Source organism: Cyanistes caeruleus, chromosome 2 (genome assembly GCF_971803275.1).
Source record: "Cyanistes caeruleus chromosome 2, bCyaCae1.hap1.1, whole genome shotgun sequence".
Lineage (NCBI taxonomy): Eukaryota > Metazoa > Chordata > Aves > Passeriformes > Paridae > Cyanistes > Cyanistes caeruleus.
In genome coordinates, this window is record NC_141702.1 from 63,943,644 (window position 1) to 64,427,060 (window position 483,417).

Genomic DNA, 483,417 nt, shown 5'->3' on the forward strand with positions numbered 1-483,417 from the left:
GAGCAGGCTGCAGGCCCATAGCCTCTCAGTCCTGCCTGAGAAGCTAGCCTGGGAAATTCATAGGAGGATTTCAAAACAATCCTCAGAGACAGAAAACAACTGCCAGGTGCTGTTTGTCTGTCCTCTTGTTTTCCTTGCAGGAGGGAGTCAGGGGGGTGGTGAGCCCCACTGACCAATGATGGTGATGTAGCACTTTGCTAACCAATAAGAGTTTCCTTTCTGTACTTTCCACGTATCTGTCTATAAAACAGGCCTGAAGTAATAAACCAGGGAATTCTCCTGTTGTGACTCCTAGAGAGTCTATGTCATTCTTTATCACCGTTCCCAATCAGAACGACACCTTCTTCCCAAGCTTTGTTAACCTCCACTTAGCACTGAGATCACTGAAGCATCTCAAGCCCTAAACTCTAACGAAACAATTCTACCAATGAGTAATTCACCTTTTTAAAACTCAGACACCAATTCATTTCCTGATATGTGTACTATGTTTAACTCCATGTCTTTATATGGCCCTCCTACCAATAACAGAAAACCACCACAAGTTTCATGCCGTTCTTCAGCGAAAACAAAAATAACTGTAGAAAAGTTTACTGTCAGGAAAAAAATCAGGAAAACAAAATCACAGAAACTACTAACTGCTTGGTTAGCTGCCTTTCTGTTGAGTAGCAATATGTCTTACTTATGTTCTATAGTATGCTACAGAAGTTTGTTAAATATCAGTCTCAGGCACACTTATTATTTATTATCAATTATTAACTATTAGTTAAAATTTATATAATTATTAATGATAATTATAACATATTATATATAATACAATACCTATCTATCTATATATATATGTAATATGATACATACATTATATTAATTATATATTCTAGATAATAATATATAAACAAATATATTAATATTTATATAGTTAATATATATTATAGTATAATGTATATTAATATATGTTAATATAGTAATACTATATATAGTAATATATTTATAATTAATTATATTATTTCTTATTGATTATTGATTATTGATTATTAATTAATATTTAATCTAAACCATTATTGACATTTTTCTTTTTAACAACTAGTTTATTAGTGGATGTAATGAGATATACATCCCTTTATTGATGTTGCTGTGTCAGAATTGTGCCAGTCTGTGTGCAGCTCTGCAGGGCATTTTGTTTCAGTATGCTTACAAATGGAACACATGTTCAATAGAAATCAGAAAGACTTCTTATTAAATCAAGTGCTCTTTTTCTTCTTTTAACAGGTTTTATTTCGATTTTGTCACTATTTTGAAGTGTTGTCAGAAGGATTTTTTTCCTCTTATGGGGATGTAGCTTGCTTTTTGTCCTACAGCTTTTAAAAGGATAGGTTTGGAAGCTATCAGCAATATACTGTACAAGAAAAAGAAGCTCTAAAATACAATACCCTAAGCAGCTAATATTTATATACATTCCTCAGTTCACTAGTAATCCAGATAGATTACCAGAACCCTTTTCACTGCTATAGCAGGTAATTTTCTTTAATAATTACTCATAATAAAAACAAACTTTTGTTATACCTAACTAGATTTTTATTCCCATTAATCTTAGTTTGAAACACTTCCAATGTCTAATCTCATGAAAATTAGAAACTTTCTTGTAATTTTCAGCCTTAGTTCAGGCAGGAACATTTTATATTTTGTGATTTTGTTTAAACTTTATCTTTTGGTTTAAAAACTATGAACATATTTGCAGAGAGGAGACATTTGTGTCTCAGCCTTTTCTTTTCCCAGACTAGACAAGACAAGCATTTTTAGCCTCTCTTTAGAATACCCACTTTCAACTGTTGATCAGAATAGCTCCTTTCAGCCCCTCTTCCTTACTGCAACATCCGCTTTTGACAGAAATGAGCAGTCCTTCCTGCACTGCTGCAGAAAATATCCAGCTGCTTCTGCCAGTGCTGGAATTGCTGTTTCCCTTCCTCTACTGGATTCAACACATTTAAGATTTAGTAACCTGATAGCTAATAAAAAGCATCTGATAACGTTTTTCATAGTCTATTAATTATCACACTGTTCAATTGTGGCAAGTTTCCTAACACAATAAATAATTGGATAGAATAAAGACCAGTTGTTTGTTCTGTCTTCAGCCGAAGTAACAGTTTCCTGACCCACCACTAATTTATCAAATATCCTTTTGTTATTTTTAAACAACAGAAGCATAAGACAAACAAATTATATCTAATAAATGGTGCAGGTAATAAAAATAATCTGTAAGTCTCTGCCATCTGAGATTTTTCTAAGATTATTGCTTATTTTCCTGGAAAAGCCCAAGGGTATCCTGCTCAGGAATAACCTCTATACCTGTGGGACCCTGAACTAACTCTATCTCAACTCCACCCATGGGTAACAGCTTAACATTGTGCTCAAATGAGTTAATGAAAATTTTTCCTTATTTTCCTCTTCCCATTCCTAATCAGCTGCAAGACACCTATTGCAATGGATGCTTAATTCTCTTTGGATGTTTGTGAAAAAGAATGGTTCGTATCAGTACACACACTGTCACTTCAATATATTGCTTTATCAATTCGACTTCACCTTCTTCCTCTGCTACTAATTACAATTACTGCTAATTTTGCCTCCTCCCTTTCCAGTTAACAGAACTTGCTTCAGCAACCACATATTCACATCACAAAATTTTCCATGAACAGCAGAATTAATGAAGCCTGGTTTCCTAGAGATTTATGTTGCTGATTTCCAAGTTCCATGCTCATACCATGTCTGCCACAATACCTTCACTGTGCAAAACCAGCACTTTAAATAGCCAGTGTGAGCCATAACACTTGCTGCTTGGATCAGCACTCTACATCCATTGCACAGTCACTCAAATATCAAGATCTGTGGTTGTTGTCAAGAAGAATGCATTGCATTCCTTTGTCTGAGTGGAAAATATTTCTTAAAATACTTTAAAATTAAATAAAGGGGGCTCCAATGGAGTTCTTTGTTTCTTGTAACTGTGAATTTAGAAACAATGGTTTGTCAAGGAAAAGAAAAATGGGCATGCATTTTGAAATGACTGCTGGAAAGATAAGAATTATGCTCCTAGAAGATCAAATGTGTATTTTTACTCTAAGTGTATATGAGAATATCACTAAACTTCCTGACAGATTAATGGAATGTACAGAAGTGAAATTATCACAAATGAGCACTTTTTAATTTTATTTCTTTTGGGGCTTTTACCTTTGGAAGGTGAGCACAGCTAGTGCTTTTAATCACTGAGGGATGTTCTGGTTAGACATAACTTCTCTGTGTCTGTGATTTCTCTTCATTGACAATATTTAAAGAAAACGTGGTGCAAATGACTGTGGTATTGAATCAAAGGAGCAGGCATTTCAGTCTAAGTGAGGTGAAAATCCTGTAGCTACTTCTCCAAGGATGGCAAAACCATATGGAGCACTACTGCACGTGCACTTGAAGGCACAATAACCCTGTGACACAAGTAAGTGATAGCTAAGAAAACACAAACAAACAAATAAACAAACAAGCAAGAAAAAGGCTGTGGAAATTTGTCTCATGATGTGTGAACTTGTTTATCTTGTCAGGACCTCTTCTGACAGAAAGGCACATGACCAGCTCTTGGGCTGAGAATGTGAAGAACCAAGGGGGAAGTTACAAGACAGTTCACATATTAGCCAATTAATTTTTTTTCCAATGTGTAACACTTCAAGAAAAGGACAAATTTGAGCAAGTTGGCAATGTTTTGGTGGTGATAGACTATATTGGCTGCACAATGAGAACTCCTCCTGCCAGGAGCCGTGTACCAGGTTCTAGCGGTAGAGGCATCAGGTATGCCAGGAGCAGCTCTCATAAGTGGAATTATATTTACTTTATCCATACAGAGCTGGCTTAATTTTTATTCATTGATTTCCCCTTTCATGTTTTTTTCAAGTTTCTGAAGTATTGTCGTAAAACACCCACAATCTTATCAAGCCCTGTTCATGTGACAGCCACCTTGGGTACCCTGTCAGCCTTTGATACCACTGCTCAGAACACCTAAACTCAAGGCTGGTGGTGCCTTGTTCTTAGTTCATTTTGTATAAAATGTCATTTCAATAACAAAATCATGCAGGCTGGAAAAAACTGTTACATCACTCAATCTGTTATTGAAATATTGCTTAGTCCACCACTAAAACCTGTCTCTAAATGTAACTTCTTTCATCCAGGGATAGTGACTCAACCTCTTTGCTGGGAATCCATGTTCTAATGTTTGGTAACTGCACTGATGTAGAAATTTTTCCTAATAGCTGGTCTAAACTTCCCCCACCACAATGTGAGGCTGTTCCTTGTCATCCTTCCATTATGTGCCAGAAAATGCATTATGTGTTAGAAAATACCATGCAAGCATGTCACCATTTCAAGAGGTTAAAATCCACGTGGCAGTGTGTGCTCAAGACTTGAGTCAAGGCAGTTAAGTGCTTGTTGGTTGTAAAAAGCTTGCTGTTGCACTGAATTAAGCACAAAGGTCAGGCTGTGAGGGTCATTTTCCACACAAAGACAGTGCAGTTTCACAATCCATTCTCTTCAATCTTAGCATGGCTGGGAGGAGATGTTAGTTCTCTACCCCAGGCTGATCCTACACCCCACAGCACCACCTCACCACCTCTGGGAACACCATGATTTCTGAGGCTGGAACAGTGAGGTGGTGTCTTCAGCATCCATTGCTAGCTTGTGACCTCCTCTCTCCTTGTTACTCATTCTTTCCCAAACACCAAATTGTGCTGTCTCCTGAGTTTTGCCAGTGTGGATAGCAGATGGCAAGAAAATCAATTTCTCCACACCTTTTCATAGGGAATGATCTAATGCTTGGGACAGGTAATGAAGGTGAGGAAGCAGCTTAATTTTTTCAGAGAGGTATTTGAAAGGGGAAGCATAATGGCTCTGTTTCCTTCTTCCTGTCTCCTTGAAAGCCTGAAAAGACGTGTGAATGCCGAGTATCCATCAAGGTAACTCCATTTTAGATCTGGAAAAAGCATTATTTGCAAAATCACTAACAAGAGCTTAAATAGCTATTACATCCTCATCACAGCTGCAGAGGCATATAGAAAAAGAGGGTTTCTCTGTGTCCCTCTACTCATCTGGCCCAGGGTGGCCTTGACTTTGAAAGGTTAAGGTACAGAATTACCTGGCAGTGGAACACTGGATAGGAGAACAGGAACAGAAAGGTGGCAAAAATTGCAGTCTCCATACTGCTCAGAAAACTTCAATTTCTTGAAGTGCATATTGTGAGAAACAAACTTCATTTTTCAAAAATTTTTAAAAGTTTAATAAGGGATAATAAGGGAAAAATCAGTAACAGCCCTGGGTGCTTGGTGACAGCCAGAGGCACGTCCACTAACCATAGTAACGCTTCTTATTTACCCTTTTTATTGCATTTCTCAAATACATATTCATAAATGATTATACATATTTAAACATTTCATCAAACTACTTTACAAGTTCCAGCAACTTTTTAGCATGGCCCCTCCTCTGATCCACCTTTTTAGAGCATGTGCAATAGTCTTGGTTTTGAGGGTGGTGTGTCACCCCCTCACCTCAGGGACCCCTGTTCCGTGGTTTCAGAGGTGACAATTACTGATAATTGAAGTGTCAGTAGCAAGGGTCCCCACTGAGCTCCTTCCTCAAATGTTATTTCAGTTATTGTAAGTTAAGCACAAGTACTTTAAACTAACATCAGCTATTTCACAAATATATCTGAGTTATTTTCATTATTGTCAGCTACAAAACTGATATTTTATTTTTGTTATTTACAAAAATAAAAACATTAGTTATTATTGCACAACTACAGCTACTTCTGCAGAAGTTAACATTATAGTCTAATGCAAAACACATAGCATTCACTATAATATTTGCAAAAGAGAAAACTTTAATATGTGTTTATCACACTGTCCACAAACTAAAACATCTATAAATGGTGTTCTGAGGACATGAACTACACAGGGGCCACGGCATCAGCCACAAAAAGCTGACAAATTATATCAAAAGAAGTCAAAAAGTGATTACAAACTGTACTATATCAAAATCGTTGTGATTAATAACAATTTGCAAAAGACAATACATGGATTGTGAAAGCAAACAACTACCTGGATATTTATAACACATATACATCTAAGTTATTTCCAAGAATAAAGCCTCTCAGCCTAAGTTAGGATTCCTCTACGTGTATGAGTTCAGTGTACTGTTTCTGTAACACTCCACATGGCGAACACTTTTATGTTTAAGAAACGGGGAGAGGGCACAAGTGGCAGCATGACTTGCTGCACGGTGTTTTCCCAGCAGCTGGGGCTGACAGGTATGGCCGAGCACCAGCACTAAAGCACAGCATTAACAAAGCCAGCGCGGGCATTGCGGCGCACACACATCCCCTCATTGCTGGGGCCGCCGCCAAGCCACGGCTCCCCGCTCCGCTCCTCCCCTTCCCCCGGCGCCCCTCAGGCGCCCCTCGGGCGCTGCCCGGCGGTGACCTGTCAGCCCCCGCACTATCACTGCCAGCCACCCCGCCCCGCCACCGCCCGCCCCCGCACTGTCACTGCCGGCCATCCCGCCCCTTCCCGGCCGGCGCAGGCGCCGCAGCGGGCTGGGCCGGGCCGGGCCGGGCCGGGCCGGGGGGCAGGCGTGTGGAGCGCGGCGGGGCTGCGTGTGCGGGGCGGCTTCGCTGGCTCCCACAGCCGGGCGCTATGTGGGTGCCGCTGGCCCTGCTGGCCCTCGCGGCGCAGCTGGCGCCTCACCGGAGCGCGGCTTCCCAGGGGGAGCAGCCGCCCGCAGGTAACGCGCGGGGCGAGACGGGGGGATGGGGTGGCCGGGCCAGGCCGACCGGCTGATGGGCACACGGGTCGCCTGAGGGGCGGTGGCACCGGCACCGGACGTCCCGTCCCGGATTCCTCCGGGACCGAGCGCCGCCGGTGGGGCCGGCAGCCCCGCGGCGGGCGCAGGGAGCCGCCGGGGCAGTGCGGGCGGCCGGGCGGCGCCGGGGAGGAGCTCCCGCTGCTGCCCGGGGCTGTGCCGCGCTGTGAGGCGCCCCGGGCCCGGCCGAGCCGGGTCGGGTGCGGGGTTCAGCCGGGCCCCGCGGCCGTGTCGTGGCGCGCCGGCGGCGCGCTGGTGACATCAGCCCCCGTTAGGATGTTCGCGCATTTCGGCAGGCCGAGCCAGAGCGGCGTGTGCGCCGGACGGGCCTGCCCCGCTGTGCTTTATGGCTTCGTGCGGCCAAAGAAGTAGAGAAACCGGGAATCTCGGTGCGGAAATGGGGAGCACGGGGCTGGGGAGTGTGAAGGAGGTCTCGGGATGGCGGCCTGAAGCACTCACATTTGGGCAGGCACTCCTGGGCAGGAGGGGTGGGTGGCTTGCCAGCGGAGAGCAGCGTTGTGTCTCTGTTTGCACAGAGTTTTGGCAAGTAAATTACGAAAGAAATAGTCAGGCTTACTAGTTTAATTTTAAACTGGAAAAGTTCATTAAAAACAGAGATTGCTGTCTAATAGTCAAAAAGGAACATGCGTTTAATTTTTTTTTGAGACTATTGAGAGCTGGCTTTGTGTCCAGACTCCTTGAATTCTGCAAATGGAGATTTCTGGAGTCCAGATCCATGCCTAGGTGAAGTGACTGAATTTGATTGCCCCTGAGCATGGGCCACACCATGCTTTAGAAGTCTGCTTAGCTTTGGCTGGTATTGACGATCAGTGCTAAAAGTGGCAATCTACCTGCATTCTTATCACTTAATAGCTGGGATTTTGAGTATCCAGTTCGTTTGATTTGGTGTCTGCTTGTAACTGGCAAACCTTGCAGGGAAAACTATCTTTTTTCCACATTGGGTCAGTAAGGTGGCTTGATATCTTAAATACTGTCTTGTTTGTTCTTAGTGTCTTTTAAGGACATGCTTTAATTGCTAGTAAAATATGCCATTTCTACATTGTATTAAGCATTTTTAGGGCAGAAAACCACAATACCAGTAAATCACTTGTGAAACAAACCTGCTATAACCCAGCCTAGTCCAGCACAACAGTCATTGTTGCATCTGTTTACATAGAGAATATTGTATCTGTAAGCATAGAGAGTAGTGCTGTGGTAAAGATGATGTAGCAAGCTGCCTAGAAGCAGGAAGCTCACTTTCCTGCACACAAGTGCAGCAAATCCTAGCTCATAGGAGCAGAATGTATTTTTGAGTTAGGTTTTGGAAACTCCAGCAGCATTTTCTTGATGACTTGCACTCAGCTTGGTCACAGCCACTGTAAGTAAAAGCTTATTTTTTTAGTGACCAAAAGCATCACGAAGGGAATTCTAATTGATAATTCTGTGTATTAATAATAATAAATAAATAAATAAAAATGCTGGGTTTATAAGTAATGACTAATAACATGTGCTCACTTCATTATAATATTGATGCAGGCAGATGTGCTGACCTACAGGGGAAGAATTAAAGTAGAAGGGGAAGTCTGAAGCATGTTTATGATGCTGTCACGTACAGAATAGCAGAATGGGTCAGGTTGGAAGTGACCACAGTGGTCATCTGGTCCAGCCTTCCTGCTCAATCATGGTCATCCTAGAGCATGTGGCACAGGATTACCTCCAGTTGGTTCTTGAGTAACTCCAGTGAAGGAGACTCCATAGCCTCTCTGGGCAGTCTGTTCCAGTACTTGGTCACTCACTTGGTAAATAAGTCCTTCCTCATATTCAGGTGGAATTTTCTTTGTGTTAGTTTCTGCCCACTGGCTCTTGTTCTATTGCTTGGCACCAGTGAGAAACTGTCTTCTTGGCACTTCTCCTTTAGATACTTGTAGATATTGATCTACACTTGTATTTAAGGTCCCCTCTTGGCCATCTCCTCTTGAGACCGAACAGGCCCAGCTCCCTCAGGCTTTCCTCATAACAGAGATGCCCCAATTCCTTGATCCATTTTGTAGCTCTCTGCTGGACCTGCTCCACAAACTCCATGTCTCTCTTGTACCGAGTCCAGAATTTCCATGGCAACAGTTGTATGATTTTTTTTTCTTCCTTAAGTCTTATAGGTCTTTCAGTGTGCCAGCAGAATAATAACATATATCAGGGAGTTATCAAGTGTGTTAGGAGGAAATGTTCAGTCATCTTAATATTCCAATGTAGGACACTTCTTTCCTTAGAAAAGGAATGAAGCCAGACAACCCAGCAGCAACTGGAACATTTCCTGCATTTCCTACAGCTGGGTGCTTGATGTGTCTGCATTGATAGGCCTCTGACTCCACAGTGGAGCTGGGCACTTGTTGATGGGAACTCTCAGTCTGTATTTCAGTATTACGGAAGACAAGGTCTGTGGTCAAGGTGAAGAAGATTTAGAGGCTGTGGTAGCAGTTCAGGTGCTTCCTGCACATTTTAAGCCACATTTCTAAGAATGTCTGTAGTTCCTTTAGGTAGCTGACTTCCTATTATTTGTGATAATCATGGTGGTCTTGAGTTGTTGTTTACAGTTCAGATTATTGACATCCATAGCAATTGACTCATGCTGCAAATAAATTAGAAGGTAGAAAGTGTTGTATTTAGATACCATCTATTACAACGCTTCTCATCTATAACAAAAGGGATGAACACTCAAAATAGATAAAACAATATTTAGCTTGTATTATTTAATCTGTTCTTTTAAGTGTCCTCCTTGTGCAACTTGCTGTGGTTCTTCTCAAGATGGTGATCTCAGTCTACCTCTCCTCTTACTACAGCTTACAACCTTGTGGAGATTTTTATCATAAACAATGATTTTAAAAACTCCATAGAGCAATGTCAAACCTCTGAGCCCTTAGAAAATTAAATTCGGTTGTAAGTAGAAGCTGTAAAAATGCTTTGTATACTGTGTATAATGTTTATTCATGATACTTGGAAAATCATTTAAGTTCATTTCAGTTAATGTTTTAAAAATTATTAGCTTTAAATATTACACCAGTCATGGTACTCATTTAATTTGTGAACTGATTTCTTTGTGAATTTGAGGTCTTTTAAGAACTTCCGGTAGAACCTTCTGCATAAATTGCTGTTACATGCATTAATTTAAGCTTGTCTGCAGTAAAGTCTTTAAGGAAGTACCAGGTATGGGAGTGGCATTACAAGAGAAATGAATGTCCTGGGTTTCTTCTGGAGGGATAAATGAAAGTGGGTGAAGGCAAGCACATGCAAGCATTTTCATGTACACGGCGTGGCTGCTGCCACTTAAAAGAGAACCAGTCAGGTAGCAGGTACAAGATTTCTTCATCACCTTGATCCTTGGTGCTTGCCAGTCTACCCAGCTCCCAACCAAGCACAGCCAAGAGGCAGCTCCCCTCCAGCAGTCTGATAGGAGCAGGAGCTGTTTAGTGCCTGGCCTGTCAGAAGTGCACAGAGAGGGGGCTGTGCTAGCCCAGGTGTGCTGCCTTCAAGTGGGATGTGGCAGAAGGCAGAACCACTGCACTGACAGACATTTCCCATTCCTCCCCAAGGCATGTGCTTGGTGCTCCTGCAGCCTGTGGTGAGCAGTGACCTCTTCCTGCTCAGTTTCAGTCCTGTGGTGCTGGGCAGTGCTCCTAACTCTCCTCCTCTCCCAGATGGCTGAACTCTGCTTTTAGTGCAGGCCAATTTTGTTTGATTTAGAACAGATTGAAGTGAGAATATAAATGATTAGGAGGACCATTTTGTCATGGTTTAACCAAGCCCCATGCCGCTGCTTGTTCACTTCATTACCAAAAGGACTGGGGAGAGAACGAGAAGCTGGAGAACTCTTGGATTGAGATAAAGGCAGTTTAGTAGGGAAAGAAAAAGCCATGTACATAAGCAAAGCGGAGCAAGGAATTAATTCACTGCTTCCTGTGGGCAGGCAGGGGTTCAGCCATCCCCAGGAGAGCAGGGTCCCATCATGGGTAAGGGTTACTTGGGAAGACAACCACCATCACTCCAAATGTCCCACCCTTCCTCCTTCTTCCCCCCACTTGATGCTGTGAGTGTGATACAGCACAGAAAGCAGCAATACCGTGGCCGCTTGCCAGCCCATGCTCACCGTGGCTGTTACCAGAATGTTACCAGGCATGCTGCTGTGAGGTGGTAAGAAGTACAGCAAGCAGTGAAAGCAAGTAGCACTGGACTCGAATATGCAGTCAGGAAAGGGAGCCCCAGAGTAAGTACAGGAGCTCATTACTAGCTAAGCAGCACTAACAGTTGTAAATTCAGTTTAGTACATCCCAATCAAGTCTGTTGTTATGTCAAACCATTTGAATCCCAAGCTGAGCACAAATAAAAATGAAGGAAATGTAGCCTTCAGAGAGTTTAAATTCTTTTTTTTTATGTGTTATTTTTCATCCTCGGCATTGACTTGCCGCCTTCTGAATCCATCTTTCAGGGTATTGATTACCTTTTTGCCACCCATTCTTTCCGTTTGAAGTTTTTTTTCAATGCATATGGCTGCAGAGTACTGCAGAAGCATTCAAAGGTAGTGCAAATTTATCTGATCTTTTTTCTCTTGTTTTTGTTTTCATGGGTGTTGAAAGCTAAGGAGAGTGACCATTTTACACATGTAAAGTCATCAGAACTGCTACCCTTTCTGGGTGCAGTTGAAATGGATAGGTGAGCTCAGGTCCCCCTATGGGCCATTTTTGTAAGGCTTGGATTCAGTGATCCTTGTGGGTGCCTTCCAACTCAGAATATTCTGTGAATCTATGAGGTGAAGCAACTGTAGGTAGAGCACAGGGCTGGCACAAGGAAAGCACACTTCTCCCAGTCAGGGGCCCAGAAGGGACCAGCTGGTTACTATTGCAGCTCTCTGTCTTTAAATGATGCGTTAACCATGATTCTACAGTGAGGTTCGAACTGCTTTCCCCCTTGGCCTGTTGAAGTGGATTATAAGTGTTTTCCTATGATGTGTCACTTGGGGATTATAAGGATTTGTTTGTTTTTAGTGGAAATCCAAAGAAGGAACAAACTGTAAATTTTTTTTTTTTTTAAATATTAATTTAAATTTAATAATTAAAAAAAATAATTTAAAGGTAAAAACTTTCAAAAGTTTTTACTTGTTATTTTTTCAGTTTGTCTTTTCAAGCTTTCAGTTTGTGCTTTCAGTCTGCATTTCAGTGGCTAAATGATGCTTAAAAGTCACATATGACTTGGATGAAGTTTTATGGCTTTTAAGGACGCTGTTGTCTGAGATAGCTGTACCATAAACTTTGCAGTGTGGATTCATCAGGCCCTGTTCTGTTACGTGCATTATTGCACTTCAGCTGAATTCTGCTTGTGTAAGCAGTGGTGACAAATCTCTTTGTGTATGCAGTAATGTCAGAATGAAGGAAGGAGTTTCAGCCTTGCACAAGATACAAGTATCAGCTTGAAGGCTGTCTAATTTTTACATCTTAGAAATGTCCAGTTCATTGAATTAATTTTTGCTCTAGACAATGCATTGCCAAGGCTCAGTGAACAGGTAGGACATCTACATATATACAAAATACTAAGTCCTTTCTTAAGTATATGCTTTAAAAATAGATTTTATTGAGACTATGGCTGCTTCAGACTTGTATTTTGTAAGTACTTTTCATAGGTAGTATTGTTCAGGAGCACCTGCAAAGTCAACAAGAATGTCGGGTTTCAAGCTGGTAAAGAAACCTTTCTTTATGCCTATATGGTTTGTATATGTCTGACCCTGCTGATATTTGTGAGAGGTGTGCAGTAGTTATTTCTGACTTGGAGAAGGGTATGTATAAAACAAATTAGTCTTCTTCACAAATCACAATTTGTCTTGTAGGTTAAAAGAAGCATTTTCTGCCTTGATGATGTACACTTTTGAAGCAAAAATGCATCATATCTTGTATGCAAGGAGTGGATTAGTTCTAACATTTATCTATCTTAGTCTAAGAAGACACAACTGGGTGCACTTGTTTGCTACTCAGAAAAAAACCCTCCAAACCAAACCAAAATCCCCCTTATTTAGCAGCCTGAAATGAAGCAGCAGCAGATACTTGCAGTAAAATAAGTCTTTCAGTGGAGTTTGTCCTTTCATTTCCTCTCACATGTATTTCCTTCCTGTCTGCTATGCGAGTTGGCTGAAGGTGTAAATGTCTACTAAATCTTAAATACTTTAGTTGAAATAATTTCACATTGAGAAGGTGTTTGATAATGTATATACACATTCATGTCCCACAGTAGTCACACCTGATGAGATCTTTGCCATCAGTATGGCAGCAATAGTTTTGGTTGTTTGCATGTGGACAAATAAGTACATTTCTGTCCAAGTTATAAACTGATGCAGGTGTGAATTTGCTGAGATAAACTGTGCAGCTGTTTTCCCACGTCTGTTCTCTGTTTAATTCTAAACTTCCAGGTCACCCTGTGGTCATGCTTATCTTTACTTTTACCCCTCTCTTACTACTATCTTTGCTTTCCAAAATTGCAGTTCTTTATCTTCAAAATACCGGCATGTTTAGTTTATTCTGGCATGCTTAGGAAAAGTGTATCTGATTGGCCTGCCTTTGCCTTGTATTCCTTCAGTCCGTGGATGTAGAGCTGTTTCCTGAAATTCCTTTTATGTTGTTCTACAATGCACATACTCATTTAAATTTCTGTGAAAAAAATGGTTCTTGCTGTTCTCTGTTGGCTTCTCAGCAGCCAGTATTGCTGTCTTAGAAGGCAAGGTGAACTGCCGGGGGGAAACACTTTGAACTGGAGGCAAACTAGAACTTGCTGAGTTTCCTGAGTCATGCATTATGGCATGAGTTGCTGATCAGTTTTCTTCTCTCATTCCGTACTTGCTGTCTCACTGTTTGAATTTGCACCTTTAGTGTTGCTGCATTTATGTTTATTATAAATTGAGTTTTATGTTTCACAGTTACCTTCATGGCACTAACTGCTGTCGTAATCTTCCACTTGTGCTTGCAGAGCAACATAGAACACGGTGTAACGTGTTAGGAAAATGAAAGCTTCATTATGTTTAGTTAGTGTTCACATACAGTATCATGGCCTTTTAACTGGCAATATGCAGAAATTGCATCTATAAAGATTAAACATTAGCACCTTGAAAATCTGCAGTGTCCTATGTGATCTGTATTCTTGATGCTGGAGTGAGATGGGATTGTGGCATCCCCAGGCACTGTCTCTGAACTGTCTGCAGAAGAAATCATTAGAAATCAGATAGCCAGCCTGAGTAAAAGAGCTGTGAGCTAGACTAAAACTTATTTGTTCAGCTACCTGTGCAAGGTCTTGCATATCTTGAGAGGGTGGACAGCACCTCCCAGTTCAGTATCATTGGCAAATTTGCCCAAGGTGCATTCAAATCCTAAATTCAGATCCTTGGTAAAAATACTGAACAGAACAGGCCCTTGAACTGGGCCCCAGGGGACACTGCTGGTCCCCAGCTGGATGCAGCCCCGTTCACAGCAACCCTTTGAGCTCTGCCCTTCAGCCAGTTCTTCACTCAGTGTGCTGTGAACCTGCATATGCCAACTTGTTTGGAAGAGCACAGTGCGAAACAGTATCGCAAAAAAGCTGTACTAAAATCCAGAAGAAATATATCTGCTGCCTTCCCTTCACCTACAAGGCAGGTAATAAATCAGTTAAGCAGGACTTCCACTTTGTGAACCCGTGTTGACTGTTCCTGGTGATGATATTCTTCTTCTAATGTCTTTTGAGAGCACCTGGCATGATCTTCTCCATCATTTTTTCCAGGCGCTGAGATTAGGCTAACAGGTCTGGTTTCCTGAGTCTTTCCTCATGCCCTTCTTGTAAGTTGGAATAGTGGTTGTCTTTTAGTAAGCAGGGACCTCCCCAAATCTTAGGCCAATGATGGAGCGGTCCTGCTCTTAACATTTGCTACCTCCTTCAGTGCTCTGGGGTCAACCCTTTTGTTAAGCAGTTTCTTTTATGTAATAGTAAACAAAAGGTAAAATTTTGTAAGGCTAGCCACACTGTGGCTTAAAACTGCACACTTGAAGTAATGTTTGTGTACTTTGGCCCATCTGTGTGCTTGACATCTCTTCTGCCAACTTGTCACCTTTTTTTTTTCCTTGTGGTTATGAATTTGATGATTATGTTCCTTTTTTTCCAATAGCTGAAATACCACTGTTATATGTATTAAAACAAAAACCACAGAACCATTTGCAGAGTGATCTATATTACATCTGTCAAACCTTTGTGGTCAGTAGCATATCTCAGCCCCTGTGTATTACTTTCAGTAATGTGTGTATTTGTGGTCTTGTCCTCAGGATGTGTAAATTGATTACTTTCCCTAACTATATCTCAGAATGAAGTTGCAGTACTTGCTTTGTGAACAAGAAGCAATGTAGAGCAGGTCAAATATGAGTTCCCTCAACATTTTGTAAAAGCCACATTGAGAATACTAAGGGTGCCAAACATTGAGAAGCTGAGTTTTAACAGTTAAATTCAGTTGAGTGACCTTCCTTTCTCTTCACTTCTCTTCCTGAGTGTCATGTGTCGGCCTTACGGGATCCCGTGGTTTTCCTTCTCCTGAAGCTGCTCCCTTGATATCCCTATTGGGCTTGCAACTTGAAACAGATACATGGAAGACTGTCAGTGTTGCTTCTTTTTTTTTTGAATGCATTACTACATTACCTCTGACATTTTTTGCTAAGTGTGCTTCAAACATGTTCCTTCAAATGGAACTACATTATAGCTTCAGTGTTCAATTTCCTTACAAGTGTTTGTAGTTCATTTTGGTCATCACAGCTTACTGAAAATACTGCTGGAGTGATAGAAGTATCACTGTTAGAAATTCATAGGGAACACAGGCTTTCCCGAGCAGGCCTGTTGCATTTTGGCCTTGATACTCCAGCTCTGGTACCATCTCCCAGCCCATCCACTCCAGTTCAATTTCTGAACAGCTACAGAAATCTACAGGAACTGGGCTAATCTCCTCTAGCTTGAGTTAAGTCCCACAACCTGTCTCACTGTTACACCTCTAAAAGACCAACACAGGGGTATAATCATCACTGCTTATGGACCTGATACAGGCTGTCTGATGCACTTGCCTTCAGTGCACCTGGGTTATCTGACATTCTTGCAAAGAGGACATTTCTCCTCTCAGCAGGAGAGATGAATAATAAATCAACTTACAGGGCTCATGGGTGTTTTTACTGGTGACAGACTAGCTCATCTGGGGGAAGTATTTGTGATTTCTGTGTCTAGCATGTTGCCTTTTCCAAATAATTTAGAAGTACATTTGGCTGTTCTTGTGTTTGCAAAGGTCTGTTTATCAAAGTGCAGTTGCTCTCTTCATTCTAGTGCCTTCACCAACGGAGCTTGTAGTGACATCTGAAAATTTCAAATCAGTTTTGCATTGGCAGTACCCACCTATGTCTGAAACTCCTCGTTTTATTGTGGAAATCAAGCCTTACAAGTAAGTTCTTATTATTTTGTTATCTCCTGTACCTGATGTTATCTAGAAACATACAAAAGCAGTCAGTCCATGGTAAATTCTTTTGGTTGTATGTGGTGATGTCACATGGGATGAAGGTTGCCCAAGTGTAAATTAAGGCAAAATTTGTCAAGTAATCGGGTGGTTGAGGTTGGCAGGGATCTCTGGAGGTCATCTGGTTCAACCCCCTTGCTTGAGCAGGTCATCCATGATTATATCCAGAGGGCTTTTGAATGTCCCTAGGGTAGAATACTCTACAACCACCCTGGGCAATCTGTGCCCTCACAGGTCCTGGCCACCCTCACAGTTCTTTGTTACTCGCACTGTATTGTACAGAATTATGCAGTTGAAGTTGTATTAACTATTACTTGATCTGTTTTACAGTTTAGGTTACTATAAGAAAATCTCAACCTGTATGAACACTACAGATAATTTTTGTGATTTCTCAAAGGAAATATATGACCCTTATTCATCTCACTGGCTTCGAGTTAAGGCTGTTGTTTTCTCGCAGCAGTCTGAATATGTTGAGTCAAAGGAGTTTATTTTACAAAGGCGTGGTAAGTTGTATCTAAATTGTAAACCTTGTCATTTTTTCCAAATATTTAGTGCTAGTAATTATTCCTTTTCCTCTGTTATTGCATTGCATTTGGGAATATCTTAAAGCCAGGTGTCCAGGATGAAATGAAGCATTATGATTGCTTAGTAGGAACTTCATGACGCTTGTTAGCTCTGACTCTGTGGTGTCTATTTGTTTCAAAATGTCTAATGGCAAGAAGGTGATGCTGATGGTGCACTCTGAATCCTTTCTGTATTCCAGACACCAGTTTAGAGTGGGAAACTGTCACCATACAACATGGACCTATAGGCATCAGTGAAGTAGCAATGCCTTGCTTGACAACACGGCTAGAGTGCCATGTACTGATAGATTCAGGTATCCAGATACTACCTAGAAGCCGTAACTGGATAACTCAGTTACTGTATCTCTGTATAAATCCTTTGGGCTGTTTTCAGTCTTCAGGATTAGTACGGTAAAAGTAAATTTTGTGTCTACAATCCAATGTGGCAGGCCCTGGCATTGCATGGGCAGTGCAAAGGAATTGCGACAGGAAAGACCAAAAGACTTCTTACCATGCTTGCTTCCTTCCCAACATACAGCTTTCAGGGATAACGAGGCCCATGAGATTCTATCTGACCCTGGACTATGCTTTAGCTAGGAATAGCTTTCTGCATTGCTGGAGATGAAGGAGTGAAGTCCCTCTTTGCTTTCTGCTATGATTCTGTTCCCACTCAACATTCCAGTGACTTGAAATAGTGGCTGGTTTTCTAGGGTTTTGCAAAGGGACACAAGTCATGGTAGTAATGCTCAGCCTGACAGTTTCCAGAACATTGGTAACCACATATGGAGAAGAGAGACAAAATCCTTTTTGTCCTTTGAACAAGAAACTCATGTTCAGTCAGACCATTAGACACGAAAAATTCACATAGGCCATTGCCGTGTGAAATCCAAAGTTTCCAAATGGTGCTTCTGGTGAGATTTGTTTAGCTTTTCATATAAGCTTTTCATATAGCTTTCCATTGTTTTAGTCAGTATTGTTTTTAACTGAGGTGATTCATGGTAGGATTTAGTCAGCAGGGACCTCCCCAAATCTTAGGCCGATGATGGAGCGGTCCTACTCTTAACATTTGCTACCTCCTTCAGTGCTCTGGGGTCAACCCTTTTGTTAAGCAGTTTCTTTTATGTAATAGTAAACAAAAGGTAAAATTTTGTAAGGCTAGCCACACTGTGGCTTAAAACTGCACACTTGAAGTAATGTTTGTGTACTTTGGCCCATCTGTGTGCTTGACATCTCTTCTGTCAACTTGTCACCTTTTTTTTTCCTTGTGGTTATGAATTTGATGATTATGTTCCTTTTTTCCCAATAGCTGAAATACCACTGTTATATGTATTAAAACAAAAACCACAGAACCATTTGCAGAGTGATCTATATTACATCTGTCAAACCTTTGTGGTCAGTAGCATATCTCAGCCCCTGTGTATTACTTTCAGTAATGTGTGTATTTGTGGTCTTGTCCTCAGGATGTGTAAATTGATTACTTTCCCTAACTATCTCAGAATGAAGTTGCAGTACTTGCTTTGTGAACAAGAAGCAATGTAGAGCAGGTCAAATATGAGTTCCCTCAACATTTTGTAAAAGCCACATTGAGAATACTAAGGGTGCCAAACATTGAGAAGCTGAGTTTTAACAGTTAAATTCAGTTGAGTGACCTTCCTTTCTCTTCTCTTCCTGAGTGTCATGTGTCAGCCTTACGGGATCCTGTAATTTTTCTTCTCCTGAAGCTGCTCCCTTGATATCCCTATTGGGCTTGCAACTTGAAACAGATACATGGAAGACTGTCAGTGTTGCTTCTTTTTTTTGGAATGCTTTACTACATTACCTCTGACATTTTTTGCTAAGTGTACTTCAAACGTTGACACAGTGCCAGAGCTGGCTAGCTCTCCCTCTGTCCCTCGTCAGGAGTAGGACACGCCTCGGGAGCAGGATGACCGGAGGTGCAGCTTAGAGCAGAGCTCTACGGCACTTTTGGCTCATCAGGCGCAGTGTGGAGGCGAGAATGAGGGAAGGCCATTTGTATGGGTTTTGAAGATGGATTTGATCTCCAAAGGAGCCAGGGAGAAAAGACAGAAGTTGTATGCTATGCAACGTCTTATATATGAGGGAGGAGTAAGGGGATGATGCAAATCATGAACCAATAGGGAAGCCTTAGGAAAGGAATTTAAGGTGGAGCTTACAATACATAATCCAATGGGAAAGCTTGGGGGCAGGAACAGTTAAAATCCAATGGAATAATGGAATGTCAAATACAGTATGATTGACAGGGAGGATTCTAGAACAGAGGGTTGCTGCTAAGTAAGACTGACAGGGAGGGATCTGGATAAAGAGGTAGGGTCACAATGACTGACAGAGAAGGCACTGGAAAAAGGGGTTGGGGTACAATGATTGATGGCAGTAGGGAGGAGGATACAACTTGGAAGAAACCAACATCAGAAGGTGAAAACAGTTCAAACCATTTGTGCAACAAATCAAAAACCTATTAAAAACACACCACCACAAAACATGTTCCTTCAAATGGAACTACATTATAGCTTCAGTGTTCAATTTCCTTACAAATGTTTGTAGTTCATTTTGGTCATTACAGCTTGCGGAAAATACTGCTGGAGTGGTAGAAGTATCACTGTTAGAAATTCATAGGGAATTCCATCCACTCCAATTCAGTTTCTGAACAGCTACAGAAATCTACAGGAACTGGGCTAATCTCCTCTAGCTTGAGTTAAGTCCCACAACCTGTCTCACTGTTACACCTCTAAAAGACCAACACAGGGGTATAATCATCACTGCTTATGGACCTGATTCAGGCTGTCTGATGCACTTGCCTTCAGTGCACCTGGGTTATCTGACATTCTTGCAAAGAGGACATTTCTCCTCTCAGCAGGAGAGATGAATAATAAATCAACTTACAGGGCTCATGGGTGTTTTTACTGGTGACAGACTAGCTCATCTGGGGGAAGTATTTGTGATTTCTGTGTCTAGCATGTTGCCTTTTCCAAATAATTTAGAAGTACATTTGGCTGTTCTTGTGTTTGCAAAGGTCTGTTTATCAAAGTGCAGTTGCTCTCTTCATTCTAGTGCCTTCACCAACGGAGCTTGTAGTGACGTCTGAAAATTTCAAATCAGTTTTGCATTGGCAGTACCCACCTATGTCTGAAACTCCTCGTTTTATTGTGGAAATCAAGCCTTACAAGTAAGTTCTTATTATTTTGTTATTTCCTATACCTGATGTTATCTGGAAACATACAAAAGCAGTCAGTCCATGGTAAGTTCTTTTGGTTGTATGTGGTGATGTCACATGGGATGAAGGTTGCCCAAGTGTAAATTAAGGCAAAATTTGTCAAGTAATCGGGTGGTTGAGGTTGGCAGGGATCTCTGGAGGTCATCTGGTTCAACCCCCTTGCTTGAGCAGGTCATCCATGATTATATCCAGAGGGCTCTTGAATGTCCCTAGGGTAGAAGACTTCACAACCACCCTGGGCAATCTGTGCCCTCACAGGTCCTGGCCACCCTCACAGTTCTTTGTTACTCGCACTGTATTGTACAGAATTATGCAGTTGAAGTTGTATTAACTATTACTTGATCTGTTTTACAGTTTAGGTTACTATAAGAAAATCTCAACCTGTATGAACACTACAGATCATTTTTGTGATTTCTCAAAGGAAGTATGTGACCCTTATTTATCTCACTGGCTTCGAGTTAAAGCTGTCGTTGGGTCGCAACAGTCTGAGTATGTTGAGTCAAAGGAGTTTATTTTACAAAGGCGTGGTAAGTTGTATCTAAATTGTAAACCTTGTAATTTTTTCCAAATATTTAGTGCTAGTAATTATTCCTTTTCCTCTGTTATTGCATTGCATTTGGGAATATCTTAAAGCCAGGAGTCCAGGATGAAATGAAGCATTATGATTGCTTAGTAGGAACTTCATGACGCTTGTTAGCTCTGATTCTGTGGTGTCTATTTGTTTCAAAATGTCTAATGGCAAGAAGGTGATGCTGATGGTGCACTCTGAATCCTTTCTGTATTCCAGACACCAGTTTAGAGTGGGAAACTGTCACCATACAACATGGACCTATAGGCATCAGTGAAGTAGCAATGCCTTGCTTGACAACACGGCTAGAGTGCCATGTACTGATAGATTCAGGTATCCAGTTATTACCTAGAAGCCGTAACTGGATAACTCAGTTACTGTATCTCTGTATAAATCCTTTGGCCCATGAGATTCTATCTGACCTGGACTATGCTTTAGCTAGGAATAGCTTTCTGCATTGCTGGAGATGGAGTGAAGTCCCTCTTTGCTTTCTGCTATGATTCCGTTCCCACTCAACAGTCCAGTGACTCGAAATAGTGGCTGGTTTTCTAGAATTTTGCAAAGGGACACAAGTCATGGTAGTAATGCTCAGCCTGACAGTTTCCAGAACATTGGTAACCACATATGGAGAAGATAGACAAAATCCTTTTTTCCTTTGAACAAGAAACTCATGTTCAGTCAGACCATTAGACACGAAAAATTCACATAGGCCAGTGCCGTGGGAAATCCAAAGTTCCCAAATGGTGCTTCTGGTGAGATTTGTTTAGCTTTTCATATAGCTTTCCATTGTTTTAGTCAGTATTGTTTTTAACTGAGGTGTTTTATGGAGGGAGCTAGTCAGCAAGATCTTGTGTTTGGTTCTCTTTCCTGTATATGTTTAATTGCTGTTAGTTTTTTCTGTTGTCAGCTCAAGTTTTATGGACTTCGGTGTCTAGGAAAGTTAACTTGCTTTACAGTAAAATTCTTCATGAATGATCTGTTTCCATTTTAGAAACTGATTAGTTAATGTATCCAAATGCCTCCATTACTTCTAACAGCAGAGAGGTCTTACCACAGCTTTGCAATATTAACAGCATGGAAATATAAATACTTAATTCTTCTCAAATCTCTGATGAATTTTGGAAAGCTAACTATAAATACCATATTTTATGTTAAAACCTTTGGCCTAATAGCAATGGTGCAATGTGTTGCAGGAAAAATAGGACCGCCAAAACTGAGTCTGTCAAGACACGGTGATAAAATCACGGTTGATATTTACCATTCTGTATTCCCTCTTTCTTGTATTGAAGACATTTATTCAAAGCTTGAGTACTCGGCGATTGTTCGGGATAGTAAAAATAAGGTAGGTTCCAAAAATAAAATTTAAAATTAAAAACATTGGTTTACCTTAAATGTCTATACAAGAGATTTATGCCTATGACACATGGAGCTAAGAGAAGCCAAGAAAACAGCTGAACACCTAAAATGTCGAGCGCATTACAATATGTGATTGAAAGGTCTGTATTTCAGTTGTCCAAAGTAGTTGCTTACAATGAAAATTAGATTATTGCATTAATAATATAGATATTATTAATTAATTATTAATTAATATTATTAAGATAGAATAATACACAAGTGTTACATGCTGCTGTCTCTGCATACATGCTAAAACATTGGTAATTTGACTTGTGCCACTCTCACTTGTCTAAAGAGACATTTCACTTAAGAAAATTACCTTTTGAGGTATTTATACCAGTTTATTTAGCAATCATGGAGGGTGAAGGTGGGGTGTTTTTACTTATAGTTAGCTTTTCATACGCATCCAGGTACAAGTTTTATAATTGTGAATCTCTACTGTGAACAGCAGAAATTTTACCTGGAAAATACCATGCTCTGATCAAATACAACATCTTAAGGTAGCCGGTAAGGAGATGGTCATATAGATTTTGCAAGACATATGGGTGATGTAGAAAACACGTCTAATAGTGTTCTTACATTTTTTTGAAGTGGTGGAAGGTATTGTAACATTGTTCTAGTGAGTCAAATGATATAACATATCTTCCAATTTTTTTCAGACTGAGGAGCTCTATGCAGACAACTGTACAGTGAATAAGTGCAGCCTCAAAATCCCAATTTCTACTGAAAATTCTACTTACTGTGTTTCAGCAACAGGAAGTTTTGATAATCTGATGTTTGGCACTCCATCAGAGGAAAGTTGCATTTCTGTTCCTCTCAAGCAGATGTCAAGTAAGAGGTTTCTAATACTATATTAAGAACATACTGAATCTGAACATAGATCTGATCTAGCAAGTATTTGATGCTTGGGATGCCTTTGGGGAGAATAGAAGAAGTAGGGAAAGCTTAGTCATTATTTTCCAAATGTACTTTGATAGTTCTGACCTTTACAAATCATGTATTATTTTCAAGTGACCCTGAATTTTTTGGGGGGGTATTTTTCCTGTGTTGCTGGTATCACAAAACTTTTCTATTGCACATGAACACTGGTGTAATCAAAAAATCACAAATTGATCATTCACTGAGCTGTGTGGTTTTCATAGGCATTCATAAGGCATTGTCTCTTCTAGCAACTGGCTTTTTGAAGGATAATGTGTATAGACTTTTAACTGGAAGCAAGTATAAACTTACTGTCATTAAATTAAGATATTCAGGTCTTTTTCTTAAGTAAAGAAAACAAAACAAATATTGTGGTTGTACTTCATTATGGCCTGTAATTTCTGCAAATTGATAGAAGCAGTTTTCTTGAATGCACAGGATCAACTGGATGAGGGAGGGTATTAAGAGAACCACACCAGTGGAGTCCACCTAGTAATTGTTAACAATTCTGTGTTTTGGAAGATTTCATATTTTACTTTTACTGTGCATAAACTCTGTATAGTTACGTCAGTTAATATGCTATCACATAGAAAGTGTACAAATCTTATCCCCATCTCTCATCTCTAAGGAACAAAAAATTAGATGCAAAATCCCTTTAGTTCTATAAAACCATGATTATGTTTATATGAATTGAAAAGCTGTCATTGTAATTCTTATTTACTCCATGAAAGTGTTATGGATTAAGTTTTCCTGAGTGAGAAAAGGTAGTAGATTGACAAATTCACACATTACAGCTAAGCATTTTGAGCTATTAGAATTTCTGAAATTATTCTAAGTGGTACAGCAGTGGCTTGTTTTTCCAAAATTCCTAGTAGATTTTGCTTTAATTTTCTAGGTACACATGGTATCATCATTGTGTGTGTTGTTATTGGGATCTTGACTGTAATATTTTCGGTGTATTATGGCTGCAAAAAACTAAGGAAAGACAACATACAGCTGCCAAAGTCGTTGGTAAGTTCTGTAACTCCTGTGTCTTAATGCCAGTCTTCTGGGTTTGTTTGGTTGGGTTTTTTCAGCTCTTTTGCCATGGTCTTACAGATATTTAGAATTTATGCCAGTCTAATATTCTGAAAGCCTTTGCAACCAGATGAGTCTTAGTTTTTTAGGGCTAGTCTTCAATGTCTCTTTAACTGAAGTAGCAGTAGTTGGTGTAGTTTGAGAACTTGGTTCTTAAAAACTCAGCGTGTGCATACCTAGGCAGGTTTGTGTTCAGTCTAGTAGCAGAGACACAAAACTACAGAATCACTGACATGAGACCTTTCATCTACTCAAAGCCTTTTTGAGGTCATCTACCCAAAGCCTTTTGCTCAAGCACAGGAACAGGTTAGCCATGAGTGTATCCAGATGCCTTTTGAATACCTGCAAGGAAGGAAACTCTACAGCTGCTTTGGGCAATCTGTTCCAATGTTAAACCATCCACCATCACAGCTTTTCTTACATTCAGAAAAAATTCTGTTTGTTTCAACCCATTTCCTTTTGTCCTGTCACAGGAGCTGAGAGATTCCTTCATTAAACAGTAGTATTGGAATCCTGCTAATTGCTACAATATGCTTAGTGATGTGCAGAGTAAGGGAAGGGAGTAATAGCTCTGTAGGAAGAGGGAAGAAGGACATGCAGAAGTCTGTTCTCACATTGAGCAGTCATGGAGAAGAGAGGTCAACAGCTGCTCTATCTTAAAAACTTCCTGTAGCCATTCCTAGGAAACAGAGTGGGTGTTCCTTAAGGAGCAGCAGTGCTCCTTGGTTTCATGTCAGGCAAGAGTGGAGTATCTAAGAACTACTGTTGTAATATTCTCCTGGTGTTGTGTTAGTCACAACAATGAACTATCACAGCGTCAAAGAGCTGACACCTGAGGCAGTAGTAAACAGAAATCACAGCAAGAGTATCTTCTCAGTGGATGGAGGAAGTCTCATTTATAGAGAGAGTAGCCAACAAATTTCCATTCCATTTTCTTCAGTTTCAAAACCCTTTAAAATGACCTCTCCATAGTCAATGCCCCAAATCCCTCTGGAATCTGTGTTCTTTAGAATATCAGGAGGCAAGATTGCTCTGACTAAATGGAGATACCCAAGCCAGAGGTGGTCCCTTTGTAGTAAAGCAGTGATCTAGTCCACCAACTTGAGCAGCACAAGATGATTCATCTCCTTTATGCACTTCTGATCAGACAAAAGGCTTTCTGAAATTCTTGTTTCTTTCCATGGACTGTGATGGAGCCAGGGGACTGGTTTGGAGGTAGCCATTCACACTGTAGGCTTTAAAAAACCAGATGAGAAAAACCTCTCTGACATCTCTAAATAGGCCCCAATATCAAAACACATGGGCCTGTAGAGATACTGGAGACTTTTTGTCATCCTCACACCAGAGTGTATTTGTCTGAATATGTAACTTTGTGTCCTGTGTACACACAACTGTGTGTACTCAGTAATTTCTGTGGAGATCCATTCATTGTAGCAGAAGATGCTCATGGAGAATTACAGTGCTGTGCTCAGTGGATCCATAATTTTTGCTTTCAAGTCCCACTGTGATGTCCCACCTAAAGATCAGGAAGTGGAATATCACAAATAGAATGTGTGCTCCTTTACACCTGTGAGCTTCCTGATGCATGCTCCAGCTTCACACTTGAGATTACTTAGTAGAAACTCATGTGTGTGCCCATATTCTCATTTTAATGGACTAGATGTTACTTTATGGTTCCTAGGTTCCAGTACCACAGTATGGTTCACGTGCTACATCATATTTTGTTGCTAAAGAGCTGAATGAAGCCTGTAACTATTTTTAAATATTGTTAACTGTGTGGTCAAGTATTGAGACACACTCCCCTTGAAAGTGGTTGCTGCCCAAGTCCTGTTCAGGAAGCATTTTGCCCATGTTCTGAGATGTGGGTTTAAATTCCTAGGTTGCTCTGGGTGGAGTCAGGAGGTAGACACTGGTTCTTATGGGTCCCTTCCAAATCAGGATATTCTATGTTTCTGTCCATTTCCAATGGAGTCTTTAATGACTAACATAAGTTGTAGAGCTCATAGAGGTAGTTTAAACATAGGTGATATGAATACTGTGTGAATGCAAAACGAGTAGTTAATAATTTAAACATAATTATTTTGTGGTTAATCATTTAAAATAATGAACAAACAATTGAAATAATTGATATGATCAGTAAGTTTGATTATATGACATTATCTCTATAGACCTGATGGCACTTGGAGCCTGTCACTGACCTTTGTGTATGTACTAGGCCTTTTTTCTGTACAGGTTATGATCGTTGTGCCTTACCTGAGCTTGTCTGAGAATGAAACATCTAGGGAGTTTTTCCATCTGTTAAAAGACTGGGCAAGATGTCCTACCTTAGGACTGCTGTTTTTCAGTGATCTTCCTGGTAGCTTTAAGTAGATTCTAAAACATCATTTGAGTCACTTTGAACAACTTGGAATTTTCCAACCGAAGGAAAAATAAGAAAGAGTAACCATCAAGCATCAAGTACCCAAGCAGCCACCTTTGTGAGTCTCATATACTTAGAGAAAAGAAAAAAAAATCCATTGCCAATTAGAACTCCAGAGCTTTTATACTGTCTTTTCTATGCTGTTTGTGACTCCCAAGAATTACATATCAGTTGTATCTTGGTCCTGCTTCCACAATGCAGCTGCCATTTAGTATGGCATATGATGAATGTCTTCATCAGAAAACATGTTTGTTTAAATGTTTAAATATTATTATAAACAGTAGGATCCTACCAGGAATGTGCATACATGAAATGGGACAGATTCCTTTACAAGACTTCATGTTGGTCTTCTGCCTGGATCAAGGAAATCTGATGTTTCAGCAGTTCATCTGTAGTTATAGCTTCCTTTCATTTATCTTGCAAAAAGTATTATAGGAGGCTGTCTCCTTCTACCCATTGTCTTCAGTCATTGAAAAATGTCCTGTGGTTATTCCAGTACTTGATTTTTGTTCTAAGATTTGTGGTAAGGGCTTAGCCACTTTTGAAGGAATGTGACCATAATTTTCTGGTATGCTGTGGGCATCTCTCTCTCTCTGCATTTTAACTTCCCTGTGTTTTTCTTCAGTGTCTTTTATCTTCGAATGGTGGCAAATATTATGTAAGAAACATCTACTTTATAAGAGAAAAGTGAAAGTTGAGTCTTACTTAAGCCTACTTTTCTGTTATCTGCTGATGCTTTTTCTAATTCTGACAGGGATAAGGTTGTGTTCTCTCTTTGTAGAACACTTAAGGATAGTTACAAAACAGTAGGGAATTTTCTTTGCAGCTGGTTTTTTTTGGTTATACAACATACATTTTTGATATGGAGAAACTAATTGTTCCTGTAAATACTGACTGACACTTGCCACAAATAATTTGTCATCTTACAAGAGAGAAGCTGCTTGATTACTTTTGTGAAAATTTTTTTCCCCTGTGAGCATCTGCAGGGGGCAGTAACATGGTCTTCATAAATTTATCTAGCATTAATGTTCTGTGGAAGCATACAAAAACCACAAAGATTATTGCCATCATCCTAATAGGATTTGGAGTTCGCAAACTCCCCTTCATGAAATGTGCACCTGAAAATTACTTGGAATTCATAGGTGGACAAGTTACTAGAAAAGAAGTTAAGAAAGGACTTGTTAATTACCTTAACTGTTACGGATTCCTTGGGATATGTTACTTCCCTGTGTCCTTGGGCCTGACTTTCAGCAGTGTGTCTCCCTAGTCTGTTGAGACCATGAAAGACCTGAAAGCACAGGTGCTGTTATTTGAGACAGGAAATTATGTACCTGCACATGCCAGGTAATATTGCTGATACCCATCTTAAGATCACAGGCTGTCAGTTTGCTAGTATTAGGTTATGTCAATAAAAGAAAAATACTAACTTGCCTATAGTAAATACTTTTCTTCAAATAGCCACCATATCTTAATTACCCTTGTTACTCAAGATCTTTAGAATGTTGCTGTAATAACCAGTTACTGTAATAAGCTGTGATTCTTATCTTTGAAGCTAGAAACAGCTGCATGAGTTGTTAAATTGTCTTGTAGTCATGACTCAGTGACCCTTAAAAATACCTTTGGTACCGGGAAACACACAGGAGTTTTTTCTTCTGATCACTTCCTTCTTTCATGAATGGGAATAGGAGTGTCTTTGTATCATCTTGCCGTGGTCAGAAACTTGTCAAGAAAAAAGTGGGCTTCCTTGTGAGAGGTCTTGGATGTAGTTGTACAGAGAATAGTTATTTTATTTCCAAAGTCTCAAAGTGTTGGCAGCACTCACTGTGAAATGCTGGACTTGTGTAGAATGCAAGGTGATCCCTTAACACATTTTAGGACTGTGATTTTTTAGAACTGTGTGAAAATCCTAAAAGAGGAGAAACAAGAACTCATTGGGCTTTGTTTTTAACTTCAGTTTAGCATGTACGGGTATGGGGAGAGATGGGAAGCTGAAAACACAGCTTTTGACTATGGTTTCTCTAATACTTTGTTGTAATTCACATTCCTCAAGTATTCTTCCACAGAGAATTCCCTTCTCTTGTCAATTGCTGCGTGGTTATTGGAGTCAGATTTTTGCTAACCCCAACCCCAGAAAACTATAGATACTGGTCCCTTCAAGATCAGTGTTGTATAGTGGAAGTACCCAGTATTTTGGATATATATCCAATATAGCTATATAAAGAGATTCTCAAAAAGTGCATTAATCCTTTTAAAAGTGTTCTTAACATTTTCAGTGTCTGCCCATTGTTGATTGTAATCTCTTACTTAGAACTATCTTTTAAGCATGTGCATCGTATGAATGAGTGGTTTCCATGAACTGCCATGGAAATTACTCTGAATACTCTTTATAGTTCTATATATTCTGTAGTATTCTGTTTCCATAACAGAAAATGAAGATCCAAAGACACTGATGGTTGTACACTACAGCTAGGTCGCAGTGTGTCAGAAGCTACCTGAATGCACTTCTCAGTGGCAGCCCTTGATTCCCCAGAGGATTGCCTCACCTTAGTGGTGTTCACACAGGTGTTTGTAAAAGTAACTTAGATGATCAGTAACTGCTCTTCAGGGAGTGTTTGCTTGACCTGTGGTGGTGTTTGTTGTTTGGCTGGTTGGTTTTCCTAAACTGTAATGCTTATATTGATCCAGCCTTAACCACAGATTAGCATCATCAGAGCTTCTGAGGGGTAAGATAATGGGACTGAAGTGAGAGATGAAGGCAATTTCTAATGAAGGCAGCAGAGTCTGAAGGTATGAATGTAAAGCTTCAGTCTGACAACCATTTAATCAGGAAAGACTCCTGAAAAGCACAGTCAATGGGATCATCTGGTTTTGATGGCCCTCTCAGTTCTTACACTAGTACAGACAGGGAAGTTCTTTGTGATGATTTGTAATTTTTCTTAATTGTGTTTTACTTCATCTTTCCTCCTCCTGTATACACCTCTTTCTTCCAAATTAGCCTCCATCTGAATTTTCAGGCAGATTTTTTTTTTTGCAAAGTATCTGAAAAAACAGTGATTGTGTATTTTATTAAGAAATTCATGGATCTATAATACTTGATATTGTGTGATATACATACATAGTGAATTACAAAATTTGTGAAAGAACACTGTTAACTTTTTCTCCCTGGGCATTCTGTTATCTTTACGGAACACCATCAAATAGCTGAAAATCTACCCTACTTTGTTTTTAATGTGTATGTACTCTTGAAAAGACACTTAAAAAAAATTAAAAAATAAAGAATCTAAGCAGCCTGAAGGCATATTGTAATAGTTTAAAACGAGCTGGGGCTTGGCCAGTGAAAGAATTCATATGATCAACCTGTGGAGGGATGTCAGTGTGAAACATTAAAGTTTGTTGCAGCATAGTGACTTTATGAAATAAGTTAAGAGACTTCAGCATAGATGTGGTTGCTGGGTATGTTGTTCACTTCCCTCCTGGTTGAAACAGGTGCCAGAAATTATCACAGCCATTGTAAATTATACTCATTCTCTGTGGAGTATGAAAGGCTTCCCCAGCTGAAGAGTATTACCTCTTTGTCTTCTTTTGCTGTTTTCCTCTATGCTGGAAACTTCAAAATATAGTGGGCAACATGAAATGGATTTGATCCTTGCAAATATGCTTGCCCAAAGAAAGCATTTTTGAGATCTTGCAAACAAGTGTTACTGGAACCGTTAAACTCGTGGACATAGGCCAATGACCGTGCCAGATTTTAATTTTCCAGTTTTGTTTTGGAATTGGTTATAATGATGCTAAATTATTGACTTGCATATTTTTTCAGCTTTTAAACTCAAAGTTGTTTTGTTTGGTTTGTTTTCTTTTTTTTTCCATTTAAGGTCATTGTGATGAGAAACCTGAACACAGGCACCTTACTGGGACCAAGGTCAGACGGGAAGTATATATCCGTAATTAGCTTCCCATCGAGCCACTCGGAGTTGCCAGTGAATGGTGAAGTAACCTTGCTGGTCACAGAGCCAGAAGAACAAACTGTTAGTCCTGCAAATTCCTGTGATGGAGAATCTTCTGTCCCTTCCCCAGAGCCACCAGCCAAAGCAGAAGAGGTGCCTGTTCAGGAAAGCACAGAGGAGGTCTCTTCTGATGCTGAAGAACAGAACTGTGTGGTAAAAGAGAATTACTTCATTTCTGACAGTAGCCAAATGGATATCTGCAATGAGTCTTCAGGGTCACAGATCTCTACCACAGAAAGACAGCAAACGGTGATTCCAAGCAGCTGCTTCAAGTTTTCCGGCTATGACAAGCCTCATGTTCCATTAGATATGTTGATGATAGATGTTGGTGAAGAGCAGCCTGTGAATGCTTACAGGCCAACTGAGTAGGCAGGATAACTGAAGTGCCTAACCACAACTCAGAAGAGCATTACTGAAGGTTTTGGAAAGTGTGGGTTAAATTGTGATTATCTACGAGTTGTACTTGTTCTGGTCAGTAAACAAATGAAAATAGTATCTGAAAATGGCATAAAAATGTGGGGAAATTTAATAGTAACCACTTTTTGAAATGCTTTTGTATATGATATAACTCATTTCCTATTTGAAATAGTGCTGTGTTTTTTAACAATACTCTATAGAAAATATACGATGGACTATAAAACATGAGCTGTACCATTATGCACTTCTGCTTCAAATCTTGCTCAAAATCAGTTCAACAAGCATAATGCTTAAAAACTCCTGCACTTGATTATGATGGATGTGTGCAAGAAATGTTTGAGAATTTTTACCATTATTGGAGGTATCTTCTCGCTTATGTTTTTTTCTTTTGAAGAGTATTTTTATATTAAATGCTCCTATTTCTTTTAAATAAGACTGTGCCCTATAAACTCTTCCTGTATATCTTAGGAATTTGATTGTGTGTCAGAGAAGTAAGAAGTAATGGCCATAAACTAAGAACACAAGAAGTTCACCTCAGCATGAGGAATAACTTCTTTGCATTGAGGGTGGGTGGCAGCGCACTGGCACAGGCTGCCCAGGGGGATCACGGAGTCTCCCTCTCTGAGGACATTCAAAACCCACCTGAACTCATTCCTGTGTCACCTGCTCTAGGTGACCCTGCCTTACCAGGGTGTTGGACTGGGTGGTTTCCAGAGGTTACTTCCAACCCTAACAATTCTGTGAAAGTACCAGTTATTTGTAGTCTTTGCTGCTAACTTCAATATAGCAGCTCCCATTTGGATCACCTTGTGGCCTGAGTACCCATGTCCCATTCTATTAGTAAGCTGACTGATCATCACTGGGGGAAAGAAGTCTAATGGGTAGTTGCACAAATTCCTTAGAAAATGCCCTCAAAATTCAAAAGCCTGGTTTCTTATATTATTCTATTCCATTGTTCTATTCTTCTATTTATTCTATTTTTATCCTAATTATTAGAACAATATGTTCTTTAAATAGAAATCAATTGAACTTTTCTAACAGGATGAAAATCACTGCTATTTCCACCCCTTATAATAACATAACACTGGAACTACACAAAATTACCCTCTAAAAAAAAAATCACAAAATCATCCTCATAAAAAACATCTCAAGACCATAGGAAAATAGTGTGATTAAGCCATGCTTTATAAGTTTTATTGTCAGCTGACAGCCTCTTCCAAATTTTATATCACCGAGTCTGTAGTTTTGAAAACTGAGGAATAAGAATTCTATATTTTTATATATTTTTTTTTAATATTGAAATGCATGTGATATATTTATTTCCCTTTAATTAAGATTTGGTAGGTATTTTCTATTTGTAGGAAATGTTTAGAGCAATTATTAATGAAGTTCAGGAAAAAAAAACGCTTTACGGGTACAAGTTGGTCCATTTACACAAAATCGTGGGTTTGTTATAAAAGACATTATTATAGGATTGTCAGAATTGTTACCATATTACAGTGGTGGTTTTAAGGGAAAACCAGTGTCATAGGACTTCTGTCCTTACATTCCTTAGTGATGTGAGCATTCTTAAGGTGAAGTTAGTTTATACAGCAGTTTCGGGAGTGCTTCCATTGTTGTATATATCAGATACTGACCACAGTGGTACAAAAGATTTAAAAACAATAGCTATTTTTCCCATCTCTACTCACAGGAAGGTAACAGATTGCTTAGCAGGGTTTTGATAATTTTAGGAAAAGCCAAATTAGTTATGATATGTAGTTATGATGTCATGGAAAGACCAAATAGTAATTGTTAGCTGGCTGTGATTAGTTTCTGCATTCTATTCAAACACAGTGCGACTCTATAGCAACTTCCTCAATGTCGTGTTCTGGGCTGAGTTCCTAGAGGCAGTGCTTACTGTCTTACTGCTTAGGATGCACTACTGTGTAGGTCTCCCCGAGGCAGAGGTGCAGAAAATAACACTCTTGGTGTGGCAAGAAAGCTTTTGGAAAATCAGCATTAACTGCACTTGAAACTTCAACTAAACTGACCGGGTAGTGATGTGGTTCATCACTGAGGCTCTCAGGGGACTGTCTACTAAGTAGATGAGCTGCTGTGTCTTGTGCAGAGATTGCAGTTGATGTAATTTCTTTCTGAGTTTGGAGGTTTGTTGATGAATATGAATTGCAATAAAATACCTCAGGAATTTATAAATGTCAGGGAAGTGTTTACATTAAACTTGGCTCTGAAGGGATAAAGAGAGCATTAGAAACTGTGGAGTTAGTCTTGTTTTTTGGGAAGAAGTTTCTGACCAGACAATTTGCTCTGTATTTTCTTTGCAACTGCTCAGAGCATTTAACCTTGCACTTGGTAGCTTGTTTTCCTTCTCTCAGTTTTGTCAAAAAAAGAAATAAAATGTTGATGTTGTCCAAGAACATCCGTAATTAGCTTTGGCAATTGTTGGATTTGATGTGTGTGCCTCAAAACCAAGATTCTGTCAGAAACGTGTAATTTTTATTTTTTTTTAATTAGATTTACATTCTTAGCAGTGCATCAGGAAACTCTGGTGCTATTAAACTGAGACAGAGTGTGTTAGATTTGTGTGAGCTAAGTGTTTCATTGTTCTGGAAGATTTCCCTTTGCTGACACACTGGCAGAGGAATGCCACTAGACACATTTTAAAATGAAGTGACTGTCTCGGGTTCTTTTCTCTTACCCCTGCAATACAAGTACATTGTACATTCTTCTAAATCTTTCAAATCACGTGGAGTCTAATGTGAGTAAAAGGACCCAGCCAGGAGCTAAGATATCATTAAGAAGAGTGATGTTAAGATCAGTAAGAAATGACACAAAAATATATGGGAAAAATTTGGCATGGCAAATAGTCACATGTATCGGAAAGGTGGTGTTATTTGGGAAGCTGAAAGTCAAGAACAGCTGTATGAGTGCTTTGTACTATATCACATTTATATGCAACAGACCTGCTCTTGAAATAAAGCAAGGTTAAATGTACTTTTTAATGAAAATTTCTGAATTGTAAATAAAAAAGCCACTGAACTAGCACCATCCCTGCAGTATGTCTTCTGTGTGCTGCATACTTAACTAGTGGCACAGGGATAGTTTAGATGTTTAAATTGCTCAGGCCAGCTTACAGTTTTGGTAATTGTGAAATAAAGAAGTTTCAGGGTGCACAAAGCACAGGCTTCTTTTACTAGCTGTGAGTAGCTGAAAATGTGAGGCCACAGTGAGAGAAGGATGTGCTTCTGGTTCAGTAAGCTGTTACCACCATTCCTGCTTTGAGTAGTTGCCAGTAGTGGTATTGAGAGCCTGAGAGTTGGACACAATCCAGCAGCTTGCAGTGTGAGGATTTCTTGGGATGGGAATGGAAATGCCTTTCCAGCTACAGCTAGTTAGCCTTGCTTTTGCAGTTCTAATACCAAATATCTGAGCAATGTAGTTGGGAACCTGTCAGGTAGTATTTATCTATACATTTTCACTTAATTGAGTTAGTTAAATTGATTAATATTCTTGAGATGAAGTAGTTTGCTTGAGCTTCTGAATGTTTGTACATAGCACCTTGATCCAGAATATGGGAGTGCCTAACATTTATACATTGAAAATAATTTAATACTCATGCCTTTTACAGGCCTGTCAGCTATCCAGTATCACATATCTGGTAACACATAAGGTTTTGCCACTTAAACATTTTCAGTTGATTCTTATCCTTGTCCTGGCTGCTTAGCACACCTCCCTTCCTCTCACTTGATTTAGGTGATGATGTAAGACTCCAAAAGTTATATCCTGTGAAAGAGAACTTCACAAAACTCTGGCCTCATACCTGCCAACATTCTAAGAATTTCTTTAGTTCTTCTTCTTGAGTGGGCATTGTAATTTTTATTACTAGCTATGCAGTTAGCAATGAAGTATTGTGGCAGTACTGTGTGCTGGCACAGAAACATCAAATCTGCTTTTGTGTGGTTTTCCACACAAAAGTCAATAATGTAGTTTAAAAAAAAATAAAAATTGTCAAATCCACTGACATCTGTGGAAACAATACAGCGTGTAGAGTCCCAGTTGCCTGGAACAGACTCATATATTTTTATGTAATCCTTCACTAAAAGATTGCAGAAAAAGAAACTTCCATGAGAAGACCTCTTTTTCTCAGGGTTAGGAAAAAGAAGTTGCTCTGAAGTGGTTCCATGTAAACAGTTGAGTATTAATAAGTGAGACATCTACTCGGTTCAAATTAATATTTTCAGCACACCTTAAAAAAACCAAAATCCCAAAAAGCAAAAACACAACCAAAATGACAATCCAAAGACAGGGCACCTTGTATCTCAGGAAAAGATGACCTGTGCAGATTCCTCAAGGGTGATATTTTTTATAGTTCAGTCCTTTATGAATAACTATTGTTTATTAATAGTCTTTCTATATTCTCTAAATGGATGCAATAATTGGGCTGAAATCTGTAATGAAATTCCTGTAAATATGTACATTTTTTTTATATATGTAAATAAAAAAAATACCAAGAAAAGAGTGCCCTTGTCTCTTTATGACTTGGCTTTTGTTCTGAAGACTGAATGTGCTTTTGAAGCTCTCAGTTCATGTTACTTAGGTGGTGTATGCTTGAGCATTACTGAGAATAAGAGCACTGTTTGGGGGAGGTGTGTGTGGCCCATCTGCATGTGTGGACTGTGTGCAGCCAGTTCCTGGATCCTACTGACCCTCTTCATCCTCGGTTTGCAACTTCTTTTCTGCCCTTTGCCGTTGATGCAGCCTGCAGTAGCTTGAGTCCAGTCCTACAGTGCTTCAGCCTGGGGATGCTTCCTTATGTCCTGTTTAAAAATTATGGGCAAGGATTAAATGGTCAAACCATTTGAATGCATTCATTAATTGCTACAGAGTGAGGAAAGCTGGCCTTCCTTGAAACTTACTGCTGTTCATTAGAACTTTAAATGATCACAGAAGTCTTACTTGTGTGATGTTTTAATTTCTGCTATCCAGCCACAGCTTGAACAGGGAAAAGCATGGCAAGCAGAGCAAACGATGAGCAGGCAAACCAAGAGGTTTTGCCCGTCAGCTTGCTATGTGTCCTGCAAAATTAATCCTGCAGTTGTCAAATCCTTGCAATGTACAGCACTAAGAGTATTGACTCTGATGCAGTTTTTTGGTGTGCCAAAATCACCTGAATAATAACATCCCTTCAAGACAACATCAACCCTTCAACTTGCATCCCTTTTAAAGAGAGTAAATACAATCCTTTCAGATTGAAAGAAAATACAGATTGAAAACAAAAATAAATACACTTTGTTTTCTTTCTGGGCATGACTGTTTTGTGTTATGTTTTGTGTAATATTTTGCACATTTATAGGAACTCAGTTAATTGTAGGAAGGGTGGAGGGCATGTGCAGTTCCATTCCAGAAGACAGGAACTGTATGCAGGGGGGTGTGTTTTTGGCTGCCAGGTTTGGTAGAGCTGAGGCCTGTGATAACCTGCTGCTGCAAATGTGATTAAGCGTGAGATAAATTGTAACAAGGAAGGAAGGGTTGCAGAAGCTTGCCTAAATGGCTAGAGGGCAGTGGTAGCAAGGAGGCAGAGAGCATCTTTGCCATTTCTCAGTCCCTTCTTCCATGTGACTGCTTCTCAGGTATCAGCAGCCTTATTAATACAGCACCGATTCGTACTCACCCTGAGTTCTGCATAGAAATTGCAATAAAATACTGTGAATTTGGATGGTGAATTACAAAGAATTGATTTGACAATTGCAGCAAAACTAGCAATTTTATTTGAGATACACCGAACTTGATTTAGGACAAAGAAAATGGAACAAAGCTTTTTTTGTCTTGAAGAATCACAGGGTGATCTTACTGGTTAAACAGTCATGTTGCAGTAGACTCGAAACTAACACCTCTGAGAATTGTGAAAACCAGTTAAGTGTGAAGGGTCCTGTCTTGAAAAGCTCAGCACACGGTTTCCTGAATGCTCAGAGACTATCCACACAAGATCTTGAACATTGTATTTATAAAGGAAAACAAAAAAGGCTTATAAAAACATACAAATACAGTTCATAGTTGGAGATGGTGGTGGTAAAGATTATTGTAAGAATGGACTTTCTGGTCTAGAGCTTGCATTCTTTGGATGATGGAGAATGATACTGAGAATTCAAAAGACAACCACAGAACTGAGCCACAAGCTAGAAAGTGTGATGCTTGCAAATTTCTCTTTGCAGAAGAGATGTGTGAAAGGCAGGTTCTCTTTTTTTCTTCCATTTCTTTTTTCCCTTGGACAGGGAAACCCCTGGAGCTTGCATCTTTCCAGGTCTTATTGCCCAAAGTAGCTACCTTAGAAGTGTTTGCTCCTTCTGCAGCCCAATTTTTGATGACAAATGTGGAGGCAGGCATCCCAGTTCCGTGAGTTTTTCCCGAGTGCAGGCCTGCCAACCCCTTGCCCTCCTTGTGCGATGTGCTAAGTCAGCCCAATGTGGTCTGGACAGGACTTTGTGATCAGATGCAGAGGCCTCAAACCAATCCCTCCAAAACAAAAAAATAAATTAAAACCCAGTGTGTGGGTCATATCCCACCCACACTACCAATATTTCAGGAGTTGCCTCAGCTGCCTCTGGTGGCAGTGTGTCAGAGAGCATCGGCACTACCACAACTGAGCCTCTCTTTACTTTAGTAGGTGGACCAAGAAAGCATGAGCAATGTTTGTGATGTACCTCTCCAGTTTTATCTGTGGGTTCTGTTTGCTGAGTGAGCACTTGGCGCCTTTACTATGCCATGAAGATTACCTAAGGAAAAAACAACAAATTCTGGAATATTAATTTCACGTGTCTCCAAGTTGGTAGTTTTTTTGTCTTCAGATGATTTGGTGAGGGATCCACAACCTAAAAAGTGTGTCTTAATGGGCTTAAACAAGCTACAGCACTTACTGGTAGGAAAATTACAACTCTATGGCTTTGCAAGAGAGAAAAACGGACAATTTTAAGGGAACTTGTCATTTAAATAAAAGACTTGGAACTATTTTGGGTTTTGAGATTAATTTCAGTTCCTAATGGATGTTAGGTGTTGGTTACTAACTTCCTGGTCAATTTGGGGTGTTGCACATTGTTAAATAAATACTGCGTGTGCAAATGATGACTTCCTACTTTTGAGTCTTCAGCAGATCTTTGTCTTTAATGTGGTCAGAAGTCGCACTATATAGATGCAGCTACAGCACTGGAATTTCTGCCTGTAATCTTTAAAATGTTGGCCCAAGCTCTTTAACAGTGAGAGATGAAGTTTATGGGCAGGAAGCAGGGAAGACACGCACTGTGCAGTGAAAGTCTGCTTTGCTTCCTCAAAAACTTCTCTGAAAGAACTTGTGTGATGCAATGTCTCTTCCCTTCAGAGAAGAGGAGGAAAATCCAAAAAGTCCCTCCTGCCTGCCTGTAGGGGTTTTCTTTGCTTTCATTTTAAATTTTGTGTGCAGTGTAGTGATTCACTTTCCCAGTCCCCACTGAGCTGGTGAAGGGCTGGCCTGCTGCACATGACGCGGCAGAAGAAGCTGAGGGAGCTGGATCCCTTCAGCCAGGAGAGGCGGCACTCCGGAGAGATCTGATTGCCAGCTATAGCCAACTGCAGCATTTGCAGAAATGGCAAATCTGAACCTCCCAGTTAAACCACAAAAAACATCTGTCATAAATTGCAGCAGAGGAATCACACCAGGATGTGCAGGAAGAAACTCACATTAAAAGAGGTTAACTGTGGGATAAAATAATCAGTAGCCCTGTGCTGAGGCTGGACTGGATGACCTCCAGAGCCCCCTCCCAAGACAGGTGTTCTGAGTCCACAGTGGCTGTTTAGAAAAGACTGAAAACTACAATTGTAAATAGTCTTTAGGTCTAGAGTAACATGAACCACTCCTTTTATTTTTGTGTGACATGCCACACATGAGAGAGAATTGCCTTGCCTCTGCCAGTTACTAGAAGTATTCTCTGTATGCTTTGAGTATGCTTTCTTCATCCTCTCACATCCTCATCCAGGCATGTGAGCAAAACCCACCCTCCATCCACTGCAAATATCAGACTCGCCTCTGAAAAGCCAAAGGTCATGCTACAGTAGCAGTTTCAGGGTTATATTTTCTCCTCTTAAGTATGGGAAACAGCTCATTCACGGGAAAAAGAAAAAAAAAGTTAACAAGGAGGTGGTTCTTTCAAAGGGGATGAGTCAAGCAGCTTTCAGCAAAAATGTACTTGACTTTTACCTCTGTGTAGCAATAATCTGTCTGAAAGCTGTTTACCCAGCATTCAGGTTCTATTCCAGCAATGGAAAAAATTCTCATACCCATGGTTTTCTTTGTTGAGTCACAAAAATATCAGTTCTACTGTTTCACAATGGTTTGGATCAGAAAGATGCTGCAGGATGAGCTGGTAGCATAACAACTTACGTGGATTCTGCTGGGCTAAGTAATACATTTTAACTTCCCATTTCTTCAGAGTACCCTTAATGTTGTTTATAAAAGTTCTCATATTTTAAATATCACTGCAGTGCTCATCATCCTGTGTTCCTCAGTAGTTTACATTTTGAAATGCACTATATACCCTATACACATATTCTGTGAGACTCCAGACGTGTGTGTATGTACCTGTCCGCATGTGTGTGTGTGTGCAGCTGGCCCTTCTTTGACTGCAGTGATTTTTATCACACAGAGCTCTGAAGCAGCGGGACTGAGGCTGATGAGTAGCGCTGTGTTAGAGGTTGATAGCCTGCTGTTGAAACGGCGGCTGCTTCAATGACAGCAGAACTGATGTGAAGAGTTACCCAGTACTGCAGATAAAATGCTATCAGAGGGTGGTGCACAGGAATCCCTGGGTTTCCCCATGTGACAAGTGTTTCTTGCCCTGTTTCATCACAGCAGCCTTTTCTCAGCAAAACTCACTGGCGCCGGCAGGCTCTGCTTTTCTAGGAGGAACCACCATCCAAAGGAACTTTGACAAAGGTCCACACTTCAGCTCCTGGCAATGGGCTGCTTCCCGGGATATGGGAAGGTGTGTACAATTCAAGTAAACAAATACATGACCTGTGAGTAAACATTGGTGACTTTTCAGTCTAGTGATTGCTTTGTGAAAGTTCCCTATTCCCGTATGTGAGCTCATATAACATGATGAAATACTAATTGAATTTGGTGTGGGGAACTATTTAAAGGTCGCTGGATTTTGAAGATGTGTTTGGGAAATGGATAGATAAAAAATCTGAAGCCGGAGATAAACTTTCTGACTTCTGCCTTCATTTTAGTGAGTTTTTTTTCTTCATTTTTTCTCAGTTTTCAATTCCCTTAATTGGTTTGACCAGTTCATTATTCAAAGCTACACAGTTAGCTTTTTACTATATGTACTGCAGGTTTGGTGCTAGGTATAATGAGGTAAAGGTGATCAGCTGAACTGAGACCCTGTGCCCACCCATCTGACCAAGGTCAGCTTCTTGACTAGATGTTGTTCAGTTTATTCAATATAACTGGTGGCCTTTAAATAAGTTCATTTGAACCAGAACTTGCAGGTTTTTTGACCTGACAAGTCTTCTGTTTCCACGTTTTCCCAAAGTAAAGATGATTTCATGACAATTTTTTGTTTGCAGACAGGCAGTCTTCACATCCATTACTCCTTTTGTGGAAGCTGTTACACAGGGCTGCGCTAATCTTATAAAATTAGCATTTTTCTCCTCTTGCTTATCATCATGAGTTAGCAAAAAGAGAATGCATCCCAACTTTTGCTTAGTTGCACTCCTGCATGAGCAGTGAAGTACCAGTGGGTGTCAGCATCGGGGAGCTTTTGTGGAGGGAAGAGTTGGGGGCAAGGCTAGGCAGTAGCACCACGTTCACCACCAGCAGCCGAATTGTCTGCGCTTTCCTTACATCCCAGGAGCACAAAACTCATCTCCCACCAGGCAGACGTGCATGGGGCATTAAAGCATTGCAAGCACCAAGTGAAATCGTTTTCACGGGGGACCCCCAGCATCCCCAGCCCTGGCATCAAACCTGTGGGGATGGACATACTGGGCAGGCAGGATCCAGAGGATAACGCTGGCAAATGCCAATATTTGTGCAGGCAGCGTTGCAGCACACCTACACTAGTTGGGGAATATGATTCCGGGCAGTCTGAAAGTCCAACCCAGAATGGCACTTTGGCCCTATGGGCTGGGCTTTCCTTCCTAATCCCTGCCTGGATGTTGTCAGTCCTGCAACTTCCCCGGCCTCCCAGCATCTCCCCCGCAGCCAGCATGGAGTGAACGTGCTGCCCAACAGCCAGAAGTGATTTCACAGCCCCTCATTCCTCCAGTGACAGCCCCCTAGATGATGTCCTGCCACCAGCACATCTGCAAACTCCATCTCTTGCTTTTGGCCCAGAGGCAGTCCATCAAACAAGAGCACATCCCATCGGTAGGTCTTTTATATCTTTGGAGCAAAATTTGTTGTGTTCTTCAGCTCTGAGCAACTAGTGAGCTGAAAATAAAAAAAAAAAACAAATATATAAATAAATATTAAAAATCATAGCATGGCAAGCAAGAAAGATTCTGCGACAAATTTATGGGATAAAGAAATATTGGCAGACATCATCTGGGAATTAGTGTCTTAAAAAGAGGACTTTTTTTCATAATGGCTTGGTTCATAATTAGTTCCAAACTCGGCATGACCACAGCTGCCAAGAAAGAACAATTGCTTATGTTTAATTTAGAGCTACTCATATGTTTCCCAGCTAAATTAAACCAAAGCCAAACCGGGGAATTTGTAAACCACTGAAAATAAGGGGAACTCTGGAATGGAGTGCTTAACAATTACTTCCTCATAAGACATGCCCAAGAGGAAGAGAGGTGCTTTTCAGTCATGGAGCTGCTCTCCTAAGCATGAGGGGGATCATGCTTTCCTTCCTCTGCTTACTGATACACCTGCTTCAAGATGAGACAACTTGTAAGTAAGGGCTTTTTGCTCTTTTTCTGTATGGGAAGGGGGTGGGGGGAGAGGACAGGGCTTGTTATTGAATTTTTGGATTAGTTAATAAATCTCTCTACCCTTTGGTAGGTTTCAAAAGCCAGGCACTTTCAAATTAGTTTGTTATTTTATCTTTCCAGGTACTGAAATGCAGATAAAATTAATGTGTTGCCCGTTAGATTTTTTCATGGCTGTATTACCAGTTTCAGTTCAGCCAGTACAAATCTTTTCTGATTCTGCGCTATGCCAGAGTAAAAGCTGCTGTCATCTGCGTCACAAAACCTACAAAAACATTAGGGTTTGAATGATTTGGAGAGTTTGTTAACTGATTATGTTATAAGTAATATTGAAGTTTGAAAAGAGATGATCTTGAAAACTGTCAGACAGCTTTTTCCAGTGGTACAGACAGGAAAAGCAGTGAATTTCAGGTGGTTGTTTATTAGGCAGGAGCTGGTAAACATGTCTGTGGCATGTTTGAAGAGCTATGATCTCTTCAGGGTAAAGTTGAGTTGTGGAGTGAAGCGGGAAAGAGCACTTGACTTTTAAGTACTGATGGGGCTGTTTACTGCAGACTCTGTGAACAGATCTGAAGGGTTTGTTTCCTGGGATGTGCATGAGGCATCTTTCACACCAGCAAACTCACTAAGGAAAAATATACCAACAAAACAACAAAAAATAAAAAAAGAAAAAGAAAATCAAAGTAACAACTAACAAACCCAAAACAATCAGAAAAAAAACTACCTCCAAACACTCAGACCACATAAAAGTATTCCTTTCATAGTTCTAAATGTGTTTCTTCTGTAACTGCTTGATTTCGTGACTTGGAAAGTTTTGAGTGTGAGATACAGGATATTTAATTTTCCTGTGGTCTGCTGTCATGAAACTGAGTGCTCTGTAGCAATACCCTCTGCTTGCAATATGGAGGAGTGTGTCTGTGAAAAAACACATTACGTTATCATTCCTTCTTATCTACAGCACTTTTAGTTTTGGAAAACCGAGACCTGCAAGATTCGATTAAGCCACAGAAGGTAGAGTTCCATTCGTTAAATTTCAACACCACTTTGCATTGGCAGCCTGGGTGGGCCAGAGAGGCGAGAGATGCGCGCTACTTTGTGCAGTATAAAGTGTAAGTACTGGGGCCTCCCACTCTGCTGGGGCTTAGCCCTGCTGGGCACATCAAAATGATTTCTCAGGTGACAGGATGTTCTCATTCCTGGGGAACAGCCATGTCCTGCTTGGCTGCCAGCTCTCAGTTGTTTCTGCACTTATCAGACCCATAAGGTGCAGGCAAGGAGCATGAGGCAGGCAAGGAATAAGCACCCGCAGCACTATGCTCTGCACCCTCATTGCACTAAGAATTTGAAACAAAATGTAATTTTCAGGGGACCTCTGAAAGTCACTGGGTCCAGCCACCTGCCTCAAGCAGGTCTGGGTAGGTCAAGTTCTTCTGTAATAGAACATTTTAGGTATTTTGGTGGCCTACCTTTCCCATGGCACTGTCTCAGGGTGCCTTGCCTGGAAAGACTGAGGCAACATTAGGGGCTGGTCTTTGGGGTCTGCTTCCATCCCTGGCACACTGGTGAGTGCCTGAAATCATTATTGCCCTTGAGAAGTTGGTTGGTGAAATCCAGCATTCTGCCCATCATTGAACACACTGGCTAAGCCAAAGCTTGCCCACCTCTCCCATGGGGCAGCTGAGAGGTGGCTTCCTACAGGGCTGGTGACCCATATCTCTGCTTTAGATTTCTTCCAGAAAAGACAGAAACCTGTAGCTCCCAAACACCCATGAGGTCAGCCTGCCCTGTTAACGAGTTGAAGGCAGCTAATTTCCACGGCAGGACGCTTGTCAGTGCCGCGAGAATAAAACAGATGGCTAAGAATCCGCATGGACACGGGCAGCGATCCCAAAGATCACATCCCTCCTCCTTTTTCACCATAGGTATGGGCAGAGCACGTGGCAAAACAAAGACGAGTGCTGGGGGATTTCAAGCCGTGTCTGTGACCTAACACACGAGACCTCTGACATCCAGGAGCCTCACTACAGCAGAGTGAGAGCAGCCCTGGCTGGTGTCTATTCCGACTGGAGCCTCAGCTGCAGGTTCACTCCTTGGCGAGAGAGTAAGTGCACGCATACGTGTCCCCCAGGAAGGAATTCCATCTTCCGTGGCATGGAACGCATCATTTCTGCTCACAGCTTGCAAACATGAGTAATTCTTTTCTAGCCACAAAGCTGTACATAAAGAAGTGAGCCAGTAGCTCTCAGGTGAAGTGTTATGCCAAAGTAATTCTCCATACACTTGAGAGCCGAGGAATTATGCCTAAGTAGCCGTTTACCAGTAATTAGGAGATCAAAAGATCCTTTCAATTCAACCTCTTCCTCTGAGGATGGAAATACACAAATTATTTTCAGGCATTTTTGGAGCTGCTGGAAGGACAGGACTCGAGACAATAAAAAAGGAAGCATTTTTTCTTTGGGTGGAGGAGAGAGAACAGAGCTGTGTGGTGTGTGTGGCCACTGTTCGTCTCACACTTACGTGTTACCATGACTGCAGAAAAGGACATAGAAAGGACATGTGCAAAGCTTTTGGTTAGTACTGTCATTATAGTGCCACAGTATGTTACAAATGGAGGACTGCCCAAACTGAACAGTAGCAGCCTCCTCACCAGCAATTTCACCATGAATTAACCCATTTTCCCTCACTGGCCAATGCAAAATCAAAATCAGTTCACGGCCCTGAAGTGCCAACTACCTTGAGCCTCCTGCACAGATGAAACCACAAGCTTTGACACAGAGCAGTGCCTTGCAGCAAAACCAGAGCATCTTGCCCTGTGCCACCTCCTCCTCCTCCAGGAGAGATTCGTGTGGCAGCTGCTGCCCTGTGTCCCCACATTTCTGGTGCTGCACACAAGTGCATGCAGGCACTAGCTTGAAGCCTTAGCTGTGTTTAACCAAGCTGACTGCAAAATATTTGAAAGTGATGGTGTAAACTGCATCCTCAGCATAGCTGAAATGGTTCAAATGGATGTTTTGTGCAGTCCAAGCACAAGGACAAATACGAGGGAAAAAGAAATTCAGGGCAATTTTGGAATTTTGCTTGACCAGTCAGCACTTAACAACATCAGCTCTAAGGGATTTCAAAAAGTTTGGCTCAAACTTTTGCAAACACTGGAAATATCACCTCCAAAATAACAATAACCAAACCAAATAAACACCAAGAAGTAAGAATTTACTAAGTGTCACTTGAGGAGTAAATACAGCATAATATATTATTGGTAACATAAGCATTTGTTGAACAGATTCAAACTGCATTCTAGGAAATACTGTTAATAAACTATAATTGTATTTATAGCTTTGGGTTTCTTTTTTCATAGCTATGATAGGACCTCCAATGGTAACTGTGGTCCATGGCAACAAATCCATAACAGTAAAGCTCCAGGCTCCACGTTCTCCTTATAAAAGGAAAAGAGGCAGCAAAATACCAATGACAAATTATTATGATCTGCTGTATCAAGTCTTCATAATCAACAACTTGCTAGATGAGGTAAGAATATATTCAGATATGAAACCTTTACCATTGAAAAGCAAGAAAAGTGTTGGCACACCATACTTGTTTCACTGTTGAAACAGTCTTCTGGGATTGTGGGAGCAGCGATGACTGTGCAAGCGTTTGAAAACAAAGTAGGCTTATTTTTCAGGAATTGAATTTGATTTGAGTTGTAATTCCTCCCTGTAGTATTTTCCATCAACTTAATACTTCATAATCTATGACCTAGATTAAAAAATTGGGACAGGAGAGGTATTGGGGGGGAGGGGGAGGGAGGGAATTTTCTGTAAAAAGCATAAATAAGTTATTAATGCTGTTGAGTTTGTGTAAGTCCATGTGCTGTTCTGCATGCTCTGTTCTCATCCAGCTTTACTCACAGACACTCTTACCAGGGAAATGTGCCTGACTGGCTCTTTTTTCTCCAATCTGTGCGAAGCAACACAGGGTCCTGGTGTATGAAGGGAAAGACAAGGTTATTAAAATACAAGCTTTGAGGCCTGGAGTCAGCTACTGCATCGTGGCTAAAATGTACATGCCAATGCTGGACCACAGCAGTGCCTACAGCAGCAGGCAATGTACTGTGGTGCTGTGACAGGCTGGCACCTCTGAGACAGGTAAGTCACTGGCTGAAACCAGAGAGGACTCTGGAAGTCAAGATCTATCCCCTCACCAAAGGCAGATATTCTCCAAAAGTAGAGGAAAAATTGTGTCATAGAAACTGCCATCCCACAAGATGTTATCAGCTGTAATACTTACATAATCTCAGAGGCACACCAGGTAGAGAATGATAAGGCCAAGATGATTAGAGGAATGGGATAGATAATTTGCATGCTGGCACTGTCCTCACAAGTATCTGCTTCTTCCCTTCTTCTGAACAGTTGTACGTAGTACAGTTAAACAGTTATACATAACATGGCTTTCATGAATTTTTTTCTGTCAAGTAATAATTAATTAGAAAAATGAGTGACCTCCAACTTCATCAACATGCAATTCTTCTGCAAGCTCTGCCAGCCTTTTCTGCTCAGGAGCTGATCTAATGGATTAGTTAAAATGAGCCTGTTCCCTTTTCATGGCCACTTTTCATTGTAGTGTGTTTAAAAATAAATCAGTTATCAAATATCATTAGTTCCCATGGGCCAAAATGCAAGAATTATCTCCACTAGCTGATCTGAAAAATCTGGTTTTTTACTTACATCAACCACTAGACTATTGTCACATACCATATGCCTAGTCAAAAGATTTGCTATAAATCCTGCCTTGCAGGTGGAAAGACATGGAGAGTACAGACCTAACCCAAACTTGACTTCATTGGAATTGGCCTTAGCAAGTTCAGATTTGGTGTAACAGAGGAAAACTGGAAAAGTATCAGTTTTAACCTGGGCTTCTGCTCTCAGTTCTGTACCCTAAAACCCTAGAAGTTTTCTTTTCTTCTGCTTCATAATATGATACATATCATTGGTGCCTCTTGAGTTTCGGTTAGTGGGTCTAGGGGACTTTCCTGTATTTTTTTCTTCCTTTCCCTGTACTGTAAAGAGCTGGAAACTCAGGTTAGAGCTGTTCTTCCAAACAGCCTGCAGAGGGACAGGACAGATGCAGGTGAATGTGTTGAATGTCAGTCCAATTTAATACCACCCAGCTTAAATGCACATGCCAGCAGCAACTCTCTTTATCTTCCTCATTACAGGGATAATGGCAGAAGATTCCTTCCATCACAGGTCCAGCTGTAAATCAACATCTGCTCTCTATGTCTGGAATACATACTTGGATACTTTTTAAACTACATTGCTGCATTAAATTATTTGATTCATCACAATCATTTTATGCTACATGAAGGTCAAGGATTCTTTGTATGTCCCATATTACAATTTATGATGGTATATATTTGCATTTCCAAAGGAAAAAGGCTTGTAATATATAAATAAAACCATGAAAAAAGTCTTTGTGGAAATATCCTTAAGATTTCTTCTAGGGGTTTTGTATTTTAAGTCTAGAAATTAAAGTACAGTCTATAAAATAGAAGATTCAGATATTTTGTTTTGTACAATGACTACAACAGAAAATTTAAAAAGTGCCCTTTTTTAAAAATAATAAATGTGAAATACAGGAGTAATTCCATGCTCACAGTGTCTTCACAGTACCCTCAACATTATATTTCTGACAGCGAAATCAGTGTGTGGAGGGCCAGTGGTATCCTGGGGTACATTGGGAAGAGGGTGGCCAGCAGGTCAAGGGAGATGGCCCTGACCCTCTACTCAGTCCTGATGAGGCCACATCTGGAGAGCTCTGTCCACTTCTGGGCTCCTCAGTACAAGACAGTACAAGATGTGACTGGGGAGGGTCCAGTGGGGAACCACAAAGAGGATGAGAGTTCTGGAGCCTCTGTTTCATAAGAATCATCTGAGGAAGTAGAGTCTGTTAGTCTAGAGGAGAGAAGACAGAGGGGATGGCATTACTGCATGTAAATATCTCAAAGATGTAAGAGACTGTTTTCAGCGGTGCCCAGTGGGAGCAGGGAGGAGCAATGGCCATAGAACACAAGAACTTTCACCTCAACATGAGGGAAAGCTTCTTGACATTGAGGGTGGCGAGCGCTGGAAGAGGCTGCCCAGGGAGGCCATGGAGTTTTCCTCTCTGGAGATATTCAAACCCCACCTGGACACGTTCCTGTGTCACCTCTAGGTAGCCCTGCCTGGGCAGGGGGGGTGGACTGAATGATTTCCAGAGGTTAGATAGACCTAAGAATTCTGTGATTCTGTGACCTCTATTTTAGCCATTTCACAGTAAATGGTGTCTGAATGCTGACCATTACCTGTGATTTCTAGTGATTTTAGCCCTTAAGCATACAAGGGAAAAAATTGCTTGGGCAAGGTCTGGGTAGTGACTCACTAAGCCACACCAGGAGGGAGAGGTGAGATAGCTTTTGCAGATCTGCAAGGTTTGTAAGTAATGAGAATCTTAGTACTTAACTATGTTCTGTTATTGTAGATTAAATGAGAGGATGTGAGAGTGGCCCAGACACAAGAGGGCAAAGCAAGCCCTGGGAAAAATGGAGGCCCCAGCCACATAATCACTATCCACTCTTTCCTTAATCCACATACACAAATGTGGATCAATTCAGTTTAAGTAACAGACCCTGAGTTCTCTTACGGCACATCCAAAGCATTTTTCATGGTCTGCCACTAGCACCTCCCCTGGAAGCATCAGAGCTGAGAGCTGCATCAGGATGCTGGCAGTAGGCACTTGGGAAGAGGCTGTGTTTAAGGAAGTTAATGCTGGTCCCTCTTGCCATTAATAAAATGAGAGATCATTACATAAGAATTATTTACACCACCTGATTCTTATACATTATATATTTGAACAACTAGGTTTGCAGACATCCAGCTGTCTAGTCTCCACACATCTAGTTCATAAAACTAGGTTTCTTTCACCACAATTCCCTTTTCCCTCCTTCCTCAGTTCTTCCAGTTGCTTTGCCCACTCATATCTCACAGTTTCTTTATTTAGGTAAGTTTTTTTTTTTTTTTGAGAAGCAGCTTTTAAATCTCTGTGCAATACCTTAAATCTCCCTGCAATACCTCTGTGCCAAGACTAGTGTGAGATCCTGCTGCCTGTCTTGCACTGGCCAGAAAAAGTGTCCAGGCAAACAATTAAGAAATAGTCTATCTTGTATTTCAGTGGTGGGTTATAACAGCCTTCATCCACTTGTGGGTTATCACAGCCTGAAAACAGCACCTGTAGTAGCTGAAGTTCTTTCTCAAATTCACTTATTTCCTTAGGGCAGCTTGTGTTGCCATTGTCACACAAAGATAAAGCTTTATCAGAGAACAGATTCTGACTGTGGCTACAGATACCCATGTCAGATGCAGAGCATAAAACTGATTTGTAGAAAACATAACAAAAAATAAAAAAAAAAAATTTTTAAAAAAAAAAATAAAAAAAAGAGAGAGAGAGATAGGAAAAAAAGAGACAGAGCCATAGGAGTACCTGAAGCATTCAGACCTAGCTAGAAATATAGCAGCTGCCACGTGATGGGTCTTTGAAGACATTTGAAATCTGAAAGCTTTTCAGATTGATGAAATGATGAAAAATGTGCAGCATGTGTGCTGGGAAAAGCAATAAAAGATCTGAAGAAGTCTTGCACAGTTGCTTGCTAAGTTGTGGGCTAACCAGATTTCACTTCCTCAGCAACAACACAGGCTTACAGAAAGCAGTGCAAGAGTTGCAGGAATTCACTTCCATTCTGACAATACCATGATTTATTACTGCCAACCCCATGATGTTCTGCAAAAGCAAATTTTCCCTTTCCATTTGAAATGCAAATTTTCTTTCAGTGCTGTTCTGACATGTAATTTTACTGTGGAAGGGTTTGGTAGAACGACTGGTGCTGTATGTTTTTTCTCCCTTAAGGCTGAATGATCTGCACTCACAGCTTCTAGATAGACTTGGTAATGCTGTAACTTAAAAATACTCTTTTATGTGCCATAGACTGCATGCTGCACTGCTGTTCAGAACTCCACGAGGGTGGAATGGAGAAAGAGTTCTCTTAACTATAACTGGGACTTTCCTGCTGACAAGTAAGTTTGGAATTGCCTGGAAGAGTAAGTTCTAGCCCTTCATTCTCTTTCTCCTCATGGGCACAAGCAAACCGCCTGCTGTGGGTCCACATCTCTAGGACTGCCCAGGCTGGCACACTGCTCCACAAGAGGTTGTGCACGTGCACACCATTCAGTTCAGGATGCTCTCACATTGTTGGCTTGGCTCCTTCTCGCAAAAAGTTTGCAAGACCCAGCTGAAAATACTTTTCTCTTGTTTCTTTAGTCACTTACACAGCAGGCATTTTCTAACCAAGTGCCAAGTGCCAGCTTCTGTTTCAGGAAAGAGAGAAATGCTGACTTCTAGGCCGTGGCAGTGGGAAGGAAAGACCAAGTGTAATAAAAGCAGGACTTGAGACGTGTTCTGTGAACTCTCACCTGCCACATTGCTGAGGGATGTCTGCAGTCACAGCCACAGCCTGACACAGTGGCCTCATCTGGCCAAGCCTCCCCGTCACTGCCGAGGGTCCTGCCAATGAGAAATAGATATTGTTTCTTTTAGAGTTTGCAGTTGTAGATTTTATTGTGAAGTAGAACCCATCCCACAGGGGCCTACCCTTCTGTCTTTCATGACTTTGATTGAACATATCAGATCTGCCAGATGGAATAAGAGCTTATCTCCTACAGTAAATGGACTTAACTTCCCATTCTGCCGGCACTCAGAAGAGCTTCCAGAAATTCAAGAATAGGCCTCCAGAAAAGCTGATAGAGCAACAGCAATGAACCAGATGCTCCAGTCTTATAAATTAGGGGAGGATTATGCACAGCCAGCTGGACCATATAAACACCCAGTTTTATAGGATGCCATGGTCCTTGGTGTTTATCATATGGTGCAGCATCTGGCCAGCCCCATTCACACCTCCCATGTATCTGCTTTAAATCTGGGCTTTACACACTCCCATGGCCTGATCTCAGCTAAGAAACAAGAAACACTTTGTGGCCCAGGGTGGGGCTATGTTCTGAAATGACATGGCTTTTGCCACAGATCTGTTAGACATCAGCAGATATTCCAGAATCCAGGGAATTAATCATAAATAGCTGGGGTTTTCTCTGGATTTCAATGTTTGCTACACAGATCAAAGATACTAATCTGTAAAACCTATCTTTAAAAAAAAAAAAAAAGAAAAAGAGAGAGAAATCTCAAACTCCTGAGTATTAGTTTGTCACAAAGGACACAGGACACAAAACAAGGGTACTTTCTGCAGAGAAGGAAAGGGAAAGAAAGGACACTGGTGTTCATGATCAGGAAAGTTACAGTCTCCTTTGCAACTTGTTTTCAGAATTCTTTTGTTAAAGGTTTCCAAAGAAAGAAAAAAGGACCTTTCAAATGTAATTCCCCAAATTATGAAGACACTGATTCTTTTGTTGTGTCACATGTTTACTCCACTGAAAATGAAGTTAAAGGAGTCATTGCTACCAGAATTTTGGCTTGAGATGGGGAAATATAGGAAGCTTGAGCCTCGATGCTTACAAGGAAAAGAATACCTAAAAAAGTTCCATGAAGATAGTTATACATTTTTAAACATTTTGCTCTTTTCTAAGGCACTGGGGCCCTGTTTCTGAGCTGCTTAAATACACTTAATAATGACAAAATGCAGCCCAGGAGTATTACACTGAGGACCAGATTCTTCGGAAATGTCTTTGCTTTTAAACACAGGAGCAGGATGACAATGAAGAGCCATTGTGCTAATTGTTATACCCACAAAGGAGCATCAGGAAAATTGTTATTAAGTTTATTTATTTATTTCAGGCAATGTCTTTCTAATATATATTTTGTTCTTTTTTGGGTGTAAGAAATCACAAATCATACCAACTTCCAATCAAGCTCTTTTTTTCCTTTTTTACAACAGAGGAGTACTTTTTTAACAATTCTTGTTAGGTGACACTGGGTTTATTGAATGGCTGGCAAGAACATGATTGTTATAGGGCTAAGGTCTTATTTCTAGGCTAACTTCTTAATATAAATTCTTATCTTTGGAAGAATTAAGCTCCTAAAATATATCAGCAAAAAGATAAACAATAGCATTGTCTTTGTTAAATCAAACTTAAAAGACTTCCAGAGGGTCCGTGAAATCATGCCCTGAGTGGAATGAGACTCAGAGACACAAATCTGGAGAAGAAACTGCTGGAAAAGACAGAAAAGGAAATAAGACAAAGTGCATATAGGCAGGGGCTGAGAAGCAGCATTAGAGCAGAAATGTGTATTTCAACAAGCATATAAAATAGGAGCAAAGTAATTTGACGACACAGACATTAAGCAGTTTCTGCCTTTGAAAAGGAGACCCATATTTCTATGGAGCAAAACTATTTCCTATGTGTCCATAGTCAAGGAGAAGATATACCTATAAGGACACAACATAGATGTGTTCTGATCAGAGAGAGCATTTCAGCTATTTCAGCAGCAACCTTAGAGGGAGAGGAGCCATTGCAGAGAAGATTTTTAAAGCCAGAGATTGAAACTCATACGTGGTTGGCAGACACAGTGAGGGATCTGCATGAGATCCCCACATCCTGGGGGTGGCAGCTGAAGTCATGCACACAACATCTGTGCTTGGGTGAGTGAAGCTCTTCTCCAGTTGCCGAAATACTGCTGTAATGTTCGAATGGGATATTTACCAGGTAGGAGCTGAACTCGTGCGTATTTGATTTGTAGGGTTACATGAACAAATCTGAAGAGAAAACCTGGTTATGGGGATGAAATACAGATGAGATAATGCTGATATCTACACTGGTGTTGCAGGGTACCTTGGGCACAGGAGCCTTTCCAGTGCCAAGGACCTTCTCTTTGCCTTTGAATGATTACATTTATATTTGAATGATCACTTTTAAATTTGAACCGTCTTGTGGAAAATGGAGTAGGATGAGTGAAACTCTGGAAAATGAATGTGAAAGACTTCAGAAATTGACTGAGATCCCAGTTTGGTACTTCTTTTTATCACATTCATTCAGAATACTTTCTTGAAGCTGATTCTCTCACTCAATGAAATACTGCTCCACTCTCGTAAGTACCATGAAAATTTATGCTAAAAGAAACTTACTAAACTTACTAAATAAATAATAAAATCCTCTCAGCTGCACAAGATGGATCGTTATTCCATCCCTGAGCACATAAGAACATTATTTCTTGCCAATTTTCCCCTCGCTGGTGTTTGCCACAGAAAGACAGATTCCCTGAAATAACAGGAGACACAGTGATATAAAGAGCAATGTACTTTTAGTGCCTAAGATTTTAAAACACAAGAGGCTGAGACCAAGCACAAGCAATGGGAAGAGCTGAGCAGAACACCCCCAGAACTAGGAAATCCATCTGGGAGACCTAGTGGGATCAGTTACTCTGAATGTTCCAGTCATACGCCTCCTTGCTCGACAAGCTGTGCTATGACCTGAAAAAAGAACCAGAGCCACAAACAAGCAAGAGCTACTGCAGCTGTGTGATCCCCTCAGTGTGTGCAAACACAGTATTTGTGGTGCACTGGAGGAAAGCTGGCTCGGGCTGGGAAAAGGTACTTTCCCTACTTTTTATACCTGCTGTATGTAAAGACAGCTGAAAGCACCAGCTCAAATTACCATCAGTCATCTAAAGGAGCATTATGTTGTTCATGTTTTTACCATGACTGATCATTACTACAAAACAGATTCTGCCACTTCCAGATGAAGGTAGGAAAAGTAACACTTCAGAGTGAGGCCATCAATCTGACCAAACAGAAGAGCCATGCGTTGGTGTAACCAACACCTGGTGACCTGTGGTGAGAAATATAAACTCTCATGAGGTCCAAGGATAGCCAGTTTTGTTATGGGGTAAGGTGGGGAAATGAGCCAAATGGGGGAGGGCTAACTGAATAACACAGAAGCTGATTTTCCATAAGCCTCTGCCCTGCATACAGAGAGTATCAATCAAAACACTGCCAGAAAAAAATATTTCTAATGAAAAACTGGAATTTTGCTGAGAGGAAAAAAATACCACATATTAAAATATCATTCATAACATTTTGGTGTTTGAGTGAAAAAATAAAATAAGAGACTCTTCTCTGTGTGAAAAAAATCCCTTGTGTCCTTAATTTTCCAGGCTGTGAGATTTCCAGCATCATGTCTAAATTTCCTGGAGTAGGACAGGAATGAAAATTGTCCTTGACAGCTCTGATCAATCTTTATCTAACAGATCCAGTCAGAGCTCATTCTGCAATCTGTGACCTTTGGGAATGCTTTTAGTGAGGTGCTATTTCTCTGACAGCAGTATAATTCAATATGTAATATTAAATGATCCTGCCTGGAATGCAGCATATACACGTAATCCGAGGCAAGAGGTAAAAAGAGGACCTTGCTCTGCACACTCGTCAGTCTTACTTCAGGAGCTGAGGTTGTTCCATTCACCCTCAGCTTCTTGTTAATGACAGCCCTGTGATTTCACCAACAGAGGCTGACAGATCAGCATTACAGTGATGAGAGAACAAAGAGACTCCCCTGCCTTGGATCAAGCTTCTTCCCTGCTCCAGGGGCTCTGCTCCTGCTCACAATGCACGAGTTTCACAAGTTACACTTCACAACACCTTGTTTCCTTACTGTGCTGGCTAGAAAAGAAAAAAAAAATCAACACCCAAGAAACTTCTGCTGTGTAATCATGAGGGTCCAAACAGCTCAATGAGGTTTGTGTACAGAAAACTGAGTATTAACTCCCACTCTGCACTTCATTTCAGATGGTGAGCAGTGCAGAACAGGGTGTACTTCCACAAACAGTCAATATTAAAAACATCTGTTTAATGTTTACAATCCAAACACCAGTGCTAGTACTTCTGATGAATTTCAAGACTTGAGCAAGCTGAAGACTGAATTGACACAAACAGCAGGCCAAAAGAGGAGACTGGAAGGCATTACACCCACGTTATGCAGATAGCAGGCACAACAGAACAGAGAAACTTGCTGCTTATATTATTAAACATACTGTCTTAATGCACTATTTCTTAAGTAGAAGCAAGTTTTGAGAAACTTATCCAGACCTTTGCAGATTATGTCCTTCCAGCCTCAAAACATTTCAGTTAGCTGGAGAACAGCATGCACAAACTGAACAAGAGAAAGACAACTGGTCCAGAGGGTTCAAGTCCTAGGGCATCCTTGGGATTTGGAGAAGGTAGAATTCCCCAAAACTACTTTTGATTTCTTAGTGGCAAAGTAGGAGAAAAGAGTGAGAGGTTCACTCTTCCCTCTTGGCCATTTTGCATTTACTGTCATGACTCAGGAGTTTGTGTATTTAACCCTCACAAAGCAACTTACTCATGGTTTTAGGCAAGGACCGAGCAGATACTGGAGAGTGGTATAGGACACAATGGGTGTGGATGATCATAAGTCTGGGGTGGTATCACAGTTATTTGGAGACTCTGTGAAGCAGAAGTAAGGACAGACTCCCTGCTTGCTATAGGCTGTGCCAAAATCAGAGCCGGCTTTTGCTGTGCAAAGGCAAACTTCACACAATGATACATGCCTGTTCACTTGCTTAGGGACAGCATTTTAGCCATGGTCTGGATAAAAACACCAGATGTGAATATTTCACTACCATAGAAAAATCAGAAATACTCAGTTAAAATTAATTAAATATTTTTTTAAAAATTCAAACCACAGTCGTGGGGTGCAATTTTGTTTTTCATTGATAAGTGTACCTAGCCTGGCAGGAGCCAGTCCTGGAAAAGTACATTTCAGAACTGAGCCTTTAGCAAATACCTGAACTCTCCTTTTTAAAAGGAAATATAAAAAGGAGGGATCTACTCCTGAAACAAACCTGCACTACTTTTCTCAGAAAAGGTATATTTCTACTCAGTGACTGCAGCTGTTACTTTACAAACTGGAAAACAAATTAAAGCTAAAAGAAAACAGCTAAATCCTAAATCCCGAGGCAATGTTTTCTAAATAAACCAAGGAACTATATAAAGAAGTGTGGCTGAACCATCTATGGGATTATACTGACATGTTGTGGCAAGACAGAAGAAATGCAATGCCTTTATCACAGCTGTGACCATCAGCTATTTTGCTACGCTTTTTCCTCTGTTTGAGAAGCAGAGAGAAGTCTGGGGTCCTCAGCCCCAGACTGAGGACAGGGACAAGGAAACTGAGAAAACACGTGAGCAATCATCACTGGATCCCTCCGATGTTTCCAACCACATTATGTGGAACAGTGAAGTCATTTCCACACCTGAGCATGGTGAGATGTAGAGCAGATTGCTTCCCTGTCTGAATCCAGAGCTGGAAACCCTCATCCCATGCAGCTGCACGTATGCATTTAGAGTCCTCCAATCTGAGCTTTCAGCCAGCTGGAAAGCTTTCTGTTTAACAAATAAATAAATAAAAATCCCTGAATGATTCAGTTGAATAATCTTTCCCATATTACTGATACTTTGGGGAAAAAAGTTCAGGCACAAGTTGTGTCCTGAGACATTACATTTTCAGGGGGGAAAAGGGCATGCAGGGAAAATAATTAACAGAACTGTGGCAGTGAGTAAGCTCCTCGAGCATGGAATTGTAAAGTCTTTCCATCTACGGAGTCCCAAGGATCAGTCTTAGTGTCAGAGAGCTACAACTCATCCTAACCAGGGAATAGTTGTGGTAGGGAGATAAAGGGTGACATGAGCCAAGGCTGACCACCTGTGGTTCCACCATGCCATCAGGTCACCAGATGGAGGACTTCTGCAGAGTTACTTGGTGCACCTTCTTTCTGGGCCATGAAAAATGTCTGAAACATGAAGCATCTTTGCAGGACCACGAAGACTACAGTCATTTAAAAAGCAAGGCAGCTAGAAGACCTCATCTTTCCTAGGTAAGAAAAAACATGTTCCTGTGGGGAACACGTCGTTCAAAAACTATTGACTTCTGTGGGAATTAATCACCTAAATACCCCTACTCTCAGAATGCCTTAAATACTTTCATGTACTTATTGTTGTAGTATCCCTGTGAAACAGGGAAGGACACTAATACAGTTTCTAAAGGTATTCACAGGCATTTGTAAAGATGTACAAGCAATCCCCTTTGAACTAAGTGATTGCTAGGATTACACAGAAAGCTTCTGGACAATGCAGGGAACTGGATTTTGTTTTCCATAATTTTAGGACGTCAAATACTAGACTGCTGTGATACAGGCTATCACACAAAAATAATTGTCAAAGTAATATATGAATGCCAAATTTGAACAGAAGTCTTCCTTTTCAATAAAGATAATGCCAGAGTTTTTATCACAGTCAACAGGTTCAGTGGTTAAAGGTCAGCTGAGACCGTAAGTGCCAAGTTATTTTAAGGGGAAATATCCATTCTGGCAAGCAGTGTTTCAAAAGATGCAGGAAGTTACAGAATGGCTGGCTCAGCAGCAGAAAGGATGCTCCCTTCTCTGAGTTAGCCCCAGAATGACTAAAGACCATTCCCTTTTTTTTTGCTACTTGGAAGAAAACACCAAAATTAACCTAGTTGGCAAGAAAAGGGCACCAATAATGCCAATAATTTTACCTGTTTTGATCCCAGTATGGGCCATTCACTTGAGAGTTAGTCTTGATGATCCTTGTGGGTCCCTTCCAACTCAGAATATTCTGTGATTCTGTTCTATACTACTGGGAAAAAAGCAGCAAACTTTTTCACTTTCCCCCTCCCCCCCCAAAAAAAAGAGTGTTCTGTATTTCAATAGAAAACATCAACTCATTTACTTCTTAGGCCAGCAAAAATGTAAACACTCAACCTACATTGTGACATGTGCTAACCACTGCTGTCTTGACATTTTACCCCTGTTGTAACTTAAAAACAGATTCCTACTAGTGACACTATTATGTACTAAGACAATTGAATGAAGCAGCAGCACTTTTGACTGTGCTGAACTTTATATGAGATGAAATTAGTTTTGTTCTTCCCTGTTACATTGCACAGTACTTCCTCAGGCACAGAGAAGTATACAACTAAAGAAGAGCCCCAACTCCTGTAAAAAACCTTCAGTCCACAGAAAATGTGCAGGAAATGCCTGTTGTGCCTCCTGAGGAAATGTTTTCTGGAAGTGAATTACATGTGGTATTATTATCCATAGTATAAAGGATATCTATAGTAAAAGGAATAATTTTTCTCTGGCCGCTGGAACCTCACAATGTTGTTTCACACCCCTACCACTGTCTTGTGTATAATTCCTCTCTCCATCCTGACATAAATATTAATTATTAGAATAAATACAGATACAAATACCAAATGGCTTGAAGCTTATTCACAAGAAAAATAAAAAGCATTATCTGCAGAACACTCCAAGTACACCAGTGGTGAGAGGGTTTAAATCAGTATTTCTTTATTATACTTACAACTTCCTTGGTCAGAGAAAAGAAAGTTGAAAAAAGTTATTTCACAACTGTGTGCTTCTGGTGCTCACATGGCATTGTGCTTCCTTGCACTGGTAAATTTTTTTTGTATTTTATGTTACTGCAGAGACAAGAGACAGCCACTCCAGCCAGCATGCTGGTTACCATGGCCCAACTTCATCCTCCCACTCTGCACATGCCACTGCCCAGCTCCTGGAGGAGTGCACTGAACCACTGCACAAGTGGGCTGCTCCTGCCTGGGGGCAGCCTCAGCACACACCACAGTGCCAGCAGCCCAAGTTTGGATCTTGACCTCCCAAGGAGCTGCACAGCTGTCAGCAGTGCTGAGTCTCCTCTCAGACTTCCTAAAGGCAGTAAGGGAGCAGCAGCAGCAGCATCCCTCCAGCATCCATGGACTCCTGATCCACAAACAACAGGGATGAGATGAAAGCCCTGCCCTGTCACCTTTTCCCTGCAATAACTTGATGCATGGACAACTTCAGACTCCCTCCAGGCTGTCCAGCATGCCAGGGAGGCACAGGCAAGGCACAAAAGCAGCAGTCAGGGTGTGCCAACAGTGCAGATTATAACAAGAGAAGGCAAGATACATAAAAATTCTGTAATTATAATACATAATTATACATATATAATATATAATACATATATAATTCTGGGATTATGGTAAAAAGAAAGATACTTTCCCCAGCAATTCAGGCATTTCTCTGAAGATCATGCATTGCACTAAGCACGATGCCTAGAGACCATGTATTACAATACTGAACGCTGCGATGCTGAATGTTGCAAGGCACGAATCCCGTTTGTCTCCCTATCCCATGCAGCCCTGTCAGAAGCACAGGATTTTGCAGCCATGTGGTGACCAGCAACCCTCTGCAAGAAGCAAACAAGAGAAGAAAACAGATCACATCAGAGCATCTTGTGAGTTGCCAAAAGAATACATGTGCTATCTTGAAAAACTTACCATTTGAATGCTTGACAAAGACAACTTATTTTAAAAACTCTGTCAGCCAGAGAAATTTTTCAAATTTGGCCATTAGACACCATATCCATGACCTTTCCAGGGAAACCTGAAGAGGCAAAAAGCCTTGCTTTTCTCTTGAACTTCTGCATCTCCTCAAAGGTGAAGTCATGGGAAAACAATGTGGCAGTCCTCTGGTTTCTGGACACTCACACTTTAACCATGCAAGGAAGTGTCTGTGGGTGAGCTGTGAGCTGTAGACCCGATGAAGCTTTCCCATACAGCTAGCTCTATGCCCTGATTTTTTTCACTTTTGTTTACAGGACAAGCTTAGCTCCCAACTCCTCCCTTGATCTGCTGAAATCAGCAGAGCACAAAACAAATGTAGAAGTTGAAAATCTGATTTCCCAAGGGTGAAGCCTGTTACACGTGCCCATGAGTACATGTGCCAGTGACAGAAGATAACTGGTAGAAATTCAGATATTTGTGATGCTTGCTGCTATTTAAACAATTTGTTTTTACACTATTAATGAAAACAATAAGAACTTCTACACAGCAGCAAAACTAGACCAGTAAGGACATGACCTGAGAAGAGTACAGAAATAGAAGGTTTCTTGAGGTGAGATTAGTTAGGCAATGGGGAAGTAGCAGCATACCTGTTTGGGAATGACAACGAAGCCCAGGGGACCATATAAAGACAATAACAGTAAAACACCTGGTGGGCAGGGCTAAACATGAATAGTCAATTTTTAAAAGAGAAACCTCTGCCTAATACTTGCTCAGATGTTTTGTACAGGGTTTTGTGAACACACACACAACCCAGGCAGCCAAGCTACTGGCTATATACTCGGTCATCTCTGAAGCAGGCAGCCTCAGCAATCAAACTCCAGCTTTGGTCTACCTGTAAATTCCCCACCTTCCCATGTGATTTGCCAGAAAGAGGTGTTACTGTGACTGGAAACAAGCTTATGCCTTTTCTCAGTTCCTGTAAAGTCAGATTGTTGCTCTGACCACTTGTGCTACTGTAGCTTGTCGTACACACAGTAACACACTGGAAGAGATGAAGAAGCACAAAATATCACGGATAAATTAGATTTCCATGACACTGTTAATGTGAGGTGTAAGTCAGCTCAAATTGGCACACTTGTTAGTTTTACCATTATTTTAGAAAATATCACAGCATCAATCAAGCTGAAAATTTTTCAGATATTTTCCTGTGTTTTAGCACAGTACTAACAGTATAATGTAATGGGACTGTAACTTCTCTCTGTAGGCAGATGGCACGACAACACACAAAGCATTATAATGACCAGTGGGGGTGTTGTTAAGACATGAATTAAAGCTCTTGGAGCATATTTTTTTTTTTTTTTTAATAGATTTTATAAGTTTGAACTGCATTATGGACACACATTTTCAGTGTGGGCTCATCAAAATTACCAGAAATTAAGAACATGCTTTGCTGGTACTTTGGAGGTTGTTCTGATTATGTGTCACCCATCTAGCTTTGCCTACATCTAACTGTTTTCTCTCATGGAAAGCCCTGTCGAGTCCTCTGACATGTTTTCAAGTGTTGCAGCACATCCTGTGAAGTAACTTCAAATCAAATGGAATTGAAGCTGTACCTTTGAGCAGACTCTTTCAGATCAAATATCCAACATGAGATTAGAAACTTTATTTATTTTCAACACTGAATTCCAACTTTACAGGACTCCATTGTAAACATACATCCAGGACAGGATGTAGTTGCCTAAATCAGGAAAGCAGGTACATTTTAGATAAACATACCGAGTGTATCCTGCCTGGTCTTCATCCACCTCTGCAAAAGAGATTTCAGGTCTCCCTGTAACACATAGGTCTCCCTATACCTATCCTTGCAGGTGTCCTGGATACTCAAGGAAAAGATACCGGAGTATCTGATATTATCAGCTACCAGAGTGCTGGATATGGAAATCTCTGTCCTTTTAGGTGGTGATGTACTTTTCTTCTGCAAGTTCTTGGCTGAGGCCTAGCAAATTGCATACACTCTTTCACATAAACTAAAAACTGCCATCAAAATAAGTGCAGGTCCTGCATCAGTGTTTAGGTGTCTACTCCTTGGCTGACTTGAAACTAGCTAATTTGGATGCTCTTAGCAAGATAGTAATGAAAATGCCCCAAAAAGCAAACCACCTGACTACTTGCAGCCCACACACAATTTCTATTCCCTCAGACACACTGCTATAAGCATCTCAGGTACCTCAGATGTAGTCTAGATGACACCACAGGATAGCATAACCCTGGCACAGTGAGTGCCTAACTCTGGCTGCACTGTGTGGAGAGAGCCAACATCTGTCTGTGATTCTGAGGTCTGTGTAACTCACTGTGCTGTCCCGCTGTGGCTGTGGTGCCACCCAGCCTCACAGCAACCCATTCTCATGACTCTGGTTGGGGAAATTTTCTCCCTTGCCTGCACAAACCACCCCTGCTATTGTGTGGAGATTTTTGGTGCCTTGAAGCAGCTATGGTAGGCCAGTTTGGAAGCCAGGATACCAGACTTAAAAGGTTAATGATCTATCCGTTATGCTAAATCCTATGCAGCAGCACTAATTCTTCCTATTCAATCATCGTTTTCCCAAGAGCTTGGGAAAAATACGAGAGACATGGAAGGCTACTGATTAATTGCTGTCATGCAAAAGGTCAGACTAAGGAAGACCAGACACCAAAGTCTGTTGCCCTTAGTATATGACAAGCTGTCTGTTAGTTTGTCTTCAGAACGTTCTTTAACAAACAGCCATTATAAAAATAACATTTGGGGACTTTTGGTGTCTTGTACTTCACTTTTCTGTTTTTTTTCCAACAGAAAATGAGAAAATAGGTTCCATCACCTTCCAGCATTACATGTTCACTCTGAAATGGAAGCTAAGATCCTCTGATTTACCATATCAGCTACTTATACATCACATCTTCATGAGCAGTGAACTGATGAAAGTTATCACAGAAGGTAACTTGACAGTGAGACTGTAGAAAAGATTTCTGTTATTGAGTCAGAAATTCAGAGTATACAAAAATCAGTAATAAATATTGAAATAAACTGGCATGTCTCTCACTTTTAAGCTCCAAACTAGAGTTTACGACTACTGAGAACACAAACATCAGTATAGACACACCAGTAGACAAATGTGCTGATATATATTTCTGAACATAAAAACATTTATGTGTGTAATGTAGATGTGCATTTAAGATATATGAGCATATATATTCTCTGCAAGCTGAGAGATACAAAAGAACCTAAGCCACCACTTCTGAGCTTCTCTCTGTAGGAGAGTTACCTTCTGACAGCAAGATAAATGAAGTGGCAGCTGTGTTCATTCTCTAGCGCTCATGCCTGTTTAGTACTCTGATTAATGATGAGTGCTTTACTTAGCCTAATTTCTCTCACAAGCCTTTATATGCTGCTCAGAGCCCAGTGTAAACTTTATGCACAGATGCACCCACACAATAAAATGATTCCATATTGAAAATTACTTTAGTTTAATTTCAAAGTGCGTTCCCAAGGACCTCATTGGTAGGGATGCAGGATCTTGATCTGCCTTGGCTTTAAGCTTGGGTTCCTAGGCCATCTACAAAAGTTGCAATATTGTAGAATAATGGTACAGTAAATATTGAAGGGAAATGGTGACATCCAGGTGCTATTTTGGTACATTTTTTAGTTCATTTGGACATTTTGGAGCAAGAGGGAAAGGAGCAAGGGCACTGAGAGAGGAAAAAAACCTTTTATATTGGAAGTCCATCCTGGGAAGATTTATCTATCTAAGCAAAGTAAGAAACTCTAACTTTTACTCTAACACTCCTTCTGACTGAGAAAAATACTCCATCCCAGAAAAAAGTATGAAGAATCATGACATGAGCCTTCTAAAGGAAAAATAAATGGTGGAGTCCTGCTGTGTCCTTATAGTGATTTCTAACTACATTTCCATTATCATCTGAATAAATATTTTATGAGATGAAAGTAATTGATAAAATGGTATAATGTGGGATCATCAGAAGGAGTTTCAACACATCTTTGTGGACTGTCTCATTGCAACCTTTGCACCGAGAAAGAGCCAGTATGAGTACTAAACAGCTGTAGAAGCTTAGAAATAGTCTGTGGTGGTAGGGTGGATAATAGGAAAAAAACACTGTATCATAGAGACAAATGTACATAGTACGGCAGATGTGAACTCAACACATTCACTGGCTTTCAGCAAATCCAGCAGAAATCAGGAATAACTCTCAAATGGACATGTAAACTCTTAAGAGAAGGAAGCTTATTAGTCAAAAATTAAAGCATCTTCTATGTGGAAAGGCAGAAATTAAAAACAAATGAATGGATAGTCCTTCACATCATAACAGCAAAGAAGAGAATCCAACTTAGAACACATATCCATTCTCTACATTTAAGCAATTCTTGCTTTTTCAGAGAGATGAATGCTACCATCTATTTGGCAGGCCACTGCTGAGATCTGCAAAGGGCTTGCACAACCTAATCAATTGGCTAATTGGACATTATTTTTGAGACTAATCTTACTCAGACCTGCAACTTCAGCTTTGACTGTATATTTTCTCTTTGTTTAGTATTTAATTTTAAATGTAAGCTGATGCATTGAGTGCTAATTTTCTAAATCAATAAATACAGATATTTTTTCATTAGGTTTTTTTAAATTAGAGCTAGTATAGTAAGGAAACACAAATAAAAATTATCCTTAAACTCTTTGAGATTCTTGTAGCAAATATAAACTTAGCACTTATTTTCCTAAGGCTAAGACGCTCTAATGTGTTTTGTATGACATTGATGTTGATAAATGTAATGCAGAAGTTGCAGTGTTCTGCAGGGATGAATTGCTGACATTTTAGAAAACAGATTTAATAGAATTTATAGTGATCTAAGTATTCATGCTATCAAGCATTTGTGTGGTCATATTGATTTCTTTACCATTGCATAGAAAACGAGTAGCATCAATGCTTTCTTCCTTCAGAAGTTAACAGTACGAATTATAGCTAATGCTTTCAAATTTATAGCATTATGGCTTCTTTCTAGGCTATTTGTTTCTTCATTCCATTTTCTCAAGCAACAAAATACTTGTAAAAACTTGATTTCAAGGGTTAATAGTCTGATACTGGAGTTTAGCAGGAAAGATAAAGGTAACAGAAGCTTTATTCAGAAGCTTCAGATTTGCTTATTTTCTGAACAACTATAATGGAAGCAAAATTTCTGGTTAGGTTACTGCTGTTACTGTAAAAGCAAACTTATTCTCTAGCCTCTGAAAAACAGGGTGGTGATTCCTACAGATAATTACTAGTTGGTAGCCTCATTAAATTTTCGCTGTGTAAACTTCACTACACTCACACATTCACCATGTTCCTGCTTCTGTGAGCTTTAAAATCACCTTCCATTTCCATGGATTTCCAGGGACTTGTGTGCATCATAGTAACAATTATTCACAGAATCATGGAATAAACTGTGTTGGAAGGGGCCCACAAGGCTCCTTGAGTCCAGCTCCCAGCCCTGCACAGCACCAACCCCAAGATGATGGGAACTGCCCTGCATATCACCTGTGCATGTTCCTGCTCCACTTAGAAGCACTTATTTTCTACTGTTAGGACAAAATCCTGCCTTTAGGGATCTCTCCTTCCTTAACAAAACTCTGCTAGAGTGACATCGCTCCCCCTTATGTATGTGCCATGTCTGTCATTTCCTCAGGAGAAGCCATTCATTATTTATATGGAAAAAGCCTTCTCCATCCATTTGAGTAACAGTTTCATCTGTATCCCATGATTTATTAAGCATCTGCAATGTTTCTCCTTTTCTTTGTTACATCATCATAACAGGGTGGTGCCACTTTGAAAAGGACAGTTTCCACTTTGTTCCCAAGGGGAGGTAACAGAGCACTGTAACAGTAAAACATTTGAATGCTTGACTTCTTTATTCAGTTTCTTGACTAGGACCATATTTTGCACATCTAATTTCTAGGTGGCAGTACTGCCTGGGCTAAGCAGACCATGTTAGGCCACAGTCTGAAGAGTGATCCCCACAGCAAGAGCACCAAAAGTACAGTTCTGGACATGTCACACCTACCTGTGCTTTGGCCATTGCATCTACTGCATCTACTGCAGACAGCTCTGGCCTGTATGTGATAAAGAGTCCTGGCAATATGAGTTACCCAGATTCAGGCTTACCTGATTTCAAAGACTTTGGACACTGAAGTTAATAATTATGCCTGACTTTCTTGCTGTTTGCAGCAATAATCACATGAAGCTCTTCCAAACTAAATTGCAGTCCTCCATTTTAGGAAGACACCTAAAATAGGAGTTGTTTTCAAAATGCAAACACATGAACAGATGACTGAAAATCAGACTTTCTGAAGCTCAGGCATGTTAGCCATGCAGATGTGGTAGCACCACAAACATCAAGCATTAAAAAAACAACAGGTGTTCAAAAATAATTTGTGAACACAGAGTAAGCCCACAAATTCAGATGTGTGATCTAAACCCTGAAGAGATTGTGTCATTCCTCTACTTCTCAGGCCAGGAGTGATGCATATAGCAGCAGGGGAAGTAGCTGAGACCCATCTGTGGTTTCTAGGCCAGGTGCCACAGTATAAAGGACAGGTTGGACTCTTAGAACCCAGACAGGAATAGGTTTCCATCCTGTTCCAGGTGTTTGCTTGACTCATTTCTGTCCCACAAGGCTGTATCTTAAGGTTATTAATGTTTCTGATAAGCAATTTAAGAAGTCTGGTTTGCAGGACAGGCACATTTTTTAGCATATCATCATCATCATCATGATTTTCTGAAGGTTCATGGGAGACCTCTTTGGAGTTACACTTAACATTTCCTATTTTTGCACAGCAGGATTTCGCTAGTTATGCCTTAGCATACCACCTAATTATCCAAGTAATTAATAAAGGGAAGAGGAAGAAAGAAATAAAATGGCTTGAGTAGCTCAGTGACACCTATGCATACAAATCACATACTGAGTCATTATTCCTCTACTAACCCCTTCAAAAGATATAGTGAAGAGATATGCAATTCATGGTCAGTCCAATCAGGTTGCTTGTGATCCCACTTAATCCTTGGGCATAATCTTCTGATGTTCTGGGGGCTGCTTTCTGAGGAGAGGATAAATTATATCTCTTTAAGAAGGATATCAGTTGTTTTCCTCTAGCGCAGGAATTAACTGATTTCCACCTCCAGCAGAGGATCTTAACTCAGAGACAAACTTCATCTTGCAGGCTGCTGGGCTCAAACATTTCCCAGAGCACTTTCTGCTTCAGTGACTGTCCTGGGTCAAACTCACTTGGGGACAGTGCTGGTTATTATGACTATTACTTCTCAGTCATAGTTAGTTTTTTTCCATCTCGGTGAACTCACTTTGAATCTGGTTTTAAAAGTCAGGAGTGGCCTTGGCTGTGCTCAGTGGTTTGGTCAGCTGTTCTGGGCAATTCAAATCAGGATTTTTGAATACACCACTCAAAGTAGCTCTGCACTGTGACTTAGAAGGCTGGAAGAATGACTTTTACTTCCATGTTTGCAATGGTTTAACTTTACTGGTTTTGATAGTATCAGTAGACTGAGTCAGATCAAGAACACATGCTACATCCTGCTACATGTGATATGATGGAAAATCATAACTACTCATTCAATTAGAGAGAAGGGAAAGCTCTGTTAAAGGTATTAACAAGTGTGATCACTGGAAGGCTTACCATGCTTTCCTGGAGTGTAAGTCTATTATAAGCAGTTTAATTTTAGAGGGACTGTCAAAAGAATGAGATAAGGGGTATCCATAAGAATTTGGGGTCTTTTCTGTGAGGAGACTTTTATTTTGTGATTTCACTGTCAAGAAGATCAAGAAAAAGTGTATGTGTAGCAAAAACTATGTGTTAGGAACCTCAGCCTCAGCAAATGGCTGCTTTTACTGCTCTGTTCAGCGCTAGGGTCACATTTAGGGTTAGGCTTGAAAAAACCACAAGGCCCAGAGGTCCAGGCATGCCAGGGGGACCATGGCACAGCAACAACATTGCTCCCTCAAAAATTTTCTACCTGGCACAACCTATGCTCTGGGAACCTCAGACTCACCAAAACACAAAGAAAGATCTCCAGGAACACTGCAACTAGAAAAGGCAGGCCAAGGGGAGCATGGTACTGCCCCAGCAATGTTTCCTTCTCACCACATTCTTCGGCAGCCCCCAGGTGCTGGGAACCCTATCCTCAGTAAAAGCCTGCATTTTCTGTTCCACTTAGGGATCTGGTTTTGCTAAGGATTAGAGTTGAGAAAATCACAAAGCCTACAGATCCAGTGAGACTGCAATGACAAAAGACAGTGCAAGGGGTGCATGGCACTGCCCTAAAATTATTCCTTCCACATCTTTCTCCTTGGCACCACAGACACACTATGAACCTGAGTCTCAGCAAAAAGCTGTTTTACTGCTCTGCTTAGGGTTATGGTTATGCTTAGAATGGTGCTTGCAAGATCCACGAAACCTAGAGCACCAGGGACTCTGGAACTGCAAAATGCATGCCAAGGGGAACGTGGCACTACCAAAGATTTCTCCCTCCACACCTTTCACCTTGGAACCACCTCCTCAGCAAAGCCCTATTCTAACTTGCTTAGATTTAGGCTTATGCTTGAGGTTAGCCTTGAGAATATCACAAAGGCTACACCAGGGATGTTGCAACTATGATAAGCATGCAAAGGGGAGTATTTCATGTCAACCCATAAATTTGACTACAATCACTTAATTTCAGAATTTTCTTTTATTTCTTTAAATTTAATTTCATTTAAGTCTACCCTAGTCAGTTTGTTTAACTTTGTTCGTTGTCTTCAAGATTTCATTTCCTATCATGAAATGAAGAATTTCATTCCATGAAAGAAAATGAAATTTTGAAATTCCAATGAGTAGCAATTCAGCAAGGTTTGGTCTATTTCCCTGCACTTCATGTCAACCCATTCACTTTTATTGTTTTCACTTGGCTTCAGAATTTTCTCTTGTTATTTTAGCATTTCATTTCATCACTTTTCACTTGACTCTTGGTTTGATTTCATTCCCTGATTTCAAGATTTCAGTAAGTATTATTTTGTCAGGTTTTGATCCTTTTCATTTTTGTTTGAAAAACAACACCCTACTGCCTAGAAATGGCTTCCTCCACACCTTTTGTCTTGGCATTACCCTTTTGCTGGACACCTCAAAAAAACAAAAAAGCAGTCAAAAAGCTGCTTCTACTTCTCCATTTAGGATTAGGGTATACACTTTGGTTTAGGGTCGAGAAAACCACAAAGCCCAGAGCTCCAGGAAAACTGCAAAAGGCATGTCAAGGGGAGCACAACACTGACCCAACATTGCTCCCTCCTCATCTTTCTGCTTGGCACCAGCCTCAGCCTAATGCTGTTTTCACCTCTCTGTTTACAGTTAGGGTTTCACTTAGGGATAGGATTGAGAAAACCACAAACCCCAGAGCACCAGGGGCACTGCAGCTCCAAAAAGACATGCCAGGGGAAGCACTGTCCCAGCATTGCTCCCTCCACACTTTCCTGCTTTCCCACCACCCATGTGCTCAGCACCACAGCACATGGATACTTTTTTTGCTCTGCTTAGTTTTAGGCTTATGCTTGAGGTTAGGCTTGAGAAAACTAAAAAGCCTATACCCCCTGGGATGTTGCAACTACAAAAGGCATGCAAAGGGGAGCACTTAATATCATCCCATTTCATTTGATTACAATCACTTAATTTCACAATTTTCTTTTATTTCTTTGAATAAAATTCAATTCTGAATTGAATTTCATTTTATTAGAAGTTTACACGAGTAAGTTGGTGTAACTTTGTTCTTTTCATTCAAGAATCCATTCCCTTTCCTGAAAGGAAATTCTTCCTTTCAGGAAAGGGAATGAAATCTTGAAATCAAAGTGGAACAAATGCTCTGGCAAGGAGATATGAGCAAATAAAATGCAATTGAAAACAACCAGAGAATTTGGAAATGGACTACCTGCAAACAGATGGACTGAGACGAAATGAGCAGTGAAAAGGACTGAAACTTGCCAAAATTATTCCCATTGAAATCCCAAAAGCAGGGAAGAAAAGTAAATAAAGAGACAGGAGAACAAATTCAATAAATGAAATGCTAAAAAAAAAGGACAAAATTCTGAAACAAAATGAAAACAATAAAAGTGAATGGGATGACAAGAAGTACAAAGAAATGGCCTGAAGCTGGCCCAATTAATCCTCATTGAAATCATAATTTCCCTGCAGTTCATGTCAATTTGCTTTAATTGTTTTCATTTTTTTCAGAATTTTACTTTTTTTTTTTTTTTTTTTAGCTTTTAATTTCTTCAGTTTCTTCTCCTGTCTCTTCATTTGACTTCATGCCCTGATTCTGAGACTTCAGCGAGTATCATTTTGGCAGGTTTCTGTCCGTTTCATTTAGAAAAAAGAACAACCCACTGACCAAATATTGCTCCCTCCACACCTTTCTTCTTGGCACACCATCTGCTGGGTATCTAGCCAAAAAGCTGCTTTTACTGCTCTGCTTAGGACCAGGCATATGCTTTAATTTAGGGCTGAAAAAACCACAAATCCCAGAGCTTCAGGGACACTGTAACCACGGAAGGGATGCCAAGGGTAGACCAGCACTGCACCAACATTTCCGCCTCCACACCATTTTCCTCGGCACCACCCAGGTGTTGGGCAGCTCAGCCTCAGCTAAAGGCTGCTTTTACTCTTCCACTTAGGGTTAGGGTTCCAAAGGTCACAAAGCCTAGAGCTCCAGGGACACTGGAGGGAGTCTCTTGAATAGACTTCCTTCAGTTAACCCATGACATGGTGGAGTTGAGGTTCAGCTGCAGGTGGGACCATCTTGCTTGACACAGGACTGATATTCTGACTTCTTTGGAAGGGGACAGCAATGCAGAAGGATGTATATGTCCATATTCAACTTTTTCACTTTTTTTACTGCACAGGTAACCTATATGCAAACTATCTCTACACATGTTGGTTTTTGCATATGAGAACTTTCTCCTTGGTCATGTTTGCATTTGTCAGAAACACTTTGTAAGAGACAAAAGGCAAAGCATTTGGAAAAGATCCGACAGACTGAACTATCTCCAGGGTTTAGAATACTTACTACTCTCATTCATTTGAGCATGAACTTTAGTTTGCTCCCTATACAGCTGCGTGGGTGTGTTCCTAATCACAGCTGTGTATGAGAATGATGTTTTATTGATGCTGATTGCTTTACCTCAGAGTTAAGGCTACTTATTTTGTTTAGTCAATCAATCTACAAGGAGCAAATGAACAATTCTTAAGGTGTTTCAGTTCACTGTGAGCAAAAGCAGGACTTTCTGGGCTGTTTCTTTTACCAAGGTTCTGAAAAAGAACTTTGTTTAAATGAGATCTAGTACACTCTTTATCCAAGGTCTTAAATAAACATAAAGGTCTGATCCTTTTCTTTCAGCCTTTGACTGAAAATAACTGTGATGTTTTGCATACCTTGAAAATTGTGAACTTTTATATAATCTTTTATAGTAAATGACAGAAATATTTTAAGAAACAAGACTATGAAGAATCACTTTCACAAGAGGTGCTTTATGGGGGAAGATGACTAACTGTTGTTACACTGAAACTACTGTAGCATGAGGAATAACCTATAAACTGTCTGGAGGAACATGAATCATCATTCAAAACTCTCTTTTGTAACACTTAGAACGATTTCATTTCACTCTCAGTCTTCTCTTTGGAAGAGCACTCTGGCAGATAAATATGTCAAAGAACGGAAAAATGCTGTTTAACTTATTGTTGTCTAAGCATACATTTGTTTTCAAAATGTGACTGAATTTCATAATCAGAAAGGAAGTACAACAAATAAATGAGCTCTGCTTTATTTTCCTTCGGATACTTCCCTAGGATATTTTAAATAAGCATGGAGGGTAGCAAAGCTAGCAGTCAGGCAGTCTTCCCATCAATGTGAGCAGTGTCAGAGGCACTTACTGGCAAAGCAACAAGTATCAGGATTAGCAAAAGAGACACCTTGCCATCAGTCTTCTGCTGAGCTGAGCAGAGGACCATTGCCTCCTGATTGCACCAGCAAAACCTCGTAGCCTGCACCTGAGTTTTAACCTGGCTGGCAGAATACAGATTCAACAACAGGGAACCGATAAGCAGGCAAAGGACATTGCAAATATGAGAGGGATAAAACTGTACAGTATCAGAATAAAAGCATCCCAATCTAAACCTAAACCAATTGGTTAAACATAAAAATCCTTCTCACAACTTGCAAGGTGGTTGATCAGGTTACACAAGGCACAGACTTGTTCCTGCAGTGAGCATAAAAACCACACTTTTCTCAGTTCTACATCTGGATTTCAAAACATAAGTCTGATAGCATCTTTTAGTGTTTTCAAGTACTTTTTCTTTAAGTTCCCCTAAAGAATTCTGTACTGCTACTGCTCTGTTGGATGAATGCAAAGGCAAAAAATTTCCTGAAATATTTTCTGAGCAACAGTGTAGGTTTATCTTTTCCATCTAAAATTTAGAAGTTATCCAAGGCAGCCTACCCTCATCTTAAATTACAACAGTTTAAAAATTTCTATAGAAAGATCAGTTGTGCAAGGCTGTATTGGACTGTGGCTACATGTCTGAGGTTTCCAGTTCCTTCTAGTTCTCATGTTGTACTTCATGAATACTGTGCTAGTTTTGCATCAGTTGATATTTTGATATCCTTAAAATAGTCCCCAGAAATTGACACAGCCCATGAAAGCATCTTTGGGAAAGCTGTAAGGCATGGGAGGGACTGTCACACTGTGAACAGATTTTCCTTCCCCAGGTGGCCGATTTGCTGTGACACTGAAGCCACAAGAGAACTGTTTCTTGTGGAGAAGTGTCCATGACATGGCAAGAGAAACTCCTCGCCCTACAAGAACTGATGAAGGACTATTAAAGAGGTGGTAACTGATTGAAAATCCCAGGTTTTGTCTCTGCCTTGTCAGAGGGAAAGAAAAGAGATTGTGGAAAGGGCAGGGGAGGAGAAGTGTTCTGAAGGTTTTATTCTGATTCTTATTACTCTTTTAGTTCTGTTAATAAACTTTTCTTCATACCTTTTACGTTTTGAACCTGCTTTGCCTTCCTCCTAATTCATATCACACAGCAGGAAATTAATACATACTTCTAGCAGGTGCACTGGTGATTTTAGCAAGAACTAAACCCACTAGAAATACATTTGGCAATGTCTGATGCTATATATATGCTCTTTCATTTACACTCCTGAGTTAAACTACTTACACAGTAAAACATAAGCCCTCGATTTTCTAAGACCATTTCTCTATTTGATGGCAGGAGGAAAAGTCTCAGAAAAGTTCTTGTCTTCACTGATAGCAGACACAGATCCAGTGGGATGCATCTAGGATGTGATGCTCTTGACTGAAACTCTATTTTGTCCAAACAGGGCTTCTCCTATTGCTTTCAGACAATAAATACAGTCCACAGAAGTATCTGTGCAGTCCATCTACCTCACTCTTTGCCTGCTAACACGCCCAGCAACAGTCACCACCCAAGCACAATCAACATATCACCAGCAACTGGCAGAAACACAAGGCCAGACACTGCCAGCCTCACACAGGCAAATTTCCAATGGAAGCCAACAGTAACTGAGAAGGAGCGTGGGATTACAGGTAGTGTTGGAGCCAAAAGCTGTGTGTGTACTGTTCCACAAAATAAACATATTTCTTAGAAATTTGAGCAGTACTGGGAATGATAGGGGGATTGCTGAAAAGCACAACTATGACTTGATTTCAACTGCAGCTCTTGTGATCAGGGAAAGAGAAATAAAATCAAAAACGGTGCTCCTAATCCCAGATTGATGCAATCTAGCTGTTTAACACTCCCCAGCCTATCAAGCACAGAATTTCCTCCCTCCTGCTGGGATTCTAGGGCTAAGGATGTCAGGTGAAAAAACCTCTTGAGGCTGCCAGCAAGTTCCTTGGAGGAGCAAAGTGCTCCTGAACACCTGTCACATGGCCTCTTATCAGGAAAGATTATAATCTCTTTTTTACACGAATTTGACAAAGGCAGAAGCTTATACCAACACCATTTCCACACTCAGCTAAAAAGGAGAATAAATCAAAATGTCAAGGACTGGATTTTTTTTTAATTTATGATCCAAAATCCTAAATATTCTTCTGACATCTTCCATTGTCTAGCTAAATTAACTTATTGAACTATTTTTTTATAATAAGGAATAAATTTTTCACCCTCTTCTGTCTTTTAGCCACTTTGTACAGCAGTTAAATTCTACACCTAACCACTCTCTTGTACAATCAATCTGGAGTAAATCTGCAGAAGTTGAGATCTATATGCAAATTTACTGTAATGTAAATGAGATCCTATACAGCTAAAATGAGATTATTCTGTCATTAATTTCTTATGTATATCTTTTATTTTAGACAAAAAAAAAAAATAGAGATGGAGAGGAAGATCAAACTACAATGGAGACAAAGCTCCACTGTCATGGGTGAAGATGCAGGCAGAGGTGATAGCAAATTGTATTGGCAGTGCCAAAGTCTTTAAGGAAAAGGGTATTTAATTTTTCTCTTTGGGAAAAAAAAAAAAAAAGGAAAATGAGACACTGAAATTGAGGGGCTACTTTCACTCTTTATAATACTCAGAAACTTCAGCCACTCGTGACAAAGTTTCCAGTCTCAAGCCAGTCTGAAGTCTTCCTAAATCGAGTTAGCTGGGACATTTCCAAGACCAAGCACAGAGGAATTTAAAAAAACACCAGAAAGCCTCCTCTCCCCACATCTGCTTAAAATGCCATTTATCCACAAGAGTGCAAGAAGTTTCAGCTGAATGCAGAAATTCTTCCAGTCAGAGAAAGTGGTGTCATCTTTCATCAAAGTATTTGTGAAAAATCTGGCCAAAATTTATTGACAGGAAAGATACCATCCAGTTGAGTATCTCATTCACTATCGGTCCTCTCACCACTCTCTGTATGTGTACTTAAGGCTAGGAGCAAGCAGGATAACTTGCCTTGTGACCATGACTTTGAACTTTGAACAGCTGTTTTGTCAGTGGAGTCAGAATTGAGGCTAGAAACCTCCTTTTCTCACCACACTTTCAGAGTGGGCCTCTGTTTCCAGTTAAAGCACCCCCTTCCTAACACAGGCAGCACAACAGGCAAAAAACCCAGGAATTGCAGGGAAGACAGAGTGACAGTCAGCTAATTGGGAGAGAAACCAGTGTTTCCATGGAAACACACAGAACACATATGAAAACAGAAGCTGGGGAGAGAGGTCCATCAGGTGCTTCACTCTTGTGTATATGTCTCTATGTATGTACATACTTACAATATATATTACCCTATATATGCACCGTGTACAGTTTCTCTTCCTCTGCAGATAGAATTAGACAAAGAAGACAATAATTTCCAGACAGCCTCTTGTTTTACCAGTCAGCTCATGCTGATCTTCACTTCAGTGGATTGATCTGTAGCAGCTGAGTTAATACCTGGCTCTTGTTTGTATGATATCCTTTTTATGCATAAAGGCCTGAGGGAAGTGGCTGGTGATGAAAGGACTAAGAGATCAAAAACTGGCAAAAGGGTGCCAAGACGGAGGAGGTAAACTTGAAGGGAACAGAACAAGTGGGAGGACAGCAAATGAGGTCAGTTGGTAGGAAAGGAGCTGACAGGAGTCCATCTCAGGGAAGAAGGGCTGATGTCCCAGCACCTTCAACTGGTAGATCCTCCCCAAGTATTCAGCCTGTAGCACCCCCCAAGCACAGCGTGCACCCTCTCAGGTTCCCTCATCTCCTGCTCTCAGTGAGGGCTGCACTGAGCAGCTTCACACACACTCAGCGAGAGCTCAGTTCGCAGTGCAAACATGTTATTTCTCACAAGTCCAGAGATGCTGAGGTGGGAGTGTGCCTCTGCAGCCCTCCTGCTCCAGCCGGGCTCAGGTGCAACAGGATGCTCAGCTCTGTCAGATGGGATTTTTAGTATCTCCAAGAATGGAGACGCCATAGCCTCTTTCCATCTTCAAATACGCAATTAAATGCGAAGTAGTGGGGAAAATCGTATCTTTGAACAAGCAGTGAGGTACCATTTTAGCCTTCAGCTTCCTCTGAGAAAAAAAATAAAAATAAAAAAGAGAAAGAGAGGGTGTGCAAGAGCATCCCACTCGCGTCTTACGGTGGTTTCGAGGGAGAGTTATTCATCAGGGAAAGCACCGAGGGATGCAGCAGAAATCACCCCGCAGCTTGGAGACGGTGTCACGGCGGGACCCGGAGCAGCGTTGCCGGCTCTCGCAGCTCCCCCCGCCCGTCCGCACGGCCCCGCAGGAGCGGCACGGCCCGCCCGGCTCCTCCTCCCTCCTCCTGCCCTGCCCGGCCCTGCCCGGCCCTGCCCTGCCCTGCCCGGCCCTGCCCGGCCCTGCCCTGCCCTGCCCGGCTCCCGCTCCCGCTCCCTCCCCTGCGCGGCGCGGGGCGCCCCGGGCCGGGAGATGCGGCCCCGATGGGCACCGGCCTGCGGGTGCTGCTGTCGCTGCTGTCGCTGCTGTCGCTGCTGTCGCTGCTGTCGCTGCTGTCGCTGCCGAGCCCCGCGGCGAGCACAGGTGGGTACCGCGCATCCCTCCCCGGCTGGGAGTGCCAGCCCCGGAGCAAGGCTCGGGTGCTCCGTGCCGTGCATGTGGTGTTCTCGTGGTTTTGGCTGGAGGAGGAGGAGGAGGAGAGCTGAGTATTTCTGTGATGTTGCTTCATCTTTTCCTTTTTCTCTGTAATGAAGCTGGGAGTCGGTTTTACGAAGCTCTGTACTGATTTTGCTGTCAGCGCTAAGTTGATAGCGTGCTCTTGGGATAGTTATTATACCCGTTTGGGTAATTCCTCAGATACCTTTGATGTTTGTCGGTTCCTTTCTACTTGACAGGCACCACCCTGAGGAGTCTAACTGAGCAGTCAAGAGCTAGGTTAAAACAAAAGTCAGGGTGGGGTTTTGGCAGAGATGCTCAGCTCGTGGGTTCGTGTCCTGAGTGGCTCCAATCCCTTCTCCCACGTGTTGACTGTATCATATGGTGGCAGCCACGCATCCAAACACCAGAGACAGAGGGAGCAAAATAGGCGGCAGCAGGAGTGGGCCGTGGGAGCAGCTCAAAGAGCGAGGTATCTCGGCATGGACAAGGATGTTTCCCAGTGGGAATGAGTTTATAAACTGTAGCCTGGCGTGTGTGTGTTAAAATCATACGTTATTTCTTTTTTTCCTACATAAGTCCTGTTAAAAAGCAGAGCAAGGCATAGGAGGGATCAGCAGACCTAAGAAACCTACTCTGCCTTTGTGCTTTTGTTCTCTGCTGCAAGTGTTGCCTCCAAAACTCAGCCTAAATGGGAGTCTGTTCCCATGTAATTGCACAGCAAAACTTTGTGATCTTGTGAGAGCTGGAGAGTTCTTCATACCCTAAATGCCTTCGAGCACCACTAACTACTGTGTCCCAGTTAACTCTTTTGACAAACTACTCCAGTATGCATCAGTGATTCTGAGTTGCTTTCAGAGGTACCAATGCCAGCTTATTTTTAAATAATTGACCACATAATTTTCATCTAAGTCCAGTGGTGATCGGTGCAAGTGTTGTGGAAAATCTGTACAACTGGCATTCAGTTACTCTTTAAAAAAAAAACAACTTTAAAATGTGGTTACTACTGGTTTTGATTCCAAAGAAAGTTTAGGAAAATGTCAAGGGGGTTACGCTGCTTTTGTCTAGTGGTTGTTCAAGGCAGGAGGGAATCTGTTTGCACATTCCTGAGGTTTTAGCTGGACACGATTGCAGGGTTTTGTTGACAGTCAGCAATACCAGCATGGAAGGGAGAGCTGTGCCTTTCACTGAAGGCTTAGACCTTCCATTTTCATCTTTTTCAAGATGAGGCCATAAATGTTAGTGTAATTAATGTCTAGCAGTATTTTGCTAATAACAGAAGAAATTATATGAAGTGTAGAACAGTGTTCATGTGCTTTCTCTGAAGTGACATGATAGGTAGAGAAGTCCCTTTTGGATACTTTGCTCCTAAAGAAGGAACCAGGACCCAAGTGCCACATAAAGCAGTTCTACAGCAGGACTTTGCAGACTGAGAATCTTACATCTTACGGGATCTCTCCTGTGTCTGTCTCCTTGGGATCTCTTGTCAAGTAACTTTCTGAACTCCTTAGCAGAAGCCTTTAAATGCTAAATTACAGTTTGACCTTTGCAAAACACCTTTTGTATTCACTGTGATGTGTTAGTGGGCATTATTTTACCCTTACTGGGTTACATCTACTGTTCCAGCAGTCTCTAACAGTGTTCTGTTTTCAGGCTCTGCTGTCTATGAACTGTATCTAACAAACAGACTATCTGAGCAAGGATAAAAATTTCACTTGTCATTGCAATCAGGGTTTTTATGAATTGGTTTCACTCAACCCTTTAAAAATCTGTACTGTAGAACAAATAAAAAAGTGCAGAAAATGTGAAATAAAATGGAAAATTAATTCTTTTAATCAATGGGATCAAGAAATGTTCGAGCATGTTCAAGCACGTTCCTCTTTACCACATGGAGGAGTTTAGCAATTTTTGTGAGGAACTGATAAGGACCTAAAGGAACAGCCTGAATTTTCTAAGTGGTAGACTACTAGTCTATTAGCTTACCAAGCTTCATCTTAAATCCTTCTGCTTGCATTTATGGGAGGTTTCTCTAACCACATTCCTCTGTACTTAGAGAAATCTTGAAATCCTTGGCCCATAGAGTCCAGTCTCTCTCTTGTAGATCCATACAGAAGAAGGAATGTACTGACTACTACAGAGTGTTCTTATTCTGAGGAAAGGGAAATGAGCCTGAATGATGTACAGCGAAACTAGAAGCATTTTTATTTATTTAAGGCATATTTTACTATTTTCATTCAGGTAAGGTATGTGATTTTGAAGCAAATCTCCATCATTTCTCTTACTGTACTTTTGTCTGTATTGTGACACAGTCTTGGTACTTGATTTCTTCTGGATTAAGCTGTCCTTGAAGATGTGCTTCATCAGTGTATCTAGTGCAAGTACAGCTGGGCCAACGTTAAATTGCAAAAACCTGAAATTTATATAATGCAAACAAGTTTTTTTTCAGTATAAACATTTTAATCTAACAGACCTGCTTTTTCTGGATTGCAGTCCTTGCTAGCATACATCCAGCCTTAGATCCCACTGGAGCTGATACGTGGCTATATCAACTACATTTCATATGTTGCAATCTTGAAAGCTTCCCCTTTTTAATGTTTTCTAGTAACTGTGTAAGTTTCTTGCTCTGCATTGACACACCTGATTCAATTTACATCTTTCGTATTCCACTTTGTCATATTTTTAGTAATAAATAGTAGCTTGAGAAACAGCCTCAAGCCTCCCTTTAAGCAAATTTTGATGTGTTTTCTTTCATAGTCAGTAGAACTGTACTGGAATGTACAAAACATCTATTTTCATGTTGTTCTGGGAAATACAGAATAAAAGGCTAGAGAAAGGAAAAACAGTGTGGGGGAAAAAAAAGTAAAATATAATGATTTTTTTAAACTCTTGGCTTGCAAATTTTGTGCATATAGCTTTTGTATAACCTAGTATATGTCTATATACTTTGCAGGATTGAAATACATGTGTGTTGGTGATAATCTGTGTCCTTACCAGACAGAGCATAAAGCTTCAGTAATATGAGTGGAAGAATAAGGCGAGTGGGGGTTGAGCTTGGTGTTTTTACACAGTATTTCCTCAGTCTCCCCTACTGTGAAGGAAAAAGAAGTAAATGTAACATATAAATAAATAAAAATTAATATTGGCATAAGGAGAACTGCAGTATATGAAAGAGTGTCATGTTGATATAGCTGAAAGGCTCCTCCTTACCTTCTCATCTCCAGCTTCCAATCTCATGCCAGGCTATTCTAGACAACACTGCGATCGAGCCCTTGTACATGGCCTTGTGTATGATTCCTCAATTTAACAAGTTCTTATTGCCTGATAATTAGAGATTAAAATGGTTAAAGGAGGCAGTTCATTCCATAGAGGCACTTCCAGCACCATTGGGATTTGTGATGAAAGCCCGAAGCTTACATGTGCATTGCAGTTCCCTGTGCAATCACTCAGGTTCACTGCTGTAGCTGATAACCATTCCTTTCCATGGCTTTTGTTGTCTAGTGACCTTTATAGTCTTAATTCCAAGAGAAACAAGTGTTTAGGACAGCTCAAGTCCTTTGTGTGTGTGTGTGTAGTTCCTGTTTATGTTTTATAGTTTTCGCTTCTACAGATTTCTTCTGATTGAGTTCTCCCCAAGACATCTTATTCATCATCTGCAAGTAAGAGAGAGAAAAGCCACCTCTTATGAGCCAAACAAGAGCTCCCATATTTTAAGAAGCTGAACTTTGTAAGCTGAATTTTGGAACTCAGGACCATCTCTAGATAAAAATTTAAAATGGCATACAGCTCTTTTCTTTGTACTTGGTATGTCGGTAACTTGGGATATTGTTTAGAGGCAGCTTATTTCTGTTCAGAGTCTCACATCAATGGAGGGGTGCCCCAGGAGTTCTCCACAAACAAATCCTTCCCAAAGGCACTGCCTGTGAGAGATGAGGTATTACAAGCTTTCTAGGAGTGTTGGTCCTTCCTCTCAGATTTCAGGTGCAGAAGAAGGTGTTCAACTTTCATCTTCTTAGGACTGCCTTTCCCTCAGAAAGAAGGGCAAGTGCTTATCCCCCATCAATGTTATGTTCAATCTCCTGTCCAAGGCAAAATATGGATTCAGAAATGTGCATTTCATTAATTAAAATTGTTTTGATTCCCAAGAAAAGCAAAATCCCTTTTCTAGAGAATCCATCAGTAGGTCACAGAGCAAGGAGCAACATCTATTAGGCAATAAATATAATGCTGTTAGTTCTAATTGGACTGTTGTTGCCTAATAGCTGTTAGTCAGTGCTGAATGATGGAAGCCAAACAATTTTGGCTCAGTTTATATGTAAAAAATAGATATGTTATGTAAAGATGGATTAGGACTGTATCAAAATGTAGTGTAGGGCAATTTGACTGATAACTGTCACAGAGCATAATTTTTACAATATTTCAAATAGAAAGCTTAAGTTTTGGATATTTTAAAAAACAAATATAAGATGTCAGAAGTATTCTAACTAAGCTTGCATTTTCTAGGCTGTTCAATGTGATTGATCTACGCAGTAATAACTTGGTAGTGCTAAACATGTTCTTGGTAGAAAAGAAAAACCTCAACATGAAACGCTAAACAGTCAGGAAAATTTCAGTATTTCATATAATTTCAAAACATCTGTTTTAAAAAACAACTATCATGTCATGGCATTGTGTCACCACTAATTTTAAAATTAGTGTAGTGCTTTTTGGCAAAAAATGATTTTGCATGCCAAACTTAACAAAACCCCTTTCCATTTTAAATTAAAAAACAAAACAAAAAGAACCAAACTGGAACCAAACCAAACCATCAAGCACAAAACAACTCAGTCAGATTACACCTCTGAAAGCCTTGAAAGGGCTGTGACTAATTTTAGACAAGCGCACCTTGAATTTCACTCCCCTTGTTTGCTCGTTTCAGGCCAGTATTGGTCGCTCAGAATTAGTAGAAAACATACCTAAAATAACTTTTGCCTGCTGGAGTGTATCAAGCAAAGGTGTTTGCAGTAGAGGATGGGTAAGGTGGTAGGAGCTCTACTCCTGTACTTGCAAACTTTCAACACAGTGGGAAGAAAATTCAGTTTATTTTATTTCATACAAGTTAGTAAAAAGGAATGGGTGTCAGCTGCCATGGTCCTCTCCAGCTATCTCCTAATAAGCCTTCAATGGACTGGGAAGACTTTCTCCTCCTTTCTGAAGCTGGGTATTTCTGGACCGAGTCTGAAATGTCCTTTGACCAATCTTTTCTTTAGAGGTGTTTTTTGTAAGTTAGGACATGGTTTGGATAAATAACAGTAAGGCTTCACATGGAGGAGGAGAGCCTGTCAGGGCAAGTCATAGCTTCAGTTCCACTTCTGTATCTCCTGTTCTTCAGGCTGTATTTCCACTCACACTCTGACAAAATTACCTCCTCAGGCTCACCTGTTTCCAATGGCATTCTGCCCATTTCTTAAAAAACAAACCCCATGTGCCCCAGTCTCATCCTTCTTTCCCCACCTCTTTCCTCCAGTTTTTCCCTCTGCTGCACCACCTGGTTTTCATGCAGTCTTATGTTTGCCTTACTGTCCATCTTTCTGCCCCCTGTGCCCCCTCTGAACAGGCTGGGATGACTGAATGACTGAACAGTGATGGGAGTGACAGGCTCCTCTTGTGGGAGAGCAAAAATCGTGCTTTGTGGTTAGCTCTCGAGGGCTGCTATGACTTGAACAGGAAATCACCTCTGTGCTCCTCCCCCCATTCCCACCAGTGCCTCTCAGGTCAAAGGGTTTCACTATCCTGACTTCATACCCAGCAATACCAGAGTTCCAGCAAGCCACCATGAGCTCAGCTGTAATGGTTCCTACATACCTCTCCTCTTCCTCCTGCTCCTCTTCCTCATTATTCAGTCTGCGGAATTCAAGTCAAAAAGAATCTGCACAGAAAAAAGTGTTCAGTATCACTTAATTTTTAAAATGTTTACTCATTTGTTAAAATTGTTGCTAAGATGATAAGTAAGTAATAAGTTTGCTAAAGTATATTCCTGGCTTTGCTGGGTTTCTCTTCCTCTATGTAACTTCTTATCTCCAATTTTGGCTCAGTCCCCCTGTTTACCACTTGGTGCACTCCCTTGCATTCCTGCATGGCTGGTGCCAACTTGCCTGGAGCTGGAGATGTGCCAGAAAAAACAGCCCCAACACTCTGCTTCTGAGGGACACTGAACATGATGCTAAATGGACATTTGCTCTGAGTATGACCGTTTTTATTTTTATGTTATACTTAGATATGTGTTTGAAGAACTATTTTTCACTGAGAACAACATAACAAACAAAACAGATGAGCTGAAGGAGGAGAGAAAAAAATGTCTCACAAATGAAGAACAACAGCACAGAAGGAGTAAACAAGATGTCATAGGAATATGGTGGAAGTTACCCAAAGCTGAACTGAAAGACTAAAGAAAGAGCATTGGCTTAGAGCATTCATTGCCAGAAGCAGTGTATCCTAGATTGATCCTTAGTTGCTTGATGCTTCACTGGTGGGTCTAAGCTACCAGAGGGAAAAGGCAAATCAGGGACTCAGCCTGTTTGCAAGGCTGTCCCCTCTCTGAGGTGTGGAAGTGGGGGCTCAATCCATGGCAGCTGCAAATGCTGAGACACAGCCACAGTGATGCCCACAAATTCAGGATCCAGCACAAAAGTTTCTCCTTCCATTTGAGGTGCTCCCAAGGACCACTTTTGTATAAGAAAATATGACCACAATTGAAGCCAAAGTCTCTGCTGTTGCCAGAAAAGCAGTTCCTCTTTTGAATTCAGAGATGACTGTAGGGGAGGAGTTACTGGCTTTTACTGCTATGGGGAGCAAGACTGAAGCAATAAGGCTCATCTTTCTATCTTAATGTTTTCCACATCACTCACTGTTTTAAATTGTATCTTACAGTTGTCTAGAGGGTTCTGTGATCTTCTTTGTTGCTGTATTTGATTGGATAATTTGTTGTTTGCACCTCTGTGCCACGCCACAGTAAATACAGCAGATGATCGCTCCGCTTGAGAGGGCTGCAGTAAACAACAGTGGTTGCACAGGAGGCACTTGGATACCAATAGGTCAGCTTGCAGTGGGTCCTCTGCCTTCTCCCCAAAATTTTTGCCACTGCACAGAAAAAATTAATCTAAACTTTTCTGTATTTATATATTTTTATGCTTTGCAGCTGCTGTGTTACCCAACTGAAGTGCAAAGCTAAAAAATCTGTTTAGAGCCAGAGGACGTGGGTAGTGCAGCTGTATTTGTTCTTCAGGCCTGACATTAAACACAGCTGTTTGTCACCAAGGCAGGGGGAACCTTCTAGCAGGTAAAACACAGATGCACTGAATGGGTAGTGGTTGTAATGTGGAAATTGTGTGTGTTTACCTTTGTGTCTGTGTGTATGTGGTCTGTGCATGGGTGTAGATAGATAGATAATGGCTACAACCAGAACTGAGCTTTGAACAAACTTGAGCAAGGCATGTACTTGGCAGGGAGCTCTATGTGATTGAAATGGACCAGGTTTTTAAAGCTAGGCAGTGATTTCATAAAGAGAAGATGAAGCACCTGCCATGCAGATTTTTACTCATGCGAATAATCTCACTGACGTCAATGGGGTTTTTCACTCACATGCAAAGGTGTTTTCAGGCTAAGTCACATCTGTTTTGGAGAGTCTCGCTATAAATTATTCTGAGATCAGGACTTGGCTGTTCCTTGTGGTGGTGAAGTTTGCAAGCCTATATTACTGCTTTATTTCCAGTCCAGGTATCAGTCATGAAGATGTAAACAATGATATTACTCAAGGTTTGATTTACAGCCTTTCCAAAGACAGTAATAAGGGTTCCATTTTTTTCCATGCAATAAATAAGTGAAACGACTTAGTTGTGCTGAAAAGTGAATGACAGCCACTGCTAGCAATCAGTGTGGCAGACTAAACCTAGCAAAGCAACATGTGTGACTGATTTCTGCTCCTAGGCCAGTACAAACTGAAAATGTGCTATGTGACACCCATGCCATTAATCCTGATAAAAGAAAATAAAATGAGAATATAACTGGATGTAATGTGTTTAAAGACTAGAAATTGAAAGACTGAAGGCAAGTTAAAAGACTGAAACATGCAGCTGTTGCATATACTCAGAATCCCTTCCTGACTGATAATCATGGAACATTCAAGTTCTATGTATGATCTATTCTCTATACATGCCTTCTGATACTTTTGATCAGAATTGATATTGAAGTAGACGTGAAGGAAATTATTCTGAACTCTTCCTGGAAACATAGGGGGGTTTGGTAGTTTTATTCTTGTTTTACATGTGCAGAATTGTTAGGTATAACTAACTTGCACAATTTATTCTAAGGGCAGGAGCCCTTTAGTAAAGGGGTAAAACCAGAAATAGAAACCAAATCTCTGTTTTTGTATCTCATGGAAACTTAACGGTCTCAGTCCCTTTGTCTTCTAAATCTCACTGAGCTGGGGGTAGGTAGGAGCACACCAGCAGTGTTGTAATACCTTAGATCTTGTAAAGATACATTCTGCGGCTTCTGCATACTGAGATTGGCTCCTCTGCTGCAGTCAATGTTTCTGTTTTGAAACTTCATTTACCACAGCAGAAACCACACTGGGAGGAAGAAATTAAAATTTTTTTAAACAACTAAAAATGTCAAAGAGACAGTTTCACATATTAATGGTTTAAAAATATTTTAATGTAACAGACAATCACATGACTCTTGCTACTTCAAAGTGTGCTTGAGGAATATAGATGTTTTAAAATAAGGGTGGACAAATGTGGAAAGGCAAAAAATTTCTCAGCTCTCCCGGGCGGCTTCATCTTTACATTTGGATTCACTTAAAGCATTTGCAGAGGACATTTCTTATAAGGGAACTGGAAACATTTGATTTTCTAGATTCTTTATCTCCAACTTGGAAGCAAGTGTTAGAATAAGGCAAATTCCTGGAGGATCACTTGCCTCTTTTATATCCCCTGGCATCCTGGAAGTTTCTTTATGTTGCTACAACCAAGTTGAGCTCTTACAGGCTGAGTGTCATGGGACATTTCTGTATCCAAGCATCAAGGAAATGGGACTTTCTACTTTTTGCAAATAGATAAGCTTGCCCTAAGGATTATACCTGAAAAAAAATTGTTCTCTGACTAGAAAATGTAAGCCACAGAACACTATCTAAGTGCTGGAGATAAAAGAGAGCAACATTAGAAGTTCCTTCCATAAACAGTGCTGTGATCAGAAGATACAGATGCACGCATACACCAGTACAGCATTAAAGAGCAGCTAGAGGCTTGGAAAATCAAGAGTTTGAACTGAGACACTTGGAAGTTATAGGTCTCTACAGAATTTCAAGGAGATTGTTTTAATAAATATATGGTAGAGAAAAAAGCTTTTGCAGTTTGGCTCAAAGACAGATAGAAGGCTGCACATTAATCAGGAAAATGGTGGTGACTTTTGCTTACAAAAGCAACAATATGTTACATATATAGGAGGATGAACATATTGCCCTAGTAATAACAAAATAGACTACAAAAATACCCTAAGGTCTGCTTACAGAAGTAACAGCTCAAGGACTATTCATTTGAACTGGTTCCCACTGTTTGTGTTGATATATTTTATTTCCCCCTTTATTTGCCTCATTTTGTTATCTCAAGAGCTAGAATTGCATTCCTGGAGTTTAAAGGGTTCTGAAAAGTCCTAAAAAACCCAGAGTCACTTTTCTTCTTCCTTATTATGCTCCTGAAGCTACATGCAATGGGAAGTGCCTTCCCAGCAGTGGCAGCCTCAGAGAAGGCTGGTCTCAGGGTTGCTCCCCCCAAAGCATGGCAGGAGTAGCGGAGGCTTGAGTCATAACTTTGAACTTGAGATTCTTCCCCTGGGCCCACAGACTTCGTTTTGCAAGCAATTTAGCAATGTGGACAGATACAAGTCTGTATTAGATTAGTACTGGATATTAGAAGGAGCTAAAACTGTGTTTTTAAGATACCCAAATTTGCCTATTTATTAATTTCAAAAGCTTGTGCAATGAACAACAAGTTGGATGTGTGACCTTACAGTAGATGTTTGCTTTTGACTCTCTGGAGAATTAAAAGGGATGGTCAAATGACACTGGGGCTATTGTGATAATCCAGTCCAATTCTCCAGAGTAAAGTCATACTTCAGTTTGTAAAGCTGTTTGCAGTAGATTCTGTGTGTCTTTTTTTTAAATGCCTGGTTTGCCTTTTAAAAATCCAATCAGCTAGAAGAAGACTCTAGTGAGGTATTAAGGATATTTTTTACATTTTCATTGTTAAATTTTTCTGATATTTAAATACAGTTGCAATTTTAAAAATGTGTGTCTCTTCTAGGCCAAGCTTTTCTAGTTTTAGCTTCCAGTCCCTGAATTTCCATGCCTTTCATAAATAGTGCACCCATTTGTGCTAAAGAAAAAACATATTCATAAAGATGGAATTTGAGATAGGTAAGGACACTTATAAAAAAATTGATTTTCCATAGCCAACCACATTATGCTTTGAATATGCTAAAAATAGGGAGAATTTACAACTTTTAAAAAAAACTCTGTCTATTTGGCTACTTTTGGGAGTGTATGTATTTGCTGATTCTTAGTGCATGTTGTTCCTCTCTTATTTTTTTTCTCAGGAGAGTTGTATTGTTCTTTGCCCAACCCTAGGAATGTCCGTTTTGAATCTGTAAATATGAAGAATGTCCTTCACTGGTCAGCACCAGAAGGCACAGGTGATGGAGTACTCTACAAGGTGAAATATGCAGTGTAAGTTGGCTTGTTTATCTCCCACTGACTTTTATGTTAGAGTTTTAAATAATAATTCAAAAAGAAAACCCAACTTCATGCAAGGTATTGCTGATACAAAGTAAAGAAAGAACTAAAGTGTGAGATAGACTTTAGCAGTGTGGTTTTTAACTTCTGCTTCTGGCACTGTTTACTTCACACCAAGCTAAAAAATGTGTAAGGAGATGTTCTTCCTATGCAAGAAGTGTAGGAAGCAACAGTCTAATACTGTGGAAGCTTTCAGAGGCATTCCTCCTAAAATGAGAGAGAAGGATGAAGAACTGTGCTGTGCACTGGTATCTGTCCACATACATCCTCTGTACACTTTTAAACAGATATAGAGATGTATGATTCAATCAATATTAATAATACCCAGTATGTCATTGCTCTTTCCTGACAGACCCACTCCCCCAGATTTCTTCTCATCCAGCAAGCCTCTCTAGGAGAAAATCCCCTGATGTTGCCAAGCATTGTACAAAACCAAGTCATGTGGTTGGAATCAGGCTCTTACATTGTCAAGGTCTGCACCTTAGTAGGGTATCAAGGAATTTGTATGAGAGCCAGACTCCATTTCCTTTATTCCTGCTGAGAGAGCACTGTGTCATTCTGAAGGGCAGTGATAAAAATTTGGCTTCTAAACAGGTATAGCACCATTGTCACAGATTATGTAGTGTTCCCAATCTTTACCTTTAATATTTACACTTCCCTCGATCTAGGAACATTTTCAGAGCAGTAAAATGAATGTCAATCTCTAGAAATTTCCTGTAACTTGAAAGTGTTTGGTAGTTACAGAGTAAACAACAATTATTGTTATGGTTTAGGAATGGTGTTCTCCAATTCAGTAGTTCTGCTGAATGAAACATGGTGCCACTCACTTCCCCTCCAGCTCCAGCTGGAAGCACAAAAGACAAAGATCAAATATGGAGATAAGAACAATTTACTGGAAACAGCAATGAGATAAGACAATGAGCAGTAACAGCAGCAATATTAACAATAAAAATGTACTAAAAAGAGAGTGCAGAGCTTGACCTGACCCCAGCCATGCCACCCAAACAGCTCCCTTCAGTCAGGTCCAGTGTTACTGCACTGCTCCATCCACCACAGTTCCTGCACTGGAAAGGAACACCTTTCTTCTTGGAATGGAGGGAGAGTTCCTTTCCTGTGCCTCTGGCAGTGATGGAAGATGGTATTGAATAACAGGATTTTGGCCATGCCCACACAGCTCCAGGCTCTATTCCCTCATGACTACTGCAAGAAATAAACCCTGTCCTTGGCCAAAACCAGGACTATTGTATGGGAGGTAAAGTGTTCAGAGAGAACTGGCTGCACTGACTCTGTAGGGCCAGCTGGTCCATGGAGAGTCTGCAGCCATAGGTATGGCCATCTTTCACACTGAGCACAAAAACACTCATGTGCCCACTCAGGAGAACAAGGCCTTGAGGTAGGTAGAAAATGCTGGTGAGTGATCCAGCAGTCAGGCAGAAGCTGCCACACACCCTTTCTAATTAGCAGCCAAAGAGGGAATTCTTAATGTGAATTTAAGGGGCAGGACCTTCTGAGTAAATCCAAATAGGAATTTTCCAAGGAAATCTTGGTTTGTTTTACCAGTGTATAAGAGCTGGTCAGTACTGAGGCATTGTTGGTAGCAGATATATGGCCTTTTTTCAACTAGAAGGGTTCTGAAGTTCATTGTGTTCCAGTTTAGTCTTTATTTTAAACTAGTAAACGAGGCACCAGACAGGAATGAGTTGTCTCCTGTCATTCATCTTGGAGACGCTGAGCATCATCTGTGTCCATACTTGAGGATGAGTCACTGACCATTCTGACTGAACACTCTGTTTCCATATAGTTATCCTGTCTCTGTTATTGCGTGTTTAGAATTTAAGCTAAAGCTGTGGAGACTGAAGTTGAGAGATCCCTGGTCTGCACAGGCAAAGCTTGACTTAGATTAGTATCACTAACATCCCAGTTAATTTCATCTGGATTCTTCTGGGTAGGGCCTAATCTGATTTATTTTTCATTAAAAACTTGTGGAAGTCTTGTGTTTCATCTCAGCTGAAGCTGGGATTCCTTGAAATGTCAGTTTTCTGCTAAACATGGAAACTGTTTTATCACCCATAATAAAGCAGAGAAAATTATCTTATGAGGTGACAAATATAATGGAAATAGATTTTGTACAGCTCCTTCCTCTTTCTTTTCAATATAGATACGGTGTTGGCAAATGGATTAGAAAGCCAGAATGCAGGAATATAAACAGAACATGGTGTGACCTCTCCAGTGAGACCTCTGACTACGAAGAACAATATTATGCAAGTGTTAAAGCATTCCTAAATGGGACATGCTCTGACTGGATGGAGACCACACGATTTAACCCTCTAACAGACAGTAAGGAGAGCTAAGCACACAGCCAGATTTTCAATGGCCTTGATAAATAATGTGTGCTCAGACTGCATGCGCCTTCATAGTGTATGATATTTTAATTCTAGCATGAAGTTACATTTTTTTACAGTTGCTTCACATTTATTATTTTATTCTGCTCTTGACAGAAGTAATTGTAATAATAAAATTAGAATTGGAGATATATATATATGTATATATATATATATATATATAGTCTGGTATATACTGAATTCTTAATAATATCATGGTAAAGCCTTACTTAAGGCAAATAAAATCTGTGGCACATTCACAGTATAAATAGTTCTTATTTTGAAAAGGTTTTACTAAACCAATCAGTAAGCACACTCTAGAGCCCAATATTTCTTATCTGTGCCAGATAATCTAAGAACATACTGGTAATTCAGCCTATTTTAGTAAACTGAGTTTCAAAGCTGTTGATCCTGTAAAGTCACAGGGATTTCTTGTCAAAATTCCAAGTCAGTTTTCACTTTCTCACTGTAAAGAACCTTGTAGTTATCTGACCAAATAATTTTCTACCAATATAAATAAATAATTCAAAGCTCTACCTAGACTCCCCCAAACATTGCAAAAATGTAATATGATTGATTTGATGAGAACTGGTCAAGCCAGTGTGCCTCTGCTGAATTTGACTGCTTTTTGTACATGTTCATTTTTCCAGCTAAAATTGATCCACCCATGGTAAGTGTATCTTCTACTGACAGATCTATTATAATCATTTTGACTGCTCCTGAGAAGTGGAAGAAAAGTCCTGAGGAAGAATCCATATCTTTGCTTCAAGTGTATCCTGGCCTGCAGTACAATGTGTCTGTCCTCAATAAAAAAACAAAGAAGCGGGTAAGCTTTGACAAGGCTGTGGAACTGCTCCTATTAAATCTGTGCTTCTTGAAATGCCAAGATTATCAAATGTGTAGTAGACAGAAGTGATTTGGTTGGTTGTATTTGTTTGGGGTTTTTTGTTTGACTGGTTTGTTGAGCATTTTTTCACAAAGGTGCAGGAAATATAATAATTACTTTACTTTGGATTCCCAGGTCTACATAAATCCTGTTACCATAAGACTCCTGTCTTGTCAAGAGCATCCCAGTCTGAAATATTTTGTGGAACCATACTATGTGCCTGTCATCAGTTTGTTTGTCAGGACAGGGCTGGAGTGGTGCTTTAGCTCTATTGCAACATCAGCACAAGAATGTGGGCCAGTAGTGGCCAATGGTCCTGCTTCATACGAAGCATGAAATTATTCAGTGGTGGTACAAGCATCTTTAATTGGAAGAGAAAATAATCAGAGAGGATGTGACTTAACAAGTAACTTGAATGTTGATCGCATTTGGAAAAAAAGGACGCAGCTGGCAGCTCTTAGAGTATCAATCTTTCTATAAAATGTGTGTGTTCATGACCTTTCTGTATCTCAGGAGTAAAAGAGGGGAAAAATATTTTTCAATGTCTTCCAGTGGTTCTTCTCCATCAGCAACAAGACCTTGGTTGTGCCCTGGTTAGAACCTGGAACAGCTTATTGTGTCAGTGCACAGATACATGTCACCACACCACTTTTGGACAGTGACTTTTCCAAAGAACAGTGCATTACTACATTGAAAGGTATGTGTAAGGTGAATAAAAAAAAGAAGATGCAAATTAGAAAAAAACATGGTGATTGAATTTTTGAGTTTTTTATGTATCCATTTTTTGAGAGTGATAATTAGCATGGTTTCTCCCTTCTCCGTGCACTTCTACCAATGGAAAAAATTCTGCCTCTAATAAAGCATAGCTGGGACTGACTGGAAGGTACATCAGTACCCCTGAAGAAAAGTATCTGCATTCTTTGAGTTCTAGTGCATGGAGAATGTTTTTTTCTCCTTGAATGCAGCTTGGGAATGGCAGAGCTGGGTCGATCTGAAGTTAGCAACAGGAGAACCTAAGGGAAATGTTGTTACTTCTTTTTAGAATTTAATTTATCATTTAGACAATAATAATAATTGTCCTGTAGCTCAAATATATATATTTTTTCATTTCCTGCAAATTCCTTGTTTATCTAAAACATTTGCATTCTGTATCCAAAGTGCAATGTGGTGAATACACATATTATTGTCTACATACATTAAAAAGTTGCTTGTTACAATGAAAACTTCTGTGTTATTAACAGATAAAACAGAAGATGAGACTATAACAATCACATTTGGATATATTATGCCTACCATACTGGCTCTGCTTTTTATTTCTGTGGCGTGCTATTGTGTGCACAAGTATATTCACATCCACAAACAAAAACATCCAACAAACCTGGTAAGTGTCTTCTGTTGCAGGATGTGACTGCCAGCCTTGGCACTCACAGCAGAGCTGTGTGTTTTTCAGGGTTCCAAGCAGCCTTGGAGGAAACTGTGGCTAGCTCCAAAAAAAAAGCTCTAGTTGTCACTGAGATCAAGAGAAGAAAACCACATTGAGGGTTATTAAATGCAAGTAAAAATGAGTAATAACTCAAGTTTGCAATGATCAGAACAGAGCTGTAGGTTTGGGAAGAGTCATTGCCTTAAGCAAGGTCTGAGGTGCACTCAGCAAGGTTTGTCAGGGTGTCAGAACTCCATGAATTTATCTAAGATGACACACTGTGCAAAGTCAGTTGAACAAAAGTTATTAATTTGTTGAATTCAGAAACAAAAAGGGAAGACAATTGAGCAGTACAGAAACACCATGATGTTTTCTTGGACTATTACTAGGTATTACCAGACTTTTCCATTTAATTGTGTTTGTGAAAGATTTAACACATGTGCATCATACAGATAATTTAACCTGGATTTCAAGAATACTTTGAAATATTATACTATTCCCTACCACCCAAAAATGTATAAACAAACACATTTTATTATTTAGACAGCTCAAATACACTCTTTTCAAAAAAATGCTCACAAATTTCTTAATGTTACAAAGTTGGTTGGTTTTTAGAAAGAACATATAAAGTTTATGAAATGTTACTTGTTTCCAGCTCATGAGCTCAACAGAACTTTCTCACAGGTATCTTTAAGCAAGTTGCTCAACCATAAACATGCAATTATAATAATGAATGAAGACCTCAGTGTTAATCCAATCTGCGTGACACCAGGGATGGGAGATACAAGGGAGGTGGTTTCTACATGCTGATCTTGCTGAGGAAGACTAGAGGAGTGCAGAGGTGACAGGGGAGGACAGAGGGACTGTGAGCTCAGAAAGGGCTCAAAAGGATTGGAGTGTGTTCAGATGTGCACAGAAACACCTTCTGCACTTGACAAGGCACTGGTTTTTCTACAGAACTGTGGTTTGCGTTGGTAGGGGCCTTCAAAGGTATCTAGTTCAACCACTGTGACAAGAGCAAGGACATCTGCCACTAGATCAGGATGCTTAAAACCTTCATTCAACCTGACTTTGAGCACTTGCACTTACAGGGAGCGTTGTTGCTCACTTATAGGGCAACTTCTTGGGAAACCTATTCCAGTGCCTCATCCCAGTAAAGAATGTATTCCATGTATTCAGTCTAAATGAACCCTCTTTCATTTTAAAACTATCGTCCTGTGTCACTAGAGGCCCTAGTAAAAAGTCTGTCTCTGTCTTCTTCTTCTTTGTTTTGTTCTTGGGATGCAGGTCATGGTATGGGGAGATAGCTTGGTCTCTTGGGGAGCTAACAGGACAGAGCTCTTTAAAGTCCAAGAGCATGAAGGGCTACTTAGTGAAAAATTCCCACTCAGTAGCAGACTAAACTCCTAACTCCAATAGCTTTTTTTCTCTAATAAAGATGTAATTTGAATGTTGGGATTTTTTTTAAGTTCCTTGCACTTTGTAATGACCGTAATGGAGTTTCAATTTTATTTCTCCACCTCTGGATTCAGTCAACATTAAGGTAATAAATGAATATAGACCTGGTATTTTAATGATGCTCTCTGGCTTTCCCAACATGCAAACTGTTCCACATGTGCCCCCTGTGTTGCTGGAGGGACATGGAATAAACTGTTTGTTCTGGTCCAGCACCTCTGACCTGTGTGACCCTTCAGACTACTTGGTACATCCATTAGTGGTTTCCATTCAAGCTTGAAAGCACTGAAATGCACCTTCTGGTTGTTTTTCCTATTCACTCCACCACTGCCTACACAATGTTGATTCCTGTCAAAAATTTTACTGATTTCAGAAAGATCTCTATTGTTTAATTTGATGATTTTGTATGGAGGCACAAAAGCAGCCTGTGGCAGACTGCGCAGCACAGGTTCTGTACACTGTGCTTCAATGTGATGTGTAGCTCCCTCTCTGAAAGGAAACCTGGTGTTATTTTGTTCTCTGTAAGTTACGCACTAACACGTTACCTGACACTTGTAGGAACTGGTTGTGACTGCACTTTCTCTTCACTGGTTAAAAGGAGTGGAATACATTTGGTAATCTTCGGTCCAAGAACAAAGACTGATGTTTTCTCCAAAGTTACATGAGTTTATGCTGGTTTGGAAACAAAACCCATATTTGACAGAACTGTTCTAACCATAATTTTGACACGGGGAAGGGGAGGAAAGAGATATTAAAACTAGCCAAAATAGAGTTTTACTTTAGATAGAATAAAAAAAGGGGAGCATACTGACACTCTTGAATGCTTATATGATGAACTTTCTTCTTCCCTAAGTTGAAATAACCTCCTAATAAGGTCTAACATATTTTAAAAATATAAGATGGTATAAGAAGCAGCAAGATGGTATTTTTATTATACTTCACTCAAAATATTTCTTCCTTTCTAGGTATGGCAGTACACTGACAAATGCAAGGAACAAGTTTTCATACCAAGTGAAAAAATAGTGCTCAACCTTATCACTTTTAATGTGGATGACTCTAAGGAATCCAATCATCTATCAGAAAGGAAAAGTCCCCATTATAACACTGTTTACAATGACACTGAAGGGAAGGATTTGCTTTCTGAACAAGTCCTGAAAGCAAAATATTTGCTTGATATTTCACGTGAAGAGATTTCACTCAAAGAAGGTACTTTAATGGAAGGGGAGAAGACTGGAAATTGGGCATTTCATGGCCAATCTGGAACACAGAATACCTGGAGAGATAAAAATGCAGGGGTTGTAGAGTATGAGCATGATGTAAGGGCTGAAGACTTCAGTCCTGGTCTGAAACTAGAAGAGAAGTTTTCTGTCCCCAGGGGGCTACAGGGTGAGCCACAGATTGCTTTGGAGGACTTGGTTGATATGGAAACAGGACAGCCATACTCCCCCCAACTAGAGATAAGGGTAGCAGGCCTTTGTTTGGGACAGAAGAAAGAGGAACTTACTTTGAAGGTGGTTGATGCAGCAGGTGAATTGCCAGGTGAGACCCATATCAACTTCATGGACCTGGATACTGAAAAATCTGGGCAGACATCCTATCATAAGCTGGAAAAAATCACAGGAGGCCTCACAGAGAAAGGTGATGGGCACACCATTTTAGTTGATTGGGATCCTCACAGTGGAAGACTTTATATTCCTACTTTGTCCAGTGTTGAAAATCAGGTGTGTGAAGGAGTATTCAAGTGTGATGATCCTGACAAAGAAGGAATTTTGTTCAGACTCTGTGAGAAAGAAGTATCTGGTGAATCATCTGACGACCAAGAAATGTATCTACTGCAGTTCAAGGAACAATGGGGACTTCATGTAGAAATGGAAGAATGAAAAGTAATTTTCTAAAATATTTAAAAATGCAAAATATTGTTTATTTTACTAAAGAGAGTGATAGACTCAGGGGAACAGATATGTTTTAATGTTTTGAAGTTTCTGGAACCGTCACAGTTGAACAATTTATTCATTATATGTTATTTATAACAGTTTCCAGATGTGATATAAATGATTTTTTATACCAGTCATTACCTCTTGTGTAAAATATGATTGTTGTGAAGTTATATTCTTTTTTTTAAAATAAAATAATTTAAAAATAAATAAAAAAAAAAAGTATTTTAATACAAATATTTTTACAGAGGATGCTCCCACCTTGCAATTCCTGCATAAACAAGTTACCAGCATTTGAAAGCAGTTACTTTTAGGGGAAAAAACCAACCAAACAAACCCAAAAAATGGGAAAAATTGTAGCACAAAGGGGTTTAGTGAAATGCCTGTAATTGTATTGGCTGGCCCATGTCTTGGCCAGCTTAGACACTGGCAGTAGAGCATCTGTCTGACTCCTCTGTGTCTGCTCCTCTCCCATGACTTTGACAGCAGCGTGGCAGGACCAGCTCAGAGGGAGAGGTCTGCCCCAGATACACCATTGCTTCCAACACTCCACACTTGCTGTGCCACACCAAGGAAATGTTCCTCTGGGCTTGCTTTTATTGCCTGATGTCCTCACCAGCACTTCCGATGCAAGTTCTCGTTTTCTTCATGTCATGTGATAATTTAGGATAGCAAAATTACAGGACATTCTAGAAATTACTTACTAGGGCAGGTGGCATTTTCCTTTTTAAAACTTGTCACTTTTTCACCTACTGAATCTTTTTTTTTCTCTTCCAGTACGCCAAAAAACCTCACAGTAATGATTTTTGTTTTGAACAGGATGAGCAAAAAGAAAAAATAAATCTGCACTGTTTTAAATTTTGTATCTTCTAAACTAGTATATGGTTAGGTGTTGTTTTAAAGAAAGACCTTCACCTAAATGTTTTCTCTCAGCTGTTGTTGTTGCATGACGTTGTCGTTCTCTGTGACTGTTCATCCTCTGAATTTTTCAATTGTAGTCATAGACTTTAAAACCAGAAATTGCATTACAATGTCTCTAATTTTTCTAATTTCAGCATTACAATATGCTGATGACTCCTTGTCAGGAGGTAAAAAATTATCCTCAGCTGCTTTTATAATAAAGGTATAGATCATGCAGCAGTGATACACCCAGCTTACATAAACACCTTTGTTCATCAGGAAGATTACAGAGGAGAGTAATAGCTTAGTGTAAAAGAAGAAAATAGTTGGGAGATGTGAAATTTTTTGCTCACAAGAAAATCAGTCATCCAAAATCTTTCTCATTACTTCCTATAGATTTCTTAACTAACCCCTTTGTGCATGATCTTGTAATTTTCTTTTGCAGTGTGGGGCCTCTAACTCATAGGTGGAAAACAGTTATTTACTTTTTTCCAGTAGCCCACTGAATTTTACCCAGTTTATGCTGCTCTAAGACCAATCACTTGTGTTCAGTGTATACACACCAGCATATGTCCTTACATATGAGCAGATAACAATGGTTCAGATCTGTAAATATTTTCATGTAGGTCAACCAACATTCCTTGAAGAGGAAAGTATCCCTTATTTTGGGTGTGTATTTCCCCTGGCCTGATTTGCCAGATGCTGCTGTCAGCTGCTGCTCTTTCTGTTCGGTGAGCAATCCTTGCACCAGCAGTTAAGAGTAAGTACTTAAAAGGATATTTAACATACCATAATCAAGTAATTGCTGATTAAAATTTGAAAACTTAGTTACTTATTCATAGAACCTCACTTCATTAAGATTTTTTGTGGTTGTAATCTTTTACTGCATCTTATCTGTTTTCTTTTGGCTTTTTGGTTGGTTAGTTTTTTGTTTGTTTTTTTTACATTTCAGTAACAATTAGGTTGTATAGCATTTATTTCCTCTAGTACTCAAAAAGGCATCACCTTCCTAGTTAAGAGTACTTGTGATTAAAATACAATATGCTGAGATTCTTGCAATAATTTTCATCATAAATTTATGCTTAGGAATAACGGTTAATTTTTGGACCAAAATATTTGTGATAGAAGTTTGAAGAACTTTCAGTGTTGCTTCCTTTTGTTCAGAATTTGCATTAAATTCAGAACTGATACTAGATTATGCAAACAGTCTTTTATATTTATGATATACTTTGAAAGTGTTCTCAGAATGATCACAGAAAAAAAAAAAAAAACACTGGTGGAAAAGATGTTAATGAATATAAGAACTTCCTTTTATATGCAAAAGAATTTTTCAAGTTCGCTAGTCAAGTTTTGAAATTTATAAAGCAGACATAATAGAGCCTATTTCCATCAGTATAGTACCAGTAAATTGTTGATGGCCTTTTTAATATCTTCAAAGTTACACATATTTTTCTTTAAGAACTTCTTATTATGTAAATCAAATCAAGCTGATCAGACATGGTATTTTCAGCAACTAGTCAGCAAGGAGCAAAAACTACTGCCATGTAAATTTGTAAAATAGTAGAGGGAAGAGCCAAGCACTAAGAGAGCTGACATGTTCCTACTCTTATGCACTTTATTAAAGTTTGCTTAGCCACATTTAGTAGACTTAATGCAGCCAAAGGCAAGATCATATATCTAGAATCATGTACCTGGACTACAGATAGTACTCAAACACAAGGTTCCCTGGGGTTGGGATTTTGAAAATTATATGGGAGAGGAATAGAGTGAAGAAGCACTTTGTTGAGGACAACAGGATGTATATTTCTTGATTGTTATGGAAATAAACCCAGACTTTTAGCTGTTTTTACAGGCCTGATGTGACTACTACTGGAAAAACTGTCTCCGCTTTACAGAATAAGTCATGAAGATGAAAGGCAAATGTTACTATAAAAGGCAAAAGGGACACACTTCAGAGCTTGAAAAACAGGAAACCTAGCTATCAAAAATGAGATCTAATGGTGATGAAACTGATAGCTAGGTGTGGGCACACACAGTTTTGGAAAAGTAACTATAATTTTAAGTATGGTTTTGCTGCCTACTTTTTAGGCAGAGTGTTGAAGGAGAGACTGAAACAGAGCTGAGTACAAGACACCTGTGATCTGACATAGAGCAGCCCTGGAGAAACTACTGCAGCATGAGGATGACCAGATGGAAAAGTCCCAATACATGAGGGAAACATGCCGTATGAGTCACATGTCTGGTGTGGTAAGGACTCCAGACAAAGTGTCCACCCAGTGGGCATGAGGTTAGCCAGGTGAGGGACCCATGAGAATGCCCTAGTACGTGATGCAGGAAGGAAGCTCCCTGTTACATGTTACATGTTCCCTGTTATAGGAAGGATAGGAAAATGATCAAGAGGGCTCCAGAGGTGGGGTCTGGAAAGAGTAGCTAATGCTATTACTTAGCACAGCTCTTCCTATGGGTAGGAGGGAAGGTCCAGCAAAAGCTCTGAGAAACATTCTCTAGGTCTAGAAATTGCACAGTATGAAAACATCCTAAGCAAGGAAGAACTTCAAATTACGTTACTAACAAATACACAGAAATGTGTTCAATTTCTTCTGATTTCAAGTTAAAATTTAAGTTATGCTGTGGGTCTTCCCTAAAATGGAGTGAATTCCTGAATCTGGAACTAACAGAGTCTATCAAAGCATACCAAAACAAAAATAAATCATGACTTCCATACGGTCTAATCTGCAAACCAGGCTTAACCAGACAGGATGACTGGCATGTGAAACAAGTGAAATTTAAAACAGAAGAGCAGCATGGTTTGAATATTTTAAAATATGGACATTTGACTGTTTGCCAAGGCTTGTGAAAATTCTCTAATGCTTGTAAGTCTTTCAAACAAGCTTGTTGTTCTTCAGCAATAATGCTAACAATGGTTAGCAATGACGTTTCCTGCCTGCAATATGCTAAGTGGTACAATGATGTTCATACATTGTCAAGTCCTAAGATTTAATTAATCCCTTTATTCCTTTTTAAATAAGAAATGTTTTCTCATCTCTAAAGTGAAGTTAAAAAAAAAAATCCAAAAAAAATTTAATCCAAACCGTGGTTTTGAACAGTTGAAGATTTTATATCTGATATGATTCATTCTTGCAAAGTCAAAGATTTAATCCTGTTCAGCCATTTCACATTGTCCATACAAAATACCAAAATTCTCCTTAAAAGGAAGACACAGCTACATGTCAAGATTTTTCTGTCTTGGTTTTGCATGTAGGTTTCAAGCTTGATCACTCCAGGAACAAATAGCAGTTAGTGTAGGAAGTCATTTTCATGTTTAGTGCCAAAATTTTGTTAGTTTGCACTGGCAGTGACACTAAGCCAGCCCCATAGCTTCTCACTGTCTTTTCTTTCTCTGGTCTAAAAAAATAAAAACAAAAAGGAACAAAAAGTACTTCTGTTTTCTAATACCTCCAGAATCAGACTTTTCTGGCCTAAGTTAAGTTTCAAGAGGAGGACTTGCTCCTTAGCATCACATAGCTATGAAAACTCTCACTGGCTGAGGGAAGACACACATTCCATTAGTGCTGCTTCAGCTCTCTGCTTTTTCCTCTATTTGGCTGGAGGAGCAATATCCTGCATTACAATGTTTTTCACTCACACTGCCCCTGCTCTTTACAACACTATACAGTCTCTGCAGGCTGAGAAACCTGGAGAAGGGTTTAGAATTGTCCTAATTCTGTATTTATTGCAAGGTGACCTAGATCTCTTGCACCTTGCTTGTTACCTTGACAAAGTTACTAGGAGTTACTCATCCAAGTAGTAATCTAGCATTGCTGCTCACCTCTGGCTGCAGTTTCAGCAAATGCTGTCTGCTAGCACCTGAAATTGCTGCAGTGACTCCCATGCCGCCAGAACATTCTCATTTCACAGTAACTCTCCCAAGTACTGGCTTTAGCAACAGCAGCCTGTGCTAAAAACACATCAGCAGCTCTGCCATCCAAAAACTGCCGTTAAGAAACAACATTCCAGATGTCCACAGTAAGTCAGCAAACAGTGTGGCCCAGCAGCAGGGCAGCAAATTGCTTTGGTTTTCTAAATTCTCATGAGTATGTCATTGAGGGTGGAGCAAAATATTAAGCAAGACCCCTCCTACTGAAAACAGCAGGAAATTACTGAAAAATACCTGGACCCTTCCAGTGTGAGAGAAAGAGACCAAAATATTTAAGCATTTTCAGCATTCCTGTGTACCTCTTGTATATTTTAATTTTGCCTTGGTTTTTATTTCAAGGCCTTCAAGCATTTTATAGTAACCAAAGATAAAGGAAGAGAAGTTGCTATTCCAGTTTTACAGACAGGGCAACTGATACATGGAAAGGCCAAAATGGATTGAAAACCACCATACAGTAAGTGTAAGGTGCAGGGCAGGAAATGACAAAACACAGATGACACTTGCCAATGTAGTAACTGCTAAAGTCACAGCTCCCCTCAGCAATATATCCCCATAGTGCAGGTTACTCCAAGATGTTAGATGTTCAAGGCTAGACACACCTTCCATTTGGTTTAAATTAAAAATATTCAATTTTAAGGTAAAACTTTAGTATGTGAACCAGCTTCAGAGTCCAGACCAACAAGAAGAACAGAAGTCTGACAAACCCAACCTTCAAGGCAAAGACAGCCAAAAGGCTCTATGTATACCATTGTCTAGGGAAGAAAAGTCATGCCAGGCAGTCATCTCAAGATTGCATTAATCTCTGCTGTGCTGAGTGGGGTGAGCTCCAAATTGCCCCTATACTGTTCCATTCTTTTCCACAACCTCATTAATGTTTACATTAATGTTGTTTTCCTGGATGAGGTTTGTGTGCTAGTTTATTTTGTAACACTTCTTTCTTTCAAGAAGGATACTGGACCACTGGAGTAGATGGCTTGGTAAGAGAGGGCAGTCTTCAAGAATTAAAGGAAAAAGATAAAGAAACATCAGTTGGAGTGGTTTAAACACAGTCAATCTTGTGAGGGCGCAGGGTGAGAATCAAATGAAAGGGTCCTGTTTTATACAGCAAATATCATCAACCCAAACAGCAGAGAAAAATCCCAGGGCATGTTGGTGAGACAGTTTCTACACTTCTCCTTTGCTCTTGGCTGCAGATGATGCATGGGTTGAGGGAAGTGGTTCTGCTCTTGCAAACTTCTTTCCTTGGCTGAGATGGGGCCCTCTCCACCAGTGTTCAGGTTTCTCAGTCATGCCCTTCCCAACCCGTGCCACCTTCCAGGTCTCTGATCCTTTATGCTCTGAATAGCCATTTTACTCTTAGCCCAGTGCTCCTCCTGAATGACCTCTGCTCTGCAAACTCTCAAAGATAAAATTTCTTTCACTAATACTGTATTGGAAGATGGTTTTATGTGTTTCTCAGATTGCTTAATTATTCTCCGTGCAAAATAAAGTTACAAGATATCTGTACATCTATTTCCCCCCATCTCTGAGAAGATGATAATTTTAGATTACCCCTTGCTCCTTGTAATGCAAGCACCATTACATCTACAGAGATCAGTGGAACTCAGCCTGTGTAATGTGATTTAGAGGCATGTTTACTCTTCTCCCACTAGACTTAAAAACACAAAGTGCTCTATTTGTCTCCTTCTAAACTGACTTACACAAACTACCCAAAATAATTCTCCTGAACTGAATGTGCTTAATGTCCTATGCGGTCACAGAGACGTTTTATTCTTTAAGCAGTTGTCACATACTATATGCATACTAAAAAAAAATTTCATGTTTACAATTAAATAGGTTTTAAAGATGAATGCTAAAAACTCCTGGCGTGGACCTTTCCCTGGCATGCAAGATTGCTCTTGCATAGGTCACAGACTGCTGGAAACAAATGTTTTTTATTTAGCCAGGATATGTATTATATCCTTATATGAAGATATAATATAAAGTTTAGACACGTTCATAGAGCTTCCATGATAAACCATACATTTTAAACCCCTCCATATTTCTTAGCTGTGGGAAAAGATGGGTAGCAGTCTGTTCTGCTTCTCAGTGCTATTCTCCCCTTCCTCCTACACCCAGTCTCCCTGGGGCTCACATTTTTAATCTGTAGCCAAAAAGAAGTCTGGCAGCAGGGCAGCAGTTATCAGTCAGAAAGGGACAGTCAGCAATTGTCAACAGACAGCCAGCAAAATTTACATCAGGCAGTGCAGTTGGTTGCAGTAAAGACAGCCTGCATTGTCAAAGTGCAAAGGAAAATAGTGAAAGCTGTTTAAGGGTTGTTTTCTGTTCTACTGAATCAGGAGTTTAATGATGTCAAAGATGAGCAGAGAAGCCCTGTGCATGCCTCAAGGCAGGAACAGGAGCTTTTTACCCTTTTCTTTTTGCTGGGAATTTGTTTCCTACTGGAAATAGGAGTGTCTATATCCCAGCACAGACCTACTGGCAACCTCAGCATGCAGTAATGACAGCATTTGGCAAAGGGCTCCAAATTAATTACAGCTACAAGTTTCGCCTTTGCCTGAAGTTGACATTCAGCCTCTTTCTGTAAGTAGTGTGAGCAAAGATACTATTGGGGAATAATAGGCGTAGTGATAGGAAATCTGAGTTTTGCTCCTTTCCCTCAGTCTCTTGCTTGCAAAGATACTTTATTGCAGCTGCTAAGAAAGGGCCTGAAGCCATGTCACCTGCAGCAATGTCAACCTCTCTGCTGAGTCTCTGGAACCAGCAGTGAACTGGTCTGTAGGTTCCCATACTCCTAAGGAAGCAAAGGTTCATCAGCAAACTGGAGTTCATGGCTTATAATACATGAACATAAGTATGAACCTAAAAAACCTTCTAAATAATCTACTGCATTCATCTCTTGATGGCTAGTTTGCAGTACTTTTGTGTACCTTATATCACTACTTAAATATTAATTTACTTTCATTTATATCTTTCCTGGATTTGCAACACCCATAATTTCTCATTGAAATCACAAATATTTAATCACAATTTTTATCTTTTGGGACAATTGTACTTCTAGATCATCAAGAACACAGATGTCAGAACTACCCAGCCTTGCAGCCCTTGTCAAAACAGTCTCTGTATTTACATCTCTGTAAATGCATTCTGGTTCAACACACTGGGGTGTGGCAAGGCCATCACCTTTTACCCAATTAGTAAACACAAGTGATCTGTGTGGCAAAGAGAAAAGGGTCTTGCTCTCATTATGCAAACTAATAAATTTCTTATAAACAAGTCTCTCAGGAGGGACCGGTTCTACCCCACTTACACCATTAGCTTTAGTAGAAGCCTTTCCATAAGCAACACAAGTTCAATCTAAACCTGCTTCTTAAATCCTCTTCATTTTCAAATTGCAGAGTATGCTTATGGAGAAGGAAGTACTCTTGTTTTCCCAAGATTGCATCAATGCCACTAATAGAAGTAAGCTGACCAAGATGAATGACACAGAGCAGCTAAGCTACGACCCTCTTCTACAGCAGAATGCTGTGCAATATTACGTTGCAGCTGGCCTTTGGTCTCAATACTACAGGCTCTGTTTTCCCCATTCTCCTGGCAGTGGTACCTTATTACAGCAGATATTTTACCCTGCTGCTTGTGTCATTCTCTGTTTCCTGATTAAGGCTAACACCAGTTTAAGGCTGTTTAAGTTGTTTAAGGTTAACACCAATTTTTATTTCCTAGTTAACCTCAAAGGAAATCTCAGCATAATCCTGACATTTTAGTGCTTCTCAGATCTCTTGTGCAACCTGGCCACCTGAGCATTCAAAAGAAGACATTGCCAAATTGCCAGCTTTCTTTTCAACACCATATGAAAAATGTGAAAGAGAGAAAAATCCCTGGCTTCTGCCAGGAAGGAGTCTGAAAAACAGGGTGGTCATCACCCAAAATCCTGTGGTTGCACTGAGCACTGGACACTCCTGTCGAGGATTGTGGCATTTGAAACAGAAATTCCACCTTCCCCCAGGAATGGGGGCTAAGTGCTTCACTTGACGTAACGCAGATAATAAACAGAACTGGAACTGAAGACTGTTCTGAATGCCTGGAACACCATGTAATAATTGATAATTTCCTGATATTTCTGTGACATTCAGCAATGCAGAATCTCTCATTACTAGGTTTCTTCACAGTAGCTATGATTGTTTCGAGGTCTATCCTGTAAAAGCAAAACCATCCCACCTATCCTCTGTAGCTTGTGCAGTGGTCATGTTACTGCTGGCTCCGTTAAAAATTAGCATTTTGCTCATGGCAGACAACACCAAATATTCCAGTAAGTAGCAATAATCAAAATCCATTAAGTCAATGGACCAGTTGTGGCTTGTTTTCCCTTCCTTTTTACTGCTCTGTTTTTCATTAGTAAGAAGGCAGATCTGTTCCACATAACTTTGTTATCATTTATCTGAAAGCTATCTGCTATAGTGAGGCCATCAGAGTTCCTGGGAAATACAAATAAAGACCAAACCAAGCAACTTTATTGAGACTAGGTTTGTAAATTTGCTTATCTTCTAACTTCTGGTCACCATGACACAGGGCAGATGGCTAAGATTACTTTCAGTCTGATTTGATTACTACTTGTTTTTGTCTCTTCTGCAAGAGAGTACATGAGATCCCACACTGAGTTAGCTGGAAAGAACCCTGTCCTAACAGTCTCACCAAAGATATCTCATTACTCCATGATCCAGTATGCTCTCCACTCCTAGTAGCAAAGAAACATCGAAAGTCAGTGTAGGTGGTTGAAATTCAGTTAAACTGAGCACCTGAAATACATAGTGTAAATATTATCTATTAGAAATAGAAATCTCATGGCAACAAGCACAGCAGAAATACGAACATGTACTTGCAGTTAGTGATGGAAAACTCTTAGCAGTTCAGATTCAGGACAGGGATTTAGCATTGAATTCTTAGGCTTGCAACATACTTCACTAGGGCTTCAGGCAAACCAATCTTTCTTCCTGTTTTCCATTTCTGCCAGTGTTACTCCATGTTTAGTATTTAAAAAACTCCGCAAACCTCTCTCAGCTTTGATCTGCCTGGTGCAAAACATGCAGGGACTCAGTGTCTGCCTCATGCAGTTTTCATTTACTGAAGGAAGCAGGAGTATTTTAGCTGCCAAGACACATCGCAACTTCTTATAACTAACACCAGGAGCTACAGGGGAAATCCATTGATTCATTCTCTAAACCATGAAAACTGCTTAGCTGAAATGTGTCCCACCACTGTGTGGCGAGGCCAGGGCAGCACCTGAGATCATGTCTGCAGGTTCATGAACACCCCAAGATGAGAAGTCCCCTTGTGGTGGTTTTAAAGCACTAGCTAAAAAAATCACCAGAAAACTTACTTATTTCTTGCTGTGAGATATGCATTAGGAGAAGGGTTAAACAGTCTTAAAACTTAAAAGGAATAAAAAAAGTTTATTAACAAAATTACAAGAATAAGAAACCAGAATAAAACTTCCAGAAACTCTTCCTCCCCACTACCCAACCTTTACTTTGTCTAACTGACAACACAGAGACAAAATCTGGTGGTTAAAGCAGTCCCAACTTTGCAATACTCTTTTCATCAGTCTGTAGAGGACGGAGTCTTCTTTTGTCATTTCATGGAGAGTTCTCCACAAGAAAAGTTTTCTCATGGCTTTTCATTCCCATGATGCCAGCCACCCAGAAAACTCTGCCATCAGGCCCCTCCTCCCATTTCACACCACCCTGAGGTGTGTTCATGGGCCATGAATTCAAGGATGATGATTAAAGGATGAGTTATTCAAAGACAAAGGTTCTCTTCATCTGTCTCTGTGATCATCTCTGGGAATAGAGGTTTTCTCTTTTTTCCTGGGGGTCAAGTGTCTCTATCAACTCTAACTTCTCTTTCTCTGTTCCAGCATCTCATGAAATCACAACTACTCCACTATCTACTCAGATTTACACTTTGAAATACTTCACTCCCCTCAAAATACCTTTTCATGGATTAAAGGAGTTTTTTTCAGAACATTATTGTCCATCTCCATAGCTTTAACAGAAGACTATTTCAGCTAATTAAGGCATCTCCTTATTTTCTTCCCATGTGAGGCTTGATTCCTTCCTTCACTAACTTTTATTGTTTATGTTGTCTCTCTACATGTTGATCACTCTCTCTTCCTCTCTTGGAAGAAGGATTAAATCTGCAGGTCTCATCTGGGTAGTGAAAGTGTTAAAATCTTGCTCAAGCCACAGCAGGTATTCAGGGTGCCGGGTTTCAGCTCAGCAGTGCCCAGAGCCGGGGAGACCCCCCTGGGAAAAGCTTCAGCCACCCCGAAAGCTTCCCGGGAGGCTGCGGCAGAGCCCGGCCCGGCCTGGGGCTGGGGGGAGCCCCGCAGGTTCCATCTCCTGCCCGGGGACCATGGCAGGCCCAGCCCAGCCCAGCCCAGGAAGGGGAAAAGCCCCGCAGGCTCCATCTCCTGCCCGGGGACCGCGGCAGGCCCAGCCCGGCCCGGGAAGGGGAAAAGCCCCGCAGGTTCCATCTCCTGCCCGGGGACCGCGGCAATCCCAGCCCAGGCCGGGAAGGGGAAAAGCCCCTCAGGCTCCATCTCCTGCCCGGGGACCGCGGCAGGCCCAGCCCAGCCCGGCCCGGGAAGGGGAAAATCCCCGCAGGCTCCATCTCCTGCCCGGGGACCACGGCAATCCCAGCCCAGCCCAGGAAGGGGAAAAGCCCCGCAGGTTCCATCTCCTGCCCGAGGACCGCGGCAGGCCCAGCCCAGCCCAGGAAGGGGAAAAGCCCCGCAGGTTCCATCTCCTGCCCGGGGACCGCGGCAGGCCCGGCCCAGCCCAGGAAGGGGAAAAGCCCCGCAGGTTCCATCTCCTGCCCAGGAACCGCGGCAGGCCCAGCCCAGCCCGGCCCGGGAAGGGGAAAAGCCCCGCAGGTTCCATCTCCTGCCCGGGAACCGCGGCAGGCCCAGCCCAGCCCGGGAAGGGGAAAAGCCCCGCAGGTTCCATCTCCTGCCCAGGGACGGCAGCAGGCCCAGCCCAGCCCGGGAAGGGGAAAAGCCCCGCAGGTTCCATCTCCTGCCCGGGGACCGCGGCAGGCCCAGCCCAGCCCAGCCTGGGCCGCACGGCCTGGGCAGGGGACGGGAGCCAGCTGGAGCTCTGTTCCCTTTCACAGCCAGGAAACAAAAAGAGAGAAATTCCCGGGCTTAGGTTTAAAATGTGGTATTCACAGGGTTGATCTCACTTCTCTATGGTGAACAACACTTTCAGTTCTCAGAAATGGCCTGCTATTGGCCAGGCCTCAAGCAAAGAAAAAACTCCATCAGCCTCGCTCTCAAAGCCTTCGCTTCCGTGGGTTTTTTGGGGTGGTTTTTTTGTTTTTTTTTTTGTTTGTTTGTTTGTTTGTTGTGGTTTTGGTTTTTTTCTAGGTGCCAAATCATCATACCCTCACTTTCTAAAGCTCTTGCATTCTCTGAGGGAGGGATTGGAGGGTGAGGGTTAGGGTTCCATTAGATCATTTCAGTCCTTAAAGAAATGTAGTTTTCAGGTAGTTGAAGTAGGGTTAATTAAAAAACTGCATGTTTCTGTGGGGTGGTAAAGTGCATGATTGTTTGCAGGGATGTGTGGGAGAGGTGGGCTTCATATTATCACTGTCCAGAGAAGGAAAATCTGCAGGATTCATTGGGCAGATACTGTGAGAATGAAGGGCTGATGGCTTAAAGTCAGTTGAACAGACATTTGCCTTTTGTGGGACACAAATGTGAGGGGGAAAGGCCTCTTCCTCCCTCAAGGTTGGGGTGAGTGAACATGTTTGGGTTTTTTTTTCTGAATTTTGAATGTAATGTAATATAATGTAATATATTATAATGTAATGTAATATAATATTATATACTATAATATAATGTAGCATAATGTTATGTTATGTTATATTATATTATGTTATTTTCTCAACCACTCTTTAAATTCAGAGCTAGACGGATTACGTGCCCACTTGCAGAATAGGTAACACCAAGAGACTGAAAGATGGGTTTTGCTTCACATGAGTTTTTATACTTTTCCTTAATCTGCTCATGAGTTTAATAAAGACTCAGCCAGAGTCTTTACTAAAGACTCAAGTTTTGCACCAACTCTCCATGGTGCAAAAGTAAATCATGTCACCTTCTCAAAGAGGCTTTGCATGAGACAATCTGTTAAGGATGGCAAAGCCCCTGAAGAGGTTCAGGTCAAAGAATCTGCAATATTAAGGACTTGGTGACTGCCATATTACTAGGCTTTTGCAGTAAAGCCTGAAAACATCAAAAGAAAACATTTCTAATGTAAATGTGGACCCTAACCCTAAGCAGAGCAGTAAAAGCAGCCTTTTCCTGAGGCTGAGGGTCCCAGCACATGGGTGGTGCCAAGGAGCAAGGTGTGGAGGGAACAATGTTGTGGCAGTGCCGTGCTCCCCTTGGCACACCTTTTGTAATTGCAGTGTCCCTGGAGCTCTACACTTTGTGGTTTTTTTCAACCCTAATCATAACCCTAAGCCCAAACACTTCTGAGACCTGGCACACATAACTACAACAACTCCTTGCAAACCTTTTCCTTTCTTCTTTTTGTTATCTATGTGAGAATCTTTCTCCAGGCTTCCCAACACCTTTCCCACCAGCACATTCAAGGGAAGTTTTAAACCAGCAGTTGGCAGCTAGACTTACCTGTCTAAACCAGGTAAATAACCGGTCCTGGGGCTCCATAGTTTTGCAAGCCAGACTTATGGCAAGCTTTTAGCTGGAGTGACAGCTTTTTACATTTCAGTACTTTGGTGTGCCAGTTATTTAGGAGCAGATTAGGGCAGTGAACCCATCAAACTCCTGGAGCCCCTTTGTCCCCTCGCTTCTGCTGTTACACACAGAAAGGCCTGCTGGTGCTCCAGCAGTGTTGCACTTCCCCAGCTCCTGCAAGTGGGTGGAAAAAGATGAGGAGATCCCTTTCTATTTCTTTCTTTAAGAAGGAGTCAATGTATTTTTGCTTGCTTAAAGCTCTCATTGTGTAGAATGTTATCATCAATCAAACTGTGAAAAGTGATGCTGTGTATTTTAGCATGTACCCAAAATTCATATTTAGCTTGCTTAGGTTGCCCTGTCAGGCACAAATGACCACAGCCTCCCTTGCCTGTCTAGAAAATTTGCCACTGACAGCTGTAGCACAAGACGGTCTTTTTTCCGAGCTTCGCACCGATCAAGTTTCCCTATTTAGCCCCTTCCTAATTTTTAGGTGGGGCTTGGCGCCGCCTGGCGGTCGCGGCGAGCCCGGCTTCTCTGGGCGGCAGAAGCGAAAGAAAACAATAAAGATGTGATTCCTTTCCCCTCGGTTTCTTAGTTATGTGCACTCGTGTAATTTTTAACCCTTCGTTTTAAAAGTTCTTAAATACAGCACTAGCTGTGAGTCCTTCAAGTGAAACAAAATGTAGTCTCCCTGTCCTGATTTTAGCTGGAATAGAGGTAATTTTCTTCCCAGGTGCTGGTACAGTGCTGTGTTTTGGATTTAGGATGAGACTGCTGCTAGCACTGATGTTGCTGAGCACTGCTGACTCTAAGTCAAGTGCTGCTCAGTTTCCCTTGGACTGCCATAAAGGAAGTGCACAAGAAACTGGGGTGAGGACCATGGCCAGGACACCAGGTGGAGACTGGCCAAAGGCAAACTCCATCCCAAGGAACATCACGGCCAGTATGAAAACTGTGGGGAATTGGCTGGGAGGGACTAGCTGCTGCTTGGGGGCAAGCAAATAATTTGCTGGTGGGTGGTGAGCAATTGTATTATGTTTCTCAGGATTTGTATCTCTTTGTCTTCTTCTCATTACTATTATTATCGTTATCATCATTGTTATTATAATGTTTTATGTTGTTTCAATTATTAAACTGTCTTAACCCAGGATTTTTACTTTTTTCCCTCTGAATTTCCTGCCCATCCCACCAAGGTAGTAGGATGAGTGAGTGAGCAGCTGTGTGGGACTTAGTTCTGTCAGTACCCCCAGCATACTGAGGTTAAACCACATCACTCCTGCTGCAGGTACTTTAATTGCATGAGTGTGTCTACAATACCCTTAGAGAGGGTATTTTTCTCTTTATTCCTTTCACAGAGAGAATTCTGTGACAAATACCCTCACATTAGCAACATTTTGGAAAGGGAAGGAGGTTAAATGCAGCTTTTAAAAGCCACCATCTTTACCCAGAATTACACCCAGTAATCACCATTGATGGCTGAAGAACACACAGAAAGGCAGGCTCCATAAAAGAAGTGTATTGTAGCTCTTTTTATCTGTCTAGAAGCTCCCCATGAGGCTCTTCTCTGAGGGTTATCCTGTCTTCTTTTTTCCAGATTGTGGAGCTGTAGCCTGAAATCTTTCTAGTAGTTCCATATGCAGTTGATTCTCACCATTTTCTCATTATTTCTGAAATGTGTATTTCTCAGTTTTGTAAGAAACAGTGAGAGCAAAGCAAAATCCAAGGAAGATCTTAAGTGCAGGAACCTGCTGTGTTGGTACAGCCCAACTCCTCCCCTCCACTGCCCTATCCCTTCTCAATGTGACTTAAAACTTACAACACCAGCCCCAGAGTGGACTCGAGGCTCTGATTTGGTGCCCAGATTTGTTACTGAAGGAATAAGGATGGTCAGATGTCTCATGGGGTGCCAGAGCATCCAGTGCTCAAGGCAGAGAGCCCATCTTAAGTCACCAAACAGGAATGTGCAAGGGGAAATCTCATGCCTTTCTAGGGTGTCAGCACCCTAGTGAAAAGACAGGAATCTGCTGTGCTCAGTATCCTGAGTCCTGAAATAATATCTTTTGAAAGCAGATATTCATGGCAAGAAAGGCTTAGTCTTCTCTCAAGCAGGATCACTAGGTGGTGATGCTATCACCAGTGTATTTGAAAGGCTGGATCATTCACCCCAGCACGGGGGTCACAGAAATTAACCCCTTCCTCTGCCCAAGGAGGAATCCAAATCCATGCCAATTTGAATATCCCCCACACCAGGAGCTTCTGAGGCTGTATAGCAATTCAAAAAGGAAGACATTCCACCTCTCTTGAAGAACATGAGAGGAAGCAATTTTGTCTTTTCTTGTTAGCAATGCAAAGTCATTTATACTTGTCTCTGCTCTCAATCCTAGTTATCTAATTTATTCACAAATGTAAATGCTACCTACGGAGGAGAAAATGACACCTCCTCTTGATGTCCTGTAGGAGAACACTGCTGTCAGCATAAAATTTGTGGAGAGATCAGACTTGTCAGTATATATGAGACATTCTCAGCATGGACAAATTGATAAAGCCCCTCGGGGATTTAGGGGAAAAAACTGATTTCTGGATCCTAATCAGACTGAGACATAATTGAGATATATGTCCTGCCAAGTCCCAGATGGTGCCAAATCTGAATTTCTCTTTTTCACCATTTAAATAACTCAGTTCCACACAACCCAAACTTCCAGATACTGAAGAACTATTTTATCCAAATTGTTTTGGTTTTTTTTCTTTCAAGAAAGAAATTAGAAGCATAGAAGACAAAGATGTCTCACAACAGAAGTTGTACAATGTAAAAAAACCTCTCCATATTATTATAGTTTGAGAGACTAGAAGCACTTGGAAAAGCCAGGAATAAACTCAGGACTAATACAAGGATTGTAGCAAGCCTTCAGCTTCAGCTGTTATCAGTGAACATGATGTAGAACAGGATGAGCAGGTGGACACGGTGTTTCAGGGGCATGGATCTGCTAAACTGTAAATTGCTTTCCATTATTTGGAAACAGAATTTAATTACTGAGAGGGAAGGAAAAAAAATATAGAAATGAGAACAAAGTTTCTCATAATTGGAAAGTGGAAGCTCTGAAAGTCTTTTCAGTAGCAGCAAAGAGCCCAAACTTGGACCTTCATAAATTAGCGAAGGGGACTAAGGACTGGACAGAAATAGCCCTAGATATCCTTAGAAGTTCCAGGTTCATCTTTTTAAACCAGGGAACAGAGAGTCAACAAAATCCCTCAGAGGCTAATCACAATGACCCTTCTGTGGAACCAAAAATACTGTTAGAATGCAAAAAATTTTCAGCCAGATCAAATAATAAGGCAGACAAAGCCAAGTTTTGCTTCCAGTTCTTCATATTTCACATTACAAATGGGTGAAGTTCCCAGTCTTGGGTGTAGTCTATAATTAATAGATCAATAATCAAGCAAATTATGGACCATCTCCTTATTTCCTGCATGGTCACGTAGAGGCACAAGTCTTCAAAATGAGTGGGAACATTTTGTTACATCTTACTCAAAAATGGGTGCTGACAGCAATTCTCCATGTCCTGTCCTGCCACTCTTACAACAAGAAGCCCATAGTGCCAGACCATGAGGCTGCAAAGCCAGGGAAGCAGTAAAGTCTCACATGCAGGGATGAGAAGGACGCCTTTTCTGCAATGAGTGCTTCCTCCTTCTGCTGCAGCAATGCCACAAAAATGCATTTTAAACATAATTTTCCTTGCACTATCACTAGGGCACATAGCCAAAATGTGATTCTCTTCATTTCTGTTCTGGTGCATCAGGAAAAGTAGATTATGGTACTCGAAATTATTTTTTTTTTTTCATATAGAGCTGTAGAAAATAGAGGCTTTGCTCCTGAAAGGGCAAGTGTTCTGAAAGATAGAGCTGGTACTGCCCAAGCTCCCTGGAACACTTTCAGGTCACTGTAAACAACCTTATCTTATTTTGAATCAATGACTCAAGATAAATAAAATTTCACCAGGTAGGAACACCATAGGTAGAATGACCATGTGAACCTGGCAGCAATCCTGCAAGGATAATAATACCAGAAATTTGTATTTTGCTTTGAGTTTATTTTCTTTTTTAAAAATATTTAAATAAAAGAAAACCCTTTTACAGGGAAACCAAAATAATCAAGAGATCTGTCAAGGCTTCTTGATTTTCTCTTTGAAGATAAATAGGGTGCTTTTATGGTCATATAGAGTGTCTTCTGTGAGGTAACTTCAGCCCATTGGAGACACTGATTATCTCTGAAAACACCCAAAGGGACAGGAGGCCAGCTTTAATCATTTGCAGGTAATACATTGTGAAACATGGAGAGACTGGGGAGAATAATTCTACATAAGAAGGAAAATGTACTGTATTCCTTACAATTACCCATCTTCAAAGGAAATAAAGGCTTTGGTGGTATAAAAAAAATGAGTGGTGCTGTAGTTTTGCCATATTTGCTGTATCCTGTGTGAATTAATTTCATTCAAGTATGAACTGTGCTTGTGGCTTTCTAATTTACATTGTGCCGCTGAACAATTTTCTATAGCGCCTTTTGAGAAGAACTTGGGGTTTTGGACAAATTGAACATTGTTGTCTTTCATGGAGATCATCCAGAGCCAGTCAATGAGGCAGTTTTTTATAGCCCTTTTAAAATTTCATCTTATTTTTAGAATGTAGAACATTTCTTTTTTAGTTGGAGCCTATTCTTTTGTAGAGACACATTGTTTGAGAAATCACAAGTGGCTTCACATAAACACTCAGGAAGGATCAGAGACTGGGAAAGCTGTGGAGACTGTAGGAAAATCTGAGGCTGGAGCATAGCACCGTACTGCGATGCAATAGATTACAGCACATAGCAGATTAAGTGCAAGAGCTACTTGCTGTTCAGTATACCACACGCCTTTGCCAGGCTTGTGGCTTTGGGAAGGGAAGGAGAGAGCTGGGAGCTGCATTTGCTGCAGAACAGGGCAACAGCAGGACACATAGAAACAAATTTACTGTGCTCAGCCGTGGTGGAGCAATACTGCTGCTTCCCTGGGCAGAGGACAACCATCTGCTGCGTCTCACAGAATGCAAGCCCTCCCATGTGGGCTCCAGCTCCAATCTTTAAATTCCCAAACCCTCTGACACTAAGGACTGGGAAATAGAAGCCTTAAGCCTGACCCCACTGAGGGCTTTTTCCTCTCTCATGGACATCCCCAGACTGAGGACCACACAGAGAGTCTCTGGAGATGGCAAACTTGGATTGCTTGTTGCGGCTTTCTGACGGTCACTATCCCATCACTCTCCATCTACAAGATACGGTTCTCACTTCCATTTTCACTTCTGCTTCTGGAGACTACATTGTTCCCTGATGTAGAAGCAATTGTGTGTGACTGGGATAGCAAGTATGCTGTCATAGGAATAGTAGATTCCTGGTACCTGATTTAAATAAATAAATTAATTAGTTAAAAATGGAGGCACAGAAATCTGCCTTGCTGGGGCTTTTGAGGCCAGGCATATGAGCTGGGCAGCTCAGGAGAAGTGCAGCTCTGTTCACATGGTGCTACACCCATGTAAATCAATCCAAGTAATCCAATGGTGTCACACAGATCTGCCTCAGATGTCTCTGCATCTAAGGCAATGTGCCTTTGATAATCTTCCCAAAAACAATAAGGAGCTATTGAGAGCAGCTCGTACACTAATCCCCAAAGCAGACCAGCCCAGAAGTGTCACAGCCCAGTTCATGGAGGAGAAATAAGGACTTCAAAGCTCTGCAGAGGCTTTGGGCAAGGCAGTACCTGTTTTCAAGGCTCCCTGTTGTGACAGGCTGGGCCTGAATTAGACAACTGGGTGCTACCTCAGGATGTCAGGGTGAAGATCCCTTGGGCAGTGAGATGAAGTGAGGAGTGGGCACAATCTAGTGACCCAAAACAAGAGCGCTTTAATAAGGGGAAAATAAACTGTGACAAGGACCGAGAACACAAACAAGGTATGGGGTGCACTAGAAAGGCCAGGGCCAGGGGATTACAGTAATTTATATAAAGTAAAGTAGGGGTGGAGTCTGAGGGAAGGGTCCAACCAGGAGTGAAGATTAGGAATATGCAAATAACTGCAACAAATGTAAACCAGTAACAACAGAGGAAACAAAGAACTCTCTAGTAACATAATAACTCCCAGGGGGCAATGTGGGTAATATTTTACTCTTCATAATTAAGGGAGTTTCTCCGTGGCTTAAGGCTGAAGCCTTCATCAGCCTCAACACCCAGTTGCCTGGTGGAGTCCTCTGCCCTAAAGAGGGAGGCAGGCCTGTAGGTGGCTTGGGAGAGCAATGGATGCCAAAGTGCAGGAGCTGGAGAGCCAGGCTGCCACCACTCCAGCTCTTTTGTTCATTTGGTGCCCATGGTAATTTGTCTGAAGTCTGAAGTTTGCCATTTGGTAATTTTTGCATAGCTAATGAAAACAAACCTAAGTTCTCTGCATCCTATAACTTTCTTTTGGTGTTTGATAGAAACTCTATCTTCCGAATAGAAAGCCTCCAAAACACAAGAGATTTACAGTATGTAGGTACAGCATAGACTAATACTTACTAGTGAAATGAGTTAAACATTTTTTATCAGATTATGAAATTCACCAGATTTCTTCAAGTAACCACTCACTGTTGGTCTGTTTTGTCCCATTGGAGTAATCTATGAAACTCCCATTAACTAAACAAGAAGCACATTTAAAATAAAAAAACCTGTTTACCACTCACACTTCACTTGTCTTCTGAAGTAAGTGATGCCCATACATGCTCAAGTCTATCTGATCAGTAACTTCAAAATCAGGAGTCTTTCTCTGAAGCTAGTGTGTTAAAAAAAAACCCCACACTTTATTCTCTCTTACTTGGTTCACAGTCAAAGGCAGGTTATTTTTTTTTTCCACTATCAAAGAGTATAAAGAGCTGTCAGAAGTACCAGCACCATTTTCCATCTGCAATATATATGCTCATTTCATTGCTGCAGAACCCCAGACAGGATGAACCTAAGCGATAGCTCAGCTGAGCCTTTTGCTGCAAACAATGCACCACAGGCTGGGCAGACTTTTCTGCACAGAGTAAAAGAACATCTGGTGGCTGCTTCACAGGAGGACTCGCTGCACCTTCTTTATCACACTTCCACACCTGTGATCTCTCTTCATTACTTCATCTTCCTCTCTTCAGATACAAGTTATTATGAATTGTTAAGGAATATTGCATAAGGTCTTCTGCTAAAAAGAATTTACCCACAGACAGAACCTGGTCTTAGATGAGGCAATGCTATCTATCTGCCCTGACAGGTTTGTGAAGTGTGAGCAATTCTGTTATGCACTCAATGCAGTTTTATCTTCTAGTAGCACATACAATTGCAGAGGATCACTCAATATTGTATTTTGATTGCCAAGCCTTTGGCCTGAGACCATCTCTTGTATAAGCAGAGCCTAATGCACTAGGGACCTCTTTTTGTCTGTGTCCTCCAGATACTTCTGGGATGGAAATTCTAAATATTATCAGTCCACAAGACTGAATTATTCCCAAGCCCGTAAAATATAATCCGCTTGATGTTGTGCCAGTTGCTTTACAAACTTAAATCTTTGTACTTTTGCTACAAAAGCACAAGGGAAAAGTTAAAACTTCATGCCCAAGGAGAAACACACAAACATGGTGCTTACATAAACATTGAGCTGTGAAAACTCAGCTGCTTCTCATCTCTAAAGTCCACAGTCACTGAATCTTCTGTCATCAGACCATCACCCACCTACAGCACTCCAGCCCTACTACCAGCTTCCATCAGTGCATCCAACCATTGCCAGCAGGGTGCTGGCCAGGTTCCCCCATCACCTCGCTCTTTGGTGAGCACTGCAGTGGCAGACAAAGAGAGATGAAGGCATGAATCAGTGAGGTCCTCAGCTCCAGGAAAGGAACCAGAATGAAGAATCACAGTAGCTGCTGAAACAACCTACAATCCTGCACCAAAGGAGCACGTGTTGGCATGTTCTCATGTGGGCTCTGGTCTTCTTACTGCAGCAGTTAGAAATTTACCATGATGACTGTCTCAGCTCTCTTCAAGGCACAGGAGACAAGTGTTGAGCTCTGAGCTGGCTGGCATAGCCAGAGTGGGGAGGATTCAGCTCCTAAGACCAAGCCATGGGTGCAACACATCACTGCCCTCATCCTGCTTTTCACAGCCCTGCTGTCTACACACAGCTCAGGAAAATCTGCACCTCAGCTACTCAGCATACTCCTTTGGCTTCTGAGAGGGGCTGGTCACCTTAATATAGGGGTGGAGAGCTCTGCAACTGGAGGAATGACTAAAACCAGGTTTTGTACCACTGTTTTTTTAATGCCTTTGGAGAATTCAGCCCTGCCTTTGTTCGGCTCTTAGTGTTTTAAAAAGATCTTCCAACCATGTGAATCAAATTGTCACTGAATCTAGTAATTTCAAATCAGATCAAGTGTGAGTCTTGAAATTAAAATATATACAATCAATAGAAGTATTTTACTATTGTAGTCTTGGGATTATTTCAGAGATGCATTACAGATTTCCATTAGATGTGACTGAACTGATTTACTAAAGAATTTTGCTGTTTAAATCTGTCCTCTGTTGCCACACATAAGATCTAGATATACAATCCACCAGATCCTAATTTTTATCAACTTCAGAGTATTTTTTGTGCCACACTCTGAAACACATCTATGATTCTGCAATGCAAAGAGCTGGTGCTGGCAAAGGATGTGGAAGCAAAAAGCAAATGGTGGATACAACAAAGGGGAAGCATGTAAGAGCATTACCTCCTATAGCTGCAAGCATCTCCTAGTGTTGTACAGCAAGACACCAGCCCAATTCCATTCAAGTTTTGTAGAAATGATGGATGAAAGAAGTAAAATGTAGGTTTTGATGACTATTTATTGACACAGCTTTGTGTTGTGCTTGTAAACTGGGGATTAACTAGTAGCTCCTTGAGAGGACCAGGTACATTATTCACTTATAGGCAATATTTGCTCACTCTTAAGAACACGGTGTAAGTGAGCATTGCCTATAATGGTGACAGATATGTGTCCCTTTGTGATTTCTGTGGTGTTTTATAGCAGAGGAGGTGAGGGAATGCAGCAACTCATACACTAGAAAGCAGTCAGTACTGGTGAATTTTTTCAGCAGAACTGAATGGCCTTTGCAGGGACCTTACTTTACTTCTAACTATGCTGAGTCACTATTTTGGTGCAGCAGAGGGAAAAACCAAGCCAGACAGAGAATGCAACAAAGAAACTGACAGCAGGTAAGCACAGTTTTCAAAATAATGATTGGTGGCAGAGTAGGAAGGAGTAAGTAAATTGCTGAAGGACAGGATTTATCGGGCTTTTGAAGATGGAGTGCATCTTGAAACTTTTACAGATGTTCCTTCTAGAGAATGCATTAAAGAAAACATACAAATGGCCAATAATTGGTCAAACCAAAGGTTTATTTTTCCTGGTATCCCATTCTCAGCATCATGAGCAGGTTCCCAGGATGAGAGCAGGAAGCTGTGCATGGTACATCCTCTGAACACTCTCCCAGGTTCAGAATATTTCAATCTCAAAGAACTTCCTGATTTATATGAGGTTTTCTATATTTATTAACCCTCAGGTACAAGGAGTACTTGGTGTACATGGTTATATGGAGTTCTTTTCCATGTGCTCATGACGTAAAGGAAAGGTTCGGCTTCCACTGCATCCTTCAGCAGCAAGTGACACCAGTCTAATGCTTCCTATGTCAAGGACATTTCTATTTGCTTTGAACCCAGAGCTACAGCACAATCCTCCCATTATATAAGATAATTCTACTTGGGAAATATATATATATACATACATACATACATACATACATACATATATATATAATGAGAATGATAGCTATACATGAGACCCAAAGGAAAACAAGGGCCAAACTGGAAGAGGCCAGTCTTCCCTAGATGGCACTGAGTAGTAATGATGGTTCTGCACCACTTGCAGTGTAAATATGGCTGGAAGGGTCAGCACTGCAAGACCAGCCTGAGATTTGACAGTGTGAGAGATGCAGTAGAACGGTGAAGAATAAAAGAATGTACTTTTAGCTAAACTGAAGATTAGTAATTTTAGATGCTGCTACAAGGAAGCTGGTGAAGGAGATGAGGAGCCTGTCAATGGGCAGTCAGAAGAAGGGCAGTTATTACCTCAAGTGGATCTGGCACTGATTGAGGAAGTTTTTTAGCTCTGAGTTCATCCAATCCCCATTCCCTGCATTGGACATTCCTGCCCCTGAATTTTGCCAAGTAGCAGATTCATGACTTGTAGACTGCATCTGAACACAAGAGGCAGGTATCTCCCAGCATAGTGTTTGTGGACACAGAGAGTGGGGTGAAAAACTAATGACAACAAACCATGTAGCACCAAGAGATAAAACAGTCAGTTAAATCTCTCCGTTTTTGATATCTCTAAATGCAGGTAGACAGCAATTCCCACGAGGAACTGTTCCACATGGGAAATTGCAACACATAGGGCAAAAATCCTGAGCTGCACCTCAGCAGCCCCTGTGACAGGATATAAAATCACACTTCCCTCACAGGAGCATTTTTATGATTCTCTCTGCTGCCACAGCAGAGAACTCTGCAGTTCTATGCCCATCATTTCCTGATTGGGAGAGACGGTTATAGATCATAAGGGACCTATTTGTCCTGAAACAGCTTTTTGCCAATCGATCTCATTGGCATTATGGGACCATGTCAGTGTAGCAGAAGCTAGCCAGCTCTTTGCTTGCTTTGAAGCACATTGATCTCACCAAATATACAGAATTAACCCACAGTCCAGAATCAATGGATGAAACCCCCAAATGCTCATGCGTCCTCTTACAAAACCAAGTGACAGCAAAATTTTGGAAGGAGTGCAAGTCTATTTACAGTTGAAAAGATCCCAGCAATGAAAGACCTGACTACAGTCCAAGTCTACTGGACTTTGTTTAAATACATACACCGGCCCTGGAACACAGCAGCTCCTGTCAAAACTGGTGTAACAAAAATGCCAACTATGGCGGATCGTCTAAGTGAATGGACTGGTTCATCTAAATCTTCACCTTTAAGAAAGCAAGTTAGCAGAAAATAAAAGATTACTAAATTAACCTGGAGGCTGTGGTAAAAAAAATAAAAAAATAAATTGACACTTCTGGCTTTTTTTTTTTTTTTTTTCTGGCAATACTGTACTGTGAATGCCAGTTGAGGCATCATCGTCACAAAAAAAAATAAATATGGGTGGGGAGACATTTGTTCCTGAAGAAAAACAGGAAGCAAATGAAATGGTTGTGAAGTTTTAAATTTCATCTGGGTACTCAAAGGCAAAACAAGGCAGCAGATCTATTTACTTCCAACCTCGCAGATCCCTGCATGCGGTGGATTTCTCCATCCTTGAAAGTATTGTGATGCACTGGGATGTCCATGGATCAGACCCTGGAGTCTTCTGCTTACACCTGCATTTGGGTCAGATAGTGACACTGGATTTAAAATAATCCAAATTATTTGTGTCCTTCTTGTTATTACTCAAATAATTATTCATTATTCTGATTGAAAAGTGCAGAGTAGCAGTACTGTAAGTCTTTGGAAATGGATTTGTGGCACTCTAGTTTTTTGCTTCCTTTGGCTTTCCTTCTTCCCAGATAGCTTATAATACTTTTATATTATTACTCAAGCTTAGAATTTTAGTTAAAATGAGAGCAGTTTTTTGCGTGAATCTGCAAAACTGATCCTGTGTGTCCCTACTGGCAGCCACTCACAATCAGACTTTATGCACCCTAATGCTGGAAATGCACTTACCTAAATTAGATATCCCATTGCAGCAGAGCTCACCGATAGCGGGGCAGATCAGCACTGCCTGCACCCTGGGAATCAGCTGGCTACTCCTTATCTTGCAGGAGATTGAATTTGTGACATTTTTTATTCTAAGGCTCAGCTGTCAAGATGCCAGAATTGTTTGTCAAGTCAGCTTCAAGAATAATGACAAATCCCTGACATTCTCAAATGGGTTTGAAGGTTCTCTGTTGCAAAGCCACTTTACAGTGCTTGTTCTTTATTACAGTCCTTACCTTTACATCTTCGTTCTCACAGCCACTTCAGAGGCAGTGAAAGTAAGGCAGCCACCAACCTAATCCATTCCATACACTGAACGATTTTGCAAGCTCAGCAGGCGTTGTATTGCCTGCAGGAGCTCTCTTCTGAAATAAATCTTTTCTTCTATAAGTACTGCTCGTGCATCTGCATATTTCCTTTCAGAAGCACAGGCGGAACTATGCCTGGGAAAAAAAAGTAATGAAGGGAGAATTTTGCTCCGGTAATAGCCTATCTGGACCTCACAGGTAAAATCTGTGCTGTTTCTTTCCCTTGCCATGATACCACTTTGCAGTTGAGCTGACCCATTACCCTGCATGGGGAGGGACTGAGTTGTCATCTGCCAGCTCCCTCTAAGGAGCTTTGGAAAAGAGGCAAACCCCTGGCCCCACAGGAAAACACTCACTCACACAGCTTTAGTGTCCAGAGCGACTCTCCAAGAGCCTCTGCAGTCACAGCTCTGCGTGTTCGAGGGTGCCAGCATGGCCCTGGCAGCTTGTGGCCCTTCCCTGGTGTCATGGTGTGACACAGTGCCATGGAACGTGCCAAAGTAACAGAAACTCCTTTCTCTGCAGCAGCTGTTTTTGCCACAGCAATGTCACTAAATAGATTTGGGGCAGAGGTGCTGTTTCTTTGGCTTTGCATTGCTGGAATTCTGAGCATTAGCTTCTCAAGCACAGATCTCTGCTTGGCGGGATAGAAAATAATCTTAAAACCCACTTCTAACACTTTCCATGGCTTGGGGAAGTGGAACACCGGGCCCTACTGAGCCCCTAATGTAGCAAAATGCTTCCATTTAGGTTCGTGTCCTACTGAATGAAGGCTCGGTGAAGGCAGAAAATGCATAAATGTTTCAGTGCAACGAATGAGAGCATTTCTGATGGCAGCTGGGAAGGGTTGTGGTGACTGCTCTATATTGCCACCTAGGAATCTGTGTTCACACCGCAGCCTGAGTCTTCAAAGTTTGCCAATTCATGTGCCAACACGTCCGATCTATACAAAACACAAAGAGGAACCCCACTAAAAAATAATCTCTGCTTTCAAACCATACTTTAGATGCAGAGATGTACCGAAGCTTTCTTGGCTGTGAAGGTCTTACTCACTGTGCTTTTCGTGATGAGTACGAATCTGCCTGAATCTGTAATGAAACTCAAGTACAGAACAACCTGTCCTTATTTCTGACCCTGAAAGCGGCATCTGATGTTTTTTGGCTGCTGGCTGCTGGTGTGTGCCAGGCACAGGACTCTGGGTGTTGTGCCCTACCTGACCAGCAGCAGGGAGACAGGCAGAGGTGAAGTTTCCAGAAAGAAAAGTAAAGAATGGTTCCAGATCAATACTACAGCTCTGTCAAGACCAAAATTTTCAGATTTTGAGGAAAAGCATTGAAGTAGATAAAGACGGGGAAAGCCTAAAACTTGAGTAACAAATAGCCCAAACTCCTTCTGCAAAATCTTCCATTGAAAAGGCAGCTCTAGCTATCGTTTTCATCCTCTCCATCAGTTAGCTACTGCTTAGCTTCTTTCCTGAACTGTGGCATTGAATATCAGCTATAAAATATGAGTATACAAGCATACTTAATCACTGTTAAGTAGATTCCCCAGAAAGAAAAATAAAGTGTGCTGCTTGTGTTGGATGACAGAGCTGGATGCAGCACAAATCAAATTGTACTAGTTTTATCAAGCCACTGCAACATCCAGGTGACCAAGAGTTCAGCACTCAGAAGATACCCCAGGAAATAACTAGATATACAGATGATTCTGCTCATTCATAACATCTACTAATTAAAAAAAAACCCCAACAACAACAAAAAAACCCACACACAAAAATATGTTAAGCATTTTTGAAAGTTCAACCCTATCTCAGGAATCCTGGAAACGGGCTGCTGGCTTGGCAGTGATCCTTCTTTGAAGAGAAGCTCTTCACAGAGACCTGCATCCCAGATTCTCTAAGTCAAGCAATTTCTTCCAGGGTGCCAGGCAAATGCCCCCCCATCTCTTTTCTTTTGCAAAATATTGTAAATCCCAGGGCCAAAACCGTGTAGCTGTGCATTCTCTTGTGGTGTGTTTTGTGTACATCAGCTTTCTGATATTCAGTGAAGAATCAGACTCATATGCTTGAGGAAACATTACTTTTTTTCCAGTAAAATTGTGATATGGATATATTTAGCTGGTTTTCATATTTTTGTAATAACATGTCTTGTTGGACATTCTATCTGTGCTCCTGAATGTTCATTCACTCACGAAGATGCACTGACAAAGGGAACCTCTCTGTCCTTCAGATCCTGTGTTAACTTGTGCTTTGAGAAACAGAAGGGAAAATCCATATTCTACCTTTTAACCAGGTGTACATGGTTTGGAATTAGACTAACCATAAGGATAAATTTGCAGAGATACTCTGAAGACAAAAAAATGTACTTAACAGAATTAAGACAATTCAAGTCATGAGGAGTTAATGGTGATATACGCTGCAGCCTTTAGCTGCTTTTATCTACTGATGATACTGATCATTATTTACAGCAGCTGGTAAACCTGACTGCTTTCCTATTATGGCCAGTTCCAGCTCATTATTCTCTCATATTTGACTCCCATGTCAGGCAAGAAATGGTCTGTGACTTTAGAAGTTATTGCTCTTTATCAGAGAAATCCTGAATTCTGTTAAATAATTGTTGGAATCTTCTTGCTTTGTCAGGAACAAAATCAGTAGCTCCTAATTAAAAAAAAATAAAAATCTGTAATTTTGAGAACAGAGCTGGCATTGCTTTTACTTGATAAAAGACAAATTTATTAAGAAGATTAATGTGCCCAGAGCAAAATTTCTTTAAACTGTCCAGTAAAAAAAAGATATCACAGAATCACAAAAAATAGATCCAGCCATCTTTCCTCCAGCCAGCTCGTTCTCTCTGCCTCTCTCCTTCATGTGCACTGCTCTCTTCCAGAGCCCAAATTCAAGTGCATTCACTGCAGATTCATCTCAATCTTTGGCCATTGGTTTCCAATGCTGTCACTTTTATTTTTCATGCAACGTTTTTCTTTTCTGCAAACTATCACATGTTCCCCATGCACCCTAATTTGTAGCTCACATATTTTCCCCATCTATCTTTATCCCATCCCATGTACCATATACCTCTTTGAGCATTGTTTTCATGCTCTCTACCTGGGTTTTCATCTCAGGCTGCCTCTCTTCTATTCAAACACTATGTCCAGCACTGAAGTGTGACTGGCTTTCTTAAGTCTCAACCTATAAAAAAACTGAACCTGGCTCAACAGCAGGTTTATAGCCTTATTACTTAAAATGTTGTTACAATGAAAAGATCTCCTGGTTCTGTGTGTGTAATAAATCTCCAGAGGGGCAGGCACAGGCGGGTTTCAGTGCTGGCTGTCTGGCAGTGAGGGCCCTCACTCTGGTGCCTGTTCCGTGCTCAGCCCAGCTCCACAGGACACTGGGACACAGCCCGGGCACAGCTCCACGAGAAGCTGGGACACAGCCAGGCCTGAGCTATATAGGGATCTGGGATGCAGGGAGCTGGTGGGCAGAAACATGCACAAAGGTAGAAAGAAACAATCTGGACATAGAAGATCCTGCTGGTCCATCCCTTCCCTGCCCTTCTGACAAAAAAAAAAAAAAGCAGAAGCCTCTGTAGCAAATCGTCAATCATTTGCAGAGATTTTAAGGCTGGACACTGGAAAAAAGATTTGGAAGATACAGCAGCAGTAAAGGATGAGAAAAGAGGGCATGTGCATACTCATCAATTCCTGACAGAAACGGGGTGGAAGTGAAAACCCTCCTGATGACCTCCAACAAGCAGCTGAAGCATGAATATGGCAGCTAATTGAGAGCAGAGTTGATTGCCTCCACTGCACTTAGAGACTCCAGTTAGAAAAACACAGAAGAAACCTCAAAGAAATACGTGAAATTACACAGGACACAGGCACAGAGGGTTAGATGTTAACCTTTCACCATGAAAAGCAGCAAAATGCTCAAATGTTAATTTAGAGACCAGAGCTGAAGGGCTTGCACCTTTTTGCCTATTAAAGCCTTTAGAGCAAATAAGCATTTTTTGCAGCAAAAAGAATTACAAGAGGCTATTAAACACAGGCAATAATCTATCCCTGGTTGTATGCAGAGGTCTGAATTGTTTTTAGTGAACTGTAAAATTTCGTTCGTTCTTTGTAGGTTGCTGCATATTTTCCCTGTGGAAGTGATGGCAAATACAAGATTAGTAATGTATGCAAATTTTTAATCTATCCTTAGAAATTTTAACTGTACCTGCCTCAAAATAAACTGTCCTCTCTTTAGTTTCTTAGAGAGAAGAATGCAAAATGATAGCCAGTCTGGCTTTTGTTGTCCTGTTGCATGTGTATTTGTGTGCGTGCATGCGCGCGTACGTGCACGTCGAGGAGTGCTGCAGCAGGTGCTACTCAAGGATGTGCTGACACTGAAATTCCTGTTTATTCTCAAAGCCGTCATTGTGCATCAGGTTCATTTATTATCTGACAACAAGGATGGTTTCCTTCTCTAAATCAACCTGCAGGCGCATTTGTGTGGAGCTCTAAGATGAATTCGGCAATAACCACCGATCACAGCCTGGTCTGGCACAGCCCAGTTTCAGCCACGGGCGTATTGTGTACCTTTCATACAAAGCAAACAGGTAAAAATTAATGCTTAAGTCATCTCCTAGCGCTGCCATGAGACATAGATGGCAGTACAAATACTTAACATTGTAAAATGAAATTAATATTACGTCCTTTAATAATGCAGCCATTTTATAATAGAACTATTAATAATGAGCATCATCTTATTTTATTAATTCTAGAGTTATAACACTTACACCACTGACATTAAACCATATTAAAAATGTAACCAAAAAAATCACCGCTGAGAACCACAGAAATTTTGAGCTGTACCGAGGTCCCAGCACTAGAGAATCCTGTGTTCCTGTCAGTCCTTAGTCCCTCTGTCCATGACAGTATTTATAGTGTGTGGTCACATGTTGAGGAAACTTGGATGGTATAAAGGCATAAGAATAACTATAAATGAAGCAAAAATGAGCACCCTGGAGCAGCAACAATAAGAAAACCAGAAGGCTTTTGGAAAGCAGTGCATTTTATTCCCACATCTCATTCTGCAGTCTTCCGCTGATGCTATTAAAATACCTCAGGACGAGGCAGTATTTTTATTTTATTGTGCGACAGTGTCTGTTACTGAAAAACTGGATTGCATTTGCCAAATTCCCATTTTAATTTAGGGAATTTACAGGTAAAAACAGAACACAATATAATCACATTTCGACTATACATGCAAATGTACAACATTGTAACAGCAGCTTTTTTAATAGTCAAAACTGTATGAATTTCCACAGATTTCTACTAATAATTTAACAACAATAAGTGTCAAAACGTTAAACCGTCCCCAGGAAAACATCCCAAACAAGAGTCCAGTGGGAGAGCTTCCTACAGCATGTGTCAAACACAGTGTGTGCACTATGGGATGTAAGACTGGCATCCAGGTGGTAAGAAGATCCACATTTTTTGTGGACAGAAAACACTGAGCACAGTGAGGACAGATCAGAACTGTGGGTTTCTCTCCAGCCATCTGTATGATTACAATGCAGTTCAATATAGCAATGAGTTCAGTAACACAGCAACTATAAGTCATAGGCACAAACTTCTTTAGTCTAGGATACATTTGAAAAACTAACAAAAGCCCTATTATATTAGCCTAGAAACAATAAATAGTACTTTTATTGAAAAGAGCCCATATGGAGCTTGAACAGAAGGTAAACGTATTTTGGCATACAGCCAGTACCTCTTAAACACAAGCTATACATAAGATGTGATGTACAGAGCTCCGTGCCCTGTCCCCCAGCTCAGCAGCTACAGGCTTTTAGCATAAATGCCCTTTTAGCCATCTCTTTCAAAATTCATGGGTGATGCCAGGTCAGCCAACATCTGCAATCGTTCTGAAAACACACTGCCACAGCACCTGATGTTTCTGCCTGCATTAATTGACAAGAACCTAAAGCTCCCCCAGAGAGCAGTTTTGCAAATATTCCCTGCTGGGCAAATTGCTCACTTCAGACTGAACACGCTGGGAGGCTAATGCTGCCTGCTCAGCTGGAGAGAGAGCACTGGGCTAGGCACTGGTTAATTAGGGCTCTGGGAATAATTGATTTTCAGTTCAGTGGCTTAATAGGTAATAATAAATAATTATTAATAATTATTAATAACAACAATAACAATATTAAAAACAACAGCAACAACAACAACAAACTTGGTTCATTTTTTCAGAAAATGATAACAGATTTCAGTCTGTTGTCAAGGTGGCCCCAATGGCTGCAGCACCCTTTTGGGCTGAGAAATACTCACAGGCAAATCTTCTCTCTGTCTAGTTTGAGCAAAGGTTCCACCCAAGTACTCCCACCTACCAAATTAAATTTGGTACATCCTCAGGCGAAGAAACAGTCAAACATTTGTTTCCACAGTCCTTCCAGTTAAGCAGATGTGGGACAAAATACTAGCAGAGGTCTCGCTGGAGTGCCTGCCTCCCTCTTCCCACACGAGTGTTTGAGTGTCCAAGGGAAAAAGCAGCTCTGCCCCTTGCAGCCCATGGGGACAGGGACAGTCTGGGCACTGGGGAGATGCTTCTACCAAAGCCATGGATGTCCTCGTGCCAAACACACTGAGCATCCCTCTCCCCAGGCACACGGGATCTGCTGGAGCACCGCGCAGCTCCTGCTGCCTGCCCTTTGTTCCAGTGGGCAGCACAGGACAAGGACAGCATGGGCAGATACGCACAGAAGAGCCACATACCAGCACGTGGCCAGCATGTAGCAGAACTGTCCTGCTAAAGCATCCCTGGGAACTTCAGAGATGGCGTCCCCAGCCCTGCTCTCAGCCTCTGCTTATGAGAGAATGTATGGAGAGGACACCTGGGTTTCAATCCAGGCTCTGATTCATCCAACTTTAGGGTACAAGGAGGGGTAACACAAGGCACACACTTTCTCCCAAAATTTTTATAGCCCTCCCAAATCAAATCAATACATACCAACATTTCCAAACTCTTCTATTTGAGTCAAGCTAATATTCCAAATGCTACACGTAGTTAAAGCTCATAGATAAACATCCTTCTTTTGCCAATCAAAGCTTCTCAGAAGCTGAGATCTGGTTCTGCTTTCATGTACACCACCACAAGACTAAAGCATTTCTACTGAAGACACAAAGCACCCAATGTAAACCAGGTCCAAGGCTCAGCCTGGAGGGATTCAATTTGTCAGATAAGAGAGTGATTTTACATCAATATAACTGAAGTGGCACAACCTCTAGCTCTGTTGCAATTGTATTGACACAGAGGAGCACAAAAAAGTACAGTTAATATGAGTTTATATAGTAGGAATTATTTATGCAGAGTACCTATAATTGTGTGGTTACAGATAAAGAAGCACATTGACAGAGCCCCCAGACATGTTAAAATCACCAGGCTCCAGACACAATCTAAGGTATAGGCCACTGCTGTGTCACTGTCAAGTATCTCAATGGCATTGATGCCCCTCATACTCCTGGCTGCTGGGCAAGCACCCCTTGACTTCCCATTACCCAGCTCTCTCTGTGTCTGCAGCAGAGTGTCAGCACCTTAGCTGAGGTGGGTCTGAAGTGATATACTGAAAGCAGCTGAAAGCAAGCCCAAAGCATGAGCAAACTATGATCTTTTGCTTTTTGACAATGAGGTAAAGTCATCCTGAATGATTTGGATTTGTAAGCAATGATGTGGAAATGTATGCTCTGCCTTCCCCCTGTACAGAAAACCAGGTGTCTGTCCTCAAGCCATAGGTTTTCAAATCTACTTTTTAAGGGTTTGGTAGCTCTTCATTTTCTATCAAATAATCCTTCTTTGTATAATTAGCACCCCTCACCAACCTCCATACTCCAAGATAGGCTTCCTTCAGAGAGCTTCTGTTCACTTCTTGTGTGATGGTGGATTTTCCCGGAACTGCAAGTGCCTTGGCTGATTTCTCAGTGACATCCTTCTCTTCCTCTCCACTCTGCCCTGTGGATGATCCTTCCACCGCTGCTTCCTCAGCCCCCTTCCCCTGGGAAATAGTCTCCATGGCAAACAGAGCTTGGTCTCCAGCCTGCCTTTTCCCTTCCTCTTCTCTAGCTTCTTTCTCCAGGTCCTCATAGTTGCTCTGCCGCCTGGTCTCAACGTACTTGGCCACGCAGTAAATGACAGAGCCCAAGGTGTTGACCACAACACCAGCTATAAATAACTTTGTGGGCTCCACATCATTGAATGCCACCATGCCTACCGTGATGGTGGCTATGCTCTTCACCACCCCTACAAAGCTGGTGGTCACAGCCGAGTTAATGTAAGTGCAGTGAAGGGTGGTAAAGTTCATGGCACAGCTAATCAGGACACAAGCAATAAAGATGCATACCATGGCAGGGTCCTTCCACCCCGGGAAGGACCAGACGTTGATGGAATCCATGCTGGCAAAGGAGCAGATGATGAGGAAAGGGGTGGCTGAAACAGCGATGGCGTACTGAGCTGTCAGGGGTCCGTATTCACTATCTACACTGGTTTTCTGAATGAGCACCAGGTAGGCAGCGTGTATCAGCACGGCCAGCACGCCTGTCACATAGCCCATAGCATCCCCAGTCAGGTCACCAGCTCCTGTCACAAGAGTCACAGAGAGAAATAAGCATAGGTGTTGTACATGACACAGAAAGAGAGCTCTGTTTTGGACTAGAGGGATATTTAGGAAATAGGTATCATTGCACTTTCCTAAACACCCAGGATTTTTCATGCTTGTCCCAAGTCTTTCCTTCCATCAAATCTCTTATCCATTTTTCCAGGCTGCAAATATTTCCATATTTTTTCATACCCCCTCCAATACCCCCTCTAAATCCCACAGCCAAAACCAGATTGACTTCTCCCGTTTGTGAAGACACTGTGGAAGATTTGCAGCTGAAAACACACACACACACACACACATACACACTCACAGCGACCCTGAGCATCCTCCTGTGCCATCACAGACACATGCCAGCTCTGGCTGGCTGGCTGGGCTACCTGCCCTCCAGCCCACTGGCCACTCTGCCCCCTCTTACAACGGAGCTCTATGGGATCCCTGAAGCACCAGTCCTCCCGAGCCCCCTGTCAGCCTCTTTGCAGATTAACTTACACACTGTGCATGTGCTCTGTTGTCTGAGGCAGCCCCCAACCCAGGAGTGCTGTCAGGCCACAAAGTGCCAGCTTTGTCTCCCACCCCTCGAAAGCAACACGGTTCCTCCTGGCCCCAGACCTTGGTAGCCGGTAGCTGACCCCTAAGCTTGCACCTGCCCTTATAAGATCGCACTTGCCCCAGCAGGGCTGTAGCTGTGCCATGGGCTTGCAGCTGCCCCCAGAACATTACACCAACCCCTGTAGATGCACGCACTCGCCATAAGAATGCACTTCCCTCCATAAGGTCGCACCTTCCCTAGTAGGGTTGCAATAAGGCTGCACCTACTCCCACAGGTTTACACCGACCCCCATAAAGATGCACCTATGTCCAAAAGGTTGTACCGAGCCCTGCAAGGATGTACCGATCAGAGCGGGGCTGCATCCCCACTTGCAAGGCTGCACCTGCCAGCCCGTGAGGCTGCACCTGTCTCCGTGGGGCCGCAGCTGGTCCCCAGGACTGCAGGTCCCCCGTATCCTCGCGTCTTTCTCCCCGGGCTGGCGCTGCCCTCCCCGTCCCGCGCCCACAGCCCGGATTGAGCGGCTACCGCTGCGACCGCCCATCCCGCTCTGTCCCGCTCTGTCCCGTCCTGTCCCGTCCTGTCCCGCTCTGTCCCGTCCCGCTCTGTCCCGTCCCGTCCCCTCGGTGCGGTGGCGCTCACCGGCCAGCGCGGCACCGCAGGTGGTGATGAGGACGGCGACGAGGACTCCGGGCGAGGGCATGCCGTCGCGGAGCACCAGGGCGCCGGTGACCAGGGTGACGAGGGGCAGGCAGCGCTTGAAGACGACGTACATGGGGAGGCTGAGGCCGCGCAGCGACCAGAGGGTGAGGGTGGACTGCAGGGTGGCCAGGGCGGCCACGGCGGCGAAGGGGCGCGCCAGGCGGGGCCCGAAGGGCGGCAGCGCCGCCAGCCCCCGCCGCCGCAGCGCCTCCAGCCCCAGCGCCGCCGCCGCGCTGCTGAGGCACTGCAGCAGCGTCAGGAAGGCGAAGTGGTAGCGGGCCAGCAGGAACTTCAGCAGGATGTTCAGCGAGCCCGAGCACAGCCCGTGCGCCACCGCCACCGCGACGCCCCGCGCCCGGCCCCGCCACCGGAGCATCCTGGCCGCGCACGGCCCCGCCGCCGGGGCCCCCGGCTCTGCCGCCCGCCCGGCCACCCGCCGCGGCGGCGGCGGCGCGGGGGGACGGGGACGAGCGGAGGCGGGGGGCGGGAGGAGGCAGGACGCGCTCCCGGCAGGGCAGCCACCGCCCCCGACGTGTCCCCCCCGCGCCGCCCCCAGCGTGTCTCCCCTCCTACCCGCGTCCCCTCCCCGCCCCCGGTGTGTCCCCACGCCATCCCCAGTGTGTCTGCGTCGCCGCTGTCGGTGTCCCCCATCCCGCCGCCCCCGCCCCCCGTGTTTCCAGGTTCGCCGTGAGGTGTCCCCCGGAGCACGCCCGGCTCAGCGGGGATGGGAAGCCCCCCGCTGTCCGCAAGCCCTCCCGACTCCGCTCGGCTGCAGGAGGACGGGCAGCGGAGCGGGCTCCGAGGCGCTTTCCCCGCGGGGGAAAGCCGCGGGGCGCCCGCAGCTCCGCAGCCGAGCGCCGCCGGCCCGAAAATAACGTGGAAGAGCCGTGGGAAACCCCAGGTCTCTTGGAGAAGGGAGATGAGTGCGGGCCCGCGCGTTCCCAAGCAGGGAGTACCGCTTCTCCTACTCCCCAAAAGTATACGGCCTCCCGGGGAAAAGCATCTATCGAGCCTGTCGGCAGCATCCCTCCCACTGCCCCCCTGCTCCCTCGGCTTATCCCGGGGAGCGCCTTCTGGGGCTGCGAGCGGCAAAGAGACGGGAACCCCTGCTAAGAAAAACAGGGTTCAGAACCGGGTTCTAGCGGAGGGAATTGCTTTGAGAAGTTACCAAAAATTGGTAGCCACACGGCTTTCAAAAGTGATGTTTTAAAGCCTGGTAAAGCTTAAATAAACTGATCGCTTCTCTCGGCTTTCCAGATGAAAGTTTTAACAGGAGATGGCAATAAACCGTATTGACTCAAAAGAAAAGGCAAAGCAAAAGCAGGTCTCTCGGGCAGCCAGTCCTCTCTATCAGTCTCCTGCAGTGTCAGGCAACACAAAGGAAGGAAAAACTATACTTTTATTCAGAGCTGCCTTATAATCTTATAGCCTTCTTTTAACACAATCCAGCGATTTCTCTCATCAGGACAGGCAGGGTAAAGGAGACAGGGCAAGGTTTATAAAATGAAATGAGGTACGCATTAAGAATGAATGTCTGAAGATGAAAACTGGTAATGCAGGAAAAGAAACCACAGGCACTGGAGACCAAGTCTGGTTTCAGAATCCACTGGTGAAATGTGCCAACACATTTTCATCAGCCTCTATTTGGACTCACCCCAAGCCCACATACAACACAATTTAAAGGAAAGCGTTGGTCACCTCAACAGTGTTTGTACATGGGAGAAAAACTCCTGCCAAGTAAGTGCAGATGGAAAAAAATCAGACTGTGCTTTCTGGAAATACTGTAGTCATTTGGACTATGCCTGAGTGTATCCTCTGGCAGAAACAATTTTGTCACCTCACCAGTGAAATTATCACTAGAGAAGTGAATCTCTGGCATTACAGAGTATCAGGCTGCAAAACTGCTTTGGGTGCTAAATATTTCCTTGACTGAAACAGAAAAACAAATGTATCAGAAACAAAAATTTTAATAGACTATTTCTATTGCAAGGAATGTAGAATGATCATACTAGTTCAACTGCCTGACCAATGCAGGGCAGACCAGAAATTAAATCATGTTGTTAAGGGTATTTTCCAAATGCCTCTTAAACACTGACAAGCTTGGGACATCGACCACCTCTCTAGGAAGCCTGTTCCAATGTTTGAATGCCTGCTTAGTAAAGAAATGTCTAGTCTAAACCTCCTCTGGTGCATCTTCTTCGAACCATTCCCATGCATCTTAAATTCTATGGGGGAGAGATCAGCACTTCCCTATCCACTTGCACTCCTTGGGAAGTATCAGAAAGTGATGACATTTCCTCTCAGCCTCCTTTGCTCTGAACTAGACAAGCCCAAAGCCCTCAGCCTCTCCTCACAGGACATGCCTTCCACCCTTTCACCAGCTTTGAGATACGCTTCTGGATGCATTCAACGATCTTCAGATCCTCTTTAAATTCTGGAGCCCAGAACTGAATGCAGAGCTCAGGGAAAGGCAGCACCAATACTGTTTGGAAAGTCAACTGTCCAAGTACCAAATCCTATCTTTTGGAACTCACCTGCACTGAAAGGGCAGTTTCTCTTGCACCATCTCTCATGGTACTCCTAATTTTGTCTATAGCCAGCCAGAGGGAGGTGGAGAGGAAGCTGTTGTCCGTTGCCAAGTCACCCCTTTTTCAACACGGATTGAGGCCAGGTCAGTACTCCCACTGCCTCTCCACCACTTTGCAGTCACACAAAGTGTTCTGCTCTTCATTGGGGAGGACTTGAATAAAGCAACAGGGAGATATCATCACAGGTGACACTGCAGTGAAGGTACTTCTCCACACAGGCTGTTTCTGTGTCCAGAGGGAACAGTGGCTGCTCAGTTCATACGTTGACTCTGTTCAAGAGTTTTGGCCTGGTAGTGGGGCAGATGATAGCAGTGAATGGCTCTGTGGTTCCTTACCCTAATAAGAAGATTATGATACCTTAACTCTCATCCTTTAAAGGAAATTATGCTCACTTCTGCATTTCACCTAGCTACAATGACACAGGTGAGAGGAAAACAAAACTGCAGCAAATTGGTGTCTTCCTAAGGGCATAGATTTTTTATAATGGCTTATTGGATCAAAATGGTAAAGATCTCTATAAAATGTTCAATGGAAAATTTGCTTTAATTGCTTTAATTAGAGTCTAATGCAACCATGAGGTCTATCAGGGAAGAACTGCATAGAGCTGTATCCCATGACCCTGAGCACAGCTGAACTGTTCTACCGAGAGACACAGTACACCCTGCTTATGCAGCAAAATGTGAGGCCAGCACTTTACTTGGCTAGAAGAAAGAGATCACTTCATCACTGACACATACTCTGCACAAGCAGACACAAAGAATAATTTAAAATAGCTTTCCTTTATGAAAATGAAGATCTGATGGGACACACAGCTAGGAAAAGTTGCATAAATACGGTCTCTACCAGTACAGGGGAAAAATGTGACCATCACCCAGTATTCATAAATGAAATAAACCGTGATTATGATACTTTTCTTAGAAGATACCCTCAGTATCTTTCACTGCATTTTCTTTTTGAACATTTCTTAATTGGGGAAGTGAACACAAGAGTATAGACAAAGATACTGTCTGCAATTATTTTAATAGCATTATAGAACAACAAATCCACACCTTTATAACTTGATTAATCAATATGTTTCTTGACCCAAAGAGAAACCCAGACTTAAATAAAACAAAATCTTTGACAGGAGCAAGTTTGAAAGTAGAACACATTACATCTTTCAGATTGTTATTAGTTCTTTCAGTAAACGAAAAAAAAATATTGGAAGCTAATATTTTGGTCATAAAATATGAAGTATTTCTTCAAAACAATTATAGCAAATATTCCCTGAGAATTAAGAATCAGCAACAACTATTGCCAAATTGTTATTTCTGTTACAGTGCAGAAATGTTATAGCACATTCTCACCACTCAAAGATCACACAGGAAGATTAAAGGCCACAGTTTTTATTTACTATGTGCATCTTCTGGATGTGCTCATCTTTCAAGAGAATTAAATCTGGATACAGCAACCCTCAGCACTGAAGCTAACCAGGACATGAGGGAAGAGAAGGCATTTGAGGAAAGATTTAATCCATGTGCTGAGTGTGCATGTTCAGAATTCCTAATTTTTCCCCCTGCACTAGGTTTTCTAAATTTTCCCTTCCAACTGATAGGCTACGGCAACATTCTGGAATAACCCACTCTCTCTGTCCCCCCAGAAATATGCATATAAAATACACACCTGCCACCAAAATGCTCCACTCAGACAAGCAACTTGTAATCAAAGCAGAAAAGGGAGAAGAAACAGAAGAGTGGAAGAACTATTGAAGTTGAAATAATCAATTTTAATGCCTAAAATTAGATTTTATGGCCCATGGTACTGCTGAAAGCTGCATGCAGCACAGCTTTATTTTGCATTATTCCTCAGCACACAGAATTAAAGTGCAGTAAACATTTGGGATTTGGTACAGCACACTGTCGTAAAAAAAAATAAAAATAAAATCTATTTTTTTGTTATTAATTGACCTCAAAAATATGTCAGTCTGGGGGCAGTTTGCATTTGACCAAGAAAAATACAAGATCCAATTGGGATCCAAATTATCAAGTTGTAAAAGAAACTTTCTTCCTGTCCAGTCCTATATACCACATCAACATATGCATGTCTCCCTGTGGCTACCTGTTAGTTTCCTGGCTCTTTCTCCAAGATAGAACAATCACTCTTTCCTTCCAGCTTGCTGGTCTTAGCTCAGTTGAATTCTTTCCTTCATTGCTTCAAAGCATCCTGCAGATCTGGCAGTGTCTGCTATTGGTTGATCTGAGTGCTGCAACCCAGGAAAGTAGAGCATTTACTAACAGCACACTATGAAAACCTGACCAGAGACCTGCAAAGACCCAACCTGCAAAGAGTCTTTTGATGGTAGTGGTAGTTGAGATGGGCTAACAGCAGAAAGGAGACAGTTTGAAAAAGGTAAAAAAATGGCTAGCAGAAGACCAAGAGAGAAGGATAACATATACCAATGAGTGCTGTAGTGCTATCACAGTTTGATCCTAAAACACTATTCAGAGGTGTTTGGAGAAACAGAACATCTGAAGATCTCTACCTGCCCCATAAAACTTAGATGGAAGCAGCAGCATGGGGGCTGAGGGGTCAAACTGGGAATGCAAAGTATTCAACATACCTAGAACATGTTGTGTATATTGTAGTGATTGCAATACTTTGGCCATGCTGGATCTGCTATGCTTATATCATGCAATTAATCTGCATGTATATAGGTGACCTGGTCTGGACATCAGTTCTCACTTTGGCCAGGCTGTCAGAAGTCCAGAAACACTGGATATGTGGCCAAATTCCTCTTCTGTTCATTGGAAAAACTTTCTAACTGAAAACAGAAGTCAAGTCTAATAGAAGAGATGGTTGCTCTATCTCTGAATCTTGAGAACTGTGATCCAATTAGTTAGTATATATTTCATTTTTTTATAACCATTTTCTCTATTATCAGAGTATCTTTCTACATAACCTCATCAACTGTCTTACCCAAAGAGATCTAAAGGAAAAATACATGAAAATAATCTGTACCATCTTTGTGAAGCGGCAATCAAAAAGGTCAAACAAATCAGCTGGCTATAAACTATGACATTTACTGTCAATCATATTGCAAAAGAAAATAATGCAACGTGACTCACAGGAAAATATAAATGCATCTGGGTGATACAAACTTCAGTTGACATTACAGTACTTTACAGTAAAAAGCCTTTATTTTCTTTTACTTTCCTTTCTTTTCCTTTCTTTTCTTTTCTACAGTGACATCTCAAAATACACTGCCAGTTACTTTTAATCTCTATAAGGAACAAGAAGATTCAGACCTCTGCTCTCATCATTAGCCAGGAAGATCACAAACTCCTGTTGGTTATTCAGTTCTGAAGACACCACTGATATCTGCTATGGCCACTCTTCAGCCACTGAATAGCTGTGGAACATTTTTCTAGTTCAAGTACTACCTGTACAGTAAACCAAGCCCTAAAGTCTCCACATGTTCAAGTGCACAACACTCCATTCAAGCAGTTTTACTTATAAAGAGACACTGAGATTAGTGACACTGTTGACACTTTAGCACAAGTCTGGTTGTGGGGGAAGAGAGAAAGGTTCCTGGCACGTCAGATCATCTTCTCTTCTAAACAGGAACTGCCAGACACGATGGAGTATAGATCTTGACTAGTTCATCCCAAGCACAGTCCACCACCTACAAAGCAAACAGAATCAATTTAGATCCTTCACAAGTGTCATTTTGACAAAAACCACAGGGAATTTAATTCATATTGTGGATTTAATACCAGTTGGTACTCTGACTTACAGTGCTTCAAAATTATACAATAACTAAATTGGTTTAGTTTTGTTTTTTTTAAACTTTACTGTGAAACATGAAAATTAACAACCTCCTATTTTTTATATTTCCCATGAGGAAAGCAAGGAAACCTTTGGGTTTCAACTGATTGTTCCAAATAGACAAAAGAATATAACTGAAAATTAAATTAAAGAAGGACACATGAAAGTCCAGACCTTGCCATGTTTCTTCTCTTTATAGGATCCTTTTACCATAATATCTAAACATTTCATGACCATATCTGAACAACCTTCTTATACTTGCAGACACAGAGATTTGTTATAGATGTTTTCCTAATGTCTAGTGCTGAGGAAAAAAAAAAAAAAAGTTCAACAAAATTATACAGGAAGTTTCCAGAAGAATTAAGCCAGAATTTCAATCTCATGCTTGATAAGCTATGAGCTCATTGTCTATTGCTGAGAAGAAAGATGTGTATTTTCTGAGCATTGTGATTTGGAGGCTGTGGTTTTGCTTCAAGCACTACCTAGACCACCACCAGTCTGATAAGAAGTGGTGTCACTTGTAGCAAAGGCATCTTATAAATACAGTGACTGATCAGAGTATAATTGAAACCAATTGAATCCAATGTCCCAAGCTCTGTCCTAGATGAAGGCCTGAACTTAAAACCAGAAGATTAACCTAAGTCTATAGTGTTTAAAGATTTTAATAACTAACAAGATCAAAAGGGAAAAGACTACAGAATGCTTTAGGTTTGAAAATTAATTGAAATGCACTTTAGAGTCTGTAACAAAGTGGAAGGGTTACCCATACTGACAATTACTCAAAAAGATGACTTAACATATATATTCACAACATATTGTGGGAGACAAGAACTAAGACAAACAGAAGAAGAAAGAGGAGAGCTAAAGAGAAAAAGCTGATGAGGTCCACAAATAAATGTCAGCCAGCCTAGCTGAACCCATATTGCATTATCTTTACAATGTCATTTCCAGTTGGGATCACAAAAGATACAGTATTGGATCCTCTGCACAACAAGCTTCCTTCTGCTGCAAACTGCAATTCCTGTTCTCTTCTAGAGCCAGAATGAACAGCTGCACAGTAAAAATTTGGAAATCCAACTACAGTATTTGATTTCAGACTATAATTAGCCCATTTTGTGTTTACTATACTGCACTATTATTCATTTTTATTGCTTCCTTAGCTGGTTCTACTTAGTTATTTGAAGTGCTTTCCATATACGTCTAAATGGGTCAAAAAAACTCTTGACAATATGTCTGTCTATTCATACGACATAATAGAGCTTTCTGTAGCATAATGTTCTGCTGCATTGCAGTCTCTCAAATCATACCAAAAAGAAAATTTGAGTTTTCCACTAAATGCTGTGTAGAAGCTGGCAATCACATAAACTGCAGGTTTTTTACTATTCTCCACAGCTACTGATCAATGCTCTATAGGCAATACTTTCTATTCTTGTAAAGAAACAAGAAACAAAAATAACATTTGGAAAAAATCCCATGGGAATTCCCACGTGTTATCAATGTAATTAGCATCCCTGAAATCACCTCTGGACAAATATAGTTACAGAACCATTTAATCTAGCAACACTAAAAATAAACGGGATATTAAAAGAGTTTGAAAAGGATCACTTGAGATAAGTTGCCCAACTTATTGACTTAATGATATCACATGAAAGGAGAAAACAGCCAGCCGACAAGAGGAAAACAAAAGCTACAGCAAGTAACAGTGAATCAAGTTCTCCTGTGCAGCAGCAGGTCTATAATGGAATACTGATACCAGAAACCTTGATGAAAATACACATGTGAAGTACAGCAAACAAGTATCTATGGGAAACTGGGACACTGCAGCATGGCAGAACATTAAAAAATGAAATAGCACCTCCATTTCTCCATACTTTCTCCAAAATACAGCCAAGACCGTCAGAGAAAGGGGCCAACTGTAAGCCAGGAGTGCAGCAGCCAGCATTCATTGATGGAGGGTGCCACGTACCCCTTTGCAGTAGCTCAGAGATTGCCACTGCCTCAAATACAAACAACTAAGATGAATCCTAAGATAAAGAGAAGGACTTGCTCATGCAGCAGCTGCATCAGTTTACAGAATGTCTCTTCTCGCATTTTGCCTCTAATCTTGTGACCTGTCTTACACAGTAGTCGTACAACAGTTGTGTGCCTTTCCCCAGAAGAGGAGAACATGGGATATTGAATGTGCTTTAAAAGTATTTAGAAATCTTAGTTCTCATGTGACATATGACCATTTTTAATACATATTTCAAAGCATTTTAGCCTTTTTTAAAAAATAAACTAAATGCTACTTAAATACTAAAATAGAGGTAGAAATTTCATTGGGATGAAGGCTCATCCAGCACACCACAGTAAATAAATATAGCATACAAAAAGGGTCAAGTTCCTCGAGTTTATATTTTGATCAAAGATATAATGTTACTGACAGGTGAAGAAAATCCTCCTGTGGTGGGATGAAGACAAAGGAAAACTGAAAATGGACTCACACTTTATTTGCACACCTGATAAAAGTCCCTGCCATTAGGAGCACGGAGGGATGGAAGTCTGTCCTCCTGTAAAACACATCTGCTGTCTTGGGGACAAATTTTACTCAGAGATTCAAACAAATCTCACTGATTTCTGTTTTAGAGGATGCATGGGTTTATTTATTTGGTTTTTTTCCAAAGAGACATGCCAGCAGAGCAGAGGACAGTTTATTTCAGTTGCAAAGAACTGTATAAATTGCAATATCCTTATAATATTGATTATTTTACATGGCATGTTTTGTATGTCATGCAACTTTCATTATCACTTATGAATACTCTTGTAACTGTAGAATGCAGTTTTATTATAGCAACTTTTAGCTATTGAACTGCAGGGAAAAGCAGAATAATTAGAGCTTAATGGTAAAACGTGAATATTTTTCATTGCACTGACTGGTAAGCTACATCAAGAAATAACGCAAATAGAAGAAGCATTCTAAGCCTGGTAATTTTCATTTTAACTAAAGCTATATGGAATAAAGGCAGTCTAACAAAATGACATTTATTAATTGTCTTTAAGGCTTTTATTTCAGTAGCAAAGTTGCAGTAGCAGCACATACACTAAAGGTACTATACTGTTATTACTGCAGAATGAATATCATGCCAATTTATCTGCCAGCAACGTCACAAAAACAAATACAAAAAATGGGGATCACTGTATTTCTCTTCACAAAAAGCCAAAAAGCAAGCAAGCAATCAAAAAACTGCAATCATCCCAGAAAGCTAATTGCTTGACTAGAAAATCATGGTTCCACCCAGCTAAAACAGCTATGCTGTATTTTATTGAAATGTTTATCCTTGTCCCAGAGTATAACAATGTTTTCCACCAACTGATTTAATACTGACATCCATTCATTTATCAGAGCCATTTCCATTGACTCACTAACTGATTTACTCCTTTGACAGGCACTCTGTTTCCTATTCATCACAATCATCTTGCTTTGCAATAGACTTAGACCTTTTCCAGCACCCGAGGGCAATCCATTCAGTCTAGTGCAATTACCTGCATGACATTCTGCCTCTTTACTGTTCAGAAGAAGCAAGAGAACAAGAGAAAACTCCCAAGTTAGCCACCAACTTTTTTTATTCAGTACTTGAAGGCACAATAAATCTGCAAGCCCTAATCAAGATTAAATATATTCAAAAGAACAACTAAAAACTTAAGAGTTCAATTACCCTTTATGAAAGGGTTTAATCAGAACAAAGTACAGCCTTCTCTAGATTAATATCTCCAGAACTATCTTGGTGCCACTGAGTTTCCAGAGTGCTCATAATGAATCACATGATAATACATAAATGTGCCTGAGAGAGACCCATTTCTCAGTTTCTCCCCATCCCATTTTCAATTGAAACCAGTCTTTTTTTTTCTTTTTTTTTTACTTTTTTTTTCTGTAGAAGAGTCAGAAGAAAAAAAACATCACTTCTTGACTCCCATTAGTTGTGTTTCCCTTCCTCTTTTAGTTTCTTATCTTCTGTGTCTTCTCAAACAGAATTTAATGGTCTATCTATATCATTATTACGTATTTTTGAAGGATCCCGAACATCCTCTAAGCTTGTGGGATTGAGATTAATTGAAGATAAAGCAAGCTATTAGGTTTGCTGCTCATCAAATTATTTTCACAGGTGAACATTGAAGCTAATTGGTCAAGTGCATAATGGATCATGCATGAGTTTAAATTCATTCAATACTTATTTTCTTCTAGAAAATCTGGACCATTACTGTGGCCTGTTTGGTTAGCAGTTGCCAGAGTGAACTGCATAACGCCAACCTTTACATGTGAGTGAAAGTGATGGGAGTTTGCAAATAAAAGTTTTTATTTTCAATGCAGTTCACTGCAATGGTGCAGTAACACCAATTTTTTTAAAATTTACTTTTGAACAAACACACCTTCATTTAATTATTATTTCCAGTAAAGACAAAATGAAACAAACCCTGGAGCAGAACCTCTTATAAAGATCTAGGTTCAAATTAGAGTTATCAGAAACAGATGCTCCAAATGCTGCTTAAAAAATCTGTTTCTTTCTCAAGGGAAAAAAGAGATAAAAGACTTGAGGGGCATTATTTTTCACATTGCAAAGATATGTCACAAAGAACTGATCTAAGGAGCCAAGAGCTGCTCATCATTTTTTCTGTCGCTCTGACATGGGCAATGGGAAGATGACTTGGAAGTCATGCCACACATTCCTAAATGCAAGTCTTCTAAGTGTGCTTTCATCAGTAAGTTGTAAAGGAAATGAAGATGAGTTGCAGGGTAGAAAAAAATCCTTGAAATCTCCAGAGATTTGGTAGCAATTCCTCTGTACTTTAAAAATCAGAAGAAAGACATCACCTCAGTCTTCCAAGAACTGGCTTAATTGGTAATTTTAAGTTCTGTAGAAGATAAGTTGGAAATGCAAAATGCCTTTCTGTGCTGATACTGACCCTGGTGACACCAAATCCAGTCAATTTACATCAGTGAAACTGTTTTCTAATGACCCTATCTGACCTTCAAATTTATCCTTCAGCTCAGAGTTAAGTTCAGTTCCTTCTTTTTGGGATCTAATCACAAATAATCAGATGACAAACAGTATTTTCAGTAACAGCTGCAAAATCCTGCTGTCTTCCACAGAGCACAATTCAATGCAATTCAATGTCTTCTACTAGTGAAATTCACTGGGACTTCTCGAACATTTACTGGTCATGCAGGAGAGTAACAGAATCCACTACATTGAGTAAAAGATGGGGCTCACAGAAGTAGCAAGTATTTGTAAGCCACTGCACCAAATAAAATGCACAAGCAACACATTTACTAAATAAGAAAGTACTGCCTCCCATCCTTCCAAGTACTTCAGCATCAAAATTGATTTTCCTCTCCAAATACTTGCAGCTTTTACAAAATTGTGATGCTTGACAGAAACCTTTCCAAACCAAGAGACTTTTGCTGATAATGGCAAAGAGTGGCCATAACTCATGAGTGCCTAGCTTTGACTTACACAGTGAAAGTTTAATTTTCACAGTTTAGGAAAGACATACAGTAAGTACCAGTAAGGAATATCTCTTTTTAGCCCCTCCAACTCAGTAAGGTGTTCAGATTGGATTAACACTTGCAACTGGTGAAATCTGATATTTTGTGGAAAAAATCCACTCTGAAATTAGGTTAGTAGATTCTTTTTATCTCAAAGAATCAAAGAAACTGCATAACTTTAGTAGCATCCTAGAGAAGGACCATAAGGAGAGACTAAAATGAAATACAGATAGTGTTATAATTACAGCAGTGGGATAGCCACAACAGCTGGGTGGAAGCTATCAGGTCCTTAGTAATTAAGTGTAAAGGATAAGAGCAAGTGATCAAAATAATAAAACTGAGAATGTCTGTTTTTCTGTACATTTCCACAAGACGTAACTCCACTTTTATATGGAACAATCAACATTTCTGGGCCTCTTGAGCATCTACAATTAATTTAAATGAACAGCAAAATACTTAGCCAAACAGCCTTACTAAAGGCATCATCTGCATTTATATTTGACTATACTGGTTAAGCCAACTTCTGCAGCCCCTCCTGTCCCTTCTGCTTCCTGTGTTGGCACAGCTAATGCAGCACACTGCAAAAGCTGCACAAAAAAACCAAGAAGCAGAATAAACCTGCACACCAAAACTTGACAATGTCCAAATATTTCCCCATAAAGCTGGACGAATTTAGAACTAGATTTCAAGTTACTTTCAGGGCATGCAGGTCAAGTGTATACAGCTTGGTCACAGCCTCCCTCCAGCTAGTAAGAAATTAAATTAAAATTTTAGTGATGCAGGACACCATCATGGGATCATGGGTTTCATGGGATCAACAGACCAATGCAGGCACCTCTTCTCAACTCTGCCACTGGCCAGGTGCAAGGAAGGAGCAGACTGTGGCTTGGCAGAACATGCTGGTGACACCCTGCAGCTTTAGGAAGAAGAGAGTGGAAATTCAGGAAGGCCAAATCACAAGACCAGTGTGACACTGAGTACAAGAGCTATGGGTATCACACTGCTACTACCACTGTCTCCATAATATGGGGTGTTGTGTGCGTTATGGTTTAATCCTCATCAGCAACTGAGTACCATGATACTGCTCACTCACCCCAACCCCATGTGGGATGGGGAGGAGAACCGGGAAAATAAGGAGGTGCAGCCAGAACGTTAGAGAAAACAAATTTCCTCTCAAACTTGTTGACAGAAACAGCTATACAAACACACACAATCACAGTAGAAGCAAATCCTCAGTGATCACACTTAGTTACAACTAAGTGTTGTACACAAATTATTCTAAAACCTAGACTTCAGCATGCATTCAGATAAAAAATTATTTTGAACTAGAGAACTGATACTTGGTTCATTCTCATTTGGAGCTGAACATTTTTAATTTCCAAAGGGAGCACCTCAGCACTGTACATTGTGGAGTCCTATTCTGATCTGGCATGTCACAGATGTCTAATCTGCTTTTCTCATACCAAGTGCTCTAAGCCACTACACCACTTGCCATCACTCCCACTGAAAATTACGTATCCTTGCAGTTTAGGAATGTCATTGTTCATAGCACAGAAGTGTAGAGAAATGGAAAGATTCCTCTCCTGTTCCCATGATACACTTAATCCTGTTCTCAGCAGCACAACAGAAAGCCTGACTCAATGGAAATCATTAATTTATACCTTCCACTGGCTCCGTTACAGAGTTAAGAACAGATATGAGGTATAGTCAAAAAAGATTTTCAGACAAAATTCAGAGTGTCAGGTTTTTTTACATTTGTGTTAGGCAAAATTGGTTTAAAACTGCAACAGAAAGGGCTGGGTATCTTTTTGTCCATGATTTAAAGACATTCGTGATACATGTGTATTTTCTATTCTTTATATACTTATAAATTTTAGAATCAAGATAAGAATAAATATTTCAGAATAAAGATATATAATTTCAGAGTCAAGATAAGAAGGAAAAGTTTATAGCATCCGTACTTTTATCTGTGTCATTAATGAATTGCCTGAAGATATTTTAAATTAATTCATGATTCCCATATGGCATTTAACCTACAATAGAAGAAAAAGGCTGTTTTTATATAAAGCTGCATAAATAACACCAAAGGAATTTACCTACAGCATGTAAACATGAATGTAAACACAGCAAAATCCCAGGAAGAGATGGCTTAAAGGCGTATGATTTTTTCATTCATCAGAACATTTACAGATCACATACAGGGAAAGTAAATATCAGGAGAGAAGTAAGAAATTCAGTGAGCTGCAGAGAACAACTCCACTACATGGTCTAGCATTACCAGCTCCAAGCAAGGAAGAGTTTATAGCTGATTGCCATTTTTTAATCTCTACATACATCTTATATCTATCTAGTGTGTATACAAGGAAGCAAACTTTATCCAGTTTTCTTATCACTAAACTTTGGAAAGAACTATCTGGTTTGAAAAACTGCATCCTCTTAATGTTGCTAACAGGGTAGAGATTTGCTTATTTCTTAATAGTATACGCTATCACAAATGTAAAAAATTTTTGGTGCTTAGGGTCTTGTCACTGTTCTCATGTGTGCCAAGGTTACTTTGGCTGAAAGCTGGCATTGGGAGTATTTTCTCCTGGAAAACATGCCTGGCAAACTCTCACATCAGCACTTGCAGTGTAATAGAGAAATACCCTGAATATAATGAGGATCTTTTCTGTTAATGCTTTGCACTGCTAAATGCACATTTTTCTATGCACCTAGAAGTTTGTTATCTCAAATTTCTATGACTCTGACACTAACATTATGGTGGGAAAAAAACTCTCAAACCAAACAACATCTAATTTTTAAAATTGGAAGCTTTCAAAAAACACCTATTTATTCTATCTATATTAGAGATAAATATCTATCTATATTAGAGATAAAACTCTATTTCAAAAAACAGAGGCAGACAATCCAAAATAGATACTACAATATTTAACTAAGCACAAAGGAGTTTAACTGTTTCATCTAGCTAATACTAGTAGGTCTCTTCACATTCCTTATGACCAGATTTTTTTTCCACATGTTGCCTCCTTTAGCACAAGAACTAGATTGCCTGCGTGTACCTATTCTCTGCCTGTGGGTTCTGTTCAAAGCTCAATCAGTTCTACAGGAATATCTTGTAATTCCTAGATCACTAGCTACATAATCACAAATCTAGTCTGAACACTTTCAATAGTGCAGATAATTTTTTCCTTGACATGCAAAAAGCACTTCAAAAATGCTGAAGTTCATTGTGCAAAGCCAAAGAAAACATAATCTGTCTAGACAACAAAAGATATCTTTAAGAATGAAAGCAAAGGTTAATGACCAGAATGGTACTTAATTTGAGTATAAATGAATAGCTTGTCCATTATAAATAAAATACCCTACATTCTCCCTGGATCCTTCTCTTTCTCCCCGGAGGAGAGAAGCAGTTCAAATCTGAAATCGTAACTCCTTATAAAGCACACTGTGAAAATCACAAATCATGCAAATAAATAAATGAAGAAAACAAATAACGGAGCTCATCATCAGATTAATAAAGAACAGACATAAAGACAACCTACATATTTGGAACAGCAGCATAAAATTTAAGCAAATAATCTTTGTTGGATGGATGCAGAAGACAGGGAAATACTCCAAGGGCTCATACTGGAAGCAACTATTCAGCAGGTGTTCACAGAATCATAGAATGATTTGGGCTGGAAGGGACCTTAAAGATCATCTAGTTCAAACCCTCCCTAACATGCACAAGGACACCATTCACTAGACCAGGTTATCTGGCCTTGAACATTTTCATCCACAACTCTGTTCCATTGTCTCATCACCCTCACAGTAAAGAATTTCTTCCTTATACCTACCAATGATCTCTCAGTTTGAAGCCATTACCCCTTGTCCGATCAATACATGTCCTTGTAAAAAGTTCCTCTCCAGCTCTCTCAAACGATCTGTTTAAGTACTGGAAGACAGCTACAAGGTCTCCCTGGAGCCTTGTCTTTTCCAGGCTAAACAATCCCAACTCTCTCAGCCTGTCTTTGTAAGAGATTTGCTTTAGCTTTCTGATCATCTTCACGGCCTTTCTCTGGACTCACTCCAACAGGTCCATGTCCTACTCAGAGCTGAACAAAGTATACTCAAGGTGGTATCTCCTGGTATTCCTTTAAAAACAGGGGTTATGTTTCCCTTGTGTTCACTCTTTAACTTAGTGAGAGTTAAATTTTATCACATATTTTTAAACTTCTTTAAAAAAAACACAATTCACAATTTGCATTGCTGTGATATCCAACCCTCAGAATACATTAAATCAACTCAATGGAAAAAAAACAGAGGAATATCAAAGCTGTTGCAAATGCCAAACTTCTGTCTGGAACGCACATTGGCACTCAGTAAATATGGATATGTACCCCAGATTTATAGATTTTGTGCACTAAGTCCAAAATCAGACTTGTAGAATTTCTGTGTGGAAAAAAAGATACCTGAATGCACAAATGTCCTAGTGTTGATGGGTATGCACACCATTATTTTCCCCTTTTCAACATAAAAGTGCATGTGCACTTTTTTTTCCAATTCATTATCTACCATGAAGCAATGGGCTTATAGTCAAAGTAATCACATCCTCAATACAAAAATGAAAGAAAAAATCTCTTTTCATTCAGATCACATGCAAACCCACACCAGCTTCATGGAAAATTGAACTGGGCTCAGCACTTGCACTGCTGTGGGACTGTGAAGCCCTAAATGTGCTGCGTTATGCCCCTCTGGACCCAGTGCAACCAAATCACATCTATGCAGTCACTCGGTTTCAGTACCCCAGTAACTGGCCTTTAAGTACTCTTGCTTTGCACTGATGAAAAATAACCTGAACCTTGAGAGATTTTTTCAGCCTTACAAATTCCCCTGTGTGGTTCACAGCACAACCTTGTGTACAGTTACTGCAGCACCACTGAAGCAAGAGAATTTAAGAAATAACCAACCAGGCAGAAAACCCATCAAGATATCATTTAGCTAGAATGGTTCCATGTGCAGTAAGCTAAGTATTTTGCCAAACTTACACCTTTCTCTTGTGTCGTTTTACCAGCAGAAATTATAATGGTTTTAATTTGCTTTGTCAAAACAGAATGTGAATGCAGCTGTTGCAATTTTTATCTGGGGTAAAAAAATAATTTTACTGTGAATTTGAGAAGAATCTAGATGCAAATTATATCTCTGGCATGTTAAATAGTGCATTAGGAACAGTTAATATGCTTACAGTAATTTTTGTGTGAAAATTAAAGGCTTTCTCAGTTTAAAGTAAAAATTAACTTCAGTTTTTCAGAGCTTCTGGTCTAAAAAAACATTTCATACTACAAAAAAGAATCCTCTGTTTACAAAATAGAAACAACTGTAAAACTACTGATAAAATAGTTTCTAATTATTCACATTAACAGCTGAGTGTTTTTGAATTTCAGCCACAGATTAAGCCTCTCCTAGTCCTCTAAACAGCATCATGTGTGACACTACCAACATTTAACTTGGCGATTTAAGTAGATGGAAGAAAGCTCTGTATCTCAGCTTAGCATTCTAGACTCTTCTCTACTATTCTTCCTTCTGAAACAAAATACTTCATTTTCCTAGTGCTCACCATGGCTTTCAGTTATCTGATTTTTCAATTTAGTCGGTCCTGCCCTCCTCTCCCAGCCAATGCAAGGAACCGCTTCACAAATAAAAATGGACCTGAAATAAGGTTTATTTGATAAGCATTCAGCCAGACTCACTTCCAGAAGCTTACTGCAATCTGGTGACTTATTCAGGATCTGAGTCCTGCAGCCCAGCCATGACCACAGTGCTATAGCAGGCAAGTGAAAAGTAAATGCATCCCAGCTCTTACCTGACCATGGTTGTGAAGACTTAAATCGAGACCACATGTAAATTCAGTATGATGCTCAACTGTTTCCAGCAAAGGATTAGGCTTGGAAAAGTCCCAGAATCTATAGAGAGAATAAAGGAGGGAGAGAAGGAGGAAAAAAAATCAAACAAACCACAATTAAAGTAATTGAAAGGCCATTTCAAAAACATAATACAAGATATTGACAAATCTGTTGCTGCCACGGTATTTAAAAAAGCAAACTCATCCACTTAGGAAACATAACAAATCATACTCCTGCAATGCCATCTGCTGATTTGCATAATTTAAACCCCACTGGGCAAAGCCATCTTTGTGTCCTGTTGCAGAAACTGAGATCAAAGTTGGCACCAAGAAGCAGTCAATGGGACATTATTAAAAGAGAAGAAAAAAATATAGGCTAGAATACTCTTGTTATATTTCTTGATGGCTGGGGAATCTTATCCCTGAAAGATATTAGCACAATTTTTTATTTTTCTCAGTTTTTGGCATCATTAACGATGGGGTCTTTATTTAAATAAAAATTACACCCTCATTTAGAGATCTCAGTCATGCACATTCTCAATTTTGAGACTGTGTTCCTGTAAAACAGAAATTTAATATTATAATTTAGTAACAAATTTGTACTACACAGATCTGCATTACACAGTCAATTCCACTAGTTCATATTTTTAAAATATTTTTAAAAGAAATTTTTCCTTTGAGCCTTGGTTGTTAAAAAATTCTTAGAAAATAATAATTCTGAGATCCTCTACTTCTTCCAGCTACTGTCCCAGTAGATGCAGTGTCCATCAATGCCATTAACAGCCAGTATGAGAGATCTAAGAGTAGGTGGGATTAAAATATAGGTAAAAGACACCTCAGTCATGAAAAAAAGGATTAAGCCCCAGAACCTTCAGCTAACAACACACTGACAAAATGATGGCACCAAGCAAAGATTTGTTTCTCTTTCTTGTGTTGTACATACTGCTGAGAAAGTCCACAGACTGCACAGCACAGCATATTTTGTGGGCTGTCAGCTGTAATCGTATTTTCTACAGCCCAGATTTTCACACAGAGGTCAATTATATGCTTTACTACTTCTGTAACAATCATAGAGGTCTCTTTGCCTTGCCTTTATTGGGAAAAGTGACAATACTTAACAAGAACAGCTCATTATCAGACCAACTACAGTGGAAGTACTGTAAGTTCAAAACAATTCAGGTAAAATAGCAAACACTGGAGGCAGCAGGGTCAGTTTGTTTAATAAGTAGATGTTATTTCCTTCATAAACAAGGAGAGTGGTATCAGCACAATGGCTATGCCATAGCAACAATCCTCTTAATTTTTTCCTAGTACCTGAGATCTAAAATAAACAACTTATTTTGCAGGAGAGAGGAGCAAAAGACCATCTCAGCATTTTCATCCTCCCACATTTGTTCATAAGAAGGTAAGGAAACAAATCTTGTTTCTACGTAATAGTGTTAGCCTTCCTTAGCACATTAGCCCTCTATTAATTCTTGAAAGACAGATGCTCATAACTGAAAACTATGATTAAAGAAGGTAACTTTAGATTTACATGAATAAAAACCTAAAAAAATACCTTTTGATCAATTTTTAAAATAGTAGGACAATATAGTGTTTCTTATATGAAGTCATGTTGTAAAAAGTCAGCAGCAGTTTAGAATTTAAGACTACTGCAAATTAGTTCAAGTTCAAGAGACTGACTGGAAGCTTTGATACCTTTTTTAATATATAAATAATTACAAGAGAAAGCTCAAAAAAATGTTCTCAGTCTCAGGACTGAGAACCACTGATGACAAATTAATGATGGTTTTCATAACAACTTTGCAATCCAAAGCAAGAAACACTGTCTACAGCACAGCTTCCAAAACCACCATGGTGACAACAATATTTTCCTCAGAGTCAACGTTCATCACATTCTGCAGACTGAGAGAGAAATGCAATTTTTCTAAGACACTGTTTTACCACAGCAGGACCTACACAAATAGGTATGCTTGCATTACTTCAGTTGTATCTATAGAGTTAGTGGTATGAACTTAAAAAATGGGCCAGACAATCACTTAGGCTTTTAGGGTCCCTTACAGTTTAATACCCTGTACAACCACAAGTGTGTCATTTAGAACTGCTATTTTTACCCACATTATGTATGAAGTCACAACTTCAGTCACATTTGCATTGATCACAAAACCCCAAAACCTGCATATGAGTGTATCGTCTTAAACTTTTTAATGCTGGAATAGTTAGAAGTATAACTTCTCCCTCTTTTCTCTAAAGTTTATTTGTTTTACATGTACCTGGCATACAATTCATAAGCTGCACATATATTGCAAGTGGACTGCTTATTCTGAACAAGACATTGTAAGAAGAGAGAAACCTTTCATGCTACGGATTTTGTACTTTGTAATACCCATAGCAGTGTCACAAAGACCTGTGCTCCCTGACCAAATCACTTTTACCAACCCAAATATAGTCTATCCTGCATATCTTCTACCTTGTCCTCACCCCCACTTTGCCCTTACCAAGTGCCCCTGCACCTTCACCACTGGCTGGGAAAACAGAGGTAGCAAGTATCATTCCGGGTCCCAGTGTCTGTTGCTGCATGATGAGGAGCTAGCGTATCAGAAAGAAGATTACTCACTTGTGGTGAAATTCATGCTACGTCCCTTACCTTCCTTAAGGTAGTACTTGAGGTTTCCCCCTCTTGCATATTCATAAGTTTCCATTAAATTTGCAAAAGCTTAGTAAATTTAGACTACAAGTTTCCTGTCAAATCTAGTAGAGTTTTCAACAGGTTCACAAGTTACTCCAGGAAATGATTCAATGAAAATGCACAGATGGAAGCACAATAAACAACTCATCAAGTCTATATCCTTCTGAGTAAGAAAAAAATATTTATGATAAATATTTATTCATGAAAGCTTTACTAATGCTCTTAGGTTATGTCTTCATACATCATATTTTTAGGTGGGTGTGAATCAGCTGTTCAGAGGCTGCTTTCCATAAAAGCCCACTCAATGACTAATGCTAGTTTTCACACACAATCACACCAGGCACAAGTCACAGTAGAATGTGGATTTATAAAGCCAAGAACCTTTCAAGAGCAACACAGAACTCAGTGCTAGTTTACTACATGTGTATCACACAATTCATCCACCTGATCCTATTCCCTAATTCCTGTGCTGACTTGTAAAAGTTCTTCCTGCAAACTAGAAAAACTTTTGTCAGAGGAGAGCTTAGTGTCAAACTACTTGTGGATACAGGCCAATCAGAGCAACAATGTTACTTCAGGCATTAACTGGGAACATCTAACTGTTTCCATACCAATGTTCTGAAGAAATTATTTCATTACAGTTCCAGTGAAGTATCAACATTCTGAAGCAATTTGAGTATAAAAGGACAATTTCCATTTAAGGAAAATTATAAAAAAAAAAAAAAAAAAAAAAAAAAAAAAAAAAAAGAGAACAAATGAGCCAACAACCACCTTTTCACATTGAAGGAAAAAACCCAGAAAAAACCCAGAAGGATAATAAGGATACCTAACTGAAGTGAAACACAGTTCATTTTAGGATTAGCCTTATTCTGTAAGACTTCTTTGTGATCCAAATTACTGAACTTGTACATAGTGATGAGAGCTGGAGATAGTGGTTTAACTTACAGTGTGTTGCAGAGATGATGTCAAATATAGTACAACTTTTAACAAAAATTGCCTTTCTGCCTTAGGGACAGATATTAGGGACATATTCTGTGAATATGATTCAAGATCTGGCCTGATACCAGCTTAATGAAGCTCTATAATTTATCAGATCCTCTGTTTAGATTTTGGTGAGCACTGTCTGTGACTAATGCACCATGATTTCTTTTTTATACTGAAGAGTCCAAAAATACCCAATGGTGATTCCAGTAAAAGACGACACTGATGTTCTTCCAAACTGAATTTTGACAGAGATAATGTTTAAGAATATGCAGGCAGACCTAAAGTAGTTCTGGAAATGTTACAGTACTTTGTGTATTTCCTGACATTTTAATGATTCATTTGTGTTCAATGTGCTCTTTAATTAGCCTACATTTTTTCTGAGCTCTTCTGAAGAGTAAGGAAATGTTATAGAAAAAATTTGTCTGAATTAAGCATTTACTGGACAGGGATTATAAATCATTACATCAAGGTATGTAAAAACTCAAGTTCAAACCAACATCCTCTTTTTCTCAGCTCCTACGTTTCTTTTCAGTAGCTTGGCTACAGCACTCACATTCAATCATTATACTCTTTGCAAAGGAGGAAGCTAAGTATTGTTAACTTTGTTTTCAACCCACTACTTTTTCTTTTAGATAGACAGTTGTGATTATGTGCCAAACTAGCTGTACAACCTGAAACAAACAAAACCCTGCCTCTTACATGGCAGTTTGACAATCTGGACTAAGATTTGCAGCTGTTCAGTTAAACCATAAAGCTTCAGTAACCTCTAAGATTGCAGAGCTCCGACAGTAAAGGATTGTTCCAGCACTATGCTCTATTCTGTTATCTATTATAAACTAATGCTTGCAGATAATTCTGAGCTTCAAACAGACACACTGAAGAGCATAAATGAACAGCATCATAACTAAACTGCTATTAAAATAACACAGCAATGAATCTGTTTTTAAGGGACTGCCATACCATGCTGTTCTACAAATTAAAATTCAGCCCCCTGCCACCAAATGGGGCTAAAAAGTCACAAGCCTTGAGTAGACTCAACAAGATCCATAATTAATGTCATGTATTAGAATCCCTACTCTTCTTCCACCTTTTATATAAAAATCAAGGATTTTTACTCCTAAATTGAAATGTGTGTGTGTGTCCACACATGTGCATATATGACAGGATGTGTGCATGTATGTAATTGTGGAGTGTATGATGCATCCAGTAAAACGACAGTATGTGGTAGAGGTGCAATACAGTCTTTACATATCCAAATTCTTAGGGCAACAATTTTTCTCCATTATACAGAATATTTTGCTTGTGACACCTCTTCCAAAGACTTTCACCTGGCCTTCTTTGTTGTTTGTTGTTCACTTGTACCAGATCAAACAGTTTTAGAAAACTGTTAAAAAATCTTTATTTCATCTCTCTGATTCTGCTGTCTCTCCCTAGTCATGACAAGTAAATATTTGAACAAAAAAATAATGCCTAGAGTGAATTTTGTGAGGAGGTCCCCAAGCTCTGCATTTATAGACACAATGCTTTGTGAGCTAGTAGCTCTCTCCATCTTTTCTGACCATTTCCACATACAAGAATGTCAGAGCTGAAATTGCACCAGATTTCAATATTGCATGAAGCAGAGTAGTGCCAAACCTGAAGGATATATAGTTGGTGTCAAAAAGGGGAAGAGCATGACAACACAATTAAGTCGTGTCTGTGCTTAATGTGTTAACTTCATGATGCAACTTTATGGATGCAACAATGTTATGGCAGAAGACTGGATAGATTTATGGTTTAGCAACATATACAGGCACTGAGAATTAGCAACAGAACCCTTTGGCAACAGAATCTCTCTAGGTCTGGTGGCAAACCTATTAGGACACAACCAGAAGCCACATTACTTTGATTTGGACAAGTGGGATAACTTTGCAGTCCTTTATAAAGGCAAGAGGGCTTCTCCCATTTCTTAATCTACTGCCTACTACACTCAGTCCATGTTAGAAAATTAAAATGTAGATCAAATAATGGGACTGAGGTAGTCAGGAATACTTCATGGTTTACTGACTTAGGACACAGTGTACCTTAGAGAAATCCCAGTATCAAAGCAAACTTCTTTAGGACTTTAAATTAGCTTTAAAACATCTGTACTATGAGATCTTCAGCAGTATCAGATATAATGAGCAGCCAGGGGAACATGAAGAAGAGCTAAAGAGCTTCAGCATTCACACTGTGGAACACTTCTAAAGCTTCCTCAGATACCAGTAGGACAAAAGCTTTGTTCATAAAAAGCATAAATAAAAATGCATAATTTTAACATTTGAACAATTTTTAACAAATTAACTAAAGTAAGAGGGTATTATCTTCTTATCAGACATTGTCACAGGTGGATGCAACATTCTACATTCAGTAGAGTGATGTGAAAAGGATTGCAGAAAACATCTGATAGAGCAGATATGTCTTGGCATAGTGACTGAGCTGGCCTTTAATGACAAACCCATGCATTTGCAACATAGGTTATGAAGCATCTCACAGCAATATTAACTACACTTCTGTATATCCACTCTGGAACTGTTTTCTATTGCAAGCCATATTAAAATAGATCATCTTTCTATTTTTATCCAGTTAGAGAAAATACTGTACCTTACAGTAAAATCATAGGAGCAAGAGGCCAATATGGTTGCGTGGAATGGTGAAAACTGCAAGAAAACAAAACAACTTTTACATTGTGGATATATGCAGACTTACGGTAAGTAGTATGTTATCAAAAACTTAGTTCATTTACTAAAAATAGTTCTAAATATCTAAATTTGTCTTGGTACCACATCACACTGCTACAAAACAGACTACATCAGTGTATTTCTCCCCCATGCTTCTAATTACAAGGAGTCATAGAATTAATAATCACAAGGAATGCCCTATTGGATCCCAGTTTGCTTAGATTTCATTACAGCAGTACCAAATAACTCTGCTGTAAAGTTAAGAAGTTCTGGAATAGTCATAAGCAGCCATTAAATTCTGCTTTTGACTAATAAGCTGTTTCATCTTGTTATATAAATCAAGTTTCAAACCAGCTATGTGACCAGTTAATTATTTTCAGAGAGACAAAATCTGTGCCATACTACAGAGAATATAAGATATATTACTGTCATCAATTCTATATGCAATGATTTTGAAATTATTTATACAAATGGGAAAAATGGAGAGAAGTGGAAAAACTGAAGGCAATATAACATCACTTCATGATGCTCCCCTCTCCTACAGGGCATTTTACATGACATGCTCCTCCGTGATACATGGATACACTCTTCCATGGACTCTAGCAGACTGGTTTAAAAACTGCAGCAAAAGAAGGATGCAGTTATGCAAAAATTATTTATCTCAGCTCTAGTTTTTTTGCAACCTGCAGTTTCCAATTATTTTAAAATCTGTATTTCTCAGCAGGAAATACAACAAGCCACTGACATAATTTGAGATTGAAATGCAGGTCCCCCACACTATGGTTCACAGGTAAGTCTTCCTGCAAGACTTCTAATATTATTCACAGCAACTACACAGTCAAAAGTTAAGTCTGGGCTATTTCCACAACTGCTCAGGTTGCCAAGAGAGGAGTGTATGTTGATGGCTACTGAACTCTGCTGACAGAGTTGTCTTTGCTATAGCAGAATTGAGGGATGTGCATGCTGGAACTTGAACCTCTGTAGACTTCCTTCAATTTTTTTTTTGAGGGGGGTGGAAAGAAAAACCCAAAAACCCCCAGGTTCTGCACCTCAGGAAAATGAATACTAGAGGGGAAGAAGTCGGATGGGCAACAAAAATTAATGGTACACTTTCCATAAGCCCCCTTTGCATGTCCACATAGTTTAAGATAAAGCAAAACCATCCTGTCAAAACTTTGTCATTAACCTTAAGTATCCTAGAAACTTCCCTAAGCAAACTCTGTCAAAATCCTTAGCAGAGTGTTACACATGTAAGTTGAGAAAATTTGCATAAAGTTTTTCTGCTACAAGAGAAAATTTTGCTCCATTTAACTGTAAGATACTACAATTTTATCATCTGAACAGCTGTTTACAGTCAGAAGATACCACCACATCATCCATCCTGATTCCAACATACCCAGATATCTTTTTAGGTAAACTCAAAAACTGTAACTATGTTGTCTACGATACTGAAACCAGCTAAGAATGTGAGGATCAAATGCACCAATATCAAAATCTCCCAAAAAGGCCTCCAGATGACCTGCTGATAATACCCTGTACTGCAGTGAAAGACCATAGGAAATCTGCAGGAATCCTGATAGTATTGTGCTAGGTAGAATTCCTTGCCAGCCTCAGATCTGACTGACACAACCCCTGAACAAGTGAACGAAATACAAAAGACAAGCAAGCGAAGAGAGTGATTTCATGGTTGGTTTAAGCTAATTTCAGAGTGTACTGCTGCCAAGACTTGTGGTTTCCACTTTCTTTTCTACTTCAAACTGTGTGCTCGTATTCCCTTCCTTTGTGTCAAGGCTTGTGATTGTGTGGTTGAGCAACAAATCGAAAAAGCGCAATGATCCAGACAGAAACGAGTCACTTTCAGGGACAGGGTTTCAAGTCAGAGCCATCAGCTGCAGCTTTACAATGGCTCGTGTTGGCACAACACAGGGGAAGGGATATCAGTAGGGGCAGCTGCCTCTATAGAGGCAGCATCCAGGTCTCTTCTCGTAATACAGTGTGACTGGTGAGTTACAGCACACAAGTGTAGATGTGCTGCACCACCTCGAAGTGCTGGCCCACACTGTCATATCTTATGTCCTCAGGGACCATGTCTGTCTTGAAACGGAAGCAAAGAAAGCCTGGTAAGATGGAATAAAAGTCATGTACTCTCACTTTGTCTTCTTTGCACATGGATGCATCTTCTCCTATAAAAAATATTTCACACAGCCAGATTAGTGATTAGTTGTGCAAGCATTAAATTAGAAAAAAAAGAATGAATCACCAGTCGGGAGAGCAGGCAGGGGTAGCTGGGATAAGGAGAGCAGGAGCTTCTCATATTGTCTGACCATTAAAAGGATTTGTGATACAGAATGACTACCTGAGTCACACCCTTTTCTGACAAATTACAAACTAAGCACGGTAACTTCTAAATATGTTAGAAACACACCAAGACCATATGAAGCAAAATACCAACCCGGGATAACTTTTTTTCTGCCAGTTCAGACATCCTAGAAAATATTAATAAACAAACCTGATCCTGGGGGGTTTTAAAAGGATTAGGCATTACCTCCTTTTCAGGAGACTTTGATATTAATGCATTTGACTCACATTTTTTGCTGGTTTCAATATTTTACACTGAAAAATAGTTACAGTTTTTGAGTTAACCAAAAAAGAATGCATATTTTTTCATATAAGATGATAAAAATGTCATTGTGCATCTAGAGAAAATTCTTATTTGTGTGTGTTCTAGCTGTATAAAGATCCAGTAAAGTAATACGAAGCCTTTCATGCATAAAGTTTCAAAATCTCTTGGAATGCATTAATATTTTCTTTGTATACACGAAAGTATATATTCACAATTTGTTCTATGTCTTGTCTTCTGTGAATATTGTCCCTTTGTGTGGAAAGACAAAGGAACAGCATCATTTAAAAATGAGTAAGGGGAAGTGTTTTCCCCATCTCGAATTTCCCATATAATTTAGCTGAAGTAAACCTTCTAACCCACTCTCAATGCCCTCTAACACTCTTAGTGTGAATATACTGACTTTGAAAATGCCATTTACTGTAAAATCCCATCAATCTACAAAATATCAAAATGTTTGACAGTGCTAAACTGAAAGTTTTGAAGAACAGCCACTGTAACATCTAAAATCCTGTTGGGTTGGGGTTTTTTTCCTAGTTATTAGATAATATTAAAAATATTACTGGCTTCCAGAAAAAATTGTGTAACAATTCAGTGATGGAAATAAAATTCAACTTACTTTCACTCTTCTGATAGCATAGGTATGACCAAGCAAGACGAACACTGGCTGCCGGATGTTCCTCAAATCCCAGCCTTTCAAGCTACAGTCAACTGCACCGGTTACCAGCAAGTTCTGATGATGCAATAAAAAACAGATATATCACAACAATTTAATTACTAAATTGTAGCAATGCATATGTTGGATACAAATTTAGGAAAATCTAAAAATACAAATTAATAAATCATAAATGAAGTGACATCCCCAGTATGGAAATTAAAGAGCTCAAACAAACACCAACTTGTTTTCCACTTCTGACTACTCTTCCCATTACACAAAGAGTAAGCAAAATCTCTTATCTTCCTGGGTTGACCATCTGTTAGAACAAAGCTCTTCAGGAGATGTAATAGTGAATGAGAGCAACAAAGCAACTAGGCATATTTTCATAAAGAGAAGATGCAATAATGCAGTAAAACCCCCTGCTATTTAATGAGAGTGGTTCAATTAGCAAAACAGTGGGATGAATGGTTTTATACCTCATCATATTTACACCAGTCACAGCTCAAGACCTCAGCCTGGTGGGCTGGTATCACAAGTTTGACTCCTGGGGTTTTCACATCCCAAATTCTTAACGTCTGATCACCTGAAACAAAGAGAAATTGATTCAATGTTGTTGCATCAGTTACAGAATTCACTTAATCCATTAGTACTTAGAGGACAAGTGTTTCTTAGCTGTATGAAATACAGATGATTGCATGAGGACATTCATGCCAAATAAAGCAAGCAACGTTATAGACACATCATAGAAGTCATATTGATGCAAGAAAAGGTATCTGAACTTACTATTGCTCTTTCATTAGATAAAAAACTCCACAAATTCATTTTACTACTAACCCTTTCACTGTTATTTAAACTCAGATTTGACTGAAAGGAGATAGGGTAAAAGACTTAAATAACATTCAATTAAACTAGGAGCCATTTAAAAGGTCCATTAAAAAATGAACTTAGAATCGTGAAAAAGCTTCCTCTTGAAGCCATCTGAGAAGTACCACCTAGTCACATGTTTTTGGCACAAGGAAAAATGAACAGTATTTGATATACCACTTATTTCAAAATTCCTTCAAAGAAAGAAAAATTTAGGATGTATCTATCACCTGTATTCATCATGTACAAAGCCTCCAGCCACTCTTGTTTATTGAAATACTGGAAGATAAGGTCATTCTACTGTAACTGTTACAGATAGGAAAGACAACATGTGCTTTAACTGTGGAGCATGCACGCACATGCACACTCACAGAGAGCAATAGAGTCCAGCTTAAGAGCTGTTAATCACCTGTGCCTCTCTCTTCATCTCCAGACATAAATTTACTTCTACCCCTAAAGACCTTCAGCATTTGTATGTACCCTTCTTAAAAATTCAGCTCCTAATGGTTTGTAAAGACATCAAAAGCTGCATCAGCTGACAGGACAACTGTGCTTACCAATTTTTAAAATTGGGATTTTCTCATTAGCCCAGCATTAGCTTTGTGTCAGCAAAAATGGATTCTCTAGCTCTCTAACTTAGGGGGAGAAAATTAATTAGAATTTATTATGCTTATGTTCATTCAAGAATTTAATTTAAATTCTTGTGATTAAATTTTAGTGATTAAATTTAATCACTAAAAAGTGATTAAAACACTCGTAATTTCTATATGAGGCATGTATCAATACTACCTAAATTAAAAAACACTGTTTTATGCTGCTGCTGAAGAAATTATTGATATTTCCTTATACTTATTATTTTCATGCCATTTATATACAAGCACTTTGATGGTTTTAGTGCCCTGTTGGTCACTGGCTGTAAAATATACAGCTGGGCAAAAAAAAAAAATCACAGCTCTTTTCAAGAAACTGGCTACAGATCAAATAAAACAATCCCTAGAGCCACAGCAATATTCCTAATTGCATGAACTACCAGACCCTGCAGACTCCACAAAAAAACCCATAAAACAATTGGAAACTTTAAATAAATAAGGCAGAGAGAGCTTGGTTCACTACATGTCGTGAGTGCATCCTTCTGACCGCGGAGACCATGGGGAGCTTGCTCTGGTGTTGGCTGGCTCATCCTCAGCCCTCACAACTGTGAGAGACGCTTCAGTCCTGGTGGATAAACTCCCCATCTGTAAGGTGGGAACAACACCCAATTCCTCCCTGCTTTCACTCCCCTCCTGCACTGTCAAGAGGAAGACTGCTGCTCAGTACATGGATAGCACTCCTGACAAGGGCACCCTGCAGCCAGTGAAGCCTCAAACATCGCTACAGTGCTTATAAAAACAGGGCAACATATGGAGAGGAAGAAACACAAGCAGCAGGGTTTTGGCAAAGAAACAGGTAGTACACCCATCCACTCTCTATTAGCCTTGCTAATCTCCTTGCCCACAGAGGACAGTTCAGTTTGAATTTTAAGTCTTTCTGAGATATTATAATGGACTTTTTAAAAAGCTTTTATTTTAATTTCATCAGATAACATAGATTTGAAGGAGAAATACATATTTCACTACAGACAGGATCATTTTCCCCAAGCAAATAAATATATAAATCCAGGTGAACTAAAATGAACTGATACAGAGATGCTACAGTAGCATTATGAGGGCCAAAAGCATTTGGAAAAGTTATTCAGCCAATATCAATTTTGACACTAAATAAACAATTGCCCCAATTATTTCTTTTTAACAGAAAATGCTGATGCATGAGAAAAAGAAAAAATGGTTATTTTCCTTTTTATTTTTTAAATTTCTTTGAAAATGCTAGACTTAGCAGTTATTAATTCTGGCTGGCACTATCAGTGAAATGTTTTTAATGGAGTAACACAACACACAAGTAAACCTTTCTGTGAATAGAAAAGACTGATCTAAAGCCAAAGGCAAATCCAATTCTTTCATTTAAAAATCAGATTAATTATTAAAAAAAACCCCTGATAAACAGTGCAATCCTGACTCAGGGCACATTTTAACAAACTTTTTTTCAACCTCAAATTAATTTCCATTACATACATATATTTACATTTAATTTCAATAAAAGCTTCAGTAAAAATTTTGCAATTTCCACATTTCCATGAGTACTGAAAATACTGAGCATGCACTTTTTCCACAAGATAAAGGAGGATCATAATAACAGAAAGTACAAGGAAAGCACACCTAGAACAATCATATTCACTAACAGACACTTACAGCTGACAGCCCAAAGTAAGCAACCACAAAAGCACCCAACATTTCCCCCATAAAATATTGCTATTTTTGTATGAAGAAATTTCTCTATGGCAACAGATTTTTACTGGTCCATTAGATAATTATGATTTCAGAATTGTTTATACATTGTACTTGCTTGCTTTCTTTCTAATGAATATTTGTGAAATCTTGGACGAATCAATAAAACTACACAATACACACTCATCTATTCAAAACTTTTCAATTGATGCTAATCTACAAGTACATCATCCTTATACACAGGATAAAGACTGCTAATGTGAATGACACTGTCTGATAGTGAAAAGATAAAGTTTATTTAAGACTTAAATTTTATGTAGATTTTATACTACCTTTTTTACTCACAGATATATTTTACCCAAATTTATAAATCATCATCTCCAAAGTCCTGTGAGAACAACCAGCTAAGCAATCATTGCCAAACAGTGCAGAGGTGTAACAGTAACTACAAAAACAAGCTAGGTATTTGGGTGGTTAATGAAACCCCACGAAACCTTAAACATTATGTGAAGGGGAAAAGAACTCTAACTAGGACAGGTATAATGCTTCCCAGGAACTAAATTCCACTAGGCCGGGCTGCTGAGAGCCCCATCCAACCTGGTCTTCCATGAATGGGGCATCTGCAGCTTCTCTAGGCAATCTGTTCTGGTTGTTCTGGTGCCTCATCACCCTCACAGTACAGAGTTTCTTCATAATATCTAATCTAAACCCACCCTCTTTTAGTTTAAAGCATTAGCCCTTGTTCTATCACTACATGCACCTGTAAAAAGCCAAAACCATTGCAATTAAACTATCTCTGCAATGCCATTGAATGATCACAAGTTAACATTACTTGCTTACTTACACGTATTTTTAAATACTAAACCAGATTAAATTATTTAGGCTGAATCAAACAGAAAATCTGTGGGAGAATTACAAGTAGAACCCAACTCTCATGACACAAAATCAATCTTTTTATGCATGTTAAAATGATGGCGCTGATTGTTTCTATCAGTGATAATTGTTCTGATTTTGGCTGAAATGGAGATGTTTTTCTTCTGAGTAGCTAGTACAGTGCTGTGCTTTGGATTTAAGATGAGAATAACATTGATAACAGTGATACTTTGGTTGTCTCTGAAGAGTGTTTACACTAAGTCAAGGAATTTCCAGCTCCTCATGGTGCCCTGCCAGTGGCAGGGCTGGGACTGCACAAGAAGTTGGAACGGGATGCAAGAAGAACAGCTGACCAGAGGGATACCCCATAACACATGGCATCATGCTTAACCTACAAAGCTGGGAGAAGAAAAAAGGAAGAAAGAGATGTTTGGAATGATGGATTCATCTTCCCAAGTAACCATTATGCATGATGGAACCATGCTTTACAAGAAAAGCCTGAACAGTCGCCCGCCCATGGAAAGTGGTGAATGAATTCCTTGTTTTGTTCTTGCATTCACAATTTTTGCTTTATCTATTAAACTGTCTTTACCATAACCCACAAGTTTTCCAGCTTTGACCCTTCTGATTCTCTCTTCATCCCACCATGGGGGAGTGACTGAGTGGCCGGGTGGGGCTGAGCTGTCAACAGGGGTTAAACCACCACAACAGGACAAGAAAACTTACAACACAAATAATAAAGCTCATGGGATTCCACACAAAGAGACAGAAATAGACACAAATAACAGCTTTAGTTAAATTATCTAAGAGTACTACCAAATACACAAAACTTATCTCCATGTAGCACAACTGACTTAGCAAGTACACAAAGTTACCAGTGGAAATATACTTTCCAACAGGTCAACTTTAGTGTGATACAAAGTGGTGTCAAGTTAAAAATGAGAAGAGTTTGAAGTTATTTTAGGGAAGAGGCCAAACAATTATTTTTCTGAAAATAAAATAAAATAAAATAAAATAAAATAAAATAAAATAAAATAAAATAAAATAAAATAAAATAAAATAAAATAAAATAAAATAAAATAAAATAAAATAAAATAAAATAAAATAAAATAAAATAAAATAAAATAAAATAAAATAAAATATAGTGAAATCTTTATTTCAGTGTTTCCCAAGAGGATTATACATAAATCTTGGGACAATTTTTTTTTTTTCAAAATTGACCAAAGTCAACACACATCCATAATGCCTTATTAGTGATTAAGCCATTATTCAGTAAATGATAATATTGGCTAGATACCTACCTGTAACCCACAAGACAAAACTCAAATTAATTTACTGTAAAAAACCGTTACTGTTTACTTCTTCTGAACACTAAACCACTTTATAACGTGTGATTTTAGTACAAAATTAACACCTGAAAGTGGTTTATGTTATAGCATGTGCTATATACAGTACTTTACTACAGTTAGCACATAGTATAAATTGAGGAATAAACTCATTTCCTGAGAAACACTTCATCTTGTTCATTAGAGAATGATTTAGTAAAGCTTATTTGATGTGCCGGTTTTGGCTTGGGTAGGTTTCCTTTTCTTCACAGTGGCTGCTATGGGGCAATATTTTGGATTTGTGCTGAGCCCAGGGCTGACAATATCAAGATGTTTGTTATTGCTAAGCAGGGCTTAGACAGAGCCAAGGCCTTTCCTGCTTTTCATACCGCCCTCCTGGTGAGGGGGCTGGGGATGCTTGGGACATTGGGAGGAGACACAGCTGGGACAGGTGACCCCAATTGATCAAAGGCATATTCCAGACCTGTGACATCATTCTCATTATACAAAGTAGGAGAAAGAAGGAGGAAGTGGGAGGACATTTGGATAGATGGTGTTTGTCTTCAAAAGTCACTTCAAAAGTCACGCATGATGGGGCCCTGGCTGAACACCTGCCTGCCCATGGGAAGCAGTGAATTAGTTCCTTGTTTTTCTAATTAGTTCCTTGTTTTTCTTTGCTTGTGTGCACTGCTTTTGCTTTCCCTATTAAACTGCCTTTATCTCGGCCCACGAGTTTTCTCACTTTTACCCTACATATGTCTCTCCCAGATCCTACTGATGTGGGAGTGACCATGTGGCTGCGTGGCGCTTGGTGACTGGCTGAGTGTAAACCACAGCACTGGAGCACAAGACTTGGATGAATTCAAAACTGTGCTGGTTAGTCTCAAAGTAACAGATTGCAAGTGAAAACACTCACATCACTACTATATTTGACATAAACTAAGCAAGTAAATTGTATTTCAAAAGCTTCTAGTATAAACAGCAGTTTGGCTGAACTGCAACAAGCCACAGTAACTCCACAATCAGCTTGCTCTCTAGATACTTGGTTTGTACAACAGTGTACCATGCAGTAAATTGAAGCATCTTATTCTTTTATCCCTTGAGGGTTTCAATTTCAAAAATGACCAATTTTTTGCAAAGCTTTGAACCTTGTTCACTTTGGCATTTCTTCTAATACATTAAACGAGAAGGAAACAAAGCAAAAAGTGGACCCACACTGCACACAAATGGATGGAGTATAAAACTCTAGAAAAAAGTGCTTTGGAATTCATGAGAAACCACTGTCATAGCCAAACAGCAGATTATTTCTTCCGTTTTTAAGGAACCTGAATGAGCATAAACATCTTTGGAATAACCTGTCTCCGTGTCCTACTCTTCAACATCTCCTTTATTTGCTCAGTGCTACTTCTGAGGCAGGAATGTGAGCTGAAACTTTAGAAAAATTATGTCAAAGACAACAACCCCAAGTTTTGATCCAGAAAGACAAAAAAACACCTCTACTGAGAAGCTGCACTCGAGGCTATTCTTCCCAATTAATTCCATAAATGTTCTCTTAGTAGATGTACACCTTCCTCAGCTCATTATTTCATGCAAAATAATTTGTTCAATCATAGGTTTTTTTTTACAATTTGAGTATCAAACACAGAAAGGTGCACCAAGACTACATGCCCACCTGATTTATGAAACAGCAGCTTGAAAATCCATTTATTACACACATTTATCACCAAGAGACCAGTAAGGAAGAAGAGACTTTTTAAAAGGCAACTCACTAACTCAGGGCTGGCAGAAAAACAGAGTATGAGATAAACAATGGTTTTTAGTTCCAACATTAAAGTCTAGCACTCAATGCAAGGGCTTACAAGAGTGGGACCTGGATTTACAAGTTCATTTGCAAAGCAGCAAAACTACAGTCATCCAACACTTTTGTCAACATAATAAAAATTTATCAGAAATTATCATACCTTATTGTGGTAAGAAAATTTTTTGCCCTCGGCTTTCAGGCTTAAAAACAAGTCTTTGAGCAAGGAATACAATTAATCAATCTAAATACTGATAAATACAGACATTGCCAGGCAGATTCGAGAAAAATTTCTTATCCTTATTCATGAGTTAAGATGTTGTTAAAACTATGTACCTTCCCTGATCAGTGAACTTAAAAAATTATTTAAAAAAGAATGCAGCATTAAAACTAAGGTCCCAGTATTAAAGAAAATAGCTATCAGTCATTCTAAATCTGGGCTTTGTCTAATCCAAAATATTCATATTTTCATTTGTCAGAGTTGTATCTGTATGGAAGACTACTACAGTTATGCAGATAAAGGATAAATGGTATTCATTAAATACTTTCTACTGTTAAAGGACAATAAACCCAGCTGATACTGAAAAGGATGCTTTCTTTATAAACCACAGGACTGAGCAAGGCCTATTGCTCTGCAGTCATGGAGAATCAGCTAGTAGAACTGATTAACATTTGACTAAATATTACTGTTGCATACATTTCTAACGTTCTCTATGAGATTCTCACCAATTTACTCTCTGGGTTAAAAAAGAAAAAAAAATATTCAAGGCAAATTACATAATGAGTCATTAAACCCCCTTAGCCATGAGGCTGCTGTTAAGCATTCATGTCACTTCTTTAATGACATTTTCCACATCAGTGTGTTTTCAGCATAAGGCAGACATTTACCAGGGCTCTGGTTTGGTGCCACACGTAGACCTGAACATCCTGCTTATCTTATCTGCTCAGAAATTGCTACTGACATCACAACAGCACTTATTTACATATTCAGAATTAACAGTTTGCGCTGTTACTATTAAATCCCAATTTCAAAAACAAACAAAAAAACCCAGATATGCCATTTACTTTCTTTTTCAATGTATGAATGATTGTACATGAAGATAACAGCATGGTAAAGTACCTCACAGACCCCATAAATGTTAAATGGAAGTTTATTAGATGCTGAATAAAACCTAATTTAACTGAAGCATCAGACATATATATCCTTCGCAATTCAATTGCATTTTACTGCCCACTGCAGACAAGCTCAGTTTTCTTGTATGTATTCAGAATGGAGACTTAATGAAGCAAAAAAGGCAATACTTCGTATCAAATTCTTTTTCAATTGCTTTATATTGCCATCTTATATTTCTCATTTTCTTCACTTGTATTCTTTTTCTCGTCTCATAATAGCTTGATAAAAAGCCATATTTCAAAATCAAATATTAGCTTCAGGCCTAAGTTGATCCTTTTGAGCAGCTATTTTACTGTAGTTTGTGATTCTGTCTGCTTTTCTGTTTTCAGTGTTCACAAACTAATTAGTTACATGGAAATTAAACTTCTGCAGGATTCTGTAGTGATTCAAATAAAGGCAGAAAAATGGCAGTGGTGTGGCATGCAAAATGTTTTTAAACCTTCTTTCCTCTTGCTTACTTCCCTTAAAGGAAAAAAAAAGAGTGCATTGTTTTACTTAACATTTAGTTTAATCAGATGTATTTAAAGACCAACATTTTTTCCAATCTGTGGTTTACATATCTAACTTATTTTACTCGTACATGCAGAACTGAAGATGCTGCAACATGAAATAGTTCATTTCTCAAGCATCACAACTGTACTATTAAGATAGCAGTAAGTATATGGTTTGAGTAGGTATGTGTTAGGTGGGATGAGAGAAAGGGGACAGGTGGGGCAAAAAGAGAGAAAAAAAGACACAGACACAGACAACTGACTATCCCAAAGCAGTACAGACTCCTTCAAGAAAGGAATATTTCAATAATCTTCAATAACAACATCCGAAAAAGCTATTGTTTTCAAAAGTGAAAAAACCCAATGAGATTAAAAGAAGTGCAAAAAGTTTCCCTCCAGACTCATTTCAGATACTAATTTTCAAGACAACAAAAGATTGCAAAATAAGATACCACAAAACTGCAGGTCAACCTTCCCAACATCCCAAAGAAGGGAACAGCTCTAAATTTGACACAGTACTATCACATTGAGATTCAAGTTTCTCTCCAGCTCCAACTTTAGCTCAATAGAAGATGAATCATCAGTGAAATTTAGCTTTCTGTCCCATGATTTTCTGTCATCCTCATAGAGTATGCAGATCATAGCAAGTTTTAAATGAGGACAACCAGCCTCCTTGAACAGTTCCACTTTACTTTCATCATCTACCTTCACTGACAGAGTAGGATGTCATTAAGCACTAAACAAAAAGCTCTCTGTGCAATAGACCTTTTTTACAAGGAAAAGGCATTTATACACAAAGCTAGATGGTCATGAGTCCTTCTACTATCCACAGTCCTGCTGACCAAAGAAATGACTGACAATATGTATTTTCTGTAGTGAAGCAATCCAATCAAACCACAGGAAAATTTCAGTGTAAACAATACAAACACAGAAACCCTTCCACATCAGCATGTCATGATTTCTATGTTATTTTATCTAGAAGCACACCAGACATTTTATTTTGGAAACCGTAAGTTCACCATCATTTTGAAGACTTCTTCTTCTAAAATGTCATTATTTTATACCCAGAATTACACTATCAATGTACTGATAGCAGATTTTTATTTCACACCCAAGAAGTACTTAGAGAAGAAAAATACTGTGTCTTTTGTGCATGTTGTTTTTCCATCAATGAGTGAAAACTGTTTGCAATTAGCTTTAGGCTCCAGTAGCACATTAGTCCCTTTCAAACATCAAAGTAAAAATTCACAGAATAGGAACTCTGCAGTATTTTAGTCAAAACTTCCAACAGCTGCACCTACTGAGTCATTCAAAGAACAGATCAATTGTTGTAACCAACATACAGCATCTAACAATCAATGTTTCCCCAAATTGTTCAAGTACCAATGTATTAGAAAAAAGCTTGGCTTCATATCCAAGAGGTTCATATTTGAAATAATCAGTTGTATCAGCAAAGCCCTTTTGTTCATCTAGAATGCCAGAAATTCTGTATGGGTAAGACTACAATGGACAGGAGAGTTCTAAGCAGGACTTTAAAACTGCTTAGAACTTGCAAAAAAAAGCACTTAACTTTGACCAAATAATCCCTAGCTAGTATTCTTCTAGTATATATAGTTGCATTTCAGTAGAACTTTTCATATAGTGTACAGGGCTCAATCCTGTAAGTTTCTCCACATCCTGTTAGATGGGTATCCACCACATAAGGTCAAAAAACCTGTGCTCCAACATTTGGCTTTCAAGCACTACTATGTTTGTTAGAACAAATAAATGTTACTCTTTCATCATTCTAGCTAAACTCTGCAGGCAGAATGAATTTCAGATGGAAACAGCCAGACTGGAATTTTATGAAAGGCACATGCGCTATTTCATCTGACTTCCCACAGAATAGAGAAGACCAGTATCTGTGTGTACACACTGTCCCTCTAACATCAGTAACAGGAAGACATAGTTATACCCACTTACCCTCCTGATAAAAGAGCCAAACAATTTCTATTTAAATCAGTACAGAAGTACAACAGATATGAAATCTGAGAAATTTAGGCCATTGGAATTTATCTATCAATATTTGTATTAAGGCAGTACCTTATAGCCCTTTTATTTCCCAGGCAAACTCTGTGGCTCACAGCACCTCTCTCACAGTTAATCATCAGCTGGGCTCCAAGTATCACACCAGAGCTCTTCTTGTGCCTCTGAAGAAGGAGCAGTGTTTGGAAAACACCACCACCTCACCTCTCTTTGCCTCTGTGTACACTCAACTGTGAGTGTATTTACCAGCAAGACCCATAGCACTGGCCAAAGCAGAAAACTAAAATTGATTATAACCTTTCCCAGAGAACAAGACACAGAGATCTACAGAAATACTTAAAAAAACTCAGTGGGAACTGCCTACATTTCTCACAGAGTTAATAGTCTACTGACACTTGAGATAATTTGAACAAAAACATAGGTCAAAATGCAAAATAAAGTATATAACACAATTTAGTGGTCAATAAATAACAAGAGTGAGATGAATGGAAGACAGCTATATAAAATAACAGAAAAAATTGTCACAAGGTCACTGCTAGAAAACTGCTGATCCTTGTTTCAATGGCCAAGAGGATGATCTACTGACTCTAACAGAACCTACAAATCCAGCCGCAGCAATACATTTACCTTTCCTTGTTCCATTTTTACAGAACAAGTGTATATGACACACACTACCATCTGCTGGACAAAGTGCTGAACTGATCCACTAACACAGGCAGCTTCTGGGTTTCTGTTGTGAGAGCCTCTTTACCATCATGCTTACCTGAGGCAGACGCAAAACAACCCGGGATGTGTGGAGACCATATAGTGCTGTAGATGACCCCTTCATGGCCTTTAAAAGTGCATAATGACTTCCCCACAGCTGGATCCCACTGAATAAAGGAAAAAACAAAACTGTCAAGATATACATTCAGTAAGAAATGAAAGGGTTTCATACATTGAAAAAAAAAAATCTTTATACATACAGAAAGGACTATATGAACTTCTTATTTAAAAAAAAAAAATGCTTAAACTGGTATCAACTGAGAGTTTAAGCAACCTGTCAATTAAAGCAGAATTTCAGCCACAAGGTAAAAATAAAGAGTAAAAGAGAATCCATGTTGCTTCTTAATACAAGGAACTATGAGATCCAAAAGAAATCACACTTTTTACCTTCACAGAAAACCAACATACCAGCTTGGCTGTTTGATCCCATGAGCCAGACACCACTAGCTGCTCTCCTCTAGTTTGGCTCCAGTCAACACTGTATGCCTGTAAGAGACATAAGAGCATAGTTTAGAAGAAGCATTAGAATACAAGTTTCAGGCTGTAGTTAGCCATAGTTTCACAAAATAGACTTGGATTTTCAGATTGTATCCTAGTCAGTTAAAAAAACCATACCACTAAAGCACAACAAAACTGCCAGCAATGCCATTTACCTGAACAAAAAATAAATTCAGCATCTCAGTCAGACATTAAAGGTACATACAGGCTAAGAAAAGTATCCAGAAAAGCAAAGATGGGCCAAAACAGAGGAAGAAGAAAAGTTGTAATAAAATCCACATACATCTGCCATCACTAGGAGTCAACCACTTTAAAACCCAGCATTCAGACTTGATTTCTTATTACTGATACAATTTTATTCAAATATTTACAGTTTCCAATTGCTAGCCATCTCTCACTGTAAATACCACCTCTCTTCAAAGGTGACTTTGAGGTTTTAGCTGACTAAAAAAAAATGCTTTTTTATTATACCTAATTCTCCTAAGAAATATATGTCATAAAATACTCCTGGTTTTCATCTTTTCCAGGTTCTATGGACTCTTTTTTTACCATCCAAATCCTCAAACAAGTAAAATAAAATAAATTAAAAACTCACTGTCCCTTTTAACTACCCATTTCAGCTATTAAGAAATTACTTTCCTCTGTGTAGTTGAAATAAGTTCCCTCTTCCTGATAGCGTGTTCTAATGCTGGTCCCTGCTTTCACAGAGGATACCTTAACTCCACCCTTCACTCCTGATTTTTCTGCTGCCTCACAAAAACAAATGCACTAAGGTAGTTCTTCAAATTATTTAAAATCTTCAAGTCTCAAGTACATGTACAACTTCCACCTTCAAATACATATTACTTGATGGAAGGTGCATTCTGTTTTGTCTGGTTCTACCTCACAACTAAGTGATTCAATAGGCTGCAGTGGGACATGAACTATTTCAGTGTAAGGTGTATAAATATTAGATAAAACAGCTCATCCACTTCACCTCCTGACCCAATCCGAGCTCCCAGGACACTTCTCAGAAATGTGGTTACTACCAAGGAGTAGTAGGTGGCACTGCTCTCAATAGCTGGGCTACTAACCACTAAGGATTTGTACTCCACCTAGGATAATCTAGTTCTAGCACAGCACTGGATATGGTCTGAAAGTCAGCATCCTAGATGTTGGGTTTGTCTTGGATAGATGGAATTGTGCATTTAATAACAGCAACCCTGTTTGTTGGTATGCTTGGATCTGTGTCACCAGACTAAAAAAGAAGAGAAGCTGAAAGAGAAAGAAATCCAGCAATTGTCAAAGTCTTCTATGGAAAGTGTCCTGTGTGAGAATGGAAATCGAGGTAATATTTAGCTATTTCTGAGCATTTTCCTTCCTAAGAAATAATTCAGTCTATGTTAGATCTAGCTTAAATGAGCTGGTTTTCATCCACTTGCTTATCTTCCATAAATGAAAGGCAGCCACTGCCCAGAGAACAAGAAGCTGCTTTATCTGCAACTCTGTCCTTTTATTTGACAAAGTTCTGCTTCCCATATACTGAAAACCATACTGCCCTAGAAGCATTTTGTACTAACTCCCTTCCTTGAGGAGCTTATAGTCCAAATGTATAAGACAATGGGACAGTACTTGACAAAAGCCATATAACCGAGAGGTAATTATTTTGGGTTTTTTTGCCAAACCATACTCTTGACTTTTCTAGTTTTGTTAGCTAAATAATTGTACTACAGCTCATTAAAACATGCTCCTTTCCACTATAACTCTTCCTACTAAAATAGTAACAAAGGAAACACACCAGAACCTCTCCTTAGATTCTAAGAATGGAAGACATGATAGTTCTCCAAAGTGGCTCCCAAGTTCTCTGTCAAAGAGAGAAATATTTCTCTCTTTGCCTTTGAATCTGCATGATGGCCTGAGCTCAACTCCTGAACTGCTGCTGTTTTGAAATGTCCCTAACTGTGTCACTGCACAATATGCCTCTTTCACACAACAGCTCAGTAAGTGTTTGGCTGTCATATTCATATTCAAGGTCTTCCAGGAAGAAACAGATCTTTGGGAAACATGCACCTCTGTCACACAATCCACATAGCTGCTATTCAACACATTGTACTTGGGATGTATCAGATAAACTACAAGGATAAGCCAAAGCACACACAGTGCTCCCAGCTCACTCCCAAGCTATGGGCAGGTAGATCTGCTGAGCACGTGTTGTGACACAGCCCCGGGCACTTATGGCACACAGGGCTGGCATTGCTCAGCGCTCTGCAGCTGCAGCAGAGGCAGCAGGACCTGGGCGAACTCTCCTTCGGGCAACAATTACAAACAGAACAGAAAACAGGCTCGGGAAAAACAAGAGATACTGTCCATTTGGCATGTGACAGGTCTGTGCAATAGGAAGAGGATGAAAAGAAGACAATGTGAAGAACACAGTAAGGCTCACTTGTATTCTTCTTTCCTCCTCATGCTATCCTCCAACATAAATTTAGACACATTTCAATGGAAGCTGTGCTGAGTAACTGGGAAAGACTATTAACACAGCATAAACCTTAGCTGTTAATCTTTTAGTGCTTTATCTTCAATCATAAAATAAATGAACCCTAGCTTGTGCCCAAACAGCTGCAAGAAATGCCTCAGGCAAGATTAAAAGATGAGGGAAAAAAATATGTAAAAACATTAAAAAATAGCTTAAAATAAATGTTCATGCTCACTTTACAAGACAATTTTAATTGAAACATTCTATTATCTTACAGTCCAGTGAGATTTCGTCAAAACCAAAGTAAATTAGACTAATTTATTCATGAGATTCAGCAGTTGGCTAGTGCTGAAATAAAACTCATCGTCCTTTGATAATGCAAATTCACTTTTAAGTTAAAAATGCACATTCTTTTTGAGAAGAGACAATGATGTAATTTAGAAAAAAAAGAAATAGATCCCTGTCAATCATCCATTAGAAAGAATATAAAATGCAGTGACAAAACTGTCATTAAAAATGTCAGCCAGAGATTAAGGATTAGGAAGGTAGTGAGAACACTGTCTGCCAGTGTTTACCACAAATTACTAGGTAAATTCCTTCTGAGATCTATCCTCTTAATACAGGTTTATAAAGAATCAATACAAACCCTTCATATCTCACAATAAACTCTCAGTCAGCCCGTGTTTCTTATACAGCCTTTCTAAGCACAGATGAGTATGTCCACCTCCCATGCTACCAGCTCAGCTAAGACATAGACACAGAAATGTTTATTTCACAAACAACAGATGGTGTAGCAGAACCAAAATAAACTTACTGACACAATTTCAATGAGAAAATGACAGAAACTAACAAAAAAAAATGTACTATGCTTCACCTACGTCTTTCTGTAACTACTATCAGCTTTTGAACATTATCACAAAATCCTGATCACAACTAGAAAATCCTCTCTCAAAATTCTCAGCTGACACAGTAGGTGTATTAAACCAAAGTAGAAAAACTACAAAGAAATAATCTACAGAAGATGGGCTCTTGTATAAATCCAGTCATTCAGCTTTTAAATTTGTGCATCATATCTGAAAAAATCTTGAGGCTTTTGGGAACAAAACTGCATTTCCTCCATCAGTTTTTTGACTGTGGATCTACTAAATTATTTTCTTGAAATTGATGTGATTTAGATAAAGTATCAATAAAGTCAGTAAAATCTAGGCTGAAACTCATTGCATCTTAAGTTCAAAGACTTAACAGGAGTGGAGGGTTAGAAGGAAAGCTTAAAAAAAAGGGAAGAAAAATCACTTTAGGGAAGATTTACAGTATAAATATCCTTAAAACTATGCAAATATACTTATGAACCTGAATATAACATTCTTCTCTACCCACATAGCATTGCATAAAGAAACAGATTTTAAGACAATCAAATGCAACAGTATCAAACCAAGGCTGAGAAAACATACATACAGTCCCAACATTTGACTACTGTTATTTGAGTAGGATTGCACAGATGCTAGGAGGGAAAAGGAAAAGCAGATTCAAGTGCAATCCAAGTGCTAAGTATCTGCATACTCTGTATCACTCAACAACCTCAAGAATAAGACTGATATAACAGCTGTCTGATTTAGACCTATCTAATAAGGCTCTCTAAAAATCACAGTGTGACTAAAATAATTTCATAGATCACAATGGTTACTTAGCCTGTAAGGAACCACAAATGCTATTTCTGAATATATTAGGTTTGTGTAATCAAGCAGTACCTACTACAGAGTATGAACATGCACAAGAATATGTACATCCACTTTATATACAAGTTATTAATTCAAACCACGGACTCAAAAAAGTTAGAAAAGAAAAAGCCACTTTTGATTATAAGGCTACAAATAAATATTTTAATTATTCAAACATTAGAGTATCTATTAAATTTTTTAAGTTTGCCTGATTTACCTCCAGAGTGTGCTCTTTATAGACTTGCAGTGGACCTTTGGTTTTAGCCATATCCCAGATTTGCAGAGATCCATCTCCACTACAAGTGATCAACACATTTTCATTATTCTCACTCCAGGTCACATCAAACAGGCCATCGTTCCAGTCAAAACTAAATTGGAAAAATGAAGATATTCATCTGTGAGAAAGCATGATATAAAAGTGTGGACTAGTTCCATGCAAAGAAAGTATTTCCTTAAATCGCCTTTTTTACCATTCTAAATAACATTTTTATATATTTGAGTTTTCAGTGAATCTCCTCACAATTAATTTACTTGTTTGAATGTCAATTTCTATAACCGTATGCTAGGATAGATAGATTAAGTTATAGCATAAATGAGCCAAGGACCTTGCACACACAAAGAAGGAACTCTGATTTTAGTCTAAAACTTGCCACACAAACAGAGGTACAGCATACTCAGTCTGATTTATGTTTTCTCCAGAAGGTAAGAGCATTTTGCTTCTAACAACTGTCATAAAGAAAGGAATAAAACTGTGCTGGGAGAGCACTATCCAATTCACGATACCACTATGAATCTGAGTCCAAATGAAAACCCTACAGAAACACAGTAAAGATTTTACTGAAGAACTCTACACTCCTTTGAAAATGCTTTCAACACACCAACAATTTACCATACAGGATCCGATGCCATATATTAGTTATTAGTCTGCGACAGCTATCAATTACTGCAATATTATCTGATGGAAAATACAAATTTATTTCCCCCTTTTCACTGAAGGTTTAGCTAAGCTTAGGTCAAATTTGATGTCACCCTGCAGTAATGATAAGGTAAAGGTATGCAGACAGAGCACCTTGATAAACAACATGGTCTTTGGGTCAGAAACCAAAGAGGGCTTTCTACCACAAAATAAGTGAAGTCAGTAGAAACAGAAATGGACTGTACTAAACCAGAGTACTTACCAGAAGTGACAGAGTCTTGAACGTCTTCAAAGAGTCTCGTTTTATAATTATGAATGAAAAAAATTTCTTCTGAATATGATTAACTATTTTTTAAGCATTTCTATGTCAGCCATCTTAATCTAAGCAATCACTGTTTCAAGGCTTTCCTTAAAACATTTTAGGTCAATAACAGTCAAGTATTAAACCCCCTCCTTTCTAACCTTTCTCCTCCTTCCATCCACAACAAAATTAACCTCCCTAAAACCCTTAGAAAACTTTATCTCCTAGGAAGGACCTCCATGACTTGTCATAGCTTTCTGCTTTATTTTCAGTATAAATCAATCATAAGGGCATAAATCTAGGTGTCAAAGCACTCTGCCTTAAAAGCTAGAACTTATAATTTCAATCTGGGGCAGAGAAGCTGCTCTTAAATCACGTTGTCAGTTTTCTATAAAATGGTCTACACTATAGAAATGGTGCAAGCCAGATGATTTCCCATAACAAAATCAATACAATGCAAATATATCTTTCGTATTGCATATAAATATAAATACATTAATTTCTACATAAATACAAAGACCTGTATTCAGTAGCTACTTCAGAATAGAAAAAATACTTTATATCACTAAAAATAACCAAAAACATTTCAGTTGTGCCTGGCACTCACAAGTACACAGTAAGTTTTTCTCTTACAAAAATAAAAGATAACTCTGCATTACCTCCTGAGCAGAACAATCTCAGCTTCATTTTGTTCCAGCACTGCCAGAGTTCCACAACCTAAACCAGCAAAATGAAACAAAACATCACAACTGGTTCCCCAATGCCAAAGGAAACTGGGGTGGGTCTGAGGTAGCTTTGGCATGCAAACACAAAAGGCACATGAACTTTAAGAGGCCGAACAATTACTTGCATAATTAAACATCTTGTGGTCTCATGTTCTCTAAAACAATAATTCATTTACATCAGATTGTCCTGGTTTGAGTTTGGGGGTTTTTTTGTGGGGTTTTTTTTTTTGTGTGTGTGTTTGGTTTTTTTTGCTTTGTTGTTTTTTAGGGATTGTTTTCTTTTTACTACAGTAAAAAGGTGAGGTTGAAAAAGACTTGCTTATAAAGCATAAAATTGCATTTTCCCCATAGGCCTCACGTGACAAACATACCAACACGGGGTTCCCTTTTGTCTTTTTGACAACACAGCAGACCAAACACTTTTTTCACCCCTTCCTGAATATAGTAACACTAACACAGGTCACTAGAAACTAAACAAATAACTCAGTTCTGATAAAACATACATCAGTTCTGCTTCCTCATCTGATGGGGATATTGTTAAAGTGATTTTACTCTTGGAATCCTTTTTTTTTAATTAATGTTTTGAGGAGCAATACTCCCACTGGAAATGGAAAAGGTGCCAGTATTGAGGAACACTCAGCTTGGCTCTTTCAAGAGACCACAGGGTCACCAGGGCCTGCCTGGACACTCAGGGGCTGAAACGAGAACAGCTGAAGGCACAGAGTCACAGAACAAACCGAGCTGGAAAGGACCCATCAGGATGGAGTCCAGCTCCCGGCCCTGCACAGCACCATCCATCCCTGAGAGTCACGGCCCAGAGCATCATCGGGCTCTTCTTGAGCTCCTGTCAGCCTTGGTGCTGTGAGCTCTTCCCTGAGGAGCCCGTTCCCGTGCCCAGACACTCCCTGGGTGAAGAACCTTCCCCCGATATCCAGCCTAACCCTCCCCTGACACAACTTCAGGCCATTCCCTCGGGTCCTGTCATCGGAAAAAGTTATTTTCATTTTATTCACACTGTGTACGTCTTTACTACCATATTCGCTCTCGACCCCATCGAACGAGCGCTCCTCCACCAGGCCGTAGCGAGAAGCGCCAGGGCAGCAGCGGGCTGGTACTTGGGAAGGGAGAGGCAGATCCCGGCGGGCTCTGGAGGGCAAGGGGCAGCTCCCGCCACACTCCCGGCCCGGCCGCGGGGTACAGGCGCTGTCTCACAGCAAAACAAACGCCGCCGAAAGGGAAACCGTCCCCGAATGCTTTGGCGTTTGTCAGACGCCGTCTGTCCTTCCGCACACCCACGTTTCCAGCCTCCTCCTCCTCCTCCCGTGAGGAGCCGCGTTCCCGGTCACCCCCGCCGCGCCGCCCCCCGCACCTGCCATGCCGTAGTACTGCGCGGCGGCGCAGGCCACGCGCCCCGGGCAGTATGGCGAGAACTCCACCGCGTACCCGTGCAGCCCGGGCAGCCGCAGGGCGCCCGCGCCCGCCACCGTGCCCATGGCCCCCGCCCGGGCCTCCGCCGAGCCGCGGAGGAGCCGCGGAGGAGCCGCCGCGCCCCCGGCCCCGGCGGAAGCGCCCGCCCGCCGGGCGGTGCCGGAGCCGCGGCGCCGCCACCGCCATCTTTGGCCATGGCAGGGGGCGGCCCAGGGCGCTGGCAGTGCGGCGCGTCAGGGAACAGCGACCCTCAACATCGGCCTCCTGCGCGGCAGGAACCCCTTCCAAATGTCAGAAACAACCCGCTCTTCCGCACGCCACGATAGTCACGGCCTGTGTGCAGCACGATAGAGCAGCTCGGGGTGTGTGCACCACCATCGATCAGCTCGGTGTGTGTGCAGCAGCTTGGAATGCGTGAGGTGTTTCAACCATAAGTATGTGCGTTAGGCTTCATTTTTCCTTTTAAAAAAACCTTCTAAGCTTTTCATTCGCCTAATTTATTGAATAGATCTGCATATTTTGTCGTTCTTCTCGGTATGCAATTGTGCTTTATGGAAGACCTTTTATGAATAAACTTCTTAACACCTGTTACAACTTGTGTTTTAAGTCAGTGGGAATTTTGCCTTTGAAAGGAAGAGGTGGACAGGGGGTGTTCAGGCTTAGAAAATTAATTAATTCTTAGAAAATAGAAAAGCTGCAGCTTTTGCTACATTACATCCTATATATATATATATATATCCATATCTATGTCCCTTAAAATACAGACACAGAAATTATTCCAGTTGGACACAGACCACCCTAGTCAGTCACTGTGACCTGTCTGTGTTTAAGATACAAATGCAAAAGTATAATTTTACACTTTCAGAAGTTACAGCAAAAGCAAATTATATCATTTAATCACGGTTACCTCATGGAACTTGGACCATAGTTATGTGCTCCTGCTACCTGGCCTTATATTTAAAACTAAAACTTGACTACAAAATCCATTGTAAAGTCACAAAAATATCCATTTGTTTAAACTGGCTCTCGGATGCAAAATTAAGCAGTTCTACTCATTCTTCAATCTTGTAATAAAAATGAAAACAAACGTGTTTAACAAGTAGCCTCCAGGACTTTAGAATAAAATCAGTTCAAATTCAGTGCAAGTGAAGCTAAATTTAATGTATCTTTTGGATTACCACAGCAGTTCTCAAAGCCTCATAACTGGCAATTTATAGGCCTAATTTATTGACATCATGTGAGATCAGATATTTTTAACCCTGGGGCAAAGGAATACCTTACAGAATTGGCTGCTCCAGGCCAAATTCAACCAATTTAGCTTCTGTGGAATCTTTTTGCATCAATTTATCTTTTCAAAATGCAAGTTACAAGACAGTTTTCTGAGCAAGTGTTTTTAAAGTAATTGCCCTTTGTGACTGGGATGTCAATGGTGATGCTTGAAAAGACACAAGGCCACCACTGGGGTGGTAAGTAAATTTTCACACTGCCATTTGCAAGGTGTCAGGGAGTCAGATGCTTAATGGTGTGAAGTCCAGTTGCTCTGTGGACAGTTTATCACTGAATTGGAAAAGTTTCATTAAGTGCATTTTTTTCAAGCTGGTTGATCTTTCGTAATGAATGAAATTCTGCAAAGAGGTTATGCAAACAGGAACCAGTTCTTATCAGTGGCCCAGCTTTGTTTTAAAGACACCATTAAAAGAATTTTCATAGCATAAAGATCAAGAAGTGGATAAAAAGTCACAAGGAATTCCTGAGAGGACTAATTCTCAAACATATTTTTCACAAACAAACTTACGAATTCAGGTTTTGAAGATCCACAGAAGTAGAAAGAAAAAATAATAGACAGGGAAAGTATTTGAATGGGATGGTTTCAAGGTAGAATAACAAAAGAAAGAAAAGCCATTTTACAGGCAGATAGAGAAGGTCCTAACAAACAAAGTTGCTAAACATGACTATTTCCTCCTCAGCCTCTGGGCAGCTGAGTAAGAAACATGAAGGATCACCAATCATAGCACCATTCCATATGCAGCTACTGATTTGGTTAAATGATCTACCAGCCAGCTCCTTTTAGCTAACACAGAATCACAGAAACAATTAGGTTGGAAAAGATCTCTGAGATCACCGAGTCCAACCCATGACTGAACACTACCGTGTTCAACTAGAGCACAGCACTGAGCCTTACATATCTGCTGGGACAGTGATGCCACCACCTCCAGCGGCAGCGCATCCCAATGTCTGATCACCCTTTCTGCAAAGAAGTTCCTCCTAACTCCCCTAGCTCAGCTTGAGGCTATTTGCTCTCATCCTGTCAAAAAGTTGCCGGGCAGGAGAGGCTGACCCCCACCTGCCTACACCCTCCTTTCAAGGCGTTGTAGAGATCAGTAAGGTCACCCCTGAGCTGCCTCATCTCCAGGCTGAACACCCCCTGCTCCTTCAGCGCTCCTTATCAGACTTGTGTTTCAGAGCCTTCACCACCTTTGTTATCCTTCTCCAGACTTGCTCCAGCACCTCAATGCCTGTCCTGAACTGAGGGGCCCAGAGCTGGACACAGGAGCTGAGGTGTGGTCTCACCTGTACAGAGGAAGAATTCAGTCTTCCAAACAGACAGATCCTGCGTGCAGCAGTAGATGGCAGCCATGTTCCACACAATAAACGAGAGCCCTCAGTTGAAGGAAAAAGAAAACCCAAATACACTGAAATTGCTGCTTTGCAACATAATTTAAATAAAAGTGAAAGTTGCTTACTATGCATTTTTATGCTATCTGTATGCAGCTGTCACTTCTATATGCTCAGCTCACAGCCGTACCCCTTGTTAGCATTAGAATAGATGGTTGAGATTCTTAATGCAGTATTTCCACCCTTTCAGTCCCAAGAGCTCTGCTCTGTTACAAACACGTGTCCCTCATTTCCTCAGCTTGCTAGCTGACAGCAGCTTAGGCATGAGTTGAGCTGGTAAACATCACTGCTGTGTGCACAAATCCTTCCAAAACCTGTGCTGGTCAGCAGGAGCAATAATCAGAAAGGCTCTAGTCCAAGTATTTGAACAACTTATAAAAAGATATTTTCTACCAGAGAAAGTAGAATGTGAGCTATTTCCTCATGTGCAAGGGCAGGTAGCTTAAAACACTGAAAATATTCAAGGACTGCAGTTAATTTTTTTCTGTCTTTTAACTATTGAACCATTCCCTAGGCTCCATGCCATCAAGATTTTCTTCTACAAGTGAACACTTATTGACTAATAGAAGCATAGAGCTGTTTCCATCTGAAATCCCCATATTATCATAAATCCAAATGTGTTGCAGCTTCAGAAAAAGCATTTAGAATCCCAAGGTTCATTTAAGATTGAAAAATTGGCAACATTAAAAATAAATAAAAGTAACCAAGGAGGTTGCAGTAATGAATGCAAAGGGAAAAGGCTCCCCTTGTATGGCATTTGGAAGGAAGAGGCAAGTTAGCATGGAGGGTTTTCTGGAAGTTTAAAAGAATAAAAGAAGCAAGAGGAGGGAAAGACACTGGTGCAAATGAAGATTTAGACATGGAGATTTAGAAAGAAATGTGAGAATTATGGGGAAAGAGAGTATGAAGCAAGAACAGCACACAATCTTCACAAAAAAAGAGCTACAAGGACAATCCTGACTGGTGAAATATCCATCCCTGATGATGTATCCACATTGTTCGGTCAGGTTTCACTGGCTGGCACCCATGTGCACCATGTTGCAATTTGGTAAGCAGATTCCCCATGTTATTACTGTTCCATGATCAGCTGCATCCTTACACAATGGCCACCAGTCTCTATTTGCCTCCCACCCCCCTCTCCTACTTAAATATTGTTTTAAATGTTCAGTGCGACCGTAAGTGCATCTTCTCTTAAAGACTGGCAGCTGGATGCCTCAAAATACCACCTTCAGCCTATTTAACTTAAAAGGTTACTTCTCACTGTCAATAGTGATATACTTAGACTAACTTTTTAGACAGATTTTAGAAACAATTTTTAAACTGTTTCTAGTGCTTGTGAGAGTTCCGGCCTAAAGGTTACAAAAATCGCATTAAATACTTTTAATATCTCATTCAAATTTTTGTATCTCCAAGTTTCTTGAAATTCTTTGGGGTTTTTTAAGAAACTCATAATTAAAGCATGCTGGACTCCTGAAAAGTTCTTCCTGTTTCTCAGTGAAGAATTTACAATGAGTCTCCAATCTCCCACTCCTATATGTTATCCTGTAGTTAAATAAGAGGGCCTTAAAGGATTAATGAAATTTTACATCCATTTTAAACCCAGTATTTGTGGAGATATAGTTCAGGTTATTCTATGAATTCCATCCACATTACCGTAAACAAATTCAAAATGCAGATTAATCTAAAATAATTTTTCTCCTTCTACTGGACATGAATGGCCACAATACATGAAAAATATAAACCGGACACAGTTATGTTTAGATTTAATCTCTATGAATCAGGGTACATTTGAATTTTTTTTTTGGTCTTGGACTGTGTTTACACTAGTTGGGTCAGCTAAGTCAAGCCTGTGGTATTTGTAGTGTGCTGTTTGTAACTAATCAAAAATTGCATTTATGTTTGCAGCTACAAAAGTTGGCAGACTCTTGGATGTTAAAATTATAATTATGGTTAATACCAGAGGTAAATGACTTATAGCTGTAGAAATATATAACAAAGAGAAGCTTGTTATTTCAACAAGTCTACAGCCAACTTGGAACTGCTTGTTCCAAGTTTTTGTCTGTTTTGTCTCTGGAAAAAAGAGCTGGAACAGGATGGTACTGAATCATGATTATATGCAAACCATCTGGTGTTAAAGATGTTAATTTCACAGCCCTTGATAAACAAATGAACAAGGTAAGAGTACTTCTGATAACAAATAGGATGTTACTTCAGTTTATAAAAAGTCCTTAGAATTATCTCCTAATCAAACATGAAAACACAAGAGCTCCTATTGCCTGATTGTTTGCTTCAAAGAACAGATTAAAAGATACATTTTCACTTCATAAAAGCATCAGTAATTTGTGTTTGTTATTCAACATTATTTCAATTTTTTTTCCCAGTTTAGCTGTCAGCCTCACACACAGCCGAATCAGTAGAAAAACTACCTTGTATTTGGAATAGACATGGTGCTAATAACGAAGCAAACTTCACAAGTCAGTAATGCTAAGTGGAATAGCATGCTTCTTCCGTCTCCTATCAGTCCGTGACTTCCTTTTGCACTTGACAAACATGGGCTGTTCTCGAGAACAACAGAGACATATTGTTCTTGCTTCCTGTAAGGTGATGTAAGTGCAATGCTGAATGGATTAACACCAATTCTGCATTTTGTGGAAAACACCAAAATTTAGAAAAACACTCGTGCCATTCAGACTGTAGCAAGAAACAATAACCTACTGTATCTGGCAGATGAGCAAATATTAACTTTTCCCTGTAAATTAGTCTTTAGTTTGCTTGTCATCTTCCCACCCCATTTACCGATTTCTTATCAGCAGAAGCAAATGCCAAGCATATCTTGTTGGAAAAGGGGACTGCTCAACACAAAAGCAAACAGAGCTACTGAAGCTACTGCAGTGAGTAATTTTTCTAATTATTCCAGAACTGATCCTCTGTCTACAGAAGTAATGGAAAACAATGATACAGGAGGAGGCTTTGTGCCAACAAGTGGATTAGTCTTAACATCAATTTTAACAGGATGGGACCTATTGATACAACATATAAACAAAGCTAATAAATGCTGTTTTTCCTTCTCCCTTGTACCTGTTCAATTAAAGCCCTTTAAAAAAAAAAAGACATTTAATAAATCATCCACTTTCATAATATTTATATCCAAAAACAGACTGCAGAAGTCTCAACATTATTTATTTTTCCAATCCATTTTGAATTCCCCAGATATTCACTCTTGGACTGTAAATAATCTTTTTTTCATATGATGGATTATTTCAAATGCCAAAGGATCTTTTCCTCTACTGGGTGCTACACCACACAAAGCTAGCACAGGTTTTGGATATGTGCTAGTTATTCCTACTAGTTTCCTTCTCCGTGAAGTAATGTTTTTGGTAATTATCAAGCTTTTAAGTACTCTTGACAAGTAAATTGTAGGTGAATGCAAAAAACCGACATATTTAGTCAACATACAGAGGTAGCTTTCCAGTTTCTGAGTGCAGCACTTGCAAAGCGTCAGGCTGATCCTGCTCAACGCAGCCAGCCATAAACCTTCAGTGAACTTGAAGCCGTTTGGGAGCACAGAGCGAGGCAGGTTCAGGCGGCGGATAATAGTAGACAGCAAAGGCTAATGATTACTCAGTCCTGCCACCGCTCTCAACTCACTGCAAACACTCAAAGCATTTACTCCTGACAAGCTAGTTAGAACGTGCGTGCCATTAAAAACAAACAAGAAAAGCAGTAAATGATAAAATCTCTTTAGTAGGACCAGGTTCAGCGCACATGAAGGACCTGGCTTCTCGCAAACCTCGAGCCCCTTTGAAGGCTGCAGGGCGAGGCAGGGCCCCTGTAGTTTTAGCGGCGGGGAGACGCAGCCTGACCCGATAGGTTTGAAGCGCGACCGTGGGCTCGCGTTAGGGGGGAGGATGTTACGAAATAAAGCCCCACAGGAGGCGGCAGGGAAGGGCCGCCCTCGGTGCTCTCCAACAGCCGGTACTGCCGTCCCCTCCCGGGGCGCCCCGAGGCGCGGGGCGGGGGCAGGCCGGGCCTTCCCAAGGGGAGCTGAGACCTTCCAGGCGGACAAACCCGTGAGGACACGACGTGACCCCCTTTCTCCGAGAGCTCCCACTCGGGACGCGGCCGGAACGCCGAGCAGGGGGGCGGAAAAGGTTATTTCTGCCCGGAGGCGGGGCCGGAGGAGGTGCCCGGCGCTGGGGCCGCCCCAGCCCGCGCTGCCAGTGGATCCGCAGCTGTGGCTCGGCAAGAGCTGGAGCGCCGGAGAGCGATCCCACAAGTGGTTCCTCCCTGCGGCCGAGGAATTTCGCCCACGGAGTGAAGCGGCCGGAGGAAGAGCGGGGTGTCGGGGGTGGCAGGGGAAGGACGCCGGGCTGCCGGGGGTCGGCGCGCCGGGCAGTCCCTGCAGGTGCGGGGGAGAAGGGCGCGTCATGGTGCCGGTGGCAGGCACGGAGGGAGGCTGTGCTCGTCTCCCCGTCTCTGTCAGCCTTCGCTAGCGCCCGAGTGGGAATCCCTCGCTTCAGCCCGGCCGCCTCTCCCCTCCAGCAGCTCAGCGGGACCGCTCCGGGGCGGGCGGCGCAGTATGGCATCCGCCTAACCCCAGCCGGCGCAACAGAGCCCGGGGCTACTCCTTCCCCGCCGGGATGAGCGACAGCAGCGAGGGGATCGTCAGCCTGCCGGTGCCCGGCCCGCCCGGCGGCGGGACCCCCTGCGAGGAGGTACTGGGCAGGAGAGCGCCCGGGGCCGACCCCGGCGCCCGCAGCCTCCCGCCCGACTTGGCTGCGCCGCCGCCCGCCGCTCTCTGGGCTGAGGACGCCGCCGCCGCCTCCTGCCCGAGCACCGCGGCGCGGGCCAAGGGTGGCGGCCGCCGGACCGCGGTCACCTACGTGATCAACGAGGCGAGCCAGGGGCCGCTGCTGGCGGCGGAGAGCGGCGCCCTGCAGAGCCTGCGGGAGGCGTGCGAGGCGGTGGGCGCCGCGCTGGAGACCCTGCACTTCGGCAAGCTGGACTTCGGCGAGACGGCGGTGCTGGACCGCTTCTACAACGCAGGTGAGAAGGGCTGCCCGGCCGGGGCTGATCATCCCTCCGCGGGACCGGCTCGGCCGGGGCTCGCCGTCACCGCCCCGGGTTCACCGCGGGGCGGCGGGAGCAGCTCCGGCCGCCGGCTCCTCCGGGGGCCGAGCCCTCGGTGCCCCCGGCTGCAGTGACAGCAGGCACGGAGGGAGCGTGGGGAGGCAAAAGTGTGCCAGAGACCGCTTTTGTCCCCCGCGCTAATGAAGAAGAAACTCTTATGTCAGCAAGCGTGCTGTTAATCAGCGCTTGTGACCGCTACCAGCGGGTTAAACGTTCCCTGGCTGCTTTCTCTCGGGGTCCCGAGTGCAGGGATGCAAATCTGTACTTGTACGATGAGTGCGGGCTGAAACAGACGGGAGCTGCGAGGCCACGGGAGCTTCGAAAAGCAGATTTGACACCAGGCGCGTAGGGACAATTTCCTAGTGCTGACGCGGTATCTGGGATGCTGCAGGTGTTTGTGGTTGAAAGTTTGTGCTTTTGATATTGGTTGCATAAAATAAACACGATTGATGCGCTTGGACAGAGAGCACGCCGGCCGAGTTAATTGGCAAGAGTACCCAGGGCTGCATCCTCTCAGCCCAGTTTGCCAGCTGTGTGGAGATAAAAGTACAGTACCTTCATTTGAAGGTGTGGTGGCCTGAGGTTTTGTGTTATGATGGCCCCGTTTGTAAAAATAATAACTAAAACTCTCCCCCATCTATTCATCTTACTGACAGATAAATAGTGTGAATGTAGAATAAAAAATACCTCTGCTTGCTAGATTTTCAAAGGCTTCATACAAGTAAGGTTATAGTACTGAATTAATGGCTTTTTGCTTTAAAAAAATATCAGAAGCAGGGAATTGACCTGACCTGCAATTTTAAGCTTTGGTGTAGCAGTTTTTGTAGTTTGACTGTAGGCTTTGCCTTATATGAAATGCATGCTAAAGAGAAGCATTTAACAAGTTTTGTCAGATACTGTAGTTTCCTCCTCTCCTGGGGAGGGGTGAAGAAAAAGGGAAAGAAAACCCAAACAAACAAAAACCTCTACTGTGAACAGTTCTCACAAAAGGCTGTTCAGCACAGGCATGCAAATGCCTGTCACCTCTTTGAAACTTTGCAAGCTTTGCCTCATGGACTGCTGTTTTCTGTTCAGTGAGGTGGGCGATTCTTAAGCTCTGCATTCACAGCTTATTCCTTTTGCCTCATGCAGAGACATTTCCTTAAAAGTAACAATTTTCGGAAGTCAGAGGAGCTGTTCTCACAGGTGGAAATAGGAAGGCCATAAAGTTTAATTATAGACCTTATATTCTCTGCATTTAACTCGGAGAGACTTCAAGCACCCTGACATCTCTTCATTCCAGGGCAGGTGAAACCTGAGAGTCTCTTTTGGTTGTGTTGTGGAAGCTGTCGCGTAGTGAGGCTCAGGAAGTTGAATTATCCCTGATGTTTTTGTGCCGCTTACCCTGGTTAATTTTTAGACTCTGAGCTGTTCAACAGGCGGGTCTTGATAGTTCATGGACGCTTTTCTTGTAATGGGAGATTTGACTTGAAGTGGGCCCCTTTTAATTCTGGCAGTAGGCGTCTGGTTTATAGTGCTACATAACTGCATGCTTATGTAATATAATTTGCTTGTTTCAGTGGCTTTTCAGCAAACTGTAAATGTGAGAATGTTACTCATTTTTTGGTTTTTTTTCTTTTTTTTTTTTTCTTGTCCTGTTTGGGTGGAATTTAATGGAACTGTTGCAAACCAGAAAAAAAGTATTTTGTAATTCTCCTTCAGTAGTAAAGTCCAGAAACATTTAAAGAACTAGGACAGTTGATCACCTCCAGTGCCTGAACTGAAGAGATCTAGATGTAGAAGTTTGCATCTGCTCCACATGTACTCTGTACTCTCTGAGCTGACCAGTGATAAACCAGCTGCAATCTCAAAACCAGTTTCATGTTGCTTATCTTGGGTCTAGTGGGATCTGTCAATTTTTTGCACTCGTTTCTTTATCCTTGGTGCACTTTCTACAGTCTTACTATTTTTAGGAATTAGTTGTTTTCCAGGAGCTATAAGAGTGAAAAAAATCTGTTTGGGAACAACATTAAAGAGTAGAGTATAGTGTAGTAGAGGAATACAAATGGGGAACAGAGTAGGGAACGAAACTGAAATGGCCATGGAGGGTGTAGCTTTTGCACAGATATTTTAACTGCTTTAACACGGTGGTGGGACAGAGCATTTGTAAGTGACCTAAACTCCATCTCTCTTACCCTTCTTGTCCTTTGCTGTGTGCTTTCAGTGATATTAGTGATATTAATTATAAAGAATAGCTGTACACTATATTTTTTTAAAAAATAGTGTATGAAAGTAGCACAGCATGACTAAATATTAAATAAAAATTCAGCAGTGAAAGTGCTTTCAAATTACATGATAATTACGTGGTCATAATCAGGGTGTGAAGTCCTCCTGGATTCATTGGAAAGGCCAGCTAAGTTACCAGAGTAAGGAATGATGTGATTTCAGGAAGGTTTGGAAAATCAAACTTATAACTGTGTTTGTGTGAAACAAAGCAAAACATTAAACCTCTCAACTCTTGTAATGCATGTAAATTAACTGTGATTTACGTGGATAGACCTACAGCGTAGCATACCTGTACATCATTAAAGCTTCCCTTTTTAGTGTCTTACTTTTTGCTTTGTATAACGTAGTATGAAGTCTTGCTGATTTTTGATGTATGTTTGCTTCATGCCTTTCACTGCTTCAAAGAGAACTTGAAGGAGTATTAACTAAAATATCTTAGATGAAAATACTCATCATCCGCTCTAAATGTAGATTAGCCTACTAATAATCTCCTGCCAGCTTCAGTCAACTATGGCCCTTAAATGCTGAGACATAATTAGCACTGCATGTTTAGTGAGTAGGTGTCAGCTATGTATAATTGAACCATGCATGCACCAAATATTAAGAATGAGCCTAGTCTAGCATTTCTGATTGCATGGCTTAAATTCCACTTGATTTCAACAAAAAAATAATTTTTTCTTAAAAAGCAAATGAGCCCTGGAAACTGCTGTAGAAGTGTCTGATAAAAACAGAGACTTCAGTATTAATCACATTTTCTTCTGTTTAAAGAGGAAGGTGAAGAGAGGAAAATGTAGTTCAATTTCTTGCAAAACTTGATGTATTTGGATTTAATCAGCTGTCTTAAGGGCTCTTTTCCTATATAAAGAGGATAGATAGAGTTTTTTATTGTTATTATTTGTTTTTTGGTTTGTGGTGGGTTTTTTTGTTTGTTTGTTTGTTTTGTCTCCAGTAATTTTAAGCTGGTGCAGATGAATTACAGATACCTCCTAAATTCAGCTTTGTTTCTAAAGACTTCAGGAGCATTTTAAGAGTTGGGCAATTAGAGATGTGCCAAAATGTATCTGAGACACGACTCTACAGTGCAGTAGGTAATCATGGTATTTTAAAAGTCACTAAAGCCGTTGATATTTGTAATGAAATGGCATTTTCTCTAAATTTGAATGACTAGATCTACATATTCTGTCGATTTTTCTTTAATTGCTCAGTTTCTTCTGGAAACAGCCATAAACAAGTGTAAATTACTTAGAGTTTGTTTGGCTTAGGTAAGCATTCTTTTTATTTTTTTCCCTATTTTTTTTTTGACAATTGAAATTAGAAAGATTTTGTTTCCAGCAGATCTTTATATTGTCACTTTGTATTACGTAAGAGGATCGATTATTGGCTGAACAGTGTTTGAGAGGAGCAAAATAGGTGAAAGTATGGTAAAAGGATAAAAACTCTCATGAATCAGTAATTTAAATGAAATCAGCTCTTCATGGGAGGGAGATGCTCTAAGTCAAGGTAATTTCTTCACAAATGTTTTTAGAATTAAACAGGGTTGTGTATGGTAATTTTCTAGATGCATAATATTGGGCATTCTGACTTAAATACAGTCTCAGAGGAATTTGTGAAAGATCACAGTTATTGAGGAGGATATGGGTTTTCTAATGTGTGCAGTCACTTGTTTTAGGTTGGTTCTCAAGATAAACAGCTTGACTGATGTGCTTTTCATATAAAACTGTCTTTCTAACTTTAATGCTGTCTTATACTGGGGAATTTAAATTTCATAAGCTTCTTATGCCCAAGTTTTATCCATCAATGGTCCTGAGGATAGATAGCATTTTCTACTAACACCATTGTGTGAGGTTATTGAGATAATTCTCCAGAACAGCAATGACCAATGAAAATGCAGTTCATCAAATAAGAGATGATAAAATAGGTTTAATATATTATCTTTATTTCCAGTATTCAGCATTCTTTCTTTCAGAATTCATGCAGGCTTGGGCTTGAGATTGGTATGTTGGCTTACTGGGTTTAGAAACATAGAGTGCAACTTTCTTGGGAAGACTTGATACAAAAAATGACAAAAAGTTCACTTCTATGAAGGTGAACTTTACTTCAAAGATGTTCTACACCTAAGTTGTTTCTGCAGATTCTACAGAACATTTGTGGATTAGAAACATTTATAGGCATACAGAAACGCTGTAAAGCAGTGCCAGGGCCCAACAGCATTCTTGTGGTTTCTTCCTCTAAATATGATATATTCTAGGCTGCTATTTTTTTCAAGTGAGTTATGCCTTTTATATGTGTTTCCTGAAGTTCATGATTGTGACACACCAATGTAGACTTTCACCTTAAACCCAAAGGAGGTCGTATTCTATTCAAAACTGATGTTCTCGTTTCTAGAAGTTGATGTAAATATTTTCTGTGGTAAAAACCATCATATATCCTACCATACTAGCTGTTTGTAGGAAAAAAAAATCACTAGCAGAGAAAGTAATCACAAGCTTTATTCTATTCTACATTGTCTCTCAGAACAATTAGGTGTTTTTCATCGCCTTTTTCTTGATGCCTCCTGATTAATATTTGGTTTCACTGACAGAGTTTTGTCAGACACTTGAAATACTGCACATACTTTCTGTGATTATGCAACACTTAGATTCACATCTTATTTTGCGTCTTTTTGACAGCCCCCTCCCCCCATTCCCCAGGTACTGCTGTACCTCCACTACTGTTTCTATAGCATCATGACTGGAGAATCAAATTATAGTTCTTATTAGTGAGCAGGAAATATTATCATGTTGCATTATTCTTGTCTGATTTCAGAGTCCAGGACAACTACTAAAAAAATAAAAAGAGGTTTAGTCCCACTGTCAGTGGAAATCATGTTGAAAAATTCTATGTTTCAGCAGCGATGATGCAAGTGATGAGTTGGAGCAAGAGATGCCAAATAAGTTAATAATGGTGTGCAGACTTGATCTTATGGCTGTCTTGAGAGTATGACTATAATCATGTCATGGATGCAAAGTATTATGAGTACAAAATCTTTGTGTCAGAATGCATACACATATTGTAATGTTTAGGTGGGGTGGATTATTACGATCCTTTTGATTATGCATATTGATTGCAGACTCTCTTAGAAAGCAGTATTAGAAACCTAAAGCAAATGACAGCATATCTTCAAGTATTTTATTCTAAAGCACCTGAATGGCATCTAATTTCTACAACAGAAATTATGAGTCTGGAAAAAAATCTGTAACCCTGATACAAAATATGTGTGTTCATGGTGCTAGTGGAGAACTTCTGAATTTATGAAGAAATTGCGGGATTTGAAACAACATATTTCCATTGCTGGACCAGGTGTAAATTTGTATAATTGGATTCCAGTATTGGTACTGTATTGAACTACTCTCATCAGGCTATAGGTGACTGGAAAGCTAATATTCCATCAGTTTCTGTCTGAAGCAGGAGTAGCACAGCAGATACACTGGGTTCTCTTTCAGACTATCAATGGCCTGTGACAGCAGATTGTAGCTCTGCTGTGCAGGAGCTTCCTAAGGCCTCTCCCAGAGCTGAGAGGCTTATGCAGCATATGCCATGGGTGTGAATTACCAGCCATGTCTGTAACATAAATAACATTAGGGATATGCTCCTGCAGTGCTTATTTACTGAAGTGTTATCAGTGAGACAGCTGACTAGAGAGTCCACATGAAGGCTTTTGTTGGATTATTTAGAAGTTTCTGGAAGTTACTAGAAGTTAGACTTTTGAAATGGTACTTTCTCTTTTGCACTTCAGTGCATCACGGTGATAGTTTAGAAATACTTCATGGTATTTGAAGTGGTGGGAGGAAAGCAAGTTATGAAATTATTAGGGTCTGTTAAAATATAATAAAGATGTAAAACTCGTGAGGCATCTGTATGAGCAGATATCATCTAAGTATGTTCCCCAATGGAGAAAATGCTAAATGGAACTAGATGAATACTTTTTGAGTAATGCAGAAGAAAGCTTGTGACTGTTTTTTCTGCAGTTTGCATTTCTGTAGCTCTGAACAGGATGTGTCATAAAGAAATGACTCTTGAATTTGCTGCAGTCATGATAATAATTTGGCTTCTTTTTTTAGTAGCTTTCCAAAGTAAAGAAGCACAATACAAAAAGCTGTAAATGTAGCAAGTGACAACAGCTGAAACAAGTTGTGTTAAAGCCTAAAGGTTCAAGTGAAAAGTAGAAAAGGCCTTATATAAATGCTTTAGCACCATTGTCCTCAGTAAACTTCACCCTCTGTTACATCTTAAATGAAATTAGGTTAAGCAAGTGAAGATTGCAATTTTATGGCAGTTTGTTTTATTTTGTCTCTATATAGACCAGCTGAGTTTTGAGTGCATTCTGTGGTGCTGATCATTTAAAACTTGTTCCTCTCTTGCCTCAGTGCCTTTGGAGCAGTCTGTATTTGGAATTGCTGTATTTGCATGCATAGGTAACCAGCAAGTTTATTTTTAAGTTAAACCCAAAGGAATTAAAAAACCTGATTCTATAGTGGCAGGGATTTTGCAAGTCTGTGTTTAATAAAATGGAAGTTATTGCTGGGATTCACATCTTTCATTGTAGGCTCCCTGCTTTAGATTTTCCGAAACATCCACTGTCCACAGTAGTCTCCTACCACTTCTTCAGTATGGCTTCTCTGGGGGTTTATATTCAGCGGTACAGACACACTCAAAGTTCAGCATTTGTTAGAATGAGATAAACATCTGCAGCAGTCAGCAAAGTCATCTCATACCACAGAACATGTGTGTGTGACAGATGACAGAAGAATCTGTTTTGACAATTGGGAGATTTTCTGCTAATTACTGATGGGTAGATTTCTGTAAGAGGTTTGTGATTGTTTGTGTTCCAAGAGAACATGAACCTCAGGCTGAGCTTGACACACAAGCACAGGCTGCTTTTTTGGTTGATATTACCTTTTTCCTCTGAGACCAAATTTATGCCTTAAGTGATGCAGAAAAAATATTTCAGTTATGAAGAGCTGCTGATCAACTATTAACAACAGCATGCAGGAGTTGAATTCCCTTCTAAATCATGTCTGCCTATATTCATAAACATTGGAATGAGTTTAGATGCAGCATGAGGCTTAAAGATTTCCCACAGTCTGAATCATTTGAAGCCAGTGGGAATCAGTGCTCTTTCAATTCCCACAAGAAATGTATGTTTTGATTTAAGAGCTAGACACCCTTGTAAAAATTTGGCTCTGCATTTCTTCCTTACTGTAATAAAGCAAATGAGTTGCTCTGGGACTTGCTTGCTGATTGTGTCAGTGGGTGTCTCTTGCAGAGAGTGCACTCTGGGTGAGTAAGCAGCTGGTGCTTTCAGTGGTGAAGTCAGGTTTTCAGCGATATCTCCAAAGAAGTGTTATCTGTACCTCTTGCAGAATTTATCTGGTTTTCTTCCCCTTCACACAATACCTGTCTGATACAGTTTTAATGCTGGTTTCATTACAGTCTTTCTGGCTTATTAGGGACCTATAGACGGAGGGACCTGCAATCTGTGAACTGTGAAGACGCAGGTTAAACTTCTGGTAGAAGTCTGTTGTGGAGTGTGCTTAAGTCACCTGACTGTAGCACAGGAAGCCCTGGATGTGACCAAGGAAGACTCAAGGATACCAGAATGGTACCAGAAATAAAGGAACAGTTGTACCACTGTAGGAATTAATTTATGGTTCTGAAGTGGGGCCCCTCCTGCTTGGGATAAATTTATTCAGTTATGTTGACACAGTAGCAAAGTGCTTCATTTAACTCCACCATAGAGGCACACCCAGAAGATTAAATGCTCCTACTTCCACTGCTCCACCTTCAATACGATTTTTGCAGCTATGCATACTTTTGAAAGCATTGTAGTACTGGCTTTTCTCTATAGAAGAATGTATCTAAAGAGAAACACACTAGATGTATATCATAATTTTATGTTTTATTGGTTTCTTACTGATTTTCAAGACAATAGCTCAGATTAGGTTTCTTGACCTTCATCCAGGATCCTTATAGCTGATTTGAGTGAAAATGGATTGACTTTAACCTCAGTGCATGCATACTGACTATTGGTTATGCTTCCAATAATGTAGCATGATAATGAAAACTAGGTTTTTGGTTATGTGCTGCATCCTGTATTCACTCACTCCTTGCAGCTCCTGCCATCAGTGGAAGTGACATGTGGCATTTGTGGAGAAGGGCAGAAGCCTCTTGAATATCTTTCATATCACCAGAACCTTGTCTTCCAGATCACAGTTGGAAATTAGAAGTTTTTGCCAAGCAGTTGGTGTGAAGAACAAAGAATCCCTCTGAATCTCCTTGGGAGCGGGATTTTGTCAGTTCTGAACATTGTCATCATTCCTGGGTCAAGTGCAATTGCAAGAGGCTCAGTGACACCATCCTGATCACTTTCACAAGAAATGATTGTTACTTCTGTAAATAAGCTGAAGTCCTGTGTATTTATATTCCCTGAGATCAATTTCAATTTTTGTTTTCTGCAGAAGTGAATTTCAATGTTACTTCATATGAAAACAAATATACTTCCTTTGATACTTTGAGTCCTTCAATACTTACTCTCTTACAGGGGTTTTCAGTGACCTTGCAAATCATTCAAGTTGCTGTGCACAAACTATTTTCTTTTGCTTATTATGTTGAAACTTATTTTGGGAGGTAAAGTTCCCTGATTGACTCATTCAATATTTGTATATTATATACATTTCAAGACTGTGAAGATTCTAATTTCCACAACTATTTTTATGATTGCATGTTAATTAGAAGAGGAACAGAATTTCTTAAAGAGGGCTTTTTTTGTTGTTTTTTGTGGTTTTTAATGTTTCTGGTTTTGTTTTTTACATTTTTGATTTTCTTTGTAGTTGTTCTTTTTGAGGGGGGCAGGGTTTGATATTGTGCTTGGTTGTTCTAGTTTCCTTTTATGTCTTTCAGGGTTCTTATTCTTTTGGGAATTTTCCTGATGTATTAACCTTGTATTAACTGTGTATAGTGAATGTGGCACATATGAAGCATGGCAGGCATTGCAGGGCAAGCCAGAAAAATAAGTAGCCATTCCAAAATGTCCTGTACAGCTCTATTATTATGACTCCAATGCTATTAACTTTGACGAAGTGCTGAGGTCTTGCAGCAGTGCCCAATTCCGGTCTGTTCTTGAGGGATTATGGTATTTCTCAACCATACATCAGAGTGAGCAGACGTGGTTTGTTTTCCTTCTTCTACTTGCTGCCACAGGCCAAGGGCAGCATGTGGGTACCCTGATTTACTACAGCCATAGAAGGCCATTTCCAGTGGTGAAGAAAGTACTTTATCAACCTCTTAGCATGAGGAAGGAAGCCCTTTGGCCTCAGGTAGAGCTGGGGACTCATGGTGGGTGCTTGGTTCTGGACAAGCCTTTAAGGCTGGAGCCTCTATGGGCAGCACTGTCCAGAGCTGAGACTGTGATGCAGCCCAGCCCAGCTGTGCTAGCAGCTTTTTGCTGGACCGGTCTTAGGGTGTATTGCAGAATGCTCTGTTTGCAGATGAGAAGTGTCTCAGGCTGGATTTAGCAGCCACTCAAAGAGCTTGTATTGAAGATTTACTCAAATATGCTTAATTCATTGAGGCTTAATAACACCAGAAGTTTGTGAAGGCCAGTAAGTGTGAAGTGGATTTAACATGGCTTAAATACTTCAACACATTTGAGTGTGTTTCACAATTCTGAGGTACTCAGAGAATGTCTTAAAAGTATGTGTTCTAAAAGCATGCTGCAAAATAAACAAGAAAATGAGGATTCTTGCCACTAATTCTGTTACCAGAAACCATGATCTCCCTTTTCCAGCTGATGCAAGAAAGCCAAAATGCAATAAAAGCACTGGGAAAATGGACTGAACTAAACTGAGAGCTTTTGCAGCAAGCCCTGCCAAATGGGTGTGAACTGGAAAATTTCCAGTCCATTTTGTTGCTTAACTGCTTGCATTTTGGTCTCTCTTCTGCAGTGTCCCAGAAGTGTGTCTGCTTTGAATGATCAGTCTGTTGACAACCTGATACTTGTCCCTGTATCTTCTCTGTTCAAGTACTTTAATAGTAGCTTCAGTTGAAAAATTTCCTGGTAGGCAGATTTACCAAACCTTAGTGAATTTCAGTTTATGCTGTGGCTGCTTGCAAACTACCAGATGCCTGTTTTCAAGATTTAATTCAATTCATAGGAACTTATATATTCCTTATCCATTATGAATTGAAGATACTGATTCACAGACACAGAGCTGGCGTTGTTCAATGTGGAGAAGAGAAGACTTCAGGGAGAACTCATTGTGGCCCTTCAGTACCTTAAGGGGGCTTATAGAAAGGAGGGAGGTGGGCTTTTTATATGAGCAGATAGTGACAGGAAAAGGGGTTTTAAACTGAAATGGTTTTAAGCTGAAAGGTTAAAAAGTGTTTTCAAACTGAAAGGGGACAGGTTTAGAGTACATGTTAAGAAGAAATTCTTTACCCAGCAGGTGGTGAAGCACTGGAACAGATTACCCAAAGGTTGTGAATGTCCTATCCCTGTAAGTGTTCAAGGCCACTTTGGATGGGCCCTGAGCAACCTGATCTAGTGAGTGGCATCCCTGCCCAAGGCAGCAGGGCTGGAATTAGGTGAACTTTGATGTCCCTTCCAACCCAAGCCATTCGATGATACTGTGATTTAGAGCTACTGCCGTAGTAATGTCAAATACTTTTGCGATAAAACTGTCTCAGACTTCTAATACTGAAAGGCCTAGTTGACATGGCACATTTTCAAATAATTCTTAATGCCAACAAATAAATAGAAACAGCATGACAGGTACTGCAATATGCATATCAATATCAGAAAAGAGAATTACCCTCCTGCTGAGAGTATACTGCTGTCTCACTCTAGCTGCAGTGTTAAGTAGGGTAAGAAGATCATAAAATACATTTTTCTGTGCACTTACTCTCATTAAGTAGAACTGCTGGAATAGCTGAGTATGTTGTATCCTTTGAGATGCAGTCCCACAGCAGCTTAGAGTGGAGGAGAAACTGGACTAACATGCTTTTCCCTGGTGCTGCTTTTAGTGTTCAGAGAATTATGTGATGAGGTAGGTCATGGAGCTCGCCTGATTGCTAACTCACTCCTTTACTTCCTTCTGGTTAGCTTTCTGTTGAGTAAGTTCTGTGAGCTGAGCACGCATTCCGGAGGACTGACCAAAAGCAGGACTGCAGCAACCAGTGTTGAGATTGTCTAAAGGTGTGGTTTCACGTTATTCTTGATCTTGTCTCCTTGTGGGTTGCCTCATATCATTTCCTCTTCCGGTCAGGGCGGCTAAGGAGTGTATTTCATGCTGGCTGTGCCAGCTGTTTGTGCTCTCAGTCTGATGTTTTGCAGATACCTTCAGTTTACAGGAATGTTTGAAAGCATTATCTTGAGTTTACTGTGTATTACAACAAAAACTTGAGGACTTCTCATCATGTGAAAGTTCAAAGATTCTGCCACCTGAATTGAAATTTTGACTACATCTTTACTAGCAAATGAGTATTTGTGTTGTCATATCCTACTCTTAAGGGGGAGTGCCCCAGATTCGTAGGTGCTTGTGGTTGAAAGGAAAGACAAAAGTGAGAGGATCTGCAAAAGCTTACAGAGTTTCATTAGGTTATACACTTGCCATGAAAATTGGTATGGTAGTCCATTGTCTCCCAGTGTAACCAACAGTACTGGGATTTGAATAAAGGGGCAGAAAAAGAAGGGAGAGATGGGTTAAAGAGGGTGAAAGAGATAAAAAGGAAGAGAGATCAACAATCCTGGCTCCAGCGTTGATCCAGCTGATGGTGTGGCCAAGGTCCTGGGATGCACACACACCTGGGCTTTGTGGGGAGACCTTTTTATACATAAGTTTTCTCTCTCCTGGAGATAAGTTTCTCACTTTCTATGCAAGTTAGTTATCATGCTCAGTCTGTTCTTTTAGACCTTTCTGGAAATGGGTCAGAGGGCTCTGGAGATCTTTGGTGGTCTTGAGCCCCCCCTATAGAAGCATGTCTGCTTCTTGACCTCATTCACACACTGTACTGTGTTGTGCTTATCTCCAGGAGCCAGAACAAGGAGGCTTGTCCCAGAAAAGTGCTGCCCTACCTCTATATGGCCCCCTTCTCCAGCCACATCCTGTTCTTTCTCACAACAATCCTTGGTTGGCTGCACAGTTATCCGGCTATTGGTGTTTGGAGACATACACATTAAGTCCCCTTATCTTCTAGGCTTCTACACATGGATAGCAGAGTTCAGTGGCCTATGCTGTTAAGCTGTTATCACTTCTGGTGTGCTTTTGTTCTGTGCCAATGGGTAGAGCCGCAGTAGCATTCCCAGTGGCCTGTCTGAAGGGATCAACCTGAGGCTAGGAGAATTTAAGACTGATGTAAAATCATTCCAAGCCACTTGGTCCTGATGCAGAAGTGGGACCAGGGCCATATTTAATTAGCCAGCATTGCTATTCTGATTTCCTAGTTTAGGTGTAACAAGTGTGCTTTGAAGCTTTTGTTCAGAGCTGAGGAAGTGCAGTTGCAGTGTCATGTCTATTCAGGAAGGTGGATTAAAGATACTGCATTTGTGAATGCACAATTTCAGCAGCTATCTTGGCTTCCAAATTCACAGTCTTTCTTGAGGCCCTTGAACTGAATGAAGGGCAGTGAGTAGCTATTGCAAGTCTTAGGCCTCAATGGTCATTCAGGAAATAACTTGCTAATATGTGCTGTTTGTTGAAAAATAGTCTTTCAGATTCACCATATAGAACTGGACTGCAAGTACAGCATTTGTGCATCTTTTCCAGCATGAACCATTGGTTTCTTTGTATCTGCAGGAAATATACAAAATGTCATGACTGAATGTGTTGTAAAAATTTTGCTTTCCATCTTAATTAATTTGATTTTTCAGTCAAACTCTAACACATAACTTTTTTGATAAAAGATATAATATTTTTCAGTTATTAATTTCTGCTTGAATGTATCTGCCCTGCAGTTATATTGACAACCTTCAGTGTGGTAAATGAAGAAGGTTGACTGCAAAAGAAACAAATTAAATTTCAGGAGCTTAATTTTTGGCTTATGCTATTGTAAATTACTTGGTCTATGCTGGCAAAGTTGTTTCCTAGAGTTTGTGGTTTAATTTGCTGGCCTTTATATCCAGGTATTTTTGGCTAAATCTCTGTGAAAGAGTGGTTAGTCTGCTAAAAATGAATGCATGAGTAGGTGGTGGCTGTTGTCACTTATTTTCCCCAGTGTCTCAAGTGTTTCTTCATCATAAATGTTTCTTTCTCTCTTCTATAGAAGATGAAGAGCCTGAAGCATGAGAATTTACGTGTTTTAACTGAGCTAGGTTTCCTACCAGTTATGTGGGTTATTTAGTTTGTGTAAACTGAGTATCTGTTTTGATGGCAATTATTCAGATTTACATCCTGTTCACATCAAAAATTGCTGTAGAAAAGAAAAAATCTGTTTTTAGCATAAATTACTGTTATCTTTACCATTTCAGACTGCAGGTTGAATAGCAGTTGAAGCCGTGTTGAATATTGCAGTGAGATCATGTATACCTAGTTGTTTTAGTTAATTGGGACTAGAACACTTGGAATACTAACTGAATTCCAGAAGTTATGAGGAATGAAAACATTTTTACCTGTACATAGAATAGAAGGAATAGGAACATAAGATTAAGCAAGTCACTGATTTTATATGCAAATGGTTATTCTTGCCACTTTGGCTCAATTAACATATGCCAGTCATTAAAGTTTATCATGCCCCACTGGAATTGATGAATTCATAAGGTTCTTCTAGTAACATTTCTTTGGTTCAGTTGTGGGCTAGCTAGCGTGAGGTTGTGCTGTCTACTGTGATTTAAAACATATAGGTAATGGATTAGTTTGTAGAGTTTTTCTCAAGCAAAATGTTTCTTTGTGCTTCTGTTTTGTAGTCCTTGTTCTTACTCAAAAATCTGATGCACTTAAAACCTCATTTGTAGTGCTAGTTCTACTTCAAAAGTGCTGCTGGTACAAAATATTTTTTTTCTGTACATGGAGTTCAGCATTGTCCTAGCTTGGTGAATGGCCATATATAAATAATTCAGAATTGAATTCAACATTTACAGTGCTCCAAGTGCTTTATCTTGAAGTCCTTTATCATGCTTCTGCCAGCTGTGATGCTGGCCATTCCCCTTTGTGGGTAATGAGTTTACATAAGGATTTTATCCATAGAGGCTAAAGCACTTTATGGAGGGAACAGATAGACATCTCATCATTTTAAAGAGAATGAAACCAGAAGGATGAAGAGCTTGCTTGAGGTTTGGCAGTAGACTGTAGCTAAAGGCGAGGAGAGAACCCAGCTTTCCTGAGTTTGTGAGCTGCTGGGTAGATCAGATGCACAGCCATTGTGATCACTGGTGATTTAGCTATGACTCATTTCAGTTAAGAAGATAAGAACCTCGATGATAGTTAACATAAAATCTGAAATTTAAAACACTCTTACAGAGTGGTTGGATATTAAATTGTACTGCAGTAATTCTAAATTAGTGCTTTAGCCATATAAAAGTAGTTTTTGGTACTGGAATCATCCACAGAGATGGGTTGCCTTTGGAAGTAAAGTTTGAGCATCTCGTATTAATACAGAAAGTGACAAGCAACAATAATCCAAGGCTGTTCTTTTTGCTGTAAAACTGAATTGATTTGGAATGGAATACAGCTATCACAGGCCACCTGGAGTTACCATTGACAAAGCCGAACGCTTATCAGATCTGGTTTTCGTTTTGCAACGATTAGCAGCAATCATGTCAAGCGTTAAAGAATTTAACTCAGATGAGTCATATCCGTTTTCTGTTAGGGATGCAAGAGTGCAGTTACTTGTGAGGCCGGGCAGTCTGTGCTGCCTTAGAGGCAGATGGTGCTGGTGTGAGCAGTAGTATTTTCTGCATTAATTTGCAAATTAGTAGTTGCTTCTCAGGAATTTTGAGTGTGATTTTTCCAGTAACTTAAATACCAAGTTACTACTTATGTGCACACATGTGGTTATTTTGGTAGACAACTAGTGTGGGAGGTTTTGTCCTCCTTAACAGGAATAATTTGTGTATCACCTCCTCTCCCCTTTCTTTACTGATACTTTCACTGTTGCTCTGACAGTCTTGAAAGGTGAAGGGTAGTTCTGTGATCTGTGCTCCAGTAAGCTGAAGCAAAGAGTCATAGCTCAAATTGTGAAATTAATTTCAAGCTTGATCTGTGCAAAAGGGAGATGCATTTAAGTGAAATAAAGCAGCCCAGATGAATCTGTGTCTGTCTGAACTTTTATCCTAGACTTGTGTAATTGCCGTCCTTGGGAGCTGCTGAGAGATGATGTTTACGAAAGGACCACCGTGCCACACTTTCTTGTACTTGGCAACAATGCTGTAATCTTGTAACTTGTATATCTGCAACTGTAGACAAGGCTGCAAGTTTGCTTCTTTCTGCTGGAGATAAACTCCTTGTCCTTGATACGTTTTAATAGGGTCCTTTAAATTTTTATAAGTATTTGAGGCTTTTGTGTTACAGGGCAAGATTACCTGAATCTGTGCTGTGGAGAGCTTTGCAAAGCAGGACAGTGATTCCAACTCTATCCTTTGTGAATTGTTGCAATAGAAGAAAATTATAGTGCTATGTGCCGTGTTAGTGACATGTCTGGTTTGATGGAGGGTTGCTTTTTTAAGTCTTGGAATATTCCAAATTTAGTCTCGTCTTTGAATTTAAGCCTTCATTTTCTGTGTGAAGTTGATACTTTTTTGCATTGTTTTTGGTGGAGCCCAGGGATTTTTCAAATTAGGTTTAATCTGGTGTGTTTTGTTTACGCTGCACTTCATCTGTGTTGACTGAAGTAAATTGATTTGTGTGGTTGAGTGCTGTGTGGGTTTTTTTTCCTGCTAAATTGCAAGGAAGGCTGCATGTAAATGTTGTTCTTGTGACTTACAGATTACTAAGGTCTGACCAAGCCCTGCAAAGGTTGTCCTACCTGCTTTCAAATCATGTTTGAATTGAGAAGCCTTAGTAGTAGTCTTACGTGGAAAAAAGCAGCTTAACTGTAATTCTACAGGTTGCTTTGTTAAAAGAAAGTGGTGGTGGTTTCTTTTCTCATTTGGTTTTTATTTTGTTTTTTAAAGGAAGAGCTGGAAATGGATAAGGTATATGAGGTATGTAAGCAGATACTGATATGTCTTTCTGCTTTTTCAAGGATTTCTTTGAAATAAAACATAAATAAACCTTGTAAGGTGCAGATGAGTAGGAAAAGTAGACATAATCTTTTGAATTTAAATGACAAATATTTAGGACATTAGAAATAGACAATAAATAATAATAAATTCATGTGCTAGCAATGATAAATTCATTGCTGTGTTCTTAGGGAAGGAACATGCATTGCTACCCAGAAATCTGTGAGCAAGGGAACAACTGATAAACCAGTGCATAGATGGGTTTATTTTGGGAAATATCAGTCAGTGCAGTCACTAGACCAATTTTTAAATCAAATGAATAGGCAGAGACACAGAATGACCAAATGCTTCAGGGTTTGCTTATTTTTTAATCTATTAGGGTGTGTAACAGGTTAGAGGTGTTGTGAATGAATTACTGAAAACCTCACAGAGGTAATAAATCCAGGAAAAAAAAGGAAAAACTGGAAGAGTTATTTGCTGTCTAACTGTGATGTGGCATATCTTTACCACGTGCATCTCTGCTTATCACATTTGGAAAACTGAATTTGGGTCTTTGGGGAAGACACAGGGGAAAAAACAGATTATCAGAATCATTCATGGAATTGTTTCCATGCAGGCGGAGACTGACTACATAGGTTCTTTTCAGAAGAAAAACAAAGGGAAAGGGGGTGTAATCTAAATGGAAAGGAAACATTGATTAAGGAGTAATAAGTAATTTTTGGTTTTTTAACTCTTATCTGTAAGCAGCTTTAGAGGAAGCAAAAAGAAGCACTTTTCCATTCAAGCCCATAGTTAAATAGTCTTCAAAAGGACTAACATTCCTGAGGGACCTGTTATATATTGTACATGTGTACACATGAAATGACTAGAAAACTCTTCAGGCTGTTGAATTTCCAGATGCTTTAGAATGTACCATGTGGATCTGTAGTTGCTTTTTCTTTTCTTTTCCTTTTTGCAAAGATTTGTGTGCTTTTTAAGAGACGATGGTGTTTTTTTATCAGAAAACATGGCATGTGAAATTCCAAAGCCTTCAGGTAATTAGTTTTCTCAGTGCCTTTCTGTTCATGAGAAAACATTGAACACAGCAGTGAAAATGCTACAGTGCAGAGATTTTTTGTGGAGAGGGTGGTGAGAACCAGGAGTGGCACGCATATTTTTTGATTACTATGAAATTTGGGGTCTTAGATTCTTAAGTGCCGTATTATTTATGAAAAATAGGGTTGTTGTTTTTTCTTTTTAAATGGAAATATTTCCATGACTAAATAAAGACATTTAATAATTGTGTTTGTTTAGATCTCTTAGAAAAATTCTGCTTCCAAATTTTCAGAAGCTTAGGAGGATTCTCATTTTTTACAGACATTCCAGATACTGTCCATCATGCCAGGAAAATTAATCTACAAACACCAGAGGTTTATGTCCAAAAAGGAGACAGAGGAGTTCTTTTACTTTATTCAAATAAAGGAGAGGGGTGTTCCCCTGGCATCTCTCAAATTTTTTGAGTGCTCAGCCTCCCTTTTATCCTAATTCCCGGCCGTATGTCCCTTTCTCTCTTTCCCCATAGGCTGAGGTACTTGAGAGGTACAGACTTCCCTGAATGCCTGATACCTGGGATACCCCCACCCCCCCTCCAGTGCATAATCCCCTTCTTAATTCTTAGCCCTTGAGGAATTTTATGGTGTTTTCCCAGTGTCTCTTTCACCTTTCAGTGGAATCCATCCCATTGTTTCTGTTATCTCTCAGTGATAGTTTCATCTTATCAGCAGACCCACAGCTTGTTTGTAAAGACAAACCTGTCATTCCTCTCAATCCCTCCTCTTTCAATTTTTGTTAATTGTCTTTACAAACTTCAGTTATTATTGACTTAATTTCTTTTTCTTGGGTCTTTTTTGGCTTTGCAGTTATTTGCAGTGGTATCACTTTCTGCCCTTTTGTAGCCATCTCTGGATCAGTAGGCACGGCTACTACCTGCATCTTTTTGATCACATTGAATGAGTTGTACTAGGCAAGGGATCATGCATGGTAAAAAGATTAGAGTTGCTGTCGCTCTATTGGGAACGGCGAGAAGAACGACACAGACTCTTGTGAGTTGAACAGGAGAGTTCTTCCTTTCTCTTCTTAAGGTTTATTACTTCAGATCTTCTTTTATAGACTGTTACGTGAAAGTACAGAAGAGTAAAACTCTTATTGGTTAGTAAACTGACACATCACCATCATTGGTCAGTGGGGTACACCACCCCTCCACCTTCTCTTGCAAGAAAACAAGGAACCGACAAACAGCACCTGCAAGGCTGTTTTCTATCTCTGAGGATTGTTTTAATTCCTCCTTATTAATTCCCAGGCCACTTTCTCAGGCAAGACTGAGAAAGTTATGTGGCATGCTATTCCACAGGCACTGTGCTCCCAGCTTCATAGTTAGCATCCATAAGTTGCTACAACACATAAGAGGAAAAAAGCATTTGTTTAACTCATAGTCTATCAGGTAACCATGAAAACATGTCCTGTTCCCATCCTTTTCATGTTTGGACTGGTACATGAGCTAACTTTTTTATTCTTTTTGTTATCTGTTTTACTACTTTTCCATTGTCATCTATTTGCAAGCAGCAGTTGGAGTCATTTAATTTTTCACATACTCCCCCTTAATACCATCTGATGCTGAAATATTGCATTTCTTATCTGAGTGAACTGGTCAGCAAGAAGGTCAAGAGCTGTTGCCTTACTTTTGGGTGCTCCCTCTAGCCAGGGATGCATCAATGAACCGCTTTTCTCATATATTTTGACTCTTGATTTCCCTGAACTTGCAGTAGCAGAAAGAACAATGGTCTAATATACTCCACATAACATATCTCTGACCGGTTTGGAGGAAACCTACAGTAAGCATATTGGCTACAAATCCAGTAATGTTCCTTTAAAGCCCAGGTCCCATTGGCAAAAGAACCTTTCCAATTTTCATCATCAATTGGTGGGTCAAAATACAGCTTGCTTTTGGGGCTTAGTGGTCCCACAACAATAGTTACTTTGCCATAAGAATCACAGTATTTGCATTTCCAAGCTCCCACATGAGGTTTCCACTTGCAGTTATATCTCAGATAACGTGTCTTGTGGAATTGTCTTGGGGGCAACTTAAAAATAAGAGGTCAAACAGAAACAAACTTATCTTTCCTCACTGCTTTACGGACTTTAAAATCTTCTGGTAATTATGGAAGGAACACCTTGCTCATCTACCATTGGTGAACTTAACATGTGTTTGATTCCATCTGCCTCAATATCTGGAACAATTATAAGGAGGGCAGTTGGGGTCCAACAATATAAACCTAAGGATAAAATCCAGTCACAAACCCTTTTTCCCACTTATGTGCTACCTGTTCTGTTTAGACAATATATGCCTCTTTCAGAAGAATGAAGCTGTTGTGGACTTCCTTCTTTGTCTCAAAATCCTGTTCTATTATGGACTTCACTCAGGGTGCTAACCCACCATTTAGGCTCGACTGGGCTGGCCACCCATGGCCAGCTTTCAGATCCCCCTGGGCCTCCGCAGACCCAACAATTGCTAAGGTTAAAGGTTTTTGCTGCTTCTCCTAAGGTTAAAAAATTATTTTCCCACTTTTGGCCCCAACTTAACTGACAATATAAAGGGAGGATTATTAAGGGAAACATTCTAATAGTGTAATAATCTAATTTCCTAACCTAATTTTCACTTTCACATTGTCTTTCACACCACCTGTGGCAAGTGAAGGCACAGAAACAGCTCAGCATAAAGAAAACAGTGACAGCATGGATTGGCCCCCAGTGTCAGGAGATTTGAGAGTAGGAATGCCCATACAGGCTATTTCAGCAGGCAGTCTGTGGGTAGGTACTCAGGGCTTCCCCCGATGTTGACACATGGCTACTGCTCCAGTCCACTCCTGCGGGGTGTCAGTCGCGGCTTCCCATCCTTCTCCTCCAGCTGAGCTGTCCAAACCTCTGGGACCTCAGAGACCTTGACCCGAGTGTGATGGGTTTACCTGTGTTCAGCTGTCTTGACGGCTGTTTCTGTGGTCAGTGACACCTGGGAATGTCCACGCCACTTAGCCACCAGGGGTGCTTCTTTTCACTCTTTAACTAGGACTCAATCTCCTGGTTTTCACGTTTGTGAACAGTAAAGTCCAAAGGCAGGGTCTATGTCAGCTGAGCTTCCTGTCAAAGAGATTTCACAAGAGACAGTATCCAGGCCACAAATTGTTTTAAATATACATCACTTATCTTTACCCCCCTCCCAGGCTGAGAATTACAAGGATAGGGTCTGGCCCTATCCCTCCTGGGTCTGGCCTTTATTCTTGCCAAAGCCAGCAGCAAGAGCTATACCCATGGCATTTTAGTTTCTATCACCAGCTTCAGAAGGTGTTTCTTTATTTTTTCATTCATACTTTCAACCCGGCCCAAACTCTGGGGGTGACGGGGGGTATGTAGGTTTCAGTATATCCCTAAAGCAGCCATTACTCTTTTAAGAATCTTTCCTGTAAAATGAGTTCCCTTGAGTCTATTGTTTCAGCTAGTCTGTTTCCTCTTGCCTCTTCCGAGCACCCTGCCTGGTGCCCCTTGATGTGTATTACTGCTACCTTTTTTGGTAAATTCACCACCTCCAATAGGTGGGAGATTGAGTTCTCATGGGCTAATGTCTTTCCTCTGCAGGTTAATAAGCCTCTTTCTTCCCATCGTTTTCCAAATGCATGTATCGCCCCATATGCATATTTAGAATCAGTAAAAACATTTACTGTCTTGTCTCAATATAATTCACAGGCTCTCACAAGACCATACAGCTCACCTGTCTGAGCTGACCAGGTGGTTGGTAACCTTCACCCTTCCTTTAATTTCTTTCCATTCACGATAGAGTATCCTGTAAATTGCTTTCCTTCTATCACCCTTGAAGACCCATCAATAAACACATTTTCTCCCTCGGGCCATGGAACGTCTTGTAGATCTTTTCCTCGCCCTAATCTGCAGATCTATTACCTGAATGCAGTCATGGAATTTGCCTTGGCTCCCCTCTTCAGGGTCGTTCAAACAGGCAGCTGGGTTAAACCCTTCCCCGCTTTTAAATTCTAAATCCTCCTGTTCCATTAAACAGGACTCATACTGTAATAACCAAGCACTTGTCATCCACTCTAGAGGCTCTCTCAGTTAACAAAGCTTTAATCTGATGTGAAACTTTAACAATCAGTACTCTCCTGTTTGTTACTTTTGGGTTTCAGCCACCATCAGAACTGTGGCTGCACAGTTCTGCAGACAATGGGGTAGCCTCTGAGTATCAGGTTTACCAGTTTAGAAAGATAGGCAACAGACTTTGTGTTCCTCTATGCTCTTGCACCAAAATTCCTTTAGCATGACTTTATTTACTATTAACATACTGCAACAACTTAACTCTTGAGGGTGGAGTAAACTCTCCTAATATTTTCTGCAAAGTTTGCCCAAACAAAACAGGTGACTCTGTATAAATACGATCTAGTTCAGCAGCAAGCAATGCCACTGCCCTAAGCTAATCATATCACATTTTTTATTTTTAGTAACCAATTGCTCCCTATCCAATTTTTTTTCATCAAGTCCATCTTAGGTATAAGGAGGTGACTAACAAATTAACCTTAATTAAGGAAACCTTAATATTTATAATATTTTATAAACTTTATTAAGGAAAGATAAAAAATACTCTCCCTTAAAGTTTTCTTATAGCCTCCACAGAGGAAGTGCATGACCAATACCTAGGCTTTCCATAGGATGCCATCCCCACAAGACTGCAGCTGCAGAATTTGCCTTAGGATTAGAACTTGCCAATTCTGGCTCTCTACAACAAACCACAGACTGGGGTTCCCCACAAGGTAGGAGTTGCAGAATTGGCTTCATGACTGAAACTTGCCAATTCTGGCTTTTTACAACAAAACATACAAAAAGCAGAGGGGTGTAGTCCCCTCCAAACTGGACACAAAACCTCATGTAGACAAAGGAATTAAATTTCCAAATTAATTTCCTACAATTCTTTCAGAGAAAGATATGTTCAAACTTCTGAGCCCACAGAATTGAATTTGAAACCACAATTTTCAAAACTCCGTTGAACAATCAAAAAAAAATTCTTTAGTAAATTTTTCCCCCTCAGGGAAAAAAATTAAGGTGGATTGAGAGGTCCTGGTTTTTACTAAGACACACACCTCCTCTCGATCCAGACCCACTTGAAAAGTTAACAAAGGCTCCACGTTGGTGGGTTCCTGGTACAATGAGAGCCTTTGACACCTCTAACAATCGATTTCTCTTATCTTCTGGACTGTTTCGAGAGTCCAGTTGTTTTTGCAGACATTGCCGTTTTCAGTGTCCCTCTGTCCTACAGACAGCACCACAGATTTTTCCCAACCACTGTCTGGGTCGGGTCTCCACTGATGTGGAGAGAACGCCTCTGGCACTTCCTTGTGGCTGACACTGTCTCCTCTGTCCCAGGGGACCCCTTGGGCCCTGCAGTTTTTCCTTCTTTGGCTGGAAAAATTCTGCCACCATCTTTGCCTTTCCTCTTTGTACTCACTCTATTTACCGCACACTGTATACCAGATCTAATTCCCTGCCTTGCCACATTGTCTGAACAGCTCCTCCCCATTCCTGGTAGGCACAGCCAACAGCACCACAGGTGGCCAGGGCATCCTGCAGTCTCACAGGGCCAGCAGCCACTGCCACCCTTGCCCAGGGCTGGCAAGGTCAGGCACTGCCTGGTGCTGAGTCCCAGCAGCCCCACAGGCCCCCAGACCGTGGTTCTGATCCCGCACCTTCACTCCTGGTCCTTGCCTCAACCATATCTCTCCACACCCCCCTTCAACCAATTCTGTTCCAACACACCAACACGATCTGTCCATCTCCTGTTGTCAAGACTCCTTCTCAACTCCCCTTATTGCCCCTCCGGGCATGGAGTGTCACGACCCCTTCTCACTTTTCCCTTATTGCCCCCCTTGGGTGTCTATATCCTTAATTACCTCTGGGAGAATGTGTAAACCAACTCCACATTCTTCCAAGGGATTCTTCAGAGATATTTTGGGATCATCTTCCCTCTTGCCAGGGCCCCTTCCCCGCGGTACCCTTGCAATCCTCCATGGGTGCCCTCCCAGGTTTACCTGTGGTTTCCTCCATGGGTGCCATCCCAGGTTTTCTCCCGAAAGATCCCATTTTACTCACCAGTGAGATTTTCAGTCCTTCCCTGTGGACTCTTCATGGCCCCCCCTGGTCCACCACTTGTCTGTCTCCTGGACAGTCTTGGGATTGATTGCCCGGTGCCGGCCGCCACCAAGGGGAGCTGATCATCGAAACTGGGTGAGGCACCTTCAGCTGTGCTTGCTGCCTGCCGCCCCAGACGGTGGAAATATCCTGGACGAGCCCCCATTTGTCAGGAAAATTAATCCACGAACACCAGAGGTTTGTGTCCAAAAAGGAGACAGAGGAGTCCTTTTACTTTATTCAAATAAAGGGAGAGGCCACGGGGCTCTCAAATTTTTTGAGGGCGCAGCCTCCCTTTTATCCTAATTCCCGGCCGTATGTCCCTTTCTCTCTTTCCCCATAGGCTGAGGTACGTGACAGGTACAGACTTCCCAGAATGCCTGATACCTGGGATACCCCCACCCCCCCTCCAGTGCATAATCCCCTTCTTAATTCTTAGCCCTTGAGGAATTTTATGGTGTTTTCCCAGTGTCTCTCTCACCTTTCAGTGGAATCCATCCCATTGTTTCTGTTATCTCTCAGTGATAGTTTCATCTTATCAGCAGACCCACAGCTTGTTTGTAAAGACAAACCTGTCATTCCTCTCAATCATAATCTTGAAGTGCTTATATTTATTTTTCAGTCTGTACTTGCTGCTCATGAATCTTCTAAGTTTAAACCTTTTCTGGTATCGCTGGATTGGAAAACATTAACTCTCATGACTTGAAAATAATGTTATAAGAAATATTTGTGCATCTTTGTATTAGAAACACTTCCAGAGTCTTTTCAGTGGCGTAATGTGTGTGGCTCTCGCCTTCTTAACAAGAGTCTGTGATCTGTCTTAGACATTTAGCTCCTCTTGGTGCAGGCCACATTTCTACTAGAACCTGTGTAAAAATGAGCAAGTTTCTTAACAAGAAATTGACAGGATTAGCTAAAAAGAGGAAGAGCTTTCAGATGGCATAAAGGCATCCTAAGGAAAATTCCTTCCAGAAAATGTGTGCTATTTATTAACAGAAATTTTAAAGTAATCCACATCAGGTGGCATTGCTAGGAAGATGAAGAAATGGAATGATGCCCTTTGGAAGGAGAACTTTTGTTCAGATGAGGAAACAAGTCAAAAATGTGTAAAAAGGCATGTAAGCCATAGTAAGACAGTTTCCAAAAGAGTATGAGCAATATTGAAGACTGCTTTTTTTTTTTTGTGCATGGCTTCCGACTTTAGTTGATGTTGGCAGCATTGTAGTGGGAGATTACATTGGTATTACATTAGGGAAAATGGGTTAAAAATATAAATGAAGCACACATCATTTAGACTCATGGGTAAAATCTGGCAGCAGGGAGGAGTTGAAATTACTTTTTTGTAGAAGGAAATCACACTCTTCTTATGAAAAAAAAGCTTTTGATGGGGTACTTTACTAAATACTCTTAAAGGGACAAAATGGCTGGAGATGACATCCTCATAACCCTTAAGTGGACTCTAAAAGGAAAGGAACGAAATGTAAGTTTTGGAAGGAAGGAAGGAAGGTTGCCATTAGAAATACAGGCTGTTAAAATGATTGTTCTGTACTTTCTTTCTTGAATTGGGCTTTTCAGAAGCTTCACGACTGATCTGAAAATTTCTTTCTGGTGAAAAGGGTGGTGGTAATGTTTGCTAATGTGCAGGCTTGTCAAAACTTTTAAGAATAGGCAGTAAAGAATTGCAGGTTTTATGGTACCAGGCAAGTGAGCAGGTAAAGGACAGCTGAAATTTAGTGATAGTGAATGCAAAGTAGCATACCTGAAGATAAGCAGCTCTAATTGTTCACATAATATTGAACATTAAATTAGTTGTTGATATTCAGCTTTCTAGGTAGCTCAACATTTTTCTGTAAATGTGTGTGAATTGTTTAATAAAGCTCAGTCTTTATTTGCACCATTCTTACCATCTCTGCCACATTGTCTGCTGGCTTCTGGCAAAGAAGAAATGCTGAGTTAAACAGAATTTAGATGTGATCCCTCCAGGTGCTGCTATGAAACCCAGACTTAATTTTTAAAACTTTGAGATGAATCTGCCTAGATATTTTTTTGTTACAGTGAGCTGAGCAAAGAAACCAAATGTATAACTGTGTTATAAGTGAAAATAGTTAGATTTTAAGGAAAAAAACCCAAAACTGGAAGACTTCTTATGTGGAGAAAACTTCAGGTCACTAAGTCAGAAATAAACAGAACAGGAAAGACAGAAATAAAAGAACTTTTGATCAGCTTTTTCTCCTGCCTGTCGTGTCCTTGAGGTGGATTGCTGTTTACTTCCTTAGTTTTGATGTTCTCTGCAACTTTTGAGCTGCAGCAAACTCTACATTTCACTTAGACTTGAGGAAAGCTTTCCACCACCCCTGAGATCTGGCTGATTTTCATAGGGCTCTCCTTTCTTCTCTGAACTTTTCTGTTGGCACACCTGTGTTCATACAAGTTCTTTCGTCTTGGGTAGACTTAGTCACTTTTCCAGAGAATAAATAATTACTCTTTTATCTTGCATCTCAAAGGCACATAACATGGAAACATAAACAAAAATAATCATACAAATACCATTATCTATCTGTGTGTGTATGTATCTATCTCTCTATCTCTCTATCTATCTCTCTATCTCTCTATCTATCTCTCTATCTATCTATCTATCTATCTCTCTATCTATCTATCTATCTCTCTATCTATCTCTCTATCTATCTCTCTATCTATCTCTCTATCTATCTCTCTATCTCTCTATCTCCTGCTTAAGATTCTGTCCAGGCCAAAGGAGTATTTGGTCTTTGAAAAAAGAAATTGCAATGATGAAGATGTTCTGAATAAAACTTCTAAATGTAGAAGTACTGGTTTGGTACAGCTTGCCTTGTTTTCATTGTCTAATTCTGCTGTTGTGTCTGTGGATTGCTTAAATAACATCTGGTACAGATCCTACCTCTAGCCCTGTAATGTGCTCCAGCCTTTAACTGAGCTTCAGTAGTTAGCCCATTGAGGTCTGAGTATTTTTTCTGATGCAAAGTTCAGAGTCAAAGTAGTCTTCAGTATTTGGTGTTATTGGTACTAGGGAGCCTGTTTCACTAGGATTGATACAGATGCAGTGAGTCTGAATGTATTTGAGGTTATTTTTGGATAAATGGCTCTTTGTTTCCTTGTCATCTTTTATTCTTGCCTGATCCTGAGTTCCTCCCACATGCATCAAGCTGAGAGTGGGTTTTTTGAATTGTTGGGGGTTGGAATCATATGATAACATTACAATCCTGTTTTTGGGCCAAGAGAGAGGATTTTTTGGAACTCAAGCTTTCTCTGTTTTCTTTTTCTTTATCAGAAAGCCTTTCTATATTGTTTCAGTTCTTCAGATGGTTGACACAGTAATTTAGGTTTCGATATGTAGTTTGGTGTGCTAATTCCTACAGAACCCTTTATTGTTTGTCATCTCTATCTTCCTGTCTCATTCTGTTTTTAACAGCTGTTATAACTTTCTTTGTATTACCAGTTCGTTGCCAGCTTCTGCTGTTTTATTTTGGTAATTGCCTTCAGCTTATCTCCCATCAGTTTTTGATTACAGAAGCAAGAGGTTCTTTTCACTTCACATCTTTGAAGCACAGTGTAGACAAAAAGGCCAGAGTTTGACTTGGAGGATCTTGAATACTGTTGGCGTAACAAGAAAAGTAACTTGTTTTTCTCTCCTCCTTGCTTGATTGGTTTTACTTGGTGAAGTATTGCATTTGATTTTGTAAGAATGATCTGAGCCAGTTAAGTACAAAAGTTGGCAGGAATCAATTTGCACAAGATTTACTAAGGAGCACCTCAATGTATTGTGGGACAGAGTGCAAGTTTTGTAGTGCTCCTATGTGACAGCAGATCACCACAAATCAGTTAAACATTTGGGGGAGGGGGTGCTTCAGGACATTTGGATTTGTAGATTATGAACTTTCTTGTGATTTCTAGTTTAAATTTATACAGGGACAGCTTATATTTGCTCTTGCACATTGTCAGCCTTTAACTTATGTAGTTCTTGTATCTTACCCTAGCTAGAAAGAAATGAACTATTACTGATACAAAAAGAGGAAAGATTGCTTTTATGGAATTAGCTAGTTTATTTTTGTTAATGAACAGACTCCTAGAGACCTAAACTGAGTCACATGCTCAATTTAGAGTCTGTCAGTATGGCCAAAAATGCCTAATGTTATGAGGTGGATTGAGTGTATGTGTTTGTATCTATTTTCTGTGTTGTTCCTCAAGGAACCCTTTTTCCTGTGATGTTATATATGAGATTCTTGAACAAGTGGAAGTTGCATCCATGTCTGTATGAAGTATTAAAATTTACCTACCCCCTGGAATAATATGTGACTCTCAAGCAGAAGGAAGTAGGTATTCAGTTGCATCCTTGCAGATGTTGTGGTGGCTGGTGCCTTCTTTATATAGGACCTAGTGATTGTATGGATGGAAAGTGACATCATCTAACTGATCCGGGAATCAGCTGATCCTACACACTTACCCCACCCCTCAAAGCAAACAGAGAGATTGAGTTGTCTCACTGGGTATTGACCAAACTAGATCTGATACCAAGGTGGAAGAGGTTTGGAACCACCCCTAACAGTAACAGCTGTTTATTGAGTGTATCTGAAGTGAAATCATACCTTTCTGCATATGAGTCTAGGTGTAGAACTTCACTTTGAAATTCAAGAGCAGCTCAACTCAGTTTAGCTATTCGAGGAACAGTGGACTTATAATACCAGCATGAGGGTAAAATGTTGTATCCTGTTGTATCCAAAGGTAACTTGGTGCTTTTTGGGCAAGTATTAAGTGCTCTAATTATTTCTAGCTCAACTTTGTGTTATGCAGCATGACAACCCACCAGACAGCTGGATGTATGTTGTATCTGCTGAGAGTTTGTGCTCAGAAACTCTCTTTTGAGTAAATTGCAGGACAGGCTCTGATCTGTACTTCACTGATGTTGAATCTCTGCTTTCATTGCATAAAAATGAGACTGCTCAAGACAGGATTACTATAAGATTCCTAAGTCATAGTGCTTTTCACTAGATAAGAACTAGCCCATGTCCATCACATATTTTTGTCTTGGGGCCCTTAAGCCTACTTTGTGCATCAATTCAAGCCTCTACAAATACCCTGATTTTCCTCTAGTATATGGCATGCTTAACTTGCCTGTGCCATCATTACCTGTTTTTCCTTCCCCATATTCAAGCCTCAGACACCCTTATAAAGGCTTTTTTTTGTTGTTGTTTGTTAGCCTCTCCCAGCAGACTGGCTTGGCTGGACTGGTTTCCTGGGAGGTCGGCCGTTCACCTGTTTTTTGGGTATTCTCACCTCAGTGGCTCCCATCAATTGTTTCCGGTCTTGGAGCCATATGAGACACTCTTGACAGGAAATGTCTGGTTCCAGTGCTGTTGACAACTCAGTGGCGCTGTGGTTTGCACGGTTGAACCAGAAATACCAATTTGCACTGACGTATTGGGATTGCCAAAGCAGGTTTCCTACCTCACGCAGGCAGTCTCTGGTAAACAGGAAAATATCTATGCTAAGCACAGAGAATCATACAGAAGTTGGAGTAGATAAGGCTATTCCTTGCTTGTTTCTGAAAGTTTGCCCAATAGTAAGTGTCATCATATCATCTTTCTAAGGCTGAATGGAGAGCTGCTACTGCAGTATGAAGTAAGTTTGGTGTTCAGACTTGCACTGAAATAAATTTTTCCCTCCTTTCTTCTATATCTCTGTCAGAACCGTATCTTTTAACCTTTATCTCTTTTAACCCTCCAGTGGAAAAGAACGAAAAATCTTGGTCTCAGAAGTTGCCGTTATCATCTTTCCTTTTCCCCTGATTGATTGTGGGACAGTGAATGTAAAGGCAATGGTCATGTGTTTAATAGCAATTAATCAGAAGATAATAGCAAACATAAACATTCATTAGTCGTATAGCTGCTCTGTTTGTATTCTCTGCTTCTCCTGGCAGCACTGTAGTAAGCGGGTAGTATCAAAAAGTGTGGTGTACATGTATGATATCTCAGAGCACTTGCTTAAACATTCTTCTTTGCCCTATTACATTCAAAACAATGAGTAGGAGATGAACTTTGACCACTGCATTTCATTTATCACTGTCTTGGTGACTAAAGGCATGGCTAAGAGCCAAGAGCAAAGGGCTCTGTATCCACTAATGGACACTTACCCTTTTCTGGCCATGTTAATGTGTATACCCTCGAGTTTTTACCATTTCTTAAGACACGTTAATTTGTAGAGATTTTACATGTAAGGTTCTCAGTCTTTGAACAGATAGCTTAAAGAGAACCAAATGAATTTACATCACAGTTAAGAACGATTGGTAAGATAGTTTTAATCTTTGCCAAACTTCACAGAGATGTGTATTTTTCTGGTGCTTCTCAGGCAAAAAGGGTCAAGTGGGTTGCCACCAATTCCAGCTCATGAATCTGGTTTCTCAGAGTAATAAGAAGCCAGTTACTACTGCAGTGATATTTTGTTCTCTTGAATGTGTCATAGTGTGTTTCAAGCTATTGTTGGTGTAGATGTTAGTTAGCCTAATAACAGGCTAGATTGTGACTGCTCAGTAGCTGTTGGTGTTTCTGCAGCTCAGTGTGAGGTTACTCAGCTAATGTGTACATAGGCAGCTTCATTAGAGGCAGTTTGGCTGCTGTCAGCAGGCAGACAGAGCTTGGGGTGGTTTAGGACATGAACGCTGAGCTTGCCTGCTGCTCTTATTTGTGCCGGTTTTGCTACCTAGGCCAGAGTGAATGAAGCTCTAGTCCTACGTTTATGATGCATTTGTCTTAACTATTTAGGCATGCCAGTTGTTTAAGGAGATGAGAGAGGAGGTTGTGATTAGATTTACTTTATTGTTCATAAACTATCAAGAGACAATAATTTACTGCAAGACTTACTGTAAGACTTTCTAACTGTAATGTCAAAGGTGACTTGAAAACGTAAAGACTGTTCCATAGCTGTTTTCTTTAGTATCAGTGATCTGTCTGTCACCAGGTCTACTTTCATGAGACAGAGTAAATTTTATCCCTTACTTTGGTCTCAGGCACAAAAATAGATTTCGTATTCTTGAAGCCTTGAGGTTGCAAAAGTTGAAGTTCTTGCACTTTTCTGTCTTCCTCTTTTATGCAGTGTGCTTCTGTACCCACCCTACTCATTAGTCTGCTGGAGTCTGCTGCAACATTGAAGGTGTGCAAGAGCATTTGAAGTGAATTGATATCAGCGAACTGAGGTTCCTGATCTTCAGAGTGCTTCATCCTGAGGGCTTAGGTGTTAAGAGAGCTCTACTCTGATTCCTCAGGCTTTTACATGCCTTGAAACTCAAACCACAGATGTTTTGGTAAGGGGGTAGTTCCAATGTAACTGTAGAGCTGATTCCTCCATCTTTGTTGAAATAACATTTTGCCACTTACAGAACTGTGTTCTCCAGCAAATAAAAAACTTATATGGCATCAGAAGGTTCGATTAATTTTGCCTGGGGGAAATGAGTGAGAACCTGATACTGGATTATGGCAGTTTATTGATGACCAAACAGTTCTTTTGGGCTTACCTAAATCCTGTCTCTTTCAAACTAGTGAGAATTTTGATATATATATATATATACACATACATATATACTTTTGCTTAGATTTGTCTTGAATCCCATCAGTCTTGCCTCATCTTTGCTAAACTTCTAATCATATTTTATGTAACTGAATATAGTGTTTGGCTGTTCTGTAGTGCAGTCAATGGTACATTTCAGGTGCTTTATAGGAACCATTACCACTCCTCTACCTTATGTGACTAGTTGGAATTGCAGATAAGGGTTGGGTTGTTCCCCTTGGAAATTGCCCCAAGGTCTATCCTGAATATGTGAAATCTGATCTCATTGTAGTGAGTGATCATCTCAAAATGATCACTTCATCTTAAAATACATAACTGCTAGACTGAGTAGGAAAACTTCACAAAAGATGGACCTAATCTAAGGAAAATGCTGCTTTATCTATCAAATGAGATTATCCAGAAGGATTTCACAGAAGTCTTGACATGCAAAGGAAAGAGATCCTCTTCAGTTACATAAGAAATATAAGTATCACAAAAGAGTTTATACCAGTATCTCAGCGTAATTTTTCATACTAACATTTCTTTGCTCTTGGTCCTTCCCACCTCTGTGTAAGTAGCTCAAGGTTTTTGTATGGTTTGGGTTATTTTATTTTTTTTTTCTATTTTTTTTTATTTTTTAAAATTTATTTATTATTTTATTTATTACTGTGATGAGGATGGTAGTGGACCCAAGAATGTTTCCTACAGTGTGGTCCTGTGTCAGAGTCTGTTCAATGGATTTGGCCAGCTTGACAGTAATAGGTATATGCACACATCATTTTTTTTTTAATTCCTCTTTCCTTCCTCGTGATCCTAGGAACTTGCCATTTTAACGTAGGATTTCTCAAGTGTTTTTTGTAATATGGTTTTTATCAGGCTCCATCTAAAGTAATATTTCTCTTTTAATCTTAGTTTTGCAACTCTAGTGAGAGCACATTATCTTGCAAGATTGCAGAATTAAGTCATGGCAAGTTGTGCAAATTTTCCTTCTGCTCAGCATCAACAGATACGTACCATAGATTTAGAATTATTCGAGATTAGACTTCTATGTGAGTAAGAGCAGTTAAAAATATAACTTTTATTACGGCAAGTTTTGGAAGAAAATAAACAGACTCTAATCTCACCCAAAACATAGTGGCAATATTGTCATTCTTGTTTGGCTTCTGTCATGCTTCAGTTTCCTAAAATGAATGAAAGTGAGTATATATGTAGTCTAAGTAGTGTGCTGCCTTTTTTACTTCAATAAAATTTAATGGCCTCCATACTGCAAATATTTATGTGAAATTGGACAGAGGGAGATGCTTGGAACACAAATTTTGCATCATAGAAAACAAAGTTTAATATTAGATTTTTAAGTGTGAAAAAGCATCATTTTTGTACCTTGTTAGTCTCCTCTCTTTTAACTTTGTTTCTTGAAGAGCCTGAGCTTGTATAGGCAAATGTTTGCTCTTTCCTCTGTGTTTATCTATCCTTCCTTCAGGTTTTTAATAATTTATAAGCCTGTAGGCCAGTTGCAGAAAAACATTAGTGAAGAGTAGATGTCTCAAAGGTATTCCTTTTCAATAAACTGGAGAGACACTGCTTCCCCACTTAAGAGTGTGACCACAAGGCTTATCTTTTATTGAATATCTTCATTTCAGTTTTTCATGATCTAATAGGTGAGGTGAAAAGTTGTGGTTAGAGGTAGAATCTCTGATTAGATTAATTAGAGTAGAGAAACATGAGGGTCCATAGGTTTTTTCCTACAGAGCTTGTCTTGCTATCTATCCTTTCAGTCATGAAAGGAATGGGAAAGCATAGAGAGATATCAGGAAATCAGGCTGCTTTTCTTGTTCTACTCTTAACAGAAGCGTATTTCTCTGGTTTGGTTTTGGTTTTCTGCTTTTTTTTTTTTTTTTTTCAGAAACCTAAGGAAAAAAAATAATTGGGTGAAAAGACAGAAAGATGTTTGTGGAAGAGGTAGAGATGAGTCAGTTTTCTTGCTTTGCTCTCTTGATTCCACAAGACTTTTGCAGTGGAAATACACTGGCAGATATAACAGGAATCTTACAAAGAGTCAGCAGAAATAGTTAATTGCCTCTTCTTATACTTGGACACTGGTGCAAATCTGATCAGGATAAACACATGGTTTAACAGAAATTGTGGACCTACATTCCTTGTTCTGTAAGTGTTTGTGTATGTGCTTACACACATTTTTTGCCAAGGTAAAATTTATTATGAACAGCATTCTCTGTACAGTTAAGTTTTTACTTATACGGGGCTTTCTTTGGTTTTATACATTCACTCCCTCTTTCCTTCTGTACCTTGTCGTTTTCTCATTCTACCATCTTTCTATATAAATTAAAATAGATCTGGTAAATTATTAATATATATAGGTAATGGATACTGGAATGTTACCTTTCAGTTTGTTTTCTTCCAAAGTTCTAGTACAGAATCTATGCAGTATGTTACATATTACATGAAGTTTTAGTGTGACTTGCACAGGGTAAAACACATTAAATGTAATTTTCTTTCTTTTATTTTTCCCTAAGGTTATCACTCACAATGTATAGATTTATCAAGCGGATTTTATTCAAGACAGCAACTGAATTTTTTTTCCTTTTCTTGATTGGTGTTTTATCTGTTTTTACTGTTTTAAGGTCTCATTTAATGAAAAAGTAGAGGAGTAATAGTGAAATAGGAAAAAAAATAAACCACATCCTGATGTGTTCAAAATTCCAGCATAAAATCCCTCTAGCTCTCTTATTTCCTACTTAAAGTCAGGTCCTCCTACCAAAATAAATTGGGTAAAGAAACATGACCTAGATGTATTTGACTGTCAGAAAGGTGTGGCATTGACAATATTTTATTTTTTTTTTATTTCTTTCTGCAGATATTGCTGTTGTAGAGATGAGTGACGCCTTCCGTCAGCCTTCCCTCTTCTACCATCTTGGAGTCAGGGAGAGCTTCAGCATGGCTAACAATATTATCCTCTACTGTGACACAAATGCAGAGTCTCTACAGTCACTGAAGGTAGCTCTGGGTGGAAAAAGGGGGTTGGAGGGCAAGTCACAGCTAGTCTAACACTTGAAATAGGTTATTTCTGTAAGAAATATGCCTGCCACTGCTCTTCAGAACAGAAGAGCAAAAATGTTCTGAGGTCTGGCAAAGATGTCTACAATGGAATGCTGTAAAAATTCAGTTTAGTTTTCTAAAGAGAAAGGTTTAGATTACCTGATTGCAGTCAGTTAAATAGCTAGCTGTTAAATGGCTGTTTACAGAAACAGAAGTTTGCCAGATTTGAATGAGAAACTAAATACAAGACTTTGTCGATCAATGGAATTATTGGTGTTTGTGGTAAACTGTTAGAATAATAACAATCCTGTGTGAGTGGTAGTATGTAGGCAGCAAAATAAACCTTAGGCTTTAGCTTCTGTCTAAATACGCAGTTTTCTGCCAAACCTCATGGGGCCTCCTGATACCCCCTGCTAAATCTTCCTGAGTTACAGCTGTTTGCATCAGGTACTTGCAGGATTGCTGAGCTGGAGATTAGTAGCAGTGTAATGGAGTCAGTAAAAACAAAACTCGTGCCTCTGTGCACAATATGGTACTTTGGTTTAAGGCAAGAGGGTGTTTTAAGATAATATATGGGGCTGTGAATTTTGTCAGCCAAGGAGTTGATACTTGCTTCCTACTGCAACTATCCAAAAGGTTTAGCAACTTCCATGATGGAAAAGGATTGACAATTTGGATGGCAGTCTTTTCAATTACTTCCCCTCTCTCAGATGCATTGGCTTTACTCAGGAAGTGTTTTATCCTCTTGCGCTTCCCTTCCAGTCTTTGCTGAGAAGAAGAATTTAGAGTGAGCAGCTTGGTGAGTCAGACTGCAGTCTGGGCACCAGCACCACTCAGGAAGGGTTTGCTTCCACTGCTTCTGGCAAGTGCAGGCTATTTGGTTTTGATTCTCTCCCATATTTTTCAGGTTGGCCCGAAATTTGGGAGGGACGTGCTTGGTAACTCAGTTTCTTTCCCTGCTCTTCCCTCTAAATTTTCTCAGCTAACTGGACTGCTTGCAATCCAGTTTCCTTTCTTTTTGCAACACAAAGCGTATACAGATAAAAGCCCTAAAAATAATGCTAATGATAGAAGATGTATCTGTGAATTTGATTGTGTAAAGTACAGTGATCTACAGTATAAGCAGAGTTGAATTTCAGTGTACTGGGCAAAGAGCCAAATACCCAACTCCCACTGAGAAATCACTTGGGGTGAGGCATCAGGCTTTCTTGAGCACTTGGAAGAACTTTTTAGTAGTTTGGATTTTGTAAATGGGTCATGTTCTGGATTCTCACTGGCATTGGTGGAAACCCAGCTGTGTGCAGGGAGACTTGGATGTCACAGTTGCCCCCGGTACTCTGCTGATTGAAAGACTCTGGTCTCCCTTAGCTTTGAACTGGGTTTGTGTTTCTGCTCTTGATAGTCTGTAGGGAAGTAGTCAAAGAGTGAGACCCTTTCCATACTATTTAGTAGCTGCCTAATAAAAGCAGCTACATGCACCCTGGGATGTCTTCTGAGGCAGTGTTTGCTCCTGTACTTGTTACAGCCAACAGGTAAGAGTAGAAGCAATGCAGGAGAGCATGTGCAGTTTTAATCTTACATGGAAGGGGGAATTCAAAAACTGAAAGAACTGAAAATGAAGAAAATACAGAACTGCATGGTTTAATCAGGGAACAAAGCAGTGTAAGTAAACTTTTGCTGGTGAAATGTTCTTATGCATGAACATTCAGGCCAGGCTAGGCAGGGCTTTGATCGGCTTGATCTAGCTGAAGATGTTCCTGTTCATGCTGCAGGATTTGACCAGACCTTTATCACCCACACTTGGAAAGCTAGAAACAGTCATATGTGAAACATGCCCCTCTCAACAGGGAAAAGAGCAGTTTTGTCAAAGCCTGACTTAAGCAACATGGAAAGTATGAGGTGCCATGGTTTAATGCTGTGCTTGTTTTTAATGCTGTTGTGCTGGTGAAGCTGCTCATCAGTGGCAGAGGCAAAGCTGTCTGATAAATCTGTTGTGGTTATCAGTGGTATCAGAACTTTCTGACAAATTGTACTGGAATCAAGATGATCATTGTTCAAAAGTGGTTTTCACTTGAGCTATCACCTTGGTACTTGAGTATCACCTGGATAAGTGTGCAGGAATCAACTCTTTCCATTTGTGTGTGCTTCTCATTCTCATTGAAAATTCACATTGAAAACGTGAAGATATGTTCTTTGCATCTGATTATTAGAGCCAAGTGAATTTCAAGCAGTTTTGGAATATTTCAAAACCTCATATGAATACTGCTTTTACTATTCTTTTTGATTGCTTTTCCTGGTAGCAAAATGTTACTTTCTATATTTGACTTTCCAAATATGAATATATGTTTAGTAATAGATAACTTCTGGACATCATCCCTCTAGGAAAATTTATAACAGGAGGGCCATGTATATATGTGTATACATACAAATGTATATTCACATGCAGACAGTAGGTGTGCTGTTATGTATATACAAGTTGTATGTATCTACTTGATTCCATAGTAATTTTGTCTCTTCTGAGACAATACCTCATTTATGTTGATTTCACAGGCGTAGAAAACATCTGTCAACCAACCTTTTCTTCTCATGTAATATTAGAAAGTCATACTAATCAGATATCTTTCCTAGTTCTATCAACATTATTTTCTTTTTTTTTCTTTTTTATTTCAGGAAATTATTTGCCAGAAGAATAATGTAAGTATGATGTATGGATTTCAATTGAATTATAAACACTCCAAACTTCTGTTTCATTTGATGTTGTTTATATTCTGTTTTCCACTTCAATCGTTGAACATTCTCCTACTGCATTTACTGAGTTAGATGTATAATTCTGGAAATTCTAGCAGCAAATATGAGTATATCACTTGGTTGCTAGGTACCAGGCTCACTTCTTACCTTGCCTCTATCTATCAGTGGTATTTGCTCTGCTGCCTTTACTTGTCTGTAATATTATCTCATGCCCATTTGCATATGTTATTTTATCTTCTTTTTTTTGTTGCCTTTTTCTGTACAGTGTTATTTAATCTTTGTGCTTTTTTTAATACTCTATTAGAAAATAGAGTTATTTGGAAACTGTTGCTCATTTTAGTAACTCATGGCTACAGCTGTGAAGAAAAAGTGTGTATATATAAGTGCATGTATATATGTGTGTGTGTAAATATATGTATGTGCATATATATGTATGTATACCTGTGTGTGTATATATATGTATGTACAGATATATCTATGTATGTATATATAGATGTAGATATATAGATATATATAGATGTATGTGTCTATACTATAAAATACATATATAAAGAGAGTATTTATTTCTAGAAGTTGAGTTCTGGAGCCTGTTAGTCCAAGTGCAGATCCTGGTGGTCTGAGTGCCAGCCATTATTAAACTGTAGCTTTCTGCACCCTGGTGTCCCTTTGGTTTCTGATGTTGACCTTCCAAATCTCCCTTTCCTTTTTCACTCCCAAGTTCAAGACAGGCAGACTTGTGGCTGGGAGAACACTGCTTTTTCAGTGTGGTTTGTTCTGGAGCAGCAGGGCCAGTCATGTCAGAATATATATTTGGCATGTTGAGTTGTTCTTGGCTTCGCTTCGTGACTTACTGGTAGCCACATTTGCTAAGATATAATTTCATGGAGGCTAGTCAGTGCTGTGCCGATATCCTGAGGTGCTATGCTGTACTATGTGCATGCTGTACTATTCCACATATTTGAATAAAAATTTCTAGAGGAGCATATGAAGTATTTCATTTCAGAAACTGACCAGGTTTTATTTTCCTCACGGCCATGAAAACTGCAGCATTCCTGATTTTACTACTTTATTTGACAGTGGATTAAGTAATTATTTTTGTCAGTGTGAAATATGACTCTCTGAAAAAGATGGAGTCTTTTCTCTGCATGGAGTTTCTAAAGATGGCTTCAAAACCAGTGTGAGCTTTGGTCTAATGTTGCATTTTAAATTACAGATTTCTTTTTTTTTTTGTTAAAAAACCCAAAAAAGCAAAGAGGTTTCCTTACAGAGTTTTTGTATAGCTCTTAACCAAAAAAGTGCTTTTCAGACACTCACAGAAGGCTGTGAAAGATGTGCTAGACTAGAAATCTCTCGCCTTTCTCTAATGAAAGTGGAAGAAATGATCAGTTAGGTCTTTTCCATAAAATGAAAAGAGAACAGTAAGGCCTTTCTTGTAAATGAATGTATTTCATTCTGTGTTTTTGTTCTGGTGGCCCAGGACCTAGAGAAAATGATGTGTGACTAATGTAATGTTCCTGGGAGGGTAGAGGGAGAGCTGTCTTAGCAGGAAGCCAGCAGGAGATGACTGGTACAATAGAATAAAGGGGAGATGTTGTCTTGTCCTGTTTTTAAATGACAGTCCCCGAAGCTCAAGGAGAGGTAAGATAACTTGGCCTTCATCTGTTTCAGAAAGGATTGTTCTGTTTTCCATTTAAATTTGGATAGGTGACTGTGACACTGTCATTTATCACTTTTAGAAATGCTTCAGTGTATGCCAGAAAAAGAATGTGTTCCTTGAAAGTCTCAGATGTTTTCAAGCACACCCACATAACATCTTTTCTGGGAGGAAGTATTTTCCCTGGGATTAGAACAGGAAAGTCAGTGAAATGGTTTTAGGAGCTCCTTTGTCTCTTTTCTCCTCACTTTTTTCAGCATGATGTCAGCCAAATTACCTGGAAATAGATTTTTCACAATGTCGGTGCATGCCTAACTACTGAATATAATACCTGCTTCATAAAAATAATGTTTCTTCATAAATTTTAAGATTCTTGGATAAATGGGTATGATGGAGGTTCTGTTCTACAGAAGCCATGCCTCTGATGCCCACCCTTAACAAAAACAGTCATGTGAGGTTACTGATATGAAAATATAATAAAATTCACGTATGGATGAACAAGGAGTTCAGTCTTGCTATTCTAGAACGTGCATTTTAATAGCATGCAAACATCAACCATATCAGGACTGTGGTATCCTTGGCACCAGGGGATTAAAAAGGTTGTAAAACAAGTTTGTGTGCATCTGCCTAACTGAAATGCCTTGTGTTTGCTTTTCCTAAAACTTGGATCCCTAAAAATAAGTGGGATTAAAAAATAAAAAAATCTGTTGACAACTGTTTTGTTCTTCTGACGGGATTTTTGTGCTTCCCAATAATAGTCAATACAATGTTGCATAGTGAGGATATGCCTGGAGCCTGTCTGAGCAGAGCAGTACAAGATAACATTGGCTTATTTCCTGTTATATGTGGTTTTATAGTTATTTAGTTGGACCTTTTCCAAATGTTCCAGTAATACCAAAACCATACATTTTTGCAGGAGGTAGTTACTTTGCTGGTTGAAAGCTTAAGTTTAGTTTTTGCTGTTATCTGATTTTTGGGGTCAGTCAAGCAGCAGAGGCATTCTAGAAATTACTAGTAAACACTTTCAGTCATAAGAGGTTGCTGTAAAGGTTATGGTTCATGACTGTATATTGCTAGTTTTAGCTAACCAGTTTTAATTTCATCATACTTCACCACAGTTTAAATTCTACCACCTTTGGAGGAAAGTTGCAGGTCTATTCAATTTTTTAAAAATTTGACTTCTTGCTGAATCTTGAGTGTTTAATATGAATGTATTCTACATGTGGTTTTCAACCCATTGTGGTAAGTTACACCTTGACACAGCGCACACCTTTCAGTTCAGGCTGCTTGCTTGCACCAGGTTGGGGAAGTGGTTAGCCTTGGGGGCTGCCTGGGGTGTGAGACTGCAAAACAGCTCCTGGTCTGATCAGAAGGGCCCTTGGAGGCAATGGGAATTGTTCTCTTGGGCAGCTGACATGCAGGCATTAGCGATTAAATGACAGGGTTAGTGCTGTATGGCCTGGCACCATTAGTAGGGTTTTGCTTTTCTAACACTTGAAGGAATCAGACTGTAGTGATGGGACAAAGGGCAATGGCTTCAAGCTCAAAGAGGGTAGGTTTAGATTAGGTATTAGGGAGAAATTATGTACTGTGAGGGTGGTAAGACACTGGAATGGATTGACCAGAGAAGCTATGGATGCCCCATCCCTGGAAGAGTTCAAAGCCAGGCTGGATGGGGTTCTGAGCAACCTGGTCTAGTGGCAGGTGTTCCTGGACACAACAGAGATGTTGGAACTGGATGACATTTAAGGTCCCTTCTAACCCAAAGCATTCTATGCCTCTATGATTGTAATTTTTACTGGTTTTCCACAGCCTTTCCTAATTGCCTCTTGTTTAAGGTGTAGCTTGAGAGAGTTTGGTGTAGCTCTCCTTTAATGTGAGTGGGAGAACTCATCTAGTTCTGAGATCCCCAGTGCAAGAGAGACATGGAGCTCCTGGAGCAGGTCCAGCACAGGGCAACAAAGATGATGGAAGGACTGGAGCATCTCTTAGGAGGAAAGGCTGAGGGAGCTGGGCCTGTTCAGCCTTGAGAAGAGACAGCTGAGAGGGGACCTCATCCATAGCTATAAGTATCTCATGGGAGGGTGTCAAGAAAATGGAGCCAGGCTCTTTTCAGTGGTGCCAAGGACTAGAACATGAGGCAATGGGCAGACACTGAGGCACAGGAAATTCCACCTGAATAGGAGGAAGAACTTCTTTGCTGTGCAGGTGACCAAGCACTGGAACAGATTGCCCAGAGAAATTGTGGAGTCTCCCTGACTGGAGATATTCCAGAGCTGTCTGGTCACAGCCCTGTGCCATGTACCCCAGGATGACCCTGCTTGAGTGGTTGGACCAGATGACCACTATGGTCTCTTCCAACCTGACCCATTCTGTGACTCTGGATGAGGCATTCCAGAGGAATCTGCAAGCTCAGGATCTCCATATTGCTGCTGTTAAAAGACTGTAGCATAGGGTATGTTTAACTGTTGGCTTCTTTCTCCATGGAAATAGGGGTAAATATTTTTAATACTCTTCATCCAGCCAACAAGAGATTTGTGGCTAATTTGACATCCAAGTATGTAAAAATGCTGTGTAGCCTTCAGTAAATATTGCATTGAAAATGATAACTGTGGTATTTATTATTTATGATACAACACTCTCTGTTGCCTAGTCTTTAATTTTTTGAATTCTTGACTAATATATTTAACATATACTTTCCTAGAAAAAGGTTGGTAACTTTTTTTCCTATGTCAAATGACCATATAGACTGTAAGCTGATTTTTAGCAAGCATTTAGGATGTAGCATGGCTGCAATAGAATGCTACTGCTGAGTATATAAAGAAAGAATATATTCTCAAAAAGGGGGGAGTATTTGATAGAGTAGATCCAGTCTCTGTGCTTCAGTTCATTTGAGGCATGAGGCTTACTTAAGTTCCTTTTCTAATCAGTAGTAAGGCTATCATTCATGTGAGTGGGATTGAAAGTAAACCCAAACTGAGTCTGTATTCATTAAAATATCAGCACATGTTGATTTACTGTGTGTTTGGAGGATGGAGGGAATAGATTTAATAACTTGGTTTATGATTTTGCCATCTGCTACACATAATATCACGTGCAGTCAGAGAACTAACTTAAAAATTTCACCAGAATTGAAATAAAAGCAGATATTTCTCAAAAGAATGAGTGGGAAAAATAGAAAAGCTCTCTTAATTAGAAGAGTATCATCAGGAAGAACACTTCCTACTGTGAGAGATACTGGCTATTTTTATTACTTCAGCTGATTTTTTTTTCTTTTAGTTTCCAAAGTTACATTGGATGCTGACCTGAAGCTTTGGCAAGTGGGTGGCATTCTGCTAGATTCTCCCATCCATGACTAAAGTATCATGGTTTTGATTTGGGGAATCTTTGTTTTCTTTGATGCTTCTTGTCTTTGAAAGCAATTTTCCTCTGTTTGTGGATATTTGACTGCTAAACTATTCCAACAGAGCAGTGTTAATAAAGAGCCTTAGGGAATTTGAAGGACTATGCTTCACTGGCTCTGCAATTTTTCAGATTTTTTTCTCTCTTTTTGAAGAAAAGGTCAGGATAAGGTAATTAATTGGCCAGAACTCAAATGTTCCTTTGTCTAGCACCATGTCTTTTTAATCTGAGCAACTTTCAGAAAAAAAAAATCATTTGTATTACATCAGATTTATTTGTGAGAGAGAGCATAGGGTTTATCTTATTTCACGATGTTCTTTCTAAGACATGGTCTCATTCAAGTCTGAAAAGCTGCCCTTTTCACAAGTAGTAGTTCTGTGGAAGAGGGGAATATTGAAAGAAGGGCTGGTTTATATTCTTACAGTGATCATTAAGTATATGCTATTTATTTTTATTATCTCTTGAATACAAATAGGTGCTGTATTAATTTCTTTCAGAAGCTGAGAAGAGATATTGAACAAGAGAGAGGTGCTTAATGTTCCAGTGACTGGAGCACTAGAGGTGCTTGGTGCTCTAGGTCTAGCTAGAAGCAGCCTTGTCTTAAATTCTGTAATTACAGAGCTATTAAGAATGATTTTACCTCTCTGACTGAAATTACTCACACTTTGGAATTTGTCCTCAGTAAATGAGGAAGGGACATCAGAAAAATACAGAGCTATTAAAACATTTGCAAAAATTAATTACAGATTCTGTCATTTAGTTGTGAGCATTTATGTGTGTAGCTGGTGCCAGCCACACTTCTGCCTTCTGATTAGTCTGACCGAATTGATGAAATGGGCTGACATGAATTGTCTGTCGGAGAATGACCTGATGTTGCCAGGTACTGAGTGTGCTGGCCCAAGGCTTTCAAAGATATGTATGTTCATATCTCCCAGGTAAAAGTAGCTCAGCTGATCTGAGACCTTAGGCCAGGATTTCCTGTCTAATGTCCTGAGTTCTCGTGCATCAGTCTGAACCACAGTAGCTATCACTGAACTCTATGCATGCACACTCGAGTCCTGTCCCAGCCCCAGGTGTTTTCAGTAGTGCCTTTCAACATGCAACTCAGGTGCCCTGCAATCCCCTTGTCATTTTCACTACTGTAATTTGAGCTTTTGAATCTTAAATAATGAAGGTTTTATGAAGAAAGAGGGTTGCAAAATGAAACTTGCAGCACCTGTTCTTGATTGGGGGGGGTCTAGTCCCACCCACTTTTCAAGCCCCAATATTCAACCCATGTTTTTAAAGTGTTGACATAACAGTATATTAAAATTGTATTTAAAATGCTCCTTTTTCAAAAATATCCTGTTTTTATTGAAATACTTCTATCTGTTACTTTCATTATACATTATATGGTGAGTCACAAGAATGGATCAAAGTAAAACAATGTTGTCTTGTGGGTTTAACAGACTTAGAGTATAGAGGGAAGTCAATTAGGGTTAGAAAAAATACCAGATTTTGTGGATACCAGAGAGTTGAGATGGAATATTGCAGGGCAAATTTTAATAAAATAAATTGAATATATTTAAGCTTCCAAGTCTAGCAATATGCACTAAGTGAAAATGTGAAGCAGAGTGTGAGCAGATAGGAAGCGTCTGTCAGAAAGACCACCTGATCCTTTCTGACTTAATTTGGCGTAGCTTATATTTTAACAAAAAAAGATGAGAAAGAAGTATAAGTTGCTGAGACAGATTGCATCACTCAACGAATGAGAAAAGAAGAAATTGCACACTCTGCTTTGGGGAAAATTATTGAGAGTTGTCTCATATTTAGAGTAGCTCCACAACTGCTTCCCCCACAGCTTGGTTCTCCTAGGCTCCCACCCTAATGATAGTCCAAATGCAGCTGGAGTCAAGCTCTTTGCAATTAGAATTTGTGATGGTGACACAGTGTGTTTCTCCACAGTAGGGACTGTAGACTTTGTTATATAAAAGCAGTCTCGCCAGCACTGTTATCTTTCTTCCACCACCACCTTTAGTAAATAATATATAACTTTTGATTTATTTTTTTTACTCTAGACTACTGCATGTCTGCGTTTGTTAGGATTAGCTGTTAAATATCTACCTACTGTGTTCTTTAGTTAGGGAAGTGAAATTGAGGTCAGTTATTTCTTGTGTTTCTTAACTTTGTTGCATGTGTACTCCTACTTTTTTTTTTTTTTTTTTTTTTAAGTGTATTTCCTAAGGAAATTAAACTTAAGAGCTTGTACTGATTTTTCATCCTCCACATTTGTTCTGTATCTGCCTGTTTGTCTGTCTGATGAATTTCAGCTGAATTTGAGAGGTTTCACAGACACAGAGCTCCCACAAAAGATAACTATCTAGGTTAAATTAAAAAGCAAAGTGATGCCCTAGCTGAGGGAAAGGCCACTGTGTTTTCACACTGCTAGCTACTGAATATCAAGGTGAGATTCTACCTTGAGACAATTCCCTGGGAGCCCTCTGAACAGCTGTAAGTGGATTAATTTTCTTCTCTTTTCTTCTCACAGTTTTCCCCTGTCTTTTGCTGTTAAGTTTTTCCCTGTCCACTGCTTCCAAAGACTCTTGGGTCCACATGTCTTCTATACCAGGCTCTATATTATTACCAGATTTTCTTTTTCCCCCTCAGTTAACAGGAAGAATGTGTATAAACTTGTGCTGACTCTCTTAATTCACTGAAACAGGTACATACTTCCTACAGAAGGTGCACTAAGGATGAGTTTCTGAGGGCTCATGCTCAGTAATGGATTCAGGCACTTGTCATCTGCAGGAAGAGCAGTTTTCCTCCCAGTAGAATTAAAAATTAAGAGTCTGGTACTGTCTGTGTAGGTGGCATGACCATTTTACAATGGTAAACCTTGGGTTTTGTGAATTTCTAAAGATGGAAACATCCTTTTCCAGAGCTGATTTTTAAGACCTGAGCATTGGAAATGGTGTGTCAGAGGTCTGAGAAGGTTTTCCTGCAAACAGTCTTGAATTTATTTTAAATGCACTGAATAAACATTAGGAAGTAAAATTCTTGTCTCCGGATATCTGTAGCTACTTTCACCCTTTTTCTTGACTCTGACTTCCCAACCTTTTTCTCCTTTATCTAGAAAAGTAAAACTGGAGAATAGTCTGCTGATGTGTGATAGTGGCTCTTAAGCCAGTGGCTGTGTACCCATCTCCTATAATTGCTGAAACCAGTTCCAGCAAATTCATGATTTGCCCTCTGCCTTTGACTGTGGGGCTCATTAGATTTTAGCAGGGTAAAAAGTTCATCCATTCACTGCTGAGAGCATGTGATTGCCTTATATGCTAGGATTTTCTTGAATAGAAGTATCCATTCACTTCTATGTTTCACAGACAACCAGTTTGGGTTCTGGCATCCCACTCCTTAGTTACTTGTTAAAAAATTTGTCATATACTTCCCAGTTCTCAAGTCTCCTTTGGAATTGCTGCAGTCACACAGAGATAAATATTCCCTAGCTCTTCAGCAGCAGTAATTTGCAGTGGTTGGGGAAAGAAGTCTAAATTAAGCCTTGTGCAAGGCACTCTATATAATAATCTCCAAACAACTTCTGTGTTAGTTGAACTCAATTTACCTCATGTAAATGCAATTGTTTTTAGATTTTACAGAGTCTATTGACTGAAGTGCATTGGGTTTGCCTTTATATTGAGGTCTTACAATTTCATAGTATGATGGGTGTAATTAAAAAATAATTCCTGTACTTTCTTAGCCAGTCTCTGATTTGTACACAAACATGTGTTTACTGACATGTCTATACACATATGTTTTGCAGACTTGAGTACCTTTGTCCTTCCATCTTTTAAAAATCTAATAATGTGTGTTAAAATGCATGTTTTAAGAACACAGCTGCTTTTGTGCGTTCAAAAACTTCTCAGTCAATGCTCTCTCAATGTGTGGAGCTCAGCTAGGCAGGGGAGTTTCTGAAGTGATGTCTGCATTGCCGTATTGACTTCTGGGAGAGTCAAAGCAGCTGAGCAGAAAATAATTAACCCTGGAAGCAATTTAGGGGTACCAAAAATGATGAGTCCCAAGAATTGCTTCCTTAAGGCTTTTGTTGTTGGGCTGCTGGGCACTTCAGTAATAGAGGTTGAGCTTTGAGATACGAATGGAGGAACTCATCCCAATTTTGTTGGTATTCTGTTTCACAGTTAAGACTCTTTAAACCACCAATATTCAGCAACTTTATCTGCACATGTCTGTACTCAAACACATACCCCAGTCAGCAGACATCATGCCTCCCTATTCTTTGGAAGATACTTAAGTTTTTGGTTTTTTGGGGTTTTTTGCAAAGTATCTGTGATACATTGATACATAAAAAATCAATGCAGTTTAGCAACACTGAGGTGCTCTGGAAGTGATTATTCTGAACTATATATGATTTCAAGTCCCATTGAAAATATTTTCTTCTTAGTAGGGAATTTATATTGCTTTTTGAATGCAAAACTATTTGAGTCATTTTGCAGTTCATATGAGGATTAATTTTCTCTATGGTTTTCCTGTTGTGAGGCAACAAGATTGTGTTATTGTTTCCAGTATCTGTAAGCCAAACTGTACTGCTCTCTAATCATCTGTCTCCTTGAAAAGCAAGTAGCTCAGCTTCTTTTGATTCCATCTGCCTCTTCAGGGTGTGGCCCTGAGATTTGTTTCGCTATTGAGCCAACTGCAATTTTAAGGTCAACTTGATACTTCTGAAAAGACTGATTTTACAGGAAGTAGATCAGAAATATGAAAGAATACATTTCAGTTGTATATCATATTTGATGTGAAAACTGAATTTATGAGTCAAAACTTAGCCTTGCTGAAGTAAACAGCAGGTCTGCCTTTGACTTCAACAGGTGGAATTCTGCAGATAGTATATGCAGTTGTTTTGTACTTTGGCTTGCCAAGCCATAACTGTGCTAAATATCGCCCCTTGTTTTCCTGTAGATGTGCACTGGGAACTACATATTTGTTCCTTATATGATAACTCCACATAACAAGGTGTACTGCTGTGATAGCAGTTTCGTGAAGGGACTCACGGAGCTGATGCCGCCTGGTTTTGAGTCTCTCCTTGGGCCTATATGCTTACCTCTGGTGGATCGATTTATTCAGCTCTTGAAGGTGGCACAGGCCAGTTCAAGGTGAGTTGTCTTCTTGTACACCCATGTCAAAAGGCTGGCAAGATAACTGTCAGCCTCTTCTGCCTTCTGTTTAGAAAAACTGATACTTAGTAGCTCAGCTTGACCAAATATCTGCATTGACACTGCTTTATCAATACATGTTCTGCGCACGCGTTGTGGGAGAGCTGTGGGGCCAGTAAAACAAGTGTGAGGCACCTGTCCCAAATTGCTGATGTGAAGTTGTTCCTCTCCAGCCAGTATTTCCGGGAATCCATTCTGAACGACATCAGGAAGGCCCGGACACTTTACACGGGCAAAGAGCTTGCGGCAGAGCTGGCAAGGATTCGGCAGCGAGTAGATAACGTTGAAGTCTTGTCTGCTGACATTGTAATAAACTTGCTGCTGTCCTACAGAGACATCCAGGTAGGAGTTCTGTGCACTGCTAGGAGTAGTAAAATAAATTACATTCTCACAGAAATTTTTAGTGTATTTTGCACAGATTTTTTAATAAACTGTGTGGATAAAGCATACTAGTAAAAATATTTTATCTTGTCTTCTCTGATGTTTTTATTTTGTTTTGTAGTTTCACTGTTTGCCTTTCCATAGCAGAAAAGAGTTTTATAGCTGTACCTAAAAAGTATATACATGTAATAACTGTTCTCTGTCTCAGCACTGTTGTGTGATGAACAGCATGTAGTTAAAGTCTATGGTGGCATTTTGCAATTGATAGGCAAATGCATTCTTTGTCACCAAAGCTGGTGATGTTTCACGCGGAAACATAAATAGCTCATATGCGTTTCAGGTTTTGGAATGATGCTAGTAATTGTTTGCCTTGTTACCTGTAATTTCAATTGTCACTCCTTAAATGTTAGGAAGTGGTTTGAGTTTGACTTTTTTTTTTTATTTTTATTTGTTTTTTAAATATGTCAGTGAGTAAGCTACTTTAAAAACTGTGGTATTAAAGAGTCTTGTTTTTGTGGCTTATGCCTACTTCAGAGATTTGAGATGCCTTAATTCAAATGCAGTTAGCTTTGTAATGTCTGCACAAAATGAGCGCTGACATGTGTTCAGTTCCTGGAGCTAACTTTAATCATGAAACAGATGTATGAAAATTTCCAAAGGACCATGTTGAAGTAGCACAGGAGACTAAATTGTGCTTCCCTGCTAAATACCGTGCATATTTCCGTATCTGATTAGTGCTAGGCTGTTTACAGTTTGACACTGTAGAAACTGAAATCCATAAAACTTAAGATGGACTGAAATGAAATAATAGCTGCTTAGGTTGAAGAGGAGTATATGTAGGCATACCTTAGTACAGTCACTTAAAACTTTATTATTCCTTTCCTTTGGAAGGATTATGATTCCATTGTGAAATTGGTGAAAACTTTAGAAAAACTTCCCACTTTTGACTTGGCTTCCCACCACCATGTGAGGTTGCATTACGCATTTGCACTTAACAGGTAAGAATTCACCCTTCCTTCTGCTGTGGAACAGTAAATCAAAGCTTCAAACTTTGTAAGGGGTGTGTAATCCTGTGTGAAGTTCCCTACTGGAATCTTTATACACAGTCTTATGACTTTGACTGAAGCAGCTCTGAGGATTCTAAGCTTCTTTTTATTTCATACTATCAAATTTCATTCCTTTTCCTTTGGCATGTTTGATTTGTCCTTCCACAGGTTTGCATTATTTTTTTGTTTCAGTACCTAAATTAGAGCAACTAAATACCTAAAAATATTTTCCTTCTGTAAAATACACTTTTAACATTGCTGTGTGACAGACAGCGCTGCATCATTTGTGCTGGGAAAGACATCATCTCATTCAAGTCTGAGTTCTGCTAATGTCAGGAGACAGAAACAGGAAACATTCATCAAATGTCCATAAGAAGATTTTATTGTATGATGATGATAAACTAACTTTCACCTTCTCTGATAACATGGACAAAATGTGATACATGGTGCAACATACACTGCTTCTATGGATTAAATAAAAGCCAAGCCTAGATTTTCTTTCTAGGATACTGACATTTAAGCAAGTGACAAAAAGGGGAGTTTTTTCAAAGGAAGTTACAGATATTCTCTGCTCCTTTCTTTGTTGCTGTTATCACAGTGAACATTTTGCTGTTGACTTTTAGAGGAGTAGACCAGGTGTCAGCAGGTATGGAAATGGTCAAGTATAGAAATTGTCTATAGACGGTTCTGCTTCTCACAGATTTGAATTTTGTAATTCAGGTTCACTGAGGAGGCTTAAAACTGCATATCAGGTGAAAGTGATGTCAAAACATGTCACAAGGAATTACTTGAAAAAATAACCCTGGTTTTGAAAGAAAAAAAAGAAAACAAACAAACAAAAAAAATTAAAAACATCTGTCTGGCATTTTTTTTCTGAATAAAATGTCCAGGTCTTTTCTTGTGCTTTTATGCCAGGTAAATGAAGGTATAAATATTTGTTTCCACTTTGATATAAATGTGTGAAATTTTGCAGATTAAATAATCCAGCATGTATCTGTTACTTCTACAGAGCCTTCACAAGGGTCACTAGATGTTCCTTGGAGTTGTAACATGTTGTTTAGACCTCAAGGTCACAGTTTTCTGGGATAGAGTCACCTTTGAAAACGGGACTAGTTCACTGAGGCACTAAAAAACCTGAAAAACTGCAGCATATTCTTTTCAGGCATATCCTTATACTGCACTGGTTCTGTGGCTCTGAAGTGTTGCCTCTGAGAATATCTGACAAAAGATCTACACAGTACCTCCAGAGGAGTCCAGATGAGATTTTCCTATTCCTCTCTTCTCCATTCTGACTGTTAAACTAGAAACCATGACAGCCATGAAAATATTCATGCTTTGATGTGCCAAGAAGGAATTATTTTTGCTAATTGTAGCTTTCTCCTTACTGGGCCAACAGAGGATATTTTGTGAGCTGAGGCAGTTCTGGAATACTCCACTCTTCTGAATCTTTGCTGCGAAAAAAATGTGTCTCTTGCTTCTAAACCAGGTCACTAGTACGGAAGGATGGAGCGGCTCAATTAGTCAGGATTAGTCTGACCTAAATCAAGAAAGTGTGAGGGCATTGATGATGGAAAAGTAAACAGAAATAAAAGTAGGGGCCTCTGTCTCTGAAGACCAGCTAAGTGTAAATAATCCTTGTTGCAAAACACTGTTTGCTGTACTGGTTTTGTTCTCATAAAATTCATTAATCTGGATTAGTGATAGTCAATACAAGATGTGGAAGTGTTGAAAAGGGAGTAATTTGATTGTTCAATACACAAACACATTAAAATTCTAAACTTTTGATACTGAATGATGTATGTATCAAAGCTATGACTCACCAGGAAGTGTCTAATGCTTGCAATTACATGGTTTATTTGTCTGAAGTACTTATTTTAATATTGCCCTATTGGCTTTACTCCTAACCCTTTCCTATCATGGGAGTTCAATCTGGTTTGTGCTTTTTGGGCATTTTGCTTCATAGTCAAAATGTATACAAAAAGTAAAATCACAAACACAAGATAGAATATTTTTTCCTTTAGAGCATGAATTATGATGAAAGAAATATTAGATATGAAATCAAGGTTCATATTTTTCCATTTTGTAATACTGTCCATTGTGTCTATCTGTCATTTTACATGGATGAAATTATATGTCTCTATTTAAAAATGATAATGAAAAATTATTTCTTGTTTACTGTGTTGGTTTTTTAATCAAAATTATTATTTTCAACAGGAGAAATCTGCCTGGAGACAGACAGAAAGCCCTAGAAATTATGATTCCCCTTGTAGAGCAGGAAGACCAAGTAGCTTCAGATATGTACTGCCTGGTTGGTCGGATTTACAAGGACATGTTTTTGGAATCTGGGTTCATAGATATAGAAAGCAGGGACAAAGGAACTTTCTGGTGAGTACTGTTTTTCTGGTCTATGTCATTTTGTTAGCTTTGGGAAAATATTCCTTGAAAAAGAATATATTTAAACAGTTTTTCTTTCCAAATATTTGGCATCCTTAGGGGATAGACTGAATCTTCTAAACTTCCTCGCTTATTTGTTGAGAATAAGAGGTTTATGTTGTTCACACATCTCATTCTGCAAAATTCTTGAAGTGCCTCAGGGACCTGAAGTTTAGGTGTAAACTAAACTCATCAGAGTGTGTTTTCCTAATTTTTCCCAAATATGAAGTCTCCTGTTTACTGTATTATTCTTAGGCATCTGGGCCAGAAATAATGAATTGATTGGCATGAATGGAATCTGATAGATATTAGCTGGCAAGGCTTATAGAGGTTTAACTCACAACCAATATGACTGTTCCAAACTTGCAGAAAAAAGTTTTATCGCCCCAGCATCATCGTACAGTATACACATGTTGTAGTGGACTACACTAGCATCAATAATCAAAGAAGAACACAATAACTAGTCAATAATAGATAAATTCTTATCCTCATTGTAGAGACAAGACAATGCTTTTGAAATGCACTAAGTCACTGTTAGATGGAAGAGGTTAGAAAATGAAGGCATGGGATGTCATCCTAGACTTCTGTCAGGATGAGCTGCTTCTCTGCACTCAGATGAGGATACAGCAGTCTGCATTTATGTGTCCTGTGCATCACATCTTAGCTCTGGTCTTGTGTGCATCAGCTGCTTGTTAAGGCAAATGCTTAAAATGGGAAGCTTTCTTCTTGCTTTGTTATTTATCCCTTGTTTTCAGTAAACTTCAGCTTGGAACTGTGTCTCTTAAAAGATAAGATAAAATTATTTACCAGTTATAGCCTCAGAATACAAATGCAGCTTATAACTTCTGTACTTTACAGTCTGGCAATTCTTACAGGACATTTAAAAGATGTTGAAATAACAGGAATGCAATGTATTATTGTCATCCCTCCTAGCATAATTTTGGATTAAAGAAAAGTTTCATTTCCTGTAAAGTGCAAAGCCTGTAAAAAGCGTTCAGGGGTATTTTGCAAACATTGTATTTTGCTAATGTCATGAACATGATAAAATGACAAGTGTAGTTCTATATACAAATTTTAGGTATTATTACAGACTAAATTAAATATGAATTGCTCTTGCTATTGTACATCTCGCTTTCTCCTTATTTATAGTGCCTTGTGAACAGATAAACTTTGATATCGTCAAACATAATTGAACCAAGAATGATTATATGTATGACAGTGGTGAGTTCATGTAGCCATTTTAACACACTTTGAATAAATGCATCTTAGCAATCATGATAATCATGGATCTGATGGCAGGAAGTGATTGCAGGCATTCCAGTTTAGGAAAGGGGCTGACAGCTCCTGCACAGGGTAGGGTGCTGGCCAGCCAGCCCCTAAGTAATCCCTGAAGTCTCTGGCAAGTGGGACCCAATACAGAATGCTCTGTGTGCCTCCTGCCACAGAAGAAGGAGGACTCTGTTGAGCCAAGCTGGAGTTTGGCCGGAAGCTGTACCGGATGGTCCAGTTGCTTTTGGTTTGTACTTTATACTGGATATTGATTGGAGTTTCTAGTGTTAGTCATGCAGCCGACATGACATGCTGAGAGGTTGACTCATAACTCAGTGAAAAGCTCTTAGAAAGGAGCAGGCCTACTCTAGTGTTACAGCAGGCCACAACAGGACAAGGTGTGTGCAGGAGCAGTGCCTCCATGGCAGTGCTATGTTATGTTAAGATAAAGGTTATTATCTCAGCCTTAGGAAAATAAGGATGTAAGAGAAGTATAGTGAATTGCATGAGATAATGAGAAGTTGGCAGCAGAACCAAAGCATTGGTTTTGCAACAACTAGTGATGTCAAGGTACTTTAGTCTATTCCAGTTAAAAAAAAACTAACCAACAATGTGCTTTTCTGACAACTAGCAGAATAAAAGACACCTTTCATATAAATATGAGAGAATAAATGAAAGAGTAATTATTAACTGTCATTTTCTTGTTTCACACCGACAGTATGAATCAGACTTACCAAAGCTACCAAGTCTTTATTCATATCTTTTCACTGCTACCTCCCTAATTCAGTGTCTGCACTGCAACATTTTCTCAAATGTCAGCAACTGCAACATTTTTCCAAAAGTACAGTCTCTCTTGTATTGGAACAAAAATACTAATTTCCAAGGCTTTTTCTTCTTCTTCTGTCAATCTTTTCTCTGTCCTTTTTGTATTGAGTGAGAATTACAGCATGGAAGAGCTCTAGGGCAGAAAAGGTGATCCAGTTCCCAACATCACTATGTCTCCAAACAGATAATGCCAGCTAGAGGGCTTCTCTTAGATGTATATACTTAGAACCAAGGAGAGTGTTGTCCTGTTTAGTTGGCAGATTTTTATGTTTTGGTTTTTTTTGGTTTTTTTGGTTTTTTTTTTTTTGCTTGGTTGGGGTTTTTGTTTGTTTTTCTTTTTTTTTCCTTGGTTTGGGTTTTGGTTATTTTTTTTTATTTTTTTTTGTTTTGTTTTTAGGTTGCGTGTGTATGTGTTGGTTGGGGATTTTTGAAGTGAGCCAAAAATATTTTGTATGTACTTTCTTCATCACTTCTTTGTAACTCACAGTAAAAGAGAAAATTGCAGATGATGAAAGAAAAAGATCTAGTGCTCTCTGCTTCTCTTGCTTTTCTTCAGAGCAGTAGGCGCCTCTCTAATGATTAAGTTCTTTGGAGGTGGGCAGCTGAAGTATAAAAAAGTATGTATGTGTAGCAGATTGAAGAGAAGCCTATCTTACAGTTTTGGAGAGCAGAACTTATGTGAAAGCATGCAAAGTCATTAGTCATTAGAGCAGAAAAACCAACAAGCAAACAAATTAAAAACCAGCCTTCTTTTTGGCCTGGTGGGACAAAAATGCCTTAGCTTTTCTTGCATGTCAAAGCATGGTCTAGAAGTCAAGTCCTTAGGTTTTGCACAGATTGTTTTTCTTTCCTTCCTTATATACATATCTCACAACCTGCTTAATTTTTAAAAATGTATTCCATTTGTTTGAATTTTTTTCATCCTTTAGAAAGTAACTTTAAACTTCACTACTTTTGCTGTAGTGAGTTTTGTTGACTGGATTTCTTGTGCTCCTTAACTCACATACGATAGTAGTCTTTGCCTTCTCCCTATGGAGGTGTGAATATGTGTGTATATTCCTAAAACTTATTCTGAAGAGTAAGTTTAAACACTGTAGATGTCCTGTTGCTGTTGTCACAGCTGCTTGCATTGGTAGCATGAGGACAGTGTGTGCTGTGTTTGTGTGAGGCACCTCCACTTCTTTTAGGACAAAGTTGAGCCTAGGTGAATGCCTCTGCTGTTTCTCTTGATTGCTCAGTTTTTCTTAAGGAGAATGAAATCTGGTATAGTCCTTTTTTATGTGAACTCATAGGGACAGTGTCAATAAGACACTCAGTAAAGAATGAAATTTGGAGTAGCTGAAATCACAGCTAAATGTGAGATATAGTCTTGTATCACTTGCTTCTGTGCTTTAGGATTTTGATATCGCTGTGTGCCATTGTAGCAAGTCCACAATAAAATCTAATGTTTCAAGTCAATGAAAATTCATATATTAAAGACTAAATTAATGAGCTTATTAATAAATATATCTCTGAAACAGGTCTTTTGCGAACTGATAGTATTATTCTGTCTTATTTGATCTTAAAGAAAATATTGTAAGATACTGCAGTTTTACTGGGGTAGTTTTACTGCAATGGATGAGTAGGGTCTGCTCTTGTTGTGTGGGGGGAAAGGAAATGGGAGGAGGATGTGTGAATAACAGACTCCTAAAAATAACCACAAAGAATGTGTGGAAAACAGCAAAATATTTTTGCTTCTATGGATTCTTGCTGCCTAAACAGAGGATAAGCTCTTAAATTACCTAAAACTGTAATGGTGCCCCAACTAGAATGAATTATTTAGAAAGTAAGCTTGAATGTTTGTTTTTCTAGGTTCAAGAAGGCGTTTGAGTCAGAGCCAACGTTACCAGCAGGAATTAATTATGCAGTACTCCTCCTGGCAGCTGGACATTGCTTTGATACTTCTTTTGAGCTGCGGAAAGTTGGTAATTATAACTTGCAAATTCATGGTGAAATCACGTTCTAGTGAAAGTACACTACCACCCACCATTACAGGGGGCAGATCTGATGGTTGTATGCTTTGATAGAGAGTATGTGAATATTTAAGTTGGTCTCACACAACTGCTGATCCCACCTGACTGCAGGTGAGTGCTGTCATGAAGACCTGGTTTCAGTGTCAAAGTCCTAACTGGTTACCAAAGTTTAGTAAAAACTGAGCTTCTTTGTAAAGGCATCATTTGTATGAAACAGGAGTACCTGAAATGCGAATCCAGTTCCAACTAGCACTCTTCGTAACAAACAAACCCTGGAGGGAATATGATGAGAAGTTTCCATCCTAAGCCTGTGGAAGTGCACTTGACTTGAGCTTGGGTTGGGTTGAGAGAAGACTGTTTCTCTTCTGATACATTCTTAAAGGCTTCAGAATGTCTGTATTCATAGAATCATAGAATAACAGTGGTTTGGGTTGGAGGGACCTTTTAAAGACCATCTAGTCCAAGCCCCTGCTGTGGGCATAGGTATCTTTCACTAGAACAGTTTGCTCATACTGACCTTGGACATTTCCAGCAAAGAGGCATTCACTTCCCTGGGCAACCTGATCCAATGTCTCACCAACCTGGTCTCAATGTCTTGTTATAAAAAGTTTCTTATTTAAGAAGGAAGAATTAAGATAACTTTGTTTATGATTTTGATTGTGATTTTCTGGATCTGGAAAGAGTGAAAACTCAGTACTAGTCTATAATATATTCAGGGAAGATTTGGGGGAAAGGACTGAATGTTGTAATATACATTTGGTGCTCTTCTCCATGAATTTGTAAAATTCTTGACTTTATGTAAAGTCTTTTTTAATCTTTATTTCTCCTGAGAAGGTTGTCAAGTGAGAAAGAAACTATTTTTTTTCACTCCACCAAATGTATCTGTATTCAGCCACTGCTCTAGTTTCGAAGTACTGCATGTCTGGAAGTAATTTCCTGGGTAATTCTGAGTATGAAGGTCAAAGTGAGATGATTGCTTTCTCATAAACAGTGGAAGTGAAATTTGAATTCTCAGGTGTGAACAAAGGTATTAATTTGGATGTGTGAGGCTGTGTAGAGTTGTCCCAGCTACTGTGTTTGCCCTTCTGTGATGGGTGAGATTTTGCTTTTTGGTTGGCATAGAATACTTCCACACCCTATGCTGAAATTTGAATCTTGTGTAGAATCAGAATAGGAGGTAAGAAGATATGTTCTACATATTGCATATCATTTACAAATACTCACTTGCAGGCCTAACTTTAAACTAGGTAGTTTAATGGAGCTGCATTAAATTTTTTGTGTTCAATATGAATCCTTCAATTATAAAGATATGTCTGAATTGCATACAGACTACAGCCAACTAGATCTGTACAAATTAATTTGACTGAAATTTGTGTGCTATTTCTTTGGTATCATCTTCTTACGAGTTTGTCCAGTGTTGTTTTCCCTATTGTTTGTATTGAGACCATTACAGAAATTAATGTTCATTCTTACATAAGGTTCCATCCCCAGCTGATGAATTATTTAGTGCAGAAGTATCCTGTTCCTTAGGTGGTTTGTTTGTGTGTTTGTTTGCCTGTCTTATGTTAACATTTAGTTTGTGTCTGCTGGAGACCCTTGATATAGCAACCCCTCCTGTTAGCTACTGCTGTCCATCTTTCTTTTTTGTTATGGGAAATATTGTCAAAATACTTTTAGTTTCAGACTGACTCAGCTATTTTCAAACATGTTTTCAAATGCATTTATAGTATAGACCCTATGTGTGTCATTAGTCATTTATTTCTTGTTGATAAGACTGTGGTCACTATTCATAGAATCACAGAATGCTGGTTTGGAAAATGCCACCAGGATCATCTGCTACCAACTTCCTTTGGAAAAGCACACTCTAGACAGGATGACCCAGCACCCTGTCCAGCTGAACCTTAAATATGTCCAGCGTCAGCAAATCCACTGCTTCCCTGGGAGATGATTCCAAGGGCTGATTCTTCAAATTTTGAAAAATTTCCATCTTGTGTCCAGTTGTAAAGTCCCCAGTAGTAATTTGTACCTATCACCCTTTGTCTTTTCCTTCTGACTCCTATTTAAAAGGGAGTCTCCATCTTCTTTGTAGCCACCTTTTACCTGCTGGATGGATAAAGCTCCCCACAGCCTGTTCTTCAAGGCTGAACAACCCCAACTTTTCCTTGTATGGCAGGCTTCCCATCCTTTTTTCATCTTTGTGGCCATTCTCTGGACCCTCTCCAGCCTGTCCACATCTTTAATGTATTGTGAAAACCAAAACTGAACACATTATTCCAGGAGTGCCCTGGCAAGCACTGAATAGAGTGGGATAATGGTTTCTTTGTCCCTCCTAGTGATGCCCCAGTTGATACATCTCATTGGGTTTCTTTGCTGAAGAAGCACACTGTTCACTCATATTCAGCTGCTTGTTTTTCAGGGCCCCCAGGTCCCTTTTCACAGAGCTGCTTCCCAGTGGAGTAGGTCCCAGCCTGTGCTGCACTCCCAGATTATGTTTTCCCAGGTGCAAGATCTTACAATGATCTTTGTACATGGTTTTTCAGATGGCTGGAGTTACGCTAGATTCTGAGGATAATTTAGTATTTTCTTTGTCTGCAGTTAAACAAAATCAAACAAAATCAGGCAAAATCACATAGGTGGTATGGGAAAATGTTTTGATTTTTTTTCTGGTCCTAACTATCTCTTACATGTGTGTAATTCTTTTGATGTCACGTCTTGTCAAGATCTGTGTGTGCAAGGACATTTTTCAGCAGCAGTGCTTTCTGTTCAGTGTCCACCCACAGTATTATCTGTAGTACATAGAAGTTAGAGAAGTTCTGTTTTCTGCTGGGAGATCAGGAGAGAAGCAAGAATAATCTGGTCAAGTTCATTCCAGGTTATATGGAAATTATACTGCTAGTCTGGGAAAGGTGTAGGAAAGGATATAGTCATTATCAGTTCTTCAGAGGGTGCATGATACTGTAATTAGGAGATGCATATTTGATTACATTGGCAATATTGTAATAACGCCAGTAAAAATAAATCCATGAGAATTTTTACCAATCTCCAGCAGACCAGAAAATTTGCCTTCTAAAAAATCTTACCTGTACTTGTCAGACAATAGTTCACAACAAAATGAGCAAATGGAGCATTAATTAAAAACCTTCCTTCTATTTTCTGAGTAGTATTGCTTTCTTAACCATACAAAAAACTTTGAGACCAGAACAGAAATGCTGTGATCTGCATTGTCAGTTATGATCTCTGCAGGCTGTACAACTTTGACACACAAAGGATCCTGTAATATGAATTGTTCTGTCAATAATTGAGCAAGGAAAGCAGTTTATTTGTAAAGCTGTCATAGTAATACTTAACTGGTAATATCTTCTTACTGTATCTCATTTTCTTCACAAGTTATGGGTATATCCTTGGTGTTATAAAAACAAAGGCTTTTCTGGTATTAATGGTTCCTTTGTTTTGGCTCATTTGTTCTAAAGGCAAAATATTTTTGATAAAATATACTGGAATTCAGCTGCTGCTTTTTTCTCCTCCCCTTGTGAATGCCAAGTTTATCATGGAAGGAGAGAATGTCTTGACTCTGCCTGGATTTTATTATACTCTCAAAAATCTTTTAAAGGAGACCATAAACTCAGAATTAAATTCATGTTTTTGTTTCAAAACAATTGTTTCCCCCCAAGTTCTTTAAATTGGAGTTAAAGTCTTCTGAACCTCTTGCTAATGTCATAACAAAGCAACTGCATTTCAGGGATAAGTAACTTGCCTTTCAGGGATGAGTAACTTTGTAGATGAGCTTTGCAGAGGATGGCCAGCAAACCAGAGTGAGTTTTAGCACCAAGTACCTCACCTTTCTCAGAAGATCTTGATGAGAAGGTGATGTTTTCTTCTCTAAGGTAGTAGGATCCACTTAACAGCATACTTGGGTAAAACTTCCACTTTATCCAGGATACATGACAGTAATGATTCCCAAATTTGGTGTCCTGAGGTACTTCTGCACGTCTACCCTTTCTCCCCCTGTCTTCCTATAAGTCTCCCTTACTGAGCTGGGACTGAAGTCCTACCCTCCCAACAAACACCTCTCCCTGCCAGCCAGTAATTCAGATCCCTCCCCACGTGAGCTGTACTCTTCATCAGACCCACGCACTCAGTTTGTACCTTGCTTTAGCTCTGTTGCCACATCTGGAGCACAGAAGGGTTGTGATGGTGTGTCCCTGCAGATGCAGGGAAGCGTGGTAGAGCACGTCTGCCTGTGAAATAGGGACTGGGGCTGCTGCTTGCTGTGACAAATGGCCTGTGTCAGCTGGTCAGTGGCCACTGCAACTGTGTGTGCCATCACTCAGTGCTTAGCAAAGGCCCTACGCACAGCTGAATTTCCTCCCTTTCCCCTTCTCCCAACAAAGGCATGTCCAACTGAAATGATCCATGTATCCCCATGATACCAGTTCCTTACATCCCTTGTGATGAAGTCACATTAAAAGCCTATGGAAGTTAGTAGGTGTCTGTCTTTTCTTGTGTGTTGCTATCAAAGGCATGCAAATATTTTAGACATTCTAGTAGAGCCCTTTGGCCTTTGCAGATATTGCTGAGGAGTGTTACTCTAAAGTCCTGGGGGAGATTAATTTTTTCCATTTACTCTGTTTTCTGTATAGCATTCAGGTTTATTATTATTTATTATATCCTCCACTGACTAGTGCAGGTGTACATTTTCAAGTGGTCTCTTTGACAGTGTGAATGTGTGTAGCACCCTGGCTTAAAGAGATGGTCACCATGTACCTTGTGGAGTTGATGGAGGATCACCTCCATTGCAACATTTCTCAGGCAGATCAGAGATACTTTGTAGCATCTATGGCATTTTTAAAAGCCTTTATTACCTGACATTGATGTCATAAAAATGTGAGCAATAGGATAAAACATGCTAAAATTTTTAGGCTGAAATGTAGCTTATGTAATGATACCCATTTTGATAATAGTTATTACTGCTTCCACCATGAAGTTTAGTCTGCTAGCTGCTCAAGGAAGGTTAAGGAAAAAAACAAGATCAGCAGTTGCATTGAAATTTCTTGTGAATACTCAGCCCAGATATCAAGGACGATGGAAGATAATGTGGGAGAGAAACTGTCATAGTGGAGTAGTGTGGGAAAAGTGAATAAAAGACTACAGTGGTGGAGTAGCTTGTTGTGTAAGCTGAAAATCGTTGGGTTTTTTTGCAGGGGATGGTGTAGCATATCTCATGTTAGCTATATGTAGCAGCTCATGTGAACTAAAACTCGTCCTGAAGGCCACAGGGGAGCCTGTAGATCTCAGAAAAACTAAGCAAGTCAAAACAAAACCTGAGGCTCTCCGTAGTCTTGAGTTGCTGGGGGACTTGTGAATATTAATAGATGTCTTTCATTGGGGTAGGACTTGCGGCAGTTTAAAGAACATCACTGCTGGAAGAAGCCCAGTGGATCATCTGTTCCTTCTGCATGGGACCTTGTCTATAAAGGTAAGTTTGGGGCTTGGGGCTTGTAAGTCAAAAAAAACAAAGCAGAAAAAAACATAATAGGTGCCTTATTCAGCATCTGTTAAGTTTTTGCAGCTATGTTGTGTAGCCTAAGGCCCCAATTTACCTTTACAGATGAGGTCCATGCAAGAACATAGGTAATCTGACTGTGGCCTTGTCCTGACAGTGATGTCTTAAAGTTCCTTTCTTGAGAAGCCTGTAGGAAGAGGGGGTGGGGAAAAAAAATCTTCAGCCAATTAGGGGTTTTGGAAGGCATATCTCATTAAGTGGTAAGTATGATTTCCATCTTATTTTATCAAAATGGAGAGAGTATAGTAATGTAAGCAATTAATAGATTTTGAATAAGGAAAATGGTTCTTTTAAAATTGTGTTAATACAAATTCTTGTGACTTGTTATTCTCTTTGCTACAGGAGTAAAGATCAGCAGCCTGCTTGGTAAAAAAGGGAGCTTGGAGAAACTGCAAAGCTATTGGGAAGTGGGATCTTTCTTGGGGGCCAGTATGTTGGCTAATGATCATATAAGAGTGATCCAGGCTTCAGAAAAGCTGTTTAAATTAAAGGCACCAGCATGGTAAGGTGATAAACAAGGCCACGTACGTTCCTGTGTTTTAAAACATTGGACTCCCTCAGCTTTCACATTAGACACTGTGTTCAGCTGACAGGAGATGATACATTTTGTGTTTTTTAACAGATTTTACTGTGTGTGTATTATTTTGCTGTACTTTTATCCAGAGAAGGGACTCTCTTCCCCTTTTGCCCTTATTCAGGGGTAGATCTGATATGGATCTTTAATTTGATGTGTGAGAAGGGTAGATTCATCATGGACTTCAAGCTCTTCTGAGGGCAAAGGAGAAAGGAGGAGCTGCTTGAAGTTACATTGCTGAAGAGAAGTGGTGGTGGCTTGTGAGTTTAGTCATAACAGCCTGAAGGTTTTGGGGAATGAAGACAGCTTAGCTAGGGAGGCCTGGCTGTACCTTTAAATATTGTTTAGGGCACATACCAGTTGTTTTAGGAACTGAGTACAAATGACCTGTATGGTGCAAGCTACATCTTGTCGTGGTTGAGAAGACTGCAAATCAAAGTCCAGTTAACAGAAAGGTCATAAATCCAGGGTTAAAGGCAACCCTGTAAACTCAACATCTCAACGTATGCAAAGGCCAAGAGATGTGTGCTGTGACAGCAGGCACCTGCTGTGGATATAGGCAGCAATTAAGGACCAGTCACCGACTCATTAAGGGCTGGGATCATCTTAGGTGGGGAGAACCAAGACTCCTTTCTGACTAAAAAATTGTCACTCTGGTAATTATAAGAGCGAACATCACACATAGGTATTCTTATCTTTTTATAGAGTGTGCCTCCAGAACGTGATCAGAGATACTAAAATACAGAAATGCTAAACTTCTGTATTGACATAACATAGAAAATGTTATACAAAAACTCTAATTTTCAGGCAAAATATTTCATAAATGCTTTCTACAGTGTATTTGTTTGCAAGGTTTTCCATTTTTACTGTGTGTATATTTTACTAAGAAGCTGGATAGCACTCTCTGGAAGTCTCCTGGTAAAATTTTCTGGAGTTTATGAGTGCCTGGTTGTCACGATTTTATGTACCCCAGTGCCTTTGGGGTTTAAGCCTGTGGATTAAACTCTGAAAATACAGCTCACTCATTTGTGCTTCATGAAGAATTTCTCCTGTGAGCAATTCCTTCCCAGTCTGTTGCCTGCTTTATAGCAGGGCCCACTTGGTGCAAACAGGAGTAGACACAGTACCTTAAGCCAGCTATCCTGATAGCCCAAGAAGGATAATTGGAAATTGCATAACTATGGAAATGTTCACTAAAGACCCTCTGAGGGTGAAACAAAAGTTTCCATGAATAGCGTAACTGTGATAAATGATAGCAGTGATAAATCCTCTTCTAGCATGTGTATCTCATTACTGTTTCCAACCTTTTTTTTCAAAAATGCCAAGAGAAAGCAATGTTATCAGAAGCCACATAAATCAGCCCCAAAACGAAGAACAACAAAGAGAGGGATGAACTGCATTTAGGAGAAACATTCAGCACTGCTGTTGTCCATAGGCTCAGTTTTGTCTTTAGGTAGAAGATTTAGCTATTTCATGAGATTTTCTTGGTTTAAAATAGAAGACAGTATATGGTATTAGGAATATGGGTAGGAAGGAATGTTCCAGGACTCTTTCATATTTCAGTTGCCTCATTTAGCAGCTGTGTTTCCAATTCTAGATGGGAATTGTTATTATGAAAAGCAATCCTAGAGAAGCAAAATGTTGCTGGCAACCTTCGTGTTGCAATGGTGAATACTTCAGCTGTAGGAGTAGAGACAAAGGTAGAGACATTACTGTTTACAAACTGTACTGAATTTATTATCTGTGTATGTTTGGATGGTAACAGGTACCTGAAGTCTATTGTAGAGACTATTTTGATATATCAGCATTTTAAGAAACTGGCTCCAGAGCAACATACAGCCAAACAGGAACTTGTGGATTTCTGGATGGACTTCCTTGTTGAAGCCACAAAGACAGATGTGACTGTAGTTCGATTTCCAGTAAGTGGCTGTTTTGTTGGGTCTTGGAGACTTTTTTTTTTGGGGTAGTATGTTCGGGGGATGGGTTTTTTAAAAACAAATTGTGGTGTAAAGGAAATGAGCACAAAGCACTACTTCTTTTTAGGTGGCCAGACAGTAAACTGTTTGTCCAGAAGAAATGTATTTGGCCTGCAACTTAGATTGATTTTAATTGAATGCATGTGAGTGCAATGGGATTGTACAATGTGTTCCATACAAAAGTAATGAGGAAAAAAGTCAAGAAAGAATTTTGCTATTTATTGTTTGCTACCAATGGATATACTTCTAAATCAAACTTCTACAGTGTACTCCAGGTGATTACATATTAACTATACTGGGTTTTGAAAAAAAAGATAATTAATTTTAGTAGTTTTCTAGCTCAGCAGGCTTTGTTTACTCTACTGCCAGTTAAGACTATGCTTTTTCAGAGGTTAAAAATCAGCCCTAACAGTCAGAAATATATTGTTCCAGCTACTAGGAAGTGAATTTCAACAACATGGCACTATAAGTATGTGTATGTATGTTTATTTCTGATTTGTTCCACAAAAATTTTGCTGAGAATTTTTATTAGATGCCCCAGTGCTGTCTTGAAAGTATACTGTAAGAAAGTCTATGTTTTCTGTATATATTAAGTGTATATGTCCAGGAAATAGTGTCTTGGGTATTCCTTTTAGCTAACCATCAGCAAAAACAGCTTTTTGTCTTCAATAGCAATTGCTATTGTTTCCCAGATAGTCAAAGTGCAAACAGGTTGTTTTGTACAGTTCTTTTACTTTCCCTGTGTAAATCTGATAATAAACTGTTAGGAAGACTTCAGTGTCTTCAAGCAAGAGCTTGAGGCAGTAAAGTAAAAATAACATGAGGCCATCTAAAGACCCTGGCTTTCCTTTTCTGATGAGAACAGGTAGAAAATTTTGCAGGGAAACAAAATATATTTTGAATCTTCTGATTCAAATAATCCTTTTAGATTTTAGATATTCTGATTGGCATGATCCTTTTAAATTTTCGATGATGGAATATTTCAATTAAATACTTAAATAAGGCTCTGACTTGTAAAACTGTCCAAATAACTGTCCAGTGATCCTTCTGTGTCCCTTCCAACTCAGACTGTTCTGTGATTTTGTGGCCTGACTTGCACTGGTGTTGCAGACAGACATATGGGATTTCTCATAATACAAAAATTCTGCCTGTGCCTGTTCAGAATGAAAATCACACAGTTCAACAAGAAAACAAAATGAAAATTAGCAACTTTATTTTCCCTCCTCCTCCCAGATAACAGTTAATTTATTCTAAAAGAAGCTTTTTTCATATTTCCATATTGTGAATTGTTCTGTGTATTCTGAAAGCTTGATCTTAAGAGCTCCACTTTCCATGGGCACTAGCTTAGCTGTTAGTTACTCTCTTACCTGGTAACATCAGTGTCATCACTTTGGCCTTTAGAAGAAGAAATGACACAGTTAACGGACAACTTGTTAAAGACCACAGTTTGTGAAGTAGCTTAAATCAGATTTTACAAATTTTAAGTGCCTGGAGATGCCAAGCAACACATTTTAATTCCCACTGCTTATCATTTACAGAGTTAAATGTGTAGGGACTTTTCAGACTTTAGCCCTGCACTGCTTCCAGTGTATCTCTGTGCTTACCAACTCTGAGGGAGGAGACATGGCTTAGATTTCACTCTACATCATGTATCTCTCCAAGACTTTCTACTTCAGTGTTTATATACTTTTTAAAATAGATGTAGAGCGACTTCCTCTAGTCAATCATTGTTGCATCTCATATCTTTTAAATCACTTCTTGTTTTTGTTTCACTTGTTCCACAGCATTTTCTATACTCTTTAGCTGTCAGCATCTTGCAACGGTACTTGTAACTTCTGAGAAAATAATTTGATCTGGTGGCTATGGGGCATGGTGGTCTAAATCAAAAGGTGTTCAGTTTAGCTCTAGGTCAGTCTGTTTCTCTGCTTCACCCAAATAAATATGCTTCTACCAAAAGATGATAAAGGTGTACCATGAATCTTCTCCACACGGGAGATAGGCATTCTAGAGTGGCATTACAGGAGACTGAATTGTGACAGAAAAATTTCAAAACATTTTTCAAAAAAATAAAAAAATAAAATATTGATACATTCTATCAGTTGACACATATGTAAAAATTACGTAAAAATATTAAAGTCGGCTTTTTTTTTTTCCTTTATTAATCTTAAATTACTGTCAGCCACACTAAACTAGCCCAGTACCTAAAATCTTGCTTTTCATTATTTCCCTGTTTTTCCTGTTATGGTATGACTAAAGAAAAAGTTTTAACAGATTTCAATACCCTTTGAAGTTTTACCAGTTCTGCACTAACTATTGAAAATTATTTTTTTCTGCAAGGTTTTAATATTAGAGCCAACAAAAATCTATCAGCCCTCATATCTCTCCATCAACAGTGAAGCTGAGGAGAAGACGGTATCCATCTGGCATGTGCTGCCTGATGACAAGGTATGTTTGTAGTTGTAACTTTTTTCTCAATTTAAAAGCATGCATGGTACATAAGGCACGCAGCATGTGACCAGTTGCATCTAATTATGATTCTGAAAAGCAGAAAAGTGTTTAAGTAACACACAGGAAGATGCTGAGATATACTGCTGTGTTAAGATTGTCCTGATTTTCAATGGGTCTTTTGTTTCCTATCATTTTTCAAAATTATTTGTGTTTTCCTTCAGGTTATTTTAAGCCATTGTATAATACACAACAAATCTGTTGCTTCAGATTTCATAAGTAATTTACAATTTACTGTCATCATACCAATAATGTAGCATAAAATTACTTATACTTACAGAACTGTCTTCTCCCTGCCCTTGCAGTTTTACATGTCAGCTGTGATACTCCTTTCATATCAAAGTAATAGAGACTGGGATGTTAAAATGGGAGCAGAATCAATCAAATGGCAAAGAAGCATTTGGCAGAAGGACAGATGGATGATGTAGAAATTGAAAATTCTGAGAAGTCTATATGTTAAGGTGTGAGACAGCCAGACATAGTTGGAAAGGAGCTTAGAAAATCTGGAGATGGAAGTGGAGAGGAAAACCTTGAATGGTTATTACATGCTGGGATGTTTAGGAAGCAAAGTCTTGGTAAGAGGGAAGACAGGGAGGATATCATAGAACCTTAGAGGAGGACATCAGCAAGGGAAAATGAAGGAGTATATCAAGAGTGAATGGAGACTGATGGCTGGGGGCAAAACACCAGGGATGCCGTGATTTGTAAGAACTAGCACTGTTCATTCTTCCACAGCAATGTTTTGTTTGCCTGCAGAATAGGACAATGAAGACCTGTTTTTCAGGTAGAAATCATGTAGGTTGGAAAAGACCTTCAAGATCACCAGGTGCAGTCATTAACCTAACACTGGCAAATCCAATCTTCAGCTTTCCTGCTAGTAGTCTGTAAGAGGAGAAACGTTTTTGAACACAAAATACAGTGACACTCTAGTGCTTACAATTTTTGTTGTGAGTTCATGAGAAAATGTAAATGGCAGCTAAAATAGCATATTTAGAGAACAAACTGAAATGTTTGCCTAGACCAATAAATTTCTATTTATTTGTGGTTTATTCTGACTGATCTTTTTTGAAGTAGGCTCAGCCTCTGAGAATAATTTAAAAAATAAACGTATGCAATTCTTGGGCAAAATAAAAATTTACCATACAGTAAATAATTATTGGTCAGAACCACAGACTTAATCTTGCTATTCTAAAATACCTGTTTGGAAAGTATTTCTGTATTCAGAATTTATTCTATTTAGAGACTACTTGAACATGCTTTTTTTTTTTTCCTTTTCTTTTTCCTTTTGTGGAGATTTTTGTGTGTATATCTTTAATTCACCTCCAAACAATACTTTTCATTCTGTTAAGTGGCTTAACTGTAGTGTAAGAAGGAACATAGGACTAGAAGAAATTTTCTGGACTGTTGAGTTCTGTTCACCTCTGCTGCAGACACTCTCCCCTTATAACGTTTCCCAAAGAGTGATCAAGCTCTTTCTATTAGTATGGGTTTCACAGTAGACCAATCATACTGAAAGGTGGTTTGAGAATTCCACTGCAACTCTAGAAGGGCAAAGAGTAGAATACTGCTGGTGAAGTGAAAAGGCATTACCTTAAGTCTTCCTGTTTTCAGTCTGAATTTATTGACATTTCACAGACATTTGTTCTTTTGCTAACAAAGTGCTTATATTAAGTGATTTCCTTTCTCCCTCTGATGTTTACCTGACAGTATTTCTTAGGAGAATCCTAATATCTCTTAATGTAGGATTTTCGTGTAGGTTTCTTCTTAGGCAAAATAAAGTTTCTTTTTAGGCTTGGTGTACTGGCCACACATGGCACCTCATTGCCACAACTTCCTATGTTCCAGCTTGAGTTAACCTTACTAGAGTATGTACACTCAATGCAGTCATATTCCAAAAAATGTATTCCATGGTGCATTCATCTATTGTTTAGCTACTGGGGTATTTTGTTTGATACATTCAGCAATGGCATTTTTCATAGCTGTGTCATTTGACTTCTCAGTTATCCTCTGTCTGGGAGAAGGATTTGGATGTCAAATGCCTGTTTGGTGTTCAGAAGATAGTTATTTCTTTATAGCATGGCAAACGTTTCGTTCCATTTTCCCCTTCTCCTTCCTGATGTGAGGTGTGTGTCTTTGCATTTTCTGCAGAATAGTATTTTCCTATTTTTCTGGCCTAGTCTTAATCATTGGCATTAGACATTAAGTGCACTCCTTGTACTTTTGCTCTGGCCAGAATCCTTACTGAGGTGAGTTTATTGAGTAGCCAGGAGTCTGATGAACATTCTGTGCCCTGTGAGCCATCATACCCATCGAAAGAATGCAATGTGCAATTTGGTAGTTACCCCTTCAGCTATACAATTATAATCTGTTGCAATTCGTCAAAGTCCTTAGAATTCATCAGAAATCTCACAGGAAGAAAAGGGACTAGAAAAATTTAGAGGCACCAGCTTCCTCTTCAGCTGAATATAACCAGTATAATATTTGTCTTTGCTGAGAGATTTTGTAAAGGAAAATGATGTATTATCTGTCAGTCTACTGCACAGAGGAAGACTCATACTTTGGTCCTTAGTAGCCTGAAAGCAAGCATTTTTGGGCCTGATTAACAAGGAAAGACCACCTATCTCTACTGCAAGGGCATGTTAGCTGGGTTTGGAAACTCCTTCATCTATCCAAGTTCAGTCTAGCAGTCATAGGTCTGTCAGAGCTTTAGCAATTCATGCTTCTGATTTCAGTTCATTTTGGCACATAAATTAATGGTTCTATTTGTTTTCCAGAGTTCAGTCGGTGCTCCAAGAATAAGATCTGTGAGTTACAAAGTGTATGAACTTCCTTTCATGCACAAAGAAGCTGAATTTCTGTTTCAAATCCAAACTGAAACTCAGTGGAGCCTGCAGCTGGCACTTTTGTATTAAATAGACAAATGACAGTCAATACCAGGATAAATAATGTAGCCTCTTTCTTTTCTGTTGCTTTTTAGCAGCGTATTTTAACATTTATGTCTTTAATAATACTGAGTTTAGGATACACAAATGCCAAGAAAAATCAGACAGCATTTTATTTGTAGAATGCACATTACCTTTGCCTTGCAGTTCCCTAATTTTAGCAGCCCTTCCCGCATGGGGTTAGAGGAATGCAGCAGTGCTGTTTGTAAGTTTGAAATAGAACAGCCTGTCTCTGTTTTGCTTTGGCTTCTGAATCCATTCTGAGTTTTGTTTTGGGTAGTTGATGATTTTTTTGCCTAACTAAAGAACAGATGCTGAATTTGGAGAGCATGCCTGATATATTTACTCCAATGTATTCAAAACTTGGCAAGATCACGAAGGGACATAACTTTTATGTTATTTCATTGCTTGAGAACTTCATGTGGTAATTAAGATTTAAGAGGTTAGTTGCACGTAGATGACTGTAAAAAACAATACTAATGTTTCTTGTTATGTTTCTTTAACATTTCTGCCTCTCAGGACATATATTTGTAATTATTTAGGGTTTAGATTGTTCCCAATAGTGGGAATTGGACAAGCACCAATAGCTAAGGTCTGAAGAGAGTTTAATAAACTTGGAAAATTGGAAACCAGCAGATTTTGTATATGAAGGGAGTTGTAAAAGACTATGCAGAAACCCTTCCTCATTAGCATAGGGACTGAGTTGATCTTCCTTCATGTGAGAGAACCAGGCAACTCAAATAGTAGTCACAAACATTCCATAACTAGCATTGTTAGTACTTCCACTTCAAGAAACAAATCCAGCTTTTCCTAATATTAGGCTACTCTCTTATTCCTTTACCCCACAAAAGAAGTCCTTACCCCATTTAACATTGATGAGATATTGAACTTACTCCGTTGTAGTTTACACTTACAATAGTTATGAAACTTGTGCATCAAGAAAGATGTTTGCTTGTATTTTTGGTCCATTGTTTTTGACATTTCATATTAACATCACAACATTTAATGTGATTTGAGCAGGAAGGAAAGAATTACAGAAGAGGAAAAAACTGATGTAGGAATCCTCATAGAAAGCTGTTATAGCTGAGAGAGTAATTTCCACTGTCATTTTCTGCACATTGTGGAACATTTCAACAGTGTATCTGTTCTGACTTCTGTATATTTCACTATTCATTTTATAAGCTACACATTTTCAAGTCATCTTTTGGAATCAATTTGATTATGTTTCTGTTTGACAGTATGCCCTTGCTCAGATCACTAAAATTCAGCTGCAGAAAGCAAAGGTTCTACAAACATGTGGCTAATTGTGATGGAATCCCAATGTTGCCAGGACTTCGAGCTGGTGTAGCTCCACCTTTTCCTTAAAGGAGAATGTTTTCTTTAGAAGATACAAAAGGCTTCTGTTTGCTACAGTAAAGTTTTAATAGAACATAAACATACTGCAGTGTAACTGTCTACAGAGAACTCAGTTCTGCTGAATGTGACAGCTGTAAATTTAAAAGATCTGAAAATAAATGAGGCCTGGCTCTTTGTGTTTTCATAGGGTGGCTTCTTTCTTCCAGGCATGTTTTCACTCCAGCATCTCTTAGGGGTTTTGGTGCATTCTTATTGCTCTCTTCTAGATTCCTAGTGAAATAGCCTTCTTTCTGTTTCTTTGGACACTTTGCCTTCATATTTGAGCAATTCTTCCTACTTTTCAAGAATTTCCTACTTTGCTCTCTTGCATTAGACTTTCTATTTGTAGCTTTCTCCTCCTGGCCTTCCCCCACATTAGGGGATTGAGTGTGCAGAGCTAGCTCTCATTATTCTCAGGGATGGAATACTTTTCCCCCTCCTTTCCTGAGGATCACCACATGTGATCCCAAGTTCAGTATCCAAACAAGGCTACACTGTCATCTCTTCTGATCTGCTCTTTTGAATGTTTTCTAAAATAGTAAAGTATGTTTGCAGCGTAAACAGTGACAAAATAACCCAAAACTTCTGTGTAGAACTTCTGTTGCTTTGGTTTCAGGTAAAAAAAAAAAAAAAAAAAGCCTTGAAAAATAGGTGTTAGCAGATCATAAATAGATTGTTGTCATTTGAATGTTTCCCCTTCCATCTCATGAGCATCATTCTAGAAGATACACCTACTGGTCCTTCATACATAAGGAGGAATATTTTGTTTATTTATTTCTTTTTTACTGTGTGTTACAGAAAGGTATCCATGAGTGGAACTTCTGTGCTGCTTCTATTAGGGGGGTAAGGTAAGTTGTTTCCCTTTTTTTTTTGAAATGAAAGGAGTAATTGAATGAATTTTGTATTATGCTGCTGCTGTGGACCTTGGAGTGACAGTGATATTCTATCACTGCTGTAACCTCTTGTAATTTATTCTTCATCTTAGTCTCTTCTTTTCTCTAGGATTTATCTATATTTGTCATCCTGCAACTTTCCACATTCCTTTTAGTGTAATTAAAAAAAAAAAAAGTCTAGAAAAATGACATTTTTTAAATAGTCGTTGCTCTGTTCTAATAATAACTGTTCCATACACAGAGTTGTTGCTATGTCTGCAGGACGTTTTTGCACAGATGGATGATTCTTTTTCCTTCCAAAAAGTAACTTAAAAACACCAAACTATCAATAGGCACGAAAATTCAATCCTGTGGGATTCAGCTTATTTTAGGCAAAAATTGCAATGATATGCTTAGTTCAGTCTGGTTTGGGTTTTGACTACAGTATGTTTTTGTGTGCTTCTAAAAAAAAAAGAAGAGGGAAAGAAAGAAATTATTTATTTATTTGCTGTCATTTTGGTTTTCCCTTCCCCTTATTAAATCATGCTATGCTCAGAACTGTTTCTAGTGTAACCTCCTGCTTTGGTTATTTAAACTGTGAATTATCATTTAATTTTTCAATTGATTTTCCAATCTGTTCATATGAGCAGATGTCCAAAACAACTCAGATGACTTTACAGTGAGCCAAGAGTCACCGAGAATTCTTAGAGAATTCTCTGGCTCCCTCCATGAGGAGCTGCAGGGGGAAATAGTTATCTTATGCAAGCATGAAGCTGAATAAGGTTTTTTACTTCTTCTTATATATATATATATGCAAGTTTTTGATCGCTTAATTTTTCAGTGTTTTGCAGATTTTTTCCCCTAGTTTTATGAAGGAAAGTATTGTTTGGAGTGGGTGAGCCTCCGGAACTAGGCCTGCTTCTAATCTATTTTTGTAACAAGACTAATTTTAGCTCCTTTGAGGCTCCTAGACTTAAAGCAGTCTAGGAAGGGGCAGTTCCCAGCTTTATAAGGATTCTCAGCCCTTCTGGACTAGTAAGAGCTTTAGAAATGCAGCCTTAATGTACAAGGCAGGTCTTTGTGCATGATCTTGTAGGCTTTTATGACAAAGACCTCCATAAATATTTATAGCACTCCATAAGAAGACAGCAGGTCTGAAGAGACATCTAGCTCTGAAATGGCTCACATCTTTGGTAAATACTTCACAGTGGTGGCAGAGGGTCACTACTTCTTCTTGCTAACAGCCAGCATAATCAACATTTTGTTTCACAAGTAATAGGGTTCAGCTGTCAACTGCAAAGAAACTTGGAAAGTATGTAGAACTCTGAGCAGAACAGTGCTAAATCACACTCTGTGCAGGAAGTCATAGCAATTGGCTTTAGTGTAAGAAACTCATCGATTAGTGGTTTGTGTGCCAATGTAAATACCTCTGCTTTTGCCATATGCTTTCTTCACCTCTTTAATACAAGTGTTTCTTATTGAATTGGCCCAGAAAGTGCTGTTTATTCTTTAAAGGATTTATCAGAGCTTTTGGAACACGGCAGTTTCCCTAAGGTACTTTGTATCTTAGATTATCCAGCAAAGTTCCTACTGTTCTGCAGAGCTGACAGCATATAAACAAGAAGATAGGAAATTTATTTTTCCATTTGAGAAGTGGCAGACTGAAGTTTGCTATACTACAAGGTGGCTTTTATTCACTGTTCAGGAGAAATCCTGGATTATGAAATAACCACTACTTGTGTTGTTTCTGTGGGAGAGTGCCTCAGAGGTCTGTGTCCAGTCTCTTTCATAGCTCAAGAATTTAAACAAGCTTGAGACAAGGATATTTGTCTTCCATTCCAAGTTCTTGGAGCATTGAATCTCATCAGACTACTTAATTACAATAATGAGAGGTGCCTGCACTGCTAGACTTGTAGAAAACACACTGAAGTTCCACACAGCTCCTTTTCTGTGATTCCTGCCAGTGTTCACCACTTAAATCTGCTGCTTCATCTGGAAGTACTAGTTTTCAGTGGTTACAGCATTTGCAGTATTTCTTATCAACCAAGGGGAGTTCTGGATGTACATGAGCTAGGCACAAGGCCATGCCACCCTTGCTTCCCTGTTTGTTTTTGGAGTTTGTTTTTGGAATTCAGCCCCAGTTCTGCTGTCACAGATATCAGTGGGTACTACATCTGCTTGGGCACTGTCAGAGTGAGGCACTTCCTGAGCCAATTATCCTGTGTCTTTTTATAACTCGGGTGATTTTTAGGCTTCCTTTTTTTAGTTTAGATTATTTTTTTTTTTCCAGGGAGGAGAGCAACATATAAGCAATGTAAACCCTTACTTAAAGGTCTTAAATATTTATGAATTTCTCTGGCCTCTGTGTACACTCCACATTCTTACCCTTTTATTCACTGCTGTGTTTGTCAGTGGTTTCTGGGCATGTCGGGTTTCAGCTGTCAGTTTAGTCTTTAAAATGTTTCAATGCACACGGAACTTGAATGAGTAATTCTGTTAATATCAGTTATTCCATATCTAGAGAGTTTACTTATATGCTTGAAAAGCTTGAATTAAAAGTTAGTTTATAACCTCAGGACAGTGGCTGTCTTCCTAAATGTGTACACTACTTAGCATTTATGAATTTTCCTAATGTAAAAATAAATGAGTCACCACACCCAGAGACAAATATTCTTATAATGATGCTCACTCTTTTCATAAGTAGCTTTAAGAAAGGCAGACCCTCCAGCTCATCTAAAGAGTCATTTGTTTATCAAAACTTACAGGGTTTTACAATAGAGCAATCATAAAGGATAGCAAGGATCAGACAATCTTAAACACCTATTAAAGGCTCAAAATTCCAAGTGTTTCCTGATACTTAAAAAAACCCTGTTACGTTAATCATATCATTAATCCTTTGGCAGAACATAATACATAATTCTACTTTATTGTGCTACAAATTAAGTAGTAACATGATGGCTGTCTTTATCTATCTAAAATAGATTGATTTCACTAGGACTGTGGATTTTATCCAGTATATTAATAAGCTTAATAAGGAGACTTAATTTGTCTTGGTTTCTCAAATACTGCATTATTTTCCCTTGTAACAGCCCTATTCCTTCAGCTCTTTTCCAATATAGTAAGAATCAATTATACTGCATCAGCTTGACAGCTGGCACTCAATTTGTAACAAAGCTACAGAAAGAGCTCCTTCAAATAACATTTAGTATTTTCTAGAAGAAGCAGAGTAATGACATACATATAAAACAGTTCTGGTGAATGAATGTCTTTGCACAAGCTGCTGCCTGCTCGGGGTGGAAAACTGACAACTGCACAAGAGTTTGCACCTCTTCTGTTTTTCCATTGAGATATCTGTGCATCCATAAGAAGATGTCATACATGCCTCCTCTTTATCTTTGCTCTGCAGTTATAGCAGATAAAAACAAAAGTGGGCAAGGGTAGTAAAGTAATTCACCTCATATTTAGATGTTGACTTAATTTAAAAATATTTTTCCAACTTACTATCAGGGTACCAAATAATAAAGAACCAAGTAGAAAATTTTGTGTTCAAGGTTGAGTTGTGGCTGATGTCTAAAACACAGAAAACTCATTATTTCAGTTCAAAGTCCAACTTTCTAATATGATCCTGAAAGGATGTTTCATTCTGATCACAGGAATGAAAATTAAGGACTTACTTAAATGTACTGAAGACAAAAATGCCACAGGTCAATGGAAATATTCCTATGAATTTCTTTGCTCCTACTCTTTCTTGGGCAACGTGTGGACAAATGAGACAAGCTGAATGATAGCAGACATCAGAATTTGAACTTTGGAGGATACAAGAGAGTGATTTTACAATAAGGAAAAACTATGGGTTCTCAGATTTGATCTGGTGCTTTCCCATGTTAAATGGGTTGATCTGTGTATGGTCTGACAAAGCTGGTAGAAGTCTAAATGCATCTTTCCAATAACTTTCTTGGCCATTCTTTCAGCATTTCAAAGTTTGAAGAACGATGCTGTTTCTTGTATGTGCTGCACAACTCGGATGACTTTCAAATCTATTTCTGCACAGAACTTCATTGTAGAAGGTGGGTCACTGCTGTTATTTCAGAAAAAAGTATGGCCTCTGATGGGATAGATGGTATCTGCATGCACAACAGGGACTGTTTCAAAGCTACGGTGAAAGTTGATCTGAGCATCCTCGGTGATCAGTGTCTTTTGTGTGAAATCTTAATACACAGCACCTTAATACACTGGAGATCTGATGTATAAAGGGTTAAAGAACAAGCTCAGGCAAACATTAGAAATAAATACAATTATAAATCTAATTATTTTTTTACACACACCTTTCTGGGATTAGTTTTGTAATAGTTATCATATTATGGCTTACTAAAAGTGTGTGCCCCCAGTTCAGCAAAGCATCCTAAACTTTGGAAGAACTTACTGAAGTGGGAACACTTGGAGTAACAAAAAAGTCTGGTCAAGATTTCTCTGTAACTAAATACATTTTTTTTTTTTTTACAATTCGAAACCAAGCACACTTGATTTCCTTTTATATGTTTACATAAGTAAGATTGTACCTGTGTCCCTGCCAGAAATTTGTCAAGGGTTTGCTGCACAAAATTAGGGGTGCCTCAGTTTCTCTAAGCTGTGTTTCTGCTCTATAAGGTTAAGGCTCTGGTGTTGAATTGATCCTGGAAGCATTCTCAAATGAAATTTCACATCTTTTTGTGCTAAAATGGCTGCAAATTTGCCTAAAATCACTGCAGTACTCTATTAATGACTAAATCTGCCAGCCATTAATTAACAAGCCCAGTCTCTAGTTTGTTCTTTCATCCATTCCAGTTCATATAGGTTCTTTTACCATGTTCTTTTCCCTTCACATTTGAGCTCCTCTTAAGAGATGAGTAAGCAATACCTTAGCATGACATGTTTTTTTGTATTTGCCTTCTTTCAAAAGGGTAGAAGAAATGTAATAGTATTTTTTAAATGAAAGCTTATGAAATAAACATCCTCTTCATTCAAGGAAAAACTTGAAGCTAGAGTTCCTACACTACAAAAACTCCTTGAAATGTAGCAAGGCTTCCCAGCACTTCTCATGATGTTCTTCAGTGCTTTCAATGGACATAAAGAAATGGTGGTATAGGATGAGAATTTCAGCCGAGCTGTAGATTTTGAAATACTAATTCCATTAACAATTTCAGATATAATGGATTCTTTTTTTGTATATGCAAAAGAAGTAGAAAAACATCAGATTTTGATGGCTCAAATCACCATGTAAACAAAATTTTTCTTCTGACAAGCAAACTTATACATTGAATTTATACTTACTGTATAAATCACACTTATATGTACTTAAATACATATGTTGTTGTTACATAATATGTAGATATATAAAATAATAATTGCTGTACTTGAGTCCTCTTTTGGTCCCTTCATTGCTTTGTTCCTACACTGTCTCAAGTTACTGTCTCAAGTGTGTGTTTGCTTTTTTTTCTCTCCTTCTGTTTTGGTTTTTTTTTTTGGTACAGATTTTTTGACATGGTAAACAGTATCACTGAAGAAATGGGGAAGACTACAGAGGAAGGGGAATGTGATGGAGACTCTCTAGAGGTATTTGTACATTTTTTTTTTTCCTCTCCCAACACACAAAGTTATGGGCTTCTAATCCAGCACTTCACTGAAGTAAATGATCCATTCCTTTTCCAGGGATTAGTGAAGTTAGTTAGTGAAGTTACTGTTTACGCTGTGTTCTCACCTGGGGCTTTATCTGAGCACAGTTGGAGAGGGAGTACCGGGCTGTTGGGTTCAGTGAAGCACTTAATGTGTTTAAGCTTCCTTTGAGCTGGCAGGGAGCAGGACAGAAAACCTAAGCCCCTGTCCTATCGCATGAAAATCTGGTATCCTGAAGTTCCAGAGACATCCATAACTAACTGAGAGGGTCAATGCTGTGTAATGAATACAGACAGCTCTCTGTCCCAGTTTTGATGCTGGCATTTTATAACACATTTTATAACGTTCTGTCTCTGAAATCTGAGGCTGGACAAAGGGAAACCAGTGGGGTGACTTGTGGCAGAGAAAAAGAGCCTCAATTGAGAGCCTTAGGGTGCCTGTTTTACAAAAGGAAAAGCAGTGGGTGACTTGAATACAGTAGATAAGTATTTTTACAGGAAAAATAACAATGTGTTAATGGTCTCTTTAATCTGTTGAATAAAAACATAATTAAATAATGACAACAAAAAAATGGAATTAAGAGGCAGGATTTTACCATGAGAATAATTCATCATCGAAACAAACTACTAAAAGAAGTAGTAGATTCTTTATTAAAAAGATAGCAGTCTTTATACGGAAGAAAATTAAAAATACTTTAACTAGGCCTAAGCTATTGGGTTTAGCACAGGAGTGAGCTTGTGAAATTCTTTGTCTGTGTTACACAAGAGCACACATCAGGTAATCTCTCTAACAAGTGTTTTTGAATTTGCTTTAAACTCTGGTACTCAAACTCAGCTGAAACCACGCTTAATGCGCCGCAGTGCTGACTAACCTCCATTGGCACCGTCTGCTGGCAGACCTGGCGGTGTCAGAATTGAGGCTGTGCTGGTTTTGGAAGCCGTGGGGAGGTCAGGAGAGCCCCTGGGAGGAATGAAGCGTGTCCTGCCTTGCTCCCTGTGCCCGAGTGGAGCCGGGCGCTCGGTCTGGCGCACAGTGAGTGCCCTCTGCCGCCGGCTCTGGCTGCGCTCGCAGAGCTGTGGCTGCTGCTCTCCGGGACTGCACTGACTGAGCCCGGCTTGGCTTAATGCACTGCCCTGAAAAGGGCATGAAAAATGCACTGCCCTGAAAAGGGCATCTCAGAAGGCACTGGTGTCTGCACGGTATCCCAGTTGTCACCTTAGAGTGCTCCTCTTTCCTTTATCCTCTGTGTTCTGCAGAAGGCTACTAGCATCTTAGATGCCTTAGTTATGATGGCAGGGTCAGATGGAGTAAGTGTTGTCCTTCTGTTCCATTCCATGTTGTTGTTGTTGTTTGCCTTGCAGTATGATTATGAGTATGATGAGAATGGTGAGCGAGTCATTCTGGGAAAAGGAACGTACGGCATTGTATATGCAGGACGAGATCTGAGCAATCAAGTCAGAATTGCTATTAAAGAAATCCCAGAGAGAGACAGCAGGTATAGTAATTGTAGTTAATTCCAAATTTTGCACATTATGTGAGTTTTATCATTAATGTGTCCAATTTGCTGATCAAGGAGTGCCTCATCTACAAAGCTGCCCATAAATTACCTGTCTGTGGTATATAGTGGTGTTCCCTGTCTTTGTAGCTAGATGTTTCCAAGTTGTGGAGTAGATTGTGATCACAGTGGAGAATTTAGATGTTTGCTGGGTTTGGTCCTAGTATTTTTGCTTTAAAACCAAACCAAACAAAAAAAACCCGCTGAAGTGCAGAATATCATTTAAACACCTGGTAAAGAGCCCTATCTACTTAGACATTTTCAGCCATGTCCGTATAAAATACCTATTGAAATTCATGATTTGTGGAGTCCTTGAAAATTCTGGGCCTGAATTGTTGATAAATTGTTGATAAAGACATTTTTCTTTCTTGTTTTACATCATTTATTTTGAAGCCACGTAACATTAAAATAAATCATGTGGAATAATCTCTTTGTTTTTAGTTTGTTTTTTGTTTTTTTTTTAATGCAGAATGTCTCTATGTATGTGTAACCCAATATTTTGTATCCAGAAGTTTCCACAAATATTGTGATAAAAGTGATGTGAAATCTAAAGTTAAGAATTTTCAGGTGAAACTGACTGTATTAAACTATCAAGTTCAACTCTGTTTCTTTTCTATGGGTCTGCCTTGTGGGCTTCCCTTTGGTTATTCTGTCCTGACTTGTTTTTTATTCCTTGAGGTCTAAAAACTAACACTTCTAAATCTTTTGGAATTCATTTATAGATCAGCTGTTCAAATGGATATATGGTCTAATAATTTTTCTATTCTCATAATATTTTAAAGGTACTAGAACTTAGATTATGGAGAGGGGAATCTTTCCATCCTCTATATTGTTAATCCAAATTGAACAATATATGTTATAATTTCCCAGAGAGTATGGCCTTATTAGATAAAACAATCTGTTGACTCAAAATAGCTGAAAGTTTTGTGTATGTTAGAAGAAACTTGCTTGTAACAACTGTGATTAATAGAAAGATAGCCTGAATACAGCAGTAACTACTTCAAAGGAAAAAAAGTCCAGATTTTTATTCTCCAACACACATTTTAAAAGAATTTTCAATGGAAAAGGTTTCAGGTTCAGTGTGCAAAGCATACCACAAAAAGAGATTATTAGGAAGCTGTTAGTCTTTCATCCAAATATTTAGAGGCTTCCAGAAAGAATTTCAAGTATTATTTTTTAATGGCAAAGTAAGAAAAGTTTATTAATTCACTTCTGATTAATTGTAACCTGATGTCTTCACACTTTGAAAGAAGTCTATAGAAAGAAAACAATCTCTGAAGTTAATTTGTACAATTTTAAAAATAAGAATTACCACTTTTTGGATTTGTAAAAAAATATTTAAGTTCTGATTCAGGCAGGGCTGGAAATTAAAATATTTCTATGCAAAAAAATCAGTGAGTCTTCAATTCTTCTATATGTTGAATAAAAGCTATTGAATAATTTACTTGTCAGGAAATGTTAGACTACAGAGGCACATTCTCCATTTCAACAAAGAGGAAATCAGGAAAAAAAGGCAGGACAGCTGCTTGAAGGAACAAGTGTCTTTTGGAAGACTCAGACACAAAATGGAAGCCTACAAAGGGTGGAAGCAAGGACATGTAGCCTGAGAGGAATACAGAGAAATTGGATATTGTCTGAGCAGCCAGGGATCAGGTTAGGAAAGCTAAAGTACCTAACAGAATTAAATCTGGCCAGGGATGTTAAGGGGCATCGTGAAAAGCTTCTGTAAGTATATGGTGATAAAAGGAAGGCTAGGGAAAATGTGGGCCTTCTCCAGAAGGAAATGGGAGACCTGGTTATCCAGGGCATTAGAAGGGTGAGGTATTTGACAGCTATTCTGCCTTAGTCTTCAACAAGTGCTCCAGCTACACCACTCGAGTCACAGGAGGCACAAAGGCAGGGATTGAGAGAATCAAAAAAAACATCTGCTGCAGAAGATCAGGTTTGAGGCCATCTGAGGAACCTGACATGCACAAGTCCATTGGGCCTGAAGAGTTACATCCATGGGTTCCACTGACTGGGAAAGGGAAATAAACCCCAAGTTTTTAAAAAGGGGAATAAATAAGACCCAGGGAACTAAAGGTCAGTCAGTCTCACCTTTGTGCTGATTGTGATCATGGTCCTCTTTAAAATGGTGCTAAGGCACATGGAAAATAATGAGATGATTGGTGACAGCAGACATGACAACACTAAGGGCAAATCATGCCTAACAAATCTGATGGCCTTCTGTGACAGGATTACAGCAGTGTCAGATAAGGGAAGAGTGACTTGAATAAAGGCCAGCTTGAATAAAGCCTTGACCAACTTGGTCTAGTGGGAGACGTCCCTGCCCATGTCAGGAGGGTTGGAGCTTTAAAGCCTCTCCCTAACTCCAGCCATTCTATAATGATTTAGAGTTTTTGTTTATACCATTTAAAGTGTTCTAGTGATTAAGTTCTTAAACAAAAAATGCTTCATGCTAGAGAAAAATTTTCTTTTGTCGTTATTTTATTCGCAAAATTATTTTGTTGCTCAGGTCTCTACTGTGCTGTTTAAAAGTGTGGGAAGACTTATAATGGTCTTGCTGCTGCTGCTGCTCAGAATTAGTATCTCATTAACAGAACTCAGGAATAAAATCTTTGATTTTGCATTTCTGTATGACTAACAATGTAGTCAGAATCTTTATAATCATGTGGAGAGGTGAGGCAAAACTCAAATTAGTTTTTAGTAAACAGACTGAGAGTTGCATAATCATACTTTTCACTAACCAAACTTTCTGCAACAGTTGACTCCAGTGGGATTTTCAGACAACCACATTTTTTTTTCCGTTTCCCTACAATTTTTAAGAGTTCAGCCTCCAGTAGTAGCTTGATGTTCTTTGAGGGAGAGGTGATAGCTACCTGTGCTAAAAGGGAGTGAAAGTCACAGGTACTTTTCCCATAAGAACCTCAATTGCAAATGCTGCAACTACTTTCAACATTTGGACTGACAGAAGGAGGTCAGTGTCCTCCACAAAATTCAGCTGCCCTGAAAGTGTTGTCACAGATGTTAGTGCTTTAGAGAAGATAGCCACCAGACTATCAGCATATTGTCTACATTTTGCCAGAAATACACAGAAAATACACAAAATCTGGCAGCTGACTCGCTTCCAAGGGAAGCGTTAGATCAGGCCTAAGTTATGAAAAGTGTCAGGGTGGACCTAATACATTAGCTCAGCACATCAGCTGCTGAGCTCCAGTGGTGGTCAATGCTGGAGAAAGATCCTGACTCCAGAAACTTTCTTGGCAGAAATGCTGTTGAAAAGCTTATCTCTGAAAAATACTTTGCCTTGGACTAAATTGAATTTGAAATTGTTTTGATCTGTTCTTCTAAATATATCTCCATTAATGATTTCTGTTTTCTTACTCTGATACCCCATCTTGCCTTCAGCTAAGACTTGTACTTTAAAATTTAAATGGTGATTAATTTTCATTATTGAGGTGTTTTTATTTGTACACTAGCTTTATAGTTTACTAGTTCACTTTGGCACTAATATGAATTCAACCGCTTTCACAACTGTTTATTCTCTTGGAGTCAGACTAGAGTGGAGTTGATTTTTCAGAATTTTTTACTCTCTCATTCTATGTATTTTTCTAACATTTTGTGTGTATGAATACATAACATTATCTATATATTGTATATGTTATTTGTATTTACATAAGATTACATAATATTTTAGTATGTGCTGGTCACGACCAGCATTGTTAAGTTCATTTAACAAATAATAATTTTCGATGTCAACTGTTAAAAGGTTTTCTTCGCTGAGATGAAGAATAAACTGCTTCTTTGTTTTCCAGGTATTCCCAACCTCTGCATGAAGAAATAGCTCTGCATAAGCATCTCAAACATAAGAACATTGTCCAGTATTTAGGTTCTGTTAGTGAGAATGGCTTCATCAAAATATTCATGGAACAGGTGCCAGGTGGTAAGTTTTGGGGGAGACTGGTTTAGTGGTTGTTAGGTTTGTTTGTTTTTCTAGCATTTTAGAAGTATAAAAACATATAATAGGACTATGAGACATATTTCATACAGGTTTAATATTCTGTAGTGCCTCTTTCTGAAATAAATAGGGAAAAATTGTGTCTTCAGACTGCTTGGGTAGTTAGATACGGTGTGCTACAGATAAAGCTCAGATGATTGCTATGGTGAGCTCCTTTTACCTACAGATCAGTGGTAGACTGACCTTGGCTGGATCTCAGGTGTCCACTCTGTCACTTTGCTCCTCAGCAGGATAGGGGATAGAAAATGCAGCACAAGGCTCATGGCTGGTGATAAGGACAGGAAGAGATCACTCATCAGCTACCGTCACAGGCGAAATGGACTTGACTTGGGGAGACATTTAATTCATTGTCAACCCAGTGAGAGTAGGGTAATGAGAAATAAAGCCTGATCTTAGAAACACTTTTCCCCTACCCCTCCCTTCTTTCTGGGCTTGAATTCACTTAGGATTTTCTCTGCCTTCTCCTACCAGTGGTGCAGGGGGATGGGGAATGTGGTCAGTTCATCAAGATTGTCACTCCTTCCTCCTCAGGGGGCGGACTCCTCAGTTCCTTACCCCATCAGGGATGGGATCCCTTCCAGGAGAAACAGTTTCCATGAACTTCTCCAATTCAAGCTCTTCCCACGGGTTTCAGTTCTTCACAAACTGCCCAGGAGATGCTGAGACACTCTCTTTAACTGTGCAGACCAGTGGTGATGCAAATAAGCATTTGACTGTAGAGGACTTTAATTATAGATGAGAGGCCTACACTTGGATTGGGATTGATGCTTGTTGTTACTTTTTTCCTTTGGGTGAGAAAGCAAAATTTCATTGGATTTTTATTCTCACTTTTTGCTCTCCAAAATTATAGGCAGTCTTTCTGCTCTTCTACGATCAAAATGGGGACCATTAAAAAATAATGAGCAGACAATTGGCTTTTACACCAAGCAGATTCTTGAAGGATTAAAATACCTCCATGATAATCAAATAGTGCATCGAGACATAAAGGTAAGAATTTGCAGAGAATTAAGCCTGACAGTATTATGTAACTGCATAGCCACTTATTTGTCCTGGAATTTATTTTTCTTTCCAAAAGCTCTCTGCTATTCTGAACCATAGGTTAGATAGGTGAACCATTGTTGATTTCAATTTGCACCACCAAAATATGATTTGGTTTGGTTTTTTTTTTTATTTTAGGAAAGTTCACATGTAGCAACTTAATATGTGATAAAGTAGATACTTCTTTTTCTGTTTTCAAAAACACGACTGAACTTTCATAAAATTTGATGAAAGTGAAGAAGATTATGGATGGGATAATTAGCAAGTTCTCTTCCAAGGAGATTGCAGATGAAAAAGTGTTTGGCTTGTTTTTTTTAAAAAAAGCCTTTTTTCCTCTTTTAGTATTCTTTAACTGAATTCCTTCTGGTAAGAGGGGAAATTCACTTTGAGATGAAATTTTTAATGGGATTGCATAAGGCAGGAGCATTATTGATTTCTCTTTCATCTCCTCTCTTAAGAAGTCAGTTAGTAGAGTGCATTGTAGAAATAGGTTATACAAAAGAGTCTGAAGAGAAAAATAATTGCTGTGCATGTTCTTTTCCTCAGGGTGATAACGTGCTTATCAACACATACAGCGGAGTGTTAAAGATTTCGGACTTTGGAACTTCAAAGAGACTTGCAGGAATCAATCCGTGTACAGAAACCTTCACTGGTATGTTCCCAGAGGAGACTTTCTTATCCTCACTCAGACTGTGTATGTAGGGGCAGAATCCACAGATGCTGAACTTTCATTGACTTCAAATCAGTATAAAAGGTTGCTGGAAGAATAACTTTTGGATATATAATCTTAAACTATACACTGTACTTGTATGCACTGTTCAAAGAGAATGCTCTTTTGGATGTTCCACCTGTGTCATCAAAGTCCTCTACAACAGAAAAGCTGTGTCTCTCCTGTACTTTATTTGTGTCTGTCTCCTTTGTGTGTAGGGCCTTTTCATCTTGCTGATGTTTTTCTTCCATGATTGGCTTGGACATCCTGACTTCATCTCCAGAATCGTGTATCTACAGAACTTGTTATTCATTTGCTCCTCTTTCTGCTTGATAGTTTGATTTGGGTGTTAAATCGTGCAGTGGCACTGCATTAAATAATTATGTAAAATGAAAAGTGACTGTTATTTTAATTCCATCCTTTGCTCTTGCTTCTGTAAAAGGAACAGAATGCAGGATGATGTGTCAGATTGATTCCCTTACTTCAGAAGAAAATGTTCATCTCACCTACTCTTTTAGGTTAAGATTTCAAGTTTCTCTTCCTTTCCATCTCTGGGTGCAATTCAGAGTCCTTTCCCATATTTTAATCTTAAGATATAAAAAAATAAATGAAAGCTATCTCTGATCCATAGCTCATCAAAACATTTAATAATTGTCATTGGCATTGAAAACTGATCTCCAGATCAGTAGATGATACCAAATGCTTTTAGCACAAGTAATATCTTTAGTATTTTGAGTTTTATATAGAATTAATATGGAAATTTTTGAATTTTAAATAATAAAAGGGTTTTGTTAAACTCTTCTGATATTACTCACTCCTCAGTCATTTTTTCTTTTAGCTATCTATTTGCAGCATTATTGCACCTAAGTAAAGAAATAAGAGTTAAGATATGATAAGAGTTAAGATATGTTTTAAACAGGTACCCTCCAGTATATGGCACCAGAGATCATAGACAAGGGGCCACGTGGCTATGGGAAGGCTGCAGACATCTGGTCCTTGGGATGCACAATCATCGAGATGGCTACAGGGAAACCCCCGTTTTATGAGCTGGGAGAACCACAAGCAGCCATGTTTAAGGTCAGACATTTCCCTTGTACAGCTCAGAGCTCTGTTTCTAAACACAGGAAACCTGATGACTGTTTTGAAGAAGATGGAATTAGAGATTGCAAGAAAGGGAGGTAAAGGAAGTGTTTGGATTGTGAGGATGTTAAGAAAAACAATCTGATTCAGCTGAGAGGGAGTGCTGTGTATTTTTGAATAGATTAGTAGAGAGATAGCAGCTATTCAGCAGCCTGGGTGTTTAAGAAAAAAACCACTACCGAACTGAGAAAAAGAAGCATTTTTCTGCTTTGTGAAGAGCCTCTACTTGCAGCTGTGGGGTTTTTAAAATGTAATTGTTTATGCAGTTTGTAATAGTTCTGGAGTTTTTTCTCTGAATTAATAAGCTAGTTGTATAAAATTAATATTAAAACCTGAGAATGATATAGCACTTCTTCTGTCTAAACAGGTTTTTTTATGTTGTTTAGTGTTTGGGGGAAAAACAGATTAGGCCATTGTTTCTCCCTTTATTTGTCTCAGGTGGGGATGTTTAAAATACACCCAGAAATTCCTGAATCCATGTCTGCAGAAGCCAAGGCTTTCATATTGCGCTGCTTTGAGCCAGATCCTGACAAACGAGCTTTTGCTCATGAGCTTCTTATAGATGAATTCTTGAAGGTTTCAAGCAAGAAAAGAAAGTCTCCTTCAAAGCTCTCAGGTAAGCATTGCTAAATTCAATCTGGAAGTTTCCTCTTGCCCATGGTTCTGTTTCCTGGAACTGCTGATTTAGTCTTTAGGTTGAACACAGCAGATCTCCATCCCAGGTGAATGGGGAATTGTGGCCTTCTGAACCAGCAGCTTACTGCAGAAACACTGTTGTAGCAGAGTTCTGTTATCATGTTGTCACAGAAGTCAATTTATATAAATATTTCTAATAAAGTTTGTAAAAATTTGTTTGTGATTTTGTGCAACTTTTATGGTTGTTGGATTTTTGTTTAATTTTTTTCTTCTTTTTTAATTTGCATAGATTTTCACTGAAAAAATATTTATATAGAGTATATTTTGTGTAAGGTTTGAACATGCTGTTAAATCTCAGTGGAGTTTGCTACTTTCTATTTTTGTTTCATGAAATTTCATTTTCAGGAAATGTTCATTTCCTGTAGTGTTCTAAATTATGGAAAGCAGCAAAGGAGTTTTGAGAGCAGTAATAACATATTCTGTTGTGTGTGAATATATGCTTAGGAAAATATCTTCTGTGTATTTTTAGCATGATACTTAAAGAAAGAAAAATATCAGGTGAAGGAGACGATAGTCGATGATCACTTTTAATGTGGTTTCCACCCCCTCAGAATAAAATTAAATTGCAATAAATTACACTTTTGGAGACCTCAGCCAGGATTACTGAGATACTCCATAAAAGTGGGAAATTACCCTTTAGACTATGCTTATTTTCTCCGTTAATTTCAGCATATTTGACTTTGTTTTTTTCTTTCCTTTTCTCACACAGTCCTTTCAGCCAACACAAATGGTGAGTTTTAACCTACTTCTCCATCAAAAACATGCCTGTGTAGATACTGTAGTTACCACTTTTCTGGTATAATTTGTCAGCACTAAAAAGCAGGGAAGAGAAGTGGTCACAATTGTGAAAATAAGTGACCTCTCTCTGTTAGGAACATCTAATTCATTGTGCATACCTGAACTCCTGTTTTTAATCCTACCAGACTATGGCTTAATTGTCCAGGCAGCTGGGTGAGACAGGCTTGAAGGGCTGTGCTGTCATTTTTGGGGACATTTGGTGGAAACCAATGTCTGCTTTAAAGTAGCCACAGAGCCAAGGTTTGTGGAGAATGATAACACAGATTTTTATTAGACTAAATTCTATACCTGACAAACCAGAATGCATTTGAGACCCCTTGTCAGACCAGGATACAGGATACTCATCTCTTTCAGGAAATGAACTGGGAGAGTGAGGGAGGGAACTGAACACACAAATCATATCTTCATGCTGAATTGGTATCAAAGTACATTTTGAAATGTGCACATGTGAAATAGATATGAGTAGTTTCCTGCAGCGGTAATGTGTGCTCTGAACTAAAAGTTCTGACTTAACTGCATGTCTATTATTATTAGTCAACAATTGTGAATGAATTAAACTTGTATAAATTAATCTGATGAAGAAATGTATCTTATATATGTTATAGTATATATATACTTAAATGTAGTGTCTATATAAACGTTTTTAATATATTTATATATTTATAAACATGCATAAAATTAAGATCTTGGAAGGTGCTTGGATGACTTATCCTATAGAAACATTTTCCTTCTGCTGAAGTCATGATAGGAGATGCACATTCACTTCAGTGTTGAAGTTCCATGAACTTGCAAGAAGTCCAGCATTTCTGTCTTTCAGGAATAAAAATATACCTGAAAGATAACTCTATTCCAGATGAAAAAGCTTTAGCAGTTTTTTGTCAATTTTTTCCTTATATTTTGTGGAGGTGTGTGGAAAGGCTGGAGTTTTTCTGTCTCCTCTGAAAAAATAATCTTCACTTCAAAACTCTGATGGCATTATTCAATTCTAATTTCTGAATATTCCTATACAAACAGAGTATCTTCGAAGCATATCCTTACCTGTCCCTGTTCTGGTGGAAGATACAAGTAGCAGCAGTGAATATGGTTCTGTCTCACCTGATACAGAATTAAAAATTGATCCATTCTCTTTCAAAACAAGAGCCAAATCCTGTGGGGAAAAAGATGGGAAGGGAATCCGGTCCCTTTTTCTGAGGTAAAGAACTACCTGGCATTTTTGTTACACGGTAGATTAGGAATACATGCATCAGGATGGTTTTTATAATGTTTCTTTTCACTGTGTCTTTCATCCAGCATCCCAGATGAACATTTTGAGGATCACAGTGCACCTCCTTCGCCTGAAGAGAAAGATTCTGGGTTTTTCATGCTGAAGAAGGATAGTGAAAGGAGAGCCACCCTCCACAGAATATTAACCGAGGACCAAGAGCAGGTGGTGAGGAACCTGATGGAAGCTTTGACTCAGGTAATTCAGAGGGCAGCAAGAATTTTATGGAATTCTAAGACTTCTCTGCAGTTACTTGAAACTCTTGAAATTAAACATGGTAAAGCAATTAGAAATGAAGTTTGGTTAAACTAGAAAGCATGCACCATGTAAGCTTTTCTGGTTACTGTTTTATTTGGGTTATTAAAAACAGGCTTTGAAATTGTTCATGATGCATTGCATATGCCTTTTTTGTCTGCAATTACTATTCATATACCTGGGTATTAGTACTGGCAAGAACAGAAAAAACATGTTTTCATGATACTCTATTTTGCCAGCTCTTTTCAGATTTGACTGAGTCAGGCTTAGTCACCTAAGGTAGATCATTTCCAGGACAGGATTATCTTGACCCCCTTTTAAAGTTCTGTGTTCTGGGTGACTGGTTTGACAGAGGGTAAGGTCATTTGGCCTGCTCTGGCCTTATGTTAGGCTGATGTGTAGAAAAAATGGGGCTGATGGATACACCATTATATAGCCAACAGCCATAACAGGGGCAAGAGGGGTCTGGGGAGAAAATGAATTGCAGCTATTCTTCAGTGCAGCCAGGAGCATGTATGGAGGGAAGATGTAGTAACTGTGAGAGCTACAGCAAACAACAAAATAATTGCAGAATGACTTTTTGGCACTCCTTTGTGGGGATGATTCATTATGATGATGTATCAGTTCAGGACAACACTGAAGAAATAACAGATCATGACCACGCTGCTAAGTGTTGTGACAGTGTAATTGGATGACAGGACTTTTCATTCTTGTTTGTGTATGTGTTAGTAGTTAATTGATTCACTTCATTCTCAAGGCAAAGTATTGCTGGTCTAAAACATTTGTATAAAACATGACAACTCATCTTCTAAAGATAAGGGTTTAGAAACTGATGCAAACCAATATGATTACTATGTATGTACTACAGTTACTGTAGTAACTTGGAAATTAGTGCCCTGCAAATCAAAACAGCTTCTAACTCGTGGGAGGGGGGAGAGAGTAACCCACAGTTATCCTGGTAACTACCAGAAAATGTTAAAAGATAAGGCTGTGAGAAAGATACTTGTGATCTGTGCTTTGTGAGAGTGTTGCTGTAGCAGACACAGTTTTTGCATGTGTATGCAAGTAATAAGTAGTGATTGTGAGAGGCTGAAACTCAATCACAAATCCCAGAGAGTGTGCTCAGTGTTTCATGCCTTTCTTAGATGGTGCTGGAACAGCCTGAGAGAGAAGCAGAGACAGAATTTTAGAGCCAAAGAGTTCAAAGCTCATGTTCATGTCACTGGCTGCCTTTCAAAAGGGTGCAGAGCTCTGACTCCCAAAGACCGTTTTCTCCCTTGAGAAATGCAATAAATTACTAATAGAACAAGCCTGGCTTGCTTGTTAGGCCTCAGCAGGATTTAGGATTTCACAGAGTTTTTCTCTTCACAAACACTTTCCACAAGAAAGGCTCCAGCAAAGTCATTGGTCATTGAGGATGAGGGCTAGGAAAACAGAATGTCTCTCACAAAATGGATAAGTATTTCTAAATAGCAAGTCATACTGCTTGTCCTGTCCCCATAGTGCCTAGTGCCTCGATGGACTTGGATCTTCTAGTCCAGGGCTAAAGTGTGCATTTACTTTGCTGCCCTAATGGCTTTTTAATTATTACCTGAAGATTGGCTACTGCAGAACAGTGAGAGATCCACTTCTGCATAGAAAATCATCAGATGAATTCTTCAAAGCAGATCAAGATCAGAGGCTAGGATCTTTTGTCTCAGGTGGATGTTTTAGTCAGTGGTATCTTTGACTGCTCTAGAACTTCTGCTCTTTTTTAAAGCTTCTTTCTTAATCGAATTCTCTTTGTTTCATCCTGATCAGAATTAATTGACTGTAGTTAAAAGCTCAGTGTTACTGGCAAACAAGAGTTCTCGGTGTCTGGCCAGCCATAATATTCATGGCATAAAATCAGTAAATGCAATAGAACCAAACACTGCATGTCCTTCTCTTACAGAAATCAATGCTGGATATCCTTAGTCTATATAAATATTTACTTTACTTCCTTCAGAATAAGCATCTAATGCTTCATGGTGAACTTCAACTCTGGCTTAATTTAAGATCTGGCTTTGAAATTTGCATTCATTTGGCATAACTTCACTTATGAGAGCAAATACAGTGCTCTGCTTAGGCTGGTTATTCTGATGAATGTTTTTGAACTTTTCACTACTTTGGTAGTTCATGCAGAAAACACAGAAGCTTTTAAAAATAGGCAAATGAATATTTATACCAGAAAGGTGAGATCTTTGCAAATCTGCTTTAAGAACAGCTAAGTGTAGAAGTTCTGTATTAAGGGAAATTAGGAAATTATATAAGAAACAACCAGTCCTTTTGTGAGCCTCCTGCATAACTTGGACAAATCCTTTAATTTAAATGCTGCTGGAGGACTTTGCACATTGTCTCTGAGAGACACACAGAAACTAAAAGCACTGCAAAAAGTACGTGTGTGTTTGCAATTCTGGGTAATTTGTAGTACCTAGTGCACAGTACATTTATTTGTATATTTTCATTGCTGCACGAAGACACACACACACTGCAGTGTGCACACATTCCTCAGCAACTGGTGTAAGATGAAGTCAGCTCCTTGTTCATCGAGTTCCCACCTGTGTCACCAGGGAGCTCAGCCCCAGAGCTCTGTGCTGCTGCAGTTATGCTGCCCCCAATACCTGACCTGCAGCTGCACCTTTCCCTTAACCACAGCAGCAGAGCTTCTGAAAACCCATACTGCCAGCTGACTTGTTATTGGCTGAAGTCCTTCTGCTTGTATGTTTCAAAAGATGGCTATCACAACTATTTCTTTTCCTCTCTCTTCTGCCAGGGAGCTGAAGAACCCAAGCTAAAATGGGAACATATCACAACACTCGTTTCCAGCCTCAGAGAGTTTGTACGGTCCACTGATCGCAAAATCATCGCAACCACGCTTTCAAAATTGAAGCTGGAGTTGGACTTTGACAGCCATGGTATCAGCCAAGTGCAGCTTGTGCTGTTTGGTTTTCAAGATGCTGTAAGTTGTTATTTTTATTAAGAAATTTGTGCACCTAAACTGAAAAAACCTAAACAAACCAGGACCAAAGACAACTTGTTTAACTTCCACCCAGAGTTGCTGAAACAATAGTATTTGAGGGGTTCAAAACTGTAATAGCAAAATCTGAACCCACAGCAGTGATTTGGCTGCCTAGTGATCCTTTGGCAGGACACAGACCCTGAACACTGCTGAGATTTTGCTGATTAAAGATATAGAAGGTTCAGAATAATTGTGTGTTTATTGTGTCTTAATAATAGTAAGGCAGAAAAGCCTTTTTTAAAAATCTCATTTTGGAAGGTTTTCTGGGAAATGAGATCAACAATGAATGTCAGGTTTTTCCTACATAAATGCAGATCTCTTAAACTTCTCTTACAAACTAATGCATTACCTCCAGTAGTAGTCTGTCTACCTTGTAATACTGTATTGAATTCTTATTTTAATGTTTTTGACTAGTAGCAGATTTCTGCCAAACTAGAAATTTTTATTTCAATTTATAATAAGTGGGACAAGGAGGAATTAAAATTGTTACTTTTCTACCATAATACATGCAAGTTTTATAATTTCCTACATTGAGCAAGGAAATACATGCATGGGTAGCCTTTAAATAGCTAGTTTACAAAAAGCAAATGTTTTCTTAAGGTATGTATTAAAGTGTTATTTCACAAGCAAAGTGTATTTATGTGTATTTATGTGTTAGTTCACAAGCAATTAGGCTTAATGGTTTAGATGAATAATGGACATAGGAGGGTGCAGCTGTGCTGAGTATCACTTGTCCAGACTGAAGTCATGTAGCAAAAATGAAATGACAATTCACATAGGTATTTGAGGTGGATGATTCTTTTAGAATTTAAACCTGAGGCACTCAGACAAGTAGAAGAGCTGTCAGGAAGGATTGCATAGCAAACTGTTGCATAGACTACACTAACAAGAATTAGATTAAATTTTAGATTAATTAAATTACTTTTATTTTAAGGAAAGTTAAATGAATCTATAAAAGAGGTCTTTCTACAAATCAGAAGTCTTCTCATTGATTCTTTTGAGTATGTTTTCAGTTCTCTCTATTAACCTCATATTAATATTCTTTTGACACTGGAAGAGATAAAACAAGCATACAAGGTTAACAAAACAGTGGGGGGATAAAAGTACAAATATTTGTATTGGTGTTCTGATAGAGATGTTGCTGGGCATCAGTTGTTTGGTAGTAATTGCCTGGGTTGTATTCTTATCAGTGAAAAATTTACTTTCTGTAAATTTCATCATTACAAGTTGCTGTTTTTTAACTGATAAATGTCTCTTTCATTATTATCTATTATTTAACTAAACCCACAGAAAGTTAAAAGAAAAATCTTGTGCAATCTTAATTCTTTTAGCCATACAATATATAGCACTATACTGAAATCCAGGACAGTATCAAGACCTCAGATGCTACAGAGACTGAGGTACTGCTAAAAGTGAGGGAAAGTAGTTCCCTTGCTCTTGAGACTTAATAAGGTGAACTTAGGTTACAACGTTTAATAATCACAACATCCTTATCAGACCAATCAAGAAAAAAGTATTTTTTATATAATATAAATAACTAAATCATATTATTATGGGTGGCTGTAATCTTGGCAAAGTTAGGTTGTGCTTCTTCAGTTTTCAATACAGCTACACTTAGCTGAACATGTCACTGTCTTGGTAGCAGTCAGCTTGGGAAGGTGCAACGTGCTCGCACAGGGGAGTTGTGCTGCCTCAGAGGACAGTGGGCAAAGACTTTGGGGCAGCTGCTGTCGGTGCCAGGCCCAGGGCAGGCTCCCCTGGCACTGCTGATGGCTCTTCGAATCCAAATGCAGTGTCCAAGTGCCATCTCGTGGCCACTGGCAATAGAATCGAGGAGACATAGGCACTGCTGTGCTGGCTGGCAGGTACAGGAAAGCCCCTACCCCGTCACTCATTCACTCCCTCCCAACAGGAAGAGGGAGAGAATTGGAAGGACCAAAAGTGAGAAAACTTGTGGGTCAAAATAAAGATTTTTAAATAAGTGAAAGGGGGAAAAAAAGCTTACAGGTGTTGCAAAAGCAGTCTGTCACCACCAGCAGACTGGTGCCCAGCCAATCCCTGAGCAACAGCTCCTTTAGAAAAAGCAGCCTTTAGTTCAATGCTGAGCATGGCCTTATACAGAAGGGAATATTTCCTAGGTCAGCTGTTCCAGCTGTGCCAGCCGTGTTCCCCTCCAGCCTTTAGCCCACCCACAGCCCCCTCGCTGCTGGGGCAGTGTTCTTACACAGAGGCAACCTTGACAGCACGTGAGCTTTGCTCAGCAGGAGCTGAAAAATTCGTGTGTTATCAAGGCTGTTTTAGTCACAGTCTGAAACATAGCACCATGTGGACTGCTGTGAAAGAAATTAACTCCATCCCAGCCAAAGCCTGGGTACCTGCCTAGATTACTGCATTACTGAATACTCTTGCTTTTTGGCTGTGAAAATAATAGGATTAATAACTTTTACATATCCTCTGAAGGCATTGTTTGTGTAACTTCAGTAATTTTTTACAGAAAGGTTATCACAATATGAGGGAATAGAACTAGTCCCTTTTTCAGGAAGAGTGAAGTATCTTTTTGCCGCATTTTTTAGTAATCAGTAGTTGCTCCTTTTTTTTATAATGCTGTAACTTGATGATTTTGTAAATTCAGTTTTATTTGTTGCTTCCTGCAACTGTTTAAGTTCTGCTCTTGCTTTGTTGCTTTGGATTGCTTCTGTGCCTGGAAAAGAGCACTGAATTTTGTGCTATTGCTGCTTACTGTTGGCTAGGCATTTTCTTGTCATTTGGGAGCTGGAAAACAGTTCCATGAGGTAGATTTGATTGTGCAAGTGGCATGGAGCATCCATAGAGGCATCTGAGAATATGGCTAAAAGCAGTTTGTAAGCAGGCCTGTAGGCAATGAGGAGCAACCCAGTGTAGAAAACCACCAGATTGTACCAAGTAAGAAGTAGAAGGAAAGAGAAAATGGTATAGCATGCAAATGAAGTTCTCTAATTGTTTAAACTAACATTAATTAACTAGTTTCAGAATTAAGTAGAAGTGGCATTACATTAGCTCTTTGATAATTCTTACAATTGTACTTTAGAATAGACAAGTAGTGCTCAGAGCAAGCAGTGAAAGTGATGCCAAAAAAAAGTAACAAGATTAATTAGCTTCAGCTACAAGCCTTTCATAACATAGACCTTGTTATTTGTCTTGCTCACATTCTTTTGAAGTTTCTCTCCACAGCCATGAAGGTTAAGAATCACCACCACCATCAAAAGTCACCTAACACAGGAACCAGTACTTGATGAAAAATACGAAACATTGCATGACTTATAATAAAATGGATGAAGCTGATAATGTTGCTATCAAAACATAATTGTAGTCATCTGCTTGGATACAGCATCTATAAAAACACTTTATATGACATATATTCCCATTTTAACTTATGGGGTATGTAATATCTGAACTGAATTCTTTCTTACTAGGTCAATAAAGTTCTCCGAAATCATAATATTAAGCCACATTGGATGTTTGCACTGGACAGCATAATCAGGAAAGCTGTGCAGACTGCTATTACAATTCTGGTCCCAGGTGAGTCATTCTTAATACTCAGCAAATGTTTATCAGCTGATCTCTTTAAACATGCTTTAGAGTTGTGATTATGATGCCTCACTGAAGATTTTGAAACCAGCAATGGCGTTTTTCCTGTTTGCTGCCTGTTTTGCAATTGAGAAACTAATCTGTGTATTGTTCAAGCTGTTTTGGAAAGCACCTTTCCACAATGTGTAATCTAAATGATTCTGCAACACAGTGAGTAGTAGCAGGTTAAGGTGCTCTGGGACGTATTTTTTTGAGGTGTAAAATGTTGCCTATTGCTTATAGGCAATTCTGTCTTTAAGACAGAAGCTGTCTTAAAAAAAAAACCAAAAGAACACCCCCCAAAAAACTGGAACAGCCCCACATCCTTGACTTGAAACCTGCCAAAACCAAACGAGCAGGTCTGCAGTGCCTGCAGTTTCTACATTGTATTTTAAATGTGGAATTACAATGTATGGCTTCACTGAGGGAAGGAGTCTGTTCAGATGAAACTGTAGCCCATCCTGTTACTTCTCTACCTATTTCTAAATTTATTTTTTCTGCTTGTTCTTGACTTCTAAAGCTGGAATTAAGGGTGATATTTTCAAATATGTCATTTAATGCTTCAAGTCGGAATACTTATATTCCTGTTTCCTGAAGTGGGTTGAGTCTTAGATTATCAATAAGGGAATCTGAAAATTACATCAAAAGTTACAGCTATTCCTGTTCTCCTTATTTTCCATAGCACAACCAACAAGATATAAATAGAGTTTCTGTGTTACTTGCAAGTCACAAAGAAGCTCTGTCTTCTGATTAGAATGCTGAACACCTCTTACAGGCATGTACTTCATTGCTGTGTAATAGGAGTAATTGTGTAATTCCTCCTTAATAGTCTCTTCTTCCTCAGTGTCAGCATTAATTGTAGGTGGTCAAGCTTAAACAAAAGCCTCTGTGCCCCAGTAGTTTTCAAGCACTGATCATCTGCTGCTTCCCTAATTGCCCTACCCTACTTCTGATTACTTTCCCTTGCCTTTGTCTCACTCTTTTTTCATATTTTTTTTTTCTTATGATGTGGAGATTTATCACTGGCCTTAACACTTTTAAAATGGAATGTTTAAGGAATGGTACAAAGCAAATTTTATGATGCCTGGTGGCAAACAATGGCAAAGAACTTCTGCATCCCACTAATAAGAACAGAAGTTCAAAGCAAATTCAGACATATTTGTCTAGCAATATTTGGGTAACTGTTATATAATAAATCTGCTTTCCTGAATTTAGATGAAGCACAGCTCTGTTGATCTTATGTTCAGTCTTGAAAAAGGTATGTAGCATTGCAATGAAGAGGTGAAATAGATCAAGGAACAAATGTTTCTTTTGTAAAAAAGAGAAACATACTTGTTTGTCTAGTTACTCAGCAGAAAGGTCATAAAGCAAAAGTGATTCAGGTAAAAAAGTACATTTTGGTGAGGAGACTAGAGGGAGTTCTTAGTAGTAAGGAGTCACAATTGAAGGAAGGAAGATTTATACGGAATAGTTAGAATTAACAAACAGATGTTGATACAACAAAAGGTTGTGTAGGAGTGTCAGATTGTGTGTACATATCTTGCATACCTGGTAGGCTCTGGTGGGTAATTTAAACAGGGAACAACAGAAACCAAGGTATAGCTTTGTGTTCGTAGTTTTATGGATATGCATCACGACAAAACAAGCAGTGTTCTCTCTGGAACACGAGAAGGGAAGTGTGCTTTTAATTGTTGGGAGAGGGGCCTTTTTGTAATTTTTTGTTGAGCATGGTATTCTTATAAGGATGGAATGCTAAATATGCCAGAACAGCAACAGCAGGAATATCTGGATAGAAAAGAAATAATGCTTATTAGTTTAATAAAGTGTCTTGAGTCAGACACGTAAGAAAATACAAACTACTGAGAATGGAATTAAGCAAAGGAAACTCTGCTGTACATGATACTTCAGCACAATTTGATGTGAAATGGTAGCCAAATCTAGACTCATGTTCATCCAGATGTTTGTTTTTTACAGCTCTTGAACATCTGATAGGCAGAATAATAATCTGCATAAATGAAGGTGCTGTTATGTTTTGAGTGATCTTAAACCTCTAGAAAATATCTGTTCTCCTCTTATAGAAATTTCAAGTCTGTTGCAACCAAAGCTATAGGATGATCTGTAAATAGTCACTTGGGTCTGCTTTTGTTTTAATATTTAACTAATGTTTAACATCTTTGGTGTCTTTTCTTTTGCTTATATTTTAATAGAATTGAGGCCGCATTTTAGTCTAGCATCTGAAAGTGATACAGCCGATCAAGATGATATAGAAGTTGAAGATCAAGATGAACAGCCTCAGAATCAAACCATCCAGCAGCCTTGCATTGTCCTGGAAGATGCAGTAGCTACCTCAGGTGTAAGCACACTCAGCTCTACGGTGTCCCATGACTCCCAGGCTGCTCACAGATCACTGAGTGTCCAGCTGGGCAGGCTAAAATTAGAGACAAACAGGTAAGTCTGGACAGGAGACAGGGACACTAGCCTGCTTACAGCAATATGTGTCAGTTAGCTTTCAAAATATATGAGCTGGAATACTAGTGACAATGCCAAAATTCCATTGCAGTGTAAGTTGTTCCTTTTAATGATGATCCTTGTTTAGCTATGACTGAACACTTAAATAGTTTTATGACTTTCAACAAAACCACAGAGATGCAAGTTAAGGTCAGGTTTTAAGATTGCAAGAGCCCTTTCAGGGAAGGTCTGGAAAAAACTGACTTGCAGCCAAATTTCTGCTTTTTCTCTCTTTGGTGTGCTCTGTATGGCTGATGAATGGTGTTATGTTTTGTTTCCATTAAGGCAGAACTTGGTGTTCTTTTCTATAGCTATTCTCAGCAAGTGAACTCAAGCTAATAGACAGCCACACAGAAACTCCACAAGGAAATTGCTTCAGATTTGTTGTGTGCACAGAAATCACTGCAAGAAGGATTTGTGCCTACCAGCAACCATTACCTTTTTATTATATAAGCTATTTTCATCAAAGAAAGATGGGGAGAATAGGTGTTTTGTTTAAAAGAAGAAATGAGCCAGAAATTTGGATTTTTTTATTTTCAGAAATATGCCTTGCACTTTGTACAAGTGAAAAGTGGTTCTCTAAGGTTTTGTTGTGCCTTTAAGAAATGCCAGAGAAAAATCCAAATCCAAATGGTCTTCTATATATTTTGTTTTCATTAAAATATACCAAATATTCTAGTTAAAGGAGATATTTCACTTTTGTGGCATATGATTTATGACACTGGATTTCCTACTGACCTCAGTAAATTTTGAATGTGATCTTGATAGAAAGAGAACATCTCTTAAATAAGACAGTTGTTATGCTGGTAGAGCATTCTTTGGAGCTGCAGTTCCATTTGAAATTAAAATGCTAAATTCCACTTTACTTTTACATGTGTTTGAGAAGGTTGCCATAAATAGAGTAATTCATTAGACTGTACTCTTTTTAATAAAGTATCAGTATTTTGAGGTCCTTATGTCACAATTAATCTTTTTACTTGTGACCACTGAGAAATATTTTGTCTTATTGGTATGCCTAAAGGAATATATAAATAATTTAGATTGACTCACTTTACAAGCTTATGGTGAAGACTAACCTCCAAAATTATCAGCTTGTAGAGGTACTTTTTTACTAGCACTTTGCTTCTGTGAATTTATCAAATGCAAAGCCTTTGGCCAAATAATCACATCCAGTCATTCATCAGAAATTTTGAATAAATAATACAGACAATTGTTTAAATATTTATGAAAGCTTTATTGGCACAAGCAGAAAGCAGTTATCAGGAGAAAATAATGGAGTATTTTATTGGCCCTGAAGGCCTTTTTCAAGCAGAATAGATAGACTAGGAATAAGTTAACTGAAAGGTAACCTGTTTGGACAGAATATCAGTTCGCACTGAGAATAACCAAGCTGTGGGGTTGTGCAGCTATCATTAACATGCATATTAACATATCATTCACAAATCATGCATTTTACTAAACCACTTCTCTAAAAGAACGAATTGCAGCAGTTTTACATACTAATTTTCCATTACATTCTGACTAATTTTTTTTTTTTTATCAGTTTAAATGGTGCTAGCCGCTGAATCTCTTCAGCTTTCTCTCTGGGTTTGTGTTTTGAAGGAGGACAAACACGAGTTTCAATTTACTTCTGTTTGACATTCTCAGAAGTAATTGCTATGGGGAGTAGGCAAGTATTTTGCCTACTCTATTCTCACTCAATACAGCCTCGGAGGGCAGGCACAAAGTGCCTTATATGTAAGGATGGGACAGCCCTTGTGTGGTTGAGAATGTATTCTTCATATTTATGAAATTCAACCACATGTTTTCACCACATTTTCATCACTGCTCTACCCTTTCCATACCTTTGAAAATGTCTGCTGGAGAGATGTGAACTGGCATTTTTCCTTAAAAAGGTTTAACCTTTAGTTTATGAACTACTTTGATATTTGTTCTCAATTTCAGTTTTCTTTAAAACACAGCAGAGGCTGTAGAAATTTCACTGAAATTTTCTACCATACACTTGTTTAGTGGGTAGACATTTATGTGGAGGCTGGTGTGTTTGGGGCTTCTGTATGAATGTTTATATCTTGATATAGATCCTAATCAATCTATACTGAAAGACTATACCTGTGAAAGCTGAAGAAGTCTGTCCTTGTCTTTGTCAGGAAGGTTTCCAGTTTAGGTATAGTAAGATCTTTCCTGAAAATTTGAAGCTACTGAAGGAAATCATGCTTTGTTCCTATTACTTCACAGGTTATTGGAGGAGTTAGTTCAAAAGGAGAGAGAATTTCAAGTCCTCTTGCATCAAGCTATAGAAGAAAAAGATCAAGAGATCAGAAACCTACAGCTCAGGTCACAGCCAATAGGTAGGTGTAAAGAATTGTTAAGGAAAAGTTTCGTACTGACTACAGATGAAAAAGTGCCAGCTAAAGGTCTGTTCATTTTATTGAGGCAGTCTCAGCAAAGATGCTTTATTCTGCTGCTTCTGGTAGGGTTCTGAAGTAAGACTGTACATTGTGGAAACAAATTACTGGATTTGTTAATCACAGTACAAGGAGTGATATGATTTAAATATTTTTGTTTGTGATTATATGGAAGAGTACAAGGCTCATATCCTACTGAATAAATATTATTCCTAAAGAGGGTATGTTTGGATAATTCCTTGAATTACAGACTGTTCCAAGAGGATCTAATTGGTGAGATGCAAATACAGCTTCAGTGTTACTGAGGGAAGCTGGGTTTGCTGTGTCTGCCCTGAGGCAGGTGGAAGTGCTAATGCAGTTTGTTATTTCTGTGTAATGTGCTTCTAAGTGTTGCTTCCCAAAAGCAGCTGATCCTCAGCCTAAGACATTGCCTGTGCAGCAATTGTATGAGTTACACTTAACTGTTCAGTTAATTGATGCAACAACCTTAGTGCAGAGACAGTGAAATTGATGTCTTATACTAGCAAAGTCATTTTCAGAAGAGGGCAGAAAAAATTTGTGTGTGTCAATGTTCATACTACTTTAACTGTACCCTTAACCAAGCTGAGAAATTAATGTATAACTGCCCGTAAATTGTAATTAAGCATGTTCTTTGGGAATTAGCACTTATTTTTGGGGATACTGGTACTCGAAGGTTGGAGGGAAAGCTCACTGAAGAAAGTGTTTGAGAATTCAAAAATGACAAGAGGTTGCTTTGGCAACACAAAACCTTGTCTCAAATATGCCTGTTCCAGATATTCCTGGAGTGTCTGTGTGTCATCGTCATTCCACTGGCACAGGGACCGAAGACCCTGATCTCATAAACTGGCTGCGAGTTCATGGAGCTGACGAGGCCACGATAAACAAGGTAGCAATGATCCTATTCACTGCCTGGCACAGTTGCAGTACTGTTTTGTAACTCATTTTAAAAAAAAATACCAAACCTTTTGAACTACTTTAGCACATTTTGAGAGATTAATTTGTTTTCAGAGGATAGGAAAAAGCCATGAGTGTGAAGGCCTTCATAAATATACAGTACCATTACTAGTCCTTAAATCTGATTATGAATAAAGCAAATAAATAAGAATAAAAAAGAATAAAATATCCTGGTAAATAGACACTCTTGGCTTTTCAGCATCTTCACACACTGCAGTATTCCTGCTGATGATACTCTGGATACAAGATACATGCTCAGCCTTGGCTAGCTGTGCTATAGTGAAATATCCCGAAGTAGATCAGCCTGCTCTGCAGCAAATTATATAACTTTAGAGGTGTTGAGGATTTCAGCTAATTTAGGAATACCTTCATGTAGTTATCACTCCTACAGATCAGACCAAAGGTTCCTCCAAGTTCAATTACATCAAATTAAGATGCCATTTTTGAAAAGGCAGGTCTTAACTGTTTTTATTTCCCCACGGGTTAAATGTGGTATTACTTATGGTCAAATTTGTATTCAGTGAAGTCTGTGATTCTGAGATACCAGTGGTAACAACAGAAATGCCAGTTGACAAAGGTTTTGAGTAGCTGTAAAAGCGTTATATCTTTCAAGTTGTGCCTGGTATGCTGATGCAGAGTATACAGTGTAAAATATGAGTAGTTTCACTGTATTTGTAGAAACAATGTTTTTCTGTTACATGTACCACATTTCAGCCCAATTTTAGGTTTCTCCCAAACTTAACCTTCTATTTTTAGGGGCAGATGATTCTAGAAAGATGAGCTTAGGAATTTAAATAATATTTCTAACAAAATGTTCAATTAAATTTCTTTCTGCAGTTCTTGGCTGAAGACTATACCTTAACGGATGTGCTCTGCTATGTTACACGAGATGATCTGAAATGTTTGAGACTGAGGTAATGCTCCACAGTTAAATGAACTGTGCTTTGTAAAAATAAAAATTAAGTGATACTAAGTCTCAATTTATTGCTTTGTGTTCTATTAATTTAAGTGACACTTTCTAGTATGTCTTCAGATGCTGATACATTTTTGCCAAACAGCTGATGCTGTTTAAATCTTGAAATAAGATGGGGTTTTTTTTATTGAAGGCAAAATTTTAAGGTTTTTATTTATTTACCTTATTACTGGAGACCCTGGATATTCCATTACAGCCTTGCTTTTATTTAGAAGAGTAGAACTAGAAAAACTTTCAGTAGTTTACTATCATCATCAAACTTCAGAAACATTACTCATGACCTGTAAGTAACACTACATTCCACCTAATCATGCCAGGTGTATAGGTCACCAACTCGCATCATGTTGGAAGTCAGATGTGGGTTATGCGAGTCCTTTGGACAGGAGTCTGAATTCCAGACAGCAGGCATCTGCCAAGTGCAAAGATTGCCCTGTCCTGTAATCAGAAAAGGACTCTGTTCTCTGTTTGAGTAATGCATGTTGAATTTCACCTTTGATCAGCCTCAGCATTCCCACTGAATATCATTGATCAAAACCAGAGCAAGAAAATCAGAAAGCACCTCAACTGGAAGGCTTTCAGGCAAGAGAGTATCTTTGTACCTGAGTGTCTTTATGATTTCTCTTTACAGAGGAGGAATGCTGTGCACACTCTGGAAGGCTATCACTGACTTTCGAGAGAAACACATCTGACATGGATATTTTTCTTTGCTTCTCTGCAGAGATGAAAAGATTTCCTTTCAGCCAGAGCAGGTGTGCTGTCAGAAGGACTGTTGCACTTTAATCCAGTATTTGTTTACCAATGTTAAAAACACTGCAGCTTCCTGACTGCTTTTACTCCTATAATCCATAAGGCATCTGTAAACAACCTGCAACTTTATTTTACTTTAAAGGTTTTTACATGCAAGTTTTTCAAAAATTTTTAGAAAACATACACGCAGAAGTTATAAACTCATGAAATATTGTACTTAAAGTAAGCAGATGTTAATTTCATGACAAATTGATGTAAGATTTCATGTAACAGTATATCACTGGAACAAAACCAAAATGTGACAACAACTTTTCAATTTATTTGTAATATATCTCAATATTATCTGTCGTAGAGCTTCATAATTTCAATCATAATTAGATATTTTTCTTTTAGTGTGCAAGACCTAAAGCTAATTGTTTTTACCTACCACCCTACATAGTTTAATATTGTTTATTTTTTGGTAATTTAAGTTCTATGGTGCATTTGTTTTAGAGTTGTTTATGTACTACTGAACTGTACCAGTTGTATACGCCTGAACCACAGTAATGTTAGCTTGTTCTAAAGCTATCTCTGACATACACAATTGAAAATAAAAATAACCTAACACTTACTCCTTGCTATATTTTTGGACTTCTAAAATAATAACAATGGTGTAGAACTGAAAAATATTGGAATAAAAAAAAATTAATACTGAGTATCAAGGGAACCTTTCTGATACATCTTAAACTTACTGTGATTTGAGTATGATAACCATAGTCTTGAATATTTTCTTGGTTTTTCTGTCCAGGCTAATTCCTGTACTAACAAGCCAAGACCAAACAAAATTCTTCTCTGAGTGCTGTACTTGACTTGAGAAATGAAAAGTCCTGCCTCCATGCACTGAATAGTCACTGTGACCTGCTGTTTCTTCTGCTTTTGTTTATGCAATGATTTTTTTCTCACATGTAATGAAAAAGGGTGGTGGGTATTCCCTGTCCAGTCACTGTCGTTGTCACTCCACCATTCTAGCACTGGGCATCAACAGATTCTTCTGGGCAGCTACAAAAAATTCCATTGTAGGTAAGGCTTGCCTGGACAAGAAGCTGCTTCTTTCTTCATAAGCCTTGGTAACCAGTAAAAGGCTTATGCTCTTCATTTTTCAGGTCTAGCAGGTATTTTCAAAGAAAACTAAATTTTTGTTTCAAACATAAACATGTTGTCCTAACACGTATACAGTAACTTTTGCTGCCTAGAATGCAACAATTATGTATTAAAAAAATAAGATAAAGGACAGTAGATTAAATCATTTTAGTCAGATTTTTTATTATTATTATTCTGAAGATGGTTCTACTGACTTGTAGGTGCAGATGTATTCAGTTCCTTCCAAAAACTTCATGGCATTTCATGAGAAGCACAGCTACTGTTTATTAATTTCTACTGCTATTATAGCAGAAAACAATACATTTTCAACACTAGAAAGACTAGTGGTGGGACCTGACTTGTAAAACCCAAAACTTAAAAAAGACTGTACCTATTGAGAAGCAACCATAAGAATGAACTTTCCTAATTTGATTTTTGTGTGAAGCATTGGTTCAGCTTTTAAAACCTCTGGTTTCATGCAGTATAACTGGAAGGTAATTGCATTGCTCTGTTTACTTGGAAAGCATGCAGCCTGTTCTCTATGACTCAGGCTGCTCAGAAATGCCAACTATGTAAGGCAGAAAGAGTGTGATCGAGGTTTCTGTTGAATGTCTCCATGAGACCTAGCCTGGCACCAGCTGGGAATTAATTCCTATAGCTCTTTGCTGGCTTCATCAGACTCGAGGTGGCTTCTTCAGAATTGCTCAGCAGTCAGTTCTGTATTCTTCATGGTGAGACTCTGTTGGATCTGATCAAGGGACAGGCCATGTGCACTTATGCTCCTCCACCAATTCTGGTCTGAATGTAGTCCCTGAGCAGCACAGTTAATCCATACAGATCCTAGATCCTGTGCACAAAAGCTTATGTAAGGTCCCTACATCAGGCTACTCCATATAGAAGTACCAGATGTTACTTTTTACATCCTCAGACAAAACATGACATAACACTTTGGGATGGTGTGCATCAGAGAGGTCAGCCTGGGATTCTTCAGCCTGGCTCCCAGACTTTGCTGGTGGGTGGGTGCCTACATGGACCACAACTGAGGGATCTGAGAGTACGTTAGTGCAGGATTTTGCTGAGGGCAGCATTCTGACCATAGGGCATACCACTGGGTCTGAACTTGGATAACCTCTTAGTCCTTGGTTAGTGCTGTTGTAATCCAGGGCTCAAGTTGACTGAGAGCTGCCTTTACACCTCCCTTAAGAGAGCAGACAAGTGAAAACTCAACCAAGGCAATGCTGATTTTGCTGTCTTTTGCACCTTTCAGCATAGAGCCCAGCCTATTCTTCTATTGCAGACACTCCCCTGCCTACAAGCCACAGGGTGTGTTTATCACCCAAGCCTCAAACTCCTTGTTTTAGACCACAAATGGCTCTCTTGGTGCAACAACAAAATATTAATCTTCCCTTCCCCTAGAAGACCTTGTGCTCTGAGCTTAGCAGTTTGTGAAAGGAGGATGCTGTGCGTGGTGGCTGAAGTTGGCTTGGTCCAAGCGCACCAGACTAAAGGAGCTGCCCCTCTCCACCTACTTGCCTGCATTCGCAGCTGCATCCTCTGAGTTCCCCAGTTCCCTCACCCTCCTTCACATGTGGTTCTGGTGATTGGTGCTACCTACAAGCAGATGCAAAATTAAATTACGTTCGGATGCGGACTTAGAACCTTTTAAACTCTCTTACGACACTGAAAAGCAGCATAAAGCAAGTTAAGGCAAAATCATAGGAAAGGTGACAGGACCGTGACCTTTACAGAAGCGACTGCAACATCGACAGCTTTTCACAGAGCCACGTTTTTGGAAGCAAGGCGTTGCTCGCAGCTTTAAAACCGGCTGTTGAAGAGCACGTGCGGCAGGAAGGAGTCTACAGCAGTGCGGCTCTTTCCCACACGATGCGGCGCATCGCCTGGGCTTGCGAGGCGGCCGCCACTCCTCCCACCCACCTACTGTCGAGATGGCGAGCATCCCCAAACCTGTTGTTTCTCTCGGCTCCGGTACCGAACGAGCTGTGCCAATGAGGCGGGAGCCGCTCTGAAGAAAAAAAAAAAAAAAAAATTAAAAAAAAATTAAAAATATCACACCTGTGTGAACAGCGGCACCTCGGCAGCCCGGCCCGCCGCAGGGCCCGGGAGTGTGCGGGCAGCCGCCCCCGCACCGCCTCATAAGCGCCTCCAGCCCGTGAGAGGCGGCCGCTCCCGGGCCGCGGGCGGCGGGCCCGCCCTCACCTGCTGGCGGGCAGAGCCGGGGGCGGGGGACGTGGCGCTCACCTGCCCCGGGCCGCGGAGCCGCGGGGCCGCGGGGCGGAGCACGGCGCCGGGCGAGCAGGAGGAGACATGGCGGAGGCCGCGGGCAGGAGCGGCGGGCGCCGGCGCCCCGCAGGTGAGCGGCTGCTGCTGCGGCCGGGGCTGAGGGAGGGCGGCGCGGATCGGCCCGCGGGGCCCCGGCGCTCCCGGGCGGCGGCGGGAGCCGTGCGGAGCGGGAGCGCGGCGGGGCCCGGCGGGGCCTCGTCCGCAACAGGTGCGGGGGCGCTCCGCGGCCGTGAGGGGGCTTCGCTGCCTGCCCCGGCCCGGCCGGGAACAGCCGGAGGGGCGGCCCGGGCGGCGGGCAGAGCTGCGCTGGTGGGGGCGGCGCGCCCGGACCGTGCCCGCCGTAGCGGCGAGATCCCCCCCCCCCGACCCCGCGCAGGGGCATCGGCGGGGCCGCGCCGTCGTTCCCGGGTCCTTCTGAAACCTCCGCTGCGAGGGCTCGGAGCGCTGCGGCGCCCGCACGGCCGCGGGGCTAACGCGGGGCGCGGAGCCGCTCGGCGTCCGGCGAGGATGGGAGGATGGGGGTCTGGAGGGGGCGGCCGCCGGGCTGCGGGCTTTGAGCGGGGCTTGAGGTAGCGCCGAGCTCCCGCAGTCAGCGTGGGTGGATGCCCGCAAGACGCTGCTAATGCTAACGGGGACGGGGTGAGCCCCGGCGAGGGCGGAGGGACGGCTCGGCAGGGTCAAGGTAGCTGGTAGCAGCGCCCCGGCGCCTGCCGAGCGAGGCCGGCTGCGGGGCCCCGGGGTTTGGCTGCCCCTCGAACGCGTGCGAGCCTCGGGCTGCTGCTGCCAGCCCTTATTTCCTATAGGGAAAACGGGGAGATGTCCTTGCGTCTCCTCTAAGGAGGGATCTACACTGCCACGGCGTTTTGACTCGTTTTTATTTTGGCCCTAAGGGCGAGGAGGGTGCAGGGAGGAGATTTTGGCTTACGCAAGCGGATCGACCGCTGTATCGCTGTTGTAGGCGCGGATGCTGTTTGCTTTTGCTGCTTGCTGGGCTGTGAAGTCCAGACTAACTTTTAGTCCTCTCGGTTTTTCCTTTTATACCTTCTTCCACAGTCTCATTCCACTCACCCTTTGCTAGTCTTTCTCTAACATATGTCCGAGTTTATCTCTAAATCAAAGAGTGAGCATTTCTATCAAAACAGCATATGAATAGGCCATATGGCTGTTGGCTGATTGTGTTTCCTCAGTATAATATTTTTAATACATACTTTATGTAATGCAGACATGCAGCCACAAGCAATGACTGTGGGCAGACCCATCCAAGTGCTTTCTTCGTTAGGCTTAGCAGTACAGTGATTTTGCTCAGAAATCCTTACAAGTCACTCCCAGGCATCACTAAAGTTCAGCTTCAGAATACGCATGTCTGCCTTCCTATGCATTGACTTCACTTTTCACAGGAAGAACTGACTGGGTTTTTTTTTAAGCCATTTCTAACAAACTCTTCTTGAGTTCTCTACCTTACATTGCTGATGTGGGTTGTTTTTTACCTGGATTATCAGTCTATTTCTAGTTACTTACCAAAACTAGGAATGAGCCAACAGGTGACGTGTATTTCGCATATGTTCTGTTTTAAAAGGATTTATGTACCTAGTTTTATTCTGAGTTTGCTTTATAGCATCATTTCAAGCTGTTGTGCTGAACTTTTACTCATTGGGACATTTGTAGACAGAAGAATTTGCTTGCATAAGTTCTTGAGTATTTTGAATTTAAATTGCTTTGTGCTGTCAAAGTTCATTTGAAACCACTTTGTGAGTGAAATGTCCAAGTTAAACTTCAGTGAAGCTGTTTGTTGTCTGCTGAGATTCTCTCTCTGAGTTATCACAGGGGCTGGCTTGCAAGCATTCACAAACAGGAACAACCTCAAAGCACATCAGGGATCTGCTCTGTGGCTCTTTGGTCCATCCATGAGCTAGCAGATATGTGTGCCCAGGGAGGGCCATGCAGATGGCTTCGGCTGCAATCTGTCTGCTCCACAAGCAGAACACCTGTGTCTGGATCCGGCTCCTCAGGAAGGTCAACATCCCATCTGTGTTTGGTGAAATTACCTACTGGTTGAACTACTGCCTCTGTCGAAAATACAAAGCTCTGTGTGTTGTGGTGTGTGGCTGTTTGTTTCTTTCCTTGCCTCCTGTGGCTACACAGATGGGCTTTTAGGGCTGATCCTGGGGAAAGCTTCAACATCACCACAAGGAATTTTGCAGGGAGATGTTCCAAATGGCTCCCTTTATTGGCAGATGGTCTGCTGCACCTAACTAGCTTTATCTGGGTAAATGGCTTAATTATCAGGATGAAGTTTTTGGGGTTTTTTTGTTTTGTTTTTTTTTAATTTTTATTCTGCCATTCATAAATGTGTGAATAAAAATTAGTACAGTGCTCAGGGGATATACTAACTTATACCCATTAGAATTTTTCAGTCACAGCTACTCGAGCATCTAATAGTGCAAACAAGCTCTTCAGTGATTCCTGAGATGAGAGGGGCCCTCTTGTGGGGAATATCGAATGGAGAAGCTTCTGAGACACCTCATCTTATGGCTGCCCATCCATGAACATAGGCATGTCTCTGCCTGTGAGAGTTCCCCACGCGTGCTCGGGGCTGCTTTGGCCAGCTCTGTGCACAGGTAACAGTTTGCTTAAGCTCTGGAACACCAGAGAGGGCTGTGTGTTTGTAATGCTGCAGAGAAGATTTAATGTCATGTTTTTGTGTACTGTTCTAGTTAGATCTTTGTTCTAAGTGTGCTTAGTATTACTCTGTACTTTTTGCAGGAAAACAAGTCTGCATTCTAAGTGATGTCAGTGCCAAGTGGCTTGTGAAAGCCGAACACTTGAGGTGTTCACTCTTTAACTGCTGATGGGACTTTATATCTGTTGTTTGCTTATCCTGGTATTTTCTCCATCTGAGAATAAATCAAATTTCATTTTACTCTGTTTAATTTTTTCCCAACAAACAGATAAATTGTTAGGGAAAGCACGAGAGTGCAGGAAGCAGTTGGTTGGGAGCTGGAGGTGTGCTCTTGCTCCTGTGGCTCTTCCCCAGCGGTGCCAGCGCGTTTTGCTGGGGAGGATTTACCCGGCGCTGCTGTGACACACGGGTTTTGTCTCTCTGCCCGGCTCAGGCCATTCACGTTCTTTCCAAGGGGAGCTGCCGGGTCACCGTGGCCAGCGGAGGGGATGGACATGCCCGTGTCACCGTGGGGATGTCCCGGGGCTCCAGCACAGCCGGACCGCCCCGGGCTCCTTCGCTCGCCCGCACCGCACAGAGCGGCTGTGGCAGCGCCAGGTGTGAGGAAACGGGGACTGCGAGGCTGTGTGCTCACAAATACTGCAAGTGTTCAGGCTTGTGTGTGGTGGGCGTGCTCTGATTTCCATCCCTGATTATCTAAACGTTAGTACGTTGCGAATCCTTTCTATCTTTTAATATATAAATCGTGGATCTGCGATTCTTCTGTTGCCGCCTCCTCTCTGGTGAAAACCTATTCAAACCTATTCAATCAGAGCCCGTGATTATATTTTTGGTCCCACATTAACGATTTTTGAGGCAGTACTGAATGCACAGAGACTTATCAGTGCCTTGTAGAATGAAAATGATAGAACTAAATTAAATTTAGGTTAAAATCCTCATGGAAGCCATCCCTCAGCTTTAGAAAACTGTTCAAGTGTCTTGGTGTCTCTTTTTGGCCAAGTAATGTCTGTGCAGGTACTACACACCTTGGAAAGGTCTGAACGAGCCTTTTTATGTCTTTATTGTGTAATGGGAGCCAGGCTGTCTTTCTCCACCCACCTACGCCCAGCATTAGTAGTGTTAAAAAAAAAAAAAAAAAAAAGAGGTGTGTGTGTGAAACAAACCACAAGAAACACCACCTCAACAAAAAAAATCCAACTCTGTCCAAAAAAAAAAAATCCCCCTCCCCAAAAAAATTCAAAGCCAAAGTAATTCTACACACACAGACCCAAAACCCCCAAGCCAAACACTGCCACAATAAATAAATAAATCTGAGTTTATGAAGAATCAGGCCTGTTAAGTCAAACAGCTGGCTTATGTGGTACTTCCAATACAGAACTTCTACTAATTTAGTTAAAGTAATAGGCATTGCTGTTTTCCTTAGGCTTAATTTTGAAAAGAGATGTACTTGTGCATGTGCTGTTTCAAGCTGCAAAAAGTTGTAAATTTCCGTTACTCTGAGATGGCTAATATTTTATTTGCATGATTTATTATTATCCCAAATAAACAAATTTAATACTTTAGAGCTGAAAATTATTTGTGGTGTTAGAGGTAAATGATCAGAGCAATAATTGCCTCAATTATGTAAATACATATTATACAGTAAATACAATTATGTAAACACTATATAACCCTGCAACAACATACTTTCTTTTCCACTTGAAAAAAGTGTGTGTAAGTCTACATCCACAATACAAGCCACAGTGTGCTGCTGCTGCTGCTGTTGTTGTGGTAAGTGTCTTCGTGTATCTATCCTTCCTTCAGGAAAGGGGATCCCCTCTGTGTGACTTCCATTAGAGAAATGCAGTGGCCTGCAAGGAAGTATGGCAGAAAAAGCTATTTTTATATTATATTCCTTTTTTGGCCTTACACATATATGAGAAATGGTGTATTTGTGAAACTGGTTCAGGTTTAATTCTGCAGTTCTCCCTTAGTGTTGGTCCTGCAGTCATGCCATGTTTGTTTTCATAAAAACAAGTAGGCTTTGGGGAGAATGCTTGAAAATATGTTGTAGGAGATCTGTCAGAGTTCAAGGGAAACAACTCTAAGTTGTCTGCTAAGATGACATGCAGGACTCAGCTGCCTTGCTGTTCAAATAAATGGGGTTAGAAACCCTGACTCTTGTTGACAATGAGATTCTTCAGGGAGGTGATGATGGAATGATTTGTGCTCCAGAAGGAGAGTCACTGTGAGACTCCTGAGGGGAGAAATAAAGTACTGATGCTCCAAATTCTCCTCATCTCTCTATCTGACACTGTTCTGTCTTATCCAAAGTCCAGGCATCTTGGTCGTCCTCTGAGAAACATGTTGGGAACTAAGATGTCAGGAAAGCACTGGTAATTAACACAGTACACAATATTCCATCCATCAGATACTGTCGGTAATACAACAATGGAAAAAAAATTTTAATTTGCTCTTGGCATATTGCCTTTTCTTTCATGTCCCTGTTTCTGTGAAAAAGCTTGAAGCCTTTTCTTTGAAGTATTAATTTCTACTGAAAAGCTTAATATGTACAGAAGTGCTCTTAATTTTGAGTGCTACACAAGAGCTTGGTTCTCTTGACACGTATAAAACCCAGGTATTTTTAAAAATAAACTTTCTTTTTTTTTTTTCCAGACAGAAGCAGTGACAACATTGCCCTGGCTATTAGTTGTAGGGCATTTAGAATTCATAACTTCTGTCTTCTACCAAATTCCTGTTTCCTACTGCCTTGTGAACCCCCAGTTCCTTGCTGCCTTTCTTTATTTAACTGACCATTGGTTGAAGTTACATGATATGTTCTGCTGCAGGGCCTGATTATTGTTATTATAGATAAATAAAGAGTGTTGACTAAGAATGATCGAATATGTTTTTGATTCATCATGGTGTGCCTTGTGCAATGTTTATAATTAGTCATACTGCGCAAATCAATTTAATTAAAAAATGTGACAGACTGGTTAATGTAAATCTTGTAAATACAAGATTGTTTTATTGGTGTGTATGTGTGGAAAGTGTTTGTGAATGACGAGGCTCTTGATTAAGTTCTTGAAGAACTCCTCATGTTTGTGTGCCTTTTTGTGCTGATGAATTAGCTTGACTGAAACAGGGCAGGACTTCCAGCTTTCTCCTAAATTTTTCCTTTGCATGGAAATGCACACAGCTTTAGATTTCTTTGACAGAAGGGTAAACAATTAACACTTACCTTCTGTCTAGCTGTTTCTGAGGAGCTGTTAACAGCCCTTGGTCCAGTGTGTGGCACCAAGTGTGTCAGGGGGACAGCAAATTGGGGAGAAGGTTTCCTTCTTGTTCTCTAGCATTTTATATTCTTACTGATTAATTCAAGTGGCATTTTTTTTTCCTTCCAAGAGTGTGTAAAGAAGAAATCAGCTGTTATATCAGGTGTTTATATACTGAAGTTGTTTGAAAACAATTCAGTTACTGCAGTAAAAATAATTGGCTGGTCCTTTATTATTTTGTAAATAAAAGTGAGGCCTTAGAGATATCTTTGAAGAGAAACTTAGAAACCTCTATAAAGACAAGGTTATTCTGTGTCATTTTTGGAAAATAAGAGGTAGAAGGAAGAGAAAGTGGCAACAGTGAAAAAAATAAGGTGTTTGAGACTTAGGAATGGTTGAGTTAATGGAAGTAAGTGTTTTTTCTGATAAAGTGGCTATTTTTGCTGTTTCCAAGTTAACTGAAAAAAAAACACAAAATGGGGTGCAGGAATGAATCCTGCCTGTCTTTTTAAGGCTAGTTTGTTTTGTCCAAGATTTACATGCCATAAAAAAGGTGGTTTCCAGTCCTTTGATGCTGGGTAAATAGCTGTTTTCTCATATGAGTAGGAAGAAAAAAAAAAAAAAAGAGATCTTACTTTCTCCATCTTTTAGGCCTGACTTCCTGATTTAAAGCCTAGTGAAGTAGAAAGTAAACAGACATATGACTCCTGAAGAAAACTAGAGATAAACTGAGTTTGGAGTTCAGTTAGTGTATGTATATTCCAACATAGTCCTGTGAGGGATAGGGAGTTGAAATTAATGTCCTTTATGGATTTCTTCTAATTTGAGATATCGTATGATCTAGCATTGACTATATTATGTATTTTTAAATGAGTTCTTAGAAAAAGCTTTTGACATAGATGATTAATATTGAAAGTATGAAAAGCTATACAAAATATGATTGTGTGTCTTGATGAGTAAGTACACTGAATTTTTTTTGTTGTAATGTTTCTGCAGAACAGGATGGGATATTTTAACTGAATTTTCCTGATCTTCTTTCCCAAGAAATAAATATTTGGAACCTATTTCCCAATTAATCTTATTGTTTCATGCAGGGAAAACATGAATATAAAAGCAAAATTCTATATCCTTTCTTGTCATAAATATATAAGATATACACCTACCTTGCCCTGAACTTCTCAGCTATAAGAAAATCAGAAATAACAATGAAATAGTGGCAATCTGTAAAGGAAAATGTGCTAAAATAATATATTTACTTGATCTATTTCCTGATACAAAATACATGTAAGTTGAGGGGAAGCTTTCTCAAGGCAGTGGCTGTGGAACGTAAAGTTATGTACAATTCATTATACTCTAAATCACAGTAATGAGCTTCATGGACAGTTTGGATAGTGTATGGGGAATGAAACAATTAATAAATTGTTAATAAATCTGTTCATGAAAGAAGATTGCAAATCTAGAGTTCAGCCATGGTGACTGGCTTCAATTTCCTTTTCATTTCATAGGTAAAGATATCAAGTCTTAATTCCTGATTGTAAAGCAGAAACATCACTCAGTGTGGTGTCATAAATATTTACATTTCCCATATCATGATATAATTGTCCTAATAGTCCTTGTTCAAGCTGCTGTTTAAGACAGTTGCATATCAGATGATGTTTTGTGCAGGTAATTATACCTATAGAACCCAGTGGGTAAATGTGGGTGTGTTTAAGTGTAATGGTTTGTCTGATAATCAGTTTGCAGGTGGTGTGAAAAGGAAAACCCCAAAATGACCCAGTGCCCTCAAGATACACAGTTGTTCTCACTCCATCTCCTGAGAGTCTCACTCCATCAGTAAGAGGGCTCAGTTCAGCTGTGATTGTTTCAATACACAGGATGACTAATGGTTGTGGGGGGGGGAATCAATCATAGGGGTTATGTAAGAATATTGTTCCTTTTGTTTTGTCTTTTAAATTTTTTTTCTTTTTAAGTGTTTAACTGCCTTGTTACTAAAATTACCCACCCCTTTGTTCCCTCGGGGGAATGTTGCTTTCATCCCAGTTTTCATATAGAAGCTCCCACGTAGATGAGACAAGACTGAAATAAGCAAAGCTTTCCTGCTAGGAATACCTCAGGAACTTCTTTTTCTTCCCTAAACCAGTGGATTGAGGAAGGGGGGGAGGGTTGTTAGTACAGGCTTTTATGCAGTGCTGGTACCTTTGATGTATGTTTAATAGTAATTTTAGGAGTGTTTTTCAGAAAGAAAAAAAAATGCCCATGTCCCTAAAGTTATGGGGTATTTTTTATTATAATAGGTGTCTTTTATATGTAGTAGGTTGCATTTTATTAGGCATTTGGAAACATGTTGTGAGCTGGCATAGTTTTTAACCACAGGGACCTTGAAATAAAATCTTGCTGTGTAAGCTGAATGTGCTGTTGATACTTTTCCCCTGTCACCTCTGCATTAAGTCAACAGGAAGAAATATGTACCAACACCTCCGTTGCCTGTGTGTCATTGGCCAAGTCTATCTGCACCAGCCCCTGAAGCATCAAACTTGGTTATTACTACATTTTGTACAGAGGGCAAGTCACTCTTATGGGTGTGGGGGATCCTGCAAGGACCAAGAATGTCATTCTCAGTCCTGTAACTGATCTGCATGACTCCTTCAATAATAGGGAAATGGAGATGCTGACACAGTAAGCATACCTGTAAGCCGGGAAGCTGCTCCAGTCAGGTGTATTTTTGTGTGTTACATACTTCTTGTATGTTTTGAAATGCCTATTTAGGGAGTTTAGCAAAGGCGATTAAACATAATTTTTAAAAGGGTAGAAACCCTTACTTAATGACATAAAGCAGTGAAACGGGGTGGAGTGATATTTAATGAAGCTGCCATATAAATACTGCTGCCTTTTACTTTTGTCCTGTTGGCAAATCTTTGCATGTATGAAAAATTGTGATGGCACTAACTACTGTCCACTTTCTGTGGCAATGTGTGTTCTGTTATGTAGTGTTTGTGGGAGGCATAGGTGGGTGGGATTTGAAGAATCAAGCTGTTTCTCTTTATGGAATAAAGTAGTAGTGCCCATATAAAGGCCAGAAGGCAAACTACTGAGCCAAAGAACATCTTTTTTCCTTACTCTTTGGTCCACGCCCTGTAGTACAAAACGTCTCCAACTGCAGAGAAATGTCATCGTGACAGCTTCCGTGTACGCCCAGAGTCCAAGGTGTAGCCGAGAGGCAGGATGTAGCCAGGAGGAAATGCATCCTAGAGGTGGGCTCAGGACTCAGTTCAGAAATGGTGTCCTCCTGCAAAATGCTTCTGTTTTGGTTGGGTGTTTTGTGCTTGTGCTGGAGAGGGAAGAAGGGTGCAGCTGAGCCTTCAGGTGGTGCTGTGTTCTTCTCCATCTGCTGTGATCCTGGCTCACTGGCCTGAGATGTGCAAGAACAGAGCTATCCTGCCAGCTGAGCATGACCCAGGACTCCTCTGTAAAGAGGCTGCTGTGGCAGTCAACACAGTTTGTGTCACGAATTCTGACACTTCTTCAGTTTTGTTCCCTGTGTCGCTGAGGTGATCACGTACCTCTGTATAACTCAGTTTTCAGTGAGGCATCTACAGACCTGTCAGCTAATGTCTGTGCCATCTTGTGGTGGCTGATCAGGTTGCATCAACATTCCCTTTAAAAAAATCCAAACAAAAAACCAACCAAAACAAAACAACCCTGAAGTGAGGAAAAATAATGTACTTTTAAATTTATAGAGTGATTCTAGCTGGGAGTTTTTCTTTGGTAGTATTTTGAAATGGTGAGCACACACTGAATTGAGGTGGAAGAGGATGAAGATTAAGGTGAAATATCTGGCATGTTGCACAGTGGCATTTGCAGCTGCAGTGAAAGATGACACATTGAGATTTGCAAAACTTGTGAGCAAGCATTCTGGTGTAAATGGCTCAAGAAAGTCCAGAATGCCAACATATGAGGGAGATCAATTAACTAAAACTGCCTGGGCTGTTTGGATTTAGCTCATTTGCGAAGTGTATGTTAAAGGTTCACGCTCTAAAACTGATGGTGTGGTACAGAATTTTCAGAATTTTGTTGTCTCATGTTGTCCACACAAGCTAGAAATTCACATTTTTGTGTTTTCACACGTGGAAAAGAGTGTTCCAACCTTTGCCTGTAATTGTGGGTGTATGCATTCCTAATGCAAAAGGTATGTGCTGCCCAGGAAGGTGATTAAGGGGGGTGGGGGGCGGTGGCTCACACGACACCCAGCACATGCAAATGTAGAAGAGGACTCATCCTCATTGTTTTAGGTTAGGCTAAAATTTCTAAACATGAATGAGCAGAGCAGCTGAGCAAAAAGCAGGTTCATGCCTGGAGCCTTCCAGGCTCCTTTTCACTCAGTGCTCATCTGCTTGTGCAACCACAGCTGCATTCTCCCGCTGCCTGGAGAGGAGGAAGGAGCAGCCCCTGCTGCCGAGGTGGCTCCAGCTCTCCACGAGCGAGCAGGAGACAGCGTTCCCAAGGCCGGCTGGCTGCAGCTGAGGAGACAGCACTCATAGACCATCCTTTGATTAGGATGTGTCCGTGTTGTCAGGGCAACTGTTAACAGCGGCGTATCATATTTTCTCCTCTTGTAGTGCGTGCTGAATATTTTAGCGCGCTGTGGCTGGAAGAAGGTTGCAGGGAAGAAAGTGCTGCTGCAAGGAACCTGGAGCTGTGGTCTGGGATCTGATTGAACAGGTTAAGACGGCAAAGAGGAGCATCCGACCCAATGTGCCTTTAATTAGGGCTTTTCTTCAAGGAGGGGAACGACTGCGAGCCTCTCGCTGCCGACTGGATGTTGGTGTTTGTCAGCTGTTTGCATACTGCTTATCCATAGGGGATCTGTTACAAGTGCTCAAATGAACAGACAGCGCTGCAGCTAGTGCCTAATCAGAGGCTGGAGTTTCCTACTTTTTTTTTTTTTTAATAAGCAAGAGGCAACAGCAACATGCCTGGTTCAACTACTGCCCTCCGACAAGAGAGACTGAAGAAAAGTGCCAGGCCAAATCCCCCAGGTTTATTCACCATTAATGAAGAGGATGAGCAGCAAAAAAATGGGAATTCCACAAGACTGAACGGTACGTTGCTGTTCTGCAGTGTGATGAGGGCTGCCTGTGGGATACGCTGCACGGCAGGCACAGCAGCGTTTTATTAGCTCTTCTGTGTGCTACAGAGAGTCTGTAAGTGGCTGGTGCAGTTTGGCAGTTCGTGTTGGCACTCACAAATGTGCTGTGCATGATAGGTGTATTTGAATCCCCTGGCTTGTTATGCAATCGGCAGCTTTGGCTAGGAAGGAAAAAAATACTTTTTAGTTATTAATCGCATTTCTTCTGGTAGGGATAATGGTTCTGCATCAGGAATATATCAGTGACTTCCTGTGTGTTTACTTTGGTTTCTGTTTACAGTCTGGGTAAATAACTGTTAGAAGCAAGGGGAGGCTTGGAGAGTGCAGAATGCAATGCCCGCCTGTTACAGAAGACAGCTTTGCCAAAGACAATGTGAAGCTGTCCATACTTCCATTCATGTGCAGGAGGGGCACTGTGCCTTTGGCAGAGTATAGAAAAATACACATTGTTCAAATATGCTGACTTTTATGAGTATGATGACAAAACAAAGCAGACAGAAAACCCAAACACAAACCCAACATACTGTTAAAGAAAAATATTTATGGTGCTTAAGGTAGGTAAGTAGTGGTGGCAGAGGGATGCTGATGGCCATTGATTTATAGCAGGTCTGTCAAGCCTGTGTAGCCACTGTCTGTCTTGCTTCATGTAATTCCTGTTTCCTGCATGGATGGTAGTATTTAAATTATCTTAATCTGGCAGGAATTCTGCTGCTTACACTTGTGACTGTAATTTTTATTTATTTAATTTGTTTAGTGCTCAAGTGATTCTGTATGTCTGAGCACTCCTTTTGGGGGCAGGGAAGGGGTGGATTGTATCAGTTTTTGTTTACAAAACAAATTTTAGTTTATACCCTCAAGACACAGTTTTAAATTTCAGTTATTACCATTCTACCATGTAACAGGAGAGTCTAGAAAGCATTTAAATAGCAAATTTATAGTATGTGTATTTATTAGAGCTGAATAATTTACAACTAATTGATTATTTTCTTTTTCTGAAGGAAAACAGTAACTAGCTTGGTAGCTTTTACAAACTCAGAACTCAAATTTTGTTTGTTGGGGGCTTTTTTGAGTTTGCAGCTTGTATTTTTTTTTCTCAGAATGGTAAAAACCCTAACTGGTTAAAGCTTCATGATAAAATATATACTGCTAGTCATTGTTAATGTGCCTATTGTGTTAGGGTCTTGTGTACACAGTTACCTGCTCTTCTGTGTATTTGAAACTGCCCATGTAAAATGGAGATCCAAATTCTAGTGTGAGCTTATTTAGTTCTTAATGTTTTAAGAAGAATATTACTTTCCTTTATCACCCACTGGATGGCTTCCAGAGTCAACAGTCCATAAAGCTAAAAATCAATAATTTGCCTGGTTTAGTTAAATGGCACTGCTAGTTTCCCAATAGTTTGTTGACTTAGCTACTCTTTTCTACTTGCAGGAGCTATACAGATGTGCTTATCCTTTGTCTGTCTTGTTTTAACTGAGATTTGATTTTTGATTATTCCTTTATTTTCTCTTGTTGCTGTGAAATGTGAGTAGATGAATGTGCACAGTAGCACAGATAGCAAGCAAGCAAGTTCACGTGGTTTTAGGAAGAAAACACTTTTTCAGCTTACTTGGACTGCTCCTGGTGAGAAATAACATAGTAAATGGTACAAAATATTCTGGAACTATATTAATTTGCTTTTCATTTTACTAGGTAATTAAAATAGCTCCTAGTGTCTCTAGAGCAGCACACCATTTGCACAGTGGTAGGTGTGGGATAGCTACGTTTGTGCATTTGGATGTTATCAGTCATTGGGTGGGTTAGGCTGGCATGCCTGGTAATGGGGAATGCAGGTACTCAGGGTGCTGTTCTTCTCACCTGGTACCAGCTCTGACCCACGTGGGGCTTTCGTGAGTCTTTAGTGTCTCTTGTTCTCTTGCTGCTTTACAGGGTTTGCCTTGTCTTAGTTCTTTACTTGTTTTTGCTCAGCAAGCACTTGCAGCTGCTGAGATGTTTCCTTTTTATTTATCCTTTCTCTCCAGCACATTCTAAGTTAGTGTCATCTTTGTGGGAGATGGGCTAAGTATTGTCTTCATCTGCAGTTTCTGTTATCATGCTGAACTTGTCTTTGTACAGCAGTTCAAAACCCAGGAGACCTTTAATGGAACTGATACTCCTAAGTAAAGAAGTTCCTTCCTCCATTAAGAATACTTGAGTATCATCACAAGGTTTAAAATAATCAATATTTTCAATAGTTCAGGTCTTCTCAGAGTACTAAGGCTTGATTAGACTTTTTATAAGAGTTGATTTTGTGATTTGGGAAACAGTTATGTGGACCTTTAAGTAGGTGGCATTTGCGAGGTTTTCTGTAAATTTATTTTGGTGTTGGCCATTCCTTTGCTTGTCTGGCTGTCTGCATTGTAATTGAAAGAGTCTGATAAAGCAAAATGAGTTTGCTTCTCCAGTGTAAAGGAATAATTACAATGTTAATGATTTTTCTTTTCTGTCTGAAGATACTAAAAGCCTGCAATAGCCTTTATAGCCATGTGCTCCTGATATTTCCTTTCCTTTCATGTGAGCTGTATTTACTGCTTTTTCAAAAAATATTTTAACTTCCTTTCCTCCTCTTGGTTTTGGCACAAGGCCTGCCTGTTTGTTATATGTCTGTTGCAGGGTCTTGAGATGCTGTTGTGTAGTAGAAGAGTCCAAGTAAAAATTACTTTGAATATAATTTTTTACCTTTCTTAAAGGTATTTATTCTCCTTTCCTGTTATACAGGAATTTTGCTACATACTGCACTCTTCAAATACAGTTTCTATGGGTTTGCAGAAACTTATTTTGCACTTGAAATGCTTTTTGGTTTAGTTCCCAGCTTTTCTGCAGTTCTGTTGTTATATTCACAAAGATACCTGACAAAACAGGAAGAGAACCACACACTTAACAGCCTTAATGTTTCCTTAAAGCTTGTGTAGTAGAACAGATATTGTTTCTGTGACTGAAGTGTGTGTATGTGGTTCTGTATGTAAATCACAAAGATATGACCTTGGATAGATTGGTGTTTAATTACAGGTACCCATCCTGTGTGTGTGAATTTCAGCCTCAGCCATTCCTTGAATTCAGGCACAAACAATTCCATCTGCCTCAGGATTTTCTTCCTCTGCTCTGTTAATTTTGTGCACCTTAGATGTAGTCTTAAACTGTTGTCTTACTCAATTTTATGAAATTTTAAAGTGATGCCTCCACCCTGTCTCTTAGAAGGAAGAGCTTCTCAACTGTTGATAATGTGTTTCTAAAACTGTAATTCTAAAACATAATGGAAAAGCAATGATCATGCTTATGGGTAATGGATTTGAATACTTAATAACTGAAATAATTATGACATTTGTGACAAATTAATGAGAAGTCTCAATTTAGCAATGGAATCCTTCACTATCCTGCTTATTTAAAACTGATCAAGGGAGGGTACCTGTAATCTGCTGAGTATTGCTAATACAAATCTAGATGTGCATGCCTTAGCTTTCTGAACAGTAGCACTGATTCTCTGTCATCTTGAGAACAAGAGAAGGGCTTTTTTCAGTCCTTTGGTGAATGACAGTGATGTCATTGATCACCAGGAGATTTTGCTACTGTTGTGTGGCTGGTAATGTTTGTGCATACTGCTCATTTCAGATTGGAGGTTTGTTCTTCCAGAGAAGTGGAGGAGATTTCTTCTATCATGACTGTTTGGGTGCTTAGTTGCCATTAGTGAAACGTATTTCCTTTTAGACTCAGATTGTTTAACTTCTAGTTCAGTTGTTGTCTATTACTGTGTGTCTGTACCCAAAGCAAACTTAAATACCTGAAAGAAAAGGGAACCTGGCATCTTCAAGGGCATTAAACTGATAGTCCTGGAAACTGAAACTGTATACTTACAAAACAGGTATTGCATGGGGTGTGGAAGTGTAATTTTATCCCACGCTGCAGAGTTTGTGCCTCAGGCAGGAACCAGAATGCAACTGAGTCTCTGGCTTTCACCACACTTTAAACCAGCAAAACTGCCTGGCATGGTGGTTCTCCGTGGGGCCTCTCAGTGCTGGTCAGGAGACTGACCTCCAGTTTCTTTGGGTCAAAACAGTGAGCAATTGTTACAGGCTGAGGAGCTGGCTTACCAAAATCAAGTACTGGAGGGTTTTCTAAGAATATGTAGCCCTATCTTGCCCGTCTGCACTTGAGGCAAAGTGAGTGGAAAGAGTGGATGGAAAGAAGGAAAGGAACCAGTTCTCATTACGATGCTGGCAGTGTAAAGGGGTAGGGCTGAGAACCTGGACAGCATGGTCTGGTGTCCTGCACTTTCCAGTGAGTCCTGCTAATGTTCCTGTGTGCTTCCTTTCTTTCTGCTTGCCAAGACCAGGAGAAGAGGGGTCCAGAAGTATCTGTGATTCTTCTGGACATTTATTTACAGAATCACAGAAAAAGGTGAGTTGGAAGGAACCCACAAGGATCATTAGATCGAGCTTCTGGCCCATCACAGGACCATTCCTGAGAATCACAGCACGTGCCTAAGAGTATTGTCCAAACATTTCCTGAACTCTGTCAGGCTGGTGCTGTGACCACTTCCCTGGAGAGCCTGTTCCAGTGCCCAGCCACCCTCTGGGTGAAAAACCTTCTCCTGTTATCCAACCCAAACCTTCCCTGACATGTCTTCAGGCTGTTCCCTCAGGTCCAGGTCTCGGGTCATGAGAGAAATCAGTGTCTGCCCCTACTCTTCCCCTCACAAGGCACCTGTAGATTGCAATAAGGTCTTTAAAAATGCCTCTCAAAGAATCTGGGAGGTACATTCTTTAAAAAGCCCTACATTCAGTGCTTACAGTGCAGCTGTTGGGGGTACAAAAGGAACTTGTATTTTTTTCAGGAAACTGCTGCTTCTGTTTTGTAGGGAGTCCCCATTCATAGCTGTAGGTGCCAGGTAGCAGGAAACATCCCATTTTTAACCATGACAGAGATCTTAACCTGAAGTAATGTATAAGCAGTAAAGAGGCTATGCTGGAAGTCTGGGGGATAGCAGGGAATGTGCCTGCAGGCCAGTAGAGCAAATCTGATTTGTTCAGTCCCTCTGGCTTTCAGAGTGAAAGTCCAAGGTCTGAGGACTTGGCTTGTGTTGTAACATAGCCTATTCATCAAAGTGTGTGCTGGGATTACTGACAGTGCTTATCTCTGCTAGGTGAGAATCATCTTACACTTCCAGCTCAACTCTATGAGAAGAGGCTTCCACTACTGATTCTGGAGGATTGTGTTCAGTTCTTTTGATAACTACTTTTTTGGGGGGAAACAGCCTGTGGTCTACTCATGTGCTCAGGGAGCATACTCGACATTGGGTAAATCAATGGCAAAAGTAAAAAAAAAAAAGTACGATGTTGACAGTCTTGAAAATTTAAGTTATTTCTTAAGGTGCATTCAGTTTAACTTGGCATATGTGAACTAGGATAATCCCTTTGAAGGAAAGACTGAATTTTGCAAAATAGCTGTTTTGGGGTTATTTCAACCGAGTTCTAAATGATGGTTCTAAATGATGATGCTGAGTGTTCAGCAGAACTGTCCTGGTGAGAACAGGATGCGGCATTTGACTGCTGTATTGCAGGACAGGGTGCTTGTTGAAGCTGCAAGAAGGTTGGTGTTCGGTTTGAGGTAACCCTCAAGAAAGCTTTTGTATAAGAAACACCACTCATGAAAGATTGGTAGCAAGCAGTGGAGATTTCTCCTTATTCACTATTACCTCTGTAAAAGTCATGACTTCAAAAACCTGGAATTTGGTATATGATTCTGTGTGGAAAGTAAATGTAAAGGGAATGTAGGTTCATGGCCAGTTTCTCATGGGGAAAAAGAGAAACCTGGAAAGTGATAGATCTGTCAATTCTCTGAGGTCTTGTTGCATTCTTTTTTCCCTGTAAATATGCAAGTAATACTCTTTTGAGGACTTTATACAGTAACACGCCTTTGGAAAAAGTTGACAGCAATAAGAAATGGATTTCTGTGTCCTATTGTACTGCATTACACACACCTAGGTAGTAGCATGCTTTTATTTTGCAGTGAAAAATGGAGGCAATGGCTAAGCACATATTTTTAAAAGATACACATTGCAGTTCGATCCCCTGATGTTTTTGTGATTGTGGTTTTGTCAAGAGTCTCGGTGCTCTTGCTGCTGTTTTCAAAGCTTGCTCAGAAACTGCTGTATCTGTTCGGTCCCCCTAAGCTGGCTTTGTACCCATGTATGTAACAGTCTGGATTTATTTTTAAGCGAAAAGCTTTTGCTCGTCATATTGAACTCCAGAGAAATTAATGAGCACTGGCCTAGAGCATTGCTTCTGGCCACGTGTGGTGATGGAGCTCTATGCATTACTAGGATCAGCTGATTCAGTGGGAGTACATAATTTCTCTTCCTACACAAGCTCACATGTGTGCGTTCTTTGCTTTCTCATCTACCTACAAGAATAATTTTTGTGCTTTTTAAATTTTTTATTTAATTCAACCTGTACTTTGCAACCGGAGATCTTGGTTTTTTGTTAGCTGAGAATAGGAATGAAAGCATCTCAAAAGAGTCTTGTGGTATTATCAGAAGTCTCTTCAGGGGTAATTTGTGGATGTGGGATTTTTTGTTTGTTTGGAGAGACATGCTATGATATTATTTAATCTAGTCCACCCAACCTCAAGCCGTAACAGTAATATGCCAGAACAAATGCCATAATGATTGATGCAATTTACTGTTTTAATGAGCTGCCTTCAGTCACTGAAGGTGCATCTCACAATGAACTGTTTTTGCAGCCAAGCACTACTTGAAACTCATGAGTTTTAGATGCATTGAGTTGAAGCATAGTTTGAGTGGACACTGATGTCTGTGGGTCAGATTTGTATAATGAATGTAAGAGACACTAAGGGGCAATGTTTAATAAGTAAATAAAAATGCAGATGAAATATAAATTAGATTAGGGAGTATCCTAAGACTTGGATTTTGAAGTCTTGTTGCTTGAAGTAAATTATTTTCTTTTACAGTGGAGTGGAATCACATTTACTAAATTCTGCATAAAACTCTCATTGATTTATAGGTCTGACTATGAGAGACATTAAATTGTCTAATAAATTGTCCCAGGCCTCATCTTAGTGTATAAATGTAGCCTTAACTGCTTAGTCAAGTTCAAGGGAGGACTGGCTAGGGGTAGCATGCAGATAGTATAAATTTTCTTCTCATACTGGCAGTTTCAGACGAGAAACACTTGAATGAACCGCTTGAATGCTGGCTTCACTTTCTCCTTTAAATGATTAACTTGCTGATAAATGGCTAGAGTAAACCAAGTTCCAGAAGGCAGGTCACTGCAGCTAAACCTGGATTCTCCAGAATTCTCCAGGTTTCTCCAGAAAGCAGAACTATGTCCTTGTTGTAGTGGAGGAGACAAGGAGTTTGGAGCAGGCTTACACCAGTGGAAAACTGAACTGCTTTGTCAGTACTGACACAGGCCTGTAGCTGTACTCTGTGTTTTTCTGCTGGGAAACTCTTGGGTTGTTTGGAAGTAGATGAATACCTTCTGTAGCTTCAACAGGGTGATGGTACAAGGTTGCCTTTATTGTCTTATTGTTGAAGTTTTTGTTCTCTTTTATTCTGGACAAATAGATTTTCTTCCAGTTTTAGGTCTGTTGAAACCTACTTTTGCTCTTCAGCTCTCTGGAAGAAACATAGTTTTTCTCAGGGATTAGCTGTGTTTCTGCGCATTTTTATGCAGTTTATCCATGCAGTTGTCAACAAGAGGAAACTGGAAGTAAGAGTTGGAACAAATTAAGCACAGGTATCTGCTGAGTTAAAATGTGGAAAGTAGCAAAGATTCCAAAATTTAGAGGTCTTCCGGTTGATGCCTATCACACAAGAATGAAAATTGAGTTAGATGCAGCAGTCTTCCTTTTCTTGTACTTGTGTCTGTAGAGATGGCTTCAGGGAAAGCTGGAGTTTGGTGTGAGAAGTCACATTTGTGGATTTTCAACTGGTCTATCATCTCAGCAGGTGTCTTCAATAGTGATATTGGAGGCCAGATCTACAGTCAACTCCTAGGCAAACTGGCTCTCTGCCTCCTGTGCTGAGAGTTAGCCAAAACCCTCAAGAAGCCAGAAGAAATGGTCAAGGTGCTGGAGTTCCCAGAAGGGACTCAGTGTACTTAGCCACTGAATTTGTAGTTTGGTTGCAGGCCATCTGTTCATCAGTCTTTATTTCTTCTGTTTCGCACCACTGCAGTCTGAACCTCCATTAATGCATACTAACTGGCCTAGACTTCACACAGAGGTTGACTGATTGATTTATTGATGTATTTTCACTGTCAACATTCTTCTGGGTCTTCCTCTTATGTCTGCAGCTGACATAGGACCAAGTGTCCTTCTGCAGTCTGGCACACCAGGCACAACTGCTCACAGATCTCTTCTGCAATCTGCCACTGGCTTTTTGTTTAGCACTGGAGGGCTATGGAATGAGGCTGGTGCCACTGCACAAACCTGCAGGAAACACTCCAGCTGGTGGAGTTTTGTCTTCAGAAGAGCTTTGCTGCAGCATAGTGCCATACCCACCTCCTATTGCATGGTATGCTGTGCTAAAAATGTGTTCTTTCCTAAACAAGAACAGGCATGCTCCCTGAAAGATCTGAGGATAGTGAATGGCGTGGAAAACATTAGGAAGAATTTTTATCATCTTTCTTCTGGAAAGCAATAAAGAAAAGGATTGAGGAAGTAAGACTTTCAAAACTAAGTTTTCTGTAGGATGCCTGAGTTCTGATTTGATTGCTGGGAGTATGATTGTTGTGCTGATGTCCTTAGGCAGACAGCCTGGCCAGTTGAAAGTCCAGTGAAAGATTCTTGACCTAAAATCTCATGATACTCTAGAACATTTAGTTAAATGTGTTGAAGAGGCTTGGATGCAGGTTTTTTTCATTCTTGAATTCCTGATTTTTTCAGCTTCATTTTAAACTCCTGCACAGGCAAGGCGTATTATAGAAGTGCTGACAGAACTTGATTCATACTGTTGTATCTTTGTGTACAAAGCTATCTTGTTTCTCAATTCTGCTTCAGGAAGCTTTTCTGAAAGCTGTTTTGGAAATGCAGGTTTATCCAGTTACTCACCCTCGACATAAGAAGTCATTCTTCTACAGAGCCAGTTCTGGCTTTGGGCTTTTTTCCTCTATTCAAGTCAATTTCCTCATCACCTGCTTGCTGACTGAATGCGCTGGTAAAAATGACAGTGCTGAATTTTGGCTTGTATGCTAAGACACCACAAATCACACCAAGCACATCTGAGCTGTTTCTGAAGACAAAGATGTCTTGTCAGTCGAGTTTGCACTAGTTTATAGTGCAGGAGTGGCAGTGTGGTGGAAAAGAATCTGATGAACTTTCTTGTCTGTCATTCCTTCTTAATTGTAACAGTGCTTTCATTGAGGAGTGTACAGCCCATCTTGGACATGCAGTCCATACAAATTCTAGATAATGCTACTTTCACTTTTCATGTGCGTTTCCTCTCACTAGAAAAATGAAAACATGTTTACCTCGCTCTTATTCCCTGCAGCAAAGGAAGAAAAAGTAGGTTTTGTTTTGTTGGGTTTTTCTAAACACAACTGTTTCTAGCCACCTAACTCTGGTAGTGATGTGTTTACTTGCAGTCTGAACTGCAAAATAAGAGGTAAAGAAGAAAGCAGATGGCAGCTGCCATCTGTAAACCGGAAAAGGACAGCAACAACCAGCTGCTGAGTGAGGTATTGGCATTAAAACCAGGCTGCAGACCAAGTAGTTGGTGCTTATTGTGCCTGGGTTACCACTGTTTTAATATGCTCTTACACTTCCAATTTATTTTTTTTCTGAATTATGCTGTAATGTATTGATCTACTTCTAGTGCTAGTATTTTTCTCTACCAGATTATTTTCAATTTTAGGAAGCACAATTGTCATAGCTTGTGTCCAGGGAGTTTCTATGAACCTCACCATCCCTGTGGGTTAGGTAGGGTTCTGCTGCTGTAAACTGCCTCACATGCTCAGTGTCACTGAAGGCTGCATGCAGTGCAGCCTGGATTTTCACTACAGTATATTCAACTTAAATCTTTGTAGTCAGTAACTGATGCAAAGCAAAACAGTAATGTGGTGCTCACACACAGCACAGAGATGCTTGTGGATGCCTCCTTTTTTTGATTAGGCTTTTTTTAAATTCCTGTCAAATTTCACATTTTGGTGGCATCTGCATGATGAACAATGTTCCAGGACTGAAATATTTAAGGTGATGATAGTTTGATCTTCCTTTCCTGAGAAGTGAAGACAGCATCTCCATGATAGTTGTGTTGCAGTTCTGAAAAGGCTTCTGACCCCAAGGTTTGCAGAGGTGATTTCTGCTCGGTTTAGCTCTGCAAACAGGCCCTACTATTGCCTGGCTGTAAACAGCTCAGTGTATTTTGCTGCTACTAGCAGTTTCCTTTAAGGGAACTCTTAACTAATCTCCGTGAAGATTTAGCTTATGCTTTGAGAAAGTGCTACTGTTTAGTCAGTCTTGATACTCCAGGCTTGGATTATGGACTTTTCTTAAACTTGTCCTAGGATTTCTTTTCAAAAAGATACAGATAACTGCCAGTAACAAGCTCTTACACTAAAATCTAGTCCCAGGTGGTTAAACTGAAGCTGTTTCTTTTCTATATATCAAGGCACAAATGAAATGAAATTTGCTGATGAAATTTGCTAGCCAGTTTTCAGTAGAATTCTTGGGCAAAGGATACTTTTAAGATATCATTGGCCTCCTCTGTGTTTCTGGCCTTTTTGTGGGGGAAGTGTGGGGGGTGTAGTTGGTTTTGTTTTATTTTTTGAGTAGGGGGAAACAACAATATGGGTTTGTAAACCTGACCTGATGAGTTCCCAGGAGCTTTCAGAAAGAAGGGAGTCTGTGTTAGGGAGAGAGGTTACACTGCCTCTCCCATTAACTTCTACGTGCCCCTTTCAAGGCTCCAAGGAGTGTGATTTGACACACTTCATCCAGTGAGTCACATAAGCAGACCTCTGCTCTTGAAATTATATAAGCTAACATATCTTTAAAAACCTCTCTGAGAAGGTTGACTTCTCATTTCTGGTGTTGTTAACATGTTTTACCCTTCTTTAAAGGGTAAGATACTTCTTTAAAAAATGGATTGGTAGAGTTATGCATGCTTGTAAATGGGATGTACTGTAAGTAACTTCTGTTCTGAAGTAAACAGAACCAATGCCTTCAAGAAGAGTATGATGTTGAATTTTTCTCTGTGGTTATAAAACCTGTTGTAATGTGTCTGAAGAGAGGGGAGGCATTTTCTTACTTGTGAAAGACTTCTCTAATCTTCATTCTCAGTAAATTCTCTGCAGAGAATATCCAACCTGACCCCACTTTGGTGGACTGAGGTGGTGTGGAAGTACACCGAGCTAGGAGGTTGGGAGTGAGTGAGAATTACAGAAGTCAAGAGAATCATGGAATGGTTTGGGTTGGAAGAAACTTTAAAGATCATGTAGCTCCAAGGGACACCTTCCATTAGACCAGATTGCTCAGAGCCCCATCCAACCTGGCCTTCAGCACTTGCAGGGATGGGGCATCCACGACTTCCATGGGCAATCTGTTGTAGTGCCTCATCATCCTCAGAGTGGGTAATTCCCTTCTAACATCTAATCTAAACCTACCATCCTTCCCTTTGAAGCCAGTTCCCCCTTGTCCTGTCACTACATGTCCTCATGAAATTTTTTTTCTCCAGGTGGCATAACAATATATTTGTAAAAACTGAGGCATGATCTTCACTTGAGGAAAGCTTGCTTTTCAGTTTTAAAGCTGCTGCCTTCTGAGATTGGTTATTGGAAAATAACTAGTTATTGATTAACAGTCCTTCTGAGACCTGTGCTGCAAAGACTGCCTTTTCACATGGAAATTCTTGTGACTCACAGAAAAAAAATAAAATACCTAGTAGCATTTACAGGAACAGTATCTGTTTCCCTCTCTGGGGAGAGGGAACTTGTTTTTGCAGAACGTCCTGACAATAGTGATTATAATGACAGCTTTCCCATCTGATTCAAATATTTCATGCTGTGTAGGGATTATTGAATATTATTCTGTAGAAAAACAGTCAGCCAAAGAGATTCTAATTACTTGTGGCTGAGCAACAGTGCACCTACTTTCCATTCTCTGCACAGGGTTTTCTCCCTTTCTTTTTGTCAGACTTTTGCTTAAATGTTCTTTAAATCAAAACAGCATTTACTGTATTCTCCAGAAGGATTCAGTATGGAGCATGTATGTGTTTGTGAGGTATATATCACAAATACTTTTTTAACAGCATGTTTACCCTGTACCTTTTTGAGAAGACTTTGCTACTTGCAGGTATTAAAAGCTGTGAAATTACTGTGTGCATGTGCTTAAATCTCTGCTCTCTATTGCACTCTTGGATCTTTAAATGGTAAAATCCAATGAGATCTGGCTTTTCTGTTATATAACACACTGCTGTACAATTATAAATGCTAAGGCCACGTTCCAAATACCCTTATTTTGTGCTGCACTACAAAGCAGTGCAATGCTGGATTATGTTTTATGCTTTTCTTTTTAAAGGGAGAGAAATAAAATGAGGAAAATTGGGAGTCTGTTGGTGTCCTGCATGCCTTTAAGATTAATTGGGACTTTGTACTGAAAGAGAAGCTAATTTGTGTTGAATACAACTGGCTGCTGAGTAAGTGGAGCGTTGAGGCTTATGTTAATTGGCAGTTGTGCCTTTTCTGCTGTTTCCTGGTGCTGTACTCGGTGACCTGCTTGGGCTAGGCTGGCATGGCTTGGTCAGAGCTGCTCACACACTGCTGCTTGCAGAGCAGGGCTGTTTTAATGGGACACTTGCACAGGATGATGGTCGTGGTGCTCTGAGCTCTGCCCGTCACGTGCCAGTAGAGCCAAGAGCTCTGTGTGCTGAGGTGCTGGTGGCCAAGCAGATGGAAATGGAGATTGCCTGCCAGGCTGGTTTGCTGGCTCTGCTGTCACTGCATTGGATTGCCTATCCAATGAAGAAGTTATTATAATCTTATAATCTTCTATGCAGTTTGAATATCTTATGGTAAAATTTGTAGATATAGACCTGCCTGGTCAGCCTGGAAAATAACCATTTAAGTATTTCCATTCCATTTCCACCTGGATAAGACATTCTAACATATTATAGTGTGGTTTGTGATTATTGGCTAAACTTTTTTCATCAATGGTGTTTGTATTTCTGCTGTCTGTGGATACCTTTTGGAGGATATCCTAGTGTCAGAGCTTTCCAAGCAAGGATTGCTGCTGACTGTGTGGCCAAGTGCAGAGCAGTGTTGTGGTTAACTGCTTAGTGCTTCTGACTTGAAAAGAAGCCTTTGTCCCTGTATCTGCCCTTGTGCAAGTAGGGTACTCCCCTTAATGCCACATATTGTGGCATAGGTGTTTGTGAGGCATCACTGACACCTCTCCCAATACTGGAAATAGATTATTTGAGAAAGAACAATAGGTAAATATTGGTAAGGCATTCCTTTACCCCCAGGTAAACACTGTAGGAACACTTATCTATGGAGGAGATGGGGTGTGGTTTGTTTTGAGGTTTTTTTTCCAAAAATCCTTAAACAAATATGGACATAAGCAGATTATTAATGCCAGTGGAGTGTGGGAAGAGGTTACGCTATTGATTGCATCACAGGCCTTGGCAAAATGAAATACAAATCTTGTAGACAGGGATTCTAGATCCTGTTCTTCCTCTATTGTGTCAAGTACTTTCTGTCTAAGAGAGCAGGGGTAAACCTCTGCTAGGCTATTACCTGCTGTAATTAATTCTACAAATAGATGGACACTGAATTTTTTAGTCAGCTATCACAGCTGGAAAGATATCCCGTGGTATTAGTTGAAGTCCACCTAGTAAAGGACTTAGGTACTTCTGTTTATGAGTGCTGAAAAGCTAGAAGTCATGTGTGCTCCTTTCCCATGGTTTTTAAAACTTTTTCCAAAGATCTTTTAATAAATTCTCTGAATAGGAGTTGAAATAAAAACTGTATGAGGTAAAAAACAAGGCTTATTGACCTTGAAGTATGTAAAATACTGTATGGGATAGATGCAACTGGATGATTTTCTCTTTACAGAGCTGCAGATGTTTTACACAACTGTAATTCTGCTCTATGTAGTTGTAACTCATAAGTAGTGCAGAGCTCTCTTTGTCCTAAGTGCTATGTGTGAGGAATTTTAAAGATGTCTGGCAAGAAGATTCATGCTTAGACTTGTGCAACACCATTAAAAAGGGTGGGCCAACTTTGTCCCTGCTGTCATGCTTCTGAAGCAAAGTAAATTGAAAAAATAGTGAATTTGACCACGCTTAAAACACTTGTATTCTTCTCTTGATAATGGACTGAAAGCACTTATTGCCATCTGGATCTCTCTGGCTTTATTGAACTGAACTGCATTTTGCAAGTAAACAATTAGTGGTCTAATTCTTGTTTTGAAAAAATAACCATGCAATATCCATTTCACAGAATGAGAAGGCTCCCAAGGACAGGTATAGCAATAGTACCTCAAGTTGCCTTGAAGAAATCAGCCTTTGAATCCCAGATTTGTTTATCTTCTGAAATGCTGGTGGGTCTGTACATCCTGCTGTCACATCTTGTCATACCTCAAAACAGTAGAACTACAAAAAGGTTGATAATTTTGCAGTGTAGTTACTTTTTAAAACTTTATTTTCTGGCAAGAGGGGAATTATTAGGATATTAGACAACTTGGAGAAAGGGAGTTTGGAGAAAGGGACTTGTAAAATGAATAGTCTGAATCATCCCTCTCCTCAGTCAGGGCTGAGGCGTTCTGGCAGGACTGCAGGCAGTGCTGCCCCAGCACAGCCTGGTATTACTTGTATGGAAAAACAAAGGGCTTTAGTCCTGAAATACCCAGTCTGCTACTCATCAGAGAACAGGGATCCGTAGGATTTGATGGGAAGATAGGTCAAGAGTGTCTGGCACAGGGAAGAGAGACATTATAAAGAAGAGTTACTTCTTCTTTAATTGTTTCTTTTGTTCCTGAAATCTTGCTCTTTCACACTTCATGTTGTTCTATTGCAATGTTTACTTACCTGGGCTTCCCAGAAGCCTGCACGGTCTGTTTATTGGAATAGTGTTTATTTGTGTGCCAGTAGCTCATCTGACTCGTGCCTCAGAGATTCCCAGAGATCAAAGCTGCATTTACAAGAACTGGAAAGAAGCTATGCTGGACTAGGTCCAGGTTCCTTGGGTTTGTTCTTATGCTATTGGCAGTAAATGTCTAGATTGTTTTGCAGCCATACCATCAATTTGCTGCACTGCTTATCCTGGGGGGACCTGGCAGTGAATTTGACTCCACTGCATTTATTTTATTGCAAACGATGCATCATGAGTCAGAAAGAGATGTTAAAATGATGGGTTGTGGATGTCATCCAGGATGCATGAAGTCAGCATTTTTAAAAACAAAAGCTAGAAGCAACTGTACTCATAGAGATAGCCTATGCCTCAGAGAGACTATCACAAAAAAAGTGAAGTGGTCCACTCAGTTCTTTGATACGTGGTCTCTGAAGTCTGCATTATTTAATACTGAACTGGTCCCAAAAGTTATTGGCTATTTGGAGGCTTCGGAGGCTTTTTCACTTTGTTATTTTGGTTGGGTTGTTGTTATTCGGTTTTGGTTCATTTGGGGGATTTTGGTTTTGTTTTTTTTTTCTGTGTTTGGGTTTTGGTTTTTTTTTTCATTGGGAGTACTTTAACATTGGCTAACAAGGCTTCTGCCTTAAGACTAGGATTTGGCTGCAGCTTATGAACTGCCTCAAATAACACTTTGGGGAGTAATGAGGCTGCCTGCTCTGCTGCTGAATCAAATACTTAACTGCTGCATGGTTGTTTGGGCTCTATTCACTTTTCAGTAATTGCTGTGTTTGATAGTGTGGCTCTGTTTTTTAAATCTGTTCACCAAATTCCTTAGTCCAGAGAGTTTCTTCAAAGACTTGCCAAGCATACAGCTTAACTAAATGCAGAGGAGGCTGTTCTTTCCACAGAATTTTGTCTGCTAGGAGCAAAGGACTTGGCTGGGAGGAAAGGTGCACCAGGACATCAGGCAAGGCACAATTCCTGGCAGTTCTCACAGAAGGGGATGTGTAGGTGTGTAGTCACATCTGGATACAGATGTGCTTATTAAAAAAGTTTCTAAAGAGTACATGCATCCCATGGATGCTGTGCAGCAGTTACATGTATAGCACTTCGACACTACACTGAAGCATTTGGGAAAAGGTGGTGCACTTCCTAAGGAAAATGGCCTATCCTGGAGCTGTCAGTTGAAGTTCCTGTCTTTCCAGTAATAACATCCCAGTGAAAGTAACTTCAGCTGCTTTAGCCTGCATTTCTGGGAGCTCCAAAATGATGGTAATAAACAGAAATCTTTTTCTTTCTTAAATGCTACTTAACTGCAAGTTTTGGTGCTTCAAGGCTCTGGATTCTATCTCCCTCTTCTTATTAAGGAAGCCGACGTGCACTGCTGCTCAATGCTAACATCTCGTGACTGAAACTTGCCTATTTTTGCTCAACAGTGGAAGCTGTGACTCTCCTGACAGCCTCCTACTGAAGAGTGTATCAGACATTATTGCTTAGGTACATAAATGTGTGGAATAACTCTTAAGTTCTCTTCTCTTCTAGGATGCTGGTACAAGGGAGGCAAATCTCACCCTCAAGTAAATTCCCTCATAACCATATTATTAATCAAAATAGCTGATTAAAAACAAAAAAGGATTCTGTGGGTATAGGCCTAACTAAAGTCCGAATGTGTATAGTGACATAAACTACATTTAAAAAAATTTGAAATCAAATTGGCACCTAAGGCAAATAGTTGAAGAAAGTTCTTTTGCTAAAACTATGTAATCAACAATTAGGGGCTAAGAAGAAAAAAATACTCTGCATGTTTGGATCACATTCTTGGGCAGAAAGAGGGCTTTTTTCTGCATCTAATGAATTGTCTCAGACTACCTGGATCACCCTGTCAAGGCATACTTTGCCTTACACAGGCTGCTTTCAGGACAGCCATGGAAGAGGCTGAACTTTCAAAAGGGATCTTTACATTGTTGTTCTTGGTCTTAAGCCAGTGCACTCAGCTGTTTTCAGCTAATGGTCCTTGGGGTTTGGGGAGTGTTTTCAACATGAGACCTGCTCTCAGTACCAATGCTTGTTTTTGATGTTTGTATACTAGCTTGCTCTTGAGTATGGAGACATTGCCCTTCTGTGTGCATTTGGAAGGACAGAGATCACACAGTGGGCCAGGAGCAAAGCCAGCAAAATTGTGAAGGAGACCTGACTTCTGCTTATTCTCACACCACAGTGATTATTGGTTTCTATAGGAAAAAAAAAAAAAAATAAAATTAGGTTGTTGTTACTTCTGGGGGGGAAGGAAGTGACTGCTTGTTCATATTTTCAGAAGCTTTTTCTGTTAATGTGCTAAAATAATTTTGTGAAGACGTTGAATCTACAGTGAAAGCAAGTATAGCCAGGAGACTTTTCAGCCCCATAATTGTGGTTGTTTTCTGTCTACCAGAAAGCAAGTAGTTAAAATTGCTTTTAATTTTTAATAAAAATTTTTTTGGTTTAACGTGTAAAGAATAGGAAAAAGAAATTGAATAAATCTATACATGTATGATAAATAACTGATAGGTTAATTTATTATGGAGACATTTATAGACACAAAGGAAGAGCAATAGGTGGTTCACAGACAATTTAAGAAGGTGCACCTAGAGAGTCAAGTCAGAAAGTGGGGCAGGGCATGTGTGGAGATGCTTCTTGTCTTTTCTACTGCTGATCTGCCTCCTAAAGGTAAAGCTTTGCCTGCCAGTGTAAGGCAATCCTCTGCTAATCTGGGGAAATCCATTTTGTCTCAGTCAGTTGATATAGGCAATGATCTCTTCTCTCAGACTGAGCTTCCTTCCTCAGAGGTAACCTGGAGGATAGCATTAGAAAGACAGAACACTTCTCTCTCCACTGCAGAGATTAGCTCTGGTCTCTCTCAGTATCTGACTGAGAAACAGACACTTGTCAGTGTATCCAAATCCGCTGAAACAAAATGGCTGAAGTTTATGGAGATGGCTCTCTGGTGACTCTTGCTTGTGCTAAAGTAATGACAATTCTTTATTCATCCGTGGAGGTCTGGCCTTATTTCTTGCTTGTTGGAATCTTGAGCCTGGCAGAAGTGATCTCAACTCTTATGGCTCCTTCTTCCCATTAGGGCCTGTTCCTATGGGATTCTTCAAAGGATGTTCCTGAAGAGCCAAAAGTCAGTTCTCCTGATGTCCATGGTCATAATCTTACTAGTTGTCCTGCTTCCTCCTCACCTTATAATGAACTCCACAATCTCATGGTTGCTGTAGCCAAAGCTGCTCCCAACTTTTCACATCTCCAACAAGGCCTTCCCCATTTGGCCACATGAAGTCAAGCAGCACTCCATTCCTTGTGGGGTCCTCTACTACCTGTGACAGGAAGCTGTCAGCAGTGCTCTCCTGGAAACTACTGTTGGTCCCTTCTTTGCTGTGTTGCTTCTTCAGCAGGTGTCAGGATGGTTAAAGTCCCCCACAAAACCAGTGCCTGTGACTTTGAGGCTGCTTCAAGCTGCCTGTAGAAGGACTCATCTGCTTCCTGCTACTGATCAGATGGTCTGCAGCAAACACCCACGAGAGTGTCTGTCTTTTATCCTGACCCTTAGGTCATCATCTACCCCAAGACAGAGCTTGATACATGCTGAGTGTTGTCTCACATAGAGGGCAACTCCACCACTGCGTCTTCCTGGTCCGTTTCTCCTAAGCAGCACGTGGCCCTGCATGACAACATTCCAGTAATCCCATCCTGTGGGAGCTATCCCACCACATCTCCATAACTGTGATGAGGTCAAAGCCCTGTGAGTGCACACAGATCACCAGTTCCTCCTGTTTGTTCCCCATGCTGCGTGCCCTGGCGTACGAGCACCTTGCGGAACTATTCGATTGTGCCAATATCCCTGTGGGGATGCAAAGGGATACCCCATAATCTTGTGTTGTGGTTACATCTTTGGCTGCTTGTGCTGGCTTGAGGTATTCTTTAGCCTCCTTTACCTACTAGTGTGGTTGCTATAGTTCTCCTCTTCCCACACCCAATCTTTGTTGAGTCTATGTCCCCGTCCCCCTTCCAATCTCATTTAAAGTTCTTGCAGTGAACCCTGCTAACAGGCAGGAGCCTACTTGTTGCCAGCAGCTCTGGTGCAATAGAAACTGACCTAAACACTTAGCACCCTGACCCTACTTGTTTAGGTCTTTCAGCTTATAGTATTTTACATGATCTAGAAAAAAACCTGAATTTTTCCATTCTTTTCAGAAGAAGAGTAGGAAGAAATCCTGTTTTAAAAACAACCCAGAAACCGATTAATAGAAACATCTACCAGAGCCTTGGACACTGCTCTTGTAAAGTCAATTCTATATATTCTTCTCTTAAAACAAAAAAAACCACATACTTTTCTTTTAGCTAGCTTTTCCATGGAGAGCCTCTACCAAGTGTTTTAATAGATGCTTTTTCTGTAGTGTTTTGTGTATATATGCATGTGTTCTGGCTCTGCATGGTAACAGCTTTCTCCCTTTTAACTCTCCCTTTTAAACTGAGCTAAAATAACATCTATTAAAAATTAGCTTCAAGGATGGAAATTCATCTTCCTCTCTCTTTTCAGCCCTGGCCTGTTATGAACCTTAGTGCCTAAGTTTTCCTTGCATTAGTGCTGCTCAATCTTTATGGCCTAAATGTATCTAGGGCATTCTGCAGCTACTCCAGCACACTCTGTGGCTATTTTTGGCTATGTAGCTTTTGTCTGGCAGTGCTAGAGAGGGATGGCATATGCTCACTGCTGTGCATGTGACTTGATTTAAAGGTGAATAATGTGGTTTTGTTCATGTATATGTATTTATCAGAATTTTAAAAAACCCTACTCTGTATAATGTAGAAAGCTGTACAAATTGAATATGCTTGACTGCATGAGCTTTCATTCTCCTTTTTTATGTAATTGTATGCTCAGTGAACTGTGCATTAGAAAGTGAATTAGCAAGTTAATTTACCCTATGTGCCAGTGATAGAATAGCTTTTACCTCCTCAGGCCATGAGATCTGAACTGTGTGTGACTGTATCAGAATACACAAACACTCCTTTTAGAACCATTGCTGGGAAGGGTGTTGTTGGTTTAACCTGTTCTCTACCTAGGTTTTTAATTCTGGTTTGCAGTCACTATCAGTGGGGTGGTTTTGGACATGCTCTGAGTGAGCTGGGTTTTGGTTTTGTGTGCTTTCCGTATTTCAAGTGCTGTACCTCAAGGGACCTCTTGCAGAGAGAGTAAAATTAATGATAATAAATCTTTACTATTCCTAATCAAATGTAACTAATATTTACACTCTATTTTGAGTTTCCAACTCAAACTACATAATGTTTAGCAATCTACTTCCCTACTATTCCATAAAACTGTCAGACTCTATTTCATGGGAACAGCTCTAGAGCCTTAAGTTACTGTTCCTACAACAGGATATCCAGTCCCCCAGCAAAATTTGGTTTCAGACTTTTTCAGTTGTAGGACTGGAAGAGAGTACATCAGAATCAATATTTGGAATAAATGAATGATAAAAGATCAGAGAATAGGAATGTTTTCTCCTAAGGATGTAGATCCAAGTTGTGAGAGGCTAAATGCTGGTTTGTGCTCCTGGGATTTTCATTGCTAAGGGTATATGGGAAGGCTGTGACAGGACCACATGCTCAATCCCAGGCTCCCTGGTTATATCACAGCCACATGGCTGCTTTTCACATTGCAGGGCAGGACTTTGACTCCTGTGTGCCTTTTTACACTCCTGTGCACGGGTCAGCACATAGAGTGGGTGGGAGGAGCCCCTGTGCCACAGGAGTACAGTAGTTATTGTGGCTTAGCAAATGGTTCTTGCAGAACCAGGATGTTTGTTAGCTGTTGGTACTGAAATGGGAGGTATGATGATGCCGTGATTTTGTTGGTGTGACCAATCCGATTTTAATTCTTTTGTAACAAAATGTATAATGAGGGAATTGCAGGGGAGAATTATGTTTGGTTGTATTACACAGATATGTGTAGTGTCTTATTGTAAAGTTAAGCATGGCATAGAACAGGTGGCCCTTGAGCACAGGTATTTCTTAAAAGCTGGATTAAATATGCTATTAGCATTTCTTATTTTTGAGGATGAGGGAAGTTGTATAGCAGCTGTATTAAATTTATAGGAACTGATTTGCCACGTTGAGCAAAATGTTGACATTATGTGATTGTTGAAAGGCTCTTTTTTTATCAAGCCAATAGAAACACATTAAGAATTACCTGATGTCCAAGAAATGTTAAAATGCCAAATAGTATATTTAATACTAAAATCTTGGAAATGCATAAGTAAACAATCTGCTTATGTACACATGCAAAAATTCTTCTATAAAATTCAAGGCCCCATCTCAGTTCAGTTTTTGCTCTTGAAATGCTCGTTGATTTTTTATTTTTTTTAGTATTGCTGTAACTGATCTTGGCATTAAGCTGTTCGAAAAGGGAGGTGAGGGTGTGTTTTAAACAATTGAAGGGCTGTTCAATTTGCCTTCAATTGAAGGCAAACATTTGACTTCTCCATTTTATTTGGGAGCAGGTTGGAGCTGGCTGGCCAAGGCCTCATTCCCAGGCAGTGTGTTTTGAAATAGGAAGTGGGGCAGTGTGGTAGACAGCTGCCAGCACCAATAACCAGTGGCTTGAGCTGCTTAGCAGAGGCTAAGCCCAAATCTATTGACGCAGAGCACGGGGAAGTGCTCCACAGACTTCTCCCCCCTCCCTGTCCTTGCATATAATCTCATGATGCTGTGGATGTGACAAACTCCATTTTGATCAGATGTTGGGCCAGAAACAGTGAGAGCGGGTCAGTTTTGACCTCTAAAGGATATCTCGATGGCATGCGTCCTCCACACTTTCTGAAACTGCACCTCTTTCTTCCGTGACACCACCTCCTTTCTACTTCAGCTTTGCAAAATTGCTGGCCTGCATTTTTTAAATGTAGGCTGGGAGATTGAAGCCATGCATGTGGGGTGATATGGATCATGCTATGGATGCACAGTAGACCTCTGCAGTGCAAATGAGTGCTCAGTACTGAATATAATGGATGAAATAGGTAAGCACCTTGCTCTTTGTATTTTCAGAAAAAGACCTTTTAAATGGCTTTCCAGTTAAAATTTGTAAATGGAAAACATTACCTCTAGTCGTGGGATGCGTGTAGTAGTTTTCCTTTGTACTTTCACTTTATAATTAACTGTAAGGAGCGTAGCAGGATGCAAGGGGTTGCAGAACAGTGATCTGCTAATTGGTATTCTGATTTTCTTTTTTTCAAGACAGATTACGAAAAGGAAGGTTTTATATTTCCGCATTATCTGCTGTTAATATCTAAGTAGTTCATTAGAAATTGTTTTCTAAAACACCAGATTACTTATTAAAGTTGACTTTTTGGTCGTAAGTAGCTATACACTTGATGTAGAGTGCAGTTAGCTATTTGTTCACAGCATTATTCAGTCTAATTAGTTTTAACTTCAAATCTGTGAAACAGGAAGGGGCCTGTTGGTCTGCAATGAAGTCTTTTACATAAGCTAGGGCCTGCAGTTGCTAAAACAGCTGCAGTGCAACATCCCAATTCCAAAAGTACTAACAGCTGGTATCAGAACATTTCCTTTCCTTCATCCACTCTAGGCCAGACAACTGGCAAAAGATGTTCTGTGGTATGGAAGCACTGCCAGAGTTATTCCCCAAAGGGTGAATTAATGGTGCTTTTTGTAACTTTTAATATCTTTAATTATTCAGCTTTGTACAGGCACAGCATGAAAATGAGTAGTTTTTGTTTTCCCTTCTACCCACATTTAGGTTATTTTCTGGTGAATAAGCCCAGGAAAAATATTTTTAGAAACCCCAAACCCAAACAATAAACGATTTTTTGTGAAGGTACTTTTTTTTTTTGCTGTCTCATTTTGCCATTCAGCATGTTTGACTTTTTGGTAGCTACCTTCTGTGTTTACTCTGTAAACTATGGGTTATGTAATAAGGTTGTCCTTTTTGTTTACTATGAATTGTCTCTGAAGTAATCACTTAATTGCTCTTTATTTCATTTGCTTGTACATTCACAGGCTACTTAACATACCTGGAAGTAGCCTGATACTGAATAGTAGGTCGATGCTATCATGCTTTCTATGTGCAACACCTTCATCTATCCCTTATTTCCCCTCATGGATTGACAGCTCACAGTCCCCATACAGAGATGGTCCTTTTCCTCATCCTCTGTACCCTGGGTGCCAGCTGCAGCACTATTTTCTTTTTTCCCCCCAGCTATTGGTGTCTGGCATGTCAGGCTCTAGAGCTAACCTGGAGGGGTGGAAGTCACCATAGATGCTGTCTGTAACAGAGGAGTCAGCACCTCCTGATGTTGCCTTATGTTGTGGTGCCAGCCTTGGCACGCAGCCCTTGCCCATTCCAGAGGGCACAGCCCCAGCACAGGATGCTTTTGTGCCCACTGAACAGTCAGAGGTTCTAGTAAATGTGGCCTGATTTGATGTCTGCAGCTTTCTTTTGCTTAAATCATGGCTGTCATATTGGGATTATTCTGAAAGTGAATTGGGTTTGAGGTTCTGTAATCTCCAAATAAGGTTGTGAAGTTATGACAAGGAATAATCTGGGGGGGGGGGGGGTGGTTTGAATTTATTAGTTAAGTGGGGCAAGTGAAACCTAGTGCTTCTGGAAATAAGGGTTGCTAGCACTAGGCTTATTACTGTTCATGCATGCTTAATTGTTTTCCTTGATGGTTATGAGAATTTCTCCCTTTTTTTAATTCCTGATCTTAGATTGCAGGCTTTTTCTCTTGGGAGTGGAGAGTTCAAGGAAGGGAAAAATGGGGATGCTGAGCTGTGGAGTAATTGTGAGGGGAAAAAGCAGTAAAAGTAAGGTGAGACCACCCACCTCACTTTAATTTCAAATGTAATTGGGAATTTCAGATGTGAAAAGCTGTTGCTGTAATCTTTTCTAAATATCAAGATATTTAGAAATTGAATTCATCTGAAATTCATCTGAAACCTTAACATTGGTTACCAAAGTGGAATTCTGCAGTTATCAGGTAATGCTGAAAAGTAGAAATGGAAGCATAATATAATAAGGAAATCATTATTGGAGGATATGAACAGAGACAGCATTTTGTTACAAGGCCTTGATTAAATGAATTCACAGAAAACAAGGCAAACCTTTAGGTCGTTATAACTTAGGTTGATACAGTTTTTTACTTGGCTATTTTTTAAAATCAGCATAATAACAAAATTACTAAATTAAACAAGAAATTCCTATATTTTGAGGCTATTTTAGTAGAAAAGAAGAATAAAAGGCTGGTATGGAGTTCTTCAGTACTTATAATAAGAAAGTACTCCAGAGTGAGGGGTTTTGATGTCTCTTCCTGTGTCTCTTCCCTGTGCAGTGCTAAAAAGTCAGAGCTGCCACAGTTCCTGAAACCTGTTTCCAGTAACACGCATTTGTATGGGAAACAAAAGCAGAGGCCAGGGCAGCATAAAATGATGCAAGTGGGAGGGGTAGGGAATGTGGAGTGTCTTGTACATTTGCAGGCACACTTCTGTGCACATCCTTAGTGCTTGACTTCCCACCCCTCTGGCCTAGTTGGAAAGCAGATCTGTATTAACAGGAAGCTGGCACTGAATAGGGACAGCTAAAGGTGTCAATCCTTTGAAATAAAAGGTTTGACATGACTTTTCAGAACTAGGGTCATGTATTGGAGCATGGCTTGACTTAACATTCTTCCTGCTTGTGGTTTGGGAGGTCTGATATTGCCAGGATGAGTGCCCATCATACAATAACTGAACAACCCATTTGATCAAATAGAAATTATAATGCTTCTTTCATTTGGTCTCTTTTTCCACCTGCAAAGAAGATTGCACAGGTTGCTTGGACTAACAAGAAAATAAAATCCATAGATTGGAATATGTACAGAGTGTTTGCTTCTTCTGCCCAGGGTGATAGGATAGAAGCAGTTTTTTGTTGTGTGTGCAGAACAAGTCGCAGCTCAGACAGAAAGCAGATCAGTTCCAGCTATCTGAATCAAAGCAAACAAAATTGCTGTGGATTATTTTTTTTTTCTTTTTCTTTTCCAGGCAGCAAATGATTTGAAATACACATATTGCCCAGCAACAAAATGTCTTGGGAAAAGACATTTATCCACCTGCCTGAAATGCATATGCTGTTTGTTCTCTGAAAGTGTGCAGTCAATGCATGAAGCAGAATGAGACTTTCACATTTAGTAACAAATGTTCTTTGGAAGTGTTCTCTTCCTGGTTTTGAAAACTTTAACACTAAGTTGTCAAAATAAAAATGAAGCAGTGTTTGAAGATCTGCCATATTTGAAATTATAATTATGCTATTAAATGAAAGCCTGAGGATAGCTGAGACTTAGGCAGAGACTACACATGCTTCCTTTAGTCATGAATAATAAAAAATGGAGATGCTAATAAATAGCTGTTGCTTGTACTACTACTTGTATAATATTAGTTTTGGGTTTTCTGTGATGTCAGAGGACATCAGTAGACACAGCAAATTTGCAGCATTGTGTAGCTTTGACTTTCAAGCTTAAGTGATATTTTTAACACAAGGTAGCTCAAAAGCATTTGAAATGTCCCTCTGCTATTTTTAATGTGTCTAGCACTTTAAAAAATCCATATAATCCTCTTGAAACAGATGGCTACAGTGAGTTAAAATCCTATGCTAGGATTTGGATTTTTACCTGGTATGAAACCAATGTCATGACACAGGGATGAATCACTAAATTTGGTAGTGAAAACTGATTCTGACAATATTAAAAAAAAAAAAAAAAAAAAAAAAAAAGGCTATGGGGAACCATGGAGTCCCTTTGGATGTAGAGCTGGCTGTTAGATTTATTTATTTTAGTTATTTTAGTTTGTGTTGTCTTCTCCAGACTGTATTGGAATGTGGAAGATGGTGTCAATTTCACAACCTTTCCTTCTGTGAGAAAGGAAAAATAGGAAGCTAAAACCTTTTACTTCAAATCCTGTAAATATTTGGGATGCTTCACTAAAGACAGGATTTCAACTGATTTTTTTTGGTTTAACTCTATATCAGGATAACCCAGGAACACTTTGGGGGAGAGGATTGAGGTGTGAAGAGGACAATGTTGGTATTAGTCTTATCTAGAACTAAAACATAACATGTATTTTCTTTTTTTAACAGGTCAGCTGCATTTTATCTATAGAACTAGAGTAGTGTTTCTAGAGATGATGACAAAACATTGGTGTTCTTGTCCAGATAACTGGAAATAATTTAATATAGCTGGTGATTAATGAAAGGAGCACATACTATTTCAGTGTGCTTGTTTCCTGCCCTCTTTTCATTGTAAAGGGAGGCAAATGAATGGAAGGGTAAAGTGTTGACACACATTTAAGTTTTTACAGTTAAGTCACTTAGTAGCTAAAATTTTTATCCTGGTGCATTCCAACAGTTCACCAGAGATTAATTTGAGCCAACAGACAGAGAAGTTGCAGCTTTTCTTTGAATTAAGATCTGAACTACACTAATTATTAATATTGCACTGTTATTAACATTGTTTAAATACTAAGTATTAAAGTTAACAAACACAACCCCCTGTTCTGACTGTTCTACTGTCTATTTATCAAGAGCACACAAGACAATATATTGTGTTCAGCAGGGCCAGGAAGAGTGCAGCCCAAATTATAGCCTCAGCTGGGCAGTGCTGAGGGTCTCTGTGGATGCACATGTGCCCTGCTTGTTCTGTGCCCTCAGTTCACCATGAGTGCTCAAGCATTTGCACCTGCCTGCTCAATCAGTTTTGTTACCAACCACAGCACTCGATGGGCTGCAAGTATCTGAATATTAACAGACAGAAAAATATCAAGCAGCTTGTTTGCAGCTAATAAAGGACCTGAACTGTAGGGAAGTGAAGCCTGGGTTTTGGACATATAATTTAATGTGATGTCTTCAGATACATTCAGAACTTCCTTATGCTCCCCTAGTTTTCAATGTAGGCCATTCCTAGCAAGCTGAAGGATAAGATGTATACTAGAAGATTTTTCAGATGTCAGAGAGATTCTTTACTGAAAGCTGAATAAGTCCTTCAAGCTGGTAGCTCACAGTATCTGTTTTTAATAAGGCTCTTACTTCAAAGCCTGCCTTAGTGTTCTTCATTCATTGCTCTAATACAGGCAAATAGTGCTTGGAAAAGAGCAGTTTTGGCCTCTTGGCAAGACCATACACATGTGAAAATGTCTTAGTATTATGGGAGTGTTTCTGCTTCCCGGTAAAATTTAGGATAACTCTTAAGAAGGCGTGTAGGTGGTGAGAGCTCATCTTGTAGATGCAGTCACTCAAGAAGCTGAGTTTCTCTGGACTTCGGTGACAGGTTGCTGTTAGGCCCCTTGGCACACACTAGATTTAATCTTTAGAAAATAGTGATGGGACACAGATTTTTTTTTCCCCTACTCTAGTCACTTTACTGAGAGAGCTTTTCATCTTGACATGCCCTTATTCTCAATTTCTTAATGCTGCTTTAGCTAGACTTGCAACAAACAGCAGAGCAAGCAAAGAATGTATGAAGAGGGATATTGGGACACAGAGTAGGTGGTTTGAGTGTGTAACATCCATTAGGAATGTCCTGAACAAGTACTGCTGCTGGGTCTGCCAGATGAGTAGCTCAGAAACTAGGTTATTGTGAAATAACTTGCTACTGTTGCAGTCACAGATTATTTGTGTACTTCTAGCTGAGGAGAATACGGTGTATTTGTGCTAAGGCATGGCATTGTTTTGTGCTGTGATAAATACATCTCTGCTGCTTTGATCTGTACTTGTACAATGGCAGAGGGGTATGATAGTGTTAGGAGGACAGATTTGGAGGAGGCACTCCAGTGACTTGGTTTAATTAAACCATAACCAAGTCCTTCCCAAAGCTGTATGAAATGCCAAGATAGCTCTTAGTGATGCACACTTTAATACCCTCAGTGCATATGTGGAAGCAAAGGTGATGCTCCATAGGACTACAGCAGACCTAAACATGACCTGTAAAGGAAGCTGAGATGCTCAAAGCAGTCCGTGAGTCCTTAGGCCCTTTCTGTACTTTCTGTAGTTTTCACAGTGGCCCAGTGAGACCTGGTCCCCCAAGCCTTGAAGTCAGTGTTAGTAAGCTCTTTTTGCTTAATGAAGATGTGTCCCCAGGCTCCCAGGGGCCTGCAACCTTATGCATGATGTAGTGCCTTCTGTGTGCTAGTTTTCAGCCTGGAAATGGGTGATGTGCCCGTGATTTATGAGGCTTGTTCATCTGTCCTGGAAAAAAACATTTTATGTGTTCTGTCTAGTCCTGGTGAAATACATGTATTTGCAATAACACAAGCACCTGTAAAATAGAGATGAGATTTATGAAGGTCTGTCCCCACTGCTTCAGCCATGAAGCTGGCTGACAGGCTGGCCAGAGAGCCCCTCGGGAGATGGTGTAGCTTAGAGTGTGTATTAGCATCAACATCTGCCCCTTTTTGTGTAAGACTGCTGCTTCTGTCCCCTGGGCATGCAGAAGGATGTGCAAAGAGTGAGGACAGGAGACAACACTAAGAAATTTGACCCTCTCTTTTCCTCTTCTGAAGCCTGAGCTCTACTTCGTGCTTGGTTTTTCTTTCACTGTGTGGCAACTGCGCCCAGGGCTCCATGTGCTAATGCAGAGGAACTGTATTATTTCCTTTCCCTTCTATAACTTTCTTCATTATCATTTTCATTGCTTAATCTACATGGCTCAGCCTGTCTGCATGCTTTCTCTTGTTACAGCCTCTGAAGTGATTTAAGAATTTGATAGTTATATACCTTGAAAAAATAATTTGTATCATCATGTTGCTAGATTCAAAGTACCTGCTTGCCCTCTAGTTACTTTTTCTCTGTAGAAAGATAGATATTATTGATGGCAAAATTAGGAATGGACTCAGTGTTAACTTTTGTGACTTTGAGGACTGTTAGGGAGTGCTGAAATTTCTTCACAGTAAATTTTCTCTCTACCTCATGATTAAAACAGGAGGATCACTTTTGAGTAGAAGAATGAAATATTTCTTGTTTGTTGAAGTGTTTAATTTTTCTGACCTAACCTAGTGTTGTTGCCTTGCTCTGATCTCTCTGGATTTCTTCTTCAGTCCTCAATCAGTATAACATGAAGAGCTTCTGAAAAACATACACTGTGTGATTCCCTGCATTTCAACATTCAAATACAGCAATAATGTAACAATGTCAGAGAAAGTCTTAAAATCAGCTCTAAAATGCAGTCTTGTATTAAAGCACTTGGGGATGGTTGCTGCTGTTTGGTACATCTGTATCCTCATACCCAGAAGAGCTTTGATGATGTCTGTGGCACTTAGTAAGAGGAAATGCGATTGTGAACACCTCTTCTACAAAAAGCTGTAAAAACAAGTACACTGTTGCAGATGGTTTTATGAAGAAAAAAATCAACCCAAACAAACAAAAACCCCCACCACAGATGAGAGAGCTGCCAACTGTTATGTAAATATAGAGAAATCCTTAGAAATCTGCGCTAAGATGTCTACATGTTTAATACGCCATTAAGCGCTTAGCCTTGGGAAGGAGGCCCACATAAGGCTTTTTCTCCATCTTCAGAGCTAGTAGTTCAGTAACTATTTCTCAGCTGGTCCATTTAAGCCTGAGTGCATGCAGTGAAAAGAGCCCTTTCTTGTTTTGTGTGTGGTTCATTGAACAAGGTGGCTGCTTAAAAACAGGATTGTTTAGTGTTACTCGTCATGTCACCCTTTGCTTTTACCCCAACTGACCTTGCAGCTCTGCAGAAGGGAGCACATGCGGTAATTAATCAGCCCATGCTTATTATTTCAGGTCACTTGCATGGTGTAGACAAAAGGAAGAGGAGGAATACAAATGCAAAATATTTTCCACCATTTGCTTTTAAGGGCAGGGTGGAGCACGACAAGGTGGGCCCATCGGGTTTGTTGCAGTGAGTTTAGGTGGTGTGCTGCCTTTGGTGGTGGAGAGTTAATTATATGGAGTTGGCTGGGTGGCCACCTCTTAAACAGGAACACCCAGAGCTGCCTTAGGTTGCTCAGCTGTAGGGGAAGGGCCTGTTGTATCTACATTGGAAGGATTAAGGGCTTTGTGAGGTAGAGAAGGAAAATCTCGAGCACTTCTTTGTGTTAAGAATGTTTTGTGGTAGGAATTGTTAATAGTTAGTGGTCTGTGGGACACGGTAAGCTTCAGACCTCATCAGGCACGCAAAGTTTCTGTTAATACAGGATACCTCAGAAAGTAGTTTCATTAATAAATTAAAAAAACATAGATGTAACAGTGTAGTTTATTATTTGTCCAGTGTTTCATATGCTTAGGAACCTAAGCTCTCATAAAACTTGTTTTGAGAGCTTTTCTGGGGGGAATTGGTGACTTGTCCTATAGTAGCAATTAGATACTGGCAAATCTGGGACATATTTAAGACTTTCTGGATGATACTATTGGAATTGGAGAGGCATTTTCTTTCCACTCAGCTGACATGGTTCCTTTTGATTTGTATTTATCTCAGAGGAATCTAGTTGTTTTCTGTTCTTTGTCCCTATAACGTGCCTTACTTTCCTATTTTGTCATACAAACCTAGAGTAAAAGTCTGTTCTGTAGCAATTAGGGACTGATTTGTCAGTTCAGATCTCTGATGAAGAGCCTGAATGGGCTTAAATTTATGCATAATGGTCTCTTGCCTTAAGGAAGGGTTGCAGATCTGCATAGGAAGAGGAGCTTTGAGTACTGCTACTGTGCAAAGAAGTTTTTAACATATGCACATGTTACTTAGCTTCCTACTGAAGATGTACAGCCTGACTCACAGTAGCGCCACGTGATGCATGAACTGCTTGGAGTACAGTGTCCTTCTCCCAGGTCTCTTACAGTCTCTTAATCATTACAATATCTAATCCCAGATTAGATGTTGAGGAAGAACAGTTTCCAAAGCCAGTCAGTGTTCTTTAGCTCCTGGCCAGATGACTCACTAGCATGTCTTTAAGAGGTTTCCTTGGAACCTCTGTAGAAGATTATTGTTCCAGCGGAGATCTGAGAGCATCACAGACAAATTCATGTCATCTAAATATAACATTAATTCTTCCAAGGGAAAGATAATTTACAGCCCTATTTTTTTTTTTTTAATTTTTACAATATTATCAGAATGATTTTCCCAAATAATCTCATTCACTGCTGCATGTAACTTGGCATGTTACCTGAATTTCTTTGAAATAGGAAATTGATAAATGTTCTGTCCTCTTGAATAGAACGTCTGTTCTTTTGAGGTAGAATGATAATTGTTTTGGTTTTAAAACCACACTACTTTATTCCAGTATACACTTAGCACATCTATGTGGGGAAGAATGAAGTGATATACATTCGGCAAGACAAAACAAATTATGTGTTTAGCACAATCTAATTGCATTGGTCTACTACCAAAATAAAAATATTTTCTTGGCTTACCAGAAATTAATAAAGGATGGTACTCCTTAATTCATATTATTTTTCACATTATTTACCAACAGAATTCAGGAAAAAGGTTTTGAACTCCCAACTCAGGATCAACTGTCATTGGTTTGTGAGACTGTTAGTGTAATCAAAATAAAGTCAAATGTAGACAAAATAAACCTCTATATAGGGTGCAAATTAATCTTTTCTTGCTACTATCTCAAATTACCTTAAATATATATAAGTATATACATATTTATAGATGCTTGCCAGTCTAGATGTAGCAATAGCAGGAGGTTTAACTTGTATAGCTAAATTTAGACTGCTCCTAATTTGCAGAAGGGTAGGAGGAGATGACAGCTAGGACTACCTACTGCTAATTATGCAGGTATGAGTATCAGTTCACTGTGACACTAATTACTGTTCATTTGTATAATTTGAAAATGTGTGGGTTTGGCATCAGTTTTTGTGAATTTTGGAACTTTAAAAATAGAGGGTAGTTCTGTTTCTCTCTGGCTTTGCACAGTAGCACTTATATAGTGCTGCCTTCAACCAGGTGCTGTTGGTCAAGGTGGTGCAGAAATGCCAAGGAAAAGTCTTTAAAAATCTGACAGATTTTTAAAGCTGTGTGAATGTTCAAAAATTGGCAAAGAATAGTGATTCTATTGATAAATAGTTTTAAAAAATCAGTCTGTTGAAGAGCTGTGGAGGTTAGGATGTTTTGTATGCTTTACAGGCAGCCTAATTCCCATCCAAAATAATCTCTATTGTGTAAGAACGCTGAGAAGAATAATAATTTGTCTTATTGTGAAGGCTGCAATCAGTTCCAAATCACTCTGTTCCTAAGACCTCTCTGAAGATCACATGTCTGTTTTTAACATAAAAAAATTGTATTCAGCTTTATGGTGTTGTTGGACAGAAGATCTTGTATATTTGTTGCTTAACTTTATTTTCAGAATCTATTTTTCTGCTTTCTGGGCCTTAGAATAAAACTATTCTTGATCCCCTTCAAACATACTCCCAAACAAAGCTATTTAAAAGATATGATACTGTTTTTCCCCACTTATCTGTTGTGATCTGTGCTGCAAAGGAGACTATGGACAGCAAACACTGCTATGAGAGAATCCACCCCCAGGCTTGTTGTCAGGCCATGCATAGCACCGGACTTGTCAGCTGAAGAGCCACAAGAGGTATTTCAGGCCCTTTACTGGATGAAAAGAGAAAAAAAAAGAAAAAGGAAGGTCACAGATCACACAATATTCTGAGTTGGAAAGGACCCACAAGGATCATCAAGTCCAGCCTTCAAGTGTGTCTCATAGAAGGATTAAACCCAGGACCCTGGTAGTTTTAGCACTATGTTCTCACCAGCTGAGCTAGTCTCAGGGTGTAAGGAGCAGCTGTTGTGCTCTCTATAAAGGAATGGTTTGAATGATTGGAGCTTGACCTGGGGCAGGCAACAAACCAGCAGAAATATTGTTACTGCTGCCTTTAGGTAGCTGGAGTAATCCTCAGGCTGTAGTACTCCCATACTGTTTTGGAAAGGAAATGCAGCTGGGTGCTAGGAACCAGGAGATGAGTTTAACACATTCCAAACCAATTTTTGATGCAGGTGATCAGTGAACTGACTAGGAGTTCCTGCTCTGCTGGGCCTGCTGCTCACAGACAAGAGCTGGTAGGTGATGAAAAGGTAGAGGGCACCTTTAAAGTGCTGTCTGGCAAACCTTAGTTTTGCAGAGTGTTTGTCTCTAGTTGCATCAGCTTTTGGCATTGGCCTTCCATTAAATGCAGAAGTGGAATTAAAAAATGTTGACAAGTTTATTTTGTTTTTTGTTTGTTTTAATTGCAAAGCTGGCACAGCAATAGGTAAGCACTAATGGAAATAAATTAGTTGGCACTCCAGATGTTGGAAGTAATGTTTTAAAGTGTTTTGAACAGATACAGAGTGCATCTTCTTATTGTGTCCTCTACTGTACAGTTGTGATACGAATCCTGATTGTTCAGAGCCTGATCAGCAATGTTCTGCTTGGCTGTGCTGATCAAGGGGCTGTGAAGCAAGGTGATCTCTTACACAGCAGCATCATGCTTCAACGTGATTGATTTTGAAATATTCACTGTGTTGAATGAAGATAAACCAGTAAGGTGGACATGAATTATGTGATTTTAGTCACATTCCATAGAGCTTTAATAGTCTTGTAGCCTGGAACATCACTGGTGGTGAGCTACTCATTGCTCACAAAAATACTTTTATGAAAGATTGAAGCAGGTTTGATGAGTTCTGTCTCCCTGTGGAATGGCAATCCACATGGGCAAGGCTTAAAGAATAACCTTTTTGATCAGTCCATTTAGATTAGTCCTAAAAATAATTTCCACAGTGCAATACAGGGAGCCCAGGAAGCACTTAGTACTAGCCTGATTCCAGCAGTAACTGATCTATGTGGTCCCAAGTTCTGCACAACAAAACCTGGTGTGTGTCTCCCATATAAGCAAAAATTTTATAGTTACAATTTAATCTAGCCAGGAAGGGGAGTGTGGAGATCCTGCAGGCAATTTGTGGGAACCATTGCATTGTTGGTATGGAGCCAGTTCCGTTCAGTGGTTGCACACAAGAAAACTTAATGGCTCTGGCAACCAGCCTCCCAACCACCGTCTCTGTGAGCAAAGGGAAGGGCTGGAGGACAGTGCTTGAGTGACCTGCCTGAAGTTGAAGCTGTCTTGAGAACTTTTCCATCCCCGTTTCACTGGTTCAAGGCAAAGAAGGGAGGTGTGGTCAGCCTGTCTGAAGTTACTGGACCTGCTACCACTGCCTACCAGGCATCCAGCATGGGCTGCCTGGGCTTTCAGATAGATAACTAATATGGTGAGCAATTCATTTCTGCATAGAGTCAAATACTATGACTGCAGCACTATAGTCCTCATCCATTCTCTCCTTTTTCACTATTTATGTAATGCATAAGTTTTTGTGAGGCTTCGTTTTTTGTGCTGTAGTGGAATATTTGGTGTGCATTTTATAGGTTGACTTTGAAGTGCTGCACTGGCATAAGTCACTTGCAATAAACACCCCCAATGAGACAGTCCATTTTTTCTCTTTTCATTGACCAAACCAAAGAATCAGAACCAAGAATGTGGTCTAAAGCAATAGAACTCCAGAGGTACGTTGTAACTCCAGAATAACTCTTGGTCCACTATAGTTTAGTCTAGCAATTCTTGTAAAGCCCTTTAAAGGCAGGGACACAAAATATATAAAACACATTATCAGTGTTATAAAATGTTATATAAAATATTGTTAGTAAGTCCTCATTGTTTCTGGGGTCAAATTTAAAGACTTTTCATGAACTTAAATGTTTAGGTTTGCTATCAGAGCAATTGGAATCCTTCGTCTTTGCTAGCAGGTCTGTCAAGGCTAGGCTGCTGTCATGAAGTGTGTGGCTTAGAGGTATAAATTGTTTTCTCAATCCACAATAAAGAGGAGGCCACTTTATTGTATTAAAGAGCTGTAATTCCATTAAGCATTTTGGTGATGTTGTAAAATCAAGTTGTTTTGCATAATAAAATAACCCCAAGTGAGAAATTTATCCTTCTCATGCTTAATTTGAATTTTACAAGGCAGATGGCAAATAATAAAGGTAGCATAACATTTCCCATTTAAAGAGTCTTGTTTCAGTCTCTTTACAACTTTGATAGATTGAAATGCTTTGGACTCTATTTCTCTTTTGCCAGGTTCTTGTCCCTCCTTTTTGTTTTCTTCATCTTCAGCAAATGGACCTTTGTGGAAGAATGACACATGGGAAAGCAATAGGGACTTTTGCTTCTTAAAAATAAAAAATCCAAGTATCAGTCTCGAGGGATGGCTCAAGGCCACAATGCTTTAATGAAAAGATTTGAAACTGGGAATAGTATGAATTTGGTTTTAGAGCTGCACCTCCTCTTGACCTTATGAAAATCTATTCAAATTAGCAACATAAAAGGTCACAGCTGATGCCTATAAGGGATGCATTCAGCATTTCATTGTTATATTTCTGTCCAGGATTTTTGGCTGAACTGAAGCAGCAGCCTTTCCTCTCAAATGCTTTGGGCTAATCAGTGTTCAAATTATTCCCAATCCCCACGGAACGAGTTGAGCACAGTCCTCCCTGGAACTCTGGGGTCTGAGGGGAAGCAGCCAGGGATAGTCCCAGCCTCTGCAGGCAGCTTTGGCACCAACTAGGAATGCAGAGGCTTGTTTTTCTCCCTTGCTGCCCAGATGCCTGCAACTTGGGCTTGCAATAAAAGTGATGTGACGCCTCTAGGGAGAGGTGGGCATCAGGAGGTGTTTGGGTTAGAACTGTGCTGCCCAGAGAACTACAGGGGTGAAAAGGAGAACAGCAGGAGAAGAGAGTTGCAGTGTAGCAGCCTCAGGAGCAAGAGAAGGAGGTTGAGAAGGCTTGGAGGGGGGGGGGATGTAAGATGAGGAAAGGGGCCAAAGATGTCTATCAATTGGATAATAGGAACAGGAGGGCATCTAGTGGAAAGGAGTTTTGCTGGTGTGTAGAGTTACCTATTTTTAATGCTTATATGTTCTTAAATTTTGGTGACTGATATATGTCAGTGCATTATGCAAGCTTTTGGTTAACTTTTAGGATTTCAAGATCAAGAACTGAAAAGGTAGGAAATCTCAGTGTGAAAGTTGACCCTACAACTTGTTTAATACAACTTATACATGACACACTATCAAATAATTAAGCATGTGATTGTGTTATTGGAAATTAATAGCCCTCCCATTGGTAAGGCTAAATAACTGTGAAGAAGGTCAGGTTTTGATATTTCTCAGTAGCACTGCATACCTGAGGTTGTGATGATACAGCTTAATAGAAACTTCAAATATCTTCTGAGAGTTTGTAGTTGAGTTATTAGAAACGGTCCAAAAGCAAAAATGTATGCACATCTTTGTATTAAGAATGAGAGGCATTTGTAGCAAAATACTGAACACTGGAAGGTTTTAGTTTGAAATAATATCTGGGTTTGTTTTTTATTCTTAAAACTTGGTATTAAATAGATTGCTTTTGATTACAGCATGTTGCTGTGCTTAGTCAGATGTTTTACATTGCCTATTCTGTCATGACATCATTATAAACCAATTAAAAATTAGAGCAGAAAAGCAAGGCAACAACTTTAACACTTAATCTGTTTTGTCTGTTAGACACAATCCAAACAGCACCATGATGGATTTTCTTCAGGTAACTAAGGCATCAAATACAATGACAATAGTACTTCTTTTAAAAGCCCTGTTTGATTTGTTGGATATACAGACTACCTATATATATTGAAATAAGAGCACTGGAAGAGGGTAAGGAAAGATTTTTCTTTCTCCTGTTAAATAAACAGACTAAGAAATATTTGGTTTGATTTATTTTCAGTAGCAACCCATCCCTTCATGTGGTTTTTCTTCAGAAGACTTAATTTTCAGTGGTTTCTATAACCTGAATATGATTGAATCCTCTTAGACTGGTTTTGAAATTGTGGAACATACTTAAAATAAAAGCATGTCAGTCAGAGACAAAAGGTTTCTCTCAAGACTGTACAGGGGCAAAAAGTGAAATTTATGTCTCCAAAGGCCTAAGAGCTTCAAATTATGGCAGTCCAGCAATGCAATCCCCAAGAGAGCTAACGAGCAATTGCTTGGAATGCCTATGACACCAATTCTTAAGGAAAGAGAACCTCCATGGACTTGGAGCATTTTATGCTTTCATGATCTATGCAGAGCTGTTGTAGTACTGGACTTAGGGCAGATGTTTGTGCTGCTAATAGTGGTCTGTGTCTAAAAGAAATCAACTGCCCAAGGAGATTGTATAGAGTAAAAAGTTTTGATTTTTTAAAAAAGACTTCTTCAGGTGGTGGGTATGTGTGGAGGGTGTGGGGTGGCAGTGTATAAAGACAAGACGGACTTTTTAGTGGTGTGACAGCCTCAGGTCCAAGAGAGAACCTGGGTAAAAAATATACTTTGGTTTTGGTGATGAATTTCCGTGATGAATTATTCATCGTGACACAAAGGCCAAAGAGCTCTAGTAACCATTAGATGTATTCATAATGAAGACTTTTTAAAAGTAACTGTTGGTGTTATTTAAATATTGCATGTAATACCTTCCTATTGAAATATATATCTTTGCCTTTCTAAGCACATATTCATTTATTATAATTTTTCCAAATACCTGGAGCTCGGGAATTAATAAGGCTGTTTGTGCAGACTCAGTTCTGTGCATGGAGTGTTGTAATTAGCAATTAGAATCTGCTGCCTTTTTGTCAAGTGATACATAGCTCCTCAGGAAGCCCTATTTCCTGACAGCTGGACAGCAGTAAAGAACAGCTCCCTGAACTGAAAATAAATTTTCCAGTTTCCTATGATGTTTACTTTGAAACACAAGTTTTCCAGTATGCAGTGTCTTGAGAATCTTGCTGAGCTCTTGGCTGGTATTAGGTAGATTTGTCTTCTGCCTCCCAAAATATGATAGTGTAGGCCTAGCACAGCTTTTATTTTTGACAGTGATTGAAGTGATTAAGGATAAGTCATGCAACAGAAATATATTTTCTTAAGTCAGTGTTTCAGCTCTGTTCCCCACTCAGCAATGGTAGGAAACATTCCTTTTTGCTTCACTGTTTCTGTGTATATGCATTTTGCACCACACTAAATGCTCATTTTATGTGGCTTGAAGTCATAGCATATATCTTTTATATAAAAAGAACAGGAGAAGAAGCAGCAAATGGAGTTTTGCACTTGCTCTAAGTAGTTACAGCATCCCTTCCAGCAAGTCAGAGGCAGGCTACCAGAAAACTGCCTGTTTTCCCCAGGCAAGAGTACTCTGAATTAGAGTAATGGCTTGAACGTGTGCATCCAGGAACTCAACTGCTAAATAACAGCACGAAGTCTTTGTAGCTTTAACTGTTTCGGAAATAATTGTCTGTACAGAGTAGGTTATATAAACAGAGCCCAGCTTCTGTGAATCTTCCTGCTGTCTTTAGTTGAGAGGTGGTTGTTGCTATAGCAACTTGCAGGCATTATTCATGTTTTATTTTTCAGAGGCTAGAAGAGGACTCTGAACATGTCTGCAAAATTTGAGCTGCAAGGAGCTTTGCCCAGGAAAACCTGCAGCAGTGAAAGGATTACCTATGTTACTTGTATTGATCCCACTAACTTGTAGGTAGTCTAGAATTTATCTCTCTGGAAGAGAGATCCTAGAAAATGTGTCAGGTATAAATCTAAGTGGCCTTGCGTGAAGACAGGTACCAGGAGCAGCGTAGCTGTCTCAGTGTAATGCTTCACTTGGCTTTTCAGCCAAGTCAAGCTTCTGTGGTGGACTCTGGTGTTGACATGGCTCTCCCACATTCAGTTCAGGGTGCCAAGTCAGGAGATGAATCCCATGTGGCAATGAACTTTTCCCTAACGAATAAGGTTGTGCTATTTCATTGTTTTATTTAGAAGCTGCATCTTTCAGAAAACTCTGCAGCTTCTATAGCCAGCTGTAGTAAATTTTACCCCATGTTCCTTTGCATGGAGTACTAAGTGCCTTAGACTGTTAGCATTAAATAGTACTTCTTTCCCTCCCATCCTCTCTTCTTGTGTTTTGAACATTTTTATGTATACTCATTCTCTGGTAAAAGATGTGATAAGATCTCACCAAAGGCAGTTGTCAGGGCCTGTGCAGAGCAGTTTCTTGGGAGTTGTCCTGTGAAACTAAACCACAGTGAGCATGAAACACTTTCAGTCTAAAGCCATTTGTCTGTTTGTGCAAATGTACTTCTATTATGGCTTGCTGTAAGAGGAAAATAGCCACTACATCAATAGACTGGGTTGAAATTATCCTGTTTCTCTTCTTGCGATGAGTGCCCATTTATTCTCTCCCAAATGAGGTAATTGAACAAAGTTATACTCTTGCAACCCAATCTTATTCCTAAATGCAAAAGGATGAGACTGAAGATGCTTTAAGGCAACTTTGGGATGAAGGCCAGGAGTTCACTTAGTTCAGCATTCTGATTAAAGTAATTGAAAGCAAGGGAGGGGATATCTTGGATAATGGATTTCTCTTAAGCTTTACTGTAGATGTCTTTTAATGGGGATATGTAGTGAGGGAATTGTCATTCATGTGGCAGGCTAGTAGTTTGGAATCCAGTGAGAGCTGCTGTACTGTTGGCTGAAGCTCTGTAGAAAGAAAGTGATTGGAGGTACCCAGAAGGTCAGGGAGATGGTAAATGTATTCTAAAAGTAATGCAGTGGAAGAACTGCACTGTAGTCTCACTTGTAGAGTTCTGTAAGGTGGCAGTGCAGTGACCAAAGAAAGATGGCTTTGAAGGAGAACAGTTCTATTTTTGAACTTTTTTATGCTTAAAAAGTTCGTATCACTTAATTCATTGAGTGTCTTATGCCTCTTGCAGCTGCTCTTTGTGTGTGTGAAATGCTAGAAGCGCCCTACTTTTAGAGTGTGCCTGCAGCTGCACACGCAGCAGAGAGAGATTATTAAAGATTATTAAAAAATCTGAATTTTCTCCCTGTGGAAAAAAGCATTTCTAAAACTTCATTTTTTTCCATGGTCTGAACCTCGCCTGGCAAGGGCAAGGCTCGGCATTTGGATGTCAGTGAAGGTAACACCTGTGTGTTCTTGCACAGGGCACTCTGAGACTGCACCTGACTGAAAATGGTGTGTGTGTGTAGGGACATCCCCACAGGACAACAGAATCACCTGGTTGCTGTAGATAGGATTTAATTCCTGAAACAGAAAAAGAGCCTTGCTTTTGAACGGTCATTATGCTTCCATGTATGGAGGAATTCTTCACCATGAGGGAGGTGAGGCACTGGAACAGGTTGCCCAGGAAGTTGTGGATGCCCCATTCTTGGAAGTGTCCAGTGCCACGTTAGATGGGGCTTTGAGCAACCTGATCTCTAGTTGAAGGTGTTCCTGTCCATAGTAAGGGTTTTGGAACTAGATTATCTTTAAGGTCCCTTCCAACCCAAACCATTCTGTGATTCATTCTGTGATTCTGTGGTGGCAGGAGTACAGTATTATTGGTCTATTCTGTCTAAAACACAGTCACTGGGGGGTGGTAACTATGAACTTCAGTGCACATGGAGCTAAGTCAAAAGAGTTGAAAGCATAGAGGAAAGCAGGGGTATGCACAGAGCTCAGCTGGGATGTGATGACTTGTATATGTCAGTGGGGTGGCAAGAAGAAAGCATTGTGTGGGTCTGCAAAGCTCTGTTGGTGGGTGTATCCTAAATTAATCAGTGGATATTGTTCATTTTGTGGCATACTCATTTAAATTAAAATATGTATTGCATCAAAAGAATGTTTCATTTTATTTTACTTTGGTGGGGAGAAGTCATTATGTCCTGTTGTTGCAAAGCTGAGAGATAGCATTTTTTTCAAAAATTACTCTCTCAAGATCAAATTGCTTAACAGAGCAATGTATAGTAAACTATCCATTTTCCCTTTCTCTCCATGCCCACACTCACTTTACTGCACTTGCTGTCTCACTGACTCTCACAAGCTGCAATATGCTTTGATCGTTGTGCCCTCTGAGCAAGGATATCGAATAATGGGATACTCAAGTTGCTTTCTGCAGCTCAAGCAATCTCACCATGGAATAGGTGTGATACAGAAAGCAGGCTGGCCTGTGCCTAATTCTCCATGTCTCAGCAGTAGGTGTAAGCTTCATTGTGACTTGGAATTACTCACAGGAATTACCTCATAGTTTGGAGAATGATCTCTAGTTGAAGCCCAGAAGAGTTTTTCATCTAGAAAATTGTACAGGTTCTCCATTTCATAATCTCTGAGGTGACCTTCCATGTACAGCTACTGCAGCAATACACTGACACTGATCCTGGGTATGGGAATCTCTCTGACATTGTGGTAGCAAATGCTGCCTGTAGCAGTGAGAAATCTGAGGAGGAGAAGCAGCTGGTACTTTTGTACCTTGGTTGAAGGTGTTTGCCCTTGTGTAACAGTGTCACAAATAAATCACTGCATCTTGCACATTGCCTGCTTTTGGTGTTTTAAGAGCACATGGCCTAAGACAGGCTGCACAGCACAAATTGCTGGCTGTCTGGGACTGAGGTTGTCCTGCATGCCCTCAGGCAGTGACATTTCAGCTTTCATTTTGGTGATGTGTAATTAGAAAGCTTCCATTCACATGTCTCATCTACATTTGGGTGAGCTTGCTGGCCTTCTGGTCAACTGCAGAAATGGCTTCATAGCACAGGCTTTTTCATCAGAAAACAGGGACCTTTTTTCCAGGGATCCTTTCCTGTTAATATCCTTGTTTTATATTACAGTAAGATGATGAACCATAACTATCCAGAGGGTATGAGTGTCAACTTTTAAAAAAATGCTGTTATAGATACTGTGTTCCTTTATCATCCTTAAGAGATTCTAAGACTCTCCCTACAAAAGCATTTTTTTTGGCATCTTCTACGTTATTTAATATTTTAGGATACAATGCTTTTTAAAGCTGACATAGTCAGCCAAAAGTAATCTTTTATAAATATGCATTTCCCAGTGGAGCAGTTACACAAGTTTAATCTTTAAAAAAAAAAAGAAAAAGTGACCCTTTCCCTTTGGCCAGTTGCATCATCCAAATTTATGTCTGTGGATTGCTTCCAAGTAAATCTATTGATGCTTCTGGTTTTCATGTTTTACAGTTGAGTGCTGAATTAGCTGTGACAGTTTTAAATCATCTGTTTATCTTTCTAGTCTACAATATGATGAAAACATTAGCAATTTTTATACCATTCCTTGAGCAGTTAGCACTAATGCTGGTGAGTTTTTGCTCTGCTTGGCTCAGCCAGGACGTTGTGCTTTGTTTGGCAGCTCTGATGGTAGACTTTTATGGGAAGTGCCAGACCAAAAAGAACTGCTACAGTCACTATAGCTTGGTATCATATAACTTATTTATATTTGCAAACCAGACTGGTAAGTTTCACACTGTTGAAAGTACAAAAAGATGTACTAAAGCATTGAGCTTTCAAGAATTGAAAATATTTTAATATAAAATTAATTAATAGGTGTGTTTAAATAAGGTATGAACTTTGCTTTCATGTTTCAGTGATTAGTAGTGAAACAGAGATATTCTGTCACTCTTCTGACTCAAACCTCCAATTTGCAAATGTACTTTTTAAGTACTGGTGTTTAGACTGTAGAAGAACAGGCATTTTCCATTTGCTAATGATGGAAATTTCAAAAAGTTTTTATCTGAAGTTGTGAAGACTTGCATTACCTGCATTAAAAATAGCAAACTGGTCTATAGTCTGGAAGTACTCTTGCTTCACCTTAGTTCCCTCAGAAATCACTTCAGCCTACTTCCCTTAACAAGAGAATCTGAGTGTTGACATCTAACCAAAATTAGGTACATGTCTTTGCTGTTTCAAAACAGAAATCTAGATTTTAGTTTTAAAACACTGGAGTGCATTAGATCCAAGACTTCTGCATAATGCCTGCAGTTCTTTCTGCCTCGCTGCTATAGTAGTTGGCAAAGCCTTGTAAATAATTATTTCTCTTGAAATAATTTTATCAGTGTTTCTAATTAGAACAAAAATTTGTTACAAAAATATTTTGATTTGGTGCTGTAGCCTTACCCATCCTGCTGAGAGTTTTCTGAAGAATTTAAATTTCAGAAGCCTGAAGGAGCTGGTTTTGATGTGTTTTCTATTTTTCTGTTTTTCTTCTGAAATGGTAGCTCTGTTAGAGAAATCTTTCTCTTGAACCTGGTGTTTAGTGCATTCAAGAGGGCTTGGGGAGTTTTTTTGGGTGGAATGGAATGTGGACAGAACACACATGAACTTTCCAAGCTGATGCTTCATTTCTGTTCCTATCTGTATGCTCTTCCCCGAAGGATTAACTTGAAAGAAGGGCAGTGTACCATCAGTGTCTTGGTTTCCCCATTCCCTAGAAAGCTTACATCTCTTGTGAGCAAGCTCCTGCAAAAGGGATGTTGATGGTGTGCTCTCCTTGTCCCTCCTGCAACCTATTGCTAAGTCCTACAGTCCTCCAATCTCCAGAGATACTTCCCTTGTTTCCCATCCTGTTGTGCTAGAAAGATCATAGAATCTGAGCTCACCCTCAGCGCTGCTCTGAGCCTGTCTGTTGAACTCCCTACTGAACTGGTCCCCAAACCTTCCCAGAAGCACCAGGAAGCTCTTTGTCAATAGTAAGTGTTAACAGAGGTTTCTTAGAGTGCCCTTTTTCTCCTGTCATCAGCAACTGCTCAGGGAACATCTGCCAGCTACCAGGACAGCACAACTACACAGGAAGGGCTTTGCAGCCGGGGCTTTGAAGGATGAAGATTGCTTCAAAATGGTCTGTGGATAGGAGCTGACTGCTGTCAGGCTGCTTGCACTTTGGAGGCCAGCAGCAGCACACAAGTTCATTACTTCATGTACAGAAGGGAGGCTTTAAGTTGCTGCAGAAGAGGAGAAAAGGAGGAGATGTTTTATATTGATAAAATTGCTGATCCTTAGTTCCTGTGCTCCTGCACGGTTTAAGTGTCAAAGTAACTGTCTTGGACACAGCTCTCTGTGTCTTTTGTTTGTACAAATGGATTTTGGTGATGAGAGGAGATGGTTTGGTTTTGTGTTCAAACTGTTTTGTTTGGGTCTCTAATCCATCTTCAAGCCTCTCAGCAGGGTTACATTACGTGTTAATTTAAGGTGAGAATTTCCTTCCTGTCTTGCTTTGGAGGACTTCACTTTGGTAATGGTAATGTTTGTGTGCACGGGAGTTTACAAAAGCAAAGCCAGTGCTGGTGGCAGTGCGATTTTGGTTCACTGAAGGCACTGTTTTATAATAATCTTCTGAAAAGCGTATCAGGCCCTGAACAGGATTAAGGCTCCAGTGTGCTTAGGCTGTGACAGCGAGGAGTAGCATGGACTTAGTGTTGAGCTCAGACACAGATGGTAGAAGCAGCAGCATAAAAAATTTGGTCTGTCCAGTGTTCAGTACAGTGCAGAAGCACCGGAAAATATTGTCTCCAGCTGTGCTGTAACATGTTTCCAGGCCAATACTCGCCCCACTCTTCTTGAGGGGAAGGTTCAGAGTCATTATTGACAAGTGGATTTTGGAAACTAGCCTCTAATGAGTGAGTTTTTAAATGGGATTCTTTACAACTTATCCTCTCCAACACCTCTAAAGAAGAAAACAGATCATGATTTTGTTCTAACTTTGAAGATTTTAATATTAAACATCCAGATGCTTGTTTTTTACCCTTTTATCAATCAGCTATACTGCATGCATCTTGGTAAATTTTGGCCACCCATAGGACTTTGAGACCTATTTATCTCTGGAAAGATTGCTGTACTTTGTTCCCAAGCTTACAATTTTAAAATGCAAGTAAATAATTAGTATGGGGTACAAGAATGGACTGAAAACATTAGTTAACTCTAAAACTATAAATTGCATTAAAATATTACTTAGTATATTGTTTGTCTAAATATATATATACATATATATATAGACAATATATATGATAAAGATTATGAAATTCTGAAGACTTGAAAAATATATTTTTACTGTAAATATGGAGAGTAGTTTTTGCATGTCTTATTCATAAACTATGGATGTAAGAAGAGGCAAAAGTCACAAACAGTGGAAAAACTTTAATTTCTCTTGAACTCGGCTTTTCCCTGTGTTCAGCCCCTGGACCATGCCTCACAGGATTTTGCTTGTGTAGGATAAACAACCCAATTTTGCCATTAAAGAGACTCCCTAGTCTTAAATTTCAGTGATGTTATCTTAGAACAGAACAGCCAGTTGCTGAATGATCAGATGCTTATTCTGAGCCAGGTACTCAGGGTTTGGTCTTAATGTGTTTCTGAATTTAAGCTAATAAATTCTGTCAGCTCTGACCTGTATCTGCACTTTCAACACACTCTGCCCGGCATAGCAATACCTCTGACTTGACTGACATGCTAGCTAGCCACTGTTCCCAGTGTCCAGACAAAACTGCCTAGACTAGCCCTAATTCTTCATTTTTACTTACACTAACGTAGAATACTCTGTTCTTTGCTTAATTCTGAGTAATTCAAACTATGAATTTTTTACATTGTGCATGTCAGGTGTGACATACTATATAAAATAAAGTGAATTTAAGACTGGGGCTTTTGTTTGGGTTTTTGTTTGTTTTTTGGGGATTTTTTTGTGTGTGTTGTTTTGGTTTTTGGTGGTTTGTTTGTTTGTTTTTGGGGTTTTTTTTTGGGGGGGTGGATTTTGAGCAATGTTCATAAGGAAGTAATTGGAGGGAGCAGTATTCAATACTGACTAGTAAAGAATATATCAGTTCCCAGTGAGTTCTGTTCTAAATTTCCCAGTTTAATGCTGAATTTCCTCTGCTATGTATCGGCAGTGCTTTTTTACTGAGGCATGAGTTTGTTCCAGCTGTCATTTCTGATGCCTTCCCTATCTCTCAAGGCACACCCCCAGCACTCTTTGACAGCTAAAAAAAGTAACTGTTCAGTCATACCAGGGGGATTAGATGACAAGTGGCAGGTACAGAATAGCCAGATTTTCTTCTTTTTTCCCTGTAATCCTTCCTCCTCTGATTTAGCTATTTCTTTTGTTTCTTATGCCTCTCAGTAATTTCTCTCTCACTTGTAGAGTTAGAGCAGGCAGCTGGAGGGTGGTCTTTCCCCCGTGGTGCTCAGAGCACCCTGTACCCAGAGGTGTACCTGCACTGTCAGGCACACATGGCTGGCTGCCATCATGTTGGGCTCTCCTGTGCTTGTGCTCTCATCCACAGCTGTGCAGCTCTTGTACAGCTCCCCTTTCATGGGGATGCAGTTCTGGGGGGGCTGCTGTGCACATCCTGACCTTGACACAGCTCTGAGCAGCACTGGTTGCTTGTGGTCCCCAAGTGCCCCTTCACACTGCGTTTAATCTCTTGAAGCTTACACTTCTGGGGATAGAGACCTCCTGGAAATAGAACTGCCTCTGTCTTGTAGCTGTTTCCCCTCTTCCACAGATCAGAACTTAAGCACCTTCTTTCCAGTTCCTCAGCCTTGCTGTGGGGCCTTTGGTTTGCCATTCACCTCACTGTAAATAGCTGGTTCACGTCGTGCAAACATGTGCTTGATGTGCCACAATGTTAAAAAAAGGTCAGAATTTACAAATGCATATTATTCAGTAGCAATACATATATCTCTTCTTGCCTTTCCCCCCCTATTTTTTCCCCTCTTTCCACACAGAGAAGCTGAAGTGTAGCTTTCTGTTTGATGCTGTGCCATATAATAATGGCAGAGCTGAGAGAGAAGAGCTGTGCTTCACAAAAAATTATCCATCTCTAGCACTTCTTTATGCAACTTTTATTCACTTATGTAAAGGTAATGGTTCAAGATAAGCAGCAGATCAAGTATTAGGTAGTTAAATTATCTCTTCTAGCATCTATTAGGTATTGAAACTGGTGTTGTCAGTATTTAGATGTGGATTTTAGATGTTTAGTTGTCTGATTAATTTGTTTGTAACCTAGAGCAAGATGTATTTTAGTTGGGAGCACACCTACACTGGTTACTAAATACTTGTGCCAATTCTTATTTGATATCCTGCATCGTTAAAATTCATGGTGTGCCATCTGTTCTTTTCATCACTAGTCATATGAGTGGTCATATGAGTGTGTATTCAACTGTGTCCAAAAATATTCCAAGGAAATGTTAGGCAAGGAAATACGGGGAAAAAGCATTACTTTGTGTACCTAGACTTTCCTAAAAGTCTATTTTCTGGATGGCATTTAAACCACTGTTTTGAAGTTAATGGAGTGTTGCATAATCCCATGGCACAATGCTTGAAGAAAATAATGCACATACTCGGTATGAAAAATTAAAGAAATTTGTACTGACACTATTAGAACATCAGTGTACTCACTAACTCTTAGAAACAGTATTTTTACTATGTTATGACAGTTTCCTCTTCTATATGATGCCCTAGGCCAGGCTGATGGGAATTGTGATGAAGTCCCACTGAGTTACAGTGGGACTTCTTCTGAGAATGTTCTAAATGGTTGTTAAATGCAGGAGAAAAGCTTGTTCTACTAGTACCTTAACTTTGAGGGGGAGGTAAGATATAAAGAGTTTAGAATCACAGAAGGGTTAAGGTTGCAAAATACCTCTAAAATGAATTCCAACTGTTAAACGAGCACTGCCGTGTTCACCACTAAACCATGGCCCTGGGTGCCACATCCCCCCCATGTTTTTGAACACTTCCAGAGATGGTGATTCTGCCGCTTGCCTGGGCAGCCTGTTCCAATGCCTGAGTACTCTGAAGAATATTTTCCTAATATCCAGTCTAAAACTCCCCTGGTTCAACCTGAGGCCATTTCGTCCTCATGGTGTTGCTTCTAGTTCTGGGAGAAGCAGCTGACCCCCACCTGGTTACAAGCTCCTTCCAGGACGTTGCAGAGTGATATTCCCCTGAGCCTCCTTTTCTCCAGGCTAAACACACCCAGCTCCCTCCCCTGCTCCTCAGAGCACTTCTGCTCCAGACACTGCACCAGCTCTCTTGGCTTTCTCTGGACTTGCTCCAGCACCAGGTATGGATTTTCATAATGGTAGATCCTACCAAGCCTGGTGGTACAAGCATTCAGTGGTGCTCAAATTATCTTGCAAAAATCAATCCATCTGCCCATAAGTCACACTAATCTTTTGTATGAATCCTTTAAAGTGGCAAATACTTAAATCTTGTGTTGAGCTGCTTTTAAGGTGTTACAGTTCTTCTTGTCATTTGGAATCAGTATTTGTTAAGTTCAACAGTGGTTATTTCTTTTGATTGCAAAGGACTTAATACAGGCATCAAGGAAGAGGAGTATCTGACATTTATTTAAGGTTTCACACAATTTTTTTGGTGAGACAATATGATTTTTGAATACTGTTCTTGGCAAAACATTGCTCTTGAACACTAAACATTTGATAACAAATATTTCTATTTCCCTCACGCACCTTCCCCCTGAAAAAAAACTATAGTGCATGTAATATGCAGGTTCTTCCTGCTACCTTTTCCCCTTTAATTTAATCCTGAAACATGCCTGTGGAAGGAGGTAAGCAAGGAAACAGACTTGTGCGTGGCCATGAAGGGAGTGATCTCAATGAGGTACTAAATGCTGACTGTGTATTGTTAAAGCTGACATGCATACGAAATTGCTTGGAGCCTTCTGAGGAAAATTTGTTTTAATTATGTTTCCTAAAGGGGATCTAATACAGTAATGCCTGTTTAGCTTTTAAATCTGGAGTAATCAGGGTTTTTTTCCAACTTTCATTTCTAGTGATATTTTTGTTCAAATGAATCGGTGTCTTTCATCCCCTAAGCTTTATTTATAACTGTCTTTTTATCCTTGCTTGCAAATACTTTCAAGCAGTTTTTGGAAGGCTTCTTAGAATTCTTACAATCTGCCTTTAGGCTGTTCCCAGATCGGTGTGTTCTGCACTCCATCACTCCTGTAGTGGAACTGCTGGATACAAAGATGAGTAGTAAGATGAAAAAATCATGGCATCTAATTTCTTGGCTTGTTTTTTAGTTAGCAGTAGCTGCTGAACCAAGGATATGGTTTTGATTTGAATAATAGTAATGAATTTTCTGGTTTGTTTTTTTTTCTTTATAAAGGGTTGTTGAAAGGGCATTCAGAGCTCCAGAATTAGTTGTTGTTCTAGGTTGGTAGGGCCTGATCAAAAGTCTGTTGCAAATAATCAGAATATCTCCTTGGATAGATTTCATTTGGGTCATTAATAGTCTTCTCTTCAGTCCTGCATTATGGGTGTGTTCTGCAAGTCATCTTATAAGTCTTATTAAAACACACTGTTAAAATGAAATCTTGTGGCTCTCTCCTGAACTTGAATTGGGAACTTGTGGCTTAAATACTTTCTGTGTAGTATTTGGGGTTTTTTTCTATGCAAAATGATGTAGAATGGCATTAAGGTGAGATCTTGGAACACTCTGATTTTAAAGGGAGTCCAGCAATATTTAAGTTTCATTATAAGAAGGTGAGTGACCTAAATGGTTATTTAATATCTTCTTTTCTTCCTTATTTTAGCAGCAGAAGGTTCTGAAACGCAAGATAAGAAAGTCACTTCAGGACAAAGCAGTGCTGGAACTAAACCAGGTACACCATTCCACATGCTCCATGTTTTAAGGCTGTTTGCCTCAATGGTGTATGGAAAACAGCTGTTGCCACAGGAACTACTAAAGTTTGTTGCTTTTGTACCTCACTTACTGTTTCAGACAAAACTGATATCAGTGGTTGTTCGTGTTTAGATAGGCTGGAATGTGTGATTGTTTGCAAAGAAGCGAAACTGGAAAAATCTACTTATATTTTAGAATAGCTTAGGAATGAGGGTTGGGAAGTGAGAAAAGACAATACAGAAGCCACTGTATTTGCATCTGTGCTTGAACAGGAATTATATTCTCTAGGTAAAGATTTGCAGCTTTATATAAATGTGCCTCAATTCAGGCGTTTCCTCACCACAAAGCATGCCATATTCTCTAACACGCTCTAGACAGTGGGCAGATGTTTCTCATTACTTCACCACAGCTCATGGGTACATTGTGTAGATTTAATTCACTTACACAGTTGAAAGTGTATGTACTAAAAAGCTTAATGAAGTCCTTGGTGTCATGGGTCTGTTCCACTTGTGTGCTTAGACCAAGATCCAGAACAGGACTTAGATATCTAAAATCTGCTTGTGTTGCAGTTCAGGTACCCCAGATTAAAGTGTGCAGTTAATAGTGATTTTGCTTAGATGCCTGGGAAAGCAGAGGTGCTTGTGTTGCTGAGGACTGTGCTCACTGTAACATCATCCCCCTTTCCAAATCCTTGATAGCTTGGCAGCTCAGGGATGTTTTGTACTGGCAGACACTTCCCAATCCCCAAACAGGGTGCCTTTGGTCTGTGTCCCCAGAGGGGAGGAACCCCAGCACTGTCTGCGTTCAGATCACCCCATGCCTTCTCTGCCAGGCACGCTGGGTCCTCCACAAAGCACAGCAATCACAGCTGCTCTCAGTCAGATGGGCAGTGGGAAAAGGAGGAGAAAATAGAGGTTATGTTACCTCTTTCCACAACTCTTTGTGTTGGACAGGGTTCAATGCTTGCTTTATTCTGCAATAGTCTAATCCAGTTTTCATTGCTCAGGAGCATGTCCTAGCTGTTCCAATGTTCCCTTCATTTATGCTGGTGTGTAGAAAGGAATCCAAAATTCTTAGGGCTGGAGCGAGGGAAGGCAGAGTGGAGCTGATAGCATGAGCCATAAAATCCGGTCACATTTACAAAGTATATATGACAATTGTTAATTTAGGAACTTAATTTCTACAAATATCAATTTTACTTAAGAGTTTGTAGAGTCTTAGTTCTATAGAAGACTTTAAAACTTGTTTCTTCATATTGTTACCATCATTAGGGACAAAAAGCTGTTGATGTTTCAGTGCTGAATTTCTGAAAAACGCTGTTCACAACTTCCAAGATTTCAAAATTAACCATTTTAACTTATTAAAATGAATTCTGAACATGCACTAAATGTTCTAAATATATGGACATATACTGTTTTTATATGCAATTTAGAGGCTCAATTTCCAGCAGCAGGTACAAAATTAATTTATCCTGTGTAGAGCTATGTCTTATTTATTCTCCAAATATCCCTATCATACAAATGCTTAATTCCATGCCTGTTACATAAGTGAAAGGAAGTAGGTTGTTGCGTGAGAGTTCCCACATATTGCAGCATAACCAGACTGCAACTTCCAAAGTAGCATGTGGGCCTTCCTGGAGTGCTGTCTCTTAGGCTTTGCATATGCACAGTTGGCAATTATTTCTCTATAAAATGAGAAATTCTTGCAGGATTCATTGCAGCTGACATGTTTCCCACTTCCTTTCACAGTAGCTTAAAGCTTATGTTCTGATGACAAATATGAGCAGAAGAGAGTACATTTGTTTGTCCTGGTATTCCTACTGAATGAGAAGAAATGTCAATCCCCCAGGTATTTGCTGGGGGATTTTTAAAGAATAGGGACATGAGAAATAAAATGGGGAGCAGTCCCAGTGAGCTCTCTTGTTTTGCCACAGTTTGAAGCTATTGATGCTCTGCACTGGGGGTGCCAGCAGAACATCTGGAATCAATGCAAATGTTGGAGCTTGGGGTTGTAGCCAAACTATGAAGGATCATTTTGAAGACTTAGAGAAGACATTTTAATTATCAGTGTAAGACTTATACCCATAGTATGCGCTCCAGCTTCTAGCAGAGCAAATGCAATGATGGTCTGCTACAAAGGTGTTACCCTCATCTTTGTGCTAATATTGATTTAGCTCTTCGTGATCCCAAATGTATGCAAAATTGCTTGTTACTGAAGACACACACTCTGCATAGCCTGCAACTTAATGTGAATTCTTTAGGATTGTTCTAACATCCTGGGGTGCTGGGAGAGGGGCTGTTCTTGTGTGAACACTATCAGGTGTGTGATATGGAAAAAATAATTGGATATCTTTGAACAGAGTGGCAGAGGGCAACTTAAAAAATTTATTTCATTCCTTCCATTGCTTATAATTAGGAATTCTTAAGGGAGACCTTTTCAGTTTGCCTGTCCATGTAACCCTCCTGCCTCTTTGAAGAATTGTTGCCTCTCCCCAATAGGGAAATCTCTCTTCTCAAGAAAGGGAAAAAAAAATTCAACTGGAAGGATGTTCTGAAAGAAGCAGGTTTTTACATTTTCCCCCAGTGTCTCATCATCTTCTGTCAACTCAATGTTACATTGACTCTGCTGACAGCCCTTGAAGGGAATCCTTGTTTTCCAGGGAAAATGTGCATTATTCTGCAAGCACTAATTACTCATGCCACAGAAATTCATGTTTTGTGAATCTTGTGTGCCAGTCACCCGAGGGAAGGAATATTATTACCCTTTTGACCTGTGTCTGTGTGCTAAAGGGGCTGCGTGTGAGTCAGCGTGCTGCTGAACATCAGCCAAGTGCAGATGCACACCCTGCAGTGGGCAAATCTCTGCCATGGCGTGGCTGAGTGTAGTGTTGTGAATGGCAGCACTGTGAGCTAGTCAGCCAACATGAAAGTTCTCTGACCTGCAACTGGGGGATGGATTACCTCTGTCTTTGCTGGTGACTTTTTCGCTTGCTGCGCCTTTCATTGGGGCTGTTGTGTTTGAAGGTTCTCCCTGCCAGCTGTGCAATGGGTTTTCTCCTTGCAGCTGATACTTTGCCTTGCTATTAACACTCTTAATTGGGGCTCTAGTCTGACAGTTGTTGAGATAATAGTTTTTCACTGACTGGAGTTCAAGAGTAATTAAAGTGTACATAGCTGTTGGTGAGCTGGTTCGCCCAAGAAATCCTGTCATGCTTACGCAGAATCCTCTGTTGGACGATGAAATGCACATTATTATTATTTTTTTTAACCTAATTCAAATAACTATTCAAAATTAGTCTAGCACAGCCTCACTTCAGGGACTTATTTTGCAAATATATTTACCCTCAGATTTAGGACCCAAAAGTTTGCTAATAACTTTTTCATAGGTATGCAGCCTGTACACGAGTAGGCTGTCTCAACATGTTTTTACAAGCTGCTTACATGTTAGTGGAAAGGCTCTGCTGTCCTGTGAGCTTTCACAATGACAGCATTCTAGGTGGTTCTTTATCCTAAAACACTTAAAAACTGAGTTCCCCTCAATACTAAACTAAATCAGACCATTTATTTATACCCAGAAATCTTTTTTATTTTTTTGTGGATTTTTTATTTATTGTGTTCTTATGCAAAGCAGACCTTTTCAGTGCTGCTGAAAAAAAAGCACAAAATTAAGAGCTTTCCAGGTTTAACAGAACAGGCTGAGTAGGAAATTAGTTTTGGCAGCATGCTGAGATGAATTGCTAACTTGGATTTTGTTCCCTTTGTCTGGAACAGCTCCATTGCTGAGACTGGAAGTCGGATGCTAGCTGTTCAGCACTTTGCTGTCTTCCAGAACCATCATTGAGCAAGTGATGTTTTCCAACCAAACCTGAATGTTAAAGTCAAACCTGGGCTCTGACACAGGTCTTCCATATTATCCTCCGTCTTACTGCTGTGATCCAATTGCAGATAGCTGTGAAGTACTCATGTAGCTAAATTTCAATTTACAAGAATAGTTAAAGCTCTGATCTTACTTGACACGTTATAAAGTCCATGCATGTGATGCCTCACTGCCTTTAATATATTTGCCAGAGTTTTTAACATATGTGCACAGAAACATCTTTTGAAATCAATATCATGCTGTTTCCAGAGGCTCAGCCAGAACTACTTTAGAACTACTCAGCGACATCAGTGTTTTGATCCAGTCTGTTTTGCCTGGGTGCTGAGGTTCTTGTGTCATGCTGTAGGGCTTATTGGCTGTTCTGAGGCAATATCAAGGGGAAGGCAATGCTTGATTATAATAGACTTTCCCTTGGATGCATTTTGGAGAGATATTATGGAATAATAAACAATATTTTTTCAGAATACTCTCTAGCTGTTCAGTTGTTTCAGGCTTGGAAACAAAATAAAGCTTCTTCTTGGGCTTTCACAAGAAGTAGTCTTGCTTCTTAGTCTGTTCTTTGGAAGTATTTTACATATTAAAAAATACGAATGCATTCTAATGATCAGTTTTCTGGGTTTTTTAAAATAAGATGGATTTCTGAAAACATAATCTATTTTGACAGAACAATCAGAGTTCTTTAACAGCTATTTTCCCAAAAGTTTGGGTTTGGTGGTGGTATTTGATTCTATGCTATGTGCCTAATATTCCTCTTTTTCCATTTGTAGATCATCCAACAGTACTAAAGGTTGATGACAGGCAACGGCTTGCCAGAGAACGGAGAGAAGAGCGAGAAAAACAGCTAGGTAAAGGCCCTCTGATTTTTGTTTGTTTGTTTTTAATGGACTGTGGTTTGCATGCACTGTTCTTGCCAGTTTACTTTTAGGGGCAGCCAGCAAAATGATAGTTCTAGATATGCAATAGTGCCATTTTAGATACACTACCATATCTTTAAAGTAGATCTTTTAGTTCATCAGTACTATGTCTCTCACCTGTTCTATGAATGTGAATGAAAGTAGGTTTAATTCTGAAATCATGCAAGAGAGCTTCGCTGATGTAAATGGAATTTTGAAGTTTTAGAACATTTTACCAATTAAGATTAAAATGCTGAACACCATAAAATAGAATTGAAGAATATGTTCCCAATGTATGGTTTGAATTTTTTTAATGTAAACTTGGGGTACTTTTTTTTAGATCAAACCTTTAGTAGGTGTCAAATAGGTGTGCTCAGTATCTTACATCACCTGGGCCTGCATGTGTATGACACAGCTGAAGTAACTAGTGAAGGCTGCTTAACAAGTGACTACTGATGGGCAGTGTACTATGTATGGTGGTGAAAAAATTAAGAATTATGTGAAGCCAGATTGGTGGCTTTCTGAACAATGTTTATATGTTTGACTGCCACAAAGTTCTGTGGTAATTGTGAGGTTGGGAAATATAAGTATTTGCTCTTTTCCGTATGTTTACTCTGATTTCTTTCAATGCTGAGTTGTTCTTAGAGATTGAAAAACAGAAGTTCTTTATTTCCCATTTCTCATTTCTGAAAGTTTATTGAACTATAATTCCAGCCAGAATTATGCTGCTTTTTCTAACCTGAAGAGCCATGATTAATTGTAACCTAGGTGTTGACAGCATTTATATCCTCCCTTCTTTACAGACCTTAAAACATTGCTGCAGCCATGTATGAATCACTGGGATTGTTTTGGAGGGGAAAAGGAAAGCTTTAGTTTTGGCTTGCTCAAGGGGGTAACATGACAGGATGTTTGATAATCCCTGAAAAGCTGCTCCTTGAGTTGAGGTTGATGGTATGTGTAGGCTTAGTTTCTTCAAGTTTCAGAGCAAATGGATGTTACTGGCCCATTTTAATTAATTTTTTACAGATGATGATTCCATGTCTTGAATTTGGTTTTTTTCCTCAGGTTTCATCCTTGTACAATAACAATGCTGTACTCAAATGCAGAGAGAGATGCTTTCCCTGAATTTAGCTTAACTCTGATTTTTCTTGCTATTGATAAATGAGTATTTGTTACCAGAAGGACATGACTAATGTTGAGAAGAAATGTGTCATTTTGTGTGATGTGTTTTAAAAGCAACATCAGGAGTTTTTATAAGTTGATGTGGAATCCTTCATTTCCAAGTGGGACAGTTCTGCAGTCCCTTTGATGTATTGAGAGTATTGTGTGTTCATGCTTGAAGAATGATTTTGAACTAACAAGAAAATTGAAAGTCACATTTTACTTTCATCTGTATGTTTGTCTGCTATGATTTGGGAGAGATTTGAGATTTGTTTTCCAGTACAGCAAAGCAATGATTTTTACAACAGCATACAACTTTATTTTCTCTTTTTTTCAGTGCAGAACCTAGATAATCAGTCACTCATGTGGTGTGAACCACAGCAGAGAAATTCCTAAGCTGTCTCTCTTAACCATTAAGTTGTATAATATTGTTACATAAATGTGTCTTGCTAAAAATTAAAGTTGGATTTTGTTAATACTGGGACATCAGCCATGCAACAGTAAAGAACTGAAGGAGGGAATTTTTTTTTTTCAATAGAATTAGGTTGGATTTAAACTTAATTCCTTTCCTTTTGATTCAGGGGATCTGTTAGGTTTAGCAAAAACTTTTATTTAAACAGAAGTTGAGAATTTCAGTCCTACCTCAAGTAAAATTATTTTTTGCTCTTTAAAAAAGGAAAGGACAGTGTTCAATTCTTTAGATACAGAGCTGGTAGTAATTTTGTGTTGTACTTTCAGCAACTTGAAGTCCTGGAGGTCATGTTATCAGTCTTTCCAGGAAAATTAAGTTGTTTGACCCTTCTGTTAAGAACATGTGGAGTACCAGTTTAATAAGGATTATATTTCTTCATTGGGCAATATTCTGATGCTAAAGGAGAGTTCATTTAAGACCATTTTTCTTCCCCCCTCTTTTTTTTTTACTCTCAAGTTTTAATTTTTTTCTATTTCCACTGTGCTGTGATAGATTTGGCTTTCCTGTGGTAAAGTGGGTTGGTGTGTGCTCAACTCTTGCCAATTTGCTTGCACCTGGAAATAGTATTTTAGCAGTCTTATCCTACTTAGCACATTTGGGTGTCTAAGTCTTGTTTTTAATGAGAGTTTAGAGAGTAAAAAACGCTGTAATTTTTGTTGTCTGGATGTGTATAGCATCTATGTGCTGGGTCTGCTGGTATCTGCTATTTCCTGAGGATCATGTTGAGCCACCTAATTGAAAAGATTAAAGAAGCTTCTATGAAAATGCCCCTATCACCTTTAGTATATTCATGCTTTGTTTTGGACCCTTCTTTAAATAACATAGAAGATACACAAGGACACAAACAGCAAATCGCACCGTCAAGAAAGTTGTTTCAGTTCCTTCACTGTAGGAAAGGCATTGCTTTTGAAATGCCATCCCAACAATTATAAAATATGAATTCTTTAACTTTTTTCTGTGCAGTTCATTTTGCATGACTACAGTTGTATCTATTTCAGGGGAGACTTTTGCTTCAATTTTTTTATTTTCTTGATCATTTGGTCATGTGTGTGTTGTCAATATGCATATTCAGACCTTTAAAGGATTATTAGGGTGATCTTACTGGACTTTCTATGTAATGCTCCCAGTCTTGTAATTGTCTCTTTAGTATCCATGTTTTCATTTTTGTGCTCTTCCCACTAGTGCTCTTTCCCACAGCACTTACATGTAAAATTAATATCTGTCCTTTAAAATACAGATAGCAGATCTCTCTCTCTATGTGAGACTAACCCTCTTGGACTGTGCAAGACAGAAATCCCAAGAGAGGCAGTGGTAGGTGAAGGTGAAAGCTGTCAAGTGGGTCTGTTCCCAGAGGCCAGGGAGAAGGGAACTGTGTCGCACTCTGGCTCCAGTTTGGCATTTTACATGTGTCAGGCTGAGCAGCTGTGTTCTGGCACTGGCTGCTGAGACACAGACATGTTGGAACTGACTTGTTAATGAAGGCAACCATGGTAGATGGCCTGGTCAAACTGAAAAACATTACTTAAAACTGCTGCTTTTTCATCATGCAGACTTTACCCTTATCTGCCATATGATTGTATCTGTACTGCCAAATTAACAGCACTGATGAGCATTCCCTGGTGCTAAAACTTAATTATTCCTGCTCTAAAGCTGTTATAATGGATCCTGGCAGGGTGTTGGCTCCATGCAACTAGCTGTCTGCTTGCTGCTTCCCAGACAAGGTTTGGGAATTGGCAAGGAAGGTCCATGGGCTTTTCTGCATGTACTGATTAGGTGTTGTCACCATTTTGGAGGGTAGAAATTTAGTAGTAGAGGTAATAGTTGCTCCATGACAGTCTTTGGTTCCAGAACATAGACCAGATCCTCCCTCACTGGAAAAATCAAAATGTGATTTTCAACAGGCAAAATAACTGGGATTTTAAAATGGGTTTCATTCTGGTAGCCTTAGGCAGTGACTTACCAAAAAACGAAGAATTTCCTTTTTATTACTTAGCAGTATCTTGGTCCCTGATCCTTGAGAACACTGTTTTAAGTCTCACTTCTGTGCATGTTTTATCTACACTAATCCTGCTTGAAGACTGATCTTTTTTAAATCAGAATTATGATCCTGACAAGGACACATGATTCATTTAGTTTCTGGTGTTGGGAACAAAAGATGGTAATACTGCTTTTTGACTTAGCACACTTCCTTAAATGAAGAGTGATTAATCTTAGTTCTCAGAATATGTCTGAGTTTCAGGTTGGCTAAATTCATTAAACTCTTAATACTTACAATGCATCAGCATTGAAATAGTACTTTAAAGATCACATTATCATGCAGAGTCCTCTCCCATTTGAAAGTGATCATTGGCAAATTAATAACATTAATGAAAATTACTATTTTTTTCTGTGAGTAAATTCCTTCTGGTCTATTTTCTTCCCTGGCACTTGGGGGCAGAACTTTATCCAACAGAAAAAAGCTCCATAGAATCTAGAAACCATTGACCCTAGCATATGAATAATTTTGGGATCTCCTTGGAGAATTTGAATGTTAAAAGGGTTTATAAGACAAGAAAACAATTTTTAGGAAGACTAGTTGAAAAATTTCCTTGATAAATGTCCCTCAGAACATGGTTACTGGGGAAAGGTCGCCTTAGAGAATCGCACATTAACTTCACCTTTAATTACAGCTCTGAAGTTCACCTTCTAATTCGTTCAGTCAGCCACTTCTGTGTAATGTCCCATTTTTAGGTATGGTTAAAGCATCACCGATCCATTTTACTGCTAATGCAGCAAGGGGCAACCCCAGCCTCAGTGCAGAGCTGGCAGTGAGCAAAGGTGAAAGAGCGGTCAGAGGAGAAAGCCCTTGCTGAGGTCAGTGCTGTAAAGTCAGAAAAGATAAAGGCTGCAAAGTGTGACAAAATCTATAGGATTTTGGCTCAGGTAAGCTGTCCATCTGAGGTGGGTTCAAAAGGCAGATGAGAAAGCATGGTGCTGGACTGACCTGCCTTTCTGTAGGCAGTAAACCAAAAGAAATAGGACTGAAGTGAAGAGACAGAAGAAGGGACAGAAAATCTGGGGGCACATTCTTTGCTTCACATCAATAAACAAAAAATAAAGGCTTTGACACTTAGGGCATGCTCCTCCTTCCCTCACAGCCTAAAACCCCTGCAAAGAATAGTTGGTGGGGGGGGAGGCATTGGGGAAAGAAACAACAAAAATTATTTCCTAACAAGAAACATTCATGGTCTGTAGTTAGTTAACACACTACATTAGTTAATTCCAGTGTGAAATTAATTGGTTTCAAGTCTGATGTGTCTCTTAATATTGGACTGTCTCTTTCTTGATGGACCTTGTTTTCTTTTGCTCTGTTACTCACTTCAGAAGTGTCAGAAACACAGCCTTAATTATGTCGCTTCGTAATCCAATCCAGCATTACTAGTTTGCAAACAAGCAGAAGGTATTTAACAGCATGTCTAGGGCTCAATTTCTAAATCTTGTTTTTATGCTCTAATTTTGTGTCCTTCTATCACATGGCTGTGATGAAATGTATTGATTGTACTAAGGAATGGAATAGAAAATGGATCGGGCTGTGACTTTTGTTTGTACTTTCCAGCTTTAATGTAATTGTTCCTATGGAATTGAGGCTTTCAGCATGCAGGTGAAATGGTTTCATCATATCAATAGTTTCATGTGGACTGCAGTCTGAGCCTGCATTCCACAAAATTCATGAAAATTCAGACCCTGATAGGAAGGAAAATTGGTCTTCTTGATTAGTTCTTCTGAAACATGTTGTTTGAAGCTGTGCATAAGTGGAATTATGTGGCATACTAATGTTTACCTTTAGTCTTCTTTGGTGGGTAAGTTCCTTCCTTCTGTTGGTCCAGGTGCTAGAATTGTCATCCCAGCTGCTTCTATCATAAGAGATCTGTATCGATCAATAAAGGTGAAAGTTGTGATAGTTTTATTATATTTTTATTTATATTAATATATTTTATTATATTTTATTATATTTTATATGTTTTATTATAGTTTCTTTTTATTATCTTTTTTCAGTAAAATAGTACAGAGAATTATCATGGTTTGTGTAACAGGAGTTTGTTCACATATATCTGACTTCAGTATTTAGGCATTATAAGCTAGCAAAAAATCCTTTCTTCTGTGAAGAAACTGTATGCTCAAATAACTGTCATAATAAATAAATTGAGATTAAATTAAATCAGTGTGTGGTCAAGGTATATTTTAATACATGAGGACAGATAAGGATATTATGTGTGCCTGAAGAGAGAGAGTTCAAAAGGTTTTCTATTTATCTTGGTTATTCAAAATGTAATAAATATTTTGTTGCAAAAATCAAGTTAATACTTCTAGTTATCATTTTTCTCATAGCTGCAAGAGAATCCGTCTGGCTAGAACGAGAAGAGAGAGCACGGCAACATTATGAAAAACACCTAGAGGAACGCAGAAAGAAGCTAGAAGAGCAGAGACTAAAGGAAGAGAGAAGGCGAGCTGCCGTAGAGGAAAAGCGAAGGCAGAAACTAGAGGAAGATAAGGTAAGATTGAATGTCATGGTAACACTTTTCAACTTCTCTTGCCATAAGATGCAGTACTATTAACCTTTTTCTCCAAGAGCTGATGTAAAGAACGGAATATGACCCACAGTCAGTATGACAGAGTGTGTGGAAGGATTTTAAGCCTTACTTGCACAGGTACTGCTTCTGTTTTCTCTTATTCTGACTCAAATGCAGTGGAGTTGAGCATGCCTGGATTACTTTGTATGGCACTGCTCAAATTCATGAAGAAAAACAAATTGGGTCAGGTTTGTATGGTTATTTGTTAATTCTTAGCCATTCAGTTTAAGGGTAGTTAAATACAAGTTGCCCTAAGAAAACCTTTACAAAAATAAATGTGTAATGAAATATGCTCTTGGCTGATTTGTCTCAGTTGAACTGGGAAGTGTGTGCAGTGTAATCCTATGTAAGTCACCTAATCCTTGTAGGTGTTTGGTTTCCTATCTCTCCCACTCTTCTAGTGTTTAGTAGATGGGACATAGCACTAGGGTGTGTTTGTATAGAGGCAGGGCCAATTAAACTGATTTTACCTTTTCAAATTTTAAGTTAACATTCTAACTTATTTATGGCTTACTTGCCACTTAATTTTGTTCTGGTCTGCGTGTTTTAGTAGGCAGCACGTAAGCTTAAACACAATTGTAAGACACCTACTTGTTTTTGTCCATGTGGATGGAGGGTAGCAGGGTTTGATGAGAAAATAAAGTTAAAAATCCAGTAGTATCCAAATGTATTGTCCTGTTGTACTCAAGGAACGACATGAAGCTGTTGTACGTCGCACAATTGAAAGAAGCCAGAAGCCAAAACAAAGGCAAAACAGGTGGTCCTGGGGAGGAGCACTACACAACCGCATTAACAACGCAGGTAAAGAGGGAGGCTTGCTTTGCTCGGCACTTTCCCTTCCCCACCAGTCAACTGGAGTTTACTTTTCTTCTTCTGAAAGGCAGGATGATTTGCTGCATCTTAGTTTGAATTCTTTGCTCTTGGTCCTATTATTGCTAGCAGCAGCATGTTTGTGACATTCTCTTGTAGCAAAAAGGTAACAAGCAGAAAGAATTCTGAACAGAAGTTACAGCTTGTTTCTGGAGTTGATTTATTCTGTACCTACCTTGCTACAGCTTCTCGCTTCTGCTGCTTTGCTGTGGTTCCTGTGTGTATGTGTGGGTGTGCTTGTGCTGTGTCAATCTTGTGATACGAGCTACTGTGGCAAATGCTAGCTGTGTGCCTCTAAAAGCAGGTCTGGTGGAAATGACCAAATACTGAGGTTCAAGTAGACACAAGGAAGGAAAATTGTTCTTTGTAATAAGCAGTCTGTGCCTTGTACTGAAATTTGGAGAAATATAAGTACCTTTTCTTCCCCTAAAGAGACTTAAAGATTGGAAAATTAAGTGGATTTTAGCTATATGCTTTTTTCCTCAATTATCTTCTCCAACTTAATTTGCCAGTCATTAATGTGAATCAAGCCCCCCAAAAGAGAACTTTTCTTTTACTTCTTTGAACAGAAAGTGATCCTTAAAGTTCTTTTCTTCCTATTCTAATTTCAATGCGTCTAACCTCTCATCAGGGGAGGGGAAAAAAAAGTTGAGAAAAGAATGGTCTGAAATCTTTGTCATATTTAAATTCAATAAACAGTTATTTTTCATAAAAGGTTACTTTTTTGCTTAACTTTGTATAGCTTATTTGATTTTTATTTGATTTTCTGTGAAAAATCATTGTCTTGCATTCTGTCCCTAGGTTATTTTTTTGAATCATCATTCACCTTTCTCGATTTAGCAGGCCTGGAGCACCACTTCAAATCTCTGGGTGGTGCTAGAAAACCTGGTACATAATGCTGTGTTTTGTTATTCCTTTACCCATAGCTAGTTCTCAGGAAGTGAGATCATCAGTAACTAAACCACCCTCATGTAGTTGCAATGCATGCTTAACACCATGCTGATAGATTAGAACTGTTGTTAGTACCAGATATTTCATTATTATTTATTTCTATGGTGGAGAGTTACTGCTGGCTGACTCGAAAGATTTGGCACAATTCACTGAAATGAAGCATAATATTCTATCTACTGGAATTCAAGGAGAGCAAATTTGAATATTTTGTTATTTTCTGAAACCTTTTTGGCATACTGCACATAGGATTTACAATTATTTTGCACATGAACACAGACACATAACCAGCTGCGTTGGCTGTTTCATTGCTCATGGGTATTTTAATTCCTTTTTTTTTGTTGTTTCTTTTTTGGTTTTTTTTTTTTTTTGGATAAAGAAAGCAGCAATTTCCCAGGCAATGGATTGCATTTGGCCTATTCTACATTTATAGGATTCGTACTGCCAACACTTGTATGCAAATCCTTATGCTGAATGCCATTCATTTAAGTAAGGTTCATTGACACAAGAAATGCTGTCATGCCTAACAGCAGAGGTGATTTTCAATATTGTCATTTGTCATCATCAGAAAGCCAGTTTATGCAGTACATCCTTTCTGCCAGGTGTAGAAACCTGTACTGATGTTGAGTCGTCTCTCAGTGGAAGATTAGATGTGAGATCAAAATCCCTATCCCGTTCCCACAAATATCATTCTGGTCTCAGGAAGCCTGAGCATCCTGTCTCCAGTAGCGACTTGAACAGGGCATTCTCTAGTTTACCCCATAGATCAATTTGGGATCATCTTGCCAACCTACAGAGGTCTTGTTCTTCGCTGTAACATTTGGATTTCTCCTTTTTAAAACTCATTTCAGAGTTTTATTCCCCTGCCAGTGTCCAGTCCACCAGTTCTCTGCCCTCACCAAGTCATTCCAACGTTAAAGTTTGCAAATAATCACGAGGGGTAGGGAGAATCTTTCTTCAGTCCAGCCAGTTATAGTGAATCCTATTTGGTTCATAGATCTGGGGGAGAGTTAAGGTATTTTTCATATCTCTATTAAATTTTTTGTACACAGGGAGTATAATTTAATCTGTTGGGACAGAACAGGTGAATACACTGTTAATACACTTGTCCTAAATAAACAATGGCAAATAATACTTCGGCAGCAGTATCCTTAATGCTGTCATTGTCCTGAGTTTGTATCTGCTTTGAAAACAGTGTACAGTCACATTTTTTCACACACAGAATATGAATCAGCAGAGCAGTTAGGCATATGCTCAAGCCTCATTGCATTTCAGCATGGTTGAGTGCTTTGCTGAGTAGTGCTGAGGTTCAGGACATGCCAAAACATAAGCAAAAGCAGAATTGATTCTCACAGCATCTTTTGGGTGTCAGATTTTCAGATGAAAATTTGTAATGGGGAATGTGTAGTCAATGCATGGAGCGTGGAGCTCTTTTTGTTTGGGGTTGTTTTGTTTATTTTTGAGAGAGGAAAGGAAGGACACAGCAAACTTCCTTTGAGACACATATGCACAAGGTGTGTGCAGTCTCTGTTCTTGAAGTAACCATCACCCCTGCAGCAGGGCGCAGAGGCTGACTGCAGCAGTTGTGCAAATGATGTAATATTGCTCTAAAATGTATAGAAACTAAAATCAGATGATAAATTTTTCATGTTATGTATGCCAAGTAGGTGCATTACAAGTACTTTCTGCAGAGGCTGATTTTTTGTAATCTGCTAAGGTGTGTGCTGAGTTGGATTGACTCACTACAACTTCATTCTCAGCATGCTGAAAATAACTCTATGGTGGGTGGTTTAGCACTTACACACAACTGTGGGATTTTTAACTTAGTATTTTTATTTCTTTTGTGCTTACCCTCACTTCCTCTGTGCACTAGTCTTCCCTTAAACTTTCAGCATGGTATTATTGACCATCTGCCTAGTAACAGTGCCCAGTCACCTTTGATTCAGATACCAGGGAGTTTTTTTTAGTGAATAGCTTTTAGTTTCCGAGCATCTTGGTCCTTCCCTGAAGCTTTCTGTTATGAGTCATGAGCAAAGATTTTCTGACAATATTGAAAGTCTTTAGATTGCAACCCATTGAGTGATAATGAACAGAATATTTTACACACTTGAAGCTTAAACTGTGTTGTGCCCAGTCTTTGAGTCACCTGTACAACGTCTGCTGATAAATCCATTCTACTTTGGAAGTTCTTGTGGTAGAGCAGGAGTGACCTAGTCCTGTTTTCCTCCTCCCACTAGTGAGCTAGGAACTTGCACTATTGCATGCGGGCTGTCAATTAGCATTATCTCCATTTGTTTTAGATCGAGACAGGCGGTCTGTTTCAACAATGAACCTTTCGAAACATGTTGATCCAGTCATAAACAAGCGGCTCTCCTCCTCATCTGCAACATTACTAAATTCTCCAGACAGAGGTACAGTTTTGAAGAAAAAGGGCATTAAAAGAGCAGCAAGAAAGAATGTTCTATACTGATGTATTACTTTGCACATAAAAAAAAGCTCCTGAAGTCGTTTTCTGTACTTCATCTAAGTGGTAGTGGAAAGACTTCAAATGTGACAAGTAAATAAATGGTTGAACATTTTTTCCTGTGAGAACAAATAATTCTTGTTCTTTAAAACAAGAAAACTTACCTAAACAATTCTGCTTTAGCAAATGATAAAAGCAGTGCTTCTGTCAGGTTTTTAGTAAATGAGGTACAACTATTGAAAGAATACATCACTCCATAGTGCATGCAAAATCATGTGTGACCTTTTATTTGCGTTAGACCATTTTGTCATTATTTTGTTCTTTCCTTTTTCGTAGTAGTTCTTGAATGTCTAAGAACATATTGCATGAAGCTTTCGAGCAGTTACTTTATTACAGTTTCTGGTTATTTTATTACCATTTCTGGTTATTTTATGAAAGAGGTGTGGCTGTTTTTCATATTGTCTGTTTATTGACTTTTTGTGTCCAGTTATTTCTCAAAGATTGCTTCATTTCAGTGTACATTTTTGGTGTTTACAAGTCTGAAAAATGATAAACCATCAAGATTTTAAAAATTAACATAGCTGAATTGCTGCCTCTGTTCTGAGGACTTATGAGATTGAAGCATTGAGCTTAAAAGTTTTATTAAAGAATGTCTCTTGTGTAACTTGTGCAAAGAGCTTTACAGCAAAGTACTTGGTAGGGATTTTTTTTGTCCTCTACTGAGAATGAGTTCTGTCCCATTTCCATCCATAAAATTGTTTTAAAAAACAATTTTTTAATGGACTTTTTGTTGTGTTGTCTGGTTAATGTCATTATTTGTGTCTTAACTAAGTTCCAGATTTGCGTGAACATGAGTATCTGCTTGATTTGATGAGCCATGTTCATCCTAGTGGGCTAACCTAGTTGTACAGGCTGGTAACTTGTGAAAAATACAGTAGTACATTTGGAATTAATTATTCCTAAACACCAGTCATTTCTTGCTCTGAGTGTTGGAATCCAGTCAGTTTTATCTTTACTAGCTTTTCAGGTGTGTATATTGTCTTTCAAATGGTTGCTTTTTTTGCCAAGGGATGATTTTTTTTAGGAAGGGTCTTGGTGATGTGGGCAGGTGAACAGAAGCAGGCATTAAGGAAGAAAGATAGTCTCCTATGGACTGCAACACAGTGTTTTTCCTTCTGCACCCATTTCAAGTTCAGGAGAAGTTAAATTGAATACTAGGAATATGGATGTGATGGCTGTACGTCAAGATGTTGAAGCATTCTTTGCTTGGCATTTTTACTAAAAAAGCACAGAACCCTTTAGGAGTCTATTGTGACTTTTGCAGACTTCAAGACAAAAAGTAAATTCAAATGCTATAAATGCTTTTTCTCATGCAAAGTCAGATACCTAAATCTAGTTGAGCCATGTATCTGGAGAAGTGCCACGAGTCTCTCCAATGGCCTCAACCTCTTAAGGCAGGTGCTTAAAGCAAGGCTGTGACTGCCTGCTCCCCATTTCACCTTCCAGAGGGCACCCAATCACACTTTGTCTGTAATACAGACTCCTACCTGCAAAACAGCAAGCTGGAGATAAGGATGATAAGCTTACCTACTAAGTGGCTTATAGTTGTCAGCATGAACTTGTCATCTGTTGTGCAGCACGTTTTTATCATTTGAAGGACTTTTTTTTTTTTTTTTTTTTTTTTTTTTTTGGTGCAGCAGAAGACAAAAGTTTTCATTAACTGATTGGCTAAAAGACTGATTAATGCCATTTCAAACACTGTATTGCTATATAGCTCTTTATCACAGCTGTACAATTGGGCAGCTAGTACAGGTTTCTCATTATGCTTTTATGTTACTGTAGTTAGTGAATAGTTGAAACTGTAACAAAACATGAACACATATTCAACCGGAGAAATCTGCTGTTGACCAATAGATTTTGGCAGTTGTACTCTTTAAGACCTTTGCAAGGGGATAATACTTTTCATGAGGTGTGAGTTGCATACTTCAAGTTTTGCAGAACTTACATCCTAGTTGTTTTCCTCCACTTCTCTGCAGTGATTTTTCTTTCAAGCAGATGATCGTCTCAATCACTGCATCACTGTTTTCTGCAACCATTATAGAAGACATTCAGGGGTTCCAGTATTGTTTCCTGTTGAAAGAGCAGTTTCCCCCATTTACACACCATATCGTGTATGTGTATAAGCAAACACCACATTTTTCAATGAGAGCCTCCTTTGTGGTGCTCATCAGAAGGCCTGTTAAATCCCTGCCTCCCATCTGTTCCTACAACTAATCAAATGCTACTGTTTGCTTACTTGCAAATTATTCTGCTGCTGCTAAGACAACTTTCCAGTATTCAGGTTGTATATCCTGAAGACAAATATAGATGATTGTAATGAATTTACTTTTGCCAGCTCCCTGCAACTTTTGTGTGGTTTTTAGCTACAAGGAAGATTATAAGCATCTTTAATCTGTTAAAAATAACCTGCTTGTGGCTGAGAGAGTTGGGCTTGCTCAGACTGAAGAGAAGGCTCCAGGGAGACTTTACAGCAAAAGGGTCCTCCAAGAGAACTGGGGAAGGACTTTTTACAAGGACGTGTAGTAATGGGACCAAGAGGTAATTGCTTCAAACAAAAAGGTTTAGATTGGATATTAGGAAGAAAATCTTCACTCTGAGGCTGGTGAGATAGGTTGGTGGAACAGGTTGCCCATAGAAATTGTGGATACCCAGGGTCTAGTTGGATGGGGCTTTGAGGAGCCTGGTCTAATGGAAGGCGTCCCTGCCCATGGGAGGAAGATTGGAACTAGGTGATCTTTCAAGTCCCTTGCAACCTAAACCATTCTATAATTCTGTGAAATTGCCCTTAGAGGGATGAGAACAAAAAATACTGCTTCCCCTTGTCTGTCAGATGGTTTGAAAGACTAAATCTTGAAAACGTCACCCTGAGGCATAAAAAACAAAAAGAGCAAGAAAAAAAAAGCTGACTTCATTGTCTTAAAGATTATCTTATTATTTTGGGATGTTCTTTCTTTGGTACTCAGTTTTGCTCCAGTGTGGTTTGAGCCAAACTGAAGCTGATCAATGCATTTAGGTATTAATACTCATGTAGTTGGAACCCAGTGGGCAAAAGTTTGTCTGTTCTAGGTGAATGCTGCACTAATCTGTTCAAATGCATATTGAATGCACGGAGTGTGATGCTTTCAGGGAGCTGTGCATTTGGAAAATTCAGTATGTGATGACCCTGGCCCACAAAGCCAAGGTGCATCTAAACAAACTCTGATCTAAACCCATTGTAGAGAATCAGGGAGACTTCGCTCCAAGGTTCTGGCTGAAGCTATTTTGACATCTCTGGACTAGGCCTATTGCTTATATGGAGAAGAAAGTTTTTGGTTTTAGTCCACTGTTGTGCATATCAGCTAGCTCACTTCCACATGCTGTCCCAGTGCTTCAGCTGGATGCTGTGGACATGTGATTTCTTCCAGTAGGGGATGTGGATACAAACTCCCCTGAGTTAGGGGCAAAGATAATTAAACCATACTAATCTTTAGGACAAGGAACATGCAAGACGTGGCAGGTGAGACATAGGTATTGTAAATCATCAGTCTCTTAGCTGTGTCCTCTTGAGATTACTTCATCTCTGGGGGCTTATATGTGATGTAAGGGCCATATTTACATTGTGGCATTTACTTATCATGTAAAGATAAACTCCAAGAAATGGATGGTGTATATATAGTACTGGTTTACTGGCCTAAAATATCAGGGATTGCCTTCTGAAGTTGTGTGATCTTTATGTTAAATTAAGTTCTCCAACTAGAGTTCTCCAAACTCATCCACAACCATACCTGTGAGCCTCACCTACTAAAGCCTGAGACCATAAAAAAGAATCTGTTGTCTTGCAACAGTAGCTTTAAACAGTGATCACATCAAGCATGGTGCCTGGAGATGGAAGGAAGCAAAGTCTTTACCATTACTGCATCCAGTTTAATGGTATCTCTGTGATTTCTTCATTGTTAAACTGCAAGCTTAATGATAATGTGTGTGCTGTAATGGAGGTCTCTGTAGGGTATTTTGTGCGTTTCTATGATCTCTACCATTGCAGAATGGAATCATTAATCAGAGAAAGCTCTGGCAATAGTACATTGTATAAAAGGACGGTTATGAAAAGAGCCTGCTGTGTTTGAGAGTCCTGTATTTCTATAGTAATGCCCCTTATTGCATCAGTGGAATTTAAGGGAGCAATATGAGAAGTGCAAAACAGCTCTGAGGGCAGATTAAGCAATTATATTTTCATAGGAGGAGATCGAGATCAGCCTCTCTTTTCATGGGGCTCAGCAAAGAGTAGATTAAAGACAGATTCAGCGTTTACATTTATTAAAAGTGATGGCTCTCTTCCTTTAAAAATGCAAATGAATGTCAAGTTTGTTACAGCCAGTCACTTCAGTGAATGTTATAGAGATTGAGCCTCATAAATTCAAGCTACACTTTTGTTGCTGCAAACATTAAACTAAGGCAAATGAATGCTGAGATGTAAGAAGACCTGATTTTGCTTGCAATATCAAGATTATTGCTATAGTGTAAGCTTACTATAATGAACTACTTTGGGAAGTAGTTGAATGTTTTGACTTGTGATGCAGTTATACAACAAATTATAAAGCAATTTGTTGTATTGGAATATCAAGAAAATACCCAATTCAATACAGAAAGTAACTTACAGGATTCTTCTGGTTAATACTTCACCATGATAAATGTTTAGTTAGCATTTAAAAAAAAAAAAAAAACAAAACCAAAAAACTTTACAAGATAAAAGGATTCTATTGACAAGCTATGCTTGCATTAGACAACACTGGGAAAAGCAAAGTACCAGTGCAATTGCAGCCAGGTCAACAGGTAGTGCGTTTTAAAAACAGAGCAACTCTTTGAAAAGTTTATTCTTTTTACTGTTCTGCATGGAAAGTGATCATTAGCAGGATCTTTGGACAGAGAATTAATGATCAAAATGTTTTCTGTGGCTTCACCTATTATTACTGAGACAACTGTAGCTGCTGAGCTTGGTATCTGCAGTTGAGGTGCAGTACCCTTTTGCAATACTTTGATAAAACCTCATTGACAAAATTGACAAAATTCTCTCTATAGCAGTAAGCAACCTTTTCTGTGTTTTCTAGGTAGGCTGGTAAACTTTAGAAGGTGTTTTAGTGCAACTGGAAGACTACATATCCTTTGTATAGGAAGACTTTGGGACACAAAATGTTGAAGTCTATATTTAGGAGTGGCAACTGTCCTTCTAGTAGAGAAATTATCCTGTCATTCCTAACATGGAATGTGGCAGATGTGCAAAATATTAGTGTTCATTTGGTAACAATTTGCTGCAATGCCACAGGCAGTAACATAAATTAAATGTTCCTATGTACATATTTCTATAGGAATTTTTCTGCTAAAAAGAAGTAATAATAAAATGCAAACCACCGAACTATTGTGGACAGTTTCAAGGTTTTCATGGTATGCAGTAGTGAGAAAACAGTACTAACACTCTGCAGCATGTGGTTATATGTGAGGTGTTTGATCTAACATCTTGCTTGTATGGTGCACGTTCAGCTCGCCGTCTCCAGCTCAGTCCATGGGAGAGCAGCATCGTTAGCAGGCTCCTGACGCCCACACACTCATTCCTGGCTCGGAGTAAAAGCACAGCTGCATTGTCTGGAGATGCAGGTAATCCTATAAGAACAGAGGCTTCACGTCTCAGACGTTTATTTTTCCAGATTCCTTGCCGGATGTTGTAAAGTCATTGATCTAATTATGAATCTATGGTAGCATCCCAGAATGAACTTGAATGTCCGTGATTAGTGTGCATGACAGCATGAAAGCTTCTCCGTAGTTGTTTGCTATGCCTCTTTCTTACTTTTGCCTCTTCATCAATGCAATAAATGAATACAAAACATGCAGGGCAACAACATCACGCTGACCTTGGCTGTTTAAGCAAATGCACACCTTGTTGGAAAGAGCTGATTTAGCACATCCACTGCTAAAGCTCTGAGCTGCTTGCTGCAAAGGAGTTTCAGCTCCTGCCAGAGCACTTCCCACGTGGAGAGAGTTAGACTTTTATAAAAATAGGCCCTGGCTACTGTGCATTTAATACCTGTGAAGTTAAATGTGCAAGTTTAGTGAGGTTATAATAATTGTAACGTTGTGTGCCAACCCCAGAACAGGTCCCTGATAGCACTTACTGAGGGAAAATGTATGTGCAGAAATGTGATGATATTGCCAGGTGGTAATTGAAGGCCCAGGCAGAACTGTATTCCAAATACAACCAGGGCATACTCGCTTATCATGTATTTTAGGCAGGTGACAGGTGCCTCTTCTGTTTTCATAGGATGTTTTATAATCATCCACTGGGAACTTTACCATTATACCCTCAGCATGTGCAGCAATATATTATTGTAAGTCTAGGCAAGTCTTTCTTGTCTGTTGTGGACAGGATTTTTATTCTAATTAAAGAACATAGAAGGTAAGAAGGAACAGAGATCTGCTAAGATTACTTTTAAAGAAGCTTTCACTTAAGAACTCTTATAACTAATTAGGCTGTGGTACGTTTCCACGGGGGTAGTGCTGTAGGAGCAAAAATGTGGATGATAGTCTGCAAATAGTAGAATCAATAAGCACAGAATTCTTTTTTACTCTTCAAAACCAATAACTTGTAAAATTAATATTTAATATCACCTACCATGAAGGGTATTGGAAATTCAGCTCTTCATTAGGGAATAGTTGAGAACGCATCATGTAAGTGGTTCCTGGAGCAAGCATGAAGTTTTTTGGGACTGCTCTTGTTTATACCGCACAACCAACTCTAAACTGAGTGGAACATTGAGAAAGGCTACAAGTAGCAGGAAAGACTGATTTGTCAGTTCAGTCTAAGGCAGTTCCTTGAAATTCCTTCCCTATGCTAACTGGAACTATACCACCAGAAGAACAATCCATCTGCTCATTGTTCTCCAGGTATTATTCTCTAGGAGCTATAACTTCAGCCCTTTCATACAGGATGCTTCCTGGAGATTAATGATCAGGTGATGGCAAGGGCTCACAGCTGTGCTCAGAGTATTCCAGTCATCCCAGCCTGCCATTATTCCCTTGAAAGTTACCCTGCCCTTTGGCTGTAAAAATAAATTGCAATGTAAAAAATCCAAACTGAGTTAAATATGGATTCATGTATTTAAATCTTAAGTGAGCTATTAGGGACATCCAGCATAAGAGTACATTGGGATCTTTTTAAAAATAAATCCTTCAAAACTAAAATGTTTTTTAAATAGCTTTCAAAAAGCTCCTCTGAATAGATGTAGTCCTGTTAGTACATGAATCATTGGAAGTGCTGCCTAAAGCATTGTTTGGCAACTTCACAAATGAAAATGAACTGTTTCTCTTTTAATACTTGCACTGTCATCCTTGGTGGTAACTTCAGATAATCAGCATGCACAAGGGGAATTGATTCACAGAGCAGGAGCCACATAAATTATAAGTGGTGTAAAGCATTATGCCACTGCCTCCTATCTGGCTTAGATGGACTCAACCAAAATAAAAACACAAACAAAAACCCCTGTTTTCTTGTTTCTTGCTTGTTTTTAAGTCATAATTCCTCATTAAACATAAATCCCTATAAACTATAAGGCAAGCATTAGTGCCTTTGCTGTAACCCTTACGTGAGACTCTATTCATAATGTTAATCTCTTGGTGCAGGAGAATTTGCAGCATTAGTACTGTTAAGTCTATGAGCTCTTCCTGTAGCAGCAGCTGTACTTTTGTAAGACTGGAAGAATTAACTGTATGTGGAACTGCTTTCTTTCAAGTGTGATCAGAGAGGGATATACAGGCAAGAAATATTCGTTTGGTTTGGCTTTTCATTAAGGCAATAGAGGATGTAAATTTCTTTGACATGGGAAAAAAAAAAGAATAGGAAGATATTATATAGAGTCCCTATTTTTTCCTTAAGGGTAATAATTGTGCTAAGACTCAATTAAATGACCAGAAGAGACAAACAGGAGCAGAAAAATAAAACTTTGCAGTAATAGCATAGTTTTTCCCAATCTTCTCCTTCAGTTAAATCAAGTGAAAGTCCAAGAACACTTTGCTGCAAGAAGTTTCCCATGACATGTTTGGCAGTTAAAGCTCTCTTTGAAGATAAAATCAGAGCACTGTATATCTGATACCTGCTATTGTCAGATCTTTTGGTAATAGTCTTTTTGCTTGTGCAAACCAACAAAAGCTGCCATCCTGGTTACTCAAATTCTAATTTCCAAGCTGATTTGTTGTTGTAAGCCTGCTTTTTCTTTAAATGTGTAAAATAGTTTGCTGTTGAAAATGTATTTAAGTTGTTATTCTAGAAATACCAAAAAATATGATGGGATAAAATATTCCTAAAAAGAAGAATTTTTAAAAACAAATCACTTGCTGTAAAATGTAGACAGCAATTTCATTAATTTCCTAGTTGAAACTGTTTTGTATTGTTAATGAGTTTTGATCTTTGTGTGTATGTCTCCGTTAGTTTTACTTCACTTCCAATGCAATTCCTAGGCATTTTGATTCCATTTGATAGCTTTCTATTCTGAATGTAATTGAAACTCATTCCAATGTATGTACTAAGCTAATCTGGCAGACCAGCCACTGTTTCTACTGCTTTTTCAGAACCACCAGTTGTACAAAAACTTAACGGGAAAATACTATCTGCTATCCAGTATCATGGCATACTTCTTAATTTTTTAGAAAGAAATTATTAGTTTACAAATGGATTGCATGAGCATCTACTGAACTTGCATCCTTACTGTATGTGTGGCCAAGCAAAAGTGTCAAATGATGGTTCTGACTTGATAATTATTCATTTCTCTTTGTATTAACACCTTCTTTCTTTTCTGTCTTTCTCGGTCTTTTCTCTTCCTGCTGGCTTTCCTCTGTCAATTCTCCAATGCTACTCTGTAATTAAAACTAATAAATAACCAAACCAACCAACACCGTAGTTATCCCCCTTTGTCCCCGTTCAGCATCTTGCAGCCCCCTCAGCCCTCTGTCCTACAAGGCCATGAACTGTAGGAATTCAGGAGAACGAGCAAAACTTTATGCTTCTACTGATGCCGTTGGACGTCGGCGAACAACGCACCTTGCAGGGGTAAGCTTGGCAGCTGCACGAGTACTCTGTGTCCCGTGCCATGACTGCACTGCTTGTTGGGACTGGAATAGCTGCAGGGATACTTCCTCCCCTCTGCACTGTCCCCACCCTCTCCAGTTTGTGTCATAGTTGGCTGGATTCTAACTGAAACACACTAGGATATGTAGTGACACAGCCTGATTGCTCACCAAAGAATCCGTGTGGAAAAGCACTGATGTTTTCCAAACACCTGTGTTTGCAGAGTAGATGCCTTAGCTTCTCACAAGGCACAGTGCCCCATTCTTAACTGTGTTCTTTGCTGCCTTTTAAGGCCCAAGATGGTGTTGCCATTTCTCCTTCAGTGGGGAAATAGTTTTTCCCAGCAGGCTGTTTTCACAGAGGTTCCAGATTTTGATGTCTTCTGAGGCCTCCAGCAAATTCAGCTGAGCCACTAAGATAAAGAGGTGGGGGGGAGTGCGTGCACTCCCATGTCTCTATACACAAGTACACAGAGTACTCTCACTTCATCTGGGCTTTCTTAGGAGACCAGGCTAGTAAACTTTCGCCCACTGGGAAGGAAGAAGTTGGTTTAGGATCATGGTTTATAAACAAGGCTTTCCACTGGTTCATTCTGAATGATTTAGTAGCAGTACTAGGGCTGATCTGAGCTTTTAGGAACATCAAAACAGTAGACCAAACTTGTGTTGACTGTGCTCCAAGCCGGTGGGATGCAGTCAGACCCAGTTCAGATTCATTTGGTGAACCTGAGCAGTTACATTTTTCTTGTACTTACAGCCTGAGAGTGTGAGAAGAGTTGAAGTCATCTCTGCAAAACATTGTGCAAGAGGTGCTTGCATTTTTGTTTGATGGGCAGAAGGTCAAGAGACAGTGCTGCTATTGACATCCTTGTTGGAAGCAGTGTTAATCAAAGTGTCATGAGTCATAGCCAATACTTCATCTTTAGGGTAGTATACTGAAGTTTAAGCTAAGGCATAGCCTTGGTATTATCTCTAGAGAAATTTCCTACTGTGTGCATAGAGCATTGCACTCCCCTGACCTAATGGTTCTTCCTCTTGAGTCCTTCTGATTGCAAGAGGTTTGGGGTTTGGTCTTTTTTTTTTTTTTTTCCCAGATTAAAAAGAAGAAAGGTTGTTACTTTTTGGTGGAGGTGATAGAAAACTGTTGTTAATATAAAATGAGTGAATTAAGAGCTGTTTCCAGTAGCCTGTGTGACGTGGAGAATCGTTTATGCTTCTGCAAACTTCTGTATGAGTTCAGCTGTTAACTTTATTTATATGAAGAAAAATTTTCTGATGCTCTACTTTCAGTACTAATAAAGCAAATCCAATACAGAGTTACTGCTAGCAAGCTAAAACTCTTGTTGATTGTAATGCATTTATTCTCCTTGTGTTTACTTTGATAACTCAGCACATGATGTGCTCATGGAGTTATTTTCAGTCTTTCTTTTCCAGTTGTTAACCTGGCTTTCAGTTCAGGGGACGAGCATTGCACAGGTTTCAGCTGGTGTGGCTCTCAAGCCTCATGACACACCTGCTGCAGGGGTTGTGTTTAAGCTCCAGCCAAGGTGATGAGCAGCAGCCTCTGCATCATGCTGGCTGACTGGCAGCTCAGTGTACTTTCCAGTATTCCTGTTCTTCAGACTTTAGATTCTTGAGATCTGAGCTCATTATTCTAAAACCATGAAGTTTTTAGTCTAGATTTAAATATGGGAAGTAAATAGATGCCTATATTCTCATATATTCCCTTAAAGCAATAGTTCTATTGTAGCTCTGGTTTGTATTACTAGAAATATTTCTCAACTTAGGATTTTATTTTTTAAAAATAAAGAAGGATAAAGGGAATTACTATCATGTATAAGAACCAATGGCAAAAAGTATGTGCTGTAAAATCATCCAAGAAAAGAAAGAATAGGATTGGTCTACCATATTTGGAAGCTTTGAGGACATCTGTGGTGTTCACTTGTAAGCATGAACCCAAAATGTTGTGCTGTGTAGGAAGGCTGTGACCAAGTATGAGCCAAGGGCAGGGGGAGTTTGTTTTGTGTTTTCTGCTAAATAAATACTGTGCTTGTGGGATGTAGTGGAAGATACTCTGTGGCAATCAGCAAAGATCAAACTATAAAAGGTAATTTTTTTTTTGCCTGTGTGAAAATAAACCTCTGCAAATTAGCCCATTACATTTCAGGACAGGAGAGAATGATTGAAAAGGGTCCTTGTTGTCAAATGCATATTCACTGACAAAGATGGTGTCAGGTTACAGGGCTATATTAAGGAACTTGTTAAACAAGCTGTAGAAATCATTGACTCAGCATTGCTTTTTCTCAGCCCCCCAACTCCTCATCCTTAACTGAGCTTGCTTTGCTTTCTTTAGCTGTGTGAACTCTGGCTTGACTTTGTCTTTTTGTTTGCCGAGCTATAGACTGACAAAAGAGAAAAGGACCATTTGTCATCCAGCTTCTCAGCCAACTTTAAAGGAGGTCATTTTACTTCCAGCCTCAAAGCTAGATCATCAGCTCCCTCTCCAGTTTGGTAAGTCAAGTACATGCTTAGCTGGACATGAGCTATAGGCAGCTCTGATTGTTCTATTAATTAAATATGAAACATGGCAAACTTATTTGATGATGCAGATGTTTTTTCTCTGCAAAAAAAGGAAAGACAGCCCTGCTTTAAAAAAAAAAAACTGCTACTGCTCTGGAGAAGGGGAAGGGGCAGGAAATCACTTGGTTTCTCCCTTTCTGGCAGGGCTCAGTGCTCACACATTTGGAGAGTTGGAGGGAGGCATTTTGCATGAAACCAAATCAGTTGTGCCAGCAGTCCTGCTTGATAGAAAAAAACACAGAAGTGATTTCATTTTTAGCTGCTATGGTAGTAGAAGTGAAAACCAGCATTGTCACTCTTTGATTACACAGGCATGCATCAAAGTCTTTGCCTTTTTTGCCTGGGACACCCAAGCAGATAACTTCCCCACCTGGTTCCTCCAAAGTTTCCTCTGCTCAGACACGTCCTCCCTCTCCTGGCAACATCCGGCCAGTCAAAAAAGAAATCAAACCAGAGAGTGAGAAGAAAAGACAAGAAAAGGAGGCTGAAAAGGCCAATGAGGTGAGGACAGAAGAGGGTAAAGGAGCTTCAGCAGGTGCTGGAGAACCCGCAAGTCAGGAACAGCTCACTGTCCAAGCAGAGCTAACTCAAGGTAAGGAGACATCCTGCTTTAGGAAAAGGAATGTTTCATATTTTTCCTTCCCTTTCCCTGAAATGATGTAGTTTTCTGTCAAAGGTTAGTCTGAATTTCTTCACAACACTCCTGCAGATGTATGTTCATTATGAGGAAATTGTAGACAGGTTGAAGCCCTCCTGCTTCTGAGTCAAAACAACATGCCAAGCTGCCTCACACAGTGTGGCTTCACAAGCCTCTTCTCTGCCCTTTTGGACAGGAATTTTGTCCTCCATATCATAACATGGCTTCTTTACAAACTGTTGAAATAGAATGTTAATGGTCTGAAGACTTTACAGTGCAAGAAGCCATCACATGAGTTCATGTGAGCATGTTATACACAGTGCACTTGTGCTGGTAACACTACTAACTTATGTAATTACTAGCTTATGTATAATATTGCAAGAGGACCATATCAGGAGAGATTAGCAGAGTATAGTAGAATGCAAAGAACCAAGGAAAAGAGTAAAACGGAATAGGGGGAATTTTTAAGGGAAAATGAGTTATTAAATAATTAGTTAACAAATGAACAGGAAACCCTCACCAAACTCTACCAACCCTGAGAAGCAGCAATGCAGAAAAAGATGAACACAAAAAATAAAATAATGACTGTGAAGTGTAGAAAGGGAAAAAGATAAATATGAAAATGGAAAAATATAGTTTATTTCTAGCAGACATTTTAATTCATTCTAAATATGGCATAAACTGTCTCTTGCAGATGAGATAGAAAGTCCAGTGTGACCACTGGGATAACAAATTATGTTAGTTAGGATTCTGAACTTAAAATTTGTAGACTTCCCTGCAGTTACCTTTCAGATAACAGTTTTAAGTATTAGAAATCTTGCATTTAACTGCAGCAAGTGTAGTTTGGGCTTGTTCTATGAAAAAAAAAAACTGTCATGAATTTATTTATTTTGTTTTATTAAGTTCTGTTACAGTAGTTCCTGTCTGATACCCAGATCCTACTACAAAAGGTGCAACCCCACAAAAAGGGTGGATGGATGTGTCTGTTGGCCATGGGCATGCAAAGGAGATTTAATTGCCACCTTTTGCTTGCTTCCTTTTCAGAAGAAAACTTCCTTTTAAGACCATTTCAGAGATGAGAACTTTGCATGTATTTACAAGTTATAGCCCTCCAGTACAAAGCACAGACCAGGCAAACCATCATGCTTGTCTGACTGTTTAGTTCAGGAGGAAGAGAGACTCCACTTCCTCGCAGTGTCAGTCAAAATTTGAGTTTGTGACAAGGTCTCTTAGTACTGAAACAGGTTATGTGTGATAAAAGTATTCAAAAGTCAAGCAGCTTGTATTCACAGCAAAGAATACAAACAAGAATATGAAGTGGAGACAAATGAAAGAGGAGAGTGCTATAGTTAGAGTGATGAGCAGCCCTTCAAATTGAATGTGTTCTCCCAAAGCCAGAGGAGGGCTTTGGCTGGGACCAAAGATGGAGACCTCAGGCAGAGCATTTTACATGTGAGGTTATAGGATGGCTTTGTACTGCCTGTGGAGCCCCCAGCTGCCAAAACTTATTTGCTGGTTGAATTCAAGGGTCTAGAGAGGTGCAAGTACAGCATTTGGGGCTAGAGGAATGTTGCTGATTTGCTAATTCTCCTGGGGCTGTGTTGCAGGTGAATACAGCTCATTCCCTACAGGTAACAGCACTGGCCTTTCACTGGTGTGGCTCTGCTGCCTGCTGGCCAGCAGCCAGGGGGTCAGCAGGTAGCAATTGCTGATGAAGCTGTTCAAGCTTTTGCAGGCAAATCTCACACACAACTTCACTAATGCCAATGAAGCTTTCAAGGTCTTTTGGGTGTTATCTGTTGTGACAGCAGGGCAGGTGTGCATTAAGCTGCTTGTTTTGCTGCCAACTTCAGCACCTGAGGCAAGAAGCGAGCCCCAAGCAGCACAAAGCTGTGCTCCCTTCAGAGCAACAGCCCTGCCTTGGCCCGTGTTAGTAAATTAAAAAGGGCTGAGGTGCAGGAACTCTGTCATTTATACTGTTTACAATTACAAAGGCTCTCTGGTATGTTTCTGATCCAGGCTGTAATTGCAGCTTCTCATTTTTTTACCTTCTGTCCCCAGGGCTACTAAGAGCATGGCTCTAAATGGCTCCCAAAATTCAGTGATCAAGTTGCTTACCTTTTTATATTTCAACATCCCAGAATTTTCTGAGTCCCAGCTATGTCTTGGAGGTCAGCCCGGGTCCGCACTGTTCCCTGGGGTCGGGCTGAATACCTGTTTTGGTAACGTGAGAGAATAGTGCTCCACTGAGCTAGTGCCAAACTGTGCCAGCTCACCTCAAGGCTAGAGAACAGGCCCCGGCACTCTTTAAATTACTGGTGTAGAAGTATCCTTTGAATTCATGGTCAAACCCTGGAGGAGTTATAGAAATACCTCTGTAGTTTTTAGCTGATAGAAGAGGAAAGCAGGGAGGTCTACAGATGGGAATTCAGCACAGAAAACAACTGAATTTATGTTTGTTTACATGATGAGGTATAGGAAGGGGGGAGTCAGGGAGGAAACCCCTCTTTAGAAGTTGTTAGTGATGTAAGGAAAATTGTCACATCCCAATATATTAGGGATGAAATATAGATTAGAAATGCAGATTTAAAGTCATCTGCTTGCTGGTCCTTGTGACTTATTTTACATATATATTACTGGGGTCAGAATCTGATTTCATTGACAGTTCAAAGTCTTCCCTCTCCATGTTTGCCTGCATTACCAGATGGGATTACTCTGGGAATGCTTCCTAACATTAGCTTGTGGGTCCCTGGTGTCCAGAGAAAAGGTGATGAGTCACTCTGTACCTGTGCTAGAGAATGGCAGGCAAACTTACAGAAATATGAACTAGCCTTTTACTTGAAAAAAACCTGTAACATCTTCTCTGCCACATGGACGAAAACTGGCCCTGAATAAAGAATTTATATGAAGGCACTGCTGAGATTTGAACACAAGCCACAGTTCACCAATTGTGTCAAAATTTAAAAAGTTGTGTCCCATGAGTTGCCTCAGGTTGGAGCAGCTGCAAAAAATGATGACAGCTGGCGTCCTACCCTTGGTGCAGATCACTTCAGGCAGCTGATCTTTGAGATCACCAAGTCACCAAAAATTCTGGCTCTGATCTTCAGATGTGGATGATGAGAAAGAAGAAAATATAATTTCACAATGTTTTATTTCTGCTCTTCAAACAGAATTGAGCAAGCTTAAGGAATGTGATGGTAGGGACTTGCTGAGCCAGCGTAACTCCTATTAAGCACCTGTCAGCATTTGTTCTGACAGAAAATTTGGTGTACACTTTCAGCTGCAGGTGCTTTCACATATCCTGCAAAACCAAACTTCTCTGAAGGTATGTGAACCTCTAGCATCTAGAAACATTCTCCTCCTCTGACTTATTTAAAAAACACATGAGCTTGAGAACACTTTGCAGTGCATTCAGAAGTATTTTCTGTTCCTTTCAAGAGAATGACATCTTGGCTACTGTGTCTGTACAAACTAATTTTCTTTCCCATTTGTTTCAGCAGCCAGCCCATCCCTACCTCCTGCTCCACCAGCTCTTTCTCCAGCTCCAGCACTGCCCAAGCCTTCTGCAGGTACAACTGACCCTGAAGAAGCAACAAGGCTGCTGACTGAAAAGAGGCGCCTTGCTCGTGAGCAGCGGGAACGGGAGGAGCAGGAAAGGAGGGAGAGAGAAGAGCTTGAAAGGTAATTCTAGGCCTCTGCAGTAGAGAAGATATGTTTTCAGCAGCTTCCTGTGTTTATTCTGCTGTTAAATTGCTGTATACGAAGCACAGCACTGAAGTGCAGGAGGCACAAGTTCCTCCCCAAAACCATATTTTCCTGTTGTTTTTTTCAGTTGGTGCAGTATATACCTAAGCAGATCTGTAAGGTTAAAACTTAGAATAAGTGGTGCTTTAAAAATAGGCCAGGAGGAGAGAGCAGATCCTTGCAGTTGTGATTTGTTGTTTCCTCAGAGATTAACAAAGCTGTGCTTTTTTTGTTCCCTCTAGCAAATTCTACATGGCTGTTTTCAACTTTGTGATCAGCACAGCCTCTTTGAGTTGTAAGATCTCTCTTGTGGGTGGTACTTCAGGTGTGCAGCTGTTGTGACTTGGACCTCTTAATTTTCTCATTTAAAATGAAGACATCCCCCACACCCTCCCAGCAGTTTTGGGGAGTAATTAATGTTACATCTCACTTTCTAATAGCAAATGAGTAGCCCATCTGGATACTCATGACTCTGGCTGCAGCGTAAGTTGAATGTTTTTTTAGAGGGCTGCCATGCCCCTGGAATTTGTTGGACTTCTTGATAGGAACAAGGCAGAACCAGTTAAAATAGCCTGGCTTTCCAAAAGGCTCAGAACACTGACCATCTCAAAAAGAGTTTTAAAGGAAAAAAAAAAGTTTCTGTGGCATAAGAGTAATACAGTGAATAAATATTATGACACAAAGATCAAAAATAAAAAGAAAAATCAGCTTTCACAGTGAAAGGAGTTGCCAGTGTCTGTGCAAAAAGAACTTGAAAGGAGTTGCGGCCAGCGAGATGTTGTTGGTCTTCAGTGAGATAAGTCAGTTGTGAATTTGAGACATATCTTATATTGTTGTGCTATAAAATGGAAGCTGAATTTCTTACATTTTATATTGAATTTTAATTCTTCCATTTTAATGGAAGCTGATAAGCATAGAAGAATGTGTGTAGGAAATAAATCTAACTTGACTCCTGGTGTTGGTCTCTGGCTGAATTATTTCTGAGGGAAGAGATCTTGTTTGGAGTTGAATATTTGAAAGTATCAGGTGAGTCATGGTTGACAAAGGAAATGAACTGTTACAAGTTAATAGAAACAAGAACAATATGAAAATGTCATTCTGAACTAATCAAGATAAATCTACAGTTTGAATGTTGTGTTTTATATTTTTTGTGATAATAAAATCAGTAAAACTAGAAAAATAAGTGCAGACAGACATCAAAGAAGGTAACAAGTACATAACAGTTTCCATGTGAAAATCTACTAAACAGGTGAGGATTCTTCAGCTGGGAAGATACACTAAAAAGTCCTAAATAATTTGGGAATCTTCAAAGGTGAAGAGGAAAAGTTAACTACTTCATAATACAAGGATGAGGGGCCATTAGTAAGGTTAGAAGGTAACCTTCAAAAATTGGCAGAATTAGGTACTTCTTTTTAAACAAGGAATCATTGCCATGAGGTGAGACGGGTGCCAGAAATGTGTACTGTTTCAGAATATGAAAGAGCAGAAAGTTTTGCAAAGTGTATTAATCAAAGGTTTTGATTCAGAAAGCATGCAAGCCATAGATTAGGTAGGGGTATGCTGGGGAAGTATTGGTGTTGCATTGCAAAGTTTTTTATATTCCTTAGGGCTTCATGTTTGGCCCCTGTGGGAAGCAGAACAGACAGCTTAGGAATAGGGCAGCAGTGCACCTTTATCAAGCAGGGCTGGATCAGGAACCTGGTGGTTTGGCTTTTCTCCCTACTTTTATTACCTGTTTTTCTTATGCTTTTTTCATGATTGCAGACAAAAGAAAGAAGAGTTGTCCCAGAGGATAGCTGAAGAAAGAGCTCGCCGCGAAGAGGAGGAAGCTCGCAGACAAGAAGCAGAAAAGCAAAGGAGGGATGCAGAGGAGCGGGAAAAGGAGGAACGACTGCGCCGCCAGGCAGAAGAGAGAGAGCAGAAGGAGAAAGAAGAGATGGAGCGCATTCAGAAACAAGTATGCTTCCCTCTTGGAATTTCTGGGCCAATCTAGTTGGCAGTGAAGTGGGTGAAGCAGCACCTCTTACATAGCATCTAAATTAGAGCAATATCTAAAATTTAAATGCTATCTGTTGGGACAGAGTTAATTCCATAGAAATGCAATTCCACACGTGGTATGGAGTTGAATTTTGAGGGGTTTTTTTCCTCTTTCACTTTACAATGTATTTAGAACAAATCCTTTCTTACTCCTCATAAACTGTGATGAAAAAAATCAATAGGGTTGTATTGGGGAATTTTGATAAATGCTGTTATACCAGAGAATTCTTTGTCCCAACAGTTACAGCAAGTCCAGATGCAAAGATAACTATTCACTGTGTTGGAGATGTAGTACTGCTGAGTTCTGGTCCTGTGTCAAATACTGCTTTTGTGTGGGGCTCGTGCGAAGGGATTGATTTAATCAAACCAAGGAGAACCTTTATCTGGCCCAGTACTCCTGAAATCAGAGTAGCTAGTCAAAAGACATATGCTAATAAATGAAAATTTTTCAAGTGCTTTCATTTTTGATGGGCATAATGTTGGTTTACTGACTTCAGGAGAGGCTGTGGTAAGCATTCTGGATAAGATTCTTTCCTTCTCACATGTCCTCTTACTTCTTGCATGTACTTTATTCTTCCACAATCCAACACTTCAATTTGCCTTGTAGACACGAGGTTTTCTTCTGGTGTACAAATGTGTGCTTCTGATAATAAATGTTTAAAGGATTGTGTTAGTGAATATAGCTGAGAAACTCCATTCTTCTTTTTCAGAAGATGTGTGCTACTTTCTTTGAAATGTTAAACTGAGGCTTAACTCAGTTTAGCACTCAGAGACAGCACGTGGCCAAGGCTTTTTTGGATGCTAGAGATGCAAAAAATGATCTATTGTAGTAGTTCCATCATATAACAGTGTCATGGTCAGGGAGAAAGGCCCCTCTACGGTATATTCCAGACAAATTTTGCATTTAATTAAAGAAGCAGAAATGGAAAGTTTGTGCAAATGGGCCTGTGGCTGTTTGCCCTTGGTCTCATTGAACAGTTACTCTGTCGGCCAAACAAAACATTCTACTGCCTTTATTTTACTCTCAAAAATATTAACCACACAAAAAAATTGATCTCTCCAATACTTTCCTGGCTGCTGTTTTAATGCTGAAGGCTAGAAAATTCGTTCCTGATTTGTCATCTGGTGTGTTCTGGAATGGGCACAGAACCAAACATGATGTCCCTTGTTTAGTTATTCTCTCCTAATGCTACTCAAAACACGGCGATTAATCAAGAAATGCGCAATTCTGTCTGAAAAGATTTTTGGTGATTTGTCAACCCCAAAAGTGTCCTTTCAGAGTGTTGCAGATATGCATAATTAGGCACAGGCTGTAAAACTGTCCTTAAATAGTAAATTATTCCTCATTTCTTTTTTTTACCACCAACATAGAAAGAAGAGGAAGCTCGCCTGCGGGAAGAGGCCGAGAGGATTCGATTAGAACGTGAAAAGCATTTCCAAAGAGAAGAGCAAGAGCGCTTGGAAAGGAAGAAGGTAACTCAGTCCATGCAGAGAAACTGTGATTGGTTTTGCCTTAGCAGTCTGTTTTCGCTTCAGCAGTAGGGAGTAAATGATAGAAATGTGCTCTCAGAAAGGCTCAGTCCTCATTGGCCTGATGCGACAATGAAGGGAATATTGCCAGCAGTAATAAATAATGCATTTTTTTGCAATAAACAGATACAGCTGATAAATGACAAGCAGTTGTGGTTTGGGAGACAGATATTCAAATTAATGCCAGCAAACATTGTTTTACCCCTTTACATTTCATTGTAGAGGCTTGAGGAGATCATGAGGAGAACTAGGCGTGTAGAAGCCGTAGATAAGGTCAGTGCTGCTACTTAACATGTGTAAATATTGAACACATTTCTGTTTTTTCCTTAGTGCCATTTTTAATTTACAAAATTGTCCTTCCTTTGTAGAAATCCAATGACCAGCAAAATGGACATATATCAAAGGCAAATATTACTGGAGAAGCAGGTATTGTGTTTAACTGTGCCCTGACCAGAACAGGTGAATAAATGCCTACTGAGCACTATGATTTGAGAAACAGTTCTGAAACCTGGCACACTAATTGCAGTAAAAAAATCTATGAGAGGAGTATAAATGAAATCTTAGCAGACATTAATTACTTAGCCTTTCTGTATAGTTAGTTACCCATTACTAAATGAATCCAGTGTTTTAACAACTTCGTCACATTGGTCTTTAGCAAAAATAAATTTTATTAACAAGTTTAAATATTTATAAAGTGAAAAGAAATTATTTTGTGATTTGGATCACAAAATAAACTGACTGTACAGTTTGTTTCTTATGTTATTTCGGATGTGGTTGTTGCAGATTTACTCCATTTTCTTAAAAGATTATTTCTTCTTAGTCATCAAAACAAAGCATTCATCGTTCTAAACATCTCCCTTCCTTTCTTCCACACTTCTTTCTTTCACACCTGCTGCCTTATTCACTTGGTCTTCATTTCTTTTTTTGACAAAACTGACCTACTACAAAAGCTTTGTCTTGTCACACCCACACTCTCTTACCCTTTCCTTCTACTACATTCCCTCTATCTTTATTTCTTTTTAGGTTATTTTCTATATAAGACTTTAATACTTACAATAAAGGAAGAAAAATAAAATGTAGTCTATATTCAACAGTTGCCAGGTATGAATTAGCACTGTTTAAAGATACTGAAGTCAAGCTTTCAAATAGCTTCTCTTATTGTAGCATAACATAATAAATCTTAAATTAATCTTTTGCTCCTTTGTATTTGGATTGAGTAACAGGGAAGACAGCAGCCCTGACTAATGGATGACATTCTTTTCTTGATTTTTGAAGTGAACCCTATAATTAGTTCTGTCAGGAAACCTTTTGATGCAGATTTTATTACCTGTGTTTATTTGTTTACATATTATCTTGGGGAAAAAAGTTTGTGAGGCATTAATACAGGACTCATCTGGGATGTTATCTTTGTCTTTGGGCACTGTTGAAGGTATTGTAATACATTTAAAGAATTCACAAAACTATAAAGGGTTCTACAACCTTTGGCTAGTGATTTCCCTCTAGAGATAGATGAGAAGTAGTCTTCTATCAGTTTCCTAAGGCAGAGGAGACTTTGGATCTCCATTTCCCCAGGCCCAAGAGAAGGCCGGAGTCTTGGAGTGACTGAATAAAGAGAAAACTGCTCTCAGCCTCAGGGCTGTTCAACTATTTGACTTTGCATTATCTATATGTGCCATTGAGTTAAAGGTATGAATTACTGGGCATATTCCAGCCACATGAATTTCTGTATTGCACTTTAACAGACCTCTGACTCTCCACAAACAGTTTGGTTTTAAATTTTTTTCTTAAGTCTTACTGTTAGCCAGAACCTGAGGAAACATTTATGGGAATATTGGAATGGCCAAATCACACAATGAAAAAAAATCTGTCACCTTTTTTTCATTTATATGGCCTCTGCTTCAAAATGTGAGGTTGTTCTGCATTTACAAACAACTTTTTCTTATGTTTTTTCCTTCTGAACATTAAAGAAAATATATTTTCCTGTTATTTCATTTGTAGAAGCACAGAAACCTCTATTTCTAGTATCTTCCATATAAAAACTTTGCCAAAGATCAGACTAAGACATTCAGTATAAAAATTTTCAGCCCAAACATTTGGAGTACAGTGAAATAGAGCAGCTGAAGGGGGGGGCTTAGCAGATGAAGTTTTGGGTAATGTAGATAGAAGTGTCCAATACTATGAATACTGAATTGTCCTTGCAATTACTGTAGCAGATGTTAGCAGGGTGGGGTGCAGTTGCTTCGTTTTACTGACCTGTATATGAATAGAGTGACTCTAGATACAACGCAGAAGGCTGTAGTTGTACTTTAAAAGAAAACCACAAGGCAGGCCAGAAACGTGTGTCACATGGTCTCAGCATGAGGGACAAGGATAATCTCATTTTATGTTGCTCTCTGCAATGTTTTATAGTAGTAACTTGGTACTTATTGAAAGAAGTGTCCTTCCCAATGGAGATATTTTTTTCCTTGATTTCCTTTTGAGTCACTGGAATCAAGAAATACCAGTACATGGAATTAGCAACATCCAAGTTCTTCTCTATTCCATTCTCTGTTGCTACTTGAAAAGTGACAACATAACATTCTATCAGATCCAGCCTCTTTTGCCCACTGGCTTATATGTTGGAATTGTACATATGAGTGTAAAATGTTTGTTCTTGTTCACAAAGCTATGGCTTTGAAATCTGTGAAGTTTACTTTGGACCTGAAACAGGGTTTGTGTGCCCAAAAAGTGGACAAAGGAGATGGGGCTGGGTAGAGAGAGCGGGGAGGGCTGTGGGAACCGTATCTTTTTTAGAACTGTAACTCTCCTTGGCTATGCTGCCTTTTGTAGAAAATATTTCACCCTAATCTATGGGGTAGATGCTGCTGCTTGGTTTTCTGAAAGCCTGTATTCTCTGCCCAGTTGCAGCCAGCCCTGCGTCTCCGTCGGAGCCTGCAGCAGGGCCTCAGCTCCAGCACGCAGCACTGCCACCTCCGCACAACGGGACCCCGGCCGCCTGCACCCGCGTGGTGCTGCCGCAGCAGCCCCCTGGAAACGTGGACAGGTAAAACATCCACAGGTGGCAGGGAGCTATGTTTGGAGGATGGGGGCTGCTAGAGTAATAAATTATATTCATGTCCGTGAGTTCATTAACTGAGTAAGAGGCAGCTGTTCAATCTGCCTTGTTCCCTGGTTTTTATCATTTCCTGTGCTCAGAAAAGAACTTTATTGTATTTCAAGTAGCAGTAACTGATTTTTGCTAACTGACTGGGAAAAATGTAAAAAAAAAATAGTCTTTGCAGTGTTTGGAACAATGTGTTTGGCAGCAATTATTACATTTATTGAAACTTAATGGAAAGGGAATTTTTTTTCTGTTCCTTTCCCTGATTAAGCTTCATAAAACCCACTCTGGGCTTGCACTGCTTATTTTCTTAATTCAAATAATGAATACTGTGCTTTCAGCCTAGATGTTTTGATTTCTAAACTGCTTGAAATATTAGCAGTGGTGTTATAGATACGTCCTTGGTGTGAGATATGGGACTAGTCACTTTGGTTATGCATTAAAAAAATACCTTTGTTCCTCATAAGGAGTATTTGGGGAGGCAGATATTATACATTGGGAGCTCTCTGTAGCCATGAAGCAAGTCACTCAGACTTTGAGAAATTGTTGAAAAGCTTGAAACCTCAGTATTGAACTGAGTGACATTCGTTACATAAGCATGAGCTGTCAGTTATTTTAATGTTAGTGATGCAGAAAGCCAAATAATCTTGCAGTCCTTTCATGTTTTATGCAGGTAGTGCCAGAATATGCATGGAAAAACTTGAATGTGGGAAACCATTGTGCAGTCTGCAATGGATAGCATGCTTCAGGGTGTGATTGGCACTAATTGAAGGAGGAATTTGCCCTTTCTCAATCCCTCCATATGCCTGGGGGATCTTAGCCTGCTGTCATGCTGACAAGGATGCTTCTGCTGAGAGAAGTTCTGTCAGTGACACTGAGGTGCATTGGATGAGCTGCATGGAGCTGCCTCATAATTGTCTTGGGCAGCTATTAAGATGTTAATCACTCCCAGCCTTTCAAGCACCTTGATGTTTGAAATATAAAATGTGCCACACTAATGAGTGTTGTCTGGCACCATTATAATCTGCATGGAAGGAACCTCAGAATGCCCACAGTGAAGAATGAATAAGTGAGATTGAAGAGCACTGACAAAAGTAGGAAGAGCATGTAAGGTTGTGGAAAGTAAATCTGGCATGCCAGGTTGGAATGTGTTTGCTTCAGAGGTACATCCACAGTGACTGGGAAGGTGAAGCCTGAAGCACTTGACTGAAACCCATAGATTTTGTCACATGGTAAAAGCCACAGGTGCCAACACCACTGCTACTGCATCTTGTGTGCTGTGGTTGTCTGGTGTCCAGATACACCTGACATGGTAGCACACACAGGGGCAGTGGGAGCAGCTTGTCTCCTGAGTCAGCACCTCACTCTAGCCCTCAGCAAGATTTAGCTTTTCTCTGGAAAAGACTTCATCATGTTTTAAGGGCAAAAGTGCTGAGATTACTGACCAGAAGTTAAAAAGGTGTTACCTGGGGAGCTTGTGTCACGTGTTTGTGTGGGTGAGAGGATGGAGTGATGCAGAACCATACAGCTGTCTAATCCATAGCCCACTTAGAGATTTTTGCTTGTGCTCCATTCACTAATTCTTTGCCCAAGATAGATCATGCCTGCTACTTCTTTGAAAAAGTAATTTCAGTACAGTGGTTTATGTTAACAGCGCTTTCCTTATGGTGCTTACTCTGTAATTCCTCTTTCCTGTGCTGTTTTCTACAAACACTTGCAATGAAGTGCAAAACACCTCAGTGAGCACAGTTCACCTCACATGTCTCCATCCTGTGTGCGTGGAGCTGGGTCTGGGTAGGTTAGATAACTAGTTTTTAGAAATATATAGTTGGTCTGGGTGATTGCCTTCATATCTTGTCCTGGAAAAGAAAGCTCCTCAGTGCTGGCTGGTTTCAGAGTTGCTGTCTCAGTGGATTAAAAATATGCACCATTTATTTAAATTCAGAAATCTGGGATATATTTTGCTGTTTATGTCTGTCTATGTCTCCTCAACAAAACTCCTCTCAATAAATTAGGTGACTGACATTGTCCTTTAGATCAGAAATAGTAGCTGTGATTAATATTTTGGCATTTTTTAAAGGCTTGCAATTCTGTATTTTTTTTTTTCCTATTCAGTGTTGATTTTTGATGAATGATCGGAAACGGATATACTGAATTCTGGCCTTTATTTTTTAGTCCCTTCAAATTCTGATTTTAGACTGTCTACATAGAGTTTTGGCTAAAATTATCTACAATATATCTAATTTTCAGTAATTCTAAATTTTTTGGACGTTCCAGTTCCTTTAATTGAACTTGCTTTTCTTTTCTCAACATCCTCCAGTCAATCTTGTTAATATTGATGTGTCCAGGTCAAAATGTGAAGCTGCAGAGATACTTTTCAGCTGTCATGGAGATGTCCTTCAGATGTTTGCAAGACTGTTATGTTTGGAAATGCACTCTGAACAACTCGGGCAACATTTTTTCCTCTGTTACACAAGTGTCTTGCTACATACACGCTTATGGAATATGTTAGAATGTCAAAATTACCCAGTTCTTTCTGCAATATTGCATGCCTGAAAAGGATATCTCTGGTGTTGTAGTAGACACTTAGACAACATTAAAATGTAACACACAGTGAGAACAGCTGTAGCTGGTCAAAACCCCTTTTTTATTTTTTGTGTTCTTTGTTTTAATGGCCTGTAGCACAATGTAAAGGAAAAAAAAAAGATAATTACCAGGAGATCCTCTAGCCAGTGAAGGGTTGCTAAGCATTGTGGTCCAAATGCAACCAAGTAGTCCCTAAGCTGCTAATTAGCAGATGCTGAAGGGCATACCAATCTCCTAGGAATTTATCTAATCTCCTTTTGAGTTTGTGGCCTCTAAGATGTCCAGTGGAAATTAATTCCACTGTTCTATTTTTCCCTTTGTTTTGTCTAAATTTGCTCCTCTAGTAATTAGGTAGATCAAGCAGCATAGAATCTAGAAGATTTTACCCCACAAAATTTAGAATATTTATAGTCCTGATTTCCTTTTCTGTACCCCCTTTGTGATTGTAGACTACACTGTCTCAAAAGACATTGTTCAAGTCTGAACAAATCTTACTTTAACTTCATGTGTCCTACTGGTAGTGCAATGACACATAAATAAGAAATATGAAGAATTCTTCATTCACTAAGTCAGCTGATAAATTGGGTAAAAAAATTCTGTTTGCAGAAGCAAGAGGCTTGTCCTTATATTGCTCTAATACTTGTTGAATTTATATGAATATATATGTTTAATTTATATGAATGGGCTGTTACTCTCTTCCCACCTCTTTCTTACCCCATTCATCAAATTTCGCATGTTATCCTTGCTCTGGTACGGTTATTGGCAGTAAATGGGGATAAAATAAGTAACAAGATACCTTATAGTGAAAATTAACCTAATGACTGTACATGGCAGAGCAGGTTTTAATAAAGCATTTCACAGATTCTGCTCCTCATCTTACAGATGTGGCTCTCTGGCACAAAAGGATATGACTTAGGAGCTCTCCCAGGCAGCCAGCAGGGTTTCTATGCCTGCTTTCAAACTCAGTGCAGTGAAACATATTTTTCACTTTGAAATTTTCCCAGCATATCCACAAATGAAAAAAAAAAAAAAAAAAGGTATTGTCTTTCTGACAAAAGAACTGGTAATGGTTTGGAAAACTGGGAAGGCTTGATATGAACACCAGTGTGTGATTCTCACAGGATATCTGGGCGTTGGATAAATCCACTTTGAAAAGAGCAATGATTTTTTTTTTTTTTTTTTTTCTCTCTTGGAGAATACTGTAAAATAATTCTTTAACCGTTTATGCAAAGTTGTACACATAAAGAAGCCAGAAAATTAAAATATACTGTATGCCAATTACAAGCAGGTTCCTTTTTAAATGTGCTGTCAGAAAATTAGCCTGTGAAACCAAACCTGCTGAGAAATAGCCTGAGGATAGCCAACTTCCAATCTAGGAAAATTGCATCTGTGCCTTTGTGGCTGAAACATTTCCAAACAACCTGAACAGTTGTGATGTGGTCCAAACAGGGAATAGGTACCCAGGATTGTCAGGATCTAACTGTTGAGGGCTTTAGAAAGCACCTGTGGAAGAACACAAGATTTTTGAGTTATTTGTTGAGTACTTGCTCTTGCATGAGGAGCTTATGGTCCCATTACGGTTAACCTGATATCACTCCTGTTATCCTTAGTTTCTCCTCTCTGGCAGGATAGGACGTGCCATTTGCAGAGTCAGAAGGATTTGACAATGCAGCACCTAATAAAGGGGTTGGGAGGGGAGGATGAAGGCTGAGACATGAGCAAGTATTGTCTGGGGAGAGTACGTGTAAATGCAGAGTGTGCCTGTGCTGCTCTTAACTGGGGGAGATGTACAAGGGCTTGCTCATAAGGGTTCTTTCTCACATGAGAGATGGAAAATTGAAGTGCAGATTGACATAAGGGACTCTGGGAGAGGGCTCTTTTGGCTTGGACATGATCCACAGGAGAAGTATGGAGCTGGGTAGAGCCTTGGAAATGACCCCTAAGATCTTGTATGGGAGAAGGGACTGAAAGGAGCACTATATTGACAAGGGAGTTTTTCCTCTGGATCAGTGGGATATAGAAGCAGCTGCTCCAGAACTGGTGGCAGGAGGTGATCCAAGAAATAATAAAAATAACAATGATCTTATCCAAGGGCAATTACATTGATTTGCAATAAGAGGAAGGGTACAATGAAAGTTATGAGATCTGAAAAAGCTGTTAGGGGCTGTAAATTGCATTATGTGGGTGTTTCTGCACAGGTTTCATTACTGATTCCCATTGCAGTTGCTTCTCAGACTGCAGCGTCCACACCCACAGTACCCTGTAGTTCTGGCTATCATGTAGCCAAAAGTAACTAGTATCCCATGGGTCTGAGGGAAGGAATATCACGTACTTGGCTGCAAAACCAATTTTTAATACTGTGGTAGAAGCATAGTTTTGTTTTCACTGGCTAAAAGAATGTTTGGGATTGATGCATGCCTCTCTTCAACTTGTGCTTTTGCTTTGAGGATGACTAAATTTCTGTTCTAGATAAAGTATGTAAAAAAAAATGTCTGTGTTTCTCTTTCAGCAATCTCAATCCAGAGAAAAGTGCAAATGAAAACGGAATGTCTATGCAGAATGATAACTTTGAAGAGATCATGAACCTGCCTCTTGGTTCTAAACCATCCCGGCTGGATGCTATGAACAATGATGGCAGCAATAGTCCCGAAATTCCTTTGAATCCAATTCTAGCCTTTGAAGATAAGGGGACTCTTTTGCCTCAGGTAGATAGTGTTCAAACACATCAAACAGCAGGTAGGTTTGCTGTGGTTCACTAACACTTGTAATTTGTTGTAACTGACAGAGGTCCCAAAGCTCTCAATTAATAGAAGTTGATTCATTTAAGCATTTTTATACTCCTTTTTTTTATATATATTTAAACTCTGTTTACATTTTTAACAAATTTAAATTACTTGGGGACAAGAGCACATACCTTTGTAAAGCTATGCCTGCCAAGCTCATACAGATGCAGTGCAACAGTGGTGAGGCCTTACAGTTTCCTGGATGAGGGCCTTTCACATATACCTCACTTTCTGCCATTTGAAGTTGCTTGGAAAGGTTTGCCCTGTGCTTTCAAACAGAAGTGATAGCTGGTTTTCTGACCTTATGATCAGCAATTGGGTTCCAGTTTTGCAAGTGCAGTGCTTGACATGCTGTCTTGGTTTGAAAAGACAGGTGTCTGCTAAGGAAGGCGGGAGCCTCCCTTGAAATGGAAAATGTAAACCCCCTTCCTCGGAATTATTATAATCTTGAAATTAAAGGGCTCTCAGGCAAAGATATAGGAGTAGGAATAACAGTTCTTTACTAGTATGTATAAATAGTGAAAAAATAAAACAACAAAAACTACAACTTGATAGGAAAATTAAAATAAAAATGCAGTAGTACAAAACCCACTGTCAGAGTCAGAATACAACCTGACACCCTGTTGGTCAGGGTGTTGGTAGCAGTCAGATTAAATGGTGGCTGCAGTCCTCCTGCAGTGACAGACGTGGTCCTGTTGAAGCAATGATCCTGTGGGAGGGTGCAGTTTTCCTCTGAAGGTCCAGTGGTGGCGTAGATGTTTCCAGTCTTCCTCTGGGAATCCAGTGGAGAAGGCTGCCTGTGGTGTTCCCAGTCACAGACTATATCCAGGTAGGAATGCTTGGCTCCTCCCCTTGGGTGGAGCATCTCACCCTGGGAAGATGGAATTTTATCAGTCCTGCAGTGAGACTCAATGGCCCATGAACAGAAGAGACCCCCCTGGAGGAGGACAGGTAGTGGAGGAGATAAAGAACACTGCCCCACCTGGTTTTAACAGCTGGTAATAGAATACATACATTTGGTTACATCTTGCATTGCAACCCAAGACAGATGTGCATGCAGAAGGGGAGACTAATTTTTAAAAACTACTTTTTGAAATTCTGGATGTGCTTTCCTCATCAAGTTCCTGCAGGCATTGAGGGATGGTTTTCAGGACACTGGATTTTTCTGAATTACAACTTTTCAACAAATACTAATTTAGCAAATAAAATTGGATAGCGCTTTATTTTAATCTGGCCTAAAAGTGTAAGGAAAATCATCTCTCATTAAAATAATTGCTTAAGCACATAACACCTTGAAGAAAGAATTGCCACTCTGACCTGTCATGTTTACCTTCTGTTTTAGAAGTGATCTGATTGTTTCTTCTGAAGAACCAAAGGTGATATGAGCGTCTCTGCAGTCAGTGGAGTTTCTTCCATGCAATGAAGGAGTGTTTTATTTTTCTCTCCAGTTTTTTAAAGATTTCTTGAATACTTTTTTTGGAAGGACTTTAGTAAAACCAGCAGAAGAAATGAGGGGAATAGACTTGGATCACCATTCTAATAGCTTTCATCACTAGAAAAATCATGCTTCACATGCGTTACTTAATATGGCTATTTCCAACAAGCTTTTTTTGTTAGTAAATGAATATTTCTTAAGACACAAGACACTGGAATCTGGAAGTAACGGGCTGATTTGGGTGGTGGGACTGATTCTTTTTTGTTTTTAAAAAGGTGGGTGTTGGTTTAAAAGGCATAATTGTAAAATTGGCAAAGAATCTTTTACACTTTGTGGTTCTAATACTTGAAAAATAAATGCCTCATTGCTCTACAAGTAGAGTTAATGAGGTGTTTTATTTAAACCTGTTGGTTTAAATGTTATTGCAGAGAACTCTAATTATGGGGGCAAACTATAGGCTTCTGTATCAGGTTCTTGTAAATGTAATTCCTACAGGGACATTCTGTAAATTGAGACGTCACTATGATTTTCTCACGTTTTCTCTAAAAACACAAAACAAGACAGGTTTTAAAATGTGAAAATTTGAAAGCGTTATTTTTTCATGGACAAGAGTAAAAACTATTGTTCTCCTAGATTATGTATTTATGAATTTTGCTCAGTACAGAAAGAAATCATTTAATTGAATAAATTAGACAAATGTGGTAAAAAAGATACTGCAAACTTGATTTTTTTTTTTTAGTTACATCCAATTTCACAATACTATAAAAGACGTGTATGCATATGTGCACACACATACAGTGAAATACCTTGTTCTGAGTCCTGTAAATTGCTGCTGTTCCCAATGATGGAAGACTTTTCCTTTGCCTTATCAGACTATTGAAGACTGTGTGAAACCTGGGATATTTGAGTTTTGGATGATGATGCAGGTTTGGGGATTTCTGGGGTTTGCTCGTTTCAGAGCAAATGGAAAATGGTCATTTTGCTTTTTTATGTAGTGTGTGGTTTTTATAAAGCAGTGCAGTTCGAGTGATAAGAGGAGCGATGCAGGTTGCTTTCTCTTTAGTTTGATGCTGATTTCTACTGTCATTCATTGTTCCATCCCACACTTTTGGTTGCTGTTGTGCAGAACTGTAAAATCTTGCACGTTTTTGTGCTTTGCTAAACAATGCTGTTGGAGGCAGAGCTCGCTCTGGGTGTTTGGGTTTGAAGCATCGCCGAAGGCTTGAGGCATTGCTGTCTGAATCACTGAGAAGATCCTTGGGTAGGGGAAATGGAGGTTCATGGGCTCTCAGCTCCTGCTAACAGAGAATGTACCATTAAGATTCCTGCACTTGCCTTTAGTGTGCACTGAGCAAGGCCTCTGGGAAGCTGTGCAGAAAGTCTGTGCTAGCAGAAGAAATCCTCTGAGATAAGAGCCGAAGAATTTTTGAAGACATTTCTGCTGCTGCCAAGTGTACATCTTATAGAGGAGATGGGATAAAAGCAATGGAAATCAAATGAAAGAGACTTCATCTGCCGAAATATTTATGGAAAGGAAAAAACAGCCATCCAGTCAGAGTGCTTTCAATAGTAACTTGTGACACAGTAAAATGAATTGGGTTCCTTTCTTGCTTTCTTTAGTTTTCCATGTACATAGCCACAATATTTTGAAGTGTCCAAAATATGTAGTTTTTCTTTAAAACTATATATAGCATGTAAGTACCAAATAAAACTTGTTTGAAATATTTATTTCTACTTATATTTTCATTTTCTTGCATAACTGAAGCAAGAGTCAATCTCTTTTGGAAAATTATTCTTGCTGCTCATGGTCTGCTTAAAACTTTGCTTCAGGTTTCCTCTAATTTCTTTACTAAAAAATCAGAGACACAGTAAGAAAGAGAACAAAGAGATAGACAGTTACATATAACTTCAGTTTTAAGTCTTAGGGTTCATTTAGGATCAGGTTTAAATTGTGTTGATCTTGAGCTATTTAGGATTGGTTATAATTTATGCTCGTTTGTTTTTTGGGAGACTTCAGCACACTTAGCTTCAGTATTTGTGGAAAAATGGGTTGGCTTTATTTCTCACTTTTTTTTTCTTTGTTTATTTTTTGGTTTTTGGTTTTTTTTTAACAGGGCTGTATTAAAAACAGTTTATCATTACAATCAATCCACGTTTGCTACAAATGAGATCAAGAATTTCCTGTTTCAGCAGCCTGACATACAAAATAAAACCAAGGGAATTGAGAGTAGAAGTAGGTGCATGAATTTTTTATAAAGGATTTAATACTGAATTTTAAAATCTTTTGGTTAAGCCTCTTTTAATGCAAGGAAAATAGTTTCTCTTCTGTTGTTGTTCTTGACAATAAAATATGTTATGGGAGGAAGGCCAGCTCCTCTGCCTGCTATTGCAACTGGTTGTGTTGTTTGTACCATGAGGAGCAAGGTGGAACTACTCCATGAGGTAGAAGTAGCAGGTGCAGACAGCTGTTGTGAGGGCTGGGAAGCCTTCCCCAGCAGAGAGCTGTGTGCTTTGGGAAGGCTCAGCTCCATGCTCCTGTCTCCACAGCACAGCATGGATGCTCACAGGGATGATACTCTCTGAGTTATTTCAATACATCGCAGCTGCTGCACTGCTCACCATTAGCTCTGCTTGCTTCATGTCTTTTATCTCCTCATTCCTGATGAAGAATGCTTTGTTATTTGCTTTCTTGCTAAGACCTTGAAATAATGTTTGAGATTAAATACCTGAGAATACAGATACAAGACACATTCTACTATCATTACTTAATATTGCACTGTTTCTTTTTGGAAATTGATCTAAAATCACCCATGGAGGTGGTTTGCAGTTTGAGATTTTTTTTTCTTCCCAGGTGTGTCATTCACCCAGTCCTCTGTTTTAGAAAGTCCACCTGCCCAAAGCTGAGCACATGGTTTGTTATATGAGATTTCAAAACAAGATTCCTGTCATGCATGAATATTGAAAATACATATTGCTTTATCCGAAGTTTGTCTACCCTGCACTTTAATAAGCCTTTTTACTGCATTGAGTTTGGTTTTGGTTATTTTTACATGTTTTGGGTTTTTTTGTGTGATTTGTTGTGTTTGGTTTGGTTTTGTTTTTTTGAGGGTTTTTTTTTTTGGGGGGGGGGGGGGGGGGATGGTTGGTGTGTTTTTTCCCAAACAGTACCATTAGAAAGAACTTGAAGATATTAAAAGAAATCATTATCAAAAATGCCTCCCACAAGCACCAAAATTAAGCTTAGAGATTTGAGCCACAATAAAATGGAACATTGAGCTCTTAATTGACAGAACAACTTTTTAAACTATTTTTCTAATCTCACTTTTATTCCATGTTTTTGACTAGTATCAGCTCTAAAGCTCTACATGCACATAAGAGTTATGAGATGGTCAGAAGTACCTCCTGCTTTTGCCTGGGTAGAGTTAATATTCTTCACAGTAGCTCAGAGGGGGCTGTGTTTGGTTTTGTGCTGAACACAAGGTTGGTAACACAGGGATGTTTTAGTTACCACTCAGCAGTGCTTGCACAGAGTCTGCTTCTCACACCACTCCACCTGCCTGGGGTTGCAAAAGAAATTATGAGGGGACAGCTGGGGGCAGGTGACCACAGCAACATTCCATACCTTACATTGTCATGCTGGGCATATAAAACCAGGGGAAGGAAGAGGAAAGGGGGGTTGTTTGAAGCTACAGTGTGTGTCTTCCCAAGTAACCATTACACATGATGGAACCCAGCTTTCCTGGAGATGGCTGAACATCTGCCTGCCCATGGGAAGTATATATGTAAGAAAATGAGTTGAACTTAAACACATGACTACCTTTTTATTGTTCTTTAACTCCATTTAAAATGAAGCATCAATATCAAAATACAACAAAAATTCCTAATTTTGCCAAACATTTTCACTCTTTCCTTGTTGCAAGTAGCTTTGGAAATAATTTAACATTTGCAGAACACAGTTCTGTACTTAAACACATCTCACGCAAATCATTTGTGGTTCCTGCTGTGTTCTGTACTTGCTCTGTGCAACATTTCCTTGCCTTAACGTTCCTTTGCTCTTCTGTTGGAGGGTAATGCCTATAGTGTGGACAAGGATCAACCGTAAGGCTTCACCCATCCTTGTTTCTTACAAATTTCTTGCACTTTCTGAAGTGTCCCTCAGCAGTAACTTTCTATAGTAACCTGTTCATGGCTTTTCTACCTTTATAGTGTGGGCTGATTCAGTTACTTTCTAAAGTCCTTGGAGTCTGCTCTGAAATACAGGACATGGAACAGAAACAGAATAAAGATGAATGCAGAGTCACCTGCATACTTGGGAGATGCCTCATCAGTGGAATTAGCCTGTTGCATGAATAAAACCTCATTAATACAGTGCTGATTTTTCTGAAGGGCGGGTGAGGAAACCAAAAACCATGGAAGGTTAACGAAGCATAGCTGGTGTTTTTTGACATGTAGCCATGTCCTCAAGCACACTTAAGGGTCCAAGGACAAAGGGTCCAAGGAATTGTGTTTTCACCTGCTCCAATTCTTGTTATCGGGACATGTCTCCTGTATGACGAAACTGCAAGTAGAAGGAAAATTACAGGAACCAATGAAAAGAGTTGTTTCCTCTGAAAGTTCAGGCCCTTGGATCTGGTAAGTTTTCATAAGGCATTTGGCTTAAATATTAACTGTCTTCATGGTACATAGCTGCCCTGAGGAGCTCTTGAGTTTCTTCTGTTTGTTGACAGACTTGTTCAAGGAGTCTGGCCATTTGGCTTTTTCTGAATGCTAATGAAAAGTCTGGATCTGAAAAGGAATGACAGGTATTAGGCAACCTGCTGTTTTTTTCCCATGTTCTAATGCAGATGCATAGAAAACTTACTTTTCAGGTTACATACAGTTGGTTGGTGGTTCTTATTGCAGGTAAGGCAGAAAAATATCACACAAAGCAGATATAAATTCAGTTTTCATCCCTACAATCATTCAAGATTGCTGCTAAATTTTCCTGATCTGGATGTAAAAATTTCCATTGCCAAATTCAGCCTTATGCAGCAGCTGCCTATCTAGATATAGCAAGGTTTTTGGCTCTGGCTCTACATACATAAAAATATGTGCTATATACAGTTATTACCACATTATAACTCTCATAAGTACTCAACTTTTATCCAAAGACAAGAAGACTAGCCAAACCCAGGAAAAATATTAAGGAATGGACTTTAAAGTATGAAAATGTGAGACTTCCTGGCTTTAATATCAGCTAGTCATGCAGTTTCCTTATTTGCTTGCTTCACCAAAATAAACTAAAATCACATTTGAAAAACTTTTGAAATCCAGTGCCCAAAAATTCTTATATAGGATAAAAGCATATGTTCCCAAAGTCCCATTTCCCTGGATTCAGAAAGCTTTTAGTTTGAAAGCAAGCAAACAAAATCTTCCTGCCTTCATCAGGAGATACTCTTTATGAGCTGCTTTAAAACAGGTGAGGTAACAGCTACCCTTGAGATTTTTCTGTTTTCTTAAGTGAGCAGAGCTAGTCCCTGGAGAAGTCTGCACTGTTAGTGGTTGGACTCAATGATCTTAGAGGTCTTCTCCAACCCTAATGATTCTGTGATCTATTACTAAGCAGTGCCTGTTTGCTGCTGATGGGTGCAGGCAGCCTTGGCAGGAAGGACGTACCTGCTCGTAGTCTGCAGAATGTGGAGATGCCCAGCTGCTGAAAACGGACTTCCCGGTGGGTAAGAAAATTCCTGAGGTAGGCTTGAATCTCTCTAATGTGGTGCTTCCACAAAAGCATAATTTTTTCTGCATAAATGAGAGAACCACTGGAGATCAGTACGAACCTTTAAACACTTTGAAAACTGATTTTTGCAACATTTATAAGATCAATAATGACTCATCCACCTTCAGCTAAAACCAACATTACTAAAAAGATTGGCAAGGGACTTCCCTGTACTACAGCTTCTGATAATACTTAAGGTAAATAAAAAGTTGAGTAGGCTGCTGTGCTGGGAATCTGATCCCTGTGTAAGGGGTGGGCTGGTTCACAGACTGGTTGGCCTGGTAGGTGAAGCTGTCCATGAGATGATTATGATGTTTGATTCTGTTCACTACCTGAGAGTCTGCTCTGTTGCAAATCCTCAATGGTAGAAATGAAACAGATTTACATTTTCCCTTACTGGGGACTCACTACGTGTTTCAGTTTTCCTTATGTCTAATGTCTAACCATACCTTTCTAGAGAATATGGCAAGTACCATGTGAACACCCTTTTCTTGCAAACCTTAAAGGCTCTCAGCTACATGGGACAAGTATGTTATGCATAAAGATGTTCGTTTTCTACAGGTAAAAATAGTGCTCTTTTATTCTCTCCCATTGAAACTTCAAAAAATTTGGCTACATTCTTAAAAGCCACTTCTCTGCTCCAGCTAATTTATTCTAGAATGATATCAGCAGGTTTTGGTTCAGTAAGAGTTTTCCTCTTGCTGCTCAGGGAGCAGAGTTAATCTAAAATTTTGGAATACAACCTCTGGTGCCTGTGGGGGATGTCATCACATTTTACATACTGAGAAAGAAGGTCAAACAGAAAGATGTAACCTTGTCTGAAGTGACCCTTTTTGAGACAATTTCTCATCTCTCCCATGGTGAGGAGTATCTTAATGGTCTCTAGCCTTCCTACTGAAGTTCTCTGCAAGGACCTTAGAACTGAGGCTATGGACCAGCCCTGCAGAATGGCAGTTCTTGAAGAAGGCAACAAACATGTAAATCAGACCTTTATATATGGTCCACTTTCATCCCTGGACTTTCTCAAGCACTCAAGGACTGCTTTACTTCAAAGGTGACTGTAGGCAATTGTACTCTGAAAAATCTGTAGAGACCAAATGGGGGGTCACATAGGAATATTTAAGGTTGTTCAGTGCCTTACAGTCCTTTGGGAAAAGGCTAATTTTTAAGCACAGTTAATCCTGTGTGTGTTACCATGACCGCTCATGTGCAGGATGATGGAGGCAGCATGGAAGGATGGCTCTGGATGTTCTAGCTGGCCAGCCAGTCTCACCAAGCACTTTGTCAGAGGTCCATCCATCCACTGGACCATGTGTAACATGGCTCCTTCTGGAAGGCAGAAAGGTAAGAGAATAGTCTCTAAATAGGAACTCCAGTGTCAAAGAAATGAATGTAAGAGGTCTGCCAGAAACTGCTGAAATAGTGAATCCTTCATGCAACTGGAGAAGAAAATTAAGTGCTGAACTTGGTTAATAAGTATGTTCAGGTTGTAAAAAAGGGTCATGTTCTGAGGTTGTGCTCTCAGTAAGGTAAGGACATGGATTTGGTTCATATTTTTTTGGCTTTTTGTTCTGCAAAAATGAATCGCTTTATGTGCAAGATCCACTTTTGGCCTATTGGCTCAGTCTGTCCAGCAGGTACTGTGCTCTGCTTGCAGAGTTAAATGTGATATTGCCAGCTGCATGGCCATTACACCAGATGCAAGAGATGACTTGTTTGACAGACAATATCCAGTGTTGGGGTATGTTGGGAAAATTTATACTCATCCTTTCTGCTATAAAGAGTGCTGTACCTTTCAAGAATGTAAATTTGTTATCTCTGATAAAATACATGTGCAAAAAATTTCAAGATAAAGACCTGATTAGTATTTTCATCTTTTTTTTATGTCAGTTTCTGCAATGATAAAATTATTTCAGCCTGAGAAACTGGGAAGTGTTAGAATTAGAAGTAGACTGGCCATGTACAGCAGTAAAGTTCAGCACAAAAAAATTTAGAGTAAAGAGTTTTAAGGAGTTGAACAGAAGTGCAGACAATGGAGCCCATGTATCCTGCCAGCGAATTGGATTTTGTTCTTGAAACTTACAACTAAACAATGAATTTAAAGGGAAAGACTTGGGCTGTGTGTCCATCGCCTATTAGAATTAATAAAGGACATGTGTGCACTTCTCTGATTCAGCCACTGATGGAGGGTTGCTGCCATACCTTGCTTTGCCAGCTCAGCAAGGCAGGATGTCACATAATGAAGGGAGTCTTCCTGAGTGTCGGTCAAAAGCATGGTCTGAAGGAGACCTTCGACACAGCGGCTCTCAGTGATTCTCTGCCACAAGAGAGATTCATGGTTAGCACTTCCATTATGGTTTAGTGGTGTCTGGGGGCTTCAGAAGTGCTCCTACAGTACTGAGGGTTAAACCAGCAATAATGGAAACATCTCCTCCCAGATCTACCATAACCAAGTGAAAACATCTTGATTCAGAGATCACCTGTACTGAGAAATATATTTTATAGGCTGAAATGAAAACAGATCGGAGACTTGGCCTGTGCTGACCTGGATTAAAAGCAAAAAATGAGACCAAGAAATGGGTTCTGAATGAGTCAGCTGGAGGTGACTGTTGCTAGTGAAGTTGAACCATGAAGTCATCAGCTCTCTGAAAGGCCCTAACAATGGAAGCTGCTCATGGCTCCCTAGATAAGCTCATGTGTCTATCAACAAAAGGGAGTATCTTTTTCTGATACTCATTTTAAGCTGCAGTTTTTGAACTTGCTGCTTAGAGGTTCAAGGTGGATTTGAGACTGCTGCTTTTCAAGCTCCCATACTCTGTTTGTGTCCTGCTGGCATAAAAACAGCACTGTCTTTTTCCTCTTATGCCAAGAACTCTTATGTGTTTTAGGGAGCGTTCTTTAGAATTGACCCTGGAAACCTGGCACTCCCACTCATGTCTGTGTATTCACTTATGCAGTGAGAACTTTATACTCTGGATATTATAAAGCTTCATGAAGGTGAAGTAGCTCCCAGCTGATAACAGGATAATGTCACGGAATTTAAGTATTTTAAAGAAAGACTGTATTTGTCAAACTTTGAACAGACGATCCATTTTTATTCCTACTGTGGGCCTTGAGTTTAAGGGAATCTAGTTTCCTGCAAAACTTGATGTCACAGCTATTAGAAATTTATATAATTCTTAGTGAAAAAAAATTTCCTTCTGGCTGGTTTAAATCTCTGGAACTAGTAGTAAATGGATCATGAACAAAGAGAGAAAAAGAACTCAGTCTTGAAAAGTGTGCACTAGGAAGTGGGACAAAACAGAAATGAAGATTTGGTGGGGTTTTTTCCTCAATATTGATTGCTACTGGTGGTACTGTTTGATCAAGATACACTAAAAGGCAAGGATGAAAGGAAGTACATATGGAGTTTGAAGCAAAATCAGCAAGAGAGATCTTTACAGCATTTTGACATAGTATCTTGACAAAGAGGCAAAATGTACATCAATAGCTGGGGTTTAATTTCACAATGAATGGCAGCTGAAGCACGAGAGCCAGGAAATAAAGATTCAGTTCATAACAGACCTCAGATTTTCCTGAATGATTCCTTTAATCAGTATGAAATGTCCTTGCTAGAAGAACTTTGTATACCTATGATGCAGTCAAATTAGGTAACCACATCACTCATAGCAAAAACTAGATATTTCTTACTTTAATTAGTTTTTTTATATTGTATTGGGAAAATATGGCCCTTTTATTCATACATGCAATTTTGTGTAAAATATACAGCAAATTGGCATATGTTTAATTACCCCCAGAATTAATTTTTCTTTAATGCTGATTTGACATGAACACAATGTCAGCCTCACAGGGTATAGTTCAGTGACAAACACTGTACCTACCTGTCTGTTTTTGGAAAGGCTCAGGTTTTTGATGATGCAAGCAGTATGTCCAACAATCACAGGGTCTGTTTTATGTGCTGCCAGTAATGTCCCCAGGCTCTGCAGTAGCTCAGCACATGCCAAAGTATCCTGAGAAGAGCAACTGGTATCTCAGTTACATCCGATATGGACAACACGGCGCAATTTTGCAGTATGTTATGGAGAGATCAAACTTAAGTCTGCAAGAAGAGCATTAGTTTGCTTATTTAAAACAAAGATGTGGCTGGGTCCAGTGCTGCTTCTCTCAAGTATGGTCTGACTGGCACTGAATATTGAGCTCTTGCTATGGAAGGCTGGAGTCTTCAAGGTCGTGTAGTTTATTGTTGTTTCCATCAAATGCCTCACCAGGGTCATTGCTAGTCAGGGGAAGGATGTGTGATCCTGACTGGAAGGAGAGGTGGTCAGGGCTGGTGTGAAAGGCAGAAGCACATGGTGAAGTAACAGCAACAGTGCACCCTTGAGTACTTCAGCAATTTACCTGGCTACAATAATGGGTTGCATGTTTAGGTCAATTTGTGATCAGGCACCTCTTTAGTAAACATGTCCTGAACAACATCTTTACACACATTTCTCTGCTGTCTGATGATATTTTAGAAGTACTTTGCTAGGTACTTCTCTCTCCGTAGTCTTCCTCCAATTACCATTAATATTAATTGAATCACAGAATGGTCTGGGTTGGAAGGGATCTTAAAGATCATCTGGTTCCAAATCCTCTGCCATAAGCAGGAACACCTTCCACTAGGCCAGGTTGCTCAGAGCCCTACCCAACCTGGCCTTAAACACTTCCAGGGATGGGGCATCCACAAATTCTCTGGTCAACATGTTCCAGTGCCTCACCACCCTCACAGTTAGGAATGTTTTTTCTAATATCAAATCTAAACATTCAGTTTGAAGCCATTACTCTTGTCCTGTAGTTACCTGTGCAGTAATCTAGATTGGAGTTTGGATTACTGCACAGGTATTTACCTCAATAACAATATGGATTAAAGGGGCACTGCTGTGTGTGAGAGAAACCTGACTTCAACAGAGTTTGTATTAGGTCTACAGTTAAAAGCAAAAGATTACCTCTTGAGAGTGTTTTTTCTTTCAGTCTCCTTCCCTTAGAAATTTAGGGGCTTTTTATGCACTTCTGATTGTTCACAATGAACTATATTATTTGTACTACTTGGAAACCGAGATGCATTAGCAAGGGAGTTCAATCTAAAACAAATCATTGGTCCTATACACAGCTGCAAAAAACCACATAATTCTGAATCGTGTGAAATGTCAGGGTCACTAAAGCAGTGTTGAAAGGCAGATGTCTTTAAAAGTTACTTTAACTTTAATCTTTCTTTTGCTTAGGTTAAATTGCAAAAGTGTATCTTACTTTCTTTTAATACCCGCTGACATCTTCACTTAGCTCATTTTAAGCACTGTCACAACCAACAATCCTAAAATAAAACAGGAAAATAAGTGGAAAGGGCAGTTCTATGCCTAAACACAGGGCATTTAAAGAATCCTATATGTAGACATGACAGTAGATTTTCCTCAGTCTTGTTTTTCCTTCTCTTTAAAGGAAGAAATAATACAGTTTCAGATAATCAAATTACATTACCACCAATGACTGTTTTCTATGCTTTTGGGCTGAATGTCCTCTTTCTATGTAATCCCATCAACTACAATACTAATTTTTGATTTGCTACAGTCTGAGAGAAGGAAATTTTCTATGGATTATAAAGGAACTTTCTAATATATAATGACTTCCCTGCCAAAATCTTTTGTTTATTTAGGACCTACATTAGCAAGTGACAGTACTTGAATTTTGCTCAACTTCTTTTTTTGGCTGGAATATGGCTGAGGTTCAGATTTTGTTTTCTGGCTCAATCCTGCACAGTGCAAGAGAATCACGAGAAATCTGTGAGTAAAAATAGATCAAGTGATTCAGATGGATATTGATCTAATTTTTCCCAAAACTACAATACTAATAATAATAATAATAATAATAATAATAATAATAATAATAATAATAATAAAAAGGGCAAGGAAAAGCATGCCAGCAGCAAGTGTGCTTACAGTTGCAATGCTGCACTCATACTCCTCACACAGGAATTGATTGACAAGGTAAATATTATCCCATTTACCAGTTAGCAAGATGACAAGGCAAAGTTATTTTGTACCTGGAGTGGAGAGTCAGTGGCACCATCTGGAATAGACAGACCCTGACTTCCAGGTCTTTTGCTCAAAGGAATTTGACTTAAGAGACTGTTTTCTTACAAAACCTGATTCTTTAGCATTTCAGGGTTGGGCTATCCTTGGGAAAACTGAATACAGTTCCTTCAGCAAGAGGGAAATTTTCCAGCCCTTGCTGGGAATCCCTGTCAGCAGCCTGACCAGGAGATTGCAAAAATGGGGCTGAAGCAGGGTGAAGAGCTCCTGTGAAGCATTCCTGGGGGTTTGCTTCATGGTAACAAAAGGGCAGACAGATTCTGCCCCATTATATCCTGGGTAGTATTTGTAATAATTCAAGCATCACTTGACTTGGTTGTAAAGGTTAGCTTTGTTCAGTGGTTTGTTTTCCAACAGTTGTTCCCATGGAGAAGTCTCTTTTTCAGTCACGGAGAATTCAGCCTGAGTTAGAGAAAGAAACATTGAAAAGGCTTGAAAAACAGGCCAGAAAAGGCATGGAGATGGGGAGGCAGGATATGAATACAAAGAGGTCAGCCTCTTCTCAGAGTGCCCAGGGCTCGCTCGCACAAAGCAGCAACATTCAGTAGTCAGGCTCAGCCGTGTTTGCCCACTAAAACAAATTTAGATATGTAGATACTTCTCACTGGAGAATAAAGTAGAGATGCTTTGCTTTCCAGCCTCCTGCTACTGACCCGTTTTCTTCCCTTATGAAGGATGGGCTGTTTCATCACTAGTGTACCAAGGCTGAGTTCCCAGTGTCTTTGTTCTTACTGATGCTGACCATGTCTCTTTGTGGCCAGGGTTTGAAACACTGGCAAAGACAAGTTTCAGGACCAGGGAGAAAAGGATTTGTGGGTACTCTTTGCTGGGAGAACAAAAAATGCAAATGATATTTGGAGACAAGAAAAGCAAAACTGAGTGTTCCAGCATTGCCCATATGTCCATAACATTCTATGCATGTTCCAGCATAATGTCTCATACTGAATAACATATTCACTGTGCAAATGGCCTTTAACTAACTTAATGTATTTCAACTGTAAGCTTGTTGAGAGTAAACTGTTTTGATTGTATGAGGGAGTTTGACAAGCACTGAGGATGTCTGGTGCTCATGCAGCCACTGTGCCTTGAACAGCTCTGTGCTCTAGTCGCTGCTTCCCAAGCACTGATCTCATCCATTTTCTCCATCACGTTCCAGAGGTAGTAGGGGAGCTGCAATCTTGGTTTGTGTACAGACAACTGAATGGTAAACACCAAGCTTTCCAAACCCAGAGTAAATTTCCAGTCAGGCTGAGTGTACTTCAGGCACAAGAAGCACCTAAGGCCACCTGAAGCTATTCACCTGTGACACCTGTCACTACTGCTTGAAGCAATGTGGCAGGAATGGTTCTTGCATATTTTTGCTCTGCGTAGCTAACCTGACTACCTTCAAATGCTGTAGTTAGCTTAAAAAACTTACCAACAACCTTTCACATCTATGTTCTTAAGGATGTCTTTAATTACTGTAAAGAAAAGTTTGTTTAAAAACAAGAGTAATCTGTCAGTATTTGCAGTAATTTATTTGTAGTCAGACTTCTCTATGTATTTGCTAGTGTTGCACTATTAATGGTGGTGTTTACCCTGAACATGGGCAAAAGAATCAATCTGTAACTTAGGACATGAGGATATACAGTCCTAGTGAAAGGCCTAATGCATTAACTAAAGATAGACAGGATTTCAAAATCTGTTAGTCCCCTTTTTGTTTTGATCCTAATTCAAAATACGTTAATATTTTACAAATGCACTTTTGAATAAAGCTGTCCATGTAGGGAAGTAATGTGTATTTGCCCTTTGTTCTTCACTTACGCACTTTAAATGCATGCTCTAAATTATTATCTCCGCTTTTCAGTGTGTGGGGAAGCTCTGTAGCCAAGAAATAACTTCCTTGGTTGCTCATGGTCTCTCATGGTGCTGTGTATGTCCTCCACCTTGCACACCCACCTGGAGACCTCTGGTCTGGGGACTGAGGGGACTAGAGGAGTTGCAGGGAGTGCAAGGCAGTATCCTCATATCCAATGACTCTATCACCCATCTCCCCCTCTACTCTCTCCCTGGTCTATCCTTTGGATCCCACTCAGATGGCTCCTCAGGTAGTTAGTGACAGTGCAGATGCAGTAAATTTTGGGTAGGAGAGAGAAGGGTTGGGAAGTCTCCCAGAGTCTCTTGGTCATTCTCAAAATGCATTTCATAGGCAGTTTTGCCATAACAGTGTCACCCCAGGTGGTGGCCAGAACTACCCTTTCCCCTCTATTTTTGGGAAATGACCTCCCATACCTGGTTGGGTGGGTGCTGGGAGAGTATCCAGAGCAGAGCAATGGAGGCACGACGCACATCCTCACTGCCAGAGGCCAGGAGAGAGCACAGCTTGGGCAGTACATTCTCAGCAACCATCACAGCCTGGATGTCCGCTGGTGTGGGAAAACAACGGAGGTCAGGGGGGTTCAGAGCACTGCAGGGAGTAATTTAGGCTCTGACTGTTGCCTCGGTGATCAAATTAGAGGGGACCTGCCCATCTCCCATCCATGGGATGGGGCAATGCCAGATGTTCAGTTATAAAAATAAATCCTCATTTGTTCTGCCTTCTTTTGCTAAGGGATTAATATAAGCTTGATGGCAGAATGTAGGTTTGGGCACCCTCAGTCTGTGTCTGAGCCTCAAAAGAAAGAGTGAGGGGAATTTTCTGAGCTCATCACTGGCATAAGGCCAGGTAAGAAAGTGGCAGCTTCTGCTGCACAAACAGAAAGACCTCCCAAGCACCACCTATTTAACCGAGTTGGGGTTAACCAGGAGAGAGCCCAGCCATCTCACTGAGTGGTTATACCCCACTTGCCCCTGCAGCCTCAGAGAGTGCACTAAAAGGCAATGCCAGAGCAGCCAGCAGATGGAGGCAAATCTAAAAGGTCAAGCAGACCAGGTGTTTCAAGCATGTCAAGGAGTGGCACAGCCACTTTGCTCTCAGCTCCTCTATAATTGTGACTCCTTGAAAATTAAGCACCTCTACATTTTCTAGATGAACAACTCTACCCTGGAGTCTGGGACTTTAGCACTGAGTGTGCCAGTCCTCTGCCACTGTCTCCTGAATATGTCATAGAAATGAATCTTGGACATTTAATAGGACAGGTTTTTTTAAGAGGATGATAAATGCAGGGGAGAAAATTACATTTAATGATAGACAGAATCATGCCTTGCAGAAGACAGGTCCCCACTCAATAAGCAATTTCAGGAGACGTTCTGTCCTAATTTGGTTTAATGCTTAGGAAACACGGAAAGGAGGAAAGCGTAGCAACTCACTAAGGCTCTGTGCACCTCTGAACACCTCTGCTGCCTTTCTCACTTTCTCCAGATACTCCCCTTGCTACCTGGGAGCTCTAAGACAGATTTAGCTAGGATATACGCTGCACCTTCTTCTTCCCTTAACATACAGTTGAAATGTAGAAAATGTCTCTTGCTTTTAATAGGAAAGGTTCCCAGCCCACTGTGCTCACTCTGAAAGGCAGAGAGAAAAAGAAATAGTGTGGTTTCTTTATCTCCAAGACATTGCTTACCACTGATAGCCAAATTTCTTAGGCAAACACATGCCTGGCTTGAAACCTGCTTGTGCCAAAGAGGAAAAAAAATTAAAAATGAGAGAGAGGAGGAAAAAGAGCAGTTTCATTAATGCATGATCTTGCCTATTGCACACAAAATCAACATGACAATACTAGCAACCTATTACATTATCTTCCAGAATAAATTTGGCACATGTTTTTTTTTCAAAGTTTTGATGAATTTTTTTTCATTCTCTTAGTATTAGTCATCCTATTGTTGATGAAGAATGGGGTTCAGATGTTGGCTTTTACTTTAGAACATCTGATAAGTTATAGGAAAATGAAGAGAAAGTAACTTGTCCCATTTGCTTTGCCTTTTTTTCACCTCCCTTCTACACAAGATTTCAAGCTCCACCCTGAACTGTGGTTTCTTAAAGTTTCTTTGCTGTGGCTTCCAACAAAGCAAAATTTTCAATATGTTATTCCTTGAAGCCATACAGTAAAAGTTCCGGATACCAAAAAGAAAAAAAAAATATAGCACAACAGATGTGTCAGACAATTTCTGTCACAGACACAATGATCAAAGACAGAGACTGGACAGGGCACTGCTCACATGATGTTTCAAGTTAATAGCATACAGGCTATCCTAGTCTAAAGGAAGGGTCCAGGGCTGTAAAACAACTTTAATAATTTCCCTTTACTTTCTTCATACATTGAACTTGTAGAACCCATGTATTTTCTATTATAGGTGTCTTTTCTCATGGGAAAGATGCCACATAGGTACAGTAGATGAACAGAATGATGTGAGGCTAAAACTGGAAGCCCAGGTTTATACCTCTACTCAGATGCTAAGTATTTTCACAAAGGGAAAGCTGTGACTTTACCTTGTCCACAGAAGAGGAGAGGAGAGAGATCAGGGTCCGCAGCAGGAATCTGTCACTGGGTCTCAGCAAGGCTTTGTGGTGCTGAACATTGGCTGCCACATTGCTCAGGGCAGCACAGCTGTAATACTGCAAAGAACCAAGAAAAAATGTAGAGCAAGAGGTCAGAATGGTGACATGTTAGAGAGAACACAAATAAATTGGAGAAATGCTCAGATTTAAAACCAATGAAAATAAAATGCTTTTTCACCTTAAGGGTGTTTATGGGGTTGGCACAACATGCTGTAGCAGCTACAGCAATCCTGCTGGGGCATGCTGTACACTCATTAGGACCTTGGCTGTTTGGGAATGTACTCTGCTGCTGCAATGACATTGCTGCTGGCATCCAAGTTAGGTAATCTGCATCTACTGTATTATATGTTTACATTGATTTACTCAAGCTGGATGTAGCTATTGCCCTGGCATGCCGAGGGATCATTTCCAAAGGATCTAACCATTAACGCTGGGAAGGATTACACATACAAAAGTATCTGTTACTAGGGAGGTACAATTAGAGGAAACATGTTGAGCTACACAGATGGAAATTCTAAGATGAATCTCAGAGGAATCTAAAATTGCTGAAACAGTTTGCAGAAAGCAATCCCAGAGGGTCCATCCCTCCAGACATTTAAAAAATCTGTGTAGAGATAACTAAATTGATGGAGCAAACAATTCTGTGCTACTCAAAGGACTGAATTTACAAACTAGCAGAGTGTAAGGCTTACAACTCTGATTCATAGTTTATTTATCAGCATACTTTTGCGCTTAGACGAGCTCTCTGCTGAGTGTGCAGAATCACAAAGAGGTGTCTGTGACAGGCATAAAACAGGATGCTTTACAGATATTTACAACAAGAAAAAGATCATTGCACGTTATGTCTTCTCAGAATCCTTAGTAACATTGCTTAGAGTGAAAGAGCTAAGTTAGGATGCAAAAAAACCCAACCAAAAACCTTAAAACCCAGAGGACAAGACCTTTCTGCATCTTGTCTGATGATCTGACAGATACAAGAAGGTAGCCACAAAACAACCTGTGCATGCATTAATGTGTGGTGGCAGAGAAATTTTTGCGTCATAAACTTTGTCCTGTGGAGTTAGACAAATTGAGTCTTTTAATATACATTATCTGAGTTGACTGAGCTGAGTTTCACCAAGATGCTCTCCCATGTTTCTCCATTGGACTAGAGAAACCTTTCCTCCTCTCCCCCTTTTAATTTCTGCATACTGTGGTTTGTGCTCTCCTTACAATCACAATGTTACTGTTTTAAAATCTGACCTGTTTTAGTCATACCTGGACTTCTGAGTCAGGAGATTCCAGCAGCACGGCAAGAACTGGTAGGGCTCCCTCCTTGCATAGGACTTGTTGGATTTTCTCTGCCATTAAAAAGAAAATGTGAAAATGTCTTCCTCCTTCCTTCCCTCTCATCTGGAGGCACCGTTCAAAGGGATGTGCACAGTTCTTGGGTTCTAAGGAGTGCTGATGTTGACCAAATATATGCCAGTCAATGTGATTGGAGAGTATATAATTTAAAGCTTGTGTAATGAAGCAGTATGCAGATATTTTAGCAAATAGACTAGCAGGCTGTCTGATTAAGCTTTTGATGGTTTTATGCTAAAAACTGTTCTGAGTATCTGAATTGCTGGAGAAGCTGAAAAGCCTCAGGTATGATCTTCATTATGATTTCTGTGTTATTTAAAAACAATTTAAAATATTCTGAATAATACCAGAAATGTAATAGCTAAATGTTTAAGTTCTTGCCAATTGTTTCCTTCCACAACACAGAGTTCAGAGATGGAGCAACTCATGACTTTAATATTTAGCTCTGTGGAATAATGGTATCATTTTGGAAAGTGAAATTTAATGCAGTTTTGTTTCCGAGTTAAGTATGGTAGTCTACATAGAATTGCAGAGGACCTAGTACTCCTTGTGATAAAGCTGTTGGTGGATATTCCAGGAGCCTTTAATGTCTGACCAGTGATAGTTATACTTAGCATATTGCAGCATTGAGCTAGTCAGAACAAGCAAAAAGCTCCTAAAGCTCACCATTGTTGGATAAGCTTGTGAGATTGCTTTAGAGTACACCAAATGTCCTGCTAACTTTTTAGGCCAAATTATTTCTTTAACAAATGGCTGGGTTTTTTTTCTATTTCTTTGACTGATTGTTTAAATATTCATAATATTTGAATTTGGATTTGAAAATCAAGCTTTTCTATTTTGCTATAAGGCAAAAGAGGGCCTGTATCAGCTAAACTTAAATCATCAGCCTGTGGTACCAACATGAATGCCATATGGAGAGGAAATAACTTGTTGCTCAGATACGCTTTTATTCCTGCCTTAACCTTTAGGATTATTTTTCTATCAGTGAGCTTTCTTTTGGCAATTTAGGTAAACCATTAGTCCAAAAGTACCTGATTGTGTGAGGTTCAGAATAGCACCAACTGCATTTTGTTGGACTCTGGGATCATAGGACTTGGCAAGGGACAGCAGGGGTGTAACTCCTCTGGCAGCACCAATAGCTTCTCGGTTGGACCCTGGAGAAAAGAATCAGAGAAAGAAATACTTACTTAAAATCTTACTGTGAGCCACAAGCAGGACAACTAGCAGGACTAGTCCTTTGGTGTTTCTTTCTCTGATTTCTCAGCATGCTCAAAGGAAACTGTTAACAATTCTGAGAGCTTAACGGGAAGGAAACTAACTCATGACTTCTGGATTAGCCATAAATCACAGCTGGTTCAATGCTGTTGGTTTGTAACTAGGATAATCAAAATATCCTTAAGACCCTTTAAACAGGTTAACAGAGTGTCATACTTGCTTCATACCCTTGGTATGTCTGATCAACCAAATAATTTTGGTTATCTGTGATAACCAAAAAAACTACATCATGAACTGAAGGTAAGACTTAATTAATTCAGTAGGGTATATTCAGGGCCAGCTTCTCTCTTGGAATGTCCCTGTGTGACTCACTTGAAAGCTACAAACAGTGCAAAGGTTTCTAAAGACAGAATTTGATTTAAACATTGAAATTTGAAAAGATGATGCTTCTCTGAAGTGGTGGTGATTCCTTGCATGGCAATGTAATGAGTTGTACAGCTGTATTCAACATCCTGGAGTACAAGAACTCCTTAAGACTCTTGGATGAAAAACTGATAAAAAAAGGAAAAACTATAATACTTATTTCTGTAAAATTAACAATATTTATATGAAGTTTAAGCAATGGCCAGTCTGTGGAAATTTGCTGAGAGAAACATGAAACAGAGCAAAAAAAAAAAGTAAAAATAAAGATATTTGAATGAAATCAAGTCTTCAGGTGCTAACTAACTTAGAGAGTTATGAGAACAAAGCTGCTAGTTTTATACCTAGAGCCTATCTAGTAGGGAATTGACATGCACAGATTAGCCAGGATATTTATTCAAGTATAGTTCAGATAGTATCAGTTTAATATTCCAGGGCAAGCAATTTTCCATCTTCCTATGAGTATATACTCAAGTAAATAACTTTTATTCTGGGAAAAAAAAATTGAGAAAAAGAATTGTTCTGAGAAGAGTAATATATTTAAAAATAGCTTTTCCATGTGGGAAGCTATTATTCTGGTAAAATTTTCTGCCCCTCTGTAGACAAGACCTTCTCTAATCTAATCTGCCTACATACCATTCTTTTGTTTCCCTCAGTAGAAGTAGAAAGTCTTTTGTATGGCAACTGGTGTGATGCAAACTACCCAGCTGAATAAAAAAGAGAGGTAAAAAGATTAAGAAAGAATTTATTTATTGCTGCTTCCCTTATTCTTGTACACAATACACTCCATGAATGTTTGTGAACATGGGAAAGAACCTTACATTTGAAAAAAGGGATTACGAACAATTGGACAAAACTTGGGCAAATTGTTTCTTTAATCAGATATTGTGCCTGAACACTTGTTTTGCCAATTTATGATGACAGAGTGGATGGGGAAACCTATCTCACCAAGATGTGTAACTGTATTGCCATGTCTGTAAGAGATGTGGCAGGCTAGATCGTGTTTCTCTCCTTGACCACCTGTTTATCTTAAATAATGCAGTCCATCCACTGATGCCACTGCAATCACTGATGCCCCTTGGAATGCTTTTAGAAGGTAGCCATGTGTTCGAGATGCTACTCTAAAGTGGGGAAATCAACAACATCTACTCAAGCTGTTTATAACACATAACTCACTAGTTTATAAATTAATAACTCACTAGTTTATAAATTCTTTCTTTCCACTCTGACATTTGTGTGCTTAAAAATTCCCATCAGAACAACTTTGAATATGCTTTACATTCAGTGCATCCTCCTTGCTCTAGCTTTAAGCAGATGTTCAGGCCCCCCCTAAACACTGAAGATGTGCACATTTAGTTCTGTTCTGAAGTACTCTGAATTATTATCTCAAAACTGATTACTTTCACTCACTGATTGACAAGCTGCAGATAATTGCAACTATGCATGTGTCCTTTTGCTGCGTGGACAAATGCTGCTGTTGGAACAAACTAACCTTCAAATATGTTTCATCTGAATGGGTTGGTTTGCTCTTCTTATTTTCAGCTCCCTATTGCAGCAGGGCGACAACCCAGTTTACACCTGACCTGCAGTAACACTGCTAAACAGTTTCACTCTGTACATAGTCTTGCATGCTTGTTGCAACAGAATTAAGACCATTCTTAGATGTAGAACTTTAGTCAACTTAAAGCCATCTAAAGGATCTAAAGGATCTTCCTAACTTGGTTGTGCTTCTATATTTACCTTTTTTTGCATAAATGGCCTTCTTGAAGGACATGACTGAACAGGATACTTTTCTCAAGCAGACACTTAAAAATATCAGAGTCTGTGAGTTAAAATTAAAATAAACCCTGGAGAATTGCCTCTTGCTTTAGTCTCATTGATGTGGTACCTAAATATAGTCTGAAAAACAAATAAACTGATCCAGGCCATCTAAATCCTAGTTAAACTGGGACAGACATCCTCAACACTGATCAAATTCCAGGCAGCAGTCCAGCCTATGCAGGACTGCCTAATCTCTGTTTAGCTTTGAAAGTTCCTTGAATGCTTGATTTGGAATACTTATGCTCAGAAGGACATTGGTGCTTAAGGGAATGTGCAAAGGCATTGGAAGACCAGAGGTAGCCAGGATGTGGAGCAGCTGATGGTTCCCTGTATTCCAGATTAGACATCTAGAAGGACAAGAGTGTCTTCAGGACTAAGTAACATCCTTAGGTGCCCAAATAAATCACTTTCTCTGTAGACTATTTAAAACAGATGAAGGGACATCTCTCTGTAAATCTTCAGGTGCTTAGCTTCACTGACTCTACACAAAGTCCATCCTTCTAGTACCAAGTACCTAAAAGTTTAGTGATGCCACTCCTAATTAAGACATGTAAATGAGGCAATTTGCATTCCATATAAAGTAATGTAATATGTAGAATTCTTAACCTAACAATAACATGCAATGCTTAAAAATAAGCTCTTAAGGGCAGAGTGTTCAAAAACCTAAAAATAAAACAAAAAGGTGGGATAACATGCAAATCAGCGCTTTCATGTGGTTGGATCCTGTTTATCCACTCCTCCTTTGCAACATAAATACTTAAATGAGAAATTAACACTTTCATCATGCTTCCCTCAGCCTTCTGGGACATCAGACTGCAACTTCCCATACTGGAGAGGGAAGCTGGCAGAATAAATGCTTCAGGAAGGGAAAAAATATTATTCATGGCTTTTCTACAGACCTGGACACAATTTGTACAGGAAAACTATGAGTTACAAGGTGGAGTAAGACAGACTAACATGATAACCTTTCTTTTGGTAACTGTGGCTGAACTTACCTGTCTGGATACCAGGAAAATAGTAATATCATTATTGAAATATGCATAGTTAAGCAGAAGTTGGTGACACATGCAAGTAGTACATGATGGATAACATGTACTGTTATCCATCTGAGTACACTGAAAGCAAACTGGCAGCAAGTTTTGCTGAATGGGAATGACCACCTGGGAAGAGGCTACAAATGGAATTCCATGAGGGCTAGTCTGTACTTGCTTTGAACCAGAGAGTTAAAACAAAGATGTAGAACTGTCAATGCAGTGGAGGACCAGAGTATTTTACAAATAACAGACAAGTTAGAAGAACGAAACAACGTAAACAGAATGAAACCTGTACAAAATGCAGGGATGTGCATTTGGAAACATTTGCAGTAGAGCCTTGGTTACTTGGTGTCTGCTGGAAACAGCAGCAGAGGAGGAGCAAGACTAAGTGATTAAGTCAGATGTAGGATGACAGCATCACCATGGCACAATCACCAAACCTGCCAAGTGTTACCATGAGATGTACCACAAAACATATTTCCTTACATGCCACAATAAAAGGCACAGGTGAGACCCCAGGTGAGATACTGCACATTTCTGGTGACTTTCAGAAGAGATGAATCCAAAACAGAATTCTGGCAGCATTTATCTATATCTTGGCACTGTAACAATGCCTGAGGCCTGGGGTATCATGATACGGAACATAGCATGCAAATGCAATGTTCCACTCCTGGAGCATATAATTTACACCCAGAAGGACTCTGAAGATGAATGGAGAGTCTCACTTACAAGAGGAGTCTTAAAAGGCCTTGGCTTTCTCAGCCTAGTAAAATGAAGGAACCTCATTAGCACACACATCAGAGAGACAGAACTCCAGAAGCAAAAGCCAATGTAGACAATAATTAAGATAAGCTAGTCATGAATACATTTAGGATAAAAATCAGAAAAATGTCTGTAATCATAAGAGCATGAAGGTCAGAAACACTGAGAAAAATATCTGGAATGTCAGGAGGTTGAATTTATGATGCGGGAATACCAAAACTTGCTGCTGCATCTTATGACTCGTAAACCAATTGCAAATAGCCTGTTTCATATTAAAATATGATGTAAGAGTTGAATGAATTCACAGTAGAGGATAAAGGCAAAGACAACACTCACCTGAAACAGCCAAAGTCATGATGCAGGCACAGGAATTACACTGGACAGTGGGATCCTCTGACTCAAGCAGATCCAGAATTGGCTCAAGTAAACCCATTTGGACAACTAATTCTTTGTCAACTATTCAAAAATTCAAGAAAAATGGGCAAATAAAAAAGTAAACAGTTACTGATTTTGTGGAAAGAATACATCATCCATTGACTGCTTTGGAGATACACACTATGATTTTACAAAATAGACTTAAGATGGAAACAGCCTGAAAGCCACTCACAGTCCCTAGTTGGGTTTGCTTAATTCCCCTTCAGATGCTTGAAAGAGTGTAACATATATTTGGAGGTTTTAGGTCAGAAGGTCCCAAATCAGGTTAATTTTGGCAAGAGCAACTGCAGTTTTCAATAGGTTTACAATTTACTCAGCAATTCCCCCATCCTTTCTTTTTCTTCTGTGGTCTACCTTTTAAATATTATCTGTTCTTTGTAAATAGTGACATGATACTATTTGTAGCAAAATCCTTAAAAAAGAAAGCAAAGAAAAAGGCCAGCTTTGCTGAAGACTGACCCTGTCTTCTACTATGGGACTTCAGGATGGAATACTTGTTGTGGCCCATGTGCCCAGGAGTGCAGCAGCAGTTGCAACAGGGACTCTCTTTCTGAGGTGTGGCATGTTCATGCCCTGTCTACCAACATATACTTTACTGGGAATTTTTTCTTCTGCATCTCCTAGATTCTATCTCAAATCTATTTTCCCCTTTAGTTACAGAAGTAACTGAACTGTACTAAGCATTTAAACTTTTTTTTTTTTTGTCTTAAATTGCAAGCAATTTAAGACTAAGGTCCAGACCACAAATACCCAGAAAATGACCACTGTCTTGTACATAGAATTTATTTATATGAGCTGTATCCATTGTTTGAAAGGAAAAATGTCTGTAGATCCAAGAATGAGAAAAGAATTCCCATACTGGTCTGAGAATAATTTATCAGCCTTTGCACACAGATCCAAGAACTCTTGTCACATTATATAATCTAGCTGGAGGGATCTGCTATATCTTGCTGTCACCAGAAGCTATGTATCTTGCAGTCAGAATCAGACTCACACTTGTCCTATCAGGAACACAAAAAAAGGAATCTAGATTTATCTAGAAGTGCCCTCCTTCTGTGTGAGTCTGGCTGAAGAGATACTTCTTCACCTGAAGAGAGATGTGCTGTTAATTACTCACTATTTCCTTCCAGCAAGAAGTTGACAAGAGACAAGGAAGACATCTGCTGCACCTCCAGGTCAGCAGAACGTAGTAAGGCATAGAAGGGTTCCAGATGCTCCACAGGCAGGGGGATGTTCACTGCAAGAATGAGAGGAAATATTGATGAGCTTCATTGTTCAGCAGTGACATTTTTCCTTTGAGGGACTTAAACCTCAGGTGCTCCCATAGACAGGCTGAGTGGTATTCACCTTCATCAAAATTCCACTGCTACTAGCAAACAGGGCAAGTTTCCTGAAGAGGTTTTGAATAATCAAATACTTCAAAAACATCATGGGAAGGGAAGCAGTGTGCCTTGCTACCAAACAAGTCATTCTGCCTCATAGCAAGTCCTTGCATTGTGGCTACAGGCACTTTTTATCCAGCAAAAAATATGTGGGATAAAGCTATCATCCAAGTGACAGAATATTCTCTTTGAAGTAAAATTAAAATATACAAATAGAAAAATAAATTGCAAACTGCTTGTTGGTAGTATTTTTACCTTTTTGTAGAATCCAAACTCTTGCTGGCATTTTATTTGGGATATCTAGGCTGATTCCTACAATTAATAAACTACCTCAAGAGCCAGGTGTTCCCACAGAATAGCTGGAACAAAAAAGAATGTTTCCTTTATAAATTGTCACTACAATCTGGCTCCTGGAGCTTTGTCCTCTTTTGTATATAATATAAAACATTAACTGGTCACTGTGTCCATTTCCTTTCACCATATTTTGACTGTGTTGCTTTCAAGATATTCAACATATGCTAACTCTAAGTACTTTGGGTTCTGCTGAGTTTTACAGAAGTATAACAATTTCATAAATAACAATCTTTTATAATCGTAAGAGATATCTCATAGCAAAACTCAGAACTGACTCTGCCTATGTGGCAATGCCAGTTTTCCATCTTCCTTAGCAAGCAACATAGCATGAAAGCAAAAACACACTTACTCACTGAATCAAAAGGAGTTTCACAGTTTGAAATAATATTTTCGTTTATAATTACATGAAAATTTTCTAATGCTTACTGAGATAACTTACTGTGCTGACTCATATGCAAGTAATAGAGGGCAGCCGACTGCTGTAAACCTGGGTTTTCTGAAAAGGATAAGGTCCTCAAGGCTTCCAGAGGGTCCTTTCCAAGTGGAGACATTTCAAAATCTAAAGATGTAAAATGAACAGCACAGGCTCAATTACATCTGAAAAGGGTTAGTTTAAAAAAAAAAGAAATTAAAATTTACAGCCAACCAAACACATAAGGATTTTTATACTGCAACAACTCCATAAAGCCCATCTGTCTTTATTCACATTTCCATGAGCAGAAGCAATAGATGAACTGGGAATAACCTGTCCTTGGCAATGCCTCTTGTAAAGCTCACAAAGCTAGTGATTGGAAACAAGATAAATTATAACCTTTGGACACTTTTATGCTAATATAAATACAAGTGTTCTTGGTCTCCACAATAATCTTTATCTTTTTCTGAATCTTTGTTAAAATACTGAACATGGTGCTCTTAGTAAGAGTATACATTTCTAATTTAGTTTGTGTTTCTATATATATTTCTAAGAAGAGAAAGAGTATATATTTCTAATTTACCACATCTGAAGTTCACTGTGTTTCCTGTCTTGGGTATTGAAACATAGGATTTAAAGGAATAGCAACACAGACTGCAAACAGGCTTGCCTCAGGCTCAAATTTCTAGCATGAGTCTACCTGTTCTCAAATATGATAGCTCCCCTATGAATAAACCAGATGTTCAACAACACTCATCATGCAATAGCAGTCATGCATGGCTTCTGTAAGGTACTGTATCATATAATATGTGGAATGGAGCAGCAGAGAGGAAAATGAAAGGGACAATGAAACAACGAATAGAATTAAAAAGGTAATGTATGATCGATCAACTGGTGGAGCATGCAATTATAAGATATATTTTCAGGCAATAGTTTAAAGCTGTGCATTAATGATTGAAATATCTCTGTGAAAAATATCTAGCTACTTTACCTCCCATGGGACAAAGAAATGTGAGGGATGTGAGGGACATGAGCTTTCATGCCTCAGTGCAAAACACATCCAATATCTCAAGCCAGTAGAAGCTGCTGACATTGTCAAGACTAGCAAACTTCTACCCTTAGGATTAGGTAAGTGAGCTTCACAGAACTACTTCATATAAAGATTAAATTTTTAAATAATTAGTAATACACACAAAGGGAAGGACTTGCTTGTGTGTGCAAGGTTTTAGAGAAAAAAACCTCCAAAATATCTCTTCATGTGGTTTAATTCTGTTCCTTTCACTATCTGAACCTGAATCTGTCTGATTCTTCCACATATCTGTGGTTTTGTTTGGGAGAGTGATAAAGCTGAAACCACTCAAAATCTTCACTTGCTTAGAATATCAAAATTTGCTGCCCTGGCTTACAGATGAGTGTGATGATCAACCATTATGTCTCTCCTTGCACCCAAATTGTCCAAACACTGTCTTTTTGCTTATTATATTTTGTTCAAAACTGAGGATAGGCTTGTTCCCTCTTGAAATTAAATACACAGGTGAGTGTTAAAGTAAGAGGGATGTGTCTTGGTTTTCTTTGTGAGGCTTCCCTGCCTCCAGTTTTCTAGGCAGTGAGATTTGGCCACTCAGAGAATTAACCTTGGTTCTGTTTCCTGGATGCTATATGTGTCTTGTCATGGACAGTGGGACCTCCCTGAAAACACTCATTGTCATCTATATGCTGGTGTCAGAGAAGCTCTAGGCTTCCTGCTGCTGTACCCCAATTCCCACAGATCCTAGACAGACCAGACTTTTGAAGACTGATCTCAGAGAGAAAGGATCTCTCAAGAAATACACACTTAGTCTTTTCAGGGAGCACCAGTGGCTGCTACAAGGGGTCATTCTGGCTTTCCCTTCATTACATCTCATCCAACAACTGTGCAGGGATACTGCCAAGACAGACTCCTATAGATTCAGGAGCATGCTAGCCTTTGGAAGAAAACATTCAGCCCTGGAAGATCTCCACTGTATAACAAGCTGAAGTATATCCCTATCCTGGGTATGAATGTCAGGATTTAAACCAGTGCTAAAGGTGCAACAATCAGTGAACCTTATCGGCAGCACAGGACCCACCACATTCACTGGATAATGACACCGGCTAATACCAGCTGAGGCTAATTCACACATGTTCCCAAAAACCAGAGTCACAGCAATTATTCCATGACAGATCATGTCAAACAGCATTAATCATGTCACACCCCCAAAATATTCTCTCCTGGTTCCCCTCACAAGATTATTTCATGTTCTCAAAAAGGCAAGTAAAGAAATAGTAGGTCAACACCCTTCACACAAATGATAGTAGGGAACTGCATTTTTGTGTAGTGGTTTTAGCCCAAAGCTGCTAAACATAAAGCAGTATGCCAAATTAGCTGTGAGACAAAACAAACCCAAACAAGCAATAACCCCTTATCCTGAGATAAGAACTATTTTTAGATTAATACACTCATCCAAGATGACTGCAGAAGTGAAATAAAAAAACAAGTTTTCCTATTGATATTGTATCCTAGTAGAGGACAAAGAGGACATCACAAACAGAAAAGCAGGGGAATTAGGCAGCTAACCTGTAAAGCAAAGGAGATAGATGAAGAATTATGGATCTACTTTGCAGAACCCCATGATTGTGATTAAGCCTGATGTCTCAAATGTTTTCACAAAAGCACAGTTGCTAGGAATCCTCAGAGCTCAACGATGCTTTTCCCAGGGTGACTTTGATCTTCCCCATGTATAGTCCAGACATTTCTAGCATAAGTCCCAGTGTTCAGCCAACACAGAGGTGGACAACTGTGCACATCATACTGTGATCTGCCCACACCTCAGCACTCACACAGCCTCCAGTCTTAGCAAAGCCCCTGTCCAGCTTTATCAGTTCCTTTTGACTGACTTCAAAAAAGTAACTTCTAGAAGGACTCACTTTTATGAAACACATTTACATGAGTTTTGTATTAACAGTAGTGGCAGAGTGAGAGAGTGATTGGCCATTTCTACCTAGATCCAACTGTTGCACCACTTGAGCCCTTGGTGTCCTGGACACAAAGAAAATGCTCTGTAGCTCAGCCCTTTCCTCATCATCACCAAGCTGCTCAATGCTATGGCAGAGCAGATCAGCTAGCAAATGTTCTTTCAACCCACAAAATTAATCTCCTTGTTCTTTCACAATCTTTTAGAAAAAGGCAAGTCCTCTTACCTGTTTCAATATGCTGCAGAAACTCCTGTGCTGTCACTCTCTCATGAGGCTGTAGGATGGGCTTGTACAGCTGTCTGCTTTTAGAGCTGTTTTGTTTTAAGCAGGAGCATTTGCTTATCAGAGTTAAGCATTCCTTGATGCTTTGCACCAAGTCAGAGGACATCCTCTGAACAAAGCCTATGAAGTCCCGCAGGAGCTGCATGCATCGTCCACATAGCTGACCCATTCTTGTTCCAACAGCAGCAGAAAGCAAGAAGAAAAGGAAGGAGATGGAAACAAAAGTTTCTTCTCAAATTGTCTGCTTTTTGCAGCTTTAGCTTGTCTCCTAGCTGTTTGTTCTGTCTTACAGATATTAACACCACATCATGTGCAGATGCTGTTAGACAGATAGACTTCTGTGTCCAAAAAAGTACATTTCACAAGGCTGGTTTCTGCAGATCTCCTAGAGTTCATAAATTATTATTTAAAATGATTGCACTGGAGACACACCTTTCTTTTGCTTGAAGAAAAATAAGATAACAACATAAACAGATTTCATGGAGAGCAAATGGAGTTTAGGTCATGGAGCATCTACCAAAGTCTGTATGAGGCTAGAAAAACTGGGATAATGGGAAATGCAACCTCAGATGTTTTTGTAAGGCAGCTTTCCACATGAAAGGTAGGCACCACCTTGTCTGCATGTGTGCAAGCTGCAGCTACCAATTGGAGTGAGGAAGATTAAAAAAAAAAAAAAAAGAGTAAGTGAACAGGTTTTTCCAGTTTTTGCTGAAGCACAGATCAGAACAAAGGAGCTGTTGGACAAACAACTCATAACTCAGTCACCTGAGACTTTGCAAATCAGCAAGAATAGAAAACTGGAGTGGGGGGAAAAAAAAAAGAGACAGTGGCCAAATGAATTTAGCACTGTTTTCTTCCTGTCAAGCCAGACCTGCTGAGTGGGCTGGATAAGTTAGCAATGGGAGGATGCAAAAATTATGTGTGGTTTTCATGCAGAAAGATGTAAAAGGAAAATGTTCAGTTCTCCTTATGCTTAATTCGCCAGTCTGGTGCATGTGCTCATCCTTGGCTGAAGAGCTTTACAAACCATCCTGGTTTTATCCTTGTAGAATGAGGTGGTATTTGTGATATTGAGGATTCCAGTAAAAACTGGTTTGATTCATGGTCACCTTAATTAGGGATCCTGTAGGTACAGGTCTACTGCAAGTTAATCACTTTTATTAACTTCTTATTCATAGATTTGGTGGATTTATTTTAACTATTGCATTTGATACATTTATTAGTAAGTTATTGCCTCTGTCCTTTAATAAATCTTTATTTTCTAAATAAATCATGTTTGAAAATCAACCCTTTGTTCTGCACTCATCTCCAAACACTCCACAGACTCACCCAAATTCCTCTGGTCTATCCAACCACTGCTGTTTTTTCTCTTGATGTAATTTTCCTAATCACAAATACTACTTGTCACAAATAAGCCTACCTACACTGGTAAAACAAAATATATGACACTTCTAATACATAACACAATTCATTACAAAGAATTGGGACTTTGATTTTTCTGGCTACTTCCTTGACCAGCTCTGCAAACCCACTGAGTTCTGATCTCTGTCTGGCTTCTGAATGTTATCAAAAGCAGGGCTAGTATGTCTATTTTCTCACCATGTTTTCTGGATCCTTTCAGTAGGGGTCTTCTAAAGAAGAGGGAACCCATCTGATTGCCAGGTCCTACTTCTGCCACCACTTGCTCTTCACCTTCACTCATCATCTTCCACCCTTCAGCTTTCATTCTAAAAGACTGTTATCCATCACATGCTCCTTCTGTCTCTTGCTCTGTTCTGTCTAATAAACTGTAATGTTTAATTGTGAGGTTCTCTAAAGATAACTTGAACTGTACTGCACTGAGATGAGAAAACAACAGGACTGCTTCAATGAAACATTTGCTAGTAATGACTGCATTTCTGTAATGCTCTTACTAAACATTTCAAATGTATTGTGAACACTAAAAGAGTTCTCCAGCTCATCTGTAAAGAAGATATTCCCAAAATGGTTTAAAAACAAGTTTCAGAGGTGCCAAGCTCTTGCAACTGCTTTAGATAAGTGGGAGTTAAAGAAGTGCATGACACCTAAAAATTAGGCTATAATTTGCCTGTAGGCATAAAACTCAGGTGTCTTGATACATAGTTTGATGACTCAGTCAGGCAATTGTTCTTTGATTTGAAACAACTATTTGAAAGCCAGTGCAAAAGGCTGGTTTGTGGATCTTCAAAAATACTCTGAAATCACAACAGCTGCTATAAATGTAAAGGTTGAAACTATAAATCAAATGTTTTTGATTGGTTTCTTGACCTTGATAGATTTCCTTATTAATTGAATAAAATGTCAGCTCAAATTTGCAGAAGAGGAAAAAAATAGTAGCATAATAATGTTAGACTATTTTTGCTTTTATCCTTGTACAGAAAATGCCTCAAATAGTAAATGTCCTACACTCAACATCTTGATTTTTGTCTCCAAAGGGAAAAAAAAAAAAATCCAGTACTTCGTAGAGTGTTAAAAAAGCCTCTCCAAACCATTTCCATTCAGTTTCTGTGCAAAAGAGCTTCCAAGCAGTAACCTTACTGTGTGGAGGCTGTTTGGAATTCTGTATAAAATGCATTTGGAAGTTTAAATCTATTTCCCAAAAAAATAGATTAATGCTGAACCCATAAATAGGAACCCATATAAAATGGGTTCATATAAATTCATATAAATATGAACCCATAAATAGTACTTCCTATAGAAAGCTTCCACTGGTCCAGCTTTTAATCTGGAGTATAGCTTCTCTGCAAATGACAGAAAATACTGCTTTTGGGCACAGTCCCTTAAGCACCTACTCATAGTAGGTTGTTTTGTTTTGACTCAAAAATAGAAAATGTAAAAAACACATTTAAAAATACACTTATACATTCTTATGCAGCATTTGAACTGCTTTCCTTTTAACAGAAATTCTTTTATCCAGTTTTCAATGGTGCATAATTTTTGATTGCTCAAGAGTTGACTGTCACTGGAAAGATGTACACAAATAATCCTTCTACTCCTCTTTCATGCGTGCCCTGGGACCTCTTTATGTTATCAAGCCCCCAAACACCCTCAGGCTCTGACATAAATATTGGGGGAAAAAAAGGTCAACTTTATTTGAGCTATGGTAGTAAAATTTTAGCTCCTAGGTCTGGATTTTAAAAATACTGTTATTTCTGTGGTTTTAAACAATGGGAAAAGGATTTTTGCAAAATGTAGGGGAGAGGTAGTGATTGAGAACTTGTGTAGTCTTATTTGACTCCTGTGCCAGTCAAATAAGAAAAACCATACTTAAAAGCTTAAAAAGCAGTAAATTGAAAGATTTTACATTACTCAAGAATCCAAAATCCTAAGAAATTGAACTAATTAAATTTGCATTTTATAAATTTGTCCCATGTAATTTTTTTATTGCAGCTTTGTCTTATACACATTTCTTTCATATTCTTCTCTCACTTTCCTGTTCAAGGGTGAGGAAAGCACTGTACAATTTAGAAAGATGTATGATGGCTGTACAATGCTGCTTGTTTAACAACAGATCTGACCCAAAAGGTTTTAGCTTCCCTAAGGCCCAGCAGGTCTTTGTTGTCCCCATACCTGCAGCTGAGGCCTCCTCACTTGTACTAAAGCAGTACTTTTTAAACTGGATCAATGAAATTCTGTGACTATAAAATACCAACAGAAAACTAACAATAAATCAAAGGACTTAAGTTCTCAAAATGGACCTAACATTAACAGAATAGTAGAATAAAATACAGAATTTGAAAAAAAAAAAAAATTGGGAAAGCAGAACAATTGTAAACTCTGAGTCTGATGTCTACAATTTAGATTACCACTGAGCTTTTTAATATATATATATATATATATACACACACATATGTATATATATGTGTATACATGTATAGATACAAAATATATACACATATATATAAATATAGAAATAATATATAAAAAATACATGTGTGTATCCATGTGTGTGTTCACTGTTATGAATTCAGGAGTTCAGCTGAATATAAACAGACTACAGTCATTCAAGCAGGGAGGAAGCCAGATGTGAGGACTTGATACATCCAGATTTGTGAAAATCTGCCATTCACTGTGATTTCTGTTGAGTATAAAGGAAGCTGTTCTCAACTGCATCTAATTCCTTGGCTGAGGTATTTGCCCATCCTCCTTCAGAGGGAGAGTGCCATCTACTGAAGCATTCCTTTACACAGCTCCCTTGAGCCTTGTCCCACTCACAGATTGACGAAATCCATTCAAAGGGGTTGTAAAACTGAGCAAGGTTTTAAAAGGAAAAGCAGCTGCTATAAATGTGAATCTCTGTTGTAAAGCACCAGCTGCATGTAAAGAACCAGACCAAAGACTTTAAATACAACCACTGACTTATGCAAGCTTGTGCTCCAGCTTTTGAAGAGATTAAAGACAACTCTACTCTGGGGTTTCTTCATTCCTAATACATCCTTGGAACTGAGATTACATTACCATTTTGTAAGTCTTAGGAGTGACATTCCCTGGTTGGACAATCCAATTTTACTATCAGCTATCAACCATGGACTTTCCTACCAATTCCTCCTTTCTCTGTTAATGTTTACAAGATGTGCAACTACTCAGCCAACGTACTGAACATTGAGAACACCTGACAACAGTCACCAAGAGTCTGGCTTGGGCCAGTGATGACACAGTATTATTGTGCTGCTTTATGTATTTTCCCATTGTCTTGAGCTTCATATTTCGTTGTAAATTTTCTGGACTTCTGCTGTATTCAAATAAAGCAGCAGTTTGTGCCATGCCTAGAGCTACTGTCTCCTATGATAATAATAAGCATATAAATTGAAATATTTTTGCTATTTTTTTTTGCTTTATAGCAAAAGATAAGTGTCTCAAAAACATCAAAGGCAGCCCAGAGATGCCCACGTACCTTAGAGGTTTGAACAAATTGTATTAAAAGAAAGTTAAATTTTACAAGGTAAATTACCACACAAAGTCATGAAGTCAAAGGAGATGAAAACCTGTCAGGTTGTGTTTCATGTGAATACCCTCAGAAAACCACTGGTTTGATGTGTTTCAAACACAGGCGCCTGTCCTCATGCTTCTGCTACCAAGGAGTTCCGCTGAAGGATCACACAGCCCATAGCTCAGATGTCTCACTTGGCAAGACAAGGAGCAAACAAAACTTTGAAAGAACTTGCATTATTTGCCATCAGGCAAATATATTTGAAAAACTTTACAATACATTTTCAAAAACTTTCACATTACAGCTTTTTTCCATCTGGGCACATAGCATGTTGTCTTAAACACAACAGAGAACTGAAAGAGCCAAAGTCTTTCTGTCCCAATAAGATACATCCCACATATCTTATATTGGCTAATGTCCCACAAATCTTTGCTGGTACAGAAAAGAACAAGCAAGGAGACCAGCTGCTTTTTAATTCCTTTATTGAGGTCATCTCTAGGTGGGGAGCTGGAGGAGCTGTGCACACCACCACTGCTCCCAGTGGACGACCCAGAGGAGGAGGTGTTCAGCTTTGCCACACGGCAGAGCTGGGGCTTCCATCTTCACGGGAGTCTCTAGGAAGACACTGGCTAGTTGTAAATCTAGGGTAGTCATGGATAGCAAACTGTGTTTAGTTATGGCAATGAGGTCCAAAACATCAGTAAGTCGAGCAACGTTCTCCCTTGCTCCTCAACATAGTTTGGAGTCCGGTTTGTGCCATGGCCTGGTGATTCTAGGGGTCTTTAGATGTTAATTCTACTTCCCCTGGGTGCTAACCTCCATGGGAGTTCGGCTCATCTACACACTGGGGGGTGTCATCGGTTGCCATTAGGGGACACCGGGAGCAGCAGAGGCAATATACAAGACCAGGTGGCAATTAACAAGGCTGTCATAACAACATTGATATTTACCAAACATGACATGAGGTATTTAACAAAGAAGGCTGTCACAACATTGGTATTTAACAAACATGACACAACATGAGGTATTTTAACAAAGCAGGCACCTTATGGTGACAACATTCTACTGTTCAAATAGTAAACATCTTTATATATTGATCAGGAGGTCACATTTTACTCTTTACAGTGCCAATGGGATTGAATGCACCCTCAACAAGTTTTCCAATGACACCAAGTTGAGAGGTGTGGTCAGCACGCTGGAGAGAAGGGATGCCATCCAGAGGGACCAGCACAGGCTTGAGGTGGGCCTGTATGAAACTCATAAAGTTCAACAGAGCCAAGTGCAAGGTTCTACACCTGGGTTGGGACAATCCCAAGCACAAGCACAGGCTGGCAGAGAATGGATTGAGAGCAGCCCTGAGAAGAACTTGGGAGTGCTGATGGATGAGAGGCTGGACATGAGCCAGCAATGTGAGCACACAGCACAGAAAGCAAATCCTGTTCTGGGCTGCATCCAAAGCAGCCTGGACAGCAGGATGAGAGAGGTGATTCTGCCCCTTTGCTCTGCTCTACTCTGGTGAGACCCCACCTGGACCCAGCACTGAGGCCCCAACACAATGACATGGGCCTGCTCAAGCAAGTTCAGAGGACTAGAGGGCTGGAGCACAGCTCCTGTGAAGACAGGCTGAGACAGCTGGGGTAGTTCCTCGGGAGATGAGGGAGATCTGAGGAGATCTGTACAGCAGCCTTTGAGTACCTATGGGTAGGGAGATACAAGAGGGTGTCTCCACACACTGGAGAGTGACTTTTTACAGGGGCATGTAGTGACAGAACAAAGGGAAATGGCTTTAAACTGAAAGAGGGTAGGTTTAGTTTAGATATTATGAAGAAATTCTTACTGTGAGAATGGTGAGGCACTGGCACAGGTTATCCAGAGAAGCTAGGGATGCTCCAGCTGTGGAAATGTTCAAGGCCAGACTGGATAGGGTTTTGTGACACTTTATTGGAAGGTTTCCCTGCATGACAAATTCTCAGAACCATTAAAAAATAGGTGTATTAATGTAATGCAGCCAAATCTCAGGACAGTTCTGAAAGTTCTGAAAACCTTATAGGCCCTGGTAAATTGTATTTTCTCACAGGTTCCTTATCATAGCTCAAAGAGTCTCTGCATTAATAGTGCCTTATTGTTGGCTACAGCAAAAGCTGTAGCATGTGTGCTGCACTTGAGGTATGCACCCCTTACCCCTACCCCTGCAGAAAGGAAGACCTAAAAAGGAGAGAGGGATTAGTTTCTCTCTAGGCCAGACTCTTCAGTTAACCACACTGTTTATTTCGCCACCAACTACTCACTGGTTGCTGCCTCCATAGAAGACTACATTTCAAAAACTGCATAGCCACAATAAATAGATCTAACCAGTGCATCACTTTACATATGGAAGAGCAAACCAGCATTTGGGGATTATGTCTGCTTCTCATCTTCTGTGCCTTTTTCTTCCATCAGTTGCTTTTGGCTGCCTCCCAGTCATTGTCCACAGAATTTACAAAACTCACGTAAAAATGGCATATGTGCGTCCCTATTTTTTTTTTTTTTTTTTGTAGCGGCTTGGTTTTTGTTTCTTGCCTCAAAAATAACAGACAATAGCCTTTTAAAAAATAAATGAGCTCTGTAAGATCCAAGAAGTGTGAACTGCTCATCAATGCTCTCAAGTAAATGGTGTGATTCTCGGGGCTGTCCTGTTCACGGCTAAGAGCTGGACTGGAACTGGGTCCATTCCAACTCAGGATACTCTGTAATTCTGTTTATTGTAGGACTTGGCCAGCGTACAGACACCTCTTCACGCTGCTCACTCGCAGCCCTCGGCCGCACCTTTTTGGTGCTACAGAAACCTCTCGGGCGCGCTTTCCCCGAACGTGGCGCTGCTGCACCGCAACCAGGCGACGGCCGCCCGCCTGCTGCAAAAGCTGCTGCAGTAAAGCGCCGCGGCACCGCCATCTCCCTGCCGGTGCGCGGAGCACGGCTGCCAATGCCGCTGGATGCCGCTCGCTGCCTGCGCCGCGCTCCGCACACAGGCCCTGCCGAGCCACTCCTGTGCGTGGATGCGCACCCCGCCCCACAGGTAACCAGGCAACGGCCGAGGGGACCCTGCGCTCTCGTCTCCCTTCCGGGAATGAGAGAATACAAGGCGACAGCTTCTGGCTGCGGCGGTGCGGGGGGAGCCGGGGGCCGTGGCGGGCGATACACAGAGCCCCCAGGCGCGGGGCAGGGACACAGCCCGACGGGGGCGGGCGGCCGCCAGCCGCCATCTTGCTCGCGGACGGGTACCCGAAACCAAGATGGCGCTGAGGCGTTGAGCGCGGGGCTGGCGCTTCCCCGCCCAGAGCGGAAGTGACGCTTCGGCAGCGGCGGCGGCAGCCCCCCGCGCCCCCCACCCCCCCGGTGGTTTTTGCTTTTCCCCGCGGGATTCACGTCTCTTCCTCCGGCGAGACGGAAAATGGCCGCCCGGTTGCCATAAGGGAGCGGGGCCGCCGGGAGTTCCGCCCGCCAGGTGAGGGAAGGGCGGAGGTAGAGGTGCTGCGTGGAGGTTTGGCGGGGCGGTGGTCCCTGGTTTGGGGGAACATGGCGGGGGGAGCCTGAGGGGGAGCAGTCCGGCCCCGCCCCCTCGAGCGCGCCGTGCTCGCGCGCCGCGCCGTCCCGCCTTCCCCCGCCGCGTGACCTCGGCGCTTCGCAGCCATTATCCCGATTATCCCGATTATCCCGCGCCAGCGTCGGGAACGGGACAGGAACGGGCGGTCGCCGTCACCGCCCTGACGCGGGCCACCGCTTCCCGCGGGAGCCGGACCCAGCCGGTGCCGTTCCGCTCTGCGCCCGGGAAGCGAAGGTAGAAGAGGAAGGGGCGGTGGGAGGTGGCAGCGGAGCTTCCTTGGAGCTGTTCCGCGGCTCCTGGAAGCCTGGCGGGATGGGGGAGTGTGGGGAATGGGCGGCCGGCCAGCCCCGTTGGGATTTCGCCCCGGGTGCGTGGCCTTTTGCTTTGGGCCTCCCTGAGGGAGGCAGAAAGGCCCGAGGGGATGTGTCTGTACAACGCTGGTTACAGGAATGGTAAATTTCCCCGTTATCCTTGTGGGTGTGACACCGACGAGGGAAACAGTGCCGGAGAGAAAGGATGCCTCCCGATATTGGATCAGCCTTTACGGTCGTTGGAGGAACTTCCCTTCGGGCATGGCTGTGGTTCAGGCGCCTGTGCCTCAAGTACCCCACGCCTCTCTGCGCCTTTCCTGCCCTGATTGCAGATGCCCGCAAAACCCCGTGAGGGGCCGTAATGGGTTTTATACCCCTTTCTGAAAGGGGCTATTGTGTTCGCAGTCTTTATTATACTGTACTATGCAACCATTTCGGCATCATTCCCGTTATTTCCTCTTCGCTTTGTAAATCCCCTACGTTTTGCCTTTAATTCTATGAAAATCAGGTTCTTGCTTTGTGCGTCATGTTGATCCCTTACAAAGTCAGTACAACCCATCACTTGTTCATCTCGGAGATCAAAGTTTTGTCCTCAAAGGAACAGTTAAATTTTACTACAGAAGGACGTGAGGACATGCAAAACAAAGGTGCTCTTGACTCTTGGAGTAGTCACTGCTTTAGCAATGCAAATGTATAAAAATATCACTTAGATTAGTTGTTCTTGGTGTGGGAGGGATTGGTTAAACAGCGTGGAGTTGCAGGAAAATGCTGTCTAGCTGCTTTTCTCCTCCCTCCTTCTCGTCCTCCTCTCTGATAATCATGTTGTTTTGGACAAAAGTGGAAAAAATGAGGACGGGGTAAAGGCTCTGGCACTGAGGTATCCTGCAGGCATGCATCTTGTGGCAGGGAGAGTAAGAATTGCATCCTCCCACTCGTCGCTTTTGATGTTGAGTGACAGGCTGTGCTGAATGGCCAGACGAGGTTCGGGGTGTTACATATATCCATCCGTACTTGAGCTGGGGTGCCTCTCTCCTGAGCAAGGCTTTAGCAGGCAAGCCTGTGTGGAGTAACTTTTCAGGTGAGGCCTGTGGCTGACAGAATCCTGGGGGCAGGGGTAGGAGAATGTACCATGAAGAAGGGCCTGTTGGCACCGAGAATGCAGAAAGCTTGAATTGGTCGTAGGAATCTAGAAAAAAATGAGCAGGGAGCTATTTGGAGCTAGGGTGTATATATTTGGATGGATTATATTCAGGCTGGTTGTGAAGGAGAGATAATGCTCTAGGGGTTGTGGAATCCCAAAGAACATTTGAGGTTTGTTTACAGGTAGGGGAGGCAGGTGAAGAAAGCTACTGAACTGCTCTGTTTGTGTGAGAGTTTCTCCCAAAGGTATTCTGAAAAACAGCATTCCTTGCTTGTTCATTGTGCTGGCATTGGCCTCGTGCAGCTTTGTAGCAAATGGGATTTGGAAGGTGATGTGCCTGAAAAGGCAGCTTTTGTCCAGAGTAGTTTTCTTATAGATCACTGATGCAGCCCACCAAGCATCTCTGAGGATGTCAGACTCGGAACAAATGAGGGCAGGAAGATTGCCTTTTCTGCAGCAGCAATTCCTGTAGTTTATAGCAGAGATTGGGGAAATCACGGTTTAAGGGCGTATGAAAACATGGTGTGTAAAACACAGGCACAAAAATAACAAAGCTTGTCCCAGCCAATATGTGTCCAAAAGCATGCTAATTCCTTTTTGTGTATGGACACATTTCTCAGTCACTTTGGTTTCTTTGTTTTCTTAGTTAGAGGAGAAACATGGTTTTGTTTGCCAATAGTATTACATAAAAGACAGCTAACAATCATATGATGGTTTTGCAGAGGTGATTTTGCTGTTACTAGGATGCAGGTTTTTGACTTAATTTACAAATATTTTGTGTTATTTTTTGTGTAGAAATAAATCAACTTGGGGGGGGGGGGAATAGGCCTTTGTATGTTTTACTGATTCCATTATATTTTCTGAATATGAAATGGGGGAAATAATGCTTCCCACCTCTTATTTGTACATAATGAGATAGGGTAAATTTGCCGTGGGATTTTAGTATTTGTAGGAATGCAAGTCACCAATGATCCCAGTAGGATGGGTTTGAGTGATTATGAAATGCATTCTATTCTTATGTGTGGTGTGCCACTGCCACAATTGTGGACATTAAAAAAAAAGGAGGGGGGAGGTAGAGAGTGGATAGGAAAGCACAGCAGATGTGCAAGCACTGAATAGATGACTTACAGTGCTGTCTCATTAAGACTGACTTGCTTTATTTCAGTGTGTGTATTATGAGAAACTTAAAAATTCTGTGGAATCTAATGAAGACTGTCCTGTCCCCTTTTGTGTTGTCATGGTTGTATAATCGTCCGGTCTTTTGAAGCCTGAATCTCTGAATGAAAATGCATTTTGGCAGCAGCTTGTGAATTACTTAAACAAGATTTTGATTTAAATCTACCTGACAGCTCTCAAGTAATGTTTAAGCAAGAGAAATACAGACTACTAATTAGCTATAAATGAAGGGTAGCTAATAATGGATCCAAGATGAAGCAGTGCTTTGCTAGTATAAGTGGGTATAACTGTCCTAAAGTATCTTCAACTTACATGTGATGTATAACTTGTAAAACGGCTTAACAGATGTGTTGTATCTGCAGCCTGTGTACTCTGAGAAAACTCCAACATCAGTGGTGTACTGAAGACTCCTAAATATACTATATAAAAGGAATTGGATACCATTTTCCTCGTCCTTTTAATTTTTTATTAAACATAGCAAATGCTGATAGTGTCACTTAATTCCTTCTTACTGTGTTGCTTGTGGTGGGATAAACCTGATTCTGTTGTGTGTCTTGTTTTTGCTTCACGGTTGCACTTGCTGGCTGGGATTGATTGAAGATACCCAAAGATCCTGTTGTTTTTTTTTGGTTAAGAAACTTTTCTGAATATGATTCAATAACAAAGCAAATTTTCAGAAAACATTGTGGTTTTTGTGTTAAGTCTTGGTTGTTTGGGTGTGTTTGGTTTTGGTAATTTTGACTTTATATGTGTGTGTTTATTTTGGTGGGGTTTTTTTTTTTGTTTTTTTTTTTTATTCTTAAAGCTGCTTGCAAGTGTAGTTAAAAAGCCTAAATACCACCAAGTTTGTTGCTTCTGAAGGCTATGCCAAGCTGTTTTCAGGGCCGCTTGAAGTTTGTGGTGCTGCCAAAAGAAGCAGTCTTGCCCGGCTGCTATTTCAATTTCCCTGTGTTGGCCCAAGTGTTTGTGGGCTGTGTAATGAACCATACAAAAAAAAAGTTGTATTGAAATTGATCCAGTATGTGGGTGCAGAAATACTTAGACTGGCATAGGAGAGCTCATCAGGAATATGAGGGAACACAGGCTAGGAGAGATGGGACTGTTTCCTTAAACTAGCAGAGCCACTTTATTCTGTGGTGGTGCTGCAGCAGCTTCCTTTGTAAAATCCAGATTTTTTAACATGGCAATGAAATGGTTGAGAGCCAGGCATCTCCTTTCAATTCTTTAGGTGGAAAGCGAGACAAAAAGAAGCTTGAGTGGAAAAGAAGTGCATGGATTAGAGCCCTGGTGTTTCAGGCATAGACTATGTTCCTAGCAGTCATGGTCCTCTCTTAGAAATGCTGGGTGATAGTGATGACACCTTGTGTCACGCTGATGCACACCTTTGGTTGACTCTGGGTCTCTTCAGAGAGAGCAACAAATGGTGCTTAGGACCTCTTTTTCATTGCCCTTCACTGTGCCCTTACTTGACCTGGTGTAGCCACTCCAGCCTGGCCCTGAGCAGGAAGAGGCTGTGGGTGATTTAATTTGCTGCTTTGAACCAGGATGTTGTAGCTGTGGTGCTCTGAGGAATGGGTACTTTTTCTGTGAAGGTGTGGAGCATATAGGAGCTGACTGTCACAGACAGCTGCTTTCCTACATACTCTTGCTACTATACTACCACAGTTCTTTTCTTAATTAGCTTTAATAAAGGTTAATACAATTTTAGATTGTTGCATATTGTGAGACTGTTTACACAGAGCAAAAAAAACACCTCAGCTACGTAGTCCTTTCACTTCTGTTCCTAAGTATGTGTGTTGTTTGGATAAGTGGATCTTGTGTGTCAGGGTTTTACCTATTACAATTAAATGGAAACAAAAGCTGCAAATAGTTTAATGTTTTTTATTCAGTAGTTCAGGTTTTTTATTCAAAGTTCTTCTTTTAAAAAACATTATATCTGTACTCTTCTTAAGAAACTTAAATGGGGAAAGGGTAGCAGGTATGTTTTAGCTGCCAGGGTTGGGTGTGGTATAGCTAATGCGTTGTTTAAAAACAGAGAAGTGTGGCTACTTTTCACCTTTGCCAGTTGCTAAAGATTTCTAAGACTGCAGAACTGACTACCAGAGTTTGAGTTACAGTAATTTAAGATCTTGCCTTCTATTTAGAGGTTTTAAAAGTGAAGTAACTATCTTGTTCTATATCCCCAGGGTCTAAAGAGTTGTCTAAATTAGGATTTGGGATTTCAGCTAACACCAGTTTAAGTTAGAAATATTGATTATTTAAGTATTCATTTAAAATCTCAGCCTGAACTTGAAGTTTGTATTGCTTTTTCTGTACTAGACTTCTGAATGCCTTCGTTACCCTTTACTGGCTAATACCATCTCGCCTTTTGTCTAGACAAAATCTGAAATGGTCCGATACACTACTGTGCTCCTTCGGAGACTCATGCTTGCTGATGATGAGAAGTAAAAACTTAATCTTAATAAGGCATATATTTTGTAGAAATTGGAAATATCTTGGTCACTACTAGTGAATGGTAAGTGGACTTCTGAAAGCAGTGTTTATGAACACAAATGCTACATTTCTTCTTTTAGATGAAGAAAGCACCTATGAACAGGTGTGGAAGTGTCCTTTAGGAGCAGTCAATGTCTTATGCCTTTGGATTTAATTAATTGAATTGTTGAGCTGCAGAATTTCTGGAGATCCAGCCTGTCTGTAGTGAACTGGGATAAAACTCTTTTGTTGTTTGAGTGGAATTGAAAAGTGTGCTTAATGTTGAGTCAGACTACAAATGTACATAGTCTTAAGGCTTGGAGGTAATTGAAAACTGAGGCCAGTAAAAAATTCATACATTTGACTGTTTTTGTTATTATAGTTATGCTTCCTTTCTGCATAACTGTAACAGAGCTTGTTCTTGAAGATGTTGGCTCTTTAGGTGTAATCATATGTGTATGCATTTTAAATAAGAAGTTCTACTAGAGTAACACTTCTGTAAATATTGCAAGAGAAACCTAAAGATAAGGCATTCACCTTTGGCCTGAGTTCTCATCCTCATTTTTTTTTTTTTTTCCACTAAGATAGGTCTACTGAAGTGCAGAGCTGTGTGCTAGAGCTAAAACTGGTCTAACAGCTCGCCACTGTCCTTTCTGCCTCCCTCTTTCTGGTTTCATGCTGTTATTTGCTCCATAATCCAGCTCAGTTTGGCCCTTCATTAAGCCACTTGGATAACCTAGTTAAATTAAAGTGGTTTCTAGGTGTGAAGAGCTGGTCACTGGAGGACCTGAAGGCTGTTAGGGCTGCTGTGAAGATGAGGATAATGCGTTACACAGCCCTGTTACCAGGGCTGAGGAAGGAGTGGTCATGTATGGAAAGGAAGTAGGATTTGCCACTTGGCAGTGGCTGGCTCTTGAGCAGCTCTGGTCTTAGTGTGCAGCAGCACTGAGTCCAAGGGTAAATTTGCTATTTCTTATGTGTTGTCTTTTCGTGAGAAGCAGATTAATGTTTGAACATGTTTAAGCAAAAAGGTGCTGCCTTTTAGCAAATGTTCGTGTCTTTGACAGTCTCATTTTTGTTCTATAGGGATCAGTATTGCTGAAAGCACTAATACAGAGTTTTGAAATAATTTCTTCATTGGCATCAACTAACAGTTTGAGGTAAGTTTAGCTTCAGTCCTTTTTAAATATTCTGATTGAACTCAGCTATCGAAAACTAAATCTATTTCTGCTTTCCTAAATTTTATGCTTGCAGTAAGACGCTACACTATATAAAATTGTCTTGTAAACATCGACTGTACTTGTCATACATATAATGCAAATAATTAAAAGCTGAGATTGAGTTATATTATAAACATTGTGCATCTGATATTTGGTTTAATAATTACTTGTAGCAGAAAAAAACCCACCAGGTTTTGTTTTCTGTCACTCTTGGAAAATTTGCAGGTCTTAAACAGTTTTAAGTGTTGTGAGTATTGTTCTTAAGAGATTACAAGCCGTTTTCTGTAAGTTTAATTGAGTTCAATGAATTAAAAAATATCTTCAGAGTATAGGTTCTGCAAATTTTCTTTTTAGTGAAAGGAGCCAATAAAAAAGAGCATTCAACATACTCTTCTTCGCCAAGGTAAACAGTTTTTTCTGAGTTATGTGGAAGGCTGGTTTGAGTTCAGTTTTTTCTAGGGTAGTTTCAGATGAGGTTACATCTCTTAGGCCATGCAAACTCATGTGAGGAAAGTTATGTGGGGTAGGAGGAACCAGTTGATCAGAGAAAAGTTGGTCTGCTTATCTATTTTAGGTTCTCTTAGACATGTGTAAAGTCTCTGTAATTTTGTTAACTTGAAGTTGAACTCCAATGTTGTTTTTGTCTTTACATAATTGAAATACCTCCCAGGTAACAAGAAAGATTATAAAAGAAAGTGCTTGTTGTCTTTAGCTAGAATTTTTGATACAGTAGTTTATGGTTTAAAGCCTGTTTGTAATATAAGAAGTGTTTGTTTTTTCCATTTCTATTTTAATTATTATTAAAAAAATGATAATTGAGCCTTGAGATAGGCCTGAAAATGTATAGTTACTTGTTCATAGCTTGTATTCAGGTTGTCTAATGTGACGCTTTTTTTTTTTTTTTTTAAAGCTGGGCAATTTCAAAAGAAAATGGTAATGGGTCAAAGTTTTTATTAATTAAATTGGGGATTTTTAGCCACTGATCCGAAAAGGAAAAGGTGTGTATTTTTTATGGTTAGCACTAATTCCTAATATATATTAGGACTGTACATAAGAAGAAATGATAGTTTATTATGAATTACTTTCTTTAGTTCTCATTGATTTATAATCAGTTGTAGTTTTCATAGCTTAATTTGTGCTGAAGTGTGTTGAATCTTGTTGCAAGCCATATTGTTTAACTAATTGTTAAAATCTTTAAGTTAGCCGTGCATTTTACATGCAGGTTAAAAAGCAAAGATAATCTAAAAAGATGCAGGGTGGGCATCTTGAGCAGTGGAAGTTCAGGTCAGAGTGATGAGCTTTAGTACATGTGGTTAAGAGAAATAATGCCTGTGGGTCAAACTAACAACTGCTGGACCAAGTACTTGAGGGCTTTTTCTTTGCTCACGTAAAAGGTGCATTGTAGAGGACTGTAAACTCCTTGTGGAGAACAGTGCATGGGAAGTGCAAGGGAACTACTAACTGCACAATAGCTAGACTTTTGTTACAATATATTAAGATGTCCAGAGTTAAATTATTCTTGCCTTGATTTGCAGAAATGTTTCGTTTTCTGCTGTTTCCTCTCTCCTGCAGGATCTGTGTGAACTTGAATCTGGAAAAAACCTTTTCCTGTTGCACTTTATGCTTTCAGAGAAAGTGCGTGCACTGCAGCAATATTAAATTCTTTAAAATGTGATTAAACTTTTAATTTACTAATAAATGTACTTACATGGTATCCAAAGCTCTTTTGTTTAGGAAATCTATACAACTTTCTAATAGTGTCATTTTAGTAGATGCAAATTTTATTCATTTGTGTCATCTACATGGATGCTAAATGGTTGCTTCCATTTTTTTTCCCCTCCTCTCGTTACTTTTTCTTTTGGGAAGGAATAGATCTACTGGCAAAAATGGGTCGATCTAATTCTAGATCGCATTCGTCAAGATCGAAGTCCAGATCTCAGTCCAGCTCTAGGTCAAGATCCAGATCACATTCAAGAAAAAAGAGATACAGGTAAGTATCTCTTTTTGTTGGTGTTTTACTGTATAGAAAGGTGATTCGGTATATTAGTTTCTGTCCGGAAAATGTTTTTTGCTTGCATGATGCCGTGGCAGAAGTGAGCATGGGATCCTATTTTATTTTAGACAGTAAGCGAGCTATGCTTTTAGTGTAAATTCTGTTTAATATTTTTTTCCCTTTTCCTGTGCCTCAAGATAACTTCTGAATACTAATGGTTCTTCATGATTTCTGGCCCATTTGATTTTGCTCTTCCCCTTTACATGATTTTTTCTTCATCCAGTCTCTTTTCCTGCAATTTGTTACTTCTCATTAAGCTTTTTGTATCTGAAGTGACTGAAAACTTCAGTAGATAAGCTTTGCTGTATCTTGTCTTCTCAGTTGCCTCCAGTGTTTTCCTCACCTTACTTATTAGCGGACATTACCATCTCCCATAAAAGGAAGTGTGTCAGTTGAATGTTTACTGCCTCAGCTGCTGCCATCCACAGGCTGGTGTATTAGACTGGGGGTCATGTCACTCCCTGTTCCAGGCTGTGAACTGTGGTGGCTGAGAAACTGAATGCCATGCTCCAGAGTGGTGTTAATCTCTAATAAAGTGGCTGGGGAGGCCACTGAGGCTGGTAGTGCCTTAAGCATGTGATGCCAAGTTTCACATTCCTTAGCCATATAGATGTGTTTATTAAAATTAATATATTACAGAAGTAATAAATAGAGATTATAGAAGTTACTTTAAGACCAGGAGTCTGCATCCTTTACCATTCTGACTGCTTTTTGAGAAATCTGGCATTTTGTGTCAAGGCATTTTTTTTCCCAAATTTTCCAGTTGTTAAATGTTAATGCTTGTTTTTAAATTTTAGTTCTAGGTCTCGGTCAAGGACGTATTCCCGATCTCGGAGCAGAGATCGTGTTTATTCTAGAGATTATCGCAGAGATTACAGAAATAATAGAGGAATGAGACGTCCCTATGGTTACAGAGGAAGAGGTAGAGGGTATTATCAAGGAGGAGGTGGTAGATACCATCGTGGAGGTTACAGGCCTGTCTGGAACCGAAGACACTCCAGAAGCCCTAGGCGTGGCCGCTCACGTTCCAGAAGTCCAAAACGAAGGTCTGTGTCTTCCCAGAGGTCCCGGAGCAGGTCTCGTCGATCTTACAGATCTTCCAGGTCCCCGAGGTCCTCTTCATCTCGTTCTTCATCCCCATACAGCAAATCACCCGTCTCTTCCAAAAGACGCGCATCTCTGGAAAAGCAGGCAAAGAAAACTGAAGGGGCTCCTTTGCAAGACAGTCCCTTGAAAAATAAATCACAAGATGAACAGAAAGATACATTTGAACATGACCCATCAGAGTCTCTTGACGATTTTAACAAATCATCAGCAGCTTCTGGCGACATTTGGCCTGGCCTTTCAGCGTATGATAACAGTCCAAGGTCACCCCATAGTCCTTCTATTGCCACCCCACCTAGTCAGAGCTCATCTTGCTCTGATGCCCCTCTGCTTAGCACAGCCCACTCAGCAAAGGACACACCTCAGCATTCCCATTCCATTCAGCATAGTCCTGAGAGATCTGGCTCTGGTTCTCTTGGAAATGGTTCTAGCCGCTATAGTCCTTCTCAGAATAGCCCATTGCATCATGTCCCTTCAAGGAGAAGCCCTGCAAAGACAATCCCATCACAGAGTGCCCCCCGTGAGGAGGCTCGAGTGCGGTCGTTTTATCCTGAGGGCGGTGAACAGGAAACTGCAAAAGGTGGAAAGTTTATGAAAAGGTGAGAACCAAGTTAAAAGCCTACTGTTGCCTCTTTAAAATATTGTTAAGCATTTTGTTAAGATCATTACCATTACCTTGGAAAATGCATTATGGAACGCTAGTAATACTAGTCTGGTTGGGGTTGAGCTTGAGAGATATGAGTACCTTTTCCTGTTAGGCAAGCCCTGGAATGTTGGGTAGTAGAGATAGGAACATGTATCCTGGAGGAAGAATTGGTTTGCACTTTTCCTCTATGGTTTATTTTCTTGTACTCAGTTTTTTACTATTAAGAAAAATCTTAATGCATAAGACTTGCTAGCATAATAGTGAACTCTGTTCAGATATTTCAAAATTTGAATGCTTTGTGTAGTTGTAAATGCAAATATTCTGGAAGTCTAAAAATGTTGATGTCGGCAATAATTTCTTTGTGTTGACATAAACAGCATCAATTGCTAATTGTGTAGTGCAATAGGAAAACTTCAATGTCTTGAATTGCATTATTTATCAAAGAGGGTAGGTGTTGGTATTCTAGGAGTATAATGCTGTTGATGTGAAGGACTTCTGGTGTATATATTCCAATGCATATAAAATTCTTCAATTTGTTCTTCAAAACTTTGACACAGTAGTAATTTTTTAAAAGTTGTGAAAGTCTACTGGCATTAGACTGTTCCTTTCTAATGTGACTGGTGTTTCAGTAGATTTCTTAAAAAATGAGTTAGAAAAGTTGTGACTATGCTCTATATAGGCTTGATTGTAAGCTTTTAAATTAATTTGTTTAGTCAGTGATTTATTATGTAAAACAATTACTGCTTAGGGGATCAAAAATGCAACTTCTCTTGGATTAGGTGTGTTGGAGTTGGATGTATTAGAACCTGTGTGAACATAGCATACATATGAGGCAGTGGTTGAAATAATTAATTAGTGTGTTTCTGTGTTTAGGAGAGCTGCCTTCTAAAGATTCCCTGCTTGTACACAATATAGTGAATACACTAAACCTATGTCAGATTGTGGAATTATCTTAGTAATGTGCAGGATCTTGAAAATAATTCACTTTTTTTATGCTACTACTTCAACTCTTTCAGTAAAAGAAGTGCAAAAATGAATTGCGGTCTGAATTTTCAAACCATGTGAATTTGATGGAAAAAATTACTTGTGTAAGAGAATGTGAAACTGGGCACTGATTAAGAAAACAAGCAAGTAAATTTCTAGGCATTCTACAGAAAGGCATTTTTCAGATGCCTCCATTAGTGCATAAATGACAGTAGATACAGTGTTAATGGTGTGTCAGGCATTGCATGCTAAAGTTAATTGCTCAGGGGAATGTATTTTCATCTTCTTCTTGGTGTGGAATTGACACGAAAGAGGAATGCAAGTGAACTGGAATGAATGCAATCCAGAGTTACCAGTCTCTTCTTTGCTATCCACAGGTACACAGATGAAGAGTCTAGAGTATACCTGCTTGATAGGGGTAATACCAGGGAGAAGGAGGCCCAGAAGGAGAGAGGATCAGAAAAAGGGAGGACAGAGGGAGAAAGGGAATGGGAGGAACAGGAAACTTTAGATTTTTTCGTTGATAAAGAGACTGGGAAAGAAAAGTTTAATGACTCTGAAGGGGAGGACACAGAGGAGACAGAGGATTACAGACAGTTCAGAAAATCTGTCCTGGCAGATCAGGGTAAAAGTTTTCCTACTGCATCTCACCGGAATGCTGAGGAGGAAGGAACCAAATACAAATCTAAAATATCAATCAAGGGCAATAGAGAGAGCGATGGATTTAGAGATGAGAAAAGTTATAAGCTTAAAGAGACTGGCTATGTAGTGGAAAGGCCTAGTGCAACAAAAGATAAGCACAAGGAAGAAGACAAGAGTTCTGAGAGACTAATGATGAAGAAAGAAACTCAGTCACCTGAGCAGGTAAAGTCTGAAAAGCTCAAAGAACTCTTTGATTACAGTCCTCCTCTACACAAGAATCTGGATGCGAGAGAAAAATCCACCTTCAGAGAGGAGAGCCCACTTAGGATCAAAATGATAGCCAGTGACTCCCATCGTCCTGAAGTTAAACTCAAAATGGCACCAGTACCTCTTGATGATTCCAATAGGTAAATTATTCCACTTTACAGTGTGGTTCTCCACCTGCTTGCAGTGTTGTTCGTATTTATTTAAACGAGTGGTTTCTTTTTGTGTGTCTCTTTTGTTGTTGATGCATTTTAGACCTGCTTCCTTGACTAAAGACAGGCTGCTTGCTAGCACACTTGTCCATTCCGTCAAGAAGGAGCAAGAGTTCCGATCCATCTTTGACCACATTAAGTTACCGCAGGCCAGCAAAAGCACATCAGAGTCATTTATTCAGCACATTGTGTCCTTGGTTCACCATGTCAAAGGTATGTATTTAGTTTATTGTACCAGATACGTGTCTGACAAATTCATTTAAGCCTATTGCTGTTTCTAGTACTGGAAGATTTCAGGCCTCTTCTAATGCTGTGATTTAGCCAGACTTTTTTCCTGTTGAGGTATGCATGAAAATAATTAGAAAAATCATAGCCACAGAAACTAGGCCAAAAAAGAACCCCCAAGCAGTGTAGAGTGCAATATCAGATATTCTGTTTCTGGATAAATTTTTGAGTTCAGGTACCATAGAAAGTTTGAATTTTTGCAGTCAAGTTTCAACACACTGCACTGGTCAGTTTTTCTAATTTTATTTTAATGAGTCTAACATACAATTTTATATTAAATGTTGCGCTGTGGGTTGACAGATGTCTTTGGACTGTAAATGCAATGGCATTCCTTTTGGAGCACCCTAGCGGTCATTTCCAGATTCTTATTAGAAGGGTTTGAATGTTGGTTTTTTTTTCTCAGATTTAAGAAAAATTGTATTTTAAATAGTAGTAAAGTTCATGGTGATAATATGTTTTATTCCTATATGACAACATTTTCAGGAATTTCACTTATAGAAACTTGGCAGTGGCTAAATAAACCTCCATTAAATGAGTTATACATTAATTATTTTCTGATATAACAGCAGTGGCTATATTCTGTAAAGAAGCACAACAATTCTATAAACCAAGCACAACAAAAGTCCTCCCTCAAAACCACGGAAATCCAAATCTGGACCATCAAAGTAGATATATTTCACTTAGGTCATACATCCTCTGAAGTTTTTTGATGGGAAAATAGATAATTCCTGAAATCCTCTGGGGATGTCTGGAGTGTTCTTTAAATGCTTTTTTTCTATAGCATTTGCTTTATTTCACTGTGGTGTTGTCTTGCTGTTGTGTTAAATTTAACTGAGATAATCCAGAGCTGGTGAAAGTAATTTTGCTGTGTCATCACAGTAAATGGAAAAGTGGAAATGCTTAATTAGGTACCAGTTTAAATGAACCTGTCTGTAAGCATTGTTTTTAAGATTTATTAGCTTCTAAAATTGCTGAGATTTGTGTGCTAAAAATATATGCTGAAGTTCAGTTAAAAATCTTATTCTGTTGGCATAAATCAGATTACTAAGGCCTAATTATTTCCTTTGTATTGAATTACTTACAAAGTAATAGTCAACAATAATGGACTTTGATAATGTACTAGTTAAAAAAAATAAAATGGGATACCTGCTTACTGTATAATGATTTGTTGTGAACTTATCTATTTATTGATACATAAAGAAATGTAAGCCTCAATCCAGTGAGAGCTTGTGTAAATTTTTGCTTATACAGTCCCTATGTAGCTGTAAGTGAAAATACTACTTGCAAAACTCTAATATGTTGATCACAGAATAGACTTTTTCTGTGAATTTTTGTATGTTAAATATCTGGTAAATTTAACAGCCTGTCTGATCAAGTTACTAGAATATGTATTGTCATGATTGTTTTTGAAAGCAGAACATCTCTTTAAGTTTCAGATTTACTGTGGTCTGTGATCAGAATTTTTGTAACTTTTTTGACAAACTGAAGTTATGTTCATTATTGGTGTGATGCGACCAGTCTGAACAGCTCTTTATTAATGTAGAGCTGAAAATGCCCAGTGATGTTTTCTTTTTCATTGTAACTAGGTCCTGGAATGTGTTTTGAAATGGCAAAATCCATGTTACAAAAGTAAAATAGCTGTTGAAAGATACAGATGCCAAACAGGCAAAGTTGAACCTTCTGTCTTCCTGGCAAAAATGGCATAAAAACAGAATTACTAGCTCAAATTCCTGTGTTTGATGGAATTATGATTGAGGCACTACCCTTGTAGTGGCCGTTTCAAGTTTTAATGGTTGGTTATGAGACAAATGCTGGATGCCGGGCGGTAAGTTGATACAGATGTATGTTGACCTGTTAAGCAGATAGCTTGCTTCATATGTAACATTTCATAGCTCATGACTTTATGTATTTCTATATTACATTTAAACACATTTGTTGAGCTGGTTTAAAAACGGAGTTTTGCTGTGGGTAATATAACTGTCTCTGAAGGAAAGAGAAAATTTGTCAGGGAAGTTGTCAAGTTTGCCAAGATGCCAGATGCTTAAATGAGTTTATTTACGCATAGGTGTGTTAATTGTATCGTTTTTCATCACCCAAGCAAGAAATTGTATTCCTTTAAGGAAAGGCTTGTTAGGTCATTAATGTAGTTACTGAGGCGTACATTACTTAAATGTTTTCACTAATTCTTACTTTAAAGATGAGATGAATGGTAAAGTGTATTTGCTGCAAATATTCATGACTCAAAAGTAATTTCACTTTCTCTTGTGGGCAAAGTATAAAATAATAGTTTAAGGAATTGCTCTTTATCATTATGGGAAAATGTCACTGAAAATGAGCAAACCCAGTCAGTAAATGATGCTTGAATTAGATGTGATACAGTCATGGCATAATAGACTTTCAGTGATGCTATGCAGTGTTATATTGTTTGGGTTAGAAAGTGTGTAAAAATAGGGAAAACGCCACATTTGCTTGTCCTGATAAATTTATTGAAAGTACTGTGGGTTTTGCCTGCTACTTGCCTTTCTGTCAGGAGTAAAATATGTGTCAGTTGAATTAAACTAATGAAACAGTGTTTTTTTTCTATTGTAACCAACAGAGCAATACTTCAAGTCGGCTGGAATGACCCTAAATGAGAGGTTCACTGCGTATCAAAAAGCAAGTGAAGAGCACTGCACCCGACAAAAGAGCCCAGAAATACATAGGTATATGTTAACTGCATATGCAGATACTTTGTGTTTCAAGTAATGTCTTCTAATATTTCTTTGGAGAACCCAAAATACTTTTTCTAATCTGGATGAGGTAATTTGTATAATTACAAAATATATTAAAAAATACCCTCTTCTGTAAAAGGGAGCTCATCAGAGTCAGGTCTGGCTTCATCTGTGGTTTTGTGACAGATGTCTTCTCTACCTCTGTATCTCATTTGGGATATATTTACTTTTCTCACATGCAGTGCTCAAATATTGAGGGGCATATGTCTTGAAGATGAAAAGAAGCCCTGTACATGCATCTTTCTTCTTCAGTGTGAAATGTTCCATCTCATACTACTTTAGTTTTTGTGTGTGTTAATTTACAGCAGTTTTTTGAAAAATCTGAGAATCTAAAAGGTAAGAAGGTAGGCATGCAGATGTAGTGTCTGATCATGTGCTCTAGTTTTATGATGCAGTGTACTATATTTGTGTTGCATGTGAGGATACAATATCTAACTTCACAATTTTTCTTGTTAAGATTTTTTGGCTTTGCAGCAAATTATCGTAGTGCTGATGGTTTCTTGGAGGGGGTGGGCTTTCAACAGGCTACGTATACTGGTCTTTTTGAAATAAATCATTAAAACATATTTTCTGTCTTCGATCTATACTTAAAATGTGAAACATCAGTCTGCCTGTTTTCTGTATTTGTGTTTTTAGCATACTTCACACAGAACAGAGTTACGGTTTTTCATTTTTAGTCTGCTTCTATATTCTGATGGTGAGAATAATGCAAAAAGTTTATTCTGCTGCAAAAATGCCTTGTTTGTCAGTTTTCCATTGAATTGAAATGTCTGAGGCTGTTAATAGTCATGTACATGTATGGCAAGACACTGCTTTTATTTTACATTTAGGAGGATTGACATCTCTCCAAGTACCCTGAGGAAGCATACCCGTTTAACAGGTGAAGAGAGAGTCTTTAAGGAAGAAAGTCAAAAAGTAGGTTCTAAGTAAATGTCTTATCTGTGCTTCTAAACTTTCTAAACTTAGTCTCATTTTAAGTCTCAGATTCATCTCTGGTTTTCCATATGAAAATACAAAAGTTATTTGTGTTTATTGTACCTGGAGTACCTGCATTTAGAATTTTTTTCCTTTGAGTAAAACATGTTACCAAGAAGCTGGTTTATGTAGCATGATTTTGCTATGTTAGTAATATGATATATAAGGTCAAGTCTTCTGCCATGCTTCCTTTCTTCTTGCATGTTTCTTGACCACTGAGCTGCCCAAGGACAAAGAATAGGTTTGGGGCAGAGGGAAGTACCAGGATGGACAGTGAGTAGTGTGGTTGAACTGCAAAGGTGCTTGTGCTCTGTTTAAAAAGAATTCATCAGAAGAAATGAATATTTAATTATCTCCTCAAACCATGTATTGTGGTCTGTATCATGAAAAACTAGGCACCGGTTGGGTTGATGGGAATGCTTGTTTGAAACTGAAATTCTTAGCTGTTCTTTTTTAGATGTAGCCATTGCATGTAAAGGGCAAAGTCAATTTGAGGGCTGAAGTTTGTTGAATAATAGGTAAATTCTGGTTTTTTTATTCTAATTGATGCACAGCTTGCCTTTTCACTGAGATTCTCTTGATGTTTTATTCCAATATTTGGTTGCAAAATATATATTTGTTTACAGGGAGATAAAAAATTAAGGTGTGATTCTGCTGATCTTCGGCATGACATTGACCGGCGTAGAAAAGAACGAAGTAAAGAGCGAGGAGACTCAAAGGGCTCCAGGGAATCCAGTGGGTCAAGAAAGCAGGAGAAAACTCCAAAAGATTACAAGGATTACAAATCTTACAAAGATGACAGGTAAATATTTGAAGTCCCAATAGAGGATTTTAGCTTCTAATTAGCCTTTTGTAATTGTAAGCTTAATTGCTTTCAATTTTCAATGTATAATGGAACATTTAATTTTAAACAATTAAAATTATTTGTTTTACAGCAAATATATATTATCTGTCTTTTACACGGCTTATGGTGGATGAGGACAAAAACTTTGGAATAGCAAGCTAACACTGAAAAAAAAAATGACAAATTAATCTGTCCTATTATCCAGGCTACATCAGGAGGTTGGACTTCAATGCAGTACATTTCTATAAACAGTTTGTGTAAGAACTTTGGTTCGTTATGCTTGATTCCGCACTTTTTCAACTCATAACACCCAGAATATGAGAATTTTACTGATACTTAGGTTTTAACATGGGTGAGAAGGGGAATTTTTTAATTTTTGTCTAAAGCCAGTGGGCTGTTTTAAGAAAAAATGTTAGCATATCTCAGTGGATACTTTGTAGAAGTGGTAAGAGTTACTTCAGGTATGACCTTTCTTTGAATAGAATGCTAAGATCTTGTAAATTGGGTCAAATTAATACCGCTATGGGGTTACTAAAAGTTTTGCTGTAGGATTTTTTTTCCCTGCTTTGTACTGTATATAGAGTGAATTTTTATTTACACTTCCAGTTTCCCATTTACTTTGACTTGGGTATCCACATATTCTTCCACTGGCTAATTTCCCTACAGCCATCTGTGTAGGGAAGCCCATACCATACCTCTCAACAGTGTGCAAACTGAACTGTGTCAAGTTATTGTAAAATTTTACCTTGTGGGTTTTTTCCCCTTCCGTTTTTCTGCCTCAGAAGAAAGGCAGATCTTAAAAGTAACAGCATCTCTTCATGGCATCAAAATCTAGAAAAGTTGTATTTTACAGTTTGCAGACTGCTGCTTTCCAACTCACCAGCAATAATATGCATTTAGTGCACTTAAATGTGTCTGAAGAGGCTGGAAAGTGGAAACATACTTCGCCTTAATATCTCAAATATGTAATGTGTGACTTTATAACCAGAAGGGGGTTAGTTTTTCATAAAATGTAGAGACCCGGTTTAGTATAGCATGTTACAGACTATCTGGTACGTTTAAAATAGCACATAGTATATTTTTTTATTTTTCAGTAAACAAAAAAGAGACCAAGACCGTGCTCGGTCCTCCCCATCTTCCTCCCCATCTTCTTCCTCATCCAGTTCTCGAGAAGAAAAGGATTGCAAGAAAGAAAGAGATGAAGAGTTCAAAACCCACCATGAACAGAAAGAATACTCTGGTTTTGCAGGAGTCAACAGGCCAAGGGGCACCTTTGTAAGTTTTTCCCATATTCTTTCCCCAAATTATGAACACTTCACCGATGGTCACTGTAACAGAGAAAATGAAGGAGTGTTGTAGTGATTCATTGTAGGCTAAACTTGAGGTCTTTATGTGATATTCCGGACCTGAAATACTGAGTCACTGTTTTTTTCCCCAGCACTCCCCAGTAGCAGTTAAATGATATGTAAACATGCGTTAGCATGACATTAGAGATCCTAGCATAAGGATCTGGGGAACAGGATTTCTTGATTATTCCTTGCTCTTCTGTAATAATGTTGTTTCCTAAAAGGATCTGAAAATTCAGTGTTCTGTAAATTTTAAATCTTGGGTCCTGATACTTCTTAGCTCCCCTGCAGCTTCTGTTTTGCCCTCTCATATTGGGTTTGGTTTTGCCCTCTGTGTGTAATGCGTGCAACTTTTTAAATAGAGAATGGCACATAATTAAAAATACATGTCAGCCTTGAACCAGCTGTATTGAGGAAATGGTATACTTGTTATTTTTGCGTTTCTTTGGCTTGGACTAGCCACTGAGCATGAAAGCTCAGAAGGATCTACCTCTGGAATGTATTTAAGCATTGTGATTTGGAAAGTGGCATATTGACCACTACAGTCTTCAGAAAGATCTAAAATTTCACATTCCATGTTAATGTAATTATTGATGTATAATTGGGAAATGTAGAAGCATTTGGAAAAAACTAGGAGTCAGTGAAGGAGGCCTTGAAAAAGATAAAGAGTACTTAAAAACACCATACAACCCAAACAAAAAAAACCCAACAAAACAGTCCACAAATAGACAGCACACACCCACCCCCCAACAACATGGCAAAATAGACTTCCAAACTACAGCTGAACACACAAAAAAGTTCAAGTTCCTTCTAGGTTGGGAAAAACTGTTTTGTATAAGTAGGAGTAATTTCATATTTCAACAATAATTCCTTGATGTAGCCTGTAATTAAGACCAAATAATGCTAAAATGCATGGTTTGGTATAAATACTTAGTCATGCAAAAAGTATGTTTTGAAATACACATAAAGGTATCTGAAATCCAGGTAGCATGTGCCAACACGAGGCTTGAACCTTCCATTTAAAAACTGTAGCTACCTAGAGGAAAATTCAAAGTTCTAAATTTCTAACACTAAAAGTGCATCATTTCCTCCTTTCTTCTTACTTTTTATATAGTTATGCTATGGAACTATGTGGCATAAGTATATAAATCCCTGGATGGTGTAGGCATCAAATATGACTATCAGCACAATTTCTGGCTATATAAAATAATGGCACAAATGAAACAGAAGTTAAACAAAAGAGAGCTTAAAACTCCTTCCCCTCTGAAGGAGTTTCAGTGCAAGAAAACTTGTTAATTCGTTGAAGCCTTCCTGTTTTATAAAACCAGATTGTATGTATTGTAAAAGAGGTGCTACTTTACATGCAATTGAAGTAAATGGGAACTGGAAAGTTAACAGATTTCTACTCACTTAATTGCTAGTGACTGCCTGTTCAGTCTGTGCAGCAGTTACAGGGTAATGCTCCCTAACAACATACATGATCACACACAGGCTTTTGGAACCAAGTGTCTGAGCAGGTGAACCTAAATAGGCCAACTGCTGACTCAGATCTCCTCTTCAGGGATACATCTTGGATGGTATTGAAAAATACAGACCAGGTAGCGTAGGAATGTGTTTGTAAATACAGACAAATAGTGGCTGCATTCCAGTGAATACTGCTTTGCTTCTGGAGTAAACAAAATGCTTTGGTTTTGAATCCTTCTCCTAACAGGAAGCGTTAGAGAATGTAACATCTCCCCTATCCAGCAACCTAATGTTAAATCAGCAGTGATTTTTCACTAACTTTGGCTGATACATAATTCTGTTGGATTCTAGGCTTCCCATACATAAGCATCATGAATAGTTTTAAAATATGGACACAGAAATAAGGATAAGTAGAATTTTTAAATGGCAATGTCATTAGTATCCATATCTGAAAGAATTCTGTGTAGCAGCTCTGTTTCAGATGAGTTCTATATAGAAAAGATATTCTTGTCTTTTTTGCGGTGGTCTTTCAAATAAGCAAGCCCATAAAGGTAATGCTATAGTAGATTTTATGTCCTGTAGTTCTTTACCTGAAAGACAATTTGAGAGGAGGAAGCATTGATAAAATGGTGAGGGACAACTGTAGATGTTTTTCTTAAAGGGAATCTGATCACAGGACTGAACACTAGGAAATGCTGATAACTTCTTTTTTTTCTCTTTTTTTTTAATCCTGTTATAACTCTTTCTACCCCCTGCCCCTCCCCACAAGTTACTGTTTGTTGTGCCCGAATTTTGTAAAGCTGTTGGAAGTAAAGAAAGCATGTCTTGTTTCTTCCTCCCTTGTACAGTTAGTCTATCACTTTCCAAATGACTCTACAAACAATTTTTTGTTTGTGATTATTTTTTTTTTCCTCTAGAGTATTGGATAGGTCTTATGAGCCTTCTACAGATTGTTCTACAGTCTGTTTGACTTGAGAGTAATTTTAAATCTGTCCAGCATAAATTCTGCATTAGAAGTTTCTGAGCTTTGTGGAACTAAGTATGCATAATACTTACCTTTTGAGTTTGTTAATCGTATACATTTTTGTATATAATTAACATTAATAACATTAATAAACATTATATGTTTATGAAACATGCTTATTTTTAACAAATAAATTAGCTTCCAGTCATGTTTTTGTACTTTTACTCTGAAGATATAGTTCTGTGTTTTTAAGTAGGTTACTTGTGGAAATTGTGTTCTATAGTAACTGCAGTCTTTAGCAGTCTTATCTTCCCAAACTAACCTTTCTCCTCCCTTTGGATGAAGAATATAAACTCGTTTAATGTTTTCTACAAACTAAGTATTTACATGCTGAGATAACGCTATACATTAGTGTATTCTGAGTTGAGTGGTTTTTGGTGTGAGACTTTCTACCCTATCTTTTTAAAACCCCAGTAGTTCACTATAAAGAATATTTAAAACACTCTTTTTCACTTTAAGCATGCTTCTGCACAGTACATATTACTGACTTTTTTCTGAGTAAAGAATTTACTAATTTGAAATGTAATTTGGCCTAAGGTACATTTTTGAATCTCAGTTACAAATGCTTGAGTAACACAGAGTAGATATACTCCTTTGGAAACCGCACTGTTAGTATGTATTCCAGAATCACCTTTGCATAAATTATTCAATTGACTCCATAAATACCTTTCTTTTCCCCTTGACAGTTTTGTCCCTGTTTCAGTCTAGTTTTTCTCCTGGTTTTTTGTCTGTGAACAGCTTCAGAAGCTTCTCGTGACCTTTTGTTCCAACACACTGGTTTACTAGCAGTCAAATTTCTTTTCAGTGGTTGTGGGTGAATTTATGCCAAGAACTCAAATGTGTTTCAATTAAGTTTAATAGAATCATTATTTTAAAATGAATGCTTGAATATATTACTTAAGGTAGTATATTAATTTGTAAGTGGTTTTTCCAATTACAGATACTGTAATTAAGCACAGAAAGTATTTTCAGTAATAGAAAACTTGAACTCTACTTTGTGGTGTTATGTAAATGGATTAAATGACATCTTGGTTAATCAGTTTCGAATTAGGGGCAGAGGAAGAGCCAGAGGAGTCTTTGCTGGAACAAATACTGGTCCCAGCAACTCAAATACTACTTTTCAGAAGAGACCGAAGGAAGAGGAATGGGATCCTGAATATACCCCAAAAAGCAAGAAATACTTCTTGGTGGGTGTGGAGAACTTGATGTCTTATGCATGCTTTTGTTTTTTCAAACTTTCTACAAGTGTAGAAGTAGCATGCATGTATGGACAGGGACTAGAGTAACTGTAAGAGTATCAGGGTAGCTGTAGTGGTTGGTTCTGCTTATCTTTCATTTTTCTGCAGCAGGCTGGCAATAACTGAGGCCTGACATGGAATTTATCTCAAAAAATTACGTCAGGGAGTGGGGAAGAAGGCAGGTTCAGACAAAATTTATTAAAACTCAACATTAAACCAAAAAGGCTTGTGCTGTGTTTTTCTGGATTCATGTCTGATGACATTTGAGATTTGTCTTAGATTGGTCTGGAAGTCTCCAGAAGTGGAAGATCAGGAAAAGCTGACAGTGTTTGTGGATGTACATAGTCAGGCTCTGTTATGAGCAGTTTTCTGCTCTGAGTAGTGTGATAGTCATAAGAGAATCACCACAGTTTTGATGCCTTTTTCCCATCTGGATTATGAAAGGAGGACCCTTGATGTAACAACTACTCTAAGTAGTGCAGTACACTGAATGTGTGGCCTCTGCTCCAGTTATTTCTGTAACAATGCAAACTTTGAAGGATATTGTTTCATCATTTTAAAATTATAAGTAATGAAAATAAAACCTTCTCCTGTAGCATTATAGCCTGTCACAAATATGTTGACAGGTAACTAAGAGATAATGCAGTCACAATTCAGGTGTTTCTTTAAGGAGCTGTCTTCCTAGACATACCTAAACTTTTCTGATATGTAAACGGAGATGTGATAATCTATTCATGATATTAGAACAATCAATTGTAGCTGTTAAACTTGAATTTCTAAAAATATTTTTAATCAAGTAAGCCACCCTTCCACTACTTCTGTGTAATTAAACTGCATTATATGGGTGTGATACATATTTAATAGTTCAGACTTCTTTCCAAATCACAAGTTAAAAAAAAAATCATACGTTGAAGCAAGTGTACCTCACCATTCTAAATATAAACTTTTTTTAAATTTAAATAATGGTTTGTAGATTTTATGCAGTGTGTGAAATGATTGTGAGAACATACCAAACTATGCAAGGCTGTATTTCGTCGCAAGACAGCAGACTTTAGGCTTATTAACCAGAGAAACTCAACTATTGTTTGGTAATGTTAGATTTAAACAGTTTGAACTTAATTTGCCCTACATTGTGCACGTAGGGCAGGTTTTCTGAAAACTGCCTTCAGTTATCTCTTACGAATTATAAAGAACTCTCTCTGTGCTAAAGTAACCTGGCACTTTCTTAGAGCTTCTTTTAAAGTAACAATTTTTTCCCCTTAAAACTAGTGATTTTTAATTTTGACTGTAAGTCACAGACAAGTGATTTGTTACTGACATTTGAGTAGACCTACAGTGAATAAAGGCTCTTCAAACAACTGTATTGTGGTTTTAGTGACAGCATTATGCCTTTTAAGAATAATTAGGATTGGAAGAGAACTCTATAACAGTTACTTTGTTTTATGCACTTGTGATAGAGTACTAACATTGTGGGGTACTTTTAAGAGGTGTCTAACCTTACTCTTTTTCTGGTGTTATTGTAGCATGATGACAGAGATGATGGTGTGGATTATTGGGCCAAAAGAGGAAGAGGCCGTGGTACTTTCCAGCGTGGCAGAGGGCGTTTTAACTTCAAAAAGTCAGGTAGCAGTCCAAAGTGGACACATGACAAATACCAAGGGGATGGGATTGTGGAAGATGAGGAAGAAACAATTGAGAATAATGAAGAAAAGGACAGACGCAAGGAGGAAAAGGTAAATCATTCAGTGAATTGCAGATTAGACAGTTCATCTTGCACTATGACAAGTAATTGGATGCATGTAGGGATCACTTTAAAGGTTTTGTAGTTTGCTTATTAACCATTTACAACAAGACTGTTTTCTTTCTTTCCACAGGAATAAACCGGAAGAAAGTTGTAGCTGAAAGAGCAGCTCTTGCACCACCCACACAACATTTTTAATATGTTTTTTGTTGTCAAATGAATGTAAGCATTTTACTTAAATTTTACTGTTGGAAAGTAGTTTAGAGAGATTGTTTTTGTTTTAAGCCTTTAGGAAAAAATCATGATATAGTAAACTATGTTAATGATCGTACAGGTAGAAAGTAAAATATTTGTAACAACTTTTAAGAAATTTTACTGTTTGTTATATGCAGTGTAATTCTGCTTTGTCCAAATATATGGTCAAGTACAACTCTAAAAGTTTTGATTCTCCCTTATGTCTGTGTTTTATTCTGAAGTAAACTTACCGCTCTGCACACCTGAAATCTTGGAGCAGCATTTTTTATAAACTACTTCTCTGTTGCCTTTTTATAAGAATTGTATTTAAGGGTAGTTATCCAGTCACAGTGTAAGTACTGTTGCACTGTTGTGCAAAATGCTGATGGTATGTTAGTTCATGAGAATCACATTTATGTAGTGATAAACCTGGATTTTTATTCCACCCTGCAAGAGTGCAGCAAGAATTTCACTTCAGCAGTAAAATCGTCCCTCTTCATTAGTAGCCTAGGAAATACATATGCATATACAGACTACAGTGAGGTTCACATGTGTTCTTTGATAGCTTAGTCATCAGTAGAACACTTAAGTTAAATTGGTGGTAATATCAATATATCTTCTTTCTTAGCAGTTTCTGTTTACAGTTTGCTAGAATTGCCTCTTTAAATTTCTCCATGTGGGCTTGCCTCTCAGGGTATGTAATCTGGCAAGAGTGACTCAGTTGAATGTACAGCATTTAAATTCAAATGAAAGAGCAGGGCAGGAACAGGTGGGAGGAGAGAAACAAAGCGAAACACCACAAAACCCCTGAAAAAAATAAAGCAAGATATATTAAAACCCAAATTGGTAAAGATAATTCATATATGCCAGAAGTGTGAGAAATTAATCTTACTTTCTGCAACACTCATTTCTAATAATTGTGCTGCAAGAATTTTTGTAGCCGAAGTGCAGATATTAAGGGTTTGGGTTTTTTTGTTTGTGGTTTGCTTGGGTTGGTTTGTTTGTTTGTGTTTGGGTTTGTTTGAACAAAATTAACAATCCCTCAAGCTTAGTTCTAGTGGTAGGTACACACTTAACCTCTAGAATGTTAAGGATGATAGTAACATACTTGAATTATCAGAACAAAGACATTCTAATACAAGATTACTTTGTTTCTCTTTCTCAAAATGCTGTAGATAAACTAAATCTTAAAGTTATGTGGGGTTAAAAGTGTAGTAGTTCTTATTCACCCCTTTGAATGGCATAATATCCTTAAAAGTAGGAGAAAAAAGAAAAGGAAAACCTTTGGTAGAGGTGTTTGTATTAAATACCTATATAATGTATGCCCTGTTATTTGCTTTACTGTTAGGGAGTAGTTAACCATCTCCCCTATCCAAATTAAATACTAGAAGGCAGGAAAAGAAAATAATCCTCACTGTAGCTAGAAGAAACTATAGACTGTATAGAAGAAACTATATTTTAGGTTGTACTAGTTTGTCAGCAGCTGTGTAGAAAGGGAAACAGGAATAATACTTGCCTCCCAGTAGTAGTTATTTAATAGAGTCATTCCTTTATGTTTTAAAGCATGTAGGCCAACTAAACTGTTGTTGCAAGATTTGCTTTTACATGTACAGTACATCTTTCAGTAGCTGTTTGAAATTATAAACTGAGTTTTCCTTGGACTTCTCAGCAAAACTCAGACTTTGTGTAAATTAGAATTAGCAAAGGGAACAAAGCAAACTTGACATCAGGATCAAAGTCTGTCCTAATGAAGTAAAATTAAACATAAGTCTGTAACTGAACAGAATCAAGATATTCTTGAGCTGTCATGACCTTGGTAATTTGTATCATTTATGTCAAGCTGAATGTGAATTGTTAGGGTCTGTGTGTCATAAAGCAGTATAAAATCCTGCAAGTTGAGGCAGATTTAAATTTCGTACTTCAGCTGAATGTCCAAGGAGATCTGGTAGAGATTCCTTTGGTAATGACATTTGATCCTACATACTTTTCTGGAGGTTAGATCATAAAAATCCATTTTTTTGCAGTCTCTAGTTTCATTGTAGTTTGTCAGAAACGTTTGATTACAGAACACATGATGACAGCCACTAAGATTTCTTTAAATAAATTAATTCGAATTAAGAGATAACGTAGTCAAAGATGCAAGTTGCAATCTGTCTCTGAGAGATCTGTAAGAAACAAAGTGAAGAGTGGAGATTACTTTTTTAATCCAAGTCTAATACTTCAGTGCTTACGAGTCTTCAACATGAACAGTGAATTTTCTGTGCCAAGAAGAAACATTTTTTGAGGTTTTCACTTGGTGCTGCTAAGGTAGTTTCATGACCTGTGAGTGGAATTTCAGTGCATTTTGCCTTTTTCATGTTAAAAGGTAAAGCCATCATTAGTGGTACAGGGAGAAAAAAATTGTAGATGTTATGCTGGTATAAAACATTTAACTGTCTTTTGAATTCAGTTATTCATTCAGACTCACTGCTCTTCAGCAATGAAGCACTTTTTAAGGACACCATGCAGAGATGAAGTGGATTCACAAAGTTTGAAGTTATCCCTGCAGTTCAGATAAAATCGGGCATCCATTTTACTAGGCCCAAAAACAAATGGCCACCAACCAGCCTGGAATCCAGTCGCTCTACTGTTAGTACAGTGTCCATTTAGTTTCTTGATTTAGAATTAAATCTCACACCCTCTTCCCTCCCAGGAACAATCAGCATTACTGTAACAGTGGGCAACTACATAAGAGTAAAGCTTTCCTGCATTTGTTTTGCTGGTGCTTGAAAAGGAGAGCTGTCCCTGAGCTTTGGCTCAGCTCCAGCAGTACAGCTGCTGCATCAAACCTTGAGCCCTGTGTCACTTTTCCTGGTTTTTTAAAGCTGGCCTGTTACAAGATGCTATTGTTCAGAAGTTCCTGCAGGTCCTTTCTGTACTGTTCAGAGCTGTGCCTGTTAACTTGAAGCATTCCTGTATGAGCTCCCAACTGCGCCTCTCATTCAGTGCAGCTGGTTACTGGTGCTGCAGTGAAACTGAATTGCCTCAGTTGCGCTGTTGCGTGTGAGACCCTGCCTCTTGCTGGCTTTCCAGTAGAACTGTGTGTTGCTCCCTCTCTGTTCACACTTCCCTTCTTTAGTAAGGTATTGGAGGAATAGATGAGAAGTACTTTTTTTTTTCTTTTAAAATAAAGTATTGTAGCATAGTTTTTCAAATTTTCCATGAAAATGTTCTGCCCTTCCTCTCCTCAAGCTTAAACGTTCCTTCCTAGTCCCCTGAACCAGCTGTATTCTTTTACTACAGTGTGTGTTACCAGTATTGCTCCTCCTTTGTGTTGGGTCTTGGAGAATGGATCCACCTGACAGGTCATGGATAACAGTAACCAGCAATGCTGCTGTACCAACTCTGCTACTGACAATAGGAACAGCGACTGCACAGATGAGGGAAGGTGATCTCCAAACACCGAGTGCATAGCTGGAGGAAAAGGATATTCTCCTTTTAGCAGAAGGACTGCTAGTACCACGAACTTTCTTGAACTTCTTAAATTTCCTTACAAAGATGAAAGAAGTGCAAGATATTTAAAGAGCAAGTGCAGAATTTTAAAGCCAGCTTTTGAAGTAAAGTCAGTTTAGTCAGCTGTTCCTGGGCAGTTGTTGCGTTGAGGATACTTTGTGCATTTATTTTAGGTATCAAATGAAGTAGTTAGGAGTTCACTACATCGAGGACCTAAACTCTGTCAGTTTAGCTCCTCGCTATTAATTCAGGGAGTTAACAGGCCCTGGTGCATTTCTTCTGTTGGTGCGTACTGTGTTCTGCCTTCGCAGAGGCGGAAGCTGCGTTTTGCTGTGAGTACACCGCCTTGCCAGGCGTCCGGAGCCGGGCGCGGTGCGCTGTGTCCCCCGCTCCGCCCGCATTCCCGGGAGCGCTCCCTGGGAAGGGGAGCCGGCCCGGGCAGCGCGGGTTCAAACCGCTCCCTCCCGACACCCCCCGCGATGGGCCCTCGCCGCCGCTCATTGGCTCTGCCGCGGGCACCGCCGGCTTCCTATTGGCGGGGCTGCCGCGGCGCCCCGCCCCCAGCCGCGGGTGGCGCTGCGGGCGCGGGCGGCTCCGCTCCGGGCGCTGCGTCGGGCTCGGGCTGCGCGCGGGGAGCGCTGCCCGCCATGGCGCTGCTGCTGCTGCAGCTCCTCCGGCGGTTGCTGCGCTACCTCGGCTGGCCGCACCGCCAGGTGAGACCCCGCCGCACCGCCTCCGCCCGGAGAGCCGCTCCGGCGGGTGCGTCTCGCCTGCAGCCGCGTGGCTCGGCGGAGGGAGGGAGGGAAGGTGGGCACCGCGGGCGGTGGGGCGGCTTCAGCGCCCTCTTGCCCGCAGCCGAGTTTGTCGGAACACGCTGCCCGCACGTGGGGCCGTGTGGCGTCGGTGCCCGGACACGGCCGTGGCTCTCTCAAGTGGCTGTTTTTGCCCTGAACTGAGCGTAAGAGAGTCAGTGATGCTGGCTGCTGGTGCTTTGCTGTTTCAGATAAAAGACTACGTAGCCCTTCCCAAGGGATAGTTAATCCCGTGTGTCCAGAGAGCTGGGAAAGGTGCGGCGGGGGAAGCCGGAAGGGGCGCTGATGTTGGAGCTTGTGGGCAGCTCCTCAGTGGGGGCTGTCAGCAGTGAGGCACTGCCGCAGCTTGTGGTCCTGAGACAATGCTCGCCTTGTTTATGGGAAACTGCCAGAGTATCTCCAGGATGCTGGTTTGGCTGAGCTGCCCTGTTTGCTTTCTGGTTCCGTTGTTGGAAGCTGTTGGTTTTTTTGACAGGTCGTGTTTTTTGAAACTCCCTTGTTTGGCAGAAGTATCAGTCGTACTCTCGGAACATGCCTTCCTTCAGCAGTCTCATCAGGAAGGCATTTCCAGCAGTTACATGCTGTCATAAGGAAGTATCGGGCCAAGGTATGTTAAATTTATTTCACTTTGTAATTGTTCTTCCTCAAGAATTACACAGATGCGTGTAGTTAATTAAGTGGCCACTTTTGCCAGTACCTCAAGATATTTACCTTTGTGCCTCTTTAAAATATTCTGTATTTTGGCAGTGTTTTAGGCACTGTCCATCACACCAGTATAGGCCTCTTTGGACTTTCAGCTTGAGAAGAGCATTGAAAAGTTAGGTTAACTGAACTGCATTATATTTAATTGCCTGTAACATGGAGTAATTATATAACTTTGATTAGAGTGAGATTAAGAACCGAGGGCTTTGATTTTGCTCCTTAGGTTCAAAGTTTTTCTGATTTTTAGGTCATATCTGTTTGCCAAAAAAAGGAATATGGATCTACTCGAAGTATTGTTCGTAGACTTGGGACAATTCTTTCATTGGAGCCCTATCCCAGACCTTGTTTTCAAGTAAGCAATTTATTGTCATATATATACTTCACCTGTTCGTATTTTCTTGTTTCTTAATTTGATGGTAACTTTCCTCTTCTTTTTAGCCTGTGTAATTGTGTGGTGCATTCCATGTATTCTCTGTTTTCAATTTCCTTACAGCACTGTTTGAACATTTCTTTTGCTGAGGCAGAACCTTCAGTGTGTGCTGAATCCAGTTTCCCTTCATACCTTTCTTTGGCATTGTTTGTTTTTAGTTTGTTCGAGACCCAGGTCCATTGGGTTATGATGAGCAAAGTGCAACTCCAGCTGCTGTGGCTCCATCACTTGCTGATGTCCTTTGGGTGGCAAATGATGAAGGACAAGGATGTACTAGATTTAGGTAAGTAGAAGTGTAAAAAGGAGTACTAGAAACAACTTTTGCCTTCTTTATGGTGTGTGATTTTGTGTTTGTTTTCCTTTTTTCCTAACCTTTTCTGGAAACATTTTGGGCTTTTTTTGGGGGTGCACTTCCTCTTTACCTGAAAATTCTTAATATGTAAAGCATTCTTTTCTGGAAGATTTCTGAAATTGAATTTCCTCTTTTCTCTTCATGGTAGTATGTCAGGTGCATTACTGGTACATTAAATGATTTTCACTCACAAAGTATTTTGTGAGGGAGGGAGCTGGTTGTTGCACTATGCTGTAAGATTATTCCTATCTTTATCCTTCTAGTTTACAACCTTTTTGATAAACTTTATAAATGGGAAAACGAGAAAAAAATATTTAAATGTCTCCTTTTAGCTTTGATTTTGACAATGCCATGTGTAAGCCTTGACAGTTGCTTTGATGGAAAAACAAACATAATTATTTTAAAAAATGTAAATAAATTTCAATATAGTTTGTATAATAAATAATTTTCAATATGGTTTATATAAACATTTCTTGCTTTTCTAGAGGGTTGAAGGAACATATTTTTACAAATTACAAAATATTTCAGGTACTGTGAAATGACAAGTTGTCCAGGAATTTGCAGGCACAAATAGTATACAAGTTTTGTCTTTTTTTTTTTTCCACTGAAGAAGAAATAGTAAGTTTTCTTGCTGTTCCTCTGAAGATCTGTTCAAAATCAAAAAATGAGTTAGAGTCAGAAGCAAGATTAAAATGTGGACACTTATCTTGTACTGCATTTGTATAGGACAGTATAATTCTTCTTCATATTGGTATTAGTTCATATTGTCTGTGATCTTTGTGCTGCTTACCAGTAATGAAAAGACAAGAAACTGATGAATTCAGATGACACGCTTTTCATTGGAGAAGTTGGATACAGTTTGTTTCATCTTATGTTTCCTGAGGCATTATTGTTAAATTATTAAAGTTTGTTTGTAACAGCTGTAAAATAGCAGAAGCACAAGAAGATGGTTGAAAGAACAAAAAAATCCTGTCCTGCTTGTGCTGTCCTTAAGCTGGTCAGATTCACAGAACTGTGACAGTTCATTCTTTCGTTGTTTCCATTTTTTGCTCCCCCTCCTCTTCTGGTTCTCTGGGATGTTTTTCAAGAACAACTATTCTAATTGATATCTTTCCCTTCTTAAGCAGTGTTTATAGCAAGGGGGTTTTGGCAAATCAGAAAGCAATGCTTCAGGTCTGATTTGAAGTAAAAGGATGTTTAAAATAAGGGAGAAGGTCTGGGCTTTTTTTCAATCAAAGTTTAGTGCATCTTAATGAATCAGGTAAATTTAATTTCTTTCCATGTTTCGTTATGAAATTCTGGTAGTTTGTTTATACTATATTTTTAAGTTTATTTCTGCAGGCACAGACTTGAAATAATTTTTAAAATTAAAACCTGAGACTTAAAGCACAATTTTCTTTTACTGCTGGCTTTGATTAATAGTAGCTTACAGAAGGTGAGATTGTTCTATAAATCTGTATTAAACCTTATTATTTTCAAGATTGTAAGTACTTTGCTGCTTGCAGTCTTCATCTTAGAGTTTGATAAATGACTGAAATTTCTGAAGCATAATTAAGAGATCATTATTCTTTGACTCTCCTGCCTTTCATATTCATGTGGCAAGAAGGGAGAGACACCTTATGGTGTCAGTCTAATAGTTACTGAATAATTACAATCTCACTGTTATGATGTTTAATTCTCCCTAAGTGAATTATCTGACTAATTCTTACGATGACTTTGCAAAGATCTGCATTATACTTGAGCAAAGGGAGACTTCAAACATTTCAAATGTTATGAGTAGTTAAAAGTTTAGTTTCTTTAAATAGCTGGAAAAGCTAGATCTTGCTGAATGAGGATCACTTGCTTGAACAACCTGAGTGGTCTTGAGGTTTCCACTGTTGGCTGAGTCTTTTGAAACTGTGTCTTTTTTTGCTTTGTAGGACTGAATTGAGGAGAAAAGAGAAAAGTACAGCTCTTCCTGATCCACATCCATGTCTGGATTCAATACAGAGCATTCCGAAAAACAGTGTGCAAAAAGACAGTGTTGATCAAACAGCGCTCCAGAAAATTTCTGCACTTGAAGATGAGCTGACCTTTCTTCGTGCTCAGATTGCTGCAATTGTTTCAGTGCAGACCCTGGGAAGCGTTCCCTCACGTAAGCACTTCTGGTTTGAAGCAAACCAGTGTTCCTTTTTTTGCTTTAGAGCTTGCTGTGTCTGATGTTGGTAGAGAACATATTTGATTTTTCTAACTGGAGATACACTAAATTTATAAAAGATACACCAACTAAATTTACTGAATATAATATTTTGTTTTTGTTTTTGCTATATTGTGTGCTTTCTCTTTTCTATTTTGTGGTCTGTTTGCCAAGTTCAAATGCAGTTGATCCTAAGTACTCTTTATACTCATTTCCATGTTGGTGAAGGAGCTTAGTAACATCATTATCTATAGGCTACTAATAACTGCTTAAAAAAGTTACAGACTATTACTTGTTTCTAAACAATTACTAAAATAATGGGTAGAAGAAGAGTTCTATGTCAGTCAGGTTGGGGCTTTTACAAAAACAAATGCTGCAAACAGATGTGTCTTAGATAGTTGGTCTCCAACATGCACTTCTATCTTGTGACCTCTTTTTTTCCTGAGAAGTTTTAAGTCTCAGTTGTCTTACTTGCAGACCAGCCCCACTGTGGTTGCTGAAATACTTGGACTGGTGCGAGGTAGTTACTTTTTTGTGGCATTGTGAGGTACTTGTGATTCAGCTGTTCTGTTGGGTCTTCTCTCTCTCTTTTCCATTGCACTCAGTATTGTAATCTGTTTTGCATGTTTCTTGGTTACCTTTTGTTTCATGTAGGTTATTGTAACCTCTAGACCATTGATCACTGTATGTAGCAGCAGGCTGCTTTGCTGATTTTTCTAGTGCCCAGACACAAGAAGAGAAAATCAAAGCAGTACAAGACACCTCAGATTCATTCTTGTATTCTGCATTTGTGGGTTTAAAATAATGTTCTTTATTTTAAGTTTAATTCTTCTGTGTTGTAGTGTGCAAGGTGTCTAAAAAAGTGCAGAGGGCAGTCTTACCATGTTGTTGTTTTTCTTCTCTAACTGTATGCAGAAGCCTTTAAAACACTCAGCACTCCAGATGGATTTTACCCACTGCCAGCCATGACTTCTACGCCATTGTCCGTCTCTCACAATCACTTTGTAATTCCCTCGCCTCCTCCACTTCCTTCTGGTGCACCATCTGGTGTTGATGCTAGTAATTCTGCACTGGAACTGATCAAACAACGCCGAGCTGCAAGAAACAGTGTTTCAACTGTAGCTGACAGTACTGATCACCAGAGGACAAAGAACATTCCCAGTATGATGGATGTTTTGAAAGACCTGAACAAAGTTCAGTTGCGAGCTGTTGAGAGGTAGGTTGGATTGGATCTCGGCAAGCCAAGGCTACCTGAGCATCAACAGCACTTCTGTAGCACCAGAGAACACCAGTCACACAAAGAGCAGCTACTGCTGACAAACTGAAATTGGCAACTTCTGAGTTCACAGCATGACATGTAAGATACTTGTGACACGGCTTTTAGATGCATTTAACGCATGCTGACTATTGCAGCATTTTAAACTACTCTGCTGCTTCAGCATGTAAGTCTCAGGTTGGCATGGGGAGGTTGCATGCACAGGCACATGAAACTGATCTGAAGGCATAACCCTTCTGGATTCACTGTGAAAGGCCAAATCCTTAGGGAAACTTTAGAAAATTACTGTTAGCATACTCAAAATACCCTGCTTCAAGCTTTGAAGTGTTAACAAGAACATGTGCTGTATCATTTACTGAAAGTGCTTCATAAATTTGCATTTCAGTAGTGCAGTTGGATTATAAATGTTTTTAGTGGTCAGCTGTTTTGATGGTAAGTGCAGTTGACTTGTAAAACAAATTATTTAATAAATACTGCAACACCTCTTCTGGTCTCTGCTGTGCTAGGTATAATAGAGATTACACCTTCAGATTTCTTTTCTGAACTTCTTGGATTGAAAAAGTAAGAAAAACTGAGCCTGTAATGAATATTTGAAGTTCTTGGTGTGGGAAGAATGTCGCTTGGCAAAACTTAACTGCATTCTTATTTCAACATTTTCTTAACTGTGAGCTTTATCCCTGAAAATAACTAGCACAAAACCTGGGCAAAAAATTTAAATGCAAATCTAAAGCATGGCTTTATGCTTTTGATGACATTCTCACAGTAAATAAAGCCAATATAAAAAGCTCTTAGGTAAACCTGTGTGTTTCCTTTTTATATGTTTTTTTTTCTCTATAATTCCATGTATGGTAAGTGAAGAAAATTAAGTGTCAACCCAAGGTTGACAGTTTTAACGTCTTGAGCTGGGGCATAATAAGTGGTAGCTTGTACATCCAAAATGCTTTCTGGATTTAGGCATGAATTCTGAAGTAGAACTTAACTGAATAATGAATAATTTATGATTTTGGAGAGAGTAGTGATGATCAAAATTGTTACAGTCTTTCTGACAGTGCATAGGGAAGTCTACTATTCTCAGAAATTGAGAGCCTGAGGATCCCAGTTTCTACCACCCAAACACTGTCTTTCAAATTGTGCAAGTGCTCTGAGGGCTTGTTTTTATAGGGACTGTGAAGTCAGTCCTCTCAGATTTTGTGTTAAGCAACATTTACTGTAAGTGCCAGACTTAGAACTTGGTGTTGTCAGTGTGCATTATTAGGTACAAATCATCAGCCCACAGACAGCACTTTACTAGCAGAACTCTGAGCACCTCTAGATTTTTCCACCCCACCCAAGATATCTTAATGGTTAGAAAGTCTTATGATTTGTTGTTTTGGACTAGCTTCCACATTTATGGTAAGTTTTGGGGTGTAGGTGCTGTTTTGATTTCTGAATTTAAATGAACTTAAAATGAATAAAATCTAAATTAAATTGTGTTCACAATGATTATGAAATACCTTAGTGGGACATTCCCATTAACATACTTAATTATGACTTGCCAAATGACTTCATATAAAACCTACAGTTTTGCCTTTTTTATTTTTTCTTGTTATTTGTAATATTTTAACACCTTGTGTTAATTTTCTTCCAATTTTCTCCATGGAACAGCATCAAGTTGCGTTTTCAGGCTAGGAATGCTGACAACTTGTTGGGTGTAACTGTGTCAGTTTTATTGATGAATTGCTTTAAAATTACAGCAGCATTACTTGTGTAATCAGGGGTTTATAGAACAGGGTGTTTACAGAAGTTGTGTCTCTAGATTTTGGATTGGTCAGCACAAGATTAGTGTCAGGAGACAATAATTTTTGTTGTTGTTTTTCATAGGTCTCCTGGAGGTACTCCGCTTTCTAGACCCAAAAAGACACAAAGTTCAGATTGGGATCCGGTTGCTCTACTAACTCATGCTCTAAAGCAGAAATTTGCACATAGAAATGATGAAGATGATTCTCTCGACAAAGAAAATAGTTCTTTTGATAGCTCTCCATTTTCTAGTCCTGAGGTGCCAGTGGTATGTTTTTATATAAGAATCTGTGTTTGTATTCTTGAGCTGACTTCTGTTTTCATGGATGGTTGCAGAGTTTTCACAAGCCTAGAATTTCTCTAAAATTTTAGCCATCAGCTCATCATCAGCTTAGTTACGTTTTACTTTGTTTGAAGTGTAATCAAAGCAGAAAAATCTCAAATTAATTTGGGTGGATTTAGACTGGTAAATGCAATTCTAGATGTGTAAAGAAAAAAGTCTTAGAAGACTGATTAAAAAGATTCAGCTCATAGTTGATTGAACTGTAGACCTTGCAGCTTGATGGTACCTGGTGCAGGTACCCATGCATAGAAACTGTGTGTTTAAATAGTTATGGACTGAATTTTTAAATAAGGTTGTTAGGAAGGTACAGAAAGTTCTGACTAATACACCCTAAGTGTTGAGAAATGAAAATAAGTACGTAGTCTGTAATACTTTCCTTTGCGTGTGATTTCCACACAGTTTGAATCTTTATCCAAAATGAGTTGTGATTCTGTTGTAAAGCCCAAGAAGAATACAGTTTTTCCTAGGAATAAAGAAGTGGCTGACAGAGCCATTGGACTAAGGTGATTCTGAGCACTGATTTCTGCATATCAGCATGTGCCAGCTACCTCAGTTTATACAGTCCAGTGCTGCTGTTGTTTGGCTGGTTGTTAGGCATTTCCACAAACCTCAGAACTACTCAGATGGGATGGATAGAAATAGATTACTTTATTTTAATGAATTTAAACTGCATCTCTCTGCTTAGCAATTCTATCTTTTTATCATAAGAGTGAGATAAAAGATTTGGCCTGTGGCATTTGTTGGCCTAATGGAAGGGAATAGTAATGCAGAACATACAGTGGAAGTCCAGATATTCTTAAATATTCTTTGGAAGCTGCTCTTACATGTGGCTAGCTGTGTGGCTGAAAACTTGAGGAAAACTAATGTGTATGTGTTCCTCTTTCTAGATGATTTGATTTGATTTTTTAAAATTTATTTCAGCTGCTACAAGGATTTTCAAAGCTAAATGTAGCTTGTATTTTACAGACTACAGTGTGTCAACAGTTTTGGTGCAGTCCTAATAAATTTCTTCAACATTTTTTTTCCCCCAAAGGAAAAATAAAAATGTCTGAAAAATAGCCATGCTTGTATTTTGGATGCTGCAGACTATTGCACTGTGTGTAGCTGACATACCTGATTCTAGATACAAAGATCAAAAATAGCTCCTGGAACAGCTTGTATATGGAATAGTTTTTGTTCCAGGATCTGACAGCTGTATTATAAAGTCCTGCAAGTCCTGCTTAAGGCCAGCATGTTCAGGAGTAGATACAAAAAGATCAAATTTTTCTGGTTAAAGCAAAATAATCTTATGAGTGTGTAACCAGGCCTCTAACTGTTAACTGCTGAGTGTTTTGAAGAATAAATGTACTTAAACCAATTACACAGACTTACTATTTTATTCTATGCTGAGAAAAGTGCAACAACTCTTCCAAAATGTTTTTCTTGTAAATATTTTCTAATTCAGTTTCTTGGGTATAGTTTTAACTTCATCTCTGCTCCTCAGGTTGGACGCTGGAGTATGAAGCCAAATGGAAAACCCAGCCTTACAAGAACTGATGGAGTTAAGCAGGTACCAGCATGGAAAGCGAGAGCTCATATTTAGTGGAGACTTCCAAGGAAAGTTCAGTGTCTATAAGTGGTGGGTCCACTTTGAAACTGCTGTAAGGTGCTGTAACATGTTGTTCTAGAACATACCTCTCTTATGCTGTTGAAGTTTGGGTGCTGCAGGGTTCTCTTCTCTTTGGTTTCTCAGTAGCCAAACTTTTGAATGTGGTGCTTTTTGAATGTGGTGTGAAGCACAGAACTGAGAGAAGCAATTGTATGGCTATGGAGCAGTGTCTTTGGAACCTGGGAAATTCAAGAAAGCAGTGTGTGTGTAGGGGTAAAGCAAAGATTTATTGCTGTGGGAGCTGATGTATGCTCTCTTTGCACTCCAGTGTAAATAACAAGGAAGTGTAAACTTTTTGTTACTGTGTTACAACTACTGTAGATAATGGTAATTCCTTTTCACGAGATTGGCATAGTTGTCTTGGTTTTCTTAGGAGTTTGCTGATGCAACTCATTCCATGTGCAAACAGTTTTCTAATTTATTTTGGGTCAGGAGATTAACTTTCATGTTTGTGGAACTTTGTGCTGTAAAGAAACTGCAGGTCATCTATTAAATGCCTGTAATATGAGGGATTTGCATTCTGAGGTAAAAAAGACCTTGCAGAGAGATCTGCTTGCACACAGTCTAAATTCCATATGTAAGTAAATATTAATTCCTGTCTTGGCATGTGCATCTGAACTCAGTTTTGTTCACAAGAGTGTACAAAATAAAATTCTCTTTATACTGTAAATGCGTGTGGTAGTGGCATTTTGTGTTGAAGACTCTTTTGTATCTTATTAGACAATAATATTCCTTAGACATCATATCAGATGGTATTAGACATATCATATTAGACAAGTTCTTAAATGGCTTTTTCTAAAACTAATTAAAGAACAGCTTGTATTATTTCCTACCAGAGTATGTAATGAAGCCACTTATTTACAAATGATCCACTGCTTACAGGAGCTGCTTTCACTGAATCCTTTATCTAATAATCCTGATGTATAAAATCTAAATCCTGTCAGACTGTTGAGTGTGTCCCTTATATCCCATGTGCCTTCTATTTCCCCGCTCATTTATGTGGAGTAGACTGAAAGCTGCATCCCCTCTTACTGCTCACTTTTATTTGCACAGTTGTAAGAAATTAATGTGCAAATACTATACTTGCATTTTGTTTTTAAAAATTAACTTTTGACTAAAACTGGGCCTTAAGTGATTTGATACATTCTGCTTCTAAAATTAAATTCTCTAGGCATTTATTTCTTCTGGATTTAGTAATTCTTGAACTTTATAATATTCTCCCATTCCTTGATTGGTCCGTAGTAGTTTGGCCTTCACTTTCTTCCCAAATAAGCATTTGCTGCTTTCTCTACCTAAACTTCATAGTTGCTGTGAAATCTGTACAGAATATCCAGCTCAAACCTATACTTGATAATTTTGTCCTCTTCCATCAAAGCTCTTCGTTGTCTTTTGTCTGCTGCTCTGGTCTCTGCTGTACAAGAGCAGCAGGGAGTGACAGTGAAGGAAGTCCACGTGGTGCCTGCTGAAGAGGACAGGAAGGCAGGTGAGTCCCAGTGAACATAAGGGCTATGAATTGGCTCCATCTCGCTCAGTATCTGCAGTGCAGTGAGCTGGAGCAAGCCACCTGGGGTACTGGTGACAGCACCTGAACATGAGCCAGCAGAGTGCCCTGGTGGCTGAGAAGGCCAATGGTCCCTGGCCTGGATCAGGAATGGTGTGGCCAGCTGGAGCAGAGAGGTCATCCTTCCCCTGTACTTGGCACTGGTGAGGCCTCGAGTTTGGGAAGGATGTTGAGACGCTGGAGCGCATCCAGAGGAGGCAACGAGGCTGGTGAGGGGCTTGGAACACAAGTCCTGTAAGGAATGGCTGAGGGAGCTGGAGTTGTTTAGCCTGGAGAAAAGGAGACTCACAGATGACCTTATCACTCTCTACAACTCCCTGAAAGGTGTTTGTGGTCAGGTGAGGGTTGGTCTCTTTCTCCAGGCAGCAGCTGACAGAATGAGAGGACACAGTTTCAAGCTGTACCAAGGGAAATATGGGTTGGATATTAATAAAAAGTTTTTTACAGAAAGAGTGATAAAGTACTGGAATTGTCTGCCTGGGGAGGTGGTGGAGTCACCATCCCTGGATGTGTTTAAAAAAGAGAGTGGATGTGGCACTTGGGGCCATGGTCTGGTTGAGGTGTTAGGGCATGGGTTGGATTTGAAGATCTTGAAGGTCTCTTCCGACCTAGTCATTCTGTGAATTCTGTGAATCTCCTGGTTTATATCAGCGTTCCTAGATCCAGGGGATTTCAGGTGTTGTGGCCCTGCTGATGTGACTGACAAGCAAGATGGAATTCCTTCTTTGAGAGACTGAAATGTGTGTAAAGCAATAGGGTAGTTTATCTTGTCCCCTACATCAGTTGCTTTATGTGGCCAACAGTTTCTTCTCTTCCTGACAAGCTATTATTTTAGATTCCTTTTGCAATTTTTCTGTTCTCCCCAGGATTCATATATTTAACTACAATTTTGGCCAACAGGAACAGTTTGTGATGAAAATTTTGTTGTGTGGGAGTGTTGATCTGCTGGAGGGTAGGAAGGCTCTGCAGAGGGACATGGACAGGCTGGATCAATGAGCCAAGGCCAGCCAGCTCTATGAGATTCAACAAGGCTCAGTGCCCTTGGGTCATAACAACCCCATGCATTGCTACAGCCTGGGGGCAGAGCAGCTGGAGAGCCACTTGGCAAAAAAAGCCCTGGGGGTACTGGTCAGCAGTGTCTGAACATGATCCAGTGTGTGTCCAGGTGGACAAGAAGGCCAATGCCATCCTGGCCTGTACCAGGAATAGTGTGGCCAGCAGGACCAGGTCAGTGGTTGTCCCCCTGTCCTGGCGGCTGGTGAGGCCACACTTTGGGTTCTGTGTACAGTTTTGGACCCCTCACTGCAAGAAAGACATGGGGGTGCTTGGGCACATCCAGAGAAGGTAAAGCATATCTCTTAACTAGCAGGATACCTGCTGTAAATTACCAATATATAAAGAGGGAAATTTTTCATTATTTCTCAAAATACTTGGAAGTATGAAGCTGAAGTCACTCTGTATTAGCAGTATAGCAAAAATACTTTTTATAGCAAAAATGTTTTATAGTTATATAGAAGAGTTTTTGTAAAAAATAGGAAGAATCTTACGAAGTCATAAATAGTGGATGTTTTAGACTAATTTGAGTTACATGAAAGGAGATATGACATGAATCAATGCTCATATCTATTTGTGTAAATGATTCTGCTTTTGTTTCTTGCAAATTAGCCAAATGTGAAAGGCACAATCTGGAAGGGTCTTTGACAGACTTGCTGTTTGTAGATGTTTCAGTGGTTTAGAACAATGTACATCATTCTCCATAGTTATGCCTTGAAACACTTTTTTTAGGAACTCAGTCTTGAATTGCAGTGCTAGTTTTGGCAATATCTAAAACTATATTGTGAGTAAGGCTAAAGACAACAGCTGTCCTGCTACTTCAGAGAAATTTGGCACATTTCAGTATTTGGCAGGATTATTTACAATTTTTGATTACAATAATCAGAAGGCCTTTCTTTTGATATTCATTATTTCCCCCAATAATCCTGTCAGCAGGACCTCTCCTTCTGCAATGGGAATTTGAATAATTTTTTTTTTTTCCACATTGAAAGAACAACAGCATGTTGCTTTTGTTCCAGCTGCGTTTCTAGACCTCTTTACATTTTAATTTCTGCCTACATTTTCATCCAGCCTGGAAAGCTAAAGTAGGCCTTAAAAGCAAATTATTTATGTATGTTATGAAGAGTGTTCAGACTTTCACTGTTACTGGGATGGATGTATTCTTACCTTTTGTTTAAGGTTAATTTTAGGCATTTGATTTCAATGGGACACAGAAGCAAAAGCAGCAGTCTAAATTCTCTCTCTAGATAACAGAGACATGTCAGTACAGTCTGCAGAGGTGGAGCTGACACTGATTGCTTCAAACCGCTCATCAGCTAAAAATGTCTGAAATTAAAATGCATTTAAAAATAGTTTAAAATAATTGATACAGATAGTTGTTAGGTTTTGCAGTTGAACTGCATGAGTTTAACCACAAGAGAGCAGTATCACACCGGGTCTATGTTGCAAGCCTTAAACTAAAAAGGAATTCTGCTTTGTCGGCATGAAATCTCACAACAAAATTGTAACCCCTTTATATTTTTATTTTTATAGTGGTATACACTAAATTATAGGGGTAGATGATTCTGTCTTACTAGCGTTATGATGAACTGTGTATAATGTTCACTTGGATTAGTAAAATATCAACACCTGACTAGTTTATTCTCTTCACAAAATAAGACTGCTACTTCATTTTCTGGGAGAACAGGCTGAAGATTTTATATGGTGAGTCAGAGAAGAGCTTGACCTGGCAGTAACATTTTTCTGAAAAAATATCCTCTTTATCCCATGTAAAATGGCCATTGGAGATTTCTCTTTGTGGTCCAGTACACTTGTAATGAACACTGCCACAAAATTGCATGGATTTGTATACATAACTTCTAGCTTATACAAATGAAAATATGCTGCTTTTTACTTATTAAAAGTCAAAGTGACTATGGGGCATAGAAACTCACATTTTTGTCTTTCAGATGAATCAATATACTGTTCTTCTATAAACATATGCATTCTTTCTTCTGCACATGTACACAGTGACTTGAACAAGTTTAGGTGCATCCCTAAAGCTGGGTAAGGGAGTGTTTGCAGAACTGTGAAAATTTTAACCTCCAGTAATGTCAATCTTTAAAGTGTCAACTTTGTTCTTTCCATCTGTGCTTTCTCTTTGGGAGTCGGCATTTTATTTAGTGGGGAAAGTTAAACTGGATTGATTGTTCCCACTTCTCTGTTTCACTTTATAGTTCTCATGCAGTAACACAGCAGCTGTGTTTGCTGGGAGGTAGTTGCCACTGAGCAACAGCTGCTGGCATAAAGGAGCAGTAGGAAGAAATTTAAAGTAAGCGTAGTTTTAGTTTTTTCCCTGTGTTATTTTTGCCTTACAGTTTTTTGATGCATTGTTACCTTACAGTTTCCTGTTTTTTCTATAAGAAGCACTGTAGAAATAACTGAAATAGCAGAGGTTGTGTGTTTGACTGCTGAAGTGAGGGGTTTCTGTCCTTTGGAATATTGAAGTTTTTTAATGTGCATTCTGTTGTTTCTTAATCAATTTTGTCTGTCTGGTATTTCACTCATCTTTTTCCATTATCCATTTTCTAGCAGGTGTTTTTCTTGACTTGCATACCATGTTTGACTGTCATCTACTGGGGCAAGTTTGATAAGCCAGGCTGTTTTTAAACTCTTTCTTTTCTTGTAAGGAAGTGTTTGTGAAGAGAGGTCTAGCTCAATGTTCTTGGTTTTAATTTATTAAGTGGGGAGTTCTTACCCCACTTAAAATAATAAAATAATCTCTAGCTCAGTATTTTGTGATAGTGAAAATAGGTAGTTTGAAGATGTACTTTGGTTTGACTCAGGTGAAATGTGGGCTTTATCAACACCCCCTGTTCTTATCTGCTCATTTGACCACTTCAATAACTTTCATCCATTTGTGCTTGCTTTTTCTGTCTGTTCCCCTCATAGGCACTGTCTGCATGTATAAGAATTATATTAAGGCTTTACTAGTTACATTTCTGAGGAGTCTATTTTTTCAAGACCTCTAGCAAATCCCCAGCCCATTTATTATTTCTCAGTAGTGGCATAACCTTTTATTTCAGATTTGAAGAGTATACTTTGTCTTTACTATTATTTTGAGTATATTAGAGCAATGCAGCTTACACCAAATAATCTGCTGCATAAACTAGCTTGTTACTGAACTAGTTTTTGATGTTAAATTAGGTTTTTGAGATCACAAATAAAAGAATATATTGAAGATACATTTACATAAGGTGAGCAAGATAAACAGAATTCGTGAGATCCTGCTTTGTGCCTTGTGAGCTCTCGGAGCTGTTGCTAGGAGAAGAGCATGGTAACAGTGCTCTAAGCCAGTAGTTGCCCAGGGAACCCAGAGACACTTGTGCTATTTCTACACATGTGTACCAACTCACAGCATTTTTCTTCCATGTACCCCCTTTTTCCTCTTCTCTAGCGTCATAAAAGATGTGGGGGATCTTGGCCACAGGACTAAGTCCTTTGTCATCCTCCAGCATACAGGTCTCACAGGCAAGTCTTAGTAGGTTTGAAGAAAATGCTTGGCCAGATCTTGACTGCACGATCGTGGTGAATAGCTGACCCAATACAGGCTGAGGATGATGAACATCACACCTGGGCACGCACCCTGGGACTTTCATTTGGAAGTTGTTGCTGTCCCATTGCTTCAATATGAGTAAAAATCTCACTTAGGAATTGCATAGATTTTAGGAAAAGTGGAATGTATTTACTTGGAAAAAACCCAGGATCACTAATTACCACTGAAGTAATTATCTGATGGAGGAATAAGTTAAACTCTGCTTACTAGAACAAAAAACTTTGAACTGCAGATGGCTAAGCAGTTTAAGTCTTCAAATTCTAAAGAAGCTGGCTGATGGACATATCTGGCCCTTTATATTTACTTTGAATGAACTTTGCAGTAATACAGAAATTCAGAGAATTGTGTCATCCAAGTTTTCTTTTTAAGAAAAGTGGGGTAAGACACAACTATAGGTCAATTGCCATGTATCAATTTTACACAAAAAATCTGCACAACAGTATCCTTTTGCATAGTTGGAAATACTTAGATAACAAGACTGATGTCTTGTGACTTTATTGTAAAATAGATGTTTTAAATCATCTTTAACAAAAATAGCTGCAATAGAATAGCATAAACTAAAATACAATATTTTTATTGCCCACAAAGTAGATGTTAAATGGATGTAGAACTGATTAGCTGACAGATTAAAGTAATCACTAAAAGGAATTACTACGGATTGTAGAGAATGGTTCTGGGCTAATGCGGTTTCATATTTTTAGTAATGAAATAAGTGATAAAATTTGTGGGTATTTAAAACCTGAAATTACATGGAGAGAAATAATAAAGATGTGAATGATGGCAAAAAGCCACAATGATAATGCCATAGCAGGTTAGGTCTTCAGAAGGAAAGTACAGTCAGCTGAAAAACTATAAAGTTGTTTCATTCAAACTGTATTATTTCAAAAACAGAAAATCTGTTTGCAGTGACTTGATCTGTCTGTGAATGCATGAAGGTTAAAAAAAAAAGTGCTAAATGCCTCTTTCTATGATAGAAGTGTAATATTTCTGTCAACTGGCAACTGTAGCCAGTTGTAGGAAGTGAAAACTAAAATAATTTAAATTAGAGTGCATTTCAATAATGAGTATGACATCCACAGTGGGAAGTGGTAACTCTTTGTTTCTTCTCTGTAGTAGAACACAATGCTAGTTTGACAGTGACCCAACTACAGAGTGAAACAATTGTCCCACTTTGACAATGCTGCCTTGCTTCCTCAGATGTTAATTTTCTAGTGTATTTATCATAGGTTGTCTCAGCAAGAGAACAGCTCTTACTGTATTTGTTTTACATCTCAAAAGTGCTTTTAGTTTCACAGAGTAACTTGTACTACTCTTGAAGGTGCAAACTCTGCTGATACTCAGATATTTAAGAAGACTTCATTCCATCATAAATCTCAGTAAAATTTAAGCTTGTAGATGTGCCATGCCAGCTGAAAAATTACATCTGCATTATTATATAAAATGTCCCTGAGAGTAATGTAACACCCACAGGCAAAACTTCAAGCTGTCAAGTAACTCAAGAGTGATGATGTAATTTCTCCCTTTAAAATAATGACACTGAAGTATGAGAAAGAAAGAATTGCAGTTGGATTGGTAAGGAAAAAACTCAAAAAACCCCCAACAAAACAAAACAGGACCCCAAACCCCAAGCAACATAAACAGGTTTTTTTAAGGAACTTGGAGGGGATTGACTCACTTTTTCCACAAAACCACAGAAATTGTGCTCCTTTATCATTACAGTAAAAGCTGCCCTGTCACATCTAGCTCTCTTCAGGATCCGTGATGATTTGCTTTTTGACCTCTAACATGAATCTGTTATTAAATTATTTCTATTGTAAAAAATTGTCATGGGAGGAGCACTGGTGTCCCTTGTGTGGTTCCTGATCCATAACTAGAGTGCTCCAAGTGTAACCACAGGGCAAATAAATAAACTACACCTCTATTTAGCATTTCTCATAGAGAGTGACTGTTGAGTTGCCATAGCCAAAATGCCAGATAATTTTTTTGGTGGTTTGTATTTCAAAACCTGTCAACATAAAGGTCTTAGTAGTGGAACTGGTCAGAAAAAAAGGGAGGCTATTGGTCACACAGGATTATATTGTAACATGTTTAGGTCTTGGGCAGGTGGAGGTTTGGCAAAAGGCAGCTGAAGTCCAGACACTTTTCTTATGCTTCATCCTAAGTAAACATTAATAGTAATATTATTGACTGTTCTTCATTAAAAGAGGAAAACTGAAAAACTGAAATACTCTTTAAAAAAAGAAAATATTTCATACTATTGCAATGTATGTTTAATAAAAAGTGGGATAGGAATTGAAGCAGATCTGAACCTCAAGAAGCTGTTTCTCTTGAAACCAAAAACCCGGGCTTTATTACAATAAAATCTCCAAAGTTTTATCTAGGGAGAACACAGGATTATCAAGGAAGACAGAAAATAAAAAAGGAGTTGTGACCTTGCATGCAAGTCTTTGCTTCCATTTAACTCGGTACCTTTCTGAGTTGCAGCAAAGTCTCTTAGGCCCTTCTTGTGTCTGTCTGACAGCAAAAGCTCACAAGAATTTTATTTACTTGCTGCATTCTCTTGAGTCACCTGTGAGCTTCTTGCTATGACTCTCTTTCATGAGATATCCCACAGTTTCTGATCTTTCCATCTTCCAGGTAAATCCAGAGCATCTCAGATAAGAAAGAAGTCCTGGTTTCTCTTGAGAGGGAGGGAGAAATCACATTCTTCTTTAAAAGAATATAACATATGATTGGAATCATAATAAATACCATCATTTGCCAGATCAAATTATTTTTTGTGTTGCTTGTGATTGATTGGTGTTTTCAAGAAGCTGGCCATAATTAGGTATGGAGGGAAGGGGATGAGGGCAAGACCTCTAAGAAAGTAAAAATGAGGCTTGATAAGCAGTTTTAGTTGTCTCCAGATAGGACTCCTGATAGACCATGTACAGAGGATTTGTGAGGATCAAGTACAAAAGGAAATCAACTACACAGCTTCTTCTTATCCAGGTTTGTTCACTTTAATTCACTAATCCCTTCAGGTAGCATAATTTCTGTATTATCTTTGTAGCTATAATGAGTTTAAATGAAGGAGGTGTATTTGCTCTGTTAAAACTTTAGAACATACCTTTATGCACCCAAAGCCAATGTGTCACTTAGCCATTTTGAGTGGCTGGTGTACCCATCCCAAATCTTATATATGTGTCTTGATTTGTTTAATATCTGCCTTTATATAGGCAGACTTCAGGCAGTGGCATTGTTGAGGAAGATTTCCTTTTCATGTGGGAGCTGGGGCGGTTACCACGCACATCTGTGTCCATAAATTAAGCCCTAGCACTGATAAAAGGGACTCCAAAGCACTGGAGTGCAAGTGGCCACTCCTTAATGGTCCTTGCAGAAAGGGAGCCGGTGGCAGTGACTTTCCTGATGCATTGAGGGAAATAAATGTTCTGTGCAAAGGTACCACAGAGGGCAGTGGCGATCCCCCAAAGGAATTCACATCTACATCGAACCTCATCCCAACAGAAGCGCACGTTCTTTTCAGACAAAGTAATTCCCCTCATGTTTTGGTCTCTCGGCTGAGGATACCAGTGTATCTATTTTATTTCCTTCTTCTGCTAGGAGTTGACTTGAAATATATTTATCCAACACAAAGCATGACAGATATAAACAAGTGATCTTCAGGACAATATTTTCTCAGTCTGCCCTTGAATCTACCATATGGTTCAATACTTCCTATTTTTCTTTGCATTTCAGTTGCCTAATGTGGACTAGCTCCTGAGACTGTCTGCAGGTATTGGTAGGTTTGGTTATAGAAATGAGGCTGGGAATCAAATGCATGTCTAGGTGCAGTACATTTTTCTTTTTGGTAGCTGTATTTCTTTCATAAATACGTTTATGTATGAGCTAAGCTCATAGGAATCATCTACACATACAAATGGAAAATCTGGATTTGGAATGTAACAGCTGCTGAGCAGCATGAGTAGGTCAGGAAAGCATCATTTTAAACCAATGGTGGATTTAAGTATTAAAGTGTATTTTCTTCAGGATTACGATTTTAGTAATATTTATTTGTAACCAGGAATTCTCTTTTTGTTTCATGTAAATGTTCAGTCTTTTAAGCTTTTCTATGTGGTTAAAGGTTATTATATTCTTATGGCAGCAACTTCCATATGTACTGCTGCACTTTGTTCTAGCTATGTTTTGATTTGGGGCAAGCAGAAGCTCTCAGACTACCCTAATATTCTGCATTTTTTATTTTACAGGTGGTACTAATAAAGCTACAGTATTTTCCCCCCCTCTCTCCCTCATAGAGGTTTTTCAAATTGCTTTTTGCCACCTTCTACGCTTCCCACTCTTGTACTTGCACTTTCTAGAGAGGGATGATTGGAATACAGATTGAATTTATCTCTAGGTGGTATGAGTGCTGGAAATAATAGGACAACTCCCCTGTTCGTATAAATGCTAACATTCCATTTTAGTTACGACTTCTTAAGACACCCAGATCCCCATTCTAATCTAGCAGTACAATATATTTAGAGCTCTGTAGAGCACAGGATTCAGATCTTCTCTCGAAACTGATTTAATTCTAAATTCATTTAAAACATTAAATATAAATAAACTGTAAATTCTGGCATGAAATTAATCTGCTGTTGCGATACTTCCTTGGGTGTTTAGGTCTGCATGGCCTTCCATAGACACCCAAGGTAGCTTTTAGGACGTGCTGCTGCTGGTAGCAAAATCCAATTGATTAAGGTGTTGCATGGTGTTCAACTCTGCTTAAGAGCCAAACTAGCCCAGGATACAGTGAGATGATCCACTGGTTTTACTGGTGGAGCCACTTTAAACTCTTCTCTGATACATTCATTTGCTATTTGTCTGTCCCTAAATAGCTGTTTGAGACTCCACGCAACATTACTGTAAGATTGAGAGGTGTAGGACTGGGGACACCATAAACCTGCTTTGTTGGTAAAACCAGGGTATTTTGTAATAGCACTCATTTTATCTTGAAGAGGATTGGGCATTGGAGAGACCCTGCCTTCCTTACCTTTAGCTAAGTAGTGTCTGTCACATAACTGATTGTCACATGCATACTATTATATTGTTTCTTCTCATGTTGAACTGATATCTTTCCAAGATTATCCACCTGAACTTTAAACCATAATTAAGTTTTTGGCTAGGACAAAAATATTGCCATATAATTAATTTTTCTTTTGCTGTACGTTGATGCATTTCAACTTGCTGGTCTGCCTTTTTGTTTTGAACCATTGAACATCAGCATTCATCCAGACAGTGCCTGTGCAGAGTGGGAAGACGTATTGATTTAACTGTACTTGAAAATAACTCTGTTAAAATCTTACAGACTTTTTAAATATTACAGAAAAAATAGTGGTTTTCCAATGGTCACTATGTAAAACTACTCCTGGAGAAACCATCAAAACTTCAACCCTATATAGGACAGATCTCTAAGGGGCTTCATTCTAAAATCAATTTTGTAGTTCTGCTTGCAACTGGGGGACACAGGAAAACACTGTGATTCTGAAGGGTGGATGGTTTTTTTAGGAAAGTTTAAAATGTTGGCTAAATAGCATTGAAAAAAAATTATTTCCAGCTCCTGTATTTTGTTCAGTTGTAGTATTTGCATGACAC

At 39.7% G+C, this 483,417-nt stretch overlaps 10 protein-coding genes and 2 long non-coding RNA genes across 75 annotated transcripts; 7 read left to right on the top strand and 5 right to left on the bottom strand.

Moving 5' to 3' along the window:
* The first annotated feature begins 6,616 nt into the window (after positions 1-6,616).
* Positions 6,617-35,535, top strand: IFNGR1 (interferon gamma receptor 1). 2 transcript variants are annotated; one of them, XM_086877484.1, is made up of 9 exons: positions 6,617-6,801; positions 16,240-16,354; positions 16,757-16,929; positions 20,059-20,173; positions 20,576-20,748; positions 21,983-22,131; positions 22,844-23,015; positions 23,998-24,113; positions 30,471-35,535. In XM_086877484.1, exons 1-9 carry the CDS (start codon positions 6,714-6,716, stop codon positions 30,969-30,971), a joined length of 1,602 nt encoding a protein of 533 aa, XP_086733610.1. In that variant the 5' UTR covers positions 6,617-6,713; the 3' UTR covers positions 30,972-35,535. The 2 variants fall into 2 exon arrangements, with proteins under 2 accessions (XP_086733610.1, XP_086733611.1); XM_086877485.1 differs by lacking the exons at positions 20,059-20,173; positions 20,576-20,748.
* A 6,205-nt stretch (positions 35,536-41,740) lies between these two features.
* On the top strand, positions 41,741-47,450 carry IL22RA2 (interleukin 22 receptor subunit alpha 2). Its single transcript, XM_023923511.2, has 6 exons — positions 41,741-41,946; positions 42,943-43,093; positions 43,907-44,085; positions 45,340-45,509; positions 45,949-46,126; positions 47,197-47,450. Exons 1-5 carry the CDS (start codon positions 41,883-41,885, stop codon positions 46,102-46,104), a joined length of 720 nt encoding a protein of 239 aa, XP_023779279.2. The 5' UTR covers positions 41,741-41,882; the 3' UTR covers positions 46,105-46,126; positions 47,197-47,450.
* LOC147654871 (uncharacterized) lies at positions 42,174-43,900 on the bottom strand. Its single transcript, XR_015283307.1, has 3 exons — positions 43,646-43,900; positions 43,451-43,554; positions 42,174-42,249 (listed from the first exon to the last, which is right to left on the bottom strand). It is a non-coding gene; the product is annotated as an uncharacterized LOC147654871 (long non-coding RNA).
* A 28,345-nt stretch (positions 47,451-75,795) lies between the features above and the next one.
* On the top strand, positions 75,796-95,196 carry IL20RA (interleukin 20 receptor subunit alpha). 2 transcript variants are annotated; one of them, XM_023923512.2, is made up of 7 exons: positions 75,796-75,998; positions 86,700-86,829; positions 89,054-89,232; positions 89,927-90,102; positions 90,715-90,859; positions 91,404-91,543; positions 94,006-95,196. In XM_023923512.2, exons 1-7 carry the CDS (start codon positions 75,899-75,901, stop codon positions 94,918-94,920), a joined length of 1,785 nt encoding a protein of 594 aa, XP_023779280.2. In that variant the 5' UTR covers positions 75,796-75,898; the 3' UTR covers positions 94,921-95,196. The 2 variants fall into 2 exon arrangements, with proteins under 2 accessions (XP_023779280.2, XP_023779281.2); XM_023923513.2 differs by having other exon boundaries at positions 75,831-75,998; positions 86,731-86,829.
* A 30,569-nt stretch (positions 95,197-125,765) lies between these two features.
* Positions 125,766-131,016, bottom strand: SLC35D3 (solute carrier family 35 member D3). The gene is made up of 2 exons (XM_086877487.1): positions 130,559-131,016; positions 125,766-129,347 (listed from the first exon to the last, which is right to left on the bottom strand). The coding sequence occupies exons 1-2, from the start codon at positions 130,992-130,994 to the stop codon at positions 128,524-128,526; spliced, it is 1,260 nt and encodes a 419-aa protein (XP_086733613.1). The 5' UTR covers positions 130,995-131,016; the 3' UTR covers positions 125,766-128,523.
* A 3,191-nt stretch (positions 131,017-134,207) lies between these two features.
* Positions 134,208-177,953, bottom strand: PEX7 (peroxisomal biogenesis factor 7). 2 transcript variants are annotated; one of them, XM_086877502.1, is made up of 10 exons: positions 177,758-177,953; positions 176,249-176,306; positions 174,590-174,740; positions 170,110-170,187; positions 169,700-169,808; positions 158,542-158,648; positions 158,027-158,140; positions 154,711-154,766; positions 148,377-148,476; positions 134,208-136,867 (listed from the first exon to the last, which is right to left on the bottom strand). In XM_086877502.1, the coding sequence occupies exons 1-10, from the start codon at positions 177,936-177,938 to the stop codon at positions 136,799-136,801; spliced, it is 1,023 nt and encodes a 340-aa protein (XP_086733628.1). In that variant the 5' UTR covers positions 177,939-177,953; the 3' UTR covers positions 134,208-136,798. The 2 variants fall into 2 exon arrangements, with proteins under 2 accessions (XP_086733628.1, XP_086733629.1); XM_086877503.1 differs by having other exon boundaries at positions 177,684-177,868.
* A 6,710-nt stretch (positions 177,954-184,663) lies between these two features.
* Positions 184,664-288,729, top strand: MAP3K5 (mitogen-activated protein kinase kinase kinase 5). The gene is made up of 30 exons (XM_086877488.1): positions 184,664-185,464; positions 219,673-219,812; positions 222,525-222,548; positions 232,612-232,805; positions 233,039-233,207; positions 234,138-234,244; positions 236,507-236,677; positions 240,671-240,783; positions 246,737-246,896; positions 248,734-248,887; positions 251,282-251,389; positions 256,585-256,634; positions 260,630-260,725; positions 262,169-262,250; positions 263,672-263,805; positions 267,681-267,808; positions 268,734-268,870; positions 269,468-269,573; positions 270,550-270,707; positions 271,209-271,386; positions 272,176-272,196; positions 273,279-273,456; positions 273,555-273,723; positions 276,575-276,760; positions 280,273-280,378; positions 282,634-282,874; positions 285,170-285,282; positions 286,134-286,246; positions 287,152-287,228; positions 287,916-288,729. Exons 1-30 carry the CDS (start codon positions 185,059-185,061, stop codon positions 287,974-287,976), a joined length of 4,080 nt encoding a protein of 1,359 aa, XP_086733614.1. The 5' UTR covers positions 184,664-185,058; the 3' UTR covers positions 287,977-288,729.
* A 5,129-nt stretch (positions 288,730-293,858) lies between these two features.
* MAP7 (microtubule associated protein 7) lies at positions 293,859-398,805 on the top strand. Of its 11 annotated transcripts, none has more exons than XM_086877493.1 (19): positions 299,929-300,076; positions 302,005-302,487; positions 352,116-352,184; positions 356,848-356,925; positions 362,975-363,138; positions 363,906-364,017; positions 367,335-367,445; positions 373,073-373,186; positions 376,504-376,628; positions 379,047-379,156; positions 379,537-379,817; positions 383,360-383,543; positions 385,371-385,563; positions 387,015-387,116; positions 387,396-387,446; positions 387,542-387,599; positions 390,075-390,216; positions 395,369-395,595; positions 396,985-398,805. In XM_086877493.1, exons 2-19 carry the CDS (start codon positions 302,358-302,360, stop codon positions 396,993-396,995), a joined length of 2,262 nt encoding a protein of 753 aa, XP_086733619.1. In that variant the 5' UTR covers positions 299,929-300,076; positions 302,005-302,357; the 3' UTR covers positions 396,996-398,805. The 11 variants fall into 11 exon arrangements, with proteins under 11 accessions (XP_086733622.1, XP_086733619.1, XP_086733615.1 ...); XM_086877495.1 differs by lacking the exon at positions 299,929-300,076 and adding an exon at positions 301,626-301,677 and having other exon boundaries at positions 383,363-383,543; XM_086877496.1 differs by lacking the exons at positions 299,929-300,076; positions 302,005-302,487 and adding an exon at positions 293,859-294,072 and having other exon boundaries at positions 376,480-376,628.
* A 2,073-nt stretch (positions 398,806-400,878) lies between these two features.
* On the bottom strand, positions 400,879-429,366 carry LOC111926802 (uncharacterized). The gene is made up of 14 exons (XM_023923518.2): positions 425,836-429,366; positions 422,644-422,763; positions 421,586-421,705; positions 420,370-420,489; positions 415,813-415,935; positions 414,695-414,777; positions 413,369-413,494; positions 412,503-412,548; positions 411,232-411,365; positions 406,717-406,845; positions 405,038-405,152; positions 404,030-404,164; positions 402,733-402,858; positions 400,879-401,862 (listed from the first exon to the last, which is right to left on the bottom strand). Exons 1-14 carry the CDS (start codon positions 426,059-426,061, stop codon positions 401,741-401,743), a joined length of 1,725 nt encoding a protein of 574 aa, XP_023779286.2. The 5' UTR covers positions 426,062-429,366; the 3' UTR covers positions 400,879-401,740.
* A 4,527-nt stretch (positions 429,367-433,893) lies between these two features.
* BCLAF1 (BCL2 associated transcription factor 1) lies at positions 433,894-458,839 on the top strand. Of its 50 annotated transcripts, none has more exons than XR_015283313.1 (16): positions 434,234-434,324; positions 439,428-439,566; positions 440,610-440,683; positions 441,654-441,741; positions 442,616-442,733; positions 443,594-444,499; positions 445,908-446,579; positions 446,692-446,861; positions 449,530-449,635; positions 450,535-450,619; positions 451,306-451,481; positions 451,615-451,780; positions 452,618-452,798; positions 456,398-456,544; positions 458,119-458,328; positions 458,470-458,839. XR_015283313.1 is itself a non-coding variant. In XM_086877506.1 (15 exons), the coding sequence occupies exons 5-15, from the start codon at positions 442,630-442,632 to the stop codon at positions 458,473-458,475; spliced, it is 2,763 nt and encodes a 920-aa protein (XP_086733632.1). In that variant the 5' UTR covers positions 434,234-434,324; positions 439,428-439,566; positions 440,610-440,683; positions 441,654-441,741; positions 442,610-442,629; the 3' UTR covers positions 458,476-458,839. The 50 variants fall into 50 exon arrangements, 40 of the variants coding, with proteins under 40 accessions (XP_086733630.1, XP_086733640.1, XP_086733631.1 ...); XR_015283311.1 differs by lacking the exon at positions 434,234-434,324 and adding an exon at positions 434,388-434,657 and having other exon boundaries at positions 442,610-442,733; XR_015283312.1 differs by lacking the exon at positions 434,234-434,324 and adding an exon at positions 434,450-434,657.
* Positions 452,577-462,542, bottom strand: LOC147654872 (uncharacterized). The gene is made up of 2 exons (XR_015283318.1): positions 460,087-462,542; positions 452,577-452,851 (listed from the first exon to the last, which is right to left on the bottom strand). It is a non-coding gene; the product is annotated as an uncharacterized LOC147654872 (long non-coding RNA).
* MTFR2 (mitochondrial fission regulator 2) lies at positions 462,536-472,247 on the top strand. Of its 2 annotated transcripts, XM_023923842.2 has the most exons (8): positions 462,536-462,775; positions 463,350-463,481; positions 463,824-463,928; positions 464,165-464,289; positions 466,278-466,492; positions 467,450-467,750; positions 469,671-469,854; positions 471,413-472,247. In XM_023923842.2, the coding sequence occupies exons 1-8, from the start codon at positions 462,542-462,544 to the stop codon at positions 471,509-471,511; spliced, it is 1,395 nt and encodes a 464-aa protein (XP_023779610.2). In that variant the 5' UTR covers positions 462,536-462,541; the 3' UTR covers positions 471,512-472,247. The 2 variants fall into 2 exon arrangements, with proteins under 2 accessions (XP_023779610.2, XP_086733668.1); XM_086877542.1 differs by lacking the exon at positions 469,671-469,854.
* The last annotated feature ends 11,170 nt before the right edge of the window (positions 472,248-483,417 follow it).

What these genes read in the sequence shown, in the direction of transcription:
- IL20RA (XM_023923512.2), top strand. Translation starts at nt 75,899, where the DNA reads ATGGGCACCGGCCTGCGGGTGCTGCTGTCGCTGCTGTCGCTGCTGTCG. An exon ending in GAGCCCCGCGGCGAGCACAG is followed by an intron (nt 75,999 to 86,699) that starts GTGGGTACCGCG and finishes TTTTTTTCTCAG; the next exon opens with GAGAGTTGTATTGTTCTTTG. An exon ending in ATTTAACCCTCTAACAGACA is followed by an intron (nt 89,233 to 89,926) that starts GTAAGGAGAGCT and finishes TCATTTTTCCAG; the next exon opens with CTAAAATTGATCCACCCATG.
- LOC111926802 (XM_023923518.2), bottom strand. Translation starts at nt 426,061, where the DNA reads ATGGGTCAGCTATGTGGACGATGCATGCAGCTCCTGCGGGACTTCATA. An exon ending in CATGACTTTGGCTGTTTCAG is followed by an intron (nt 415,936 to 420,369) that starts GTGAGTGTTGTC and finishes TCTTTTCTCCAG; the next exon opens with GGTCCAACCGAGAAGCTATT. An exon ending in ATTCTGCAGACTACGAGCAG is followed by an intron (nt 401,863 to 402,732) that starts GTACGTCCTTCC and finishes ATTCCTTTTCAG; the next exon opens with ATCCAGACTTTTCATTAGCA.
- MTFR2 (XM_023923842.2), top strand. Translation starts at nt 462,542, where the DNA reads ATGGGCCCTCGCCGCCGCTCATTGGCTCTGCCGCGGGCACCGCCGGCT. An exon ending in TCGGCTGGCCGCACCGCCAG is followed by an intron (nt 462,776 to 463,349) that starts GTGAGACCCCGC and finishes TTTTTTTGACAG; the next exon opens with GTCGTGTTTTTTGAAACTCC. An exon ending in CTAGTCCTGAGGTGCCAGTG is followed by an intron (nt 469,855 to 471,412) that starts GTATGTTTTTAT and finishes TCTGCTCCTCAG; the next exon opens with GTTGGACGCTGGAGTATGAA.
- MAP3K5 (XM_086877488.1), top strand. Translation starts at nt 185,059, where the DNA reads ATGAGCGACAGCAGCGAGGGGATCGTCAGCCTGCCGGTGCCCGGCCCG. An exon ending in TTATTTGCCAGAAGAATAAT is followed by an intron (nt 222,549 to 232,611) that starts GTAAGTATGATG and finishes GTTTTCCTGTAG; the next exon opens with ATGTGCACTGGGAACTACAT. An exon ending in TGTTTGGTTTTCAAGATGCT is followed by an intron (nt 276,761 to 280,272) that starts GTAAGTTGTTAT and finishes CTTTCTTACTAG; the next exon opens with GTCAATAAAGTTCTCCGAAA.
- IFNGR1 (XM_086877484.1), top strand. Translation starts at nt 6,714, where the DNA reads ATGTGGGTGCCGCTGGCCCTGCTGGCCCTCGCGGCGCAGCTGGCGCCT. An exon ending in GGGGGAGCAGCCGCCCGCAG is followed by an intron (nt 6,802 to 16,239) that starts GTAACGCGCGGG and finishes TCTTCATTCTAG; the next exon opens with TGCCTTCACCAACGGAGCTT. An exon ending in GTTTATTTTACAAAGGCGTG is followed by an intron (nt 20,749 to 21,982) that starts GTAAGTTGTATC and finishes AATGTGTTGCAG; the next exon opens with GAAAAATAGGACCGCCAAAA.
- SLC35D3 (XM_086877487.1), bottom strand. Translation starts at nt 130,994, where the DNA reads ATGCTCCGGTGGCGGGGCCGGGCGCGGGGCGTCGCGGTGGCGGTGGCG. An exon ending in CTGCGGTGCCGCGCTGGCCG is followed by an intron (nt 129,348 to 130,558) that starts GTGAGCGCCACC and finishes CTCTTGTGACAG; the next exon opens with GAGCTGGTGACCTGACTGGG.
- PEX7 (XM_086877502.1), bottom strand. Translation starts at nt 177,938, where the DNA reads ATGGCCAAAGATGGCGGTGGCGGCGCCGCGGCTCCGGCACCGCCCGGC. An exon ending in ATAAAGAGCACACTCTGGAG is followed by an intron (nt 170,188 to 174,589) that starts GTAAATCAGGCA and finishes TGTCTCTTACAG; the next exon opens with GCATACAGTGTTGACTGGAG. An exon ending in TTGTTTTGCGTCTGCCTCAG is followed by an intron (nt 158,649 to 169,699) that starts GTAAGCATGATG and finishes TCTTTGTTTCAG; the next exon opens with GTGATCAGACGTTAAGAATT.
- MAP7 (XM_086877489.1), top strand. Translation starts at nt 302,358, where the DNA reads ATGCCTGGTTCAACTACTGCCCTCCGACAAGAGAGACTGAAGAAAAGT. An exon ending in CAACCGCATTAACAACGCAG is followed by an intron (nt 364,018 to 367,334) that starts GTAAAGAGGGAG and finishes CATTTGTTTTAG; the next exon opens with ATCGAGACAGGCGGTCTGTT. An exon ending in GAACAACGCACCTTGCAGGG is followed by an intron (nt 376,629 to 379,046) that starts GTAAGCTTGGCA and finishes GCCGAGCTATAG; the next exon opens with ACTGACAAAAGAGAAAAGGA.
- IL22RA2 (XM_023923511.2), top strand. Translation starts at nt 41,883, where the DNA reads ATGAGGGGGATCATGCTTTCCTTCCTCTGCTTACTGATACACCTGCTT. An exon ending in GTTCACTCCTTGGCGAGAGA is followed by an intron (nt 44,086 to 45,339) that starts GTAAGTGCACGC and finishes CTTTTTTCATAG; the next exon opens with CTATGATAGGACCTCCAATG. An exon ending in TCAACAACTTGCTAGATGAG is followed by an intron (nt 45,510 to 45,948) that starts GTAAGAATATAT and finishes ATCTGTGCGAAG; the next exon opens with CAACACAGGGTCCTGGTGTA.
- BCLAF1 (XM_086877504.1), top strand. Translation starts at nt 442,630, where the DNA reads ATGGGTCGATCTAATTCTAGATCGCATTCGTCAAGATCGAAGTCCAGA. An exon ending in GGTGGAAAGTTTATGAAAAG is followed by an intron (nt 444,500 to 445,907) that starts GTGAGAACCAAG and finishes TGCTATCCACAG; the next exon opens with GTACACAGATGAAGAGTCTA. An exon ending in AAGAGCCCAGAAATACATAG is followed by an intron (nt 449,636 to 450,534) that starts GTATATGTTAAC and finishes TTTTACATTTAG; the next exon opens with GAGGATTGACATCTCTCCAA.